Source organism: Pinus tabuliformis, chromosome 8 (assembly GCF_031772625.1).
Source record: "Pinus tabuliformis cultivar Carrire ecotype Pingquan chromosome 8, CPIR1, whole genome shotgun sequence".
Classification (NCBI taxonomy): Eukaryota; Viridiplantae; Streptophyta; class Pinopsida; order Pinales; family Pinaceae; genus Pinus; species Pinus tabuliformis.
Window position 1 is genome coordinate 680,770,855 of NC_142294.1, and position 576,716 is coordinate 681,347,570.

Below are 576,716 nucleotides of genomic sequence, written 5' to 3' on the forward strand. Positions count from 1 at the left end.
AAACCTTATGGAAATCCAAATCTTAACCAATAATGAAACCCATCACACCATGGCTATCTAGGAAATGGCAAGGAAAGGCTGAAACCATTGTAAAACTAGGAAAAACTGATGCCAATGATAGCAAATGAACCAAATAAACAAATGCATCTACGATGCATTCACACCTAATCTAGGAAATCACACATGCAACCTGTTACTTGCAAAATCTTCCTACTGAAGTTGTTTATCCAACCTTCCTTTGCTTTCCTTCTCTTTCATTTGCTTGTCCTTTTCCCTTCCTTTGCTTGCTTTTCCAAGTGCTTTTTCTCTTTCCTTTTCTACACCTACTCCAAAGATGGGCCAAAATTTGTGAATTGTTTCTCAGGTGCCTCTTTATCATTGTTGTCTAGTCTCTTCCTTTCCTTTTTCCTTTTTCTTCATTTTCCTTCATTTTTACTCTAATATCCCTTGCATGAAAATTTGTGTCTCTTCACCTTCATTTTCTCACATTTTCCTTCAATTCTCATAATTAAATGTCAATTATTGCCACTTTTCATTTTCCAATGCCTTTTCCAATTTCCATAGCCATAAATAAACCATAAGTGATGCCCACTATAGTGTTTTTCCCAACATTCAGCTTGGAATACGTGTCCCATGACCTTGGTCTTATTTTATTTACATGGAAATTCAACCAGGGTTGTTACAGACCCCTCCCCCTTAGGTGAACATCATCCTTGATGTTTAATGATGCTTATAACCAGAAAAAACATGCTTCCTGTGGAGCTTTATAACACAAATCGATGCATCATTTACATCATACCAAATTGTTGAAATCATGACAAACATACCTCTTATGGAGCTTTATAAACCTAGCTCAATGCGGTATTTACAATGATATACACATATACTTATGAACATTTGCTTCATTTAGCAAATAATCATATTGTCTATGGAGCTTTATAACAAATCTTGATACAATATTTACACATATATACATATACACATTTGCTTTAACCAACAAATAAAAGGATACCATACCTACATCGACATCAAGGGAGTCAAAAGGCTCACACCTTCACCCTCAAATTAGTACCAAGATTCACCTTCTTCCCAAGAAGTCCAAAATCCACTACCAAAATCAAAGTCCACATCTAATGTCCACTTCTACAATCTTTGTGCTACTTGTTCTCTCAATTAATAGTTACCAACTCATTGTTCCAGGGCACACTCCCAATGTGCTTCTGATTCCATCTGGAAATGCTAATGACCAAAACAAATTCATTCTCTAAACTTCCCTTCTATGCTACATAGTCCCTCGGGAAATCTGGTCACCATGTTCTATGCATTCGCTAACCTTCCAATTTCCTTGGCATCCCCTTCTCTGCTATATAGTCCATCAAGAGATCCATCCCTTGGTAAGGTTTCCTCACATTAGAAAGTCCAAAAACCAAGGCATATCCCTACCTCAAAACCATCATACTGGTCATAACATTCTCATGGAAATCAATGGACATTATTGGGTACCAGTGTTCTACAATAGCCCTGCTCTTGTATGATATACGAGCATACTGCTGCTTGTTCCAATTCCTTTTGCTACTATTGCTAATTATTATAGTCAGTTCCAACCACCCAAACTAGGAATTTCCATACTTTCTTGTACCAAGCACATAATTTTCCATTAGACTCAAAAGGAATTGAAATAAATTCAAATCATGCCTCATTGGTAGCTCATCAACAAGGTAAATTTGCAATTTTATTTATTTCCTATCATGACAAGTCAAATTAGCTCCTCGATCATATATAAGCATATCACATCCAGTTAGCTCAAAACTCAACTATCATAAATCAAAATCATAGACTATGTGCATAATTTAAAATTGAAATAAAATATAGATACTTATCTTTCAAATGGTTCTTTGCTTCTGCCTTTGTTCTTTTTCCTTTCCATACACACAACATATCAATTTCCAAACCCAGTAAGCACCTAGTGCCTTCTCTTTTTTTCTTTTCCAAAGCAACAAGGGAATTCAGAGACTATACTACCTCCTCCCTCAATGTTAACAATAAGGGCATCCAAATACTATACCTCCTCTACCCTCAATAACAAGGGAATCCAAATACTATACCGCCTCTACCCTCAGCAACAAGGGAATCCAAAGACTATACTGCCTCTACCCTCAGCAACAAGATCATCCAGAGACTATATTGCCTTTATCCTCTATATCAGTAACTCAATATTGGTCTCATCCCAAACTATCTAGGGCTCCAAGAACTAGTCACTCAACCCACAGCCTTCCAGGGCTCTAGAGAATTTGTTCCAACCCGCAACTCTAGGGAATAATAACTCAACTCAAAAGGCTCCAGAGAATTTGTCCGAACCTACAGTCTCCATGAACTAGTAACTCAACCCATGTTGTTTGAGGGCTCTAGAGTGTTTGTTCCAAACCACAGCCATAGGGAACTCGAAAACCAATCCCCTTCACAACACATACACATACACTATGTACAACACAACACATACATCTACACCCGATGTACAAAACCACACATAAACCTACACCTAATGTACAACACGACACATATATGTACACATAGTACAATACAATGAATACACATGTCACGATACAACGACTACACAATATTTATGACACATTACCACATGTACACAACAGAACATGTACAACATATACACAATAGCAGTACTACACATGTAAATACCACAGGGTATCTACCAGGAAACCTTTCTTTTAACATATTTCCCAAAACTTACTATGTGCATCCACAACCAAAGTCTCGGGTTTGTGGCTCTTTGCACTATCCATGCTTGCCCCAACATGTCACGGATCAATTGTTTTCACCACTAATGTATCCCTTAACATTACCTACCATAGCAATAACGTTGGCATAGTTATAAGTACATAATATCAAATCATATCCACATGATAATAACCTCATAAATTTGTCAGGGCTACTCTTCCCACTTGATTCCTCAAACCAGAAACCACTTCATGTCATTCACCTGCATAGAGCAATCATTCTTCCACAAGAATGATCCCTGACAAGCCCATCAGACAATGGTACTCATATATCTATATATATATATATATATATATATATATATATCTGTGTTGTTAATTTTTGGCAGCTCAGTCACAAATTCCAACCATTGGACTAGATTCCTCTTTTTGAGAGTGTTATGTGGAAAATTCACTTCTACGAACAAAAATGAACTCCCTAGATCTAGTGGACCGATATAGAAACAACAGGGGCAAAAATATCTATGCTTTCCTTAGAGATATTAGAATACAGAAAAGAGACCTACCTGGAATCTGTAATAATTCCTCTTATCTTTGCTTATAAGCTCCAACTCTAGCTCCAAGCGCTATAAATGGAACCTGCAAAATGACTAAAACAAGCAATAGAATTACAATATCTACATAGCATAAACTAATGTCTCTAATCAATGAGTCAAATGGAATTTAAATACATAAGCATCAACACGACACAAGTATAGGAAAAGGTAGTGTTTTTTGTATTAATAAATGAAATAGAGATTTACGACCATTTATAGATGCTTGAATTCGTAGATGTCTCCCCAATTGTCTTGTCCTTCCTTACCACAAAGCAAACCTTAAAACTCAACCCTAATGCATTAAAGGAGGATAATTCCTTAATCTAAAAGTAGCAGCATGAGGGCACTAGTAATCTCCAAAATCCAACCCAGACTCTATGGGAGGTAGTAGATTTATAGGGTAAAAGTGGTAGTTTAGGATTTACCAATGTATGCTTGAGATCCACATATGAAGGAGGATAAGAGATAAGGCCTCTAGAGTAGGAATTTGAGATCTCCTTCCATGGTAAATGGTTAAAATCACTTTAGAAGCTTCTAGAAAGAGAATATTCAAAAATATTTATTAATTTTCCCACAATTCTAGAACCATCACACTCGCAAAGTAGAGCAACCTGCACTGGTCAGTGCGGGTGCTCAGTTATACAACTTGCAACCATTACATGTGGACTAGGGTGCACTAAGGCTAAAAATGTGTTTTTTGAGTTGATTAACTAATAAACTCAGACTTTTTGGAGAGGTAATTCTTAGGGATTTTCAAAGGGATAATGAAAAAGTGTTAAGGCTGTTGATTGATCTAGATTTTCAGGCCTTTTGAGTTAATGCAACAAATTGACTTGTAACAAAGAGGACCAATTTTGACTTTTGAAACACTCAATTTGGAGAAGGGAAAGTGTATTTTTGAAGAAAAATCCCACATATGTATGTTTGATCAGTTTGGACCTAAAGAAAATTGGACACCCTTGAAACCCTATAAATACAAGTGACCTCAAGCTCATTTGGACATCATCATCACATATCATATCTTCTTCTTTTTGGAGGTTTGTTCTATCGAATCAAAGGTTGAATAGGAAGTGTGAAGTTTGAACAAGAACTATGAAGGTTGAATAGGAATTGTGAAGGGTGAACAAGAACTACAAAGGTTGAACAAGAAGTGTAAATGTTGAATAGGAAGTGCGAAGGTTGAACAAGAATTTTAAAGGTTGAATAGAAAGTGTAGGGGTATCTTTGATTGCATTAACTTGACTATTGGCACATATTTTGGATATTGCTTGGTAGATTTGTTGAACAAGTCAATACTTTGACTTTGGTTATTATTTATAGATTTTGGCTCATTGTACTCTTTGTTGAACATTTTATGATAATCTAATAGAAGAATAATTTCAAAAGGTTTTCCCCCTTGTGGGGTTTTTCTCTGGTCTTTGACCAAATCGATGTCTCTTTTTGATGTGTTGATTGTCTCCTATTTTCATTTCATTTACTGTTCTATCTTCAATTACTATTGATAATTGGAAGTATTAATTGTTATTCAAAGATTGCTAATTGAAGAATTGAATTTGGCTAAAGTAATTGAAACAGCATAGATCGGTGTGAAAATTTAACCTGGTATCAGGGCTAAGGTGAAGGACAAGCCCAAAGGAGACAAGAGTTGAAGCAATCATATTTGGAAATTTGAAGGAGAATATCTAATCAAGTCAAGATGTCTTCCTCTTTCTTCAAGGAAAATGAGAAGTTGGTTGATTCTGTTGAGATTGCAACAAGATGATGGAGCTTAGTGAAAAGAGTTGCCTTCACTAAGTGGGCCCGCAGGAAAATTATGGCGCAAGTTCTATTTTTGATCCCAGCAAGGATGATCACAGTGTGGGTGACCACAGTATGAGTGATCACAGTGTGGGTGACCACAGTGTGAGTGATCACAGTATGAGTGATCAAAGTCTATTTTTAGACTGGCTGTCAAAAATAGAAAAGTCAAATATTATTGTCTCATAATAATATTTGGACTATAAACTTGATCTTATTCTCTTGGAGCACTTCAGGATGAGCTACGGATGTGGTACATGCAGATCCCAGAGGGAAATACGTGGTTACCTATGGGATGACTAATATTTGCATGCAGGACTTCAGTTAGAACTCAAGTGAGTTGAGTTTAGTGGACTGGAGGTGCAGTTGATGGAGTTGTGTTCAGTTTAGCTATGTTAAACTGGTTGTATTTAGTCTAACTGGAAAATAGACTAGATATGAGTTGGGTGAATTAGTTATTAATTAATTCACAAGTTATTAACTCATAATGCAACTATAGAATACATCAGTTAACTCAGTTGCATGTCAGTGCATGTTCAGTTCAGCAGGGACAGGTGTTAGAGGATCAGATTGCTATCAGTTGTGACTATAGTTGTGCATGATGATTTGCACAATCAGAGGGATTGAGTATGCCAATGAATTGGCCAATATCAAGTATTGTAGCATGTGCTCACGTCCAACATAGTGTGAGTGATTCTTTGGAGGTGAAATACGAGTTTGGTAAACCATTCTCATCAGTTCTTGAGCAGGTATTGAGATGGAGAGGCAGGCAAGCAGTGGAATAGATTTGGAGATCAGATATGATCTGTATTGTGTGTAACAGGTGGAGCTAGTACTGGATTGTTTGTGATAAACATTGTACTTTGTAATGTTACATGTTCTCAATCATTAATATACAGATAGTGTGGGGTTTTTAGCGAGATGCTTTCCCCGGGTTACATACTGTGTTAATGTGTGAATGCTCTTGATGTTTTATTGTTATTGATGCTGCTATATTGATGATCAACGTAGAGGAGCTTATGTATTGTGTATGTATTCCGCAATAGTACATGATCAGGATAATCTCTGTTGAATATGTGTTAAATTATTCAAAATTTCTACATGGTATCGGAGCTATTGATCATCAGATCTACTCAGGAAGTGTTTACATTCTATTTCTTCAGGCAGAGTCTGTAATCGGGCCAGGTAGCCTCTGGATTCATCCTTCCTTTGGAAGGTGAGATATCCATTGAATTCCCATACATTCAATCTCTGTACGAGAAATATTGTGTTCTCACGAATCTTAGGTCCGAGGCGGTTGAGTTGGTTGCCGGTGGAATTCGAATTTTCAACAGTGTTTTCTTGGTGACAACGCAGCAATGTCTTTCAACGGATTGCGATTGGATTATGCTCTTGAGGGCAGCTCAAACTATATTGCATGGAAGGACAGGATGGAGGCAGTATTGGATGATAACGGGCTGAAGGAGTTCATAGATATGGATATCCCAAAGCCTACTGATGCTGCTGAGGCGGAAGTTTGGCAAAAGAAGACCGCAAAATGTCGAAGGATTCTGTTGGAGGGCGTGAAGGATCACATTGTGTCCAGCCTCCATGGAAAGGCTACTCCATATTTGATGTGGAAATCATTAACAGAATTATTCCAAAGCAAGAGCGATCAGAGGAAGCTGGCGCTCAAAGATAAACTCAGAAACATCAAATGCGAGAAGGGTGACAATATTCAGAAGTATCTCACGAAGTTCACTCAGTGTCGAGATGAGCTGGGAAGTGTGGGGGTTATTGTCGATGATGAGGACTTGGTGAGCTTGGCTCTCCTTGGTCTTCCGAAGAGTTGGCATTCTTATCAGGACTTTGTCAATGGTCGGGAGAAATTTCCAAGATGGGAAAGACTATGGTCAGATCTTGTGCAGGAGGAGATCAGGCGGATACCAGGGACGGATCTTCGTCAAAGGGAGCTGATGAAGAGAATTTTGCTTTGGATGCCAAAGCAAAGAAAGGGAAGAGCAAGAAAGCTTCTCAGTCTAGTGCGAAAGGCAAGAAGCAGGATATGTCCAAGGTGAAGTGTTTTCACTGTCACCAACACGGACATTATGCCACTAATTGTCCATAGAAGAAGAAGAAGAACAAGCAGGCTGCTGGATCTTCAGCAGGAGAGGCTCTAGCCTCACAGTTTGAGCTTGATTTTTCATTGATCGCATGCTCGGTTTCAAGTGTGATGGGATCAGTGTGGTTCTTGGACAGTGGTGCGTCTTTTCACATGACGGGAGATAGAGATTTGTTCTCTGATCTGGAGGACAAAGATCTTGGAGTGCACATCAAGATGGGTGATGATGGTACATACAGTGCGACCGGTATCGGTACCATTTCCTTTGAGAGGGAGTCTGGTAAACCCTTCATATTGAAGGAAGTCATGAATGTTCCAGGATTGAAGAAGAATCTTATCTCAGTGGCGATGTTAGAAGACAAGGGGAATGATGTTGTTTTCAGCGAGGGAAAGGCTTTCCTGCGCAGCAAGACAACTGGTGAGACCCGGAAGATAGGGGTTTGAGTGAGGAACCTTTATCAGTTGCATGTAGATGGATGCGCAGCAATGGTGGGAAAGGCAGAAGGATTGGTGAGCCGGGATGATGGCGAGTTGTGGCACAGGAGATTGGGTCACCTTCACCATGGAGCCTTGAAGATACTGCAGCAGATCACTACAGGGCTTCCTAAAGGCACACTTGCGCAGTCAGATCAGTGCAAGGGGTGTACTTTGGGGAAGTTTGTGAAAGCCACCTGGTGGGCCCCAGTATTGCAACAATAATGCTGCAACTCCTGGAACTCCCTTCTTTAATTTTGTCAACCCGGTAGCTCGTAACAAACTTGGAAGCGACGGTGCTGTATGCACAAGTACTAGCTCTTGCCGCAGCTGTCACTTGGTCAGCTGGCACAAGTCCACTAGGAGCTTAAGCCAACTTCTATGAGCTCTTAGAAGAATCTTTTTAACTGATGGATGGAAGCTAACTCAAAGGAAGCTAATCTACTTGCAGAAAGAAACTGAAAGCCAAAAAGAAATGCAAACCCTAGCAAACCCTAATTCTACCAGCTAGTCCTACTGGCGCAAAGGAGAGCATGAAAACTAATGACAAAGATGCCATTACTTCTGTGAAGGTAAAATACATGTGCCTAGACTACCTCTATCTGAAGAAACCATCTTTTTGTATTTTTGAATAAGTTGTTAGAGTTATCATGCATGCGCTTTTAACTATTTTTTTACTGTGCAGAGGTGGATCAAGGAGGAGAAATGCTTGGAAAAGGTTGAGAAGGTTCAGAGAGGATCTAAGGAGTCCCTAACACCCTTCCGGAGAGTTTCCAAAAGTTTGGATATCAAGAAACCTCATTTGTGAGCTTCTACAGAAAGTCTGCAGGGGTTCTACAGGATGTTCAGAGATTTCTATAGGATGTTCTGTAATTTTCTACATGATGTTCTGAAAAGAGGATTTTGGAGAATGGATGGAGGGAAAAAGGTGGAGGAACGAGTATGGAGGTGAAATAGGGGTGTAGGGGAGTTCAAGACTTGGAGGATGGAGTCTAGGAGTGGTGCAGATGGTGAGATTTGTTCAAGGAGGGATGAAATGATGTTGCACATGAAGATGAGAATCATGGCAAAGTAAGTGAATGAGGCAAATGTAAGGTAAGGGTTCTAAGTGAAGGATGAAACAGGTAGGTTGGATGGAGTATGTGCAGGTAAGGACGGGTAATAGGTACTCTGCAAGTGGTTTTTCAAACTGAACAAACAAACACTTATAAAACCTATGACCTAGTTACTTTACTCTATTCTGACCTAAGTAACAACAAAAGGAAATGAACAGCAGTTTATTCGAAATGAAATGCGTGAACTAACTTATGCCACTAAGAAATCATCAACTGAAGCATTTAAACACTACTAATATCAGCATCTACAAAAGAGGATTCCAACACTAAGAATTGCATGGCAAAGCAAAACAGCGTTTTTGTTGGCAGTAAAGTCACATTGGTCCCAGCTCATGATTCCACTGAGGGGGAGGTGAGATCCAAGGTGTTTGGTAGCATTTTTCTAAAGATCTTCCCTATGATTAACCTATCAAGTAAATCTAAACATGAAAAACATTTTTAATTATCAAAAGCAACCTAAACAACAACACAATATTTAAATCTAAATAGCAGATTTTATTCTAAGAATGCAGCAAAGACACATAAACGTAAACAAAGGAGGTACTGAGCGCTTGAGATGGGCCCAACCCCAAGAGCTACAGCCTCCTAAGAGAGATTTAGAGCTGGTTCAAAGCTGGATTCATCTTTAATGATCAAAATAAATGTTACATTCCAAAAACTGTCCACAAGGAGAACTTGAAAATGTGCTGAAAGCAAAGCTAATCTACTGCCTAAAAATCGAACTACAAAATGAATACAAAATGACTAACTACTGGCTACAAAATGACTAACCACTAGCTAACTACCAGCTAACCCAAATGAGGCCCTAAGCCTTCTTATTTATACAAATTGAGGACCCCAACAGTGCTCCTAAACTTTAGGGGCTCGGCTGCCCAAAACTTGTAGTTAACAGCAGTCCTACTTGACTTGCTTGGCTGCCCTTGTGCTAATTGATTTGGTGGCCCTTGAACTCTGAGCTAATGGTGGAGAATTCGAGGTAAGGGCCCATAAATGAATGGAACACCTTCCTAAAAATACTCTCCACGAATTTGGCTGCCAAGTGCTCATTTCAACCATTGACTTTGTCTCCAAATTCACCTACACAAAGCACACATTAGACTTGTTGGCATAATGACTAACCCAATTCACTCTATTAGCATAAATATAATCAAAAACATGTAATAAACTAATGAGAATGGTGGATTAAGTCGAATTACGAGGTTGAATGAGCCCAAATAATTATCCATTTTTGGGGCTCATCACCACCTTTCACGAGAAGGATAGTCGTGCCACGACGATCCTTGAGAGAATTCACACAGACGTGTGTGGACCTTTCTCAGTTGCTTCGAGCAAAACACAGGTATTATGTGATTTTTGTTGATGATTTCTCTCGTAAGTGCTGGATCTTCTTCATGCAGAAGAAGAGCGAGACATATTCAAAGTTCTGTGAATTCAAAGCACTGGTCGAGAAGGAGTCGGGGAAGAAGGTGAAGGCTCTTAGGAGCGATAATGGTGGTGAATACATCTCGGACGAGTTCAAGGATTTCTGCAAGGCAGAAGGGATTCGAAGAGAGCTCATAGCCCCCCATAACCCACAGCAGAACGGGGTAGCTGAGCGGAAGAACAGAACGATTGTGGGTGCTGCATGGGCAACGTTGCATGATCAGGGCCTACCCCTTCAATTGTGGGCGGAAGCATGCAATACAGCAGTTTATGTGCAGAACCGTTGTCCTCATAGGATACTTGGCATGAGTACACCCGAGGAGGCTTATTCTGGTAAGAAGCCTGATCTTTCTCATTTGAGGATTTTTGGTGCTAACGTTTACATGCATGTGACGAAGGATGCCAAGAAGAAGTTGGAGCCGACCGCAGAGGTTGGGATATTTGTGGGGTACACTGATACGCCCCACAACTATCGTGTGTATTTGCCAGACAGTGGTAAAACTGTCGTGCGACGGGATATAATTTCAGGAGGAGAAAGCCATGAAGTGTTCGCTTGAGAGGGAGCTACACTTGCATGCAGATGAGGAGCTATTAGTTCCTAAGGATGAGCTTCAGGACGTGGATCAGCCACAGGACGAGGTTCATGGAGTGGAAGAGACCACTCATGCAGCGCCAACCATCAGAGGGTGAAAGCGCTTGACAGAAGCTGAGCGACTGGCTCAAGATGCAGAGAAAGTTGTAGGACCACCTACAACCCAACGCAGGCAGAGACAGTCACCTAATCGGTACACTGGATACATGGCTCTTATGAGCAAGTGTGTTGTGACTGAGCCATCCTCTTTCGAGGAAGCTGTGGAGGATCCCGCATGGGTAGACACCATGGTGGAAGAGTATGATTCTATTGTCAGAAACAGTGCATGGGAGATTGTTCCTAGACCGGAAGGGAAATCAGTGGTGGGTTTGAGATGGATCTACAAAGTTAAGCAGGCAGCTGACGGGAGTGTGGAGAAGTACAAGGCAAGATTTGTTGCCCGAGGCTTTTCACAGATAGAGGGGATCGATTATGAGGAGACCTTTGCACCTGTCGCAAGGTATTCTTCCATACGGACGATTCTTGCTCTCTCAGTGCAGATGGGATGGCACATTCATCAGATGGATGTGAAGACTGCGTTCCTCAATGGAGTCATTGAGGAGGAGGTGTACATTGAGCAACCCGAAGGCTTTGAGGTCTTCAGCAGCGAGTCACATGTGTGCAGGCTCAAGAGAGCGTTGTATGGGTTGAAGCAAGCACCACGTGCTTGGTACACACGGATAGACAGCTATTTCACACGACTTGGATTCTCCAAGAGAGAGGCAGATCCTAACCTATACCAGATTGTGGTGGAGGGTAAGTTTCTTATCATTGTACTGTATGTTGATGATTTGATTCTAACGGGTGATGAGCTGTTGATACTGTCATGCAAGAAGGATCTTGCTACAGAGTTTGAGATGAAGGATTTGGGCCTCCTTCACTATTTCCTAGGATTGGAAATATGGCAGCACAGTGGTGGACTGTTTGTTTCTCAAGGCAAGTATGCTTGGGAGATACTGGATAAGTTCAACATGCATGGCTGCAAGCCTGTTGATACTCCTCTTCCTAGAGGTTGGAGGAAGGAGGATGCCACTTCGGGAGAAGAAGTGGATGCCACTGTTTATCGATAGTTGGTCGGGTCGCTGATGTATTTGGTCAATACACGACCTGATATATGCTATGCAGTTAACCAGCTTTCACAAGCTATGGTTAAGCCTACCAAGCTCTTCTAGAAGGCGGGAAAGCATGTATTGCGCTACTTGAGAGGCACATCGGGATATGGTTTATGGTACAGACAGGAGGATGAGGTGAAGCTATGTGGCTTCACGGATGCAGATTGGGCAGGGAGCCCAACGGACAGAAAGAGCACATCAGGAGGGGTCTTCAGTATTGGATCGACAGAAGTTTCTTGGTACAGTAGGAAGCAGAGATCCGTGGCACTCAGTTCAGCGGAGGCCGAGTATATGGCAGCAATTTTGGTTGCATGCGAGGCTATATGGATGAGGAAGATCCTGGTTGGTTTGTTCGGTTCTCATTTGGATCCTACTGTGATTTACTGTGATAACCAAAGTTGCATTAAACTCTCGGCTAATCCTGTATTTCATGATCGATATAAGCATATTGACATCAGGTACCATCATATCAGCGATTGTGTGCAGCGGAGGATCATGTTGCTTTCATACATTCCAGCGGAGGATCAGCATGCTGATATTCTGACGAAGGCTCTCACCAGGAGCAAATTGGAGTATCACCGAGGCAGGATAGGGGTTGCTGATAATCCATATCTTGTCGAGAGGGAGTGTTGAGATTGCAACAAGATGATGGAGCTTAGTGAAAAGAGTCGCCTTCACTAAGTGGGCCCACAGGCAAATTATGGCGCAAGTTCTATTTTTGATCCCAGCAGGGATGATCACAGTGTGGGTGACCACAGTATGAATGATCACAGTGTGGGTGACCACAGTGTGATTGATCACAGTATGAGTGATCAAAGTCTATTTTTAGACCGGCTGTCAAAAATAGAAAAGTCAAATATTATTGTCTCATAATAATATTTGGACTATAAACTTGATCTTATTCTCTTGGAGCACTTCAGGATGAGCTACGGATGTGGTACATGCAGATCCCAGAGGGAAATACATGGTTACCTATGGGATGACTAATATTTGCATGCAGGACTTCAGTTAGAACTCAAGTGAGTTGAGTTTAGTGGACTGGAGGTGCAGTTGATGGAGTTGTGTTCAGTTTAGCTTTGTTAAACTGGTTGTATTTAGTCTAACTGGAAAATAGACTAGAGATGAGTTGGGTGAATTAGTTATTAATTAATTCACAAGTTATTAACTCATAATGCAACTATAGAATACATCAGTTAACTCAGTTGCATGTCAGTGCATGTTCAGTTCAGTAGGGACAGGTGTTAGAGGATCAGATTGCTATCAGTTGTGACTATAGTTGTGCATGATGATTTGCACAATCAGAGAGATTGAGTATGCCAATGAATTGGCCAATATCAAGTATTGTAGCCTGTGCTCACGTCCAACATAGTGTGAGTGATTCTTTGCAGGTGAAATACGAGTTTGGTAAACCATTCTCATAAGTTCTTGAGCAGGTATTGAGCTGGAGAGGCAGGCAAGCAGTGGAATAGATTTGGAGATCAGATCTGAGCTGTATTGTGTGTAACAGGTGGAGATGGTACAGTGGATTGCTTGTGATAAGCATTGTGCTTTGTAATGTTACATGTTCTCAATCATTAATATACAGATAGTGTGGGGTTTTTAGCGAGATGCTTTCCCCGGGTTACATACTGTGTTAATGTGTGAATGCTCTTGATGTTTTATTGTTATTGATGCTGCTATATTGATGATCAACATAGAGGAGCTTATGTATTGTGTATGTATTCCGCAATAGTACATGATCAGGATAATATCTGTTGAATATGTGTTAAATTATTCAAAATTTCTACAGATTCATCTAACTTTATTGCATGGAAAATCAGGTTGGAAATCATAGTTGATAACAATGATGTTTTGGAATACATTCAAGGAAAGGTACCTTAGTCTCTAGAGAATTATTCCGCTGCTACCAAGAACAAGTATAAGAAAGGTGAGTTAAAAGAAAAACAAATTATAGATGATGGTTTACAAGATAATTTAGTTGCATATGTTGGAAATTTGAATAAGTCTAAAGATATGGATGATAAGCTAGTTGGCATGTATGAAATCAACAATTTGAATGAAATCATCTTCTTGAAATATCAACTCTAAGATATGAAGTAAAGGAGAGTTTGTGCAAATCCTACATTATGAGGATATCTCATCTTAAATATCAATTGCAAAAAGTTGGGGAAATTGTACCTGATAGGGAATTGGTGATTGTAACCCTGAGAGATGTCCCTCCTATTTGGGAAACCTTCATTATTACTATAAGCAATAATAATAGTTTTTCGTCATTTGATGAGAGCGATGGAAAGCTCACTGAAGAAGAATCTAGGATGATTTCAAGAGGCATGATTCAAAAGCATGAAGAAGGAGATTCTATTGCATTCTTCACTCATAACAAAAATAATAAGGGGAAAGGAGGTCCATCAAATTCAAGGAAGCCTCCTCCTAGAAACTCAAAGAAAATCGATGAGAGAGAATCATCTCACATTGAATGTTACAATTGTCACAAGAAAGGTCACTATGCTCTAAATTTTCCTGAGAAGAACAATGCTCCACGCTACAACACTAGAAGCAACAATAACAGGTTTAATGATCGAAGAAGAAGAGATTATCGAAGGAATGATCATAATGGCAGAGATGAAAGAAGAAGAGGATATGCTCCAAGTGATCATGAATAAGATCATAGTCATCAAAATAATTCAAGATATTCCAGGTATGAAAGAAATGGTGCCAATCAATATGAATATATTCTTATTTGTGCCCTCACTAGTTCTTCTCCTCTGAATTTGTGGGATAGTAAGTTGGTTGATAGTGGGGTCACTCATCATTTCTCTGGATATAAGGAAGTTCTCTCTAATCTGGTAGAGAGGGAGTCAAATTTGAAGATTATTCTTGGATACAAATCCTCTCATCCCATTAAAGGCTTTGGGTCTATCAAATTTCATTTGGATTCTAGGGAATCTATTTTTCTCCACTATGTGATGTATGTGTCCAGTTGGAAATTAATTTGGTATCAATATCTGCTTTGGAAGACAAAGGGATGAGGGATTCCTTCATCAAGGGAAAGGTTATTATTTGGAAACTTGGATATTTTATGAGAGATGCATTCACATTGGGATCAAGATTTGAAGGACTCTATAGAGTCACTGGAAGACCTCTTCTAGCATTGGTCCATCCTAGTAATCATCTAAGTGATCTATGGCACCGAAGATTGGCTCATCTACATTATGATGCTCTTCTAAAATTGAAGAAATTGGTCTCTATAATTACTGATGTTCAATTCCATCATGATGGAGTATGTATGGGTCGTGCTAGTGGAAAGAATACAAGGGGACCATTCCCTTCTAGCAAGAATAATACAAATGACATCCTACAACTCATTCATTCTAACATATGTGGACCAATGCCCATACATTCCATTGGTATCCATCTCTACTACATCACCTTCATTTATGATTTCTCAAGGAGGACATGAATATATTACTTGAAGCACAAGGATGAAGCCTTCAAAATGTTCAAGGTGTTTAAAGCTTTGGTTGAAAATCTAATTGGGAAGAAAATTAAAATCTTTAGGTTCGATAATGGTGGAGAATACATTTTGAATGAGTTCATCAATTTTTGCAAGAAGGAAAGGACCAAGAAAGAAACGATTGTTCCATATAACCCCAAACAAAATGGAGTAGCTAAAATAAAGAATAGGTCTATTGTAGAAGTCATCTATGCCATGTTCCATGATCAAAAGTTGTCGAAGTTACTTTGGGGAGAAGCAACGAATGTTTCCATATATGTTCAAAATAGGGTGCCTCATCAAGCATTTGACAACAAGAATCCCAAAGAAGTATTTACAAGTACCAAACTCGATGTTGGGCACCATCATATCTTTGGCTGCCCCATATATTTCCATGTGCCGATGGACAAAAGAAATAAGCTAGAAGCCATGTGAAGAAAGGGTACGTTCGTTTGATATTGTGAAAATTTTAAAGCATTTATAATACATATTTATGGTCAAAGGAAGGTCAAAATTAGCAAGGATGGAACATTCGATGAAGATGTTTCCCTTGGGAAAGCAAGGGACATTCCTACGCCTCATCCTCTTGAAAAGAATACTGATGATATAGATATCTTAGATGGTCCTTCTATGCCTGAATCTGAAAGAGACAGCGTTGATGATCCCATGGAGCCCATTTGATCTAGGTGGATATTGGTGGCCACCCTCCTATTCCACTTGAACCCTCACCATTGTTTCTTTCATTTTTTCAATTTCCTTAATTGTAGCACAATTAACTATTTTTGGCAGTTTTTTGGGTCCCAGACTTTCGGAGCCGTTTTGAGGCCCTAAACGACGTTCTTTTGGAAAAATACCTCCAATGATTACAAAGACAATCGCATCAACAGTTGTAGTCCTAAAAAATATATTTCCAACGAGGTATCATATGCATCAAACAGACATAATATGACCAAGTTACGACCCCGAGAAGTTGGCTACCCAACTAACCCCAACAATGCCCATAAACTCTTGGTGTTACATCTCCTCGGGTTAGGGTTTTAGTTGTTTAGGCTTTTCTTTTATTGTTCAATAATAAAAAGGCCCTTGAGCCTCATTGTAACTTAGTTCAGAGGCATGTACCCGCCACATCTCTTCTAAGAGATAAGCTACCATCACCCGAGCTATCTTATTTCCATTCTATTTGTAAGCATAGTTCAATATTTTTCTATTAATGAAATGAAGTGTTTTTCTGTTGCATATCTATGTTTATGATTATATCTGTAAGTTGTAGGATTCTTGTTTAAGTTCAAATCAGTGGTATCATAGAGGTCTGCTCTTTCTCTGTTTTCTTTGCATCGCCCCAACAATGTAAGGGCATAAGGAGTTAGAGCTCGATTTGGTTGAACCATTGCAGGATCAGTCTCACAAAACCCGACGACCTCCCATGCTAGAAGAAAAGAAATATGAGGGGGCAGGAGATCCTTTCAAAATTTTTCTCGAGGAATCCCTCAAGTGACAGAGGTACACGATGATGGATAACTTTTCCCACATCCTTCGACGGCTACCCATAGGCGATGCATCTTCATCCAGCAGCCACTCTGGAGCTGCTACTCCTTTTAAGGTACAATTTAACTTCGACATTTCTATATTTGAAGGCCTGATAGATGCAGACGTCATAGATAAATGGTTAAATCTATTGGAAGGATATTTTTCAGTTCACGACTTTTCCAATCAGGAAAAGATTACTTTTGCACTTCTCACAGCCTCCCCACACGTCAAGGACTGGTGGGAAACCTACTGTGAACAAAAGAACCAGAGTGAACCCTCACTGTTTTCAGCCGCACCCACTTGGAATTCTTTCCGAGACGCCATCAACGAACAGTATTACCCTGTCAGGAGTTATGAAGATAAATACATAAAGTGTACCATGCTACAGGAGGGAAGGGACCAAGATCTGCCAGAGTTCACAAATACTTTTTATATCCTTCGCATGAAGTTGGGTATCAAGGATACTAAGCGGCATTTGGTGCTCAAGTACCGTGACTATCTACATAAGTACATCTAGGACAAGATGGAGTTCCTGGACATCTCCTCGCTCGGCACGACTTATAAGTACACTTTAAGGATTGAGCAAAAGTTTAAACAGAAGAAGCAAGACTTTGGATCTGCGAATCCAAAACAAGGGAAAGGCGCCCCCAAACCACAGAACAAAGGACCAAGCCAAGGCAGGGCTACCCAGGACAACCCACTGAAGCCGTAAGAAAAGAAAAACACCACAAAGATGAAGAAGGACATGGGAAAATGGTGTGAGTTCCATAAGATCTCCACTCACAATACAAGTGAGTGTCGGGCCAAGCAGTCACTGGTGGCCGAGATGAAGGCTTTTGAATCAGACGCAGGTTCTGACTCTGAATCAAAACCCAATAAGGGAACTGACAAAGGGAAGTAGATCATTGATGCAGAGCCTAGTGCCACCGTGGCCACCACAAAGATCCAGAAAATTGAGCCTGAAAATCCAGAGGAGGGGGAACACCTCTTCCACTCACAGATGTGGGTGAAGGGTTCTCCATTGTAGTTCATTATCGAAATCGAGAGCTAAAAGAATCTTACTTCAGCAGAGATTGTGAAGCGGCTAGGCCTAAATACTAGAGCACATCCACATTTGTACACCATCAGGTGGATTCACCAAGGACGAGATCTTCGTATCACCCAATAGTGCCACCTCCCCTACAACATCAAGCCCTTCACGGATGAGGTACTATGTGATGTTGCTCCTCTTGAAGTTTTTGATGTATTGATAGGAAAACCATACTTATGGAAGTGACATGATGTATATGAGTCTAGACCTTGTTCTGTGATTATTACCTTGGCTAATAAGTTTTACAAGATACCGAGGTAGCCCCATCTACCGCCATCTCTTTGATAACTGGAAAGCAATGCAAGAAGATCATTTCCTAGATGAATAAATTTGTTTTTCTTATGATTCACCCCCAAGGCAAGAAGAAGGTTGTGGCCATGGCTTCTAGGCAGGGCTCTTGTGCATAGCAGCAGTAGATGGACAAGTTCATGGAGGAGTACATGGATATTTTTGCCTCACCCATAGGGGTACCTCTGCACTGTCAGGTCAAGCACTCCATCGATCTAACCCTAGGAGTGCCACTGCCTAATGGATCGATCTATCGATGCTCTATTCTAGAGAACGATGAGATCAAGAGGCAGATTCAGGAACTACTACAAAAAGGGCACATCAGGCCAAGCTCATCACACTGTGGGAGCTTGATTGTATTGGTATAGAAGAAGGATGGGATTTGGAGGATCTGTATTGACTATTGAGCGTTGAACAAGATCACTATCCAGAATAGGTACCTAATCCCACGAATTAATGACCTTCTAGACCAGCTCAAGGGGGGAAATATTTCAGCAAGATTGACTTTAAGTCAAGTGCCTATCGAACCCTCCGATGTGTGGAAGACTTCCTTAAAATCCAAGTTGGGCCTTTTCGAATGGTTGGTCATGTCATTCAGATTGACGAACACCCCTGCAACCTTCATGATACTGATGGACGACATCTTGCGACCCTTTACCGATGCATTCGTGGTGGTGTATTTATATGACATCTTGATCTTCAGCCAGAGTTGGGAAGAGAAACTCCACCATATTCGACAGGTCCTTAAAACCCTTCGACAACACAATTTGTGTGCTAACTTGGAGAAATGCACCTTTGGCCTGACCCAGGTACAATATCTGGGGTACATCATTGATGAGCAGGGTGCACATGTGGATCCATCCAAGATACATGTCATTTAGGATTGGCCAGCCCCAACCACTCTAACAGATCTCTGCAACTTTTTGGGTCTTTCCAATTTATACCGTAGGTTGTGTTGGGGTTCTCTCATATCACTTGGCCTTTAAGTCAAGTCACCAAGGATGAAGTGAAATAAAATTTCTTTAGTTTGGAAACCCAACATCAAGCATTCTTTGAGTTGAAGAATCGCCTATGTTCTGCACTAGTGCTCACATTACTATACCTATAGAAACGATTTGAGATTGAGAGAGATGCCTCTAACTATGCTATTGGTGTGGTTCTTACTCAGCATGGGCATCCAGTGGCTTACCACAGTGAGAAGACTTTCAGACACAGTCTGAAAGTACCCCACTTACGACAAAGAAATGTATTCCATTATGCAAGCATACCGTTAATGGAAGCATTACATTCTAGGGAAGGAAACAGTCATCCACAGAGACCACCGGCCTCTACAGTTCATACAGACACAAGGGAAGTTGTTGAATGATCGTCATCAGAAATGGTCCACCTATATACAACAATTCCATTTGAACATTAAGTATAAGAAGGGCAGCACCAATAATGTCTTTGATTGCCTCAGCCGACCACCGATCATGGCGCTCATCACTGTGCTCGAATCCTGTGGGCATGAGACATCGAGGTGGCCCATTCTTTATGAGAGCGATCCAGAATTCGGCAACATATACCAGAAACTCTTGGAAGGGAAGCAAGTTCCAAATTTTCACCTTCAGGATGCACTGTTATGCCACTTGGGACACATCTATGTTCCTTCCTATGAGCGTGCCAAGATGATTTGGGAGGCACATTACAGTCATGTCATTGGGCATTTCGGAGTAGATAAAATAGTGGTGGTATTGCAAAAGTATTTTTATTGGTTGAAACTTCGTCGGGATGTTGGGAAGTACATTAGATCCTGCACCGCCTACGCCATTTCCTAACCAACCATCAAGAAGAAAGGTTTGTATACTCATCTACCTACTCCTAATCAACCTTGGGAATCTGTATCCATGGATTATATATCGAGCCTTCCTTCTACTAAGCATGGCAACGATTGTGTTTTCGTGGTCGTAGACAGATTCTCTAAGATGGCCATCATGGTGGCCTACAAGAAGAGCATCACAGCAAAGGCCACTACTAAGCTCTTCTTTGAGTGAGTGTGGGTACACTTTGGGATCCCATAGTCCATTATCTCAGATCAAGACAGGAGATTCCTTAGTGCATTTTGGTTAAGTCTATGGTCGATGTTGGATACAAAACTTACTAAGTCCACGACTTTCCATTCCCAAACTAATCTCCAAATAGAGGTTGTCAACATGATGATCGTACACATTATGTGCATGTACAAATCAAAGCAACCACGCACATGGGATGAAATTCTCCCCTATGTCCAACACAGCTACAACAGAGCTCTCCACAGCTCAACAGGCCACAACCCCTTTCAGGTAGGGTTGGAATTTCAGCCATTATTCCCATCGATGTGGCCATACCATTTGTAGCCACTCAAGTATATTTGGCTCACATGCAGTCCGACGCTAAAAGGGCTAACAACTTCATTGAGTGCATTCAACACATTCGCCAATAGGTCCATGATATATTGGATAGAGCTAATGCTAAGTACAAGCAACACCGTGATCAGCATTGAGTGCTGCACAAGTTCCTGGTAGGCGACAAATTTTGGCTACATTTGCAGAAGAAGCACCTTGCTGGACCCCCCACCGCACACTACACCTACTCCGATATGGGTCATACACCATCACCATGGTCATTGGTGCCAATGCCTTCAAGCTCAACATCCCATCATTCATTGGTTTGCACCCAATGTTCAATGTAGATTGCTTTCGGCCATACTTTCCACCATTGTTCGACACATCTGACATTGCAGAACAGCTCACACCAATAGAGCTCAACCCGAACTGCATGGAATGGGCCACAACTGATCAGATCATGGACACATAGATCAAGAACACTCGGCAATAGAGAATATAGCTATATCGAGTTGTCGAAGCAAGCTAACTCCTTCACCAAGGCAAATAGCTCACTAGGGACCAAGTTCAGTAGAAGTTTCCTCATCTCATGGAGGAACTCAATGTAATGGGGACCATTGCTTCCTAAGGGGGGAGTACTGATCTAGGTGGATATTGGTGTCTACCTGCTTATTCCACTTGTACCCTCTCCATTTTTTCTTTCAATTTTTCAATTTCCTTAATTCTAGCACAATTTACTATTTTTGACAGTTTTTCGAGTCGTGAACTTCTGGAACCATTTTGAGGCAGTTTTATTCCTCGAAAAGATCTTTCCAACGAGATATCATATGCATCAAAAGGAGATAATATGACCAAGTTATGACCCCGGGAAGTTGGTTGCCCAACTAACCCCAACGGGGCCCATAAACTCTTGGTGTTACATCTCCTCAGGTTAGGGTTTTGGTTGTTTATGGTTTTCTATTATTGTTCAATAATAAAAAGGCCCTTGAGCCTCATTATAACTCATTTCAAAGGCACTTAGCTTCCACATCTCTTCTCAAAGATAAGCTACCATTGCTCGAGCTATCTTATTTCCTTTCTACTTGTAAGCATACTTCAGTATTTTTCTATTAATTAAATGAGGTGTTTTTCTATTGCATCTCTGCATTTATGATTATATCTGTAAGTTGTAGCATTCATGTTTAATTTCGGATCACCATTGAACCCTTATTTCCTCCTCCATGTGATCCTCCTACTAGGAAGAGGCCACTTTGGCTTCATGACAAATATAGGATGATGAGACACATGTTCCCCTTAGAAGGTCAGTTAGAGAAAGCAAGAAGCCATGCAGGTACCAGGGATATGTTGCAACTATGTGTACTATGATTCAAGCCGAACCTCCCACCTTTGAAGAATCCATGAAAGAATAAGTTTCGAAGGATTTTATGGCCAAAGAATATGATTCAATTATGAGTAATGGCGTATGGGATGTTGTATCGAGACCAAAATGGAAATTTGTGGTGAATTCAAAATGGTTATTCAAGATCAAACATGGAGTCGATGGGAGTATTGATAAATATAAGGCAAGGTTCATGGCTCAAGGGTTATCCTAGAAAGAGGGAGAAGAATATGATGATATATTTACACCTATGGCTTGATACACCATCGTTCATTCGATAGTTACCCTTGTCACAAGTCAAGGATGGACCCTTCATCAGATGGATGTGAAGACATCATTTATTTATGGTATCTTACAAGAATAAGTCTACATTGAGAAACCACAAATATTTGAAGTAGATGAATAAAAGATACATGTTTGTAGGTTGACGAAAGCATTGTACATTTTGAAGCAAGCCCCCAAAGCTTGGTACTCCTGTATAGATACTTATTTGGTGAAATTTAGATTCACAAGAAGCAATGCCAATCCCAACCTCTACTTCAAGGTAGTCCAAGTTCTGTCATTGATGTTGTTTTTATATTTTGACGATTTATTCTTGATAGGTAGTGAGCCACTAGTGATCGAGTGTAAGAGGGGGCTAGCCTCTGAATTTGAGATGAAGGAATTTAGATTCATGCACTACTTCCTAGGCCTTGAGGAATTGCAAAGACCTGGTGCGATTTCCCTTTCACAAGGAAAATATGTCGTGAAGTTTTTGGGAAGATTTGGAATAATGGAATGCATGTCCCTACCCACACCGATGGAAATAAATTTCAAGAAGCTATGTGGAGAAGCTACAAGACTCAATTTGGAAAATCCATTTGATTATAGATAATTGATTGGGGCTTTAATGTTCTTAGTGAACACTCATTCAAACATATGTTATGCAGTGAAAAATTTGAGTCAATTCATGACTAAGCCTCTACGTGCATATTGCATTGCTTCCAAACATATTTTAAGATATTTGCATGGGATAATCACCCTTGGTTTGAGATATTCTGCCAAAGATTTTCGACTACATGGATATACAGATATTGACTAAGTAGGAAACATTATTGATAAGAAGAGTACATTTCGATGTTTTCTTAGCCTTGGATCTTCCATGATATCTTGGATGAGTAGGAAACATAAGTCTGTAGCATTACGTACTATTGAGGTCGAATACATTATCGCTAGAATGGATAGCTACAAAGAGGTTTGGTTGAGGAAGCTCTTTGTAGATCTATTTGAGCAAGTCCTAGAAACTATAGTGATATACCGTGACAACAAAAGTGGAATCTGATTGGAAGAAAATTTTGTATTTCATAACAAGTCCAAGCACATAGAGATACAATATCATTACATTTGATACATGGTGTAGATACGAGTCGTTAGACTCCATCATGTATCGACATATGAGAAAATTACAAATATTATTATCAAGGCTTTGTCGAAAGGGAATTTCTTGTTCTTCATAGAGCAGCTTGGACTGATGGATGTGACCCCTCCTGATAAGGGGCATCATTGATCGAGGACACTGAGATGGCTCTTCCCCCTTGTCTGAGCTCCGAGGGTGATGAATTAAGATGGAGGGCTCCTAGGGTTGAGGGATCTCTAGACAATAGGTTATCACCCCTATTTGTCACCCATAGTCGTAGATGTAGTTCCCCTATCTTGGTATAGTAAAGTATACCTAGTTGGCTTCATACCCACAAGTTGAGCTTGTTGGGATTACCACTCCCCGTCCTACTAACAGGTTGAGAGAGAGCTTGGGGAATGTGTGATCCTTACTCAGGTATATCACCCAAGCTGATTATGATGCAGGTGTTCTACCACATGACTCTTGAGGGTCATTGTAGCGAAGATCAGGGAGCAATAGGATGGATGACATTTTGTATTGATCAACATAGGATGGAAGACATCAGCTCCCCTATGTTATGACTCCTATTGCTCGACATAGGGTGCAAGATGTTTTCTTCCCTATGAGATGACATGATGTGAAAGTGTCCCTTAGGACCTTTCTCATTGTCCTAAGAGGGTGGTAGGTAATACTCCTCAACGTTTCTTCTTCTTTAGATTTGAGAATGTTTCACCATATAAAGTTGAGCTGAGATAGGAAGTGCACAGGTACCTTTGATTGCATTAACTTGACTTTTGGCACATATTTTGGGTATTGGTTGGTAGATTTGTTAAACAAGTCAATAATTTGACTTTGTTTATTATTTATGGATTTGAGCTTGTACTCTCTGTTGAACATTTTATGACAATATAATAGGAGAAGAATTTCAAATGGTTTTCCCCCTTGAAGGTATTTTCCCTGGTCTTTCACCAAATCGGTGTCTCTTGTTGATGTGTTGATTGTCTCCTATTGTCATTGCATTTAATGTTCTATCTTCAATTACTATTGATAATTGGAAGTATTAATTGTTATTGAAATATTTCTATTTGAATAACTGAATTGGAATAAATTAATTGAAACAACATAGAGCAATGTGAAAATTTAACACGTGCAACGCATGCACAACATTGAGAACAACAGTTCTGAACATACCCAAGGCATATGACGCCTCAAATTCATTCACCTTACCTTTCTTGGTTACCTTTCTTATGACTATCCTACCATTGTCCATCTACCCCAATGGACCCAACCAGTCCAACTTGTTGTCATATTCTTGCCTTTAGCTGCCCTCATACATGCACCGAGTTTAATCTGGGTCTTACATTACCTGTTAGGTTTCATTCAGCTCTCCTTGAGATCCATTATCTTTCCTCTTCCCCCAACCAATTCCCAAGACCCTCAAAACATAAAAGGAAAGAACAAGAAGAAAATGAAACAAAAATACAATACCACAAATGAAGTGGCATGGCCATGCAACAAACACAATCAAAACTGCAAATCACAAATTAACACCGAAAGCACAAAATTTTTAAGAGACACCATGTATCAACCCCATGGTTCCTAGTGAGTTCCCAATGCTTCCAATGGAAATCTCAACTCGATATTTCTTCATGGTTTCATGGAAGTCTCTTTTTCCATGAAATTTCCTACATCATACTGCCATAAACAAATAAATGTCAGTGCATAAATGAATATAACAATATACTAGTTACCTTGCCTTGTTGTACCTAACACGTTGCCCAGTAACTAGAATCATGAACATACCATCTCTCAAGGAACTCCAATTCCCTTGATGGATCCAGCCATAACTAAAAACCCGCTATCACACCTGCATCTGATCAACCATCTACCATGTAGCTTCCTCGGCCCAAAAGTGCTTTCACACACTTTAACTTACTCGATTGCTTAGTCCTTAAGCATGAGCTCCTTCCACTACAAGATGCATCAAGGATCTTCCTGAAACTCTCCCTCTAGTTCCACTTTTCTTGAGAATGGATGTCTGATGATCTATCTGCCTATTATCAGCTTCTATATTGATCCAAGGAATGCTATGACCTACATCCCTAACTTTCCATGCCTCCTACGCACTGTAGATTTGAGTCCTGCCACGCATCCAATGTGCACTCTGATACAAAGGGAAATCCTTCATGTGATAATCTCCATCATAGGTTCAACACTGCAATGGCTTTGCACCTTCTGACATCAAACTCATCCCAAATCAGCTCCTTATCTCTAATGCCTCTAACATGCATAACACCTTCCCACCATATGTATTCTTTTCCTTTGAGACTGAAGGTAATTATCTTGGCTTTCATGTACTCTACTGGAAAATATCCCTTCTCGCTCCTCCTAAAAGGATGTTGGTAGTAATGGTGATGGTATCTCTCGGAACTAGAGCTAGAATGAAATCCATAAGAACTACCCTTTGTATTAGGTGTATCCAAAGACATGCCACCTCTAATTGTATCATCTATGCCCAACTTGTATCTTCTAAGAGAAATTTTACCATAAGACCCATTAGTGTCATCTTCCTTCCATAACTGACCCTCATTTGTCTCTATCTCCGCAAATCTGAAAAGCTCTAAAGGATGACTACATTAATTTTTGCTTGCTTTCCCTGAGCTCTGGCCAGCCTTTCATTTTCTTTAATCAACTTTTCATTTATGCCTTGCCACTTTTGATCTTTTCCCTCAAACTCCTCAATGTACCGGCCAGATTAGGAGAATACTCTTCCCCTTGCTGCTCAACTGATGTAAGATCCCTATCCTAGGGTCTTCTAACAAATCTATTTCTAATGAATTTAAATGCAATAAGACACAATAGTTTACTTTCTTACAAGACTTTTAAACAAATAAAATTTTACCATTTACATTATAATCCTTATAACTTATGGAGAACATTTCATTTTAATAAATTTACCTGAGTAATCTATAGAAGAATGCCTGTACCGGTGGTTGGTGGAGATGCCTTTGGGCTACTACTCCTGCTGAACGCTCCTCTTGACTAACCCAACTGGATTTACTTCCCAACCAACTAAGAAATAATTCCTAGCCCAGGAAACCTCCACAGATTCCCTAGCCCTCCGAGCACAAGTCCAACTAGATGTAGTGTGTGTGTCCAAGATGAATGATCCAGACCAAGATGAATGATATTTCTCTCCTCTCAACAACCCAAGAAACCTCCACAGGTTCCTAAGGTCTCCAAAATCACAACAAATCCTAAAATCACAACCAAACCCACAATCATAAGCAAGACCCAACCTCCCCCTTTTCTCCCTTCCCCCTTCCTTTTTTATACCCTCCCTCTCCTCTCCATCTCACCCACCTCTCATTAATGTCATTAACTTCTCATCCATCCTTACAGTTGACTTATATTCTCCCAAGTAAAGTTGGGAGTACATTTGGAAATGTGACATGAATATAAAATTGGGAAGTTAATGGGAGAGGACCATATCTTCTCCCAAGTAAATCTGAAAGTACATTTGGGAATGTGAGATGGATATATATATATATATATATATATATATAGATATAATTAAATGGAGAGGACTATGTCTTCTCCCAAGTAAATGTGAGGGTACATTGGGGAATGTGAGATGAATATATATATTGATAATTAATGGGAGGGGACCATGTCTTCTCCCAAGTAAATCTGAAAGTACATTTGGGAATGTGAGATGAATATATATATATCGATAATTAAATAGAGAGGACTATGTCTTCTCCCAAGTAATGTGAGGGTACATTGGGAAATGTGATATGAGTATATATATTATTTGAAAAAATGGAAGGAGACCATATTCTACCTAAGATTCAATTTGAGAAGGTAAGTTGGGAATTTGAATAATAGAAATCATGAATTTTATATTAGACCAATATTTCTCAATATTTTTAGATAATGTAAACATTAGTAAAATTTGCAGGATAAGATTTAAGTGGGGCATTACATACACCCCTCCTTCAAAAACCTTCGTCCCAAAGTTAGAATGAAAAGATACAAGGAGTTCGAAAGCATAGCAAATCAGAGAGAGTTATAGCAATGAAATTTGATAAGTCAGACAATGAAATTACTTCCCATCAAGAGTCTCCAACTAATCTATATCCTCCTATCCATCTTGACCTACTTCCGTCCCCACCCTATCCGTCCTCTGCTGCTTTATCAGTGGCAACGGCCATAGTAACCATTAATAAAACCGACATGGTGGAAGCGTCGAATACATCGACCTAACTTCCCCAACAGGCAACTAGCAATCGTCATCACACGTCTAGGGGAGCGTGTCCACCACTGCCCTCCCACGATTCCAGGTTTTGGAGGATACACGGTGGGAAATGCCTCCACCCCTCCTTCAGAACTAGGATCAATGTCGTAACACGGACCTACACTAGAGAACTGGTTGGACTTGTCATCGAATAATCTAGTCAAGTAGTCTTTTCCACCTGTCATTTGCATTTTCTCATGTCATAAGAGTGCATATCAAGTAGATGCCAAATGTAATAGAACAATGTGCATTATACCTTCCCCATGAGATGTCTCGACCTTCCCTCAATGGAAGAGTAGCTCTCGGCTATCATATAGTTCTTTCCCCCTGCGGGTTAGCTCTCATTCATGCATTTATATAACAACAAGACGTATAATCATCACACTATTAAGTCTAGTATCCACGTGTCAATTTTGTAGTTCATATTGGAAACAATCATAATTTCACTACGTCATTCATTAGATAGATCATATCCACTTAAGCCATACATGAAACAACAATAGCTCTGATAAGTCATGTACTAGATAAATCATCACCAAGTAAGTCATACATCAAATATTTCCATCATCAAAATCCAACCTAAGTAGTTTCACATGTTCAACCAAATGCATCAATATTACACAATGTTCATAAATAAATAACATGGAACTGCAAAATAAAACCTTAACATAGGTAGTTGTCTACGTCAAAATGGGCATCATAAACGCTCATGTGACATCCTTGTGGAACTCCTTGAATCAATTAGAGTTGAAACAGACTCAACTGTTTGTCATGGAAAATAGCATTTGAACCTAGATATGCTATAAGGTGGTGCCAAAACCAAAATAATGGCAAGCAATAGACTAGTGCACTATCAATTCCACTAGAAGGTGCTAGTATAAGTTTCATGCATATAGTTTCTTTAAAACCTTAGTGAATATAAAAGTCCCACTCTTCTAATTTGATGGTTTTTTTTTTTTCATCTTCCAAACCAATTAGTTAATCTTGAAAATGAAAGACTCAAAACTTCAGAACTGTTTCCGGCATGATTTTCATATTTTGTTTTATTTTTAAATTGAGAGAAATGTCCTCTAAATGTCAAAGGTTCAAATTTATTATATATTTAATCATTGTTTACTAGTACTAAAACATTTTCATGATATATAATGTAGCTCACAATATGACCAGACAAATGAGAAATAATTAAACGAATGGAATAATTTCCTTTGCCCTGCTGCTATTAGTATTTCCCTTCTAAATGGCACCGCATTTTTTTAAAGATGCCTGCTCCTTTCACAAGTGGCCAGTGACCACAAAAGTTGGCTGAGGGTCCTTTTATCCAAAACTAGAGACACATTACTTTTCACGACATTTTATTCAACATTAGAATAAGGGTAAAAGTATATTCTTAATATTTTCATTGGTCTTTTATTGACTAAATAAGCTTCCATTTTAAAATCCAAAATTCTCTACGAATTGATCTTCTCATTTAATTTAAGATCATTAAAAACAACTATCACAGTAAGCCTTACACAAATCCATGGTATTCAGTCTATGTTTTTACTAGAAAATTCCACCACTCGTAGAATAATCACTAATGTGACATATATGATATTTCAACACATCCTAATCTGAATTCCCATGCTTCATAGTCATTTACTTCTCAAACTTGAGATTTGTTATTATGACTTCCTCCATGAAGAATGACAAATATAATATCTGAAAGATAATCCTATTGTTCGAATGGAAAATCTAGTATATCTTAAATAAGAATAATGATAATCTACTATCGTTAGAATAAAAAGCCACCCCCGTATGTCAATAGAACTGACTACATTCTTTAGATTGGGACACATTTTGGGTATAAATTACTGGCTCAAAAACTGCAAACTTTCAGTGCAAATATTGTTCACACCATCCATATATTTAATAGACACTAAGGTTGGCATCAAAACAAAGACCTCAGGTACAGATTAGTGGGAACAAAACTGCAAATTTCAAATGTAAAATATAGTTCACCTCATTCTTCAACCAGAATTCTGAGACCATTACAGAGTTTGTTCAAAAGGTTCAAGTGACACATCCTTCGGCCAAATTTAATCATTGTGATGTGGCAGACTTAACTATACAATTAATGAACTTGGGCTGCATGTCCAAGTAATGGAAGATTGTTGATCTCATTACCACATTATAAAGATGGGATATTCATACATTGTCATTTGTAATAGCATGGTTATTGTCTTATTCACTTGGATTGGCAAATGTTGGTCTCTCAACGTCTTCTTTGTACATCTTGAAGAGATCTGTATATTCATAAAAAGGGGGAAGGTTATCTTGTTGGAAGTACTAGAGTATATAATGGTGGCGCCTTCCTTTACTTTGGATTAAGTAATTGAAGTTGTTTCTTTCATTTTCACCATATTTGGGATCATTGAGACAACCCTACCAATCATGCATTTCAAAACAACACAATGTATTAGTATTGTTATTCAATGCAATAATTAAGAGGTTTTTATTGTTATTCATTGTGTGAGACAGAACTCAAAGTTGTGTAACCCCATTGAACAAGAGGTAGAATTAAGTGGCCTAGAGTACATTAACAAAGGTGTCATAGTAGCTCTTTATGTGCTATCCAATTGAAGGATACACTCAAACAAATAAGACCAAAAAAATCACAAATTCAAAAGCGAGCACAAGCTTGGCCAAATTATCTCTAACTCTACCAAGTTTGATGGCTTAACCAAAATGCCTAGAAACCTGAGATCAAAAGTACATGTCCTAAGACTATCAAAGTTCGAGGTTGAGTTCAAAATGCTTATAAATCAAGATGGAGGGGAAGTGCAATATTTGTCAAAGTTTTCTTGGACTAGATAATTACAGTCTTTTCAAACAGAACGGTATAACCAGTTTCAGGGCCTTGCCTCAAACTACTAATTTTTGCAAAGTTTGTACCAAAATCAATATAAATATTTTAGTTTTTAAATACCAAAAGAATTGAATTATGTGGATGTGTAAGATGCCAATTACAATTATAGATATAAATGTCGATAGATTAAGGAACGAGAAAATTTATACCAAAAAAAAAAAATTGTGTAGTAATCAAATAAACCTCTCCAAGAATGTGGGAAGTTGGAATCTATTGTTTGTGTGCAAGCAGTTGGCCTCATTGATAGAAAATAATTATTACTTCTACATGTTCTGAGAGATGCCACATTCCAAGTTACTATGCTTATCTAAAAAAAAAAATAGTTAAAAAGAAAAGAGAAAGGAAAACAAAACTTGATGATTGGTGTGCTAGCAATTTCATTTAAATTTAGAATAAATGATGAGGTCGTTGATATAAAAAGAACAAGCTACATCAATATTAGAAGGTGCCCCTCGCTTGGACACCTGAGCTTTTATTGCCTCATACAATAAACCAACAACTCTTAAGCATTCATGACTTGTATTCTAATTGGGCCTTGACAATACAATATCTTGCATATGTGACACACTGTCGGAAGATGGCATGAATTCTATGCCAGTAAAGTGTAACAGCATAACTTCCATGAAAAGTCTATACTGAAGAGGCTAAATATGTCTCTCATCAGAATGACATGATATCAACAGGATAAATGATCAAATAAATTCATAATTTGATATACAGTCCCCAAAATCCTCCAATATACTTGGTTCCGGTTATTAATTGCAACATCAAGTATATAAAAGGCTTTACACAGTGGAAGCCTTAGATACATCTCCCTAGGCCTGAACTCCACATCATTAGAGCATAAACATTTAGTCCAAACTACAAAAGACATATACTAGACTCTAGTCCACAAGCTTTCTGGAAGCCTCCTATGACCTATTATTCTTAAAACTACTCATCATATCAGAGGATTATGAAAGCTTCTCTAAGCAATACCCCTGCATCTGTCTAAGCAAAAGACGTGTTCAGTTAAATACAAAAGATTCTCATGACTTGACTTGTCTTATACATCATCAACCCGTGTTATACCAGCAGTTAATTGCAGTGTTGATCCTCTGCTACAATTTAATTTCTATGTTACCAATCTTGTGCATGTTAGACATCATGAGAACCAAGAATAAACAAGTAAATATAATGCAATAGGATTATTATAAAACAAACCAGTATGCACTACTAAGAATTTGAGACCCTTTGATTCTTTCTAGGCATATTGGTCACCACATACGCTCAACCCTCAGCATCATAGTCCATCTATTCACAAGCCAACTTAGTGTCGAAACTGCTAAGACAGATGGCAAATGCCTGAAAAGCTGATAGGGGATATCGGTAATCCATAGTGAAAAAAAAAAAAATCCTTTCCATCAAACGAGATGATATAATCAGTGCTTATAGCCTTTCTAAATTTTCGAGCAGCGAGAAGAAATTTCCCATTTTCACAAATCGTTGAAGCCAAACCCAAGTACAAATAATAAGCAGATGCAGTCCTATCTTGCTTGATAAAACATTGCACAGCAGAATCTTTCAGTTCAGGCTGTCTAGCACAAAACATATGGATATTTAGGGCATGCCCTTCCCTCATCTGAACTTCCACCCTTGCAGGCTGTGCATTGGGACTGGGAAGTGAAGTTGGGCACTCTTCTTTCACTCGGCAAGGCAAAGAAGGTGTTGTAGGTGTCAAAGGATGGAAATTAGATGCGCCAGGTAAAACAGGTCCCTGGGACGTAGATTCAAGCTCATTGTGAAGGTCGTTTATCTTCACACATTTCATTTCTTTTTAGGGGCAATAAAGATAAAGAGTTTTTCTGGTTCTAGTCTTGATAGGTCCATCTAGTATTGCTGTTTGATTTTTCGTTTTTGGGGTAGGCAGTTAAAGACCAGAATTTTCATTGATTCCTTTTCTGAGCAGGTTGAACTGGTCATATAGCTGTTTGTTGATTTCAGTCATAGCTTTTTTTTCTATAATGCTCTAAACTCGATTTATTTGTAATTCTTGATTCCTATGCTCGGTTTTGATTTTGTAATCTTAAAAATATCACTGGAGAAATTGAGTGAAACTATGCTTGCTACATATAAATATTTTCAAGATTAGTATAATGATGATTCAAGCTATTCATAAGAAGCACAAGGAACCAACAAGAGTCAAATATGCAGTACATGATGATATTACATTTTGATCCTCAAGGTGTGTATACTGGCCATCTTATTGTCATGGGTGCATTGCATTTGTCTTCCTTTTAATGGTTGCATATCTTTTAAGTTTTAAGACATATATGAAGAGTGAAGGAGTTGCAAGGGAAAATGATGTCTCCCATTGCCCTAGGATTCTTTGTCCTTGAGAGTTTCACATTTGATGTTTTTAAAAATTCAAAATTCACTAAATATCAATCGCACGCAAACTTTATCACCACGAATCTGCATCATACAGAAAATTCTAATATGTAAGGGAATATTAATTTGTTTTTTAAATATAATTATACATATTCAAAATATAGGAGTTGCAAGGGAAAATGACATGTCCCTCTTCTCCCTAGGTTGCTTTGTCCTGAAAAGTTTACTCACCATATTTGGTGATTCTTTTTTTTAATTTTAAAATTCATTGATTATCAATCACCGACAAATTTAATCACCACCAGTCAGCTGCATACATATAATTTTACTATAAGGGAATATTAATTTGATATTTAAATATAATTTTATATCTTATACCAAAATTTTGAGATAAAGGGGTAGTTAAAATCTCGATTACTATCATAGATTAGACTCTTATGTATCCAAGACTGTGCCAACAGAACTGATATTGCTCTGGCAGCATATGTAGTACAAGAGTAGCAGCAGATTTAGTTATATAAGAATAATTAATTTGATATTTAAATTTTATTATCATATATCTGAAATATGATAATCATATACTAGAATTTTGAGATTAAGGGTAATTAAAATTTGGATTACTGTTATAGACTAGACTGTTATGTACCCAAGACCACTAAAGATGTATGGATGCCGATCAATGCAAAATAGTGCATGGCATATCTCCATGTTCTTTGACTGTCTGATAGACAAATTTTAAATCTTTAGCCCTAAAGCACTTATTATTAGTGTTATATATGGGATCTCCATCAAAATACTGTCAATTCCAATTCTATCTTCAGTAAGCAGGCCTGCATTGTGAATTTTCATTTGTTCCCTTAAGATGCATCAGAGCTAGACAGGGTTTGGACATACAAAACTTGGAAAACCGAATCTCTTGTGTAAAATCTCTGGTACCCTAAAGCAACTTAGAGTTGTGAAGTCATTCAAATGAAATAGATAATTTATAATTAGAGTTGTTATCTCAAAACTCAAAATTAATCACTTTGTTGTTTGGTTCAGAATATGCATGCACTCTCAATGTGAATGAGAAAAGTGACATCTACAATTTTGGAGTGGTGCTTCTGGAGCTAGTGACAAGCAAGTAGCCAGTAATTCAGAATTTTGAGGAGAGTAAAGACCTTGTAATGTGGGTGCGCACTAGAATTGAGAAGCAAAATGATGGGTTACAGGACATACTGGATTCTAGAGTAATGGTAGATTTCTTCAAGGAAAAAATGTTTGTAGTCCTCAAAGTGGCTCTTCTCTGTACCAGTGCTTTGCCCATCTATCGGCCATCTATGAGGAGAGCATTGTAGTTGCTACATGAGGCTGGCCAACTGCACAATGCTAAGGATGTTGTTTCCAAGGATCTAAATCTATTTCCATAAGCTTTTTTTTTAGGCATAACTATTAATGGACATCAAGTATTAAGATCCAACGACATGTTCTGGCTCTGAATGAGAAGTTGGGCATGAGTTGATCTCTAGTAGATCCCTGCAATTTTCTTTTCTTTTCATTGTGTGCATTTTAGAAGTTCCTATGAATATAAAACTCCTCTTTTCTCACACACTCTCTCTACTCATAGTGTGCATCTTGAAATAGTTTCTGCTTCTTTCAAAGTTCCTCTTCCCTCTTTTTTCTTGTTATGGTATGGATCTTGAATTGCTTTCTACCACTATGGGAGCACACCTCCCTTTTTTCATCATAGAAGTTCTATATATTCCGTCTTAAACGTGAGCTGTTTCTTAGTTCTCTACTTTTGCCAAGTGAGAAGTAACTTGGCTTCTGTAAAACAAATTAGAGAAAGATGCAGTCATTTGATTCTGTGCCTATTTGACTGTAGAAAAATGCAAGCTACTGTGCTTCAATGGAAAAAAGACAATTATGTTATACATCATCATATAGCTGTGTATTATGTTGAAGGTTTTATGCTCGAGAATCAAGTTATTTTCTGAACAACATTATAGTTCTTATGTCAAATGAAATAGTTATAATTCTTATAGCAAATGAAATGAGTTGTTATTTCAATATAAAATGAAAATGATGGTCACAAATGTCAAATTTCTTATAAATTTGAAGTTTATAACAAGTTTTACTCTTGATTTAAAAAGTATTTAAGCATATCCAAAAAAATAAATACACAAATTATTTATTTAAACTTAGCTTAATCTATAAGGAAGCATAACAGATAGAAAGTTCAACATGGTGATGGTTTACAAGGTTGTATTTTGCGAATCGAATAGTATTACAATTCTAGCGTTTTCTCTTAAACAAGATTCTTAAAGTGGTGTTAGAATATCAGTAATAATTAGTGCAGTATTTTTCAGAAGTTCCAAATGATGGTGAGGACCACACAGTTATATATCTTACACTCTAGAAAATAATGTTATGTTGCCATTTATATTAAACAGAAGGCTAGGACAGCGACATGCTCTAACAAACCTGGGCCCCGGAGCTGCGGCTCACCATGATCAATATCACAAGCAATTTCCTGAGTGTTACCCCAAATCTTGAAAAGTTTTTATACCATTTGTTTACTAGTCTTGGATTAGTTTCTGTGTACAATAATTCTGTTTTTAAGAATTCCCCAAGTTTGTTTTGGTTTGGTTTTGTGGATGTGGGTGGTGAATTGCCTTCGCTAACGCATCTACTGATTGAAATCCCAATCAGATGGAGCAGAAATAAACCGAAGGATCAAATTTATACGGTAATAGTTGCTTTATATGCGTCCATTGTTAATTGTTGTAAGGTAGCAGATTCTCTAAAAAAAATCTTGTCACTTTTCTGGGAATCTTGTAGCCTTCATTCCCATAGTGCAGAGATAACATAACGGAATCCGCCCACATGTTGATATTCATCCCTGTAATGAACACCAACATACCAAGAATAAACGTCGGGCTCCCGAGCCAGCCGGTCGTTTAGTTACCGTAGTAGGGAATACAACGGATTTGCAGGTAGGTGTTGTATGTGTTGAAAAGAAGGCCATGGCAGCGATGTTGATGGGTAAAGGTTGTTAACCATTATAGCTTAATACCTACAAGATCGGAGGTTCAAGTCCTTCTATCGGTATTTGGGGTTTAGTGGGCTTTGGGTCCAGATTTTGAACCAAAGCTCTGATACCATGTGTAAGAGCCCTATCCTAGGGTCTTCTAACAGATCTATTTCTGATTAATTTAAATTCAATAAGAGGCAATAGTTTACTTTCTTACAATACTTTTAAACAAATAAAATTTTACCATTTACATTATAATCCTTATAACTTATGGAGAACATTTCATTTTAATAAATTTACCTGAGTAATCTATATAAGAATACCTGTACACGTGGCTGGTAGAGATGCCTTTGAGCTGCTGCTCCTACTGAACGCTCCTCTTAACTGACCCAACTAGATTCACCTCCCAGCCGACTAAGAAATAATTCCTAGCCCAGAAAACCTCCACAGGTTCCCTAACCCTCCGAGCTCAAGTCCAACCAAATGTAGTGTGTGTGTCCAAGATGAATGATCCAGACCAAGATGAATAATATTTCCCTCTTCTCAACAACCCAAGAAACCTCCACAGGTTCCTAAGGTCTCCAAAATCACAACAAATCTTAAAATCACAACCAACCCCACAATCATAAGCAAGACCCAACCTCCCCCTTTTCTCCCTTCCCTTTTTATACCCTCCCTCTCATCTCCATCTCACCCACCTCTCATTAATGTCATTAACTTCTCATCCATCCTTACAGTTGACTTATCTTCTCCCAAGTAAAGCTGGGAGTACATTTGAAAATGTGACATGAATATAAAATTGGGTAGTTAATGGGAGAGGACCATATCTTCTCCCAAGTAAATCTGAAAGTACATTTGGGAATGTGATATATATATATATATATATTGATAATTAAGTGGAGAGGACTATGTCTTCTCTTAAGTAAATGTGAGGGTACATTGGGGATGTGAGATGAATATATATATATTGATAATTAATGGGAGGGGACCATGTCTTCTCCCAAGTAAATCTGAAAGTACATTTGGGAATGTGAGATGAATATATATATATATATATATATATATATATATATATATATTGATAATTAAATAGAGAGGATTATGTCTTCTCCCAAGTAATGTGAGGGTACATTGGGAAATGTGATATAAGTATATATATTATTTGAAAAAATGGAAGGAGACCATATCCTACCTAATATTCAATTTGAGAAGGTAAGTTGGAAATTTGAATAATAGAAATCATGAATTTTATATTACACCAATATTTCTCAATATTTTCAGATAATGTAAACATTAATAAAATTTGCAGGATAAGATTTAAGTGGGGCATTACAACTGACCTTTCCCATTCCATAGATTTCACGTCATGTTTGTAAGGGGATTCATGTGAACCATAGTTTGCTACTCTTCTCTTCATCCTTGATCTTCTATTTCCTGCAAACATACCATGTTAGATAAAACAAATAGATGACATAATAAAACTCATACCTCAATGCATCTCAAGGGAGGCTATCACATTTGCATTATTCAGTCCAAATTAGTACGACACAATATCAAAAGTATATCAACTCATACATGAATATCATAACCATAACCATATGCATGGGTCAATCTAGATTAGAACGATAAATATAATATCAGGATATTAACTAAAATGACCATAATCATCATGCATATCACTGTAATGCAAACAACAACCATTAACTATAATACCTTCATGCAAAACATAGAAACGTGTATGATGATCTGCTTTTTACCCCGAGGTCTAGTGCTACAATCTCGCTCTAATACCAATTTCCAATGCCTCCTCCCACATTTACCCGCTTTTACAAGCCCTCCAAGGTAAAAATGAGATGAGTGCTACTATGACATGACCCGACCTCCAAGTTCCAGTTAAGGAAGTGGGGCCTACAAACTGAAACATTTATGACCTTCCTTAGGGGCTACCAACCACCCCAAGTGACCAATCCCTGATCTAAAACTCTTTTTCACTAAACTAAACCCATAAATGCTCCCTTAACACTGCATCCATGCGGTTATGAGGCTATATCTGCAGTCACAGACTTGCCTCCAGGCGGTTATGGCACAAAAGCTCCAGTTTTGTGCCTGCGGTTCCAGGATCTTAGCCACTTTTTTAGGCTAGTCTCCAGATCACTGCCTATTACTACCCGTAACTTTCCAAGATCATAAATAAGATGGTAATAATTCTAATCATTTAGAACTTGAACAATAACTTGACCTAACCACGCCTAACCATGACAAGCATTTCGTCAAACATATGACAAACATAGAAGCTACAGATCATGAATGCATATTTGATCTTAAAAGTTTGAACTTCATCTAAGAATCACCAAGAAGGTCTAATTCCCTCTCATAATAGTTACAATAACAATTGTTATCCCATGCATTCATCAACCATTCATTAGCATATCAATTCATGAATAAGAGCCATAGCTAGAACATATCATAGAACCACACATATAACCAGAACAAGAACCATGACAAATCTACCATATAATCAACATTATAACAAGTACATGTGCTCATTAATCACATTATGAAAATAAATCTTAATTACATATGCAAAATATAGCCAAGTCAGGGACTTCCACGTACCACCCAACCATAGCTTGGGCTAAACCAAATCTTTCTTTCAGTCAATCACACTCGTGACATATTCCAAGCATGAATGTGGGATCTCATGGGATAAACCAAGACATAAACAACTAGGGTCTCTAGAGGTTAAAATCCCTCCACCATCATGCTACTGTGATCTCACCTAAACCAATCCCGAGATCAAAAAACCAAACCAAGCTTAGATGCCTCAGAATTCCTTCACCATCCCTTGAGGAATTTTCCTGTCTCCACCCACCTGTCTAGGGCTTCCTGGAGAAAACCATCTCCACCCTAAACCCTTGGGAATTTTTCTAAGACCACCTCACCCAGATCCCAAACCTTTTTGAAATCCAAAGCTTAACCAATAATGAATCCCATCACACCATGGTTATCCAAGAAATGGCAAGGCAAGGATGAAACCATTTTCAAACCAGGAAAAACACATGTTAATGATAGCAACTAAACCAAATAAACAAATGAATGCACCATCCATTCACACCTTAGCTAGGAAATCACACATGCAACCTGTTACCTACAAAATCTTCCTACTGAAATTGTTTATCAAACCTTCCTTTGCTTTCCTTCACCTTCCTTTGCTTGTCCTTTTTCCTTCCTTTGCTTGCTTTTCCAAGTGCTTGTTCTCTTTCCTTTGCTATAACTGCTCTAAAGATGGGCCAAAAGTTGTGAATTGTTTATGAGGTGCCTCTTTATCATTTTTGTCTAACCTATTCTTTTCCTTTTTCCTTTTTCTTCATTTTCCTTCTTTTTTCCTCTAATTTCCCTTGCATTCAAATTTGTGTCTCTTCACCTTCCTTTTATCCTATTTTCCTTTGCCAATTCCTTTGACAATTTCCATAGCCATAAATAAATCGCAAGTGATGCCCACTATAGTGTTTTTCCCAACATTTAGCTTGGAATACATGTCCCATGACCTTGGTATTATTTTATTTACATGGAAATTCAACCAGGGGTTCTTATAGTTAAAAACATACGTGCATCACATATAAGCTTAGGAAATATCATTTCAACCATTTATCATAATGGCCACAGTGGTATGGCTATCAAAGAATCACATTATTTAGTGGAATTCATGTAGGTGGCACAATCTCTATAGATCATTTCAAAGCTCAAATGGGTTTTTGACGGAATTTGAATTTGTTTCCTAGTTTGAGAGAGATCATTGATTGAAGTCATACATGTCTATAAATTTGCATGGTCAATGGTAACTTTAGTTTTGGGAATTATTTTCTCACTCCACAGATCATTGAAGAGAAAATATATTATATCACTGGAAAATTCTCTTCAATACCTCTAATGGGCCTTTGATAGAATTTGATTTCATCACTTGCAGCAAACATTATCAATAAAGTTTTAGTGAGAGGTTCATTGCTAGAAAATAAAATAAAAACACAATTATGGATTAACTGCACAAACCCTTCTTTTCATTGGCACTTGGCACATTGTAATCATGATCGTTACAGATCATCCACAAAGCCATGATTATGGGTTCACCACACAAAACCCCTCTCTCCACTATCTCATAGAATATTGCAATCATGATGCTACATTAAACACCATGAGGTCCCTCTATTTTTATTTTAGCATGGGTGAATGATGGGGACCATCATTTACTTACGGGGGATGATTGATTTGAATCTTAGGAGGGATTATAGTCTAATTTCATATATGTAATTCATAAAGTCATTTTTTTATGTAAAAGGGAACTTTATAGGTATGTAACTGAAGGAGAAAACCCTAATTAAAGTTTACTCTATCAACATGACATCTTATAAGAAGGCATTAGGAATAGATTGAAGGTCGAGAAGGAGAGGTCCCAAAATTGGCCTCATTGCATGTAATGGTTCTTCTTAATGGAATCCTTCTTCTTCAACTCTCTCTCTCTCTCTCTCTCTCTCTTCATATTTTTTTGATGTACTAAATTCTTTCATCTTTATCAATGTTCTTGTGATTAGTTTAATGGAATATCTATATGTTTCCTCTCCTCCTCTCTCGGCATTCAAACTTCCTATATCTTAAATCCCAAGATCTAGATCAATTCCCAAAAGCTTGAATAAACTTAGTGGATTTATAGGATTGGTAAGATATTATTGCAATTTTTTCAAGAACTATGATCAAATAGTAGCACCTCCATATTCATTATTGAAAAATGACACCTTTCCTTGGACTTAAGAAGCAACCCAAGATTTTGAAAAACTTAAGAAGGTCATGCGTAGAACTCTTGTCTTAGATATGTTTAACTTTAGAAGAACCTTTAGTGTGGAGTATGATACCTTTGGGTATGGAATTAGTATAGTTTTATCCAAGAAGTAATACCCATTTCCTTTGAAATTCATCAACTTTTTTTTCTAGAGAAAAATCAAACTTTCTATTAAGGCAATAAAAATTTACATTTGTAGATGCAGTTAAGCATTCAATGTACTGTATGTTCAAACAAATATACATAGAGTAGATATCTGAGATGAAAGTAAAAACATAATTTTGTCCAAAACCAATATAAGTAGAGCATGTGTTGATGAATGTTCCCGATCCTCCTCATTTATGAGGAAAACGCCCCAAGTAGGAAAAAACAGTTTATACAAAAATAAAAATAAACTAGATATTTTAATAATGTATTTGGTTCTAAAAACCCCTGCATATATGATCATATACAAAAAATGAGAATATGTTGAATCTCGATCAAGACACAGTGACTACTTTTCAAGAAAAAAAAGGAGGTTGATCCGACACATGGATCATGTCATTGTCTGTTTCTTTTATCTGCCAATCACCCATAGCTTGTTGTAAACCCTCCTTAGATAGGAGGTCTGCTTCAAATTTTCGTTCCTTGTAAATATGGGGAAAATGATATTTTAATAGAAATATTTCTTCTAATAATGGAATCAGCAAGTAGTTTTGACATCTGTGTTCTCCATTAAGCCATTTTACAATATTCTGAGAATCTCCAAAGATCTAAATCGATCCCAAACCCAAATGAATAAGCCAACGAAGTAATTTTTTTGTTTTTTTACAAATTCGGTTGCTATATTAATCTCTGAAAAAAGGAAGGGAGTCAGGACTCCTGAAATACAATAGATGCTGAAGTAAGTCAGGATCAGAGGAGTTACATAGCAGAAAGATCTCCTTAATCTTGCTTATTCTGGTTTTGAGAAATTCTCGACAGGAATAGATTCTTACAAATTGGAACAACAAAATTTGACATTGGAAAATCATTTCTGATCCATACTAATGTGGTTGTTATGCCGTGCTATGTATACCTCCGACATTTCTTCACCTTCCATATGATTGGCGCTTGAAGGATTTGGGATTTCGTTGTTGGAGATGTTCTTCATGTAATTCAGAAACGCAGTGAGCCCTTCTGCCTAGCTGCCTATTATAGACCGATGATTGAGCTGTTGAAAAAGAGGAAGGATACTATGCTAGAAAAGATCGATAGCAGTGGAAAACTACCTATGAGTTCTGACAGATAAGGAAACAAACAAGTCCTCTCGGCCACCAGAGTTCTGCGGGATAGCAAACAGAGGATCTATTGAAAGGAAGGACGTTGAGTAATAACGTGGAGAAAGGCGGGATGGACGAGGGTCGAACTCGGGGAAAGAAGGGGAATTCGGGGAAAGGCAAAGGGTGACTTGGAAACTACTCATAAAGTTCAAAGAGGCGAGAGTGTGAAGAGAGGGGGTAACGATATTACTTAAAAGGAGCAGAGCTTTGAGGGAATCTGATCTGCACCAAATCCTGTTACAATTAATGGTTTTGATGGATGTCTGGGAAGCCTGAGACCACTTCTTTCTGTCAGGGAAAATTGATTTGATGTGAGGTAAACAGAATCAGATCATGGTAAAGGTTGATGACTCTCCTCAGCGTTGCAACATAAACTGCCCATAATCCTTTCGCAAGCCTTGTTGGCGTGCCTGTCAGCATGCTTGTTAAGATTACGAAGGATGTGATGATACTGCAGGTTGCCCAATGTTTGGTTCAAGAGCTGGCATCTCTGAATGACCTGCTGAAGGAGGATGTTGGGGGACTCTTTTTGTTGAATCATAAGGCTGATAATAACCGAGGAATCTCCAAAACTCTTTGCTGTGCTTATCCCTAGCCTACTGAGCTGCGTTAACCCCTGATAAAGAGCCAACGCTTCTGCCCTATTATTGGATAAGTTCCCAAGACCCCATTCATAATAGAGAACGCATTCCCCATTAGCATTTAGGATCAAGCCTCCTGCTCCAGCTATTCCTGGATTTGATTTAGATGCTCCGTCAAAGAACAGGTAGTATATGTTGCAATTTTGTAACCAGTTGGCAAACTCCTCCTCTCTTAACCTGATTTTCCATGACTGGGTTTCCTGACTGCGTTGATCTTTCCCTGTATTGCCTTTCTAAATGCTATTGTTTTTATCCAAGATTTAACTAATGAAACTTCTTTCCTCAACACTATACTTTGTTACATCAATGTTACTATGGGTTTTGACTGAAATGGTTTCGAGGGCAAGATTCTTTGCCTTATTACTTACAATTCTTGATGCCAAATTTTTATCCTTAAAAATTTTCCGGTTTCTTGCTAGCCAGATACTCCATAGCATGGTGTAGGGGAGAGTATTCCATACTCTCTTCACTAGGTTGCTCCTCTTATTGCCCCAAGGACAGCTCTTTTTCCAGGCAAGAATCACTTCCCCTATAGATTGTTGGGCAGTCCATGGTAACTTATCAATGAGGGATAAATTTTTCCAACAGTCAACAGCATAGGAACAGTCGACAAAGAGATGGTGCATAGTTTCTTCAGCGCCACAGTAGTTAGGGCAGCGAGAAGGGCCGTTAATACCCCTCTTTTGCAGGTTCTCTGCTGTTAAGATTTTCCCTTTTAGAAGGGCCCAAATAAAGAATTTGATTTTAGGTAGCGCCTCTGATTTCCAAACGATTCTCCAGTGGTTCCATAATGGCATGGGGAAGGTGTTGTAGCTGATATGCTGGTGTCCTTCTTGGATAGAGTAGTCTGATCCTGAGGGGTCCCAACGAAAGTCGTCCTTCTCATTTCTTTTGATGGGAGATTTACTGTGGAGCAGAGACAGCAAAGCGGATAGACTGAAATTAAGATCACTGGGGATAGCAGGAAATGACCATTCAATCCAAATATGAGATAAAGGATCCCATCTAGGGATTTGATCAACATAAAAGATCCCCATGTTGTTGAGAAAAGTCAAAATAGGAATAGCTTCATCATGCCTGTTTATTGGCTGTTGTCCCAAGATTTTATCAGCCCCAATGTTTATGCTAGTTCCACCCCTAGGAACTTTGGAAATATTCTGAGTCATGAGAGAAATAGCTTTTCTGCATAGTCGCCAAATTTTTGAGGAGTCCCCATTGGGGATATCAGAGTCTAGAAGCTGTTGTCTGGGGGAATTCAAATATTTGGTTTCCAGAACCCGTTTCCACCACGTAGGAGGGCTAGTGATGAGCCTCCAAACAATCTTCCCGCCGAAGGCAAGATTAGTAAAAGTGGGGGACCTAATACCGAGACCTCCTCTGTCCTGTGCCTAAATGACTTGTTTCCAACTGACAAGGTTGAATTTCTTCTTGTCATTTTTTCCTCCTTGCTAGACAAAAAGGCGGACAACAACTTCCATTTTGTGGAGAAAGGAAGCTAGGGCTTGGAAAAGAGAAAAGCGATAGAGGGGTAGAGAAGAGATACCTGATTTAAGAAGGGTTAGACGGCCTGCTGGATTGAGCCACATTGAACCCCATTGCTAAACTTTCCTCTTCATCTTGTCAATGATACTGTCCCAAGTTCCTGCCTTCAAAGGTCCTAGGCTCACTGGCATGCCCAGGTAAGAGAAATAAGTCCAATCTAAATTGCAAGAGACTCCAAAAATATTTGCAATGTTGTGAATGACCTAATTTGAAGCATTCCATCCATATATACATCTTTTTTGCTGGTTGATCAAGCCTCCAGAATACCCCATAAATTGATCAAGAAGAGTCTTGAACCTCCGTGCTATGGTGGTGGAGGCTCCTCTAATGAGAAAGGTATCGTCAGCGAACTGTGAGTGGTTGATATTCTTGGCTCCATTCCCGAATTTTATACCGATGATGAGACCCACTCTTCTGTTGTGGTTCAAAGCTTGACTAAAGGATTCCGCCATGAGAATGAAAAGATAGGGAGAGAGGGGGCAGCCCTGTCTGAGACCCCAGGAGGATTGAAAGGCTTCACCTGGTCTTCCATTAACTAGAGGGGAGATCCATGGCCGAGAGATGCAAGCAGAGATAAGACTAATGAAGGGCGACTCAAACCCCATCTTCTTTAAAACAGGAAAGAGGAAGGAGTGCCTAACTCTATCAAAGGCGTTGGCCAAGTCGAGTTTGAGGATGAATCCTTTCTCCTTCCTGGAGAGACTCGAATGAATGGCTTCTTGCACAAGAAGAATAGAATCAGTAATTTGTCTGTTGGGAAAGAACCCTCCTTGATTTTCAGAAATCAGAGAGGGGAGGAGGGGTTTGAGTCAAGATGCTAAGATTTTGGACAAGATTTTGTAGGAGGAATTGCAGAGGGATATGGGCCTAAACCGAGAGAAAGAAGAGGGTCAATTTTCTTTAGGGATGAGGGAAAGGAAAGTGGCATTGGTGTAACCACCTATCTTACCCTTCCGCTGAATCCACCTGATCATCTTGATCAGATCCTTTTTTATTAAACCCCAGAACGCCCTGTAGAAACATATGGGGAATCCATCAGGCCCGAGAACCTTATCAGGATTCAGAGTCCAAATCGCTCTTCTTATTTCCTCTTCTTCGATTTCTTTACTCAGGTTGTCATTAATATGCTTGGTGAGGCCTTTGGGTAAGTATTGAAGAAGGTCAACATAATCCTCTTCTCCTTTAGTTCAGTTAGCAGATCTCTGTAGTATTCAGTAGTAGCGTTTCTAATGGCCTCTTGGGTGTTTTTCTGATTTCCTTCCTTGTCCAAGATTGAGCTTACATTATTCCTGAGTTTTCGAGCTGTGGCCTGCTTATGAAAAAATGTTGTATTTTTATCTCCACCTTGGAGCCAGAGTTGCCTAGATTTTAGCCACCATTTGGATTCTTCTTCCCTGTTTATGTGACTCAGCTGAGAATAGAGAATCCTTTCTTGCTCCATACTCTGCTGGGAGAGGCCATGTTCTTCTATCATTCTCTGGATATTCTCTAGATTGCTCTTAACTATCTTTTTGATCTCCTCGGGTTCCTTATAATTAACTCTTGCCCATTATTTGATAGCCTGTTTGACTTTTCTTTGTTTGGTTTCCCAAATGAAACCTAGTGATCCTTCTACATGCTGATTCCAAGTTCTCTGAACTATATCTCTGACTGCTGGAACCCCATTCCAAAGGGGGTTGTATCTAAATGGAATCGGCCCAAGGGGACAGTGAGTTTCCAGCGTGAGGGTAATGGGGTAATGATCAGAGGCTAATGAGGTGAGAACGTTGGCATATCCCACTGAGAAGGAGGAACAAAACGAAATGTTGATTAGAAACCTATTTGGCCGCCATTATATTGCCAAAGCCGAGTCTGTTGTTGCTCCAAGTGTACCTGTGGTTTTTTGGGGCAACGTCCACTAGATCGTGGTCTTGAATGATAGCCTCCAACCGGCCTCTGAAGGGATCTGGAGAAAAGCTCACCATCGATGCTAGACTTAAGATCGCCCCAACAGATTTCATTTTCTCTGTAGTGGTTGGGGGCATAAACATTATAATTAATAACAGTTTGATTATTTGTTATGTTGTCCAGCGCGGTTCTGATCCATTGCTGATGTAGATTTACTGAAGCACAGTTCCACTTGTTATGATCCCAGAGGGTGGCTATGCCTCCAGAAGCTCCTCTTGCATCGCTGGCGCACCCTTTGTATTGTTTCTGCTAGTCTATAATGCCTCTCATTACTTTCTGATCCTGTTTTATTTCCTGAATCAATAAGATTTCTAGCTTTTCACTGTGGATTAAATCTCTGAGGGCGAAAATTTTGGAGGGGTTCCCTAACCCCCTACTGTTCCAAGACAGTATTTTCAACATTGGATATTTGGCGTATGGAGAGGTGCTCGCCTCTCTTGATCTTTGTAATTTGTCTCTTTTTCTTGATGCCCCTGAATGAAAGACTCTATTGGGGTTTGATTTCCCATGGCTATATCTTTCTGAGCATTCTCGTCCCTATGTTGATTGGCTGATTTTCTACCAGGTCCAGGTTTCTTAAAGGTATCGCTGGCAGTTCCATGTTCTTTAGTGTTGCTTCTGGTATGCCTGGAAAGAGAGGGTTCTAGGGAAGTTTGCGATGAGATGTTCAGGGAGGGTGGGGGATCAGAGGGCTAAAAAAGGATCAGGGGGGGCTGAGGAGGATCCATGGAAGATGGATTGAGGGAAGATAAGACTAGGAAGAGATTAGAGGAAGAAGGGATCGGTGGATCTAGGGGGTGGACAGATGAAGGAGGGGAGGAAGAAGAGGGTCGAGAAGCAGAGGGAGATGGAGGATCTGATTCCAGGGGGGGTTTGGGTGGTGGGGCAGACTTATTCTTTTTAACCGTTTCCTAATGGCCTTCTTGTTCGCCCCTCTCTGCATCAACAAGTTTAGAACATCTATTGGCAAAGTGTCCATATTCATGACATACCTTACATTTAAAAGGAATCTGCTCGTAGTCCAGCTGTTGGATATGGCTCCATTCGTCCACTTTCAGTTTTATTGCTTCTGGGAGACCTTTGCCAAGATCCACTTCGACACAGATCCTTGCGCAGGCCTGCATGTTATCTTTTGGTTCACTACGATCGATGTATTTTCCCACTGCATTCCCGATGGCACGAATAGACTCATCTCCCCAGCAGTGGAGAGGGAGGTGAGGGAGACGGACCCAAACCAGAACAGCACTGGGGACATCTAGTTCAGGATCAAAGTCTGGAGTCCATTTGTTGAGGTAGAGGCCCCTGGAGTCCATGAAATAGGGCCCGTTTCTGAAGATTAAGTCCTTATCCTCTTTGGATTCAAAGTGGAATGTGAAGTACCCTTTCCCACAGAACCTGATGGAGATTTTCCCTTGAATCTTGTCAGACCAGTTTCTTTCAACCCATCTTTGAACAATTCTAGGAGAAGGCCAGAGGCCTGTAAATTGTCCTATGAGACCTTTTTCAGCGAGAGACAAAGCCGCCATGCGAGGCAGGGCCGGAGGCAACTGAACTTCCTGGAGTACATCCAACTTCTTGACGAATCTTGAAAGAGCAGGCCTGGGGCGCTGCGGAGGTAGGGATTTCACCAAATCAGAGAAGGCGCGCTGAGTATCGACCCCCTCCAGAGGCGGATCCGAGGGGGCCATGGCAGGAGGCCAAAGCCCAGGCAGGCGCAGTAGATCGCAGGGAGACGTAGAGGAGGGCGCGCGCGCGGGGCAGCCAGATACCTTCTATGTGATAGTTAAAGATTCCATTTACGAAGTAACATTTTTAAGGATTGTACTTTAGGATAATTATTTGTTCCAAATCCAATTCCCACCAAAGCTTTTAAGTTTTTTTTAGAATTGGTGTGAATGACTAAGCCTGCCCCACAAGTATTCTAAGGATATGATGCTCCATCAAAGTAAGCCCATGAGATGCCTCCCCTAATTTGTTCTACTCTTACTTCCCTAGTCTTCTTTACAGTATTTGGTAGAGGAATAAGCCCATAGATAGAAGCATATTCTACCGCAATGGGAGCATGAGAAGGAATCAGGTCCTTGAAGATGCTCCTATTGTGAGCCAACCAAATGCCCCAAGATATTATTAATAGAAGGTTTCTCATATTTTCTTTCTGGGATTCATCCCACCATATTTTCCATGCTTCCCTAATATTTTCTCCAAACCATCCCTAGTTCTTTTTCCTACTAACCTCAATGTTTCATCCTATATACTTTTACTGAAAGGGAAATGTAGAAACATGTGTTGAACTAATTCCTCCTTTTTTTTGCAAAGTGTGCACCATCCAGGACCCATCTTATTCATTTTCTGGAGATTTCTCCAAGTTGGGACTTTATTCCTTAAAATACACCAGAATAATAGTCTTGATTTTGTAGGGCTTTTTAATTTCCATAGAGGTTTGTACCACCATTCCAGTGCACCCCACCCCCTTCTTGTCATTAGGTGACTATATCCATACTTTGGGGGGTATTTTCCGAATGGTGCATGTACCCATCTCAATAGGTTTGGGTGATCCCTAAGATGAAAATTTTTTCTCTGCAATTCCCTAATGAAATTATGCCATTCCTCTATCCACTAGGGTCCATTTCCATATCCTCTGCAAATTTCCATGCTTGATGCCATATTGCCGACTAGCCCTCCTTCTTAATCTAGTTTAGGCAAAAGCATCCTCTCTAATTTATGCGAGTTATGACCTCTCTGGATAAATCATATCCCTCATTACATCCTACCTAGGGATCCAAACCAAGTGTGATTTTCTCTCCACTCCCAACATGCCAAGCTAACCCTTGTTCAATGATATTGATCGATTCCAATGTTGCCTTCCACATGACTGAGGCTTGTGGATACCTCTTATCCGAGCTCCTCAACCATTTATCCAATGGAATCGAGTCAATATATTTTCTTTTGATGACCGTCGTCCACATGTTTTCCATTGAAATAAGTTTGCATCTTAGTTTTGCTACTATCGAGGATGCAAATGATGTACGGTATTTTAAACCCCATCCCCCCAGCTCCTTTGGTCTAGCTACTTTCTCCCAAGCCACTCATGGTAGCACTGAATCCTCCTTTGATCCGGCCCACAGAAATCTGTTGCATAATTTCCTTATCCGAGAGAGTATTCCTTTGGGTACCCATGTTAATGCAGTCCAATAAGCAGAAATGGCCATAAGCAATGACTTAATCATGACCAGCCTTCCCTCTCTTGACAACCATTTATAAGTCCAATGTTTTACCCGATTTTTTATTTTTTCCACCAGGCAAAACCAATCTTGAATCCTATAGGTCTCTAGTTTAAGATGAAAACCTAGATATTTGAATATCTCCCTCATCCTCTTTATTTCGAAAGGGAACTCCTATGTTATCCTCCTAGTTTCAGACCTTGAGAACCCTTCTAGAATCAAAGAGGATTTTTTTGCATTAATACACATTCGAGTAGCTATTAGAAACAGATCTAGAATTGATTTAATATACCTAATATCACTCCTACTTCCATTACTGAAAAGGAGGATATCATCAACAAAAATTAAATGTGAGATATGTAGATTTATTGCCACTTCGTTGCCTTTTATGTCTCCTCTTCTCCTTTGATTGAGTCCCTTTGTAGCTAGGAGAAAAAGGAGGGGAGATAAAGGGAATCCCTGTGTAAGACCTCTTTGGCTGTGAAGAAAGGGAGTAGCTGCCCCATTGATTAGAATGGAAAAACTGATATTTGAAATACATCCAATTACCAAATTTGTAAAGCCAATGTTAAAGTGAAAATGAGTCATAAGCTTTCTAATGTAAAGCCAACAGATTCTATGATATGCTTTGGAAAGATTGATTTTAACAATCACTCCTTTTTTTCGACTCCTTTTAATACTATGCAGGGTCTCCTAAGCAACCCCTACAACTTCATGTATCTGTTTGCCATCCAAGAACCCAAATTGCTCCTTGGAAATTTTCCTTGATAGAATGGGCTTCAAACGGACTGCGATAACTTTTGTTATAATTTTATATATGCAATTACACAAAGAGATAGGCCTGAATTCCTCAAATGTCGAGGGTTCCTCCGTTTTAGGGATTAAAGCCAAGAAAGTAGAGTTAAAAGGTGCATATACCGATCCTTTGTCCCAATATTCCTCAACCACCTTTATAAGTTCATCCCCTATGGTCTCAAAGAAATGCTGGAAAAACTCCATTGTCCATCCATCCGGACCTAGCATCTTCTCCTTCTGCATTGACCTTAAAATCCCTTCTACTTCCCCTCTAGACATTGGTGCCATGAGCAAATCGTTCTCCTCCTCTTCAACATACCTAGGAAAGTTTTGGGCAAGTTGAATCACCTAAACTATTGTAACATCTGCTAGAGCTTTGAAAAGGTTTTTGAAATGATTCCTTCCCAAAGAGGATAAATCATCAAAATATTTTGTGATACCTCCTTCCTCCGTATTTAGACCCTAAATAGTGTTTGTGTTTTTCCTCCCTTTGGCATAGTTCTGAAAGAATTTTGAATTTTCATCCCCAGCTGCCAACCAAATAGCTCTGCTTTTTAGTCTCCACTGCTCTTCCCTATCATTAAGTATTTTCCTTCATTTTGACTCCAAAAGTTTGATCCTTTCCCTCTTATATATTTACTCATATCCATCCTCTTTCGATCTCTCTAGATGAGCTAATTCCTCCCCTATCCTACTGAAATCAAATTTTTCTATGATCTTCTTTGTTTTTACCCATTCAATGGTTGCATTTTCATGCGCTTAAGATTCTCCATAAAAAGGATAGCTTTATCCCTTCCCTGATCACCTATCATTGTCCTCCAAGTGGTTTTAAGAAAATTATTATATGATTCTTCCTTGAGCCATACCAAATTAAATTTGAAAGGAGAACCTAGTTTTTTGTTAGGGATTTTCATTTCCGACAAAATAGGGAAATGATATGAGTCTCCTCCTTCCCCCACCCAGTGTCTGAAAACAGGGAGTCTAGCTTCCAAGTCCTCTTTAAGCAGGAAGTGATCCGATCTCTTAGCTACCGGTGCCTCCCCTACTCTCTTGTTCCTCCAAGTTGGTTTGGATTTTATCAGGTTAATGTCAATAAGCCTGCCAGAACAATCTTGTTCAGGAAAAAATCTGCCAGGGGGTCGGATTGTGCTGGTGGACCCCAAGTTTCAGAAAGGCCCAAGGAGAAGTTAAAATCCCTCCTAACAAGGCCCATAAATATTCAAGAGTAATAAATTTGAGCATAACTCCAAGGAGTACACCTCTGCTCCCAGTACTTGCTCTGATCCCCATGAATTTAATAACTTTAGTATTCCCTCTTTGAATCCCAACTCCAAACCCCACGATCTTCCTTTAGCATCCATAGACAGGAATGTCCAACCTGCAAACATTTTTTCAAAGCCAAACTTATCTCCTCTCCTACTCCAAGAGTTTCTTAGATCATTATCACATAAGGACAATATTGTTTAATCAATGCATGCAGCACTAGTTTTTTTTAGGTACTAGCAAAACCTAGGTAGTTAAAAGACAGCACAATCATTTGGTCACTTGGGATAGGGCCTGTGTTGCTCTAAGCATCCCTAAAAGTGATAGTTGTTTCTCGTCTGCTATATCAATTTTTGCTCTTAACCGAGCCTTTGATAGATTGGACTTCCTTGCTCTTGTCTTTTGAGGACCCACTGAAATCGGGTGGATAGCAAAACCACCCACAGCTTCCCAAGGAATGACCTTCTTCTCTCGAGGCCGAAGGTTATAATTCGGTTTCTCTATAGGTTTACCTTTAGAGCGAGGGTTCACAAGGGTTGATGATAGGGGTTGATTCAGGTGAATCTCAAGGATAGATGTAATGATATTGTCTAGGACATCATTCACAGATTCAACATGTAGGTTTTCCATAAAAGCAGGACTTGAAGGACTAGGCCTCGAGATCTTATTGAGAAAAGACAAAAAGGAATTATGAATAGAATGGGTAGGTTCAAGAATAGTACCCTCCATCTAGGGTGTAGAAACAACTTCTCCACTCTCTGTTGTCTCTGCCTAAACCAGCTCTCCAGGTTGCTCCTGCTCCTATTCTTCCACATCCTCCATCTGCATATCATGCATACCATCGGATTCCATCTGCACCTGATCCCCATCCTTGCTATCCCCCAACTCCTTTTCTTGTACCTTTTCCTTCTCTTCTCTATGAGTCCGAACGACCATTCCTGGTTCTCCTTTGTGCCTTCTCCTTCTAAAGCCCAATGGACACTCTCTAGCGGCATCAATGACAACGGAAAGGGAGTTGTTCATAATCTACCATCTGGGTGTGTTGAGCTACCTTTTTGTCTATATTTTTACGATTCTTATCAAATAATTCTATGCTTATGACTAGTGTTTTTAATCATTATTATCTTATTAAGCTAATAGCTAGAGGCATTTAGAGACAATATCTATTAAATTAATAAATTCTTCTTGAAGAATGTTTTGTGCGTAAATTTCATTAATAATATGTCTTCTTGGTGGCAAATGAATAAGTCTGGCACCAGCAGTGCAGAAATGCTTCTTAAAATGCATTTGAGTATGGAATGAGACTACTGTAGGTGAAAATATGAATTTTGTGATCAAATGGTGAATAATCATGAAATTTCAACACACATGTTTTGTTCAAATCACCCTCATTCAGATAACCCAGAAACGGTTTGGAAAAAATCGACACTATGAGGAAGCTATGGTCATGGGAATATTACAACACAAGTTAAGTATAGAATTTGGGTATTTTGTTGTGCATTGAATGTTTCGGTGCTGCATAGATAACAGTCTTCATCTCATATTCCATTTCAATGTGCATGGTAGTTTGGCTTCACTCCTTCATGGTACGAAGACTAGGGTGTTGTAATGGTCAATTAGGTACGAGTTATCAAATTGAACAACATGGAGGTTATAAAGTTGTTGGTCATGCATTGAAGCATTGGACAAGATTTGTTTATGGTCGAAAAACAAGCAGACATCTTCCTCCTAAAACAAAGTTGAAGAATGAGTCTTTTTTTGTGCATCACTCTTAGTATGGATATTCGGGGATGTAAATGGAATTGTTTCAAATATACTTCCAGTTGACCAACCTGACTTAATGACACTCAGCCAAGTGAAGTTAGGCGTTAACAGATTTATGGAGGCCAAGGGCCTGTCTGATTTTCCAGCATACAAAGACCTACAAGAACATGATCAAAACCTATTTGTTTCTATCAAAAAGCTTAGAGGACAGCGTAAGGTTACAAAGGCCATGCATATTAAATTAAGACGAAGTAAGCATGGGCGTTGGTCTAGTATCTTTAATGCTGCAGCAACACTTCGATCATACATATGCAGCAAAATTGTTGCAAAGATGAACGAAGAATCTGGGTATGATGAGGAGTATCTTTGGACTATGGCAGCTACAGGCCAGAAGAATGATTTTTCAAAGGAGTTGTGACAAATATAGTAGACCACCGAAGCTCAGCCAATTGTGCATCGATGTGCCTCTTCCAGCAATGCGATGAAGTCAAATTACTTCCAGAAGCTGGGATTGTAGCAACTCAAACTCGAAATTGGAAGAAAATCTTCTTGTTCTGATTTTAATTAATTTATATTAACCAAAAATCCTAAATTTATATTCTATGTAACCATCGATCCATTTAATTAGAGCAGCACTATTGCTATATAAGAGAGATTGGTGTGCACGCATAAGAAGGACAAGATCACATAGAAGTAGGCTGAGGCTAGTATCACACAACAAATCATTGTATTATTTGTAGAGTATGGATTTCAATTGCGCCATGTGAGGAATATGAGCCTAGTGGAATGATCCCTGGACGAGACCACTGGAGCCCAACATTTAATTATTTAGCATTCATGTAATTTGGTTTCATATTTTGCAATTAATTTATATTTTCCAAGCTAATTCGAATTTCTGAGATGGGTTGTTGATTTGATTTTTACAGTGAGATCAAGCTGGTTGTTCAGGCCCATCAGCCAGTTCGTTAGCCAAATTTCTTAGGATTTATTTATTTCACTACATTTTATTTCTTATTAGTGTGATTTAATTACATGCTTGTGTAATTCATTTGACTGCGTTTTATTTCCTGAATTGTGTAGTGTGATTTAAACTCTGCTTTTCCATTTCATGATTTCTTAATTGCACGGGTTTGATAAATTTAATGCCAATGTCATTTTAGGATTTATTTATGTTTGAGTAATTAGATTAAAAATAGAGTAAACTTAACAAGTGCTTCTTTCTCATTTTCACTAATTGCCCTGTTCTCTTTATTATATAACAGAACATATTTTTAGTCTGCAGGGATTCAAGACAGGGACAAAAAAATAGTATAAGAGTAATAAGGATTTCATTTGATTCACCATTCATATTGTTTGGCACTTATAAGCAATCATTACATGGAATTTATCTTGGTGTTTTAAGAAAACAACATTTACTCAAATATCAAGATTACTTTGAGTACATTTTTAACATAATTAAAGTGTCCAACAACACTCTTGAAGATATCCTCATTCGATGATTTTAAATTCTGGATTGAATATTTCCATACACTTATGATTTCTTTCCAGCAACAGTACTTGCATCATTCAGAAGAAGCATTTTAAGTACAGATTTTAAAATAATTGAAATTGAATTTGTTTCATGCTTTCATATTTGCAGCATAGCTGTAGTTTTTTAAATAAGATTTGCATTTTTTATTCACTGCAGTGTGTTTACTTTGAAATGTTTTTTTTTTTTTTTTTCTTGAATGATTTCCTTTTCAAATTGTTTTTAGGATTTTAATCCCTGAGGTCATATTCTGGCATAAATTGTGCTACGTCTCTAAGTCTTACGACCCTAGATTGTCAATTTAAATGTAGGTGTAAATCTAGCATTTGTACCTCCCAAAATTTTGGCGCCATTGTCGGGGAGGCATTGTAGGATAAGGCCTCATGATTTGTTATTCTTTCGGCATTGTAGGATAAGGCCTCATGATTTGTTATTCTTTCTTTTCGCAATTGAATTTTTAGATTGATAAGATACCCCTTGCTTGCTAAAGCATACTGGACGGTATTGCTAGAAAGCTCACAAGCCATGTTTTCTTTACTACAAATGAGTGATTTTCTTTACTACAAGTGTGGTTGTTTTCTTTACTGCAATTGAGATTTGTTGATTTATTTTTTCCCTTTTACCATCGCAGGGAAACTAAAGGGCGGAGATGACAGTAAGACGTGAGTGAAGAGCCACGCATCCGCTTTTGTTTGGGTCACTCCAAAGTTTAGTTGCCCGAATAAATGAAGATTTCAAGTTTGGTGCTAATCAGATTTTCCAGCTAGCAAGAAATGTCAGGAAGTGTGATGCTATTCCAAGAATTATCTCAAATTCTAGCAAAAGCTGGGGTCTCTGCTTCACAAAAAGATCACATTTTGGCATCAATCAGAGAAAGGTATATTCCTCTGGAAGAGAAGATTCATGAGGATACGGAAGATCTTCCTGAGGAGACTGAGAAGATATGGATCATGCATGATGAGGAGAAGTCATTAGAAGAAGAACATTTATCTGATCCGGCTTGCACTTTAGAGGATAGACAAGGGAATGTGGAGGATTTGGACAATGTGATGGATGTTGCCCATGAATCAAGTAACTAAGAGTATATGGATCCCATAGAATCCTGGTTCCAAATGACTATCAGTATCCACTCCTCCTTTATCATTCGACAATTTGTAGCATCACATCAATTAGTGCAGTTGGTACCTCATGTTCTGGTATTTTCTCGTATATACTTTTCAAATTTGAACATGAGTATAATTGTCCTTCTATTGCGCATGTTATCACCAAAATGAGAGTTTACATTGTTCCTAATCATGGTTGTAGATAAGTGTCAAGTCATTTTATGTTTTAATGGGTAGTTGATAGGTTAAGAGTATCAAAAGTCTCATTTTTGTTTCCAAATAAAGTTTAACAACCTTATTCCATGTCTCAGAAGTCTCACATTTTGCTTAGAAACTCATATCTTAAACCATTTTGAAAATTTTTGGAATTAGCCCCAAAACCACGTTTTCATAGCATAGATAGTGTAAAATGTCTGTTTTGCGCTACGAAAACGCTGCTCTTTTCGTAGCACTTTTCCCTGCGCGCTACGAAAGCACGGATTCCTAGATGGTCTTGTCAAAACATCAATTTGTTAAGATTCCATTAAATTTTCATTATTAGGTGTCAGCTAGGAGTCAGTTCTTAAGCATGCCGCCATCCAAAACTCATCATTTCGAATTTAGGGGTCATCATGATAGGTAATTTCAAATTCAGAAGGGCTGACTAGTTTCTTACCGCAGTTTTCATGCAAACCCTCAAACAGATCGTTTTTCGAATGGTAAGCTTATGGTAATTTCTTACCAAGGTTTCTCTCATCCATAATTCAAGCAAGGCTGACCACCATAAGCAAGCGAGGTTGATAAATAGAATTTCAAGTGAGGCTGGTTTGTTACAAGAATTCAGAGGCAAAGATGACAGAAGAAAGGAAAAGTCACAGGTCTAGTCATTGTTTAAGAACAGAACCTGAAAGCACCGAGGTCTTAGTCAAAGATAAATCAGTTGTGGAAGCCTTCAAGAAAGCAAGATGTTGGAAGTTTTGTAAAAAATTGTAGGGAGGACATACTCAGGTGACAAAGGAGTTTGCACTACATTTCACTGGCACAAACACAAAGGTTGGAATCCTAAACTTGCAAATTTCTCCAGAGATCATAGCTTTGGTGACAGAGATTCCTAGGGGGCAAGATATATGGTTCAAAAACTTCAGATTCAACATGGAACCATGTAAAGTGTTTCTAAAGCCAGAGTTTGTAGAAACAGACTTAACCAAGGCAATTCCAAGGAACTACATCAAAGATATCTATGCCAACTTGCTCTTCAACATTCAACATTATTTTACCTGTGAGGGCAGATATCAAAAAGTTTATTCATATCATTTTAAACTCCTGTTGCATTTTACTGGTATTATTTCTTTAGATTTTCCTTACTTCTTGTATCGAAGTATAGCTAAGATGGCAGATAAAGTGCAAATGAAATCTCAAGGATATGAAACTTCTCTTTTTCATCATGGTCTAATTAAATTGATAGTTTTACATGAACTCAAAAGGATCAACACAGAATGGTCTTCATTTTTGTTTTTGTGTGATTTTGGAGTGGAAAATCAAGATACAGGCATTCGCCCTAAGATTAAAGAAACTCCATTAGCAGAAACCAGCAAGCCTGTAATGTCTAGGTCAAAAAGATTTGTTAAGCTGAAATCTAGAAAGAAGGTGAAAGAGAAACTGAGAAAAACATCAGTAGTTATTCTTGAGACTCCTAAATCCACAAAGGAAAATATAGTTGAAGTTAAAGAAATGGCACAAGAAGAGTCAGCTAACAAACCAATTCAAAGGAGATTGACTAGAAGTCAAATTGAAAAGGAGAAGGGTAAATCAGTGATCTTGGGAGAAACTTCAAGCTTGAAGGGTAATTTAAATGATATTTTAAAAGCCAATGATATTGCAAAATCCCCTTTGGTGCAGGCAGATGTCATAGAGTTTGATAAAGGAAAGTCGAAGAAGATGAAATCCTCTAAGAAACTTGAATTTGAGGATGATGTCACAACATTTGTGTTCAAGCCCAGAAAGCCCCTAACCAAGCAATCCAAAAAGATGCAAGAGTCCAATATTGAGATAGGGAAAACATAAGAAGTTTTTGCTATTTAGGAAGTGTTGATAGACCTTTCATCACCAATACCTAAAGGCGACAAAAAAAAAAGTTTTTCCACTCAAACAGAAAAAACCAGTTACAAAGAAATGGAAGGAAAGTTAAGAGCAGCTAATAATGAAATTGATAGACTAAGGATGAGAGCAAGAATGCATGCTGCTAAAAAGACAGATTTCAAAAGGATAAAGGCCCTTTGGGAAGTTGAAAAAGTTTCCAAACCAGAAATAGTCAGCAGTGAAACTCAGTACTTCACTTGGACTGTTCCTACAATCAAAGAAGCCAGATTTGTAAGGAGGATGAATGTTCAATTGAGAGCTACTAATAGGAGATTGAAGAGACAGATTGAAGACCTAGAAATACAGTTAACAAAATCTGAAAAAAGGCTACAGCAATAATGAAACATGGTGGTGAAAAAGGGCAGTAAAAGATATATCTTAAAACAATTTTGGTATTAAAAAGAAGGTCATCTGTGAAGAAGAACATCTTATAAGGTTAAGTTGTTTTGATTTTTGGTGATCATATCAGTCTTTATGAAATATTGAAAATTCCCAAACTGCAGATTTTTTAAGGTCGTGTTGAAAAAAGAGCATACACATCAGTTTCGTAGCGCGCTATGAAACTGCTGAAGGTGACCTTTCAGCACTTTATAGACGTATTTTGGAGGTAAGGTCTAATAAATTCCAAGTTTTGATGTTGTTGGTAGACATATGAGGATCATATATGAAGTTCAAATGGTAGTGATGCAGAAAGAATGGTTCAAAGAAGTACTTCATAAGTGATATAAAGGTTGTGCTACAAAAACAGACTATCTTCGTAGCACAGTCATGTTTCATCCTCTTTTCCATCTGTTCAAGGTTCCCTTTTTTTGCACGAGTGGAGAAATGGAGTCTTAATGGATTACTAATACATGCCACATATATGAAATAATCATCAACACCAGCAAAACTGCTCGAAGATAAGCATAAAGGATTAAGGGCTTAAAAGGAGGAACTCTGTCTCCTTGTTTTCAAGACAGTTAGGTCATGACTTAGTAGGGTTTGCAACAATACTGGAGACATCATAAAGCTCGAAGACATGGATTAGTAGCTTATTAAAGAATGTACTTAAGTCATAGATAAGGTTGTTGAAAGCATGTTTTAGGAGTTTCACTCCTATTTGTATTAGGACTCTTAAAGACAATTAGCTGTCAAGTTGTAATTAAGTAGTTTGTTTTATGAATAGATAGGTGTCAATGTTAGGAATTCGAATTCTCCTAAAGATGGATCATAGAATCCAAGGTTGTAAAAAATCTATATAAAGCATGAGAATCAAATTCCTCCAGTTTGGTAATTTCATTAGCAAAAGAAAGTTGTGTTATTGTAAGAAATGATGGTTTTTCAAACTTAATACAGAGATCAGTTTGACTACTCAAGATTCACAAGGGGTTTATGTGTTTGATGTTCTTATGGCCTTTTTCAATTACTTATTTGCAATGGTATGAGCTTGTGATACTTAGAATTCATTGGAAAATGCTCTAACTTCCTTCACATGCTTGTAAACTGTGTTGATTCACTGTGTTATTGTTTTACTTATAAACCTAAACTCCAAGTGCTTTGACTTCCATGTTTCACTGATCATGTTGTTTTGTTGAAGACTATCTTGACTCCATAGCCCAGTAGATGTTTGCTAATCTTTGATTCAACCAGTCAACTAGTTATACATTTGTCCATTTTTGTTCCTAGAGTTAGCCATCTAATCATTAATCAAAAATCTTAAACCTATTGAGAGATCCCTCTCAGATTGAGGAGGCTAAGCCTCAACCAAAAGATTGGTTTGAAAGAGTTACTCAGAGTCTACTTGATCAGCAGCCTATTAGGGTCAGATGTGATAACAACGCACATGGATGCATTGGAAGTACTCCTACACTTAAAACGGAGTCTTCTGCTTTTTAGGGTAGAGTAGGGTAGGAGAATAAATGAATAAAGTTGTTATAATAACGTTATTAGGGTTTTGATTTTCAAAGTATAGCTACTGAAACTTCTTTTGATCCACATTAGTTGTTGACACACATTTGTGACAAATCTTGTTGAGTACGATTCACTCTAATACCTCATGATTTTTCAAAAGTAGTCATGATTAATCACTCTAATGAGCTGTCATCTGAGATATATATTTTCAGTTTCCCTTAGAATGTACTATTGGAGAGCCCCCTATGGTGGACCACTCTTGTAAAAGATCATAATAAGTTGTTCATGAGAACACTAGCATTATTAACTCAAAGAATCTTTCAGTCATTATCTGGGATATTTTTAGTAAGTCTTTAGGGTAGAGGAACTGGCTAATAATGATTAGTCCTTAAAAACTTTTCATGCCATCCTGTACTCTTAAGGAGTAGATCTATCTCCTCGCTTATTTAGTAACCTTTAAAGGTTAATCATAATAAAAGTTTATAACCGATTTAGGGAAGGACAGGAGGGCTTGTGATGAGCCGACCTACCACAATCATAAGACCTAACATGCATGACATTAATGTTGTTGGTCACCACACCAGAGTAATGACTTTTAGCCAAAAAGTTGGAAGACAAGAGGTATCATCACAAGTCAGTCTGTTCATCCATGTTGCTTTTTATGAGTGACACTGCCATCAACTAGTTACCAAGCCAGGACAGTGGCCTTCATCTAAAAGTCAAATAATCTAACTCTGAATCTATATCTAGTAAGTGGGACACAGACATTTCACTAGGTTAAAAGACATCCCTGCCGAGGTTATGGACACCTACAGGTAGCAGGGCCATGTCTGTGGTATTAAATTTGATCATATACTATGATTTGCTTGGTTATCATTCTCTTTCCTTGAAACTCGTCATTTTAATTCTTGGATAATGGTTTTAAGACAATTTGAACATGATGCTTTGAGTTCTATTTTTAAAAAATTAGGAATCTTTAATGATGTGGTACCCTTAGTGAAGGTAACTCTTTGTGTTGGTTAAGGAGAAATTCAGTTTTTCATCTAGATGACAATGAAATTTAGAATGTTCAATAAAGAGGTTGTTGATTGGTCCATGAAAGTGTCATATTGCTTTCCCTTTTCTGGTATCATAACTTTAATTCTTATGGTATTTGAAGTGATGAAATACTCAATCATGTTTACTCACAAAGTGTTGATTGGCAGCAATGTGTATTGATTGTAGTTACCTCTAAATACATGATACATGACTTAGGTACAAGATTGTTATAATAGGTGCAAAAATCTTGTGGTAGTCTTCTTGAAATTTCACCTTTTAGTAAAAACTTGATTTTTATCATAAGACTCTGGGCAGAAGCAAAATAGAGAATTCATTGAGACAAGACAACAGGTATGTGCAATATTCTTTCTCCATAATGTCTACTTTTTGTACTTGATCTTGTTACATTCCTACAATTGATACTTTCATTAGAACTGTAACATGGTTTCAGCTGGTATTGTAATAGTTATGTTGCAGGCTAATGAATGCTTTAAAATACCAGGCATCTTCATCCTTGCTGAAATTTTTGCTGACATTTATCGAAAGCATAGTTTGATCTTCAAACATTTCCCCTGCATTCTTTCATAGTTTTATAGTTTAAAGGTTTGGCTTGCACGAGGACGTGCAAGAAGATCAGCGTGGGGGGATGTTGAGCTTCCTTTTTGTCCATATTTTTACGATTCTTATCAAATAATTCTATGCTTATGACTAGTGTTTTTAATCATTATTATCTTATTAAGCTAATAGTTAGAGGCATTTAGAGACAATATCTATTAAATTAATAAATTCTTCTTGAAGAATGTTTTGTGCATAAATTTCATTAATAATATGTCTTCTTGGTGGCAGATGAATAAGTCTAGCACCAATAGTGCAAAAATGCTTCTTAAAATGCATTTGAGTATGGAATGAGATTACTGTAGGTGAAAATATGAATTTTGTGATCAAATGGTGAAGAATCTTGAAATTTCGACACACAAGTTTTGTTCAGAGCACCCTCATTCAGATAACCCAAAAACGGTTTGGAAAAATTCGACATTATGAGGAAGCTATGGTCATGGGAATATTACAACACAAGTTAAGTACAAAATCTAGGTATTTTGCTATGCATTGAATGTTTCGGTGTAGCATATATAATGGTCTTCATCTCATATTCCATTTCAATGTGCATGGTAGTTTGGCTTCACTCCTTCATGGTACCAAGACTAGGGTGCTAGAATGGTCAATTAGGTACAAGTTAGCAATTGGAACAACATGGGGGTTATAAAGTTGTTGGTCATGCATTGAAGCGTTGGACAATATTTGTTTATGGTTGAAAAACAAGCAGACATCTTCCTCCTAAACAGAAGTTGAAGAATGAGTCTTTTTCTGTGCATCACCCTCAGTATGGATATTCGGGGATGTAAATGGAATTGTTTCAAAGATACTTCCAGTTGACCAATCTGACTTGATGACACTTAGCCAAGTGAAGTTAGGTGTTAACAGATTTATGGAGGCCAGGGCACTGTCTGATTTTGCAGCATACAAAGACCTACAAGAACATGATCAAAACCTTTTTTTTTGGTCAAAAAGCTTAGAGGATAGTATAAGGTTACAAATTCCATGCATATTAAATTAAGACGAAGTAAGCATGGGCGTTGGTCTAGTATCTTTAATGCTGCAAGAACACTTCGATCATACATATGCAACAAAATTGCTGCAAAGATGAACGAAGAATATGGGTATGATGAGGAGTATCTTTGGACTATAACATCTACAAGCCAGAAGAAAGATTTTTCAAAGGAATTGCGACAAATATAGCAGACCACCAAAGCTCAGCCAGTTGTGCATCGATGTGCCTCTTCTGGCAATGCGATGAAGTCAAATTACTTCCAAAAGCCGGGATTGCAGCAACTCAAACTCGAAATTGGAAGAAAATCTTCTTGTTCTAATTTTAATTCATTTCTATTAACCAAAAATCCTAAATTTATATTCTATGTAACCATCGATCCATTTAATTAGAGCAACATTGTTGCTATATAAGAGAGATTGTTGTGAACGCATAAGAAGGACGAGATCACATAGAAGTAGGCTGAGGCTAGGATCGCACAGGAAATCATTGTATTATTTGCAGAGTCTGGATTTCAATTGTGCCATGTGAGGAATCTGAGCCCAGTGGAATGATCCCTAGAGGAGACCACTAGAGCCCAACATTTAATTATTTAGCATTCATGTAATTTGGTTTCAGATTTTGCAATTAATTTATATTTTCCAGGCTAATTCGAATTTCTAAGATGGGTTGTTGATTTGATTTTTACAGTGAGATCGAGCTGGTTGTTCGGGCCCATCAACCAGTTCGTTAGCTAAATTTCTTAGGATTTATTTATTTCACTGCATTTTATTTCTTGTTAGTGTGATTTAATTACATGCTTGTGTAATTCATTTGACTGCGTTTTATTTCCTAAATTGTGTAGTGTGATTTAAACTCTGCTTTGCCATTTCATGATTTCTTAATTGCACAGGTTTGATAAATTTAATGCCAATGTCATTTTAGGATTTATTTATGTTCGAGTAATTAGATTAAAAATAGAGTAAACTTAACAAGTGCTTCTTTCTCATTTTCACTAATTGCCATGTTCTCTTTATTATATAACAGAACGTATCTTTAGTCTGCAAGAATTCATGACAGGGACAAAAAAATAGTATAAGAGTAATAAGTATTTCATTTGATTCACCATTCATATTGTTTGGCACTTATAAGCAATCATTACATAGAATTCATCTGGGTGTTTTAAGAAAACAACATTTACTCAAATATCAAGATTACTTTGAGTACATTTTTAACATAATTAAAGTGTCCAACAACACTCTTGAAGATATCCTCATTCGATGATTTTAAATTATGGATTGAATATTTCCATACACTTATGATTTCTTTCCAGCAACAGTACTTGCATCATTTGGAAGAAGCATTTTAAGTACATATTTTAAAATAATTGAAATTGAATTTGTTTCATGCTTTCATATTTGCAGCGTAGTTGTAGTTTTTTTAATAAGCTTTGCATTTTTTATTTTACTGCAGCGTGTTTACTTTGAAATGATTTTTTTTTCTTGAATGATTTCCTTTTCAAATTGTTTTTTGGATTTTGATCCCTGAGATCATATTCTGGCATAAATTGTGCTACGTCTCTAAGTCTTACGACCCCAGATTGACAATTTAAATGTGGGTGTAAATCTAGCATTTATACCTCCCAACAGGGTGAATACTAAATCTTTGTATTTAAGGTGAATTTCCTCTACCAGACCTTCCCTCAAGTTCAAAATTACTAGGATTCATGCTAAACCCTTATCCATTGTTTGCAGGAAGTACATATCTGCTTCCAAGAACTGTCTGAGTGTATTCCCAATATCTTTGAACACCGTCTCCATCTAGAAAGGATGAGGTAGTCCCGGAAGACGAACCCAAACCGGAGCCTCCACCACCTTCTCTCTCTGAGCATAAAACAAGGGATTCCATAAAAGAAAATATTGTATGATTATATGTAAATAACTCTGAAAATTTCTTTTGGACTCTATATTTCGATGGATCTAAATCCAATGATGGTGAAAGGGATCGTTGTATATTAGTAAGCCCAAATGGAGAAAAAATTATGCTTGCCTGCAGACTTGAGTTTGAATGTACCAATAATGTGGCTGAATATGAAGCACTTATTCAAGGATTACAAAAGGTTATTAGTCTTGATGTGAAATTTCTCAAAGTGTTTGGTGATTCTGAAATTGTTGTTAAACAGGTACGAAATAATATTCATTGTGTTTCAAATCACTTAAAACATTATCAGTCTTTGATCCAAGACTTAACTTCTCATTTTTTGGCATTTAATATATCTCATATCCCTAGAATCCAAAATGTCAGTGCAGATTTATTAGCCAACGTTGCTTCTAAGCTCATTCCTCCTGAGGACTTTAGTCCAGATAGATTTTCTATTGAATTGATTTTTCAACCCTCTATCCCTGATAATATTACTAATTGGAGAGTGTTTAATGATGATGTTGATATTATGAGTTTTCTTACTTCAGAAGGAACATACACAGATCAAATTATTGATGAGGATGAACATGATAAAAATCTTAATATGTCCTCAGATGAAAATTCATTGCCAAAACCTATGGTGAAATTAGAAGATTTGTATGATTTGAAAGATAGATTTAAAAAACCAACCAATTGCAAGCTCCAAAGAAGTACTTTAAGGTTTGAACTCATCAATTTAGGGTTTGAAGAAAAACCACAAAACATAAATCTAGGACTTGGACTCTCTCCTGATGAAAGACTAGCTTTTATTCATTTACTAAGAAAATACAAAGATGTATTTGCTTGGAGTTATGATGAGTTAAAAATGTATGATACTTTTATCATTCAGCATACAATACCAATGTTGCCAAATGTTAGACCAGGAAAATAGAAGGTCAGAAAAATTCACCCAAATCTTGAGTCATAGATTAAAACTGAATTGAATAAACTGCTCAAGGCTAAAATCATCTTTTTGGTTGGACATTCCAAATGGGTATCAAACCTAGTTCATGTTAGAAAAAATAATGGGGATATCAGAATTTGTATAGATTTCCAAAACCTGAATAGAGCCTCTCAAAAGGACAACTTTTCATTACCTCCTATGGAACAAATTCTACAATCAGTAGTAGGTTCTGTGTTAATGTCTTTCTTAGATGGGTTTTCTGGTTATAACCAAGTCTTGTTCATCATGCAGACATGATGAAGACAACATTCAAAACCAAATGGAGAATGTATGCATGCCAAAGAATTCCCTTTAGTCTGATAAATGTTAGAGCAACATTTCAAAGAGTCATGGACATAGCTTTCAGAGGTATAATTAATAAATCAATAGTTGTTTACTTGGATGATGTCACAATTTATTCTAAGAAGAGAAGTAATCATCTTCATGACTTAAAGCATATCTTTGAAAGGTGTAGAAAGTTTGGAATATCACTTAATCCTAAGTAATTGTTCTTTTCCTTAAGTGAAGGAAAAAATTTAGGATCTATTGTTTCAAAAATTGGAATTACTATAGATATTGAAAGGTTAAAAGCCATTTCTAAAATTCCTTTGCCCCATAACAAAAAGTCAATGCAATCATTCCTATGGAAATTAATTTTGTTAAACATTTTATTCCAGACTTCTCACAAATTGTTATGCCCCTTCAAAATATGATTAAAAATAAGGCAATTTATAAATGGGGGCAGACTGAGAAAACATCTTTCGAATCCATTAAACAAGCTATTATTGGTGCTCCTTCATTATCTTTCCCTCATTATTCTAGAGAATTTGCTTTATATATTTTTGCCTCACATCACTCATATGCAGTTGTGTTGACTCAAAAGAATCAAGAACAAGTTGAATCTCCTGTTACTTTCTATAGTTCAACATTACAAGGAGCATAATTAAATTACTCGGAAATTGAAAAGCAAGCTTTCGCAGTCTTCAAATCAATCAAACATTTTAGACCTTTTCTCTTAAAGTCACATACAAAACTAATTGTGTCATTCCCAGTTGTTAAACAATTACTAATTCAAAGAGAATTAGGGGAAAAATATCTAATTGGGTCACAACCTCACAAGAATATGACCTTCAAATCAAACCAGCTAAAATTGTTAGAGGACAAGGTTTTTATAAATTGGTAGCTCGTGCATCTGAAAATACATCTAAAGCTGATTCAAGTGAAAACATTGAAGTTTTAGAGGTATGTCTTGTTGACACTGAATCTCAATATGCAGATCTTATTTTCTATTTTAAAAATGGTATGCACCAGTTGAACTTGATTTTAAAAAGAAACGGGCATTAAGACTAAAAGCAAATCAATATAAACTTTTGAATCATATTTTATTCATAAAGAATTATGATTTTGATCTACTTAGATGTCTTGAAAAATTTGAAGCTGATTTTTTTTGTAGGAAATGCATGATGGACTAGTTGGTGGAAATTATAGCGGAGATACTACTACTCATAAAATCCTCCATGTTGGGTATTATTGGCCATCCTTATTCAAGGATGCAATGCATATGTCAAGGAATGAAAAATCTGTCAAACTGCTTTAGGAAAAGAAAAGAAAGAAACCCTACCATTGCAACCTGTAAATATTGAATAATCATTCGAGAAATGGGGTTTAGACGTTATAGGAGATATCGTTCCTCACTCTTCTATGCAACATAAATATATTGTCACTGTTACCGACTATTTTACTAAGTGGGTGGAGGAAGTATCTTTAAAAGTGGTAAACTCTGAGGTTGTAATTGAATTTATTGATCAACGTATTACTATTAGGTTTGGACTTCCAAGTGCTCTTATGTTTGACAATGCATCCTATTTCTTTGAAACTTGATAACTAAATTTGCATTAAAAGGGGGTTTCAAGATTAAATATTCTACAAATTATTATCCCTAAGGGAATGGATTAGAAAAATCTACAAATAAAATCCTCTTAAGAATTAGAAAATGAATCATATATGAAAATCAAAAGAATTACGGATAGAATAACTCATAAAGCTTCCTTAGGAACTTCACCTTACTATTTAGTTTATGGAAAAGAAGTTGTGTTGCCCCCTAATGTTTCTTTTCCTTCACTAGCCCTGGTTCAATCTATTGAAGAACAACCTTATTCTTCCCTTCAACTAAGATTGTCTCAATTATTGAAATTAGAAGAAGGGAGGGATAAAGAAAAGCACACTTATGCTAAACATCAAAATATTATTAAATCATGGTTTGATGCAAGTTCAGCTAGAAATAAAGCTTTTGAAATTGGTGACCTTGTACTAAAATGGGACAAAGCTCATGAGGAAAAAGGTAAACACACAAAATTTTAGAAATTGTGGCTAGGACCATTTCATATTATGGAGAAACTTGCCCCATCTACTTTTATTCTTCAAGACTTACAGGGTAGGAAAGAATCCCTTCCCGTAAATGGGCTTATCCTTAAGAAATATTTTTCTTGAAGCTCATGCTACTTTTTGTAAATATGTAAATAATCATATGTATAAATTGGCTTGTCTTTTAGCTAGTTTTGTTGAATGCTACTCTTTTGACTTTGTACTTGGGTATATATATTAATATTCTCTAATCATTTTTATGAAATTCATTTTTTTTAAAGGAAACTTATCAAGAAAATGATTATTATGTTATTTTTCAGAATTTCATAAATATTAGAATCTCTAATATTAATGATTCTATCTAATTATTTTGTAAACCACTCATAACCTAAATCTCTAAAAGTTATTCTGACTCATGACCAGCCATAGCTTTAAACAATTATTGAAATAGGTAAAGGCTATGAAAAGGTTTAGCATCTTATGACTCTAACTGTCATCCACAACTCTTAAGGAGAAGATTTACCTCCCCATCCATTAATTAAATATTTTTAGAGTGTAATTCAAAAATATTAAACTTGAAAGATAAGGGGTCTCATTAAGAGCCAACTTACCATGATCATGGGTACTAATGGTATTGACATTACCAAATATAGTCACCAAGCTAGGGTAATGGATTATAGCCAAAAGTTGTAAGACAAGAGGTCTCATCATGAGTCGACTTGTTCATTATCATTAATACTTGTGAATGACATTGTCAACATTTGGTCACCAAGCCAGGACAATGACTTTCAAGGAAAAACAAATATAAAAAATTTGAAATAAATGTCTCTAAAATCTTTACTAGTGGATGGGATATTGGTATTTCCTTGGTTAAAAGGTAACCCTGTCGAGGCTATGGACACCCACTGGTAGCAGTGGCACTACCTGTGACATCGAAGTCTATCTTAATGAAAAACTTAAAAATAGCCTTTATCTCATCATTATAACTGACATTAATAATTGGCTATTAGAGATAGATTAAGTCTTTCATAACGACAAGTTGTCAGGTTTGCAAATAATATCTTTTATTTTTCAGAGAATTTTTTATATGAAATCTGAACTTTAGCATTCTGATATTTTCATATTTATTCCTTTTCCTTTCCAATTTCATTAATTTATTCATAGATAATTGTTTCACCCAGTGCATCGCCAATTGTTGTAGCAAACAACAACCCCGCATTTTTCTTTATCTTTAAGACATAATAAATAATGAGGGCCTTTTATTTTTCTTATGTTTCTAAAAGCACTTTATGTTTATTTAATAATAAGACAAAAACAAAATAAGTTTGAAGCGAGTCTTGAAATGATTTTCAAAATAAACTTAAGTAAATTCTTCATTGGGACAAATGTTATCGGGGTTACTTCATCGGAACTTTTTCTAAACACTTTACAAAAACTTCTTCTTTGAAATGTGACTTCCCAATATTCCAAAAAGGGTTAAACTCCCAAGGTAACATTCCTGATGTTATGAATTGAGGCATTTGCTTGTTGGGACTTTTTGTATCATAACCTTTTTTATAAAACATTATGAGATGCTTCCTCTCCAAAATTCCACTTTTCGAGGCCCTTTTCCTTTGTATTTGAAACTTTCATATTGGGCCATTTCATATTGGAGCTTTGCATATCGTAAAAAATTATTTAATAAAACTCACGAGAAAAGGGTCTATTGAGAAAAATATCATAGAAAAACTTTTATATCTCGGATGCTTTGTTTATCGCAACCTTTGCTTCTCAGAACATCCTATCTTGGACCTTTCCATATCAAAGAAGTGTGATATCGTAAGTGTATTTCAAATTCCCCTTCGATATCTCCACTCCGAGATCTGATGTGGAAATCTTCATGTGGCCCATCATTTTTTCACTTAAATGATTTAATGTGATATTAATCGGTCTCAAACGTATAAATGTTTTATGTTTAATAAGCTTTGGTTTTCTCAATTCATTTCTAAAAAGAATTTTTGCTCTAAGTTTCTATATTGTGTCATTGTGAGTTGCAGCAAATAGTGTCTGTGCTAAGTCTTTGTATCTATATTCTACAGGTAAGCTCAAATCCTCGACACATTGATGAAATGAAGAAAGGAGGCAAGGGTAAGAAAAGGCTCCACAACAACACTCCGTGGGTCCATTTGTTGAGGACATGGATGAAAAAAAATCTAGAAGCGAGCCTATTTTCAGATACTATATGTACTAGAGACGTTAGGCTTTCCTCTTGGGAAGAAATTTATCAGTGTTTTGAGGATGAAGGGCCTGAGGTCATCACTAGGACAGTCACAGCCAATGACAAAACACATATCTCAGAAAATACTCCAAAGAACACAGCTAATTCCTTTCTTCACAGAATTGTGACGAGATCACGATTAATGCCTTACACAGACATGGTTCATTGGGCGATTGGAAAATTATATATTTACGAGAGACACATTCAGACACTAAAAGGCACAACGATTGGTTCTTTTTCCATCAAATATTAGCAAAGTATGTATTATTTTCCAAAGCCTCAATATATTTATAATAAGCAGTATGTTGAGGCCTTTATAAAGGAGCATGGGCACCCATCAGAACAAATTTAACAGTGGTGAAGAGACCCTAACAAACATAAACCAGAGGAATTCGGTAAGTACTGACTCGATTCCCTCGCTACTCCTTTTTCCCAAGTTACAACCATGATGCGTTGATTGCATGCTCAACCTAATGTGTCAAAATTCCCAAACACCTGGGTACCTCTAATCGATGGTGTGTCAGAATGTTATATATTTGATTGGGCCACTATTTTCTCAGATAATTTAGCCACACATATCTTAGATTTTCAGTGAGCTAGAAATATTTCTGAAAATAAGCTTCCCCTTTTCTACATGTCTGCCTATATCATGGATGCCCTGTGTTTTACAATGGATTTTCCTACCATGGGTTGGAAATGGACCATTCAAGATCCAAAGCATATTCATATCTATCATAATATCATATGGGAGTCCAAATACTATGAACATTTCTATCAAAATTATCGCGGAGTGATGATTCTGATATATGAAGTCAGTTTTCAGTCTCGACCACCTCGGATGTCTCAAGAATCCATGGATGACCTTCGGAAGGTCAGAAATTGGTTCGGGGAAGAGTTGTTCACTTATATCAAGGTCTTAGGCATCTTGGCCCATCCTCATGTTGTGCCCCTATTCATTCTGGACAAGTTAGTACGCAGGCAAGTATCTTATCAAATAGTGGTTTATGGTATTACTAGAGTATTGAAAGAATCAAATAAAATGATATGGCATGTTTTCCCTGCCAAATTCGACATATTTTCATTGGCTAATTATCGCCATGCTGAGAAAGAAATTCTATCCATACAAGCTCTTAAGTTGCCTACTATTCCTAACAAACAATATGATCCTAGTGCAGTGGTGAAGAATTTCACTACTTCCCAAGGACTCCGACAGTTTTTCCATGAAGTAGACAAGTTAGATGACTTGTTTGCACAGTCCTCCTCTTATGTATTGGTCCTATAGCAAGCAGAAGTAAAATTGACTGCAAGGAGAAAACTTAGTTTACGCAATATAAAACTTCCAGGATAGTCAATCTTCCTCTAGATCTACTACAATTAACCCTGTAAAAGTATTCAATTTCCAATGTTCAGCCTGACAGTTCTTCGCAATTAGTGGTTCCTCCTTGGGATCAACCAAAAGTTGTTATAATTTCCTCTAATCCTCAGGAAAATGAATTTATCTTTAATCCTAAATTAAATGAATCATGGAAAGAGTTTAATATGACTATTAATCCAAAGAATGAAGGTCAAAATAGAATTATGAAAAGAACACAAAGTGAGGGGAGTTTATTGATATGTCTTATATTCATGATCAAAAGGACATTGAGATTATTCCTGCTTTCCCTACTTCAGAGGTTATTCTAAATATTGAAGAAATTCCTCCCTTGGACATTTTCTACAATCATCAGCATAAGGATGTGGTCAAAAGGGGAAGAAAGAAGAGGAAATTGGATCAATATCAATCATTGGTACCTAGCAAGGCCTCTTCTTTTGAATTTCTGTGGAAAGGTTCCTCTGCAACACCAACAGAAGAGTTAGGAAAATTAACTCAATTCATAGGATCCTATGCTTAGGCAACAATTGACAAAGTTGTAGAGGTCCAAGAACTCCTTAAGGAGAAGGAAGAGAATATCATTTCGTTGGAACAAACTCTTAATACTGAAAAATTGAAAATTAATGAACAATGGCAGAATCATATGGCAGAGTTACACCAAAAATTTGATGCCTTGAAAGTAAAACATGACAAGGAGGTCAGATGAAAGATAATAAAATTGAAGAAATGCAAAAGAAAATAGAGCAATTGCATGTCAATCCTTAGTTGATAGAGTTTAAGAAAGAATCTAAAGAGTTAAATACTCTACTCAGCCATCAGTAGAAGGTCTTTTGTAATAAGCTCGTGTTGATCTAGGATCAATGTAAAACAATAATTGTTTTGGTTTATTAGTTGTCTGATATGATGAACTATTTCGATGAAGTAAATGAGGAATTGACTTATTTTCTAAATTGGCGGGAATGGGAGGAAGGTAGAACTGCAAATCTACCTAAGATTGATGAAACTCAAAAGATAATAATTTTCCGAGAGTGGGAAATCAAGATGAAACAGGCTGAATTTGTTGTGAATGAAGTCTGAGATCTTTCCAGTTCTATCATTGAAGCAGTCAATGATACATTATTACAATCCAATCTTATTTCTAATTGCTCTGAAGATTCACTGCTAGATGCCAAGACATTATTGAAATCTTGGCTGGAACATAGTACAAAAATGGTTGAAATGATTGAGTAGTTGTCTAAAATTGACCTTGAGCATCATTGGCAGTTTTTGGTTAAGCCTCACAATCAATGGTTAGTTCTCCGATGCCTATCCAATGTTACTACACAGATGTTGCCACCACTAAAGCCTATTATGTTTACCAACCAGATAAGGATCAAGCCCATGCATCCCCCAGAGCTCACTAGTCTCTTGGATATTTAAAGATTGCAACAACTTACTATTGGACAATATTCGTCCTAAATTTCAAGTTTGTTACAATTATTTCCTTATTAGTCTTATATCATTGTTTCAATTGATATATTGGTGGAAGATTTTATTTTTATCATTTTGTATAGAATATAAATTACCTCTTTGAGATGGAGAAGGGGTTCTGAATTTTGAAAAGAAAGGACTTGAAATTGCACTATTGTATTTTAAGTTTTTCTTATTATAAGTTGAACCACTTAGAGTTCCAGTATGAGAATTGGTGGCATTATGATGCATGTGTTGTACTTGATGGCAACCCACTTATAGCAGAACAACTCACTTGTATATGGTAACTAGATGAATCTACGTAACTAGATGAATCTACAGGAGAGATATCAGATGTGACAGAATGCATGGCAGTTGTGTTTATAAGTGTGACAAAATGCAGGGCAGTTCAAAGGAATCATTTCAGAAGTAATATGGAAAATTACAATGTAACAGGTCTATTAAGAGGTAAGAGGGCATTGATACAGAAGAACAAGAAGATGGAACTAAGGTCTACTAATCAGAATAAAGAAGGTAAAGGAAAAGGTTTATGTAAAGCAGTTTAATAAGTATACGCAGGTCCACTTAGTCAAAAAAGTGTATACACGCTGGTCCACAGAACAAAAAGAGCGTATACATATACACGCACTCCCACAGGAGGAAAAGCGCGTACATGTTGGAAAACCAAGGTTTTGGTCCGAGGTATTTGGTCCAAGGTATTTTGGTCCAAGGTATTTTGTCTGAGGTATTTGGTCTGAGGTTATTTGGTCCGAGGTATTGACCCTAGGTATTTAGTCCAAGGTATTGGTCCTAAGTGATTTTGGTCCAAGGTATTGAAAAAGGATCTAAGTATATAAGGATGAGAAGATCAAAGGGCTAAGTGCACAAGTAATGAATATCTTATGAAGTGTTAGATCAAAAGAAAATATGCATGTTATGGGTTTTTGATGCTTTGCTTGATCTGAACTAAGTATGCACCTGAGTGTTTGATGATGCATGAGATCTAAGGATGGATCAAGATCATAATGACCTATCATTATGAGATCTGATAATGGATAGGCTAGATCTGATTGCTAACGCATGTTTTATCCTTTACAAGTCATGATCTGGGTATGTCTGAAGTCTGGAATTGCAGTGAAGTTATAAGTAAGTATTTGCAGATCTATACGCTGGTTCTCTTTGATGAAGTTGCATATACACGCTGGTTCGGCTCTTTCGAGTAGCATATGCAAAAGAAAAGCTTGATGTTCAGGGATGAATGATATATCAGATCAGTGTTGTTTTTTTAATGTTGTTTGTCAATGAAGTCTTCTTAGATCTATACGTAAAACTGAATGCATAAAGAGTTTGTATCTCATTGAAGAATTGATTGAGAAAGAAGGGTGATCCTCATTGCTATCTGTTTAGAACTCTGTAATATGACAATAGATCTTCAGAATGTCATTGATTGGTACAGTTTGTGGTTCAAAGGTTTTATGATTCAGTATCTTTAGAAGTATACACAGTTTGGGTAAAAGGAAGTAGCGTATACACGCAGGTTTGCCTCATTAAAGGAGCATATACATTCTGACACATGCCTTTTGAGGTTACAGTTAGTTTTGGTTGTTGATGCAATGTTCTGGGTTCAAATCTCTGTACTGGTTATAGTGATCTGTCTGTTCCAGTTGATTGGTTGAATTTGATTAAGTTTGAATGAATGGTTGATTTAGTTGTGTCAGAGGTTCAGTGATTGTTTGATTCATTTGTGTCAGAGGTTCAGAGGTTTCAGCGATTGATTGTTTCAGTTATATCAGAGATTGATGATTGGGTTTTAGTTATATCAGAGATTGATTGGGTTTCAATGATTGGTTGATGCAGATGTATTTGATGGTTGTATTGATTGTGAGCTTCAATGTTACTAATGGGTCTAGTATGAAAATTTGATGAAACGAGGCCTTCATGTGTATTGTTGTGTACCAGGAGCATCCAGTCTGAAAATTTATGAAACGTGGTCCTTGGAGGATACTGAGGGTTGGAGCCTTCAGTGAGGAAGTCGAAGCTTCCTGCCAGTAGTGGATGGTGATTTAATCAGGGGGTTAGAGCTCCCTTCCAATAGCAGCTAGAGAATGAGTGAAGGTTGTAGCCTTCTGTAGGTTGGAGCCTACGTACTAGTAAATATATCGTCTAGTAACGAATTAGGGGGTTGTAGCTCCCTTCCAGAAGAACCTCGAGAACAAGAGAAGGTTGTAGCCTTCTGTAGGAGGGTGCCTGCGTACTGGTATGAGTCTGCACCAGTACAAGATTATAAACATATTTTCTTATTATTAAAAGAAGACGGAGATGACGGCAGCAGGTGGTTTTCACCCACATTGGGTTTCCGCCTTAAATATGTTCATGTGTGTTGCTTATGTGTGATGGTTTATTCTGTTATTACTGCACATGGTTATTGTTTAATGTTTAATAAAGTACTGATGCACTGATTAAAGATCAACATATGATGAATTAACTTAATCATAAGTTCATTGGATATACGCTAGTTGCCTTAAGAATAGTTGTGTGCACACGCAAGTTCCCTTCTCTGAAGTAGCGTATATAAATCTGATTGTGGAAATGAAAATGTTATTGATTTGTAAATACTTATTCACCCCCCCTCTCAGTATTATTTCCAATAAAAATATCTACAATTTCTTGGGTACTATTATCTTATTTTTATGTGCCTTTGCTTTGAAAGGAATTGTTTATTGAAACTGTTCACATATATGTATGGTAGTCAGTGTTTCATGATCACTATTGGCATGTTTGGTTGAAATTTAATGTTTATTGTGAACAACAAAATTGTTAGCATATGTGATGCTTTAATTAAATTAAATTAATTAACTATTTAATTAAATTAATTTACTTTAATTGAATTAATATCGTGATTTCATAATAATCTACATTATTATGTTAGTTATGACATCTTTCTAGCACATATGTCCTCAGCTTACGTGTGTGCTATAATAGGTTGTAGTAGCTTATAATTTAGTTGTTAGTACATATTAATATTCGTTAAGATATATTTTTACCATCATCCATCCCACTTCACATAGCTTTTATTTAAGGGAAACCGGTCCCATAATTCCAGTCATAGCCATTATTCCAAATGGAAAAGGGTCTAATTGGGACCCCGACCAGGTCATTTTCCCCCAATGTTGATAAGGAAAACTTGGACCATCAACATGTCCCTGTACGAGATCCCACATATTTGTATTTAATTTTTGTCTTGATAGGGTGGTAGGGTGGTTCTAGGACAAGTTGTGGCTCGCTAGGGTGTTGAGGCATTCTTTCAACTAACTGTTGATAAAACCAGGTCGTTGGGGTGTCCTTCTAGTGGGCGTTGGAGAACAATGTTTTCCTAGAGTTCTAGGAAATTGTAGCTTTCTTTTCAGTTGGGTCTAGAGATTAAATAACTTATTAGAAAAGCGTTCAGTGGTTTTTGACCCGAAAGGGATTTCCACCTAAAAATCTGGTGCCTACTATCTCTATCTTTTTTCATTGTTGTTTACTACTCTACTGAATAATTGTAATACTGTTGAAGATAACTAATGCTCTAAAAAAAGATTAATTAAGTGTTAATTGCTAAGAAATAATGATTCCCCCCCCCCTCAGTATTTCCATAAATAGTGATTTGAATGAGAGAGATAACCATAACCCTCATTTATTATCATTACATTAATTATACTTACATCTTCTTGTTATTATTTCTTTCTAACCCTTTTTGCCTCTTATATATACATTAAGGACACTCATTTGAAGAATCATCTTATCTTGGGAATTTGATATTTCTAAAAGGAGGTTGCTCCCTTGAAGAGGCTTCTTATTCATTCATTTATTCACTTGATTTTGGCTTGGAATTACTAAGTTGGGTATTTTTATGCTTATTTATGTATTTGTTGCATACAATCCTTAATAGATATATGTTTACCCATAGATCAATGCCTACAATATTTGAATTTGTTCACTCCAAATGCTCCTTGTTTGGAAAGAAACACCAAAGAATCTATTATAGTTTTGTTAATATGGTCAAATTTCCACTTGGGAGTATGAATTTAAAGCATGTAATCCATTGCTCCTAACCTATAACACTTAATAGGGTGCCCTATTGGGAGATTCCCCCCCATGATATATTAATTTTCACACTAATTGGAACTAGATTAGTATTGACATTTTATATCACTCTAGAAAAATCGAAATGAATGTGATTTCACTAGAAAAAGAACATAATACAAGACTTAGCAAGCATGAAAGCTATTTACTCTATGCCTGCCTACTTCAATAAATCTAGGTTCATATGCATAAAGTGGAGATTCAAGTGGCTCACTTCCATGCACATATGGAGTATGGGAATAGAACACCATGTACCATTAGTAGGGTGCTCCTTGAAGGACATCACCTGCATACTCTCATTGATTTTACAAGTTTCCTATTGTTCCTTTGGTCATCTCATAACTAGAGCATCCAGAAGAACTCAAAAAAGGAAAAAACAAAGGAGATCCTATAGTGGAAAATATTGAGACCATAGTTGAAGGATGGAAGCCTCCTCTTGATGACAAAGAGACCCTCCCGAGATAGTTTGGTTACCACTACAATGTAATACGTTAATTTGCTATGGCCAATGGGCCCTTCTTGTGTTCATTTCTTTTTTACTCAATAATGTGGCACCTTATAACTTAAATTATGATAAAACTATGTTTAGACTTGAACTATCTTGGTTTTTGTGCCTATATGTTCGAGCTTATGGTGACTACTTTGAGACCTTTTTTGTGAAAGTTATATATCTATATATATATATATATATATATAACTCAAAACATGAAGTCCATTAATTATATAAATTATATATTAAAATGTAAGATATTTTATGTTATGATCATTTTACCATTGGGATGTGACTATGTTTGTAATACATCCCTAGATATGTCCAACTTAATTAGGGATGTTTGTGGACATTATTTAAGATGTTTCTATAGGTGTTTACATGGACATTAATAAGGTCATTGCAAAGGATGCTTTTGTTACATTTATAGGGATGAAAGAACATATGAAGTTGGATGTTATTAATAATGATTTTTAAGTCATAGTAGTCATCACAAACTTGTCCATAATTGTGACCAATGGTTGCAATACAGACTATTTGGATAAAACCATTTAGGAGAAATGCTTCTTACCATGGTCCACAACATTTTTTTATGTATCATATATTTATTTTATAAAATTTTGAACATCAATATGTGTTATTTCTTATATTATATGCCATCTACATTTTTATATAACATAATCCAAGTGAAATAATGTTCATCTTGCCCTTGGTTTCAAGTGATTTCGGCCAATCCTTGATACTTTATACACACTACCATGCTTTTGTTTAATGGGTGCCATGCAAAATAATATTGACACACCATATGGAAATTGTTTACACCTTTATGTTCACATTATTCTATTACCAAGATATTTTCTCAAGCGTTATGGTGCTAAGATGCCAATGCTATTTGTTGAATTGTGCAATGCATAACTTTAGTGCTAGATAAACACTAATTATTGGCATCCTACAGTAACTACACTCAAATTAGGCATAACAAGCGTACGGGGGATCATCCTTGATCCCAAAGGATAGAAGGACAAGTATTTCACATGGTATCCAGGACAAGCCACATATTATGAGGTAGATGCCCTCGTAATGTGCCCATGATGCAAATGGTTATTTGACCACTCTATTTCTAAAGCTTATAGCATATGAGACTCCCCTTTTTTGTTAAGACCTTAATGCCAAGGAAACAACACTTGAAGCTACAAATTACTAGAATTTTAAATTGAGACACCATCTTACCACAAAGTTTTAGGAGGATATTGTTTCTCCAAAGTATACTTCGAATTCAAAAGGTGATTGCATAGGAAGGTGAATTGTCCCTTAGGAACAAGATTATTTTAAGAGAGTAACCAAATCTCTCCTATGACCTTGATTTTTATGAAAACAATAAAAAAATTGGGTATCTCTTCCCCTCCAATTGTCATATTTGAAGATTTGATTTGAGGGGGGCATTAAATGCTATCCACATCCCCCCCACATTCTCTTTCCATGAGGAATACATTACAAAGAATATTATTGCATTAAGATCTCTTACATGGGAACCTTTATGTATATCTTTTTAGTTAATCCTTGTCATTTCCTACATTGGAAACAATAGAGAAGCATTTGGTGCATTTTTGGATAGCACACTATCATTCCATCCTTTCTTTGGTTTTCTGGCTTTAGTAGTCGTTCTTTCATATCATCTCTTCTTTAGCTCTTGAATTTTTGCTAGAGGCTTTGGGATTTCTAGAACTCATCATATTCCTTGGGCTCTCTAAGACAAACCTTGGTCAATGGACATTTGATGTGTTGTTGAAACCACTTCATATGGGTCATTCTTATTGTGCATATAGGAAGATTCAAGCATTGAAGAAATGCCTCTAGGAATGTAAGAAATGCATTACAAAGACCCATGGCGATGTGACCTACTCAGACATTGCAAGGGAGAACTAAGAAAAAGCAACTTGAGGAGAATAATAAAGAGGTTAACAAGGTGAGAGACTAGTTTTCCTTAGAAGTTGGTAAGCACCTCTTTGCCTTGTGACACTAGGAGCTAGAATCACACACTACCTTGTCTATCCTAATGACTAAAATCCTGGATCTCAAAGCCTCTTTGGATGCCATGAGGAATTTTTGGTGCATATCTCTAGAAATGTTAACCTACCACTCAAGGCACTGCTTCTATTTTCCCATAACCTTCTTGGATACTCCACAACACTTTAGAGGATGGTAGGTTTGTGACCCAAGTGGATTCTAATGATGGTGCCCATTTGAGGCTTTACCTTTTATTCATATATTTATGTTTTGTTGCATTAATCTCTTATATAACACTATAAATCAATGGATAAATACATAGGTTGATTTGGCTTCACATATATAGTAATTTTCTAGAGTTTATGTTTGTTCTATTAAAAATAGACTTGAATTTGTTATAAATGTGATGAAATAGTACTTACCTTAACATAATGAATTTTGATAGTAAAAACAAACATTATTTTGAAAAAAAATACACTAGATAGAAAACCAAGATCTAAAATATCTACCAAATTTTCCTTAGGATTTCCCCTAAGTATGTTTCAAGTTTCAACCTCTAAAACCACCCAGAAGAAAAGTTATAGCGAAAATTCCAAACTGGCCTTATTTCAGGAGTACTCAAGAAGCTCAAATTTCTTATAGCATAAATTCAAAAGTATAGTGAATCAATATATAAACTTTGAATCAGATGATCAACGATATTTTCCCTCACTAAGGTCCAAGTTTCAGCCTCTGGGACTTCCTAGCCCGTTTGAAAAAGCATTTAGGAAGCTCAACTTCCTTAAATCATATATCTGAAAATATAGTGAAACAATATCTAAAAATTGAGCCAGATGATCAATGAGATTTCCCCTCACTATGGTATGAATTTCAGCCTCTAGAACCTCCCAAAAGAAAATTTATTGTGAAAATGTCAAGATGGCCTATTTACCCCATAAATCACATTTTGGCTTGCACCATTACACTCCACAAAATCAATTATAGCTTGTAGAGGAAATTAAATAAAATGCAACATGCAATTAACAGGGAAGGCATGCAATTATCCAAAATTATCATGCATTTCCCATGCATCCTAATTCATTTAAATTCCACAGGTAAGTGAATTCAAACCCACTACTCCAAACTTTACTATCATGACTAGCACAATGATCATAAATAAAATAATATAGCATCAACAATGATTCATGCATATCACTAAATCACTCATGTAAAAAATATCAATAAAATAGAAATATACATATATCTATTGTAACCAAAAAATATTGGAATTGAAAAAGGCTAAGCCACTCTCCACCCCACCTTAGGCTCAACTATGTTGCAATTTTTCTCACAGTTGGGCGCACTCATGCTAGGTCTTGATGCCTTGAGTGGAAACTAAACTCACATGTTTAGCATACAATTTTCATACCAGATTTAAACACAAGAAGTGAGGGCCACTCTCTTTCACACATAGGAAAATCTCAGTCTTTGTAACATAGGTTGTCACTCACAAATCTTAACTAGTCATAAGGTTTGAACATATTTGGGTTCTACCACCATTTCTCTTACCAAACCAAATTTTTGAGTAAGACAGTATGAGAGAAAAGTGAAGGATAAAATAAGAACCAAGAAGACGTTGGTATACCCAGCCCTCTATCCTACTTCATAATATAGTATCAAAGCTCTCATTTCATTTTTTTTTTAACCCCATCCAGGTTCAATGTTGAAACATGCTTTGATAACACTTTGTAACATACTCAATGCCTTAATGTTGGATTAAGGATAGGGGGTATCTATTTTTCTTCTTCTTCAAGAGCTTAACAATAAACTTTGATATCACTTTGTAACATACCCAACCCCCTAATACTTCATTACGGCTACGGGGCGTCACGTCTTCTCTAAATAATTTTTTCAAACGGTTCCTGCACATTGTCTAATCATCATTGAAAAAACCACATTTTGTTGGGGCATTCCATCAAATAGTTTGTGTGCACTATCATATTTCTCTCAAACCCCAATCTTCCAAAGAGTATATATAAAAAATTATAGAGGACTAGAATACAAAATTCCTACTAGAAGTACCTTGATATAATTTCACTATCTCCTCCACATTTCACGGTTTGGAACCTCTTAGAAAGAAAGTTATGGGAAAAATGCCAAGATGAATTGTTTTGAGGTCTGATTTCAAGAGAATTTAAGAGAATTGACTTCATTTGGGCATATATCCAAAAATATAGTGAACTAAGAGCTAAAATATCGACCAAAATTTCCTTAGGATTTCCCCTAACTATGGTCCAATTTTCAGCCTCTAAAACCACCCAAAATAAAATTTATAGCAAAAATTCCAAACTGACCTTATATCAAGACCATTCAAGAAGCTCAAATTTCTTAGAGCATAACTCCGAAAATATAGAAAATAAAGATTTGAAAATTGATCCAGATAATCAATGGGATTTCCCCTCACTATGGTCTAATTTTTAGGCTCTCAAACCTCTCAAAATAAAAATAGCAAAAATACCAAGATGATGCATTTGACGAAGCATTCAGGAAGCTCAACTTCCTTACATCATATTTATGAAAATATAGTGAACCAAGATTTGAAAATTGAACCAGATGATCATCCATAATTTCTCTCTTTATGGTCCAAGGTTCAATCTCTTGAACCTCCCAAAAGAAAATTTATAGATAAAATGCCAAGATGACATGTTTACCCCATAAATATCATTTTGGGCTTCCACCATCAAAATCCATGAAATCACTTGTAGCTTGTAGAGGAAATTAAAGAAAATGTAGCATGCAATTAATAGGGAAAAACTCATTAGCATATTGCTATGAACTAATTAGCATAGTCTTCGAAGGCGAGTTGTGCCATTCCTAGTTCATGGAATTCCCTGATTTTGTCATTATGATACCCCTTTATATCTCTAGGGGTTGGTCTATGTTGCAACAACCCTTGCATGTATAATGGGTTTTTTAGTAGTATCATGTTTAGATTTGTATTCTCTTCTTATTGTCTAATGAGTCTTTCATTATATTCTTTGCAAATGCTAAGGTCTTCCTTCAAACTCTTCATTGTCTCAATACGGTCAGGATATGTTCCCTCTTCTCTCCCCTTTTCCCTAGAGGAGATCATTTCAGTATTCAATTGTGCTTTTCTATTGGACATTCTTTAAGTAAGGCTAGGATTTCTTCGACCCACTATTGCATCTTTTCCTCCCTAGTGAATTTTTCCCCATCGCCAAGGAATCATGATTTGTTGGTTGCTCCTTTCCTTAAACTTTAGTAGAATTTTTATTAATAAAATATAACAATACATCACATAATAAAGTTTAGTACATAATATAAATGTTGGTAACCCAACATTACAAGTTTTTAATTACATCACAATTTTTGGGAAATGAAAAGGGTGTGTCACAACTCCCCTCTTTATGGTCCAAGTTTCAATCTTTGGAACCTCCCAGAAGAAAAGTTATAGGGAAAATGCCAAGATGACATGTTTACCCCATAAATATCCTTTTGGGCTTCCACCATTAAAATCCATGAAATCACTTGTAGCTTGTAGAGGAAATTAAATAAAATGTAACATGAAATTAATAGGGAAATATCATTAGCATAGTGTTATGAACTGATTAGCATAGTCATCCAAAGTGAGTTGTGCCATTCTTAGTTCATGGGATTCCCTGATCTTGTCATTATGATACCCCTCTATATCTCTAGAGGTTGGTCTATGTTGCAACAACCCTTGCATGTATAATAGGTTTTGTAGTAGTATCAAGTTTAGCTTTGTCTTCTCTTCTTATTATCTAACACGCCTTTCATTACCTTCTTTGCAACTTTGAAGGTCTTCCTTCAAACTCTTCACCGTATCAATAAGGTCAAGAGATATTCCCCCTTCTCTCCCTTTTTCCCTAGAGGAGATCATTTCACTATTCACTTGCGTTTTCTATTGGACATCCTTTAGTTAAGGCTAGGATTTCTTCAACCCCCCATTACATATTCTCCTCCCTAGTGAATTTTTCCCCAACGCCAAGGATTCATCATTTGTTGGTTTCTCCTTTCCTTAAACTTTAGCAGAAATTTTAATTATCAAAATATAATAATGCATGACATAATAAAGTTTAGTACATAATATAAATGTTGGTAACCCAACATTACAAATCTTTAATTACATCACAAATTTTGGAAATTAAAAGGGGGTGTCACAATCCCCTCCCCCTTAAAGGAACTTTGTCCTCGATGTTGTCAACAATCTTGGACCTTCTTTGGATGTAGCAACACCAACCTAGGTATTTTCTTTCATTGTAACAACAATCATCATCCTTTCCTCAGCTACATCAAAAATTTGGTTCTTTTTAATTGTTCTCTTTTTATTAATGTGTATGTTATGTTTGGTTTGGCTACCTTTGGAGTTTATATAGTTGCCTTGTGCAAGATCAAATTTTCATGCAACAAAATATATTACCAACGTTCAATATGCAGATTGAAATCATAAGTTTTATATGTGAAAACCATTGTGCCATTTCTTATAGCCTTAGGCAAACAATGCCCCTCTACTCTTGTGTATTAACTTTCTTACTTCCAACAATGTTTCATTTAGTACCTAAACCAAAAGATAAACATCACATATGTGTTACAATCCATTTTATTTTTCAAACAATTATTCTTCTATAGGAAAATTGGATTTTACCCCAAAATAAGTTGAATTTTTTAACAAGTAAGGTTTTAAACCAATACTTATATATATGGTTATTCCTTGCCTCCTTTGCCTCCACAAATCTCAGCTCATTGTTTGCATTAGAAAAACCCTCTTATACTCACATCCTAGTGAGTGTGTGAAAAAACTCTTCTCCTATCAGTTACTCACCCTTCCAGACCCAAGAAACCCCATCCTTGCATGATCTACTTGTCCCAAGGATTTCTTGTATGGGATTACTGAAAATATTGTTAGAGTCTTATAGAAAAGGGCCCTTTCGGCATGCTCTAACATAAATTACACTTCATTTTTCATGGTGTCTTATAGTCAAGAAGCCCTTTATGACTTGCTCATGTGAGGTAATCAAAGTGTGTCACAAGGCTACAATTTCACCAAAATGGCGTTGTTCTTAGAATTTGATATTATGTTACAAAGTGGTAGCTCTAATACTATGTTTAAAAGTGGGATATGTTACAAAGTGGTAACATAGTTGATTGTTAAGTTCGTGGAGAAGAAAAAAATTCGATACCCCATATCCTTAATCGAGCATTAAGGCACCATATATGTTACAAAGTGGCATCATATCATGGTTCAACACTGGAATTGGATGGGATCAAGAACATATGAAATGAGAGCTTTCCCTTTTAACTACATGCTACATCTTCTTTAATTTCCTCTACAGGCTATAAGTGATTTCATGGAGTTTAATGGTGGAAGCCCAAAATATGATTTATGGGGTAAACAGGTAGTCTTGTAGTTTTTTCTATAGCTTTTCTTTCACGAGGTTCCAAAGTTTGAAACTTGAACCATAGTGATGGGAAATCCAGTTGAACATTTGGTTCAATTTTTAGATCTTAGTTTGCTACATTTTTAGATATATAATCTGAGAAAGTTAGGCTTCCTGAATGCTTCTTCAAACATGTTATCTTGGCATTTTTGCTATAACTTTTCTTCTAGGATGTTCCAAAGGTTAAAATTTGGATCATATTGACAATAAATCATATTGATAATTTGGTTCAATTTTCATATCTTTATGTATTATATTTTTGAAGTTATTCTTTAAGAAAGTTGAGCTTCTTGAATTCTCTTGAAAGAAGGTTAGTTTGACATTTTTGATATAACTTTTCTTCTGTGTGGTTTCAAAGGAAGAAACTTGGACCATACTTATGATAAATCTTGAGGACAGTCTAATAGATATTTTAGATATTCTTTTCCTATATTTTTGGATATATGCGCTAATAAAGTTAGTTCTCCTAAATTCTCCTGAAATTAGATCTCAAAACAGGTCAAGTTGTCATTCTCGCCATAAATTTCTTTCTAAGAGGTTCCAGACTATAAAACTTAGAGGAGACTAAGAATATCTAAAGGTACATGTGGTAAAGATTTTAGATTTTGTTCCTCTATAATTTTCAAGATATACTTTGTGGAAGATTGGGGTTTAAGAGAAATAAACAATGCATGCGAACTATTTGATGAAATGCCCCAATAAAATGTAGTTTTATGGATTGTGATTAGACAATGTGTAGGAACTATTTAACAAAATTCTTTAGAGAAAATGTGATGCCCTATATCCCTAATGGGTTATTAAGGGGTTGGGTATGTTAGAAGTGGTATTAGAGCATGGTTAACCATTGGACCTAGATGGGCTCAAGAAAAGATGAAATGGGAGTCCTAATAATATGTTATAATTGGTATTATAGCTAAGGTTCAACTTTGAAATTGAATGGGCTTGAGTCAACTAATATATCATGATGCCTTTGGTAGAAGGAAAAATTTGACTAGGGAGGAAAAGATGCAAGGGGGGTGGGAGAAATCGTAGCCTTGCTTGAAGGATGTCTAGCTAAAAGGAACAAATAAATACTAGAATGATCTCCTTTGAGGAAAATGGGAGAGAATAGGGAACATATTCCATTCTTATTAAGACAATGAAGAGTTTGAAGGAAGACCATCAGAGTTGCAAAGAAGATAATGAAAGAATCATTAGAGAACAAGAAGAGTAGACAAAGCTAAACATGATACCGCTGCAAAACCTATAATACATGCAGGGGTTGTTGCAACATGGACCAATCATTGGATATATAGATGGGTATCATAATGATAAGATCATGGAATTCCATGAACTAAGAATGGGACAACTCACCTTGGACAACTATGCTAATTAGTTCATAGCACTATTGGAATATGTGCCAATTCTCAAAGATGAAGAGATCAAAATATAATATTTTCTCAATGGATTACCAAGACTATTTCAAGATAAGATAAAGCTTAAGGAGCCCAAGACACATGATGACATCATTCAAAAGGAAAAACATTATTATAAGTAGTTGGAAATTGAGGTAAAACCCCATAATGTTTAGAATATGGAAATGCCATTGAAATGTTGGGGTCATGGAGGAGAACACTCGCTTCATGAATTCCCTCAACCAAAACAAAAGAAGGACAACCCATTTAAAATCCATATACATGGGCCAACAACCAACAATACAGAAAGAAGTAAAACAAAGAGGATGATTTGAAATGTTGGGGCTGAAAAAAGGAAAACTCACTTCATTACTTCCCTTATAAGTATCACGAGGACATGGAAATCTATGATGTTCAAGAGACTACCTAAATAAATAAATCATATGTATGTGTCTTAGAGGTTGATACAATAGTTGGAAATCAATAGGAAGAATCCCTAGTAGTGGTAGTAGGGCTTGACAGGAGTTGGCTGGTGCTCGAAGAAATTAAGAAGGCTGAGTCACCCACCTTTGGTGGTGAGGTGAAGATAAATGAGGGAGCATCCCCAAAATCTCTCTAATATAATTAAGAACTCAATGAAAGGTCCATGATAGGATTATAAGATTTAATAACTAATGATGCATATCTAAGGTAATCTACTTGCATAGGAATGCAAGTGGGAGGGTTCCTCCTGAACTATTTAAAAATATTTTGGAATTTTAAGGTTGTTATAGACCTTAGGAAAGACTTTAATTAAATTTTGTGCATATGATAATATGTTAAGTTCCCTTGCTACAATAAATGTAGAGGGAAGATTGTAAATATCTAAATATATAATTGACATACTCACATCAAAATTTAATAATATTTAATTGGTTGTTTAATTGCTTGGCCTGGTATATATGCAATTATGGAACATGCATGGAAATATCTACATGTTTGGGTGCATAATTGAAGGCATTGTTTCAATGCATCAATTTGATACATAATGTAAGTGCCCCTTTTGAATATTCATTGAAATTTGTATGTAAGTGGACGAAATGATAGAGTTGTGACTAGCATGTGAGATTGGGATAATTTTAGGAGTTTTTGAGTGTTGCAACATCATGTATGCTAAGATAGTCACATGAGAATTGAACTCATAGAAAGTCTATTGAGGGGGCACAATTATGAATGATGAATACAATGATAGCAAATGTAGGTCAATAAAATCATAGTTGGAGCTAGTTGGAATCCTTGAAAATATTTCAATTGAGATATAATGTATGTTGATGGTAGCCAAGTAAGTAGGGTATACAAGAAGTGAAGCTAAAAATATAAATGAATTGGGTAAGAATTATTTTTAATTGAATTTGATATCTTTTGTTTATTCAATTTAAAGCATGTATTGCGTGGATGCCCAAAAACGGGTATGGTTAAGGTAGAAAATTGGGAGGACATAAAGATTTCGTAAAATATTAGTAATATGTGCATGCATTGAGTTGCCATGTTGAACATAAATTTAAATGGATGAATAATACACTCATGAGAAAAAATGTTTAGTAATGCGTTGAGAGATTGCATGCAAATGTGGGAGGTATGAAATAAATGTAGGGACTGTGTTATGTTCATGAGTCCATGAGTATTGTCCTAATAGTTTCTAAGCTTAAGACAATTGATTCTACCACATAATGCTGAGTTTATTGATAAGGAACATGTAGTTGATGGATTGTTTTTTCCTAGTCAATGCGAGAGTTGTTGATATATGAAAGCAAGTTCGTCATTAATACCTAATGGGTTATGACAAATGTAAGAAACCTTTAGTGTGTACAGATTACTAGACTTATTGTGATGCATCCACAAATTACTATGATATCATTTGGTCATGACACTCATATATGAATCATGATGGTACATATGATTAGTACATTGAGTGCATGCATGCTTGTATGGAACAATCAATTTCATGATTCAATGTTGTGAAAGGAAATAATTTTTAATACTCTTAAGGAATTGTTGAGTAGTGACATAAGTGGAATGAATCCCTCATATTGCAAAACAAAGTGGAAACTAATTACTCATGAATTTAGAGATATGTATATTAGTGGAGAAAGTGGTTATGTAACTCTTAGTTTTGACCCTGTGGGTTTCTAGAATAAATGTTTGATTGCATTATGAAATGCTTAGAATAATTGTGATGCAAATATATAATGCAATGATAGTTTCATTTCATTCTATTTGAAATCAGTTGAAGGTGATAAAATTATTATGTGTGTAATAATTCTGAGACCACTTTAGGGATGTTGTAAATTTTGCAATGAAAATAATTTATGTATGAACACTTACCATTGTTTGGATGATTGAAATTTTAGATTGCATGTAGAGTGCTACAATGGAGTGTGAAATAGAAACCACTATGACAGATAAAAATACCACCACCTAAAAAGGATCCCAACATCATAACTAAAAGTCCCATGTTTTTTAGACATCGCTATTGAATGAAGCAAATTTGGGCAATTAAAATTTCTAATTTGATTTTTTTGGGTATATCTCATCGGAACTAAATTTTGCTACACAGGATAAAAGATGAAGCAAAGAGCCCAGGAACAAGGCCATTGTGGTGATATTGTAGCCTTGTGACAAACTTTGATTACCTCATGGTAGCAAGTCATAAAGGGAACCTTGACTATAAGACTCCATGAGCAATGTAGTGTATGTTAGAGAATGCCAAAAGGGCACTTGGGCTATAAGACTCTAACAATCTCTTCAATAATCACATACACAAAAGCCCTGGGATAGGTAGATCACTCTAGAATGAGGGTGATGAAAATTGAACCGGGGATCTATCAATTTTGATCCCCTAGTGGCTTCAACTTCGGAAGCATTTGGGTTATGAGCCCACAAAACTGGCTCTAACACCCATTTTGTAGCAATTGGAACTCATGAAACCCCAAATCACCCAAAATACAATGTATAGGGCTTCCACAATAATTGACCCTCATCCCTTCACCCAAAATCTGAGATCACTCAACGCTAACCTAAAGGGGCTCAAATATTCACCCACAACTATCTGATGATCAAGGACTTGTGTTGCAATGGCTTATCAAAACCATCGGTGGAAATTAAAATTGTAGACCCATAGGGATGATGAGTTCGAGCTGCCAACAATTCAAGTTGTTCAGTCCTGAATGGGGTTCGAACCATCTTCCCACTCAAAAATCTTGTTTAAATCCAAAGGTATGACTACGTGGGTCCTGCCTCAAGGTTGGGTTCAGGATTGGTTTCCCTTTCCTTTTATCAGCGATTGGCCTGACCAAGTTGACTGGTTCTTACCCGAATCGAGAGGTCGGGCAAGTTGGGGCTCCTTTCTTAGCTTCATCTCATGTTGTGCTTGAAGGTCCGATTCCTTTGGCCTGACTTTGCAACCAAAATACTGATCTGTCAACTCTTACTCGTGACTTTGATCATGAACAATTGGATAATACACACTCTAATTGAGCATGCAACTAACACCAAGCATGACTTTGAGCCCTAATAAATCCTCATATTGCTCAAAATAATGGTAACCATGTCATGGAAACACAACAATTGAATAGGGTCGCAAACAAGAAATACATACATAGAGAGATTGAAAGAAACAAACAAGAACACATATTCAAAATTATATCTTTTCACTACATCGTGCGACCTCTCAGAGCTTGACCACCTTTCTTGGCCTAATTATACATTGTATTGGCCCTTTGTCCTGACATCTCGTGGATGGCTTATACATAAAAAACAACAACCCTAAAGAACGAGGATTCTCTTCATCTACTGATGCATGTGTTCTAGAGGCTTCTAATTAATTAAAAATTATATGAAAATAAGAGGAAATTGTGTCCTTTGTCTCGAGTTGCCACATATCCTTTCTAGAAGCCTCAGAAAATCAAATTTGATTTAGGATGGGGTGTATGCCCCTGCATCATACTCCCACATTTGAAAATATTCATTATCTCCTTATCACGTGCTTCATTGTTGCATCTTGTTCTTCTCACTCTAGTCTTCCTTTGCCACATGTCTCTAAGCTTCATCTCACGCTCAACAGTAAGTTGCAACTAAGCCTCCACTGACACCCACTAGATCTCCTCCTTTGGCTCGAACTTTTGGCATCTTGGTTCGCCTCCTCTAGAACCTCTCGAGCTTCCTCTGCTCGCTTGGCTATTTCACAATACTCACTTCTCTCGACAATTATACCCATAATAACATGAGTTGTAGAATTGTCGCAACAAATTATACCAAACCACAACTGGAACTTATTTTCTGTAGGAAATGTTTCCATGTTCTAATACCACTTGATGAAAATCGAACTAGGAGTCTATCAATTTCGATCCTCTAGTAGCTTAAACCTGAAATCCTGTGGGTTATGAGCCCCGAAAACTCACTCTCTTGCCCATTTTGTAGCAATTGGAACTCATGAAACCCAAAATCCCCCAAAAGACAATGTACAAGGCTTCCATAGTGATTGACCATCATCCCTTCGCCCAAAATTTGAGATCCCTCAATGTTAGCCCAAAGGGGCTTGGATCTTCACCCACAATTATCCAATGATCAAGGGCTTGTGTCATGATGGCTTATAAAAACCATTGATGGCGATTAAAACTGCAAATTCACAGGGATGATGAGTTTGGGTTGCAAATGATTCGTGTTGTTTGGTACTTATTGGGGTTCAAACCCTCTTCCCACTTAACGACCTTATTTAAAGTTCAAAGGTTTGACTACGTGGGCCTTGCCTCGAGGTCGAGGTTCAATATTAACTTCCTTTTCCTCTTTTCAACAATAACCCAACCAAGCCGACTAGGTCTCGCCCTGAGTCATAGGTTGGGTGGGTCAAGGCTCCTTTCTCAGCTTCATCTCATAGTGTGTTTGAAGGCACGATTCCTTTGGCCTGACTTTGCAACTAAACTACCCATCCCTCAACTCTTATTCGTGACTCTAATCACAGACAACTGGTGAATACACACTCTAACTTGAGAATGCAACTAGCACCAAACGTGACATCGGGCCCTCATAAATTCTCATCTTGCTCAAAACAATGGTAACCAGGTCATGGAAACACAACAATTAAACAGAGTCACATAAAATAAATACACACACACACAGATTGAAAGAAACACACTGGAATGCAGATTCAAAATTATATTTTTTTCATTACATGGTGCAACCTCTCAAAGCCCAACCGCCTTTCTTGGCCTAATTCTACATTGTACTAGCCCTTTGTCTTGACACCTCACAGACAACTTATACATAAACAAAAATAACCCTAAAGAATGAGGAATCTCTTCCACTGCCAACACATGCCTTCTAGAGGTTTCTAATTAATTAAAAATTACATGAAAATAAGAGGAAATTTTGTCCTTTGTCTCTAGCTACCACGTCTCCTTTATGGAATGCTCATAAACTCGATTTTGATTTGGGATGGGGTCTATGCCCCTGCATCAAGGGGTTCATGTGCCTAGAAGGGTGAGTAATTAATGGGAGAAGACATTTGTCACATGATCAGTGGGATGTGAGTATAAGAGGGACTGTCTATTGCAGATAGTGAGTTGAACTTGTTATTTGTGGAGGCAAAGGAGGAAACGAATAACTATATAGATAAGTATTATTTTAAAACCTTACTTATTAAATTTTGGGGAAAAATCCAAGTTTCTTATAGAAGGATTACTGGCTAAGCAAGAAAATAAATTATAACACACATATGATGCAGATCTTTTGGTGTAGGTACTAAATGGAACATTGTTGGAAGTAAGTAGGTTGATACACAAGAATAAAGAGGCATTGTGTGCCTAAGGCTACAAGTAATGGCACAAAGGTTTTTTCATCTAAAACTTATGATTTTAGTCTGCAATATCGATCACTGGTAATATATCTTATAGTAGGAAAAGTTGTTCTTGTACAAGGAAACTATATATGGTCCATAGGTAGCCAAGCCAAACATAACATACATAATGAGAAAAGGAGAACAATTAAAGAGGACTAGATTTTTATGTAGCTAAAGAAATGAAGATTGTTGTTGTAGTGAAAGGCAACACCTAGGTTGGCTCTCCTACAACTAAAGAAGGTCAAGATTGGTGAGAACAATGAGGATGATGTTCCTTTAAGGGGGAGGGATTGTGACACCCCTTTTCATTTCCCCAAAATTTATGATGTAATTAAAACTTGTAATTTTGGGCTAACAACATTTATATTATGTATGAAAATTTATTATGCGGTGCATTATTCTATCTTATTACTAAAAAATATAGAGCTAAAGGAAGGGAATAACCAACAAATAATGACGCCTTAGTGAGCGGGGAAACTTGACTAGTGGGAAAATACAAAGGGGGTGAAAGAAGTCCCTGACTTACTTGAATAATTATTGTTTTCCCTTGATGTGATGGTTGATATTCCCAAGGAACTTTTAGCAAAATATTGGGAAGATAAAGGGTCAATGTGTGATTATAAAAATAAGAAGGAGAAACCATCAAGGGGTTCTTGGTTCTTATTTTCTCCTTAGATTTTCTCTCATTCTCTCTCATTCAAAAATTCGATTTGGAAAGTGAAATGGTGGCAGAACCTAAAGAGGTTTAGACCTTGTGACTGGTTAAGAGCTGTGAGTGACAACCCATGTGACAGGGATTGTGTTTTTCCTATGTGTGAAGGAAAATGACCTTCACTTTTTATGTTAAATCTAGTCTGAATTCGACGAAATAACCCTGAGTTATGTTCTCGTCAAGCCATCAAGATCTGGCATAGGGGTGGCTAGTTGTGAGAAAAATTACATCAAAATTGTGTCTATGCTGGGGTAGAACATGGCTCACCTTACTTCATTTCCAATATTTTTAGGTTATAATAGATATTTGTTTATTTCTTTGTTATTAATATTTCTTGCATGAATGCTTTAGATATGCAGGGATTATTGTTGCTATTATTTTATTTTATTTATGATAATTGTGTTGGCCATGATAGAAAGTCTAGAGTAGTGGGTTTGAATTCACTTGGTTGTGGAATTTAAATGAATTGAGATGCATGGGAAATGCATGATAAGTTTGGGTAATTACATGTCTTCCTTTTTAATTGCATGTTGCATTTTATTTAATTTCCTCTACACGCTATAAGTAATTTCACGAAGTTTAATGGTGGAAGCCCAAAATGTGGTTTATGGGGTAAACATGTCATCTTGGAAATTTCGCTATAACTTTTCTTCTGAGAGATTCTAGAGGCTAAAACTTGGACCATAGTGAGAGGAAATTTCGCTAATCATTTGGGTCATTTTCAAATCTTAGTCCATTAGTTTTTTGGATATATGGTCTGATGAATTCATGCTTCTTGAATACTTCTCTAAATGGGTCATCTTGAAATTTCTGCTATAACCTTCATTCTGGGAGTTTCTAGAGGCTAAAACTAGATCATAGTGAGAGGAAACCTTGTTGATCATCTGTTTCGATTTTCAGATCTTGATTCGTTGTATTTTCAAAGTTATGCAATAAAAAACTCAAGCATCCTGAATTATCTTAATATAAGGTCAGTTTGACAGTTTCGCTATAACTTTTCTTTTGGGTAGTTTCAAAAGCTAAAGCTTGGGCCATACTTAGGGGAAATTCCAAAAGAAAGTTTGATAGGATTTTAGATCTTATTTCACTATTTTTTCGGAAATATGCCCTAAGGAAGTATAGTCTCCTAAGTGCTCCTGAAATCAAACCTCAAAATAATTAAGCTTGACATTCTTGTCATAAATTTCTTTTCGAGAGGTTTCAAATTGTGAATTGGAGGAGATAGAGGAAATATCTCAAGGTACCTGTAATAGAAATTTCAGATTTTGGTCCTCTATAATTTTTGAGATATACCCTGTGGAAGTTTGGGGTTTGAGAGAAATAAACAGCGCACACAAATTGTTTGATGAAATACCCCAACAAAATGTGGTTTTGTAGATGGTGATTAGACAATGTTGAGAATTATTTGATTAAATTTTTACAGAAAATGTGATGCCCGTAGCCACAATGAAGGATTAGGGGGTTGAATATATTACAAAGTGGTATCAAAGTTGATAGTTAAATTCATGAAGAAGAAGAAAAAATTGATACTTTATATCCTTAATTAAGTATTAAGGTACTAGATATGTTAGAAATTAAACATAAAAATATATTATTTAAATTGTGATAAATATTATAATATTTAAAATAAAATTATATATATTGAAAATAAGTGTATAATATTAACTTAAATAACAATTAAAACATAAAATACATAAAAAAAATTCCTATCCCAGAGGAACCCAATAGCCTACCTAACACATAACTACCAGTAAAGCTCTAGGGGGCTGCAATATGTCCTCCTCCCCATAGTCTGAGTCACAACAGGGGGGATTTGAACCCGGGTCTTTCGAGTTTCAATGATTTCACATTTCTCGGATTAACCAATTGAGCTGATCATGGGACATAAAATGCATAAACTTATTAAAACTAAATTTTAGATTATTATTACATAGTGGGGACAACCCATTAGACAACTATTACCATGAGACAACACATTGTAAGTCAATTGTCAATCCAGTAGTGGGGACAACTATCATTGACTACTATCCTTTAATGTAAGTTTGTTTTTGTTTTGTTTTTTTTTAAACCATGGGAAAACCCATTGTAAGTCAATTGTCAAGCCAATAGTGGGGACAACTATTACTGACTATCCTTTAATGTAAGTTGACTCATCCCTGTTATGCCACAAGAGTTAACTACTAGTGGTTTGTAAGGGAGCAGACTTTCACCCCTATCAATGTCTTTGGGTCTTGGGCCATCAACTTGTTTACTTACATCCTAGAAAAATGAAAGCTTAGCCAATCAAAAACAATTTTAAGACATTCTCCAAACCCCAAATTTTATTTTAAGTATCTAACTTCAATTTTATTTACTTATTTTAATATTTCATCTTAGATTTTCTTTCATTTTACCCCTACTATCTACAAAGAAAAAAAGAAAGAAAATTATTTTAACGTCCATGAGGCTAAAGATAGCCTATGGGACAAATTGCTTCTTCACCTGGTTGATGTATTCAGCGCTTTTCCTGTGAAGTCCCACAATAAACACTCTCAGCTTCTCGACAAACTCTTCACTAAACATATTATCCCAAGAGCTAGCTACCAGAATATTTGAATAACTTTCCATGTTGTCTTCGAAGGTCTCACATTCTAAAATGAAGTGCTTTTCTATTTCCACTTTTCAGGAAGAACAAAAAATACATACTCTTTCCTTCCACACTTCTTTTGGCCTTTTCCAGTGCCTTGTTTCACAACAGAGTTGATGAGAATTAGTCCTTAACTGAGCAATAAGAATTTTGGCTCTCCAAGAATATTGGCATGTATGCTTTTTGTTGATGATTATGAGTGGGATTAAACACTTCAATATAGTACTTTTTCTTTCTCCCTAGTTCCTTATCGCAAGTGCGCTTGTAGAACTTATCCATAACAAAAGCTTTTATCTCTTCACTGTTTAGGAGACACGTGTTCAAGCAAATAACCCATTCACTAAACCATTTGTTATTTTGATGTATCAAAGTCTTCTTTCTTTTGCACAATATGTCATTAAAGACAACCTTAGGCCATCTGCCCCCTTCCATTTGCTCAATTGTTTTTTAAATACCTTATGACTCGCACCATAGCAATTTCTTTAATAGGAACAACCCCTGTTTCACTTAACAAGATATTATAATGAACTACACTTGTAATCTTGAATTTGTTTGTAATCAAACGCTTCTGAATTTTCTCAATTTGTTTTCACTACATGTCGGATGTACTGTTGGCCCACAGTTCACAACCATAGAAAATCACCGAAATCACTAGAAGCCCAAAAAGAGTTTGAGTGGTTTTCCAGCCCCATAACTCTGCCTCTCTACAACTATTTTGAAAAGCATAAAATGTTTTCCAACCCCCCAAAGTTCTTTTCTTTCTACAACCATCCCAACTTAGATTTTTGTTGAAGTCAATTTTCAGGTATTTGTAATCCGTAACTTCTTCTGAAAAGTTGCCTTCAAAGTAGAACTTATGATGGTTATGTTTTTTTTTTATAGAGAAAACCAATACTTTCATTTTGCTAATATTAACTTGCATCCCCACCCTTCTACAAAAATGCTCAAGGGATAGTAAGTGCTCTTGCAAACCAAGAGCAGATTGAGCAATAAGAATAAGGTCATCTACATACAAAAGAAGCCTTATAACAAACTTGCCCAAATGGATACCATCACCCCCCTTGCGAATTTAACCACTCCTCAAGCTTGTCGATATATAACCCAAAAAGGGTAGGAGACAATGGGCAACCTTGCTTGACCCCGATATCGCTTCTAAGACTTTCAAAAATACCTGTTGAAGTTCTAATTTTAACTTTCACCTTTTCATACAGTCTATGCACAACTGCTCTCAAATGTTTAGGGACCCCAAGTTCCTCCATTTTGTGCCAAATCTTATCCCTAGGAACCGTGTCAAATGCTTTTCTGAAATCAACAAAGCAACAAAAAACTTCGTCCTTTTTCTCCCAAACTTTTTCAATGATGTGCCTTAAAATTATACAATGATCAACTGTGGAATGTTTTGGTCTCAAACCTGCTTGCCCTTTAGCAAACTTATCTCTTTCTTTTGCCCACTTGCTGATTTTATTTTCTAACATGCTTCTAAATAACTTTGAAAACAAGGGTTTATCATTATGGTCCTATAATTGGAGGGATTATTGACCTCACCACTCTTGAAAAAAGGTATTGCTAGACTAGTTGTCCAATCTGTGGGGAACCCCTATTGTATGATGTTGTTGATTTTTTTTGTAATGTGAGGTGCAAGAATCTTTGAGCCCCACTTTAAATACTCTGCGTGGAGTTCATCCAAGTCTTTTGCTTTTCCAACACCCAACTTCTTAATACCCATCTCTACCTCTTGCACCGTGAAGAGTTTAGTATTAGTGTTGACCAAGGAGGGAGGGTCAACCTTGGGATCGTGCTCATAGAGTTGTCTTGCATAGTCAAACCATTTAGAAGCTGTAATATTATTTTCAGTTTGCATGTTTCTCAGTTGGAGCTCCTTCCAAAATAATTTGGGATTATTTTTCCCAAGGAAGATTAGTTCTTCCCTCCTTGAAACCATGAAAACAACCTTTTTCTTTCTTGATATCTTCTTGTAAGCTTTGAGCTTTATGTTATCATTGTTTGACTCTTTCCACATTCTCCTTGCCTTTTTGAATTCCTTGTTAAACCAAGCATTAACCGGAAAGCAACTTGTTTTAGACTGCTTAATTTTTGCTCTTTTGCACTCTGCAAGTGTGCTTTGAATTAAATGTGTTAATTCGTGACTATGAAGGCCGTGAATTGAGATTTTCTCCCTCTCAAAGATCCTCTTTAACATCATTTTGAAGGTATTACAATTCCCTGGAGTCAAAAGAATTCTGCCCTTTGGGAGATTTTGTTGAATACATTTTGTTTTTGACTCTAATTGCTTATTTCAAGTGCAAGAGAAACTTAAATAAATTGGTTTGTGATCTGATTTTAAATCCCAAAGCTGATCTCCAATCAAAACTTCCTCCATTTTCTCACACAAACCATGCGAGCACATTACATAATCTATTACACTTGCTCCATTGTAAGTATTGCAAGTGAAATTACCAGAATTTGCCCATCTAGTCAAGCCATTACAAATGACTAAATTGAAAGCCCCACATAAATTAAGCAATTGTTCAAGAAAGAAACCGCAAAACTTATCCTCTGAAATTCTTTCCCACTGATGATTACTTTCTTTTGTAAGTGAAATAAGATCACAATGTTCTTTAGAACAAAGAATGCATGAAATTCTATAGTGTACTCGGTCATATTTAAAAATCACATATTTTAAAACAATAAAAATTGTGATGTGAAATAAGGAGGGCACTTTGATAGATAAATTGTATTAATAGCTAACATGATTCGTGATGTGAAATAAGCAGGGCACTTTGATAGATTGTAAATAGCTGTCATTAATACAGCTAACATGATTCTGAATTGTACCATATTATTGTCTGCGATGATAATATTGTTTGGACTGGTCTCCCAAAAAGGAATTTTCTAGTGGAATTTTAGGCGCGTTGGATAGCACTGCAACGAAGGAAAGTTGAAATGGCATTTTTTTTAATACTGCTGTCAGTTAGTTAAATATGTAATTTGATTTGCAGCAAAGATTCTTTGCTGTTTCTCAATTGCCAATGAGCAGCTCTGTCGTTTCAAAAGAAGATGGCAGTAGCTAAGCACGCTTGGGAGTTTGTCCGAGGCGTTTGAATTATACTATTGATACACAACCCAGTATCAACACAAGGAGAGTGCCGTTAGCGCAGGTAGAAAGAAAGTGACTCAATGAAAAAAAAAAACGAAAAAGAAAAATGTGCTTGTACTTTTACGTCACAGAAGTCAATCCGGAGAAAATTGTGGCCTGACCCGTGAATAGTTAAAGTGAATCCGTGGACGACAGCGATAGAGAAACATTGTTATTATGAAAGAGAAATTGACTCTGACGGTGTCAGTTCAACACATGTCATCAAATTATATATAAGCTAGTCACAGTCCTAAAGCTTCAGTGTTGAGACAAGTCGTAGAGCTGTAGTGTACCTAATTGGATTATAAGTTGGGAAGTGTTCAGAGTCAGTTAGAATGTCGTACAATTGATGGATGAAGCATGATTTGTTCATTTACACACGTTGTATTCATGATTGTGTAGACCTGGACACTTAGTCCATGGTTTTTATTCCCTAAATGGATTCCACTCTCGAATATTCCTCATAAGATTTGAATCAGTAATGCAATGATGACTAAACCCCATTCATAGGGTTTTAAAGTAAATTATCTACTTCATATCACCATCTCTTTCTGCTGTTGCTCAGTATGGCTTTAGGAAAATCGTTGAAGAGCTTAGGTTCTCTTAGGATAACGTCTATGCAATAGCTTGGGGAATCGATCCCACAGCCTTGCTGAAGAGCTTTTTTTGTTAATTGAGAAGCCCTTAGCGACCCTTGAAGAAAGAATATGACAGCAAGTAGCGGAGCTCGGTCTTTAGATCAAACTTCTACTTGGGCAGTGGCAATTGTCGGCTTCGTCTTTGTTGTTATTTCTATAATTATTGAAGAAAGCATCAATGGCATTGGAAAGGTATGCTTTTACTTCCATTCTGCAACCATAATTTTAGTAATATCTTCATTTCTGCACCTTAATTTGGTGCTTGGGTGATCAATCAATGACCTTGACCCAGTTTGGCCATACATTTAGAAGCATCTTCAGTTCAAGACCTTAATTTGGCACCTATTAGACATATCAATACCCTGGTTCAACCCAGTCAGTAACCAAAAGAAAATCAATGCCCTGGTTCTCTTTTCGATTCCTTTAAGAGGCACATACCTGCTTACCATACTAACCCAAGACAATGGACAAACGACATGAAAGGGAAAAAGGCCTCTTAGAGCTTCCTAATCAGATTTGCAACAGGCATATCCTCCATGCAGTCCAGGTTAAAGGCCACAAAGCATGTAGAATAATTGATTTTACTCTTCGGCCCTATCTGTCACCCTTTTCAAGTGACTCTATTTGATTTTTTGGAACGGATTTGTAAAGTGACCTAGATCACTAGGATTGTTACGAACATAATCTTAAATGATGCAACAAACAATTGGAAACTTCTCAGGATTAAATCTTTTGAGTGCCTGTCCAAAGACAACTCGCTAGAGTAACCTACAACGTGCAAGGAAATCTGAGGAGGACTGGAAACTTTCACCATACTTTTCATAAGAGCCCAACAGAACTACTTTTCGAAAATGATAACCGGGATAACCGGATTCAATGTTCTTGTACACGATATTTTTAATGAGAACTGTTTTAATCTACTACCTCCTACTTTTCTCCATGAAAGTGTTTCCTAAGAGGACCAAGAAAAATGAAAATATAACAACAAAAAATTTACAAAGAGCACTTTACACCTCATTGTAACGTTCCTTTTTCTAATCTCCAAGTTTTGTAATGTAATTAAAGAATGATAATGTTGGAGAGCCAGCATGGATATATAGCCAAGACTGTCAGATGTAAATATTTTGATTTAATTATAAACTACTAAAGCTGAAGAAGGACAAGCCTCTATAGATCCTAATGTCTGAAAGGATAGCTTGCTTAGGAAGCCTGTAAGGGAGATTGGGAAGTTTCCTATCTTTCCTAAATTTAATGCTTTGACCCCTGATGTTCTTGTTGAACTACCAACTGCTTAAGTAGTTACAAGAGCATGGTCTACGTATCTCACAGCAGAGTCCTTGTTGACTTCGCAGCCCAAGAAAGGGACACTGGACCTCTCTCGTGTAAAGCAACACTCGTGGGGAGAAAATATGTCAATTTCTGAGTTAGTCATTCTGAATAGAGTTTGGAGTATGGTAGCGATTGGAGACAGAAATAGAAAAGAGACCCACACTGTGTGTGAACCCAAAGCCCTTGTGAACCTGAGACTTGTGACCCTGTAAACTTGTGATTAGAAAATGGACTGCAGAATCCAAGCTTGAAGCGTGTTAGCTGAGGAAACCAGAGAGAGAGCCCTTCGTTTGAGTCGGGTAGACCGAGAAGAACTCTGCTATTTTAGTTGTGTTTGTGCATGTGAAGCTCTAGAAAGAGGGAGGATTGCAGAGGGAACTGTACGAAGCAGCGAAGGAGTCTCCCTTTGTGCTGTGTCAGCCCTCAGTGGCCATATTTTGCTATGTATTCAACCCAGACTCAGTGCTTGAGAAGTGGCATCCTTGTTTCTAGCTGAAGGAGATTGACCTTCATCCTCTATCCCCTAAATTGACCCCTTGGGTGTAATACCCTAAGTGAACCATCCTTTAGACATCAGATTTGAGTGGGGAGTGGCTAGCTGCAAGAAATTTGCAGTGTAGCAGTGCCTACGGTTGGGTGGAGAGTGGCAATCTCTTTTTTAGTTTCCAACATTTTTAAGAGGAACATATAAGTGAACCATCCTTTAGACATCGGATTTGAGTGGGGAGTGGCTAGCTGCAAGAAATTTGCAGTGTAGCAGTGCCTACGGTTGGGTGGAGAGTGGTAATCCCTTCTTTAGTTTCCAACATTTTTAAGAGGAACATATAAGTATATTTCTTCCTTGTATATGAACTCTAAATGTTGTTCAATATTTCATGTTTAATTATTATGTTGGATTCACTATGTATGCGTGCATTGGTAGGTTGTAATGAATATGCATGAACAATGTGCTAAGCAATTAACATGGTTTGCTTGATTGTTGAAATGCATTCTTGTATGAATATAAAATGTTGTGTGGAATGGGAGCCCTTAATCTATGTTAAATAAGAATGATCTGAGTTGTATATTCGGGATTTAAGAGTTTAGCCTTAGCAGTGTTGATTGTGCAATGTTTATTGCCTGTTGTATTCATTTATGAATCTTTGTGATGTATGGTGTGTTTTCAAAAGGGACAACACTACTAGATTCGTGTTCTTGGTTATTGTTGAGCTTTTGGTTAAGTCGTTCATTGTGAGTTTGAATCAACAAGCTTAGGCTGCCCTGGACAGGCTAGAGGAGCCCTATGTTTGATGTGAGCATTTGAAGGTCCTGTTAAGGATGGGATCCAAAAGCAAGAGAAAAAGCCTTGATAAGAAGGAGAGATTCAAGAAGACAATGTCTTCTGGAAGAGTTCTCCAAAGAACTCTTGAACTAGTGGAAAGCCTAAGGATGAAGAGATTAAGTGGCCAAGGAATTTGAGGCTTGAGCCTTGTTTTTGCCAAGAACGAATTTTGGGGTTTGACCCCTATGCTTTAAGTTATCAAGAGAATTTGGGGGTTGAGTCCCTTAGCGTAGAACCATTTGGAAAATTTGGGGATAAATTTCCCCATTGTTTGGCGGAGTATCGAAAAAGTTGGATTTTGGCTAGCCTAGCCTTAGTCCTAGTCACATGGCCCAATGTTTAGATGCCCATTGTATTCATTTATGAATCTTTGTGATGTATGGTGTGTTTTCAAAAGGGACAACACTACTAGATTCGTGTTCTTGGTTATTGTTGAGCTTTTGGTTAAGTCGTTCATTGTGAGTTTGAATCAACAAGCTTAGGCTGCCCTGGACAGACTAGAGGAGCCCTATGTTTGATGTGAGCATTTGAAGGTCTTGTTCAGGATGGGATCCAAAAGCAAGAGAAAAAGCCCTAATGAGAAGAAGAGATTCAAGAAGACAATGCCTTCCTAGAACATCTGATGTTCAGTGTGGAGGGGTTCTCCAAAGAATTCTTGAACTAGTGGAAAGCCTAAGGATGAAGAGATTAAGTGGCCAAGGAATTTGAGGCTCGAGCCTTATTTTTGCCAAGAACGAATTTCGGGGTTTGATCCCTATGCTTCAAGTTATCAAGAGAATTTGGGGGTTGAGTCCCTTAGTGTAGAACCATTTGGAAAATTTGGGGATAAATTTCCCCTTTGTTTGGCGGAGTATCGAAAAGTTGGAGTTTGGCCAGCCTAGCCTTAGCCCTAGTCACATGGCTCGATAGGAGTTAGGACCAAGAGCTAATCGAAACAAGGCCATTGGGCTATCGACATATCGGGCCTAAGAAGGTTGAGCATTGCACATTATAGGGAAAATCCCAGTATAGTGCAACGTTGGTAGATGGATTGTCAGTGAATGGCATTAGTTTTGTTAACTGGGTGCGTAATGTAACAACACTGGTGTTGATTTGTGGTAGCATTAGATGTGCTCTAGGCTTCAAAATTTGCAGGAAGGCTTAGACACATGCATTTTCCAATACCCAGAAATTGTTTTGGGAAATTTCACCCGGAAACAGTTTTATTAAAATAATTAATTATTTTTAATGGGACCCTAAGTCTAAACTTAAGAAATTAAAATAATTAATGGATATTAATCTAAACTATGGGTGGAACTTCTAGACGAAGGCAGAGATCGAGTCAAATGATCCTAACCATTGATTAGAATCTAATCTAGGCCGTTGATTGATCAAAGAGAGGATTATAAGAGAAGACCTGATGGGCACTTGGAGAACACACTAGAGGCAGATTCTCAGTTGCCCGAGTAAGATTGATTTTCCCATTGGTTGAAGTTCGGAAAGAGAAAATCGAATCAGAGGGAGAGTTGCAGGTGGAAGAGAGAGTGAGGATGATTTGCATCAGTCAGGAGTGCAAAGGAAGAAGACGCAGAGCAGAGGGAGGACAACGCAGATGCTATGATGTAGGCAGAGACAGTGCAGGGGCAGCTTGACGCTAGAACTGCGTGAGTTAGTCTGACGCTAGAATTGCGTGGGAAAGTTTGATGCTGGGACACAGTGAGACGCAGAGGGAAGAAGAGGACTTCTCCTGGATCAGAAACTTGTCAGGAAACATCTGTAAATTTTTTCACAGAGAATCCTATTCTATTCTGTTGATTGTAAATTGTACATGAGATTTTTGCTGAAGAATAATAAAGAAACCCTCATCCGCTGCACCGGTTTTCCCGCATTGGGTTTTTTCGGGGATGATTGTCCAAAAATAACTATGTCATTATGATTGTATTTGTGTCGGTATTTTTCTTTACATTTACTTTCCGCAGTATTTTATTTGTGTGGACCGCAGTGTATGTATTTCAGTATTTGCTGTAGAAAATTGCAAATAACTTGTTCATGTAACTTAAAAAGTAGGAGAATATTATCAGTTTGCTGCAGTAAGAATCGTGTAATCGATTTTTCACATGGTATCGGAGCTAAAGGGAAGCAAAAGAAAGAAGCCAGAGGACCCAATGTTGAAAGGAGAAGGGAATTCGAAATTGATACCCTTATCCTTAATTCAATTTTACTTCAATTTCTTTATTAGCCCAATATCAATAGTTTAGCAATCACATCAACATGACAGTAAAATGTAGATAGAACATAAGCATAAATAGTAGAAGACAAGCCAAGTCACGAGGACGCAAGATGTGGCACCAGCCAAGGACAAACCCCAATGTGGGGAAACCATTGATCAATTCTTCTTATAGTCTTCAATAGTTCAGCAGAGAAAGATAGTACAATTCACAAATCTGATAATTTATAACAACAGCAAAAGAGCCCTAACCAGAAAAGTCAATGCTGGTCAACAAGGCAGATTTGACCCTCAACAATTCGGTCAACTTCGACCTCCAAACAGCAAGATGAATCAGCCCTCAAAACAGTCCGAAATTAGCTCAGTCAAAATCTGGTCAAACAGTCAATAGATTGCCCTCGCTGTAGTCAATGCTGGTCAAAGTCAACGGGTTGCCTCGATTTCTATGCCCAGAAATGTGGCCTGTTGGGACAGAATTTCTCCACCAAAATTGCAGTCAAAGAGGTCAACGCTGCTGGTCAACGCTTGGTCAAACTGTCCCTGAAATTCGGTCAACGCAGTCAATGCCCAAAACAAAAAATTCGTCCTTTTTTCCTTTGCACGCGTGGAGAGAGATGCTACCTAGAATGCATACCCAATCAATGAGGAGAGAGAGAGATGTGTGAAGATGAGTGTGTCCAAATGAGGCTAAGTCATCTTCTATTTCTATGCAACGTTGAGGATGAATAGACATGACTGCTGGGCTTCTGAGCCTACATAAATTTGCTAGTCGACCTTGACAATTTGTCCATAATCAAAATAAATTCATAACTTCATTTGTACATGTCAGAATCGGATGATCTCTAGATTAATCCTACACCTCTTAGAGAGAGGAATCCAAGAAAAATATCATCTATCATAAATAAGATGACCCATGTGGAGTTTGGCCCTAGTTGCCAATTTTCACATGCATCAACCTCCGGGGCATTGTTCCAGGCTTGACCCAAGGTGTGAACAAGGGGAGGGGGAGGCTAACTCCTTGTGGACCAAATGGACAAATGTGGACATGGATGGGAAATATTGTTAATGGGGTCATAATGAGCGAAGGGGGGCGATGTATATGGTGCTGGGATGCGGGGCCACGCAACCAAAATCGAAGTTTCCCATGTAGTGCCACCCCTAAAGCAAGAGAACTTAGCTTTTATTAAACATAGGCAAGAGACGACCAAGTTCGGGACTTCCACCTACCACCCGACCATAGACATGGTTGAACCAAATCTTTCTTTCAGCTAGTCAGCCTTGTGTTGAGTCCCAAACCTGCATCTTCCCTATATACCTTTTCAGCGTTCTTTTCCATTTACTTGATCCACCAAGCTGTCAAATCATTGCATATTAGTCTAAAAAGAGCTTATGAAATGGTTTCCTAACTATGTTTATGGTTGTTGTTTGATTTAGATTTTTGTTCAATCAGCTGCGGAAACTTGTCACTTTCCGCAGCCAGCTCAAGTTTCCGCAACCATTTTGTTAAAGACTATGTTACAGGTGTCCAATGGAGAATCCGGCCACATGGGCAAGCTGCAAATGACATGTACATGGAGCGTGTCCCCTCAGTTCAGTCGAATCACTCAAAAACAGCCATGGTCAAAGACAGTCAAAGGAGGGGTCAAACCAAGAGTTTTGCGGTGGCACGGCTCTGTTTTGCCCACGTGAAGTTTTGCGTGGCAAGATCCTCAATTTCCGGAGGTGTGCCAACACTTGTGGATCAATCTGTGAACTGAATCGAGCAGCCACCACTCCATGGATTTATCTGTCATAATTACCATACCGCTAGATCTCAGGCCGTGGAGATTTACGTGTCTATTTGGCAGCGTAGAATCTAGGAATTAGTTATAGCATTTTCACTTATAAATAACGCGTTATCAAACACTTGACAGTTAGATTTTTATGTAATCTTGACTGTGTTTTCCGAGCCCACTGTACTGTGCTCTATTTCTATGTTTTTACTGCACTAATATATGAGAAGACAGCATTCTTGAATTCGATTTGTGACTGAGTATTGAGTGGTCGAGGTTGCAGAGGGCCCCTGTACACCAAGGCTCTGTATCTACTGTATAATTTCTCGCCTTCTTTCATTATGTTACTGCTTTTATAATTAGTTGCTTGTACATACTTCCTGATATTTATAATAACTGCTGTTTATCTTTTCTTTTATGCTTTCTCATGGTTGCTAGCTGATCAGTCTTTGTCTTTCAGGTTCTTGTAGGCAGCCCGGGCAAATTACATAGTTTTAATGACTACTGACATGAGATCATCTTGTCCTTTCTGCTGATTCATTTACTGAGTTTTAATTCCAGCATTGTCATTTCTTTCAGTTTTGCTTTGCTTATTTACTTTTCTGCCACTTAGATATCATATTACTCATCTGTTTATGATTTCCTTCCTATAGCCAAGCGACTCAATTAGTGAGGAATCAGAATATTATTTGATGTAGTATGATTTAATTTGCTTTCCTGCAAGTTAGTGATTAAATTACTTATGTCATTTTCAAGAATTGAAATATGAATGAGTAGTTAAATCTTAGTTTCCTTTTATGCAATTTGATTTCCTGCAATTTAGATATCATATTACTCAGCTTGTTTATGATTACTTCCTATAACCGGAGCGAGTCGAAAGGTGAAGGGTCAGAATGTGGGTTGAAGTAGTGTGATTTAGTTTGCTTTCTTTCAGTCTTTGAGTTGCTTTAAGTTCAGTTTTTATTTTCTTTTCATACAGCAGTAAGGATACTGGGCCATTGTCACTAGTTCACTGTTTTGGTACATTTATTTCCTTTTGAGAATTGATTTCATCACAGTCAATTTGAAACCTTCTTTTTGAGAACTTTAAAGTTTGGAAAATCATTGTAGAAATCACCATTACCATCTATACTTGAATCATTGTAGAAATCACCATTACCATCCATATTTGACTTTCAATTTCGCCATCTCACACTAGGGAATCCACAAAAGATAAACCCAAAAACAAACCAAAAAATCAAAAATGACAAAGAACTAAGAAATCGGTTATCAGCAGTTTACGACTCCCGGATTGACATTTTAAATAGCAATTTAGGACACACTAAATTGACCAAACATTTTGGCGCCGTTGCCGGGGAAGTGAAACTAGGTAGCCAATTTCTTAGAAAAAAAAAACAAGAAAATTTCAAGGAAGGAAAAATTGATAACTTCTCAAAGTATGCTCTCCTCTTGCACCTAGTGTGATCTGGAGGATCAGAAAAGATAAAGTTATTGGTTTAATAATTTCTTGAGTATGCTCTCTTCTTGCACCTAGAGTGACCTGGAAGATCAGAAAGAGAATTATTAGCCCGACTTGAAGAAAAATAAAAAAAATGACATGCATAGAGCAAGAGATTCTAGGGGAAGGTTTTTAGCTAGGGCCAAGAGAAAGGAATAGAGAGCCTGGAAGCCCAGACTTGAAGAAAAATAAAAAAAATGACATGCATAGAGCAAGAGATTCTAGGGGAAGGTTTTTAGCTAGGGCCAAGAGTTCAATTTTTACAACTCCATCTACTTCAAGGAATAGACAAGAGACACCTCCATCATCTCCAACTCACACTCCTAGCCTTAGGATTCCTGGAATTCAAGAGGCAGTAGTTGAATTAGGAGACTCTCCCACACCATCCATCGAATCTGAATTAGGAAAAGATCCTTTCTTTCCTTCTACAGGGAGACACATTGTAGTTGAAGAAGTAGAATCACTTGAAGAATAAGAGGGAGAAATTCCTCCTCGTTCGCCATTAGTAGAGGAACCAGAGGACTCTGAAGTCTCTGAGGAAACTATCATGACAGAGGAAGTAGTAAACGGATTTGGTAGAGGTAGAGGTAGAGGAGGAGGAGGAGGAAACAATGGAGGAGGTAGAGGTAACAATGGGGGAAATAGGGATGGAGATAACTCATTCGGATTTCCTATAGTCGATGAGGATTCTCGAGCAACAATGAAAAACATCTCACCATCTGTCCTCCCAAACTTTCATGGGTTAAGAAATGAGGATCCTGAAACATTTCTATTTGAGTTTGAAGTCGTGTGTCGAACTTATGATTATCTGGAAGACTCTCAAAAACTCAAATTGTTTCCTTCAACATTGAAAGGAGCTGCTTTGAAATGGTTCATGGGATTAGTCACTCAATCCATTAGGACTTGGAATGATATGAAACAAACATTTTTGGATAGATACCTGGACTATTGTATGCCCACCAATCATAAGGATGAGGTATTCAAAATGGTGCAAAGAGAAGATGAAAACTTAGAGGATTTACTTGAAAAATTTCAATACAACTTGAAAAGAGCAAAGATGAATAACTTAGATGAGGAAACCTTGAAAGCCCTTCTATTAAAAGCCATTAGAGATGAATGGATAGATATTTTGAACATGATGGGAAAAGGAGATATATCTCAACTTCCACTTCATGATATAGCAGAGTTGTGTCCATCTCTCAAGGGGAAATCTAAAACCGGAAAAGGGCCTAGAGATCCTTCTCTCATTAAGCAAACAAATCTGCAACTGGATCAGTAAGTAGGGCTGAGATTGGCAACATGCTTGATGAATTCAAAACTGATATCTTAGGGAGTCTTAGTGAGCAACTAGACACCCTTAAAATACAAAACAAGCAGAAAGCAGAAGCTGAAGCTCTGGCCATCTTTTGCCCAAAATGTAGAAAGAAACATGCTCTAAGGGAATGTCCCTTGGATGCAAAAGTTGTAGAAACATGTGTGATTTGTTCAGAAAACCATGAGACCAAGGATTGTCCTTCAATTCCTGGGCTCAAAGCTGTCTTTCAAGAAGATCCAAATTCAATTGAGTCTCTCTGTTTTGTTGCAAGGAGACCTTGGCAGGGGCAACAAAATCAAGGGTTTAACAACTCTATGAACTTTCAACCCCCACCAAATTGGAATCCTTGGCAACAACCTTGGTCCCAACCTCAAAATCCTTTTCAATCATGGGTACAAAGTATGCAAAATCCTTATGGGAGATTTGCTCAATTTTATCAATATCTTCCATCTTTTCAAAATCAACAAGCTCCACAACTTCCAAATCAAAATCCACAACTATCATTGCCATTTCCACAACAACAACAACCTTCTCAACAGAATCCAAATTCTCAACTCTTGCTTCCATTCCAACAGAAGACAAATCAATTACCTTCCCAGCCATTGCCGAACCCCAACAATAAAAACCTTCAAAATGCTTACATGGTAGAAGGACAACAATTTCCTACCTATATGATTGTTCCTCTCAATGATGTACAACTCAGATCTGGTAGAGTTTTAGATAAGCCTTCTATAGATGCTCAAAAGCAAAGCATTTCTGAGGAAGATTCTCTTGAAGCCAATAAAGGTTCTGAAGCATCTTTTCAAAACCCAAGCACTCAAAAAGAAAAAGAAAAAGAGTCAACCCCCACAACTCCTATAGTTGAGCAACCTGCATCTTCATCCACACCTCCTTTTCCTGAAAGATTACAAATTGACAAAGGGGTGGAAAAACAAATCTTGTTGCCTGACTATGATTTTCTAGATGAATTAAAGAATGTCTGTATCAAGATTCCCTTGTTACAAGCCATTAGAGAGATTCCTATTCTAGCAAAAACAATAAAGGAGTTGAGTCTTAAAAGACCAGGAAGGAAACCGAGAGATACAAGAAGAATCCACCTGGTAGGAAAAATTGCAGATATCATGATGGGAAAAATTACTATGCAGAAGTATGTAGATCTCGGTAGTCCAATTGTCAAAACACATATCAATGGGGTAGAAATACCAAATACTTTGATTGATTTAGGGGCTGCTATCAACATTATGAGTAGACAGACTATGGAACAGCTAAAACTTCCTAATCTTCTTTTTACACCTACTTTACTGCAACTTGCAGATCGATTAATTATCAAACCAGATGGTGTATTAGAAGACATTTCGGTCTCCTTAGACTCTTGGGAATATCCAATAGATTTTATGATTTTAACTCCCAAGAGTAATTTAGGAGGACACCCTCTCATCTTAGGAAGACCTTGGCTAGCCACAGCTGATGCTTTTATCAGTTGTAGGTCTGGGGATATGTATATTTCTGATGGTAATTCGACAAAGAAATTCAATCTGTATCCTCCAGCAAAAGCAATTACAGAAATAGGAGATAATGAGTGGGTTGATGATGAGGATACTATACAACCTGTCTTTACCATTTCTGAAATCAGTGAAGATAGTCAAATTCTGAACACATTAGAAAACTTTGAAACATTTTCAGAATATGACCACACACAATTTCAGTTAGATTCTGACATTGAGTATCTATCATCTAGACAAATGTCTCTTTTCTCTATGGAAGAGTTTGGTAGTTCCGCCATTGAGATCTTTCCAGGTAAAACATTGAATATCAACAAAAACTTGGAAAAATCACAACAGGGAGAGCTAACCAAAATCTTGCAAAAACATTCTACTGCATTTGCATGGGAGTATACCGATATGAAAGGTATTGACCCTAAGACTTGCATTCATCACATCTATATCGAGGAAAATAGTAGACCAATCAGACAACCTCAGAGAAGGATGAATCCAAACCTTAGGGAGATAGTGAAAGAAGAGCTCCAAAAACTACTCAATGTAAGCTTCATTTATCCAATTTCAGATAGCCGATGGGTTTCTCCTTTGGTTATAGTACCTAAAAAGAATGGTAAATGGAGGGTATGCATTGATTACAAGGAATTGAACAAAGCAACTTTGAATGATCACTTTACTTTACCCTTTATCGATCAGGGATTAGATACTTTAGCAGGCAAAAAGTATTTTTCATTTTTGGATGGTTTTAGTGGCTATAATCAAATTCAGGTAGCACCTGAAGATCAAGATAAGACCACATTTACCTGTCCATGGGGAACTTTTGCTTACCGAGTACTTCCTTTTAGATTATGTAATGCACCCGCAACATTTCAAAGGGCAGTACTAGGAATATTTTCTGATCTAATCGATGATTGTGTAGAGGTTTATATGGATGATTTTACAGTTTATGGTAATTCATTTGAAGAGGCATTAGAGAATTTGGAAAAAGTCCTTATAAGGTGTAAAGAAACAAACCTTTCATTGAGTCATGAAAAATGCTTTATGATGTTTACTGAAGGTATTGTTTTGGGACATCATATTTCGGGGGATGGGATTAAAGTTGATAGATCAAAAGTTGAAGTCATCTCCAAGTTGCCTATTCCAAATTGTCAGAAAGATGTTAGAAGTTTTCTTGGATTTACTGGATACTATAGAAGATTTATCGAAAACTTCACCAAAATAGCATCTCCACTCTTCAAATTACTTACAAAAGACTGTGAATTCAAATGGGATCCTGATTGTCAATCTGCATTTGAAACTTTGAAAACAAGAATATCTGAAGCACCCATTTTGAGAGGGCCAAATTGGAAACTTCCTTTCCATATTTCTATAGATGCTTCAGATACAGCTCTAGGAGCTGTGTTGGGTCAAAAGGATTTAGTTCCTTATGCCATTTACTACACCAGTAAAAATTTGACTCCCACCGAGTTAAACTATACTGTGACTGAAAAAGAGTTCTTAGCTGTTGTTCATGCAATCAATAAGTTTAGACATTATATAATAGGCTATGAAACTTTTGTCCATACTGATCATTCTGCAATTAGATATCTAATGAATAAACCTGTTACTAATGGCAGAGTTACAAGATGGCTCTTACTTTTACAAGAATTCAATATTACTGTGTTGGATAGACCAGGGAAACAAAATACAGTAGCTGATTTTTTGTTTAGAATCCAAAATACTAACAAGATTCTCCTGTAGAGGATAAGTTTCCAGATGAATATTTATTTGCAGTAACTACTAAGACTCCTTGGTATGCAGATATTGCTAACTATTTGGTTACAGGGAAGCTACCTCCACATTTATTTCCTAGTGAGAAAAAAAGAATTATTCAGGAGAGTTCGAATTATTCATGGATTTCTAATGAATTGTTTAAAACAGGGCTAGATTGTGTGATCAGAAGATGTGTTCGGGAAGATGAAATGCCTGACATCCTCAAGGCATGTCATGATGAACCATGCGGTGGACACTTTGCTGACAAAAGGATGGCTTATAAAATCCTTTCTTTAGGATATTATTGGCCTTCCCTCTTCAAAGATACAAAACAATATGTCAGAAGGTGTGACAGCTGCCAAAGAGTTGGGAGACTGACTCTTTCAAATGAAATGCCATTACAACCACAGGTACTCATCGAACCCTTTGAAAAATGGGCTTTAGATTTCATTGGACCCATTAATCCACCATCTAAACAGAAGAAGTATATATTGGTATGCATTGATTATGTCACTAAATGGGTAGAAGCCAAAGCATTGCTTCTGCCACTGAAAATTTAGTTGTTCATTTTCTTTATGAGGATATTTTTACTCGTTTTGGTGTCCCAAGAGAAATTGTGACAGATCAGGGAAGTCAATTTACATCTAACTTGATGGAGAAGCTGATGGAAGAATACAAAATCAAGCACAGAAAATCTACTCCTTACCATCCGCAAGCAAATGGCCAAGTGGAGTCTACAAACAAAGTTCTTGAGAGCATCATCACCAAAACTGTCCATCTACACAGAAGAGATTGGGCAGAGAGGCTTCCTGAAGCCTTGTGGGCCTACAGAACTACATGGAGGAACACAACAGGGCATTCTCCCTATGAACTTGTTTATGGGAAAGAAGTCCTGCTCCCCATTGAATTTCAAGTCAAGACTTTCAAGATGGCAGTTCAGTTGGGGATGAATCTATCAGAAGCCCAAAAGCACAGAATGGAGCAGCTGAATGAGCTAGATGAGATCAGACAAGAAGCAATTCTAAGAACTGATCTAGTTCAACATCAAAGAGCTAAGTGGCATGACAGATACATCAAAGAGAAAAAGTTTCAAGAGGGAGATTGGGCACTACTGTTTGATTCCAAGTTTAAAGACTTCAAAGGTAAATTTCAGACTCATTGGCTTGGGCCATATGAGATTGACAAAGTCTTTAGCAATGGAGCGGTAAGAATCAAGACCATTGATGAATTTCAAACTCCTCTCATTGTGAATGGCCACCGATTAAAAATTTATAATAAGCCACTCTCAAAAGAGGAATTTGTCAAAATGTTTCAAGAGAATTCTGCAATAAGGTCGGTGAAGAAGAATCCTTCTTCCCCACCAGCCTAGCCTTTGTTTCTTTTAGTTAAAAAAAAAAAAAAAACTGTATAAGACCGAAAACCAATCACAGATTGGCGGTCCTATACAGAAAATGTAGAGTGAAAATCAGGGACACCTGACACTCTATATTTTCCAAAAAAAAATCTCCTCTCCTTTTTCCATCTTCACTCCACCTCATTTGCCATTCCAGTCCATCTCCATCTCATTTTCATTTCACTTCACTCCGCTTCATTTCACTCCATTTCACTCATTTCATTTCATTTCATCAATAAAAGTCCCTTTCAGGACTATTTTCACTCAGTTAGTTATTATCCAACTATCTTTGTTCAGCTAAGAGGGTGCTGTGTCAGTTTCTGCAGCTGGTAGCAGTTTCCGCAGCCAGAAGCAGTTTCCGCAGCCACCACTCTGTTTTTCAAATTCACAGTCAAAATGTTAGTGCAATAATCATGAAAATGCAGGTGTAATTGAGCATATGCTATGAAGACATGGAGCATCTCCAAGACATCAAGGAAGAGCAGTTGGTTAAAAGCTATGAGCAAGAAATGACAAGGTTTCCAAAGGTATGAGCAAATTTTTTTAATCAAATAGCAATTAAAGTCATGATTATGCATAGTTATCAAACCATAAAAGCTCTACTATGTGCAATGATCGTTAGGATAGCTCCATTACCCACTACCATTCCACGATATTATTCCGCACACCATGCATTCATTTCTTAACGGTCTCATGATTGATTTTCGGGTTTAAACTCATAGTCGACTGCACTTTCATTCACCACCTGTAATCATGAGATGTGACCTATCCCATTACGGCTCCTCTCCACCGCATTTTCCGCAGCCATCCATTAAAACGTGTAACATTTCGTACGCAGTCGTTAATTCAAAATCTCGACTTCACTCCATTCACTTACCATTCTATTAAAACCATCTTCTTCACATACATTCGCATTTCATCTTGTGAACTTATTGCGGCTGCTCATCCTCTGTTCCGCCTGTAATCCCGAAGCACTCTCGTTACCTGCTATCCATCTACCGATTGCAGCCATTGTATTTTGCTATAAACCCTGCAACAGAGCCACCTTCCCTCTGCTAAACCCTCACACGCAATTGAGTTTTCAGTTGAAATTCAAAACAGAGATTACTAAGAGCAGAACCAGAAGGACCGAAATATTTAGAAGGTTACCCTCAAGCAAAAGATTTGCTGAAGAAAGCCAAATGGTTACGCTTCATCCAAAAGTTTAAGGGCTATAATAAAGAGGTAACCAAAGCTTTTGCACGGTCTTTCGATGGCCAAATGGTGGAGATTGGAGACTTGAAGCTCACGGTGACTGAAACAACAGTAGCAGCTGCCACAGGCTTACCCCAGGAAGGTGAGCGATGGTTTAAGAACAAAAGCGTGGACGAACAGGCATGGAGAATTATGCTAAGAAACCCAGGTATGGACACCACTGTGTTTACAAAAGGAATTCCTGTTCATGCATTGAAAGAAGAATGGGCAAGTCTGCTGTTAGTTATCCAAAAATTTATCACTTGCGAAGGACGCTTTGGTTCAATGTACATGTACCATGCTAGACTGTTGATGAATTTCTTAGAGAGTCAAACTCTTAATTTGCCTTATTTCTTACTGTTGAGTTTGAAAAAGATGAGTATCACAGTCCAAAAACACATAGGAAATATAGAACCTCATCTATATCATCATGGACTTGTAAAGATTCTCATTGAGGACCAACTGAAGAAAAACAAAGATACCTGGGAACAATTCTTGATAAGAAACTACTTTCAAGAGCCATCTGAGGCATCTGAAAGTAGTACACCAAAGACACCAAGAAAGAGTAGGAGAAAAGAAAAGAATACCATAGTCCAAGACTCTCCTACTACAGAAACTCAAGAAGTTGGTCAAAAAGAAAAAGAGAACAGAACTAAGGACAAGAAACAGAGAAAAGTGAAAGGCAAAAGAAACATACAAGAAGTCTACCAATCACCTGAGCCATCTATAGAGGAAGATTATCAAACACTGTCGGAGAGATTAGTGCATCTTCAAGAACAGGCTGCTATAGCAAAGAAAAAGGAAAAAGGGAAACAGAGCATACAAGAAGGGAGTACTAGTCCACCATACTTAAGGAGAAGCACCAGGCTTAGAGGAAAGGGGAGTAAAACACAAGTAAAATGGCCCCACTTCATTGACTTGGGTGGGGAAACACCTGAGAAACCTCCAGCTGGCCGTAGTCCACCTCGTCCTCAGCCAAGTATTGAAACTAGTCCTCCACATGTTGATGAAAGCCCTTCTCGGCCAGAGCTAGAAAGCAGTCCTCCTCCTCCACAAGATTTTGAACTCAGTCCAAGAAAGACACCTGAAATAGATCCCAGTCAACAGGAGGTATATGACTACCTTGAATCTTTAGAAAAAACAGCTGCAGGTTCGAGTACCACTCTGCCCCACATGACACCAGATGCCCAAGTTCAATCCTTAAAGCAAGAGGTATTTGAATTAGAGGTTCTAAACAGGCATATCAAGCAAGAAAATGAAGCACTTAAAAAGCAGAGCAAAGTAGATAAAATTATTCATGATAACACTATGCTTCATTTGGGACTATGGCAAAAGAAAAACAAGAAACTAAAGAAAAAGTGCAGAAAATTGAGCAGAGAATTGATCAATCTCAAATTCAGATGTCTAATAAGGAAACCCAGGATGGTGGTAGCACCAACGAAGAAGAAAAGAGGACTAGATGTCCTAGCAGAGGTTTCAGAACATATGGATTAAAAGGGAATGACTACAATTTTGGTTGCATGAGGACATGCAACACCTTCACAGTGGGGGTATGTTGAGTCCCAAACCTGCATCTTCCCTATATACCTTTTCAGCGTTCTTTTCCATTTACTTGATCCACCAAGCTGTCAAATCATTGCATATTAGTCTAAAAAGAGCTTATGAAATGGTTTCCTAATTATGTTTATGACTGCTGTTTGATTTAGATTTTTGTTCAATCAGCTGCGGAAACTTGTCACTTTCCGCAGCCAGCTCAAGTTTCCGCAACCATTTTGTTAAAGACTATGTTACAGGTGTCCAATGGAGAATCCGGCCACATGGGCAAGCTGCAAATGATATGTACATGGAGCGTGTCCCCTCAGTTCAGTCGAATCACTAAAAAACAGCCATGGTCAAAGACGGTCAAAGGGGTCAAACTAAGAGTTTTGTGGTGGCACGGCTCTGTTTTGCCCACGTGAAGTTTTGCGTGGCAAGATCCTCAATTTCCGGAGGTGTGCCAACACCTGTGGATCAATCCGTGAACTGAATCGAGCAGCCACCACTCCATGGATTTATCTGTCATAATTACCATACCGCTAGATCTCAGGCTGTGGAGATTTACGTGTCTGTTTGGCAGCGTAGAATCTAGGAATTAGTTATAGCATTTTCACTTATAAATAACGCGTTATCAAACGCTTGACAGTTAGCTTTTTATGTAATCTTGACTGTGTTTTCCGAGCCCACTGTACTGTGCTCTATTTCTATGTTTTACTGCACTTTAATACGTGAGAAGACAGCATTCTTGAATTCGATTTGTGACTGAGTATTGATTAGCCGAGGTTGCAGAGGGCCCCTGTACACCAAGGCTCTATGTCTACTGTATAATTTCTCGCCTTCTTTCATTATGTTACTGCTTTTATAATTAGTTGCTTGTACATACTTCATGATATTTATACTAACTGTTGTTTATCTTTTCTTTTATGCTTTCTCATGGTTGCTAGCTGATCAGTCTTTGTCTTTCAGGTTCTTGTAGGCAGCCCGGGCAAATTACATAGTTTTAATGACTACTGACATGAGATCATCTTGTCCTTTCTGCTGATTCATTTACTGAGTTTTAATTCCAGCATTGTCATTTCTTTCAGTTTTGCTTTGCTTATTTACTTTTCTGCCACTTAGATATCATATTACTCATCTGTTTATGATTTCCTTCCTATAGCCAAGCGACTCAATTAGTGAGGAATCATAATATTATTTGATGTAGTATGATTTAGTTTGCTTTCCTGCAAGTTAGTGATTAAATTACTTATGTCATTTTCAAGAATTGAAATATGAATGAGTAGTTAAATCTTAGTTTCCTTTTATGCAATTTGATTTCTTGCAATTTAGATATCATATTACTCAGCTTGTTTATGATTACTTATTATAGCCGGAGCGAGTTGAAAGGTGAAGGGTCAGAATGTGGGTTGAAGTAGTGTGATTTAGTTTGCTTTGCTTTCAGTCTTTGAGTTGCTTTGAGTTCAGTTTTTATTTTCTTTTCATACAGCAGTAAGGATACTGGGCCATTGTCACTAGTTCACTATTTTGGTACATTTATTTCCTTTTGAGAATTGATTTCATCACAGTCAGTTTGAAACCTTCTTTTTGAGAACTTTAAAGTTTGGAAAATCATTGTAGAAATCACCATTACCATCCATACTTGAATCATTGTAGAAATCACCATTACCATCCATATTTGACTTTCAATTTCGCCATCTCACACTAGGGAATCCACAGAAAGATAAACCCAAAAACAAACCAAAAACTCAAAAACGACAAAGAACTAAGAAATCGGTTATCTTGCATATACAGTGCACTTCACTTCAGCAGTTTACGACTCCCGGATTGACATTTGAAATAGCAATTTAGGACACACTATATTGACCAAACACCTTGTGCCATATTCCAAGCATGAATGCGGGATCTCATGGATAAACCAATCCAAAAACAGCCAAGGGAATCTAGAGGTTAAACCACCTCCATCCTCACCAAATCGTGATTTCACCAAAACTAGCACCGAGATCACAAACCAAACCGAGCTTGGAATGCCTCTGGACTCCATCACTATCCTTAAGGAATTTTTCGCCTCCTTGTCTCTCAGGCTTTACCGCAATCCACATCGGATCATTAGGCCCTAAACCGAGACACCAGTTTTTGGGCTTTATAACAATCCACACCAGATCACTAGGCCCTAACCCGAGACTCCACCCTCAGGCTTTACTGTGTATCCTGCCAAAACCGGTCAAGGGATTCCTAGGCCTTTGGGAATTTTCCTGAGACCACCCCTGCCCCGGATTCTGAACCATCTGGCAATTCCAAAGCTCAAAACCGAGAAAACAATCCCATCACACCATGGCTATCCAGAAAAAGGCAAGGCAAGGCTGAAAAACCACTGTCATAACCCAACAAAACCATGCCACCGACAACAAGAGAACCATATACCAAGATGCAAAGCCATGCATGTCAAAACCAGCGAGGAAATCACACATGCAATATGTTACCTGCAAGTATTCCTGCTGATGCTGCTTGATCCTGCTCTTCCTTGCTTGCTCTTTGCTTTCCTTACTTTTCCTTGTCCTTCCTTTGCTTGCTTTTCCCTTGCTCCAAAGCTAAGCAAAAGCTTGCCAACTGATCCTCAGAAGCCTTTTTATCAATGAGGCCTCTATGTTCTTCATTTTCCATTATTTTCCTTCATTTTCCTCCTCACATGCAACATGTGACCTTTCTCCTTCTTTCTCTCTTAATTTCCATTATTTTCACAAATAATTGTGCCAAAAAATGCCATTTGCCTTTCCAAAGCCTTTGCCAATTTCTTTAGCCATAATAACCAAAATGAACACCCACACTAGGATGTCTTGCCCACCATTCATCTTGGAATAATTGTCCCTTAATATTGGTCTTATTTTGCCTTTATTAACTTTTATTACATGAACTTTTAACCAGGGGCTGTTATAGACCCCTCCCCCTTGGGGGAACATCATCCTCGGTGTTCAATGACACCTATAACAAGCAAGACCTTTGCAACCGAACATACTATCCATGGAGCTTTATAACTTAGCTCATTGCAGTATTTACAATGACCACTGTTGAAACATGATAAACATATCGTTTATTGGAGCTTTATAACATAGCTCATTACGGTATTTGCAATAAACACATATACACATATGCACATTTGCTAAACCAACAAATAAAAGGATACGATGCCTGCATCAGCAACAAGGGAATCCAGAGGCTTACACCTCCACCCTCAAAAGTAATGCTAGGATTCACTTCCTTCTCAAGAAGTTCAAAATCCACTACCAAAGTCACAATAGCATCCAATGTCCATCGCTACAATCTTGCGCCATTTGTCCTCTCAGCGAACAGTTACTGGCTCATTGTTCCAGGGCTCATTCCCAATTAGCATCTGATTCTATCTAGCTATTCTAATGACCAAAACAAATCCATCCCCAACCTTCCCTTCTTTGCTACACAGTCCCTCGGGCAATCCAGTCACCCCTTTCGTGCAGTCACTCACCTTTCCGGGCGATCCATCCCTTGGCAAGGATTTCTTGCATCAGAAGGTCAAACAACCAAGGCACATACATGCCTCAAAACCATCATACTGTGAAAATTTCTAATCTGAAATTCTATTGCAGCAACTGATTTATTTCACCTACTTATTCTTCACAATAAGTTATTTACGAAATCCCTTCAACAAATATTAAAATAAATTGTACTGCAGTTATCACATAATTACATAGATAAAATACATACACAAGAACCAATCACATCAACATAGTTGTTTTTGGACAATTGTCCCCGGAAAAACCTAATGCAGGAAAACAAGTGTAGCAGATGAGGGTTTTATTAATCTTCAGCAACAATCGCTTTTACAAGGAATGGTTTTACAGAGAAACTGAAAGAAAACACCTGAGACTTTCCCTTGGAAACTTTCTGACACTTTGGAGACCCTTCTCCCACTCCTGCGTCACCTCTGTGTCACTCTGCATGGCTCAGTGTGGCTCTGAGTGGCTCTGCGTCCCTGTGCATCAGCTTGTGTGAGGGCAACATCTCTCCTATGGACTGCGTCTCTCTCTGCGCTCTCTCAATGTCCATGCGTCACCTCCTCCTCAGTCACTGACTGCTGCTGATGCCCTCCTCTTCCTCCACCCTGCAACTCTCCCTCTGAAATCGATCTCCTACTCTGAGAATCGATTTTCCTTGAGATATTGAGTATCTGCCAGTATGTCTCCAAATGATCGTCAAGTCTTCTCTTATACTTTTCCTATTGATGAATCAACAGCGGAGATTAAGTCTCTAATCAACGGCTAAGTTTAAAACAGACTTGATCCTTATCTCTTAGAAGCTTCTCAACCTTATCTTTATTAATACCCATTAATATTTTTATTTTCCTAAGTTTAGACTTTGGAACCTATTAAAAATATTAATTATTTTAATAACTCCTCATCCGGGTTGAATTTCTCAAAATGATTTCTGGGTCTTGGAGATCTCATGTGCCTTAGCTTCTCCTCCAAGTTTCAAGGCTAGAGCACATCCAATGCTACCCAAAATCAACAATCCCTCTTAGCGAGGAATGTGCTCTAGCAATGCTTCACCATAGAAACATCACACTGATCATCCGCATCGGTATTCTGTGTTGATGCTTGGCTTGCTGCCCCACATCCACTGTACTGCTGCTCATGACACTGCCACTGCCACTGCTAAATCTGTATTGCAGCTCCCTCTCAACATGCTGCATCATGCTGCCCATAGCGCTGCCACTGCTAACCGCTGTGCTGCAACTCCCAACACTTACCCATTTCTGCTAATGAAATGGATTCTTCACCATCCTGATCTTCTCCCTGAAATAAACAAACTTTGTTCTTCCTAGAGCCATGGTGAGGATGTCTGCCACCTGTTCTCTGTAGGAGTGTACCTCAACTGTACTGCTCCTCGTTGGACACAGTCTCTAACAAAGTGACACCTGATATCAATGTGCTTCGATCGATCATGAAATATTGGATTCTTAGAGAGCTTGATGCAATTCTGATTATCACACAAAATCCTGGTCGCTTCCATCCTTCTCCTGAATAGATTCACAAGCAATTTCCTAAGCCATATGGCTTTGCGCGAAGCTGTGCTAGCTGCCATATATTCTGCTTCAGCTGAGCTTAGAGCCACAGATTTTTGTTTCCTACTACACCAGGAGGTCATTCCTGATCCAATGTTGAAATAGTACCTAGTTGTACTTTTCCGATCTATTGAACTTCCAACCCAATCGGCGTCAGTGAACTTGCTCAGCCTAATGTCATTGCCTTTGGTGTACAATAGTCCATGCTCGACTATTACTTGTATATAACTGAGAACATGTTTGGCTGTTGCCTAGTGCGCCCTCTTGGGTTCCACCATGAACTAACTAAGGGTGTTGACAACGTAACAAATGTCTGGCCTGGTATTGACCAGATACATCAGGGACCCTATAAGCTGCCTGTACAAGGTGGGATCAACGTCTTTATCTTCTGATGCATCAATCTTCTTCCAGTTGGTCATCATTGGAGTAGCCATAGGTCTATAGTCTTGCATCCTGAATCTCTTCAAGATCTCTGTTGCATATCTCCCTTGTCCAAGGAAGATCTCACCCTTTTGCTGCCAAACTTCTAACCCCAGGAAATAATGCATCTATCCCAAATCCTTCATGTCGAATTATGTGGCTAGGTTCTTCTTGCAGTCTTTGATGAGCCTGGATGATCCTGCTAGGAAAAGATCATCCACATATAACACTAGGATTAGAGGCTCATTCTCTATGACAAGATAGTAGAGATTAGGGTATGCGTCACTCTTGACGAACCCTATCTTCCGCAAGTAGCCATCAATTCGACTGTACCATGCTCTAGGTGCCTGTTGAAGCCCATACAAGGCTTTCTTTAGTATGCATACATGAGATTTCTTCTCATGTGTCTCAAAACCCTATGGCTGTTCAATATATACTTCCTCTTCTATTACCCCATTCAAGAATGTCGTGTTGACATCCATCTGGTGAATCTCCCACCCCATCTGTGCTGCAAGAGATATCATGGCTCTAATAGAAATATACCTGGCTATTGGGTCGAAGGTTTCTTCGTAGTCTATCCCTTCCTTTTGAGCATACTCCTTAGCCACAAACCTGGCTTTGTATTTCTCCACTCTGTCGTCTGCAACATATTTGACTTTGTAGATTCATCTCGAACCTACCACTGACCTGTCTTGAGGCATAGGTACCACTTCCCAGACATCATTGACCATTATAGAATTGTATTCCTCCACCATAGCATCTACCCATACTTGATGCTGAACGGCCTCCTGAAAACTAGAAGGTTCCCCAACCTGAGCTACTAGGGCTTGGTATCTGTTTGGCTGTCTTCACTCCCTTTTATCATTCCTGGGTGCACCAATGAAGTCCTCTGTATCCCGTAGAATCTGTCAGAGTTCCCGACTCGTTCTTCCACTGATAGTGAGACATCTATCAGCGCTTCCTCTTCCTGATATTCCTCCTGTTCTGAAGATTTGTCGTTAAGAGAATTTCTTGTACTAGTTTATGCTGGTCGAAGTGGTTGGACCAACGGATCGTCTTTTGACTGCTCCTTGGAAGGCATTTCTCAGGATTTTTGAAAGCTTTGTCCTCCATGAACTTTACATCCCGCTGAACTACTACCTTCCTACTCCTTGGAAGATAGACTCTATATGCCTTAGCATTCTCGCTATATCCCACAAGATATTCTTTCTCAGCAGTTTGATCTAATTTCTTTCTCTTTTCTTCAGGTACACAACAATACGCTAAACTCCCAAATATCCTGAAATGACTGACTTAAGGCGTCTTCTCGGTGAAGACCCTTTCCGGAGTGATTTTTCCCAATGCCCTGTGTGGAGTCCTGTTCTGGACATAAACTATCGTGCTGCATGCTTCTGCCCACAGGAATTTGGGCATATCCTGATCATACAACATTGCCCTAGCTGCTTCCACGATAGTCCTGTTTTTCCTTTTTGCTACTCCATTTTGCTCTGGATTGAAGGGAGCTGTCCACTCTCTTCTGATGCCTTTCTTAGTGCAAAAATCGGTGAAGTCCTTGTCAACATACTCTCCATCATTGTCTGAGCGCAACACTTTTATCTTCCTTCCTGTCATATTCTCCACTAGAGCCTTGAACTCTTTGAATCAACCAAAAACCTCATCCTTGGTTTTCAGAAGTAGATCCAAGTCTTCCTGGAATGGTCATCGATGTAAGTGACGAAGTATTTGGCACCACTAAGAGCTTTTGTGGACATCGGCCCGTAGATGTCTGAGTTTATCAATCCTAGAACACTCTTAGCTCTATTGTTACTTCTAGAAAACGTTACTTTGGCATACTTGCCCAGAGCACACCCTCTGTATACATCATCTCGTTCGGTACTTAGTTTTGGAACTCCTGATACTGTTTTCCTGAGAATTCTCAGAGCCCCATGGTCGAAGTGTCCCATCCTCGTATGCCATAGTTCATTCAAATCTTTGTCTCCATTGCTTCCTATCAGTGCCATTGGTGATTCTCGCTGTAATCTATACAACCTGTTACTCTTGATTCCAATTTGGGCCTTCCTTTTTGAACTTGGGTATTTGACATATACTTTCTCCTTAATGAAGAAAACGTTATAGCCCTTGCTTTGAAGTTGAGATACGAAGAGTAAGTTCATCCCCAATCCTGGCACATGCAGCACATTGGTTGCTCGAAGTCGCTCTTCCTGCTTCAGTTTGAAAGACTACAGTACCTCTTCCTATTGGAGTACACTTTGCCTTATTTTCCATGGTGATATGAAAATTCATTCTTTCTTCCTAATAATCTAAAAAACATTCTCGAATTCCTATCATATGCCAGGAAGCTCCACTATCTATATACCAAACCTCAGAGGAGGTAGGGCTTTCTAGGAAAGCGACTTCTTCTTCCAATCTGGAAGCTAACATAGAATAATCATGATCCATGTCCCTTATGCATTCTTTTGGAAATCTGCGTGGGTCCCTTTGAGTTGATGCCTTTGCATCATGCTCTTGACCCATAGTCGATTCTTCTCTCCTATTGCCGGATCTCTGCTTTGGTACTATGTGAAAATTTCTAATTTGAAATTCTACTGCAACAACTGATTTATTTTACCTACTTATTCTTCACAATAAGTTATTTACAGAATCCCTTCAACAAATATTAAAATAAATTCTACTGCAGTTATCATATAATTACACAGATAAAATACATTCACAAGAACCAATCACATCAAAACAGTGTTTTTGGAAAATTGTCCCCAGAAAAACCCAATGCGGGAAAACCGGTGCAACAGATGAGGGTTTATTAATCTTCAGCAACAATCGCTTTTACAAGGAATGATTTTACAGAGAAGCTGAAAGAGAATGCCTGAGACTTTCCCATGGAAACTTTCTAACACTTTGGAGACCCTTCTCCCACTCTTGCGTCACCTCTGCGTCACTCTGCATGGCTTAGCGTGGCTTTGAGTGGCTCTGCGTCCCTTTGCGTCAGCCTGCGTGAGGGCTACGTCTCTCCTCTAGACTTCATCTCTCTCTATGCTATCTATCAACTTACCTGCATCACCTCTTCCTCAGTCGTTGACTGTTGTTGATGCCCTCCTCTTCCTCCACCCTGCAACTCTCCCTTTGAAATCGATCTCCTACTATGAGAATCGATTTTCTTTGAGATACTGAATATCTAACGGTATGTCTCCAAATGATCCTCAAGTCTTCTCTTATACTTTTCCTGTTGATCAATCAACGACTGAGATTAAGTCTTTAATCAATGGCTAATATTAAAACAGACTTGATTCTCGTCTCTTAGAAGCTTCTCACCCATAAATATTTTTATTTTCCTTTAGACTTAGGAACCCATTAAAAATATTACTTATTTTAATAACTCCTCATCCTGGTGGAATTTCTCAAAATGATTTCTGGGTCTTGGAGATCTCATGTGTCTTAGCCTCTCCTCCAAATTTCAAGGCTAGAGCACATCCGATGCTATCCAAAACTAACACACCACTTGTCCTCTCAGCGAACAGTTACCGACTCATTATTCCAGGGCTCAGTCCCAATCTGCATCTGATTCCATTTGGTTATGCTAATGACCAAAACAAATCCATCCCCGACCTTCCCTTCTTTGCTACACAGTCCCTCGGGAAATCCAGTCACCACTTCTGTGCAGTCACTCACCTTCCAAGTTCCCCGACATCCACTATCCGGGCGATCCATCCTTTGGCAAGACTTCCTCGCATTGGAAGGTCAAACAACATAGGCATATACTTGCCTCAAAACCATCATACTGGTCATAGCATGCTAATGGAAATCAATGGACACTATTGGTACCAGTGTCCCACATGGCCCTGCTCTTGAATGCTTTACCAACATACTGTTGCCTATTCTAATTTCTTTTGTTGTTGCTGCTAATCCTTGCAGTTAGTTTCAACCACCCAACCAGGCATTTCCGTACTTCTTGTAGCAAGGACATAACTTCCATTAGATTCAAAATAAATTGAAATAAATTCACATCATACCTCATTGGTAGCTCGTTAATGAGGTACACTTGCAATTATGTTTACTTATTGTCACAACAAGTCAAGCTAGCTCTTGACCAAATCATCATGTATAAACATATCACATTTGGTTAACTCAAAATACAACTATCATAGATCAAAATCATGAATCGCATGCAATCATCATAAACCAGAATCATAGATCACATGTAACCATCATAAATCAGAATCATAGATCACATGTTACCATCATAAATCAGAATTATAGATCATATGCATAATAAAACTAAAATAAAATACCGATACTTATCCTTTAATCAATCCTTAGCTTCTATCTTTGTCCTTATTCCGTAGGCACACTAGATCGGTTGCCACACCCGACAAACACCCAAAGCCTTCTCCCCAACCATGTGCACATACACAGTGTGCATCACACACATACAACACACACGACATATAACACCATGCAATACATGCACCTACACCTAGTGTACACCACAACACATACATACATCTACACCCGGTGTACAACAAAACACAATACATACATACATCTATACCCGGTGTACGACACAACACATATACGTACACAGAGTACAACACAATGAATACACATGTCACGATACCATGACTACACAATGCACATACATAGTACTGCATGCCCGCAACACAGCATGTATGACATGCACACAATACCACATGTACATCAGTACCATATGTACAACATGTACACAGTAACACAGTAACATTTGTACACAACACCACTTGCACAAAGTGTGCACAACATCATATGTACACGACACCACTTACACAACGTGTACACAATGCCACATGTACACTGCACCACCTGTACAATGTGTACACAATACCACATGTACACAGTACCACATGCACGGCATGTACACAACACCACATGTACACAACGTCACATGCACGACATGTACACAATACCCCGTTGTACACAACACCACATGCACACGACACCACATGTACAATCATGCACACAACACCATATGTACGTAGTACCACTTGTACACCATACACACAACACCATATGTACATAACGTTGCATATATAACATGTACATAGCACCATATGTACACAACACCGCATATCCAACATGTGCACAACACCATATGCACACAACACCACATATCCATCATGCGCACTGTACAATATGTACACAACACCGCATATCCAATGCAAGACTTGTTTTTCCATTTCAATCAAATGTAAAGACTGTAAAGACTGATATTCCATTTCAATTGAATGTAAAGACTGTAAAGACTAATATTAAGTTTTATATTTTAATCAGATTGACAAATTTCCTTTTTCAAAATTCTATCAAATAAATTCTATCAAATTAAATGCATCTGCGTACTTGATTCTCTGCGTACCTGGTTCTCCCGTCTGGTGTTGATCACATTGCTCCAAGTTTTCTGAGTCCATTACCAAACCAACTTATTCCTCCCTGCCTATCTGGGATCAACCTCTGCGGTTCCTAGATCCAGAGGACTTCGAAATGGAAGTCCACTGGCCCCCGTGCCCAAAACTCCAAGTACAGCGCAAAATTTCCCAATTTACAGTTCCAAAATCGAGCCCCCGGCTCATCCCTCAAACAGACTGATTTTTCCCTCCTCCCCGTCCCCCTCCCCCCAATTCTCCTTTCGATTATGTTTATATAGGGAAGGTTTCTCCCCTCCCAAGAAACCCCACCTCCCTTTCCTCTAATTAATCTTAAGATTTAACCTTATCCATTAAGATATTTTCACTTGAGTTTGTCATTATTCATTAAATGAGTTTTTAACCTTATCATCTCAACCGACTTCGAAAATAGTATTTTCTTTTAAGTACCTTATCTTGAATTGTCCAAAGATTTATGAAGTAAATCTTGTCCATTGTAATAATAATTATTTATTATTTAAATAAAATTTTATTTAATAAAATAAATAAATAAATTTTATTGTTCTACTTAATAAATTGTTGAAAATGCAACAAGATGATGAAGCTTAGTGAAAAGAAGTCGCCTTCACTAAGTGGGCCCGCAGGATATTTTTGGCGCAAAGTCTATTTTTAGACTATGTCTATTTTTATACATATGGATCATGGTCTATGAATTGCAGGATGCTATTTATGGATGATTGGTCATGTTGGTAAAAATAGATGGACCTCTATTTTTAGACATATGAGCGAAGTCTATTTTTAGACTGCCTGTCAAAAAATAGAACAGTCGAATATTATTAGCTCTTAATAATATTTGGACTATAAACATTATCTTATCCTCTTGCAGCACTTCAGTTCGAGCTACGGATGTGGCACATGCAACTGCCAAAAGGAAATGCACTTTTCCTATGGGTTAGTTGAGCTATTGCATGATGGACTTCAGTTAGAACTCAAGTGATTGAGTTTGGTGGAGTTGATTGAGGAGTTGATGGAGTTGTGTTCAGTTTGACTTAGTTGAACTAGTTGTATTTAGTCTAACTGCCAAATACACTAGTGATGAGTGATGTGAATTAATTATTAATTAATTCACTAATTATTAACTCATAAATCAACTAAAGAATACATTAGTTAACTCAGTGCATGGACAGTTCAGTGGAGACAAGTGTTAGAGGTGGGTGAAAGGGTGAGCCTACTATCAGTTGTGACTATAGCTGTGCATGAGATTCGCACAATCATTGATTGAGATTGCCAATGAGGATTGCGTAGTATAAGCCAAGGGTGTTCGAACTTGGATCTGATCTATTCTCAACGTGGATTGCGCAGTAGACGCAGGCAAACAGTGGAGGAGATTTGAACCCGTGACTTGTTCAGATCTGAGCTAGTTTGTATGTAGCATGTGGAGATAGTACTGAGTACTTGTGAGGAGTATTGTACTATGTATTGTTACATGTTATCTATCATTATAATATACAAATAGTTGGGGGTTTTCAGCTGTATGCTTTCCCCATTACATACTGTGTTGATATGTGTGATTGATGTTTTAATGTGTGAATGCGATTGTTTTTTTAATTCTGCAAATTGATGATCAATGGTAGAGGAGGTTATGTATTATGCATGCATTCCGCAAATAGTGTATAATCAGGCTAATCTCTGTGAGTAAGTGTTATATTATTCAAATTTCTACATAAATAAGGTATTAATTAATACTTTTAAAAACTAATTCATTTTCTTACATAGACGTTTATATGATTAAATTAGGATGTATACTAGTGCAATGCCTGCGATGCATGTGTAGGTAGCTATAATCAGTGACTCAAGTTGGGTCATTACATCCAACATGTACCTAGCACCATCTATACCCAACACTGCATATGCAATATTCACACAACACTATCTGTACCACCCTGCATAACATTGCATAAACAACATGTACACACACTATATATACACGACATCGCATGTGCACAACATCACAGATGCAACATGTACAACATATGCAACATATGCACAACAGTAGTACCACACATCCAAAACCACACTGTCTCTACCAAGCAACCTTGCTTCCAGTGTCTTTTTGCCATCCATGCTTATCCTAGCATGCCACAAGGCACATTGTTTTCATTCTGCTGATGTATCCTTCAACGTTACCTGTCATAACATAAACATAGGCATAATACAAGCATATAATATCAATTCATATCCACATGATACTGACCTCATATATTTGTCATGACTACTCTTCCCACTTGATTCCTCATGAACCAGGAACCTCTTCATGCCATTCACCTGCATAAGCAATCATTCCTCCACAAGAATGATCCCTGGTGACCCTGTCAGACAACGACATACATACATACATGTATACATATAAACATCAACATAAAACAATCATGATCCCTGATGACCCTGTCAGATAACAACATACATATATACATATATGCATATTAGCATAAAGCAATCATGGTCACAACATAATTACTAGATCTCAAGGTCAAGGTTAAGAGAACTTCCTTTATTCATGCACAACATGTAGAACATGTAGAACAACAGTTACCAAGATAGCCAAGGCAACTGTTACATTAAGCCCATTTACTTTACCTTTCTTGTTACCTTTCTCATGACTGTCCTACCATCCATTATCCCAATGGACCAAACCAATCCAACTAGTTGTCATATTCTTTCCTTTAACTTCCCTTTACTCATGCATTGAGCTTCATTTGAGTCTCATATTACCTGATGGGTTTCATTGAGCTTCTCCCAAGCTCCATTAACTTTCCTCTTTCCCAACCAATTCCCAAGACTCAAAACATAAAAGGAAAGAAAAGAAACAAACAAGAAGAAAACCATGAAAATCAATAACAATACGACACCGCAAACAAAGTGGCAAGGCCTTGCACCAGACATAACAAAGATGCAATCAAGCGCAACCAAATCACAAATACCGAAAGCACAAAACTAGCAACAGACACCATGACTCCATCCCCATGGTTCCCAGTGCCTCCAAGTGAAAGCTCAACCCGAGCCTTCTTTAAGATTTCATGGCAATCTCTTTTGCCATACAATCCCCTACATCATACTACCATAAACACGTAACTGTCTGTGCATGAGTAAACATAACAACATACTAGTTACCTTACCTTGTCATACTTGTTAAACACACATGGGCAGCAATAAAATATGAAAGATAAAACATGAGAGTACATTTTTTATTAACAAAACATATACATTTATAGTACATGGTGTGACCGTTGGTTTCCACATCCCAAGGTCTCTTGGACTTCCTTTGTCTATTCAGCTTCCACACTAACCCTTAGAGGATTAGGTGTCCAACCCCCTTAATCCGAAGGGTTATGTATGAGTCCAAGAAGAGAGCTGTAATACAAAATGTGCAAAAATGCATAGCGGCACTAGGCTGAATGTGCTCTCTGAAATGTGGGTATAAAGGGCGGTGGTTTAAGGATGGCCACCAACACTGGAATGCTTAGTGCAATTCCTAGAACTCTTCCAAAACTGGCAAGAAGCTGAAGTCTTCTGCTAGAGGAAGTGTTCCTATTTTTTTGAAGAGGGAAACCTTCAACCATGAAAGGGAGGTCTCACCTCGCATAAAAGGAGAACCTCAACCTGAAAAGGGAGGTCTCAACTTGTGATGGTTTAAGGATGACCAACAACTCTGGAATGCTTAATGCAATTCCTGGAACTCTTCCAAAACTGGCAAGAAAATGAAGTCTTCTGCTAGAGGAAGTGTCCCCAATTCTATTCCTGGAACTCTTCCGAAACTAGCAAGAAGCTGAAGTTTTCTGCTAGAGGAAGCATCCCAAATTACCAACTGAAGGCATGCTTAGGGGCATCTTTGTTTCTAGCTACAACTCTGAAACTGGTGTCACAGGTTGTGGCTCAGGCTCGCTTGATTTGACTTTGAAGCTTGTAGATGACCATCATTTCCCCCCTGTCAGATACAAGGTGAGATGATGGAGAAAACTCAACTGCAAGACTATTCAATACTTTGGAATAAGTTCTGACATGTGATTGGAATATCTTCTTGGCTGTTGATGCCCATTGCCAAGAAGTGATCCATCCAAGATGAATCTTTGTTCTTGCAGGACGTTTGTTTCTGAAGCATCTGTGTGAAGAATGGTTGGTTTTATGACAGTGCTTACATTGATGAAGATCAAAACAATGATCTTTCAAATGGCCAACTCAGTCACAGTGTTGGCATTTCATAATTTGCTGTTGTTGTTGTTGCTGTGAAAGAGGAGTAGAATCTGGAACAACTGGATGTGAACTGTCATGAATGAATCCAGCACTCTGAAACTGAATGGGCTTTGAGTAGTCTGGAATATGAAAGGACAAGTCCTTCTCATATCCAAGACCAGTTCTGTGCTTGTTGTGGACAAGCTCTTCCCAAGGTCTGATGATGGGCTTGGGAAGTGCAAGCTGAACTTCTGCATCTGCATGTAACCTTGTTGCTTTATTGGGTACTAAATCTGAATGAACTGTAACATTATTGTCTTGCTGTTTATGGGAGTCTGTTTCAATCTTCTGAACAAAAATCAGGTTCAGAATGATGACTCCACTGCTGTAATTCTTCCTGCTGTAGTTGAGATTCAAGCTGCAAAAAATCAATTTTCTCTTGTGCATTTTGTAGACAGGTTTGGATGTCAAAGAGAGTGTCTTTGTTGACCTTCACCATGTCTTCAACAGTAGACAACATTAATGTGCTCAATAGCTCTAAAAAATTATTGATTCTGGCCATTATCTCAGCAAAAATGAAGACCTCAAAAGATTTCAACTAGAAATAAATCCCTAGAGATAGAAGTGGAGCTGGGCCCAAAATAGTAAAAAAAATAGGATATATTTATGCAATTATCTCCAAAATAACATTGTAATTTGACTTTATATGTTTTAATGATTTAAATAGCAGCCACTCACCAACCATGCATCATATATGTGAGCCAACATACCCATACCAAATTAAAATCTTCCACAATCTTCCACAATCTGTTTGGTATCAATAATGTTTCACAGTTCCACCACAGAAATTGGAAATGGGTCGAATGAAATTGAACCTCTGCTCCCACCAATGGTTGCGCTTGTCCGCTGATACTCCCGGCAAAAGCAAAGTTGAAGTCTCAGAGGTCCACGAAAAAGCAAATGAAGATCCGGCAACAGCCGATAAGTTCTGCCTTTCGCCTTTGAATGACAAAAGCTTCGATATTGTTTACCCATCAAAGAATCAACAATAGGGCAAATCGCGTGCCACCGGAGAGGCCGAGGTTGTGTTCGGAGCGTTGTTGTCGTTAAAAGACAATCTTTAACTAAGCGGCGAGAGGAGACTCGAACTTGAGATGCTTCAGAGTCTTGTGCCAGGTGGACGGGGTCTGGACACGCCCACGTTGTTGCAAGAGGTGGCTGACTATATTCAGGCGCCCATGAACTCTCGCCAACTATTTGACAATGAACAACTAGTCTCTCCAGGCGTGCCCTATTTGGCAATTCCTACTCGGCATCGAAGGTTAGCAGGCACATTTATTTTTAGTATATATGAGGACCAACAATTTTCCACTGCAATCAACTATGATATTATGCACATAAATAGAGACGAGTGTCCCCACATAATTTCCCTAGCTGGTCATTGACAATTTGATTTGCAGATCTATGAAATACTGCTCGATTGTATAGCAATCCTACACCTAACTGAACAGACACAATTATTTTCCGCATAGTAATACTAAACGAAATAAATTAACAATAGCGATGGTGCAAAGGCTAGCAATAGTTTCGGACGCCAATTTCCCGATCCTTCACGTCAGCCCTTACTCCTCTTGCGGATCTCAGCATTTCCGCCTAGTCAGATGTGATCTCAACGGTGAATCCATCCACAATAACCCAAGAAAAATGCTTCTTTTTCTCTACATACAGTCGTGAATGTTGATTATGGGAGCAGCGCTTGGGAAGAGTCGGAAACCACGAAGAAATTTGATGATCAGAGTGCAAAGGTAGTGATAGAAACTAACTGTTAATATTTTCGTAATACCATGACACCTTCCACGTGAGAAAAAATACTTCATCAGTTAGATCTTTTATAACTTTTATATATGGCAAATTTGGAGAAACCAGCTCATAAGTTGCTGGAATTTGATCGGAGAGATAAGCTGACCAACCCACAGCGTATCAATTGGAGCAGCAACGCAGTGTGGAGGGTCGAGGGTTGAGCAGTGAGAGACTTGGGCTCGTATCCCAGCAGCCACACCTTTTCTTACAGCGGGCTATGCACACACTTACACTGAGCGATGTAGATCCTTGCCGGTACTCTGATACAGGCCTTGCATACAGACCGATCTAAACTGTTTCCACCTAACTCCTTCAACAATTTCTATAGCGTTAAATTACAGGTCAACTAACATAGAGCATCATTCATCATTCGAACAAGGTATCACAACGAAAATATACACAACGCCGTCCTTTTTCCTTTATTGAGATCCAAATGTGAAATATATCAAAAACAGCCGAAACAAAAACTCTCCAGGTCTTTTAGCAGTGAGCTCACTAAATCAGAAATATGGAAGACACAAATATGAATATGAATATAGATATTGGAAGACCAGAGTCTGAAAAGCCAGAGACAACTAGTACGGAAGCTCAGTTTCAAGAAGTGGAGGCCGGAGTGGACCGAGCAGCAAAGAGGCACTCTGATATCAAGATAGTAAAAATACCACTAAATTTCCAGCAATTTCAGTGAGACCACCAAGAAGAACCGTTGGAGGGCGTACTGGTCTCTGAATTTACGTAGCAAGAAAAACTCACATTCAATTCTAGAAGCCACGATGATTATGCACAGAAGATGGCAGACGATGATTATGGTAGAAGCCACGTAGATAATGCAGTGTTTAGATGGTGGCAGCGACTGCGGAGGAGGCAGGTCGGAATATGTGGAATATGGCAGACAGTGGTTATGCAGAGAGGGCAGAGAGCGCAGAAAGGAAAATTATGCATAGCCCAGGGAGAGCAGAGGGCACAGAGAGAAAATATGGCAGAAAAATTGATACAAGGAGTTACAAAGGTAGGAATACTAAAATTAGGACCTGCTCATAAAGACCATAAAACAAATGTCTCAAAGAAATTATGCAGGGCAGGAATACGCCTGCTCTGATACCATGTTAAACACACATGGGCAGCAATAGAATATGAAAGATAAAACATGAGAGTACATTTTTTATTAACAAAACATATACATTTATAGCATAGTTTTAAAAACCGCTCAGAAAAACCGGTAGTACATGGTGTGACCGTTGGGTTCCACATCCCAAGGTCTCTTGGACTTCCTTTGTCTATTCGCCTTCCACACTGACCCTTAGAGGATTAGGTGTCCAACAATACTAATGCCAAGTATGTTACTCTGCAATTGTTCACACATGTCAACCACATGTTCCAAATATCAAGACAATCATATCTATCAATTTGAAATCAACCTTTACCAAGACTAACAATCATGTCATAATCCATAGTCAACTCATAGTCATTAGACATAATGCTACAACTGTCACCTATTACACTCAAGTACATGTCAGCTATCTCAACACATATGTGTGAGTAAAACCATCTTAAAACAAGATCATTTCTTGATGCAATCTTATAGACACATACTCATATCATGTGATTAATCAAACATTCAACAACAGATAGACGACATAATAGACACCAACACTCAAACACCAAATAGACGACATAATCAAACATTCAAGCACAAAGTAGATGACATAAGCAAGCTCATACCTTAATGTATCTCAGGGGAGGCTATCTTGTTTGCACAATCAATCTAGTTAGCATGATATAACTTCACAACAAATCAACTCAAACACAAATAATATCATGATATCCATAACAATAACTAACTAACATGTTCACATCATAAGCTCATAAACATTTGTCGTTTATGCATAACAATCACATATGTATGATCAGTCTAGATTAGTACAATACAATGTCACAAATAAGTCGATTCATACCTGAATGTCATAACCCTAACCATCTGCATAGGCCAATCCAATTTAGCATGATACATATAACATCAAGTTATTAATGCAATAACCCTAATCATTAACTAACATATAGCAAGAAGAAGTTAACATATAACATGCTCACCAACAACATATAACATAATCATCAAGTTAACTGTTATAAAACAACAATAGCAATGCATACAACCATAGGTTACTATCATTCATGACTATCCGACAAATGTGCATATGACTACACTAATCAATTAGCATCCATCATGTATATAACCATAACATCAATAGAATGAAAGGCATACACATAACCATAATGCATATAACAACCCTTAACCTACATACCTGCATGCACAACATACAAACCTTTATGACGTCATGCTCTTGCCTCGAGGTCCAATGCTGCAACTTCACTTTGATGGTTTGCATCTCTTGCTTTATCTCAACCAACTCATTAGCATCATAACATACCAATAACATCATGATGGCCTGAAATGCCTACAACGATCTCATGCACGACAACCATGCCCATAATAATGCATGCATAACAACATATAGACACTGACATGCATAGCAAATGCATATAAAACCATACACTCATGACAACACATCCCACAACAACACCATCAACCTTCACATGGCGACATTACTACAATCATGATCAACACCATGCAAATGCGACAAGCACATGGACTACAAGCACAAGGAACACATATGCAACCGACATGAATGCATGACCAACACACCGTCCATCCAGTCCGAGGGGTGAACCATGCTCTGATACCACTTTGTAACAACCCTCCTCCCACATCTGCCTAAGTAACCGACAAACCGGGGTAAACATGTGACGAGAAGTTACTATTATATGATTCGACTCCCTAGGTGACCTTAAGGAATTGGAATCGACGGAAACCCACAACACAGACCTTTTGCACCTTCTACATGACTCCCAGAATGCATCCCAATCTTTCCCCATGACCAATCTCTGGGTCCCACTGAATTTTAGACAATTAAACTCCTGGAAACTCCCTTGATATTGACAAGGGTGCGTCTGGGAGGCTCCAGACGCTCGCACAGAAAGGCATGTGTGCGTTTGGGGACTTTTCTTCTCAAACCTGTGCCTGCGACTTCGAGATTTGTGCCACTTTTCAAGCCTAGAATCCAGGTCACTGCCCAGAAACCCCTGTAGCTTTCAGAATCCATAATTTACATGATGACAAGACTTACAAATCAAAAATTGTCTCCAGGACTAGGCTAACCATCCCCAACTGGGACTGATATTCTGTCAAACACTTGGCATCAATGCAATCTACAGGACATGAATACAAGACATAGCATAAATGATTGATAACTCATATGAGACTTGACAAGAAGGATCACCACCCTCTTCCCTTAACTATTTTGACATCAATTAGGTCTTGCATCGATTATCCTTTTAGTTACCAGTAAATACATGAAATAAACATGACTATAACCAGTCATATAACCATGAGATAACAACTACTAAGGCCATATAATAACAAGTACAAAAACAAGAGAATTTAGCTTTTATTAAACATAGGCAAGAGCCGACCAGGTTCGGGACTTCCACGTACCACCCGACCATGGACATCGCTGAACCAAATCTTTCTTTTAACCAGTCACACCCGTGCCATATTCCAAGCATGAATGTGGGATTTCATAGATAAACCAATCCAAAAACAACCAAGGGAATCCAAAGGTTAAACCACCTCCACCCTCACCAAACCGTGATCTCACCAAAATCGGCACCAAGATCACAAACCAAATCGAGCTTGGAATGCCTCCGGACTCCATCACTATCCTTAGGAATTTTCCACACCCTTGTCTCTCAGGCTTTACCGCAATCCACACTGGATCACTAGGCCCTAAATCGAGACACCAGTCTCTAAGCTTTACCGCAATCCACATCGGATCACTAGGCCCTAACCGAGACTCCACCCTCAGGCTTTATCTTGTATCCCGCCAAAACCGGTCAAGGGATTCCTAGGCCTTTGGGACTTTCCCTGAGACCACCTCCACCCCGCATTCCGAAATCATCTCGCAATTCCAAAGCTCAAAACCAAGAAAACAATCTCATCATACCATGACTATCCAGAAAAAGCCAAGGCAAGGCTGAAAAACCATTGTCATAAGCCGACAAAACCATGCCACTGACAACAAGACAACCATATACTAACATGCAAATCCATGCATTTCAAAACCAACTGGGAAATCACACATGCAATATGTTACCTGCAAGTATTCTTGCTGAGATTGCTTGATCCTGCTCTTCCTTGCTTGCTCTTTGCTTTGCTTTCTTTTCCTTGTCCTTCCTTTGCTTGATTTTCCTTTCCTTCCTCCAAAGTTGAGCAAAAGCTTGTCCATTGATCCTCAGAAGCCTTTTTATCAATGATGACTCTATTTTCTTCATTTTCCAGTATTTTCCTTCATTTTCCTCCTCACATTCAGCCTGTGACCTTTCACCTTCATTTTCTCCTAATTTCCATTATTTTCATAAATAAATGTGCCAAAAAATGCCATTTGCCTTTCCAAAGTCTTTGCCATTCCCTTTGCCAATTTCCTTTAGCCATAATAATAACCGAAATGAGCACCCACACTAGAATGTCTTGCCCACCATCAACTTGGAATAAGTGTCCCTTAACCGTGGTTTTATTTTTCCTTTATTAGCTTTTATTACATGAACTTTTAACCTGAGGTTGTTACACATGAAATTTTTTAAAAATATCAAAATCCTGAGATTTATCTTTTGATGAGTACACCAAACATATTCTAGTGTAATCATCATTAAAAGTCATCATATATCTATTGCCATTTGCAAATAGAACATGCATGGGGCCACACAAATCATAATGTATCAATGCAAGTTTTCTACATGCTCTAGAAGTGGAATGATGAAAGGGTTGTTATGCCATGTTTTCAAGGATACAAATATCAAATTGCTTAAGTTTCGTATGAATAGTGGAAAAACTAGGAAATGTATTATTTTTTAGTTAACGAAGGCTGCCATAGTTAATATTTCCAAATATAGCATGCCATAGAAGACTAGATCAAAATGTAACTTCATTGTGCTGAGAGAGGTATGAATAACTCTCTGCATGAGCAAATGTCTCTTCTAGCTGCAATAGTTTTTCATCCTCAACTCCAATCATGACAACCATATTGTTAGAATCCTTTCTTATTTCTACTTTTCCATCAAAGATATGGATGGAGTGGCCTTGTTTTCGAATGTGCATAAGAGACAACAAAGTAGTTCACAGTGCTGGAAGATAGGGAACATCATGTAGAAGAAAAATACGGAATCCAGACAATTTAAACTTGATGGTGAGAAGTATTGAAATTTTGAGACTTTATATATTTGCAAATACATTATGCCAACTACATTGTCACTAAAATCTTCAAATAAGTCTCTTCGAAAGATCATGTGGCATGTTGCACCTGTGTGCTAGGTCTCTATAATACTAGTGATTCCCCCATTACTATTTTCATTGTAGCCCTTATTGTTATTGTTGTGCCCCTATTGTCCCCATATTGTTATTATTGTGCCCCATAGAAGCTCATTATTGTTATTGTTGTGCTCTTATATTATTATTGTTATGTCGGCTATTGTGACCCCTTAGACTCCTATATATAAAAATGAGGTTTTTTCATTTGTATCATCCAAGAATTGTTCATTTGTGTGATGTAAAGGAAGTTTCCCCCTCGAAGAGGCTGATTTTGAAGTTGTTGATCTATCTTTTCTATCTTTTTATGAGCTAGTTTCTTAACATTTGGTATCAGAGGTTTTGGATTCTAGGGTTTCGCTGCTCCAAACAGGTCATTTTGGCATTTTCATTGTAACTTTTTCTCTACGAAGTTTCAGAAGGTAAAAAAACCCATTTGAGCCGAACTCGTTCTAAACCTCGGGTTTGAATTTCAGATCTTGTCTCGCTATATTTTCGGAGATATGATCTCAGGAAGTTAGGGTTTTTGCACTCCTGAATTACATTGCAAACATGTGACCTTGGGAAAATCGTCATAACTTTCTCTCTGATTATCAGATTGAAATTTCGTAAGAAGTTACAGAAAGAGGATGAACTGTAGTTTTCTGTGTATTTTTTCAGATCCGAAGGTCGAAACAATGACACGTGCCACATCGTACAAGTTCACTCTACGAAAAAAATTATATAATCAGGTCATCTTGGGAGATTGGGCATAACTCTTTCTTGGAGAATCCAATTTTGATCAGACTGGTGGCATTGGAAAGAGGACTCAGAGGGCTACCGCAGGAAGAAATTTCAGACCTTGGAGATCTGCAATTACATAGATACAATAGATTCAATATTGAGCTTCTACAAAGCGAAAAAATGTGTGTAGTCTTTTTAAAATTTTGCATAAGTTTGGGTTGAAAAATTAGTTTGAAGTTCAAAGGGAATAGTGAAGCATAATTATCATTAATTGATGCCCCGAAGAAAGAAAATGGAAACACCTAGTAAGCAACCAGAAAGCTCTAGCATGACTCATGAAGAAGAGGAAGGAATGCAACATGATATATCAAAATTACGAGACCAAGTGCAACAAATTTCACTCTCGCAAAAGGTAATAGAAGCTAAGATTGATGATTTAAAGAAAGACGTGGAAGCTAAGATGAATGGCATGGAAGTTAAGATGGATGCGTGGAAGCTAAGATGGATGGTATAGAAGAAAAACTGAAAGGCGACATGGAAGATTTGAAGATAGATTTGACTAAGTTGCTATAAGAAATGCTTACTAATGGTGAAAAGGTAGTAAAAGAAACTCATAATGAGAACAAAATAAATGTTAATCATAATTTCATAGACTCTAACGTTGGATTGAAGAACCACCATGTTCCAAAGATCGATATGAGGAAGTTTGATGGCAAGGATCCTGTAACATGGATACTACAGATGGAGCAATATTTCGATCTCCATAATGTGCAAAACACACAAAAGGTACGCATTGCGACTTTATATTTGGAACCAAATCAGTTTGTATGGTATCAATGGTTTTGTTATCGTAAACAAATTGTCACTTGGGCAATTTTTATGGAAGAAATGATAGCACATTATGAGGATACAAAAAGCAACACTTGTCTTAGCCAATTGATAAACCTCAAACAAAAGGGTTTAATGATGGAGCACATTGAGAACTTCCAAAAATTGAATATAAAGGTAAAAGATATTCCAGAGGAGCATAGGATTGATGTGTCCATAGGGACTTTAAAGGATAACATCCAACATGAGGTTCTCCTTTGGGAACCTGACTCATTGGAGAAGGCATTTAGGTTGGCAAGAAAAATGGAAAGCAAAATTATGGCAACAAGGAAGCCTACCACTCACAACTATAAGGATGGAAGTGTTGTTTCCCCTAGCCTTCCACAACCTACAAGGTTGATACCCCAACAATTGGAAGAAAAAATAGCAAAATGACTTTGTTACAGTTGTGATAGCAAATACACTAAAGGTTATAAGTGTGCTGAGAAGAAATTATTTTACATAGATTGTGAAGAGGAGGAAGAAAAGGAACAAGAAACGTCAAAAGAAGAGAATATGCACTAGGAACAAACCCTAGATAAAGAAGAAATGAATCCGACCATATCTTGTAATGTATTGGCCAGAATTACCACTCAAACTATCAAGATAGAAGGACATATAAAGAAAAAAAAGGTAATAGTGTTGATTGATTCAGGCAATACCCATAATTTTATTCATTGTAAGATATCCAAGGAATTGAATTGCTTCCTATATCTAGCACCAGAGTGTCAAGTGATGGTTGCAAGTGGAGGAACCATAAATTGCTCTGGAAAGTGCCATAATATCAAGCTATCCATGGGAGAATATGTATTGAATAGCCTAATGCTTTCCATTCCAATGGATGGTGTTGATGTTGTATTAGGAGTCCAATGGCTACAATCTTTGGGTACAATTGCTTTTAATTTTGAAGAACGTTTCATGAAATTTTTTTCGGAAGGAAAGGAAGTTGAATTAAGAGGCATCGCAAGAAAACCAGGTAGGATAATCAACTCTAATGGAATGACAAAGCTTCTAAAGAAAGAACAACGAGGTGTAATTGCACAATTATGTTCGCTAGAGGTTCCCACATCGAAATCATATATTTCTCCAGATCTCCAAAAAGCCTTAGACAATCATTCCAAGGTATTTGAGACTCCCAAAGGTCTCGCACCTATTCGTGATCATGATCATGCTATTCATTTGATTCCAAGAAGTGTTCCTCCAAACATTAGGCCTTATAGATATCCCTATGCCCAAAAGAGTGAAATTGAACGTATGGTTGCAAAAATGCTAGACGCTGGTATAACTCAATCTAGTCAAAGTTCTTTCTCTGCTCCAGTAGTGTTAGTGCACAAGAAGGATGGATCATGGCGCATGTGTCCGGATTATAGGGAGCTCAACAAGCTCATTATTAAAAATAAATTTTCCATTCCTGTCATTGATGAACTATTGGATGAATTGCATGGATCAATTTACTTCACCAAGTTGGATCTTCGTTCAGGATATCATCAAATTAGAATGAAGACTGAAGACATTCCGAAAAAAACAGTTAGAACTCATGAGGGTCATTATGAATTTTTGGTCATGCCTTTTGGCCTTATCAATGCACCTTCTACATTTCAAGGTTTGATGAATTCCATTTTCAAACCCTTCCTTAGAAAATTTGTGCTACTATTTTTTGATGATATACTAATCTATATCAAGTCTTGGAAGGATCATGTTCAACATGTTGACAGGGTGCTCAAACTATTGGAGGAGAAACAATTATATGCAAAAATCTCCAAATGTTTCTTTGGAGTACAAGAGGTGGAATATCTGGTTCATATTGTATCTTATGAAGGTGTTAAGGTAGACCCTAGCAAAATTAAAGCCATTAAGGAATGGAAAATCCCCACATCCATAAAGCATCTGCGAGGATTTCTCGGGTTGACAGGGTATTATCGCAAGTTTGTTAAGAATTATGGGAGAATAGCAGCACCTCTAACAACATTATTGAAGAAAGATGCATTCTTATGGATTCCAGAAGCAACGAAGGCCTTTGAACATCTTAAAGAGGCAATGTGACAAGCACCGGTCTTAGCTACGTTGGACTTCACAAAAACCTTTATTGTGGAATGTGATGCCTCAGGAAGTGGAACTGGTGTTGTTTTAATGCAAGAAGAAAGACCCATTGCTTTTGAAAGTCGTCCAATCAAAGGAAAGTATTTAGACAAAGCTATTTATGAGAAGGAAATGTTGGCAATATTACATGCACTTAAGAAATGACAACCCTACCTAATGGGAAGACACCAAAAGGTAAAAACGGATCATGATAGTCTTAAATACTTTTTAGAACAAATATTATCTTCAGAAGAGCAGCAAAAATGGGTCACAAAGATGTTGGGTTATGACTTTGAAATCGTCTACAGTAAAGGGAAGCAAAATGTTGTGGCAGATGCACTCTCAAGAAAGGATGAGGATGTGGAAGGATTGCTTTGTGCCATTTTTGTTATCCAACCAGATTGGATAAACGAAGCAAAGGATGAATGGAAGAATGACGAAGAAGTGTGGGCACTCATTCAAAAGATACAACAAGATCCCAGTACATCTGATACATTTAGCTGGAAAAATGATTCGTTATGGTACAAAGATTGCTTATAGCTATGTCAGAATTCCCAACTCAAACAAAAGATTCTTATGGAATTGCACGCCTCTCCCTTAGGAGGGCACTCAGGATTTTTAAAAACTTACCATAGGGTTAAGAAGGAATTTTTTTGGGATGGCCTTAAATCTGATATTCAAAAGTTTGTGGCGGAATGTTTGGTTTGCCAACAAAATAAATTTGAAACAATTAAGACCCTGGGTCTATTACAACCTTTATCCATTCCAAGTCAACGTTGGGAGGAGGTTTCAATGGATTTTATCACAAGTTTACCCAAGTCTGAAGGAAAAAGTGTCATCATGGTGGTAGTTGACAGAATTACCAAGTATGCACACTTTTGTGTATTATCTCATCCATTTAAAGCCAGTACAGTTTCTACTGCATTTGTGGAAACAATTCAAAAACTACATGGAAACCCAAAGATTATTGTAAGCCACAGAGATCACATTTTAACTGGAAATTTTTGGACAAAATTATTTTCTTGTCTTGGTACTCAGTTAACTCATAACTCATCTTATCATCCTCAATCTAATGGGCAAAACTGAGATAGTAAACGAATGTTTGGAAGGATACCTTCGTTGCTTTGTATATGATAAACATACACAATGGGTCAAATGGTTTCCCTTGGCTGAATGGTGGTATAACACTTCCTTCCATACTGCAACAAAAATGACCCATTTATGGCACTTTATGGATATCACCCACCGTCCATCACATTATATTTAAGAGAAAATTCCAAGCTTCAAGCAGTGGAAGATCACATCGAGCATCAACAACAAGTTCTCCAACTCTTAAAGGATAACCTAACTTTGGCACAAAATAGAATGAAACAACAAGCAGATCAACATCGCAGCGAAAGAAGTTTTGATGTAGGTGATTGGGTATTTCTACGGCTACAACCATATAAAAAATGTCCCTCAAGCAAGCTAAGAAGGATAATAAATTATCACCGAAGTATTATGGTCCGTACAAGGTGTTGCAAAAGATTGATACTATGGCATACAAATTGGAGCTTCTTGCAGCTTCCCGAGTGCACCCAACTTTCGAAGGTTCAAGAAGGTTATTGGTGACAAGCTCCCAGTTCAAACAATATTGCCAAAACTTGACGAGGAAGGAAAAATCATATTGGAACCTAAAGCAGTCACAGAAACATGAACTCGACAACTACGAAATCGAACAATTTCAGAGTATCTCATCAAGTGGAAGAACTTACCTGCTGAAGATTCCACATGGGAGGATGAGAATTTTATACAGAAGCATCTAGAACTATTCAAGTGTTGAGGAAAACACTTTTTTGAAGGAGAGGGGCATGTTAGGTCCCTATAATACTAGTGATTCCCCCATTACTGTTGTCATTGTAGCCCTTATTGTTATTGTTGTGCCCCTATTGTCTCCATATTGTTATTATTGTGCCCCATAGAAGCCCACTATTGTTATTTTTGTGCCCTTATATTATTATTGTTATGTCGGCTTTGATTATATTGTGACCCCTTAGACTCCTATATATAGAAAGGAGGTTTTGTCATTTGTATCATCTAAGAATTGTTTATTTGTGTAATGTAAAGGAGGTTGCCCCCTCGAAGAGGCTGATTCTGGAGTCGTTGATCTATCTTTTCTATCTTTTTGTGAGCTGGTTTCTTAACACTGTGTCAATCAACCATTCATCTCTCTAAGAAGCAAATGAAGTATAAAACAAATTTTTAGTCACTCCAATATTGCAATTGGAAACAATGTAATGAGTTGATTTAGATACTTTATCTTTCATTGGATCTGGAACTTTACCTCTATCTTAGCTAAATCTTGTTTTTGTTTGATCATCTCCTAGGGATTTTTCTAGTCGATACATCATGTACATTTATGCAACCACAAATCCAATGAAGATCGGGTCTTCCAACTTTATTGTGTCCACCCCCTGCCTTTCCAATTCTTTTATGCATATCCTCTTTTATTTCCACTTCTTCTAGAAGAATCATGTGATTGGTTATTTCTTTTTTGAGTAAGGTACATTGTATCTCTAGTAGGATGAGCTACTATCTTCCTCTTTCCAAAATCCTTTTCACGTTCTACAATTTTCTCCACCAAAGAGTCAAATGTAATAAAACTCAAGTTTGTCACTATCTTGCATGGATTCAATACACTAAGAGTATGTAGGGTAGAGGATGTTAATGTAGGCTATGAGAGGAAGATCTAAATTTGCTCTAGTGGCATCTATGACATGCATGATGGCTTTGATCTCAAAATCTAAGGTCATAGAGTCATCCTTCAACTCTTGGTTGAAGAGTTTCACCGTTAGTTACACATGTTCCAATTCTAAGTGTGATGCATACAAGTCTTTTAACTTTTTTAGAGCACCATAAGAATCTAAAATGGAAACAATATGATGAATCACCTCTTCACTTACAATTGTGACAATAAGGGCTTAATCATTATTTTCGTTGTTCTGCCATATGGCTAGCTCCTTATATGATGTTGGTTTCTTAGGTCCACTATCCTCCTCTCCTTTGTTGGTACCAACTTATTCTCCTTCACAAATGCCATTCCAAAAATCATAAAAAATGAGTGTGTGGTTGATCTTTTTAGACCATTCTCGGTAGTTCTCCTTGCAAGTCAGCAACACATCAACAATGGAGATGAGGGAATGCATTTTCACCAAAAAAACATTTTAAGGGAAAGAGTTGGCAGGTTTGAAAGAGTAGTAGGAAGGTTTGGAAGAGTAGTAGTGCCCATGGCAATGATTTGTTCTCCCTCCTTTCCACATATACTTTATCCTTGTGTAAGGGGGACTAATTTACCTTCTCACACTGGGCGTTCGATAAATGCTTATGTTGGAATAAATACTTAGTTCCCTCAAGATCTCTTTTGCGGTGGAAGATTTGATTTGTCAATTGCATTTCATGAGAAAGTTTAGCAGTCCCATATCTAGGCTTTTGGCACAAGGGAACTTGTCAAGCTCATGTGAAGATGATGCCAATAGGGACTGCAAGAGTGCCTTATAAAACTCCTAGAGAAGGATCACGGTAGTGGATTGACATTTGCAATACACTTTACGTTGAGTGCATTATTTATATTGCATTGTACATAGATGAGGAATTGAACAACTAGACATTGGTAACAATGTTTTACCTTGATAGCATTGATTCATCACAGGATATTACTTTGCATATTAATGGGCCAGGTGGTGATGTCACACCATGCATGCCAATGTATCATACCATGTACAACTTGAAAATCCCTATTAGAACCCTTTTCCTAGGCTTATGCATTCAATATTTTGAGATTTCTCCTCACAACTGAAGCAAAGGTTCACCGTGGAGCATCACTTTCTTTAGGAGTTGTATTGCATCTTTGTAATCGAGTTGTACAAGGCCAAACCCTAAATCCTAAAGCACGAAAAAGCATTAGAATGGACTAAATAACATAGCCTATGACGATCTGAGGGCCTTCCTAAATATGATACAAGTTCTTGGAGGGATACACACTAGTGAAAGATGACACATTCATGGCTTTCTGGCTTCTTCATTTGCATGGAGATGGTGTTCAAGGGAACCTCGATTGAGAATGGGAGTGGGAGTGTGATTATGAAGTGGAAGCAAAGCGGTAGGATTGGAGGAAACACACCCAATGGGAAAACGTCAGATATAGAGAATGAGTAATGTTGGATGTAGAGCAACAATCCTACATTGCCACGAGAGTTGAGGCTTTTAGGAATTGGGATTTGGTTTAACATTGAGAAAGAAAAAGTATGTGGACTTGGGCGTCTCTACTAGATATGCAAAGAGCAGGGGCATTTCTATGTGCGAAGCAGAGAACGAAAAATAGAGAGAGAGAGAGAGAGACAAGTCTAAACGGTAATAATGGAGTTATTAGAACCACCAAAGCTCTAATACCACTATTAGGATAAGGGAATATCTCCACAGATGGACAATTATTTCATTGACTCAAACTTTCATATATACAAGATGGTGTTTCTTCGATTTGCCTACTAAAACGGACTGTTGGTCTTCCTCATGATTCCTCATTTCCTTTACCTACCTATTATGCACAAATTATTTACAATGACAAAAATCTTGAAGGATTATGTGTCCAACACCCACCACAAGAAGTTGCATGAGCTACGTTCCCTGCTAGGATCAACGTGACACATTCATTTGTCCAAATATCTCATTACCATAATGATTTCTAGTATGCAGGCATGATCTATTTGATTGAAGGCATGGTTTTAGCAACTCTTATACTAACTCATAAGTTACAATCCTTTTCTACTCCACATGAGGGACAAATAGCCTTGAATTTTCACCCTTCAACAATTACAGAATGACCAATATGATATATACCAAAGTTATGTGAGGATATAACAAATTGACTATACACACACACATACAAATATAAGGGGCAGACCTTTAAGTTAGGTCTCAGGTCGACATATGTATTTGAATGATAGGTTAAAATACTAAATTTTGATTAGAGCTAACTCGTGACACTTATTTTAGTTGACCTTTGTTTTGAGGCGTTAAATCTTATATTAACATTTGGTCCTGTAAATGTTGTTGAAAAAAGTTGTCATTGAAGTCAAAGGTTGTCTAAATCAATGTTGCAATAATTGCGATTGAGATTAAATCCGCGAGGGTCTGAAAAAAGAAAAAATTGTAAAAATCGGGATAAAATCGAAAAAAATCAGTAAAATTAAAAAAATACAAAAAAATTTAAAAAACAAAAATGAAGATACAAAAATACAAAAATGAAGATTTTTTCAAAAAATCACGGTTAAATCGCGATTTTCGCAACACTGGTTCAAATGAAAAATAAATGATCATTGGATTTTTGATGCCCCATTTGGATACCCTATCTTTGATTGCATTTTTACTCCATTTACCTAGTTCAAATGGAAGCATAACATATATGGTTAGAAAGCTTATTTTGAGACCTTTCCAATTATATATGGAACTCCCTCTAACTCCTCATGGTTGAGGATAAATGATTTTTTGAATATTCACTATACATCCTGCCAGTTGCACAAGCCAATCCAACCAATGCTTAGGTTGGCCTAATCTAGACCAAGGTTACTTGGGAGTGGGAGTGGGGAGCAACATTTCAAAAGCTCCCGGTTCGGGAGCGAATTTTTATATAATATATATTTTTATATATTTTGATGCATATGTCAACAAAAGCATGTAGAATGATGAATTAGATATAAAAAACATAAAAACATGGATTGGACCATATAGCATCAATCATCTAGAAATTATATTCTTCATCAACCACGTACACAAGTTAGTAACATACAAGATATCGAGTCTCATGATTCATCAATCTTAAAGTTTCAAGCTCTCAAAATTCGATATATAACATTTATCAGCATTGATCACAAAAGTTGTAACTTGTACTTGTAACCATTACCATTACCAAGTAACCAAATGATAACAACGAATATCTAACATGAAATGAAATGTTTCAACTTTCAACTTTCACAAAGCATCATATACATAATTCATTACCAATGAGTTATAAATGCCAACTTCAAACTTCAAACTTAAATTGTCATATATTGTTTACAAAAAACACCATAATAAATATGAAATAGTCAATAGCTATAAAAAGTACTAGAAACTAGAAAAGACAAGTAAAACTATTATCTACTGCTTGACCTTCTTGCCATGAGAAATTTCTAATTTCTTGTTTCGTGTTTTATTGGGAGTCTCCTCTTGCATAATCGAATGACCTTGGTGCTCTTGATTAAATACAAGTTCCATACCCTAGTACCCTAGGTGCTCTTGATTATTGAGAGTCTCCCCTACATGGAGGGCTTGGTGCTGTTGATTAAATACAAGCTCCATACCCTAGTACATGACAAAATCCAATGGAAACATTGCAATCCCCCCAATCCTAAAATGCTGAAAAAATGATGTCTGTTGGATTTGAGTGAGATCTAAATTCTACTTTCTCCATATGAAATCCAATGAGGTCGTAACCACTCTCAAACATCCTGAGTCATTTCATGGTAATGTTAAAAATTCAACACTACCTTGAACCGCATATCAACAATAGGGCCAAATTCTTGTTTCCAATCTTCAATAGCTCCATCTATCACCCCTGAATTGGCAGGGAGCGATTTTTTTTTTACTGGGTGTGCTTTGAGAGTGGGTTCGAGGAGGGGGGGTGCTGCCCCACAACCCTCATATAGACCTTGAATGCATTATAAATATGCACGGGAAGGAGCATTTCAAGTTATCCATTCAAGCAAATTAGTTCAAACCAATGAACAAAAGAAGGAATTCTAAGGTTCATACCTCTTGAACCAGAAGTGAAGAGGAGCTGATTTGGAGAGACTTTGTGGAGAAGGATTTTTGGAACATTTTTGAAGGGTTTTGGGTTATTTTGGAAGGATTTTTGGCACACTTTTTGAAGGTTTTAGTCCTGTTTTGGGGCCTGTTGAGGCTGAGTTCTTCTAACCAAAAAGACCAAGTTCACAAATCATTTGTTGAGGGAAGTTATTTTGTTAAAAAGGTTGTGTTTGGGGAACTGAGTGTTTGTGTGAAGGACAAAGGAGCAGTTGCTAGAAAGGTAGACCTTCTTTGACTAATATTGACTTTTGTACAAGCTTTGGTGTTGATAAATTACGGAGTTGGTGCTTCCTTTCAGTCGGTGCTGATAAACTAGGGAGTTGGTGTTGATAAATTAGGGAGTTGGTGCCGATAAATTTGAAAATACTCTTTATATATATTATGAAAAACATTTCGTGGTTTTCACATTAAAATATCTGTGTTTTGTATATTTATGTGCTTTGCTTTATACCTATAGATGCATTTACAAGTTCTTGAAGTTAAAAAATGTTAATATTGATTCACCCACCTCTTAGTATTATTGAATATTCCAAAAATTGTACCCTAAAGCCAACTTGTGGTATAAATCATAATTGATGAGTTGAACTTAGAAAATACATTGTTTGAAGTGATTTGGAAAGCCATTTTGTTCACTTTGGATTTGAAGGGTGTCCCCTTGAAAGAAATTGTTGGAAATGACGTGAAGACTTATTGAAGAATCCATGCACTTTGAAGGGCCTTTAGAGGTTGGATGCTATGAACATAAGTCCACTTTTGATGAAGTTGTCCCCCTTTTGGAGGAATTTTGAAGTAAAATTGTACATGTGGCATGAATATCCCATATTGATTAAATTTACACAAACTGATTGTAGAAGATGAGCGTATGCCCTATCCATAGGCTACATTAGGGGCTTTTAGACTAGAATATTAATATTTTAATTTAATGGAAATTGAGCACCTCCTCTATAAATAGAGGTGCATTTCCATTCATTTTTTCATGGTTGGATGGGGAGACCAATCCCTTATCAAATCTGAAATTTATGCAATTTTTGTACTCTTATAAATTGGCTATGGATGGATGAGTTGAGCAACCTCTTGGAAAGGTCTTCTTATTGTGGATAGTTCTTTCTTCTTGATGAATATTGGTAGAACTTGAATGGGTGCATGGTGATTTGAGTAAGTAGTCTTTCTTCAGCTTGATTATGTTTATGGATAATGGTTATTAAATATTCACCGAAGTGTTGTTTGTATTTTTTTTCTCATTCTCCCTCTTGAACAAATCCTCCATCAAACCTGGGTGGAACTCACTCCCTTATCCCATCTTTGAAAATTATAGGATTCCTCAGTCAAACCTCTAAGTGACACAAGTGGGTCTCCCTTAGTCTTTGAACTTAAATCTACTCCATTTCTTTCCAAGTATATTGCTTCTTGACCCCATATGCCCCCCAAAAACAGTATTGGCAAGCTAAGACGCCGATCTTCTATCCTCCATCACCTTTTTTCTTTCAAAATCCTTACCCTAAAACCCTGGCAATCTAATTTTCAAGATCCACCTTAAACCAATCCTTTAATGGGTGCTAATAAAAGTAGAAGCCTTAGGGGGCTCTTGACTTGGTTTGACTAGGCCATCAAAATTAAAATCCCTAAAATATACTAGGGAGAACCCTCCTTGAGCTGGAGGAGAGATGGCCAGAAGTGAGAACAGGATTGGTGAGATAATAGTCGACCCTCTCTTATTCACATAGGGTCTCTCACTTGAGCTTTAGAACTTTATCTCAAGAAGTGCAAGATTTTTTTGTAACAAGGCCAAGGGTGGAAATTAGTGAAGTAGAACCTCCAAATACTACCCCACCAACACTTAAACCACCAAAACCAAAACCAAAACCGCATAAGCCTATACCGTCAAACCACCAAGAGCTGGACCACCGAAACCTAAATCACCAAACAGATGTGGGTGTTTTTGTATTAAGGGGGATGCAAGTCCAATTTTCATGTTAGGGGAGTGTGTATGAGTAGTGATATTAAATTAAAATTAATGTAACTTGGGTCACAATTAATTGTTATCAATAACTCACTAGGTATCTGAGTGTGTTTATAAAAGGTCATAGCTTTACAGATTATGTCTAGGCATGTGAATAGTAATATTAAATTAAAATTAATGTAACAAGGTCACAATTAATAACAATCAATAACCAGGTGACCCAACCTAGTGTTGGTATGCGAGTGTGTTTAATAAAGGTCAAAATGGCCCAAATTTAGTCATAAAGGGCATACATGTGAGCATCTTCTGTATTTAAGAGGCATAATCTACAAAACTCAAAGGTTACAATTTTAGTGTACTTGATTAAATTGGTTTTTTGATCAAGCAGTTGAAAATTCACATATATAATTTGCCCTTTCATGCTAGAGGAAGACCCTGCCCTCCAATGTTGATGCCTGCAAACACGACTGTTATATGGGATGTCAGGTAGTGATTAGCAGTAGTCTAGAATCTAGATTACCAGGTTTAGTTTCGCTGTGATTCCTTGATGTATGGCTGAAACATTTGTATTTGGTAGTGTATATCTAGTAACAGGAAGCATCTGCATTTACCAAAGGTCCAAAACTGTGATTTCTTTATTTATATGCATAGAAGTTAAAAAGATTATAGAAAGGAAATTTCTTATCTCGTTATGATTTTCTTCTTGCTTTGCAGTGGCTCAGAAAACACAATAAGAAAGCGTTGTATGAAGCACTTGAAAAAATTAAATCAGGTATGCATTTTTAACTCTCTTTCTAGATGCAGCTATTTTGGAGACGTTTCGTTGGTGTAGGTTACGAAGAATTCCTGAATAAGTCTTTATCTGAACTTTGTGACTATTTTTTCTCATAATTGATAATTTTGACATGTTGATACTCTGTAGAGGTTTTATTCACTCGGCTATCAAGAACATAGACTAAGAATTCATCTGAAATCTGTCAAAATTATCTAATAAATGTACCTCTTTTAATTGCAGAATTGATGCTCCTTGGTTTCATATCACTGTTGCTTACAGTAGGGCAGACACGTGTTGTCAAGATTTGCATATCAGAAAGCCTGGCTAACACTATGCTTCCGTGTAAGAATCATCAAAATGAAACTGAAGACTCGTCAGAAAACCATCAGAAGCTTGAGTCAAGAGCCTTGTTTTCCGATCAGGAGGGACTACATAGGCGAATTTTGTCTTCTGCTAGTACTAGTTCTTGTTCTAAGGTAATGAAACAACTTTTGATGTTTCTAACTGTTTTTCCATCTTCCAAGTTTATTGATTGTTTTGTTGAAATGCGTTTTAGCTGTTTCCCCAGGTTATACGATTTTATAAATCCACATAGCAATTGGATGGGATGGAAACTTGGTTGAAAAACAGTGTATTATGAGTGTCCCAAAAAGAATGAATCCATAAATCAGATAAAACATGACAGAATGAAGGAAGTTACTAGATATGTTGCTTCTTTATAGTAGTACATGGTATTCTCTGTTTAGCAAGAAGTGCTTCATTGGTCCAGAATTATAGATCTAACACGATTTTTTTTTTTTTTTAATTACTTTCTTTGCCTTCTCCACCAGCCAACTCCGCATAAAAAATGAGTAAAATATGGTTAATTAAATTACTTTTTCTACACTTCAACTGACAAGTAATAATAAGCAAATTTATTGACCTGGAAATTTCCATTTGAACATCATGATTCTCTGTTCTACCTCAAGGTATAACTTAAGGGAACATCAGGGAAACTTCATGGCAGTTGGCAAACAATTAAGTTTTCCCTAATATTATCAGTCTATGACTACTCTGTTCGAATGTTAGTTGACACCACTAGGCATGCTATCTCATCTCTATCATATCCATTGGTTTTCCTGACAAACAGTACCATATAATGGCGATAATGCATGTTGCTAACAAGAAATCTAGTTATGTTTTAACTGGATTTTGTCAATACCCTTCATGCTTGCATATTCAGGCACATACAAACAAAATGAACCATCTAGAAGGATAAAAAGGATAAGGACAGTCATTGTGGGCCTTTAAGTTAAGAGTATGACACTGTGTTTTCTCTTTGAATATCACAGGTTTGAATTTAGGGATGGGTTGGGTATTGTTGGAATTTGGTTGTCACTGATGTCAACCCTAGCAGCAGCCAGAAGAAGCTCCACTTTTGTTGAGAAAATTGATTGGGAATATCAGAGTGTCTGGGCTGAAGACCATCTTCATTTGATTGTCCTTCTTGTATCGATTCCAATGGTAATTGGAACGCCCTATAACTCCTCACGGTTAAGGAGATATGCCTCGACAAAGTTGAAGCCCCATTTTGTGGTCAAGAAGCCCCAAATTGAAATACTAATGGCAGCTTGATAATTGGTCAATTTCGGGATTAAATATGGTAGTAATATTAAAAAATATTTTTGATATTTGTTATGGGCCTTGAGTTTCCCAAATTGGTCCTCCTTCAAGTAAGTAAATCCACTTCGAGTCGGCCTCCAAGGAAAATTAAATTTGGCTCCATAATATTTATTTTGAAAATTCAAAATTAAAAATTTAGTTAAGGTCGGCTCCCTCCTTTTGATCGAGTCGGCCTCTTCCCTTTAGAAGTCTCTTTGACTAGTATAAATAAGGGTTCGTCTACACTCCAAAAGCACAAGTTTACACACATATTTTTCTTGCGGCCTTGTGTAGTCATGCTTAGCTGAAGGAGAAGGTCGAGTTTTGAAGAGGGTTAGGGCTTAATCTTTTATCTTTGGTTAATGGTTGATTGCTGGTAAAGGTGGGCATCTCTTCGGACCCTCTGTGGCAGGGCATTTCTGAGGCATCTTTCTGTGAACAAAACTCGATGGATCTGAGATGTTACAAAATACCCTCCTGAGATATCTTCCAATTTTCTCCTTAAATTTCTGAATTTGTATGGTTCGGTTCACTGAGTAATTTCACAAACAATTTGCAGACAGTGTACTGTAGGTATCTCTTTTGCAATTTATAATAAAAATAACATGAATAGTAATAAACATACCAAAGAGGAATATTTAAGAATAGCTGAAACCCACTTCATATTAAGTTCAAAGGCATACTCAAGTCTGTTATATAAATTTCAGTGACAAAAAAGAGGACTCTGATTCAAAATACCAGTGGATAATAGAAGATATAATAGCTGTAAATGAGTGTACAGAACCAGAAAACCACCAGCTAGACTATATAAAAACTTCAGCAGAGACCATAACATGTATTCTGTCCATAAGGTACCTTCATACCAGCAAGGAAATGTCTTCAACAATACACAGTCCACTCTTACATCAATGAGGAGATAATACGTGGCCTTTCCAAGCAAGAGACTCATCCTGGTATGAGATATATGCGCTGCCCTCAAGAACTCGTCCACTTTACAGCCTCATATTAACTCACAAACAAGGAAAACTCCAGCATCTAATCTCAGCATCATGTATAGGAAAAATATGCCTGGTATCTTTGCATCTCCAGTAGTTTTTGGCCCATGAAAAGTTTAGCAGACAATGACCCACCAAAATGCTGGCTTGTACCACAGAAAAGAAAGAACTCGGCCCAGTTTCAAAACTCAACCTTCAGCACACTTGGACATTGAATAGATGGTTCCTTCAGCAAATCAGATTCGACCCCGAGAATGGGTTTCTCACACAGTAAACTCGGCCAGGTATAAGTGAAGCTCAGCCAGGAAGAAAGATACCAACTCGGCCTGAGAATAGTTATTAAGCTCGGTCCCTTTTGTCAAAGAAACTCGATCCCAACAATAGGATGACTTGTCCAACAAACAAATGGAGGAACTTGAACCATCAAGCAAGAAACTCATCCCCCAAAACTCAGCGTGTAAAGCTTGTAAGATAAATGAAGAACTTGAAGTTAGAGTACAAAATTAACAGATAAAACCCCTTTACCTCCAATTTCTTCAGCAAATCCTTTACTCCATTAAAGCACAACAGTGAAATCTGAGTGATTTCACTCCCTCGAACTAACTAGGGTGTCTAGTTTCAACATCGAAGCTAGCTATGGTGGTTAGAGTTTTTCAAACCCTAAACTCCTCCAAAACTCTCCAAGAGCTCATTTTCCCAAAATGCAAGTGAAAGAATGATGAGAGTCTCATTTTTTCTCTTTTATAAACTTGTGGCCACTTTTGTTGCCATTTTACCCTTTTAACTTTTATAAAGTCACTTTATAATATTTTCACTTTATAAAATTAAAGTGACTTTTCACTTGCCTAAAAAGCGACCCTCTTTTCACCCCTTAGACTTTTATAATGTTTTCCTATGCAAATCAAGTCCCCTTATTAAATTTTCCCTACCTTAGCCTACGGGACCCATGTTAGGCTAGCGGACACCGTCATATGCTTCCTAAGTGGTTGGGGACATTACAGTCCTTCCCACCCAAGATTGTTTGTCCTAAAGCAATTTTAACTTAGGATGTTTGAGCACTTGCTCACCTTCCCAGGGGACATCCTCCATAGGTAAGTCCTTCCACTTTACCAGGTACTCCTTCAAGTCCTATTTCGTAGCTTCCTCTCCTTTGTCTCTAGGATTTCTTCTGGAATCAAGATCAACTCTCCCTCCTCGTCCAACGGTGGAATTTCTATGGAAGTGACAACATGTTGTCCCAAGGCCTTTTTAAGGCACAATACATGAAAGACATTGTGAATCTTACATCCTTTAGGAAGCTCAAGCTCATAGGCCACTTCTCCTACTCGTCTCACGATTCTGTATGGTTTGTAGAACATGGTTTCAACTTTTTTTCCCCCTTCATTTTGAGTGACAATTGCCTGCGGAGTTGAAGACAGAGGTATACCATATTTCCCACTTCAAAGTTGTGATCTATTGATTCTGAGCCATTTGCAAATTGTCCTTGAGGATCTTTAAAATATCTTGGCTTTCTTAAATGCAATCCTTGGCTATAGGTGCCTGACTATCCCCAAATATTCTATTTGCAAATGTTGGGGTGTCATACCCATATAATGCTTTGAAGGGTGTCATGCCCGATGGACATATGGAAAGTGGTGTTGTAGCAATGCTCCCCTAGATGCAACCACTTTACTCACGTCTTTTGTTGATCAGTTACATAGTTCCGAAGATACTCCTCTAGCCATTTGTTGACTATCTTTGTCTGTCCATCAATCTATGGGTGGTAGCTAGTGCTTGGTGTCAGCTCAGTCCCCACAAGTCAGAATAGCTCCTGCTAGAAGTCACCCACGAACCTACTATCCGTATCATTGACGATGGTCTTCGACAACCCATGTAATTTGAAGACCTCCTTGAAGAATAGTTCGGCCACCTACGCTGTTGAGTATTTTGATGGTATGGCAAAGAAATGAGTGAATTTTGTGAGCCAATCCACTACTACATATATACAATCTTTTCTCTGTGTTGATGGTAGCCTAGTGATAAAGTCCATGGAAATGCTCTCACATTTATGCTTCGGGATAGGGAGTGGTTGCAGTAAACCTATTGGATGAGTGTGTTTGTTTTATTCTGTTTACGAGTGTTGCATTCCTTCACAAACCTCAACACATCCATTTTGAGGCCCTTCCAAGTGAACCTCTCCCTAATTTGTCTATAGGTCTTCACATACCCCGGGTGCCCTGTTACGGGTGAGCTGTGAGTTGCCTGCATAATTTTCTCAAGTTGTGATTCTAGCACTAGGTAGATCCAGTTCTTGTAGTAAATGATATTATCCACAACCTGATACCAATCATCATGAATCAACCCCTCCAAAATTTCACAGGAAATTTATTTTTCGAATAGTCCACAAGCAATAACGATTTTTAGTCATCTGTTATCTCCATGAGTGAGAGAGTGGATGGCATCCTCGAGATAGCATCTTCTATTGCATTGTGTTTTCCCTTGACATACTTGATCTCAAAGTCATAGGCCTGTAATTTATTGATCCACATTTGTTGTCTCTCACTCAGCTCCTTCTCCTCCATGAGGAATCTCAGGCTGTTATTGTCTGTTTTTACCTTGAATTTGTTCCCCACTAGATATTGTTGGAATTTGGCCAAGGCATGCATGATGGCCAATATCTCCTTGTCATAAATTGAGTAATGCCACTCATAATCTTTGAGTTTGCAACTCTCAAACGCTATCGGGTGATGATCCTACATCAAAACTGCTCTTATCCCAGTCCCTGAAGCATCACACTCCAGCACAAAAGGTTGGGTGAAGTTTGGTAATACAAGCACAAGACACGAACTCATCACTTGCTTCATCTTCTCAAATGTTTCCTGTGCCTTCTTGGTCCAACTGAAAGGGCCCTTTTTGGTAAGGTCTGTAAGAGGTGCTATTAACTGTGAGGACCCTTTGACAAATTTTTTATAATTAGTACAGAGGCCAAGGAATCTTTTCAGTTCTATCATATTTTTCAGGGAAGGCCATTCGATGATCGCCCATATTTTCTCCTGATGGACCTAAACCCCATTGTTTCCAATCACATGCCCCAATAGAGCATCTTTGTCATGCCAAACTCACACTTGGACTCCTTTGCATATAGTTCCCGCTCCTCCAGAATCCCCAACACCTCGTCCAAGTGCATCAAATGGTCTTCCCAAGTCTTGCTATAGGCCAATATATCGTCAAAGAAAATCAACAAGTACTTCCGCAATTATTTATTAAACACATGGTTCATGCATGACTGGAAATTTGTGGGGGCGTTGGCTAGCCCAAATGCCATAACCAAGAACTCGTAGTGCCCATAGTGGCACCTAAAGGATGTCTTCAGGATGTCCTGCTCCAGAACTCGAATTTGATGGTAGCCTTAGCGAAGGTGAATCTTCGAAAAATATTTGGTTCCCCTCAATTCATCCATCAAGTCATCTATCCTGGGGATAGGATACCGTTTTTTATTGTTCTCTTGTTAAGAGCCCTGTAATGAGTACACATCCACAAGGTATCGTCCTTCTTCTTAGCCATGATCACTAAAGAAGCGAAAAGACTAGAGCTAGGCTGAATGTGACCCAAGCTCAACAACTCCTTGATGGCCTTCTCAATTTTGTTTTTGTAAACCTTGGGATGTAGTTAGGGGTTGGTAATGACCGCATATATACCCTCCTCCAATTCTATAACATGCTCAAAACCCCTGTTTGGTGGTCTACTTGGAGGAATGCTAGAAAAGACTTTCTGGTGTTTACAAAGCAATGCCTGAATGTCATCGAGATGTTGTGGTAGCTGGTCCGGCTGTCTACCGTCTGTAATAAGGCACTCAACTGCCCACTCAATATCACTCCACCTTAATACTGCTTCCATGTTGTTGGATGGTACTAGCCTTGGTGGGTACTGATGCATGGCCCTCAAAACTACCCTCCTTCCATCTACTGGATCTTTGAATTCCATCTCCATGTTCTGCTGATCTGTAGTATACTTCCTGATATAGTAGAGCCACTGACATCCTAACACCACATTGGTGTTCAACACATCCACAATGAAGAAGTCCTCAATCACTATGTAGTTCCCAATAGTTACCCACTGCTCGGGGACATTATCTATTATAGTCCATTTGATTGTTACAAGGTATGTCAACCACAAAACCATCAAACTCCTCAGTAGGAATCCCTCTTCATTCTACCGTGGCCACATCTAAGAAATTGTGGGAAGCTCCACTATTGATCAATATCGTCACCTTGTGTCTTTCCAGAACCCCTCTAACTCTGAAAGTATGATACCTGGGTAATCCTGACACGGATGCAATGATGGGGGGTTTTCCCTCTGCATGTGAAGTCTCACCCCTAACTATTTGATGTATCTATCCCTACACTGGCTACTCATCTCCATCATCATTGTCACTCTCAAAGTACACCTCAATATAGTGAGACTTGCCCACCTTGTCCTTACCTGCATACTTGTGCCCTGGTTACCATGGCTTCTAACAGTTGAAAGAAAGCATCTTCTTTCTTAACTCCTTTCAAGTCTCCTCATCCATCTTTCATTTCTCGGTCCACTCCTTCTGAAAGGGATTAACCTCTTTAATCTTATGAGGGAAAGAGGGTTTAGGAGTGAATTTGTTTCTAGAAGCGACATCCTACATATCCCTAGTCTTGTTAATTTCCGCACGATGTGTAGTGGGTTAAGAGCCTTTGACCTATCCATGTAGGGGCTTTGACAACCCCTCTATATTGATTTGGGGTAGCATCGAATGTGCTTTAGCCTCGAAATTTGGTGGAGAGGTTGGGGGACATGTGATTTCCAATACCCAGAAAGGGTTTGGGCAGATTCTAAACAGATCAGGAGATATTAAAATAATTAATACTTTTAATGGAGTCCCTAAGTCTAAACTTAGGAAAAATAAAATATTAATGTGTATTAAAATGAATCTTATGTTAGAGTGGTCCAAAAGACATGAATCAAGCCAGATCTAATCTTAGCCGTTGATTAGGGACTTAATCTTGGCCGTTGATATGTCAATAGGAAAAGTATAAGAGGAGGCTTGAGGGTCACTTGGAGAATACACCAGAGTGATCAGTGATTCTATTCTCTAGAGAGGGGTTTGCTAAGAGAGATAGAATCAGTGATCGAGAGAGCAATTGAGGGGCATTGAGTATGGAGAAATAGAAAAGGCAGAGATTGTGCCGGGAGAGTAGCGCAACAGCCAAGGAGAGTGACGCAGAGCCAGCAAGGGCTCACGTAGGGCCACGCAGAGGCACCCAAGTGCTGCGCAGAGCACCAGAGAGGCTAGCGTGTTTGACGCAGAGGCCTAGAAAGCTGATAGAGGGCCTCCTGGGGCTGACGCAGGCCAAGAAACGTTGACGTAGGGCCAGCGTGAGACAGAGAGGGGCTGACGCAGTCCAGATTGGGCAGACGCTGGGGTTGCAGAGCAGTTTTGTGCTGAGGAGCTGTTGGAAGGATTTTCCAGGGTTTCAGCCAGGAGATTTCTCTCAAACTATGAGGTATAGCTGCTAAGGAAATTCTCTGTTGGGTAAGCCAATTTTGGCACCTAGATTGTACTATGATATTGCTGTTGGCATTATGATACATATGTTGTACTTGATGGCAACCCACTCATCTTAGATAATAAATTATAGTGTAGAGAAAAGTTCACGCACTTTTATGCAGAGAAAAGTTTATTTCATGTAGAGAAAAGTTCACGCACTTTTATGCAGAGAAAAGTTTATTTCATGTAGAGAAAAAGTTCACGCACTTTCATGCAAGGAAAAGCACGTATATGTTGGAGAACTTACCTTTGGTCCATGGTAGTTAGTCCTTGGTATTTGAACCTATGAGGAAAAGCGCGTATATGTTGGAGAACTTACCTTTGGTCCATGGTAGTTAGTCCTTGGTATTTGAATCTATGAGGAAAAGCGCGTATATGTTGGAGAACTTACCTTTGGTCCATGGTAGTTAGTCCTTGGTATTTGAACCTATGGTTTTGGACCTTGGTACGCACTTTCATGCAAGGAAAAGCGCGTATATGTTGGAGAACTTACCTTTGGTCCATGGTAGTTAGTCCTTGGTATTTGAACCTATGGTTTTGGACCATGGTACCTCGTCAAAAGTGTTGATCTCACGCAATTTCATGGTTGGTTCATGGTATTAGTCCGACAGTTTTTGATCCTATGGTTTTGGCCCGTGGTATTGCATCCAAAAGTGTTGATCTCACGTACTTTCATGGTTGGTTCATGGTATTAGTCCAACAGTTTTTTGATCCTATGGTTTTGGCCCGTGGTATTGTGAAAGGCCTAAGACTATAAAAGAGGAAGGAGATCATTTGGCAAAGCATCTTCTGAATTATCGAATATCTGATAAAGTGCTAGATCTGGAATATTGTGATTGGGTTTTGGTGCAGATCTGGATCTGAATGAAGAAGGAACCTGAGCGTAAGGAGAAGGATAAGTTCTATTGATGGGTCAAAATCTTAAGGCTGGAATAGTGGTATCTCTATATGATTTTGATCTGTGATATGTGGCATACGCTTGATCTATAAATCTAATAATCTGGGTCTGAATTATTGATGCATGTTTTATTTTACACATGTTATGATCTGGGTATGTCTGATGTAACAACTGCAAAGTTATAAGGAAATATTTGCAGATCTGTATGCGGGTTGGCTTTGGTGAAATCAGAGATTGATGATGCAAGTGTAGTTGATGGGTTTTTGATGTTCTTGGATCCAGTTTGAAAATTTATGAAAAGTGGTCCTTGAAAGAAAAGAAGTAGGGGGTTGTAGCTCCCTTCCAGGAGAGACTGGAAAACGAGAGAGAGTTGTAGCTCTCTGCAGGTTGCAGCCTGCGTACTGGTAAAGGACTGCACCAGTACAAAACCATTGTAAAAGGAGTTTCTAATTTGAAAGAAGATAGAGACATATTGCAGCAGGTGGTTTTCACCCACATTGGGTTTCCACCTTACATCTTGTGTTCTTTGGTGTGACTATCTGTTTTCTTTGTTCATGCTCATTATTTTATGGTACTGACATGCAAAAATAATTCAAAGAATAAATAAGGAAGATTTATTAAAAGAACTTGATAATACTGATTCACCCCCCCTCTCAGTATTATTTCCAACAATTGCTTAATAAGAAAACCCTCAGATAGCTACACCGGTTTTCCCAAATTGATTTTTTTCGGGGACATCGGTCCAAAAATAATGGTGTCATGTGGTGTGTTTGTTCTTGTTTCTTTTGGTTGCTGCTCTGTAATATGTTGAGCATGCACTGGTGTTTATTTTCATTATTTACTTTGTAAATAACTTGTTAAAGAAAAATAACAAGTAGGTAGGAATAAATCAGAAAAAGTGCATGAAGGGTTTCTAAATTAAGTAAACTTAGAAACTTCAACATGGTATCATAGCGTGATCACATATCACAGGAGGACTAAAAGACATCAGCCGAGCAGAGCAATAGCAGCAAAAAACAACTGTCCCGAGGTGACAAACGCTATTTCTAGCAGCGCAGAAGCCAAGAAGTGTGACGCAGAGCCAGCCAGAGCCACGCAGAAGAAGCCGAGATCTCCGCAGAGCCTTAGAGAGGCTAGCGTTGCTGACGCAGAGGGCTAGAGGGCTTACGTAGGGCATCTCAGGGTTGACGCAGATGCATCTAGGGTGACGCAGAGCCAGTGAGAGGCAGAGAGGGGCTGACACAGTTCATAGAGAGGCAGTTGCTGGAGTCTAGAAGGCTGCAGAAATATTGCAGAGTGGAGCTGGTGAGGTACTGTAGTCAGAACAATACCTGACAGAGCAGGGCCAAAGGAGTTGTTACCGAGGGTTTCTAGCCGAGGACCCTGGATCAGCAGTGCAGTTGCACAAGACGATCATAGTGGGGCATCTCGACAATCGACAGAAGGATTTCCAGGAGGGAAATTAGGATTCAGAAGGAGTCCAGAAGAGAACTTCTAGAAGGGAAGTAGAGACTCAGAGGAGTCGAACAAAGAACTTTCAGGAGGGAAGTAGAGGAGCGTCATGGCACTACACGGGGTAAGAGACCCAGATAGACTGGACAGAGCATCAAACTTCGTAGTCTGGAAGGCCAGAATCTTATCAATGCTTGATAGGAATCGTGTCAATAACTTAGCCTTGAAGGTTATAGCTATCCTAGTTGACCCGATAACGACAAGTACAAAGAGGCAATGGCGAGGGCCAAGTGCATTATCCTTGACGGGGTCAAGGATCATGTGGTACCACATATAGCTAAGGAAACCACAATTGAGATGTGGGAGGCTCTCAAGAACCTGTACCAGCATACTTCTGTGCAGAGAAGAATGCTGCTCGAGGACCAGATGAGGTCGTATCAGATGAAGAAGGGTCAATCGATTGACACCTTCCTCGGAGGACTAAATGAGATCCGAGGCCAGTTGACTGCTATAGGAGCGACACCGGATCAGGAGCTTATGGTGAGGACAACCCTGAATGCTATCTCAGAAGATTGGGAACTGTTTGTCTAGAGTATCCTGGGCAGAGGGACTCTCCCACCTTGGGACGAGATGTGTGCAGCTCTTTGCCAGGAAGAGATCAGACGACAGTCGAAGATAGGTAGCAGCAGCAAAGGGATGAAGGTCAAGCAGGAGGAGGAGGATGTGGCCCTAGCATCTGAGGGAAAACAGGAGAAGCGGAAGAAGAAAGATCTCTCCAAGATCAAGTGCTTCCATTGTGGGGAGATAGTTCATTATGCGACCCAGTGCCCAAGCAAGAAGAGTAAGGGAGAGTCTTCCGAGACTAAGGCAGTGCTAGCATGGATAGAGAAGGAAGTTTTGATAGACGATGACTGTGCCATGAGTGCACACGCACCACTTAAGCGGAAGTGGGAGACATCAAGCTGTAGTCAGGTGGACTATAGGCGATGAGGGGCAGGATCCTTGAGGTATCCAGCCCCTTGGATTAGACCTTGCTACGGGAGCCTTGACAAGGAGTAGCATGACTGGCTGAGTGGGTAGAGATGGATGTGGATGGAGCGCAGAGAGAGCTACAGTGTAGGAGTCCCGAGACATCGCAGAGCTAGCAGGGTACAACAGTGCGAGAGGCACAGGAGTGTTGCACCAGTGCTGGAAGACACAACGAGGTGTGCAACGGTGCAAGATGCAGGGAGTTGTTGCAGTAGCGCAGAGGTCAGAGAAAGGGAGCACTTGTCAGCGGTAGAGGGAGCTTCAACATCAGTGGGTGTTTCTAGCCCAACAAGGAGGTCAGTTGGGAGATCAGTTACTTACTTCTCAGTAACTGAGTTGTAGTGTAGTAGTGGGTAGCACGATGCGACATGATGAGAGGAGGTGCAGTGCAGATGTAGTGCTAGGAGGAAGGACCAGCAGCAGCACAGATGTAGAGGGAGCTGTCATATAGATGCAGCATGGCAGTGGCAATGGCAGAACCATGGGCAACAGTACAAGTTGCAGCAGTGCAGAGGATGTTGGGTAGGAAGGCCTAGCATCAGCACAGGTACTGATGCCGAATGATCAGAGTAATACTCAGTGAGGAGAATTGCTAGAGCACAGTCCTCGCTATGGAGTGTTGATTTGGGGTAGCATCAGATGTGCTCTAGCCACGAAATTTGGTGGAGAGGTTGGGGCACATGAGATATCCAATACCCAGAAAGGGTTTGGGCAGATTCTAAACAGATCAGGGGATATTAAAATAATTAATATTTTTAATGGAGTCCCTACGTCTAAATTTAGGGAAAATAAAATATTAATGTGTATTAATATGAATCTGTGTTAAGAGTGGTCCAAAAGACATGGATCAAGTCAGATCTAATTTTAGCTATTGATTAGGGACTTAATCTCGGCCGTTGATATGTCAACAGGAAAAGTATAAGAGGAGGCTTGAGGGTCACTTGGAGAATACACCAGAGTGATTAGTCATTCTATTTTCTAGAGCGGGGTTTGCTAAGAGAGATAGAATCAATGACCAGGAGAGCAGCTGAGGGGCATTGAGTACAGAGAAACAGAGAAGACAGAGATTGTGCCGGGAGAGTAGCGCAGTAGCCAAGGAGAGTGACGCAGAGCTAGCAAGGGCTCACGCAAGGCCATGCAGAGGCAGCCAAGTGTTGCGCAGAGCACCAGAGAGGCCAGTGTGTCTGACGCAGAGGCCTAGAAAGTTGATACAGGGCCTCCTGGGGCTGACACAGGCCAAGAAAGGCTAACGTAGGGCTAGCGTGAGACAGAGAGGGGCTGAGGCAGTCCAGATTGGGCAGACGCTGGGGTTGCAGAGCAGTTTTGTGCTGAGGAGCTGTTGGAAGGATTTTCCGGGGTTTCAGCCAGGAGATTTCTCTCAAATTATGAGGTATAGCTGCTAAGGAAATTCTCTGTTGGGTAGGCCAGTTTTGGCACCTAGATTGTACTATGATATTGCTCAGTGTTGCGGGGGAGCGCCCCCCCCCCTCGAACCCGCTCCCGAAGCGCGCTCCGGGCCGGAGCGGCTCGGGAGCGGGTCGGGAGCGCGCTCCCCAAATCGCTCCCGGACGGGAGCAATTTTCGGGAGCGCGCTCCTGTAAAAAAATATGCGCTCCCTGCTCTGTGAGGGAGCGCTTCAGGGAGCGATCGCTCCCGTGCTCCCGGAGCGCTTTTTAATGCCCGGGAGCGATCGGGGAGCGATCGCTCCCGGGCATTAAAAAATGCTCCGGGAGCGAATTTTAAAGAACCGGGAGCGGTTCGGCGGAAAAAAATTCCGCCGGACCCGGAAAAACAAAAAAATTTAACTAATTTTTTTTGGTTTATAAGCCCAATGGGCCAAAAAAAAATCATTTCAATGAGATTGAGCTTGAGCTTGAGAGCTGAGGAAGAGCAAAGGAGCAAGGAGCAAGGAGCCAGAGCTGAGGAGCGAGGAGCAAGTGCCAAGGAGCGAGGAGGAAACTTGCAGAGGTAAGTAACTTAATCATTTAGTTAGTTTAGCTGGTTAGGTAGTTAATTTGGTTAGTTTCATTTACCTGTTTGAGTTTAAAGATCATTAATTTAAATTAAATTAATAAATTAAATGAATTAATCCCAATAAACTAAATTAATTTGCAGATTCAAGACTCAAACCCTACAAACATCAAACACGATGGACCTGAGGATTTTTATTGGCATTTTCCTCTTCCTGGTCCCCTTTCTGGTTATTATGGTGGTGGAGAGTAGGAAACGGAGGGGGCCTGAAACTGAAGAGGTGGATGAAGAAGCCGGAGGAAGTCAAATGGGTGAAAACCCCAGTGAGGAGGATGTGGAGGAGGGTGAACATGAGGGTCAAAAAACTAAATAAGACCAAACTCCATTGTGGAAATATGTTCACAGGGCTGAAACAGGGAGAGGGGGTGGAACCACTAAATTTCATTGCCCCCATTGCAACACTGACTACACAGGCTCATACACCCGTGCTAGAAGACACCTCTGCGGGAAAAGGCCATGGGATGGAGAGAAACAAATAGGAATCAAAACTTGTGACAAGGTGTCAACAGCAGATAGAGCCAAATACATAAAGGAAGAGGAGGACGCCCAATACAGAGCAAAAAGATCAAGGGGTTTCTTTGAACCAAGCTCACAAAGAACTCCTTCAGCATCCTCCCAAGGCAGTGGATATGGACATGGAGGCACAGGGTCATCATCTTTACGCCGTAGAACCATATCAGATTTCCTTGATGAGGGGTGTAGGAATGATGTGGATTCAAAAGTTTACAGGTTCCTCTATGCATGTGGGATACCATTCAATGTTCTACGCTCACCTTATTGGCACGAAATGGTTTCTGCCATAAATGATGCCCCTAAAGGATACAAGAGCCCTGGGTATGACAAGGCAAGAACTGTTGGCCTTGATCATGAAAAAGCAAAAATATCACATTCTTTGAATAAAATGACAAGTTCTTGGACTGACAATGGGGTGTCCATTGTATCTGATGGATGGACAAATGTAAAAGGCAAGCCATTGATAAGTGTTCTTGCCGTGTCTGTTAGTGGTCCCATCTTTCTAGCTGCACATGATTACTCAGACAAGTTCAAGACCGCTATCAATATTGCAGAAGCATTGCTTGAAACAATTGAGCGTATTGGCCCATACAATGTCATCCAAGTCATCACTGATAATGCTCCTAATTGTAAGGCAGCGGGAGCAATTATTGAGGATAAATACCCGAACATATTTTGGTCTGGATGTTTGGTTCACACATTGAACCTTCTGTTGCATGATATTGTCAAAAACAAAAATGAACAATACCAATGGATTGGTGATTTGTACAAGAAAGGAAAAAAAATGATAAAATTTATTACAAATCATAGCAATACCCATGGCCTTTTCCGCAATCACTCGAGATTGGAGTTGCTGAAGATTGTGAGGACTAGATTTGGTAGCTATTACCTCACCTTCAGGTGCCTTTTGAAGGTAAGAGAGGCATTAGCTAGCATGGTATCAAGTCCACATTGACAGGTGTTAAAGGAAAGGGCTACAAATGTAGCTGACATTGCAGGTTTTGAAACGGTGGAGGAGGCCGCTCTTGATGGGCAGTTTTGGACAACTGTGAGACAGGTATTGGATTTCACCAAGCCAATTTATAACATGATTCGGTTTGCAGATACAGACAAACCAGTGATTGGCGAGGTGTATGAGCAAATGGATACCATGTTGGGGGAAATAAAAGACATTGTTCATAACAAAGATCCCGACCTGTACAAACTGATTCACGATTGTGTGTGTGAACGGTGGAATAGGCTTAACCTTCCACTACATTGCTTGGCGTATATCCTTACGCCAAAATACTACTCAGATTCTTGGTTGGGCAAACCTGCAGCAGGGGGTGGTGTTAGGACCAAACCCCATTTAGATCGAGAGGTAACTAGAGGATATCTGGAAGCATTAGAAAAGTTGGTGCCTGACAGGGAGGAATGTGCAGCTGTGCGCCTTGAAATAGGCAGATACTTCACTGGCAGTGGTTTGTATGGTAACTTCCATGCAATGGATGACAAAGATAAATTTGATTCTCTCACATGGTGGGAAACATATGGCGGCCACGGACTTTTGCGAAAATTGGCAATAAAAGTTCTTTCACAAGTTGTAAATTCTTCTTCTGCAGAGAGGTGTTGGAGCACCTACAGTTATATACATAATGTGAAAAGAAACAGGCTCAACGAAAACCGAGCAGAAAGCTTGGTTTATGTGCACTACAACTTGAGGTTGTTGAGCCATTACTGTGATCGGGCTAATGAAGATCCCACATATAAAATTTGGGACAATCACCCTGAGGACGACAATTTGGAGGATGGCATTGTACATATGGAAGAACTAGAAGAGGAGCTTGTACGGGATGAAGCTGAAGTAGCTGCAGCAGCCATGCCACCTCCACCTCCACCATCCAGTAGCAGTTCTCGGGGCCCGAGTCTTGTTCCATTGCTGTCGCCACCTCCATCGACACCCTCGCGTGGAGGCTCTAGTTCTGGTCGTCGGTCTGGGCGGGAGACTCCTAGAAGACCACCACGACCTACTTATACTCCTGGAGACTCTCGTGGCAAGGGCCACTTGTAGATTTACAGTTTACTTGTCTTTTTTAGTTTCTATTAGACTTGTCACTTTAGTTTTCATAACTGTTCAGTGTTGAGTTTTGAGTCCTTGACTCTTGACTCTTGACTCTTTCATATCATTATGACATTATGATATTTTTTGTAAACATTATATCACTGTGACAATGAAAATTTGAAGTTTGAAGTTGGGCCTTGGCAATTATAACTCATTGGTAATGATTGTGAATTATGAATATGATGCTTTGTGAAAGACTAAAGTTGTTTCATTTCATCTCATTATTCATGTTTCATTTTATAAATTTTTAACATTTCATATCATGTTAACAGTTAGAAGTTAGGACTTAGAAATATCTTCGATATTACTTCTTGTAATGGTTAAACTTGGCTTACAAGTACAACTTGTTACTTTGGTGATCAATGATGATAAATGTTATTGAATTTTCAATTCTGAAAGCTTGAAGTTGAAACTTTAATATTGAATTTGATGAATCATGATTTATAAGACTCAATATGTTGCAGTTGTAATATGTATTTTAATTTTACTAAGGTTGATGACGATTATAATTTCTAGATGATTGATGTGATATGGTTCAATGATCAATTTATGTTTTTTTATGTTTTTTATGTCTATTTCATCATTCTACATGTTTTTGTTGACATATATGTATCAAAAATTTAAAAATATAAAAAATATATATATTTTTAAAAAATCGCTCCGGGATTCGCTCCCAAACCGGGAGCTTCTGAAAATGGTCGCTCCCGCTCCCGCTTCCGCTCCCGCTCCCCACTTCCGCTCCCGCTCCCAAGTAACATTGATATTGCTTAATAAGAATACCCTCAGATAGCTGCACCGGTTTTCCCTCATTGGGTTTTTCCGGGGACATTGGTCCAAAAATAATGGTGTCATGTGGTGTGTTTGTTCTTGTTTCTTTGCACTGGTGTTGATTTTCAGTATTTCCTTTGTAAATAACTTGTTAAAGAAAAATAACAAGTAGGTACGAATAAAATAAAAAAAGTGCATGAAGGGTTTCTAAACTAAGTAAACTTAGAAACTTCAACATGGTATCAGAGCATGATTGCAGATCACAGGAGGACTAAAAGACATCAGCCGAGCAGAGCAATAGTAGCAGAAAACAATTGTCCCGAGGTGACAGAAGCTGTTTCTAGCAGCGCAGAAGCCAAGAAGTGTGACACAGAGCCAACCAGAGCCACGCAGAAGAAGCCGGGAGCTGCACAGAGCCTCAAAGAGGCTAGCGTTGCTGACGCAGAGGGCCAGAGGGCTGACGCAGGGCATCCCAGGGCTGACGCAGAGCCAACGTGAGGTAGAGAGGGGCTGGCACAGTTCACAGAGAGGTAGTTGCTGGAGTCTAGAAGGCTGCAGAAATATTGCAGAGTGGAGCTGGTGAGGTACTGTAGTCAGAACAGTACCTGAAAGAGCAGGGCCAGAGGAGTTGTTACCGAGGGTTTCTAGCCGAGGAAGCTGGATTAGCAATGCAGTTGCACAAGACGATCAGAGTAGGGGGCATCTCAATAAGCGTAGAAGGATTTCCAGGAGGGAAATCAGGTCTCAGAGGGCGTCTAGAAGAGGACTTCCAGACGGGAAGTAGAGACTTAGAGGAGTCGAACAGAGAACTTCTAGGAGGGAAGTAGAGGAGCGTCATGGCACTACTCGGGGTAAGAGACCAAGATAGACTGGATGGAGCATCGAACTTCGCAGTCTGGAAGGCCAGAATCTTATCAGTGCTTGACAAGAATCGTGTCAAGAACTTCACCTTGAAGGTTATAGCTATCCCAGTCGACTCCAATGATAATGACAAGTATGAAGAGGCGATGGCAAGGGCCAAGTGCATTATCCTTGAAGGGGTCAAGGATCATGTGGTACCACATATAGCCAAGGGAATGATAGTTGAGATGTGGGAGGCTCTCAAGAACCTGTACCAGCATACTTCTGTGCAGAGAAGAATGTTGCTCGAGAACCAGATGAGGTCGTATCAGATGAAGAAGGGTCAATTGATTGACACCTTCCTCGGAGGACTAAATGAGATCTGAGACTAGTTGACTGCTATAGGAGCGACATCGGATCAGGAGCTTATGGTGAGGACAACCCTGAATGTTGTCTCAGAAGATTGGGAAGTGTTTGTCCAGAGTATCCTGGGCAGAGGGACTCTCCCACCTTGGGACAAGATGTGGGCAGCTCTTTGCCAGGAAGAGATCAGACGGCGGTCGAAGACAGGTAGCAACAACAAAGGGATCAAGGTCAAGCAGGAGGAGGAGGATGTGGCCCTAACACATGAGGGAAAGCAAGAGAAGTGGAAGAAGAAAGATCTCTCCAAGATCAAGTGCTTCCACTGTGGGGAGATGGGTCATTATGCGACCCAGTGCCCAAAGAAGAAGAGTAAGGGAGAGTCTTCCGAGACTAAGGCAGCGCCAGCATGGGCAGATAAGGAAGTTTTGATAGACGATGATTGTGCCATGAGTGCACACACGCTCCACTTAAGCGGAAGTGGGGAGACATTGAGCTGTAGTCAGGCGGACTACAGGCGATGAGGGGCAGGATCCTTGAGGTACCCAGCCTCTCGGATTAGACCTTGCTATGGGAGCCTCGACGAGGAGTAGCAGGAATGGCCGAGTGGGTAGAGACGGATGCGGATGGAGCGGCAGAGAGAGCTACAGTGCAGGAGTCTCGAGACATCGCAGAGCTAGTAGGCTGCAGCAGTGCGAGAGACACGGGAGTGTTGCACCAGTGCAAGAAGGTATAGCGAGGTGTGCAACGATGTGAGATGCAGGGAGTTGTTGTAGCAGCGCATATGTCAGAGAAAGGGAGCACTTGTCAGTGGTAGAGGGAGCTTCAGCATCAATGGGTGTTTCTAGCCCAACAGGGAGGTCAGTTGGGAGATCAATTACTTACTTCTCAGTAACTGAGTTGCAGTGCAGCAGTGGGCAGCACGATGCAACATGATGAGAGGAGGTGCAGTGCAGATGTAGTGCTAGGAGGAAGGACCAGCAGCAGCACGGATGCAGAGGGAGTTGTCGTACAAATGCAGCAATGGCAGTGGCAGAACCTTGGGCAGTAGTACAGGATGCAACAGTGCAGATGATGTTGGGCAGGAAGGCCTAACATCAACACAGGTACCGATGTCGGATGATTAGAGTAATACTCATTGAGGAGTATTGCTAGAGCATAGCCCTTGCTATGAGGGAGTGTTGATTTGGGGTAGCATCGGATGTGCTCTAGCCACGAAATTTGGTGGAGTGGTTGGGGCACATGAGATCTCCAATACCTAGAAAGGGTTTGGGCAAATTCTAAACAGATCAGGAGATATTAAAATAATTAATATTATTAATGGAGTCCCTAAGTCTAAACTTAGGGAAAATAAAATATTAATGTGTATTAATATGAATCTGTGTTAGAGTGGTTGAAAAGACATGGATCAAGCCAGATCTAATCTTAGCAGTTGATTAGGGACTTAATCTCGGCCGTTGATATTTCAACAAGAAAAGTATAAGAGGAGGCTTGAGGGTCACTTAGAGAATACACAAGAGTGATCAGTCATTCTATTCTCTAGAGCGGGGTTTGCTAAGAGAGATAGAATCAGTGATCGGGAGAGCAGCTGAGGGGCATTGAGTACAGAGAAACATAGAAGGTAGAGATTGTGCCGGGAGAGTAGCGCAAAAGCCAAGGAGAGTGATGCAGAGCCAGCAAGGGCTCACGCAGGGCCACGTAGAGGTAGCCAAGTGTTGCGCAGAGCACCAAAGGCGCCAACGTGTCTGACGCAGAGGCCTAGAAAGTTGATACAGGGCCTCTTGGAGCTGACACAGGCCAAGAAAGGCTGACGCAGGGCCAGCGTGAGACAGAGAGCGGCTGACGCAGTCTAGATTAGGCAGACGCTGGGGTTGTAGAGCAGTTTTGTGCTGAGGAGCTGCCAGAAGGATTTTCTGGGGTTTCAGCTAGGAGATTTCTCTTAAATTGTGAGGTATAGCTGCTAAGGAAATTCTCTGTTGGGTAGGCCAGTTTTGGCACCCAGATTGTACTTTGATATTGCTTAATAAGAAAACCATCAGATAGCCGCACCGATTTTCCCGCATTTGGTTTTTCTGGGGACATTGGTCCAAAAATAATGGTGTCATGTGGTGTGTTTGTTCTTGTTTCTTTTGGTTGTTGATCTGTAATATGTTGAGCATGCATTGGTGTTTATTTTCAGTATTTACTTTGTAAATAACTTGTTAAAGAAAAATAACAAGTATGTAGGAATAAATCAGAAAAAGTGCATGAAGGGTTTCTAAACTAAGTAAACTTAGAAACTTCAACACTCTACAAATAACATCACCAATCTGGCCTTTGAGATAGCTATGTGTGAAAATTTGGTAGCCCAAATTTCTACTGCAGTAACTGATTACGTTTCTTCTATTTGTTAATTACTGAAGAAAATTATGTACTGTTTCCTACAGTAAACACCGAAACTAATACACTGCAGCCTTCACCAACTCAATTAAATGCGGAAACAAGAAACTAAATAAGAAAGAAATACACATCACATGACACCGTTATTTTTGGACAAATGTCCCCAGAAAAACCCAATGTGGGAAAATCTGTGCAACAGCTGAGGGTTTTATTCTTATGTAGTAGTAATTTCTGAATACAATCTCTAGATGCCTTCTTGGCTATAAAGTATAGAGAATATTACTGATAGAGAGATGAGTGAGACTACCTCACACTATCACTGGAGATCCTAGCTGATTCAGCCACTGAATGGCTAGCCCCTGGCTGCCTCTGTGCAGTCTCTATGCAATCACTGCATAAGCCCTACATCACAACTACTGGGGTTTGCGTCACTCCTCCCGGCTGATCAATTTGCTTCTGAGACTTTGACTTCGGCCCTCCCGGTCTCACACCCTGACTTCTAGCTTTGGAAATTGATTCTCCAACAAATTGACGGATCCCTCTGGGCTTTTGTGCTGCCTCTACGTGGCCTTGCATCAACCTCTTTGGCTCTACGCTGCTTCTGCGTGGCCCTGCGTCAACCTCTCTGGCCCTGCGTTGCCTCTGCTAGATCTCTCTCTGCCTTCTTTGTTGAGTATTCCTGGATCAGGAGAAATCTCCAACCGGAACTATCCCTGCCCCTCACTGTAAGAAATCACTTCAAATTTCTCTCCTGGCAACTGCTGTGCTTCAGAAATTCGATCTTTTGATCTCCCACTCGATGTGTTCTCCATGTGCCCATCGATGTCCTTCTTATAATCCTCCAGTTGAGAACCAACAACCTAGATTAGATTCTAATCAACGGCTCAGATAATTTAGACTCAATCTCCGTCTTCTTCTAGAAGTTTCACACACAGTTAGATTTTCCCTTTAATTATTTTAATTTCCTAAGTTTAGACTTAGGGTCCTATTAAAAATAATTAATTAGTTTAATAAAATTGTCTCCGGGTGCAATTTCCCAAAACGATTTTTGGGTATTGGAGAATGCATGTGTCTAAGCCTCCCTGCAAATTTTGAGACTTAGAGAAAATCCGATGCTACCAGAAATCAACACTCCCTCTTAGCGAGGAATGTGCTCTAGTAATGCAACCTGCTAAAGCATCGCTCTGACTCTGAAACATCTCCCTCTGCATTGTTGATGTCTGACATCGCTGCCCACCAACTACTGCGCAAATGCTGCATCTGTACTGTTGTTGTCCCTGCCACTGCCAATGCTACATCTGTACTACAACTCCCTCTCAAATTCTGCATCCGTGCTATTGCTGGCACTGCCACTACCAACACTGCAACCTTCTCGAACTGCTGCTGCTACTGCATCAGTAACGGAAAAGCATCCCAAATTACTGAACAAGTGTTCAGTTTGATGCATCTTGTTGCTGGAGTCTTACTGCTGCTAGTCTCTACGCTGACCCTCTGAAACCTCTACATTACTGTTGACTTTTGCTCTGTGCCAACTGCACTGCTGCCAAATTTGCTCTGTGCTGCTCAGTCTCTGGCGCTCCTAGCCACTTCAATTGTCACTTCGACACTCCTCTGCACCAACTGACACTAGTCCATCCTGCTACTTCTGATCTGGGCTCCTGTAGCAAGGAATTGATCTGAGAGGTGGGCTCCTCAAGGATCCTACCCATCTGCAGTCCTTTCGAACTACAACTCTAGATCACCCCACCATCTCCTAGAGGTGTCTGGGATGTCATGGAAAATTCCTCCTCCTCGATCTTCGCAGGTTTTGCCTTTAGATCATGCTTCTCATCTTTGTCCTTCTTCCTCAGAGGACACTGTGTTGCGTAGTGACTGGATTCACCACACTTGAAGCATTTAATCTTCGAGATGTCCTTCTTCCACCTCCGCTTCTCTTGCTGCCCCTTGGATGAGAGGGTTGCATTCTCTTCCTGCTCCTTGGGCTTCGAACCACTCCTCCTGCTTCTGTCAAGTTTACACTTGACCAAGCTCCTCAGCTCCTCTTGCTTAAGAGCTGCCCACATTCCTTCCCAGTTCGGCAAGTTCTCCCTACCCAGGATGCTCTGGACAAATACTTTCCACTCCTCTGAAACTAAGTTGAGGGTTAGTCTTACCATCTTGGAAGACTGAGGTGTAGACTCCACAACTGCTAGCTCATCATGGGTTTCCTGAAGATTTGTAAGGAAGGGATCAATGTGTTCCCCCTTCTGCATCTGCGTGGATCTCATCTTCTGCTCTAAGTACATCTTCCGCTGCTCGGAAGATCCTTGATATAGCATTGAAAAAGCATCCCACATCTCCTTGGCAGTCCCTCTGCCAGCAATGTGACAGACCACATGATCCTTCACCTCGTCGAGGATCATTCTCTTTGTCTTTTCCATCTCTCCCTTGTACTTTTTGAGCAGATTTGGATCCGCAGGCACAACTGCCACACTGTTGACGTAGGTCTTGAGAAAATGTTCATCCAAAAGGCATGACATCCTTGCCTTCCAAATCACATAGTTGGATGCAACATCCAACTGATCCTGATCTCTCAATCCACTGGCTGCCATTTCTGCCACTCAAAAAAGTCTAATGACCTCCTCTCTCTTGTTGCTGCTCAACAAATGAGAATTCGAATTCCCTGGCTAGGAATTCTCTGAGGAAGAAATTCCCTCAAGTGTCTTTTCTTTCTTCTAATGTCTTTCTGCTCAGCAACTGCCTTTAGAAAACTGTGTCACACCAGGAACCCCTCTTCGCTGAAGCTTTTGCTACGCTGCTCTCTCTGTCGCTGAAAAACCTCGATCTAGAAATCCTACCTCTCTATCGACTCACTCGGAGATAGATTTGCCACAAAAATCTTGCCCTCTTGGCCTGAACTGTGCACTCCCTCTAGGAATTCGATTTCCTGCCTATGTAGCATTTCGACTTCCCTTCTTCCTTCAATGCTGGGCTCTTCCGACACTACTCTTTTGTTTTACCTGCAACGCTGACACCATGTGAAAATTTGGAAGCCCAAATTTCTACTGCATCAACTGATTACGTTTCTTCTATTTGTTAATTGATGAACAAAATTACTTACTGTTTCCTACATTGAACACCGAAACTAATACAATGCAGCCTTCACTAATTAAATTAAATGCGGAAACAAGAAATTGAGCAAGAAAGAAATACACATCACATGACACCGTTATTTTTGGACAAATGTCCTTGGAAAAACCCAATGCGAGAAAACCGATGCAGCAGCTGAGGGTTTTATTATTATGCAGTAGTAATTTCTGAATACAATCTGTGGATGCCTTCTTGGATATCCAGTATAGAGAATATTACTGATAGAGAGATGAGTGAGACTACCTCACACTATCACTGGAGATCTTGGCTGATTCAGCCACTGAATGGCCAGCCCCTAGCTGCCTCTACGCAGGCTCTAAGCAATCACTGCATAGGCCCTATGTCACAGCTATTGGGTCTGTGTCACTCCTCCCGACTGATCGATTTTCTTTTGAGACTTCGGCTTCTGCCCTCCTAGTCTCACACCTGGCTTCTGGCTCTAGAAATCGATTCTCCAAGAAATTTATGGATCCCTTTGAGCTTCTGCGCTGCTTTTATGTGGCCCTGCGTCAGCCTCTGTGGCTCTACGTTGCCTCTATTGGATCTCTCTCTGCCTTCTCTGCTGAGTATTCCCGGATTAGGAGAAATCTCTAACCTGAACTATCCTTGCCCCTCACTGCAAGAAATCACTTCGAATTTCTCTCTCGGCAAATACTATGCTTTAGAAATTCGATCTTTTGATCTCCCACTCGATATGTTCTCCATGTGCCCATCCATGTCCTTCTTATAATCCTCCAGTGGAGAACCAACGGCCCATATTATATTCAAATCAATGGCTCAGATCATTTGGACTCTATCTCTGTCTTCTTCTAGAAGCTTCACCCACAATTAGATTAATACCCTCTAATTATTTTAATTTCCTAAGTTTAGACTTAGGGTCCCATTAAAAATAATTAATTGTTTTAATAAAACCACCTTCGGGTGGAATTTTCCAAAACGATTTTTGGGTATTGGAGAATGCATGTGTCTAAGCCTCCCTGCAAATTTTGAGACTTAGAGCACATCCGATGTTACCAGAAATAAACACTATGACCATAACCGCTAGTCTCTGAAACTCTGAAATGTAATTCTTTGGACTGCCTGTCTGCTTGAGCTATGCCAGTTCTCTAAAATGAAGCTCCCGATCCTTTCTATCAAACCACTCAATGAGTCTCTAAGTGAAATCAATACATGAGGTGATGCTGCTGTGACTCATAGTCACCAATCCATGGTATCGCTCACTTATGGGCCTCTCCATCCAAGTGTAAGGTGGCTAGCTTGATAGCTTCCTCCTTTGTCATCTGATGCAATTGGAAATATGTATCCAGTTTCTGTACCCATGACTAAGTTGAGCATTTGGATGACCCATCAAAGAAAGGGATGGTCACCTTCCCGAATGTCTTTTGTAGCTCATGATTCTGCCTCATAACTTTTTGAAATGGTTTGGGCTTGCTCTTCAACTAAAGGTGGTAGAACTCGATGAAACTAATGACATCCTAGAACTCCCATTCCAAATAATTTACATAAGGAATTCCTTGACTTATTTGCTCTAATTGGTCCTCTTTTGTCTCATGTAAGAACTGAGGCATGTTGGGTGTGGGTGATTTGCTAAATGAATGTGAATGGATTCGTGTAGTGATACGGGCACGATTGCCCTTTGCACTATTAGACCCTTATCCATTTATTGTTTCTTTTCCGGTGGAAGTGCCTTTGTTTGTCATCCCTCTCATCAGGTCCACCATCTCCTTTTGGCCTCTAGCCAAATCATTTATTGCATTGAGCAAATTGTTAAAGGCTTGAGCCTCCTTGTCACCCATGTCTAGCTCTTCTGTTTCAGGAGTTTCTTTCTACCCCTCTTCCTTTCTCTGGTGTTTTTTCTCTCTCACTATCTAGAATATATTCCTCTAATAGGAGTGGGCTCTCTATGTGTGTGCTTTCTCCTATAAGTTATCTCGCGTAAAGGACTCTCCTCTGTCATGACATCACTAACAAGATTTCCTTAGACCCCACAACTGTCCAAGAACATGCTCTAATACCATTGTGAAATACCCTCCTGAGATATCTTCCAATTTTCTCCTTAAATTTATGAATTTGTATGGTTTGGTTGACTGAGTAATTTTCACAAACAATTTGCAGACAATGAATTGTGTGAAAATTCTATCACTACAACAACTCATTTATTTTACGTACTTATTTCCCAATAAGCTATTTACGAAAACCCTTCAATAAACATTAAAGTAAATTCTGCCGCAAATATCACACCATAATACAGAAACAAACACATGCATAAGAATCAAACACATCAACACAAATATTTTGGATAATTGTCCCTGGAAAAGCCCAATGCGGGAAAATCGGTGCAACAAAGGAGGATTTTATTATTTAACAATTCTTCAGTACAACTGGGTGTCAAACTAGCTTACCCAACAGAGAAAAAAATTCTCCAGCACTTCTCCTAGTCTCAGCGTCAAGCTTGCTGGCCTCTACTCAACTCCTAGACCGTCTGCGTCATCATTGGGCCTCTATGCGTCATCCACGTAGGCCCTCCAGTGACTGCGCAGTTCTGCTGCCTCTGCGTCTGCCTCTCTAACCTCTGCATTGGTCTTCTGATGTTGTCCCTGACTCTCTGTTCCGTACCTGCTACCTCTTGTTGCTCTCCAGACTACTAGTTCGAATTTCTCAACTAACCCCGCTCCAGAAATTGAACTAACTGGTCTCCATCAGTGTGTCCTCCAGTTGACCCTCAAGCCTCTTCTTATACTTTTCCTGTTGGTGCTTCAACTGCTAAGATTAAATCTCTAATCAACGGCTAAGATTAGATTTGGCTTGATCCATGACTTTTGGAACCTTCTAAGCCAGTTTTATATTAATACCCATTAATATTTTATTATTCCTATGTTTAGACTTAGGAACTCTATTAAAAATATTAATTCTTTTAATATCTCCCAAACCGTTAGAATCTGCCCAAAGCATTTCTGGGTCTTGGATATCTCATGTGCTTTAGCCTCTCTACCAATTTTCATGGCTAGAGCACATCCAATGCTACCCCAAATCAACACTCCCTCTTAGCGAGGAATGTGCTCTAGTAATACTCCACACTGAGCATCACTTTGATTATACGACATCCGTACGTGTGCTGATGCTAGGCCTCCCTGCCCAACATCCTCTGCATTGTTGCATCCTGTATTGACCCATGGCTCTGCCTCTACCACTGTTGCATCCGTACGACAGCTCCCTCTGCATCCGTACTGTTGTTGGTCCTTTCTCCCAACACTACATCTGCACTGCAACTCCCTCTGCATCCGTGTTGTTGTTGGTCCTTCTCCCCAACACTGCATCCACATTGCAACCTCTTCTCATCATGCTGCATCGTGCTACTGCTAACTACTACGGCATTGGAACATCACCCCCATTTCTGCTACTGAAATGGATTCTTGATCATCCCCATCCTTTCCCTGAAATAATCAAACTTTGTTCTTCCATGGGCCTTAGTGAGGATGTCTGCCACCTATTCTCCTGTAGGAATGTAGCTCAATTGTACAGCTCCCTGTTGGACACAGTCTCTGACAAAGTGACATCGGATATCAATATGCTTTGACCGATCGTGAAACATTGGATTCTCAGAGAGCTTGATGCAACTCTGATTATCACACATGATCCTGGTCGCCTCCATCTTTCTTCTGAATAGGTTCACAAGCAGTTTTCTAAGCCATATGGCCTCGAACGAAGCTGTGCTTGCAGCCATATATTTTGCCTCAGCTGAGCTCAGAGCTACTGCTTTTTGTTTCCTACTACACCAGGAGGTCATTCCTGATCCAATGTTGAAACAATACCCAGAGGTACTTTTCTGATCCACTGAACTTCCAACCCAATCTGCATCAATAAATCTACTCAATCTGATATCCTTACTCCTGGTGTACAAGAGTCCATAATTGACTATTCCCTGTATATATCTGAGAACATGTTTGGCTGTTGCCTAGTGCGCCCTCTTTGGTTCCACCATGAATTGACTGAGGGTGTTGACAATGTAACAAATGTCTGGCCTGGTATTGACCAGATACATCAGGGACCCTATGAGCTGCCTGTATAAGGTGGGATCAACATCCTTGTCTTTTGATGCATCAATTTTCTTCCAGTTGGTGATCATTGGAGTAGCCATGGGTCTACAATCCTCCATCTTGAATCTCTTCAGAATATATGTAGCATATCTCCCTTGCCCAAGGAAGATCTCCCCCTTTTGCTGCCAAACTTCCAACCCTAGGAAATAATGCATTCGTCCCAAATCTTTCATGTCAAATTCTGTGTCTAGATTCTTCTTGCAGTCCTTGATGAGCCTAGATGATCCTGTCATGAAGAGATCATCTACATATAATACAAGGATTAGAGGCTCATTCTCTACAACTAGATAGTAGAGATTTGGATTTGCATCACTCTTGACAAATCCCATTTTCTGCAAGTAGCCATCAATTCGACCATACCATGCTCTAGGTGCGTGTTTCAGCCCATACAAGGCTTTCTTCAATCTGCATACATGAGACTTCTTCTCATGTGTCTCAAAGCCTTCTGGCTGTTCAATGTATACCTCTTCTCTATCACCCCGTTCAGAAATGCTGTTTTAACATCCATCTGATGAATTTGTTGAAATTTCTGAGTCTGACATGTTAGAAATCCCTATTGCATTATCTGGTTTAATTTATCCTACTTGTTTATTCCATTAACAAGCTATTTATAAATATAATACAAAAATAAACAAAAATGCAGCCTTAACTCATATACAGATCAGCAGCTGAAATAACTGAGACAAACACACAAGGGACACCGTTATTTTTTGACAATCATCCCCGGAAAAACCCAATGCGCGAAAACTAGTGCAGTAGATATGAGGGTTTTATTATTATGTAGTTTCTGAATACAACTAGGGTGCCAGAAATGGCTCACCCAACAAGCATGCCCTTGGCAGAAGTACCTCTCCTCGGAGATAGATATTCTGGCTGATTAGTCACTGGACGATCGATCCCACAACAACTATAGCAACTCCTTAGCTGGACAGCAAAAGCTACTCCAAACTTCTCCACTGCTCTGCGTCACTTTGCTAGGGACTGCGTCACCCTCTCAGCTCACCAGCACTCAGTCTGCCCCACGAAAAATCACCCAACGCTGCCTCTTGGCCCTGCGTCAACTCTGCTAGTCTTTGCGCAGCTACTGATGCCTCTGCGTTAACCCCTTGGCTCTTTGCGTTAGCCCTCTGGCCCTCTGCGTCACCCACGTTGGCCTCCTCATCCTCTGCGTAATTCCCAATTGCCTCTGCATCAGCCTCTCCAGGTTTTGCGCTGTCTCTCTGGCACTATCTCTGCCTCTCTGCTATGTATTCTCGGCTTCATGTCGAGCTGCCCCTCGCTGCAACAGATCACTAACTCGATTCTCTCAGCAAAACCCCGCTCCAGAAAATCGAACTGACTGATCAATTTTGATGTATCTCCAAATGACCCTCAAGCCTCCTCTTATACTTTTCCTGTTGACGATTCAATGGTCGAGATTAAGTCTCTAATCAACAGCTAAGATTAGATTTGGCTCGATCTATGTCATTTAGAACATTCTCACCCAGTTTTATATTAATACTCATTAATATTGTAACTTTTTCTAAGTTTATACTTAGGAACCCCATTAAAAATATTAATTATTTTAATATCTCTCGAACTAGGTGGAATTTCCCCAAATGATTTTTGGGTCTTGGAGATCTTATGTGCCTTAGCCTCTCCACCAATTTTCATGGCTAGAGCACATCCGATGCTACCACAAATCAACAGAATCTCCCACCCCATCTGCGCTGCAAGAGATATCACGGTTCTAATAGATGTATACTTGGCTACCAGGGCGAAGGTCTCTCCGTAGTCAATTCCTTCCTTCTGAGCATACCTCTTAGCCACAAACCTGGCTTTTTGTTTTTCCACGCTACTATTTGTAGTGTATTTAATCTTGTAGATCCATCTCGAACCTACCACCGATCTTTCTTGAGGCCTTGGCACTACCTCCCAGACATCGTTCACCATTATGGAGTTGTATTCCTCTACCATCGCATCCACCCAAACCTGATGTTGAGCAGCCTCCTGAAAATTGGCAGGCTCCCCATCTTGAGCTACTAATGCCTGATATCTATCTGGTTGTTTTCGCTCCCCCTTATTGTTCCTTGGTGCACCGATGAAATCCTCTGCATCTCGCAGAATCTGATGAAGTTCCCTGCTCGTTCTTCCTCTGCCAGCAGGTGCTTCTGTTAGCTCCTCCTCCTCCTGTGATTCTTTTTGATCTGAGGAAGAATTCTTTACTTCCGTTAGTTGAAGAGGTTTGCCCAACGACTTCTTTTTTGACTGCTCCTTGGAAGGCATTTCTTGAGATTTTCTGAAATCCCTGTCCTCCATGAACTTCACATCTCGTCGAACTATTACCTTCCTACTTCCTAGAAGATAGAGTTTGTATGCCTTAGCGTTCTCGTTATATCCCACTAGATATCCTTTCTTTGCAGTTTGATCCAGCTTCTTCCTCTTTTCCTCGGGTATGTGGCAATATGCTAAGATCCCAAATATCCTAAAATGACTGACTTCAGGCATCTTCCCTGTGAAGACTTTCTCTGGAGTAATCTTGGCCAATGCCCGATGAGGAGCTCTATTATGAACTTAGAATGTCGTGTTGCATGCTTCTGCCCACAGGAATTTTGGCATATCCTGATCATACATCATGGCCTTAGTTGCTTCTATGATAGTCTTGTTCTTCCTTTCTGCTACTCCATTTTGCTCCAGATTGTAAGGAGCTTTCCACTCTCTTTTGATGCCCTCCTTAGCGCAAAAATCAGTGAAGTCCTTATCGACATACTCTCCACCATTATCTGAGTGCAAAACTTTTATTTTCTTCCCAGTCAGATTCTCCACCAGAGCCTTGAACTCTTTGAATCGATAGAAAACCTTGTCCTTGGTTTTCAGAAAATAAATCCAAGTTTTCCTTGAGTGGTCGTCAATGAAAGTGACGAAGTACTCGGCACCACTAAGAGCTTTAGTGGACATAGGTCCGCAGATATCTTAGTGTATCAATCCTAGTACATGCTTGGCCCTGTTTTTACTTCTAGGAAATGCTGCTTTGACATACTTTCCCAGAACACATCCTCTGCATACATCATCTCGTTCTGTACTAAGACTCGAAACTCCTGTTACAGTGTTCCTCAGAATTCTCAGAGCCCCATGGTGCAAATGTCCCATTCTTCTGTGCCATAGTTCATTCAAATCCTTGTCTCCATGACTGCCTATTACTGCCATTGGTGATTCTAGTTGTAGTCTGTACAACCTGTTACTTTTGATCCTAATCTGCACTTTCTTTTTCCGGCTTAGGTGTTTGATGTATACTTTCTCTTTGATGAAGAAAACGTCATAGCCTTTGCCTTGAAGTTGCGACATGGAAAGTAAGTTCATCCCCAATCCCGGTACATGCAGCACATTGGTAGCATGGAACCGCTCTCCCATTTTTGTTTGAAAAGCTATAGTACCCTTCCCTACTGGAGTACACTTTGCCTTATTCCCCCTTGGTGATCTGAAAATTCATTCTTTCCTCTTGATAATCTAAGAAATATTCCCGGATTCCTGTCATATGCCAAGAGGCTCCACTGTCTATATACCATACCTCTGATGATGCATAGCTAGTCACACAAGCCACTTCTTCTTCAAACCTGGGAGCCAACATAGAAAAATCGAAATTACTATCTCTTGTGCAATTTTCTGAAAATCTGTGCGAGTCTCCTGACGTAGATGCCTCTGCATCATGGTCTCGACCCATAATTGATTTTCCCTTCCTGTCTCTAATTACTTGCTCTAATACCATGTGAAAATTCTATCACTTCAACAACTGGTTTATTTTACCTACTTATTTCCCAATAAGTTATTTATGAAAACCCTTCAGTAAACATTAAAATAAATTCTGTTGCAGATATCACACCATAATATAGAAACAAACACATGCACAAGAATCAAACACATCAACACAGATATTTTGGACAATTGTCCCCGGAAAAACCCAATGTGGGAAAATCGGTGCAGCAGAGGAGGATTTTATTATTCAACAATTCTTCAGTACAACTGGGTGCCAAACTGGCTTACCCAACAGAGAAAAAAAATTCTCCAGCACTTCTCCCAATCTCAGCGTCAGGCTTGCTGGCCTCTACGCAGCTCCCAGACCCTTTGCGTCAGCTCCTGCCTCTTTGCGTCACCCACGCAGGCCCTCTAGTGATTGCGTAGTTCTACTACCTTTGTGTTTGCCTGAGAGGCTCTGTGTCTGCCTCTCTAACCTCTGCGCTGGTCTTCTGGTGCTGTCCCTGACTCTCTGTTCTGTACCCGCTACCGCTAGGTGCTCTCCAGACCACTAGTTTGAATTTCTCAGCTAACCTCGCTCGAGAAATTGAACTGACTGGTCTCCCTCTGTGTGTCTTCCAACTGATCCTCAAGCCTCTTCTTATACTTTTCCTGTTGGTCCTTTAACGTCCGAGATTAAATCTCTAATCAATAGCTAAGATTAAATTTGTCTTGATCCATGACTTTTGGAACCTTCTAAACCAGTGTTATATTAATACCCATTAATATTTTATTTTTCCAAAGTTTAGACTTAGGAACTCCATTAAAAATATTAATTATTTTAATATTTCTCAAACCGGTTAGAATCTGCCCAAACCATTTATGGGTCTTGGAGATCTCATGTGCTTTAGTCTCTCCACCAATTTTCATGGCTAGAGCACATCCAATGCTACCCCAAATCAACATACTGTAGGTATCTCTTTTGCAATTTAGAATAACAACAACATGAATAGTAATAAATTTAGCAAAGAGGAATATTTAATAATAGCTGACACCCACTTCATATCAAGTTTAAAGGCATACCCAAGTCTGATGTATACATTTTAGGACAGACAATAGGACTGAGATTCAAAATACTAGTGGATAATAGGAGATGTAAGAGCTGTAAATGAGTGTACAGGACCAAAACAACACCAGCTAGACCATATAAACTTTAGCAGATACCATAACATGTATTTTGTCCATAAGGTACCTTCATACTAGCAAGGAATTGTCTTCAATAATACACAATTCACTCTTACGTCAATCAGGAGATAATATACGCTGCCTCGTCCTAGTGTGAGATATATATGCTGCCCTCAAGAACTCGTCCACTTTACAGCCTCATATTAACTCACAAATGAGGAAAACTCCAACATCTAATCTCAGCATCACACACAGGAAAAATGTGACCAGTATCTTTGCATCTCCATTAGTTTTTGGCCATGAAAAGTTTAATAGAGAATGAACCACCAAAATGCTACCTCGTACCACAGAAAGAACGAAATGAACATAGTTTGCAGACTCAAACTTCAACACACTTGGACATTGAATGGATGTCCTTCAGCAAATCAGATTCAACCCCGAGAATGGGTTTCTTAGCACAGTAAACTTGGCCATGTATAAGGGAAACTCGGCTAGGAAGAAAGATACCAACTTAGCCTGAGAATAGTTATTAAGCTTGGTCCCTTTCCTCAAAGAAACTCGATCCCAACAATAGGACGACTTGTCTAACAAACAAATGGAGGAACTCGACCTGTCAAGCAAGAAACTCATCCCCCAAAACTCAGTGTGTAAGCTTAGCCTGTAAGATAAATGAAGAACTTGAAGTTAGAGTATAAAATTAATTGATAAAGCTCCTTTACCTCCAATTTCTTCAACAAATCCTTTACTCCGTTAAGGCTCAATAGTGAAATCTGAGTGATTTCATGCCCTCAAACCAACTAGAGTGTCTAATTTCAACCTCGAAGCTAGCTATGGCGGCTAGGGTTTCTCAAACCCTAAATTCCTTCTTCATAACTCTCCAAGAGCTCATTTTCTCAAAATGCAAGTGAAAGAATGAGGAGAGTCTCCTCACTTTTTCTCTTTTATAAACTTGTGGCCACTTTTGCCACCATTTTACTCTTTTAACTTTTATAAAGTCACTTTATAATATTTTCACTTAATAAAATTAAAGTGACTTTTCACATTCCTAGAAAGTGTCCCCCTTTTCATTCCTTCCTTTTCATCCCTTAAACTTTTATAATGTTTCCCTAGGCGAATCAAGTCCCCTTATTAAATTTTCTGTCTTAACCTATGGGACCCATGTTAGGCTCGCAGGCTCCGTCATATGCTTCCTAAGTGGTAGGGGACATTATAGATGTTTTGGGTGTTGCCAAGCTTAAAGTTCTTTGGCTAATCCGAGACCATTATTGAGGCTTGTTGCAGACTGTTTTAGGATGATTTGTTGGTTGTATAAACTGTATTCTGAGGCCTATTTGACCCTTTCTTCTTGGCAGACTTCTGTGGCATTTTCGTATTGATTGAAAGCCTACTGTGGAGTAATTCAGACCAGATCTGGGATGCTTCGCAGACATATTCAAGGGCATTTTGAGTATCAAAGTTTGATCTTCATTGAGTTTCCTCTTCACTGGACTGAAGGTCTGTTCTGATCCCTGAGGCAAAATTTTCGTTCTTCTGAGGTTGTTGTCTGAGGAAAACTTCACATGATTGAGGTCCATTTTTGGCCCTCTAAGCAGGGTTCTTGAGACCCATCTCGACCCTCCTATGGCAGACTTATGATGCCTTCATATCTCTGTGGAAATCAAGTAAAGTTGTTTTTCGCTGATAAAAAACAAGGTTAGTCTGAGGCACATTTGGCCTTGATCCAAAGGTTTCCTGTAGCATCTTCTTGAGACCTATATCAACCCTCTTAAGGCCTGCTCTATGACAAATTCTGCCATTCTTTTGAGCCTACTTTGTGAAGAATTTCTTCCTATTTTTAGGTTCCTTCTGTCGCCAGGCCAGAGCTTAATATAAGAAAATAATTATGGGCATGTTGAAAGGAAAATTCAAACCAAAGTAGGCTTGTATTATCAATCATTCAAGTCTGCCCTGGTAGCAAGGGAGTCTGATTAATTGATGATTGTTGAAGGCTGAATTCTAGGACAGTTAGAGGCTCCATATTGCAATATCCTAAGTTTGATTAGAAGTTGCATATTCCAGAGATCTAAAGGAAATTATAATTCTAAGGTCTGCTATCTTGAGACAAAATTGTATTCCTCTTTAGACCTTGGAGTTGTTGAAGTGAAGTTTGTAGCAGAGGTAAAGTTTGAACCTATTAAAGGCATCAATGACTTGATGAATCAGAGCTATGTTTTGTCTATACAGTATTATGATTTGGAAGCTATAAGGATCTTTTCAAGAACCATTGAATTACAATAGAGGCAGTTCTGAAGTTTTGAAGATTTGATTGGCAAATCTAAAGCACGCATCAACAGCAAGGGGCCTAATTGAATATCATTGTAAGTGGCCCATTATCCCTTGTACGAGAGCTCACATTTATTTCTCTATCTTTATATTTTCAGGGTGGCAGGGTGGTGCTAGGGCAAGTTGAAGCTTGCAAGGTGTTCTAGCATCCTTTCATTTGGAGTTGATAAACCAGGGCATTGGAGCATACTTTCAGTTGGAGTTGATAAAACTAGGGTGTAGGAGTATCCTTTCAGGGGTTGGAGCTTCCTAATAAATTGAATGCTTTTCTAGAGTACTAGGAAGTTGGAGTTTTCCTTTCAGTTGGAGCCGAGATATTTTATACTTATAAATCATATTAGAAAAGCATGCGTTGGTTTTTCTCTCGAAAGGGTTTCCACCTAAAATCTCATGTACTCCTCTTGTGATGTGTTGATGATTTATGTTTTAATTTGTTGTTAATGCTCTGAAATTTAATAATTAACTAATTGAAGTGAAATACTGATTCACCTCCTTCTCAGTGTTTCCAACAATTGGTATCAAAGCAGGTTCCTTCACAAGCAATCTAACCACTGGAAGGGAGATCATGGATTGCACCAAGAATGAAATACCACTATTTGATGGACAAAATTGTGCACTTTGGAGTGGAAGGATGAAAGCATATTTGCAAGCATAGGGATTTGATGTTTGACACTCTGTAATGAGTGAATACAAAGAACCCTCAACTCGTCCAACAGAGGATGATGGTAAGAAGCTTTATGAAAGTAATGCTAACACTAGGAATTCTATTTTGAGTGGTCTAACAGGTGCAACGTATGTTAAAGTAATGCATTGCACATTTGCAAAAGAAGTTTGGCATAGGCTCCATGTTAAAATTGACAACTAGGGCCAAACTCCATATGGGTCACCTTATTTATGGCAGCGGATATTTTTCTTGGATTCCTCTCTTCGAGAGGTGTAGGATTGATCTAAAGAACATCCGATTCCGACATGTATTTATGGAGATATGAATTTATTTGTGTTATTAACAATTTGTCAAGGTCGGCCAACAACCAAATTACCCCCAGCTCAAGCTCAACGTGGCATTATAAATAGAGGATACATCAAGTCATTTGAGACACACACATCTCTTATGATCTCTTTTCACTTGTTTGGGTTTGGTGGCAAGAGAGGTCAAGAGGGAGATCTAGTCGAAGTTCTAGTGAGAAGGGAGAAGCCCTAGCCGCAGTCATGAAGAGAGCCCTAGCAGTATTTAAGTAAGAGATCTATCCACAGTGGAAGGGAGATCTGGCCGCAATCAAAGGAGGCCTAAATCCGCAACAAAGAAAGGTCTGATCCGTAGCTAAGAGGAGCTCCAATCCGCTGTCAAAAGAGAACTCCAAAACACAGAAAAAGGAGCCCTTAATCTGCAGTCAAGTGATGCCCTAATTCACAGCTAAAAGGAGACCCTAAGATGCAGCAAAAGGAGACCCTAAGCCGCAGCAAAAGGAACCCTAACCGCAGCAAGAGCAGGAGCCTTAAGGCAAGAAAAAGGATCTCTGTTTTAGGGCTGCAAGTTAGGGCTACTTCAGCAAGGAAGGGAAGGACGTTAGGGTCATTCTCATGACTGTCTTGAAGGACAAATGAACCAGCATTAAGGCCGCATTAAGGAGACTACTTCTGGGTTGTTTGTAAGGGCATTTGTGGCAAGGTTCACCTCTGTCTTGGACAGCGGATTGCACAGGAAGGATTGCAAGGAGACAGAGCCCTAAACAGTGGGTTGTTGGGTGAGTATAGGGGCTGGTGTTAGCCCTATACTCCTGCGTAGGACAACAGCAAAGAGGAGGGACCAAGCCGCAGTGTTAGAAGGTTGTTTGGGTGTATGCTTTAGGGCTGGTGCAGGCTGCAGCTTACCATGATGCCCTAACCAGTGATGCAGTAAGTGAAGGATGGTCTTGTGGAAGGCAGAGCTATTGTTAAGGGCTAATAGGCTGCTCTGCATTACAGCAAAGGGGACATCTTTCTCTTGGAGGACAACCGCATCAATTGAAGGCAATCTGGGCAGATTTTGAGGGCTGATAAATATGCCCTAACCAGTATTCAGAAGTGCAGTATTGCATCCTCATTGTGTCATCTTCATGGTGTAGATCTTTGATGTCAGATCTCCTATTTGGCAAGTCAGTATTGACTTTAAATCTTTGTACTATCTCTATCTCTCTGCTGTACTATTGAAGAATATAAGAAGAATTGATCAATGGTTTCCCCACATTGGGTTTTATCCCTGGCTGGTGCCACATCTTGTGTCCTCTTGTTTTGGCTTGTCTTCTACTGTTTATGTTTATGTTCTATCTACATTTTATTATCATGCTAATATGATTGCTAAACTGAACATTGATATTGGGCTAACAAGAAAGTTGAAGTAATTTGCTCTTAAGCATAGAACATACCAAAAATTAACACTCCAAAACATATATGAAGGGGGAAAAAGGTCAAGGAGGCCAAGCTTCAGGGTTTCAGAGGACAATTTGAGCAGTTAAAAATGAATGAAGACAAAAATAATGCAGTTTATTTTCTCCGGGTTGATGAAGTAGTAAACGCCATGCAAGGATTGGGAGAACCAATAGAAAACAAGGTAATTCTCCGAAAGGTACTGAGATCACTCCCAATGAGATTTGATGCTAAAGTCTCAGTGTTAGAAGAAATCAGAATTATAAAATGTCAACATGGATGAGCTGCATGGAATACTTACAGCCTATGAAATGAGAGCAGAACAAGAGAACCCATCCAAAACAGAAGCAAAACCGACGTCAACATTGCAAAACCATTAATTCAAACAATTGATAGTATTGGGCCATACAATGTCATCCAAGTCATTACTAATAATTCTTCTAATTGTAAGGCATCGACAATAATTATTGAAGATAGATACCCCAACATATTTTGGTCTAGATGTTTGGTTCACACAATGAAACTTTTGATGCATGACATTATTAAGATAAAGGAACCTTAATACAAATGGATTGGTCCATTGTGCAGGAAAGACAAGAAAATGATAAGATTCATTACCCATAGAAAGTTCAAACCACTTCGTATGGTCCTTACACAATCATAAAGGCTATGGGTGAAAATATTTTCGAATTGAGCGTTCCACCCTTTCCTTGGCTTGCACCCAATATTTAGTGTGGAGATGCTTCAACCATATTTTCCACCTGTGTTGGACACCTTGAAGGAAACTGAGCAATTGGCCCCTAGAGAACTCAATCCTAATTGCATTGAACAAGCTATAGTGGATCAAACCATGGAGACCAAGAGAAAATATGCTTTCCAATAACACATACAACTCTCCTGGGTTGTCAAAGCAGGGCAACTTCTTCATCAAGGTAAGTGGCTTGCTAGGAGCCAAATTCAACAGAAGTTTCTCTATCTGATGAGCGAACTTGACGCAATGGAGACCATTGCTTCCTATGGGGGGAGGAATAATCCAAGTGGATATCGGTGGCCACCGATCTCTTCCACTATCTTAATTGTTCTCTATCTTGGTAGTTTTTCTATGATTTTTGGGTTTCAAACATTTGGAGCTATTTGAGGCCCTAAATGGTGATTTTTGGCAATTTGGGACCCAAAGTTTAGTCCTCGGATGGTTCTTTCCAATGAACTATCATGAACCCCAAACGAATATTGTTTGCAAAATTTGTGCGCTTGGGAAGTTTATGTACCAACTAACCAGTTGGGGGCCCACAAACCTTTTGGTGTTTGTACTTAGCATTCCTTCAAGCCTATCCCACTTCCCTTCAAGGCTCAAGAACTCTGAATTTAGGCTTTTGTGATCCATATTTGAATAATTGAGAAAAACTTTCGGCAATAATCACATAAGAGAAGTTTTGTCAACGTGTTTCGAACCATCTGGTGTGGTTCATCGTCAGGACAAGATGGAGAATCAGATCATGGCATACGATTAAATAGAGAGAGCAATGGTTCTGAAAGTGCTGTAAGATGTTTTATTTTTCTGCATAATTTTATTTTCAGCCATTGATAATAGCTTGATGAAGATTGATTTAGGCACAGGTATTTTGTCTGATCTTTGGGGTTTGAATGATAGTTTAGATTCTGAAATATAATGGCAGGTATCTCCATTTGATCTGGATTTCACTATTGTTTTCTCCCTCTATGTTAATGGTTGATTTTAAGTTGTGCAGGAAATCTTAGTTTTGAGTTTACTGGGCGTTAGGGGAAGTTCTCGGCTGAACCAGCCAACTCCCGGATTGCATTTTCTGAAAGAGCCCAACTAGTTTTAATCCCGGGCTTATCATCTGAAATTTTTTATGAATGCATGCAGGGTTTTCTGAAGTATCTCACATTAAATTTAGAATTCTGAAAATATTACTGTGGATTATTGACAAATCTGGCTGCTTAAGAGTCGAAAATTTGTAAATATTGTAATTTTTTTTTAACTGGTTTAGGGTTTTCAGTTTTCTTCCTTGCACATATTGTTTCTGGGTATTTTGTTTTGCCATTGCAGGTTACAGGTCTGGAGAATTTTTTGTGGGGTTTTCAGCAGGCAAATCTGCAGCAACAGGATCTAAAAAAAAAAAAATTATCAGTTTTTCTGGAGAATTTTGTCATCTGTCTGCTGCTGCCTGGCGTTTCATTTTCATTGAAAAGTTTCGAAATTTTCTAGGGCATGCAGTTTTTTGCTGCTGCCACACACGTGGCTTCCTTCTCCACGCTGCTCGCAGCCATCCCTCGCATTCCTGCACCTACGGATCCCTCCTCTCATCGTTGCCAGAACAACATTCTCCTCGCCGCTGCATCTTTCTGCCATAGCTCCTTCAAAACTCCGTCAGCTCTCTCATCCGCTGTCCTTTTTCTCTTTGCTACAGCCCCATCCGACTTGCATCCCTTCTCTTATGTGTATTCATTCCAGCACCTGCAAAACAAATTAACTTGTGTGAGACCCTTCCCATCTACAGTGGAATTTTCCATGCGAGCTGCGAATCTCCTCCAGCCTGCGGCAAGCTTGTTTTTTTCTGTGTATTCTTCCACTGTCATACTGCCTGCAGCCAACTCCCACGCAACTCATCTACGTCTCATCCAAACCTGCAAAAAACGTTGCCAGAACTGTGTGTTTTATTTTCTCTCCAAGTTGCCAGATTCGCGTGCCTTCCATTACTCCACGCACCAGCAAAACAATTAACTGCTGCCGTATTCCATCTCCAACCTGCATGTAGCCCGTAGCAATCTCATTGACCTACCCTTCTCCTGTCCATTACCTGCAACAGTAAACAGTAGTAAATTTTCGATTTTTTTATGTGTTCAACAGCTTGTTTTATTTCTGAATGCTGATATTGGAGATTTCAATTCTTAATCAGCTTGGATCTGATTAGGGATTCATATTTCTGTCGGGTTTCTGCAGTTCCCAAACTACATGCAGCTCAATTTCAGCCATACGTTGTTTTCTTTCCTCATTCGTAGCTCCTCACATGCCTATCACCATCGAACCAGCATGCTGCTCTCCTTTCGCCGTCCAACGTTCAAACCTGCACAATAAAAACTCAACGCGTTTTGATTTTCTTCATTGTCATACGACTATGTTTTTAGCTTAGAATTAGATTCATTTTATTGAGTTTATTATATTTAGATTTTAGTTTAGAATAATTTTTTCCTTAGCTTTATTTCATTTTAGTTTGTTTTGTTTTAATTTGAATGTAGGACTTATAAAAAATAACATATATAAAAAAAATAAAAATAAAACAAAAAATAAAAATTTCAATAAACGTTTAAAAAAAAAATCCCTTTAAATTTTTTCCTTTTTAGAAGAGTAGATTTTAACTTAATAACAATATATAAAAAAAAGAAAAATAAAATAAAAAATAAAAATTTCAATAAACATTTAAAAAAAAAATTCCTTTAAATCTTTTCCTTTTTAGAAGAGTTGATTTTAACTTTCTTAGGATTTAAATTTTTGTTTTGTTTTAAACTTTTGAATTCTTATTAAAAAAAAATACAAAAGAGGCATATAAAGGTTATTTTATGACTTTAGATTAGATATTAGATTTAATCTTATTTAGTTTTGGATTTATTTAGATTTTAGTTGTATTTCATTTTAAGCTAGAAAATCATAAAAAATATAAAAAATATAAAAAAATTCATAAAAGATTTTAGTTTTAATATTTTAGTTCATTATTTTAGAGTTTTAAGTTTTGATAATATATATATATATATATATATATTAATAAAAAACACATAAAAAAGCAATCCTTAGGCTTTTTATTTTGTTCTATAGTTCAGATTTTTATTTAGATTTAAGTTTTATTTTAGTTTTTGCTTTGTTTAGTTTAGTTTAGTGTTGTTTTATTTATAAAAATATAAAAATATAATATATATATATATATATATATATATATATATTTAAAAAATTAATTTTTCTTTTTGAAAAAAGACTAATTGAAAATTGAAGATTCTTTTTAAAGTCTTTTCTCTGTTGTGATGAAGTTAAATGTGCTTAAAATGTTTATATCTGGAGATTAACAATTTGAAATTTGGTCAACATTTAAATTTCGTGGTTGTTTAAAGTATTCCTTCTTTAGAAATTTAATTGCTAGATCATCATTAAGGCGTTGTGTGTTTGTTGAATATCTTGCTTTCAGCTTGGGTTATTTGATGATAAATTGGTTGTTAATCATGGAATTATAAAGTTCATATTTCTGCAGCATTTAATAAATAATCATTTAATCATTAACTCGATAAGGCACTGGTACATTAATTTCCGAAATCAATCAAGTGCTAAATCGCCTTATTCTGTCTCCCAACCCAACTGGTCCATAGTTGGTCGTCATTCATCCCATAGGGTCTACTCCCCTTAGCCGCGGGAGACAGCTTAAACGGAGAGATCGGGGATCAGGGTGACAGCCCGCAGTCTGAGTGTTGTCGTGACAATTTGTGCGACAACATTTTTTGGCGCCGTTGCCGGGGACATTTTATTCTCGGTGTTTCAACGACAATCATCCTTCTCATTTCTTATCTTTTCATCTGGCTCGGCAACGCCAACATTTTTTGGCCCTGTTGCCAGGGATAGAGTTTTTCTATCCCTGGCGTTTCAACGACATTCATCTTCTCATTTCTCATCATTCTTTCATCTTTCTTGTCTCTCATTTGAAGCTGGTAGATTCAACATTTTTTGGCATCATTTGGATCTTTTCATCACCTTATCTTTCGTCATATTAGCAACTACTCTTCAGTTCGTTTCTTGTTTGGGTGGCGACTCCATTTCTTTTATTTTTTCCCAGGCAAGAAGCCTCCCTCATCTCTGCTTGTTTGTTGCTTTTCGGATCCTAGAATTAGATTCATTGTTCAAGTGGCGACTCCACTTTTTTCATCTCTTGATTTTCTTGAGCAGAGATCTCTTTCTATCATCCATTTGGTCCCTCGTTTTTCATCATGGATTATTCGTTTAAACCATGTCATTTTACTGATGATCTCCATGATATTCCGGAAGTGGCCATTTCTAAATTACCTTTGTTCTCAAGTGGTGATTCAATCGCTGTCAAAAGACATCTAGGCTTGTTTACTCATATAATGATCATATATTGTAGACCCCCTTAGTATAATCATGAAGATGTCAAAATGCGTCTTTTTGTCCTTTCTTTAGAGGGTGATGTTTTGAATTGGTTTAACAATTGTCCTAAGGATTCTTTCACTTCTTTACAAGACATTGTCAATGCTTTTAAAGATAGATATGGTAATCTAGATAGCTCGCCTTGTGCCCCTAAAATGGTGCAACAGAATGAAAGTAATCTTATGAGAGGTTCAGCTGTTGGTGAAAGATTCCAAGACAATTCTTTATATCAGAATGTGCCATCCACCTGTACCATTGCAGATCAAATCCATGATAGTGGAAAAGCACAAATGACAACGAAAAGGAAGATCAAAAGCAAATTATACAAGAACTAATGTTGTTGGTAAAAAATATGGAGATTAATCAAACTAATTACGCCAATGATGTGAGAACTTTATGCACCCACCTGGAAAAACGTAATAGGGAGATGGAGATCATGCAAAATCAGCATGCTAAGGAAATTGAGGCCATGAAGACTAATCATGACACAAAAATTAGTTTTATGCAAAGCAAGTTATCAGGCTTAGAGGAAAATATGACGACCATGAAAGCTAATCACGATAGGGAAATTAATTCTATGCAAGACAAGTTGTTAACTATGGATGAAGAAATGACTATCATGACATTCGATCATAATAATCAGTTAGCTACCATGCAAGCAAATCATAAGGAAGAGATAAACTCTATGCAGCATTGCTTGATGACCATAAAGGAAAAAGACGATAAAGTAATAAAAGATATGGAAGCTAATCAGATATGTCTTCAGAAAAAGTTATTGACCATGGAAGAAGACCATGCCAGGGAAATCAGTGCTATAAAGGTTGAACACTCTAGTCAGATAGATGCCATTAAAATACAGGTTCAGAAATTTCAACAATGGTCAAAGGATGAAGGAAACCAGGGAACGTCACTAGATCAGGAGCCTCCTTATCTGTTGCAACAAGCTCCATCTTATTATGAGGTCCTTTGTTCCATTGAAAAGTGGATAATTGAAGGTGACCTGGATAAAAAGGAAATTAATAATAAGGTTAATGCTCACACGGTTAATCCACCAGTGATAAAAGATCAAGTTATAACTCATGGCACCTGTGAGATTGGTCCATCATCCTTGATAGGGCAGATGCAGAATGAAGAAAGACATGTCACGCACATCTTACATACTTCATCTGAGAGCTTTGAAGCAGAAAGTTCCACGTCATCAGTGATACAGCCTGCCACAAAGAAAAAACGCAAAAGAAAGAGAACGAGAAGAAGATTTGATGCATCAGACGGCTGCGAGCAGTTTGATTTTCGGATAGGGAAAAGTCCTACCGTATGTAGAATTGGATATGGCACATCCAACAAGCAGTGGACAGATTTGCCTGAAAGCAGACAAATGCTCAGTATACACTATATTGAACACATCTGATGCCATGGGGCATCCTCTATATTTCTAACCCTACTTGTTTTTTCAACATTTTCATTTCTGTTTTAGGATTAGATTTACTTTTCTAAATAGTTAAGAGCTTATATCTTTCCTGTGCTTAAATTTATATGATGATTTTTGGATGGACGCTACTTATGTTTTGTTGTGTGTTGCATGGACGCAGACTCTGGATTCTCACATTCCTACAGTGCAGCAACGTGTCCCCAAGTAGAGCCAGATGTTGACCACTACGTGTCAACTACCCATAGCAGTACACCCCCTTTTTTCACAAAAGGGGTAGCGCTTAATCGACATGTCCGTGCCATTCGACAGTCATCGTCGACCTGATCATGTAATGTTGTAAACCCAGTGTGCATGTGTAAATTGTAAATAATCTTGGCAGATCTGAGTCATGTATGTAAATTGCTTAGGTGGACCTAATTTTCTAGTGATAATCTACGTTCCGAAAGGTTTTTTGTCTCACCGATCCATGATCGGCAGAGTTTTCCTTCAGCCTAACCCCAAAGCCGGAATGAATTTTGTCATTAGAATCTTAGGGGAATCCTAGTGTGTTGATCTGCTATATTATAGTTGTGTTGCAGAACTGGGTGGTCTATGAGGGTTTATGTCAAATGGGTTTTCCCCTTGAGATGTAAAATTGTAAAAGTCATGATGTAAAGTGTCTTGAAGGTTAGAAAATGTTTTAATCCCCTCATAAGTCCTAAGTCCTAGGTCCTAGGTAATTTTTTCAAAGGATAAGTTCGAGGATCCAAAAAATAAAAATTAAAGAAATTAAAAAATAAATAAAAATAATAATAAAATTAAAAAAATAATAATAATAAAATTAAAAAAATTAAAAAAAATAAATAAATAATAAAATAATAATAAGTCAAATTTTTGAGTAAATAAATGCAGAATTTTAATTTTTTAATATATTAAAATGAATTTAAAAATTCGACGGATGAGATTAAAAGAAATCTTGATCCTCATCGACGGTCGAGATTAGTTTGACATGGATCACTCGAACTAGCCGTTGGGAATTTTTCCTTTAAATAGGGTGCTAGGGGTCATTTGAGATCAGATTGGATCTGAGAGTCTGGTGCTAAAGAAAGCTCTCTTGTAGTCATTTTTTGTGCAATAAAGAAAGACTTTGGGGTTGAAAATCTTGCTAGTGTTACTCTTCTGAAAGTGCTGTAAGATGTTTTATTTTTCTGCATAATTTTATTTTCAGCCATTGATAATAGCTTGATGAAGATTGATTTAGGCACAAGTATCTTGTCTGATCTTTGGGGTTTGAATGATAGTTTAGATTCTGAAATATAATGGCAGGTATCTCCATTTGATCTGGATTTCACTATTGTTTTCTCCCTCTATGTTTATGGTTGATTTTAAGCTGTACAGGAAATCTTAGTTCTAAGTTTACTGGGCATTAGGGGAAGTTCTCGGCTGAACCAGCCAACCCTCGGATTGCGTTTTCTGAAAGAGCCCAGCTAGTTTTAATCCCGGGCTTATCATCTAAAATTTTTTATGAATGCATGCAGGGTTTTCGGCAGTATCTCACATTAAATTTAGAATTCTGAAAATATTACTGTGGATTATTGACAAATCTGGTTGCTTAAGAGTCGAAAATTTGTAAATATTGTAATTTTTTTTTAAATGGTTTAGGGTTTTTCAGTTTTCTTCCTTGCACATATTGTTTTTGGGTATTTTGTTTTGCCATTGCAGGTTACAGGTCTGGAGAATTTTTTGTGGGGTTTTCAGTAGGCAAATCTGCAGCAACAAGATCTTAAAAAAAAAATTATCAGTTTTTCTGGAGAATTTTGTCATCTATCTGCTGCTGCCACACACGTGGCTTCCTTCTCCACGCTGCTCGCAACTATCCTTCGTGTTCCTGCACCTACGGATCCCTCCTCTCATCGTTGCCAGAACAACATTCTCCTCGCCGCTGCATCTTTCTGCCATAGCTCCTTCAAAACTCCGTCAGCTCTCTCATCCGTTGTCCTTTTTCTCTTTGTTGCAACCCCATCCAACCTGCGTCTCTTCTCTTATGCGTATTCATTCCAGCACCTGCAAAACAAATTAACTTGCGTGAGACCCTTACCATCTGAAGTCGAATTTTCCACGCGAGCTGCGAATCTCCTCCAGCGTGCGGCAAGCTTGTTTTTTCCTGCGTATTCTTCCACCGTCATACTGCGTGCAGCCAACTCCCACGCAACTCATCTACGTCTCATCCAAACCTGCAAAAAACGCTGCCAGAACGTGTGTTGTATTTTCTCTACAAGCTGCCAGATTTGCGTGCCTCCATTACTCCACGCACCAGCAAAACAATTAACTGCTGCCATATTCCATCTCCAACCTGCACGTAGCCCGCAGCAATCTCATCGAGCTACCCTTCTCCCGTCCATTACCTGCAACTGTAAACAGCAGTAAATTTTCAATTTTTTTTGTGTTCAACAGCCTGTTTTATTTCTGAATGCTGATATTGGAGATTTCAATTCTTAATAAGCTTGGATCTGATTAGGGATACATATTTCTGTTGGGTTTCTGCAGTTCCCAAACTACACGCAGCTCAATTTCCGCCATACGTTGTCTGCTTTCCTCATTCGCAGCTCCTCACGTGCCTATCACCATCGAACCAGCGTGTTGCTCTCCTTCCGCCGTCCAACGTCCAAACCTGCACAATAAAAACTCAACGTGTTTTGATTTTCTTCATTGTCATATGACTAGGTTTTTAGCTTAGAGTTAGATTCATTTTATTGAGTTTATTATATTTAGATTTTAGTTTAGAATAATTTTTTCCTTAGCTTTATTTCATTTTAGTTTGTTTTGTTTTAATTTGAATGTAGGACTTTCTAAAAATAACAATATAAAACAAAACAAATAAACAAAAATAAAAAATTCAATAAACGTTTAAAAAAAATAAATTCCTTTAAATCTTTTCCTTTTTAGAAGAGTAGATTTTAACTTTCTTAGGATTTAAATTTTTGTTTTGTTTTAAACTTTTGAATTCTTATAAAAAAAATACAAAAGAGGCATCTAAAGGTTCTTTTATGACTTTAGATTAGATATTAGATTTAATTTAGATTTTAATTTTATTTAGTTTTGGATTTATTTAGATTTTAGTTGTATTTCATTTTAAGCTAGAAAATCATAAAAAAATATAAAATATAAAATATAAAAAAAATTCATAAAAGGTTTTAGTTTTAATATTTTAGTTCATTATTTTAGAGTTTAAGTTTTGATTAAAAAAATAAATAAATAAAATTCCCAAAAAACATAAAAAAGTAATCCTTAGGCTTTTTATTTTGTTCTATAGTTTAGATTTTTATTTAGATTTAAGTTTTATTTTAGTTTTTGCTTAGTTTAGTTTAGTTTAGTGTTGTTTTATTTATAAAAATATAATATATATATATATATATATATATAAAAGATATTTAAAAAATTAATTTTTTTTTTTTTTGAAAAAAGACTAGTTGAAAATTGAAGATTCTTTTTAAAGTCTTTTCTCTGTTGTGATGAAGTTAAATGTGCTTAAAATGTTTATATCTGGAAATTAACTATTTGAAATTTGGTCAACGTTTAAATTTCGTGGTTGTTTAAAGTATTCATTCTTTAGAAATTTAATTGTTGGATCATCATTAAGGTGTTGTGCGTTTGTTGAATATCTTGCTTTCTGCTTGGGTTATTTGATGATAAATGGTTGTTAATCATGGAATTATAAAGTTCATATTTCTGCAGCATTTAATAAATAATCATTTAATCATTAACTCCATAAGGCACTGGTACATTAATTTCCGAAACCAATCAAGTGCTAAATCGCCTTGTTTTGTCTCCCATCCCAATTGGTCTTCATTCATCCCATAGGGTCTACCCCCCTTAGCCGCGGGAGACAGCTTAAACGGAGAGATCGGGGATCAGGGTGACAGTCCCCGGTCTGAGCATTGTCGTGACAATCTGTGCGACAACAAGGTTCTAACACTTCGAAGGGAGAAGAAGGTGAAGGTGAGTTCCAGATTGAAAGGGATCAGTCCCAACTCGGCTAGGAACACACAACACAAAAGGACATGCACAGCTTCCGGCGGAGCAGTCCACTCGGATGCGGCAATCACATCATACAAGGTAAGATAACACGTACAACACTCACGAATCAGTCTGAGATGAGTGCGACAGTTGTTACAGCAAGGTTCATGTGAAAGGTCTGTCTGATGTCCGACAGAGCAGTGGACACGGACGGTGACAACATTAACAACATATACAACACATTAACAACAAGATTCATATAATTGCATGTGAATCATTTCATACAAAATTACGTAAGTTAAATAACATATATCATTCAGGCAACCAGAACAATCCAACTACAATAACAACATATGCATCAAAATGTGTTGGCTCTTATTATATAAAGAAGTGTAAGTCTCAATCATACAATACATCCATGTAAACCTGCTAGCCCCAACAGTGGAATGTTACAGTCACATCCGCCTGCTCCAAAGAGATGTACTAGCTCCGTGCAGTGGAGAAGCCAAGGCGCGTTACAATACTGTCCAAGCCTTCTTCAAGATAGTCTTAGTAGAAGCTTGGCTGACCAAAAGCCTATACAATGAGTTATGAGGGACTATTTATAACAAAGGGTGGGGTGACCCTTGACATTCCCCTTTGTGACCATTCAACTACCCTCATGACTCTTCACCTACTCTATGACTGTTACATCCACTATTGAGACTCGACTTACACTTGACATGACTCAACATTACAATGCACATGTACCCATGTGAACAATGGCTTGAACAAGCCAAACTAGACATCATTCGGACTTAGACAACCATAGAAGTCCAACTGCTCAACATCCTCATGCTGATCAACAATGACATATTGATGCCAAGATTGGTAGTCCTTGATAGTGTCCATGTGTTCTGCTGTGACATCCGTCTGAAACCTGAACCTTGCCTCCATAGCATCTGGGTACACTGCTCGGGCTCCTCTATCCAACTCATCTGAGAGCATGTGCATCATTTTCTTCAATGTGGTCGGACCAACAACGTACTTGCGCATGATGTCTGCACTGATAGGCAAGTCTGGGTTGGTGGCAGTGCGCATCAACTCATTGAAGTACGAGTCAAGCTCTTGTCGGACTTGCTTCTTTGTCTTCGCCTGGGTGAGAGTCCCAAGTGATGGGATTGCATGAGTGTGCACTATAACATCCATGCTTTTGAATACTCATGCATGGGAAGCCTATATGCTAGTGATGAGTTGAGGTAGGTGTTCATAGTTCCAGATCAGACTCCAGAGCGGGGCTCCCTTGTACTTTATCGTCCGTGCTTGCATGTTATCAACATCAGCATGTATGTTCTTCAAGATGCGTGCTCTTCTCGCACATCGTTGCTGCCACCCATGGAGATGGACGACTGCTTGGTGCATGGTACCAAACTTGGAGTACAATGCTCGCATAACTGTATCAAGGGACAATACTTCATCTAGTATTTCCTTCTTTAGTTCAGCTCGAGCGGACATTGTCACCAAGTCTCCTCCTTGCTTGGCCACCTGTAGTTCCTTCGCCATTCGCTCATTCTCAGCTATGAGGAAACAAACACTTGAGCTAGTGGCTTCGACATACACTCTAGTTGCATCGGCCAAAGCAACTGGATGCTTGTGCACATTAGTCACGATCACTTGTTCTTCAACTTGTGCAGGGGATGTTTGGTCCTCCGGAGTCGGTACTCTTTGAGACTGCATAACTCTATGATGAGATTCACCAAAGGAGATGTTGTGCATCTTTGCTTCCGGATGACCACCAAGGATCTCAGTGCCCCCTTGGTCATTTGAGACTTGATCATCATCAAGATGCAATGAAGCGGGTGAGTCGACCTCTTTGTGGTGAGGCATAAGGTCGGTATCCTGTTCCGACTCCTGCTGCTACATGTTTGCATCCAATTGTTCAAGCGCTTGTTCTATCTCATGAGCAAAGTCTTGCCCCTGCGATGGTTCACCCTGTTTGCTTGATGCCAGCGGTTCAGATGAATCAACTACTTGTACGGGCGTAGTTTTATCCGTGAGTGCATGTTGTGCCCACTCCTGTTCCTGTTCCTGTTGCAACTCATTCGTCTGTTTGTGCAACTTCATGTTCTTCCTGAGTTGTTGGTTCAACACATGAAACTCCTTCTTTGTTCCATCTTTTGCCTTCGCGCGATCTTCATGTCGCGCTGCCACTTTATAGCGGGAGTCTCCAAAGTTGCTTTCATCATCAATGGGCCTTCTTGAGCTTTCAACCTTGTTCCGTCTCCGTGTTGTCAACAACCCTCCTCTTGCCTTCATTGCATTTGGTATGCTGTCGTCAGCGGCTATTCATGATGCTGCTTGCTGTGATGCTGCTGATGTCATATATTGATGTCCTTGTCTACGAACAAATTGATGTCTTCGTGGGTAGGCAAGTCCATGGACACTTGATCGACTGCATCCCCAAGTGTACTCTGAACGGTGTTTTCATCTCTGCTCTCTTGGAAACCATTGTACCTATACTACTGAGAGGCAGATGAACACCTGGGATACCTGGAGACATGGCAAGACTCATGGCAAGCAATCTGTCAGTCGAAAACCAAAATGAACATGACCACTCACTTGCAACATACCTAGGTGCATGATCACGAAGGTTGTGCAATTTCGGCTGTGAGGTCGGGAGACTGACTGCCAAGACTGCACAAGGCACATTCTGGGCTATTGGGAGATTAGCTGACAGCTAGAACTGTGTAATGCACAGTCCAGTCTGGCTGCTAACTGCTAGGATTGCGCAATGCACAATTCCAGCTGGGAAGGAATGCTGGCCTAGGGACATATTTGCACAATTTCTTGGGCCAAGCAACCACTGTCCTCCAGAAATGCGCGAAACAGTCCTGGAGGCCAGTGCTGGGAAAGAATGCGCAAATCTAGAGTAGAAGGTGAGCCTTCCTTCCCCAGATTGCACAATGCAGCCTTGGTGAAGGCAGAGTCCAGGCCAAGGTTGGCCCGACTCGCCGACGGGCAACTGAAAGCAACTAAGACAGTAAATGCATGGTGACACTAAGTGATAGCAGAAGTGATTGACAGTGCATGCAAAACATGAATGAAAGATTCAACAAACAGATCAACATGCATGTGGGTGAGGCAGTTTGCCGGTTGGGCAAACGTCCGTGCAAAACAGTTTCATGCATGCGACAACAGTGAGATAGCAACGAAAACTGAAACAGAGCTAGGACAAGCTAGTATATATGTAAACAACAACAAGCGTTCAAAGAAATCAAGCAAACAATACTCCCACAAGTGAAAACACAAAAAGCGACAGAAATGTAGCACAAGGCATGGGAAGCGGGCTTACCCCAAAACAGTTGAGTTGAAACGTGCTGACTGCTCCTAGATGTGATGTGGGATGTCAGAGCTGCAAGGTTGATGTGAGGAATGAGCTTTGCAGTGTCCGGTTGATGAGTTTTGATAACATCGAAGTTGTGACGCGCATGCCACGAATTTAGGGGAAGCGACTCTTGGTGGTAGGTTTTGGAATTGCTCCTTGCATGTAACCTTCAATTGCTAAACATAGATCCCTGAAACAAAGGATTCCTTTGCTTGCTACCTTGGGAGAAGCAACTCATGCATGCAATTTTGTTTTGCTCAGTCCCAGAGGGAATCGGTCAACTCAACTGCACATGCAAGAGACTGCTTGATTAGGAGAAAAATGCGCATTTTTGGATGGGAGCTGGGCTGGTTTCCCAAGAGATTTGCGCAATTTCTGGGTAGAGCAACTGATTGCTGCCTAGATTTGCGCAAATTCTGCGCTGAGCAGCCTTGCTGGGGAAATTTGGGCAAATCCTGCTGGGAGTGTTGGTAGGTAGGATTGCGTAATCCTGGAGCCAGCGGGCTGCCAGAGAGGATTGTGCAATTTCTGGAGGGAATGTTGATTGCCCTCTAGAAATGCGTAATTTTCAAGGGGAAGCTGCTCAGCGTGCAACTGGACCAAGTCCAAGTGAACAGCCTGTGAGGGGAATGGATCACGCTGTGACCGATAGGTTGCCTTTGTGCAAGAAAGACACTGAAGCTTGTGAACTTGACGAAGCAAGGCAAGCTGCTGTGAAGGTTGGAAGGGAGGCTCCAAAACAAGGCTAAGGCAAAATTTTGGAGGGTGGTTGTAGCTGCTACAACACTTGGCGACACACTGGTAGAACTCCAGCTCTCTGAATGGACCTTGTTCGTGAAAAGCAAGTCTAACACCTCCGGAAGTATTGTTCAGTTTTCATCTCATCTTGGTTTCACACTAACTTGATTGTAAGATGTAGCATCTGCCAAACCCTTAGTCGATTGACACACATTCCAAGCCAAGGCAACATAGTTGTTTCGATTGGGGTTGAGGGGTATATAGGTGCACAAATAGTATAGTTGTCAGAGTCTTAGTTTCATCTCTGGTGTTGCTCCACTTCTAGTAGGCCTGGACAGTACCCCGGTGGAGTCACATAGGAACACAAGCATGGCTCTGCTGCCAGCGAGCCTGGTCAGTACCCCGGCGAAGTTACTTGCATCACCTCCCTGCGCAGGAAGCCTTTCTCTTCTTTCGCCTTATTCATTTTTCATTTTGAGTTTTTGACTTTTCATTTTTTCATTTTTCACTGTGCATAGCACTTATTCATTTCAGAGGCGGAAGAGGGATCCCGACTTATTGAGAGCAGAAGAGGTTGTTCCAGCAGAGAAGTAGTTTATTGTATCTCTGACGTGCCTGTTAAGGTTTTCCCCCTTACCTTACTCTACTTGACTGAGTTGACAAGGGTTAACCCAAAAACAATCGACTAGAGAAGGTGACACTAGTTAGCGCGCAAGTGTTGTGTTTACACCAAGGTTCACTTCGAACAGTACGTATTTTCCTTCAACGTATCATGGACTAAAAGTAACAAGCTCATCATATAGAGGCAAGATGATAGATAACCAAGTAGTGATAGCTGTACAAGCCCTCTTGTACTTTACCTAGTTTGCTTCAAGAGTCATACATGGTTTCATGCAAAACTAACCTATGAAAAAAACAAGCAAACGAACTAACAATCAACAAAGCAAAGCAAGAGTAGAAGCAAAAATGAAAGCGAAGCAAGTAAACAAACAAGCAAGCAAACAAACAAGCAAACAAAGCATGTAAGCAAACAAGCATGCAAGCAAACAACTGAAAGCAAACACTACTCCTACTCCTACACTAATAGTACATGGGCCTAATCACGTGAAGTGATACTTCCAATGTAGAAATCAACGCATTGGCAGACCCATGTTGGTGAAGGCTTGGTCCACGAGCAACCCAGTTGTGCGAACCAGCAAGCAAGAAAGATATAACAATGAAGACAACCACATTTCGTGATTCAAAGTGCCCACAGGACATAAGTGAGTGCATCAATGACGGGCAGTCCGCGGACTTATCATGGTGCTGTGTGACACTACGTGCAACTTTGAAGCATAAACACACTCTTGAATGTGACATGCAAGCAAACGAAAGAAACAAAGATAACTTGCGTCGCGCACGAGTGCTTGCAATGTAAGACTCCTCCAATGCATGAGAAATGGGATCATGTAGTTTGAGTGGAGGAAGTAAAATCTGAGTGTTAGATTGATCTTGAGTGCATACAGATGAGTGATGAGGAGCCTTGAGTGTTTGAACAATTTCCTGATCAGAAGCAAAACCAACCTCAGGATAGCGAGGGCTTGACATAACCATCAGCTCGAGCTGAAGTGCCTTGATGGTTTGTGGGGTTTCGACTTCGTTGATAGATGGATCTTCGTAGACCAGTGGCTTAGACGGATTAACAACGAGTGAATCAACATCGTGATCGGATGATGAGGTGAAGAGATCACGACAACCAAGATCAGAAAATTTAGGATGTTGGTCGGCATCCTCATGGTTTGATGAATCACACAAAGGGGTAGATGAGGAGGAAGGATGTTCACCCTCTGTGTTTCTGGAAAAAGCAGATGAAAGATCAAGTGGATTTCCAATGAATGATTGGTCCTCTTCGTTGTTGGATGATGGGCTAACATATGGTGTGTCCTGTGAAAGATCAACAATGGGTGCATCCGTGGATGAAGACACACATTCGAAATCATGGATGGTGGGTTCACCAACAATGTTAGGAAAGAACAGAGGGGGCTCGGACGGAAGGGAGTCATCCTTCGCCGAGTGTTGATGCTCAAACTCCCATTCATACTCTTCATGAATGACAGTGCATGTTGGTTGTGTAACACCAACTGCGTCAGTGGGTTCTTCCTTGTTCACAACAAGTGAAGAGTCCAGAATGGAAGAACACAAGACAACATCATCCGGAGGAACACCCGGGTGCGAAGACGAAGGTCGTAGAAAAGAATGCATATGAGGTCTCGAAGGACTCGCAACCAAACCTGCGCGAAAATTGAGTTAAGTGATGTTGGGAGGGTGTGAAGGATGAACAAGTGTGTGAGCATGATCCTCAACATCACTGGGCAGTGGTGGAGCTGTTGAATAAGAGGAAGGCGGATAGTCAGTTGAGACAGTGCCCGCTTCCACATGAGATTGCGCAACTCCATCAAAGAAGAATGTTGACCGAGGCTTGATCTCAAACTTTCTCTTGGGACGGGTAGATTTCTTAAGGAAGTACTCGAACCGGTTACAAAGATAAGAAAATTTCATCTAGCTCCTCGGAGCTTGAAATTGCAAGTCACGGAAGGGCTGCCAAAAATCAATAACGGATTCATGCATAACCCTCCGTTGCTATAACAGTTTCCGGTCAAGATGGTCTGGATCAAAATGATAGAATGTGTCTTCAATAAGATCACAGAAGTGCTCAAATGAGTGCACAGTGTCAGCCGGTAGGCTGAGCACCCAACGAAATGGAGATTCGTGAAGTGTGTATGCAAGCAGCAAACCGACCTGTTCGTAAAAAAACTCATCTTCCTCATGAATCATGGAAAGAAAGTTATGTAAGTGCTCAGGCTAGGCCACTTCGCCTTCACCATCATACGTGTGAGTGGACAAGAGATCGAAAAGCTTCCCTAAGATGGAGACATCTTCACGATTCAAAAAACACCTCAGGGGAAGAAGAGTGCAAGACTCCATGAAAGATATGCAAAGATTCAAAACTGGATGAGAGGACACTACTTGTCATCAGGCCCTCCTTCTAGCGCCATAAATGTTGACGGTGCTGGACCCACCAACATGTCAAGGGGATCTCCCCGTTAAGAAGTCCTAATTGGACTTCAGACCGTTTGGTGTAGGAGTCCCAACAGTGGGTTGTAAGGTAATGCCTTGACCGCAATGTCGCACAGAGGCAAGTAAGATAACTCTGTCAGTAGCAAGGGTGTGACTGATGCAGTGAGTCAAGGAAGGTGTATGAGAGGTTCTAACACTTCGAAGGGAGAAGAAGGTGAAGGTGAGTTCCAGGTTGAAAGGGATCAGTCCCAACTCGGCTAGGAACACACAACACAAAAGGACATGCACAGCTTCCGGCGGAGCAGTCCACTCGGATGCGGCAGTCACATCATACAAGGTAAGATAACACGTACAACACTCATGGATCAGTCCGAGACGAGTGCGATGGTTGTTACAGCAAGGTTCATGTGAAAGGTTTGTCTGATGTCCGACAGAGCAGTCAACACGGACGGTGACAACATTAACAACATATACAACACATTAACAACAAGATTCATATAATTGCATGTGAATCAGTTCATACACAAGTACGTAAGTTAAATAACATATATCATTAAGGCAACCAAAGCAGTCCAACTACAATAACAACATATGCATGAAAAGGTGATGGCTCTTATTATATAAAGAAGTGTAAGTCTCAATCATAAAGTACATCCATGTAAACCTGCTAGCCCCAATAGTGGAATGTTATAGCCACATCCGCCTGCTTCTCCAAAGAGATGTACTAGCTCCGTGTAGTGGAGAAGCCAAGGCGCGTTTCAATACTGTCCAAACCTTCTTCAATATAGTCTTAGTAGAAGCTTGGCTGACCAAAAGCCTATACAATGAGTTATGAGGGACTATTTATAGCAAAGGGTGGGGTGACCCTTGACATTCCCCTTTGTGACCATTCAACTACTCTCATGACTCTTCACCTACTCTATGACTGTTACATCCACTATTGAGACTCAATTTACACTTGACATGACTCAACATTACAATGCACATGTACCCATGTGAACAATGGCTTGAACAAGCCAAACTATACATCATTTGGACTTAGACAACCATAGAAGTCCAAATGCTCGACATCCTCATGCTGATCAACAATGACATATTGATGCCAAGATTGGTAGTCCTTGATAGTCTCCGTGTGCTCTGCTGTGACATCTGTCTTAAACCTGAAACTTGTCTCCATACTATTTGGGTACACTGCTCAGGGTCCTCTGTCCAACTCGTCTGAGAGCATGCGCATCATTGTCTTCAGTGTGGCCGGACCAGCAACGTACTTGCACATGATGTCTGCACTGATAGGCAAGTCTGGGCTGGTGGCGGTGCACATCAACTCGTCGAAGTACGAGTCAAGCTCTTGTCGGACCTGCTTCTTTTTCTTCACCTGGGTGAGAGTCCCAAGTGATGTGATCGCATGAGTGTGCACTATAACATCCATGTTTTTGAATACTTGTGCATGGGAAGCCTGTATGCTAGTGATGAGTTGAGGTAGGTCTTCATAGTTCCGGATCTGACTCGGAGACGTGCTTGCAGTTCGATCGCATTAGCCTTCATCATCTTTGGCAAGTGAAGCAGGGTTTCCTTGTACTTCATCGTCCATGCTTGCATGTTATCAACAATAGCATGTATGTTCTTCAAGATGCATGCTCTTCTCGCACATCGCTGCTACCACCCATGGAGATGGACAACTGCTTGGTGCACGGTACCAAATTTGGAGTACAATGCTCGCATAAATGTATCAAGGGACAATACTTCATCTAGTATTGCCTTCTTCAGTTCAACTCGAGTGGACATTGTCACCAAGTCTCCTCCTTGCTTGGCCACCGGTAGTTCCTTCATCATTCGCTCATTCTCAGTTATGAGGAAACGAACACTTGAGCTAGTTTCTTCTGCATACACTCTAGTTGCATAGGCCAAAGCAGCTGGATGCTTGTGCACATCAGTCACCATCACTTGTTCTTCAACTTGTGGAGGGGATGTTTGGTCCTTCGGAGTCGGTACTCTCTGAGACTGCACAATTCTGTGATGAGATTCGTCAAAGGAGATGTTGTGCATCTCTTCTTCTGGCTGACCACCAAGGATCTCAGTGTGCCCTTATTCATTTGAGACTTGCTCATCATCAGGATGCAATGAAGTGGGTGAGTCGACCTCTTTGTGGTGAGGCATGAGGTCGGTATCCTATTCCGACTCCTGCTGCTCCATGTTTGCATCCAACTATTCAAGTGCCTGTTCTATCTCATGAGCAAAGTCTTGCGCTTGTGATGGTTCACCCTATTTGCCTAATGCCAGCTGTTCAGGTGAATCAACTACCCATACGGGCGCAATTTCATTCGTGAGTGCATGTTGTGCCCACTGTTGTTCTTGTTCCTGTTGCAACTCATTCGTCTGTTTGTGCAACTTCATGTTCTTCCTGAGTTGTTGGTTCAACACATGCAACTCCTTCTTTGTTCCATCTTCTGCCTTCGCGCGATCTTCATGTCGCGCTGCCACTTTATAGCGAGAGTCTCCAAAGTTGCTTTCATCATCAATGGACCTTCTTGAGCTTGCAACCTTGTTTCGCCTCCGTGTTGTCAACAACCCTCCTCTTGCCTTCGTTCCATTTGGTATGCTGTTGTCAGCTGCTATTCATGATGTTGCTTGCTGTGATGCTGCTGTTGTCATATATTGATGTCCTTGTCTACGAACAACTTGATGTCTTCGTGGGTAGGCAAGTCCATGGACACTTGATCGACTGCATCCCCAAGTGTGCTCTGAACGGTGTCTTCATCTCTGCTCTCCTGGAAACCATTGTACCTGTATTGCTGAGAGGCAGATGAACACCTGGGATACCTGGAGACATGGCAACACTCATGGCAAGCAATCTGTCAGTTGAAAACCAAAATGAACATGAGAACTGACTTGCAACATACCTAGGTGCATGATCATGAAGGTTGTGCAATTTCGGCTGGGAGGTCGGGAGACCGACTACCAAGACTGCACAAGGCACAGTCTAGGCTATTGGGAGATTAGCTGACTACTGGAACTGCGCAATGCACAGTCCAGTCTGGCTGCTAACTGCTAGGATTGCGCAATGCACAATTCCAGCTGGGAAGGACTGTTGGCCTAGGGACAGATTTGCGCAATTTCTTGGGCCAAGCAACCACTGTCCTCCAAAAATGCGCAAAACAGTCTTGGAGGGCAGTGCTGGGCAAGAATGCACAAATTTGGAGAGGAAGATGAGCCTTCCTTCCCCAAAGTGTGCAATGCAGCCTTGGTGAAGGCAGAGTCCGGGCCAAGGTTGGCCTGACTTGTCAACGGGCAACTGAAAGCAACTAAGACAGTAGATGCATGGCGACACTAAGTGATAGCAGAAGTGATTGATAGTGCATGCAAAACATGAATGAAGGATTCAACAAACAAATCAACATGCATGTGGGTGAAGCAGTTCTCCGGTTGGGCGAACGTTCATGCAAAACAATTTCATGCATGCGATAGCAGTGAGATAGCAACGAAAACTGAAACAAAGCTAGGACAAGCTAGTATATATGTAAACGACAACAAGCGTTCAAAGAAATCAGGCAAACAGTACTCCCACATGCGAAAACACAAAAAGCAACATAAATGCAGCACAAGGCATGGGAAGCGGGCTTACCCCAAAACAGCTGAGCTGAAACATGCCGACTGCTCCTAGATGTGATGTGGGATGTCAAAGCTGCAAGGTTGGTGTGAGGAATGAGCTCTGCAGCGTCCGATTGATGAGTTTTGATAACATTGAGGTTGTGATGCATTCCACGAATCTAGGGGAAGCGACACTTGGTGGGAGGTTTCGGAATTGCTCCTTGCATGTAACCTCGAACTGCTAAACATAGATCCATGAAATAAGGGATGCCTTTGCATGCTGCCTTGGGAGAAGCAACCCATGCATACAAGTCTGTTTTGCTCAGTCCTAGAGGGAACCGGTCAACTCAGCTGCACATGCAAGAGACTACTTGACAGCTGAAGAAAAATACACATTTCTGCCTGGGAGCTGGGTTGGCTGCCGAGGAGATTTGCACAATTTCTGGGCAGAGCAACTAACTGTTGCCCAGATTTGCGTAAATTCTGGGCTGAGTAGCCTTGCTGGGGAAATTTGCGCAAATCCTGCTGGGAGTGTTGGTAGGCAGGATTGTGCAATCCTGGAGCCCAGTAGGCTGCTAGAGAGGATTGCACAATTTCTGGAGGGAAGGCTGGTTGCCCTCCAGAAATGTGCAATTTTCAAGGGGAAGCTGCTCAGCCTACAGCTGGACCAAGTCCGGGTGAACAACCTATGAGGGGAATGGATCAAGCTGACCGACAGGCTGCCTTTGTGCAAGAAAGACACTGAAGCTTGTGAACTTGACGAAGCAAGGCAAGTTGTTGTGAAGGTTGGAAGGGAGGCTCCAAAACGAGGCTAAGGCAAAATTTTGGAGGGTGGTTGTAGTCGCTACAAACACAGGAACTGAGAAAATTATGCACACACACAAATAATGGACACCAATATTTTTGGACAAATATCCTTGGAAAAACCCCGAAGAGAAAACCAGTGCAACAGATGAGGGTTTTAGTTATTAATTCTTTAGCAAAATACTACAATTGGTTTCTGTAAGATGACAAACCTCCGGAAAAGTTTTCTGATCACTTCTTCAAGTCTCATCGACCTCCTGGAAGCAATTCATCCCAGCAAAACCAATTTGGCCTCCCTTTAGCTTTAGCTCACATGTGCGGCCTAGATGAGAAACTCGACCCTCCTAGCAACTCACATTGGTTGGGAAAATTCAAAATAATCTTTGGCCTCCACTTGAAAATTTTGACCTCAACTGGAAACTCGATCCTCCCATGCAAATCAATTTTTTGTGCAAATTTCCTTGGTCCAAAAATTCTCCTCTCTGAGCAATCTTCATTGCTTATTTGGGTAACCTTGTTGGAGCAACTCGCACCACTGGAAAATCGTCCTATAGTTGCAGAAAAATTGATCTCCAACTCTCCTTGGAAAATTTGTGAAGAATCTCTCCGACAATCTCTCTTGAAACCCCTATTACTGATGTGCCTGTTAGAAATTGTAGCAACAAAGACTCAATTTGACTTGTACCTTAGCCAAATTGAGTAATTTGATTTTCTACATCAGTAGGATGACTTGGATTGCAGTTAGCTAGAGTGACATGGCCTTGTCTACTAGTTAACTTAGTAAATTCGAGTTATAGGCTAGAAGTAGAGTTGTGCATGTAGTGATTGCTAAAATTTAGCAATCTAGTTCAGTTATTTTCAGTTGAACTCAGTTAACTGAGCTCAAGTCATTAATTGAGTCAGTTGAAGGTCAATTGAGTAGTAGAACTGTTGTTAACTCAGTGATCTCTCAGTTAAACTAGTCAATCAACTAAAAATAGCCCATACATGCATGGAATTCGAATTGCCTAGTTGGAGTGGAGGAAAAGGCACATTGTAATTATCAATTGTATACTAGTTGAGTGTATAGGCTTGGCATTGATGCAGGTGATCAATTCCTTGGGAATTGTGCAAGGAAATAGGGAATTCCCCTATTATTTAGGAGCCTAATTTCTCTTGAATTGCGCAAGGAAATAAGAGGAAGTTGGGGCCTTGAATTGGCTAAGTGTTGGCCAGAGCAGGATAGTCAGTAGGAGAACAGGTTTATAGTGCAGGGTGTGCTTCAGGATTGAAGCAAGACATTGTAATAGTTTCTCATTCTCATCTGATTAATGAAAAGCAACGGAGGGGTTTTTCCCAGTTGGGTTCCCCTGTAAATCATTGTGTTCTTGTGGTTTTGATGGTTGCATGTCATTGCATGTGTTTTTAAATTGTGATTTTCTTTCCGTAGTATTGTAGAAGAAATTTGTAATCTCTTGTTTTCAGTTCGAATTCATCAGTAGTAGCAAATTTCTATTGATTTCTATAGTTCCTGCGCTGTCGTTGTGCTCTTGCTATCATTGCAACTCCGTGTTTTCTTCATTTTTTTCCAAATGACCCATCAATCTCATCTTGTAATCTCTCATTGACAAATCAATGACCATGATCTAATCACAATCGATGGCTAAGATCATCTTGACCCCATCAAGTGACTTTTCTAGAAGTCTCTAGAAGAAAATCAATTTACCCCAAATAATATTGATTAATTAAGCTATCTTCCTAAGTTAGACTTAGGAAAATTAATCAACTGCTTAATTAAATCTAATTAGGGCATTTTCTCATGAAACCAATTATGGGTGTTGGAGAAAATGTATTCCCTAGCCTCATAGACACATTCTGAGGCTAGAATACCTGTCTAAGCTACACCAACTAACAGTCAAGAAGAAGATGTATAGTATCACGAGGGATGGAAAGTGCATATAGTTGTTTCCATTTAAGGATGATGATAGTGTGAAGAGTTGTTGGTGACTGTCAAAGACTTCATTAATTCAATCAAGAAGACAAAGGTATCTATGCAATTAGCTAGGTTGATAATGCAACAATGTGAATTAAATGAAGTAGAAAGTTCCAAGAAGATAGTATTGGCCTATGGATATGATAATTTCCCAATAGTATTGACCTTTTTTACTGGTGCAACACAAAGGGTTCCACTAGGGTGCCTTTTAATCTAAACATATCCTGTCTTGGCTCTGAAGATTTCAGAATCTCAGTGCATAAAGTAAGGAATTTTGTGGTAATGTTACTATTTCATCACTTTGATCTTCCACATTTGTAAATAATGGATTATAGCCAGGACCCCATTTCGTTGTTGGCCTTCCTCAATATGCACTAGATGATAATTTCCTAACTCATAATAGGGTAGATTCTTCAGGGGCAGTAAACAAGTCAATGAAGGCTAGTAATCACAATAGTGTTGAGAGCTTGAATGGTTGGGAGGTAGGTATTGCACTCTCCCCACCTAGGTTTAATCCCTGATGAGATATTTGGTCTGTTGTGATAGGGCTAGAAGGGTAGATGCCCCCCTGGAGTGGGACATCCTCTAGTCATGTGTCTGGACGTCTTGTCTCTTTTTAAGCCATAGATTATTGGTATATCTGACTTGTGGGTTGTTGGATATTCTCTTGGGCTATAATGGCAACCAGTTGGTTTGATCTCGGGCCTACCCAGGTCACACTAATGAATTACTGATATTCCCTGGTTAACAAAAAAATGCTGATAACCATGACATTCAAGTTTTGTGCCACATTTTTACCTGCAGCTTTCTATTATATTTCACTGGCAAATTACAAACCCACAATAATGATAGTATATTCTTGATTATAGCTAAAGGATGAATTGATGCTGCTAGTTACCGTATGAGTTGGCCAGGGTGATGGATTCCCAGTGATAGCTTGTCTTTTCATTTATTTACAGAAAAGAACCTTTTACAACTGACCCTATGTGGTGATATCCACTTATGAGTTTCCAATGAAAATGTCCTGTCAGTGAAGCTAATCGATGTTTGTCCTCTGACATTTCTTTTGCAAATTCTTATTGTGCAGGGGAAGGTTCCGATCATCTCTGAAAATGCCCTGCATCAGCTCCACATATTCATCTTTGTGTTGGCCCTTTTTCAAGTTTTGTACAGCGTTCTGACCATGGGCCTAGGAAGAGCTAAAGTAGGATAAACTGTTCCTTTTATTAGCAACTGAAATATGGGAACCAGATACACTGATAGAAGATTGTCTTTGATTATATGGAAACAAGCATTCTTAGAAGAGTCACTTGGAATATATGAGAACAATATTCAGTTGTATGCTTATTCGAATATTCATTCTTGAGAACTTTAATTATTTTATATCCCCAGATGTACAGCTGGAGAGCATGGGAACAAGAGGTTGAAACTTTGGATTACGAACTTTCCAATGGTAACAATCTTTTTCCGTTGTTTTACTTCTTTGTAAGGGTTGGACTAGTGAATATTTTGATACCACAAATTGTGAAGTTCTCTAAAATTCAAAAAATTAGAGAAGAAGATATCTCTGATCAATAGTGCATAGAGTAATTATTTTTACAGTCACAAATATGTCTTTATATATCTTCATTTTGCTAGATCCTTCAAGATTCAGGCTTGCACACGAAACCTCGTTTGTGAGGCGCCATCTGCATTTTTGGAATAGGATACCAATCTTCATCTGGATTGTAAGAAATTATTTCATATTAGCAGCTTTTAAACTGTAGAGACAATCTATATCACTTTAAAGACAAAGAAGGGTCTTAGGACATCCTTCTGATGGCTGTGCTGGACAATGAGAATTCTCATTTCTCTTTTATTTCCATGAAGACACTGGCCATATGCTTTAATGGTAATTGTGTTTTGCAGGAGTGCTTTTTTCAACAGTTTTTATGTTCAGTGACTAAAGTCGATTATTTCACATTGCGCCATGGCTTCATCTCTGTAATTCTCACGGCCCAGATCACTGCCTTTTAGTTAATATGGAGAACAGGGATAATATTTAGTACTCATTTCGTTTATGAATTGCAGGCACACTTAGGTCCAGGAAGCAGATTTAATTTTCATAAATATATTGAGAGATCCCTGGATGATGACTTCAAGACAGTTGTTGGGATTAGGTAGGTAAAACTCGCTCTACATGAAAACTATTTTCCTATTACATTCATTGCATAATTATAGTGCTACATTACCTAATCCTTTAGCTTCCTCTGATAAACACATACGAATACTTTATGAAATATGGAAAAATCAATGAGATTTAGAAAGGTGCTTCATCCCCACGTATGGCCTTAGAGATCTCCTTTAGACTTTGGCAAGTTCCTCTAAAATATTAGGACTCAGAAGCATATGGAATATGTTGATCTTGATCTATGATTTGTCTGTTTTTTAGAAGTGTGTGCATGGGGCTTTTCCCATCTTCTTTTCACTTTTAACATCATATTGCTCAGACATTCTGATTGTTATTGCACTTGTACCATATTACAGATAGATACATATCTTCTAATCAGTCATAGTGTCTCCTGTAGATTCTAACCATGTGGCCACCACCCAAACGCTTACCATGTGCATATGGGCTTTTAACGCATTATAGAAAGAAGAGAAAAAGATTATACTAATGTGAAGTAATGACCTCAAGTGAACAACAAGACTAGTAGGTACATGATGAAGATAACAATTGAGTAATCCGTCAAACAACTCTGACCCAAATCTCGAGGCAATACTAGCATTAACAGAAACGGTCGTCTTATAAAGTACAAAAATGGAACTGGTCCAATGCTATGTTACCAGAGATGAGAAACACAACAAAACAAGACATGGGTTCAGAACATGAAACAGAAATTAAAGATTTTAATTATCAACAAACCCCATTCAATTTTCTTCCAAAATATTCAAGTTTCTAAAATCACTAAGAGATATCGTATTCATAGTCATAACAGTTGGGTCATTTTCAATAGCACAATTCATGTTTATAATAGAATGTTTGCAACAATGCAAATAGTAAAATGCTCATTGTTTAGTTCATAAATGATAAATCATTTCCCAAATGTTGTAATATTCAGATCCCAGTTGATCTATTGATTCTTTTGGAGTGAAGGCCAGAGGCACTGTCTTCCCTACGAAGAGTAATATTATGATATAGTAAAATGCTCATTGTTTAGTTCATAAATGATAAATCATTTCACAAATATTGTAATATTCAGATCCCAGTTGATCTGTTGATTCTTTTGGAGTGAAGACCAGAGGCGCTGTCTTCCCTAGGAAAAGTAATATTATGATCGCAACCTTCTAACAATCTTTCTGCATTTACGTGCAACATCTCCAAAGATATCTCAACTGTCATTGTAAGAATCATAATCCCACAGCCTAGTAGGTCCAACAACGTAGTTTCCCTGTTGTCTTGTTAGAAGGCAAAATTTGAGTGATCACCCACCAAATCTTGAAACTATTGCAAGGTTAAGCAATTCTTCTCCACAGAAGGGATAGACGAATACTCACTCCAATTTGGCTCACATGTCAGTGAGCTAGTCACATGCATAACTAAATTGATAGGGTGTGATTAAGATTTAGTAATAGAAATCAAATATAGAATTTTAAATAAAAGATTCAAGCTTGATTTAGAATTACTTAAGAAAGTAGACAAAATAACCATGAGGTGAAACAAAGGAACAAAATGCAAACTACTCTCAAAAGTCTATGAGCGCAAGCGTATTCTTGTTATCTGCACTAATCTCACCAGCAAAATGGCCCTCAAATCTGAAATATTTGCCTACATTAGCTTGAATGGCAGTATAGTCCTCATTATTGTAACACTGGTTGATGAAAATAATACCATTTTTTTATAACATTTTGATATTCCTTTGGTCTCTTATGAAACCATTTGAGGGTGAGCAAAAATGAAACTAAATGGAGAGGGCCTCGAAGCATCTTCCATATTGTGTGACTTGAATGATCTGTACACTCGTCAGGTATTTGCTTCTATTATGCTCTCACTTTAGATTAGGTAGGCAACCTATTGGTCAACTCTATAGATTCTAGTAGTCGAGAAAACTCTGGATCACAAAGTTCCTTTCTTAAGCAAGCTAAAAAGGGAAGTTATTAAGCTATGATCATAAATGTATATTTAAAATCGTTATACATGAACCAGAAACACAACATTTGTTGATTTTGGGTAGCATCGGATGTGCTTTGGCTCCGAAATTTTGTGGAGGGCTAGAACACATGAGATCTCCAAGACCCAGAAATCGTTTGGTGAAATTCCGCCCGAATTGTGTTTTATTAAAATAATTAATATCTTTAAATAAAAATATTAATGGGTATTAATGAAAATATGGGTGAGAAGCTTCGAAAATCAAGTCTAATTTAATCTTAGCCGTTGAATAGGGACTTAATCTCGTCTGTTGATTCATCAACAGGAAAAGTATAAGAGGAGGCTTGAGGGTTAGTTGGAGATACACCAAGTTGATCAGTCAGTTTGATTTTTCTGGGGCGTGGTTTGCTGAGAAAATCAAACAAGTGATCTGAGTTGTAGTGAGAGGGGTAGAAGCAGAGATTTGGATCGGAGAGGAAGTTTCGAGCCAAAGAATACGTGGCAGAGAGGCAGCTTGAGCATCAGGGGGGCAGTGCAGAGGCCTACGCAGCCCAAGAGGGGCTCACGCAGAGCTGATGCAGTCCAGAGGGGCTCTTGCAGTGGTAGTGCAGAGTATTCATCAGTAATCCGAGATTCTGTTGGAGAAGCGAGGTTCTAAGCTAGGAGGGATGAACAACAGTCTTCATCCAGCAAATCGATCCAACAAAAAGGGTGACACAGTCTTCTAGAGGCAAGATGCTGGCCCACGCAGTGACTGCGCAGGGACTTTGTAGTGTTTTCCGGGAGGGTCAGATCACTCATTGGATCATTTGTGACTTGGAGAGCGAGGTAAACCCTCGAATGTATTTATTGTTGCCGTGATTTCTCTGTAAGGTTAGCCGGTGTGAGAGGAAACCTATTGTACTCAGATTCTACTTGCTTAATGATACAAACCCTCTATCTGCTGCACCGGTTTTTTCGCATTGCATTTTTCTGGGGACGTGTTGTCCAAAAATAACAGTGTCCCTTCTGTGTTTGTCTCATCTGTTGTTTCAGTTTATGATCTGTATGTCAATGTAGTATGCAGTAATGCTTTTCATCACTGTTTATAAATTAAATAACTTGTTGAATGAAATAACAAGTAGGAGATGCTAAACCAGTGACTGCAATAGGATTTCTATTTGTAAAGATTCAGAAAATTTCACAACATTCACATGGAAAATGTAGAGATGTGTTTTATAGTTGGGAAGCCTCAAGGGATCAAAAACCCCAAATTCTCATTAAATAAAAGAGTTACAACAAAGATTAACATTGCAATGGTATTGACCTAGACAATTACTTCCCTCTTTTTAGTGTGGGACAAACCCAAAATGAGGGAGGATTCCCTAGTAGCACATAGGGTTCCTAAGGCAAGACAAGTCTAAGGTCACTTATGTTACTATTATAACCAGCTTAGAATGATAATAGAGTTGAAGATCAAATTGATTAATTAAGGTAAATCCTGTTGAGAAATCTAGGGCATTTCTCTTCTTGATAATTGCTTGGGATGCTCTTTTTCTTCTTAATCTTATATTCAATTCTTCGTTAGCTTATTAATGTGTTCTTTCATCAAGACAATTACCAATATGCAATAATAAAAGAGACAAGTGACACAGAATATAGGCTTCTCCAGCCAGGGCCAAAACCTCTCACCTCTTGAGAGGAAAACCGATCAAAATTCTTCTTCTTAGATCTTCAATTGATAAGTACCAAGACCATGACACAGACCCTTGACTCTTGTATCCTTCCAAGAACCTTGTCACCAACCTAGATACTCTGCCTCTTCCTTTGCTCTGCCTTTCTCACACTGCTTCCCTTGGCTCCTTCTAGAGAACTCAGTCTCTATCCTTCTTACTGCTTCTCTTCGGCTTTCCCTAGAGAATCTCGGTCTCTAGGTCTTTCCTGGCTTCCTCTAGAGAGACTCGGTCTCTAGGTCTCTACTTCGACCTCCCAGAAGGTTCCTTCTTTTGCTGCCCTAACTTCACACTGCCACAGAAGAAAGTCTTTTCACTAGTCCATATGAAACCCTAATTTTGTATTACCCAGAATAATCCTCTTTCTTTCTTCGCACTTCTCCTTCTCTTCCTTCTTTGTAGTGCTGCTTCTCTTCCTTCTTTTTCACTTCTTCTTGTCTCAACTAAGTCGAGTTTCTTGTCTTCAAATGGAGGCCGAGTTAGGCTATATATACACCTCCTTTGCTGCCCTTTAGGCCGACTTGATAGCTAGAGTTAGGCTGACTTGTTCTAGCAACTTCCTCATCGTTTGTAAGCCGACTTGAAGAGGTTTGGTGACAAGTTATTGGAGGATACTTTACATAGATAATATTGACCTTTTACAAAGTGTAACATGACTTCATTTACACGACAATGACTCTTACATTTTATGACTAGATGACAAATAAATCCTAAAGACTCTTAATTGGAGTCTTGACTCAAAAACAAAAACCCTTGCTCATGAAACCCATGAAGCAAGTCAATAAAATAATTTCATTTTTCTTTATTTACATCTTATTTCATAAAATCATATTTACATGTCATTATGAAGACCGAACCTAGTTACACTTTTCAAAACTCCATCTTAACTAGGGAGGTATTCATAATGGTACCTTGGACTTTCTCAATCTATGGAATCTCTTAAGAAGGATTTGGATTTGTAACTCATTTGTATAACATCATATCAACCAACATTGTTACATAGCAAGGCCTTGACTAACAACTCCATCTCTCCACAAGATCTGAGCTCAATGCTGGTGAGACCAATGATTTATAGACATACTCATCATTGTCTCTCTCGGAACATACCCCACCTGGGTTCTCTTAGGGTATGCTCCATGAGGACTATTCTTATCTTGGACTCCCCAATCCTCAAAGAATATCGGTCCTCCATGACTACTCTTTCATGGGATGACCTATCTCATCCCCAAAGAGTATAAGATGCCAAATGATTACACAATCCTCCATTCTGTCTTCCCAGGTGAAGACAAGAACGACATGTCTATCTCTCCCTTTCAAACCAGGAGGACATATTACATTAAAGGAATGTACTCATTCCTATCACATAGGAATGTACCTAAGCTCCTTGCTTAGGATTTTTTCAAGTTTCTTCCAAGTAAGAAACTTCTTTTCAGGCTCCCTCTTAGCTAGGGACCTACCGTAGCTCCTCATGTGGAGATCCTGGAACAATCAACTGCTTGAAGAGCTCCTTCCTTCGATGTCATGAATTTCTTCTTTGTCACGGAATCTTCATCTTTTGGGAACTTCTACATAGGGCATAGATCATCCATCACTTTTATCCATGAGTTAGTCATGTCCTCAACTCGTTAGAAAGTGATCCATTAAATTTTCCATCTAGCTTTGCTTCATGTCATTTTGCTTTCATGCCATATTTCTTAGAAGGACATTACACCCTTCTATATGGTCTTCTTGGAAGTCATCCACATATTTCCCTTTGGAAGTCCTACATAAGCCCATCTAGATATTAGTTCAAAAATTAATGAACACTTTTAAATCAAAATTACCTTTGTGATGATCTTTCACCATGACATCTTCCTGTAGGTATCAACATCTTGCATGAAGATTGACACATCTCCCACTGATATCCATTGTCAAGGGTCTCTATCTTTTTCCGTCTTCCATCAGAGTCTTCACATCCTTCTGGGAGATCTTCTAGTCAAATTTTCTTGGACTTCAGATGTTGAGTGCCTTTTACCTTCGTTGCATATTATCACAATCTCTTCCTATCTTTTCTCACACACTTCATTCCCATGAGCTTCCAATCAGAGTTCCTTAATTGTAGTCAACTTCCTTATGATTCATATGAGAACATATTGTTGATTTCGTCTAGTGCGACTTATGCTTTGCTACAAACTTTCGGAGGAGGAGATTTTTTCTTCTTTTGATCATATTTCCCAAGATGGAAATAGTGATCCATATTATCTGCAACCATATGACATGAATTTCATAATAATCTATTTAAGCATACATAGCTCATCTTCCTTTCGGTCATCCAAACTTCTTGTAGCAGCGTCATTCGAAAGGACTTTATCCTTCAGATCTGCGTTCATGTTCTGTCATCATACCATCATTCATTGAATCCCACGAGTTGGAATTCCTGATGAAAACCTTTGCTTCCTTTCTCGATTGGTGAATCCTTTGATGAGGATTCCATCAGATAGACTTGAGGATCTTTCATATCCTCACCCGACAGATGTTTCCTTATTGACCATGATGATCCTAGTCAATGATGACCTCTGCTTCCCTAATGAGGTTTCCTAAGAGCTTCCTATTCTTTATAATTAGTAGAATTTGTACCAGACATACTTTCTGCTTCCCATGTCGTGAGCTCTTACTTCTAATGCTTCTATTATGATGCTACCTTCTAATCAGATGCATCCTATCTTATATACATTGTTTTCTATCTATAAATTTACAAGTGAAAAGTACCTTTCAATGAAGAAGATCATCTCAGTCATAGTAGACATCTTTTACTTCTTCATTCTTACATTTCTTTGACTCAGGCTCTTTCACTTCTTCATTAATGTGGGCTTCTTCCCTATTTCTCTTGCCCTTACTTCGTTCAGGACAATCTCTTCTATAGTGCCCAAGTTCTTGACATCTATAGCATCTTACTTTATCTATGTTCCTCTTTTTCTTTTGAGGACCGAACTTTCCAAATTTCCCTTTTCTTCTTGTCATAGCAACATATGCTTGATTCTGTTGATTTGGTCCAACATCAACCTTTGTATTCAGTATGGTTTCTTTGATTTTATAGAGTGACCATAGATCTTGAAAAGAAGTAATATCTTTCTTCCCATATGTGCTTGAAGTGAAGTTAGCCCATTCTTTTGATAGTGCATTTAGTACCACTGTGGTCATCTCTCTATCAGACATGGCTTCTCCTAGTTCTTGTAGTTGATCTCGAATTTTGATATCCTCATGAATTATGAGGCTATTCCATCTTCCTCGGATATCTTTAGTTTGTAGAGTTCTTGTCTTAATGAGATTACTTATCCTGCAGTACTCATGGAAAACAACTCTACTAATTTGTCATATATATCTTTTGCAGTTTCCAACTTTGATACATATGGAATTAGAGAGTCTTTTATAGATTCTATAAGAATCCTTTGGGCTCTCACTTCTCCCTTCATGTATCTAGCATGTGCTTGAGTATCTTCCTTTGTAGGTTGGGTTATCGATCCCTTGATGTGATCCATGACCTCATTTTCAATAAGATTTAGATCTGTCCTTTTCTTCCATGCAAGGTAATTTACAGATCCAACCAATTTATTGCTTTCCTTGCAAAAAGACATTTTGATATTGTCAGATATAGTCATAGACTTGAGTGATTGTTGCTTGCTTCCTCTTTAATCTCGATGTTGATAGCGGATTTGCTTCTTGAGTGATTGATGAGGGAGAGCTTGATTCAAGATCTTTCTTAAATGTTCTAGATTTCCTTCGTTCTTTAAGAGCTTCTACTTCTTTGATGATGTATAAGTGATGATCTCTAGCTTCTAGGGTTTTTGATCTTCCTTCTTGAAGATGACTTCAATATAGTAGATGTAGATCTAGGGTTTCAAATTGATGAAGATCTAGATTTCTTGTTTGGAGTACTTTGACTTGCTTTGATCCTTCTTTAAAGTTTGTCTCTTGTGTGCTCACTTGCCTTGAATGCCCTTTCTTGTCTTCAGCACCTAAGCTCTGATACCATGTTGAGAAATCTAGGACATTCAATAAATGAAAATTTCTCTTTGTAACAGTCCAAAAATAAATATCTAATTAACTGTCCTAATTAGCATTAAATTTAAATCAGAGTGGCACTTACCTGTGGTAGAAGTAGGCTTACCGCAACAAGGTTTTGGGGACGACTCTCCACCCAACCGTAGGCTCAATTGTGCAACGTCTTGCTACAACTGGCCACCCCCGAGCCCTCAATCAACATACTACTGCCAGTGACTCCTAGGTCTTAGTATACCATTCTCCCAAGAGAATGAAAGACAGAATCTCGGAAAGATGGAATGCAAGAATGCCTCTCATCTTCCTTACCATCTATTAAATAGAACAACATTGGAAGGGGAACCACATGCACACACTCCATGTGTCTACATGCAACTTTCTTTTGATTTTTAGCTTTCTTGTTTTATTTCTTTACTTTTCTTTTGATTTTTAGCTTTCTTGTTTTATTTCCTTCTTTTTGATAGTTTTCTTGTTTTATTTCTATTTATTCTTATTTAGAGTTATAATATGGTTATTACTATTTTTATTTTTATTATTTTTATTTATTTTCTTGTATATATTTTTAATATCATTTATTATTTAACATTTATGATTTATTCTCTTTATTATTAAGTGATTTATTTATTATTATTAATTATTATTTTATTATTTATTATTTATTATTATATTATTATTTATTATTTATTATTAAGGGGAGGGATATTACATACTCTCCCACTTTAAGGAACTTCGTCCCGAAGTTAAGTTGAATTATTTATTATTTCTTAACTTCATGTTGCCAACACCCTCTGCTGAACTAGTATAACCAGCAGGCATCGAAAGTTCCCAACACCCCGGGAAATCTCAAGGAATCTCTGTCCTTTTTCCCACTTTCGGCACCAGGCACAAGCCTGACCCGGTCTGTATCCTAGTCCAAGGCTGGCCCCAAGGCTCGCGCCTGACTCAGACCTCATCTGCCCCAAGGCAGGCATCCGATCCAGTACTCAATGACCCCGTGCATCTGGCAAGGCTGGCCCACTCCCTCCACAACTACTAAGGCACACAGCCCCAGGCATCGAAGTCCTTTACATCCCTTCCAGACTTCGGCATCCCAATCCAATAACAGGCACCAAGCCTAGAACATCAGGCACTTGGCCTCCTCAAGATGGTCCCATAGCTCTTCTAGAGCTATCCATCAAGAGCTATACACAAGAAAAAGGAACCACTGGCATATGTAGTGTTGATTGAGTTTGTCCCCAGCCCATATGGTGTTACTTATTCTCCCTCGTGCGTATGGGCTCGCACAAGATCATCAAATTAACTGGCCCTCTCGGCCCATTTGTGGAGTCCTGTGAATCATCACACCTCAACATGCAACCAATGCATTAGCTATACCATCATAGTATCATAGAAAATAATCCACCTGCCAAGTCTTGCATGTCATCATATAACATTCATCATTGTTAATCGTAACATTATGAATAATAACGAACTACATGCTCATGCATGTCATAAATTTTTACGAAACTATCACATGCTTCACCTCATGAAATACCATCAACATATTTGCAATAAAAATATATCATGACTTTCACATAATAAATGAACCACATGTCAATAAACCTCATATTATAGCATCATAATTCCTATGCCACGTTATGCATATCATATCCATCATGAGTTTTCAACATTAAATACCTATCATCACGTAGTAAATGAATATGTCAATATACCTTGACATAACATCATAATGCCTCATCATAAGTATACATCATCACTATTGTAACCAGTGTATAAATATGAACCACGTGGGCATCATCACCCTCATACCATGAATCATCATCAATATGAGAAACATCTCAATACTTATCAAATATAGAATAATACTCTATAAGCATTCTTATCATGATTCATTAGAAAAATGAATTTCATTTACTTTACAAACATTCAACTAGGAACTAAGATTATTCAACATCCATCTAGGATTTATGTTATCTCATCAATGTTATTAGTGTGATGTTTTCATCAAGACACCAATTAGTTTCTCAATAATCATTTCCACTTCTTTCAACTAAGAAGTTGACCATTTACACCATAGGTATAATTATCTAAATACATTGTTAAATTTCACATGAGCCTCATCACCTTGAGTCTTAATCTCTCGTCATATTTTCTTCCTTCCCCAAGGAAATTCTGGTGAAATTGATTGTTAAGATATTACTAGTTATACAATCATTATTTAAATCATCTATCTCAAAATTAAAATCCCTTGGTTTCACATCCATTTACCCTGTTTTACCGATTCCAATATCGCTATATGCAATTGCATATAAACACTAGGTCATCATGATTTAATTTTATATCATGTTTAATTTACTTGCATGAGGGTTTGTTGATCCATGTTGACTTATTTAACAATTAGCACTTCATCCACCAAAAATATTTTCTTATCTCGTCGAGTTCGTAAAGTTCGTATCTCAATACCACTTGATTTCTTTATCATAAATTCAGTTTCCTCAAGTTGGGCAAAAGACTCTTTCTTATTAAATAGTATCATTATTTTAGATTTTGAAACCGTTGGAAACACTACTACCATCTTTATCCATGGGAAACTTAAATGAGGTGTTATGTGGAAACCACCTCTTTTAACGTTATGGGAAGTCTTACTCGTGAAATAATGAGTCAAGTACAATCTCTATTAATTGACTTTTACTTCTTTTGTCACTATGTACAAAATCCTTCTCAAGGTATCCGTATAAAATTTCTAGCAACGTTCCTTCCTATATCTTCCTCGTTTATTATCATTTAGTCATTATGCAACTTCACCTTCACATTTTTTTTTTTTAAATATGTAGATCATCATTATGACCATTACCAATCATGTTTCTAGCTCTACTCATCAATACCTTTAAAAGAAATTTCTTCTTGATAGAAGATCCCTTCATTTCCTCCTACCTGATATTCTATGATATATTTTTATTTTTCTCTTAGTCTTAATTTCCTAATATTCCATGTCTACTAGCTTCAAAAATGGAAACTTCTTCACTTCATTCTTAGTGTACGATTTATAGGTATCATAAAGTTTAAATAATAAAACATTCTTTTAGATGCTCCATAAAAGTATCTGTCTTAACTAAGTAAGCACTCCTAATCATTCCTTAAATTATTGTTTCATTGCCAATACATTGACTTATTTAATCCAAATACATGACTCATCAACGGCATACCAACTTCTTACTCTTTACTTTAATTATTTTTCCATTAGCCTTTAATCCTTAACTTATCACGAAATGTATCTCCTTTACCCATGGTAAACAATTAACCTTTCACTATTGGCTTGTCAACACTACTATTGATTTGAAAAGTGAAGCATTGAACCACTATTACACTTATTCATCCATCAAAACATTTTATATGCTTGGTGTACTTGGTAACTTCTTCCATTAGCCATGGTATAAACTAGATAAATTTCTTCTACAAAAGTCTCATTATATCATTAATCTAGTCATGAAACCATGAATAAAATTTAGTCAAATATTCCTAACATAAGCTCTTAATTAATTCATGAGAGACCAAATTATTTATAAAAAAATTCTTAGGCTAAAAAACAGTGCATACCCTTTGGTGAATTTCTTCTAAATTAAACAAAACAACCATTGAAAAACAAAGTAGAACTTTTATAATTCTTCTCAATTACTAGTGTGCGAAATTTTCATCATATATTATTCACCAATGGGAAAAGCATCCAAAGCACTTAACACTATGTTTACCATAAAACCTTTAATCACTTGTTAAAACTACCAATGAGAATCCAACAACTATGCTATTTTGACGACGTTGATAGGCCGTCGATCTAAGTTTCTCCATTGACTTGGTAATTTTTGTTTTAATTATCATTAATGGTGAGCCGTATATTTCTCCAACACCCATAACAAATTTGTTTATTATTTTAATGACTTTTTAACCCTTTTCCAACTAAATTTAAATACATAAAATATTTTTAAACAAATGTAAATTATTACAATTTCAAAGGCATATAAATACGTACTATAAAACGTTCTAAATTGTTCCTATAAAATTCATATTTATTATTGAACATAACAATATATTCTTAAGCACTTCGTTTGAAATGCATCATATGCAATTATTAACCGTTTCACATAGTACCAAAAATTATAATAGCACACCTTATTTGGTTAATAAATGTATCCCTATATATCAGGGAACGAGTGGTACACATTACGCGTGAAAGGACCTGTAAAGTTTTGGGTGACTGCTCTTTCCGGTTATCAAATTATTCCTATTAAGCTTGTTTTAAAAATTACAACCGAGGAATGGTGGTAAAGATTACCCTACAGGGATAAACAAAAAGATTGTAAAATCTATGACATCAGATTCAGAACAAGGCTGGCAAGATAGGGTAACGAATAATTTCTTGATTTAGGAATCTGTTAACTAAAATAAAAAGTGGCAAGCAATTTAAAAGAATAGAACTATTTACCAGCAGCATGCTTAAATAATCTATTGCAGAAATTAAATAAAAATTAGATCAATGTTATGGATTATTTGTACGAGAGAGGATCCAAGAGGTTGAGACAGGGTAATAGAAGTCGGGTCTGGTCCTCTTCGAAACTCGATTCTAGATACAAACAAACAAATGTGGAATGAAAACACCATTTGGTACAGCCAAGAAATTCTCAGAAATCAATTGAGAAATGTTACAGACGCACAAGTCAACTTTCCCACTAAATTCCATGAATATCAATGATGTTTTATGTAAATTCACGACAGTGGTTGATAACTAAGGAAACTTTTTACATTCAAACAGTCGAACATATGTGGATTGAACCCTCAACATTTCAAGAATCCGCTCTTATGTTCAGATGCATGAGAAAACTTTAATATATGCTATAACTAAAACCCGTAAGAACGAATTGGGGTTAAACCCGGGAAAATGAAACATACATTAATTCGTATTGTTTAATAGACATTGCAACAGGATTGCTCATTCTAGTAATGAGAGTAATATGGTAGCCGAATCACCTACTCGGTTCAGTTCACACAAACACTGTCTTGTAACCCTAAGCTAGAAGCAGAACAACATTATCAATTGAAATGTCCGCAAGACTGGCCATAGATTAACTCTAATTAGTCATCTTCGGAAGTAATATTCCTTTTAAGTGGATAGAATCATTAAGATGTCACTGCTGGATTGGCTCATGGAATATTGAGGGGGGTATGCCTGAAAGGCATGAAGCCTAAATTCCTAGGGAAAAAGTGCCTAAAACTCGTGATAAAGTTTGGTGTTTCCTTCAAATCTGGAGTTAATTCTTGAAATCAAAAAAACTAAATTGCAAATTGATGATTTAAATTGTCAAATCAGCTCGAAAAAAAACCTAAATCCTTGAAATTCTCCGCCTATTCTCAAACTAATTGCCAAACGGCAAGCTTGGTGCCCTACAAATGGCGGATTTTCACTTTAATATCATAACGGCAAGCTTGGTGCCCTACTATGGAATACATAATTTTACCAAGCTGGAAACTGACACGGTTATAGAGCTCAATCTAAGCAGACATGATCATGACCATCCTCAGATGCGGCACTGGAAATTTGAGACACAACTGAATTAAAAGAAAACACACCTAATTTGGCATGAAATCAAATTGCAACAATAATTTCATAAATTCATATGTATCACATGTAGGCAACACTAATTCTATAAATAATACAGCAATAATCTGAATCTTTTCAAATGTTGCTAGACTCCTAGATAAGAAAAGTTGGGAAAAAAAAAACCCATGACATCTACCAACTTGACTACACGCTAGGCACATGGACGCTCAGAGGCTTAAACCAGACGGAGTCATTATTCTAGCCCAATCCATGAAAGAGTTTAACATCTAATTCACAAGTTTGAAATATTACAGGTTGAATCCCCTTGACAGTCACTATTTTTGTATCTTCATTGTGCCTGGCAGGAGAAATCAAAGAGAAAATCATTCCAATTAGCATTGTAGATTGTCAGTTAACCAGTAACAGATACGATTTTTCATCTTTCCAGAAAATACATTTACGAGATTTCACTGACACTGAGTTGAGCTATCAGGGAATGGATAACACTAATCGACTAGTGCTCAGGCATTCAATCTTGCTGAGGTCACAAAGCCAAATGAGATCTAAAGGATAAGAAAATTCTCCTCACTTGAGGGCAGAAAATTTTGGTTTAACTCTCTTGCATATGAAGTTGATTCACTTGCTTGCAGACATGAACATCAAATCAAAGTTATTTCTACCCGACTTGCAGACACCAAATACCACAGCCATAGTTGCTTTGGTTCCGGCAAGTGTTAAGGCCTTAGTTAATGTGATATGTCTACAACCCATGTTATGAAATCCAGCAAACACATTGTAAAATGGTAGAAACATAAATATGGATGGATTGTGGATAAGCTTAATGCAATTTACACCATTTCTATTGGATTTGTGTGGAAATGACTAAAACCTATACAACAAAATTTGAAAATAGAATTTCACACAATTTTGATCATGTTTGCATTCAAATTTTGCTGCCCACTTCTGAAAAGGTGATTTTCCAAACTAGTCGAGTAAAAAAAATCCCAACAAAAACAATTTTTTTTTTTAAAAACACTTGGCGTGGCATATCTTTCTTCTGCATCAGTTTTGTCGTCTATTTATTACTAGAAAATGAAGGCTACTGTAATATAGTATAATTTTTTATTATGCTTGGACTGGTTTCAAAAGCTCTCTCATGGCCACTGTGATGCCTGGGAATCACTCTGCAATGTAATTCATCCAGGTCCTTGCCGCGACAGAGCGTGGATTGATTTAATCTAATCAGTACTCATTCTTGTTTTGAAAAAATGTCTTGTTTTAAAAAAAACAATTTTTTAAGAGCCTTAATTATATTCATCCATTTTGTAAGGGACAAGCAAATGATATCTATGTTTTGCAAAAGAGATTGAATGAAAAACCCCGGATTGGAAGACAGGTGACCAAAGCTGTGTAAAACATTAAGAAACGAGTCCAACAACTGCCTTCGTTGAAGCTGCCTATCAGCGAAGGAAAATTTATCATTGAAACAAATGATGCCTCGAGTACATGAGCTAGAGTTCTAATTTTAAGGGATTTAAAACATAGATTTGAAAAAGTCTGTACTTATGCTTCAAGATCGTTTAAATCCAGTAAACTTAATTAAGCATCTAGCCATAAAGAAACATTTGCAGTCAAAGAGTCTATTCACCATTTTAGATCATATCTAAAGCCTGTTAAATTTGTGATCTGCACTGATCTAAAAATTATGCCAGGAGTGCTGAAAAACAACAAGGAGCTAGTAGAAGGAAATACAGGAATATTAAAATGGGCTACTTGGTTAGAAGGCTTTGATTTCGATACTAGTTTTAAGCCTGGATATTTAAATTGTGTTGCAGCCAAATAACACAGAAACAGCCAAAAACGTCTGATAATTAAACTCGGTCCACCATCCATTCATCCCCAGATCTAGCTACGGTCCAATGAACAGTTCAACAAAAACAGATCGAAATTAAGACCGCTTACCATGCACGCCATTCGAACATCTGCTTGGGGCCATATGGTTGATTCATCCCCAGATCTACCTACCTTCTGATGGATAGGACTATAAAAAAAATCCCCCATACTTAAATTCAAAAAGAGTCAAGGGATCTCTACTTGAATGGTTCATGAGGCACAATACTTGCTAAGGTTTTGCAAATGGGGTAGCAAGCTAAGTGGGCTTGATTGTGGGGAAAAACTCCACAGTTAAGCGCGCTTGAGCCAGAGGAGTTCTGAGATGGGTGACCTCCTGGGAAGTCCTGGTTACCGGGTGCAAGCCCCGGAAGTGATGATTGATGCTATGTGATTCGTTCTCCACATTTCACTAGTTTCAATCCCACTTCTTCACCCCTGTGAGCATCACCCGATGCAATGAGTGCTAAGTGAACTATTCAAAAATCATGAGAAATTAGTCAGTTACGACTACCTCTCATGGAAATGGTCATACGTTTGAATGACTTACTTAACGCAGTTGAATCCCAAAAATGATATCTAATATAATGCACTGCGTAAATCCCCCATACTTAAATTCAAAAAGAGTCAAGGGATCTCTACTTGAATGGTTCATGAGGCACAATACTTGCTAAGGTTTTGCAAATGGGGTAGCAAGCTAAGTGGGCTTGATTGTGGGGAAAAACTCCACAGTTAAGCGCGCTTGAGCCAGAGGAGTTCTGGGATGGGTGACCTCCTGGGAAGTCCTGGTTACCGGGTGCAAGCCCCGGAAGTGATGATTGATGCTATGTGATTCGTTCTCCACATTTCACTAGTTTCAATCCCACTTCTTCACCCCTGTGAGCATCACCCGATGCAATGAGTGCTAAGTGAACTATTCAAAAATCATGAGAAATTAGTCAGTTACGACTACCTCTCATGGAAATGGTCATACGTTTGAATGACTTACTTAACGCAGTTGAATCCCAAAAATGATATCTAAAAAAATTGTAAGTAAACATTTAACTTAGATCCCTGATTTTTAAATTAGTGAAGTATTTGAACTTCATTATTTTGACCCTACTGATATCTGCTAAAATCAAGCTTTCCTTTCAAAGGTCGTTCTGTATCCAAGAAGGAAATAATTCAGGAGCATAAATTTCTCTGTTTCACCAAATGAGGATGAGCACAGTAGTGTTGGACGGCAGTACAGTTCGAAAATTTGTTGAAGACAATGAGGCTTTCAACAAAACAATGGATGAGAAGTTCGTGGAGTTGGACGCGAACCAGGATGGGATCCTGTCACGCTCTGAGCTCCGGAAGGCCTTGGAGAGCTTCCGCCTGCTGGAGTCCGAAATGGGCATGGAAGTCAGCACCACCCCGCAAGAGCTCAACGCCCTTTACGACTCTGTCTTCGATGGATTCGATACAGACCAATTAGCCATGGCTTCCTATGCCAAGGTGATGGTGAAGTTTCTGGTGAGCTCTGAAGTCCTGACTGATTACATGAAGGGTAGACACAGGTGTTTTCAGGGAAAAATCAAAGTCAAGGCCAATCATTAAACCCCATGGAAAAAACGGATTATTGAGTCAACCTAACAGAGTCTCTGCTGCAATACCGCTTCCACAAGGACATTCTAGATACTTTATTGTGAAGAGCAGCAATTTCATGAAGATAAGATATGGAAAAAAAACACTGATATAGGACACAAAATCGATGGCAGGTTATACTCGTATCAGCGCGTGAACCCAAAAAAAAAATTAATGAAAATAGCCAGCAAGTCGTTACTTCAAATCCTAGTGATACAGGTAAACAGGATATAAGCCACCCTCAAACAGGTAAATACGGTTACCTGCCGCAAACTCACGAGGAAGTGCACAGTTCTCTGCCTGTGTTTTACTAACTAAAATTTTACTAACTAAATTTTAAAGTCATAAGGTCCCGAAGGGTTTGAACTTGTTCTGATACCATATGTAACAGTCCAGAAATAAATATCTAATTAACTGTCCTAATTAGCATTAAATTTAAATCAGAGTGGCACTTACCTGTGGTAGAAGTAGGCTTACCGTAACAAGGTTTTGGAGACGACTCTCCACCCAACCGTAGGCTCAATTGTGCAACGTCTTGCTACAACTGGCCACCCCCGAGCCCTCAATCAACATACTATTGCCAGTGACTCCTAGGTCTTAGTATACCATTCTCCCAAGAGAATGAAAGACAGAATCTCGGAAAGATGGAATGCAAGAATGCCTCTCATCTTCCTCACCATCTATTAAATAGAACAACATTGGAAGGGGAACCACATGCACACACTCCATGTGTCTACATGCAACTTTCTTTTGATTTTTAGCTTTCTTGTTTTATTTCTTTACTTTTCTTTTGATTTTTAGCTTTCTTGTTTTATTTCCTTCTTTTTGATAGTTTTCTTGTTTTATTTCTATTTATTCTTATTTAGAGTTATAATATGGTTATTACTATTTTTATTTTTATTTATTTTCTTGTATATATTTTTAATATCATTTATTATTTAACATTTATGATTTATTCTCTTTATTATTAAGTGATTTATTTATTATTATTAATTATTATTTTATTATTTATTATTTATTATTATATTATTATTTATTATTTATTATTAAGGGGAGGGATATTACACTCTTCTTGATAATTGCTTGTGATGCTCTTTTTCTTCTTAATCTTATATTCAATCCTTCGTTAGCTTATTAATGTGTTCTTTCATCAAGACATTTACCAATATGTAATAATAAAAGAGACAAGTGACACAAAATATAGGCTTCTGGCCAAAACCTCTCACCACTTGAGAGGAAAACCCGATCAAAATTCTTCTTCTTAGATCTTCAATTGATAAGTACCAAGACCATGACACAAACCCTTGACTCTTGTATCCTTCCAAGAACCTTGTCACCAACCTAGATACTCTGCCTCTTCCTTTGCTCTGCCTTTCTCACACTGCTTCCCTTGGCTCCTTCTAGAGAACTTGGTCTCTATCCTTCTTACTGCTTCTCTTCAACTTTCCCTAGAGAATCTCGGTCTCTAGGTCTTTTCTGGATTCCTCTAGAAAGACTCAGTCTCTAGGTCTCTACTTCGACCTCCCAAAAGGTTCCTTCTTTTGCTGCCCTAACTTTGCACTGCCCTAGAAGAAAGTATTTTCGCTGGCCTTGAAGAAACCCTAATTTTGTATTTCCCAGAAGAATCCTCTCTCTTTCTTCGCACTTCTCCTTCTCTTCCTTCTTCGTACTGCTGCTTCTCTTCCTTCTTTCGCACTTCTTCTTGTCTCAAGTAAGTCGAGTTTCTTGTCTTCAAATGGAGGATGAGTTAGGCTATATATACACCTCCTTCGCTGCCCTTTAGGCCGACTTGATCTGGCCGCTTCCTCATCGTTTGTAGGCCAACTTGAAGAGGTTTGGTGACAAGCTCTTGGAGGATACTTGACATAGATAATATTGACCTTTTACAAAGTGTAACATGACTTCATTTACACGACAATGACTCTTACATTTTATGACTAGATGACAAATAAATCCTAAAGACTCTCAATTGGAGTCCCGACTCAAAAACAAAAACCATTGCTGATGAAACCCATGAAGAAAGTCAATAAAATAATTTCATTTTTCTTTATTTACATCTTATTTCATAAAATCATATTTACATGTCATTATGAAGAGCGAACCTAGTTACACTTATCAACAAATCCCAGATTTAAGTTAAGAGTTCTTTTCGGCAAGTATGTGGCTTTTATGAGATTATTATCAAGTGTATTTATTCCCAAAACTTCCACATCTAAAATCTAGTCTTTGTTGAGAAATCAATGCTTATAGGGATTAGGGTTTGATTCCTTTTTCTTGATAATTACTTGTGAATTATGTTGGCTTCTTTTACTTCTTTATTAGTTTATTTTTCATCAAGCAATTACCAAATTTTATATATGTGAAGACCACAAGAACAAGAGACACAAGATGTAGGTGCTCGTCTAGGGGAAAACCCCTTCAAGGGGAAAACCAAGTCCAACTCTTCCACTAGTAGATTCAAATCAATATGAGACAATCCAAGACCTCTTAGACCTAGAAAAATACCTCCTCCAAACACCAAGTCAACCCTTCCCTTCGATAGATGATCCCTGTCAAAGTCTCCAAGTGACAACTTTAATCCAGAATTTCGGCCCCCAACAATAGAATTTCAGACCTGCAGTAGACAAAATTTTTTGGCCCCAACAATTGCCCAGAAACTTTGCACGTGTGAGAGATAGATAGCCCAAAAACTCAAATTAGGTCTTCCCAACTTCTTTTGTCCTTCTCTAGCTACTTTGCTCTCTTCTTCTGCTTCTTTTCCTTGAAGATCGAACTTGTTGAGTGAGTGCTCCAAATATGTCGAACTACCTGTATATATATATATATATATATATATATATATATATATATAGGCTTTCTGCTGGGTCAAATTTCCCTAATTTAGGCTAACTTCATGGGGACATGGCCAACTTGGTGTGGAGGTGACAAATAACCTTTTTGACTTAAAAACAATTCTTTTTACATGATACAAAAACCAAAGAAGGCTCTAATAAAAATTACAATGACTCAAGACAAAACCTAGAAGCCTTCAATGGAGGCTTTGACCTAGAAAACATTGACCCAAGTATGAAACCCATGCTTTAATAAGTCATTTTCTTTAATAATAAAATTTCTTTTGACAAGTGCAATTATGAAGACCAATGCTAGTTACATTCTTCAGCACTCCCTCTTAACTAGGGAGGTATTCATAATTACATACATACAAGAGTACATGGAAGATCTCAAAATGAAATGAACTATGAAAAATTCTAGCACACGCAGTGCTACAGATTAGATATTTGACCAAGGTACTCTAATTGGGTGGGAATAAGGAGGATTCAAGCTTTATCCACTCTAGGCACCATCAGGCTTTTAAGCTCTACCACCAACCTATGGATCTATGTGCGTATCTGTTGTAGCGGCTACAACCACCCTCCAAAATTTTGCCTTAGCTTCGTTTTGGAGCCTCCTTACCAACATTTCATAGCAGCATGTCTTGCCTTGTCAAGTACACAGGCTTCAGTGATTTTCTTATAGAATGACAACCTATCCATCAAAACTTGTTGCATCCCCCTCACAAGTTGTTTCACCGGACTTGGCTCAGTTGCAGGTTGAGTAGCTACCTCAAGAAATTGCGCAATTCTGGAGGGGAATCGATCTTCCCCCCAGAAATTGTGCAATTTTGTCTAGCAGCCTGCTGGGCTCCAAAATTGCGCAAATCTACCTGTCAGTGTTCATTGGAAAAATTGCACAATTCCTCCCAGCAGGACTGCTCAACTCAAAAATTGCGCAATTTTGGGCAGAAGTCAACTGCTCTGCCCAGAAATTGCATAATCCCTTTGGGTAGCGACCCCAACTCCCTCCCAGAAATGCACATTTTTTCCTCCCAACTGAGTAGACTGTTGCATGTGCATTTGAGTTGATCGGTTCCCTCCAGGACCTAGCAAAACTGATTTGAATGCATGCGCTGCTTCTCCTAAGGTAGCATGCAAAGGTATCCCTTGATCCAGGGATATGCTTTTAGCAGCTAGAGGTTGCATGCAAGGATCATTTCAGAAACCTCCCCACCAAGTGTCGCTCTTCGTAGATTTGTGGCATGCGTGTCACATCTTCAATTTTATCAAAACTCATGAACCGGACGCTGCAGAGCTCATTCTTCACATCGACCTTGTAGCTTTGACATCCCACATTGCATCTAGGAGTCATCGACACATTCAACTCAGTGGTTTTGGGGTAAGCCTTCCTTTCATGTCTTGTGTTGCATTTTTGTCGCTTTTTGTGTTTTGCTTTGTGTGATTGTTGTCTGCTTGATTTCAGTGAGCACTTGCTATCATTTTGATGCATGTTAGCTTGTAGAAGCACCGTTTCAGTTTTCGTTCGCATCTCACTGTTGTTGCATGCATGACACTGTTTTGCATGGATGGTCGCCGTTGCGGTGACTCACTTCACACACATGCATGCTTTCCCTTTTTTTGAATCATGTGCTTGTTGTTTGCATGAATCACCATTCACTCTTGTTTGTACTCATCTCATCATGCATTCACACTTCTCATGTTTTCAATCGCCCGTCGGCCAGACTGGGCTGCCTTGGCCTGGACCGTGCCTTGTCCGGCTAACACTGCACATTTTCGGAAGCGAAGGTTCTGCCTTCCCTCCAGAAATCGTGCAAGGCTAGCCAGGCACTGACCTCTAGGCATGCATTGCACAATTATTGGAGGTAGTGTCCTGTTGGCCCCAGAAACTGCACAATGTAGTTTGTTGGTTGCATGTCACTACTGATTGAAATTGCGCATTGCGTAGTTTCAGTCCTCAGCAGGTGAGGCTGGACTCTGCATTGCGTAGTTCCAGCTGTCAATCAGCCTCCTGATAGCTCGGATTGTGCCTTGTGCAGTTTTGGCAGTCAGTCTCCTGACCTCCCGGAGGAAATTGCGCAACCTTTATGATCAGTCACACAAGTATGTTGCAAGTCAGTTCTCAAGTTCGTTTTGGTTTTCGATTGACATATTGCTGAGAGGCAGATGAACACCTGCGATACCTGGAGACATGGAAACACACCGTTCAGAGCAGAGCACACTTGGGGATGCAGTCGATCAAGTGTTTATGAACTTGCCTACCACGAAGACATCAAGTTGTTCGTAGACAAGGACATCAAGATATGACGGCAACAACATCACAACAAGCAACACTATCAACAGAAGCTAAAGGCAACATACCAGATGCAACGAACGAAAGAGGAAGGATGTTGACAACACAGAGGTAGAACAAAGTTGCATGCTCAAGCAGATCCACTTGTGATGAAAGCAACTTTGGAGACTGAGGCTATGAGGTGACGATGCGACATGAAGATCGTGCGAAGACGGAGAACGGAATAGAGAAGGAGTTGCATGTGCTGAGGCAGCAACTCAAGGAAGAATAGGAACTACATAGACGAAAGAATGAGTTGCAGCAGGAACAAGTAGAGCAAGGGGCGCACCATGCACTCACGGATGAAACTGCGCCTGTACAAGTTATAGATCTATCCCAGTAGCTAGAACGGTGTAGACAAGGTGAGAAGTGTTGTTGATTGCATGCAGGGGAATGAAGCATCATGCATGTCATTGTGTGAATGCATGCGATCCCACCCATTTGACACACTCACTAAGGCGAATACAAGAAGCAAGTTCGTCTGGAGCTGAACATGTACTTGGACAAGTTGATGTGCACAACACATGCTTGGAGAGCAGCGTAGACACTATGCATCAACATGTTGCTGATCTAGTCGCACCAAGACAACCATGTGCATGTTATCGGACGAGTTGGACAGAGGAGCCATATCAGTGCACCCGGATGCAACGAAGGCAAGAGTTTGCTTCAGCAAGATGTCACCATTGAGCGCACGGACACCATCACGAACAACCAAGTTTGGCATCAACTCACCACCTTTGACCATCACAAGCATGTCAAAGAGTTGGTCTCGCCACAACGGTCCGAGTGTCAGTGATGTCTTGCATGGCTTGCTCAAGCCATTTTGTCTCACATGGGCACATGTGCATTGTAATGTAACATATTTTCAAGTGGAAGTTCAAGTGTCGATAGTTGAATGTAACAATCATAGAGTAGTTGAAGAGTCATGAGGATAGATGAACGGTCTCAAAGGGGAATGTCAGCGGTCACCCCACCCTTTGCTATAAATAGTACCTCATAACTCATTGTATAGGCTTTTGGTTAGCCAAGCTTTGATAGGACTATCTTAGAGAAAGCTTGGACAATATTGTAACGCGCCTTGGCTTCTCCACTACGCAGAGCTAGTATATCTCTTTGGAGGAGCAGGCGGTTGTGGCTGTAACGTTCCACTATTGGAACTAGCGCGTGTACATGGACGTGTTATATGACTGGAAATTACACTTCTTAATATAATATCGCATCCGGTAGGGGCAATCGGCCATCAGTGATGGTATAGGCACGACTTATAAAAGACGTCCAGAAAGTTGCGATTGCGATTGAGATAGTGACATGGCATGTGGGACCTCCCTGTTGGTACAACCTCTCCTATGAAATCCTCCGTAAATAATGAAGTCTATTGTATGAATATTATTAAAGAAAAAAAAGAGCCTCTCTGATATTTTTTAATATGCAACACTATTTTAATTCGACCTCTCTTCTAAATTTACGTGTCCTGTGAGTATTGGAACACTCGAATAGACAGAGGAAGCCATGGATTGGGAAGCCGAAGAATCAAGCCAGTGTAGATGGATGAGCGAGCGCAGAGGAAGCTAAAGCGACCAGAGGAGGGAAGCCAAAAGGTCGAGCGAGCGTTGAGGAAGCCAAAGCTCAAGTGAGCAAGGGGGAAGCCAAAGGTCAGGTGTATCAGTATAAGAAAACAGAGAAATGCCTTTATGAGTGGTTGTTGGCGAACTGGAAGAAAGGAAGAAGCAGTAGGTCCAGTAGGACAGGAGGAAGCCGAAGGTCCAACAGGACAGGTGGAAGCCAAAGGTCCAGTAGGACAGGAGGAAGCTGAAGGACGAGCAACTCTGTTGAAGCTTAGAGCAGTGTTGGGTTAATCAGGTACATTACACAACCTGAAGAACAATTTTGTGAAGGGATAAATAAAGTTTCATCTAACATAGATTGAAGGGAACAGTAACCAGCACCAGCATTGAAGCGTATGTGAATTTGTTTTCTGGGAAGTAAGAGATAGCTAGAACAGTGAGAAGCAGTCACGCCTGAAACATTTACAGTGACAATGAGAACAAAGGCCTGAAACTGAGAGTTGATTCTTGTGCAGAGCTTAGTGCAGTTAATTGTAGACACGCTAAAGTTGTGTGGAGACATTATTGGAGATCATGATGGATATTTGATATCATCATGAGATAACTTTTTGCAGACTCTGTGTGGACAGTATGAAGAGTTGTAAAGACTCCTTCATATGAAGACTGGTTGTCATTGATGCTGTAGCATGGAGACTACAGTGAAGCTGTAAACTGGCAGAGGGTTGGAGCCCTTGGGGTTGGTGCCTCAGAAGTTGGAAGGATTGGTGTCCTTGGAGTTGGTGCTCCTATATCCAAGGTTGGTGCCTTGACAACAGAGGGTTAGAGCCCTTGAGGTTGGTGCCTCAGAACTGAAAGGATTGGTGTCCTAGGAGTTGGTGCTCCTAAGTCCAAGGTTGGTGCCTTGACAAAACAAAGTTGGTGCTCTAAAGGTTGGAGCCTCACAAAAGTCCAAGTTGGTGCTTGGCAACAGATTGGAACCATATATATATATATATTGTATCTATTTTATTGCAAAGATTATATTAATAAAAGAATTTATTCTTGTTGTTCATCTTGTGTTCTGAATATAAATGTTTTGACTGGAAAAAATAACAATTGGAAAAGAAACACCGATTCACCCCCCCCTCAGTATTTCCAACAATTGGTATGAGAGCCGGTACCTTCATTCAAAGCCTAACAGCTTGAAGGTTGATCTTTAGAACACAAATGGCGAAGTCAAGGAAGAAAGTCTCCAATCCTCCTAAGGATGTGTCTCCCTCTATCACTAAAATAGAAGGCAATCAATTTGAGGAGGCTCCATGGTTCAATGGGAACTTTAATATATGGGAAGCAAGAATGAGGAATTTCTTAAAGACTCAAGGAATTGAAATCTGGAAAGCAGTGATTGTTGATAGCATGATGGATGGAGAATCCAAGGAGTACAATGCAAAAGCAATAAAGGCAATCTTGAATGGGCTACTTGATTCTATAAAGAACAATTTAGGAAAATGTTTGTCAGCAATGGGTATATGGGACAAACTCCATGACCTTCACTCAAAAGGAGCACTGACCATGACCATCAGTCAAGAAGATGATGGAAATCAAGAAGGAAATCCAGAACCCATCACAGAAGCTGAAAATGAGAATGATGATATCAAGGCTAAAGAAGATCTAGAAATGAAAAGAATGAAAAAGATTTTGCAGAAGATCTCCTCACTCAACTTATGGTTGCCATGGAAGAGATTATAAATTTGAAAAAGGAAAGCGAGGAACTTAAGAAGAAAGCACTAGATGGTGACCAAGACCAAACAAGGAAGAAAGTTGACCTTGTCAAGCTTCAAGTACAAGAAAGGGATGAAGAGCTTGCCAAGCTTAAGAACGAATTTTATCAAAGCAAAAGAAAGCAGCATGAAGAAGTCATATCCATGACAAATCAATTGGATAAAGCAAAGAAATGGGAAGATACCTTGTCAAGTCAACTTGAATAAAGGCACAAGAGCTTGAACAAACTTGAAGAAAAGATTGGTCAGTACAAGGTAGAGGTCTCCTCTCTCAAATCTCAACTACAAGAAGCAAGAAAGTTAGCACAAGGAGCTGAGAAGACAATGGAAGCATTGGCAATCATAGAAGAATAGGTTGATGAAGCAGAAAAGGAGAGAAACACCATGATATGTCAACTAAAAGCAAAGGATGAAGAAATTTTCAAATTAAAATCTAACATCAAACTTCTCAAGGGCGAAACATGTAAAGCTACAAGGATCAAGGAAGAAATGGAGAGCAGTCTAGAAAAGGAAAATGAAGAAATCTTCAAAATGAAGTCAGATATCATCTCCCTTAAAATAGAAGCAAATGAAGTTGCTCATATCAAGGAAGAAACTGAGAAACAACTTGCTAAGAAGAATAATGATTGTGAAAGATTGGAAGAAGAGATTGTCTTCCTCAGGAAAAAGGTTGAAGGGATGGACAAAACCTTGAAGAGCTCTCAAGCCTTGGATGACATGCTCAGCCATCAAAGATGTCCATTTGATAAATCAGGTCTCGGGTATGCAGGTGAATCCTCAAACAAGAATGATAATGCTTCAAACAAAAGGGATGTGAAGAAGCCAGAAAGAAATGGTGATGTTGCCAGTTCCAACAAAGGCAAGGAGAAAAATCAAGGCAACAATGGAAGAAATCCTGCTGCAAGAAGAAATGTAGATAATGTCAAGGATGCTAGAAGCAATGGTTATCATCAAAGGATCTCAATACAGAAAGACTTCAGAAGTACATCAAGGAAATCTCCATCTCCTAGGTACCAAAGTTTATTTCTTGGTTATTGTTATTCTTGTACAAACTTTGGTCACATGGCAAAAGATTGTAAAGCATATCATAAAGATAGATGTTATGGTCCCCAACCATATCATAAAGATAGATATTATGGTCCCCAACAATCTCCAAGGAACAATTTTGCAGGAAGAAATCATGAATTCTTATTCATGAACAATGTAGAATGCTTCAAGTGTCATAACATTGGTCATATGGCACGTGATTGTAACTTAACTTGGGCTCTTACACAAGCTAGAACCATGCAAAAGAAGAAAGTTACACAAGTATGGAGAAGGAAGCAAATACAATCCGAAAACCCCTTGACCTCTCCAGCCAACAACACATGTTGTTGACCTAATCTTCAACAATCTGAGCATTTGATAGGAAGATTCTGCCAAAAGAGATGATGCATACAGTTAGGGGGAGCCTGTGATTCTTGATCATTATCGTAGAAGCTATTAGTGAAAGGGTCCTTATGAAATCCTTGTTGAGCTATATTAACAATCATTCATTGATAAAGATCATTTCTTAGGAGCACTCCATTGAAGAACTTGACCTCTCAACTATTCTTTAGACTGGTGTTGAAGATGTTTTCCACTTGATCACTAAGTAGAAATCGGAACAACAGAGAATGTCATCTAATACTAGAGAAATAGGGGAAATAACCATGTTGCTGTTATTACATAAGTTTATGCCTCAACTCAGGGATTGAATGTGAGAACAGGTAAATTATGGACACAAATAAAGGCAACCTTCAAACAAACAGATACATCTGGGAATGAAGTATGAAGCAAGAGCAGTTGGCAGCATCTAATAAAACTGAAGCATTGTTGAAGCCATGATAAAGTAGTTCTGAGACATGAAGAGGGGATAATGTGCTAGCTGCAACAATCCTTCTATCTTGAGTAAAAAGAAGATCAGTATGACAGTGGGAATAACAAACCCATGAAGATCTACTATTCATGAGGAAGAGTAGCAGTTCGATAGGGGGAGTCCTTGTGCACTCGTTTGCCATTGATGTCAAAGGGGGAGAGAAGAAGAATATTGCCATCAATAACAAAGGGGGAGATTGTTAATCTAGGTTATCATTGATGTCAATATGGCAATATTCTAGACAGTAAACAATGATGTGAAGCCAAGTAGAGTAGATCCATGAAGCAATAAGAGTATGTCAATATGGCAATATTCTAGGATACTAAATGATGATATGAAGCCAAGGAGAAGTAGAGCAGATCCATGAAGAAACAGGAGCAAGAAGCCATGAGGAGAAACCAGAGGAAAGCCAAGTTAGTGTAAGAGCGGGATATTGAGGAGGAGCCATATCGAGAGTATCGCATGTAATATATGCCAAAGAAGAACTGCAGAGTATCAGAGGAGTTAACAGAGGAGCCATATCAGACCAGAGAAGAGCAGAAAATCAAGGGAGCTGAGATGATTAGATTTTGAGCGAGAAGCAAGAGGTTGAGTGTTAGAGGGGGTTTGAGACAGAGGTCAATTTATTGCTATAATTGAGCCGAGAGGGCAAGACTCGTGCCTGGTGTGGACTCTCGTTACTCTGTGTATCCGCGTTCAACAGTTAACTGGGTATTTCTTTGTATTCCCACTGAATGGATTGATGGCGATCCAATATTAAGTGAATGAATCGATATGTGAATGTCGTGTGTTAAACGGAGTGTGGCAGAAACCGTGGTTTTAACATAGATTCCATCAAAAGCAAGTGAGATTAAGTGAAGGATGAAACAAACGGAGAGTGCACAGGATCCGTTGGATCTCATAGATCAACGGTCATCACATGGTGGAAGAGCGTGGAAGATAATTAGGGAAGAGGTGGTTTCTCAAAATGATAAGTGGTATTTCGGGTGGACAAAAAGCCGTAAGTTGTACTGAAGGGTAGTCACCTGATTCCATTAACCGTTTGACACGTAGCAGTTAAGGAGAGAGAAAAACCGCTTTGTCGGGCGGGGATTCTCCGTGCTTGTGTCTCACCTGTCTCACCCGAAATCGTTTTGGATTGTTAGATCAAGCGGATCCAGATCAATGGTCACAAAGTGTCGAGCAAGTTGATTGATCAAGAAAAGGCATCAACGATTGATCTGATGGAAGGAGATCAATGATGGAGATCGAGCGGACTGGTTGGTGATCAGGCTAAGCGACAACCGTTGGATCGAGCGCTAGATTGACAGTTGCGATTTAATTGCTAATCATAGTTATGAAGGGATGTCACCCCCGAAACCTCCGATTGTGATAATACATGTAGACCTACGGCTCCATTGTAAACCACCTATTGAAATATCACATCTGCGATATCAAAAGCCTCTTGTAAAGCCTTGCCACATTGAAATCGCCGATTGCGATAATAATGTGGACTCGAATGCACCATTTAACCTGACTAAATGTAATATCGCATCCGCGATGTATCGCTAGTCTCTAAGGGATGTCAAACTGCTGATTGCGATAAGGCTGTGGACTCGACGAACTTATTAAAAGCAGTTTAATATAATATCACATCCAGTAGGGGCAATCTGCCATCGGCGATGGTATAGGCACGACTTATAAAAGACCTCCAGAAAGTTGCGATTGCGATTGAGATAGTGACGTGGCATGTGGGACCTCCCTGTTGGTACAGCCTCTCCTACGAAATCCTCCATAAATAATGAAGTCTATTGTATGAATATTATTAAAGAAAATAAAGAGCCTCTCTGATATTTTTTAATATGCAACACTATTGTAATTCGACCTCTCTACTGAATTTACGTGTCCTGTGAGTATTGGAGCACTCGAATAGATAGAGGAAACCATGGACCGGGAAGCCGAAGAATCAAGCGTGCGTAGATGGACAAGCGGGCGCAGAGGAAGCTAAAGCGACCAGAGGAGGGAAGCCAAAAGGTCGAGCGGGCGTTGAGGAAGCTGAAGCTCAAGCGAGCAAGGGGGAAGCCAAAGGTCAGGCATATCAGTATAAGAAAACAAAGAATTGTCTTTATGAGTGGTTGTTGGCGAACTGGAAGAAAGGAAGAAGCGGTAGGTCTAGCAGGACAGGAGGAAGTCGAAGGTCCAATAAGACAGGAGGAAGCCGAAGGTCCAGCAAGATAGGAGGAAGCCGAAGGACGAGCAACTCTGTTGATTGGATTCACCTTTGAAAAGCTCAAACCAGTGCTGGGTTAATCAGGTACATAATGCAACTGAAGAACAATTCTGTGAAGGGATAAATAAAGTTTCATCTAACATAGGTTGAAGGGAACAATAACCAGCACCAGCATTGAAGCGTATGTGAATTTGTTTTCTGGGATGTAAGAGATAGCTAGAACAGTGAGAAGCAATCACGCTTGAAACATTTACAGTGATAGTGAGAACAAAGGCCTGAAACTAAGAGTTGATTCTTGTGCAGAGCTTAGTGCAGTTAATTGTAGACACACTAAAGTTGTGTGGAGACATTATTGGAGATCATGATGGCTATTTGATATCATCATTAGATAACTTTTTGCAGACTCTGTGTGGACAGTATGAAGAGTTGTAAAGACTCCTTCATATGAAGACTGGTGGTTATTGATGTTGTAGCATGGAGACTATAGTGAAGCTGTAAACTGGCAGAGGGTTGGAGCCATTGGGGTTGGTGCCTCAAAAGTTGGAAGGATTGATGTCCTTGGAGTTGGTGCTCCTATATCCAAGGTTGGTGCCTTGACAGCAGAGGGTTAGAGCCCTTGAGGTTGGTGCCTCAGAACTGAAAGGATTGGTGTCCTGGGAGTTGGTGCTCCTAAGTCCAAGATTGGTGCCTTGACAAAATAGAGTTGGTGCTCTGAAGGTTGGATCCTCACAAAAGTCCAAGTTGGTGCTTGGCAATAGATTGGAACCATATATATATTATATCTATTTTATTGCAAAGATTATATTAATAAAATCATTTATTCTTGTTGTTCATCTTGTGTTCTGAATATAAATGTTTTGACTGGAAAAAATAACAATTGGAAAAGAAACACTGATTTACCCCCCCTCTCAGTATTTCCAACAACAACATCACTGACATATTCATGAGAGCAAGATTGATGCACCATATCTCTATCTTTATTTAGTTCATTGTTGCTTACCGAGATCATCATTATGTAGATCGGGTTTCTATGATGAGACATGTATATAGATATATACATGTGACCACTGCATCCAAGTCCTCATGTTAATCCTTCATGCTTATGATTTCACCTTGATGTACATTAAGATCCTTCCTTTATATTGAGACTGTGACCATCCTTGTTACCATGACTATGAAAAAATAGAGAGCTTCATCCAGTATGTGCCTATGTACAGATATTATCCTTGGCTTTGTCATGTTGTGCAGACACTACTATGATATTTATGTCGAGAGTGTGTACTCTTGTAATTTGCATCCGATAACTATAGACCCTTTCTTCAACCGAGATTCTATAATAAAGACTTCTTCCGAGATTCTTGTAACCTTTAACTTGATCGAGATTTTTGAGATGAATGCGAGGGTATTCACTATAGTTATCATCGTGACTGCACCTTATTGCCTTCTCTGATGCCACAGAGTAATACAAGATTTTGCACCTCTGAAGTTGCAGAGATGTCTGAAAATGTCTAACTGTAATTTTGAACTTTACACACCTATTTATAGTGGTTTGAACCTATATTTGAGCCGACATGACCAAGTGAACCGTTGTGTCATTTATATGAGTTGACGTGTCATCTTTTAGTTGTTTAATTCATTGTTGCAAGCTGACATGACGTTCTCTTCATTGTTTTGTTTGTAGTTTTCTTTGTTGAAGAATGGTGCTTGTCTTGGAGGGCTTCTTGACACTAGGTTGACCCATGTATATGACATAAATGCTCATAAAGATCTCTTTAACATAATATTGACTCTTTAACTTTCCTAGACCTATGGAATGAGCAAGAAATCATTCATATAATTATATAAAAATAATATTTCTTTTTTCTTGACAAGTACAAAGATCAAAATTGACAAATACCGAACCTAGTTACACTTTTCTTCAACACTCCCTCTTAACTAGGGAGGTATTTACAATGGTACTTGGTTACTCTCAATTTGAAGAATTTCTCATAAGAAGAATCGGATTGGTAATCCCATTTGTATAGCATCATATCAATCAACATTGTCATAGTGCAAGGCGTTGACTAACAACTCCATCTCTCCATGAGACCATGAGCTACAATGCTGGTGAGACCAATGATTTATAGACACCTTCATCATTGTCTCTCAAGGTACATACCCACCTGATTGTTCATTGAGTATGACCTTCTAAGAATATTCTTATCTTGGGTTCTCAACCCTCAAAGAATATTGATCCTCTTGCCTACTCTTATCTTGGATGTCCTACACATCCTCAAAGAGTATCGGATGCCAGATGATTACCCAATCCTCCCATTCTTTCTTCCCAAGTGAAGACAAGAATGTTGTGTCTATCATGTGTCTACATTTCCATTCATGGCCTTCATCTAGACTTATAGATGTTAGTCTCGGTCTAGTGCATGACACATGACATGGAAAAAACACAATTGTCACTCCTTTGTAATCAAGGGTGATCTTAATTCAAACTCCCTCTTGGTCAAGGACCTGTCAGAGCTCCCTCTTAGCTAGGGACTCTTCTATATATCATCAACTTTTTCTTCGTGGGTCCTTCAGCTGCTTGATCAACTTCTCTCCTTGATGTCATGAAATTTAGTTGAGCTTCTTCCTTGTAGGGCAACAACCATTGATCTCTTTCCTTCTTATTCCGTCATGTTATTCCTTTCTTCATGGAAAGTGGCCTTCTTGGTACATATTTGGAACATTCTTCATATGGCTACTTCTTTTCTCTCCATGTTTCTTTCATGAGTTTCCATTCATCGCATGAATGTTGCTTGCAGTTGTACTTACAAGTCTTGTTCTAGTAGACCTGCATGAACTCATCCATATATTATTCAAGAAATTAAAACTTTATATTAAATTAAATCATACCTTACGAGATGGCTCTTCATCATGACATCTTATTGTCGGTATCAACATCCTGCATACATGTTGTCACATCTCCCAAAAATATCCATTATCAAGGGTCTTCATTATTTTCAGACTTTTATCAGAGTCTTCATATCTTTCTGGGAGATTTCCTAGTCAAATTTTCTTGGTCTTTTGGATGTTGATTGCCTTCATCATGGTTGCATATCTCACGACCTCTTGCTTCCTCACACATTCCATAACTTTCAATCAGAGTTTCTTTATTGTAGTCAATCACCTCATACTTCATATGAGGACATTATCTTGATTTCATCTAGTGTGACTTATGCCTTCCTGCATCTTTTCAGAGGAAGAAATCGTTTTTCTCTTGTTCGTGCTTCTCAACATAGAAGCAATGATCCATATTACTTGCAACCATATGACATTATAATATTAAACACAAGCATACATACCTTGTTTTACCTTGAGGTCATCGAGGCTTCTTACAACAACTTCCTTGATTGAATAGATTTTCAATCCTTTGATCTGCTTCATGTCATCACATCATTATCTCAAGGATTCCATAAGTTGGAGTTCCTATTGAAACACTTGCTTCCTCTCTAGACTTTTGAACCCTACGATGAGGATTCCATCAAAGAATTTTGAGGACCTTGTATGTCCCCAACTAGCAGATGTTTCCTTTTTGACTTGATGTATGATGAGCCTTGTCCTAGATGACTTATTCCTTTCCTTCAATGCCCACTGAGGTTCCCAAGAGCTATATCCTTCATGTTTGTCTATCATGAATTTTGTCCTTCATGATTCACATGGTGATGCCACGAGCTCTTGTTTCTAATGCTTTCATGATGCCACGATGCATCTTATTATCGTTGTCATATCTTATAATAGAAGCTTATGATAGGACCCTTTTGTGAGGGATACCATCTTACTCATGAGAGATTTGTTACTCCCTCTTTCCATGGCCCTTTTCTTCAGCTTCCTCCATATGTCTAGTGATATGAGCTTCCATAATTTTAGCTATACCTATTCTTCCTTGTTTGAGGACCAAACTTCCCTTTCCTTTCTGCACATGATTGAGTTCTTTTTAACCTTCAATATTTTTGCTATCAACTTGTCTTCCTCTATCTGGCATAGAGACCAAAAATTGTTGAATAAGGTAACCTTCTTGTTCATGGACATTTGTTACCTTGATTGTTAGTGCATTATGGTTATCTTCCTTTCTATGTCTTTTAGATGGAAGATATCCTACATCCTTTGATACCCTTTACTTTCATGTAGATCGGGTTTCATGTGAACTTCTTCATTGCACCTTAATAGAATGAGTTTATCATCTACATCACTTTGATGTCTCCAATTTTGCTATGTGAGGGAATCTTTCATAAATATCCCTTTCTATAAATTCAGAGGATACCTTTTGATGACTTCAGCTACTTAGAGGACTATGTTTATTCTCCTTCTTCATGCAAGGAATCTTGATAAGCCATCCAATTCATAGATGTCCTTGCAATCATGAAGTTATTTAACCAAACTTGAATATAGAATAAAAAGATACTTACTTTTCATGTGAAGATGAAATCTTCACCTTGATGCTTTCTTGAATGATCTCCTTCAATGATATTCTTGCTTGAGTTGCCTGGTACAATAGAGTTCTAGAACCTTCCTTGAGACTTCCTTGCATTGTTCAGCACCAACACTACCACCTTTTATGATATGTCGAGATTATTTGATTCCTTGACTGTGAGGGTATGGAATCGAAATCAAGAATTTTGAGAGCACTGTCATGATGCCCACCCGAGATGTGGCATTGTGTTCTCCTTCTAAAGTGATATTGCTATAATGTATGTTGTCACTGTATATCTTTGTAACCTTGTTGCAATGCTCCTTGCTGGAGTAGAACCTAGCATGAGCAAAGATCTTTGTGGCCTTCGAGCATTGTTCAATACCAATCATCAAAACTACTTACGTCATTAAGATTGCTGTGGTGACATGGGCTATAATGACACCCAAATTTTGAGGCTAGCACCGAGACTGTGAAAGGTACTATGTTTTCCTTTCGTTGTAGTGTAGATTAGAATTGCTTCTCGGATTTTCGACCTTCTCCAAGATGATAATCTTTGACTTGGAGTTATCTTTCTTTGTAGTCATATTGATAAGGTTCTTGGTGACCTTTTTGATGATGACTGTGGAGAAAAAGTTCTTTGCTGATGTAGACTACTTGTTGTAGACTTGATCCTTTATTCTTGACAAAACCCTTAACCTTACTTTGATGCCCTTCTTGAGGACTGATCCTTGTATATCTCTTTTGCTACCCTTCCTTTGACTTTTGCACCTTAGCTCTGATACCATGTTGAAGAATCTAGAGCACAGGGTTAATGAGATTCTTCTTTTCATGATAACTATTAATGCTTAGCTTGTTAACATTAGTGTGTCTTCTTTTATTCATTAAATAGCTACCATAACAAAGAGACAAGAACACAATAAGTTGGCATTCTGCCAGGGCCAAAACCTCTCCCTCTTGGAGAGGAAAACCCACATAAAACTCTTCTTATAGAGATTCCAATTGACGAACACCAAGAACATGACCCTTGACTAACTGAGCCACTCCAAGACCAAGCCACCAATCCTCTTCTTCATACTACTGAGATCATCGTCGTCTCTGCACCACCGAGACATCCATTATTGTTACAACATCACTAAGATATTCACAAGAGCAAGACTGTTGCACCATATCTCTATCTTTACTTAGTTCTTTGCTTCTTACCGAGATCACCATTAGTTCTTTGTTTCTTACTGAGATCATCATTATGTAGATGAGGTTTCTATGATGAGACATGTATATAGATATATAAATGTGACTATTGCATCGAATTCCTCATGTTAATCCTTCATGCTTATGATGACACCTTTGATGTACATTGAGATCCTTCCTTTATATTGAGACTATGATCATCCTTGTTACCATGACTATGACAACATAGAGAGATTCATCAAGTATGTGCCTGTGTACAAAGATTGTCCTCGTCTTTGTCATGCTGTGCATACACTATTGTGATATTTATGCCAAGAGTGTGTACTCTTGTAATCTGCATCCGAGAACTATAGACCCTTTCCTCAATTGAGATTCTATAATAAAAACTTCCTCCGAGATTCTTGTAACCTTTAACTTGATCGATATTTCTGAGATGAATGCGAGGGTATTCACTGTAGTTATCATCATGACTGCACCTTACTGCCTTCTCCAAAGCCACAAAGTAATGCGAGATTTTGCACCTCCGAAGTTGCAGAGATGTTCGAAAATGTCTAACTATAATTCTGAACTTTACACGCCTATTTATAGTGGTTTGACCCTGTATTTGAGCCGACATGAACAAGTGAACTATTGTGTCATTTATATGAGCCGACATGTCATCTTTTAGTTGTTTAATTCATTGTTGCAAGCTAACATGATGTTCTCTTCATTGTTTTGCTTGTAGTCTTCTTTGTTGAAGAATGGTGCTTGTCTTGGAGGGCTTCTTGACACTAGGTTGACCCATGTATATTACATAAATGCTCATAAAGATCTTTTTAACATAATCTTAACTCTTTGACTTTCCTAGACCTATGGAATGAGCAAGAAACTCATTCATATAATTATATAAAAATAATATTTCTTTTTCTTGACAAGTACAAAGATCAAAATTGACAAATACCGAACCTAGTTACACTTTTCTTCAACATGAAGCCCCTGTGCATTCTAGTATTCTGCGTTCCAAACTTGTAATAAACAAATCATCCACATATAGTAGTATAATGACTGGTTCATTCTTCACCACCTTAATGTAGAGGTTGGCATCGACAAAACTTTTGATGAACCAATTTGGCCTCTTCTTTGTTTCGAGAATGATTACAGGTTGAATAGGCTCACTTGGTCCTTCTTCTTCTTCTTCTACTTGGTTTATAGTTTACTTGTCATGATGCTCTTCTTCTTCAAATAACAATACATCTTCTTCATTGGATTCAATTGGTATATCCTTGGATATTTTGTAGACATGATTTTCATCAAATATAACATCCCTGCTAACTTCAATTTGTCTTCCTTCCTTGGTGTAGATTCTATAAGACTTTGATGAAAGGCTATAACCAGCGAAGATCCCTTTTATGCTTGTAGAATCCAATTTCTTTCGCTTGTCTTTTGGAACATGCATGTATGTGGGACACCCAAATATTCGAAGATGGTTTACACATGGCTTCTTCCCTGTGAATGCTTCTTCTGATGTCATATTATCAAGTATTCTATGAGGGCTTCTATTTTGTATATATACTGTGTCATTGCTTCTTCTGCTCATAGAAATTTTGGCAGATCTTGATCAAATATCATAGTTCTATGCATTCTTCAATAGTTCTATTTTTCCTTTCTGCAACTCCATTCTGCTCGGGATTGTAGGGAACAATGAGCTACCTCTTAATACCTGCTTCTTTACAATATGCAATTAATTCTTTTGAAGTGTATTCCCCTCCATTGTCGGATCTCAAAGTCTTTATCTTTCTTCCGGTTAAGGTCTCCACTTCGAATCTAAATTTCTTGAACTTTTCAAATACTTCGTCCTTTGTTTTGAAGAGATAGAGCCATGTATTTCTAGAGTTATCACCAATGAAGGTCACATAATAAAGATGGCCTCTGGGATATTTATTCGAAATTTGCCCACACACATCAAAATGGATGACGTGTAATATATCCTTAGACCTTATATCACTGCTTCTAGAAGGTTTCCTTGTATTCTATCCCAAAGCACGTCCCTTACGTACTCCTTCATGATCTTCTTTGATGTTGGGGATGCCCTTAACCATTTGAATAAGAGAGGGTATTATCTTGTAATGAATATGGCCATATCTTCTATGCCAAAGTTTGATAGGATTGATCTCATGTGAACTAGGGCTTGAGGAGATGGTTTTATAACTCTATATAGTCTTCCTTCATGAACTCCAGTAACCTTTGCTTTTTCAATACTTGTATCCTTTCCCCAAACCAAAACTTTACCATGTACAAAGGCAACCCTATCTCCTTTATCTTCTAAACAAGAAATGGAAAGTAAATTCTTTTCTAACTCGGTACATAGAGTATGTTGTTGAGGTGTAGCTTTGCTCCACTTTCCAGCTTCAATGATGTAGATCCAAAGCCCTTGATTGCATAATTGTTGTTGTCTCCTAGCTCCGCTGCATGAGATGATGGTTCCTTTGATAGAGTATGAAGTTGTCCACTTTATCCCATCATATGTCTTGATGCTCCACTATCAACTATCCATGCATTGTCATCATCAAGAGTACCTGTAAGTGCAACCAAGAATCCCTCACTCTTGACTCTCCAAGATAGATTGTAGATTATCCTTCCAATCCAACTTCTTGCAATTCTCACGATATTGAATCTCATCTTCAAGTAACTTGCCATAGAGGGAGTAACATTTTCTTCCAAGATTGCTTTACTTTCTTCAAGTGATAGCCAACAAAGTGATCTTCAACTTTCATCGACCTTAGCTCTGATACCATGTTGAGAACTAAATGCTTATAGGGATTAGGGTTTGATTTCTCTTTCGTGATAATTACTTGTAAATTATGTTGGCTTTTTTTTACTTCTTTATTAATTTATCTTTAATCAAGCAATTACCAAATTATATATGTGAAGACCACAAGAACAAGAGACACAAGATGTAGGCACTTAGCCAGGGAAAAATCCCTTCAAGGGGAAAACCCAGTCCAAATCTTCCACTAGTAGATTCAAATCAAGATGAGAAAATCCAAGACCTCTTAGACCTATACAAAGACATCCTCCAACCACAAAGTCAACCCTTCCCTTCAATAGATGATCCCTGTCAAAGTATCCAAGTGACAACTTACCAATAGCAACTTTAATCCATAATTTCTTACCTACAGTAGGCACAGAATTTCGGCCCCAGTGATTGCCCAGAAACTTCACACATGTGAGAGATATATAGCCCAAAAAATTGAATTAGGTCTTCCCAACTTCTTTCATCCTTCTCCAACTACTTTGCTCTCCTTTTCTGCTTCTTTCCCTTGAAGATCGAACTTGTTGAGTGAGTGCTCCAAATAGCTCGAATTGCCTCTCTATATATCTCCTTTCTGCTAGGTCGAATTTCCCTAATGTAGGCCGACTTCACAGGAACAGGGCCGACTTGGTGTGGAGGTGACAAATAACCTTTTTAACTCAAAAATATTTCCTTTTACATGATACAAAATCCCAAGAAGGGTCTAATAAAAATGACAATGACTCTAAAACCTAGAAGCCTTCAATGGAGGCTTTGACCTAGAAAACATTGACCCAAGCATGAAACCCATGCTTTAATAAGTCATTTTCTTTAATAGTAAAATTTCTTTTGACAAGTACAATTATGAAGACCAACACTAGTTACATTCTTCAATAGTATTTACTGTTATAAAACTTGCTTAAAGACGAACAAAAACTGGCCCATCGGTTTCATTGCTTAAAATAGAGTTGAATTTATTGTTTCCTTAGGCTAAAACAAGAAGTATACATAAAATTCACTGCAACTGACAGATTTGGAAATGAAAGGCGCATAACAACCACTAACCATGAATCAATTTTCTCTTTTCAATGCAAAAATATAGGACATGAAGAAAAGCCTTGCATGATAAATGATTTCCCATTCACACACATGCAAAATTTCACCTAGACATCTAGGGTAGAGGGCTGAAAATTCAAGGATAAGATGCAAAACTTCAAATTTACTTTAAATGGAACAAGAAAAATTTGGATTTTAATTTTAGATTTGAGTAGTAAAATAATTAAACTGGTGCCTAGGTTATTGAATGGGCATATGGGGTTAACTAGGGATCCTCTTGAGAAATTGTAAGTAAAGCTAGAATGATAGTTAGGGTTAACAATTTCAAACCCGTCAAATAATCTTAATAGTCTTCCAAGCTCCTAGATGATCAAGGGAATGATTGTCCACTAGAAATCCTCCAATATTCTTGAGAAGGGACCTATTAAAAAATGAGAAGAGGGTGTATCACCAACACTAGAGAAGCAATACCCCACTTCACACATTTCAAAATAAATAACTGGAAAGATATAAAGAGAATCACTTACTCATCGAATTGACACACAAGACCATTATACTGTTGAACATCCATCCATTTTCAAAGCATCCACATAGGCTAAAGACAACCGCTTATCGAATTGACACACAAGACCATTGTACCATTGAACATCCATCCATTTTCAAAGCATCTACATAAACAGGGTCCAAAAGTATGCTCGTATACTCTAATTAACCATCCATAACATGAGCCAAAAAGTAGATAGAGTTTTCTCCATGAGCTTCTAGCAATGTCCACAATGAGAGGTGTTTCTCTTACATAGATAAGGGAATTAACAACTTTCACAATGGAAAATAATATCTTCCTATATCTAGCCTAGAAAAACATAAAGAACCATTATCTCCTCAAGTAACTATAGAGATATGGTTATCAATGAATAGATATGAGCTAGTTAAAACCTTTACAATGATGTCCACAATGAGGGAGGAAGGAGTCAAAAGGTCCTCAACCTCCTCAAATCAAGTTAACCACATCAACAACAAAATTAACCGACTCCTTAACCAAGTCATCCTCTTCAAAATGAGAAGAAAGTCATGTGTGGCACATGCGGGATGTGGGAAGTTCCATAAATAAGTCTCAAAATGTGTCTAGCACCTCCTCCAAGGTGAAATCTCCCCATAAAAGTTCAATTCCTTCCATGATATGTGCAATGTCTCCTCTAAAAGTGCAACATTTTCCAAAATAAATGCAAGTGGGTCATCTCAAGTATCCAATATTCTTGTCACAACTCCAAGTATTGTCACAATGCTCAAGGAATTATGTCAGAACAATCCATATGGTACACAATGTTATCTCACAAGTTCTCCTTGGAGCAAAGTCCAATCTCACCAAGGGGAGAACCTGGGGATAAGATAAGCAAAGCCTCCCACTATCACCTTGATAGCTTTGCCCCTCACTTTTAGGTTTCAGGTGTACAAGTTTCCTAACCTATGGGGGGTTTCCCTGCGTTTTGATTCCAATTTTATCGTTAAGTATAAATGAGAGTCTAAATCAAATTAGTTTCTTGATCCTTCATTTAAATGATAATTGATCATACACACATCTTGAGATCAAATATTGATACTAACCCACATGCAATCATGGATTGAATCCAAGTAAACAAATTTGTCATCAAAATTTCGATTGCATCATGAAATTAGAGAAAAATAAATCATCCATTAAGTTCGCATGTGAGATCTTGAAACCAACTTATGTATTAATGAGCGAATGCTAACAAGTCATCAATAAATTTTCTCCATTAAAAAAATCACCATAGATTTAACATCCCAATGCATCACAGATCAAACTTTATTATACTCATTGGCAATCTTAACACCATCCTAGATTCATCTTAACTCATTACCAAATATAGAAGTAAAAAATATATATAATCTGCCTATGTTTAAGTTTCGTGTTGCAAGCCTTTTCCGGTTTACCTTTGTAAATGTTCCAATTTCCCTATCTCAATTAGTCTATTAGGTTCCTCTTATTCAAAAGGAAGATATAGAATGGTCACCTCGGATTGATTCAATTTGGGATAAATATTTTAGTCAGGCCAGGACTGAATACTTCATGTCTCACATGCATCCTAGATCCCAGACATAATGACTCCCAAGATGCATTATTAGGAGGTTTCCAAAGTCCACTGAAAAATGGTAAAGTCTGGTCATCCATTATCCCGAGATACCAAATTTAATTAACAGACCCTTATATTAATGAGTTCTTGCAAGCATTCCTTTAGTTTAATGGTTTTAATGCTTCTTCACAGTCTCACATCGCTCAACTTCATACCATTGTTTGCCTAAGATTTGTAACTAGAACTTTACCTTTATGAATAGTCCTTTACTTTAAGGACAAGAATATGTCAGTTTCGTGGGTTTCCCATTAAAACATCCACTGTGCAAAATATTCCTAATACAAAATTTAGATATCGGATCTAGCTTCTAAGATCTGCTAATGATAGAAGGAATCTAAAGTTCTTGTAACTTCTCTATATAAGGAGAGAAGAGTCTCTTCACAAAGCACTTGTAAATTTTCCAAGAGTTTCTATAATATAACAATAGCCTCTGTGTCTAAAGGCTTCCAGTTCTGTGTTTTGCTGGTGATATATCTGGTGCAATATTGCTTGTTGTGTATTTTGTTTGTTGTTTTCGTACTCTGATAAGTTGGTATGAGAGCCAAGTTCTGTTGTCTCGAAAATAGAAGGGGAAGAGCATCTATTGTAGGTGAACGCTGAAGGTTGAAGCCATGATAAGTCCCATTTGTTGCCATGGAGAGGCGTGTTTGGGCATTGGGCGTGACCAAGGATTGCATCTCTGCCTTTTTTCAGGTGCATATAATGCCTTTATCTTGACATAATGGAATCTAAGCGAAGTTATGAATTTCCTTAGAATCACAAAATAACTCATGAGAAACGCTAGTCTTTTCTTACTAAGTTCCTTAATAAAGACCACAAGGATCCTATTTACAATACTCTTGTTATTTCACAAGAATGTGAACCTCAACCAAATTGGTCATTACCAGATATAGAAGCAAAAAAAATATAATCTGCCTATGTTTAAGTTTCGTGTTGAAAGTCTTTTCCAGTTTACCTTTGTAAATGTTCCAATTTCTCTGTCTCAATCAGTCTATCAAGTTCCTCTTATTCAAAAGGAAGATATAGAATGGGGTATTGAAAATGGCTACAAATACATTCACCTTGGATTGATTCAATTTGGGATAAATCCTTTAGTCAAGCTAGGACTGATTCGTGTCTCACATGTGTCCTAGATACCATACATAATGACTTCCAAGATGCATTATTAGAAGGTTTCCAAAGTCCACTAAACAATGGTCCAGTTTGGTCATCCATTATCCTGAGATACCAAGTTTCATTAACAGTCCCTTATAATAATGAGTTCTTGCAAGCATTCCTTTAGTTTAATGGGTCTAATGCTGCTCTATAGTCTCACATCACTCAACTTCATACCACTGTTTGCATAATATTTGTAACTATTAACTAGAATTTGTATTAAAGATCTCTTAAAGAAGGCGTGATAGTGGGTTTCGATAACACTCCACTACAATTGGGTTTCAGTCGTGTTACATTACCAGATGAGTGGAATAGTGACTATCATCCATTATCTCAAAAGTATCCCTAGTTAGCCAATACATCTCATTAGTTACAAGTTATTACTAAACTTGATGGGACCTCAAGATTGAAGTTTAAAGGTGTAAATATATTAGATAGAAGTCAGTCACTTCGTGTCCCTTCATTTGTATATATTCCTCCAAGAATGTCAGTTAGCAGTATTCCTTCCACAAAATATCATAATTACTGTCACAAACAAAGCCATCATGGTCGCCCCTCTAATTCTTGTATATACTGTCAAAATCCAAAGAAAAAACTACCATTCTATTGAGTCGAGACAATCGTCCACTTCCACATATGTCTCTACATCTCATCAAGGACAACACCCAAACTTCCCTAAGTGTGTTATGATTCCTGTTTCAGAAATAAAAATGTACAACTTGCCCAGAGAGAAATTTTGAAACAAAGTCATACTTCTTGAAAGAAGTTTAGATCCAGAAAACTGTACTCCCAAATTCAGGAATGGATCAATGCAAAGTGATCTACAATTCTTACATTATAGATCAAATGGAGGGCCAGAACCAGATGAGCATGTAAAATTGCTCAATTATAACAATTACCACTCTGTCTGCCTAGCGCAAAATCTAGATGATTTGGAAAAAGATATCCTAGAAGTCAAGGAGCATGTAAAGACTATACATCAGACATATGGCACTATGTATTCCCAGCAAAATGCCCAGGAAGATCAGCTGAAAGAGATTGTTGCACAAATAGGAGTTATAAGTGAAGTTGTGACTATCTTTAAAGATTCTTTGCCTAGACCAAGGTCTCCTCCAAATTATGACAAGGTTGAGAATGAAGGACCAAAATTTACATATCTCAAAGCTTCTCAGTCTTCATATACTTTATCTCTAAAAGCGATTTATGAAGAAATTGTTGATCCTCAGGAATTTACAAAGATAGTTAATGGAGCCAATCTAGCCAAAGAAAAGCTAGAATTGATAAAAGCCAAACTAGAAAGATTCAAAGTTCATGAAATAAAAACGGCAGGAAAAGAAGATACTTGAGAATATTCTACCAAATATAAAAGAAATGAATCTTTTATTTTTACACATAAACCTCCAAGAACTGCAAGTTTCGATATATGATCACAATTCCATAAAAGTCCATTTTCTCAATGAACTAGAAAAATGTCAACGACAAAAACTAGAGATGTGTCTCTTCCTGATATGACTAGCCATGGTAATGCCACCTTCATCAATTTTGATTCTTTAGACAAAGACCAAACATTAATTTTACTACTGAAGGTAAATGCATGGGCTACACAGAAGAAAGTTGAGTTAAAAACTACATGGAAAGATGTTGTCATCCAAATAACTTGGGCACTTACGGGAAATGCCAGACTATGGTGGGAGAAAATAAATAGGACTGAACAAGTTGAGATTTTAGAAAATGAAGATCCCCTCCAAGCAATGCTAATGGAACTATCTCATGAATTTCTTGGCATTATACCATCTGACTCTGATCATTATGCTCAAATGTTTATGAGTAAAAAATTATGTAGCCAAGATTTGTTGAATGACTATAAGTTTTCCAGGTTGACTATGAAGTCTTACCTGGATAAGGGTACCATGCAGAGTTTGTATTATAAAATCCCAGATCATCACAATGTCTCCTTTCCTGTTGTTCCTAGAAAAAAGATATGTATTCAAGAAAAGGTCAAGACCTGCGAAAGAATCTAAATGCTTCATATGTGGAAAAAAAGACCACTGGGCAAACAAATGTTCAGAAAAGAATAATAAAGGAATTTAGAAAAAGATTATGGAATTATTTAAATCTTCATATGATCTAGAAAAATGAGATCTTATTTCTGAGCCGGATTCAAAATGTGAATAATTTTCTGTAAATACCGAGTCTGATACAGAATTTGAAAATGATTTCCAGAAATTTACTATTTCAGATAGCAATGATATGAAGATGATTTTACATATATATAAGATTGCTTAATGTTTTCTTTTCAAAAAATGAAACATCAAATAGCAAAACTCTAGAAGAAGAAAAATTCTCTTGATTCAAGTTTGATTATTCCTATAAGAATATTTCAATAAAATATCGACAAACTTAAAGAAGCAATAACTGAAGAATCTCATTTTGATGAGAAGAATGATTTAGATGAATGGTCCGAGCCTGATACAACATTCATCTTCAAAAGGCCAAAACAAAAAATTTCTGGCAAAGAAACCACAATAGAAGAAATCAGAGGAATAGAAGAAATCTTAAGAGAAGATAAACAACAAATGGCTAGACTAGCAGAACAAATCCAACAAAAACTTCAGATGCTAGATAAATTGATTTCCTAGTTTGTCTCATCTATGTTTGACAAGACACAAACCCCACTTGATTATGTACAAAAAATTTAGAAAAACCAGTAAAAGAAATCAATGGAATTGGAGACAGAATGGTAGTTCCAATTGCCATTAAAGTTCTAGGCTATAAAAAAGTATCATCTGGATGCCCAAATAGATACAAGAGCCATGAGCAATGGTTGTAAGTATAAATCCATTCTGAATTATTATTGGCAACTGACAAAGATACATTTTAAATATGTTAATAAGCAACTTATACAAATTTCATATGTTTCTCTTGATTTCCCATTATTGCTAGATTCAACTTTGGTTTATGTTACTTTGTATAACTATGATACTGGATCTGACATACTTCTTGGACAAGATTTTGTTAAGAAGCATATGCCTATGGTCGTTGGTAAGGATCTGATAACATTCAGTGTTCAAAATGAAAAGATTGTAGTTCTTGCTAAAAATACATATACTATCAGGGTTCAACCTGATCAAGTGGACATTGTTGATGAATCAATTGAAGACCTATCTAAGATCAAGAAGATCATCAGGCACACAAAACTTCATGGACAAGAAGTTTTGAAAGATATTGTAACTAAACTCAAGACAGATTGTACAATCGAGCACCCTAATGCCTTTTAGTTCAGAGAAAAATATTTTGTCTCACTTCCTTTTAAGGAAGGGTATAACCACAGAGCTCAAAAGTTTCTACCAATCATAGGAGCCCAACAGAGTAGAAGTTCTGTAAAGAAGAGATTAAGTAGCTCCTCGACAAAAAAATGATAGAACCTTGTAAAAGTTCGTGGGCTTGCCCAACCTTTTATGTCAACAAACATTCAGAGCAGACACAAGGGAAAAAGAGGTTGGTGATTAATTACAAAGCACTGAATGAGGCTCTAGAACCTATCAGGTATCCACTGCCCAATAAAGACATACTTTTAACAACAAAAAAATCTGGGGCTAATGTGTTTAGCAAATTTGATTGAAAAAGTGGGTTATGGTAGATAGGTATAAGTCCAGAAGACAGATGCAAAGAAGCGTTTGTTGTTTCAGGTGGCCAGTATCAATGGACTATAATGCCCTTTGGATTGGAGAATGCACCCTCTGAGTTCCAGAAGCGCATGGAGGATATTTTTCACGGTCTTGATTTTGTTATTCTATATATTGATGATTTGTTGGTTTTCAGTAGAGATGTACAGGAACACAAAAAACATTTAGAATTATTTTATCAAGGTGGTTTCAAGCATTGTCTCGTATTATCTTCTTCACAAGACAAATTCATTATTACCCAAACCAAGATCGAGTATCTTGGATTGATCATATCTCCAGGGAAGATAGAATTGCAACCTCATGTTTTGTAGTCACTATTGAGATTTCCTGATCAGCTTCTTGATATAAAATATGTCAAAAGATTTTTGGGTTGTCTAAACTATGTTAGACAATTCTATTCAGAACAAGCTAAAGACACAAGGATTATTCAGCAAAGTTTGAGGAAAAGTTAAGAATGGACATCACAAATGACAGAAGCTATACAACGGATCAAGAAGAAAATACAAGGTTTGCCATCCTTATATCTCCCATCTCAGAACCTGCCTTTCATCTTGGAAACCAATGCTTCTGATTCTTATTGGGCTGCTATTCTATTACAAAAGCATCATAAGAAGGAAGAAATATGTGCTTATGCTTCAAGATTTTTTATAGATACAAAGATCAAATATCCTTCATCTCATAAGGAGATTTTAGCTGTAAAAAGTGGGATCAAAAGATTTCGTCTGTATCTAAAAAGTGTGCACTTTATAGTCAAAATAGATCTCAAGCATATGAAAGGCATGTTGCAGAACAAAAGATTGTTAGAACAAGGGAACTCCCGAGTTCTTAGATGGGCACTCTGGTTAGAAGGGTTTGAATTTGATATCATCTATAAACTAGACAAAGAAAATTACCTTGTTGATATGTTAACTAGAGAAGGGGCTAAAGAAACAAAACTCATTTCAATTAAGAAGCTTGATAAGGGAGAAAGTTCTAAAAATAAATCCCAAGTAGAAATATGTTCATCATGCCACTTGGGATTGTTTTTAGAAAGAAAAAAAATTAAGTGTCTACCAGTTGAAATTCAGAGACTCATATTGGAAAAGTGGTTTATTTCATTAGAAGGAAAACACAGTTATAATATTAACTGGAATCTTATACATAATGATTGTTGGAAATAATACTGAGAGGGGGGGTGAATCAGTGTTATTACATTAATAAAACTTTTTCATTTCCATATTCAGATTCATATATGCTACTTCCACAACTTCTTATGATTCAGTTAGTTGATCCTTAATGAGTGCATTAGAACATTATCAACCATATTAACAGTAAATTGGTGCAGTAAAATAGAACAGATCATCACACATAAGTCACACACATGAACACCATGATATAAGGTGGAAACCCAATGTGGGAGAAAACCACCTGCTGCAAGTCATCTCAATCTTCTTCTTAATAAGAAAATCCTTTTACAATATTAGTACTGGTGCAGTCTTATACCAGTACGGGAGCTACAACCCCCTTTGCTCTTGTACTAGCTTAGATACTAGTACGTAGGCGCCAGCCTACAATCTTCTCTCCTCCAGGTACCACGTTTCATGCATTTTCAGACTGGATATTCCTGAAGCACAACACATAATCTGAAAGGCCACGTTTCATCCAATTTTCATACTGGACCCATTAATATCATTGAAGCACATAATCAATCAATCTTCTGAATCACCCAAACACCAGATCAATACATATACAAGGATAATATATGTGTTAGCACCCAGATCTAGTCCATCAAATCACACAAATATGAGTCATTATGATCCTGATCCAATATTAGTTCTCATCCATCAATACTGAAGCTAAACCTTTAAGCTGTCATCAGAACCCATCAACAACCAGAACCACCTGTGACTTCAAATATCATAGCTCAAATTGTATATGCTACTACAATGAACCAAACCTGCATATATACACGCTTACACCAAAGCCAACCCATGTACAGATCTATAAATATTCAAACATGACTTGCAGCGATTTCAAACTTAAGTTATACCTAGTTCAGATCATTCAATATACAGATCTAGAATAAGCATAATCAAATATATAGAGATAGTTCATTTCAAACCATTTGATCCCGATCTATCCTTAGATCTTGTTCTCCATCAACCGGTGAGATCCCTCTTTAGCTCAGATCCAAATCTGCACCATAACCCAATCATCGTATTCCAGATTTAACACTTTATCAGATATTCAGATAATTCAGATAATACTTTGCCAAATGATCTCCTTCCTCTTTTATAGCCTTAGTCATTTCTCAATACCACGGTCCAAAACCATAGGATCAAAAAACTGTTGGACTAATACCATGAACCAACCATGAAAGTGTGTGAGATCAACCCTTTTGGATGCAATACCACGGGCCAAAACCGTAGGATCAAAAACTGTCGAACTAATACCATGAACCAACCATGAAAGTGCGTGAGATCAACACTTTTGACGAGGTACCATGGTCCAAAACCATAGGTTCAAATACCAAGGACTAACTACCATGGACTAAAGGTAAGTTCTCCAACATATACGCGCTTTTCCTTGCATGAAAGTGTGTGAACTTTTTCTCTACATGCAATACCACGGACCAAAATCATAATAAACCAATACCACGAACCCAATACTTGGGATCAACACTTCTGACGAGATACCATGGTCCAAAACCATAGGTTCAATCACCAAGAACTAACTACCATGGACCAAAGGTAAGTTCTCCAACATATACGCGCTTTTCCTTGCATGAAAGTGCGTGAACTTTTTCTCTACATGAAATAAACTTTTCTCTACATAAAAGTGCGTGAACTTTTCTCTCCATGAAATAAACTTTTCTCTGCATAAAAGTGCGTGAACTTTTCTCTACAAATAAACTTTTCTCTGCATAAAAGTGTGTGAACTTTTCTCTACATGAAATAAACTTTTCTCTGCATAAAAGTGCGTGAACTTTTTTGCACTATAATTTATCATCTGAGATGAGTGGGTTGCCATCAAGTACAACATATGTATCATAATGCCAACAATCTCCCCCTTTGACATCAAGGGCAAAGGGCGAACCAAGATATTCTCTTCCTTTGCTGTCCATACTCCCCCTGAGTACCTACTGAAATCTCTGAATGAGCTCCCCCTTTGTATATGCCATGGTGCACCAATCTGTCCATGCTGAAATCTCTGCTTTGCTGAAATATGTTGTTCATGCTCCCCCTGACTGTAAGCAAGGTCTGCAAAAAGGTGTTCTACAAGAAGAACATGACTCTATACATCATAAATGACCTTCCTATCACCAAAGACTCATACATACATCTATCTCCCATCACAATGGTGATATACCAAAAGTTTACATATGATAACATAAGAGAATAACATCATTCATCCCAGACAATGGGGAAACCAACATAGGCCGTTACATGACATGAAGAGATCTCATCAAATGACTACAATAAATAGAGACACACTATTACGTCATGAGTCTTGATATGACCTTTACATCGAATGATATACATGAAATTTATAATAAAGACCAAACACCTAAATAAGATCATGATAAACATCAGCAACAACACTGTATGATCTGCTCCATAGCATCTGTCAACAGCAACTAGACCAGCAACTTGTATTAGTGCATGAATCATCAAGGTATGTCCGTATCAACTCATCCTTTTGAATAGAATTCTGTATATACAGAATCATTCAGATTCTATCATATGTGAAAAACACCATAGCCATCCAGATCTGCATGAACCAAGTATCATCAATTGGGAATATCTGCATCAATCAACATATGAAACAACCTATCATCATATAGGTAAGAACTCATCATCATCATGTCTTCAACAATGTAACTTTGAATAATCATCCATGTATCCAGCCAACAATCCTCATCCATATATGTGCTAAGAACAATAGGAATCCTGCATCATAACTGTAGTATATGATCTTTATGCATATGACGACAACAGCATATGAGTGATTCATCATCAAGTAAAGAAGATGTGAATTCAAGCTATGTACTTCTCCTTATCCTTATGAAGATCACCATGTAAGCACCATTAGAGAATCAACCACAAATCTGATCTAAATATCAACTATGTAACCCCAAGAATCATCTAACAACTCATAACCATATCATAGCAAGATGAATCATTTATCCATATAAGCATCATCACCAAGGACTATTAACCATAATGCCAACAATGCATTAAGAGCATATGCTCCCCCTAAACCTGTGCCATCTGTCAGATCTAATTATGCATATTAATAAGAAGTATCAAGACATCAGCAATATCAAGTTAGAACCAAATTACTTCTAACCATCATATCCACACATCATTAGTAAAATGCAACCATTATCAATTAGAGCAAAACTGATCCTTTTCTTGAATCTGTCCCTACTGCCTTTCTTCAAACAATCATATACGCGACTGTGCAGTAACAAATTCGTGTATATATGCAACTTCCCTTTATCAAGCTTGCGTAGGAGATTGAAGTTTTACACTTCCGGCTCCCTCTGTTATGTCTGTATAATGTGTTGTGCCGCCACTTTCTGACTGAACTTCCTTTTTCTTCCATATCTTCAAGTGTGATGATGTTTTCTCCTTTTGGTGTGATGTCCGTGCTTTGTTCCTGCATTCCTTTGCTATATGTCCAAGCTTGTTACATGCATAACATCTTACATGTTTCATATTCCTTTTGTAGCAATCAGCAGCTTTGTGACCAAACATATTGCAAGCAAAGCAATATCCATTAAAGTACCTTGACTGAGATGATCTGTTTGTTTGATGATCTTGAACCCTTCTTCTTCTACATCTGGTTGCAACATGTCCAAGGTTATGACATACATAACATTCAACATTATTCATAGGAGGAGTAAAATATTTTCTTTCCTTGGTTGATGATGAGATTGACCTTTCATCTCTCTTATCTCCTTGTTGATCATTTTAGATTTCTCTTTAGAGTTCCTTGCCTCACCTTGTGAACTAGATTCACCTTTAACAGATTCATGAAAGCCAAGACTAGTTTTGATAGCAGGAGATCTTTGACTATTAAGAATATCATCCAAGACTTTAGTACTATTTTGAAAACGTAAGAGCTTATCCTTTTCTTCTAATTTACTTTTCAAGATATTTACCTCAACCTGAAGTTGTTCTTCTTTTTCTAGATATTGCTTCTTCATGTCTTCTTCAGCTTTCCTTTCTTCTTCCAACTGATGCTTTAGCTTGAGAATCTCCTTTTCTTGTTCTTCATTCAGATCCTGTTGCATTTGACGAATTCTGAAGGCACATTCTAGCTGAGATTTTAAGCTGATAACTTCGTTTCCCTGTTTTTCAATATCTTGGACTAGATCTTTATTCTGCTTCTTTGATTCTTCAAGATCTTCCTTTAGAGAGCGGATTGTGGCTTCAAGACTTTCATAGTAACTGGATCTATCTCTGAGTTTCTTGATGGTTGTGTTCTTTTCATTGACTTCATTTCTTAGAGATGTTGCTTCAACCTGCAACTTTTGATATTTCTCCTTGAATAACTCTCGTTGAGCCTTTTTTCTAGTAACAGCTTCTTTGAGGGCACCACTCTTTATGTTTAGAAGTCTTTCTTGTTCACTAATTTTGTTTGTCAGCCTGTTAAATTCTGCTTCTATTTGATATCCTTCTTCCTCACCCATAAGAGCACATTCAGTTGTTTCGTTATCACTTCCATGTTTTCCAAATGGATAGATAGCTGGAACATCAGAGGATAGCAAATTCATACCTGATAGTTCATCTTCATTCTGAAATGATTCCGAATCTGAATCTGAATCTGAAGAGCTTCTTATACCTAATCCCCAATCGATTCTCCCACTGTCATAGTTCTTCTGAGATGTCTTCTTCTTCTTATGAGCTTTCTTCTTAAGCTTCTTTCCCATTGTTCCACGGATCTCCTTCAAGCGATCAAGCTTCTACCAAAGGACCTGCTCTGATACCAATTGTTGGAAATAATACTGAGAGGGGGGGTGAATCAGTATTATTACATTAATAAAACTTTTTCATTTCCATATTCAGATTCATATATGCTACTTCCACAACTTCTTATGATTCAGTTAGTTGATCCTTAATGAGTGCATTAGAACATTATCAACCATATTAATAGTAAATTGGTGCAGTAAAATAGAACAGATCATCACACATAAGTCACACACATGAACACCATGATATAAGGTGGAAACCCAATGTGGGAGAAAACCACCTGCTGCAAGTCATCTCAATCTTCTTCTTAATAAGAAAATCCTTTTACAATATTAGTACTGGTGCAGTCTTATACTAGTACGGGAGCTACAACCCCCTTTGCTCTTGTACTAGCTTAGATACTAGTATGTAGACGTCGGCCTACAATCTTCTTTCCTCCAGGTACCACGTTTCATGCATTTTCAGACTGGATATTCCTGAAGCACAACACATAATCTGAAAGGCCACGTTTCATCCAATTTTCATACTGGACCCATTAATATCATTGAAGCACATAATCAATCAATCTTCTGAATCACCCAAACACCAGATCAATACATATACAAGGATAATATATGTGTTAGCACCCAGATCTAGTCCATCAGATCACACAAATATGAGTCATTATGATCCTGATCCAATATTAGTTCTCATCCATCAATACTGAAGCTAAACCTTTAAGCTGTCATCAGAACCCATCAACAACCAGAACCACCTGTGACTTCAAATATCATAGCTCAAATTGTATACGCTACTACAATGAACCAAACCTGCATATATACGCGCTTACACCAAAGCCAACCCACGTACAGATCTATAAATATTCAAACATGACTTGCAGCGATTTCAAACTTAAGTTATACCCAGTTCAGATCATTCAATATACAGATCTAGAATAAGCATAATCAAATATATAGAGATAGTTCATTTCAAACCATTTGATCCCGATCTATCCTTAGATCTTGTTCTCCATCAACCGGTGAGATCCCTCTTTAGCTCAGATCCAGATCTGCACCATAACCCAATCACAGTATTCCAGATCTAGCACTTTATCAGATATTCAGATAATTCAGATAATACTTTGCCAAATGATCTCCTTCCTCTTTTATAGCCTTAGTCCTTTCTCAATACCACGGTCCAAAACCATAGGATCAAAAAACTGTTGGACTAATACCATGAACCAACCATGAAAGTGCGTGAGATCAACCCTTTTGGATGCAATACCACGGGCCAAAACCATAGGATCAAAAACTGTCGAACTAATACCATGAACCAACCATGAAAGTGCGTGAGATCAACACTTTTGACGAGGTACCATGGTCCAAAACCATAGGTTCAAATACCAAGGACTAACTACCATGGACCAAAGGTAAGTTCTCCAACATATACGCGCTTTTCCTTGCATGAAAGTGTGTGAACTTTTTCTCTACATGCAATACCACGGACCAAAACCATAATAAACCAATACCACAAACCCAATACTTGGGATCAACACTTCTGACGAGGTACCATGGTCCAAAACCATAGGTTCAAATACCAAGGACTAACTACCATGGACCAAAGGTAAGTTCTCCAACATATACGCGCTTTTCCTTGCATGAAAGTGCGTGAACTTTTTCTCTACATGAAATAAACTTTTCTCTACATAAAAGTGCGTGAACTTTTCTCTCCATGAAATAAACTTTTCTCTGCATAAAAGTGTGTGAACTTTTCTCTACAAATAAACTTTTCTCTGCATAAAAGTGCGTGAACTTTTCTCTACATGAAATAAACTTTTCTCTGCATAAAAGTGCGTGAACTTTTCTGCACTATAATTTATCATCTGAGATGAGTGGGTTGCCATCAAGTACAACATATGTATCATAATGCCAACAATGATCATGTTTACTTTGGCTAGGCAAGAGCTCCATATTCCAAGATAGTTTATATATTTGATCCAAATCTTAGTTGGATTGAATATTATGGTATTCACCAGTGTGCCATAGCATTTGACAAAATCTTTGTCATTATGTTTTGTGAGGATATTATGTCTTCATTCCGACGCTAAATCAAATTGATGGATGTGTCAATGGTTTCATATGTCCCAAGAAAAGAAGATTTTGATAGCAGAAATCCATACAGAACATTATCAGTCTTACAGAAAGAAATGGAGGAAGGAGCTCTCAGATATGATATTTTTGAATTCGATCTTCTGTATAGAGGCACAACAGTAGAAATCAATCATGATAACAGTTCTCCATTTGGCCATAACTTTACAATTAGTATTGAGTATTTTGGAGAAGTTGGAATTCCTCCAGATAAATTGGACCCTCACATGTCATTTTCACCTTTCTTTGCTTGTTTTGGTCATGAACCTCCATGGTTAAATCAAATCATACCTGGCATCAATTTGGACTGGCATGCCTCAGATCATGATGAAATTTTTAATGATTCAGATTATGATTCTGACAGGAGTCCTAAAGGATCTTATTGATTAAATCCTCAGGACAATAATTCAGAACCTTTTCCGGCTTTCGAGGGTTCTCTGTGAATGAACATCCTCTTTGTACAAAACTTTAAGTACAATCATGCATGCTTTCGTGGGTTCCTCTGGGTGGAATCTCCACTATGTATTTACTTTTACTTTACTTTTATGAATAGTCTTTTACTTTAAGGACAAGAATATGCTGATTTCAGAGGTTTCTGGTGAAAACATCCTCTGTGCAAAATATTCTTGGTACAAAATTTAGATATCAAATCTTGCTTTTAAGATCTGCTAATGATAGAAGGAATCAAAAGTTCTTATAACTTCTCTATATAAGGAGAGAAGAGTCTCTTCACAAAGAACTTGTAAATTTTCCTGAGTTTATATAATAGAACGATAGCCTCTATGTCTGAAGACTTCCAATTTTGTGTTTTTCTGGTGATCTATCTGGTGCAATATTGCTTGCTTGTGTATTTTGTTTGTGTACTATGATAGGTTGGTATCAGAGCAAAGGTATAAGAGCAAATTCATAACTTCACTTAGATTCCATTATGACAAGATAAAGGTATTATATGCACTTGAAAAATGGCAGAGATGCAATCCTTGGTCACGCCCAATGCCCAAACACACCTCTCCTTGGCAACAAACGGGACTTATCATGGCTTCAACCTTCAGTTTTCGCCTACAACAAATTCTCTTCCCCTTCTATCTCCGAGAAAACAAAACTTGGATCTCATACCAACTTATAAGATTACGTAAACAACAAACAAAATACATAAGCAAGCAATATTGCACCAGATAGATCACCAGAAAAACACATAACTGAAAATCTTCAGAGACAAAGGCTATTGTTCTATTATGGAAACTCTTGGAAAATTTACAAGTGATTTGTGAAGAGACTCTTCTCTCCTTATATAGAGAAGTTACAAGAACTTCAGATTCCTTCTATCATTAGCAGATCTTAAAAGTTAGATCCAATATCTAAATTTTGTACCAGGAATATTTTGCACTGTGGATGTTTTCACGTGAAACCCACGAAACTGACATATTCTTGTCCTTAAAGTAAAGGAATATTCATAAAAGTAAAGTAAAAGCAAATACACAATGGAGATTCCACCTAGAGGAACCTATGAAATCATGCATGATTGTATTTAAAGTTTTGTACAAAGAGGATGTTCATGGACGAAGAACCCTCGAAAGACTGAAGATATTTTGAATTATTGCCCTGAAGATTTAATCAATAAGATCCTTTAGGACTCCTGTCAGAATTATATTCTGAATCATTAATATTTTCATCATGATATGAGGTGTGCTAGTCCAAATTGATGCCAGGGATGATTTGATTTAACCATGGAGGATCATGCCCAAAACAAGCAAAGAAAGGTGAAAATGACATGTGAGGGACCAACTTATCTGGAAGAATTCCAACTTCTCCAAAATACTCAATACTAGCTGTAAAGTTATGGCCAAATGGAGAACTGTTATCATGATTGTTTTCTACTGTCGTGCCTCTATAGAGAAGATCAAATTGGAAAATATCATATCTGAGGGCTCCTCCTCCATTTTTTTCTGTAAGACCGATAATGTTCTGTATGGATTTCTGTTATCAATATCTTCTTTTCTTGGGACATATGAAACCATTAATACATCCATCCATTTGCTCTAATATCGGAATGAGGACATAATATCCTCACAATACATAATGAAAGAGATTTTGTCAAATGCTTTGGCATACTGGTGAATACCATAATATTCAATCCAACTGAGATTTGGATCAAATATATAAACTATCCTGGAATATGGAGCTCTTGCATATCCAAAGTAAACACGATCATTATGTTTAATATTATAACTCTGTCTGCTTTCTAACGAATTAAACCACTTTTCCAATATGAGTCTCTGAATTTAAACTGGTAGAGATTTAATTGTTTGTGAAAAACAATCCCAACAGGAAGTGTAATGGAATGATGAACATAATTCTACTTGGGATTTCTTTTTATAACTTTCTCCCTTATCAAATTTCTTAATTGAAATGATTTTTGCTTCTTTAGCCCCTTCTCTGGTTAACATATCAACAAGGTAATTTTCTTTGCTTGCTTTATAGATGATATCAAATTCAAACCTTTCTAATTAGAGTGCCCATCTAAGAACTCAGGAGTTTCCTTTTCCTAACAACCTTTTGTTCTGCAACATGCCTTTGATATGCTTGAGATCTATTTTGACTGTAAACTACACACTTTTTAGATATAGATGAAATCGTTTGATCCCATTTTTTATAGCTAAAATCTCCTTATGAGATGAAGGATATTTGAGCTCTATATTTGTAAAAGATCCTGAAGCATAAGCAAATATTCTTTCTTCTTATGATTCTTTTGTAATAGAATAGCAGCCCAATAGGAATTAGAAGTATCAATTTCTAAGATGAAAGACATGTTCTGATTTGGGAGAGATAAGGATGACAAATCTTGTATTTGATGCTTGATTCGCTATACAACTTCTGTCATTTTTGGTGTCCATTCTGAACCTTTCTTCAATCTTTGCTGAATAATCCTTGTGTCTTTAGCTTGTTATGAATAGAATTGTCTAACATAGTTTAGACAACCCAAAAATATTTGGACATATTTTATATCAAGAAGTTGATAAGGAAATCTCACCAGTGATTGCAAAACATGAGATTGCAATTTTATCTTCCCTGGAGATACAATCCAAGATACTTGATCTTGGTTTGGGCAATAAATTATTTGTCTAGTGAAGAAGATAATACCAGACCATGCTTGAAAACAACTTGATAAAGTAATTCTAAATGTTTTTTGTGTTCCTGTACATTTATACTAATAACCAACAAATTATCAATATATACAATAACAAAATCAAGACTGTGAAAAATATCCTCCATGCGCTTCTGGAACTTAGAGGGTGTATTCTTCAATCCAAATGGCATTACAGTGCATTGATACTGTCCACATGGAACAACAAAGGATGTTTTGTATCTATCTTCTAGACTTATACCTATTTGCGAAAACCCACTTTTTAAATCAAATTTGCTAAACACATTAGCTCCATAATTTTTTGTTAAAAGCATTTATTTTTTTGGGCAGTGGATACCTGATAGGTTCTAGAGCCTCATTCAACACTTTGTAATTAATCACCAACCTCTTTTTCCCTTGTGTCTACTCTGAATGTTTGTTGACATAGAAGGTTGGGCAAGCCCATGAAATTTTACAGGGTTCTATCAATTTTTTGTCTAGGAGTTGCTTAATCTCTTCTTTACATAACTTCTACTCTGCTGGGCTCATATGATTGGCAAAAGATTTTTGAGCTCTGTGGTTATACCCTTCCTTAAAAGGAAGTGAGAGAAAATATTTTTCTTTGAACCAAAAGGCTTTAGGGTGCTCGACTGTACAATTTGTCTTGATTTTATTTACAATATCTTTCAAAACTTCTTGTCCATGAAGTTTTGCGTGCCTGATGATCTTCTTGATCTTAGATAGGTTTTCAATTGATTCATCAATAGTGACCACTTTATCAGGTTGAATCCTGATAGTATATGTGTTTTTAGCAGGAACTGCAACCTTTTCATTTTGAACACTGAATGTTATCAGATCCTTATCAACGACCATAGGCATATGCTTCTTAACAAAATCTTGTCCAAGAAGTATGTCAAATCCAGTATCATAGTTATACAAAGTAACATAAACCAAAGTTGAATCTAGCAATAATGGGAAATGAGGAGCAACATAAGAAATTTGTATAAGTTGCTTATTAACAGCTTTAAAATGTATCTTCGTCGGTTGCCAGTAACAAGCCGGAATGGCTTTATGCTTACAACAACTAGTCATGGCTCCTGTATCTATTTGGGCATCCAGATGATACTTTTTATAGTTGGGAACTTTAAGGGCAATTGGAATTACCATTCTGTGTCCATTTCAATTGATTTCTTTTACTGGTTCTTCTGACTGTTCTATGCATAAATCAAGTGGGGTTTGTGTCTTGTCGAATATAGATGAGACAAACTGGGAATTCAATTCATCTAGCTTCTGAAGTTTTTGTTGGATTTGTTTTGCTAGTGTAGCCATTTGTTGTCTATCTTCTCTCAGGCTTTCTTCTATTCTTCTAATTTCTTCTAGTGTAGTTTCTTTGCTAGAAATTTTTTGTTCTGGCCTTTTGAAGATGGATGATGTATCAGGCTTGAACCATTCATCTAAATCAATCTCCTCATCTGAATGGGATTCTTCAGTTATTGCTTCTTTAAGTTTGTCGATCTTTCATTAATTCTTCTTCTAGGAATAATCAAACTTGAATCAAGAGAATTTTTTTGCTTTTGGAGATTTGCTATTTGATGTTTCACATTTTTAAAAGAAAAAATTAAGCAATCTTATATATATTTACAATCATCTTCATTATCACTGCTATATGAAATAGTAAATTTCTGGAAATCATTTTCAAATTCTATATCAGACTCGGTATTTACAGAGAAGTATTCACATTCTGAATCTGGCTCAGAAACAAGATCCCATTCAGTTGGATCATATGAAGATTTAAATAATTCCATAATCTTGTTCTGAATTCATTTCTTATTTTTCTCTAGACATTTGTTTGCCCAGTGGTCTTTTTTGCCACATATGAAGCATTTAGATTCTTTGGCAAGTCTTGACCTTTTCTTGAATACATATCTATTTTTAGGAGATTTGTTTGTCTGGTAATCTAGCTTTCTAGATTTCTTATTGAATCGATACTTTCTCCTAGAACACTCACACTTCTGACTTTGGGATTTATGAGAACCCTTCTTGGAGGAGTTCTGAAAGCAACCAAAGTGGTAAGTTTCTGAAAAGGAATTACAGAGATTAGGACTGAAACTCAACTGCTTTTTAACATTCTTACGAGTTTTGTAGGCTGCACATTCATTTCTCAAAATTGTAAGAATATGTTGCTGTAAAGCAGCGAAAGAAAGAGTTTCAACATATATTCCTTGGTTGGACAGTGACTGGTGTACTAACTCTGGAATTTTGCCTGGCATTGATGCTATATAATTCCTAAAATAGGCAACATTGTGATGATCTGGGATTTTATCATACAAACCTGCATGGTACTATAGTAATCATTCAACAAATCTAGGCTACATAATTTTTGACTCATAAACATTTGAGCATAATGATTAGAGTCGGATGGTATAATGCCTAGAAATTCATGAGATAGTTTCATTAGCATTGCTTGGAGGGGATCTTCATTTTCTAAAACCTCAACTTGTTTAGCCCTATTTATTTTCTCCCACCATAGTCTGGCATTTCCTGTAAGTTCCCAAGTTATTTGGATGCCAACATCTTTCCATGTATTTTTTAACTCAACTTTCTTCTATGTAGGCCATGCATTTATCTTCTGTAGTAAAATTAATGTTTGGTCTTTGTCTAAACAATCAAAATCGACGAAGAAGGCATTACCATGGCTGGTCATATTAGGAAGAGACACATCTCTAGCTTATGTTCTTGACATTTGTCTAGTCCATTAAGAAAATGGATAAGGAAATGGACTTTTATGGGATTGTGATCCTATATCAAAACCTGTAGTTCTTGGAGCCTTATGTGTAAAATTAAAAGATTCATTTCTTTTATGTTTGGTAGAAGATTCTCTACTATCTTCTTGTCCTACCATTTTTATTCCATGAGCTTTGAATCTTTCTAGTTTGGCTTTTATCAATTCTATCTTTTCTTTGGCCAGATTGGCTCCATTAACTACCTTTGTAAATTTTTGAGGATCAATAATTTCTTCAAAAATAGATTTTAGAGATAAACTTGATGAAGACTATAAAACTAGAGATAAAGAACTAGATGTATGCAAACAACAAACAAAATACACACGCAAAGAACACTTTGTAATTAATCACCAACCTCTTTTTCCGTCGTTTATGATCTGAATGTTTTTTGACATAGAAGGTGGGGCAAGCACATGAACTTTTATAGGGTTCTATCAATTTTTTGTCTAGGAGCTGATTAATCTCTTCTTTACATAACTTCTACTTTGCCGAGCTCATATGATTGGCAGAAAATTTTTGAGCTCTGTTGTTATACCCTTCCTTAAAAGGAAGTGAGACAAAATATTTTTCTCTGAACCAAAAGGCATCAGGGTGCTCGACTATACACTTTGTCTTGAGTTTATTTACAATATTTTTCAAAAATTCTTGGCCATTAAGTTCTGCATGCATGATGATCTTCTTGATCTTAGATAGGTCTTCAATTGATTCATCAACAATGTCCACTTTATCGGGTTGAATCCTAATAGTATATGTATTTTTAGCAGGAACTGCAACCTTTTCATTTTGAACACTGAATGTTATCAGGTCCTTATCAAATACCATAGGCATATGATTCTTAACAAAATTTTGTCCAAGAAGTATGTCAGATCCAGTATCTTTTTCGGTTGCCAGTAATAATCCAGAATGGCTTTATACTTACAACAACTGGTTGTGCCTCCTGTATCTATTTGGGCATCCAAATGATACTCTTTATAGCCTGGAACTTTAATGGCAATTAGAATTACCATTCTGTGTCCAATTCCATTGATTTCTTTTAATGGTTCTTTTGACTTTTTTGTACATTAATCAAGTGGGGTTTGTGTCTTGTCAAACATAGATGAGACAAACTAGGAATTCAACTCATCTAGATTTTGAAGTTTCTGCTGGATTTGTTTTGCTAGTCTATCCATTTGTTGTCGATCTTCTCTTAGGATTTCTTCTATTATTCTGATTTCATCTAGTGTAGTTTCTTTGCTAGAAATTTTTTGTACTGGCCTTTTGAAGATGGATGTTGTATCAGGCTTGAACCATTCATCTAAATCAATCTCCTCATCAGAATGAGATTCTTCAGTGATTGCTTCTTTAAGTTTGTCGATCTTTTCTTGAATTCTTCTTCTAGGAATAATCAAACTTGAATCAAGAGAATTTTTCTACTTCTGGAGATTTTCTATTTGATGTTTCACATTTTGAAAAGAAAACATTAAGCAATCTGATATATATGGACAACCATGTTCATTATCACTGCTATTTGAAATAATAAATTTATGGAAATCATTTTCAAATTTTGTATCAGACTCAGTATTTACAAAGAAGTATTCACATTTTAAATCTGGATATAAGAAACAACATCCCATTCTTCTAGATCATATGAAGATTTAAACAATTCCTTAATTTTGTTTTGAATTCCTTTCTTATTCCTTTCTGGACATTTGTTTGCCCAATGGTCTTTTTTGCCACATATGAAGCATTTTGATTGTTTGGCAGGTCTTGAACTTTTCTTGAATACATATCTTTTTTCTAGGAGATTTGTTTGTTTAGTAATCTGGTTTTCTAGATTTCTTATTGAATCGATACTTTTTGCTAAAACACTCACACTTCTGAATTTGGGATTTATGAGAACCCTTCTTGGAGGAGTTCTGAAAGCAACCAAAGTGGTAAGTTTCTGAGAACGAATTACAATGATTAGGACTGAAACTCAATTGTTTTTTGACATTGTTATGATTTTGTAGGCTGCACATTTATTTCTCAAAATTGTAAGAATATGTTGCTGTAACTCAGCTAAATAAACAGTTTCAACATATATTCCTTGGTTAGAAAATGACTGGTGTACTAACTCTGGAATTTTGCTTGGAATTGATGCTATATAATGCCTTAGAAAGGCGACATTGTGATGATCTGGGATTTTATAATACAAACTCTGCATGGTACAATAGTAATCATTCAACAAATCTTGGCTACATAATTTTTGACTCATAAACATTTGAGCATAATGATCAGAGTCAGATGGTATAATGCCTAGAAATTCATGAGATAGTGCCATTAGCATTGCCTGGAGGGGATCTTCAATTTCTAAAATCTCAACTTGTTTAGTCCTATTTATTTTCTCCCACCATAGTCTGGTATTTCTCGTAAGTGCCCAAGTTATTTGGATGACGACATCTTGCCATGTAGTTTTTAACTCGACTTTCTTCTGTGTAGCCCAAGCATTTATCTTCTATAGTAAAATTAATGTTTGGTCTCTATCTAAACAATCAAAATTAATGAAGAAGGCATTACCATGGTTGTTCATATCAGGAAGAGATTCATCTCTAGCTTCTGTCGTTGACATTTGTCTAGTCCATTGAGAAAATGGACTTTTATGGGATTGTGATCCTATATTGGAACCTGTAGTTCTTGGAGCTTTATGTGAAAAACTAAAAGATTCATTTCTTTTATGTTTGGTAGAAGATTCTCTAGTATCTTCTTGTCCTGCCATTTTTATTTCATGAACTTTGAATCTTTCTAGTTTGGCTTTTATCAATTCTAGCTTTTCTTTGGCTAGATTGGCTCCATTAACTATCTTTGTAAATTTCTGAGGATCAACAATTTCTTCAGAAATAGCTTTTAGTGATAAACTAGATGAAGACTGAGAAGCTTTGAGATATGTAAATTTTGGTCCTTCATTCTCAACCTCTTCATAATTTGGAGGAGACCTTGGTCTAGGCAGAGAATCTTTAAAGATAGTCACAACTTTACTTATAACTCGTAATTGTGCAACAATCTCTTTCAGCCGATCTACCTGGGCATTTTGTTGGGTACACATAGTGTCATATCTCTAATGTATTGTCTTTACATGCTCAACTTCTGGGATATCTTTTGCCAAATCGTCTAGGCAGATAGAGTGGTAATTGTTATAATTGAGCAGTTTTACATGCTCATCTGATTCTAGCTATGCATTTGATCTATAATGTAAGTATTGTAGATCACTCTGCACTGATCCATTCCTGAATTTGGGAGTACAATTTTCTGGATCTAAACTTCTTTCCAGTTGTATGACTTTGTTGCTAGATTTCTCTCTGGGCAAGCTATACATTTTTATTTCTGAAAAGGGAATCATAAGACACTCAGGGTAGTTTGGGTGTTGTCCTTGATGAGATGTAGAGAAAAATGTGGAAGTGGACGATTGTCCTGACTCAATAAAATGGTATTTTTTCTTTGGATTTTGACAGTATATACAAGAACTAGAGGGACGACCATGATGGATTTGTTTGTGACAATAATTCTTGTATTTTTTGGAAGGAATACTGCTGATTGGCATTCTTGGAGGAATATATACAGATGAAGGGACACGAAGTGTCTAACTTCTATCTAATATATTTACACCTTTAAACTTCAACCTTGAGGTCCCATCATGTTTAGTAACAACTTGTCACTGATGAGATGTGTTGGCTAACTGGGGATACTTTTGAGATAATGGCTCATAGTCACTATTCCACTCATCTGGTAATGTAACATGACTGAAACCCGATTGTAGTGGAGGAGTGTTACCGGGACCCACTATCACGCCTTCTTTATGAGCTCTTTTATACAAATTCAAGTTAATGGGTGGCATAGTGCTAGTTACAAATCTTATGCAAACAGTGGTATGAAACTGAGCGATGTGAGACTATGGAGGAACATTAAACCCATTAAACAAAAGGAATGCTTGCAAGAACTCATTAATATAAGGGTTTGTTAATGAAACTTGGTATCTCAGGATAATGGATGACCAAACTGGACCATTGTTCAGTGGACTTTGGAAACCTCCTAATAATGCATCTTGGAAGTCATTATGTCTGGTATCTAGGACACATGTGAGACACGAAGTATTCAGTCCTAACCTGACTAAAGGATTTATCCCAAATTGAATCAATCTGAGGTGAATGTATTTGTATCCGTTTTTAATACACCATTATATATCTTCCTTTTGAAAATTGAGGAACCAGATACACTGGTTGAGACAGAGAAATTGGAACATTTACAGAGGTAAACCAAAAAAGATTTTCAACACAAAACTTAAACATAGGTAGATTATATATTTTTTCTACTTCTATATCTGGTAATGGCCAATTTAGCTTAGGTTCATATTCTTGTGAAATAACATGAGTATTGTCAATACGATCCTTGTGGTCTTTATTAAGGAACTTGTTAAAATTGGCAACTAGGGCTAAACTCCACCTTGTACAACTCATATGATGGAGATGATATTTTTATTGGATTCCTCTTTCCGAGAGGTGCGGGATTGATCTAAAGATCATCTCATTCTTACAAGTAGAAATGTAATTATGAATTTATTTCTTCTATGGAAAAATTGTCAAGGTCGACCAGAAGTCTAATGTAGGCTCATGAAGCCTAACAAACATGTCTCTTCATCCTCAACATTGTGTATATATAGATGAGTCATTTTCCTCATTTGGTCAGTCATCACTCACACATCTTTCTTTGTCTTCATCTGATTGGGTCATACAAATTCCAGGGCAATTTGTTCCTCTCCACACGTGCAAAGGTTTGACTGGGTTTTTTGATTTCTGCATTGACCAAGTTGCATCCAGCTTTGACCAACATTGACCATGCAATATTTAACTTCGTTTGACTACGATTATTGTGGGAATATCTCTGTTTGGGCAGGCCGCATATTTGGGCACAGAAGCTGAGATTTTCTGGGATGTTTGACCACCATTGACTGTAACAAGTTTGACTGCAGTGTTAACCTGTGTTGACCATCTTTGACCGAGAATTTCCATATTGCTTTTCGCTGATTTGGACTATCCCTAAAGTCTGAGTTGACTGGGTTTGACCGAGCTGATTTGGAGAACGATTTCTACTGGTTTGACTAGCGTTGATTTTTTGGTTAGGGCATCTTGTTGACTGCTATTTGGCTGGACTGTTTTCACAGTGTTTGGGGTAGTGAATTTTGTATGATGTACTCTATCTCTCTGCTGAACTTTTGAAGAATAATAATAAGATTTGATCAAATGGTTTTCCCCACATTGGGGTTTTTCCCTAGCGTTCACCAAATATTGTGTCCTATTGTCTTGGCTTGTCTTCTGCTTATTATTTATGTTCTATCTGCATTTACTTTCATGTTAATGTGATTGCTAATATGGAAATTGATATTGGGCTAATAAGAAAAATTGAAGTAAATTGCTCTAAAGCATGAACATACCATGTTATTATTAAATCTTCGATTTGGGCACATCTAAGGAGATGTATGACAAGTTGGTTAGTATGTTCAAAGCTAGCAATGCAAACAAAGTTCTCTTCATGAAGAACAAGTTGAAGGACCTAAAGAAGGGAAGAGGATAAGATATCCAATCCTACTTCATGCGGATCACTGAAATAAAAAATGATCTTCTATCTCAGAGAATCTCTTGTTTCATGACCACTCCAAGCATATTGATATCAAGTACCACTTTATCCAGGATATGGTACAATGGGGAGAAATAAGGCTCTGTCACATTGGGACTAATGATCAGGTCACAGATATTCTTATGAACCCCATGGGGAAGGTCAAATTCTTAACCTTCCAGGACGACTTTGAGTCATGGAGAGACCCTCTTATGAGGGTCCCGTTTGAGTTGGATATTGAGCTTTGGGAGCTTCGGGGGGCTTAGGGTACTTCTTGGAGCTATGAGCGACGATAAGGTGAGTGGTTCACCTTCCCCTAGTGGGGCACTGTGTACAGGGTGAGTGGTTCACCTTCCCCTAGTGGTGCGTTGTGTATAGGGTGAGTGGTTCACCTTCCCCCGTGATACCCCATGATGGTTGAGATAATGCATAAGATGAGTGGTTCACCTTCTCCTATGGCATTTGAGCAGGATGAGTGGTTCACCTTCTCCCGCCGATACATCCTACCCATGCAGTCTAGGACTCATGGGAAATACCTCTCATCTAGCCAATGAGTAGGGAATTGAGGATAAGGACCATAGTACTGTCGATGGACACAACGTGTACTACCGTACTCCCTATTCTAGGATGTTTGATATTGATCTGGGATCAATGGAGATTGACTTTGGGTTAGTGGAGAGTGGTATGATATACTCTTGTTCATTTCTTGTTCATTATTTCTTCTTGGTTCAGCAGAGCAGATCAGAGCAGGGATGTCAGGGATGGTACAGATTGTCAGTTGGTTTGGCAGGTGGATTTCTCCCTAGTTGAGAGTGAGCGTTAAAATTGGAAACTAGGGCCAAACTCCACCTTGGACAACTCATATGATGGAGATGATATTTTTATTGGATTCCTTTTCTCGAGAGGTGCATGATTGATCTAAATATCATCTCATTTTAACAAGTAGAAATGGAATTATGAATTTATTTCTTCTATGGACAAATTGTCAAGGTCGGCCATAAGTCTAATGTAGGCTCATGAAGCCCAACAAATTTGTCTCTTCATCCTCAATGTTGTGTATATATAGAGGAGTCATTTTCCTCATTTGATCACTCATCACTCACACATCTTTCTCTCTCTTCATCTGATTGGGTCGTACAAATTTCAGGGCAGCTTATTCCACTCCACACGTGCGAAGGTTTAATTGGGTTTTCTGATTTCTGCATTGACAGAGTTGCAGCTAGCTTTGACCAGCATTGAACAGGTAGTGTTTGACTTCATTTGACTGCAATTTTTGTGGGAATATCTTTGTTTGGGCAGGCCACATATTTGGGCATAGAAACTGAGATTTTATGGGATTTTGACCAACGTTGACTGTAGAAAGTTTGACCGCAGCGTTAACTTGCGTTGACCATCTTTGATCGAAAATTTCCAGACTATTTTGGGCTGATTTGGATTGTCCCTGAAGGCTGAGTTGCCTGGGTTTGACCGAGCTGATTTGGAAAAGGATTTCTACTGGTTTGACCAACGTTTATTTCTGGTTAGGGCATCCTGTTGACTGTGGTTTGGCTAGACTGTTTTGACAGTGTTTAGGCTAGTGAATTTTGTATGATGTACTCTCTCTCTCTGCTGAATTTTTGAAGAATAACAAGAAGATTTGATCAAAGGGTTTTCCCCACATTGGTGTTTTTCCCTGACATCCGCCAAATATTGTGTCCTCTTGCCTTAGCTTGTCTTTTTCTTATTATTTATGTTCTATCTGCATTTACTATCATGTTGATGTGATTGCTAATGTGGAAATTAATATTGGGCTAATAAGAAAAATTGAAGTAAATTGCTCTAAAGCATAGAATATACAATTGTTATCTAAAATTAACAGAACTTAGTAAGAAAAGACCATCGTTTCTCATGAGCTATTTTGCGATTCTCAGGAAATTCATGACTTCACTTAAATTCCATTATGACAAGATAAAGGTATTATATGCACTTGAAAAATGGCTGAGATGCAATCCTTGGTCACGCCCAACACCCAAACATGTCTCTCCTTGGAAACAAACGAGATTTGTCACGACTTCGATCTTCAGCGTTCGCCTACAACAAATGCTCTTCCCCTTCTATCTCCGAGAGAACAGAACTTGGCTCTCATGCCAACCAAAGTATGCAAACAACAAACAAAATACACAAGCAAGCAATATTGCACCAAATAGATCACCAAAAAAACACAAAACTGGAAGTCTTCAGACAAAATCTATTGTTCTATTATAGAAACTATTGGATAATTTACAAGTGCTTTGTGAAGAGACTCTTTTATCCTTATATAGAGAAGTTACAAGAACTTCATATTCCTTCTATCATTAGCAGATATTAAAAGCTAGATCTGATATCTAAATTTTGTACCAGGGATATTTTGCACAATGGATGTTTTCATGGGAAACCCATGAAACCAACATATTCTTGTCCTTAAAGTAAAGGACTATTCATAAAAGTAAAGTAAAAGTAAATACACAGTGGAGATTCCACTTAGAGGAATCGACGAAAGCATGCATGATTGTCGTTAAAGTTTTGTAGAAAGAGTATGTTCATTCATGGAGAACCCTTGAAAACCAGAAAAGGTTCTCAATTATTGTCTTGAAGATTTAATCAATAAGATCCTTTAGGACTCTTGTAAGAATCATAATATGAATCATTAATACTTTCATCATGCTCTGAGGTGTTCCAGTCCAAATTGATGCCAGGTATGATGTGATTTAACCATGGAGGTTCATGACCAAAACAAGCAAAGAAAGGTGAAAATGACATGTGAGGGTCCAGCTTATCTGGAGGAATTCCAACTTCTCCAAAATATTCAATACTAACTGTAAAGTTATGGCCAAATGGAGAACTGTTATCATGATTGATTTCTATTGTTCTACCTCTATATAAAATATCAAATTCAAAAATATCATATCCGAGGCTCCTTCCTCCATTTCTTTTTGTAACATTGATAATGTTCTGTATGGATTTCTGCGATCAAAATATTCTTTTCTTGGGACATATGAAACCATTGATACATCCATAAATTTTCTTTGGCGTCAGAATGAAGACATAATATCCTCACAATACATAATGACAAAGATTTTGTCAAATGTTATGGCATACTGGTGAATACCATAATATTCAATCCAACTGAGATTTGGATCAAATATATAAACTATTCTAAAATATGGAACTCTTTCCTAACCAAAGTAAACATCATCATTATGTATAAGATTCCAGTTAATATTATAACTGTGTCTGCCTTCTAATGAATTAAACCATTTTTCCAATATGAGTCTCTGAATTTCAATTGGTAGAGACTTAATTTTTTCTGAAAAACAATCCCAACAGAAAGTGTAATGGCATGATGAACATAATTCTACTTGGGATTTCTTTTTAGAGCTTTCTCCCTTTTCAAATTTCTTAATTGAAATGATTTTTGTTTCTTTATCCCTTTCTCTGGTTAACATATCAGCAAGGTAATTTTCTTTGCCTGCTTTATAGATGATATCAAATTCAAACCCTTCTAACCAGAGTGCCCATCTAAGAACTTAGGAGTTTCCTTGTGCCAACAATCTTTTGTTCTGAAACATGCCTTTTTGTTGGCATTATGATACAAGTATTGTCCTTGATGGCAACTCTACGGGTCAACTTAGTTTTGATAAGAGGCTAAGAGGAATATTCAGAGTCCATAGGGCAGTGGTACAGAGGATCAGGAATATGGAACTAAAGTCTATTGATCAGACTAAAGAAGTTGAAGGAAGAAGATGATGTAAGAGCAGTTTAAGAGATACACGCAGGTTCACTTAGTCCAATCAGCGTATACACGTAGGTACTCAGAACAGAAATAGTGTATAACATACACACGCACTCCCACAGAAGTTAAAGCGCGTACATGTTGTAAATCATGGTTTTGGTCTGAGGTATTTGGTCCAAGGTATCTTTGGACCATGATATTGACCCTAGGTATTTAGTCCGAGGTATTTGATCCAAGGTATTGGTCCTAAGTGGATTCGGTCCATGGTATTGAGAAAGGCCAAAAACTATATAAAGAAGAGAGGATCATAAGGCCAAATGGGCAAGTGAATAAGATTCTAAATAATACTTCTATTTGAAGTATATTTTATGTTGTAGGGTTATGTTTGGGACTACATCTGAAATATTTATGTGCACCTTGAGTTCAATATTGGATCAGGATCATGAGACCTGAAATGACTTATTCTTGAATGATCTGATATTGGTTGAGGCTAGATCTGATGTTTTGCGTATGTTTTATTCGTTATCTATCATGATCTGGGTTTGTCTGAAGTCTGGAATTACAACAAAGTTCTGAGTCAATATTTGCAGATTTGTATGCAGGTTCGTCTTGGCAAAAGAGCATATACATGCAGGTTCTATTCTTTCAAGTAGCGTATACAAAAGAAAGGCTTGATGTTCAGAGATGACTGATCTATCAGATCAGTATTGCTGATTTATTGTTGCTGCTATTTTACTGTTGTCTGTCAATGAAGTCTTCTTAGATCTGAATGTAAATCTGAATGCATAAGGAGGTTGATATTTGATTGATTGTATAAGTGAGAAGAAGTGTTTTCTATTTCCTGCCTGTGTAAAGTTCTGTAAGTTGACAATAGATGTTCAGTACACTACTGGTTGGTACAGTTTGTGATTCAGAGACTTTATGATTCAGAATCTTTAGAGGTATATGCAAGTTGGGCTGAAGGAAGTAGCGTATACACGCAGGTTTTATTCATTGAAGTAGCGTATACAGTCTAACATGAATGTTTCAGGTTTCAGTTAGTTCTGAATGTTGATACAGGTTTTTGGGTTCAGCACAATGTTCTGATGACAGTGATCTGGTTGTTTCAGATTAACTGCATGTTGGTTGATGAAGTTTGAGTTTCTAAATTTATGATGGGTTATTGATGAGTCAAGGTATTCATATGTCTTGATATGTGCCAAGAGCATCTAATCTGAAAATTCATGAAACATGGTCCCTAGTGGGAGAGTGGAGTTTTTTCTATAGGCTGGCACCTACGTACTAGTAAACATATTGGCTAGTACAAGAGTTAGGGGGTTGTAGCTCCCTTCCAGTAGAAGCTGGAGAACAAGAGATGATTGTAACCTTTTGCAGGTAGAAGCCTGCGTAGTGGTATGAGTCTGTAGCAATACAAGATTATAAACAGATTTTCTTATTATTAAAAGAAGACAGAGACAACAACAGCAGGTGGTTTTCACCCACATTGGGTTTCCACCTTTAATCTTGGTGTTCATGTGTGTTTCTTATGTGTAATGGTTTATTATGTTTATACTACACATGGTTACTATTTAATGATTGATGAATTACTGATGCACTGATTAAAGATCAACATATGATGAATTAACTAAATCATAAGTTTACTGCATCAACGCTGGTTGCCTTAAAGACAGTTGCGTGTACACGCTAGTTCCCCTCTCGGAAGTAGTGTATATAAATCTGATTATGAAAAAGAAAAATTCTTGATCTGATAATACTGATTCACCCCCCCCCCCTGTACTATTTCCAACAATTGGTATCAGAGCCAAGTTCTTCATAAGAAGCTTGATCGCTTGAAGGAAGATCCATCAATATGAATAATCACGAAAGCATGGGATCCATTAGACCGCCAATCTTTGATGGGAGCAACTTTGTTTATTGGAAAATAAGAACCACAACCTATCTACTATCTCTTGGAACAGATGTCTAGGAAATTGTGGAAGGAGGATATAAATTTCCAACAGCAATTCCTACAGATACGACAGGTAAGAAGCAATATGAAACCAATGCCAAAGCTGTCAATACTTTATTGCGAAGTTTTTCACAATCAGAGTTTGTCAAAGTCATGCAGCTCAAATCAACCAAAGAGATATGGGACAAAATCGTTCAGAGCTATGAAGGAGACTCTCAAGTAAAACGTGTTAAGCTTCAAACTCTCAGAATTCAGTATGAAACTCTTAAGATGCATAGTGATGAGAGTATAGATAGTTACTTCTTACGTATAGATGAGGTTTTTAATTTTATGAAGAATTGGGTGAAGAAATAAAGGAAGTTACTTTAGTTGAGAAAATTTTGAGATCCTTGTCTGCTAAATTTGAATAAAAAGTGTCTGCCATAGAAGAAAAACACGATCTGCAGAATATCACTATGACACAACTTCACAGAATCCTAACTGCTTTTGAGATGAGAAAAGGAGGTCCATCAGATATGAGAGAAGCCGCATTTAAAGCTTCAACAAAAGGAAAAGAAAAGGAAGACCACAATGAATCAGGACACATTTCAAAAGAAGACGAGGTAAATTTTGTCAAGAAGCTTCAATGGGGTTCTGAAAGGTTCAGAGGTAAGCTACCTTTCAAATGCTTTGCTTGTGGTAGAGTCGGTCATTATGCTGCCAGATGTCCTGATAAAGATAAATATTAAAAAGGAAAAGAATATGCAAAAGGGAATAGGAAACAAGTTGTGAATAGGAGGAGTTACTATACTCATGAAGATAACGATGATTTATCTAATAGTGATGAAGATGAAACTGGTCAAGATTACATACTTCTCATGGCTTATGATAGCGATGATTTTTGGGATAGTTTAGAAGAGGATAGTGATGGGTTATCTAATAGTGATGATTATAGACTTCTCATGGCTTTTGACAATGATGATTTTTGGGATGCTTTAGAAGAGGAAAAATTTCATGAAAACATCTCTAAACTCAAAATCTGTTTAGAAGAAAAGAATATGATCATGGATATCTTGAAATACCAACTTGCTAAAACAAAAAAACACAATGAAAAACTAGAATGTGAAATTGTGGGTCTAAGAAAAGATCTTGAGAAAACAAAATCTCTCAATCTTAGATTTGCTAAAAGATTAGAAACTTTAAATGAAATTATCAAAGTTCAGCGTTCTCCTCTGATAAAGACAAGTCTTGGATATACTGAAGAAGCATCTCAATCACAGAAGCCATCAACCTCCACCAGAAACTATCTTGATGTAGCAAAGACCAGTGAACAGTATGACAATCGTCAGCAAAGGCATAAAGCTGATCACCAGGTAAATCATACTCAATTTGCTCCAAGGATGAATATCAATAGAAGCCACAACAAACCTCAGGAAAATCATACTCAATTTGCTCCAAAGATGAATATCAATAGAAACTACAATCAATAGGTAAATAGATTCGATAGTCGCAGAAACTTCTTTAATGGGCAATGCTTTTCATGTCATAATTTTGGGCACAAATCTGCTCAATGTGTTGCTTACAAAACCATCATGACTAGAGAAGCACAAAATCAATGGAATGTCATAGGGATCAAGAGAAGTTCCTATAATAACTTTTCTCCTCTTGAAAATGAGATAGAATGCTCAATTTGTAACAAATTTGGTCATGAAGAATATGAATGCAGGAGAAAATTTCGGCAAACACCTCAAAAGGAGCAAACGCCATTAAATCCCAAGATATGGGGAAGGAAAGAATCTCAAACAGAAAGATGTGGTATAGCCTTGTATGCAGAAGGATAAGAAAATCAGTGGTACATCGACAGTGGATGCTCCAAACATATGACAATTGACAAAGAAAAACATCACTCATACAATGCCTTAGAAAAGGAAAAGAATGTCTCATTTGGAAATGACACTCCAGCTGTCATAAAAGGTAAAGGTTCTGTTTTCTTGGAAGAAAAGGTTAAAGATGGAAATTTTACGTATGTAGATGGTTTAAAGCATAACCTGTTGAGTGTCAGTCAAATGTGTGATCAAGGAAATGAAGTGGTATTTCGATCAAACAGATGTGTTGTTCATGAGTTTGATACAGGAGAGACCGTGATCAAAGGTACAAGAACTCCAAACAACTTATAGATACTCAAAGGAGGACAACAACAGTGCTATTTAAGCAAAAGTGATGAAAACTGGCTGTGGCATAGAAGATTGGGACATCTAAGCTTTTCTCAAATAAGAAAAGCATGCAGACTCAAGGTTGTTCGTGATCTTCCAGATATCAGCATCCTAGAAAATACAATATGCAAACCATGTCAAATCGGTAAGCAAACCAGAGTTCACTTCATGGAAAAAGAAGGGTTAGCTAGTAAGCCTCTTGAACTTATCCATACTGATTTATGTGGACCAACAAGGAAAAAGTCACTTCGTGGAGAAGAATACTTTATTTTGTTCATTGATGATTTTTCCAAAATGTATTGGATAGGTCTTCTAAAGCATAAAGATGAAGCATTTGAAAAGTTCCAAGCCTTCAAAGCTTTGGTTGAAAACAGATCGAAAAATGAAATGCCTCAGATCTTATCGAGGAGGGGAATTTATATTGGATGAATTCTTTGACTTTTGTGAACATGAAATAAAAAGGGAATTCTCCACTGCAAGAACACCTCAGCAAAATGGTGTAGTAGAAAGGATAAACATAACAATTCAACAAATGGCTTGAGCCATGCTAGATGAATCTGGAACTCCTGCAACCTTCTGAGGTGAAGCTGCATTCGCTGTCGTGACTATTCTCAACAAAACAAATGTTTGGGTAAATAGCACTCAAACTGCACATGAACTTTGGTATGGTAAGACTCCTACTGTAAAATACTTTAAAGTTTTTGGAAGCAAATGTTTTATCAAAAGGACTGATGAAAAACTTGGTAAGTTTGAACCTAGAGTAGATGAAGGGATTCTTCTTGGTTATTCTTCCAGAAGTAAAGGATATAAATGTTATAATAAAAGACTTGGGAAAATTGTTGAAAGCATTGATGTTGTAGTTAATGAAGCATGCAAAAGTCCAAAACAGATAAAATCAACAAAAGATTATGACAATGAGGAACATGGGGATTACTTTCCCACATCAAATCAAAATTATATTGAAGAAGAAACCAATGAAGCACTAGAAGAAGATATAATGGTAGAATAAAAGACTCCATCCAGGTATGTTAAGAAAAATCATCCAGAAACTCAAATTTTAGGAGAAAGAGAGGTTGGTGTACAGACAAAAAAAACTATTACAGGGACCTCAAGCTATCTAGCATTATTATCCTCCACTGAACCTCAAAATGTAAATGAAGCATGCAAAGATGAATGTTGGGTCAAGGCCATGGATGAAGAAATTGAGCAAATTGAAAAGAATGACACTTGGGAATTAGTTCCTAGACCTCATGATAAAAATATTATAGTAACTAAATGGATATTCAAGAACAAGCTAAATGAAAATGGAGAAGTCATTAGAAATAAAGTCAGACTTGTTTGTAAAGGGTGTGCTCAACAAGAAGGTATAGATTTTGAAGAAAATTTTGCACCTGTTGCCAGACTTGAAGCCATAAGAATGTTTCTTGCTCTTTCCAGTTTTCGAAAATTCAAAGTATACCAAATGGATGTAAAATCAGCTTTCCTTAATGGAGATTTAGAAGAAGAAGTTTATATTGAATAGCCAGAAGGATTCATTCTTGGAAATGATGCAAAACTTGTATGCAGAGTCAAAAAGGCTCTCTATGGTCTGAAACAAGCTCCAAGGGCTTGGTATTACCGCCTTGACAAATATCTACACCAACAAGGTTTTACAAAAGGTTCTACAAATAGCAATTTATATACAAAGATTGAAAATGATAAATTGCTAATTATTATTGTTTATGTTGATGATATCATTTTTGGTAGCAATGAAGAATCCATGAGTCAAAATTTTGCTTCAGTAACGCAGCAAGAATTTGAAAAGTCCTTACTTGGTGAACTTACCTATTTTCTTGGTCTACAAATTCAGCAAACTAAAGATGGTATTTTTCTTTCACAAACCAAATATCTCAAGAAGATCTTGAAAAAGTACGGAATGGAAGATTCTAAACCTGTATGTACTCCAATGGTAACAGGATGCAGTCTCAGTGCAAATGATGAATCAGTAGCAGTATATCAACCAACTTACAGATCCATGATTGGCAGTGTGCTTTATCTAACAGGTACCCGCCCTAACATCATGCATGCAGTAGGAATAGTTGGAAGATTCCAAGCAAATCCAAAGGAATCACACCTTCAGGCAGTCAAAATAATTTTCAAATATCTTCAAAGAACTCAGGACTTTGGACTATGGTATCCTAGAGATGCAAATCTTACTCTTCATGCATATACCGATGCAGATTGGGCAGGAAGTGTAAATGATAGAAAAAGCACTAGTGGTGGTGCATTCTATATGGGTTCCAGGTTAGTGTCTTGGTTCAACAAGAAACAAAGTTCAATTGTTTTATTTACAGCTAAAACAGAATATGTGGCTACTGCATCTTGCTGCACATAACTACTTTGGATGATGCAAACTTTGCAAGACATTCAGATCACATGTACTCCACCCATCTCCATTCTATGTGATAATACAAGTGCCATCAGTATTTCAAAGAATCCAGTAATGCACTCCAAGACCAAGCACATAGCCATCAAGTACAATTTTCTACGAGAACAAGTGCTTGAACAAAAGGTCAAATTGGAGTATGTCCCCTCCAAAGAACATGTTGCTGATATATTCACTAACCACTGCTCAGAGAAACATTTGAATATCTCAAACAAAATCTGGGAGTTGTTGCTGCATCATCCTACTGTTAAATCCAGTTTTTTAGAGGAAGTTTACTACATGCTGGTTTCATGTAGTATATGCGTGAGTACACATCGGTTGCCTTGGCTGAAAGCACGTATATGTTTTTCTAACAAAAAAAAAAGTGGTAGCACAGGTTCTAAGGGAGCGTTCACATTCTACATTGTTGGCATTATGGTTGCTGAACTCAGTTATTTCTTAGTTGTATCAGTCATTAGTGTGATATAACTTCTTCTGTCATGGTCTATATTTCAATGAGTTCTATTGGTGATAAGATGTAATTTATTTCCCCAATATCCTTGGGATGGATGATGTAATAATTGTTGTATTTCTATCATGTATAAACTTTGGTATATCCCCACTTGGTTGGGCAAATGAGTCAAATATAGTGTATCCCCACTTGGTTGGATGATTGATGTATGTATGAGTTCGTGGTCATAGGGAGGTCATACTAACTTTTTTGAGTTATAGTGTCATGTTATTATATTGAATCATCTCTCTGCAGACTCGACATGTACTCAGGGGGAGTATGGATAGCATCATGCAAAGGAGGAGAGTAGAGTGGTCCGCCCTTTGCCCTTGATGTCAAAGGGGGAGAGTATTTTGGTATTTTGGTGTTGTATGGTATCTCTAACAATATTTACAGCTTGCAGTAGTCAACACCATCATGGTTGCCATCAAGTCCAAAGGGGGAGATTGTTGGCATTATGATACAAGTATTGTCCTTGATGGAAACTCTACAGGTCAACTTAGTTTTGATAAGAGGCTAACAGGAATATTCAGAGGCAATAGGGAAGTCGTACAGAGGATTAAGAAGATGGAACTAAGGTCTATTGATCAGAATAAAGAAGTTGAAGGAAGAAGATGATGTAAGAGCAGTTTAAGAGATACACGCAGGTTCACTTAGTCCAAGTAGCGTATACACACAGGTACTCAGAACAGAAATAGCATATAACATACACACACACTCCCACAGAAGGCAAAGCGCGTACATGTTGAAAACCATGGTTTTGGTCCAAGGTATTTGGTCCAAGGTATCTTTGGACCATGATATTGACCCTAGGTATTTAGTCTGAGGTATTCGGTCTGTGGTATTTGATCCAAGGTATTGGTCATAAGTGGATTCAATCCATGGTATTGAGAAAGGCCAAAAACTATATAAAGAAGAGAGGATCATAAGGCCAGATGGGCAAGTGAATAAGATTCTAAGGAATACTTCTATTTGAAGTATATTTTATGTTGCAAAGTTATGTTTGGGACTAGATCTAAAATATTTATGTGCACCTTGAGTTCAATATTGGATTAGGATCATGAGACCTAAAATGACTTATTCTTGAATGATCTGATATAGGTTGAGGCCAGATTTGATGTTTTGTGTTTGTTTTAATAATTATCTATCATGATCTGGGTTTGTCTGAAGTCTGGAATTGCAGCAAAGTTCTGAGTCAATATTTGCAGATCTGTACGCAGGTTCGTCTCGGCAAAAGAACGTATACATGCAGGTTTTGTTCTTTCAAGTAGCGTATACAAAAGAAAGGCTTCATGTTCAGAGATTACTGATCTATCAGATCAGTATTGCTGATTTATTGCTACTACTATTTTACTGTTTTCTGTCAATGAAGTCTTCTTAGATCTGAATGTAAATATGAATGCATAAGGGGGTTGATATTTGATTGATTGTATAAGTGAGAAGAAGTGTTTTTTGTTGCCTGCTTGTGTAAAGTTCTGTAAGTTGACAATAGAGGTTCAGTACAATGCTGGTTGGTACAGTTTGTGATTCATAGACTTTATGATTCAGAATCTTTAGAGGTATATGCAGGTTGGGCTGAAGGAAGTAGCGTATACACGCAAGTTTTCTTCATTGAAGTAGCATATACAGTTTGACACATGAATTTTTGAGGTTTCAGTTGGTTCTGAATGTTGATACAGGTTTCTGGGTTCAACACAGTGTTCTGATGACAGTGATTTGGTTGTTTCAGATTAACTGCATGTTGATTGATGAAGTTTGAGTTTCTAAATTTCTGATGGGTTATTGATGAGTCAAGGTCTTCATATGTCTTGATATGTGCCAAGAGCATCCAGTTTGAAAATTCATGAAACGTGGTACCTGGTGGAAGAGTGGAGCTTTTTTTGTAGGCTGGCACCTACGTACTAGTAAACATATTGGCTAGTATAAGAGTTAGGGGGTTGTAGCTCCCTTCCAGTAGAAGCTGGAGAATGAGAGAAGGTTGTAACCTTCTGCAAGTAGAAGTATGCACCAGTACAATATTGTAAACATATTTTCTTATTATTAAAACAAGACAGAGACAACAACAGTAGGTGGTTTTCACCCACATAAGGTTTCCACCTTAAATCTTGTTGTTCATCTGTGTTGCTTATGTGTAATGGTTTATTATGTTTATACTGCACATGGTTACTGTTTAATGATTGATGAAGTACTGATGCACTGATTAAAGGTCAACATATGATGAATTAACTGAATCATAAGTTTATTGCATAAACGTTGGTTGCCTTAATGACAGTTGCTTGTACACTCTAGTCCCCCACTCTGAAGTAGCGTATATAAATCTAATTATGAAATTGAAAAATTCTTGATCTGATAATACTGTTTCACCCCCCCTCTTAGTATTATTTCCAACACTTTCATATGCTTGGGATCTATTTTGATTGTAAAATGAACACTTTTTAGACACAAACAAAATACTTTGGTCCCATTTTTTCCAGCTAAAATCTCCTTATGAGATGAAGGATATTTGAGCTCTGTATCTGTAAAGGATCCTTAAGCATAAGCACATATTTCTTCCTTCTTATGATTCTTTTGTAATAGAATAGCAACCCAATAGGAATCAAAAGCATCAGTTTCTAAGATGAAAGGCAGGTTCTGATCTGGGAGAGATAAGGATGGAAAACCTTGTATTTTCTGCTTGATTCATTGTACAACTTCTGTCATTTGTGATGTCCATTCTGAACCTTTCTTCAATCTTTGCTGAATAATCCTTGTGTCTTTAGCTTGTTCTGAATAGAATTGTCTAACATAGTTTAGACATCCCAAAAATCTTTGGACAGATTTTATATCAGGAAGCTGATAAGGAAATCTCAATAGTGACTGTAAAACATGAGGTTGCAATTCTATCTTCCCTTGAGATATGATCAATCCAAGATACTCAATCTTGGTTTGGGTAATAATGAATTTGTCTGGTGAAGACGATAATATGAGACCATGCTTGAAAACAACTTGATAAAATATCTCTAAGTGTTTTTTGTGTTCTTGTACATCTCTACTAAAAACCAACAAATCATCAATATATACAATAACAAAAACAAGACCATAAAAAATATCCTCCATGTGCTTCTGGAACTCAGAGGGTGCATTCTTCAATCCAAAGGGCATTATAGTCCATTGATACTGGCCACCTGGAACAATAAAGGCTGCTTTGTATCTTTCTTCTGGACTTATACCTATCTACCAGAACCCACTTTTTAAATCAAATTTGCTAAACACATTAGTACCAAATTTTTTTGTTGAAAGTATGTCTATATTGGGCACTGGATGCCTGATAGGTTCTAGATTCAACACTTTGTAATTAATTACCGACCTCTTTTTCCCTCGTTTCTGCTCTAAATGTTTGTTGACATAGAAGGCTAGGCAAGCCCACGAAATTTTATAGCGTTCTATCAAATTTCTATCGAGGAGCTGCTTAATCTCTTCTTTACAGAACTTCTGCACTGTTGGGCTCATATGATTGGCATAAACTTTTGAGCTTTGTGGTTATACCCTTACTTAAGAGGAAGTGAGACAAAATATTTTTCTCCGAACTAAAAGGCATTAGGGTGCTCGACTGGACAATTTGTGTCTTGAGTTTAGTTACAATATTTTTCAAAACTTCTTGTCCATGAAGTTCTGTGTGCCTAATGATCTTCTTGATCTTAGATTGGTCTTTAATTGATTCATCAACAACATCCACTTTATCAGGTTGAATCCTGATAGTATATGTATTTTTAGTAGGAACTACGACCTTTTCATTTTGAACACTAAATTTTATCATATCTTTATCAACGAGCATAGGCATATGCTTCTTAACAAAATCTTGTCCAAGAAGTATGTCAGATCTAGTATCATAGTTATACAAGGTAACATAAACCAAATTTGAATCTAACAATAATGGGAAATCAAGAGCAACATAAGAAATTTGTATAAGTTGCTTATTAACATCTTTAAAATGTAACTTTGTTGGTTGCCAGTAATAAGCCGAAATGACTTTATACTTAAAACAAATTCTCATGGCTCCTGTATCTATTTGGGCATCTAGATGATACTTTTTATAGCCTAGAACATTAATGGAAATTGGAATTACCATTTTGTCTCCAATTCCATTGATCTCTTTTATTGGTTCTTGTGACTTTTCTGTACATAAATCAAGTGGGGTTTGTGTTTTTTCAAACATTTATGAGACGAGTTGGGAATTCAATTCATCTAGTTTCTGAAGTTTCTGTCATTAGAGAACTTTTGAGGTCTAAAATGGGTCTCCTAAGAAAAATGTACAGCCAAAATAAACTTTATAAGAACCAATAGGATTCAATATGATGATGTCAAACATGGGGGATGATTCACCATTTTTTGGGTAAAAAAGTGAAAAGATTAAAAAAAATAAAACAATAAAACTGTTTTTCAACTTGTATTTTGAACTTATCTCCCTAAGGTTTTACTCAAATTTCGAGCAGGAGTACTAGTTGGATGCAAAATTTAACTACTAGAAAAATAGAATTGGTCATGTTCATTTGACTAACTAATTCTTTTAGATCAAATTTTTCTTTCATTTTCTTTTTTTGTTTGTACATGGGTAATTAAAGTGTCCCATGTATGTGCTAGCAAAACTTTATATATTGAAAATAATGCTCCAAATAATGCCAATGCAGACCACGAAACATCATGTAATTTCTCACACTGGTTGATAAGATGGACAATGCCTAGTTCCACACCTTCAATCACATGTTTAACTTCAACTAGTGGTTAGACACCAACATAGATAAAATAAATTAATGACAATAAAATTAGCCAATGTTGCCAATTTACTCAAGAACCCAACCAAGGGGAAAACCTTATCTCTGTTACATATCTCTTTAGGCTAAAACAAAAATTATTTCTCAGGTTCTCAAAGTTCAAGTAGGTGGATAACATTATTATTTTTTTATGAAGAGGGACATAAGGATATCATATGGATCAACTCCCAAAGTCATAAAAAAGTGTTGATGGTATAATTTGGGTCCGACTAGTTGATTGAACTGTGGCTAGGAATCTTCTTTATTTGCAAAGCCTTGTGAGAGAGAACCTTTGCTACATCGACCTACACATACTCCCCCTTCCTTTATTTTCTTATTTTCATTTGATTTTAATAATTCTTTTTTCTTTGGATAAACATTCTGCCCTTAGGACTTTTGAAGAAGGGGGTCATAATGAAATGATTTATTTCTGAGTTAATTTTTCTCTTTACTACTTTAGCCCTTTATTTGGCTTGACTTGACTTTTTGAGGCTTGCACTTTTTTTGTTTTTGTTTTTTTTTTTATGATGACCCTCCTTGGATGATCTTTGCTGAGTTAAGCATAAGTTAGGAGAATTATGGATGGAATGGAAAATGAAAGATGTTTAATGGAAAGTTTTAGATATGAAAATGCTATGTTCACACTACCAAACTTGATTTCCTAGTAGTGCGTAGTGATTTAGATTAATGGCACACTTATCCAAAAGTAATTATGTCCTAATGGTTAGAAATAGTAACATGGTAGCATTCTTACTAAGTTAAAAGTGATAAATAATTCCTTTAATGTTGACATCTATACAACAAGATGAAATATTGACGTCATTTTCAGATGAGGACATTAAGCAATGAAACCATACCAACCACTAATCAAAGCAACATGATATACCATCTAACACATCTGAGATCAAGGGCATGGGGAAATGATACACCACTGTAAATGACAGATGAGCACTAAGAATGTAACTAATGAGCGAGGAATAGCAGGTCCAAGTTGATAAGAAAATCTTGTCCAAATAGCAACAAGTCACACAAACTGAGTGTGTCTCCATGGGTGTTTCCTGAAGGGAAACATCTGGCTCCAAATGGGGACATGCACTCTCACATAATAATGTATGAGAACTCCAGATTCTCCTAGTTTTGTAGACTAGAAGTTCTTATCCATTGGGCCATGGAGTCACTAGACTTGTAATCTACACAACATCTAACTTGGGAGACATGAGATCCAACATGAAAATCTACCACTTTGGCTACTTTTGGAAAAAATCATGATGAAATGAAATGATAGGAAGTAAATGTAGGAAAATAAATCAGCCAAAACAAGGATATTTTAAAGATTAGGTGGATTTGAAGGGGAATTGTTATCATTTGAATTTTAGCATCAAGGCAAAATAATGTTCATGAATCATAAGGCCTAAAACATACAAAGATTGATTTGTTCTTCCACAAACTTCTCCCATCAAAATGTCAATATGGTTAATATAATCACATGAATGACTCAACCCATTGATTTCATGTATCAAGGAACAAATGTTGTGAAGGTAGCTCCAATTGGGATATGGATGAAAAATGTTTCAATTTCATGTTACTCTGAACCAATGGCGATGAAAGAGAACAAATCAAATATGATGGAAATTTATGGTCATTTTCATGAGTCAAAGATGGTGTACCATGATAAGGACATTCCAAAGTCAAGCTTAAACTGTTAGAAGGCAAGGAATGATCAAGGTTCATCTCATAATTTTCATACTTAACCATTTCATCAAAAGGGGATTGACTTACTTCACATTTCTCAAAACTTGGATCACTAGGTATCTAAGTCCATTTCCTTAACACGTCCAAGTGTATTACTCACATCTTCACCCTCAAAATCAATATCATATAAGGGATCACCTTAAAAGTAGACACAACTTGCATCCCATTTAATTCTTCCTACGTGAAAAGGGCCAATATCAAAGCTATCAAAGTCAGTTGCTGGTCTATGGGATGAGGGGGATTCTACCACTTCTTCTTTAAATTTTACCCTTTCAAAATTCTTGGAGGATAAATCAAGTGAACCAAGGTTTTGGTAAGGGGAATAGTCTTCATGAACATATGAAAAATTGTGGTCCTTTTTAGACTTTAAATTCTTAGTGAAATATTTGATCATAAATTTGTTCCTTAACGGATATTTGATATTTTACTTCATCCATGTGGCCATCATCAAGGTTGTATGATTTCTTTTGTATGTTCACACTAGATGGTTGGTGTTCTTCTTCATATTCTTGGTCCATAAAATTATCGAATGAGTGATCTTCTTTAATTTCTTCATCAATGGAATGAAATTATCGAATGAGTGTTCCATAGGCTCATCACTAAATGGTTTATTTTCTACTTCACTCTCATTAAGGTTGTGAGCCAACTCTTGTTCTTTGGTATTATCATGGGAAGATCCTTCATTTATTTTTCTTCCTTGGTTTTCAAGGTAAAGCTCAATCAAACTATCTAAGTTTCCAACCATATCTTCTTCCTTATGATCTTCTTCATTAAGTTGGCCTTCACTATGTTGATCATGCAATGCTTATTCTTGAGGGGCCCACAAAGAATCTCTTCATATACACTTCTTTCATATGGTTGACCTTCTGTAGAGATGTCAGATTTTATTTCTAGAAAAGTCATCCAAATATTGATAAAACTTTCTTTAGAATTTTGAGATGGACAAATCCAACATTTAAGGAATAATTCAAAGAACAACTCTATGGAGGTGATGCTTTTTGGACTTAAACACAATCTAATCCAACTATACTTTTCATCTCATAAAGAGGATGAAAAGTTTCATCAACACATCCTCATGTGTTAAATTGATATTTGAAATATGTATGAGAAATTTTGGAACATGAGGAATTGCTGATGAAGGATTACCATTATATCTCGAGAGCTCATCTAACCATTTTGGGGTGTAATAATTTGGAAACTCAAGAACACCTTTAAAATCAATGGATCTATATATTTCATGAAGTTCCCAAGGGGCCATGGATTCTTGCCTACAATGGAGTTGCTAAGTGAGTTCACTTATTAAACTTTTAAAATCTTACTCATTGAATCTTGTTAAAGTCAACGTCGAATACCCAGGAAGTGGACTTTATCCCCGACAACAATGCCAAAAATGTTATCTCATAAGTTATCCATAGAGCAAATTCCAATATCACCACGGTGAGAACCTAAGGATACATATAAGGAAAGCTTCCTATTGTCACATTGATAGCTTTGCCCCTCACTTCTAGGTTTAAGGTGTATAAGTTTCCTAACCTAAGGGGGCTTTCCTATGTTTGATTCCAATTTTATCGTGGAGTATAAATGAGAGTTTGACTTAGATTATATTTTTTATCCTCTCTTTAAATGATAATTGATCATACACAGATCTTGAGATAAAGTATTGATAACAACCCACATGCAACCATGAATGGAATCCAAGTAATTAAATTTGTGATTAAAATTTTGATTGCATCATGAAATTAGAGCAAGATAAATCATCCTTTAAGTTCGCACATGTGAGATCATGAAACCAACTTATGTATTAATGAGAAAATGCTAACAAGTCATCAATAAATTTTCTTAATTTAAAATATAATGATAGATTTAACATACCAATGCATCAAATATCAAACTTTATTGTGCTGATTCATTGGCAATCTTAAGATGATGACAATGTTTAAGAAACAATTTTCCAAGCATGAAATATGATCATTGTATTATTAATTTCATTATTCAAATGAGTTGCATACGATTTGCATAGTGTTTAAATTCCTTATTAAACAACCGAATAAATAACTATTAGTGCAAGTTGACCAAGTTCTTATTATGCAATGTTAGAATTTGTCTCAATGTCGAACGAATGTATTACCCCATAATAAAACAAGAAATGAGTATTCAATTGAAACATTGAAACTACTTCCCATATTTCAAACTCTTATCAAATCATTACTAAAAAAATATGCTTTCAAAAGATTATGGGAAAGAATCACATGGCATTTAATAATGTATATTATTTTCATAAATCATCATGTTAGCACTCATATGCCATGTAAAACCATATGACAAAATGGATGTATGAGCAAATAAAATTATGTTCAAAATTTTTATTAGTTAATCAAAGGCCTCATGCATTATACTTGTGAGTAAAAACTTAAAATTTTGAATATGGACCTGATCGAATTTGAACCTCAAATTTAGAGTTATGATTTTGTAGATGTTTTCTTGGCAAATGTTTCTAAGATATAACCCAATTTTAAATTATGCAGTGAGGAAGAAAATATTTTTGGGCTCAAGTAGCCCCGTTGGTTAGCCTAATTGGTTGAGTACTCGTCGCATAAGCACCTCACTATGAGAGGTCACGAGGTCAATTCTCCTCGACACCCTCGGGGTTAGGCTCCAATATGAGCCAACGATATTGATCGCTTTGGTTGGATCTACCTGGGACCGTTTTCGTGGATGTAGTGGTCACTGATCTCCAAAGTTCGTGAACGACATCCAAAAGGAAAAAAACATTTTCGAGCTCAATGAAAGGGTTTTGTTTGTTGACACCCAATCATCAAACAAGTGAAAGCCTAAAAAATTAAACTCAATCCTAGGTGGAACTTGCATCCTCCCCTTTCATTTTGATCACAAATTATTTTTTAGGAATGGGAAAATTAAGATTGAAATAGTTTCACCCAAGTTTGTGAGTGAGGAGATATCTGCGAGTAAAAATTTAAGATACCTTTGTTAGAAGGCCGAGTGGAGGGCCATACCTATCAACAAGTTCACATCGAGCTAGGATATGACCCCTGTAAAGAAAAAAGAAATGTACTGGACCTACAAAGAGTATCCTGTGGGTGCGGTTAAGACAATGTAGCATCAACGAATATCAATTTTTGGCGCAGAGAAAATATACATAAAAAAATTTGATTGCTCTAAAATGGCTGATGATTCCCTTCAATTATCTTAATAGTGGAGAGCCCCTTATTTATCCTCATAACTTATTCAATGTGTTTTGCAATGTTGTTTTTGTGTTTTTGTCATAAAAAAAAACTTAAAAAAAAATCATTAAAAAAAGAAAAGCCTAATTAAAAAATCATTTTTTTTAATCACTAACCTAAATATAAAATAATAAAAAATAAAATAAAATCTAATTAAATATGATTTGAATCTAATGAATTAAAGCTAAAGCTTAGATCTTATTTAAAAATATATATATTTAAATTAAGACTCAACCTCCATATAAAATTAAATACTAACTAATTTTTATTCTAATCTAAATAAAAATTAAATACTAACTAATTTTTATTCTAATCTAAATAAATCAAATGATATGAGAAAATTTTGTGTACTCGATTTATAAGAGAGATAAAAATGTTTTCTGCAATAATAGTCTTTCCATTTACTTTGTTTGCCCAAGATGATGGTGTTGTGAATTTCTCCCACTCGAAGTATAAGAGAAAAATCACGATGCCTGCAAAACACAACAGAATGACTAACTTTCAAGGGGTTAAATGTTAAATCAAAATAAGCATTTATGTGAAACAAATAACAAGGGGGAATTTAAACAATGAATCCCCTTAAATATTTGAATTGATGTAGCAAGAAATATATCATCTATAAATGTTGAAACTAATCTATATGCTTGAAAACATGTTGTTTTACTGTATCTTGACAAATAAACTAAAATAAAAAATAAAAGAACAACGAAAAAAATTACTTTAAAAATCTAGAAAAATTTTGAGTGAGAGAGAGTGTGTCTTCTTTTTATAGATTAAGGATATATCTAATCCATCAGTTACAATTTCATGGGCAAAACAAAATACAATGGAAAAATAGAAGTGGTGATTAAAGTTTTTCTACTTTTGATGTGGTAAAAAATGAAATAATAATAAAACATTTCCTATTTTTTAGAAGATCAATTTAAACAATAAACTGGTTAAAGAACTTTTGAAACTTGTAGAAAAAATAGAGCTAGTTGTGGCCATTTAACCAACTAATTCTTTTACATCAAATTTTTCTTCCCATTTTTTTTTTCATTTGCACATGGGTAGTTAAAATTCCCCATGTATGTGCTAGCAAAACTTTATACATAAAAAATAATGCTCCAAATAATACCGATGTAGACCATGGAACATCATGTAATTGCTCACGTTGGTTGATAACATGGACAATACCTAGTTCCATCCCTTTAATCACACGTTCAACTTCAACTAATGGTTAGAAACCAACATAGATAAGATATAAATTATTCACAATAAACTTAACCAATGTTACCAATTTACTTAAGAACCTAACCAAAAGTTACATATGTCTCCGTTACATGTATTTGGGCTAAAACAAAAAGTATTTCCCAGGTCATCAAAGTTCAAGTAGGTGGATGATTTTTTTATTTGTTTTATGAAGGGGGACATAAGGATAACATATGGATCAATTTCCAAAGTCCTAAAAATTGTTGAAGGTATAATTATGGTTTGACTAGCCGGTTGAACTGTGGCTAAGAAACTTCGTCAACTCCCACTAGCACAACCGGTTGAGGATGGACATTGTTAGTAAGGTGACCCAGGATCAAACCTCACGGGGGGTGGTTGTGCCCTATGCTAGGGGGAGAAGACATGCTAAAAAATTCAGTCAGCTAAGGGTTGGTGTGGCCCAGGGCGAGTGCGATCCCCAGGTGTCTTTGACGACTTAGATTCCCCTAGGTCCTGACTCCTCAAGCCACAGGTCAAGGCTGGAAGATCATAAACAACTTGACAAAAAAAATGTGGCTAGGAAACTTCTTTATTTGCAATGCCTTGTGATAGGGAGCCTTTGCTACTTCGACTTACACATACTTCCCCTTTCATTATTTTTTTATTTTCATTTGATGTTTCTAAGTCCTTTAACTTTAGTTAAGTTTTCTTCTCTTAGGAATTTTAAAGGGGGGGCATGATGAAGCAATTTCTTTCATTGAGTTAATTTTGATCTTTAACTTTTTGACTTTTTGAGGCTTGCACTCGTTTTTTCCCCTTTTGGTGATGACCATGTTTGGATGATCTTTAGCGAGTTAACCATAAGGTAACAAAATTATGGATTGAATGGAAAACAAAATATATTTAATGGAAAGTTTTAAACGTGGAAAGGATATGTTCATGCTACCAAACTTGATTTCCTGGTAGTACCTAGTGATATAGTTTAATGAGACACTTATCCAAAAGTAATTATGTCCCAGTGGCTAGAAGTAGTAACATGGTAACATTCTTACTAAGTTAAAAGTGATAAAGAATCCCTCTAATGTTGACATCTATACAACAAGATGAAACATTGGTGTCATTTTCAGTTGAGGAGATTAAGCAATGAAACCATACCAACAACTAATCAAAGCATCATGAAATATCATCTAGCACATTTGAGGTCAGGGGCATGGGGAAATGATACACCATTGTGAATGACTAGTGAGAAATAAGAGTGTAACTAATGAGTGGAGAATAACAGATCCGGGCTAATAAGAAAATCTCATCGAAGCAACGACAAGTCACATTAGAGAAATTTTGAGGTAAAAAATGGGTCACAAAACAAAATTGTACAACAAAAGTCAACTTTGTAAGAACTAATAGGATTCAAGATAATGATGTTAACCATGGGGGATGATTCACCATTTTTGGAGTAAAAGGGTAAAAAGATAAAATAAAAATAAAAAATAAAAATCACTTTTTTCAACTCGTATTTTCAACTTATCTCGCCACATTTTTACTCAAATTTCGAGCAGTAGCACTCATTGGATGTGAAATTAAATTTCTCGTCCAAAGAGTACCCATGTTGCATTATTGCAATCACGCTTTTTCCTGTATTTCTCATTTTTTGTGTAGCAGGGTCTATCGAAAGTATGCAACATGGGTACTCCTTGGATGAGGAGTTAAATGTTGTATCCAATGATTGCTCTCGCTTGAAATTTTAGTAAATTTGTTGGGAGATAAGTTGAAAATACAAGTTGAAAAAATAGTTTTTCTTTTTTCCCTCCAAAATTTGATGTGGTAATCCAATCTTATTTTATTATTTCGACTATTATTTTATAATATTCCTTAGGAGGCCCATTTTAGACCTCAAAATTTATGTAATGCATCAAGTGTGTTTCTATGGGTGTTGCCTAAAAGACAACATATGGGTCCAATTAGGGACATGTGCTTTCGCACAAGAGTGTATGAGAACTCCAAATTCTCCTAGTTTCGTAGACCAAAAATTCTTATCCATTGGGCCATGGAGTCACACGAACTATAATTTGCACAACATCTAACTTGGGAGACATGAGAGCCAACAAGTGAATTTACCACCATGGTAACTACTGAAAAAAACCCATGTTGAAAGAAAATGATAGGAATTAAATGCATGAAAGTAAACACACCTAAACTAGGAAATGAAAGTGATATTAATAAACACGAAAGACTATGCTACCTACCTAGAGAGCTTATTCTTTCATACTCCTAGAAACTAATTAAAAGACATGGATATTAGATGAAATAAAAAACTAATGTAGCTACCTGGGAAATCCATCCACGATGCAAATTCTCTCCTTGTGTTTGGTTATCAACCAAAATAGGGATATGTTAAATATTAGATGGATTTGAAGGGGAATTGTGGTCATTTTGAATTTCGATGTCAAGGCAAAATTATGTTCATGAACATAAGGCCTAAAGCATACAAAGACTGATTTATTCTTCCACAAAATTCTTCCACCCAAATGTCAATGGGGGTAATATAATCATAGGAATGACTCAACCTATTAATTTCATGTGTTGAATTATTAGGGAACAAATGTTGTGAAGGTGGCTCCAACTGGCATTTGGATGAAAAATGATGCAATTTCATGTCACTCTGAACCAATGGCAAAGAAAGAGAATGACTCAAATATGATGGGAATTGATGGTCATTTTCATGGTTTAAAGATGGGGTAACATGATACAAACATTCCAAAATCAAGCTTAAACTATCAGAAGGCAAGGAATGCTCAAGGTCCATGTTAGAATTTTCATACTTAAACATTTCATAGGAAGGGGATTGACTTACTTAACATTCCTCAAAACTTGGACAAAGGTATCTAAGTCTACTTCCTCAACATGTCCAAGTGTATTACTCACATCTTCACCCTCAAAATCAATATCATATATCGGATCACCTTCAAAGTAGACACAAATTGCATACCATTTAGTTCTTCCTATGTGAGAAGGATCAAAATCAAATTGATCAAAGTCAACAACTAATCTATGGGATGAGGGAGATTCCACCACTTCTTTAAATTTCACCATTTCAAAATTCTCAAAGGATAAATCAAGTGATCCAAGGTTTTGATACGAGGAGTAGTATTCATGAAGATAAGAAAACTTTTGGTCATTTTCACACTTTAAATTCTAAGCCAAATCTTAATCATAAAGTTTTTCCTCAATGGATACTTGACATTTTACTCCATCCACATGGCCATCATCAAGGTTGTATGATTTCTTTTGTTAGTTCACACTAGATGGTTGTTGTTCTTCTTCATATTCTTGTCGATTGATTAAATTATCAAATGAGTGATATTCTTCAATTTCTTCATCACTGGGGTCACAAAAGGATTTCTCATTTACATCCATATGAGGTGGTTGTTTCTCATGTTCATGACTTTCAATCAATTCCTCATTCTTATTTTCGAGTTCTTTACTTATTGATTCTTCTTCCATAGGCTCATCACTAAATGGTTGATTTTCTACTTCACTCTCATTAAGATCGTGAACCAACTCTTGTTCCTTGGCATTATCATGGGAGGACCCTTCATTTATTGTTCTTCCTTGGTTTTCATGGTAAAGCTCAATCAAACTATCTAAGTGTCCACCCTTATATTCTTCCTTATTATCTTCTTCATTAAGTTGATCATGCAGTGCTTATTCTTGAGGGGCGCCACAAGGAATCTCCTCATCTACACTTCTTTCATATGGTTGACCTTTTGTAGATATGTCATATTTTTCTTCTAGAAAAGCCATCCAGTACTTCATAAAACTTTCTTTAGAATTTTGAGATGGAGGAGTCCAATGTTTAAATAATAATTCAAAGAACAACTCTATGGAGGTGATGCTCTTTTGACTTAAACACGATCTAACTCACCTATACTGCTCATTTCACAAAGAGGAGATGAAATGTTTCATCAACGCATCCTCGTGTGTTACATTGATACTTGAAATATATATGAGAAATTTTGCAACATGAGGAGTAGCTAATGAAGGATTATCATTTTATATCGAGAGCTCATCTAATCATTTTGGGGTGTAATTTAGATACCCAAGAAAACCTTTGAAATCAATGAATTTATATATTTCATGAAGTTCAGAAGGGGCCATGACTTCTTGCCTAGAATGAAGTTGCCAAGTGAGTTCACTTATTAAAATTTTTAAATCTTACTCACCGGATGTTGTTGAAGCTAATGTAGAATACCCAAGGAATGGATGTTATCCTTGTAAACAACAACAAAAATGTTATCTCACAAGTTATCTCTGGAGTGAAGTCCAATCTCACATGGGGGAGAACTTGAGGATACAAATAATCAAATCATATTAGTGTCACCTTGATAACTTTTCCCCTCACTCCTAGGTTTAAGGTGTACAAGTTTCCTAACCTAAGGGGGGTTTCCTTACGCTTGATTCCAATTTTATCGTTGATTATAAACGAGAGTCTGACTCAAATTAAATTTTTGATCCTTTCTTTAAATGATAACTGATCATAAAAACATCATCATATCAAGTATTGATACCAACCCACATGCAATCATGAATTGAATCCAAGTAAACAAATTTGTCATCAAAATTTCAATTGCATCATGAAATTAAAGCAAAATAAATCATCCATTAAGTGTTCACATGTGAGCTCATAAAACCAAATTATGTATTAATGAGCTATTGCTAACAAGTCATCAATAAATTTGCTCCATTTAAAATATCACCATAGATTTAACATACCAATGCATCAAAGATCAAACTTTATTGTACTCTTTCATTGTCAATCTTAAGCTGATGATGATGTTTAAGAAACAATTTTCTAAGCATAAAATATGTTTCAAACAATCTCATAACGAAAGAAATATGATCATTGTATTATCAATTTCATTGTTCAAATGAGTTGCATATGATTCACATACCATTTAAATTCCTCATTAAACAACGCAATAAAGAACTATTAGTGCGATTTGACTGAGTTGTTATTATGCAATGTTATAATTTGTCTTAATGTCAATCGAATGTATTACCCATAATTAAAATAACAGATAAGCAGTCAATTGACACATTGAAATCACTTACCATCTTTCAAACTCTTATCAAATCATTTACCAAAAAAGCAAATGCTTTCGAAATATTACATGAAAGAATAGCATGGAATTTAATAATGCAGATTATTTTCAGCAATCATCATGTTTAGCACTCATATGCCATGTAAATCTATATGACAAAATGGTTGTATGACTATGAACAAATAAAATTATGCTCAGAATTTTGATCAATTAATCAAACGCCTCATGCATTATACCTGTGAGTAAAAACTTAAAATTTTGAATATGGTCTTGATCGATTTTGAAAACCAAATTTAAAGTTTTGTTGTTGTTTTACTGGAAAATGTTTCTAATATATAACACAAATTTAAATTCTGTTGAGAGTGAAAAAATCAAGGGTTTTTTGCATCAACACCTGAAAAATTAAACCCAGTCCTGGTTGATTTAAGAGACATATGGCAGAAGGTCGAGCTAAGGTTCATGCCTATCACCGAGTTCACCGAGATACGAACCCTGTAAAAGAGAAGAAACGCACCGAGGAGCTGTAAGAGTAAGTTGTTGGTAAGGTTGAGGCATCGAAGCATATCAACATATATCAATTTTAGCGGCAGACAAAATATACATAAAAAAATTTGATGGCTGCAAAATGGCTTATGATTTCCCTTCAATTATTTTAATAGTGGATAGGAAGGGACTTCTTTTTCTTCTTTCTTTTTCTCTTTTTTTAATATTAAAAACATAAAAATAAAAATAAATAATCTAGTATTTTTTTAAATCACTAGCTTAAATTTAAAATAATAATAATAAAAATAAAAATTCTAACTAACTTAAATTTAAAATAATAATAATAATAAAATTTTTATCTAACATGATTTGAATCTAATGAACTAAAGTTAAAGTCGAACACAATTAAATCTATACAAAATAATACCAACTAATTTTTAGTCTAATCTAAATAAAGTAAATAACATGAGAAAATTTCGCATACATGATCTAAAAGAGATGAAAACATTTGTCACAATACATGATCTAAAAGAGATGAAAACATTTGTCATAATAATGATCTTTCCCTTTATACTTTATTTGCCGAAGATGACAATTTTGTGAATTTGTCCCACTTGAAGTATAGGAGAAAAATCATAATACCTACAAAACACAACAAAACGACTATCTTTCAAGAGGCTAAATCTTTAAAAGGAATTTAACAAAATCAAAATAATCTTTCATATGTGAAACAAATAATAAGGGGAAATTTGAACAATGAATCCCCTTAAATATTTGAATTGATGCAACAAAAAAGATATCACCTGTAAATGCTGAAAATGATCAACCCGCTTGAAAACTTGTTGCCCTATCGTATCTTGATAAATAAAATAAAAAATAAGCATACAAGGGAAAAAATTGCTTTAAAAATTTGGCGAAGTTTTATTTCTTCTCTAAAATTTGATGCTAAGTGAGATAGAGTGCCTTCCTTTTATAGAGTAAGGAGACATGTAATCCATCAGTTACAATTCCATGGGAAAATCAAAATACCATAGGAAAATACAAGTGGTGATTGAAGTTTGTCCACTTTTGATGTGGTAAAAAATGAAATAATAATAAAATATATTCCATTTTTCTAGAAGATCAATTTAAATAATAAAGCAGCTAAAGCACTTTTGAAACTTCTAGAAAATAAATAACTAGTTGTGTTTATTTAGCCAACTAATTCTCATACATAAAAAAATTCTTCCCTTTTCTATTCTTTTTTGTTTGCACATGGGTAATTAAAATTTCCCATGTATGACCTAGAAAAACTTTATACATTAAAAATAATGCTCCAAATAATGTCGATGTAGACCATGGAATATCATGTAATTGCTCAAGTTATTTGTTAAGATGGATAATGCCTAGTTCCACACCTTCAATCACATGTCGAACTTGAACTAGTGGTTAGAACCAAAATAGATAAAATGAATTAATCACAATAAACTTAGCCAGTGTTACCAATTTATTCAATAACCTAGCCAAGGGGACAACCTTATCTTCGTTACATATGTATTTGGGTTAAAACACAAAGTATTTCTTAGGTCCTCAAAGTTTAAGTAGGTGGATGACATTATTATTCTTTTATGAAGAGGGGCATAAATATAACAACTAGATCAACTTCCAAATCATAAAAAATGTTGAGGGAATAATTATGGTTCGATGAGCATATTGAATTCTGGCTAGGAATCTTCTTTAGTTGCAAAGCCTTGTGAGAGGGAATGTTTTATACATCGGCCTACACATACTTCCCCTTCCTTTATTTTTTCATTTTCATTTGATTTTTTAAGTCCTTTTTCTTTGGATAAACATTCTTCTCTTAGGATTTTTGAAGGGTGGGGGCTTGGGGAAGGGCCATGATGAAGTAGTTTCTTTCTTTGAGTTATTTTTTCTCTTTACCTCTTAGCCCTTTATTTGGCTTCACTTGACTTTTTGAGGCTTTCGCCCTTTGTTTTTTTCTTTTGATGATGACCCTTTTTGGATGATCTTTGGTGAGTTAACCATATGTTAGGGGAATTAAGGATGGAACGAAAAATTAAATATGTTCAATGGAAAGTGTTAACTATGGAAAGGATATGTTCACACTTTCAAACTTGATTTCTTGGTAGTACCTAGTGATCTCGATTAATGGTACACTTATCCAAAAGCAATTATGTCTCAATGGTTAGAAGTAGTAACATGTTAACATTCTTACCAAGTTAAAAGTGATAAAGTGCCTCTCTCATGTTAACATCTATACAACAAGATGAAACCTTAACAACATTTTCAAATGAGGAGATTAAGTAATGAAACCATACCAATAACTAATCAAAGAAACATGAAATATCATCTAACACATCTGAGATCAGGGGCATGGGGAGTGATACACAACTGTGAATGATTGATGAGCACCATGAATGTAACTAATGAGTGGAGAATAACAGGTCTAGGCTGATAAGAAAATATCGTCCAAGCAATGACAAGTCACACCAGTTAAGTGTGTCTCTATGGGTGTTTCTTGAAGGGAAACATATGGCTCCAATTGGGGACATGTGCTTTTGCACAAGAGTGTATGAGGAGTCCAGATTCTCTTGGTTCTCTTGGTTAATTAGACCAATTTTCTTATCCATTGGGCCATGGAGTCACTACACCTGTAATATACATAACATATAACTTAGGAGACATGAGAGCCATCAAGTGAATCTACCACCTTGGCAACTACTGGAAAAAAATGTTGAAAGGAAATGACAGGTAGTAAATGCAAGAAAGTAAATACAACTAAACTAAGAAATGAACATGATATTAATTGACATGCAAGACTATGCTACATTCCTAAAGAACTTATTTGTTCCTACTAGAAACTAACTATAATAATGGCTATTAGGTGAAATAAAAAATTCAATGCAACAACATAAGAAATTCATCCATCATGCAAGATATAACCTTGTGTTTTGTTATCATACAACACAAGAATATATTAAATATTAGGTGGATTTGAAGGGGAATTGTGGTCGTTTTGAATTTTGGCATCAAGGCAAAAGTATGTTCATGAAGCATAAGGCCTAAAGCATACAAATATTGATTTGTTCTTCCACAAACTTCTTCCATCCAAATGTCAATAGGGATAATATAATGCCAGGAATGAGTCAACCTATTGATTTCATGTGTAACATTATCAAGGAAAAAATGTTGTGAAGGTGGCTCCAACTATCATTTGGATGAAAAATGTTGCAATTTCATGTCACTCTGAACCAATGGTGAAGAAATAGAACATGTCAAATATGATGGAAATTTATGTTCATTTTGATGAGTCAAAGATGGGGCAACATGGTAAGGACATTCCAAAGTCAAGCTTAAACTATCAAAAGGTAAGGAATGGTCAAGGTTCATGTCAGAATTTTCATACTTACTTGTTTCATGAAAAGAGGATTGAATTACTTCACATTCCTCAAAACCTAGACCAAAGGTATTCAAGTCCACCTCCTTAACACGTCCAAGTGTATTACTCACATCTTCTCCCTCAAGATCAATATCATATATGGGATCACCTTCCAATTAGACACAACTTGCATCCCATTTAGTTCTTCTTATGTGAAAAGGGTCAAAATCAAACTTATCAAAGTCAACAGCTGATATATGGGATGAGGGGGATTCCACTTCTTTAAATTTCACCCTTTCAAAATTCTCAGAGGATAAATCAAGTGAACCAAGGTTTTGATAAAGGGAATATTCTTCATGAAGATATGAAAACTTTTGGTCCTTTTAACACTTTAAGTTCTCAGCCAAATCTTTATCATAAAGTTGTTCCTCGAGGGATATTTGACATTTAAATTCGTCCACATGGCCATCATCCATTTTGTATGATTGCTTTTGTAAGTTAACACTAGGTGGTCCATGTTCTTCTTCATATTCTTGGTCCTTCATAACATTATCAAATGAGTGATCTTCTTCAAATTCTTCATCAATGGGTTCACAAAAGGATTTCTCATTTACATCCATATGAGGTGATTGTTTCTCATGTTCATGACCTTCAAGAAATTACTCATTATTAATTTCAAGTTCTTTACTGATTGATTCTTCTTACATAGGCTCATCACTAAATCTACTTCATTCTCATCAAGCTTGTAAGACAACTCTTGTTCCTTGGTATTATCATGGGAGGATCCTTTATTTAGTTTTCTTCCTCAGTTTTCATGGTAAATCTCAATCAAACTATCTAAGTGTCCAACCTTACCTTCTTCCTTATGATCTTCTTCATTAAGTTGTCCTTGACTATGTTGATCATGCAATGCTTGTTCTTGATGGGGCCCACAAGGAATCTCTTTATCTACACTTCTTTCATATGGTTGACCTTTTGTAGAGATGTTAGATTTTTCTTCTAGAAAAGTCATCCAATACTTGATAAAAGCTTCTTTAGAATTTTGAGATGGAGGAGTCCAACATTTAAGGAATAATTCGAAGAATAGATCTTATGGTGGTAACGCCTTTTGGACTTAAATATGATCTAGCCCACCTATACTTCTCATCTAGTAAAGAGGAGATGAATAGCCTAATCAACACATCTTAATTTGTTACATTGATATTTGAAATACTTATGATAAATTTTGCAATTTGAGGAATGGCTAGTGAAGGATCACCATTATATCTTGGGAGCTCATCTAACCATTTTGGGGTGTAATAATTCAAATACCTAGGAACACCTTTGAAATCAATGGGTTTATATATTTCATGAAGTTCCCAAGGGGCCATGGATTCTTGCCTACAATGGAGTCCTCATGTGAGTTCACTTATAAAAAAATTTAAATCTTACTCATCGAATCTTGTTGAAGCCAATGTCAATTCCCAAGGAATGGACTTTATCCCCAACAAGGACTCCAAAAATGTTATCTCACAAGTTATCCCTAGAAAAAATTCCAATCTCATTGGGGGGAAAACATAAGGATACAAATAAGCAAAGCCTCTTATGATCACCTTGATAGCTTTTCCCCTCGCTTCTACGTTTCGGGTGTACAAGTTTCCTAACCTAATGGGGGTTTCCCTACATTTGATTCCAATTTTATCGTTGAGTATAAATGAGAGTCTAACTGAAATTATATTTTTTTATCCTTTCTTTAAATGTTAATTGACCATGCACACATCATGATATCAAATATTGATACCAACCCACATGCAATCATGAATCGAATCCAAGTAAACAAATTTGCCATCAAACTTGTCATCAAATAAGTGAAAACTTGAAAAATTAAACTTATTTCTAGCTGGAATTTGCATCCTGCCCTTTCATTTTGATCACAAAATTTTTTCTAGGAATGAGAAAATGAGGGATTGAAACAATTTTACCCAAGCTTGCAAGTGAGGAGATATTTATGAGCAAAAATTTAAGATACTTATGGTAGAAGGCTGAGTGGAGGTCCATCCCTATCACTGAGTTCACATCGAGCTAGGATATGACCCCTGTAAAAAAAATGAAACACATCAAAGAGTTGTGGAAAGTATGTCGTGGATGGACCTAAGGTAATGTAGCATCAATGGATATCAATTTTTGGGGAAGACAAAATATACATAAAAACTTCAATGACTATTTACCTTCAATTATCTTAATAATGGATATGGGGGGCCTTATTTATTCTCTTAACTTATTCAATGTGTTTTTCAATGTTTTTATTTGTTTATTTTAATATTTTTATTTTTTTCCTTTTTTAATTTTAAATTTGAAAAAAAAAAATTAAACAAAAAAAATCCTAAAAAAAATAATCAAGCTTAAAAATTCATTTAAAAACAAATCATTAACCTAAATTTAAAATAATAATAAAAAATTAAAATAGAATCTAATATGATTTGAATTTAATGAACTAAAGCTAAAGTCTAGATCGTTTTATTATTATTGTTTAAATTAATACTGAAACTCTAAGCAAATTTAAATCTATACAAAATTTAATAATAACTAATCTTTAGTCTAATATAAATAAAGCAAATGATATGAGAAAATTTCATGTACCTGATCTAAGAGAGATGAATACATTTGCCACAATAATAGTATCTCCCTTTGCACTTTGTTCAACCAAGATGACAATGTTATGAATTTGTCACACTTGAACTATAGGAGAAAATTCATGATACCTACAAAACACAACAAAACAACTAGCTTTCAATGGGTGAAATCTTATAAGCATTTATGTGTGAAACAAATAATAAGGAGAAATTTGAATAATGAATCCTCTTAAATATTTGAATTGATGCAACAAGAAAGATATCACCTGTAAATGCTAAAACTGATCAATCCTCTTGAAAATCCATTGCCCTAATGTATCTTGACAAATAAATTTAATAAAATAAAAATACAAGGGAAAAAATTGTTTCAAAAAGCTGGCAAAGTTTTATTTCTTCTCCAAAATATGATTATGAGCAAGATAGAGTCGCTTCTTTTTATAGAATAAGGAGGCCTCTAATCCATTAGCTACAATTCCATGGGCAAATCAAAATACCATAGGAGAATACAAGTGGTTGTTGGAAAATCAAAAAGGCAGTGAATATTTTCTTGATCTTGATAATTACTTGTGATGTTTCTTATTATTACGATTCTTTATATCTTCTTTCTTTAGTTCATCAAGAAATTACCAAACAAACACAGTGCATAAAACAATGAACACAAGATGTAGGCACATGCCAGGGAAAAATCCCCCTCGAAGGAAAAACTCAGTCAAAATAATTCTTCTTTTCAATAATTTTCTTTGAGACTCTTTACCCTATACCAAGACCAAACCTTCCCTCTGCACCAAGTCAGCCTCCAGAAGATTGACCTCTTCCCAGCAACTTGCAGCAATTAATAGCTTCCAGCAACAGTCCATCTTGTAAGACTTTGATCCCCCAATCTAGAGCATGAAACAGAGAGAGACCACCACCAAAATTTCGATTTTCCTTAACTCCTTAGATTCACCAAAACTCGCATTCACTTTGGCTTCTCGGCAACAGACTTTCCCAGTTACCCAATTCGCACTTTTGCCCAGCAACAATATTTTCGCACTTCTACCCAGTAGAGAGAATCCGAACTTGATGATAAGTGATGATCCAAATGAATTCAATGGCCTTCCTTTAATAGGCTTCTTGTGGGGTCGAATAGGGTCTTAGGTCGACTTGATCTTCCCTTAGTCTAACATGGTGTGGATGTGACATAATTCATATTTGACTCAATACTTAACCTTTTTACATGATTCAAAAGCCCAAGAAGAGTCTCTTTAAATGTATAATAATTCTATAGACTCAGAATAAAACCTAGGAGTCCTCAATGGGAACTTTGACCTAAAACATGGTGACCCAAGCATGAAAGCCATGCTTTAATAAGTCACAATAATAATAATAATAATAATTTTCTTTATTCTTTTGACAAGTGCATTACATAATGACTTAAGTACATTATTGAAGACTGAACGTAGTTACTTTTTCCAACACTCCATCTTAACTAGGGAGATATTCATAATGTACAAATAAAATGAAAGATCTCAAACTATATGAACCATGAAGAAATTTAGGCACTGCAATGCCATAGACTAGATTCCTAATAAGGGCAATCTATCCAAATAGTCACTCAATAGTTTAGGCACTACAATGCCATGGACTAGATTCCTGACCAAGGCAATCTATCCAGGTGGGACTAAGATGGACTCAAGCTTTCAACCCCTCTAGGTACCATTAGGCTTACTTGTTAACCATCAACCCAAAAATCTAGGTGTGTATCCAAAACAGAGCTCAATAATCAACATCACCTTCCCAACTTTTTAGATATCAACATAATGTGACAGCCATATGTCCTTCGAGGCAATGCTTCACTCAAAAAGCCTCAACACCCCTTGATCCAACAGATCAAGAATAACCAATCTCTCCCAATCAAATTGATTAGTAACCAACATGCTATCAAATCCTTCGAGAGATTCACATGTACAAACACAACCCCAATCAATAATATACTTTCACATGTACATAATCAAATACAAACCTCTGGGGTATTACAGACAACTTGATGTTGCTTATCAACTTTCCATAGTAGGACTATCGAACAAATGTTTGACAGAAGATTCCTTAATCATAGGTTTTCCTTCCTACTTCTCATGTAGCAACATATCCTCCGAAATTCATTCTTCAATTAATACTAAGCTATGCTCTCCCTCTTAACCAGGAAGCACCTCTTTATCCAGACTCCCTCTTAATCTTAGGTAGATCTCTTCTATTCATGCTTCCTTTGGGAGATCAACTTTTTCTTTTCGACATCAGAGAATCTTTCATGGATTCCAATCATTTCATCAGAGTTATCATCATGCTTATCACATCAATGAGCATCTTCACCAAGTTGAAGATTGTGTACCTGCATAACTTCAATAGCAAGTACAACCAAATCTATATAAGTATGATGTTAGCCATATAAAAAAAACGGAAGCATTTCAACTTTATTCATATCAAATACCCAGAATTACAAGCAAGAGACAAACACAACCCCAATCAATAATATACTTTCACATGTACATAATCAAATACAAACCTTCGAGGTCTTACAAACAACTTGATCTTTCTTATCAACTTTCCGTAGTAGGACTATCAACCAAATCTTTGACAAAAGATTCCTCAATCATAGGTTTTCCTTCCTACTTCTCATGTAGCAACATATCCTCTGAAATTCGTTCTTCAAATAATACCAAGCTATGCTCTCCCTCTTAACCAGGAAGCACCTCTTTATCCAGACTCCCTCTTAATCTTAGTTAGATCTCTTCTATTCATGCTTCCTCTCGGAGATCAAAGTTTTCTTTTCAACATCGGAGAATCTTTCGTGGATTCCAATCATTTCATAAGATTTATCATCATGCTTATCACATTAATGAGCATCTTCACCAAGTTGAAGATTGTGTACCTGCATAACTTCAATAGCAAGTACAACCAAATCTATAGAAGTATGATGTTAGCCATATAAAAAACATGGAAGCATTTCAACTTTATTGATATCAGATACCCAGAATTACAACAAGAGACGTATACTCTTCAACATCTTGCTAGGTACTTTATATACCCTAGACTACTTCATAACAACATTGATTCCATCTAGGGTTTAAACGTGTCTTCCAAAGGTATACCTTACTTACAACATATAGCAAACCCTAGAAACAATTCAAAATACATATAGATCTACAAAGCATCTAACAACCTTTCAAAATACACATGTTAGACTTCTCACTTGGGATTCATACAAATCCTAGATTTCATACAAAAGAATCAATCAAAGTCAATCACAGCTTAGTCATTAACCTGAACAAATTCCATTAGGGTTAGTTCTAAACCCCTAGATTCTCAATCAACCATCAATCAGTCACTATCATGACCAACTACCACTAGGGTTAGTTTGCAAGCCCTAGATTTTCGAGTAATCATCAATCTCAACCAAAAATTCAAATTTCAACAAATCTCTCACACATCTCAAGTTATCATATAGTTAACATTCATCAGAGATTTCTAATTCAACTAAGGTTCAACTCCAAAATCCTAGAATTCAGAAATTCACCAAACTTTATACAAATCTCAGATCATCATGTTCCAAAGGTTTTACTTTGACAAAGGTTTAATTCCAAAGCCTTAGAATTCCATTTTCACAATCTCAACAATCATTACATACATAGATCTCAGATTGTTACATTTCACACTAGACAATGTCACCAGTAGGATTTAACTGCTAAACCGTAGATTTTCAGATATCATCATCCTAGAATCTCAGACAAGGACTTCCATTAAGACTTATGACCATCAATGACTAGGTCAACGCACAAAACTAGGAATTCATAATCATTCATAAGCATATCATATGTCCAACAACATTAATACATCTCACCTAGACCAAGCTAGGGTTTCAATCAAAAGAACATATCTATACATGCTTAGATTTCATCATCATGCAAATACATTTCATATCATGTGATATTCAAACCCAACTTCACAACAATATCAAATAAGAGTTGGACACAAAATCATTTTGATTACACTAGGGTTTGATCAGACAAACACACACACACACACTAAAAGAATTTTTTTAAGACAATGTAAGGGTCTTTCTCACACATTCCACCAAACCCCAATGAGCTAGGGTTCCAATGTAGAATCACACATTCCACCAAACCCTAATGAGCTAGGGTTCCGATGTAAAAACATAGCAAACACAACATTACCAAAACTTCAAAGGTTCAGGATTTTAGACCTCATCATTCACCCCTAACAAGTTAGGATTTCCAGATCACACCAAAATCCCAAACAAGACTTCAACTAGCATATCATAGTCACCCTAAGCAGCTTTAGGATTTCATACATTCACGTTAGCATACCCTTCGGTTAGGGTTTTCCAGAACCTGTCTTGGGTTCTACATAGTCAATCAAGAATATGAGTGGGGTGAGTAGATTTATCAAGAGATGAATCACCCAAACAAGAATCACTAAGATTCAATACAACTAATCATAACAAATTTAATAATAGATCATCAAATGAATAATCCTTTCAATCAATGTCTTCAGACATACCTTTGTTTTTTTAACTAACCTTGTCTTGAGAGATCCTCCTTCTTGTAGATGTTTTCCCTAACCAAGACAACAAAGTGAGAATGGTGATTAGTATTTAATATAATCAAAACTAAATGAGTACATGAACCCAAAACTGAAAATACATGAGATACTTATCTTTGAGAGTTGTTGGGAGCTCCCTCCAAAGCTTGAGGGAAACCTACAAACTTAAAGAAATACAAAAATGTCTTTTCCAAAGATATGTTAAAAACATATAAAACAAGTTATGTAAAACAAATGACTTAATAGTGTAAGTCCCTAATGTCGGATTCTTCAGGCTTGACTTTCTTTGAGTCTCCTTCTTCAACAAAGTTGGCTTGATCTCTTCCTCTCTTCTTATTCCTTGGATTCTCGGGACAGTCACTCTTGTAGTGACCTTTCTTATGACATTTATAGCACTATATTTTAGACATGTCAACTTTATTCCTTGGTCCCTCCGATATCTTTCCTTTATTATGAGCAACATAAGCATTTGACACTCCTTTAGGATTGGTAACCATTGAGATCCTTAATTCTTCTTGACTACGTGTGGTCCATAATTCTTCAAAGGTGGGAGCTACCTTCAAATTGTTGAGATCTAAAGCAGATGCACCCCAAGAGGGTGGAAATCCTAATATAACAGTGATCACCAATTCTTTGTATGGAACAATCTCATCCTTGAGTCTAGCTATCTTCACAAAGAAGGTTGCCACAATATCTTCTTTAGTCATCTTCGTATTCCTTAACTCATTCTTCAAACTTGCTACTTGACCAATGTTCTTAATAGTGAACAACTTCGACAAGGCTTCATACATCTCCTAAGCATGATCGATGTTAGCTATGAATGGGACAAGATTTTCTTTTATCTCTTCTACCATTAGAGTCATATCCACCAATTCTAACTCCCTGAATTTCGCTTTATCGACATCACTGACTGCTTCTGTAGGATTCTTTACATTTCCTTTTACCAAATCCAACACCTTGTTCTTCTCGAAGCTTAGGTCGATCCTCTTCTTCCAAGATCTAAACTTGGATGCTCCTTCAAGTTTGTTCTCACCCTCGATTGAGTTAGACATCTTCCTTGAATATAATTGACTCTTGCCTTGAGATAGTGACTATGAATGGATTTTCCTTTTTCTTCTTTCTTCACCAAAGCTTTGATACCATGTTGGAACTCAGAAAGGCAGTAAATATTTTCTTGAGCTTGATAATTACTTGTGATGCTTCTTATTATTATGATTCTTTATATCTTCTTTCTTTAGTTCATCAAGCAATTACCAAAAACAACAACACATAAAACAATGAATACAAGATGTAGGTACATGCCAGGGAAAAACCCCCCTTGAGGGAAAAACCCAGTCAAAGTAATTCTTCCTTTCAATAGTATTCTTTGAGACTCTTCACCCTAGACCAAAACCAAACCTTCCCTCCACACTAAGTCATCCTCCAGAAGATTGACCTCTTCCCAGCAACTTCAACTATGCAGCAACTTGCAGCAGTTAATAGCTTCCGACAACAGTCCAACTTGGAAGAATTCAATCTCCTAATCCAAAACACGAAACAAAGAGAGACCACCACCAAAATTTCAATTTTCCTTGACTCCTTAGATTCAACCAAACTCGAATTCTCTTTGGCTTCCCTAAAACAGAGTTTCCCAGCTACCCACTTCGCACTTTTGCCCAGCAACAAGATTTTTGCACTTCTACCCAGTTGGGACAATTCGAAATTGATGAAAAGTGATGCTCCAAATGAATTCGATGACTTTCCTTTTATAGGCTTATTATGGGGTCGAATAGTGTCTTAAGCCGATATGGTGCGGAGGTTACATAATTCATATTTGACTCAATACTTGACCTTTTTACATGATTCAAAAGCCCAAGAAGGGTCTCTGTAAATGTACAATAATTCTATAGACTTTGAATAAATCCTAGAAGTCCTCAATGGGGACTTTGACCTAAAATATGGTGACCCAAGCATGAAACCCATGCTTTAATAAGTCACAATAATAATAATAAAAATTCTTTTCTTTATTCTTTTGACAAGTGCATTACATAATGACTCAAGTACATTATTGAAGACCGAACATAGTTACTTTTTCCAACAGTCGTGACTAAAGTTTGACCACTTTTGATGTGGTAGAAAATGAAATAATAATAAAATATTTCCACTTTTTCTAGAAGATCAATTTAAATAAAAAACAATTAAAGTGATTTTGAAACTCTTAGAAAAAATAGAACTCGCTGTGTTCGTTTGACCAACTAATTTTTTTACATCAAAATTTTCTCCCCCTTTTTCCTTTTTTTTTTGCACATGGGTAATTAAAACTTCCTATGTATGTGTTAGAAAAAAATTATACATTAAAAACAATGCTCCAAATAATGCCGATGTGGAACATGGAACACCATGTAATTGCTCACGATTGTTGATAAGATGGACAATGCCGAATTCCACACCTTCAATCACACATCCAACTTCAACTAGTGGTTAGACACCGACATACATAAGATAAATTAATCACAATAAACTTAGCCAATGTTACCAATTTACTCAAGAACATAACCACGGGGACAAATTTATCTCCGTTGCATATGTCTGTTGAAAATTTGATAGCTTAGGGATGAATTTCTAAAACTAGAAAATCTAAAAATAGAAAGTCTCAAGTATGACTTTCGAAAAATAGTAAATCACCTTGCATCATTTGATAATCAAGTATTGTTGATGGAAAATCCCTTCTGAAAGTAAATCAATCCTAAATGTTCAATTTCGACTCAATCGTCAATATTATTATTATTATTCTTATGATACTATTATATTATTATTAAAAGAAATTCAAGTCACTCAATCATGGGTCTCAATAATGTTTTCTTACACTCTCATTATTGGCATGGAATATTCATCTCACACTCTCATTAATGCTCATACAGTTTCTTACACTCATTAAAGCATGTCATAAAAGATTCTCTTACACTCTCTTACACTCAATAAAAGCATGCCATAAAAGATTCCTCTTATGCACTTTTTAATGAATATGTTACACTCTCTCTTAAAACCATAAGTTACAAATGTATGCATACCTCCTTAATGGCATGAGTTTCATTTCCTAAATGGGCATGAGTTACACATCTCTTGGAATGCAAGTTACTCCTCCTTTATGGCATGGATTCGTTGCTCCTCCTATATATATGTGCCTCATTCTTTCTCCCCTCTCTACTTGTGCATTATGAAAGAAGAATTTGAATTTGAGAAAGAGTTAGGAGAGAGTTGAAGAATATTGTGAAAGAGAGACTTGGAGAGTAAGAGAAAAACTTGGTGAGCCAAAGTTGATTCAGTGATTACATGTTTCAGTGTTAATTCAGTTGAAGGGAAGGTTGATTCAGTGTGTGCATTTGTTGTTGCTACCAATGATCTTCATGCTACAACTTGTTCAGATTTGGGTCAAATTACTCATTCTCTTGATCTCTCATTGTACTTTGTATCTCTGCTCAGCAATTGATTTCTAATAGAAGAAGAATATGGTTGGGTTTTCTCCTTGTTAGCTTTTCCATGGTCATTGGACTTAAATTCTTTGTGTCTCATTGTATTCTTGGTTGTCTTCTATTGTGCATTTGATTTATATTTTATCTACAATTGCTTATCTAATATTGCAACATAAATAAGTTTTGTAATAAGTGATTGTTACAACATAGAATATAAGAATTTCAACATGGTATCAGAGCTTTGGTGAAGACAAACTCCATTTGCATCTCTCTATTTTCTGAAGTATCTCTTGTTGTCTGTGCCATTTGTAGCTCTTTTTCTATTGGAATATCTCTTTTGTCCACTCCATTTCCATCTCTCTTTCTGCTAAAATATCTATTTTTGTTCACTCTATTTGTAGCCCATTTTTTGCTAAAATATCTCATGTTGTCCACTCTATTTGCAGCCCATTTTCTGCTGAAATATCACTTGTTCCTTCTACTCGTTGCTTATTTTCTACTGAAATTTCACTGTTGAAATTTTAATGCTAAAATTTTACTACTACTATTCTTTCAAGATTTCAAGGAACCCAAGATATGATACTAATTTTGCAAGTAATAATTAAAGTGTTGCATGTGTTTAATAGTTGTGGTTTTGGTATTTGGTGATGAATGCAAAAGTAAAGAGTAATTTTACTTATGTTTATGTATGTGCAAAAAAAAAAATGTTAACTTGAAAAGAAGTATAATGCATAAAAGGTTATGAAAGAATAATTGATAGAAATTGAATGTTGAAGATAAAGAGATTTTGACTCTCTCACATTAATGAGAAAGTTCACAATCTTATGGGTTTTGATAATTTTGGTATTAGAGTTTAGTGACAATATTGGTTGTAATTAAGAATCATGACTTTTGCAAAATATGGAATGATTGTTTTCTAAACTATCTGTTTTTGCAGTTATTACAAATGGATTATAACTAATATCATTGCAGACAATGAAGTCAATATGCATAATTATTATTACATGCCTTCACTCTGAGATCAAGATTTGAAGATCTTTATAAAATCAATGGAAGACCTATCCATGCATTGATTCATGATAAGTAATCATCAATATAAACTGTGGCACAAAAGTTCACTCATCTTCACTGTAAAGCATTACCTCATGTGAGAAAGATGGTTTCTGAAATGCCTGAGATTAGAGTGGATTATGATGGAGTTTTCCGAGTGGAGTTCAAGAAGATGCATTTCTTCTACCAATGACATATGGTTGATGGATAGTGGTAACTTATAGAGGTCGAATCAAGACGAAGCTAACAAATTCCTTCAATCCCCATTAAAAAATAAGTATTTTCAAGTCTTATGTTGTTTCATCGTGTCATTGCTCTTCTTTATATTTATCTTTATAGATCATTGGTTATTCTTCATGCATGAGTATTTGAATGATTCTTTCACTAACTTCTTGATGAGGATGCAATCAAGAAAAGAAGATTGTGAAGATCATCACGTTGCAAATAGTGTAGGAAGAGGAAACTCCAAGAGAAAGTTGGTGTAGGATAATGAAGAAACCACTCTCACATCTTGCTCTTGCTCTTGTTCTGGGACCAATGGGTACATTTGATGAATGTGAGAACAAAGTCCTCTGTATCGAGATAGAGGAAGATGTCGATCCATCTCATGATTTAAGTGGCATGAAATGGGCAAGAGCTCAAGAATTCTGCAAGGAAGATGGAATCAAGAAAGAGACCACCATACCATATAACCTAGAACAAAGCAGAAACTTGAGGATCTTTGGCTGCCTTGTTTACTTTCACATGCCAAAAGAAAAGAGGAACAACTTGGAAGCTTTAGGTAAGAAATGTATGATTGTTGGTTATTGTGAAAATTCTAAATCTTACAAAATATATGTGTCTGGTAAAATAACTATAGAGTTTAGCAGAGATATAAGATTTGATAAAGATGCAACTCTTTGAAAATCCATAGGCACTCCTCCTACTAATGATGAAAGATAGGATGATGCCTTGAATGCACAAGAACATCTTGAGCTTGAGCCTGATCTTGCTAATGAACCCATGGATCCCATGGATTCCTTGGATCCTTTTCCATGTGTTAGAAAGACATGATTATGGGTTTATGACACTTTACAAGATGATGATAGACATGTTGCTCCTAGAGGAAACTTCAAAGAAAGCAAGAAACCATGCTAGTTCCAAGGATATGTTGTAGCCATGAGCAACATTATTGAAGTTGAACCATGCCCTTTTGAAGAAGTTGTGAAGACTCAAGTGTGGAAAGATGCAATTGTTGAAGAATATGAGTCCATCATTCATAATGTTGTATGGGAAGTCGTTCCAAGACCCCAAGGTAAATCTGTTGTTTCTTTTAAATGGTTGTATAAAATTAAACATGGTGCTGATGGTAATATTGAAAAATATAAAGCTAGATTTTTGGCTAGATGGTTCTCTTAGAAAGAGGGAATAGACTATGATGAAATCTTTGCACCTGTTGCCTGTTATACAACCATATGATCTTTTGTGGCTCTAGCCACTAGCCAAGGATGGTACCTTCACCAATTGGATGTGAAAACTACTTTTCTATATGGCTTCCTCAAGGAAGAAGTATTTGTGGAGAAACCACAAGGCTTTGAAGTACATGATCGAAAAACTCATGTGTGTAGGCCGAAGAAAGCCCTTTATGGTTTGAAGCAAGCTCCAAGAGCTTGATATGCTCACACTGATAACTTCTTGATGACGCTTGGTTTTACTAGAAGTAATGTTGACCCAAATATTTACTTCAAAACGGTCCAAGGTATGCCTTTGAATTTAGTATTGTATATTGATAACTTATTCTTGATAGGTGGAGAACCCCTTACCCTCCAGTGTAAGAGGGAGTTAGCTTCTAAATTTGAAATGAAATGTGTTCATTTGATGCAATACTTTTTGGGTCTTGAAGCATGGCAGAAACCTAGTCCCGATTTGATAAATCCTTCTAAGTATCGACAACCAATTGGGGCACTGACGTTCTTAGTGAACACTAGACTAGACCTATGTTTTGCGGTCAATACTTTGAGTCAATATATGATTAAGCCATCTCATGCACACTAGATTGCTACAAATCATGTGATGAGATACCTACATGGGATCATCAATCTAGGATGGAAATATATTGTCGGTGATATAATACTACATGGATACTCAGATGTTGATTGGGATGGTAACTCTATCGATGGAAAAATCACATATGGGCGTTTCTTCATCTTAGGATCTACCATGATATCTTGGATGAGTAGGAAACAAAATTCTGTAGCCCTCAGCACCACTGAAGCTGAGTACATTTCCACTAGCATGGCTAGCTATGAGGAAGTATGGATGAGGAAGCTCTTTGGAGCGCTATTTGAGCATGTTTTAGACACAACAGTTTTTTACTGCGATATTAAGAGTGGGATTCAACTTGTAGAAATTCTCGTGTTCCATGACAAGTTCAAGCATATTGAGATCAAATATCACTATATCCGCGATACGGTGTAGAGAGGAGTCGTAAGAATTCATCATATAGTGACTGATGACCAAATTGCCGAAATTCTTACCAAGCCTTTATCGAAAGGAAAGCTCTTGGTTTTTAGAGAGAAACTTTCATTGACAGATGTGAACCTTCCTAGAGAGGGTGGTGATGGATGATAAGCCTTGGATGTGCGAGATCCTTGTCATGTGTTTACAAGTGGATTCACCCAAGCAATGATAACCCTTGGATGTGCGAGATCCTTGTCAAGTGTTTACAAGTGGATCCACCCAAGTAGTGATAAGACTTGGATGTGTGAGATCCTTGTCATGTGTTGACAAGTGGATCCCCCCAAGCAGTGATGAGCCTTGGATGTGCGAGATCCTTGTCATGTGTTGACAAGTGGATCCCCCCAAGTAGAGATGAGACTTGGTTGTGCGAGATCCTTGCCATGTGTTGACAAGTGGATCCCCCCAAGCAGTGATTAACCTTGGATGTGTGAGATCCTTGTCATGTGTTGACAAGAGGATCCCCCCAAGTAGCGATGAGCCTTGGATGTGTGAGATCGTTGTCATGTGTTAACATGTGGACCCCCCCAAGCATAGATGAGTCTTGGTTGTGCAATATCCTTTTCATATGTTGGCAAGTGGAAATCCCCACAAGTGAATATAGGGTGGTAGCCAAAGCTCCCCTATGATGATTATTTTTCATTAGAGTGAGATATCATTGTTCTAGATGATACAGAGCAGAGATGAATAGAGATGAGCATAGAAAGCGAAGATCTTTTGTTGCAGAAAGAAATTCCTCCCTAGCTGAGAGGGAGAGTTGAAATTTGGCAGCTCAGGGATGAATTTCTAAAAAAAAAAAATCTAAAAATAGATAGTCTAAAAATAGAAAGTCTCAAGTATGACTTTACAAAAATAACAAATCACTTTGCATAAAATGGTAATCAAGCATTGTTGATGCAAAATCCCTTCTGATCATTAATCAATCCTAAAAGTTCAATTTCGACTTAATCATCAATATTATTATTATTATTATTATTATTATTATTTTGATGCTATTATATTATTATTAAAAATAAGTTCAAGTCAACTCAATCACGGGTCTCAGTAATGTTCTCTTAGACTCTTATTATTGGCATGGTATATGTGCCTCTTACACTCTCATTAATGCTCTTACACTCAATAAAAGCATGTCATAAAAGATTTGTCTTACACACTCTTTAATGCATATGTTATCCTCTTTCTTAAAACCATAAGTTACAAAGGTATGCATACCTCCTTAATAGCATGAATCACATTTCCTAAACGGGCATGAGTTACACTCCTCTTGGCATGTAAGTTACTCCTCCTTTATGGCATGGATTCGTAGCTCCTATATATATGTGCCTTATTCTTTCTCCCCTCACTACTTGTGCATTGTTAAAGAAGAATTCAAATTTGAGAAAGAGTTAGGAGAGGGTAGCAGAAGATTGTGAAAGAGAGACTTGGAGAGTAAGAGAAAAAATTTGTGAGCCAAGGTTGATACAATGCTTCAATGTTGATTCAGTTGAAGGGAAGGTTGATTCAATGTGTGCATCTACTGTCGTTGCTTGTGATATTTATGCTACAACTTGTTCAAATTTGGGTGAACTTACTCATTCTCTTGATATCTCATTGTACTCTATATCTCTGATGAACAATTGAGTTCTAAATAGAAGAAGAATCTGGTTGGGTTTTCCCTTTTTGGGTTTTTCCCTTGTCATTAGACTTAAATTCTTTCTCATTGTATTCTTGGTTGTCTTTTATTGTGCATTTGATTTATGTTCTATCTTCAATTTCTTATCTAATATTGCAGCATAAATAAGTTTTGTAATATGTGTTTGTTACATTATAAAACATCAAAATTTCAACAGTGTTTGGGCTAAAATAAAAATTATTTCCCAGGTCCTCAAAGTTCAAGTAGGTGGATAACATTATTATTTTTTATGTAGAGGGGACATAAGGATAACATATGGATCAACTTCCAAAATCATAAAAAGTATTGAGGGTATAATTTAGGTCTGACTAGCTGATCGAACTGTGGCTAGGAACCTTCTTTATTTCTAAACTTTTGTGAGAGGGAGCCTTTGCTACTTCGGCCTACACATACTTGTGATTCCTTTATTTTTTTATTTTCATTTGATTTTCTAAGTCATTTTTATTTGGATAAGTGTTCCACTCCTAGGACTTTTGAAGGGAAGCGGGGGCATGGTGAAGTAGTTTCTTTCTTTTAATTATTTTTTCTCTTTACCTCTTTAGCCCTTTATTTGGCTTAACTTGACTTTTTGAGACTTGTGCTCTTTTCTTCTTTTGATGATGACCCTCCTTGAATGATCTTTGGTTAGTTAAGCATAAGTTAGGGGAATTGTGGATGTAATGGAAAATGAAAGAAGCTTAATGGAAAGTGTTAAGTATGGAAAGGATATGTTCACGCTATCAAACTTGATTTCCTCGTAGTACCTAGTGATATAGCTTAATGGCACACTTATATATCCAAAAGTAATTATGTCCCAGTGTTTAGAAGTAGTAACATGGTAACATTCTTACTAAGTTAAAAATGATAAAGAATCCCTCTAATCCTGACATCTATATAACAAGACGAAACCTTGGCATCATTTTGAGATGAGGAGATTAAGCAATATAACCATACCAACCAAAAATCAAAGTAACATGAAATATGATCTAGCACATCTGAGATCAGGGGCATGGGGAAATGATACACCATTGTGAATGATTGATGAGAACTAGGAATATAATTTATGAGTGGAGAATAGTAGGTCCAGGGTAATAAGAAAACCTCATCCAAGCAACGACAAACCACACCAACTGAGTTTGTCTCTATGTGTGTTTCCTGAAGGGCAACATCTAGCTCTAACTGGGGACATGTTCTCTCGCACAAGAGTGTGTGAGAACTCCATATTCTATTGGTTTCATAGACCAGAAGTTCTTATCCATTGAGCCATGGAGTCACTAGACCTTTAATTTGCAAATCATCTAACTTAGGAGACATGAGAGCCAACATGTGAATCTACCACCTTGGAAACTAAAAAAAACCATACGAAAAGGAAATGATAGTAAGTAAATGCAATAAATTAAATACAATTAAATTGGGACATGAAAGTGATGTTAATAAACATGCGAGACTATGCTACCCACCTAGAGAGGTTATTATTTCCTACTCCTATAAACTAACTGAAAGAAATGGATATTAGGTAAAATAAAAAAGCCAATGCAACCACCTGAGAAATTCATCCATGATGAAGGATCTCCATTTGTGTTTGATTATCAGCGAAAACAAGGAAACATTAAAGAATAGGTCGATTTGAAGGGGAATTGTGGTCATTTTGAATTTCGACATCAAGGAAAATGTATGTTCATGAATCATAAGACCTAAAGCATGCAAAAATTGATTTGTTCTTCCACAACTTCTTCCATCCAAATGTCAATGAGGCTAATATAATCACAAGAATGATTCTATTGATTTCCCATGTAAATTTTTCAGGTAACAAATGTTGTGAAGGTGGCTCCAATTGGGTTTTTGATGAAAAATGTTGCAATTTCATGTCACTCTAAATCAATGGTGAAGAAAGAGAATAGGTCAAATATGATGGAAATTGATGGTCATTTTCATGAGTCAAAGATATGGTAACATGATAAGGACATTCCAAACTCAAGCTTAAACTATCAAAAGACAAGGAATGCTCAAGGTCCATCTCAAAATTTTCATACTTAATAATTTCATGAAAAAGGGATTGACTTACTTCACATTCCTCAAAACTTGGACCAAAGGTATCTATGTCCACTTCATCAAAATTTCCAAGTGTATTACTCACATCTTCACCCTCAAAATCAGTATCATATATGAGATCACCTTCAAAGTGGACACAAATTGCATCCCATTTAATTCTTCCTATGTGAAAAGGGTCAACATCAAACTTATCAAATTTAACAACTGATTTATGGGACGAGGGGGATTCCACCACTTATTTAAATTTCATCATTTCAAAATTCTTGGAGGATAAATCAAGTGAACCAAGGTTTTGATAAGGGGAATAGTCTTCATGAAGATATGAAAAATTTTGGTCTTTTTTCAAACTTTAAGTTCTCAACCAAATCTTGATCATAAATTTGTTCCTCGATGGATATTTGACATTTTACTTCATCCACATGGCCATCATCAAGGTTGTATGATTTCATTTGTAATTTCACACTAGACGGTTGGTGTTATTCCTTCATAAAATTATCAAATGTGTGATCTTCTTCAAGTTCTTCATCAATGGGGTCACAAAAGGATTTATCATTTACATTCATATGAGGTGGTTGTTTCTCATGTTCATGAATTTCAAGCAATTCCTTATTCTTAAGTTCAAGCTCTTTACCGGTTGATTCTTCTTCCATAGTCTCATCACTAAATGGTTGATTTTCTACTTCACTCTGATCAAGGTTGTGAGCCAACTCTTGTTCCTTGGTATTATCGTAGGAGGATATTTCTTTTATTTTTCTTCCTTGGTTTTCATGGTAAAGCTCAGTCAAACTTTATAAGTGGCCAACATTATCTTCTTCCTTATGATCTTCGTCATTAATTTAAACTTCACTATCTTGATCATGCGATGCTTGTTCTTCAGGTGGCCCACAAGGAATATCTTCATCTACAATTCTTTTATATGGTTGACCTTCTATAAAGATGTCAAATTTCTCTTTTGGAAAATTCATCCAATAATTGATAAAAGCTTCCTTAGAATTTTTAGATGGAGGAGTCCAACGTTTAAGGAATAATTCAAAGATCATCTCTATGGAGATGATATTTTTTGGACTTAAACACGATCTAACCCACCTATAATGCTTATCTCATAAATAGGAGACGAAAAGTCTCATCAACACACCCTCATGTGTTATGTTGATATTTGAAATATATATGAGAGATTTTGGAACATGAGGAATAACTATTGAAGGATTGCCATTATATCTCCGGAGCTCATCTAACCACTTTGGGGTGTAATAATTTAGATACCTAGGAAGACATTTGAAATCAATGGATCTATATATTTCATGAAGTTCCCAAGGAGCCATGGATTCTTGCCTACAATGGAGTCACCAGGTGGGTTCACTTTTTAAAACTTTTAAATCTTACTCATTGAATCTTGTTGAAGCCAATGTCGAATACCCAGGGAATGGACGTTATCCCCGAAAACGACGCCAAAAATGATATCTCACAAGTTCTCCTTGGAGAAAAATTCAATCTCACTAGGGGGAGAACCTGAGGATACACATAAGCAAAGCCTCCTATTGTTACCTTGACAGCTTTGCCCCTCACTTCTAGGTTTTGGGTGTACAAGTTCCCTAACCTAAGGGGGGGTTCCCTATGTTTGATTCCAATTTTATCATTGAGTATAAATGAGAGGTTGACTTAGATTAGATTTTTGATCCTTTCCTTAAATGATAATTGATAATACACACATTATGATATCAAGTATTGATACGAACACACATGCAATCATGAATCAAATACAAATAAACAAATTTGTCATCACAATTTTGATTGCATCATCAAATTAGAGAAATATAAGTCATCCATTAAGTTGGCATGTGAGATCATGAAACCAACTTGTGTATTAATGAGTGAATACTAACAAGTCATCAATAAATTTGCTCCATTTAAAATATCACCATATATTTAACATACTAATGCAACAAGATTAAACTTTATTGTACTCATACAATTGGCAATCTTAAGATGATGACATTGCTTAAGAAACAAATTTTCCAAGCATCAAATATGTTTCAAACAATCTCATAACCAAAGTAATATGATCATTTTGTTATCAATTTCATTGTTCGAATGAGTTGCAATTTACATATCATTTAAATTTCTCATTAAACAACCCAATAAAGAACTATTGGTGCAAGTTGACCAAGTTGTTATAATGCAATGTTAGTATTTGTCTCAATGTTAAATGAATGTATTACGTAGAAATAAAATAACGAATGAGTATTCAAACATTGAAATAACTTGCAATATTTCAAACTCTTGTCAAATCATTTACCAAAAAAGTAAATTCTTTCAAAATACTACGAGAAAGAATCACATGACATTTAATAATGCAGATTATTTTCGATAATCATCATGTTAGCACTCATATGCCATGTAAAACCATATGACAAAATGGTTGTATGAGCACATAACATTATGCTCAAATTTTTTATCAATTAATCAAAGGCCTCATGCATTATACCTATGAGTAAAATAATTTTGAGTATGGCCCTGCTCGAGTTGAACCTCAAATTTAGAGTTATGATTTTGTTGACGTTTTCTTGGAAAATGTTTCTAAGATATAACCCAAATTTAAATTTTGCGGTGCAGAGGGAAACATTTTTTGGGCTCAGTGAAACGGTTTTGTGCAACAACACCCAAACATCAAATAAGTGAAAACCTAAAAACTTAAACTAAGTCTTGGATGAAATCTGCACCCTACCCTTTCATTTTGATCACAAATTGTTTTTTAAGAATGGGAAAATGAGGGATTGAAATAATTTCACCTAAACTTGCAAGTGAGGAGATATCTGTGAGAAAAACATTAATAAACTTATGGCAGAAGATCGAGCGTAGATCCAAGTTCACATCGAGCTAGGATATGACCCCTATAACAAACAACGAATCCACCGAGGAACTACAAAGAGTATGTTGTGGGTGGGGTTGAGGCAATGTAGCATCAACGAATATCAATTTTGGAGATAGACAAAACATACATAAAATGTTTTGATGGCTCTAAAATTACTTATGATTTCCCTTCAATTATCATAATAGTGGATAAGGGCTCCCTTATTTATCCTCTTAACTTATTCAATGTGTTTTGCATATTTTTTTGTTTTCATTTTTGTGGCCTTTTTATTTGTTAAATTAAAAAAAAAAAAAAAAATCCTAAAATAAAATAATCAACCTAGCTTAATTTTTTTTTTAAATCACTGACCTAAATTTAAAAGAAGAAAAAAAAAATCTAATGTCATATTATTTGAATCTAATGAACTAAAGCTGAAATCTAGGCTATTTAAGAAAAAAATAAGACCCAACCTCTAAACAAAATTAAATCTATACAAAATTTAATACTAACTAATTTTTAGTCTAACCTAAATAAAGCAAATAATATGAGAAAATTTTACGTACCTGATCTAAAAGAGATGAAAATGTTTTCCGCAATAATAGTCTTTCCCTTTGCACTTTGTTCTCACAAGATGACGGTGTTGTGAATTTGTCCCACTCAAAGTATAGGAGAAAAATCACGATACCTACAAAACAACTACCTTTCAAGGGGTTAAAATTTTAAAAGGAATTTAACAAAATCAAAATAAGCATTTATGTGTGAAACAAATAATAAGGGGAAATTTGAACAATGAATCCCCTTAAATAAAGATATCACTTGCAAATGTTGAAAATGATCAATCCACTTGAAAACTCGTTGCCTTGTCGTATCCTGAGAAATAAAATTTAAAACATAAAAGGACAAGGGAAAAAATTGTTTTAAAAAAATTGGAAAGTTTTATTTCTTTTCCAAAATATGACGCTAAGTGAGATAGTGTCTTCCTTTTATAGAGTAAGGAGGCCTCTAATCCATCAATTACAATTCTATGGGAAAATAAAAATACCATGGGAGAATACAAGTGGTGGCTAAAGCTTGTCTACTTTTGATGTGTTCAAAATTCAAATAATAATAAAATATTTTCCCTTTTTCTAGAAGATCAATTTAAATAATAAAACAATTAAAGCGCTTTTGAAACTTATAGAACAAATAGAACTATTTGTGTTTATTTGACCAACTAATTCTTTTACATCAAATTTTTCCTACAATTTTTTTTTGGTTTACACGTGTAATTAAAATTTCCCATGTATGTGCTAACAAACTTTATATATTAAAAATAATGTTGCAAATAATGTTGATGTAGACCATAGAACATCATGTAATTTCTCACATTGGTTGATAAGATGGACAATGCCTAGTTCCACACCTTCAATCACATGTCCAACTTCAACTAGTGGTCAGACACCAACATACATAAGATAAATTCATCACAATAAACTTAGCCAATGTTACCAATTCACTCAGGAACCTAACAAAGGGGACAACCTTATCTCCATTACACGTCTTTGGGCTAAAACACAAAGTATTTCATGCGTCCTCAATGTTGATTGTTTGTAGGTCTTCTATCTGATAATTACTTCTAATGATATTCACTTTAGATTCTTTCATATTCACATTAATCAGTAAGCAATTATGTAGAATATTTTAAATAATAGACATTGGGATCATAAAGAGACAATGACATCAAGAACACAAGAATTTACCTTGGGAAAACCCACATGGGGGAAAACTCAACAACCTTTTCATCAAAGAAATTCTTTAGTTCAACAAGATACACACCTAGATCATATAGTCAACAACATGGTCAAATTGACCAACAAAGTAGACTTGGTCAAACTGCCTCCTAATCAAGTCATAAGTCTGCCCACTAAACTTGGTATGGTAAGGTCCTCTAGGGCTGAATTTCAGCTTGCTTTTGCACCCAATAATCTTAGTCCTGCAACTCTAGTTCACCTAAGAAATCTAGTCCTTTGTCGTCACACGTGTGAGGTCATAGAAGGAGATTAGATCACATGTGTGAGGGTTGATAGAAAGAGAGAGATAGATCAATCTTCTTCTGGTCTACTTCAACCTTCCCTTTCCTTCGATTTCCTTTGCATGGTGAACAAAAGATGCTTGTGTGATCCGATCTTTTTTTTGTCAAATGATGGAGGATGAGTGTCTTTATATAGTCTTTTGGATAGCCGAATGGGTGCTTCTTTGTTTAGGATGACTTGAATAGGAGGAGGGCTGACTTGATTTGTTTGGAGTAAAAAATTCAATTTTCAAAAATAAAATTTTATTTTTTTCTAAAAAGGACATGAAGGACATGCCTTAAATTTTTATTTTATTTTATTTTATTTTTTACTTTTGTACAGTAGCATGAATAACATGCCTTTATATTTATCATTACAAATACATTGAGGGTTAAAATATCAATTATGAAGACTGACTATATCTATAAAATTCAACACTCCCTCTTAGCTAGGGAGGTATACATAATGACTATCTAGATGTTCTTTTGTTGACAAATTTCTCTAAGAAAAGGTCATAACAATTCATCAGCGTCTGTATCATCCGATTACCATAATTTGGTCAACAACTTTGACACATGGTAAATCAACAACATCAACATCATCCAATTACCATAATATGGTCAACCACTGTGACACATAGTAAATCAACAACATCAACATCATCCAATTACCATAATTTGGTCAACAACTATGACACATGGTAAATCATCATTAGCATCAACTAGTCACCATGATTCTGGTTGATGCCTCTGACCTATGGTATACTGACTAGTCTTGGTTCACCATCATCCTAGTCAATCTATTTGACTCATGGTGAAACCCTATTTGACTCAATCCATTTAAGAAATATAGTCCCAAATCCAAAGGCCTCACTCTAGGCCATGATACTAAATGGGCTCACTCTATCTATCTGGAGAGTAATATGAGCCAGATGTTGAAATAAACCCACTCAACTGAGTGATCATGGGCCTCTAGAACCATTCTTCCTAATCTAGTCAATAAACATGACCCAGGAAGAATGATTATCCTATGTTGGACCATTCTTCTTAATTTGATCAACATAGTTGACACATGGAGAATATTTGTCCCTGATGCTATCACTTTGGATCATTTTCCATGATCTTGGTCAACTTGACCAAGGGAGAATGATTGTCTTGGATGCTAAAATTGCATCATTCCCTCTTGCTAAGAGAGATGCTCAATCACTCCAAGATTGTCCTCAAAGTATACAGACTTCATCATGGGTTAACGGCTTTGTTAACAATATGCTTGACTATAGAATAGTACTGAAGGCACACTACTTAATTCTATGCCATGTCTTGGTACTAGATCTCACTGTGCTTGACCTGTCAACATGGTCATCACCTGAAACTAATCAAGAAAATCCTGAAAGTAACCTTTAAAGCCATACTAATTCTCAACTTGCAATATACTCAACCTCAACAATATTGAGTGTGATAGATGCCTACTTCTTGCTCATCCAAGAAAAATCACGATGGAGCCCAAACTGAAGCAACATCTTGATGAACTCTTTTTGCACTTACTACCCAATCAAAATCCGTGAATATCTAAAATTGTACTCCATTGTTTGAGACATATCTCAAACCATATCTAACTATGCCATTACAAATTGTTTTTTGTACTCAAACACATGTTGAACAACATACCTTAGCTCAACCATAATCTGATTTGCTTCCTTCATTGGATCCATCACCATAGTTGCTTTTCTATCACCCCGGACTTGGTGCTCCCTCTCACACTGAAACATATCATTTTGTGGTAATCCTAGCCACTCCCTTATCTTGATAGATCATCATCTTGAACTTAGAGGTCAACTCCTTTTGAAGCTACAAAAAATCTCTCTAATTTCTCCATCTGTTACAAAAGTGTAAAGCCTTAATTTTGAAATTTAACTAGAGAACCTAGATTTAACAATTCATTTGCAAGTACTTACATGAAAATCTCTTTTGAAGGCACTTCTGGTCTATTGTTGCTCCGGCTCCTACTACCAAACTGACCCCTTTTTCCTCCCAGCCTATCTGGGATCAACCTATCTGTTTCCCAGATCCATAAGACTTCAAAATGGAGGTCTTCTAGCCCCCATGCCCAAAGCTCCAAGAACAATCAAGTCTCAATCTTCCTCTTTATCTGTGGCTCCGTAAAAAATTCCTTCTCTATTTGTGAAATACTCCCAAAAACTTCCTCTCTTCACTTCACTTGACCGGCAAAATAAAATCCCCCTTCTATCTCGTATCCCTTCTCCTTGTATTCCTTGAAGCCACCATCTCTCAGCATTTGATCTGTATTCCCTTCTCTCTGGAACGTGGAAATCCAGAATGATTGTTTTTCCTTTTAGAGGCGACCAATTGAATTGATTGAGTCGGCTATGTCCTTGTAAAAAGTTTATTAATTTTTTTGTCATATGCACTTTGGTCATTGTTATTTGGTTCCTTTATATGATATAACATATGCATATAATTAAATTCCTTTTAGTTAAGATTTTATTTCCTTTAATTCCTTTGTATTTTATTTAATATAAATAAATAATTTCATTAATATAATTAATAAATAATAAATATAATGTAATATTATAGTTCCCATTTATTAAATATAATTAATGATGTTATAGTTACCTTTTTATTTTGTATAATCCTTTGTATTTACTTTTATTTTGAATAATATTTTAACTATATATTATCTTGGTGGTATACGTAGCAAGTAATCCACCTCAATATGTTCATTATATTTTGGCAAGTTTAGGTATTTACTCAATATGTCAATAATTCATTCATTGGACTTTTCATAATTAATTAGCACATATACTAGTGCAGTACATGTGATGCATGCTTATGTAGTTATGATATGCATGTATCGTATGCATGCTAATAATCATATTCTATATGTAATTCGAAATGGGTTATTACATACACCCCTCCTTCAAAAAACTTCATCCCGAAGTTAGGGTTTATCTAGTATATTAGTAATTATTTAGTGCTTAGTAAAATCATGTAAAGGTTACGTCCCATGATTAACTTTTCATTTAATGTGAGGACACTTTAAAAATTTGAGTTTTGAACATTTATAGGTTTACAACTTTAATAGTCATGTCTTCCCCAGCTATTCTAAAATCATCCTATCCTTCCTAATCTCTTCAGCTCCTATCCTATTCATCCTCTACTGGGATATGCCCTGATGTTAACTATGCTAATCTAACCATTTATAAACCTCAAGGGTGACAACATCCACTGTATCGACTTAATTTCCCAGTAGGCATTTAACAATCATCATCACGCATCTAGGACAGAGTGGCTCGCACAATCCTCCCATGACACCAGGTTTTAGAGACTAAATGGTGGGTAATACCTCCACCCCTCCTAGTAGGACCAGGGTCAACACCCTATTATGGAATCTCATTGAGTCTCAATTGTTCTTGGAGTTCTGTCATTACGTGGTCAGTTTGGTAACAATACTATCTGCAATGTAAACACTTGTCCAAACATTATAACATATGCATCAATATATTCAAATCACAGTTTCTGCGCATTCCAAATAGGTTGTTATCTACGATATTGATCTTTGAGTTCATATAACATATTTGGCTATGTTTAGCCAATGCATCTGTAAGTTCACTTTCATATTAAGTAGTCAAGTGTAGTCATTCTTTTATTTCCATTTCATCAAAATAAAAATTAGAGACATCACATCTATAACATAATTCATAATTCATATCAGTATCCATGTACCAACAATGTCCAGCAAATAATTTGAAATCATTCTTACGTCTAACCTTTCATAGTTATTGAACACTTTAAAAGGATAGTCTTAGCATCTAGCCAAAATAAAGTAAAGATATATATAAAATAAGGTTTTTAAGTGCTTAAATAAAAAAAGTTGGAGTATTTCTGGCATATGGTCTCTGTGTCTTCCCAGGTAGCCGATCTAGGACTATACTTGTCCCACTGGACCTTAATTTGGTCTACCAGGTGATGCCTGAGTTTTTGAACCTTACATTCTAGTATACGTAATGGTTTGAATGAAATAGTTCCCTCATCTGATACCCCCTACAATTCCTTCTATTGAAGGTTATGCGATTTTTCAACCATATAATGTCTTAGTACAGATATATAAAAAACATTATGAATTTTATGCAAGTGGGGTGGAAGTGCAAGACGATAGGCGACAGGTCCAACTTGTTCTAAAACTTTGAATGACCCAATGAACCGAAGCGACAACTCCATTCCTTTTCGAAACCAGATGGTGCTTTTGTTTGGTCTGATGCAGATGAAAACTTGATCTCCTACTTCATAATTCCAATCTATCCTGTGAGCGTGAACATAACTCTTTTGTCTATCTTATGTCTCCTTTAACTATTATCTAAATTGATTTACTTTTTTTTCCATCTCTTGAATTAATTTTGGTCTCACTATTACCCAATCCTCTAATCTATCCCAACTTGTGGTGTCCTGCAAGGTCTTTCATATAATGATTCAAATGGAGGCATTCCAATTAAGATGTGGTAGTTGTAATTGTATGCAAATTCAACCAAGTGCAAGTACTTTTCCCAATGTGTTTGTTGATCCAATTCGTACATCCTCAACATATCTTCTAATACTTGGTTCGCCCTTTCTATTTTTCCATCAATCTTAGATTGATAAGCTCTACTTAAATTTAGTTGAGTTCCTAAGGCTGACTGCATATAAGTCCAAAATCTTAAAGTGAATCATGGATCCGTATCTGATATGATCTTCTTAGGAACTCCATGAAATATAATGATTTCATTTATAAATACTTAAGGTATGTTAGCAACTTCATAAGTATCTCTTACAGGAATAAAATGAGCATTTTTCGTTAGTTTATCCACCACAACCAAAATGGAATTGTGCCTTTGTGGAGTAAGGGGTATCCCAGTGATAAAATCCATAGAAATCGCCTCCCATTTGGTCATAGGAATGCCATGAGGTTGCAAGAGACCCGCTGGGTGACAATCGTCAACCTTTGCTTGCTGACATTCAAGACATTTTGCAATGAATTCGATAATATCATGCTTCATTCTTGCCCAAAAGAAAAGTTTATTTGTGTCAACATACATTTTATTTACACCTGGATGCACACAATATAGTGCTCTGTAAGCTTCCTTAGGGATGGTGTTTCAGAGATCCCCATGATCAGGGATGTACATCCTTCCATGGAATCGCAAAATTCCATCATCTTCTAGTTCATACCCCTCAAACTTAGGTTATTTTTTATCTTTACTATCAAGTCTAGATCTCGCTTTTAAATACCAACTGTCTTCCAAGAGATGTTCTATCCCTTACTTCCTTAAGTCTACCTTCATAGGTATGAGGGAAAAGATCTTTGGTCTTCTACTTAAAGTATCTGCCACTACATTCTCTTTCCCTTTAATATATGAAATTGCAAAGTCATACTCACTTAAGAATTCACTCCATCATCTTTTCCTAGCATTCAAGCCCCTTTGGGTAAACAAATATTGCAAATTTTGGTGGTCTCTTTTGAGCATAAAGCTTCTCCCTACCATGTAGTGTCTCCATATCTTCAATGCTAGTACTACAACAAACAACTCTAAATCATGTGTAGTGTAGAGTTCTTCATGGGGTTTTAACTTCCTTAAGTCATATGTTATTACCCCTATATCTTGCATTAAAACTGAACCTAATCCTTACTTGGATGCATCAGTACATACAATAAAATCTTTTTCCATATCCGGTACTTGCAATATTGGTGCACTGGTCAACAATATTTTAAGCTCAAAGAATCCATGTGACATTCCTCGGTCCACTCATACCTAACTCCTTTATGTTAGAGGGTTGTGATAGGCTTTGAAATTTTTGAGAATCCTTCTACAAACCTTCAATAACATTCGGCTAAACCCCTAAAAGTTTGCACTTCATGCGCATTCTTCGGTATCGACTAATCCATGATTACTTTTACCTTCTCAGGATCTACTAAGATCCCTTCACCAGATATAATATGACCTAGGTAATGAATCTTCTTTTGAAAGAAGGAACACTTGGATAACTTTCCATATAACTGGTTTTGCCTGAGGTAAGATAACACTATCCTCAAATTTTCTTCATACTCCTCATTTTTGGAGTAGATGAGAATACCATCTAAGAAGACTTGTACAAAGTGATTGAGGTACTTGCGGAAAACATTATTCATAAGATTCATGAATATTGTCGGTGCATTGGTCAACCCAAATGGTACCACCGTGAACTTGTAATGCCCGAATCATGTTTAGAATGAAATCTTAGAAATATCACAGTCCTTAATTCTTAATTGATGAAAACCCGATCGTAGATCGATTTCTGAAAATATTGAAGCCCCTTTCATTTGGTCGAAGAGGTCATCAATTTAGAGCATTGGATACCTATTCTTTACAGTAGCTCGATTCAAGTCTCGATAATCTATGCATAGTTGTAAGGAATCATCCTTCTTCTTGACAAAATTTACAAGTGTACCCCAAGGTGAAATACTAGGTCGAATGTGTCCTATATCCAATAGTTCCTTCAACTAAATTTGTAACTCTTGAAGTTCTAGATCTGTCGTTCTGTAGGGTGTTTTAGGGATTGGTTCATTACGAAGTTTTAATTCTATTGTGATATCAAGCTCCCTTTCAAAAGGTAATCCTATTAGTTCATTAAGAAAAACATCTAAAACTTTGGATAACACCAGATATTGCTCTAGGGATGGCCCTTTTTGCTTGCTCACTTCCTTTATTGCATATACTTGGCAACCTTTTCTTAGGAAACACTTCATTTGCATTGTTGAAGTGAAGCGTAAAGATACCTTCCTCTTAATACGCTAGATTTGGATCGTCGATCCTTCATCATTTATGCAAAGAATTCTTTTTCCATAACAATCTACCCAATATTGATGAGCTTCTAACCTATCCATCTCTATGACAAGATCATAAGTTCTTAGGGCCATGACTTATACTTTCAACTTAGTCGAACAAACCCCTAGATCAACTTTGCATTCTTCAACACTTAAATCTATGGAGTGAAGTTCTCTTGAACCCATTTCTACTTGTCTAAAATCGCTTTGCTTGCGGGCTGCCAACCCACATTTATTTATTGCATATGATGAGATGAAACTATTAGTAGCACCAATATCAAATAATATTTTGAGTTTCATGCTGTTAATAGTACTTGAGGACTCCACTACAGTAGGTTGATGTTCTGCTTAGTTGTTGTTGACTACTGCATGGATTCTATTATTTCCCTTGGTATTTGATGATGGCTATTTTCCCACTCTATGCATTACACTTGACGAGGCCTTTGGACAATCACGCTGAAAGTGAGCTCCTCCACACCCCTAAAAATTAACCTGGGGTGATCCCCTTGTGTCACACTATGTTTCTTGAAAAGGAGTTTCGTCCTCTTGTGCTACTTCCTCTATTAGTAGTTTCTCAAGAGTTCCACTGATTTATGTTAGATCTTAATGACTCTGCAGATATAGCATTAGCTGCCATGGGAGTCCTTTCTCCTAATCCTCTTGGAGTAAATCTATTGCCATAAGGAGGTGGTCTCGAACTACTCCCCCTGAAGAATTTTTGGGGAGTCTTTCCTCGAAATCCTGGCTGTGGGGGTCCTATCAACTTGACATCACTTTGATCCCTAAATGATCCTCTGCATAGTGGGCACATTCATCTTCCTCTGCTACTGAAGATGGCTTCCACATTCAAACCATAGCTCTGATTCAAGGATTTAATTGATACACGAAACACTCAACTTGACGTTCATCAATATCTAGATAAGGAATGTATTTCATGAGTTCCATAAACCTTATCTCATATTATTCCATTGCTTTGTTACCTTAGACTAACATGTGGAAAGCTCCCTCTTGCTTCTCTTGAAAGTAGGGTGGAAAGTACTTTGCATGGAACCTTTTCTCGAAGAACTCCCAAGGAACATTGTGCGAGGTGAGAAGTAATTGCTTTTCTAGAATTTTCCACCAAATTAAAGCACTTTCCATTAGCTAAAATATATCAATATTTGTCTTAAAGGTAGAAGAATATTCTCTTAGTGTGAAACACCTTGTCATTCCTTCCAGCCATGCTTCAACACATTCCCCAACTCGTCCTCTTGAAAATTCTGGAAGCTTAATATTTTTAGCTCCCTAGAATTGTCCTCCCATGGTTGTCTACAATCTAAACCTTTGGACTCCTCTGGGTTTCTTTCCTCAAGGTGAGGACACCCTTCCTCGGTACTGGCTATCAGTGACCCTTTTAATGTTCCCAATATGGCTTCCAATGAGTGCATTATAATGGTTATCTCAGGCATTGAAGCGGTTGGTGCCGATGACAACATCGATGGTAGTGATGGTGATGGTGACACCGCTAGATGATGTCGTTGTTGATATGTGTTTACCATTGCATTTTTTTCCTGGTTATCAAAATATGGTTATGAGTATATGAGGTGCAATTTTAAATTAGCACACAACTTCATAAGTTCAAACTCACGTGCGGGTATAGATTTTTTGCTATTATTCCCTGTAGGCAGGGGTTATTGATATTGAAGTCAAGGAGGGTGGTACTGCTACCTCCTTGGCCTAAATGTAGAATAATCCATACTTGGAATCATATCTATGTCTCTGATCTATTTGGACGAGATACTTTATACGAGAATATGAACCCATGTTATAATCGATGCACTGAGCAATACTATGAGAAGGGGGTCAATCTATTAGTTAAAAGCTAGTAGATAAGGCATACTCATTTCAAGCTCATTCACCCGTTGATTCTACGTACAAGATGATATGGAGTGATTGTACTTCCTACTTTTGCTGTGGAGATTCAAGGCTTTATGATCTCATTCTTATCTTTTGCACTTTACATTTACTACTTATTATCTTCACACTACATATAACCTTTTCCTTTTATATATATACCTTCACTTATTTTAATTACTTTCCCTTAAATTTTATCATTGCGTATTCCACATCTATTCTCTTTTGTTTACTTTATTTTTTTCATTTTGCGTCTTTTTCTCTTATTGTCCTATATCATTATTACAACTTGTTACCTACTATTATTAGACTAATTTTCTATTCATTTTACTTTTTTTACTTTATATATACATTTATTTGTTATTGTTTTATCTTTATTTGTTATTGTTTTATCTTTTTTCTCCCTACTTGCTCGCATTTTCCTCTTAACGTTATATAACTGTATTTGATCTTATACTTCCTTTATTATCTCTATTTGTGCACACCCTTATACATTCTCACTTCTAACCTTTGTCTTTTTTTTACACGATTTAATTTCTTATTCTTTTACTCATTTTGCTAAAATTACGTTGCACATAACTCATTATTCATTACCGCACTACCAACACCATCACAATATTACACAATCAATTGTGCACTACCCAATTTATAACCAGAAAGAGAGAGCGAGCATGATTAAAGGTGGCAACACATATTTCATAAGGCGACAATGGACCAATTTTGATGGATCTTAAAACTATTTTGTCAAAAGAATATAACTTGGTTATTGAACAATTTATTTTACAACTATATGAATTCAAGTCTCCCCAAACATATATTTATGAAATAATTGTATTTAATATAATAATAACTAATTATCTTATATAAAATAATGAATAAAATATTTATATAAAATAATATATAATAAAATATCATCGTAATAACATCACTCTCGTATTAACATTGTGAATCACTCCCACCATTTCATATTGATTTTAATTAAAATAAAATTAAGTTCTACAACTTATCATGATGAAATATATTATCATACTTTGTGAATAATAAGTCTATTAGTCAGTTGATTAATTAATAAAGATTTATGATGTTAATTTATTTTTATTAAATTATATAAAAGATTCTTTAAAATCCATGAAATGTCACGCTGGTACAGAATTCACAAACTGCCTTATTCTAAATTGGCTAATAATTGATCCTCCTTGGCGGCCATCATAGTGGAAAGATTCGCCCAGACACCAAATTTACGAGATCACAATTATAATCCTTCACTCTCTGCGCTCTCAGTTTCATCAATGCTATCAGTAGATATGTGTTCACACAACCAAAATTTATAATTACCATGGGATGAGACAAAACACATCTCCGGACTTTATGAGGATTTCAACGCATTTAACTCAATATTGCTAAGCTTTTCTGTAGGTTACGTTCTATATTCACTCCACTTTCCAACGAATGGCTTAATAGGTTTAACCACCAACCAAACACATTTCAAGAAATGTTGTGGTGGATCCATTCTTGATTTATCCAGACACTTCAAAGTAGCTTTAGATTATTATACGTTGTCACTTCGGGCGTTCCAAATTATTACAGGTTGACCATTTCAGTAAATTCATTTACATTCCATAGAAATGTTCTATTTCAGTCCATTGTGACGGTGAAAAGGAGGCACACTCAACCTTTGCAAAACTGACATATTGGCAACAACGCTATCGGCAACTTATTGTACAATATCAAGATATGGGGAAAGTAGAAAATGTGACAATACTGCAATATAGCGATACTCCCATATGACAGATAGTATCTAATGGGAATATTTTTGTCTAAGATCTTCATTAACTAACACCAATGACTTGGAACATTGGAAATTTCAAGTTTTCTCATTTAACAAATTTGTAGAAATTTCATTTTCCATGTTGGAACCTTTCCATAGAACTACGATACTGGTAGATTTGAAGTCGAACCTAGATATTAGAAGATTGAAGCCGAACTCTAACTACTCAGGTGGTCTTGGAAATATCACAGGGGAACTTTGCAAAAGGTCGAAGGATTCAAATCAATAGAAGAAATTTTGGGGTTTCTACATAATCATGTCCCAAAGAATGTAGTGACCATCAGAGTAGAAATTAGCAAACTCCTTGATTGCTATAGTCAATAGAAGTTTCAACAGAGTTTGGAACCTCGCAGCAGCATGGACCGATTAATCGACGGATAATTATGCAAAGCTACAAGGATTAATTATTTCTAGGGCCTGTAAGATCCCAAGGGTTTGAAAGCCTACTATGATACCAAAATGTAAAGCCCTAATTTTGAAATTTAACTAGAGAACCTAAATGTAACAATTTATTTACAAGCACTTATCTGAAAATCTCGTTTGAAGGCGCTTCTGGTCTATTGTTGCTCCCGCTCTCGCTCCTGCTACCAAACCGATCCATTTTTCCTCCTAACCTATTAGGATCAACCTATCTGGTTCCGAGACCCAAAAAACTTCAAAATTGAGGTCTTCTCGCCCTGTGCCCAAAGTTCCAAAAACAATCAAGTCTTAATCTTCCTCTATGTTTGTGGCTCCATGAAATTCCTTCTCTATTTGTGAAATACTCCCCAAAAATTTATCCCTTCACTTTACTTCCTTGGCAAAATAAAGTCCCCCTTCTATCTCGTATCCCTTCTCCTTGTACTCCTCAAAGTCACTGTCTCCCGACATCTGATTTGTATTCCCCGCTTTTCTGACATGTGGAAATCCAAAATGGTTTTTTTTCCTTTTAGAGGTGGTCAATTGATACGATTGAGTCGGCTATGTCATTGTCAAAAGTTTATTAATTTTTTTTATGTCATACTTACTTTGGTCATTGTTATTTGGTTCCTTTAGATGATATAACATATGTATATAATTAAATTCTTTTTAGTTAATATTTTATTTCCTTTAATTCCTTTATATTTTATTTAATATAAAATATTTAATTTCATTAATATAATTAATAATTAATAAATATTATATTATATTATAGTTCCCGTTTAGTTAATATAATTAATGATATTATAGTTACCTTTTTATTTTGTATAATCATTTGTATTTACTTTTATTATGAATAATATGTTCATTATATATTATCATGGTGGTATACATAACAAGTAATTCACCTCAATATGTTCATTATATTCTACCGAGTTTAGGTATTTACTCAATAGGTCAATAATTCATTCATTAGATTTTTCATAATTAGTTAGCACATATACTAGTGCAGTACATGTGATGCATGCATATGTAGCTATTATATTCATGTCTCATATGCATGTTAACAATCATATTTTGTGTAATTCGAAATGAGTTATTACAAGAAGCAATTTTTTTCTGTCACAATTACTCCCTCTGAAACATAACTCCTTTTACTTCCATCAAAGACAAATCAAATAGGATCAACATTGATCCATCAATTCAACATTTCTTCTCATGTACCTTAAAGCCCTGAGGTAGCTCTATGTACACTTCTCCTTCGTCAATTACTTCACTAAGAAAATTGTTCTCTGCATCTACCTGGTGCAATTTTCAAAGAAATGATAATAGTTATAACAAAAGTGTACATGTCAACTAGAGCAAATGTTTTGTCATGATCCTCTCTCTCTTCCTGGGAGAACCTTCTATTCTCAACATTCGATTTGTATTTGTCTATGTTTCCATTTATTGCATGCTAGATCTTATAGCTCCATTTGGAAGTCACCATTGACTTCTCTTCTGAACAATCAACGTATACTTCAAGCTTGTTGATCTACTTGCTCCCTTTGAACTCAGATCTCATCTAGTACAATATCTATGAATGCACATCATTGATTCTGGGAAAGTCCTTTGGTCACACACTTTGCTTCGTTCTTCCACTACTTCCATTTGTTGCTAAATTCTAGACAACCTTTACTATGTATCTATAGTGCTCACTAAGAGGCCATGGAAGAACTATTACAACCAAGAAAAGGATACAAAGACAAAATACTAACTAATAGTAAAACAATAATAATCAAGGAAGAGAGATATAAAATGATTATCTTTTGATGATAGTAGGAAATGGCAACTCCCTCTTTATCTTAGCCTTCTTGCATCTATCTTGTAGCTTTATCAACCTCGACCTCATCATCAACATGATGTCATTCCTTCCTTGCAAGAGTTAGGGTTTCTTCATTCAGTAGAAACATTGTTCTAGGTCTATTTCTAGGGTTTTATCTCCAAACCCTAGTGTTTCATTATCCTTCAAGATTAATGTAGGGTTTACAAACCATAGTCTTACAATACTCATTTTACTCCCTTTGCAAGTCCAACAAAATTTGTCATGTACAAATTCTCCTTTCCATATCTAGATGTCCAAGAGTCATAGAGTCCCAATGACTTAGCAAACAATTAAGAATATTCTAGTTAAGATCACGGATCTTCTAATTAGATGTCTTCATCAATATGACATACCCATAACATACTTGGTTACTGCTTCAACATTACTGGAAATTTTAGTAACCATGTATTTATGTCTAAATATTTATTTTGACCCTTTTAATTTAAGTAGCATATCCTTTGTAATAAGACCACCTCTAGATCTGCACATGGCTTATTTTTCTTAAGAGATCTCTGGTCTTCAAACTTAAAGAGGAACTCAACATCTTTTTTATTGTAAGATTGTCATATCCAAGGTGTGCTTTCTTTGAATGACAATGATTCTCTTCTTGATGTGCAAAGAAGAGATCCCGGGACTAATAGGTGACATTCTTTAGTACTCAAATACCCTATCAGTAATCATGTAAACCAGGATTCATGACAACAAAAGTAATTAATATTTCAAGAGCCTTTTAAAACATCCTTCTTCTGAATGCAATATCTTCATATAAAAGCACAAATTTGTTATATCACACCTCGGACAGTCAGATCATATAGTTTCCTTATGTGGCTTTGTCTTCCTTAGAGCCACACTCTGAATTGTGATACTATCATTTCTTCTAGAGATATCAAGAAGATTTCTATTATAGATGCACGCACACGATCAACGATCATTTGTAAAACTCATTAATGAACTTGGTGAAGGGACTCTTCCAACATTCATATCCATTATAATTGTCCTTGATGGTTACTTCTGTTGAGAAATCTAGGGCATTAGGATTAGGCGATTTCTCTTTGATGATAATTGCTTGTGAATAATTTTTACTTCTTTAGATTAGGTTCTTCTTTTACTTATATTACATTAGTGTTCTTCTTCATCAAACAACTACCAAACCATGAACAATAAAGAGACAAGAGACACAAGATGTAGGCGATCAGCTAGGGCCAAAACCTCTCCAACTTGAGAGGAAAACTCAAAACAAATTCTTCTTCTTATAGAGACTTCAATTGACGAATACCAAGACCAAGACACTTGACACAATAACCTCTCCAAGACTAAGTCACAAGCATTATAAGTTTGACTCTTTCCTTGAGTCAACGATGGTCAAACTTCATCCTTCTCCCATTATTTTGGTTATCCTTCAGATTTCGGTCCCCTAGTTCAGATATGCAACTCTTGGCCCTTCTTTAAAAACCCTAGTTGTAGTACTTGACTTAGTTTGATATCTTGATCTCCTTCGCTTGGATAGAAGGACTTCCTCCTGCAACTCGGCTTAATGAGTATCTTATTTTCTTCCCTTGATTCGACTCCAAATGGATTGTATAAGCATCAACCCTTTTCTGCAGTAAATAACCCTTGACTTCCCCGCACGTGTGAAGAGTTTTTGCCCAAAATAGGTCTGAATTATCTCGACTTCCTTTCCTCCTTTGTTTGATGGGAGACTTTGGTTCCATGCTAGTCAGACCAAAATTATACCCTCAAAACTTTTTATGAATTTGGAAGTTGATTAATATGTTCTCCTTATGTCCCCATTCATAAAAAAAAAAAAAATTCATCCACCTACTTGAACTTTGAGTCAAAGAAAGAAACAACTTCATCATGCCACCCCCCTTCAAAATTCATAAGAGAAGAACACTTATCCAAAGAAAAAATGACTTAGAAATCCAAATGAAAATAAAAAATAAAGGAAGTGTAAGTATTTATAGGACTTGGGACATTGGCCTCATAGCAAGGTGGCATACCTCAAGCTTTATTTTGTCTTTTGATTTTTTATTTTGTTGCATTAACCCCTAACATGTAGGTATAACTAGAAGATTTTTGCACTTTTGATTTTCATCACAATAATCATTCAATATATGAGATCTATGATTTTCCATGGACATTTGGCCAAAGATACTCAACATTTTGCTCAACTCACTCTTATTGATGATTATGCATATAAACCTTGATTTGAAGTACATTTTCATATTTCATTTCACTACTCATATATGTTCACACTACCAATCTTGATTTCCTAGTAGTACCTAGTGATGTAGCTTATGGCACACTTATCCAAAATTAATTACGTTCCAGTGGTTAGAAGTAGTAACATGGTAACATTCTTACTAAGTTAGAAGTGATAAATAATCCCTCTAATGTTGGAATCTCAAGGAAGAAGGAGCCGAACTTAGAAAGATTGTGACTTAGTCTTGGAGAGGTTATTGTGTCAAGGGTCTTCATCTTGGTATTCGTCAATTGAAGTTTCTATAAGAAGAAGAATTCGTTTTGAGTTTTCCTCTCAAGTTGGAGAGGTTTTGGCCTTGACTGATCACTTACATGTTGTGTCTCTTGTCACTTTATTGTTCATGGTTTGGTAGTTGTTTGATGAAGAAGAACACTATAATAATATAAGTAAAAGAAGAACCTAATCTAAAGAAGTAAAAATTATTCACAAGCAGTTATCATCAAAGAGAAATCACCTAATCCTAATGCCCTATATTTCTCAACATGGTATTAGAGCTAAGGTGACAAAAACAAGGAAAGGGCATCTCATCAAGGGACACTCAAGCATTCAAGGACCAAATCTCGAGGAGGGCATCAAAACAAATCTAGAAGATCATCTTGAAGTCAAGATCTACAAAAGGTGTCAAAACCCTAGATCAAAGAAGAAGTCTACACCAGAAGAAGTCTTGGGATCCTCAAGTCATAATCTAAAGACCACAAAGACCCTGCTCAAGTTGAAGAAATCTACAAATCAAAGTAACTTGAAGACTACTCATCCAAGAGAAGCAAGATCAAGGATGTTGTCCTCGTCATGAAAATTTATAAGGAAATCTCCCACTCGTTGAAATAAGGATTTCATCTCAAAAGAAAATCCTTATCCTTGAATAATATCATCCAAGAAACATCAAGACATCATCAATCATCATCAACAAGGACATCACCATCAAAGGATCTAAAGTGATCTCCCTCTTTGTGGAGTCAAGGATCACTCTTGAAGAGAACTATCTTCATCAAGGAGAAGTTCTATATTATTTATATCATCATCAAATTCAAGGAAGAAACAAGTGGAAGAAGCATCTTCACAAGTAAGTATATTTATGTCTACATATAAATCTGTCAAAATGTCTTTTTGCACAGAAAGCAACAAATTGGTTGGGGCTTCAAACTTTCTTGCATGGAAGAAGAGGACAAATCTGAATCTCATTGAAAATGAGGTCATGGAACATGTTAAAGGCTCAATCACCAAACCTCCAAAATAATATGCTCAAGCACTTGCAAGGTTTATGAAAGGGGAAGTAAGGGCTCAAGGATTCTCATAGAATCCATCAAGGATCCCCTTATCCCATATATATCTAAACTCGAAACTTCAAAAGAAATATATGACAAACTAGTAGAGTTCTTTTCTGTAAGCACTACAGGAGAAGTTATCTCATTAAGGAAAGAACTCTACAAGCTAAGGATATCAAAAGAAAAAGGAATAGCCTCATACTTTATGAGGATATCTAAAATAAGGGATCAACTTCAAGATCTGGGAGAAATAATGTTTGACAAGGAGATGACCACCGTAGTACTAAATGCACTACCAGAGGAGTGGGGTAACTTTACTTCAAGCATTTATGGGAAGAAAGAAGCTACTCCATTCAAGGATCTATGGTCACTATATTGAATAAACCAAGATGAAGGAAAAAACTGGTGTAGGATCAAATGAACAAACTTTAGCATATGCTGCTATGGCAAAGAGAAAAGGGACGTTTGGGAAATTTGGTCCTCATGAAAGAAAGAAGAACATGGCAAAGGTTCAATGCTATGAATATCAAGAATGTGGGCAATGTTACAAGAGAGATTGTCATAAGCTCAAGAAGGACAATAAAAAAAGAGGTAGAGAAGAAGCTCATATTACCGAAGAAGTGGAGGAAGCTTAAAAGAAGAAATTCAAGGGGGAAGTAAAATATCTCTACTAGATTGAGATAGTTTTCCTCACCTAGTTCATTTTAAGTTTTTGTTTCAAGTTTTCTGTCGTAAGATATGACTATCAAGAGTCACTAAGAAAGAATGATAGGATGCATCATGGCATCATAGAAGCATTAAAAGCAAGGGCTCGTGACATCATCACAGAGAAGTATGAAAGATAGCTAAAATAGAAGTCTATGGCAGTCACCTATGGAAGGATATAGCTCTTGGTAACCTCATTAGAAGCGTAAGTGGTACTTATGGAAAAAAGAAAAAGTCATCTAGTATTCTCTATCTCCAGGCTTCTTTTTTTGGGTTGTCAGTAGGCTTGGTTGTTTTCTTTTGCATATCCCTAGTGATTGGGTTAGTGTAGTTTTTTCTCCTCATTGGTTCCTTCCCACCTACTCCCCTCTCTCACTTATGAGCACTTCTGATGTTCTAGTGCTTGTTTTGAGAAGCCCCTTTGGTTTGGCAACAAGTAGTAAAAATATAAGAGCACTTCAAAATTACGAATGTTGTCACGTTGGCTGAGTGCTCAGTGCATAGAAATCTTAATCATAAACAAGGTGAATTATACAATGTACTTAATGTTCTACATTTTACATAATGGAATTATCTGATGTACAAAATGCTCTACATTTTACATCATGTGGTGTTTTTTTGTCAAATGATGAAGGAAGAGTGTCTTTATATAGTCTTTTGGCGGACCGAATGGGTGCCTCTTTGACTGGGCCGACTTGACTTGTTTGGAGCCAAAAATTAAGTTTTTAAAATTTGAATTTTCTCTTTCTTAAAAAGGACATGAATAGTACGCCTTCAAAAACAAAATTGACGATAGCATGAAGAACATGCTTTATATTTATCTTTACAAATACATCGAGTTAAAATATTAATTATGAAGACCGACCATAGTTACAAAATTCAACGCTCAAAATTCAAGTAGGTAGATGAAATTATTTTCATTCCTTTATTTTAATTATTATTTACATACACATTATAACTCTATCACTATCTCAAATACATCATTCATAATTAACTTCTATATTTTAAAAGTTAAATATTTAGAACCTTTTAGTTAATCATATATACCATTTAATTTCATTATCGTTTTTAGGGGTTCTTGCATTCCCTTTGTATTTTTTCTTGTCGGCTTTCCCCGTCATTACTTCAATTATATATATAACCTATTTGATCAAACTTTTGCATCTTTCTCTAAATCCTCATGATGAACCACATATGATGGTTTGAAACGTCAATAAAACTATCAATACCTATGTGATGGATACTTAAACAAATTCTACACACCAAAATAATCGCAGAAGTTTGAATTCTGAAACTTATAACTTTGTTGTACCTGCCTTTGAATTGGTGAGACATGGAAATGTCATATTTCTATTAATGAGAATGTCAAGAAAGAGAGGGATTTTATCCACTTCTACTTCCATCGTGAATTTGATAAAATCATATTGATTGTTAGGTGTTCCAAGAAAATTTGAAATTTGTCTCGTCCATGTGGTCAAATGATGAAGGTGTCATCAACAAATCTTTTCCACAACTTATGCTTCAAGGGGGAAGAATCAAGTGCTTTGGTTTCAAATTGTTCCATGAATAGATTTGCAATAACGAGAGAAATGAATCATATTGAACAATACCTCCATGCCAACTCCCACCATCATCATGCTCAGAAACTTGGTGTTCTTAATACTTTAGTAACTAGAGCTTTGAGGATTTCTGACAAAGAACATTTGGACATTGAGAAGACCCATCTTATAGAAGTATTCATAAATAATGAATACAAGAAACACCAAGGCATCAAAGTTTTAAAAAATGTTGATAAAGGACCCAAAAATAAAGAACAAGATGACAATATTGTAGGCAAAGTACATCTCCCCTACATCATGGGAACTATGGACAAAATTTCTCACATTATAAGAAAGAACAATATTAAGTCAACCTTTAAAGCCATGAACACCATTCACCATTGCCTTAAATCTATTAAAGATCCCATTGGTCCCAAATATCAAAAAGGTGTCTATATTATTTTTTTTATGTGGGAGATCCTTGCACATGTGATTTGATGTCCTTCTGTGACCTCACACAAGTGACATAAAAGGACTAAATTTATGAGGTGAACCAGAGCTATAGGACCGAGATTATTGGGTGTTGAAGCAGGCCGAAATTCAGCCCTAACAGGGCTAACTAGACCAAGTTTAGTGAGTAGACTTATGACTTGACTAGGAGGCAGTTGAACTAGGTTTGACCAAGTCTACTTTGCTGGTCAGTTTGACCTCTTGGTTGACTAGATGATATAGGGGTGTCTCTTGATGAACTGAAGAATTTCTCTAAGGAAAAGGTTGTTGGGGTTTTCCCCATGTGGGTTTTCCCAAGGTTAATGCTTGTTTTTTTTATTTGGCTATCTCTTTCTGATCCTAATGTCTATTGTTGAAGATCTTTTGTGTAATTTATTATTGATTAATGTGAATATGAAAGAACCTAAAGTGAATATCATTATAAGTAATTACCGGTTAGAATACCTACGAAAAATCAACATGGTATCAGACCTAAGATCGAAGGAAAAACCATTAAAGAGTTGCTAAGTCCTTGGAAAGTTTGTCTTGTGGAAATATTTATCAACTTGACTAATATCTACAAATTGTTGATACAATAGGAGATACTTGATGTCTATAAGAAGAGCACCTAAGAAAATTCATTTTTTGTTATGGAAGCGAAGTTTCTAATGTCTACAGGAAAAGGGATGAAGCCCTAATTCTGAGCTTTAGTCCATCTCTTAGAGGATCGAAGGCCTCATGCCTCAGAGAGGTCGAAATGAAACTCAATTCAAGCCTCAGAGTGTATTATAAAGGGATGAGAAAACCTCAAGGCTTGTTGCAATAGGCTGAAGAATCTTAGAGGTAGAATAGACTATTGCAATGGAAAATGATATTATGGATCATCAAATGAGTTGTTTGTTTCATCAGACCATGGTTAGAAAGGACCATCAAACAAGGGCTTGTTTGTGTAAAGATAAGATCCATCTCACGCAATAAAGCCAAGAATTATTACAAGCACAAAGGCAACATATGGTGCAAGCATAAAGATAGTAAGTGTACATTCTCAAGGTCATCACGATGGATATCTATGAACAATAATTTATCTTCAAAGGAATACTTCCTTTGATATAAATCCAAAATCTAACATGTTGTGGTAGAAGTTTAAGCCTCAGTGACTAAGGCAGAAGAACCTCATGAAGGTTGAAAGGCCTTAGTATAACATACACTGTAATTGAGAAGCCTCAGATACGAAAAGGGTTACACTTCTGTTGTGTGAGCTCTTGAATAAGAGCAAATTGTTGGTACAACGATTATTGAAAGACTAAATTGAAGAAGTCGAGTCACTTATTTCTTGAGGAGCCAAACTAGTGTCACTTTGGAGGAAGCAACCAAAAAGAAGTTTAAAATATCTTTGTCTGAAGATAAGCCAACGAAATCATTTTTAATGCATGAGAAGGCACTATACATAAAAGAATTGGACTGGTACCTTACTTTGAAGTACCTCATGCCTAATTCTCCTTGAGGATTTTTTATGGCTACTACGACACACACACACACATATATATATATATATAGAGAGAGAGAGAGAGACTAATCTAAAGAACTTTTGTTCCATGCATTACACATTGTTTCCATGCAAACACATTACAATGATGAGATGTTCAAAGGCAAGTACAACGAAGTTATAAGTTTCAGAATTTAGACTTTTGCGATTATTTTTGTGTGTAGAATTTGTTTCTAGATCCCTCACATAGGTATTGATAGTTTTGTCAACGTTTTGAACCATCATATGTAGTTCATCATCAAGATTGAGAGAAAGGTGCGAAAGTTTGATCAAATATGTTATATATATAATTGAAGTAATAAGGGTGAAAGCCGACAAGAAAATAGACAAAGGGAATGCAAGAACCCCATATATAATTAACTAAAAGGTTCTAAATATTTAATGTTTAAAATATAGAAGTTAATTATTAATGATGTATTTGAGATAGTGATAGAGTTATAATGTGTATGTAACTAGTAATTAAAATAAAGGAATGAAAATAAATATTAATAAATAATGTGAATCAATATATTAAAAAGTAAAGTTAGTATATTTTTTTTTTGGTAAGATTGACAGGACTACATCTTCATCATGTCCAATATATCACCCTGATCGAGGGACTTCACATCAAGGAGTGCCTTAACAAAGCACCTGATCACCATCTATCCAAGACCTCTTGGACTAGTATAAAATAATATTATTAAGTGAACTGAAAATGTTATTAATTAAGAAGAATTATTAAAATAAAAGTTAATATAAAATAATATTATTAAGTGAAATTAGTATGTTATTAAAAATTATTATAAAATATTAATTATGAAGAATTATTAATGTAAAGTATTATGTTAAAAATAAAGTTTAATAATATTTTTTTTGTTAAGCTTGGCAGGTCCATTCCATTTTCTATTATATAATAAGCAAGTTTACACCACACAGATTAACCAGGTGGCCTCAACTTGCCCTGAGGGGAAACCAAGTCTGTTGGCCACCAGTCAACATTGTAAGTCATCCAAAAACGTTATTGTTTTAATCTTTCCAACCAAGCTAGATACGTCTCTATCTCATGTCCAAAAACTACATGACTGTAAAAACTGACATTTGCAACATAAAAATTAAAAGCTAACCGCATAAACCAAAATTATGTATGGGGTTGAGTCTAATCCTTCTGATCCTCTGAGGAAGATGCAACGGGAGCTGGATCCTCAGTTGAAGCCCCTAGCATGCCATACAACTCTAGAATGCAAGGGATGTGGCGGTCGATTTTGTCCATCCTGACATGTTGTTTGTGCAGTTGAAAGAGAATTTTCTCCATGTCCTTATAATTCGGCATTCCCTGAACTGTCACCGCCATCCCCACTGATATCTGCTCCATCACCTTGCCTAGTAAACTCTTCATTAACTAGTACAAGTACAACATTTTCTTGAACTGAGTGATTCTCCCACGGGTGTTACCTGGATCTGGAATGAGAGTCCTCCAATTATCCATCTCTTCCTCCGACTCATTTCCTTGCTTTACCTCCTCTTCCCATTCTTCCAGCAATTTTTGAATGCCAACATCCGTCCCCTCATGGTAAGCCTCTACTGCTTCGGTTATGAGGTGCTCTATTGATTTTCGACCCTTGCGTGTTTTCGACATGCTCGACCCCTTATCTGTCTGGGGAGTTGGGCCTCTCCTACCATGCCCACGACCTCTCGCAGCACGAGCCATGACCTGTTTTCCAAAACACTGTTGACACCCAGAAAAAGTTAGATTAAAACTCAGAATTTTTGTAATACACCACCTTGCCAGTTCATGCTTCTTCTCTCCACCATTTCTCACTGCATTCGAGCAGGGGTGGGCCGAAGCCCGTAGTTCCCAAAGGGGAGGTCTTTGTCCCTTACCCCTTGGCCCGCCATTGTTCCCTTCCCCCTTACTATGGTTTGTATGCAGGTCATCCCAGCTCGTCTCAAGCCGAGCCCACAGGCCCTCCTTGATTCTAGCAGTACGCCTGTGATGGTTCCAGTTCCTTGTTCCCTCGGCCCAAAGATAAATGGCTTTGCCTCTCAGGTCCCTCCGGCTGGTTTTCCACTCAGGATTCCTGGCCTTGCCATCAATCCCATGCGGTTTCCAGCTACCCCAGTGGTTTCTTTGTAGACTACATGCGTGGCTGCGACCCCAGCCCCTTGCCAGTGGCTGCCCCCTGCCCCTCTCTACAAACCCCGACCTCTCTTGAATTGTGGTGCCACTATCAAGCTTTCCCCCGACCTTAGTTACAGAGCACACAACTTCACAATCCCGCAGCAAGCTTTTGCCCCCCAAGCAGTCATGGGTTTTACCCATTTGGGAGAAAGTATAAACACAGAACCAGGCCATGGCAAGCAATTGCCTCCCCCATTGCCACCAACAACATTCTATTCCCTAGATTTTCGGACTCTTTCCCCTCCTTTCCCCCCAGCATACTCCCAACCAGAACATAGATTCAATGCTGAGGCAAGGCCGAATTACATACCTGGTTTCTGCAGGCGACCGTCCGCGGCCTAGGTTCCTCCCGTTCCGTCGACCTTCCACTGCTCTGTATCACCACCCTTCTCCACAGTCTTTCGTTCTTGCGTTGCACGTCGAATAACCTCGCCTGCCACTAAACCCAGTCTTATCTCCTATCCCGCCACCTTGCCCACTTCCCCAACATGCATTCATGCCAAGGGTCACCGCACCCCCTGCCTTGAGCATGTGGGGGATGACGGTAATAAGTGCTCGGGTACTAAGCATGACTACACCCAGGTTGTCCCAACTGGTGACCTACATCCCGATCGTGATATAAAGTTTAATAATATTATTAAGTTAAATAGTATTATATTAAATTATAATAAAACATTAAAAATGAAGAATCATATTGCTTAAAGTGTTATGAAATTGGATTATAAGGTTAGAAGAAAAGAAAATATAGGAAGCTAGTTAGAGATAGACTTGGAAGTTAAGGTGGGAATCCAATTCTCACTTATTTACCATCCTTCATCTCTATTAAGTTTATTAGGACGTTTACCTATTTCTATAGCCTCCCAAAATTTTACATGGTGATAGTGATCTATTTTAGAAAGGATGCAGGTTTTTCGATGCAAATTTGATGTTTGGTATTATTAGAATGTTTGGCCAAAACAGAGGTTTTAGAACGATTATGATTTATTTCTTCTGAGTGCTCTTGAATCCTTGTTATAAGAATGGAACAACCAATTTCTCCAACGTAGGATCTCCCACCTGAACAAGGAATAAGATAAACACCTTTTTGACATTTGTAATCAATGGGATCTTTAACAGATTTAAGGCAGTGGCGAATGGTGTTCATGGGTTTGAAGGTAGACTTAAAATTGTTCTTTCATAGAATGTGAGTAATTTTTTCTGTAGTTCCCATGATGTAGGGGAGATGTACTTTACCTACAATATTGTCATCTCGTTCTTTATTTTTAGGTCCTTAACCAACATTTTTGAAAGCTTTGATGCCTTGGTGTTTCTTGTATCCATTCTTTATGAATACTTTCATTAGGTGAGTTTTCTCAATGTCTAAATGTTCTTTGTCAGAAATCCTCAAAGCTCTAGTTGCTAAAGTATTGAGAACACCAAATTTTTGAGCAAGATGATGATGGGAGTTGGTATGGAGGTATTGTTCGATATGAGTCATATTACGATACATTTGGTGAGACATGGAATCGCCTTGATTTCTAGTAATGCGAATGTCAAGAAAGAGAGGGATTTTATCCGCTTCTACTTCCATTGTATTTTGATAAAATGATATTGATTGTTAGAAGTTCCAAGAAATTTTTTAATTTGTCTCGTCCATGTGGTCAAATGATGAAGGTGTCATCAACAAATATTTTCCACAATTTAGGCTTCAAGTGGGAAGAATCAAGTGCTTTGGTTTCAAAATTTTCCATGAATAGATTTGCAATAACAAGAGAAAGAGGAGAACCCATAGCTACCCGACATGTTTGTTCATGGATTTCTCCCATGAAACTGAAAAACGCTGATCTAAGACAAATTTCTACCAATTTTGTCATGCTAGGATCTGCGATCTTACGAACAACTTCCATAGCTCCGTTTATAGCAATGTTCATGTAAAGGGACTTCACATCAAAACTTACCAAAATGTCATTCTCATCCAGTTTTAAATATTTAATTTCATTGATAAAGTAGGCAGAGTCTTTGACGAAAGAACTTGTATTTATATAACCATTGGTTTAAGTTTAGCAGCAAGGTTTTTAGCAAGATGGTATGTAGGTCCACCAATAGTGTTGACAATGGGTCTAAGGGGAACTCCATCTTTATGGATTTTTGGTGCTTCATAGATCAGTGATGATAATATCGGCGAGATATTGCCAAATATCAGAAATATAGCGATATTTTCGGCGAGCCGAAATATCGCTGAGAAAATATTGTGGTATTTTGGCTCCCAAAAATATTGCGATATTTCTGAGATATCGCCGATATCTCGGCAAAATATCATGTGACGATATAAAATATCGCTAGGCAAGCTAGGCCGCGGCTAGAAAAAGGGAAATTTGTCTTTTGCTTTCTTCATTTTTGTTTCTGAGTGTTGGAGAAAGAAGGGGAAGAGTTTTGTGGTGGTTGTCAAGGAGGGGTTGAGGATCAAACAACGATTATCACCACCAACTAAGATTTTTTTGTGGATCAAAGATTGAAGAACAGTGAGACAAACTTCATTGCTTTTATTAACAGGTATGTTCTTTAAAACCCCTATGTTAATGATTTTTTCATAGATTTAGGTTTATGCTTGCTTACCTCTTTGCCTACCAACATTTTGTTTCTTTGTATTTTTTCCATTTGCTATTATTTTCATGCCCATGAGCCAATGCAAGGATTTCTCCATATTTGGACAACAAGCTTCATTTTTTTTTTTCAACTTTCTTATGCACCCTCTTATTGCCATTTTTCATTCACATTGCAAAATGCAAATAATTTAGTAATGTTTTTTAAATGAGGTGGTTATTACTTATTATTTTTTGTGTTGGTGGGTTTAATGCCAATTTTTTGTTTTTTTTTGTGCCCTAGGTTTGAATTAGTTCACTACAAATGTCAAATATTCCAAAAGCCTTGGACCCATTTTGGGAGTATGGGGAGCCTGTTGGTGGGGAAAATCGAGCATATATATCATGAAAATTGTGTGGGACCAAGATGTCAGGAGGGGTTACGTGATTGAAATACCATCTGGCTAGACTCCCTGCACATGCTGCAGATATAATGCCTTGTATGGTTTCTAGTGCAGAGGTTATACAAAAATCTCTTGAAGCAATTGTTGAACAAGGTAGAAAGGTAGTTGCAAGGGAGAGGGCACTCGTCTCAGATAGATAGTTGCAAGTTTTATTTGTTTTGCTACATATAAGTATATAACTCATGATGATGAGATACGTTTATATATGTGATGTTATTTTGTATTGGTTCTCCACATTTGAGTCCTTGATTGGACAATTATCATGGATCAACACGATTTTGTATCGCCTTTGAAGTTTGATGTATCATTTCTATTTGAAATCATATATATTAGTGATTTTTTCATATTTATGTGCCAATGTGTTTAGTTCATGTTTTTATTGCTTGATATGTTTAAAAATCTGAAAAAAATGAATATATTATGCATTTTTTATGCTTGCCGATATTTTGGCTGATATTGCCGATAAGATGTTTTCTGCACTCTCGCCGATATTTTGTCGATATCGATATTATCAACACTGCCATAGATCCTTGGTGTACATGGATTTCTTTCTATTAACCTTTTATTATCACATTCATTATTAGCTTTGATAAAGTTGCAAACATCTTTAGAAATTTTCATTAAGGGATTCTTATTTAGCTTTCTATAGCATCCACTATTATTAAGGTGGTTTAACATTTTATCATTATAATCATACCTATTCATAATTACATTTGCACCACCTTTATCATCTTTCAAAATAAAAATGTTATTGTTGTTATTTAATGCTTTTAGAGCAAGGTATTCTTGTTTGGAGATATTGCTTTTGGGAAGTTTAGCTTTCCTGAGGATAATGGAGAAATATTACCTAATTAATTCTTTAACATTATGAGGTAAATATTTAATGCCATATTCAAAGTTACACATGATGTCTTATGTAAGAATGTTGCAAGGTGCAATGGCGAAATTTAACTCTCTTTCCTGAAGATTGAGGGTGTAAGCATCTATTTGGGTGTCAACAAGATTGACAACAAGCTTACTAGAAAGGGTATTATTGTTACAAACTGGAGGAGTAGTGTGATAATTGAGGGATAGCGAAGCACAAATATGTGAAGGTTGACTAGTGGAGGAATTGGTGTTGGTTAATGAAGGTTGGGTTTGAGAATGGTTGGAACTGTGAGGAGGATGGATATTACTACATGATGACAAGGAAGAAGTATGGTTAAATTTGAATAGCGGTGTGAGGGATGCACAAGGGTCAAGGTGGTTGTTGTCAAAAGTTCCAGAGATAGATATAATATGGTTTAAATTTTTAACAAAAGAGCATATGTATTCATTATTAGCCAACGAATCTAAGGAAGACTCTACGCGCATTGGAATCTTTATTGAAACGATTGTATTCATTTTTGTTGGAGGGCTCTATACGTATTAGATTCTCTATAGAATTATCGTTGAATTCATTACTATCCTATGAATCTAAGGAAGGCTCTATACATATTGGACTCTCCATGAAATTGCGATTGTATTCATTCTTATTGGAAGGCTCTATACGTATTAGATTCTCCATAGAATTATGGTTGTATTCTTTATTAAACACCGATTCATTGGAAGATTCTATACATATGCGACTATAATAGAATTGAAGTTGTATTCATCATTGCAGAACATTTCTTTGGAAGGCTTTACGCATTTTAAACTCTCTTCAGAATTTTGTTTAACATATTGTTTCCCAATATTTGTTTGGTTTAGTCTATCGATATGTTTTTGTCATATAATTTGTTATAAGATGAAATTGTCGATGGATTATCAAAATCAAGTTGCATGTTGAGGTTAGTAGCTGATAAATTATCATGTACAGTGGCTGATAAATTGTTGTGAATGACTGAATTTATTACCAAGATCTGTGAGGAGTTGATCATAGAGTTAGATGCCTGATTTTTTATGGTACTGAGTTGAGCATTAGAGGAGTTGATAATCGAGTTAGAAACGTGATATTTTATGGCATCGAGCTCAGCTACATAAGAATCCCTTAAAGAAAATTTCTAAAGATGTTTGCAACTTTATCAAAGCTAGTAATGAACTTGATAATAAAAGGTTAATAGAAAGCAATCCATATACACCAAGGATCTATGGAGCACCAAAAATCCATAAAGATGGAGTTCCCCTTAGACCCAATGTCAACACTATTGGTGGACCTGCATACCATCTTGCTAAACACCTTGCTACTAAACTTAAACCAATGGTTGTAAGTACAAGTTCTTTCGTCAAAGACTCCACTTACTTTATCAATGAAATTAAATATTTAAAACTTGATGAGAATGACATTTTGGTAAGTTTTGATGTAAAGTCCCTTTACACCAGCATTCCTATAAATGGATCTATGGAAGTTGTTCATAAGATTACTGATCCTAGCATGACTAAATTGATATAAACTTGTTTTAGATCCACATTTTTCAGTTTCAAGGGAGAAATCCATCAACAAACATGTGGGGTAGCTATGGTTTTTCCTCTTTCTCTAGTTATTGCAAATCTATTCATGGAAAATTTTGAAACCAAAGCACTTGATTCTTCCCCCTTGAAGCCTAAATTGTGGAAAATATTTGTTGATGACACCTTCATCATTTGATCACATGGACAAGACAAATTAAAAAAATTCTTGAAACACCTAACAATCAATATGATTTTATCAAATTTATGATGGAAGTAGAAGTGGATAAAATCCCTCTATTTCTTGAAATTCTCATTATTAGAAATCAAGGCGGTTCCATGTCTCACCAAGTCTATCATAGAACGACTCATATCAAACAATACCTCCATGCCAACTCCCACCATCATCCTGGTTAGAAATTTGGTGTGCTTAATACTTCAACAACTAGAGCTTTGAGGATTTCTAACAAAGAACCTCTGGACATTGAGAAGACACACCTGATGAAAGTATTCATAAAGAATGGATACAAGAAACACCAAGGCATCAAAGCTTTCAAAAATGTTGATAAAGGACCTAAATATAAAGAACAAGATGACAATATTATAGGTAAAGTACATCTCCCCTACATCATGGGAACTATTGACAAAATTGTTCACATTCTATGAAAGAACAATATTAAGACTACCTTCAAACCCATGAACACTATTCGCCACTGCCTTAAATCTGTTAAAGATCTCATTGATCACAAATGCCAAAAAGGTGTTTATCTTATTCCTTGTTCATGTGGGAGAGCCTATGTTGGATAAATTGGTTGTTCCATTCTTATCACAAGGATTCAAGAGCACTCGGTAGACATAAAGCATAATCGTTCTAAAACTTTTGCTTTGGTTGAACATTCTAATAATACCAAACATCAAGCTTGCGTTAAAAACACCTGCATCCTTGCTAAAATAGATCACTATCACCATATAAAATTTTGGGAGGCTATAGAAATAGGTAAACGTCCTAACAACCTTAATAGTGATGAAGGATGAGAAATAAGTGAGAATTGGATTCCCACCTTAACTTCCAAGTCTACCTCTAACTAGCTTCCTATATTTTTTTTCTTCTAACCTTATAATCCAATTTCATAACACTTTAAAAGAATGATTCTTCATTTTTAATGTTTTATTATAATTTAATATCATACTCTTTAACTTAAAAATATTATTAAACTTTCATAATACTTTACATTAATAATTCGTCATAATTAATGTTTTATAATAATTATTAATAACATACTAATTTCATTTATTAATGTTATTGTATATTAACTTTTCTTTTAATAATTTTTTATAATTAATAACATTTTCAGTTCACTTAATAATATTATTTTATACTAGTCCACGAGGTTTTGAATAGACAATGATCGGGTACTTTGTTAAGGCACTCCTTGATGTGAAGTCACCAGTTCAATTCCTCGCCCGGGGTGGTTTATTGGACATGATGAAAATATAGCCCTGCCGAACTTACAAAAAAATGAATATTATTTTATACTAACTTTACTTTTTAATATATTTATTCACATTATTTATTAATATTGGTTTTCATTCCTTTATTATCCCTGCCACCCCAAAGCAGAGTATTACGCATTTGATTTTTGTGTTTACCTGGAATTAACTAGCCTTTGCATAAAAATTAAATAGCACTCTCTATGGATAACATTACAAATGGAAATTCTTTTTTTTTTTTGAATATTTTAATTTTATTTATCTAAAATTTTATTGGTTCAAATATTTTTTCTCTTATTCTGCCATGATTACTCATGTACGAACATGGTCAGTTCATAAAAAAAGTTTGAAGACAAGATGACCTAACGTGACGCCTTCTCTTGCATGCATTGTGTTAAGCTTTGACGTGCAAATCTTTGACGTGAATGCACTAAAGGACAAGGCAATGAATATATGGTTTCATGACACTTTAGGGGAAACTCCTATTTCCACCTCTATAGCAAAGTTAATGCGCCCTAACATGCGCTCTCGATAGCCAGATATAACACACGTGCGGTGATGACTAGAGAAAAAAAAACAGCTATCGAGAGCGCATGTCAGGGCGCATTAACTTTGCTATGAGATGGATATAAGATATGCCCACTTTAAGTACTCTCACACGCTTTACATTTAAGTTTTTCAATCAATATTATAAAATATAGAAATTTAAAAATTCAAAACCAAAACCCAACAATTAATACCCAACACTATAAGGTAATAAAAGTACAAGTAAGTGAGTAACTTTACTGTTTTCTTAATTAATTCAAAAATATTAGTCTCAATTGTAACCTAACCATAAGCATCAGTTAATTAAATGTTTATAAAATATTTTATGTTTTTAAATATAGGGGTTTACGCAGTTTATTTTATGTTTTTTATATCTTAATATTAAATTTTAAGTTAATTTTATAGTTTAATTAAGTGATTTCTTATATTTTTATTAAAATATGAGACACAATTTTGGTTAGAGAGACCTTCCTCTAGCAATTGCATTATAATTTTCAACTGCAAACGTCGGTCCTGCGGGGCCTGTTTCGGCTTTAACCCCCTAAAGCAATTGAAATTACGAGGAGATAGGTCCAGATTATATTTTTTTTGGTGACAGTACACTTGTGAAAAAAACCATCAATTTAGTGAGTAATGCAATTAATTTTGAGTTGAATTTCAATTAATTTCATCAGGGACCAAAAAATTAAATAAAATTTAACAAAATTAACATTATAATATTTTGTTTTATTGTTAATTTAATTTATTTATTTCCATTTCTATTGATTAAAAACAATCCGATCTTATTATGTAATCATTGTTCTTTTCCTAGGAGTCAGAAATTTCAATGGAGATTAGTTTATATTTTAATTCGTCGGTAGTTGCTAGGGGGAAACTCCTATTTCCATCTCTATAGCATTATTAATGCGCTTTGACATGCGCCCTCGATAGCCTGATATAACAAGCCGCTATTTTTTTATCTCTAGTCATCATCGCGCGCGTGTTATATCTGGCTATCGAAAGCACATGTCACCTGGTTCAAAACACGTGACAATGGAGTTTTTTTGATAAAAGTATATTTATTTATGATAAAAATGTGAAAGATGATGTGTAGGATTAACGTAAGTATTTTCTAATATTATAAATTTTTTTAATTAATAATTTAAAGTATAATATTTGTTGAAAATAAGAAAATTCAATGAAGATTAGTCAATATTTTAATTGGTCCGCAGTCTGGGGTTATGATTTACACTTTTCCCCTTGCTTCAAAACACGTGACAATGTACTTTTTTGATAAAAATATATTTATTTATGGTAAAAATGTGAAAGATGATGTGCAGGATTAACGTAAGTGTCTCTTAATATTACCAATTTTTTTAATTAATAATTTAAAATATGATATTCGTTGAAAATAATTTAAAATATGATATCGGTCGAAAATAATTTGAAGTGTGATATTAGTGTTTTTAATATTCGACATTTTGTTTATTTTGGTTTGGATGATGTGCAGGATTAAGTGTGTGTTTTCTAATATTACAAAAATTTATATTTATAATTTAAAGTATGATATTCGTTAAAAATAATTTAAAATATGATATTCGTCGAAAATAATTTGAAGTGTAATATTAGTTATCATTTTTACGACTACCTCTCATGGAAATGGTCATACTTTGAATGACTTACTTAACGCAGTTGAATCCCAAAAATGATATCTAATATAATGCACTGCGAAAATCCCCCATACTTAAATTCAAAAAGAGTCAAGGGATCTCTACCTGAATGGTTCATGAGGCACAATACTTGCTAAGGTTTTGCAAATGGGGTAGCAAGCTAAGTGGGCTTGATTGTGGGGAAAAACTCCACAGTTAAGCGCGCTTGAGCCAGAGGAGTTCTGGGATGGGTGACCTCCTGGGAAGTCCTGGTTACCGGGTGCAAGCCCCGGAAGTGATGATTGATGCTATGTGATTCGTTCTCCACATTTCACTAGTTTCAATCCCACTTCTTCACCCCTGTGAGCATCACCCGATGCAATGAGTGCTAAGTGAACTATTCAAAAATCATGAGAAATTAGTCACTTTACGACTACCTCTCATGGAAATGGTCATACTTTGAATGACTTACTTAACGCAGTTGAATCCCAAAAATGATATCTAATATAATGCACTGCGAAAATCCCCCATACTTAAATTCAAAAAGAGTCAAGGGATCTCTACCTGAATGGTTCATGAGGCACAATACTTGCTAAGGTTTTGCAAATGGGGTAGCAAGCTAAGTGGGCTTGATTGTGGGGAAAAACTCCACAATTAAGCGCACTTGAGCCAGAGGAGTTCTGGGATGGGTGACCTCCTGGGAAGTCCTGGTTACCGGGTGCAAGCCCCGTAAGTGATGATTGATGCTATGTGATTCGTTCTCCACATTTCACTAGTTTCAATCCCACTTCTTCACCCCTGTGAGCATCACCCGATGCAATGAGTGCTAAGTGAACTATTCAAAAATCATGAGAAATTAGTCACTTTACGACTACCTCTCATGGAAATGGTCATACTTTGAATGACTTACTTAACGCAGTTGAATCCCAAAAATGATATCTAATATAATGCACTGCGAAAATCCCCCATACTTAAATTCAAAAAGAGTCAAGGGATCTCTACCTGAATGGTTCATGAGGCACAATACTTGCTAAGGTTTTGCAAATGGGGTAGCAAGCTAAGTGGGCTTGATTGTGGGGAAAAACTCCACAGTTAAGCGCGCTTGAGCCAGAGGAGTTCTGGGATGGGTGACCTCCTGGGAAGTCCTGGTTACCGGGTGCAAGCCCCGGAAGTGATGATTGATGCTATGTGATTCGTTCTCCACATTTCACTAGTTTCAATCCCACTTCTTCATCCCTGTGAGCATCACCCGATGCAATGAGTGCTAAGTGAACTATTCAAAAATCATGAGAAATTAGTCACTTTACGACTACCTCTCATGGAAATGGTCATACTTTGAATGACTTACTTAACGCAGTTGAATCCCAAAAATGATATCTAATATAATGCACTGCGAAAATCCCCCATACTGTAATATTAGTGTTTTTAATATTCCATGTTTGGTTTATTTTGATTTTCCAATAATTTAAAGAAGTATGATATTAGTGAGAGATTAAAATTATTATTGAATTAAGACTTCTGTGATCCATATCAATTTGTAGAGGAAATTTCGGCGAAAATTACATAGAAAAACTTTTGTCGACGCGTTTCGAACCAGCCAGTGTGGTTCATCGTCAGGACGATGTGGTTGACGATGAACCACACTGGCTGGTTTGAAACGCGTCGACAAAAGTTTTCTATGTGATTTTCGCCGAAGTTTCCTCTACAAGATTAAAATTATTTTGGGTGTAAAATTAAATTGTAATAATGTTTTTATGTTTTGGATTATTTGAAATTTATTTTAATTTTCAATTTATTAATTGATTTTGTGTTGACATTATAATATTTTCAAAATTAATATTATAGTATTTTGTTTTATTTTTGTTTATTGTTAATTTAATTTATTTATTTCTATTTTTATTGGTGAAAAGTAATTATGATTTATTATGTAATTATTGTACTTTTCTGTAGCAGTCATAAAATGAAGATCATAAAATTTAATGAAGATAGCAGATTTGTTTTGAAATTCCACCCATGCCACTAAGGCATAACTCTATTTGTTGTGCCCACAACCCACTTAATAAAATTCTATGCACGCTGGTCCTTGAGGTGGCATGCAAAAAAGTATAATAACCTACATGTGTTGCATTACATATAGGATTTGATTTAAGATATGTAAAAGTTTCATACTTAAGTTTCAATAGTATGAATTTTTTTGATGGTAGACACCTGCGTTTAGTTTTAATTATGATTATAAGAATAAAATTTAATTATGATTATAAGGATAAAGGTGAAGACCCAAAAAAACAAAACCAAGTAAAAAAAACGACCCAATTGTTTCGGACCCTCCCAATGAACCCTCCCAATGAAGAACAACCTCAGATCTATGACCCACTCAAATCATTCAAATCAAATCAGTTAAACATGGGCGTACCTTGTTCCCCAATGTATTCCAAATTTCCTACTATCACTCAACCCAGAGTACTCTCCCAACAAAAAAAATGAATGAACACAATTTCTTGGTGGAAATAATTGGTTCAAGTTGGTCCCATTAACATACAAGATGTTCATGACAACTTTACCTCAAAAATGGAACATCAATCATCTTTGTTTTCCTATTTAGTTTTATATTTCACTTCATAAATTCAATATATGCAAAGCATATTAATAAAGGTATTAAACTTTGATTTTATTTATTTTTAAATAATGATAATTAAAATTTCATTATATAATTGTTATAATTTATGTTTTATAAATAATAATTAGAAATTAATAATAACTATTTTCAATATTTAACCTTTCTTGATGAAGCTCGCAACTTGGAATATTAGAGATATAGGGAGTAGAAGGAAACAAAGGAATCTAAGTAATAGAATGAAAGAAGAAAAACCAGACATGGTTTTCATCGAGGAGACAAAATGTTCGATGGATAAAATAAGAGAAATTCATAATAAGTGGTTAATCAAGTATGAGTATCTAGAGGTTAAGGCAAATAACTCGGCGGGGGGGGATTCTCACGCTGTGGGATCCACAAAAATTTGGAATCCTTGATGCTAAAGCATCCAAGAACTATCTGTCTTTGGTGTGTCAACCTGTAGGTGATAAGGAGATATATATGATTACAAATGTTTATGGACCTCAAAAGCAAGTAGATAAACTCAAGCTTCTCACCTCTCTGGAGGATCTAAGAGCAAGACATCCCAATATGCCTTGGATCGTTGCAGGAGATTTCAACATGATAAGATCTCTTTCAGAGAAAAAGGGAGGAACTAGACAGCTAGGTGGAGATTCCATAGCCTTCCAGGACTTCATTATGAACATGGGACTAGTGGACACTGAAATAATAAATGGAACCTTCACATGGAACAATAAAAGGGTAGGGGCTTCTCAAGTGGCTTCCAAACTTGATAGATTTATTGTTTCAGAGGATCTCCTCCTCACAGGACCCACCATGACAACTTCCATTTTGCCCTTTGGAGGTTCGGATCATTGGCTAGTACAGCTAGAAGCTACCTTTATGGGCACTCTGAGAAACAGACCTTTCAGGTTCGAAAATGCCTGGCTCTCACACCCTAAATTCACTAGTAACATTGATAAATGGTGGAGAGAGGAGTTGAACATTCAGGGCACTAAAATGTTCATGCTCCAGCAGAAACTTAAACACATCAAATCCAAACTTAAAGCTTGGAACAAAAAGTATTTGGCGATATCTTCAAGGCCAAAAGAGAAACTGAGCAGAAGCTCCAGGAAATCAATCAGATCAACATCACAGAGGGCTTCACCGAAGAGAGGCAAAAACTAACTGACTCTTTGCAGGAAGAATGGGAGGATCGATGCCTACAAGAGGAAATTTTCTGGAGGCAGAAATCTAGGATTCAATGGATTAAAGAGGGAGAAAGAAATACAAAGTTCTTTCATAAATCCACTATGGCCCACAGGGCACACAACAGAATTACAAAGATCAAAGATTCTCAAGGTATTGAGCTTGTCTCTCACAATGATATGGAATCGATCCTTGTTCAACACTTCTTCAATATTGCAAAGGAGCCAATGGAGGATAGATCTAGGTTTATTGATCATTTCACCCAGTATATCCCTAAGCTGGTTACCAAAGAGGACAACCACAATCTTGACATGCCAGTATCAGAAGAGGAGGTCAATGAGGTGATTAGTGAAATGAAAAGTGGAAAAGAACCAAGCCCAGATGGATTCAATGTAGACTTCTTCAAAGCCTACTGGGAAACAGTCAAACAGGATATCCTCAAGGTTGTGGAAGACTCGAGAAAATCCAAAAAGATTATGAAGGCTCTTAATGCTTCCTTCATAGCTTTAATCCCTTAGCAGGAAAATGCTATGACTCCGGATGGTTTTCGACCCATAGCCCTATGTAATGTGGTGTATAAAATCATCTCCAAAGTGATTTCCAATAGACTCAAGCCCCTTCTACCTTCTCTCATCTCAGAAGAGCAAACAGGCTATGTGGAAGGAAGACAAATTCTTAATAATATCATCCAAGCGCATGAGGTGGTACACTCTCTTAATAGCAACAAACAAGCGGGTATGATCATTCAGTTGGACCTGGCAAAAGCCTATGACAAACTAAGCTAGTCTTATATAAGAGTAATTCTAAAAGCCTATGGCTTTGACCATAACTGGATAAGATGAGTCATGGCACTCGTTACCACGACCAGTTTTTCCATACTACTTAATGGAGCTCCATCAAGAACATTCACACCATCCAGAGGACTCAGACAAGGTGATCCGCTCTCACCTTTCCTCTTCGTCCTCATGATGGAAGGGCTTGGTAGGGCAATCAAAATGGCAAATGCTGAAGGTCGAATCCAGGGTATCAAGCTCACCTCGGATGGAGCGGCAAACACTCATCAACAATTTGTGGATGATACAATGTTGCAGGGCATACCCACAGTCAGGGAAGTGAGAGCAATCAAAAATATCTTAAACGACTTTGCTATGGCAGCAGGTACTGAGGTAAGCCTCAACAAGTCCAAAGTCTTTTTCTTTAACACTAATATTGCTATTCAGAGAAATATTACCAAAATTCTTGGTTTTCAAAGGGAACAATTACCATCCAAATATCTTGGCATTCCTCTTACTGACAAACCTCTAAGCAAGAAAGTATGGGAACCAATATTAAATAAGCTTCAGGACAAGGTCAGAAAATGGACTTGCAGGTCTTTAAATTTAGCAGGGCGTCTTGTGCTCACGCAGGCGGTCTTGCAGGCCATTCCCACTTTCATGTTCTCAACTCTCCCTGCTCCTAAAGGTATTAAGTAGCAGATAAGGAACATTCAAAGGGAATTTTTGTGGGGCAGAGGGGAAGAGAAAAAGAAGTGGGCTTTAGCTGCCTAGGACAAGCTCTGCAAACCCAAGAGCCATGGCAACTTGGGGCTACATGATCCTGAGACTCTCAGCAAGGTTTCAGGAGCTAAGCTTTGGTGGAAATGGATTAAGGAGTCAAATGCCCCTGGGCTAAGCTTTAGAAACAAAAATATGCCAAGTATTGGCAGGAGAAGGACAATATTAGAATGTTAGGACAAATCAGGGGCTCCCACATCTAGAACCTTGCCTGGGAGAATAAAAGCATTGTTCAACAACACTGTTTCTGGGATATCCGAGTAGGGGACCTCGCTCGATTTTGGGAGGACAACTGGCAACAGGAACCCAACCTGTATAGGGATGACTTGGCAGCTCTCAAGAGTGACATAGATAGCAAAGGTTTGTTTTTGGTTAAAGATTTCTAGGACCAAGGAAGGAATAATGAAAAATGGAGGAAATGGAAGGATCTAAGTTACAGTGAGGAAAGTCCTCTGAAGGCCAAGGCAGATGCTCTCAACTAGGACTTAGAGCACAGAAGGATTCTGGTTTCCTCCTCACCTGACCAATTAAGATGGGGAAAGAACAATGAAGGTAACTTTAACCTCAAAGAGGCAAAACAGGAAGTCATAGGATTTAACTTTGTAAACACTGATCAAGTATGGAAGAAGCTTTGGCAAAGCCCCCACTGGATGAAAATAAAGTTATTTATCTGGCTAGTGCATCAAAGGAAGATCTTAACTTGGGAGAATCTCCTAAAGAAAGGCTTCATTGGCCCTTCCAAATGTCACCTCTGTGGCTCACATGAGGAAATGATTGAACACCTTCTCAACCTCTGCCCTTTCACATCTAGGGTGTGGGACTGGGTGGCCTCAATCTTCAGACAAACTGATAGGGATAGTCTCAGCATATCCAACACTTTGAAGAACTGGAGGAAGAACTTCTCAAGGAATGAGATTATTAACAAAGCCTGGATTCTGGTTCTAGGCTTTGTCATTTGGAATGTTTGGAAAGAGCGCAACAGACGAATCTTCAAAGACAAAACAAGCGAGCCCCAACACATAATTGATCAAATTCTAAGGCAACTTAAAGACACAGTAAGAAGCTTATTGAGGACACTTCCTAAGGATCCTCCTCTGCCTCAAGAGGAGAATATTATATTTCATTTGGGTCTCCAGTCCGTAAGTCCCCAATGAATAATAAAGGAAGTGAGATTACCAATTACAGGGGCCAGCGTTTGGAAGCCCCCTCCTTATGGTTTCTTCAAGGTTAACATTGATGGTGCCTCTAAGGGCAACCCAGGGTTAGCTGGCTTTGGGGGTGCCATAAGAGATTATCAGGGGAAAATAAAGAAAATATTCCATGGCCACTTGGGGAAGGTCACTAATAACATGGCTGAGCTCCTGGCATTAGAGCAATGCTTGGAAATCCTAGTGGAGTCAAATTCACATAATGTTATCATTGAAGCAGATTCGGAATTGATCATTAGAGTGGCCAAGAAAATCTGCAATGGAACTTCTCCAGATAAAGTGTCGAGGCATTGGAAGCTCCTGCAAGTCTTTCACCATATCCACTCCCACCTGCAAACTCTTAAAACTGTCAGATTTGTCCATGTAAAAAGGAAAGCAAACATGTTAGCGGATCGGCTGGCGAACGAAGGAGTAACCAATAGGGATAGGGATTCTCGGTATGCTTGGGATTCGTTACCCACAGGCAAACTGCGAGAGGATTGTCTCTCTCTGGCGACCAAAGATATGGAACCAGGGATGAACAGGACAGATCGAAGGGATTCAGGAGATAGGTGGGAGGATGGTGATCCCTAAACCGTCTGACCATTTTGGTTTGGGCTGCTTCCCAAAGCTCTGGTTACTTTCGGTTGGATGGTAAAGGTACTGACTCGGGTAGAATCACGGATTTGGTCGCCTGCTTTCATCCTGCTTAAAGGGTGCTTGATGGAGAATCTAGGCAGAAGGCTTAGTTATTGCTAGTGGGACTGATCTGTTGGTCATCGCTCGGCGACAGTGTAATCGCTTTTCCGCAGATCGACGGAGCCAAAACCACAAGTGGTATATCGAGTGGGGTCCGAATGGTTTCCGGTTTTTTAGAGTTGGCCCCCGATTCCACTCAGCTTGCGACACGTGGCGGTGAGAGGTGAGAGAAAACCACCCTCATCGGATGGTTAACCCTTGCGCGTCACGTCTGCCCGATATCCACGAAGGCCGTTGGATCTATATTAAGTAGTCAATGGTGGTGATTGTTCGTGCAAGTTGCTCGTATGTTTTGGACCCGAAAAAGTTTAGAGGACTAAGCTTATAGCTTTCGTTGAGTCCGTTAGTTAGTCTTTTGGGTGTTATCTTGTGGGTTCTCTTGTGGACCCTCAGTGGGACTCTAGTAGCTTTTTGTGGGCCTCAGTCAGGTGGACTCGTCTTCCAAGGAGTGCACGGTTTCTGTTGGCTTCTCTTGGGTTTGGGTGAGTGGTTAGGTTGTTGCTTGCCCTGCTGACTGTGGATTTTTCATAGAGCGGGTGCAGCGTTATGTAAATTATGTATTATTGGCTAGCTTAATAGAAGGTCCTACTCTTACTTGATAAATAAAAAAAAAAAAAAAAAAAAAACACTATTTTCAATATTAAATTGTAATAAATTATTAAATAAATTCGTTAAACATAATTTAATAGAACTTCTTATTATTGAAAATAAAATTATATATTCAACGCTTTTAAAATAATAACTAAAACCATTTGTAATTAATTACGACAATGTATATATATATTGTTTTTTAATATAATGAAAGTTGGTTAAACATAATTTTTAGATAAATTTTCAATAAATATTATATACGAAAGTCATGACTTTTCATTAATTTTAAATGAACATTACATAATCTTAGCATCGAGATTCTTCCCTATTTCTCTTGTTTTTCTTTTTTCTTTGCTTTAAAAAAATGAAATTATATTTATCTTTATGATTATTATATATTTGTGATATTTATGTTTATGTATTCATGCATATGTAATATTGTGAAAAAATAGAATTTGATGAGAAGTAATATGCGTGTGTCTATAAATATATGTTTGTTTGTTTGCAGTTCTAGTTGTTAGATTTCGAATGCAACATAACAATATTTTTTTGCCACTTTTTCAATATTCTCTTACTGTAATAAGGTAGAAACATTTTTTGGTTCTAGGATTTTCATTCCATGGTCTACATACTATAAGTTCGAGGTCATTAGTAATAATGTATGGTTGTTGAAAAACACTTTGTTTATCCATTCATGTATGTCTTTATTTTTTTTAGTTCATACCTTTCAAAGTTCAATAATTAAATTAAGCGGCAGGGAACGCTAGCTATGCGGCCTTGTTTTAATTATCAGTTACATACACATTATAACTTTATCAGTATCTCAAATACATCATTAATAATTAACTTCTATAATTTAAACATTAAATATTTAGAACCTTTTAGTTAATCATATATATCATTTAATTTCATTATCATTTTTAGGGGTTCTTGCATTCCCTTTGTCTGTTTTCTTGTCAACTTTCCCCATCTTTACTTCAATTATATATATAACTTATTTGATCAAATTTTTACATCTTTCTCTAAATCCTAACGATGAACCACATATGATGGTTCGAAATGTCGATAAATCTATCAATGCCTATGTGATGGATCCGAAAACAAATTCTATACACAAAAATAATCGCAGAAGTCTAAATTCTGAAACTTATAACTTCGTTGTACTTGCCTTTGAACATCTCATAATTGTAAAGTGTTTGCATGGAACCAAATTTTTTTAGATTAGACTATATATATATATATATATCAGTACTAGTAGCCATAACAAATCGTCAAGGAGAATTAAGCAAGAGGTACTTCAAACTAAGGTATCAATCCAATTCCTTTATGTACAATGCCTTCTCATGCATTAAAAATGACTTCATTGGCCTATCTTCAAATAAAGATATTTTAAACTTCTTTTTGGTTGCTTCCTCCAAAGTGACACTAGTTTGGCTCCTCAAGAAATAAGTGACTTGACTTCTTCAATTTAGTCTTTCAATAATCGTTGTACCAACAATTTGTTCATCTTCAAGAGCTCACACAACAAAAGTGTAACCCTTTTTGTATTTGAGGCTTCTCGGTTACTGTGTATGTATACTAAGGCCTTTTAGCCTTGCTAAGGTTCTTGTGCCTTAACCACTGAGGCTTAGACCTCTACCACAACATGTTAGCTTTTGAATTTATATCAAAGGAAGTATTCCTTTCCAAACAAATTATTGTTCATAGATATCCATCGTGATGACCTTGAGAATGTACACTTACTATATCTTTATGCTTGCACCATATGTTGTCTATGTGCTTGTAATAATTCTTGACTTTATTGCTTGAGATGGATCGTATCTTTACACAAACAAACCTTTGTCTGATGGTCCTTTCTAACCTTGGTTTGATGAAACAAAAAAATCATTTAATGATCCATAATATCATTGTCCATTACAATAGTCTATTCTACCTTTGAGATTCTTCGGTCTATTGCAACAAACCTTGAGGTTTTATTATCCATTTATAATAGACTCTGAGGCTCGAATTGAGTTTCATTTCGACCTCTCGATGGCATAGGCCTTCGATCCTCTAACAGATGGACTAAAACTCAGAATTAGGGCTTCGTCCCTTTTCCTGTAGACATTAAAAAAAATTCTTCCACAAAAAAAAATGACTTTGCTTAGGTCCTCTTCTTATAAACATCAGGTATCTCCTATTGTATCAACAATTCGTAGATATTAGTCAAGTTGATAAATACTTCCACAAGACAAACTTTCCATAGACTTGGCTCCTCTTTAATGGTTTTTCCTTCAATCTTAGCTTTGATACCATGTTGATTTTTTTGTAGGTATTCTATCTGGTAATTACTTCTAATGATATTCACTTTAGGTTCTTTCATATTCATATTAATCATTAATAAATTACACAAAATATCTTCAACAATAGACATCAGGATCATAAAGAGACAGCCAAATAAAAGACACAAGAATTAACCTTGGGAAAACCCACATGGGGGAAAAACCAAACAACCTTTTCCTTAGAGAAATTCTTCAGTTCATCAAGAGACACCCCTAGATCATCTAGTCAACCAAGAGGTCAAACTGACCAACAAAGTAGACTTGGTCAAACCTCGTCCAACTGCCTCCTAGTTAAGTCATAAGTCTACCCACTAAATTTGTTCTAGTTAGGTCTGCTAGGGATGAATTCCGGCCCGCTTTTGCACCCAATTATCTTGGTCCTACAGCTCTTGTTCACCTCATAAATTTAGTCCTTTTATGTCACATGTGTGAGGTCACAGAGGGACATCAAATATATCTTGGTCTTCTTTTCGTCTACTTCAACCTTCTTTTCCCTTTGCCTCTTTCGCTTGATGATTAGAAGATACTTGCTTGTGTGATCTGAATTTTTTTTGTCAAATGATGAAGGAAGAGTGTCTTTATATAGTCTTTTCGCGAACCGAATGGGTGCCTCTTTGACTGGGCCGACTTGACTTGTTTGGACAAAAATTCAATTTTGAAAATTTGAATTTTCTTTTTTTTTAAAAGGACGTGAATAGTATGCCTTCAAAATTTTCTTTTGACAATAGCAAGAAGAACATGCTTTATATTTATCTTTACAAATACATCAAGAGTTAAAATATTAATTGTGAAGACCGGCCATAGTTACAAAATTCAACACTCAAATTTCAATTAGGTGGATGAAATTATATTTTTTTTATGAATGGGGACATAAGGAGAACATATTAATCAAGTTCCAAATTCATAAAAAGTGTTGAGGGTATAATTTTGGTCTAAGTAGCTGATTGAATTGTGGATAGGAATCTTCTTTATTTGCAAGGCCTTGTTAAAGGGAGCCTTTGCTACTTCAGCCCATAAATACTTCCCCTTTATTTTTTATTTTCATTTGGATTTTCCAAGTCCTTTTTTCTTTGGATAAGTGTTCTGCTCTTAGGACTTTTGAAGGGGGCAGTGGCATGATGAATTTGTTTCTTTCTTTGAGTTAATCTTTCTCTTTACCTCTTTAGCCCTTTATTTGACTTGACTTGAATTTATGAGGCTTGCATTTTTTTTTCTTTTGACGATCACCCTCTTTGAATGATCCTTGATGAGTTAACCATAAGTCAGGGGATTTATGGATGGAATGGAAAATGACAAATGTTTAATGGAAAGTGTTAAGTATGGAAAGGATATGTTCACGCTACCAATCTTGATTTCCTGGTAGTACCTAGTGATGTAACTTAATGGCACACTTATCCAAAAGTAATTTTGTTCCAGTGGTTAGAAGTAGTAACATGGTAACATTCTTACTAAGTTACAAGTGATAAAGAATCCCTCTAATACTGACATCTATACAACAAGATGAAACCTTGGTGTCATTTTCAAATGAGGAGATTAAATAACGAAACTATATCAACCACTAATCAAATCAACATGAAATATCATCTAGCACATTTGAGATCAAGGGCATGGGGAAATGATACACCATTGTGAATGATTGATCAACATCAGGAATGTAACTAATGAGTAGAGAGAAATAGGTCCAAGATGATAAAAAAATTTCGTCCAAGCAGCGATAAGTCACACCCATTGAGTTTGTCTCTAAGAGTGTTGCCCGAATGGAAACACACTACACCCTAGGCAAGGATCAAAATGGCCAAGGCATGTGTCATACATCCCAATGCAAAAGAAAAGCCTAATGTAGGTGCATATATCCCAATGCAAGTGAATGGGTTTCAAGGCATGCAGACAAATCTCAATGCAACATAAGTAATTTCTCATGTCAAAATGCAAGTACCTTTAGGTAGAGAAACATTAAATTTCATATTCTAACTTCACAACAACTCATAAAATTCATATCATTTGTCAAGTTAAAACCTGGTGGGGACAACATGAACCCCTTTTACATATGCCAATGCTTAAGAAAAATAGTTCAAGTGTAGGATTTGGGACATTGGCCTCATAGCAAGGTGACATAGCTCAAGATTTATTTTGGCTTTTGATTTTTTATTTTGTTGCATTAACTTCAAGCTTGTCCTCTTAAGATGAGGCTTTTCTTATGGTATGATGAAGCATGAACCTTGTTATGACATATGACAACCAACCATGAGCTGGAAAATTAAAAACAAGATATAATTTTTTTAGTGTGGTTTTTTGATGGACACGCTACACCTTTCTAGGCCTCTAGTAGTACCACTCAACCCAAGAGTGACGACACTTATCTAAAGGATGACTATGATTCATCATAGTAAAACAAGGAGATAACATCAATTGAGAGTGTTATGAGCCATTATGAGGCTTAGCCTATGTTAAACGCGATAATGACAAATACATGTGACACCATTAGCATATATGAGTAGTGAAATGAAATATGAAATTGTACAACAAATCAAGGTTTATGTGCATAATCATCAATAAGAGTGAGTTGAGCATCTTTGGCCAAATGTCCATGGAAAACCATAGATCTCATATATGGAATGATTATTGTGATGAAAATCAAAAGTGCAAAAATATTTTAGTTATAACTACATGTTAGGGGTTAACAGCTAGCTCCAAGATGGGGACATGAGCTCGAGGTAGAGCACATTAGAACATTGAAATCACTGGAACTCTAAGATCTATACTTTGCATGAATCATCAAGTCCTGCTAATTCTTCACCATGACAACCTCAGTAACAACAAGGTTGTGCAATACAATGAATGGTTTAGAAAAATCATACAAAAGATGTGATCAAAGTGTTGATTCAAATTATAAGGTTGAGAAGTTGTTTGTTAAACAACAAGGCCAACCTCTCCTCTTTAAGGCTAGTAAGGTGGAAAGAATTAATTATAACCAATCTTTCAATTTTGTAAGGACCAAGCCAAAAACCATCAAACTTCTTATGCATACTAGAATTTTCCTTTATCCTATCCACATGAATATGAGATCCTCTTCTTTGAAAGTTCTCTTATGAGCTTTCTAATCAAATGTTCCTTTAATTTTACCTTGATTCTTTATCATTTGATCACAAGCATTTCACCTAGACTTATCCAATTCTATTAGTTGATCAATTCTCACTTGTAATGCATCTTGATCAATTGTGAAATGTTGCATAAGATGATATAGATGAATCTGAAGCATGATAGGCAATTTTGTTTCCATTCCATACACTAACTCAAAAGGGGTTTTCTTGATAGATGTCTTAGTCTTGATACAATCTATCCATAATGCATACTTAATCTTACTATCCACATTCTTTTTATTTTCACCCGCAGTCTTCCTAATGATATTCATGATATCTTTGTTACTAGATTTGGAAAATCCATTTCCTTGTGAGTAATATTAGAAGAATGAAATAAGAAAATTACATATTTAAAGCAAAAGTCTGCTAGAGCTAAAAAAAACTGAAAGCTTTTGGCATTATCGATGGTGATTTTGGTTGGGACAATAAATCTTGTGATTATTTGGTTTTCAAGAAAACTCATTACCACTTCTTCACTTGCCTAAGATCTCTACCCACTTAATAAAATAATATGTCTAGTCAAAATTCATTGGTTCAGTATTGAAAATATCGGTATCGACAAATATTGGCGAGGATCCTGAAAACATCTTATCGACAATATCGACGAAAATATTGGCAAAATATAGGAAAACATAAAAATTTAATTTTTTTCAGATTTTTAAACAGAGCCCATATTTTCAAAATATGGTGATATTTAGTTGATATTTTCAAAATATCTCGATATTTTACTAATATTTTGAAAATATCACGATATTTACTCCGCAATATATCATTTTGCCAAAAATATTGCTATATTTTCAAATATCGTGGATATATTAATGATATTATCAACACTAATATCCATTATTAAAATTATCTTTTAGACTTTTTTACTCAAACAATCTCTTTGACATCTTGATTCTTTTATTTAATGAAAAGTTTCAGTCCTTTGGCTTCTCAATGACCTTTTGGAGGAAGTACATAAATATTCCTTTCCCACCTGGATATAGTACCCTAAAATATGCGTGTCTATTCAACAGGATATTTTAATTTTCACACTAGAATTGTAGGGTGAAACCCTTACCACATCACCATCAATTGAGGTAACAAAAATTGGCCATCAGATTTGTAAACCATGTACAGTTTATCATAAATACACTGACCGCAGTTATATGATCAAAAGTTTAATTTTACACAAGTTAAACAATATCCATTTCAGTGTCGATGCATAATGGATTAGTGCTAGAACCCAGGATAAACATTGGAAAGCACAATGAAAATTGATGTTATAACTTGATCCTTATCGGATCTTCAACTTCCTCATAGAAATACCCATGAACGTAATGGATTTTGAATTTCGTACGGTAACGACCCTTAAATTTATTCTCCGCATTTTTTTTTTCTCGTAATCAACTGGAAGATTTTCCTTGCATAAAACTTGTTGGAGTCAAGTAACATGTATGTGCTTATTTTCAGACTTTTTTTAGAAGACAAAAACCTGGGCTTTTTATATTAATGAAAAAAACCCAGTATATGTATACTAAAAATCTAGAAAGACAAACAGAAACAGTCTTGCCAGAAAAAGTGATGTGGCATACAAAAACATGTGATGTGCATCCTGTGTTGGCCCGAAGCAGTTTATTAATTAAGAAAGAAACCAATAAAGAAAGGCAAAGATACTGAATGAAAATTGAATGTAAACAAGTGAACACAAGATTTTACGTGGTAAAACCCCGACAAGGTGTCAAGGAAACATTCACGGGGCAAGGGATTGGAATTTCTATTTAATCAATAGAATGATTCTCCTTACAATAGTTCGGGCATTTATCAGTTTTATATGAGCCTCCTCAGTTACATAACTGCTGATTCGGTATGAAACTAACTTGTCAATAACTAATACAATTTTACCCAAATCTACATTAATTAGTTGTCAATTACCAACAAACTCCACCTTGACAACAATTTTCCTAATCCCTTGCCCATGCCCATTCATCATCTCTTCTGCAAGCCAAAAGAAGCTAAACACCATCGCAACTTCTCTAATGTAACTGGCTTTGTGAATATGTCTGCACAATTCTCCCGTGTATGGACCTTTTGAAGAGCTATTTTTCTGCCATCGATCACATGTCTCAAAAAATGATACCTTACATCAATGTGCTTGGTTTTGCTGTGATAAGCAGGATTTGTAGCCAAGTGAATGTACTTTGTAACCCAAGTGAATAGCACTTTGATTGTCACAAAGTACATTCACTTTCTCCTGCGTCCTTCCAATCTCATCAAGTAGACCCTTTAACCAGATTGCTTCTTTACTGGCATCTGAAGCAACTATATATTCTGCTTCGGTAGTGGACAACGCAACTGTTTCTTGAAGCTTTGACATCCAACTAATTGCTCGACCTACAAGAATAAAGACATAAGCTGTAGTAGACCTTCTTTTGTCCAAATCACCTGCATAATCAGCATCTACATATCCATAGACTGATCCTTCACTACCATTAAAGATGATGCAATGGTCACTTGTGCCTCTTAGATATCGAAGCACCCATTTCACTGCTCGCTAATGTTCTTCACCTGGATTTTCCATGAACTTGCTGACAACTCCAACTGCATGTGAAATGTCAGGTCTTGTAGATACCATCGCATACATTAAGTTGCCTACAACATTTGCATATGGTACACGAGACATATACTGCTTTTCTTCATCAGTTCTAGGACTCAAAACCGAAAAAAGCTTAAAATGGGAAGTTAATGGAACATTAACAGGTTTCACATTATTCATATAGAACTTTTCAAGTACTTTCTCCACATACTTTTACTGTGATAACCAAAGCTTACCATTTTTCTTGTCTCTGTGTATCTCCATGCCCAAGATATGTTTTTCTACTCCAATATCCTTCATATCAAACATCCTAGAGAGCTGAGCCTTTAACCTGTTGATCTCTTCCATTCTTTTGCTTGCAATAAGCATATTGTCAACATACAAAGCTAAGATATTGAATATGCCATTGAAACTCTTGAAGTATACACAATGATCATACTCACTTCTAATAAAGTTCTGGCTCACCATGAAGGAGTCAAACTTCTTGTACCATTGTCTGGGAGACCGCCTCAAACCATACAATGATTTCCTGAGCTAGAAAACTAATCTTCCACTGCAACCTTGTACAAAACCTTCTGGTTGTTCCATATAAAACTCTTCATTCAAATCACCATGTAGAAAATCTATTTTAACATCTAATTGTTCTAACTCAAGGTTAAGTAATGCAGTTAGTGCCAACACAGTACAAATAGAAACAAGTTTTACAACTAGTGAAAAAATCTCATGAAAGTTGATACCTTCAACTTGAGAATACCCTTTTGCTACCACTCTCGCCTTATACCTTTCGATACTTCCATCAACTTTTCGTTTCAATTTGAAGACCCATTTGCATCCAACAACACTTCTCCCTTCCGGAAGTTCTACAAGATCCCACGTATTGTTCTTGGCTAAGGAATCCATTTCTTCTTCCATAGCCGTTTTCCATTTTTCGCTATCTGTATCATCTACTGCTTCCTGATAACAAGAAGGTTCCCCATCTTCAATAATCAAAGCAAAAGATGAAGTGGAATCTTCATACCTTTTGGGAGTTTTTCTTTCCTTGTAGACCTTCTTAGAGTGACTGGTTGCTGAACTGGTTTAGAAACTTCAACAGCTTCCTTTGTATCTTCAACACCTCTTTCTCCAGAAGTCTCTTCTTCCTTTTCCCTGTCACCGAAAGGTCTAGCCTCCAACTAAATTTGTTGATTTCGTGATACCTGTTCCTGTTCAATTCTTTCAACATTTGATTTTAAAATAGAAGATTCATCAAATATTACATCTCTACTAATGACTATCTTTTGCGATGTAGGATCCCATAACCTGTATCCTTTCACCGCATAGTCATACACAACAAAGACATAACATTTTGATTTTGGATCTAATTTTGAACGCTAATTTTTAGGAATAAGAGCATAAGCATCACATCCAAATATCCTTAAATGTGAATAATCACAACACTGACCTGACCAAACTTCTTCGAGAATTTTACATTTAATTGCTACTGAAGGTGATCTATTAACTAAATACAAGCAGTGGATATTGCTTCTGCCCACAACTCCTTTTTCAAGTTAACATTGCTGATCATGCTTCTAGCTCTTTCCATAAGAGTCTGATTCATACGTTCAACAACACCATTTTGCTGAGGAGTATAAATAGCAGTTTTGTGTCTAACAATTCCTTCATCCTTACAGTGTTGTTCAAATTCTATTCAAGTAAATTCACCACCATTGTCAATTCTTAAACATTTAATTGATTTGCCTGTTCTTTTCTCTACCATTGCTTTAAATTGTTTAAAGATATTGAATACATCAGCGTTTTTTCAGCATAAAGACCCAAACTTTATAGGAAAAATCATCAATATACGTTAAAAAATATAGAGCACCTCCATATGATAGAACAGGAGATGGTCCCCACAGATTAGAATGAATATAGTCTAAAATATCTTTATTATTATGATTTCCAGTTTTAAATCTCTGTTTACACTGTTTTCCACACACACAATGTTTACAGAAATCCAACTTCGAAGATTTCAAATCAGGAAGTGATTTATGTTTCATCAGTACCTGAAGACCTTTCTCGCTCATGTGACCCAATCGATGATGCCATAGGCGAGTACCTTCTTCTTCTTTTTCTGACACAATCGCTACTTCGTTGACCTGAGTACTTCCTTTGAGTCTGTAAAGATTTCCGACTTTTTTGCTTTCATAACAACTAGGGCGCCTTTAGAGGCTTTCAGCACTCCATTCTGAACTGTAAACTTATAACCATCCGAATCCAACACTCCCAAAGTAATCTAGGTACATGTCTAACACTAGTTAATGTTCTAACTATTTTATCATACATTTTAATCCTAATATTTCCCATCCCAATAGTCTGACATGATACATTATTACCCATAAACACAGAACTACCATTTACATCTTCATATGAAGTAAACCAATTTCTGTGTGGACACATGTGATGAGAAGCACCAGAGTCTAACAACCAACTTTCAAAACCCTGAGAGACATTACATACAGGTAAAGTTTCATCTATCATACATAATTCTTTAGCAGATACAACTTCGGCTGTCATACCTGAATCAATTTGATTTGTTTTCTTCTTCAGGTTATCAGACTCTTTTCGTTTCCAACAGTCTTTCTTAAGGTGTCCAATTTTGTTGCAGTGCCAACATTTTGCCTTACACTTCTTTCCCTTTGATTTAGATTTGGAAGACCCCCTTGTTTTTTCTCCTCTTTCCTTTGACTATCCTCTAGCTATTATGGCTTCTGGTGCCGCTATTTCAATACTGGATTTCCTTCATACTTCTTCATACAAGAGAGCTCCCACAACTAATTCAAATTTCAAAGAATCAGCGGTGCTCAAACTGATTAAAGTTACGGAGTGGTCCCATGACTCGGACAGAGAATACAACAAGGTTATAGCTTTGTCTTCTTCTTGAATTTTAACTTCCATATCTGATAATTGGCATATAAGTGTATTAAAAACATTTAAATGCTCTGCAACTTTTGAACCCTCCTTCATTCGAAGACTGTACAATTGTCTTTTCAAATAAATTCTATTGGTTAACGACTTTGTCATATATAGTTTTTCCAGTTTTTCCCATAAGCTTGAAGCTGTACTCTCTTCAACAATGTTGAAGAGAACTTCATCCGCCAGGCATAACCTGATGGTACTGAGAGCTCGGGCATCCAAGTCCTCCCAGTCTGAATCTTTCATGCTAGCAGGTTTCTTATTTGCCCCGTCTAATGCTTTGTGCAACCCTTGTTGCACCAGCAAATCCCTAACTTTTAGTTTCCATAGAGCAAAGTTGTTCTTGCCGGTGAATTTCTCCACCTCGAACTTTGCATTCATCATCTTGGCCATTTCTTTCCTCCTAGGGTTTCAGTCTTTCAACTAAAATATTCTGATTTTCCTTGTTCCAACTAGGATTTTCAAATTTCTTTCTGATTTTGATTTTCTACACAAATCAAAAAAATTTCTTTCTGATTTGATTTTCTACACAAAATATAATTATGTTGCCCCTTTTTTTTAAATTCTTAAGAAATTTCCAAAAATTGTCTTAATTAATTTCCAGAATTTCTTTTCAAAACATCCTCACAGATTCTCTTAAAATTTTTCTTGAAATTGCCCCAAAAACATTAAACCCTATTTTTTTTTTTTTTTCAAATTCACGAGCGCTCAACAACGCTCAACAGAAATCATATTTCTGGTTCAACAAAAAATTACCTGGATTTTTCTGTCGATGAAAGGCCTTTTTATGAAACAACGAATTCTTTTTTCATTAAACGCAGCGGGTTCCCTTCCTCTCACAGCGACGTCAGACCTCTCTTGGCCAAGCAATTCACAACGAAACTTGTCCTCTGTTACAAACTTCAAACAGAGCTTTGCTTTTCTCTATTCTTCACTTAAAGCGGCAACCTTTCAACTCACCTCCAACAATCAGAAAATGAAGCGGCAACCTTCACCTGGTTCAACTTAATTGCCTCTTCTTTTTTCACACGCTTGCTTAGTCGATTGTAGGTTGCTTCTGTAATGGGCAATCACATCAAAAAACTCCGCAGGTTGAAACACGAGCTTGCGAGGTCGGTAGCACGTTGCTTCTCTTAGAGGCAATCGAATACTGACGTTGGGTATGAACAAAGTGCATCAAAGGGCTCAGAGTTTCGAGAGGGTATGAACAATGTGCAGCAATGGGTTCCGCGGCTCCCATGGGTCCCTGTTACGTCAGCTAATGTTGTCGCTTCATTAATTTGAACCAGTGTCTCATTTTCCCCTTCACTACTGCGGACAGGGTAATATGATGATCTGATACCAATTGTTGGCCCGAAGCAGTTCATTAACCAAGAAAGAAACCAATAAAGAAAGGCAAAGAAACTGAATGAAAACTGAATGTAAACAAGTGAACACAAGATTTTACATGGTAAAACCCTGACAGGGTGTCAAGGAAACATCCATGGGGCAAGGGATTGGAATTTCTATTTAATCAATAAAATGATTCTCCTTACAATAGTTCGGGCATTCATTAGTTTTATATGAGCCTCCTCAGTTACATAACTATTGATTTGGTATGAAACTAACTTGTCAATAACTAATACAATTTTACCCAAATTTACATTAATTAGTTGTCAATTACCAACATCCTGTGCCATCTAAATATCACTTCAAAATAATAGATAAAGTAGCAAACTAGAGCAGTCCATGGACAGAAAGAGCAGAATATAGGAAAAGTTCAAAAAACAATTAGAAACAATATTCAAAATTATGGCATGCAAATCTCGTCAACTTTTCTGATATGCTGGTCCACATATAGAGTATAATGAATGATTCCGAACTGATCTAATAGTCCAGCCTTTGACAGTCTGTCCACATCCTTGTTGTTTTCTCTGAGTATATGTGAGATGGAGAATGATGTGAGAGATGCCAGCAAATGTCTTACCTTGTTGGTCCAACCTGCTAGTAGAGGAGGATCGAAAGTAGTGTGGCCAAGAATCCCGTCGATGATGACTTTGGAGTCTCCATATATGTTGGTGATGTCCATCAATTTCTCTGCAGCAAACCAGAGTAAACCCCAAAGTGCCATGATTTCAGCTCTGGTATTGGTCCCAGGGCCACCATTCCAGTGGAGGTAGTATACTGTGTTGTTGTCTGGTTTGAGAACCGCACCACAACCACACATTCCCCTTTGTGATGCACCATCAAGCCATCGGTAGATCAGGAACCTCAAATTTCGAACTTCTCCCTTCTTGTATACAGTTCTCTCCCTTCTTGTATACTATAATTTAGTAGACTATACAATTTTCAGATTTCTGGATTGACACGATTGCAACAGTTCCACTGAATTCTATCATGTATGAGGTTATGGAGATTTAAGCAAGAGCACCAAGCCCTTTGTGTACCTTGATGTTGATAGGTATTAATTTTTGAAGTCCTCTATGAGGACCCCAATAGAGCAATGATTTTGATTATATGTAGTTCTATCTTGGAGGGTGATATTGATGAAGACGTCAATAGAGGTAATGCTTTTGATTATATGTAGTTATTTTTGTAGCACAATTGCAATCAGTGGTATTTTGTTAATATGTGTCTTTCTTTGCAATATATATAAGAAACTTTGCATATTTATGTACAATGGTTTGGATTTATATGAATGCATTGTTTTTTTTCCAAAATTTGAATATTCTATATATTTTTCTTCTCAGTCCAAGGTTTTTTTTTTCCAATCCTGATTTGGTTTAGGTTTTTGGAATCAACAAGTTCGATAACCTGTCCAGTTAGTGATAAACATTTTGTGGCTTCTAATTCTAGAAATGGAGGATTTTGATAGAATATTTTCATTGTTCATCAAGAATCAAGTAGTGTTTCAAAAGAAACAACTATTCACTTTCTACCCCTCAATGCAGGAATTTGGTATTTTATCGTTCTGATAGTTGTTTTTTGGCACTTGTGAACAGCCTTCCATTATGGGTTTTTGCTGTGATATTTTTACTTCTCAACGTGCATGGTAATTATTTTTAACTCTACTTGCCATTCGATATATGCAGTTCCCGTTCTTATAAATTAAAATTTGGCCCATCGAAATCTACCATCATCTTATCAATATTATGGTTTTGGTTTTCAAAATTAAGCAGAAAATTCAGAAGTATAGACAATATTTCTTAGATCCGAAACGACGATTGGCCTAGTTATTTCAGTGTGTAATTCTCAGATTTCATGATAAAATTCGCCTGGCTCATGGATAATGTGTTCTTTGTGCAGGTTGGCAGGCATACTTCTGGTTAAGTTTTTCTCCTTTGATTGTAAGCACATAAAGTTCGTGGCAGATTGAATTGTATGCTTTCAGTGATGGACGTCAGTAAATTTGACATTAAAAACCTGATAATAGGACTGGTTCTCAATGTCATTCTCTGTTTCTGCAGATAATTCTATTGGTCGGAACAAAACTGCAATTAATCATAAAAAAGATGGCACTAGAAATCCAATCCAGACATGCTGTAGTTCAAGGAATTCCATTGGTGCAGCCCAGTGATGAACATTTTTGGTTTGGTCGCCCTCAATTGATTCTGTTTCTGATACATTTTACTCTGTTCCAGGTATTGAGGTCCTCGTGTCTCTCTCCTAACTCTGTTAACCGAATCTGTGATGGCAAGATGATAACTTGAGCATTTCCTTTTTGTTTGGCAGAATACTTTCGAAGTTGCCTTTTTCTGTTTCATATGGGTAAGCATTTAATATTCTTTCTCAGTCAGGAAATATGTTCTCTGCAGGATGCTGATCTGTAGTGACAAGAATTGTTACTTTAAGTCTTACATGCATTCTAGGGTTTTGAAACAGTTTGAATACTGTGGTTATCCATGTTGCATCGTCTGTTCAACTAATTCATAGTTTTGAAATTCGTTTGCAGTTTCAATTTGGCTTGAAATCTTGTTTCCATGAAAATTTTGGTTTCATCATAACCAGATTCGCCATGGGGTAAGGGTACCGATTATGAAAAGATGGATACCATTTTCTTACTAACGTTTTTGGTCAGTATAGAATATTTGTGCAGTTTCTTTCTGCATAATATCGTACAAGTCTTGAAATCGTTAAGAGTTTTAAAGAATTCACATTCGGAACCAACATTGGAATCATCTTAAAGCACTCATTTTCTCATTTGTTGCCTTCATCCCAATTTTCTAGTAACGACTTTGTACAAGAAGACCTGGTTATCATATATGTAGTGACAAAACATTGATGAAGCCTGTCTTGTTTGTGTGAATTGGGTTGTACTGAATCACTGATGTGAGTTATGCTTGAATTTAGGGTTGGAGTGCAGTTCTTATGTAGCTATATCACGCTTCCTCTTTATGCACTTGTGACACAGGTATGTTGCTGAGTTGTAATGTTTATTGAAGAGAAAAGAGGTCATGGTTTATGTTGAAAATGAGTCTACACTGAAGATTAGCTATTCTAAAAGCTTTATCTTACCAATATTAGGGTTGGGTTTTGCAGATGGGTTCAAATATGAAGAAGGCCATATTTGATGAGCAGACATCCAATGCAGTGAAGAGATGGCACCAGGTTGCCAAAAGTAACATGAAGCGGAACAAAAGATCGGGTACTTTCTCTGGATTTAAAAGAGGAGAATCTTCAAATCAAGGATCCTCCCCAGCGCATTTGCTGCACAGGGACAAAACAATGGGGTATCTGGATAGAAGACAACCTTATCACTCAGATATGAAATGTCAGACCTTGGAATGGATGATGCTCCTCCTCCCTCGATTCATTCTAGGTCGCCCTGGACTGCCGAGGAAAAGGACAATACAGAATCTATGGGACAACCCACAAGTATAATAGAGGAAGGCACTGACAACACAGATTTCTCATTTGCAAAGCTGTGAATGACTCTAGGAATATCAGATTCTAGGTTCTGGATATATAGTGTAATTAAGAATAAGGTATGTTACAGATCGCAAGAATTTCGTAAGCCTACTGGGAAAGACAGGAAAGACATAATATTAGCCTCAATCCTGTCAGTCACCTGTTGCAGCATAACCAGATTTTATGCCAAAATTGTTATTAATTTGAGTCATCGTGAGCTTGTAAAGCTAATACTGAAGGTCAGAGCTCAAATATAACTCCATTTTATTAGTTAGAGTGTCATTTGTACATTTTATCAGTGATCAGTATTATTTATACACATGCATAAGCTCAAATGTAACTCCATATTTATATAATAGACACCACATTCTAATTGGAATAATTATTTGCACACTAGTCCAAAAAGGTGTTTTCTTAGTTATCAGAGAACGTCATCCAATAATTCCAAGGGTACGAGTCCTCATCAGGTTAGCAGCACAAGAGTGCCGAATCCCCTTATCGAGGTTGGAAGAAGATAAATGCACAAAAGAGGAGTAAAGTCGTATGGTTGCTCCAAATTTTGTCAATTTTGTTATCAATCTTCTTATCAGTCCAGAGTTGGGATATTAGGCAGTGTTGCTTTCCTTGGCCATGGTTGGAAACGACATTTCTATGAACAGTTCTGAGACAATTATGTTGAACTATCTCAAACGAAACAAATTAGTCACCCAATTAAAAGCTAGAATCCACTTTCATGAAACAGTGGAATCTATGATGATTTCACAAGCTCTTGCTTTTAATGCTTCTATGATGCCATGATGCATCCTATCATGCTTCTAATGATTCCTTACATGATAGTTATACTTTATAACAGAAAACAGAAATTTGAGAAGAACTAGGCGAGGAAAAAATATCTCAATATTTGTAGAGATCTTTTACTTCCTCTTTGAATTTCTTCTTTTCAACTTTTACCTCTTCTTTAGTGATATGGGCTTCTTCCCTTCTTCGTTTTTTGTTGTCCTTCTTGATCTTAGGACAGTCTCTTGAAGTGCTCATATCCTTGACATCCATAGCATTGGATCTGAGACATATTGATCTTCTTCTTTTTTTGAGGACCAAACTTGCCAAATATCCCTTTGCTTCTTGACATGACAACAAATGTTTGACCCTACTCATTTGATCCTGTATCATTTTTTCCTTCAACTTATTTTCTTCACTCTTGCATAGTGACCACAAATTATTAAATGGGATAACTTTTTCCTCTTCATAGACCTTTGATACAAGGTTTCCTTGTTCATCAGTTAGAGCATTTAGAACAATGGTAATCATTTCTTTATAGGATATCATCTCTCCTAGATCTTGAAGTTGATTCCTTATTAGAGATGCTTTTTTGAGACACGTAGATATCCCTTCATTCTGTGATGCTTTCAATTTGCATAGATCAGATCTTAGTGATATGATTTTTCTTGTCGTCCTTTTAGAGAATAATTTTCTTAGCCTATCATATATCCCTTTTGATGTCTCCAACTCTGCTACATATGGGTGAGGGAATCCTTGATGGATTCTATAAGGATCCTTTGAGCCCTTAGATCCTTTTTCGTATATTTAGATAGTGCTTTCCCTTCAAATGGTTTGGAGGATTTTCCATTGACATGATCAATAACTTCATTTTCCTCGAGGACTAAGTCTATCCTCCTTCTCCATGCAAGGAAGTTTGATGACCCAACCAACTTGTTGATCTCCTTGCAAAATGAAGTCATTTTACTAAATTTAATTTATAGGAATAAAGATACTTGTCAAGTGAAGATGAACTCTTCAACTTGATCCCTTTGTTGATGATGATTGATGATGTCTTGATGCTTCTTGGATGATCTTCTTCGAGGATAAGGATTTTCTTTTGAGATGAAATCCTTTGCTTCAAAGAGAAGGAGATTTCCTTGATATCTTTGATGATGACAATGCCCTTGATCTAGCTACCCTTGGATGAGTAGTCTTGAAGATTCTTTAAATCCAAGTCCTTCCTTTCTTGAGTGGAAATAGGGTCTTTGAGGTCCTTTTCTTTAATGATGACTTGAGAGAGGATCCCAAAACTTCTTTTGGTGAAAACTTCTTCTTTGATCTAGGGATTTGAAACTTCTTTGTAAATCTTGACTTCAATATGATCTTCTAGATTTTGTTTTATGCCTTCCTCGAGATTCGGTCCTTGAATGCTTGAGTGTCCCTTGATGAGATGCCCCTTCCTTGATTTATCACCTTATCTCTGATACCATGTTGAGAAATCTAGAGCATTAGGATTAAGATATTTCTCTATAAATGATAACTTCTTGTGAATGTTTTTTACTTCTTTAGATTATGATCTTTTCTTTACTTATATTATTATAGTGTTATTCTTCATCAAACAACTACCATAGCATAAACAATAAAGAGACAAGTGACACAGAATGTAGGTGATCATCCAAGGCCAAAACCTCTCCCACTTGAGAGGAAAACCCAAAACGAATTCTTCTTCTTATAAAGACTTCAATTGACGAATACGAAGACCACGACCAAGACCCTTGACATAACAACCTCTCCAAGACCAAGTCACAAGCCTTCTTGATTTAACTTTTTCCTCCTTGAGTCAACAATAGTCAAACTTCTTCCTTCTCTCGCGAGCTCGGATATCCTTCAGATTTTGGTTTCTTGTTTCATATTTGCAACTTTTAGGCCTGCTTTAGAAACCCTAGCATGTGTGGTTGAGAAACTTTGAACCTTTATTTATTTTTTCTCTAGATGGAGACTTCTTCCTTGGGAACCCAGCTTGAGATCCACCTTAGCTTTTACCTTGATCTTACCTTCAAGTTTGATTGTCACACCTCGACTTCTTGTGTCCCAATTGATATGGGCACACACCAATAATAGCAGAAAGCTTATATACAAGTAAATAAACAAAGAGAAGTACACGGGTAGAAGAGAAATGTCGGAATGGTACATATATGGTACGATGTTTATCACATTGTTTATTTCTTGACTATAAAATTGTGGGAAGAGTGATCAATGTTTACCAAGTCTTTGACTAAAATACAATAAAGTAGGTGAATGATCAATTTGGCACAAGTCATCTATGTGTACAAAAGATGAGGTACATAGTACAAAAGTTTAATGTACAATTATAATACATAGTCTAATTATGACCACTAGGAACTTAGGGACTAAGTTTCATTAATTTCTCCTTAGTGAGAATAATTTTTCCCTGATCGATATTCATGGTATACACTATATGGAATTCCCAAATCTTGCCCATGAACATTATTTTCAACCAACAACATCTAGGCATCCTTAATAATATATGGGGTTAATCACGACGCCATAATTCGCATGACACTACATTTATCTTATCATGGCTTGTGGAGGTCTATTCATCATTCAACAACTATTCTTCAAGGCCCCTAAACAAAATATAGTTATGTCAGAAAGGGAAAATCCAAGACGCAACTTAGAGATCATTGCTCTAACAATTGATCTTATGTTAGATTTTAAGCTTCTGTGGTAGTTTTTTGGAGTAACATGATCTGGATTATCCACAATATTGTGTTCATTCTGTCTTATGTTACATCCCAATCCTCCCATGAAATTACATGGAAACAAGTCGAACTTCATTGGGAACTTTCCTTAAGCCCATGCTTGAGCATTGGGAAAGTGTTTGTAACCTTGAAAATAATGGAAATTTTAGATAGAGGAGGAATGACTCGTTATAGAGTTTTATGAACCCAACGTTTCGGACTACCAAGTGAGTCCATCATCAGGGGATGCGTTAATAGATATTCTAAAGATATTAATGATGTATCCATGAGCTATATTTTAGGGTATATATATATAGGATATGAAATAATTAATCTAAGAAATTAGGTCGGCCATTATCCAATTAGTTTGTTAATATTCAGATTTTTATTTTTATTATTTTATTATTTACTTATTTAATTATTTATTTATTTAATATTTAATTAATTTGTTTAATTAATTAATTTGTTTAATTAATTAATTAATTTGTTTAATTAATTAATTAATTAATTGTTTAATTAATTAATTAATTGTTTAATTAATTAATTAATTGTTTAATTAATTAATTAATTGTTTAATTAATTAATTAATTGTTTAATTAATTATTTAATTTGTTTAAGTAATTAATTAATTTGTTTGATTAATTCCCTAACTAATTCCCTAATTAATTAACTAATTAATTAATTAATTTGTTTATTTAATTAATAATGGAAATTGTGAGGTATGTCAAAATGGGTAATGTAAAGGCTCTTTGTTAATCTGAAACACATTATTATCTCAAATATAAATAAGTATAATATTACTTACACAGAATTTCATATAGAGAAGAAAGGTTATTAAAGCTTGTTACAACAAAATTTAGCACCTAGCGCAAAGCCTTACTAGGTGACCTACACAGTGTGCAACACATGGGAGTGTTACCACTATCACTTTAGAAACTACTCCATTTATTTAATGAAGGACGCAATCCAATACAAGGGAGTCTTCCCTCTTAGAGCTTAAGGATCAAGTAATCGATGGATCTTAAGCCAAATTCCCCCTAAGGATCTACAAAAAAATCCACTAGATAAGGGTTTGTGATGGATGGAGTAAGTTCAATACTTGTGTTTAAAGGACCTATGGTTCAATCTAAAGGATAGGGTTAGCCTAAGGAGTATCAAATTTGTTACCCAAACACACTAAATCAAGAAAAACTCAAGGTACTATAAACTATGGTTTTGGGTCAACAAGTTGTAGCAAACTAATAGTTTATTACATCAACAAATTTAGACATTAAAATAATTTAAAAAGTATATGGCATTGAAGTTGAATTTGAGAGTAAACGAAAGAAAAAATTGCAACGAATTTTGACGGTTAATAATGCATGTATTAATGAATAAAGTTTGACATAAACCCTAGAAAATGGTTGAAAAATGCATGAAATATTTTAAATTAGCTTCTCTAATGTGCTTGATGCACTCCAAAATTATAGCAATAATGTTGTCCTCCTACTATTATCAACTTTAAAATGTTAACCTAGGGTTCATACAAACTTAGAGGTGCCTTGCACTATATGTGTCAGCCACACTTTCTTGTCCTCTTAATACAACTATTGATCCTAAGTAATGAAGGCTAATGTCACTCTACTGGCTCAGGTGAAAGGAAACTAGAGCATGGTTGGTTACCTCAATTCATTCAAAGAAAAACCTATTAAATCGACTTTCAACTAATTCTATTTGCAGGTAAAGAAAGAAACTATCACTTAGTTGAAGGAATGAAAATTCCATCCCTAATCTTGCAAAAATAAAGATACTATTGCTAGACTATAGAAAACATAACTGTCCAAATTACAAATTTCAAAAATGTAAGAAACATTCACAACAAACTTAAAAAGGGGATTTTCTAATTATTGTTTCTCTTTCCAACAAACCATATTTTTGTTGATTTCTAGCAGCATCAGATGTTCTCTAAGCCTCAAGTTTTGCAAGGAGGCTAGGACACATGTATTCCAGAATACCTAGAAGTCGTTTTGGGGAATTCTACCTAGAGAAGGTTTTATTAAAATAATTAATTATTTTTAATGGAGGCCTAAGTCTAAACTTAGGAAATTAAAATAATTAAAGGGTATTAATTAAACTAGAGGTGTAACTTCTAGAAGAAGACGAGGATCAAGCCAAAATGATATGAGTCATTGATTAGAATCTAATTTGAGTCATTGGTTCTCAATGACAAGGTTATAAGAATATGCTTGATGGGCATTTGGAAAACACATATTGAGTGAAGATCAGAAGATCGATTTTCTAAAGCAAAGCAACTGCCGGAGAGAATTTCGATGTGATCTTTTGTAGTGAGGGGAAGGGATAGTAGCTGGTGAGGAGTTTTTCTTGAGTTGGAGAGTACAAGGCGGAGAGGATAGAACAACGTCCATAGAGAGGCTAACGTTGGCCCATGCAGTGCCGATGTAGTGGCAGCGCAGAGCCTAGAGGGAGATCAAATTCCTATAGAGGAAATCAAGTTTTAGAAGCCGGGAGCTAGGATGTGAGACCGAGAGGCTGGAAATCAAAGTTTCTGGTCATCAAAGGGTCCGAAGGAGGAGGAGCACAGTCCCTAGCAGAGGTGATACAGAGATTGCGTGGGGTTGATGTTGTTTTGCACAGAAGCTGACGCAAAAGGGACACAGAGCCTCTATTCCAGCAAGATGAGAGTTGGATTCTTCCTGTGACAGGGTGAGAGCATCTCACTACTTGTTTTTTCTAGTTTCTCTCTATATAGGATAACCTGTTGGGCATCCAACGAATTACACTCAGAATTAATACTGCATAATAATAAAACCCTCAACTGTTACACTGGTTTTCCCACACTGGGTTTTTCTAGGGACATTTGTCTAAAAACCACTATGTAGATGTGTTGTATTTCTTTCTTGTTTCCTCATTTTATTTAAATGGTGAAGGTTGCAGTGTATTAGATTCAGTGTTTACTGTGGGAAATAATAAATATTTTTTTTCAATAATTAACAAATAAAAGAAACGTAATTAGTTGCTGCAGTAGAAATTTGGGCTTCCAATTTTTCACATGGTATCATAGCATAGGTGAAACAAGAGAGAAGATCGCAAGAGCCTAGCACTGAAGAGCAGGGATATCAAGTGTTGTGTAGGCAACAAATCAAATCCTCAGAGGGATTACGCAGTCCAAGCTAGGAGGGCAAGATTCTCAAGGAAAATCTCTCTCTAAATGAGTTGACAGAGAGGTAAGATTTCCAGATCGAGATTTATCAGTGGCAGAGGGAGCAGTGCAATAGAAACTTTAGTGCAGAGCAGTCTTTAGGTGAGACGCAGTTTTCTGCAGCAGTTGCTAGGGCAGAAAAAATGTCAAAAGAAGGAAGGAGACGCTTTTTGAGGGAATTTATTCCTTAGAGAATTCCTAGCCAAGGAATTTGATTTCTCATTTGCTGAGCAACAAGAGAGAGGAGGCAGTTCAACATTTTGTTGGCAGAGATGGAAGCTAACGGGTTGAGAGATTAAGATCGGTTGGATGGAGCATCCAACTATGTGATTTGGAAGGCTAGGATCTCATGCCTTTTGGATGGGCGTGATCTCAAGATGTATGTCGATAGTGTGGTAGCTGTTGTTGGGAATAATATTGAGACGGGGGGGTGAATCAATATTTAGAAATCAATAAATTTTTCATTTACGTAATCATATTTATATACACTACTTCAGTGAAGGTAACTCGTGTGTGCACTCACTGTTCTTAAGGCAACCAGTGTATATCCAGTGAACTTATGATTCAGTTAATTCATCATATGTTGATCTTTACTCCATGCATCAATACTTTATTAAACATTAAACAGTAACCATGTGTAGTAATAACAAAATAAACCATCACACATAAGCAACAGACATGAACACCAAGATTTAAGGTGGAAACCCAATGCGGGAGAAAAACCACCTGATGTTGTCGTCTCTGTCTTCTTTTTAATATAAAGAAAATTTGTTTACAATCTTGTACTGGTGCAGACTCGTACCAGTAAGAAGTCACCCACCTGCAAAAGGCTACAACCTTCTTTTGCTCTCCAGCTTCCACTGGAAGGGAGCTACAACCCCCTAGCTCTTGTACTAGCTGATATGTTTACTAGTATGTAGGTGTCGGTGTACAGAAGGCTTCAACCTTTACTCGTTCTCCAGATGCCACTGGAAGGGAGCTCTAGCCCCCTGATCTAATCACCAGCCACTACTGGCAGGAAGCTTTGACTTCTTCACTGAAAGCTCCAACCCTCAGTATCCTCTAGGGACCACGTTTCATAAATTTTCATGTTGGATACTCCTAGTACACAACAACACAATATGTAAACCACATTTCATCAAATTTTCACACTGGACCCATCAATAACAATGAAGCTCAAAATCAATAACCACTGCAATACAATCAACAAATACATCTGCATCAACTAATCATTGAAACCCAGTCATTAATCTCTGATATAACTGAAACCCAATCATCAATCTCTGAATCAACCACAACTAAATCAATCAATCACTGAAACCTCTGACATACTGAATCAAACAATCATTGAAACCTCTGACATACGAATCAAACAACCATTCAAACTTAATCAAATTCAACCAATCAACTGAAACAGATAGATAATTGTAACTAGTACACAAATCTAAACCCAGAACACTGCATCAACAACCAGAACCAACTTTAACCTCAAAAGTCATGTGTCAGAATGTATATGCTACTTCCTTTAGCCCAACCTGCGTATACCTCCAAACTACTGAATCATACAAACTTCTGAATCAAAATTGTATTAACCAGTAACATTCTGAACATCTATTGTCAATTTAAGAGATCCAGACAGTCTGCAGCAAAGGTAACCCTTCTCACTTAATCAATCAGTCAATCAGTCTCAATCTCCTTATAAATTCAATTCTACATTCAGATCTAAAGAAGACATCATTGACAGACAATAGTAAAACAACAACACTGATCAGATAGACTAGTCATCTCTAAACAACAGGATTTTCTTTTGCATACACTACTTAGAAGAGTATAACCTGCGTGTATACGCGCCTTCACCAAGGTGAACCAGCGTATAGATCTGTAAATACAAACTTACAACTTCGCTACTACTCGAGACTTCAGAGATACCCATATCATAGCATTTAAAGGACAAAACATCTATTAGCACTTAGATCTAGCCTATCCATTATCAGATCACATAATGATAAGTCATTATGATCCTGATCCATCATTAGATCTTATCCATCATCAAAACACTCAGGTGCATACATAGTCCAGATCAAGCAAAGCATCAGAAACACATAACATGCATATTTTCTTTTGATCTAACACTTCATAAGATATTCATTACTTATTCACACATCCCTTTGATCTTCTCCTCCTTATGTAGTTTTAGCCTTTCTCAATACCTCGGACCAAAACAATACTTACAACCTTTGGTATTCTTATATGGGATCAAATAACCGTTACTCCACTCAATATTGTGGGCTAATACCATGGTATTCTTTAATCCTAAATTTCCTTGATTTTCCAACCCATATGCTCTTTTCCTCTTGTGAAAGTGTGTGCATACATATACATCCTTTTTGTTATGTGAATCAGCGTGTATATGCTGCTTGGATAAGGTGAACCTGCGTATACAAATTAAACTATCTGAAAACATCATTTTCCTTCAACTTCTTGATTCTGATCAGTAGAACTTTGTTCGAACTTCCTGTTCTTCTACACCAATGCCCTGTTACCTCTGAATTGACTTGTTACACTGTGAGTTTCCTTTTATCAAATCTATTGTGAGTGAGTTTCCATCAAGGACAACACTTGTATCATAATGCCAACAATCCCCCCCTTTGGACTTAATGGAAACCATATTGGTGTTGATTATTGCAAGTTGTAGAAACTGTTAGAGATATCAAACAACACTAAAATACTCTCCCCCTTTAACATTAAGGGCAAAGGGCGGACAAAGATATTCTCTCCTTTTGAGATAAAGGGCAAAGGGCTGACCAAAATGAAGACTTCCATATATGAACAGTTGAATATGAACATTGATCATGCTCCCCTTAGGCACATGCTGAATTATCTAATTGAACTCCCTCTTTGTACATGCTGAGATGCACTAAACTGTCCATGCTCCCCCTGAGCACATGCAAAGTCCGCAAAAATATTTTCCAAAAGAATAACATGACTCTATAACTCAGCTATGTGAGTATGACCTTCCTATAACTAATGACTTATACATACATAAATCTCCCAACCAAATGGGGATATACCGAATTTGACTCATCTACCCAACCAAGTGGGGATATACCAATTGTTTATACATGACTGAAATATAGCAATTATTACATCATCCTTCCCATGCATAGTGGGGTACAAATTACATCATATGAAAAAAAATGACTCATTAAAAGACTATGACAGACAGAGACATATTATTACATCATGGGCCTTTATATGACCTTTACATCAAATGATATACATGAAATTTATTACAAAGACGAAAGATCTAAACAAGACCATGATATTCATTAGCAACTATCATACACCATATATGATTTGCACCATAAGCATCTATCAGCAACATCCAGACCAACAACCTGTATATGTCCATCATCAGTTCCCAAGATATGACAATGTAAATATCATAAACCTGTGACAAAGTATGCCGCATATAGATATCAACTCATCCTCTTGATCTCATCAAGATCAACTTGCTCTGTTTCCTTAGTAGAAGGAGCCTTATCATAACCTTCCATGGATCAACTAAGCATATGTCATATCTCCAAGTAGTAACACAAAATCATTCACATCATATCATATGTATGTGAAAACACCATAGTCATGATCTATGATCATAACATCATCATCAACAACTACATGATCTTTCCACAAGAACCCTCAATATATCAGCCATGTATCATCACTGGGAAACATCTCACATTTGGTAAGCATCAACCATGATAATCAACATATGGGAGTACCAAACCTATCATCATAAAGTAAGGAGTCATCATCATTATGTGACTAAGTAAGCCATGTTTCTGAATATCCATGTCTTCAAATAGCTATGAGACCTGCAATAACACCATTCTCTTGGCCAACCAACAATATTTATCAATATGCAACTTTAAGTAATCATCCATGTATCCAACATAATGTGTATCCATCAAGGAGATAGCAATATGTATCTAGCGAACCATGAGCTCATAGTCATTTGTCAAGATTTCTTGATACCATCAACAGCAACAATCCTCAACCATGTGAGAGCCAGCAACTATAAGAATCCTCATCCATAATTGCACCATATGAACTTTATGCATCTTTGAAGGCATGATGACAACAACATAAAAGAAATGACACTTATCAAATAATGAAGTTGTGTACTCAAGCTTTGTTCTTCTTCTTGTCCTTATGAAGATCACCATGTAAGCAACATACCATATATGCATCATCAAAAAGAGTCATCCACAATCATCCATAAATCTGATTTGGCTCAAGCAATATAAGTATCATCTGAGATTTCATCATAGGCAACTTATGACTGCAACATAGCATGATGTATTTAAACACTTCAACAACATAAACATCCTCACCATTGATAAGAATCGTTATGTACCAAATACTTCTAAACATAATGCCAACAATGCATTATTAGAAGCATCACATATTCTCCCCCTGAACCTGTGCCAACTGTTCAATATCAGATCTGATCATTGCATATATCAGTAAGAGTCATCAAAGCATCATCATCAACTAGTTATACATCAAGTCATCAACACTTATGAGGGTCAAAATCACTTCTAAGTAACATTCACAGACTGTAGTCATCAATCATCTAGATAGAAAAGATAATTGATAATTGTTTGAACCCTATCAGATCGGTTTTTTGAGTCTGTCCCACTGCTTCTTCATCAAACCAACATATACGTGACTGAGCAGCTTCGAACTCGCGTATATACGCGACTTGTCTTCATGATAATTGCGTATGAGAGTTAGAACACTGAGATTTCATACTTTCAGTTCCTCCCAAGTCTGTTCTGTCTATATACTGAGCTTTTTTTTATTGTACTTCCTTCTTCTTTCATACCTTGGAGTGTGATGATGTTTGCTCCTTTTGGTATGTTGGCTGAAATTTGCTCCTGCATTCTTTTGCTATATGTCCAAACTTGTTACAAGCATAACGTCTGATATGTTTCATATTCCTTCTAAAGAAATCAATGGATTTGTGACCAAACATATTGCAAGAAAAAAATATCACATAAAGTACCTGGAAGCTAATGATCTTTCTGTGTGACAGTTATTAGCTTGAACCATTCTACTTCTACATCTTGCTGCAACATGTCCAAAATTCTAACATACAAAAACATTCAACATTATTCATCAGAGGAAAGAACTGATTATCACTTCCATAGTTAGGAGTAAATGATTTTCTTTGAAGTCCTTCTTTCCTTAGTTATTGATGGGGTTGACCTCTTATCTCCTGGTTGAGAATTTTAGATTTTTCATTAGACTTCCTTGCTTCAGTTTGTGAGCTAAATTCACCTTTAACAGTCTCATGAAAATGAAGATCAGATTTGATGGCAAGAGATCTTTGACTACTAAGAATATCATTCAAAATTTTAGCACTATCTTGAAATCATAAAAGTGTATCCATTTCTTCTAATTTACCTTTTAGGATATTTACCTCTACCTGATATTTCTCTTCCTTTTCAAGTAACCGCTTCTTCATGATTTCTTTAGCTTTTATTCCTTCTTCCACTTGTTGCTTTAATTTTAGAATCTCATTTTCTTGTTCTTTGTCTTCTTGAAGTAGTTCTTCATTCTGCTTATTTGAATTTTCAAGATCTTCTTTTAGAGAGACTATCTTAGCTTCAAGACTTTTATAGTAACTGGATCTTTTTATAAGTTTCTTGATTGTTGTATCCTTTTCATTTACTTCATTTCTCAATGATGTCACTTCATCCTGCAACCTTTGACATTGATCTTCTTTTTCCTTGCATTGCTTCCTTACTTTGTTTCCTTCCTCCAACTGAGCTTTTAATCTGGTAACTTCTTCTTTGTAGGCACATTCCCTTTTATCAATTAGATCTTTTTTATCTCTAATTGTGTTTGTGAGATTTTTAAATTCTGCCTCTATTTGATTTATTTCTCTTTCGCCCATAAGAGAAAATTCAATTGTTTATCTGTCACATTCATTATCTTCAAATTAATAGAGAAATGTATCACCAGAGGACAATAAATTCGTACTTGATAATTCTTTTGCTTGTTCATATTCATTATGAGGCGATTTTGAATCTAAAGAGTTGCTTCCACATAGTGGCCAGTCGTCTCTCCCACTGTCACAATTCGTTTGAGATGTATTCTTCTTTTACTTCTTTCCCATTGTTACTACGAATCTCCTTCAAGCGATCAAGCTTCTGCCAAAGGACCTGCTGCGATACCAATTTTTGGGAATAATATTGAGGGGGGAGGGGTGAATCAGTGTTTACAAATCAATAACTTTTTCATTTCCATAATAAGATTTATATACACTACTTCAGTGAAGGTAATCCGCATGTGCACACAATTGTTCTTAAGGCAATAAACGTATATCCAGTGAACTTATGATTCTGTTAATTCATCATATATTGATCTTTAATTAGTGCATCAGTACTTTATTAAACATTAAATAGTAACCATGTGTAGTAATAACAGAATAAACAATCACACATAAGCAACACACATGAACGCCAAGATTTAAGGTGGAAACCCAATGCAGGAGAAAAACTACTTGCTGTTGTCGTCTCTGTCTTGTTTTTCATATAAAGAAAATTTGTTTACAATCTTGTACTGGTGCAGGCTCATACCAGCACGTAGGCACCCACCCATAGAAGGCTACAACCTTCTCTCGTTCTCCAGCTTTTACTAGAAGGGAGCTACAACCCCTTGGCTCTTATACTAGCCGATATGTTTACTAGTACGTAGGTTCCTGCCTATAGAAGGCTTCAATATTCACTCGTTCTCCACCTACTACTGGAAGGGAGCTCCAACCCCCTGATCTAATCACCAACCACTATTGGCAGGAAGATTCGACTTTCTCACTAAAATCTCCAACCCTCAGTCTCCTCCTGGGACCACGTTTCATAGATTTTCATACTGGATACTCCTGGTACACAACAACACAATATGTAGGCCACGTTTCATCAAATTTTCACATTGGACCCATCAATAACAATGAAGCTCAAAATCAATCACCACTGCAATATAATCAACAAATACATCTGCATCAACTAATCTGTAACAACCCCGAAATAACAACACATAATTAATTAGATTAATCAAGCGATTTATAATCAACAAGCAATTTATCAACTAGTTAACATTAAATTACTAAAATATGAGTAAAGAGAGACAACTTACCTGTGGAACACTAGTTGAACGCTAGTGGAATTCTGCTACCTGCAACAAAGTCTTGGGGACGACTCTCCACCCAACTGTAGGCTCAATTGCACAAAATCTTGCTACAACTGGCCACCCCCGAGCCCTCAATCAACGTACTACTGCCAGGGTATCCTTGTCTTATAACACTATTCTCCCAAGAGAATGGATGATGAAATCATGGAATGATGGAATGCTCGAATGCCTCTCATCTTCCTCATCATCTATTAAATAGAGCAAACATTGGAAGGGGAACCACATGCACACACTCCATGTGTCCACATGCAACTTTATTGCTTTCTTGTTTTATTTCTTTTGTTTTTACTTTTTGATAGCTTTACTGATTTTTACTGCTTTCTTGTTTTATTTCTATTTATATTTATTTAGAGCTTTAGTATTGTTATGTTTTATTTTGTTATTATTTATTATTTATTTACTATTACTATTTTTTTATTTATTGTTTATTATTTATTTTCTTGTATTTTAATATTATATTATATTATTTATTATTTATTATTTTATTATTATTATTATTATTTATTATTTATTATTAAGGGACATTACATAATCACTGAAACCAAATCATTAATCTCTGATATAACCGAAACCCAATCATCAATCTCTGAATCAACCACAACTGAATCAATCAATCACTGAAACCTCTGACATATTGAATCAAACAATCACTGAAACCTCTGACATATTGAATCAAACAATCATTGAAACCTCTGGCATACAAATCAAACAATCATTCAAACTTAATCAAATTCAACCAATCAATTGAAACATACAGATCATTGTAACTAGTACACAAATTTGAACCCAGAACACTGCATCAACAACCAGAACCAACTTTAACCTCAAAAGTCATGTGTCAGAATGTATATGCTCCTTCAATGAGGCCGACCTGCGTGTATACACTACTTCATTTAGCCCAACTCGTGTATACCTACAAACTACTGAATCATACACACTTCTGAATCAAAACTATATCAACAAGTAACATTTTGAACATCTACTACCAATTTATAGAGATCCAGATAGTCAGCAGCAAAGATAACCCTTCTCACTTAATCAATCAGTCAATCGGACTCAATTTCCTTATACATTCAAATCTAAAGAAGACATAATTAACAGACAATAGTAAAACAACAACATTGATTAGATAGATCAGTCATCTTTGAAAAATAGGCTTTTCTTTTGCATATGCTACTTGGAAGAGTATAACCTGCGTGTATACATGCTTTCACCAAGGCGAACTAGTATATAGATCTATAAATACAAACAAACAACTTCGTTGCTACTCCAGACTTTAGATATGCCCATATCATAGCATTTAAAGTACAAAACATTTGTTAGCACTCAGATCTAGCCTATCCGTTATCAGATCACATAATGATAAGTCATTATGATCCTGATCCATCATTAGATATTATCCATCATCAAAACACTCAGGGGCATACTTAGTCCAGATCAAGAAAAGCATAAGAAACCCATAACATGCATATTTTATTTTGATCTAACACTTCATAAGATATTCATTACTTATTCGCATATCCCTTTGATCTTCTCCTCCTTATATAGTTTTAGCCTTTCTCAATACCTCAAACCAAAACAACACTTAGAACATGTGGTATTCTTAGACGGGATCAAATAACCGTTACTTCACTCAATATTGTGGGCTAATACCATGGTATTGACCCTTGGTATTCTTTAATCCTAAATTTCCTTGATTTTTCAACCCATATGCACTTTTCCTCTTGTGAAAGTGCGTGCATACGTATACGACCTTTTTCTTATGTGAACTAGCGTGTATACGATGCTTGGATAAGGTGAACCTATGTATACAACTTAAACTATATGAAAACATCATTTTCCTTCAACTTCTTGATTCTGATCAGTAGACCTTTGTTCCAACTTCCTGTTCTTTTGTACCAATGCCCTGTTACCTCTGAATTGACCTGTTACACTATGAGTTGCCTTTTATCAAATCTGAACTAACCTGTGAATGAGTTGCCATTAAGGACAACACTTGTATCACAATGCAAATAGCTCTACCTGATGATATAGATAGACTCAAAAAGTACAAGGCTAAGATGGCGAAGGCCAAGCAATTGATCCTTGATGCAGTGAGGGATCACGTTGTATGTCACATTGTTGGTAAAGGGATGGCGAAAGAGATGTGGGATGCCTTGGCTACACTATATCAAGGATCTTCCGAGCAATGAAAGTGTACCTGGAGGAGAAGATGAGATCAACAAGGATGGAGAAAGGGGAATGCATTGATCCGTTCCTATCAAAGCTTCAGGAAGTCCGAGATCAGTTGGCAGTTGTAGGATCAACACCTCAACCTACAGAGATGGTGAGGTTGGCCCTGATTCAGTCTCAGAAGAATGGCAAGTATTTATCCAGAGTATCCCAGAAAGAGATAAATTATCAGATTAGGAAGGAATGTGGGCCTCTCTTCAATAGGAAAAGATGAGGCGAGACTTAGTCAAGTGCAAACTTGATGGTAGAAGCAACAATGGGATGAAGCCCAAGGAGGAGGAAGAGAATACAACCCTTGCATCAAAGGGGAAATAAGAGCATCAGAGGAGGAAGAAGGATGTCTCAAAGATCAAATGTTTCCGATGGGGTGAATTTGGTCACTACGCTACGCAATGTCCTCTCAAGAAGAAGCACAAGGATGAGAAACATGATCCGTAGGCTACAACTGCAAATATCGAGGAGGATCTCACCATGATTGCCCAGACACCTCTATGGGAGAGGTGGGGTGATCTAGTACTATAGTTCGAATGAAATGCATATGGGCAGGGTCCTTGAGGAGTCCACCTCTTGGACCAATACCTTGATACAGGAGCCCATATCAGAAGTAGCAGGATGGACTAGGATCAGTTGGTGCAGAGGAGTGGCAGAGTGATAGTTGTAGTGGCTAGGAATGCCAGAGTCTGAGCAGCGCAGAGCTAGTGTTGGGAGTAGTGCAGTTGGCACAGAGAAGACTCAACAATAGTGCAATGGCTTCAGTGATAGTGCATAAACTAGCAACATTCAAAACTCTAGCAAGAGATGCATCACGTTGAACACCTTTGGTTTAGTATTTTGGATGATTTTTCGTTGTTGTTGTTGCAACAACAACACTGAGCAGTAGGAGAGGGTTACAGTGCAGATGCAGTGTTGGTAGTGGCAGGGCCAACACCAACACATATGCAACATTTGCGCAGTAGTTAGTAGGAATTGATGTTAAACATCAGCAGTGCAGAGGGAGATGTAACAGAGAAGGGTCATGTTTCAACAGGTTGCATTACTAGAGCACATTTCTCACTATGATTGAGTGCTTATTTCTAGTAGCATCGGATGTGCTCTAAGCCTCAAAATTTGTAGGTAGGATAGGACGCATGTATTCCAAAATACCAAGAAATTGTTTTGGGAAATTCCACTCGGAGAAGGTTTTATTAAAATAATTAATTATTTTTAGTTGAGGCCTAAGTTTAAACTTAGGAAAATATAATAATTAAAGGGTATTAATTAAACTAGGGGTATAAATTCTAGAAGAAGACGAGGATCAATCCAAAATGATCTGAGCCATTGATTAGAATCTAATCTTGGTCGTTGGTTCTCAATGAGAAGATTATAAGAAGAGGCTTGATGGGCATTTGGAAAACACTTATTGAGTGAAGATTAGAAGATCGATTTTCTAAACTAGATCAACTGCCAAAGAGAATTTCTAAGCGATATTTTGCAGTGAGGGGCAGTGATAGTAGCTGCGAGGAGTTTTTCTTGGGCCAGAGAGCACAAGGAATAGAGGACAGAATGACGTCCAAAGAGAGGTTGACGCTGGCTGATGTAGTGCTCATGCAATGGTAGCGCAAAACCTAGAGGGAGATCAAATTCCTACTGAGGAAATCGAGTTTCAGAAGCTGGGAGTTGGGGTGTGAGACCCGAAAGGTGGAAATCAAAGTTTATGGTCAACAAAGGGCCTGAGGGAGGAGCAATGAAGTCCCTAGTAGAGGTGACGCGGACACTGCGTGGGGTTGATGCAATTCTGTGCAGAAGTTAACGCAATTATGCACAGAAGTTGACACAGAATGGACGCAGAGCCTCTATTCTAGCGATATCATAGTCAGACTCTTCCAGTGACAGGGTGAGAGCATCTCACTACTTGTTTTGTCTAGTTTCTCTCTATGTAGGATAGCCAGTTGGGAACCCAACGAATTGTACTCAGAATTACTACTGTGTAATAATAAAACCCTCAGTTGTTGCACCATTTTTCCCAAGGGTTTTTCTGGGGACAATTGTCCAAAAACAACTATGTAGATGTGTTGTACTTATTTCTTGTTCATTTTCTTGTTTCTGCATTTTTTTTAAATGGTTAAGGCTGCAGCGTATTAGTTTTGGCGTTTACTGTAGGAAATAATAAATAATTTTGTTCAGTAATTTACAAATAGAAGAAACATAATCAGTTGTTGCAGTAGAAATTTGGGCTTCCAAATTTTCACAATTTCTTGGTGACATTGTGTAATGGCATACAAATTATGCACTAAAATGAAGAAAAATGCTCAAAAGTAAGAACTGGGGATTGTTCTATAGAAAAGTCAATGGAGCTACAAGAAACCTTGTAGTTCTATTGGAAACTCTAGTAGAAAAATCCAAATATTCATCATAGAGCCTAGATATTGCATGTAAAAAGCATGATAGCCACTTAGAAAAACAAAAACACTAATAATTCAACCTTCTAGGGAACATGAAAATTACACCTTTCACTACTCTACTGCAATAAAGAGAAATGCTATGAAAATTTTAACATAAAAACATGTAAATGATAAATAAAGATATACGCAAGGGTCTCTAGAGCTCATTTTGGTGGGCCCTCCCAAAGTTTCTCAAAGACTTGTAAAGATCTCACACTAATTGGTTGGAAAATAGGAATGTTTCTTCCTTAACTTGCTAAATGAAAATTCAAATTCTATAATTTCTTGATACGAAAACCCTGAATGTATGCAAATAAATAGGAAAATAATTAACTTGAGGCCTAGCAGTGAGTTCTATTTATACATTAGTGTGGGCGGAACAACCTCCTTGGTAAGAGGGTTGATTTCCCTCCAAGAATCCTGAAATCGAGGGTTGCCTTTGTGAAAATTCCTTGATTGCAATTATTGGAAATTTACATGCTAACTATTTAGTAGTTTATTTGGTATTGCAATAAATATCAATAAACTCACAATTGCAGTCTTCAAAAAAAAAAATATGATGCAAAAAACAAACTTGAATATGAGAAAATATGCACACACACAATAAAATAAAAACCAATATTTTTGGACTAATAGTCCCCGAAAAAGCCCTTAAGGGAAAACCGGTGCAGTAGATGAGGGTTTATTTTATTATTATGTAGCAGTAAAAATCTAAGAACAATAATCTGGATGCCTCACTAGTAATCCTCCGACAAATAATTTTGCAAAATTTTTGGGAGATAAATTTCTCCCTCTATAAATCAACTGGCCTCCTTATGGCCTACTCACACTACCTACTAGCTGCTCGGACTGCTGGCCTGCGCAAGTCTGTACGACCCCTAAAAATACCTCAACTAGTCCTTCTAGCCTCCCTTTGCCTCTAGAAAAGACTCACTTCACCTTTTGGGTGATCTCTTGACATTCAACAACTGAATCATTCTCTTCCTGGCATTCACATTAGGGTTTCTAGCTCACTAGCACTGCATGGACAAATTTTCTGTAGAATAATTTGGCCTCACTCTTTCCTGCCTCTCCAATACTAGAAAATTGTTGAGAAATTCCTCTAAAATTCTCTTTGTTTCTCCCTCAATCACTGATGCTCTCCTTCTTTGGCTCAAACTAACTTTCTTTTTGAATCTCTACAACTGGATAGATCAATTTGCCAAGGAACTCACTCTGCTCTTGTGTTAACTATCTCCATCTCCATCTCATCGATTTTATCTTATAATATTTCACCAAATAACATCTTGATCCCCCTACTACTGAATACGTGTGACGACCTTGGGTCAAAAGTTCATATAATAAAGGATAATAAAGGAAAAAAGAATAAGACCCATGTCATGGGTCACGTATTCTAAGATTAATGTTGGGCAAACCACTATAGTGGGCATCACTTTCAGTTTATTAATGGCTAAGGAAATTGGCAAGAAAAATAGACATTAATTGGCATTTTATTTATGAAATAAATGGAAATAGGAGAAAATGAAGGTAAAGAGACACATATCTGCATGTGAGGGAAATTAGAGGGAAAATGAATGAAAATGAAGAAAATACAGGTCTCAGTGATAAAAAAGGCTTCTGAGGATTATTTCACAACTTTTTTTCATATTTTTCTTGGAATTAGTGAAAACGAGAGAGAGCACCAAGAGGAGAAAGCAAGCAAAGGAAGGAAAAGGACAAGCAAGGAAAGCAAGGAAAATAGGGAGAAGGTTGGATTAACAACTCCAACAAGAGGATTTTATAGGTAACAGGTTGCATGTGTGATTTCCTAGATGAGGTGTGAATGCATGGTACATGAATTTGTTCATTTGGTTCTTTTGTTGCCACTGACATGGGTTTTTCCAGGTTTGACAATGGTTTCAGCCTTGTCTTTCCATTTCCTAGATAGACATGGTGTGATGGGATTCATTTGTTTGTTGAGATTTGGATTGTCGAAAGATAATGGCACTGGGTGAGGTGGTCTCATGAAAATTCCCAAGGGTTGGGGGTGGAGATGGTTTTCTTTGGGAAGCCCTCGATAGGTGGGTGAAGACAGGAAAATTCATCAAGTTATGGTGAAGGAACTCTGAGGCATCAAAGCTTGTTTTGGTTTTATGATCTCTTGACCAATTTTTGCAAGGTTGCAGTAGTTTGAGGGTGGAGATGGTTTAACCTCTAGATTCCCTTGGTTTTTTATGTCTTGGTTTAACCCATGAGATCTCACATTTATCTTAGAATATGGCACGAAGGTAATTGGCTAAAATAAAGATTTGGTTTAGCTTAATCTATGGTCGGGTGGTACCTGGAAGTCCTTAACTTGGTTGGATTTTGCATAAATTAATAAGAGTTATTTTTCTATTATATTGTATGAGAATTTATACTTGTTATTATGTGGCTTTGATGGTTATTCTGTCATGGTTAATATTATGATTATATGTTGGTTACAAGCATGGTTCTATAACATGTTCTAGTTAAGGCTCTTATTATTCTTTGATTAGTTGATGAATGGTTAATGAATTCATTGGCTAACAAGTGTTGTTGTAGATACTTGAGAAATAATTAGATCCTTCTTGGTGATTCACAACTAAATAATAAATATTTGCACTCAAATATACATTCCTAACATATAGCTTACATGTATACCATGTGTTTGATGAAATTCCTAGTATGTTCTAGTTAGTCTAGGTCAAGTTTTTGACTCAATTTTGTATGTTTAGCTTTGTCATTATGTCATTTATCATTTTGAGAAGTTACAGGAAGTTCTAGGCAGTGGTCTAGAGTATGACTTGGAAAGGTGGCTCAGATCTCAGGACCACACCCTCTAAATTGGGGATTTTTGGGTATAACTGCACTCAGGTAGTGTTGTGCATGTAGTTGGAGGTCTATAACCACACCCTAGCCTTGTCATGCATGCAATTTGGGCTCTAGGTGAGTGAAATAAGGTTATAGCTCAAGGATTGACCACTTGGGGTGTTTCTTCAGCTCTTGGGTGATTTGTAGTCCCTGTAGGATGTCAGTTTGTGGTCAGTAAGTCTCAGTTGTATGCCCCACTTCCTTAACTCGAACTAGGAGGTTAGGTCATGTCATAGTGGCACTTTGCTTCACATTTGCCTAGAGGGCTTGTAAAAGAAAGTAAATGTGGGAGGGGGTGTGTTACTTATTGCTATCAGAGCTTCTATGTTCAAACATTTGGACTTAATGGGTTAGATGCATATTATTATGCATGCATTGTCATGGTTATGGTTTTCGTGCATGAGGTCATTGTATGTGGTTAGTGTTATCATGCATGATGTTGATATGAATATGTATATATATGTATCATGCTAATATGCACTGGTTTGTGCATATGAGATAGCCACCCCTAAGCTTCACTAAGGTATGTTGGTTATGTTTATATTTGGTTTAATAGACATAGTATGTTTGCAGGAGATAGAGGATCAAAGATGACAAGAAGGATTGTGGATTAAAATTCACATGACTCTCCTTATAAATCAAATGAGAAATCAAGAGATGAGTAGTCTCCTGACATAGCAGATACCTTCGTAAATCTAAAGGCAGAAATCAGAAGTTGCAAAGTAGATAATGACAGGATAATTCAGTCACAAGAAAGCTTTGCCAAGGAACAAGAAAAGCAAGCAAAGGTCAATGAAGTGATCCTTCATATTTTTTCATATTTGTAGAGACAAGGATATCCATAGATCTTTTATGGAAATGAGGACAAGACCAATGGGGCATATGGTAACAAGTCTCATGGAGGACATAGGTCGGACAAGGATGACATGGTCAAAAGTGGAAGATGGATGGATACACCTGACATGAGAGGTAGTGGTTATGGGTTCTGTTCTAGTTCTAGATCAGATAGACAACATGGTCATCATTGTTATCATCTATATAGGAGGAGTGAAAGGGGATACTTTGCAGATGAGTTTAAGAAAGCCAAACCTCCTACCCTCGATAGAAAGTTGAAGAAACTGAAAGATGCAGAAACATGGTTGCTTGGGATGAAGAAGCTATTCAAGCTACATGAATACATAGAGATCATGAAGGCCATGACAGCTATTTTTAGTCTCTGAAAGGAAAAACAGACATCTAGTGGGAAGATGTGAAGCGTGTCAGAGGCATCAAGACAAAGGAGTTGAGTTGGCATGAATTCAAGAGACTTTTCAGAAAGAATTATTTGTCAGATAGATACCATGACAGTAAGGATAAGGATTTCTATGAGTTGAAGATGGGATCTAAGACAAATGAGGAGTACACTACAAAGTTTCTAGATTTGTTGAGGTATGTGCCTTACCTCAAGGATGAGAAGACAAAGGTTCAAAGATTTATCAGTGGACTGCCATTAACATTCAAAGATCGGAATGATGAATCTCGGTTGCTAGAGGAAGTCATTGGGAAGTTGAAGCATTGTTATGAGAAATCAAAGCGCAAGACTGAGCCTAAGTGTGACTGGAAAGGAAATGATAAGACTAAAGGAAAATGGCCTCCGAAGTGGAAAAGACCTCAAGATGTAGGTGAGAAAGAGAATGTGGCTCCTTACAAGAAGTTCAATACAACAAAGAAGGGACATGGATCTCAACTTGGAGAGTAGAATAATAAGGGTAGTGGTAGAGAACCATTTCATTGTTGGATTTATGGAAAATATCATCGCAAGAAGGGTTATCCATTGTATCAGGGTGTAAGACCTTAGATATACAATGCTCAGGAGGCACAAACAATTGGGGATGTTGGATAGATCATTCCTCGGATTTATGCAACGTTTAATAACAAGAAGGTAGATCACCAGGCATTGGACAAAGAATTCCTCATATTTATGAAACATTTTATAATAAGAAGGCAAATCACCATGAATCCATTATTGAGATGTAAGGTAGCCTCTATGATTGAGTTGTTTCTATCTTGATTGATCATGGATCTAATTATATTTATGTTAATTCTAGCCTGGTGGATAAGTGTGGCTTGAGTAAAGAAGTGCATGTAGATTCTTGGTTGGTGAAGTTGGCTACAGGTACTAAGAAAAGAGTTCATCATTGGGTGAGATCTTGTGCATTTGAGCTGAACAATATGCCTACATAAGCACATCTTAATGTGATTCCTTTGGGTTTAGACAATATGTTTTTGGGTATGGACTGGTCGTACCTTCACAGGACTAAGGTAGATTGCTATGATAAGTCTATTGAGTGTTGAGATGATGATGGAGAGAAGAGAATATTGCAAAGTAAAAAGCAACCTACATCGGTGAGAATGGTTACAACTATTCAAGCAAAGCATAGTTGCAGGAAAGGGTGTGTATTGTTTGCAGTTCATATTTCTAGTGACAAAGGGAAGGATGTTGAGGATGTTGAAGTATTGAAGAGGTATCATGTTTTGTAGCATTTTCAGGATGTGTTTCCAGCAAATATTTCAAAGTTATTGCCTCATAGCGAAGTGTTCTTCTCTATTGACTTCATACTAGGAGAAACACCGACATCTAAGGCACCTTATAGGATGAGCACTTTGGAGTTAATAGAACTAAATTCGTATCTTAAGGAAATGCTTGATAATGGATACAATAGGCCAAGTGTGTCACCTTGGGGTGCACCAATGTTGTTTGTGAAGAAGAAGGACAATACTCTCAGGTTATGTATTTATTGTAGACAATTGAACAAGGTGACAATCAAGAACATGTACCCTTTGCCACAAATTGATGACTTGTTTGATTAGCTGAAAATAACAACAATGTTTTCAAAGATTGACTTGAGATCAAGATATCATCAAGTACACATCAAAGAAGTGGACATATACAAGACAACATTTCGTACCAGGTATGGGAATTATGAGTTTGTAATGCTTCTGTTTGGTCTTACTAATGCTTTAGCCACTTTCATGTGTTTGATGAATAGTGTGTTGCATTCTTATCTTTACAAGTTTGTGATAGTATTCATTGATGCCATATTGATACATTCTAAGAATGAGGAAGAGCATGCTGAACACCTGGCAGTAGTGTTAAGACTACTAAGAGAGCATCAATTGTACACCAAGCTTAGTAAGTGCAATTTCTTTCAGACAAAATTTCATTACTTGGGACATGTTGTTTCCAAGGAAGGTATAGTAGTGGACTCGGAAAATATTAGAGCTATCATGGAGTAGGAAGCTCCTAGGAATGTGGATGAGGTCGGATCATTCATGGGATTAACAGGTTATTACAAGCGGTTCATCAAGAACTTCTCATGCTATCTTATTACACATTTGCAAAGGAAAGGAAATAAGTTTGAATGGACTGAGGAGTGTGCAACTATTTTCGAGAAGTTGAAAAATTTGCTTACAAATGATCTAGTTTTGATGATTGCAGATGCAAACAAAGAGTGCATGGTATGTATTATCCACTGCCTGTGGGTAATGTATATGGGAGATTTTTTTTCACCTAGATGGTCCTCAACCATAGCTAGCAACCCCTTGCAGCACCCATATATCTCAATGTGCCATTTTCTCTGCCACCTGAGTCATCCATGTGGTTCCTCTCCCATCTATTATGAATGTGTGTTTGAAGGTGGGCTTCCCAACCCCAAAGGTATGTATTTTGATTGGTATAGTTGATTAGTTTTCATTACTTTTCATGGGAATTTTTGGGCATGAATTGGTGGGGGGATTCAGCACAAAGAGTGGATTAGGTTTGTATTCTTGTCTCCATTTCCTGATTTTTTGGTTACCCTTGTATCCTAGTCTTGTGGGATCTCCTTTACTGGCCATTAGCTCTAAGGTTGGCACTACATGGGAAATATTGATTTTGGTTGCGTGGTCCCGCTTCCTGACACCACCTACATTACTCCCTTTCCACTCATTTGAACCCATTTCATATCTTTTCCCATCTGGGTCCGCACAAGGTTAGCCTCCCCCTCCCCTTGTCAATACCTTGGGTTGGACCTGGAATAATGCTCCTAAGGTTGATGCAGCTAGAAAGAAAATAAAAAGCATAATTTGGCCACTCTCAATAGGAAATGTACCATAAAATGCAAAAGATGGTCAGGACATACAAATTTAGCACGTGGGAAAAAGCTAAATGTGAGCTCTAACCCTTATCTATGGCCATCACCCTATTTACTATGGGTCCTAGATGAGCCCCCTCCATCATTAAGGAACCCATGATTATCCCAATGCCTAGTGGGTGATGAAATGCCTCACTTAAGGGGGTATCCACTACTATATATTACACATCATTATCTCTATCCTCTAGAGCCTTGAGCAGTTATAAAGAAAAACCAATCAAAGGTAAAAGGCATATGAAGAAGGGTGGAAAAACAAAGGCTAGGGTACCTCATGTACCACGATTTTCTCCCTCTTACACTCATATACCTAGGTGTGGGCTTCCCTTATTATAGCTACCCTTGCACTTGACATGTAGTCTGAATGATTCCCCTAATCTCCACTCAATTCCATTATTATATCATTTGTCACCTACCTCTTAAAGGATGTACCATGGGAAAGCCACCCCCTTCAGAGGTTGAAACCACCTAATCGGGTCCTTGGTTAACCCCCTATTGAGCTTGGAGACACTTGTACATGCCAAAGCCCACTATGGAAGGGCATGGCACCATGGAGTGCCCCATTGATCAGATGAAATGTAAGAATTATTACTTGATTATTCTAATGATCTTTTGTATTGGAGGGCAAGGGGATGCATTGGATCTTATGTAGGATTGCAAGTGGGTCTTCATTTGGGGTTTGGTCTCCCTATACGAGGTCCTATCCCTCCAGAGGGACAAATTGGCACTTGTAAGGTGAGAGTTGAGAGCCATATGCCTTCACCATAGCAAATATGACTTCATGGATCCCCAACAACATTCATTGATTGTGTGTTCCACCTTTTGGATGAGGATGATGCACCTAGTCCACCATGCCCAACCGGCCCCACAGTTGCACCATACACTTGACAGATGTTCTAGGATGCCTCCTGCTACATAGGGAGTGCTTATGTCATTACTCCAGCCCTTACAGATGGTATATAGGCATATTTGATCCATTTGAAGACCCATGAGGATGTCCTTGTGCCCCCACACCCACTTGGGAGCACCGCATGTTCTTGATTCGAAAACAAGGGGCCAACCCCTTGTACACTATGTTTGCAGTCCATTTCTACATCATGGCACCCCTTGGACCTCATCAGACCTCCTTAAAGGCCCAACGACTCACTTTTTTGATCATCCATCCCTCTTAAGAGGCTTATCTTTACATTATTGAGCTATTCGGTGGGCTTGTCACCAAAAGTTTTGTTATTATGTACATTGTTTTATTTTAGGGGCTAAATTAGGTCTAATTAGCTAAATACGATTCATTAGGAAATGCATAAATACAAGTGTGATGAATCATTTTGATCATCATCACTTGGATTGGATCTTTCTCACTTGTGATGTTTTCACTATTGGAGGACAAAATTGGATGAATGCATGAATTTTGATGTTTGGATTTCTTCATTTTTGTCTTCGAGCTTCAATATTGGCATATAATGATGATTGGATATACTTTTTCTTACATACAAGTATTATTTTAATGCTATTTTTTCATTTTCTTCTGTCACATACATGTTGGGGATTTTCACTATACTAGGCTGAAATTCACTGCTTTCCTTATGCAAAATTGTGGAAATTTGTCTTTTTATAATGTTGCATCATGTCATGGGCATGTATGAATAAGTGAATATTCCTAGAGATATTTTTTTGAAATTTTATCTTTATAAGTCATCATATATTTCATATCGAAGTGTAAAGACCTTGAAGCAATTGTCCCATGCCCTAATTGTCATGCGAAATTGTTCTAGAGGCCTCCTTGACTAAGTGAATTCATTCCAATCATTTAAATATCCTTGACTCCATTTCTCCCATAGTATTAGGCATTGATCCTCCATAGTTGATCACCTAAAAGCATATATTTCTCACCTTGTCCCTGTATTTCTAGGGCTATCCCAAATAGGTGACCTAGGGCATCAAATTTCTCACGATTCACCCACTCAAAAAATTTGATCTCTTGCCCTCTACTACATTGTTGTGTCTCCTACAAGCCCTCTAAATTTGAAGCAATTACGGCGGTAGTATCTTGATATATTCCAAGTTTTGTAGCTTTTTCTATCTCCTGTCATGCAAGTACTTCAGAAGATATAGAATCCTCCTAGAGACAACCTTTGGGTTGATAGGAGAGCAGTGCCTAGGACATCTTAATTAGTGTTGTCAAATTTGTCTTAAGGACTTGTAGCACCATAATTTTTCATAAGTAATTCAAGTGGTATTGATTCAAAACCATTCATAAAGATACAATGTATAAACCAGCATACATGGAGGAATACATAGGAAATAATCCTCGGTCAATGGTGGCCAAATCAGATTGAGAGCTTGAAACAAATCCATTGTTAAGGTAGATGCAATTGTAGAAGACAATAGAGGATAAATCCATCATACAAATATTAAACTTCAAGAATTATATATATATGGATTTAGAGATAAATGAGAGAAAGGGAATTATTAAAGACTTTATTTCCACATCAATATAGACATTTTCCATCAATAACTTGATCTAAATGAATCTGCATCTAATGAGAAATATGTCTGGAAGATATGTGACATGAAATCTGAGAATAATATTTAACATATATGAAAACACAAAGGGAGATGAACATACTGCAATCCAATAAGTTGGAATCACTAGAAATCTTGTATTAATATTATGAGAAATGTGCATACATCAAGATCCATAACATCGCCTTCATGAAGATAGGAAAGGCCCTTTCCAAGAGTTCTTTCCCAAAAATTCTGAACCTTCTTTAAGTGTTTCTTCCCTTTATTTATAAGGAGAGTGGAGCTTTCAACAACAGTTACAAAATATCTCAGCCGAGCTCCACCTAGCTGATCGACTAGCTGTCTTGACATGTGATGGCTCTGCTACCCAAAATGATTACAACAGATTTGATTGCTCCTTTAAAATGCAACAAAGTATAGAATAACAAAACATGGGAAAACTAAATGATGACCATAGAAAAGTATCTCCATGCCCATTCCTGTGATCACCTCTGTTTAAGCCATTCCTTTGCCATGATGCTCCTTCTCTGTTACTCAACCGGTTCACCTATCATTTTCACCTTAACTACTTTAATTCCCCACATTTTAGAGCTAGGAGCGATTGACTATTGGTTTCTTGTCACATTGTAGAAGCAGAGATCGACCTGACAGTGTTTCATTGTTTGATTTCATGGAGCTCCATGCTAAGAATTTAATTCTTTGTTGACATGCACATTGCTTCTTGAGTCCCATATCTCCATTTACTCATTGAAGACATGTGTCAGAGCACATAGATGGCTTGTATTACCTCAAGGCAGAACCAACACTCTTTCCTGCGGATTGTGTTCTTTGATGCCTTGACCTAACGACTTTTTACCGTCGTCATTACTTCTAAGACCAACTTCTTTATTACTGCATTCAATCTTGCAGCTTCCAATCCATCCACCTCATAACTCTCTATATTACACTATCGAAGCCCAACATGTCCTGTATTATTGCAATAGTGTTATACTAGAGATTTTACTCATTAGGAATTTTATTCTTAAAGAAATTATGAAAACAAAGTTTTGATGTCCTTGGCCCCTTTTGTTTATCCCCTTTCTATTTTCCTTCATGGGACTAGGTGCGGTGACCAAAGGCTTAGCCTTAAGGCACTAGGGCATTTTGTTCCTTCCTAGGGGCCATTTTTCCTTTGTTAAGAGCTCTTCACCCCTGGTTCTTTAAGTTCTTCTAGACCATGTGCTAGCCCAATATTTGAGCCCCTTTATTGGAACTTTTATAAGTATCAACTCTTGTAAAGTGTTGACATCCTCAACCTCCTATATGTAACCTTCGATATGGCATCATCATTCCATGTGGCACCTTATGAGTGTTGACACATACCACCCATATTTGTCCCCTTAGGCCCGCTTAAAATGCCAAAACTGACTGCCACGTGTCCTTTTGTATCACCACATCATGCTTATGTCAAATGCCACTATATCTTATCTAAACCAATCATATGTCGCTACGCATCCTGCTAGAGGAGAGAGAAAATGCTCGCCCACCTTTGGTTTTGCGATGGAATCCTTTGTTAATCTTTATCGATGCTCCCCAATTGTTTTTAACGCTATCGTAATTTTTAACAATATCGCAACTTTTTAAAGGTTTTCGATTTCAAAAGTTATGATCCTCCAATTGTCGATGTTTCGATCCCCTCTTAGCTCCGACGCTGCTGGCTTTGATGTATTGGACCTCTGACATGCGATCGTTGATACCTCTAGACCTTTGGTATGCGATCATCGATTTCTCTGGACCTCGGATGTTGTGATGCACTGATTTTCCTGATGCTCTGAACCTTTGATATAGATCTCCAATATTCTGGACCTCTGATATGCAATCTCTGATATTCTTTCCTTCCTGAGGCTTTAGTCCTTGAAACTTCAACAGACCATATATTTTGATCCAAGAGTCCATTTTTGGACTTCCACATGTCGTTGGAAAGCTTGTTCAGAGCACTATCCAATGGAAAAGGTCTGATGTAGGCATTAAGTCCTTCTATGGCTTGGAGGATGACTACAAGGTTCTCTACTCTTTTGCATTCTTTTGACATCACTTGGCATCATTCGAACATTAACAATGTAAACTTTGAAACGAGAACTGATACGATTACCCATTGAGGTAGAAAAAAAGTCAACCAATTTTGAAAAGCGGTGATACAAAATACATATATATTTTTTTAGCATAGTTTTTGACACTTTAAATTTTTGTATGTACATTAGTTTTTAGAATGTTAGTCATTTGCATACTAATTTTAAAAAGTGTTGATTTTGCATTAGACCCTTCTTTTAAAAGACTATTTTTTGACTTTAAAGTTTCTAATGTATTAAATGTGAATAACTATTTTCTAAATTTAACAGTTTTTGAAGTGGTTTTCTTCTTCATATTTTCTTGTTTTTTTTTTAGTGAGGTCTTTATTTTTTTGCATAGTTAAAGGATAAGGTTGATATTTTAAAGTTTCGATATTCTACATATTTATATATCGTTAATTAATTTTTCAATGCACATCAAATAATTGTCTCTAAAAAATAATAATTTTTAACAATTGACGTAAAAATAACCATTTTGAACATAAATATAACTAAAAATTACGCATTTTGATAATTTTTTGGTAGAAATGACATGTCAAAATCACAATTTTTATAGCAAACATTTAACAAAAAATGGTTAAATAATAGTTTTTTATGAATTTCATGTTAAAAAATAACAATAATCATTTTTTTTCAAAAAATAATGATTCACATAAAACTTAAAATGAAAATCACATATTACAAATATTGAACACATAACAACATTAATTGAATGCTTATTCTTCTCATAAAATGTCAAAGTCAAAACATTATAATTATAACTAATTAATAGTTACAAAAAATGATCTTGATTTCCAAGCATAACTTAAATTTAATCAACAATATCACGTAATCCAAACTCTTCATCCTCTAGTATTTCATCATTGTCTTCTTCCACAATATTTTCTACTTCATTTTGCTCATTTTCCTCTTCTAATGGATCTTTGATGTCTATGAATCCCCTAATGTATGCATTTCCAATCATTCCATGTAATGGTGGTTGAGGTTCCTTTACCTTTTTTTCCACACGTGCTTCACTAAAATCTCCTTTCTTCAACCAAATTTCTTGCATTGCATCTAGAAGAAATTGAAGAGCGTTAATTCTTTGCTGAATAAATTGCACTGTACTAGATCTTTTTCAATGGCAATGCAATTTCTTCCTTTTTGTAGGCAACATACTAGTGTTGTACCTAATTATCAAGCACAAAAGAAATAATGAAGTAAATTAGTATAATGACATATAAATTAAGAAAGAATATTTTTAAATTCAATTCTATATAATAAAACTTACCTGAGCCAAAAATAAATCCAGAACCCAATCTTCTTCATTTGAACATAAGTTTATAAGATAGTTAATTAATGACTGTGGTTTTTTATAGATTTTAACTATCTCTCATTTTTCTTCTTTATCTTCACATGTTAGTTTTTTCACAACAACATCATAAACCAATACTTGGCTATGACTCTTTCTATCTACCCGATTAAAAAGCATAGTCATATAACTATCATCTTTTGTCCAACTATCAATATAGATGAATTCACAATCATTTATAATTGGTTGATCTTCACAGTTAATAAAATTTTACTTTTTCCTATAACATGTAAAAGTTCAATTAACTTGTACATAAATAATTTTTTTAACATTAATCAAAAATACATTTTCAAGATCTTACCATGTAAGTTGCATCCTTGAGTTTGTTTTCCCCTTGAAGCTTGTCAATAACATTGCCAATTGTGTGTTTGAATGAAATGTCACAAATATCCATAATGGTGATGATGTGACTTCTACAAATCCCACATCCACTTTACTAAAATCTTGATAAGTATAAGGGTCACTATCATAGTCAATGTTTGGGATATTGAAACCATGGGGAATATCTGCAATAACTAGGGAATAATCCCTTTTAGGTATGAATTTAGAAATGTCTTCACATTCACCTTGTATTACTTAATATCAAATAGTTTCAAGCCCATTCTAAATGAAATGAGTAAGAGTTGGATCAAGTTCAACATTCCTAAGGCGTTGTTTTCTCAGCCTTTCGATATTAATTTTTTCAATAAAGGTTCTAAAACTATCTGGTGCTCCATTTGTATCATTCCCCATCTTTAATAAAATAAACAAATATATGTATAAGTTATAAAATAAAAATAGTATACAGATGAATAAAAATGAATGTATAAATCAACATAGATTTTCAAATGCAAGATAAAAATCTTTTAGTGTTGATGTAGAACTTGAATCTGGATAGTTGTGTACAACATCATCACAACTATCTTCATTCCACAATTTAACCGTTTGTTCTTGTATTTTCATGTAAACTTTGTGACTTAATAGATAAAGTAAAAAAAGTTAATATAATGATATGTATAACAAATACTATCAAGAACAATATGTTATATTTAAAAGAAAACTATAATCTAGAAATAAGTAAAAATAATTCAAAAAACTTACTTTTAAAATTCCTCAGACATTTCCTCCAATGATAATTCCCCTGACTTCACATGAGATAATATTGCTTTGACAATTTTTTCATCCTTCACTCCTTGCAATGCTCTCCAAGGTGTGATAGTCATATCTTCTAGAAGTTGCTTCATTTTAGGACCTGATTTACTGTTGCCACATATCAATGGTTTAGACCTTTTGACCCTCTGGTTTTTAATGCCAATGTTATCCCACATGCTAAAAATATCATTAATCAATTCCCATATATCTCCAGTTTTAAATGCCAACTGGAAAATGTTATCAATACTTCTAAATATATCATAATTTACTCTGTCGCCTTTTGAATTGATTTTTTCCTCAATTTGATAGCCTATTTCCATACAACATTCCTTTCGGAATTCTAGAGTAATTTTTATCTTATCCTCATCACATTTTTCTTCAAATTCATTATGAATAAATATAACTTTTTGGATGAAAGTCATAGACATCCTATATTCATTATCCGAATTATGATCCCATGCCAATAAATTTGCTTATGTATCTGATAAACCAACATAAATGATACATTTCATTGTTTCAAAACATGGGTTATTGGGATATTCCTCTATCAATTGCCTTTGAGCTTCTATAGAATGGTTTCCCCCAAGCACATAATAATTGTATTCAAAACATTTTAACTTATCAAATTCTTCTTTGTTGGGAACTTGAACTAGATCAACAAGAAGCACATAATTAACCACATGAGCATATGGATTGTACCTCATCAATGTCTTCAAGTTGTGAACATGCAAGTGGTGTGGTTTTCTAATTTGATATTTAAATTGTCCTTCACTTGGCTTATATATTTGTCTCACATTAAGCTGAAATGTATGACCACCCTAAATTAAATTTTTCTTTGTCAAGTTATGTCGAATGGCATTTTGTTTTGTTTTAATAATGTCATTCTCTAAATCAGCTCCTGGTGTAATGATTTCCTTTCTTTCTTTTGAATTTTCACTAGGATCTTCACTATTGGCAATGACTACTTGAGAATGTTCAGCTTTCATTTTCTTCCTCCTAACATTCTCATCATTAACTCGAACATAGAAATTCTTGGGCATTGTTATTTTTCGTCTTTTATGGCTCTTCTCATTTCTAACATTAGTTCTAATGTCATCCTCAGTAATGACAACATATTATTTAGTGTCAGTTTCAACTTCCTCATCTTCAAAGTAACCTATCTACCTTTGCTATATTTATCTGCTATAGATATTCTTTGCTGGTCCCTTGGATGCAGTTTTGTAACATCGCAAATTACTATTTTTTTCTTTTTTCCATATCTTCTTCTGACCCTAAGTAGAAACGGTTGACAACATTCATAATATCTTTCTCTATTAAATGAATGCCTCCCAACATAATTGAAATATTTTCAACAAAATTCTGTCAAATGAAATATCATATGTCAATAAAAATTAAGTTATAAAAATATAATGATACATATAAAATAACGCAAAACAAAAAAATAAATAACAATACTTACCATATCTTATGCAATGTCATTTATAATTTGTTTACACAACTTTGTAAATTCCTATGTCATGTCATACAATGACAATGATAACTTATATTTAATCTTGTCATGTGACTTGGGTAGTTTTGTAAGGACATAAAAAACTTCAGTGTCTGGTATCAAACAGATGCCTATGACTTTTCCCAACACCTCATAAATTCTATTATCGTTAAGGATATCAACATATAGATATATATGCACTTGTTGTTCGCCTTCTCTATCTTTCAAATATCATACATTTTCTGTAATCTTCACTTCTTTTGATTTCTTCCAGTATGAAATCGTCTCCTTATCATTTGAAGCACTTGATATATTTGTAGTTATTCGCTCCAGTTTGGTTCGTTCAATAGGTTTTTTTGAGGATCCACTTTTTACTTTAACAGTTTTTGGTCTAGAAAGGTCCACATAAATCTTCTTTGATGTCATTGTACTACAAACACTATACACATATATAAATAAGTAAATTACAAAAAAAATAATAACTTAAATAAACAAAAAAAAAACTAAAAACGAAAAATAATCATAAATCATAAATAATTTTGTAAAACATAACTTTTTAAAAACATTTTTTTTTTTAAACACAACTCCCTCCTGTCCCCACCCCGCAGCCTAATGGGCCCGTGGAGGTGGGGGAGAGGGGCTGGCACAGCCCCCTGCTGCGCCACCCCCACGGCTGTGGAGGGGTTGCACCCGTAGCCCCTCTGCCCCACCCCCGTGTCCCAACGGGCCCATCAGGGATGGAGGCCCAATTCTCAGAATCGAGCTACCACCTCCATGGGTCTACAATGGGCCTCCAACCCCATGGGCCCATTGAGACGCGGGGGAGGGACAGGATGGGGTTGCACGCAACCCCTCCCGCCGTGGGGTGAAAGGGGGCTGCAGGCAACTCTCCCGCGCACCCCCATGGTCCCATGGGCCCGTTGGGCCGCGGGGGTGGGGCGGTAGGGGCTGTGTGAATCCCTCTCTTGCCCCTCCCCTATGAGCCAACAGGCCCGTGCGGGTGGAGGCCCGTTTATAATAATCATCCCTCACCCTTAGCGGGCTAGGCCATGGGGGAGGGTGCCGCCAACGGGCACGACTGGGCCCACCACACCCATTACGGACATAGTGGCCTTCTTCCTACCATGGGGGTGTCGGGTAAGCCTGACTCATCTAAATTTTTAATTTGTAACTAAAATCTCAATTTCATTAATAAAAAAATAATTATTATTTTACTGGAATATGTTTTTGTTCAGGTATGTTACACAAAAATAACAACCCAACTAACACATAACTACTAGTAAACTTATTGAATTTTAAAACTTGCACACAACAAAAGGGAAACTAACCTTTCAAATGCGATAATATTTCGTTGAATGTGTTGTCGATAACAATGTAGCTGCTCCACAAAATCGCTCCAAGTCTTTTAACGAACCTCGAAAAGCCTTTATGTGATGTGAGGAATAGTGATAATGAAATTTATGATATAGCAGAAATTATGGAATTATTTTACTACATGGTTAATGCGGGATTGATTTGTTTTTATAAAGATTTTGACATATAAATTTTGTTATGGCGATATAGGGAACTATGATAAAACGAACATTACAGAATTGTTTTACCGCACGGTGAATGTGAGATTAATTTGTTTTTATAAAAAATTTAACATATAAATCTTGTTATGGTGATATAGTAAATTATGATAAAGTGAACATTACAGAATTGGTTATTGCATGGTGAATGTGGTATTAATATTTTTTTTAAATAAAAAAATTAACATATAAGTGTTATGGTGACATAGCAATTTATTTTAAATGTGTGATAGAAGATATAATAAAAATTTAAAAAAACATTCAATTGTCTAGTAAACGTTATATGGTTTAAGTAAAAAATTAATTTAGGTAAAAGATTTAGTTTACAATTTTAATATAATGATTTAATTTAAAAGATTAATTTCATAAGAAAATTTTAGTTAAAATTTTTCAATAAATTGTAGAAGAAAATTATGGAGGAAAATACATGAACGAAATTTTTGGAGGGAAAAATTTCGGCAAAATTTTTTAGAGGGAAACCTTGAAGGGAATTTTTCATTCTTTAAGCCATGTATTATCATTAGGAGAGAGTTCATTTGTATCGTTCAACCTCTTCTGTTTGAAAGGCATGTATTATTCTGATAGTGAAGTTTCTCTTTCTGACGCATCAACATCTTCGTTGCGTAACAACTCTATTCATATTGATGAATATAACAGAAATTCTTCCACTATGAATAGAGAGTCAAATATTCTAGTTAGTCCTAATCCTAAGGACTATGAGAAAAACACTGATGAAGGGCAGGATGAAGAATTTCAAATAAATAAAGATTCGTGGTTTTGACTTAGTCCTAATTCTATGGACTATGAGAGCAACAGTGATGAAGAGCATGATGAATATTTTCAAATAAATAAAGAGTCGTGGTTTCCACTTAGTCCTAATCTTATGGACTATAAGTGAAACAATGATGAAGAGAATGATGAATAATTTCAAATGAATAGGGGGTCACATTGTCCACTTAGTCCTAATCCTATGGACTATGAGAGCAGTAGTGATGAAGAGCATGATGAAGAATTTCAAATGAATAGAGAGTCACGGTGTCCACTTAGTCCTAATCCTGTGGACTATGTGAGCAGCAGTCATGAAGAGCATGATGAAGAATTTCAAATGAATAGAGAGTAATGGTTTCCACTTAGTCCTAATCCTATGGACTATGAGAATTCTTCCCAAGTGACTAACCAAGAGGGACCTCTTCTGTTTTAGATCCTTACAACAAGAGGACAAGAGGGAGTGAAATGCTTGTCCTAGCTTCTCGTGTGCGTACAAACATATGTCTCTAATGATATTTCCATTCAAGAGATACAAATTTGTTTCCTTGTTAATGAAATATATAAACTTAGTATTTGGACCAAAGACCTGATGGGTAGGATTGTATGTGGTGTGATGATAAGCATGTTTAGGTTTATAAGTGCCAAAAATTTTATCGTGTCCTTAACACAACCTTTACTTCCAAAAAAATCATTAAAAAAGGACGGATCCTTTCATATGAGGAATCTAAATTGATTTACCACCTTCAAATAGTTTGAGCATTCAAACCTCCTATAGGTTTATATTTTTGTCATGGTGGTTGATATATCAACAACTATGCCTAAAGGAGAGAATTTATAGGAATGATCTTATTATTGAATCACTTTTACATTGTACAAGGGTAGAAACCATTCGTAATATTTTCTAGAACTATAAGTGTAATTAACAATGACGGGAGCTTATATGGGATACTTGGTAACATTATTTACAACAATTGTTTTTGGAAATCTAGCTTACTAGGTTATCTTGATAACATAGCCCAAGCTTAGTTAAAAGGTGTATGGCATAGCATTAGAATCATTTCTTTGTGTGCTAGGTCCATAAGATTATATGAAAAGTTGTTTTAAATTGGTTCTTTATTTCCACATTTAATTAATTTCATTATAATGAAATTTACTTGTTTAACTCAGAGCTAGATGCACTCTCATTAGAAGAGATGTGAGTGGTTGTGATTTCATATCCAAATATAAACTAAATGTTTTCTTATTGTTGTTTATGTATATTTTAGCTCCACTTTTTTACACTTCCATGTTGCACCGTGAGTTATTTCTTCTCTTCATATAGGCAACGCTTTCTAAAAAAGAAAGAAAATTGTAGTCTCAATTGCATAATCTCGAATTCAAAGGGGAATCGGTCTCAATATTCATGTATCTTCCCAGAATTATGGTAGGTTATTTAGTGGGATTCTTTTCCATTTTCTTGCCACACTTTCCCAAAAACTAAAATGAAAAATGTACTTTTGACAAACAAACTTGCATTCAAAGAGGAATGGGTCCCAATCTTGATGCATTTTCCCATATAACCATGATAGGTAATTTGGTGAGATTTTTTCCATTTTATTTCCCAAAGAATCATCATTGAAATACAAGGAAATTGGAAATATAATGGAATTATTTATGTTTCTCTAGCTGGATGTGTTCACCTTGGTTTCAAAGAAGGTCAAGATGTCAAAATGTTGTCTCTTTATGAAAGTCACATTCATTTTGATGTGGTAAGTCAGGGTGTAATCCTCAACGGATGCATCACCAATTATGTGCTTCCCTTAAGGGAACTTCTCTAGTTTTCCAACAACATGTAGGTAAAGTTAGTTACATATTTTAGCCTTCAACCTATGTTCACTCAATGCAAACAATTCCTAGGATTTCAATAGTTTGGAAGGAAAAGGATATATCATCTACAACACTAAGTGTCTTGGAATGCACATCAATTCCTATAATGTACATACATAGCTCAAGTATTCCCTTATCATAGTTATCCCTAGTTCCTAATTTGTGTACACAGCTCAAGTCTATGTCAACCTTGAATGTATTAATTTCTCAAGATATACATAGCTCAAGTATTCTTGTATCATAGTTAAACTTAAATCCTAATCTATGTATATATAAGCTCAAGTTTGTGTTGACCTTGAATATATTAATATCTTAAGATTTACAAGATTTGCTAAATTTATGTTGAGACATAGGGAAGTGTAAATGTGATATTACAAGTTTTTCTCTTATCCATTCCCTATACAATAAATGATTTAGAATGTGTCTAATATCTATAAATCTATAGTTAATGTTTGAATTTCTTGTCTAACAACTTTTAAAATACTTCTAAATGACTACTAGAAAAATATAAATACATTATTTAAAGGCTTGAAAATATCCACTTAGAACCTGCTTATGCAAGTTCCCAAGGATAAGCTTAGATATAACAAAAAATAGTGGTAATCATTTAAAACTTCCCAAGCGAACTTGAAAATTTATGTAATTAAAATGCAAGTTACATATGATATATAATCATGGAAGTAGAAGTGCATATAACATGTAACAATACTTTCACAAAAAGAAACTAGTGAGGTAACTTGAATCAATAGGAAACATCATAAATTCAAGGATATCCTTAAGTATTGGCTCTAGTGGGTTGATATCCTTACTGAGGATCAATTCATTTCCATCATATTACACTCCAATTTGATGGGATTACTTTTACTCTACATTTTCTTAAAGAATAGTTTTCATGTTAGAAAATAGGGTGATCCAAAGGCAAATGCAATATCTCGTTTTGTCTCTTTACAAAAATATACATCTAACATATAAGAAATAAACGTGTTAATTCCCTAACCAAGATAAATTGAAAGTATTACCTCTTCTTATTAAAAATTTCTAAATTAAGACATACTAGGAAAAATACAGGTTATTCTTAGTAATAGTGTTATTAAATTATAAATGAGCAATAATATGAGCATGCATTGAATGAATAGTGCACACATTCTATACAATTTTTCAATCAATTTTTTTTCCCAATTTTAGGAGTATTTTTCGTTATATAAGGAATGGAGGAGGGTTAGTTACCCATTCTCCATTCCAAAAGTTAATTAATCCTTTTCGTTTTTCTCTTACTATGGAAGAGTTGGTCAATCCTTTCTACCATAAATTTTCATTTAAACATTTTCAAAACTATGGAAGAGTTTTTATTTTGAGAAATAATGTGGAAGGGTCTCCAAATATTTCCCAATATAATTGCATCATTTTAATCCTCTCTTTGTCCCATAGAAAGGTTCATCTTTAAGGGAAGAATGAGAAAATTCAATTCCCCCTTAAGGATTTAATTCTCATTTATTCATTTTCTCTTTCTCATAAATAGTTTTTGTATTAGGAAAAGGTTGAGTGACCCTTTCCCATATATATATTTTAATTAAGTTGTTTTTCGATGTAATTGAAGAGTTTAACTTTTTTTCCTTGCTATAAGGTTGGTCAACCCTTCTCATATAATATTTCATTTAATCCTTTTAAAAGTCGTTACTAAAATATTTTTCCACCATGGGCATAATGTGGTTCTAAAACCTTATCAATATAGTTGTTCCCTTTTATACCTTTTCAATTAATCCTTTTCAACTCATAGAATGGTTTTTTACCAAGGGAATAATGAGGAAGGGTTAGCAAGCCTTTATTGATGGAAAATTTTCATGTTAATCCTCTATCACTCTCATAGAAAGGGTAATATGTGTGGGAAAAATGGGGAAGGATCAATTTCTCATTTGTGGATTAAATTGTCATTTAATATTTTTCTCTAACCTGTTAAATTATTTTTAAATTAGATGAATAATATGGAGGATTCAATCAGCTTTTTATTGAGTAGCTTCCGGATGAATTTCCCCAAGAGAAATCCAATTACCCCAAGAAGAATCCCAGCTACCCCAAAGGGAAACCACTTTGCCCCAAAATAGAATTCAAATTGATAAAGGGAAATTATTATTTTGGCATTATTTTGGCACTCCTCTCATTATTATTTAATGTGACACAAATGTATTTGGGAAAACAATCATGTTGTCTTTAATATAAATAATTTTTTGTAAAGTTCTCCCTCAAGTCAACCTCACTAAATTGAAGTGACAAGTTTGCATAAGTTCAGGTCGGCTCCTTTCTTAGTGGCACCCCTTTTCCCAATCAAAGGCCTATATATTCGATCCTTTGTGGCTCATTTCAAACACACAACTCACACGCATTTTGATCTGAAATGTCAGGGGCAAGGAAGTTTTTTTCTAGCATTCAAAGGAAGTCTATCTCACATGCATCTCTATGTTATTTTTCGTGGTAAGGCTACCTGATCTATGTAGCCTTCTTCTATGGATCATATACGGCCTAATGCAACCTAGCTAAGTCCTAATTCGGCCTCCTTCTAGGTCATTTCTTTGGATATCTTTTGTAGCCTATATTTGAGGATCTACGCAACATATTCTCCTTTCACAGGTGGCCTAATATCAGTCTCAATGTGACCTTCTATGTGGCTTTTATCTATGGTATACATGCGGCCTAATCTCAATCTCAATGTGGCCTTCTATATGGCTTTTCTCTGTGGTATACATGCATCCTAATTTCAGTCTCAATAAAACCTTCTCAACAGTATATGTGCAACCTAATTTCAGTCACTATGTGGTCTTTCGCTATGGAAAGTTATGAAACTAGCTCAAGAAAAGATAGAAAAGATAGATCAACGCCTTAGAATTCAGCCTCTTCGAGGGGGCAACCTCCTTTACATTACATAAATGAACAATTCTTGGATGATTCAAATGAAAAAACCTCCTTTCTATATATAGGAGTCTAAGGAGTCACAATATAATCCAGCTGACCTAACAATAATAAGATAAAGCCACAAAAATAGCAATAGAGGGATTCTATGGGGCACAGTAATAATAATATAGGGGCAATAGGGGCACAACAATATTAATAAGGGGTATAACTACAATAGTAATGGGGTAATCACTAGTATTATGGGGACCCAACATGCCCCTCTCCTTCAAAAAAGTGTTGTCCTCAATGCTTGAGTAGTTCTGGATACTTCTGCATAAAATTCTCATCCTCCCATGTGGAATCTTCAACGGATAAGTTCTTCCACTTGATAAGATACTCTAAAATTGATCGATTTCATAGTTGTCGAGTTCTTGTTTCTGTGACTGCTTTCGGTTCCAATATAATTTTTCCTTCCTCATCAAGTTCTGGCAATATTGTTTGAACTGGGAGCTTGTCGCCTATAACCTTCTTTAAACATGAAACATGGAAAACCGGGTGCAATCAAGAAGCTGCAGGAAGCTCCAATTTGTATGCCATAGTACCAATCTTTTGCAACACCTTGTACGGACCATAATAATTTGGTGATAATTTATTATCCTTCTTAGCTTGCTTGAGGGACATTTGCTTATATGGTTGTAGCCGTAGGAATACCCAATCACCTACATCAAAACTTCTTTCACTGCGATGTTGATCTGCCTGTTGTTTCATTCTATTCTGTGCCAACACGAGGTTATCCTTTAAGAGTTGGAGGACTTGTTGTTGATGTTCAATGTGATGTTCCACTGCCTGAACCTTAGAATTTTCTCTTAAATATGATGTGATGGATGGTGGTTGATACCCATAAAGTGCCATAAATGGGGTCATTTTTGTTGCTATATGGAAGGAAGTGTTATACCACCATTCAGCAAAAGGCAACCATTTGACCCATTGTGCCTGTTTATCATATACAAAACAACGAAGATATCCTTCCAAACATTTGTTTACTATCTCAATTTTCCCATTAGATTGAGGATGATAATATGAGCTATGAGCTAACTGAGTACCAAAACAAGAAAATAATTCTGTCCAAAAATTTCCAGTGAAAATAGGATCTCTGTCACTTACAATAATCTTTGGGTTTCCATGTAGCTTTTGAATTGTTTCCATAAATGTAGTAGAAACTGTACTGGCTATAAATGGATGTGATAATGCACAAAAGTGTGCATACTTGGTAAGTCTGTCAACTACCACCATGATGACACTCTTTCCCTCGGACTTGGGTAAACCTGTGATAAAATCCATTGAAACCTCCTCCCAACGTTGGCTTGGAATGGATAAAGGTTGTAATAAACCCGCTGTCTTAATTGTTTCAACTTTATTTTGTTGGCAAACCAAACATTCCACCACAAACTTTTGAATATCTGATTTAAGGCCATCCCAAAAAAATTCCTTCTTAACCCTGTGGTAAGTTTTTAAAAATCCTGAGTGCCCTCCTAAGGGAGAAGTGTGCAATTTCATAAGAATCTTTTGTTTTAGCTGGGAATTCTTATAGAGGTATAAGCGATCTTTGTACCATAACGAATCATTTTGCCAGCTAAATGTATTAGACGTACTGGAATCTTGTTGTAACTTTCGAACAAGTGCCCACACTTCTTCGTCATTCTTCCACTCCTCCCTTGCTTCATTTATCCAATCTGATTGGATAATAGAAATGGCGCACAACAATGCTTCCACATCCTCATCATTTCTTGAGAGTGCATCTGCCACCACATTTTGCTTCCCTTTTTGTAGATGATTTCAAAGTCATAACCCAACATCTTTGTGACCCACTTTTATTGCTCTTCAGAGGATAATCTTTGTTCTAAAAAGTATTTAAGGCTATAATGATCCGTTTTTACCTTGAAGTGTCTTCCCATTAGGTAGGGTCGCCATTTCTTAAGTGCATGGAGTATTGCCAACATTTCCTTCTCATAAATAGCTTTTCTTAAAAACTTTCCCTTCATTGGACGACTTTCAAAAGCAATGGGTCTTTCATCTTGCATTAGCACAGCAACAATTCCATTTCCTGAAGCATCACATTCCACAATAAAGGTTTTTGTGAAGTCCGGTGTAGCTAAGACCGGTGCTTGGCACATTGCCTCTTTAAGATGTTCAAAGGCCTTTGTTGCTTCCGGAGTCCATGAAAATGCATCTTTCTTCAATAATGTTGTTAGAGGTGCTGCTATTCTCCCATAATTCTTAACAAACTTGCGATAATACCCTGTCAACCCGAGAAATCCTCGCAGATGCTTTATGGATGTGGGGATTTTCCATTCCTTAATGGCTTTAATTTTGCTAGGGTCTACCTTAACTCCTTCATGAGATACAATATGACCCAGATATTCCACCTCCTGGACTCCAAAGAAACATTTGGATCTTTTTGCATATAATTGTTTCTCCTTCAATAGTTGTAGCACCCTGTCAACATGTTCAACATGATCCTTCCAAGACTTGTTGTAGATTAGTATATCATAGAAAAATACTAACACAAATTTTCTAAGGAATGGTTTGAAAATTGAATTCATCAAACCTTGAAATGTTGAAGGTGCATTGGTAAGGCCAAAAGGCATGACCAAAAATTCATAATGACCCTCATGAGTTCTAAATGCTATTTTCGGAATGTCTTCAATCTTCATTCTGATTTGATGATATCTTGAATGAAGATCCAACTTGGTGAAGTAAATTAATCCATGCAATTCATCTAGTAATTCATCAATGACAGGAATGGGGAACTTATCTTTAATAGTGAGCTTGTTGAGCTCCCTATAATCCGGACACATGCGTGATGATCCATCCTTCTTGTGCACCAATACTACTGGAGCAGAGAAAGAACTTTTACTCGGTTGAATTATACCAGCCTCTAGCATTTCTACAACCATACATTCAATTTCACTCTTTTGGACATAGGGATATTTGTATGGCCTGATGTTTGGAGGAACACTTCCTGGAATCAGATGAACAGCATGATCATGATCACGCATAGTGTAGAGCCTTGAACCTGTACCTTCCCATACACCTCTCAGCCTCCTTTTCCCACTCATTTCATCCACCAAGTTGATTAAATCATTGTATTTTAGGACTTTTTACATGGTTTTCTAACTACGTTGATGACTATTGTTTGGTTTAGAATTTTGGTTCAGAGTGCTGCGTTTCCGCAGCCAACACAGGTTTCCGCAACTGATCCAAGTTTCTACAGCCAGCACAGGATTCCGCAGCTGTTTTATTAAATGATATGTTACAGGTGTCCTCCGAGAAGATGAGCCACATGGGCAAGTTCCAGGAGTCAAGGACATGGGACGTGTCCCTCCAGATCACCCAGAACAGCCATAAAAACCCGCGGTCAATGAGGAGGCAAATACCGGTCAACAGAAGTGTTCAGCGGTGGCACGGCTCTGCGTTGCTCTGTTTTTGGGCACGTGAAGCTAGGTGGCATCATCCTCAGCCACGGAGACAATCTAGAAGCACGAATCCAACAGCCATACTCTCCAGATTGAATGAACACGATGACAGTTACCTAGATCCGAGGACGCAGAGGATTCACGTGTTTTTAAACAGCTGGTTGAATAGCATAGATCTCGTTAAAGTAGTTTGCTTTCTCCTTATAAATAAAGCGTCCTTGAACGCTGTAGAGTTAATCGTTTTGTATGTAATTTTGAGCTCCCCACTGTACTTTACATTTGATGTTCAATACATGAGAAGACTGTTTTGCATTTAAGCGTATAACTGCTCCTTGAACCGGCTGAAGTAGGCAGAGGGCCCCTGTTTGCTGAAGCTCTGTACAGTAACCTTTAATTTCCTGCATTTCTTTTTCTTGTTTCATGTATATTAGCTGTACAGATGTCTTTTAAATTGCTGCGTTTTTATTTCTTTTCAACATGTATATTAGCTGTACATAAACTTTGATTTCTGTTGATTTACATTTCTGCACTTTTATGTTCATGACTGATTAGTGTGTTATGTAGGTTTCTTAGCCAAGCCCGGGACAATTTTCCTTCTTTTCTTTTCATAACTAGTGGCATGCGTGATCATCTTGTCTATGTTGCTGACCTTCATTGTTTTGCAGTTTTGATTTTCCTTACTGTCATTTCTTTAACTTGCATATTTACTTTCTGCTCTTAGATATCAAGTTGTTCATCTATTGATGGTTCCTTTTCCATAATCAAATAACTTTATTGGGAGCCAAAATATCACTTAGTATAGCTTGATTTAGTTTGCTTTAGAACTCACATTACTTGACTTATTCATAACTGTTTCTTACATGATAAATTCAGCTAAAAGGCAAAAGGTTAAGAGGAAGTTAAAGTATTGTGACTAGTCTCTTTTATGTAGTTTCACTTAGATTTCACATTGCTTAACATTTCATGATATCTTTTCATAGAGAAGATTAAGTTGAAGAGTTGACATAGTGTGAGATAGTTGTTCTTACTTTTAGTTGGATTTAATATAGATTTCATTTTCATTTTCATTCAGCAGCAGAGATACTGGGCCGATGTCATTAGTCCTTTATTTGATGTCTTTATTTTCCTTTAAGAGTTGATTTTATTGCAGTTGTTGTTCAAGCTTTCTTGTAGAATAATTTTTAAGTTTTGAGAAATCACTTAGAGATCACCACAATCATCCACATTTCACTTGCTTTATTACATTTCCATCACATCACAGTAGGAAAGATACATTCGAAAACAAACTTAAAAAAAGCTAAAAACGACAAAAGACTAAGAAAACGGTTACCTAAGTACATATAGTACACCTCACTTCATCAGCTTACGAGCCCCGGGTTGACATTTAAAAGTTGCAATTTAGACATCACTAAATTGACCAAACATTTTGGCGCCGTTGCCGGGAAGTGAAATTAGGTAGCCAATTTCTAAAAAAAAATTTAAGAAAATTTCAAGGAAGGAAAATTGATAACCTCTCAAAGTATGCTCTCCTCTTGCACCTAGAGTGATCTGGAGGATCAGAAAAGAGAAAGTTATTGGTTTAATAGTTTCTTGAGTATGCTCTCTTCTTGCACCTAGAGTGACCTGGAAGATTAGAAAGAGAATTATTAGCCCGACTTGAAGAAAAATAAAAAAAATGACATGCATAGAGCAAGAGATTCTAGGGGAAGGTTTTTAGCTAGAGCCAAGAGTTCGATTTTTACAAGTCCATCTACTTCAAGGAATAGACAAGAGACACCTCCATCATCTCCAACTTACACTCCTAGCCCTAGGATTCCTGGAATTCACGAGGCATGAGTCGACTCTCCCACACCTTCCATCGAATTTGAATTAGAAAGAGATCCTTTCCTTCCTTCTACAGAAAGACAAATTGTAATTGAAGAAGTAGAATCATCTGAAGAAGAAGAGGGAGAAATTCCTTCTCGTTCACCCTTTGTAGAAGAACCAGAAGACTCTGAAGTCTCTAGGGAAACTACTATGACAGAGGAAGGAGCAACTGGATTTGGGAGAGGTAGAGGTAGAGGAGGAGGAGGAGGAAACAATGGAGGAGGTAGAGGTAACATTAGGGGAAATAGGGATGGAGATAACTCATTTGGATTTCCTATAGTCGATGAGGACCCCCGAGCCACCATGAAAAACATCTCACCATCTGTCCTCCCAAACTTCCATGGGTTAAGGAATGAGGACCCTGAAACATTTCTATTTGAGTTTGAAGTCGTGTGTCGAACTTATGATTATCTGGAAGACTCTCAAAAACTCAAACTGTTTCCTTCAACATTGAAAGGAGTAGCCTTGAAATGGTTCATGGGATTACTCACTCAATCCATTAGGTCTTGGAATGATATGAAACAAACATTTTTGGATAGGTACCTGGACTATTGTATGCCCACCAATCACAAGGATGAGGTATTCAAAATGGTGCAAAGAGAAGATGAAAACTTGGAGGATTTACTTGAAAGATTTCAATACAACCTGAAAAGAGCAAAAATGAGTAACTTAGATGAGGAGACCTTGAAAGCCCTTCTATTAAAAGCCATTAGAGATGAATGGATAGATATTTTGAACATGATGGGAAAGGGAGATATATCTCAACTTTCACTCAATGATATAGCAGAGCTATGTGTCCATCTCTCAAGAGGGAAATCTAAAACTCAAAAAGGGCCTAGAGATCCTTCTCTCATCAGAGCAAACAAATCTACAACTGGATCAATAAGTAGGGCTGAGATTGGCAACATGCTTGATGAATTCAAAACTGACATCTTAGGGAGTCTTAGTGAACAACTAGACACCCTTAAGATTCACAATAAACAGAAAGCAGAAGTTGAGGCTTTGGCCATCTTTTGCCCAAAATGTAGGAAGAAACATGCTCTAAGGGAATGTCCCTTGGATGCAAAAGTTGTAGAAACATGTGTAATTTGTTCAGAGAATCATGAGACCAAGGATTGTCCTTCAATTCCTGGGCTCAAAGCTGTCTTTCAAGAAGATCCAAATACAATCGAATCTCTCTGTTTTGTTGCAAGGAGACCTTGGCAGGGGCAACAAAATCAAGGGTTTAGCAACTCTATGAATTTTCAACCCCCACCAAATTGGAATGCTTGGCAACAACCTTGGTCCCAACCTCAAAATCCTTTTCAATCATGGGTACAAGGTATGCAAAATCCTTATGGGAGATTTGCTCAATTTTACCAATATCCTCCATCTTTTCAAAACCAACAAGCTCCACAACTTCCAAATCAAAATCCACAACTATCATTGCCATTTCCACAACAACAACAACAACCACCTTCTCAACAGAATCCAAATTCTCAACTCTTGCTTCCATTCCAACAGAAGTCAAATCAACTTCCTTCTCAGCCATTGCCAAACCCCAATAATAAAAACCCTCAAAATGCTTACATGATGGAAGGTCAACAATTTCCTACCTATATGATTGTTCCTCTCAATGAAGTACAACTCAGATCAAGTAGAGTCCTAGATAAACCTTCTATAAATGCTCAAAAGCAAAGCATTTTTGAGGAAGAGTCTCTTGAAGCCAATAAGGGTTCTGAAGCATCTCTTCAAAACCCAAACACTCAAAAAGAAAAAGAAAAAGAATTAACCCCCACAACTCCCATAGTTGAGCAACCTGCATCTTTATCCACGCCTCCTTTTCCTGAAAGATTACAAATTGACAAAGGAGTGGAAAAATAAATTTGGTTGCCTCACTATAATTTTCTAGATGAATTGAAGAATGTCTGTATCAAGATTCCCTTGTTACAAGCCATTAAAGAGATTCCTATTCTAGCAAAAACAATAAAGGAGTTGAGTCTTAAAAGACTAGGAAGGAAACCAAGAGATACCAGAAGGATCCACCTGGTAGGGAAAATTGGAGATATCATGATGGGAAAAATTACTATGCAGAAATATGTAGATCCTGGTAGCCCAATTGTTAAAACACATATCAATGGGGTAGAAATACCAAATACTTTGATTGATTTAGGGGCTGCTATCAACATCATGAGTAGACAGACTATGGAACAACTAAAACTTCCTAATCTTCTTTTTACACCTACCTTATTGCAACTTGCAGATCGATCAATTATTAAACCAGATGGTGTATTAGAAGACATTCCAGTCTCCTTAGACTCTTGGGAATATCCAGTGGATTTCATGATTTTAACTCCCAAGAGTAATCTAGGAGGACATCCCCTTATTTTAGGAAGACCTTGGCTAGCCACAGTTGATGCTTTCACAAGTTGTAGGTCTGGGGATATGTATATTTCTGATGGTAATTCAACAAAGAAGTTCAATCTGTATCCTCCAGCAAAAGAAATTACAGAAATAGGAGATAATGAGTGGATTGATGATGAAGATACTATACAACCTGTCTTTACCATTTCTGAGATTAGTGAAGATAGCCAAATTCTAAACACATTAGAAAACTTTGAACCATCTTCAGAATATGACCACACACAATTTCAGTTGGATTCTGACATTGAGTGTCTATCATCTAGACAAATGTCTCTTTTCTCTATGGAAGAGTTTGGTAGTTCTGCCATTGAGATTTTTCCAGGAAAAACATTGAATATCAACAGAAACTTGGAAAAATCACAACAGGGGGAGCTAACCAAAATATTGCAAAAACATTCTATTGCATTTGCATGGGAGTATACTGATATGAAAGGTATTGACCCTAAGACTTGCATTCATCACATCTACATTGAGGAAAATAGTAGACCAATCAGACAACCTCAAAGAAGGATGAATCCAAACCTTAGGGAGATAGTGAAAGAAGAGCTCCAAAAGTTACTTAATGTAAACTTCATTTACCCCATTTTAGATAGCCGGTGGGTTTCTCCTTTGGTTATAGTACCTAAAAAGAATGGTAAATGGAGGGTTTGCATTGATTACAGGGAATTGAACAAAGCAACTTTGAAGGATCACTTTCCTTTTCCCTTTATTGATCAAGTATTAGATACTTTAGCAGGGAAAAAGTATTTCTCATTTTTGGATGGTTTTAGTGGTTACAATCAGATTCAGGTAGCACCTGAAGATCAGGACAAGACCACATTTACCTGTCCATGGGGAACTTTTGCTTACCGAGTACTTCCTTTTGGATTATGTAATGCACCCGCAACATTTCAAAGGGCAGTACTAGGAATCTTTTCTGATCTAATTCATGATTGTGTAGAGGTCTATATGGATGATTTTACAGTTTATGGTAATTCATTTGAAGAGACATTAGAAAATCTGGAAAAAGTCCTTATAAGATGTAAAGAAACAAATCTTTCATTAAGTCATGAAAAATGTTTTATGATGTTTACTGAAGGGATTGTTTTAGGACATCATATTTCAAGAGATGGAATTAAAGTTGATAGATCAAAAGTTAAAGTCATCTCCAAGTTACCTATTCCAAATTGTCAAAAAGATGTTAGAAGTTTTCTTGGATTTACTGGATATTATAGAAGATTTATTGAAAACTTCACCAAGATAGCATCTCCGCTCTTCAAATTACTTACAAAAGATTGTGAATTCAATTGGGATCCTGACTGTCAATCTGCATTTGAAACTTTGAAAACAAGAATATCTGAAGCACCCATTTTGAGAGGGCCAAATTGGAAACTTCCTTTCCATATTTCTACAGATGCTTCAGATACAGCTCTAGGAGATGTGTTGGGTCAAAAGGATTTAGTTCCTTATGCCATTTATTACACCAGTAAAAAATTGACTCTTACTGAGTTAAATTATACTGTGACTGAAAAAGAGTTCTTAGCCATTGTTCATGCAATCAACAAGTTTAGACACTATATAACTGGCTATGAAACTTTTGTCCATACTGATCATTCTGCAATTAGATATCTCATGAACAAACCTGTTACTAATGGCAGACTTACAAGATGGCTTTTACTTTTACAAGAATTCAATATTACTGTGTTAGATAGACCAGGGAAACAAAATACAGTAGCTGATTTCTTGTCTAGAATCCAAAATACTAACGAAGATTCTCCTGTAGAGGATAAGTTTCCAGATGAATATTTGTTTGCAGTAACTACTAAAACTCCTTGGTATGCAGATATTGCTAACTATTTGGTTACAGGGAAGCTACCTCCACACTTATTTCCTAATGAGAAAAGGAAAATTATTCAGGAGAGCTCAAATTATTCATGGATTTCTAATGAATTGTTCAAAACATGGCTAGATTGTGTGATCAGAAGATGTGTTCGGGAAGATGAAATGCCTGACATCCTTAAGGCATGTCATGATGAACCGTGCGATGGACACTTTGCTGACAAGAGGACGACCTATAAAATCCTTTCTTTAGGATATTATTGGCCTTATCTCTTCAAAGATGCAAAACAATATGTTAGAAGGTGTGACAGCTGTCAAAGAATTGGGAGACCAACTCTTTCAAATGAAATGCCATTACAGCCACAGGTACTCATCGAACCCTTTGAAAAATGGGCTTTAGATTTCATTGGACCTATTAATCCACCATCTAGACAAAAGAAGTATATATTGGTTTGCACTGATTATGTTACTAAATGGGTAGAAGCCAAGGCATTGCCTTCTGCCACTGAAAATTCGGTTGTTCAATTTCTTTTTGAGGATATTTTTACTCGTTTTGGTGTCCCAAGAGAAATTGTGACAGATCAGGGAAGTCAATTTACATCTAACTTGATGGAGAAGCTGATGGAAGAATACAAAATCAAGCACAGAAAATCTACTCCATACCATCCGCAAGCAAATGGTCAAGTGGAATCTACAAACAAAGTTCTTGAGAGCATCATCACCAAAACTGTTCATCTCCACAGAAGAGATTGGGCAGAAAGGCTTCCTGAAGCCTTATGGGCCTATAGAACTACATGGAGGAACACAACAGGACATTCTCCCTATGAACTTGTTTATGGGAAAGAAGTCCAGCTCCCCATTGAGTTTCAAGTCAAGACCTTCAAGATGGCAGTTCAGTTGGGGATGAATCTATCAGAAGCCCAAAAGCACAGAATGGAGCAGCTGAATGAGCTAGATGAAATAAGACAAGATGCAATTTTAAGGACAGTTCTAGTTTAGCACCAAAGAACTAAGTGGCATGACAGATATATCAAAGAGAAAAAGTTTCAAAAGGGAGATTGGGTGTTACTGTTTGATTCCAAATTTAAAGACTTCAAAGGGAAATTTCAGACTCAATGGCTTGGACCATATGAGATTGATGAAGTCTTTAGCAATGGAGCAGTTCGAGTCAAGACTATTGATGAGTTTCAAACTCCTCTCATTGTGAATGGCCACCGATTGAAAATTTATCATAAGCCACTCTCAAAAGAGGACTTTGTCAAAATGTTTCAAGAAAATTTTGCAATGAGGCTGGTGGGGAAGAGTCCTTCTCCTCCATCAGCCTAGTCTTTGTTTCTTTCAGTTAAAAAAAATATATATATTCTTTTGTATAAGCCTGAAAACCAATCATAGATTGGCAGTCTTATACAGAAAATGTAGAGTGAAAATCAGGGGTACCTGACACTCTATATTTTCCAAAAAAAATCTCTCTTTCTTTCCATCTTCACCTCACTTGTCATTCCACTTCACTCCATTCCACTTCACTCCATTTCATTTCCATCTCATTCCACTCATTTCATTTCAATCCATCAATAAAAGTCCCCTTCAAGACTATTTTCATTCAGTTAGTTCTTTTTCTAACTATCTTTGTGCAGTTAAAGGGGTGTTGTCTTAGTTTTCGCAGCTGGAAACCATTTCCGCAACTAGCACCAGTTTCCGCAGCCAGCATCACTCTGTCTCTACAGCCAGCAGCACTCTGTTTTCAAAAAAAAATCACAGTCAAAGGTTAGTGTCATCAATACCAAAGGCAGCAAAGATATGAGGCATCTGCAAGATCAAAGAGCAATAATGGGTCAGAAGCCTTAATCAACAAATGGAAAACTTCCAAAGGTATGATCAAAATCTCTACCAAATAACAATTTAATGTCATTGTATGCATAGTTATTAGATCATGGAAATTCCACTAAATACAATGATTTGATACGGCAAGATCCATATCACTCCTCTTCCACGATGATAATCCATCCACCTCATTCATTTCTAACGGTCCCATAATCACTATTAATTCAAACTCGAAATGGGGCTGCTCTTTCATTTATTGGCCGTACGTGGAAGAAGTGACCTACTGTACTACGGCTCTCCTCCACCATAATTTCTGCAGCCAACGTTGAAACGTGGCGTAAGTCATCCGATCCCAAAAGGACTCAGCCGTTATTCTGCCATTATCACTCCACTCCCGCATGCATTGAACTCGTTTCCGTTATTTATCCTTTACTCCCTCGTACTCATACTATTTCCTACTCTCCATTTCCGCTGCAACCTCCATAGCTTTGCTCTAAACCCTGATTACAGTCACTGCATACGCTTTGCATTTCGATTACGGCCACTCCACTTACCTTAAGAATCCCGTAATCAGCTCATTTTTCCCTTGAACGTCCACACACAGTAAAATTTTCAGCCGGGGTTGAAAGCCGAGAATGGGAAAGTTACTCAGAGCTGAACCTGAGGGCCCAAAATACCTGGAGGGGTATCCGCAGACGAAGGAGTCATTGAAGAAAGCAAAGTGGCTGAAATTTATTCAAAAGTTCAGAGGTTATAATAAGGAAGTCACTAAAACCTTTGCTCGGTCCTTTAATGGACACGTAGTGGAGGTAGGGGACTTGAAATTTACAATAACAGAGGCCACAATAGCAGCAGCAACCAGTTTACCACAAGAGGGAGACAGATGGTTTAAAAACAGAGGTCTGGATGATCAAGGATGGAAAGTCATGCTCAAAAACCCAGGTATGGATACTTCTATATTTACTAAAGGAATTCCTGTGCATGTAATCAAAGAAGAATGGTCTACGCTGTTATTACTTGTTCAGAAGTTTATTACATGCGAGGGTCATTTTGGCACCATGTACATGTATCATGCAAGGATTATGATGAATTTTATGGAAGGCCATGCCCTTAATTTACCTTACTTTCTGTTAGCAAGCCTGAAGAAAATGAGCTCTATTGTTCAGAAACATGTAGGCCATATTGAATCCCACCTTTACCATCACGGGCTCATCAGAATTCTCATTGAAGATCAATTGAAAAATAATAACGATACTTGGGAAAAGTTTTTGATCAGAAATCACTTCCAAGAAGTGACTGAAGCCTCTGCCATCAGCTCCCCAAAAATCCCAAAAAGAAGTAGGAGGAAAGAAAGAAATGTTACAGCCCAGGACCTTCCTACAGTAGACACTCAGGAAACTGTTCAGGAGGAAGAAGAGGAGGGAGCTAGAAACAAAAAGCAGAAAAAGGACAAAGGTAAAATAACTATTCAAGAGACATATCCATCCCTTGAACCATCTGTAGAAGAAGAGTCTCAAACTCTAGCCGATAGATTAGAACATCTTCATGCTGCTGCCATCAAAAAGAGAAAACAAAAAGAAAAACAGAGTGCCCAAAAAGAGAGCACTAGTCCATACCTGAGAAGGAGCACTAGGCTAAAAGGGAAGGGGAATAAAACCAAAGAAAAACAGTCTCATTTTATTGATTTGGATAAAGAGACACTTGAGAAATCTCCAACTCAGCCAATCATTGAGCCAAGTCCTCCACGTGAGGAAAGCCCTTTTCAGCAGGAAAGAGAAAACAGTCCTCCTTCACCAGAATTTGAGTTCAGGCTGAGAAAAACACCTGAGGTAGATTCCAACCAGCAAGAAGCATATAACTACCTAGAGTCCTTGGAACAATCAGCTGCAGGACCAAGCACCACCTTGCCACTTGATGCACAAGTACAGTCTTTAAAACAGGAAGTGTTTGAGTTGGAAGTCCTAAATAGGCATATTAAACAAGAAAATGAAGCATTAAAAGAGCAAAGTAAAGTGGACAAGATTGTCCATGACAATACCATGCTTCACTTAGGACTGTGGCAGAAGAAGAATAGAAAGTTGAAGAAAAAGTGTAAGAAGCTGAGCAGGGCATTGATTAATTTGAAGTTCAGGTGTCTAGTCAAGAAACCAAGGACCATTTTGGCATCAAGGAGAAAGAGAAGAAGGCTGGATGTTCTTGCAGAAGCATCAGAGCACATGGATTGAGGAAAAGAACTAAGTTTTGGTTGCATGAGGACATGCAACACCTTCACAGTGGGGGTATGTAGAGCCTTGAACCTGTACCTTCCCATACACCTCTCAGCCTCCTTTTCCCACTCATTTCATCCACCAAGTTGATTAAATCATTGTATTTTAGGACTTTTTACATGGTTTTCTAACTACGCTGATGACTGTTGTTTGGTTTAGAATTTTGGTTCAGAGTGCTGCGTTTCCGCAGCCAACACAGGTTTCCGCAGCTGATCCAAGTTTCTGCAGCCAGCACAGGATTCCACAGCTGTTTTATTAAATGATATGTTACAGGTGTCCTCCGAGAAGATGAGCCACATGGGCAAGTTCCAAGAGTCAAGGACATGGGACGTGTCCCTCCAGATCACCCAGAACAGCCATAAAAGCCGGCGGTCAATGAGGAGGCAAATACCGGTCAACAGAAGTGTTCAGCGGTGGCACGGCTCTGCATTGCTCTGTTTTTGGGCACGTGAAGCTAGGTGGCATCATCCTCAGCCACGGAGACAATCTAGAAGCACGAATCCAACAGCCATACTCTCCAGATTGAATGAACACGATGACAGTTACCTAGATCCGGGGACGCAGAGGATTCACGTGTTTTTAAACAGCTGGTTGAATAGCATAGATCTCGTTAAAGTAGTTTGCTTTCTCCTTATAAATAAAGCGTCCTTGAACGCTGTAGAGTTAATCGTTTTTTGTAATCGTTTTGTATGTAATTTTGAGCTCCCCACTGTACTTTACATTTGATGTTCAATACATGAGAAGACTGTTTTGCATTTAAGCGTATAACTGCTCCTTGAACCGACTGAAGTAGGCAGAGGGCCCCTGTTTGCTGAAGCTCTCTACAGTAACCTTTAATTTTCTGCATTTCTTTTTCTTGTTTCATGTATATTAGCTGTACAGATGTCTTTTAAATTGCTGCGTTTTTATTTCTTTTCAACATGTATATTAGCTGTACATAAACTTTGATTTCTGTTGATTTACATTTCTGCACTTTTATGTTCATGACTGATCAGTGTGTTATGTAGGTTTCTTAGCCAAGCCCGGGACAGTTTTCCTTCTTTTCTTTTCATAACTAGTGGCATGCGTGATCATCTTGTCTATGTTGCTGACCTTCATTGTTTTGCAGTTTTGATTTTCCTTACTGTCATTTCTTTAACTTGCATATTTACTTTCTGCTCTTAGATATCAAGTTGTTCATCTATTGATGGTTCCTTTTCCATAATCAAATAACTTTATTGGGAGCCAAAATATCACTTAGTATAGCTTGATTTAGTTTGCTTTAGAACTCACATTACTTGACTTATTCATAACTGTTTCTTACATGATAAATTCAGCTAAAAGGCAAAAGGTTAAGAGGAAGTTAAAGTATTGTGACTAGTCTCTTTTATGTAGTTTCACTTAGATTTCACATTGCTTAACATTTCATGATATCTTTTCATAGAGAAGATTAAGTTGAAGAGTTGACATAGTGTGAGATAGTTGTTCTTACTTTTAGTTGGATTTAATATAGATTTCATTTTCATTTTCATTCAGCAGCAGAGATACTGGGCCGATGTCATTAGTCCTTTATTTGATGTCTTTATTTTCCTTTAAGAGTTGATTTTATTGTAGTTGTTGTTCAAGCTTTCTTGTAGAATACTTTTTAAGTTTTGAGAAATCACTTAGAGATCACCACAATCATCCACATTTCACTTGCTTTATTACATTTCCATCACATCACAGTAGGAAAGATACATTCGAAAACAAACTTAAAAAAAGCTAAAAACGACAAAAGACTAAGAAAACGGTTACCTAAGTACATATAGTACACCTCACTTCATCAGCTTACGAGCCCCGGGTTGACATTTAAAAGTTGCAATTTAGACATCACTAAATTGACCAAACACATAGGTGGGAGACCTTTGGGAGTCTCAAATACCTTGGAATGATTGTCCAGGAATTTTTGGAGATCTGGATAAATAGATGATTCCATGTGGAAACATCTAGCGAACATAATTGTGCAATTACACCTCTTTGCTCCTTTTTTAGAAGCTTTGTCATACCATTAGAGTTGATTATCTTTCCTGGCTTCCCTGCAATACCACTTAATTCAACTTCCTTTACTTCCATATAAAATTTGATGAAAAGTTCTTGAAAATTAAAAGCTATTGTACCCAAGGATTGTAGCCATTGGATTCCTAGTACAACATCAGCACCTCCCATTGGAATGGAAAGCATTGGGCTAGTCAATACATATTCTCCCATGGATAGCTTGATATTATGGCACTTTCCAGAGCAATTTATTGTTCCTCCATTTGCAATCATCACTTGACACTCTGGTGTTGGATATAGGAAGCAATTCAATTCTTTTGCTACCTTACAATGAATAAAATTGTGGGTGCTTCCTGAATCAATCAACACTATTACCTTTTTCTTCTTGATTTGTCCTTCTATCTTGATGGTTTGAGGAGTGGTAATTCCCGCCAATGCATTACAAGATATGGTCGGATTTATTTGTTCTTCATCTAGGCTTTGTTCCTGGAGTATATCCTCTTCTTTTGACCTTTCTTTCTCCTTTTCTTCTTCCTCTTCACAATCCATGTAGAATAATTTCTTCTCAGCACACTTATGACCTTTAGTGTATTTGCTATCACAACTGTAACAAAGCCCTTTTGCTCTTTTTTCTTCCAATTGTTGTGGTGTCAACCTTATAGTTTGTGGAAGACTAGGGGCAACAACACTTCCGTCTTTATAGTTGTGGGTGGTATGCTTCTTGGTTGCCATAATTTTGCTTTCCATTTTTCTTGCTAGCCTGAATGCCTTCTCTAATGAATCAGGTTCCCAAAGGCGAACATCATATTGGATATTATCCTCTAAAGACCCTATGAACACATCAATCCTATGCTCCTCTGGAATATCTTTTACCCTTATGTTCAATTTTTGGAACTCCTCAATGTGCTCCATTATTGAACCCTTTTGTTTGAGACTTATCAACTGGCTAAAAAAAGTGTTTCTTTTTGTATCTTCATAATGTGCTATCAATTCTTCCGTAAAAATTGCCCAAGTGATAAATTGTTTACGAGAGCAAAGCCATTGATACCATACAAACTACTTTGGTTCCAAATATAAAGTTGCCATACGTACCTTTTGTGTGTTTTGAACATTATTGAGATCGAAGAATTGCTCCATCTGTAATATCCATGTTGCGGGATCCTTGCCATCAAACTTCCTCATATCAATTTTTGGAATATGGTGGATCTTCGATCCAACATTAGAGTCTATGGAATTATGATTAACATTTCTTTTGTTCTCATCATGAGTTTCCTTTACTACCCTTTCACCATTAGTGACCCTTTCTTGTAGCAACTTCTTCAATTCTTCCATGTTTGTCTTCAAATTGTCCATCTTAGCTTCTACGCCTTTCTTTAAACCATCCATCTTAGCTTCTACATCTTTCTTTAAACCATCCATCTTAGATTTTGTTCCTTTTTGTGCAAGTGACACTTGTTGCACTTGGTCTCGTAATTTTGCTATATCATGTTGCATTTCTTCCTCTTCTACATAAGTCATGCTAGAGCTTTCAGGTTTCTTACTAGGTGTTTGCATTTTCTTTCCTTGGGGCATCAATTACCGATAATAATGCTTTACTATGTCCTTTGAATTCCTTCAAACCAAGCTTACGCAAAAATTAAAAAAAAAAACTACACACCTTTTTTCACTTTGTAGAAGTCTGATATTGAATCTGATGTATCTCTGTAATTTTGAATCATCCAGTTCTGAAATTGTGACCTGTAGTAGCCTTCTGTGTCCTCTTTCCAATGCCACTAGTCTGATCCAAATTGGATTCTCCAAGAAAGAGTTATGCACAATCTCCCGCCGTGACCTGATTGTAGACTAGTTCAGTAGAGCAAACTTGTATGAAGTGCCACGTGTCACTCTTTCGACCTTTGACTCTGAAAAATATATACAAGAGAACTATAGTCCGTCCTCTTTTTGTACCTTCTTGCGAAACTTCAATCCGATGCTCAGAAAGAAATTTATGATGATTTTCCCCAGGTCACCTGTTTGCAATGTAATTCAGGAGTCTGCAAAAAGACCAAATTCCTCAGATCATATCTCCGCAAATATAGCGCGAAACGATCTGAAATTCGTACCCAAGGTTCAGCGCAATTTCTTCTGAAATGGGTTTTTTTTCAACTTCTGAAACGTCGCCAAAAAAAAGTTATAGCAAAAATTCCACGATGTCATGTTTGGAGCAGTGAAACCCTAGAATCCAAAGCTCTGATACCAAATGTTATGAAACCATCTCAAGAAAAGATAGAAAAGATAGATCAACGCCTTAGAATTCAGCCTCTTCGAGGGAAAACCTCCTTTACATTACATAAATGAACAATTCTTGGATGATTCAAATGACAAAACCTCCTTTCTATTATAGGAGTCTAAGGAGTCACAATATAATCCAGCCGACCTAACAATAATAATATAAAGCCACAAAAATAACAATAGAGGGATTCTATGGAGCACAATAATAACAATATGGGGGCAATAGGGGCACAACAATATTAATAAGGGGTATAACTACAATAATAATGGGGTAATCACTAGTATTATGGGGACCCAACACCTATATTTGAGATCTATGCAACATATTCTCCTTTCACAGGTGGCCTAATATCAGTCTCAATGTGGCCTTCTATGTGGCTTTTATCTATGGTATACATGCGGCCTAATCTCAATCTCAATGTGGCCTTTTATATGGCTTTTCTCTGTGATATACATGCATCCTAATCTCAGTCTCAATAAAACCTTCTCTACGGTATATGTGCAACTTAATTTCAGTCACTATGTGGTCTTTCGCTATGGAAAGTTATCTGGTTATGAAGGCTGAAAATATCAGTGTTTTGGAGCTAGGGTCGAGCCCCTATGGTACTTTGTTTGGAGGGCAGAATAATCAAACATATATCTCAAGTGAGGTTGAGTTTTCCTCAAAGGATAGCGTTGGGTTTTGTGTGGTTTTGTGGAAATGTTTTAGGGCTATAGGAAGCCCTGAGCATGGCAGAGAATCTTCAAGGAATTGTGCACAAGTTGAAGTGTAATTAAGGTAAGAATCATGACATCCTTCAAAGGTATGTGTTTGTATTTTGATAGTTTGGATAATTTGTATAGCATTTTATGTACAAGTGCAATGGGCTAGTAGAAGTTGTTTGAAAAAACCCTAAGTTCAGTCCTTTATGAAAGAAAATAAGGGATCTTAATGGGCAGAACTGAGATATTCCAAGGAACGACTCTTTGAGGTTGTAAAGAAGTTTCCTATAGGGCTAGTTGTCAAGCCCTAGTTTATTGAGTTGCAGAGATATTTTTATTTTTTTTGTTGCTTATGATAGTTATGTATGACATGTTTCTATACGAAATGACACTTGTTCTTATATGATAGTGATACTTGTTCCTATATGGTAGATCTTATGCTTATGATATGAATGTGACACCCAACTTGAGGCAGAGGTATATGCTACTTGTGACAAGTGATATGGAGGAACCCTTTATGGGTTCATATGTTGATCGTTAGGAGACCTATCATAGGTCTTGTGGAGGGCATGTGAATGTCTCCTTGATAAGCTTGATTGCTACCTTCTTATGAGGGTCATGTATGATCCATTGTTGGTCCTAGAAGGCCTAATGGGTTTGATATTGAAAGACTCATGTCTCACTATTATTGTACTTTATAGCTAATATGAACATTTGATGAATACATAAGAAGAATAGTAATTGATTTTGGGTTTTCCCCAGTCTCTAACAAAAAAATCCTAGTGTCCCTATTGTGTATGATTTTATTCTAATGTTTCTTACTATTCCGCTGCATTTTTTATGTTAATATTCTCCATATGTAATTGCTTATGATGACATGGGATGAATGTAATGTGACAATTGTTGAAAAACTTTAAAAATGCAATTATCTATAGCAGAGATCATTCTAGCTCTAAAATTAACACTTTTCCCATATTTTTAGATTTTTTTTTACTATCCTAATCTAAAATAGTTATTCAACCCTTCTCGTATAACTTTTCAATTAATCCTTCCCAAAATTAGGTATTTTTTTTAATCAAGGATATATTATGAAAAATTTGTCAAGCCCTTCTTAATATAATTTCCCTTCATATAAAATTTCTCTCTAAACCCCATAGAATGGTTAGTATCTAGAGGAAGAATGAGGAAGGGTTGGGAACCCCTTCAAGGATTAAATTGTCATTTAATCCCCTTTTTTATATCTCATTAAATTATTTTTAAATTAGGTGAAGAATATGGAAAGGTAATTCAATCCTTCCATATAGATTTGTATTTTGATTCACTTCCTATAAATTAGGGATGTTTTATTTTATTTGTATTAATCTAAAAAGCTCAATTGGCCCTTCCTCGAATAACATTTTGGTTAATAATATTCAAAATCATAATTTTTTTCCCAATTGGGACATAATGTGGAAGGGTGTTTCAACCCATATTTATAAATATTTTCATGTTAATCTTCTCCTCCTCTCATATATTGGTTTATATTTAGTGAGAGAATGGATGATGTTCCATTCAATTACCATTTAATTTTTTTTTGGCTTGTCAAATTGGAAAAAAAAATTGGAAAGGTTGATTAGTACTTTTCCATAGATTTATAGTTAAGTTTCTCTTCTTATTAATTATAGAGGTTCCTTCCCAACCCATATTTATAAAAGGTTTCATGCAAATCCTCTAATAGTTAAGTTTCTCTTCTTATTAATTATAGAGGTTCCTTCCCAACCCATATTTATAAAAGGTTTCATGCAAATCCTCTATTCATCTTAGAAAATGGCTATGTTCTATAGAATAACATTGAATTTCTAGTCACCCCTTTAACGAATACATTGCCATTTTTTCATTTATCTAACTCACCTAATAGTTTTAAAATTAAGAGAGGAGTGCAAATGGGTTGACCCAATCATTCTCATAGATTAGCCAATCTTGTAGAAAATGGCTATCTTCTATAGAATAACATTAAATTTCTAGTCACCCCTTTAACGAATACATTGTCATTTTTTCATTTATCTAACTCACCTAATAGTTTTAAAATTAAGAGAGGAGTGCAAATGGGTTGACCCAATCATTCTCATAGACTAGCCAATCTTGTATAAGTGTTTGTTGAATCTTTCTAAATTACTTATTGAATTGATTTTCATTAAGGGAAATAATGGAAAAAGGTTTTTCTACCTTTCTCTATAAAAATGTTTGTTTATTCATCATAGCCTAATTATAGAATATATTGTTCTTGAAGGGAAGGTTATCAACTAGGTGGAGGTTGGAGAAAGGTCACTAAATGCTACTCCATACAAATATTACATGACATTATTCATTATGGATTAGAGAATATCGATTCATTAGGCAAATAATGGAGAAAGATAATTAAAATTATATATATATATATATATAAAAGATAATTAAAATTATATATATATATATATATATATATATATATATATATATCTATTACTCATTTTATTTTAAATTTATGTATATAATCTAAATTTAAATTAAGATATTTTTATAGATCAAGATATGTTTTCAAAGATAGAGGTTGTTATGGAATAATGCTAATTAATTAATTATAATTTTGGATTTGTTATTTTAAACGAGAAATATAATAAATATTAATGTATGAAATCATTGTTGTCTTAAGGGCAACTCAATTGGTGATCAAAGTAATGTGAAATTTGTGAAAATTGAGAGATCCAAGATTCCAATCCCCTTGGTTGTGACCCAGTTTATGGAGAGGAGGATAGGCCATAGAGATCCGAGATTCCAATCCCCCTAGTTGTGACCTAGTTTATGGAGAGGAGGACAGGTCGTAGACCCCTAGAGGTTTACTAGTAGTTATGGAGAGGAGGACAAGTCGTAGACCCCCAGAGGTTTACTAGTAACTATGGAGAGGAGGATAGGTCATAGACCCCTAGAGGTTTACTAGTAGCTACATGTCACGTGAGCTGCAAGGTTTCGATTTACTAGTAGCTATGGGGAGGAGGACAAATCATAGACCCCTTTAGGTTTACTAGTAGCTACATGTTAGGTGGGTTGCAAGGCTCCTTTTGGATAAAAAAAAATTATGAAATTATTGTTAAATATAAATATTTTATAGATATATTTGTAATTTATTTTTGATAATTAAAAATTATAATGTATTTTAATCATAAATTTTTTTTGAATGTATAGTTAAAGGATAATAGCTTCAGCGGTAATGAGCATGTTTAATTCCCTCTCTATCCAAGTCTTATTCTTTGGAGACATGTTAATCTTTTTTTAATTTAGGCTTCTGTGATCCATAATATGTTTGACTAGGAGAAATCTCGTCGATGCGTTTCGAACCAACTAGTGTGGTTCATCTTCAGGACAAGATGAGGAACCCAATCTAGGCATCGAAATAAATAGATGTAGAGAAAAGCTAACTATCCATTAGATTATAACAACTAGTTTGACTCAAGAATTGCTATTAATATTAATAAAAATTATTTTATAAAATTAAATAATTTATTCAAAATAAATTAATTATAACTAATATTTATTTATAATTTATATAAATTTACTACAGATAATATTATTAAAAGTAATTAGTAATAAGATTTTTGTTATTATACAAATATTATTAATAAAATGAATTATAATAATAACATTACCAAATAATAATGTTAGACTTTATGGAAAAATTTTGATTTATATATTGAAAATCGTGAAAATTTGAATATCTTCATATTGAGGTGAATAGTGGTAATTGTTGTCTTTATATTGAGGTGACTAGTGGTAACACATTAATTTAATGTAATATTAAAATTTCAATTTTGTCAGAATAAAATAAAAATAACCCTATGTTAAAATAAAAAATTTACACTATTATTTTTTTTATTAATTTTTGTTGAGTAGTTAAGGTAAATTTGACTCAGTCCCTGGTGGTCTCCACATTTATGAGAACTCATGATATTCATGAGAAATAAGGTCGTCTCATTCAGTTAGAAAAAGAAGACTCAAAAAAGAAATTCATTTGGTTTAAAATATTATAAAATGGAAACCACATTAGAATTGTAGCGTGCTATTTTGTGCCGCAAGTTTAAAAAATCTACAAAGGTAAAGGGCTTGACCACATAGATCCATTTGCAGCCTTAAAAGAGGATATTGCAACTTATTCGTAACTAGGTGAATTCCTTATAGTGGGTGATTTCAATGCTAGGATTGCAAGTGAGTAAGCTAGCATTCTTTGTTGTAAAGATGATTGCGACCCTATTTGGCTTATAGAAGAGAGTAATCATCAGTGGGAAATAATTTCAGAGGACAAGGGTTAGAATATCTTTGGTGAACAATTGCTTAGTCTATGTGGGGCCTTTTATTTAGTCATTTGTAATGGCTTGACTAGATGGGCAAAGTCCGATAATTTCATTTGCAATACTTACAATGAAGTAAGTGTAGTAGATTATGTAATTTTCTTGCATGGTTTGTGTGAGAAAATGGAGGAAGTTTTGATTGGAGATCAACTGTGGGACTTAAAATCAGATCACAAGCCAATTTATTTGTGTTCTCTTGGACTAGAAAGAAATAATCAGAGTAAAAAATTCAATGTGTCCAACAAAACCTCCCACAGGGCAGAATTCTTTTGACCCCATAAAATTGTAATATCTTCAAAATGACGCTAGAGAGGCTCTTCATGAAGGACAAAATCACAATTCACAGCCTCCATAGTCATGAATTAACACATTTAATTCAATGCGCACTTGCAAAGTGCGAAAGAACAAAAATTAAGAAGTCTGAAACAAATTGCTTTCCGGTTAATGTTTGGTTTGACAAGGAATGCAAAAAGGCAAGGAGAATGTGGAAAGAGTCAAACAAGGATAAAATAAAGCTAAAATCTTACAGGCAATTATTAAGCAAGAAAAGGGTTGATTTCATGGTTTCAAGGTGGGAAGAACTAATCTTCATTAGGAAAAATAACCCCAAATTATTTTGGAAGGAGCTCCAACCAAAAAAGATACAAACTGGAAATATTATTACAACTTCTAAATGGTTTGACTATGCAAGACAACTCTATGAACAAGATCCCAAGGGTGACCGTCCCCCCTTGGTCAACACTGATACTGAACTCTTCATGGTGCAAGAGGTAGAGATGGGTATCAAGAATTTGGGTGTTGGAAAAGAAAAAGACTTAGTTAAACTCCACAAAGAATATCTAAAGTGGGGCTCAAAGATTTTTTCACCTCACATTACAAAAATTTTCAACATTATACAACATGGGCTCCCCGCAGATTGGACAACTAGTCCGACAATACCTCTTTTCAAGAGCGGTGACGTCAATAATCTTTCCAATTATAGGACCATCATGATAAACCCTTTGTTTGCAAAGCTATTTGGAAGTATGCTAGAAAACAAAATTAGAAAGTGGGCAAAAGAAAGAAATAAGCATGCTAAAGGGAATGCAGGTTTTAGACCTAAACATTCCACGGTCGATCATTGTATAAATTTAAGGCACGTCATTGAAAACGTTTGGGAGAAAAAAGAAGAAGTCTTTTGTTGCTTTGTTGATTTCAGAAAATCGTTTGAATCCATTCCTAGGGATAAGCTTTGGCACAGAATGGAGGAACATGGGGTTCCTAAACATTTGACAGAAGTTGTGCATAGGTTGTATGAAGAGGTGAAAGTCAAAATTAGAACTTCAGCAGGCATTTCTGAAAGTTTTAGAAGCGATATCGGGGTCAAGCAAGGTTGGCCACTATCTTCTAACCTTTTTGGTTTATATATCAACAAGCTTGAGGAGTGGTTAAATTCGCAAGGGGGTGATGGTATATATTTGGGCAAGTTTGTTATAAGGATTATTTTGTATGCAGATGACCTTATTCTGATTGTTAAATCAGCTCTTGGTTTGCAAAAGCACTTACTATCCCTTGAGAATTTTTGTAGAAGTGTGGGGATGCAAGTCAATATCAACAAAACGAAAGTAGTGGTTTTCTCTAAGAAAAGAAAACATAACCAACATAAATTCTACTTTGAAGGAAACATTCTCGAAGAAGTTGCGGATTACAAATATCTCGGAAGACTTCAACAAAAATCTAAGCTAGAATAGTTGTAGAAGGAAAAGAACTTTGGGGGTTTGGAAAGCATTTTATGCTTTTCAAAATAGGTGTAGAGAGGTAGAGTTATGGGACTGGAAAACCACTCAAACTCTTTTTGGGCTTCTAGTGATTCTGGTGATTCTCTATGGTTGTGAACTATGGGCCAGTAGTAAATCCGACATGCAATGGAGACACATTGAGATAATTCAGAAGCATTTGATTACAAACAAATTCAAGATTAAAGGTGCAGTTCCTTATGCTATCTTGTTAAATGAAACAGGGACTGCTCCTATTGAAGCAATTGCTATGGTGTGAGTCATAAGGTATTTAAAAAAAATTGAGCAAATGGAAGAGGGTAGATGGCCTAAGGTTGTCTTTAATGACAAATTGTGCAAGAGAAAAAATACTTGGATGCAACAAAATAACAAATGGTTTAGTAAATGGGGTATTTGCTTGAACACGTGTCCCATAAACAGTAAAGAGATAAAAGCTTTTGTTATGGAAAAGTTCCACAAGCGTACTTGGGATAAGGAGCTAGGAAGAAAGAAAAAGTACTATATTGAAGTGTTTAATCCCACTCATAGTCATCAACCAAAAGCATACATAGAGGCCAATATCTCTTGGAGAGCCAAAATTCTTATTGCTCAGTTAAGGACTAATTCTCATCAACTCTGTTATTAAACAGGATGCTAGAAAAGGCCAAAAGAAGTGTGGGAGGAAAGAGTATGAATTTTTTGTTCTTCCGGAAAAGTGGAAACATAAAAACACTTCATTTTAGAATGTGAGGTTTTCAAAGACAACATGGAAAATTATGCAAATATGCTACCAGCTATCTCTTAGGATAATCTATTTAGCGAGGGGTTTGTCGAGAAGTTGGGAGCATTTATTTCTAAGCTTCACAGAAAAAGGGTCGAATCTGTCCCATAGGCTATCTTTAGCCTCATGGATGTTAAAATAATTTCTTTCTTTCTTTCTTTATGTGGAATATAAGACATTTAAAGGGAGCAATGGATGTTGTAATGTCATATCCTATAAAAAAAATTGACTCGGTTAAAAATATAAAAATAAAAATAAATAAAAAAACTAATGTAATGTAAACATTTTAACTCTGTCAAAATAAAATATTCTTCATTAGAGTTTATATTCTTGATCCTTCGTGTTTTCTTAAGTATTTTATCATCCTATTTGTTCTTAACTCTTTTTAGTATTTTTGTTATTTTATTTATTTTCCATTAATTAGTTTTATTTTATTTATTTTCCATTAATTATTTTCATTTTATTTTATTTCCATTAATTATTTTTTTTTATTATATGATCTTGTGTCGATTAAGTTTTGACTTGTTTTATAATCTTTTACTTCCCTACTTGTTTGGAGTTTGACTCTGATTTTTTTTTATTATCGTTAGTTATATTTTTAGATTATTTGCCATTAATAAATTTTTTAATAATATTTGGTTTGTTACTTAATCATATTTGTTTTTAATAAATTAATATCATAATTTAAGTATTATTGACTTTGATTTTATTATTGTTTCCCATTAATTTTTTTAATAATATTGGATTTTAATAAATTAATTTAAGTATTATTTTTCAAAAACTAGTCATTTAATATAGTTGTAAAAACTTTGACGTGAAATCTTTATTTTTGTTATTTAAACTGTTTTTTTAGTGTATATATGGATTACCCATCAAGCTTGTTATTTCAATAAATTCCTTGATTGATTTCAATAAATTCCTCGATTTTAGAGAGGAAAAACCCATCACAAAACCTTCCAAAAAGTCGCACTAAAGACAACTCCTTTTGATTATTGTTAGTTATATTTTTTTATTATTTCCATTAATAAAATATTTTAATAATATTTGATTTTAATAAGTTAATTTAGATATTAGTTTTCAAAAACTAGTTGCTCCTTTTGATTATTGTTAGTTATATTTTTTTATTGTTTTCCATTAATAAAATATTTTAATAATATTTAATTTTAATAAATTAATTTAAATATTATTTTTCAGTTGTTTAATATAGTTGTTACTTAATAATATTTGTTTTTAAATATATATATATATATATATATATATATATATATATTTTAAAATAGTCCTTACTTGAAATTATGGTCTCTACATTGCTCTCTATGTAAGCCTTTGTCATGTTCGTCTAGTCTTGATGATGAATCACAGTTAGTTCGAAATTTTTGTTATGTGATTTCTACTAAAAGACTGTTCTTAATTTATTATGGATCACTAAATACAGAACAAGAAAAAAATAAAATAAATAATAAGAATAAGATAATAATAATAATAATAATAATCCTATATTAAAATAAAAAAATCTATGTATTTTTGTTGAGTAGTTAAGGTTAACTTGACCTTAATTTAGTAGTTGAGGTAAACTTGACTTCGTCAAGTTATCTTGTCCTCTAAACGTTTTGACTCGTCAAATAATAATAATAATAATAATAATGATATAGTGTAAACATTTTCACTCCCTCAAAATAAAATAAAAATAACCTTCCGTTAAAATAGAAATTTTGGGTTTTATTATTTTTATTATTTTTTATTGAGTAGTTAAGGTAAACTTGACTTGGTTAAGTTATTAGTGGTTTTTGAGCTTCAGTTTTATGAAAACCCATGGTATTCATATGGAATATAGCATATTTTGACGGGGCAAAGAGATGTTATTTTTTATTAATTTTTGTTGAGTAGTTAAGGTAAATTTGACTTGGTCAAATTATCTGTGGTTTTTGAGCTCTAGATTTATGAGAACCCATGGATTATGTATGATATTCATGTGGAATATAAACTATTTAAAAGGGGGAATTAAACGAGCGTGGATCCATCTTAACTCCCATCTAACAAACCTCAAGAGGGATCAAATCTACTGAATTGAAAATATCTTAAAATGTAAATATATTTAATATTTAATCTCTCGTAATTAAGATAGATCTAAATTCTTGAATTAGCATTTCACTAATTACCATAAAAAAAGAAGAGAAAAAATAATAAAATTAACATATACTAATCCATCGAAATATTATTGAATATAGATATTTCATAAGTAAAACTATAATCTATTTTTAAAAACTATGAATTACAATCCACTTTTAATGTTTTGAGTAGATGATAATTTTGAATGGAAAAGTACGTAATGTTAGAGTTATTATATTTTTAAATGATATAAGAAATTAAAAATTAAAAATATAAAAAAAATTAGGTTAATATTAATGTAAAAATTATTATTATGATTAGTATTATTTTATAATAAGTTAAAATGATTTAATTTCATTATTTGTATTTAAATAATAAACTTTTTTTAAATTGCAATTTTATTCATTTTAGAAAAAAGTATTACATCAATAAATCAGATAGGTCTACCAAAATTCTGGTTTTGAAAACTAAGGTATCTTTGTGTTTTTTTTACCTGGAATTTAGTCCATCCCATCTAGCAATCCTTCACAAGAAAGCATAATGTTGCTTCTTCATTTTGCTAAAAGAAAGTTCCATATCATCCAAATTAACTCATGGAATGATAAAACTCATGGTTCCGCTTTTACCCCAAATTACAGACAATTATGGTTGAATATCTCTCATTGGCCTTGGTCAAAAGAATTACCTCGGCTAAGGGTTGCGCCAATGCAGGGGGTAAATTACAGGCAACTATGGTTGAATATCTCTCATTGGCCTTCGTCAAAAGAATTACCTCGGCTAAGGGTTGTGTCAATGCAGAGTATCCTAAGAGGATGAATGGTTGGGAGATGTCTTTTATTTTGGGGATTGTTTTTTGTTGAGTTACTGAAATCTTCAACTTTAATGTGGTTTTCAGATTCTCCAGCCATGGTGGTTTCTCTTCGGTTTCTAGTTGTAAAAATCCTTTTTGGAAGGGGGACACACATTCTGAGGGTGTCCAAGCTATTGGAAAATTCTACATTTGAACGCAGTGTTTTCTTAATCCAATAGCAGGATATATTCCTTGCCTTCCCACTGAAAGATGATTTTGTCTGATAACCATTCACTGAGATCCACTTCCATACAAATATGGATGAAACTCACAAAACCCTAAAATAATCAACCTTGATGAAGCTACCTAAAGAGCCTCCATTATCCTCTAGGGTCCCTGGCTAGATCCAATGAAAAGACAAATTAGGGAGTCTAACCCAAACAGAAACCAACCAAGATTTCATGATAAGAGAAATAAACTATGGAAATTATGGTTGTATTGAAAATCCAATCTAGGGCAACCCCAAAACTAAGGCTCTAAGTCAAAAACCTTCTTTCAATCTTAGGGCTCTAAGTCAAAAACCTTCTTTCAATCTTCCAAATATTTAAAGAAAACCACAAAAAATCCCTTCGAACCAAATAACAAATCAATATTTTGGAACCAATTTTGGTGGACCTAAGCTCAAAATCAGTTGTTATCTTTTTATTAATAGCCTCATCCACCTTCAGCTTTGGGAATTCTGAGGACTGTTCCACCACAAAAGCCTGACCAACAAGCTCCTTGGGAATCTGGGGACTGGGATTCGACTTGAGAACTTCTTTGAAAGAAATGTGCCTAGCCGAATAAGATGCTCCACCTCTCCTGGAACCTCCTTGCAAACCAACAACTAAGGTGATAATGACATCCTCAGCAATGCCATACTTTTTAAGATCAATTTCCAACTGCAATGACCTCCCTTCATAGAGAAGCCTTATCTCTCTCACCGGAAAACATGTTATCTAATGTATATTGTTAGCTGCCGAAGGTACAATGTCCAACTGTCTTAACTTAAGACACATGGAATGTCCAGACAGGAGTCTAACCAAAATGAGAAGTTTTGAAGAGTTACATCCTCTAGACCTCGCTTATCCTGATCCAAACCATCTACCAAACACCACGTAGAAGACTCGGTAACTCTGGAAAGGCCTGCTGGTTGGAGGTTTTTGACAAACATATTGCAGACGTGATCAAAATCCAAATTAACCTCTCTGTCAAAAAAATTGGCACTAACTTTAGTAAAATCCTGCCAGCAACATGAGGCAGCCATGGCAGGCCTAAGAAAACTCACTGGCTGGAATATTGAGTCACGCATTTTGTAGGCTTCCAATTTGCAAAGGTTGAACAAGAACCTAAAGGCGACGACCAGTTGCGAGATCCCTCTCGCAACACTCACTATGAAAATGCTGATGACAGGCAGAAACGTTTTGAAAAATGGATTGATTGCTAGCCCATTGCCATACAGAGAGGCTCGTATTGGTATTACGACAAACACTTCCTGGGAAAACTCGTCACCATTGGCATCGTTACATACCAATGGCCAAAGGAGCGCACATTTCAATATCCAGGACCTGGAGACATTAGACTCTTCGCTAACCAAGTACCTGAAAGCGTAAACCCCCTGCGAGATCCTTCCCTTTGAAACCCTCACTCACTAGCAGCCACCGCACAAAAACACGGGTGTCTACATAAAATTAGGAGGGACCCCGTCCCCTGAAAATCGGTGCATTTCCAGGTGTTGTAAGAGTTAGAAACTTGCAGTTTCCATATGGACATTACTCAAATAAACAAATTATTTAACATTAAATATATGAGCAATTGTCTCAAAAGCGCAAAGAAAAATTAATAGATTTTTTAAATTGGAAAAATGATATGAAAATTGGAAAAACACTATGAGGAACCGATGTGTATATATAGAAAAATAGTATGAGGAATCGATTTGTAGATATATATGCTATATATATTGGCAAATTTAAATTTTATATAGATATTGTAAAAAATGATATTTTAATTTTATGGATTTTAATTTTATATATACATATATATATATAATTTTTAGAATTCAAATTAAATACACTAATTTGATATACTTCTAATAAAACGTTAAAAATAGAAAATAACTACGGTTGGAAACCACCATTTAAATTCAATTAAAATGATTGGATTATAAATTTAGAGTCTAAATTATATTATTAATTAATAATAAAAAAAATCTAAAAATTAATTAAAATTTATTACGCCGTAAGGCGTTTCCCTCTGGGAATAACTTTCTTATCTGCCACTGTGTACTATCCTGAATCGTTGATATGATGCGTTAGACGATTACAGAATTTTCATCCATTGGATCATTATAGGCTGCAATAACTGCTGCGTTGGAGGTTGGTTAGAGGAAACACTCAGCTGTAAGTTCGTTACAATAAAGACTCATGCCACTCTGAATTTGGAGAGATGCCACTCTGTATTTTGAGAGACGGTAAAAAGGCGAGAAGGGATTATAGGCTGGGGTAATTGTTGCGCTGGAGGTTGGTTACAGGAAACACTCAGCTGGAAGTTCGTACGACTCATGCCACTCTGTATCCTGATAAACCGTAAAAAGGCGAGAAGGGACGCTACCCCTGGCTTTCTTATGCGTTGTGGAGTTTTCCCATCATAAACGCTTTCGTAGCTATGGTTTTCCCAGGGATGGCTATCTTCTTGTTCCCCTGATTCGGAATTTTCTCAACCCTTTCATTTCCAATGGTGGCGGTGTAGGCGCTGCTACTGCACCTGTCTCTTGGTTCATTGCCCATTCTTCTGTGCTGTATAGATTCGAGGAGTGGGTAGCTCCAGCGGTTGTGGTCAAATCAGTCTGCGTGGCCTGTAAACAGAAAGAGGTAAACCATCTCTCATATGCAGTGAAAGTGAGAGAGCTCTGGTTTCACACCATTCTCTTCTGGAGTTTAATGTTTTCTCTGTACATGACGAAAATTACTCTGTATTTGCAGTTGTGCTTGTGGCTGGAATGAATCCGAAGCTTCTGGTTGACGATTTGTCCGAGGAATTATTGGGTGAGTATTAATCGGTCATGGGTTACACTACTGTGTCTTATACTACTGTGGTGAATTGCCACAACCACCAAATCTGCCCAGAGCGTATGAAAGCAAGCGGCCTGGATTTGGTCAAATAAGGGTGCCCGGGGCTTGAACAATTGGCCACTGTAGACAGGATGTGTGATGTTATTATTATTGTGATTTTCCCATGAGTAGTCGTGGATGTCAATTCACTGTCACGAGCACTAAAAGATTATCTCTTGTTTTTTCTGTAACTTTCACCAACAAGAACATTCCTCAAAGTGCCTCTTTTGGTCCAGTAGCGTTTGCATGTCTCACAGAAATAGCGAGGTTGTGATAGACTGTAGATGTAGTAACAAAACTTGGTATTTGTAGATTCACATTCTAGGTATTTCAATGCAGTGGCCATCGTTGCACTGAGCAGCCAGAATCCAGGAACTCAGCAAGTTGCGGCGGCCTTATTCGGAGCAGCCTCCTCCATATCTATATAAATAAATAAAAGGTCAGCATTTCAAAGTTGCGGCGGCCTTATTCGGAGCAGCCTCCTCCATATCTATATAAATAAATAAAAGGTCAGCATTTCAAATGTGACAGTGTTTGATATACATGAATGACAACATGTTAATTGGGAAGTGGTATGGGTGTTTGTTTAGATGGTTTGTATCATTTGAAAATAAAAGGTCAGCATTTCAAATCTGACACTGCGTTTGATATACATGAATGACAACATGTTTGGGAAGTGGTATGGGTGTTTGTTTAGACGGTTTGTATCATTTTTCAATAGTTCGGACAGAAAAAGATGAATAATCAACATCCACCATTGTCACCCAGAAAACATCATCCTTTATAAAAATTGAGTGTCAAAACTACAGCAAGGACTTTGATACATTACATAGATTATTAAATTAAGTAATTATATTGATAAAAATATTCACAATTTCTTATTACAAATATTAAAAGCCTACATAATCTCATTCTTTAATTATTTATTGAAAATACATTAATATATACTTATACTTATCCCATACATCAATATATACTTATGGTCATCTTACAGGGCAAATTGTTTAAAAATAGAATATTAAGAAATATAATAGAGATTTTAACGCAGCTCAACACAGGAGCTTTTAACGCATTTAAAAAGTCCATGCACATAAATATTGAACACATTTGGTCCAAGAAATCATTCATCCATTAGAAGAGACTTCGGTTTATAGCTGTATTTCCCTCTCACAGATTAATTACGATACAACTGCACAGCCAATACCGCACTGAATCCAATAAATTGCATTCTATACAGGTGGATCTATTATCAGAACTCATATATTTACAGCACTTAATGACTACTGAAATTATTAACTTTTATCTGATCTTTGATGTATTTTCGCTCTATGCATAGCTGCTACATCCAAAGCAGCTTTTTACAATAGGCTCTGCAGCCACAATCCATTGCTGTGCTACAATTTTTTTCTTTCAGACTAACAATAAAGCTTGCAATTAAAACACCTTGAATCAGACATTCTAGTTATCTAGGTTGGGTTGAAAGACAAGGCTCCTCAGATGTAGGTTTTTGCGATCCTGGTCATGTGGATCAGGACAGCTAGGTAACCAACTCCATGAGCCGTGGGTGACACTGTAGACAGCTACCTTTAGACTCCCATGAGCCCTGAAACATATCTTGTCTCCCACTCCCACGCACTCAAACCACGTGGAGCACGAATCCCTCCAAAATTGTCGACACACAGACTCAGACATCCTCCCCATCTCCTTCCAAGAAAATCCATCACCATCAAAACCATCCATTTGAAAAAGCTCCCACATCATCACTTCTTTTCTATGCCTCCAACCATCACTATTGATAATTCAAATGCCACCAATCGATGCCATATATTGGGTCCAGAATCAGGTAGATCAATGGCTAATGACATTCCTTTCTGGACGTGATACACCATGATGCCCACCGCCTGATTTGGCCCACAGACGGCCGATATGCTTGCATGACAAAGCATCGTTCCAACACTTTCAGACGCTACGGAAACGGAGAGAAGACAAGCGTGGAATATCCAAAAAAATATTTAAGTTACTCAAAGTTTATAAATTAAATTTATAATTTTAATAATTTATTTTTGTCAATTTCTATTTTAACAAAAATAAATAAAAAATAAAACTAAAACAGTTAAACAGTGGCCAGAGAGAAATTTGTATTTTCGTATAGTTCAAGTTTTGAGTTTTTTAATTTTTTTGGTCGTTTTCCAAATGTTAAATAACAGAGAGAGAAGACGAGCATGGAATATCCTTTTTTTTGGGTCATTTTCCAAATTTTGAATAACAGAGAGAAGACGAGCGTGGAATATCCAAACAGTGAGAGGATTATTAAAGAAAGGGAAGACCGGGGTCTCTTTCGTTTTCATAGGCTCGACTTTTGGGCCAAGGATAGTATTCACCACACACTATTACATTCTCAATGAGGATTATTAAAGAAAGGGAAGACCGGGGTCTCTTTCGTTTTCATAGGCTCGACTTTTGGGCCAAGGATAGTATTCACCACACACTATTACATTCTCAATTTCTTATTGCAAATATTAAAAACAATATTCTTAGTAATTTGCATTTTTATTAAAAAGAGGGTTTGGGATTTTAAAATATAATGAATAATTTAGGGAATAATTTAATGAGTCAACTTTGGTTGTAAATTAAATTTATTGGCCAATATATCGTAGAAACCTCTTTTAAAGTGAAAAGAAATCTTTGTGGTAAATTTGCTTGGATTCTTTCCTCAACTAAAATGACCAACTCATAACTTTTTCTTAGAAACATTATTTCATGGTTGGAGTAAGACTTTATCTGAGATCGACCTTTAAAATCCATCGTGACGAGGAGTAACCTATTATCATAACAATTGGTTTCAACTTTGATTTTTCCAACAAAAGTTTGTCGAAATGGATACAAGAGTGAGTCTTCTAGAGGCCATTCAACTCAATAGTAAGAGTCTTCTAGAGGCCATTCAACTCAATGCAGGTGATTTTATGTGCACCTCCATTATGAAGGAACACCAAAAGATAGCAAGCCAAAACAAGATTATCTGCAAAAATTCAATAGATTTAAAACCCTAACTTGCTTGGATTCTTTCCTCAACTGAAATGACCAACTCATAACTCTTATAGAAACATTATTTCATTGTTGGAGTAGGACTTTACTGAGATGATCAACATTCAAAATCCATCGTGACAAGGAGTAACCTATTATCATAACAATTGGTTTCAACTTTGATTTTTCCCACAAAAGTTTGTCAAAATGGAAATAAATAAGAGTCTTCTAGATGGCATTCAACTCAATGCAAGTGATTTTATGTGCACCTCCATTATGAAGGAACGCCAAAAGATAGCAAGCCAAAACAGGATTATCCACAAAAATTCATTAGATTTCAAACCCTAACAATTAAGAAGAGGAAACTCATCACAATGATAGAACAACGAGCCTTATGGAGTAAACAATATCTTTGCATTCAACCATAGTTACCAAGTTCAAGTTCAAGTTCAAATTCGAGTTTGATTCGATATGGGAAATGATGGGATTAGATGGATCCTGGGCAATAGATGGCTCATTGGAGGAGTGGGAGGAAGCTCACCTACCACCACCATCATCACATGTAATTTTGTGTACTGAGAATGCGGTCAATGAAGTCCTACTCAAGCATCCCAAGCTCTAACCTATTATCATAACAATCGGTTTCAACTTTGATTTTTCCCACATAAGTTTGTCAAAATGGATATAAATAAGAGTCTTCTAGAGGCCATTCAACTAAATGCAGGTGATTTTATGTGCACCTCCATTATGAAGGAATGCAAGCCAAAACATGATTATCCACAAAAATTCATTAGATTTCAAACCCTAACAATTAAGAAGAGGAAACTCCTCACAAAGATAGAACAACGAGCCTTATGGAGTAAACAATATCTTTGCATTCAACCATAGTTACCAACTTCAAGTTCAAGTTCAAATTCGAGTTCGATTCAATACGGGAAATTATGGCATTAGATGGATCCTGGGCAAAAGATGGCTCATTGGAGGAGGTGGGAGGAAGCTCACCTACCACCACCATCATCACATGTAATTTTGTGTTGTTATGAATATAATTCATAACAATTAGCTAAATAAAATGAATATAAATATTAAATAATTAAATAATTAATTAGGTTAATTAGTCATTACATTAAGTGAAAAGGCATGTCTAAAAGACATGCCCATTCACAAAAGGTCACCTGCTGAGGTATAAAATCAGGGTCCTCATTGTACATTCAAATCATCATATACATTTTTATATAATAATAAATTATTATTTTTAAATGCCTTCTGTGTATTTTAACATTCAAGTTTACCAGCTATCATTTTCGTGCATCAGCATAAGTTTTTATGATACAGTGTTATCAGAGCTATGGCACACGATATAATCATGCAGGCCTTTGAATGTAGTTGGCCGCACAATATATCATTACATTCATGTTTTCAATACTTTGCAAGCAAAAACCTCTACCTACCTACTTTTGAATCCATGGAGAATAGTAATGTCATATTTTGAAGCTCACACGGGTATTATAAGCCAACAAAGTGTAAAGGATAAACTTTTGGCTGTTGTGAATACACATATTTTGGACAACAAGCATAAAAATGGTTGATGACAGGAATGTGGAGTTACCATTTTGAGTGGGGTAATGATCTAGATGCCATGCTTATGAGGTATATTGACTCTATTTGGTGCAAGGGTGATTGGACAAAGATCACCCCTGCCCACAACGCCACGGACGGACAGTTCATTGGGAAGTTCAGACGCAAACTGAATCATGCACTCAAAAATCTAAAGAAACAGACACAACAGGTTTTCCCTTTTATTAGTTATCCTGGTAATGGAAATTGCATTACTTGCAACCTCCAAGGGTTGTTGCTGTTACAACAATTAAAACTCGAAACCACAAACAACAATGAAAACTACAACATGACCAAGTCATTTTTCTCACAGGTTGCCCATCGGTCTCGGTCTCCGTGACACTCACACTCGCATTCACTGTTCCAAATAGCTGTCAATGGCTCTTTTTAAAACTAGGAATTATGGTTACCCTGTTTCTGCATTTTCTCCACAAATACAGGATTGATGAAGTCATTTTGGGTGAAGGCAAATGACACTTTGAACATCATCCAAACTGGGTGGGAACATAGAGATGAAAATTTGGAACTTTGGTCTTTTCCCTTTCTTTCAAGATGAACAAAATCAATTTGATATTGGATTTTTGGTTTCCAATGCAGGTAATATCGCTAAGCCAAATATCTGTGACAATGTTGTTTACTCTTCCACCGTTAGCCTTGATGATAAGTGAAGTGTTTCTCCAGAAACGAAAACTTACATTTCACGCTGTAAATCCCAGAATTCCAGTGAAAGTATGTCCGGTTGCAAAAGTCTCCATTCTAAAATCCATTTTCATGGGTTCTTCGAGGGGTTGCCCTGGCAATGCAGGTTTTGGGTTTGTAATTAGAAAACACATGGAAGAACCATCCTTTGCTGCTATAGGAAATATAGGCTAACCCGCCAAGAAGGAACTAAAGTGTCCATAAATTTGCATCACCAAGAATAAACTTGGAAGGGACTCTAAACTCAACCGGGTTCTATTAAGGAATCAAGAATCTTTCATGAATCATTAGAGGTTGGAGTCCATCCATCATGGCGCTTGAGAGCATTTGAGAGGCATGGAAACCCCTTGATCAAATTAATCATCATTGGAGAAGGAAATACAAAGCGAGGCACAATGAGTGGTCTAATGCGTTAAGTTGATGACAAGGAGATATTTAAGATGTATGCCTTAGTATCCCCACGTGATCTACACAGGCTCTCGAGCTTATGGTTTCAGCATATGGAACTCTACTCGCATGTTGTGTTTCTCTTGACATGATATTTTCCATCTTTGTCTCTGTTTGAGCGAGTGTTTTGTGATTTTTATCATGGAGGATCCTATCTAGGTTTCCTTCTCTTTCCTCCACGCATCTGTTTAGCTCTTAGCTCTTGGAAGCATCCCTTCCTTATTGGTACTTGAGATAGAATTTTATCATTAGCTGCCAACAAACAAAATGATACCACTCCTAGCCAGAATTTTGGGAGCTATACCCTCTTCTTGAGCTCCTCATTTGACAAAACCCCATCTTGACATGATTGCTAGGTCTCCATCCTTTACTGGGCATCTGTCCTGTTTCTTCAGCTTACCAACAAATTTTGTGTCATCCATTCTTCTAAAATCACCTTTCTCTTTCCAAGTTCAACATTGATGATTTTGACTTGCTTTGATTTCAAAGACATTGAGCATTGCTCCAACACTTTTCATTTTAGTTTTATTTAACATGACCGTATTTCTGGAGGCCAACAAGATTTCTTTTCTCTTTTTGTTTTTAATTAGAACATTATGCACTCACTTTGCGGCTGGAAAATTCGAAGTCTCCTTGCATATAAATTGCATTACAATGAGACAAAGCAGGGGGGGTGGGAAGGTGGCATTTGCCAAGAAATGATCTTGCACCCAAACTCTGTGGAGATATTGCATGCATACACCAGCTCTGTGGAGTTATTACATGCATACACTAGAAAGATCAGATCAAAAAGGCAAACCATCGCATATCAATCTGGGAATTGATGGACACTTATATTTTCGTAGCTACTCCTGTCAAGTCTTCCTATCCTCATGAGAGGTGAGTACAGAGCTGTGATTGCATCCCAAATAATTGAGATCAATGCTTTAGCTACAATTGTAGATGTTGAAGTCAGGGTTCACCTGCTTGTAGTGCATTGTTTAGCTAAGTAGAACAGCATTAGGCATGCTTTGAGTTTATGGTACACTGCTACCTTTATTCGTGCGAATATTGATGCAAGGGCACAAAAAGATGAAAGACAATTAGCCAGCCCTACAGTGAATGGTAAGATGAAATCCTTGAGTGAACAGACCTTGACTTGAACCCAATCAAATTGACCTAACAGGGGTCCCTATTATTAGAGAGAGCATAAATTGGCTATTTTGCCTTCACTACATGTTTTCTCCTGACAAAGTATATACCTGGAAACTAGCAGAACGTGAGTGAACAGACCTTGACTTGAACCGAATCAAATTGACCTAACAAGGGTCCCTGTTATTAGAGAGAGAATAAATTGGCTATTTTGCCTTCACTACATGTTTTCTCCCAACAAAGTATATACCTTGAAACTAGCAGAAGGTTACATAACATAACCACAATCACAATCACAAAGCTTATTCTCCGTGCTATATATATATATATATATATATATATATATATATATATATATATATATATGCACATGCAATACAGACCCAAATGCTGAACACCGACCACCCATGATGGCGCGATCAGTCCGTTGCATGTGGGTTGATCACATTCAAACCACAGTGCAAGCTCCAAGTACAGTAATAGGATTTGGCCATTCCCAGGCAAATATAGGCTCCACGTACAGTAATAGGATTTGGCCATTCCCAGTCAAATATAGGTGAGAAAATCAACCACAACATATGCCAGTAATCATAGTTTCCAATCTCTCTTTGTTGGCTACATGCTCCACAACATAGTTGTGCACTGTGTGTTTTTTATCGAATTAAAATACACGAAAACACACTCAGAGTGTGAGCTAAGTGACCGAAATGGAGATGGGAACGATGATTATCTTTCTTTTCCTTTATATAAATCTCTGCATTACTGAGCACTTTGTATGGCAGCCAAGTCAAGAGGTTGACACTGGCGGGCTGACTAGAGCCAGTTTTCCCAAGGGTTTTGTGTTCGGAACGACGACTTCGACTTACCAGGTGGAAGAAGCTGCCAAGTCTGATGGAGGACGACCGAACATTTGGGTTAATTTTATCCGTCAACCAGGTATGCATTTTTTCACAACTAATTTGGCTTCGTTGGATCAATCATATCCCTGCACTGTAATGTTTTTCACACATTCAGGTTTTTCAGATTTTAGGGGTGTTTGGTCTTTTCTTTTCAGGGATTATAGCTAACAATGTCACTGCCGATATTATGGTGGATGAATACCATCTTTATAATGTATATGCTTCTTCTGCCATTTGTCCATTTTGGCCTTTTTTTTCATGAGAATTCAAATGATAAAGTTTATGGTTTTTTCAATGGAAGAAGATTTTGTAGGAAAAATGTTGTTTCTACATGAGTTATTTAAATGTGGAAATTTAACCGCAAATATTTGTTTCACAAAGTGATGTAGAGTTGATGGTAAATATGAAAATGGATGCCTACAGTTTCTCGATATCTTGGTCTAGGACTTTTCCAAGTAGGAAGATACTTGGGTTTTGATCGCTGTCCAAATTTAATATATGAATGAAAGATTTTGACTGTATTAAATTTATAAGTTAAATATTTAAGTTACTTACATTAAATTCCAGCTTTTTCTTCAGCGTACAAATAACTTTCAAAAATATAGAATGGTCCCTTGAAGTATAGTTTATGGATCTGGGACTTACCAGGTGGAAGGAGTTGCCAAGTCCGATGGACGAGGGCCGAACATTTGGGATAATTTTATCCGTCAACTAGGTATGCATTTTTTCACAACTAAGTTGGTATCATTGGATCAATCATATCCCTGCACCGTAATGTTTTTCACACATTCAGGTTTTTCAAATTTTAGGGGTGTTTGGGCTTTTCTTTTCAGGGATTGTAGCTAACAATGTCATTGCCGATGTTATGGTGGATGAATACCATCTTTATAAGGTATATGCATCTTCTGCCATTTGTCCATTTTGTACTTTTTTCATGAGAATTCAAATGATAAAATTTATGGTTTTTTCAATGGAAGAAGATTTTGTAGGAAAAATTTTGTTTCTGTCTTGAGTTATTTAAATGTGGAAATTTAACCACAAATATTTGTTTCACAGAGCGACGCAGAGTTGATGGTAAATATGAACATGGATGCCTATAGTTTCTCGATAACCTTGTCTAGGAGTTTTCCAAGTAGGCAGATACTCAGGTTTTGATCATTGTCCAAACATAATATATGAATGAAAGATTTTGACTGTATTAAATTGATAAGTTAAATATCTAATTTACTTACATTAAAGCCTATAAATTTTAAAAATATAGAGCGGATCCCTAAAGTATAGTTTATGGATCTATGATTTATAACTGTGTTTCTGAAGTTGTGTGTATTTGATGATGCAAAAGGAGTAGGTTGGATCAATTACAAGGGCGTCCAATATTAAAATAATCTCATTAACTACCTGCTTAAAAGAGGTAATTTTGCTAGCATCTCATACAAATTCCTTCATCTATTGCATTTTTTGAATTTTCAAAATGTAAAACGGGGGATTCCAGTAGTCTCCTAATCGTTGTGATAGGAAGAATTGTAGTTCTGGTGGCTTACTCTTATTTTGTATCATCCGTTGCTTTGTTTTATTCATGCTTCTTGCAATCTATGTTCTAATGCAGCTGTCCCATTAGGTTTAGTTATACCAACTTTAAAAAGTTCTATCATGTTGGTTTTCAGTGTGTCTTACTACATCCCTTGTCCATGTTCTACAATATTTCTTATGTCTTTGCTCAATGCTTGTATATCATTTAAAATGGCAGTCTGTGGTTCAAATAATTTGTGGTCTATGATTCTTGAGATTCTGGCCTATTTGTATTGATGGCTTGCCTTTATTGGCATGAACTCAAATTTCTGTAGTTTGTGATCTATGATTCTTGAGATTCTGGCATATTTGTATTCATGGATTTTTGGGAAGGAAACATTTAATCTCTACAGTTTGTGATTTATGTTGTACAATACTTCCTATGGGTATGGCCAGTTGGATGACTACTGATTAGTATAGCCTGTTTGTGTTCATGGCTAAACCTTGGTTTTTGTGTTGTAGACTGATGCATTCCTGTGATTATGGTATATTTCCATTGAAGTTGTGTATAATAGAAACCATTGCATGTGTTTCTCATTGTTGCAATTTATGCAATTCAAAGTGTTATCTGTAACTAAGGCCCTCTTGTTCTTATGACATTTACATTTTTAGCCTTTGGCCTTCACTAGCTGTTATCGCTAAAATTTGACTTCATTTTTGGATATCATGCCCTCTGCAATTTTTATCATTATGACTTACAAGACTTCTTGTGGATATGGGGTGTTGGATGAATACTAATTGGTATCACCTGTTCGCATTCATTACTAAAATCCCAGATTCTGTCATGTAGAGTGGTGCATTCTTGTGTGTTTCTTGTGGCTTATATCCACTTAAGTCCTGTAATAAAAACATTGCATATGTTTCTTATTGTTGTAATTTCTTCAATTCAATCTGTTTTCTGTGGCTATGGCCTTATCATTGTTATGAATTTTATATAAAAGTTCTCTCAGTGTTACCGTTTGGCCTTCACTAGCCGCTGTTGTAAAATTTCATTTCATTTTTGGGTATCACGCCCTATGCAAATCTTTATCACTAAGATTTATCGGAAGTGCTTGAAACAACCTATGGAGGGTCGATAGATTGTGGAGTTGTGTCAGTTATCTATATTTCATTAGCACTAATACAGAGCATGTAATTCAAAACCCATCTCATAATTTCCAGCTTCCGATACTTTCCATTGTAGTAATAATGACATACATATAATTTTTTGTTGCATAGAGAGGGCTATGCAAAATTTGCAGAGTTCTGCTTCAAAACCTTTGGCGACAGGGTGAAATACTGGATGACATTCCATGAGCCACGGGTTTTTGTTGCTCTTCATTATGACAATGACATTTTTTCTCCTAGAAGGTGCTCTGCTCCATTTGGGAACTGCACAGCAGGAAATTCTGCGACAGAACCCGACATTGTTGCACACAATTTGCTGCTTTCACATGCTAATGTTGTAAAGATTTATAGAGAAAAGTATCAGGTCTGCTACAATCTAGAAAAAAATTTCTATTTAAATCTTAACAGAATGAAATGGCCACTGATGCTGAAAACTTTCTCCAACTGCAGCCCATGCAAAAGGGAAAAATTGGGATACTTTTGGACTTTGTATGGCAGCTGTATATCAGAAACAACTTCGGCTATCCAGTCTAGGAAGACGAAGACATGCCACTGGTGAGATTGTAAACTACATAGCTATAGATGCATATCGTTTTGGAGAGTTTCCGTGGTGGCTGCATTGGGGTTGGACCGTCCCTTTGCAAATATGTGTAGCAATTGGCATCCTTTTTGCCACAGTTGGATGGGCAGCTATTCCAGGTTTGCTCATCATCATTCTTACTCTCATTCTAAACAAACCTCTGGCCAAAACCCTCCAGAAGTGCCAAGCTGAGTTCATGACTGCACAGGATGAAAGACTCAAAATAGCATATGAAATTCTTAATAGTATGAAAATAATCAAACTACAAGCATGGGAAGAAAAATTTAAAGAGTTGATAGAAAATCTCCGAGTTGTGGAGTTCAAATGGTTGTCTTCAGCACAGTTTAATAGAACATATGGTACCATACTCTACTGGATGTCACCCATCATTACTGCATCTATAGCTTTTTCCGGGTGTGCTATCATAGGGGATCCACCGTTAACTGCCACAACCATATTTACAGTGCTTGCAACATTCCGTGTGATACAAGATCCAGTGAGAATGCTACCTGAATTTTTGGCTATATTAATTCCGGTTAAAGTCTCGTTAGATCATCTGGACAAGTTCTTACAAGATGATGAGCTGAGACCATATTCTGTTGTGAGGAAAGCACTTGCCGGATTCTAGTATACCATCAAAATTCATCAAGCCATACTCAGCTGGGATCCAGAATCTTCATTGACAAAGCCAACATTGAAGGGAATAAATCTGTAGATTAAAACTAGAGAAAAGGTAGCAATTTGTGGCTCAGTGGGATCAGGGAAATCTGCTCTGCTATATACAATTCTTGGAGAAATCCCAAAAATTTTAGGAGATGTAAGTTGAACATTAACTACTCTTCTTGAGCAAAAGTAACCATTTCGTAGTTCAACATGATTGTAGATGCAACTTTTTTGCTTTCTATATACAAAAATTCTTCCATAAACTTTTTGATTGGACTACGTGTAGGTTGAAGTATATGGCAATGTTGCCTACGTGGCACAAACAACTTGGATTCAGAGTGGTACTGTCAAAGATAACATACGCTATGGGAAACCAATGGACAAAACTCAATACAAGAAGGCAATAAAAGCTTGGAGGATTGAATATGAGTGGAGGACAAAAAAAGAGGATTCAATTGGCTAGAGCAGTATATAACGATGTTGACATTTATCTATTGGATGATCCCTTCAGTGTAGTTAATGCTCATACAAATTCAACTCCATCAAATAAGGAGGAGACATTACATAATAGAGACTCCAAGACTTGCTAATATTGCTTGTCATAGTATGAAAAATCTGGTTTACCTCTGTATCAGATCTATAAAGATCTTAGAATGAGATCTAGACATATTAATGTGAAAATTTCTATGCATATTAGATATAAAAGATTTGAGTTTTGGGTTATCAAAGCTATAGATTGAAAACTACATGGATTTCTTGATAGGATGGCTGGTTCAATTTGTATATCAGGATTGCTAGCTTCTTTTTGGTGGTAGTGTGAGATCAATTGCAAATTGCTACTCGTTTCATACTTCAAGAGGGAAATGAATTTGCCAATGATGGTAGTGATGAAGGAACCTAGCAAAAGCACAAAGAATAGCATAGTTGATTGAACAAAAAAATCAATTGTGTAAATACAAATAACACACCCTACAAAGTGATGTCTTCTTGAATATTGATCAATATGAATTATTTTCCTTTCACAATTCTTGTGTTTTGATTCTTTATGAATAGGAATTGATTCATTCAACTAAAATTGGTATTGTTGATTTTGATGGCACTTCTGTTCTCCAACTTGATGATTGGGTGCTGTGCCGAATTTACAAGAAAAATGGTCATTCTCAGAGAGTACAAGGGGTAGAACGAGATGAATCACCAAGTGCAGATGAAGTGATGGCTTCTTTGCCTGATATTGATCAGCAAAACAAACTGCAACTGCCCAAAATTGCCTCTTTCAGTGGGTTGTTGGAGAGTGACGATCCTTTCATAGATGGTTTTTTAAATGATGAAGCCATGGATGGCAATGGAAATAGCAGCAGACTACCTCAAGTCCAGTCCTCCAACCTCTCTCACAACAATTTCAGCAATAACAATGACAACAATAGCGATTGCCGATATGAAGTTGTCCCAAAACAAGAAGAATTAGCAGTGGAGCATGAAAACAAATTCAATTCTCTCAAGAGGACCCTCTCCTTAGCATATGCGGATGATGAAACCAACCCTACAAAGAGATTCAACAACATGCAGAACAACTACAGCTACAACGTCAACAATAATGTTTTAGCCTTGCTTAATTCAATGCAACCCAATCAAACTTTCCAACAGCAGAACTTCCTAAGCACATTGAATGATAGTCAACAGAATTTCAGACTTCTGTACTTTCAGAACATGCATTGGACCACCTAAGCAAACAGAAAAAAAATACTTCAATTCTAGACGCACAGGTATGCGAATGCATTCCGCCTTGATGGCAGCTGTATATCAGAAACAACTTCAGCTGTCCAGTCTAGGAAGATGAGGACATGCCACTAGTGAGATTGTAAACTACATAGCTGTAGATGCATATCGTTTTGGAGAGTTTCTGTGGTGGCTGCATTGGGGTTGGACCATCCATTTGCAAATATGTGTAGCAATTGGCATCCTTTTTGCCACAGTTGGATGGGCAGCTATTCCAGGTTTGCTCATCATCATTCTTACTTTCATTCTAAACAAACCTCTGGCCAAAACCCTCCAGAAGTGCCAAGCTAAGTTCATGACTGCACAGGATGAAAGACTCAGAATAACATCTGAAATTCTTAATAGTATGAAAATAATCAAACTACAAGCATGGGAAGAAAAATTTAAAGAGCTGATAGAAAAATTCTGAGTTGTGGAGTTCAAATGGTTGTCTTTAGCACAATTTTATAGAACATATGGTACCATACTCTACTGGATGTCACCCATCATTACTTCATCTATAGTTTTTGCTGGGTGTGCTATCATAGGGGATCCACCATTAACTGCCACAACCATATTTACAATGCTTGCAACAATCTATGTGATACAAGATCCAGTGAGAATGCTACCTAAATTTTTAGCTATATTAATTTAGGTTAAAGTCTCCTTAGATTGTCTGGACAAGTTCTTACAAGATGACGAGCTGAGACCAGATTCTGTTGTGAGGAAAGCACTTGTCGGATCCCAGTATACCATCGCAATTCATCAAGCCATACTCAGCTGGGATCCAGAATCTTCATTGACAAAGCCAACATTGAAGGGAATAAATCTGCGCATTAAAACTGGAGAAAAGGTAGCAATTTGTGGCTCAGTGGGATCAGGGAAATATGCTTTGCTATATACAATTCTTGGAGAAATCCCAAAAATTTCAGGAGATGTAAGTTGAACATTAACTACTCTTCTTGAGCAAAAGTAACCATTTCATAGTTCAACAAGATTGTAGATGCAGCTTTTTTGCTTTCTATATACAAATATTCTTCCATAAACTTTTTGATTGGACTACGTGCAGATTGAAGTATATGGCAATGTTGCCTACGTGGCACAAATAGCTTGGATTCAGAGTGGTACTGTCAGAGATAACATACTCTATGGGAAACCAATGGACAAAATTCAATACAAGAAGGCAATAAAAGCTTGTGCATTAGAGAAGGATATAGAGAGTTTTTCTCATGGAGATATGACAGAGATTGGGGAGAGAGGATTGAATATGAGTGGAGGACAAAAACAGAGGATTCAGTTGGCTAGAGCAGTATATAACGATGCTGATATTTATCTATTGGATGATCCCTTCAGTGCAGTCGATGCTCATACAGCTTCAACTCTATCAAATAAGGAGGAGACATTACATAACAGAGACTCCAAGACTTGCTAATATTGCTTGTCATAGTATGAAAAATCTAGTTTACCTCTGTATCAAATCTGTAAAGATCTTAGAATGAGACCTAGACATATTAATGTGATAATTTATGTGCATATTAGATATAAAAGATTTGATTTTTGGGTTATCAAAGCTATAGATTGAGAACTACATGGATTTCTTGACAGGATGGTTGGTTCGATTTGTATATCAGGATTGCTAGCTTCTTTGTGGGGGTAGTGTGAGATCAATTGGGAATTGCTACTCGTTTCATACTTCAAGAGGGAAATGAATTTTCCAATGATGGTGGTGATGAAGGAACCAAGCACAGAGAATAGCATAGTTGATTGAATAAAAAAATCATTTGTGTAAATACAAATAACACACCCTACAAAGTGATGTATTCTTGAATATTGATCAATATGAATTATTTTCCTTCCACAGTTCTTGTGTTTGGATTATTTATGAATAGGAATTGATTCATTCAACTAAAATTGGTATTGTTGATTTTTATGGCACTTCTGTTCTCCAACTTGATGATTGGGTGTTGTGCCGAATTTACAAGAAAAATGGTAATTCTCAGAGAGTACAAGGGGTAGAACGAGATGAATCACCAAGTGCATATGAAGTGATGGCTTCTTTGCCTGATATTGATTAGCAAAACAAACTGCAACTGCCCAAAATTGCCTCTTTTAGTGGGTTGTTGGAGAGTGGCGATCCTTTCATAGATGGTTTTTTAAACGATGAAGCCATGGATGGCAATGGATACAGCAACAGACTACCTCAAGTCCAGTCCTCCAATCTCTCTCACAACAATTTCAGCAATAACAATGACAACAATAGCGATTGCTGACACAAAGTTGTCCCAAAACAAGAAGAATTAGCAGTGGAGAATGACAACAAATTCAATTCTCTCAAGAGGACCCTCTCCTTAGCATATGGGGACGATGAAACCAACCTTGCAAAGAGATTCAACAACATGCAGAACAACTACAACTACAACGTCAACAATAATGTTTCAGCCTTGCTTAATTCAATGCAGCCTAATCAAACTTTCCAACAGCAGAACTTCCTAAGCGCATTGAATGACAGTCAACAAAATTTCAGACTTCCCTACACTCAAAACATGCATTGGACCACCTAAGCAAACAGAAAAAAAAATTCAACAGCTGCAAAGCCACTGACGTTTGACACACAGACAATATATCTAGGACAGTGATTTGATCTTTATCGAATTTAAATGTCATAAAAGCAATGTATGAAACAACTAAATTCCCCCACTTCACAATTAGTATAACAGCACATGCATGAACACCATAACATTAGAAAAACTAGCATGCCATGAATTGGGCAATGGAATGAAAACATACAGGACAGTCTTCATCCCTCTTGATTAGATTGACATGTACTGGAACCCTCCTGTCTGTTGGCTCCAATTCTTTAGGGCATTCAGACTTCTGGATACTCTGCAGAAAAACAATTCAATGCCTATAAAAAAAATTGCAGTGTAGCATGAAAATCATATTATGCTTGTTTATACTGACATAATATGCAGCTTTCATCATAAAAATAAAAATGCTAGCACATACTACTTGACACAGCATTACCATTTAGAATAACCATAATTGTTCAAAAGACATAACTGGCACAAATGCCGCTTGAATGAAAATAATGCTAGAGCACAATTCCCATTCTAAAATCTAATTTCTGCATCCTTGTAATAAAAGTGGCATCATATAGAATGCTTCAAGATAGATCTGCAATTAGCTAAGTAATTGGACCATTGAGAGGCCATGATGGATGAAATTTGTATATATTATTATTCTCCAAGGACCACGGAGCTAACTAAAATCCCTTTTTATATGATTTGTGACACAGGCAAAGTTATTCAATATTACCATACTAGGAGTAATGAGCAAGAGATGTCTCTATGTATGATGTTTCCATGGAATATAATAGGCATAGGAACAATGTTGATTGGAGGACAATACAAAGCTTCTTCATGACCCCAAGCATTTGTTTTCACCTCCTTATCAACCACTAGTAGCTTCTTTGCATCATAAGGAATATATCCTGGAAGGGATTTAGTTCATCACAATGTGATGTGGTTTAAGGTCTTCATATTTCTAGGCAAATACATTAGAATGTTGTTTGAAAAGATTAACATACCTCTCCTTAATATTTTGTATATTGATATGGATACCCAGTTGTTGTTCCCGTGAATTCATTTGTTTAACTTCACCTTCAACTAGGCAATCCTTAAGGTATCTAAACAAGTTCAATGGTTATTTATGACTACTTTTATTCCATTTCATAGCCACTTTAACCCCCGAATAGGGTTCTCGGCATGGCTTCCTCAATTCAAACTCATTATCATTGACCCTTGCTTTCAAAAAAACCCATTCACATTTGAATATTCTTCCACACACTATGCCTTACGGCGTTTCCTTTGCAACATTAGGTGCAAATGCTAGTTTACAATGTATTTTAATTTACACATGAATAATAAGTAGTGTTATTTTAAATTTATATAAAATCTAAATTAAAATACAAAATAATGAAATTTTGTAATGAAGATTATGTTTTGGATGAACAAAGATCATAAAAAGGTTATTCAAAAGGCCATTTTGTGTACATTTCCTCCAATGAAAACATAGAGATTATCTTAAATTGTGGCATACAAGAAAATGAAAATGCAAATGGCAACAATAGAGTTTGTCAAACACTGATAATTACCTAGAAAAGTTAAAAACGAAGCCCTTGAATAGTCTGCAAAAGGAATATCCAACCAATCCACAAAACTGAACAATATCGGTAAAATCGTAACAAAACTTTTCCACTAGTGCGTAGTCTAAAGAGCCCACAATTCTAGCAAGATTATGACAATTCGGTGGAATTTTTTGAAAGTATGGGTTACATTTGTCAAACTTTAGAGTTTTGGGTGCCCACGGGTTCTTGATGGTGCTGAATTCATTTCCACCATTCAAACACTCCAATATTTTGATCTTATTTTTTTTTAACCAGAAATTTTTCATTTCTGAAAATTTTGATTCTTAATTTTTTTTTTTTACAAAAAAATTGTCATTCAAGAAAATTTTTAGTGTCGAAGATCTTTCATTTCATTGAGATAAAGGTTAAAAGCAACGTTTTGATGATGAGAAGAGCCAATTAATTTGTGCCCAATTCTAGTATTTATAGATTGGAGGGAAGAATTTCACATTCAGGTTGGTGTTTCCAAGTATGCAAAGCCTACAACGAAATTACAGCGAAACAAAATATGAGGAATTGAGAATAGTTTATGCAATCCAGGCATTTTGACATTATTTCTCAACCAACTTCTAGGTATTTATGTAAGCCATTAAGCTTTTTTATAATTAACTGATAAATCAGAACTACATCGAAGGATCTACTGCTCGCTAGATAGCAAGGGTCTACCGCTCGCTAGAGAGGTGCTTGATTAGCAGCCCTGTCTGATACACTCAGAGAGAGACAGCACATGTCTCAGTATGACAGGGAACCATCTAATCGTTCCTTCGGCGTTGATGTTCTAACTTCTTATCTCGATTCCTTACTTTTTAGCAACGTAACAGGACCTGCACAGTTTATTTAGACATTTTCTAGCTGCTTTCTGAGGGCAATCTGATATGTAGCACTTCACAAGAAAAGGCCACCGACGATTTCTTGTGTTTGCAGTAAGGATCCTGCCATACTGTCGCCGAGGAAGTGCAGGGTGCTTCATTCTTTTTCTTATCAGCCACAAATACTGTCTCATCTGTCTTTTTGAAGACTTCCTTTGAGGCGGAGCAGCAGCTGAAACCCTATTATCGACCACTTCGGCGCTAAAATCAGGGATAACTGTTGATTTTTCACCAGGGCAGTGGTTCCCTAGCTTTATGTTAAACCCTGGAGTGATAGAACACCACTGCTCATATTTTTCTAGAGCCGTCTTTGGGCTTAATCCACCTGGCGGGTCTACAGAAATATCGCTTGGCATAACAATGGAAGAATTATTAAGCAGCTGGGTTTGAATTGGCTGGAGGTTCTTGTCCAACCATTGAGCAGCATGGTGAGCACTGTGGTCAGCAGTATGAGCAAAGCAGAGTAGTGTGGGCAGCAGTGAGAGCAGCGAGCAGCGAGCAGTGAACAGTGAGCAGGGAGTTTTATGCAGCAAAAGTATCGAGCAGCGAGCAAGCAGCAGCTAATGCATTCAAACATGACAAAAGGAACCAGAAATTTCAGAACATGTGGAAACAAATGATTTAGGACAAGTGAAAATTTCTTCATCCGCCAAAGCTGGGAAGCGGGTTTGGGTTAATTCCAAACAATATCGAGGCATTTTAAAACGAATAATAGTCCGTCTAAAATGGGAGCAAGCAAGGAAGAAATGGGCTCAAAAGAAAAGTAATCGAGCCCTTCGCAAAAAGCACTCAAACAAGTCTCCTTCACAAGCACGTGGCAACAAGAAGTCCAAAGGAAAAGTCATTGATGGATTTGTCTTATATAGTCCCACATCCCCACATCCACACCTCTCACCTTGTCATCTGATCTTTATGTGAAAGAATTGTTAAATGCAAAACAAAGGTTGGAGGTTTTAGAAGCTAAAGGGTAGGAAAGAGATCATAAAATTCATATAATAACGGTTGAGAACAATGTGTTAGCAGAAAGCAATAAAATTTTAAAAGAACAAGTGACATTGCTACAAGAAGCTCTCTTGATAGGGAAGACAGAATGGCAACGCATGAAGGCGGATGTGCAAAACATAAAGAAATCTGTAGTGGAAAGTATAGAGGTGGTGAATGTGAAATCATCCCAGGATAAAGGGAAAATGATTGCCCAAATAAACAACCATGAAGAGAACACAAGAAAAGAAACGAAAGGAGATTCCACCAAAGTTTCCAAAACTTGGGCTCAAGTTATTAACAATTTTGCTAATAAAGAAGGAGAAACAACTATTCAGGTTGACAACATGCAAAATAGTGAAGGCAAGGAAAGACAAAACAGAGCAACAAACATAATTATTAAAGGGGTGAAAGACTATGGGAAAAATGAATGTACTCTTAACCTCGCAAGAGACTTCTTGAAAGACAAGTTGCTATGGCAAGGACAAATATGTCAAGCATGGAGGGTTGGTAAGTTTAACGGGGAGAGAGCCAGGCCCATAAAAGTCATTATGCCTAGCTTGTGTGATAAATATAATATTATAAACAAGAAACATCTCTTGAGGGGTTCTCGTTTTTTCTTAGAAGAAGATTTAACTGTAAAACAACAGGAGGAAAGAAGGGAGGAAATTTTAAAGGTTAGGGCAGCAAGAGATGAAGGAAAGAGAGCATGGATTTATAAAGACAAAGTTGTGATAGCGCAATTTGGACCTCCTTCCAGAACAAAGCAGCAAGATGGTAATAAAGAAGAGGCAATAAACTCTTCAACAGGAAATCAGAAAGCAAGGTCGGTATGGGAAAATAGAGACAAAGACTCAAATGTGAGTCTTGCATGTCAAAATAAATAGCAATCAAGTCACACCCAGGTTTCCTTAAGATTAGTTTGTTGGAAATGCAGAGGTTACCCATGGAGACGAGGACCTGGATTAGGGCCTATTGCGGAAAATAGAGACATAATTTGCCTCATAGAAACACATGAGCATGAAGGGTGCAAGACACCTTTGTCTGAAGGATATTGGAAGATAGCAGTGTGGAACAAGGCAGCAGGGAATGGCAAACGGCATGGGGGTATCATGGTTTTAGTAAGGGAGAAAGAAGGTCGTCCTATTCAGTTAGAACAAGAAGACTCAAATAAGCAATTCATTTGGTTTAAAATATCAGAAAATGTTAACCACGTCAGAATTGCAACATGCTATTTTGCGCCACAGGTTTCAAAAATCCACAAAGTAGAGGGCTTGACCACAAAGACCCATTTGCAGCTTTAAAAGCGGATATTGCAACATATTCGCAACTAGGTGAAGTCCTTATAGTGGATGATTTCAATGCTAGGACTGCAAGTGAGCAAGCTAGGATTCTTTGTTGTAAAGATGATTGTGACCCTATTTGGCTTACAGAAGAAAGTAATCATCGGTGGGAAAGAATTTCAGAGGACAAGGGTTGCAATCTCTTTGGTGAACAATTGCTTACTCTATGTGGGGCCTTTGATTTAGTCATTTGTAATGGCTTGACTAGATGGGCAAAGTCCGGTAATTTCACTTGCAATACTTACAATGGAGCAAGTGTGGTAGATTATGTAATTTGCTCGCACGGTTTGTGTGAGAAAATGGAAAAAGTTTTGGTTTGAGATCAGCTGTGGGATTTGAAATCAGATCACAAGCCAATTTATTTATGTTTCTCTTGGATTTGGAAAAAACAATTAGAGTAAAAAATTTAGCATGTCCAACAAAATCTCCCACAGGGCAGAATTCTTTTGATGCCAGAAAATTGTAATACCTTCAAAACGACGCTAGAGAGGCTCTTTGAGAATGAGAAAATTACAATTCACAGCCTTCATAGTCATGAATTAACACATTTAATTCAATGCGCACTTGCAAAGTGCAAAAGAACAAAAATTAAGAAGTCTGAAACAAATTGCTTTCCGGTTAATGCTTGGTTTGACGAGAAATGCAAAAAGTCAAGGAGAATGTGGAAAGAGTCAAACAAGGATAACATAAAGCTCAAATCGTACAAGCAGTTATTAAGCAACAAAAAGGTTGATTTCATGGTTTCAAGGAGGGAAGAACTAATCTTCCTTGGGAAAAATAATCCCAAATTATTTTGGAAGGGGCTCCAACCGAAAAAGATACAAATTGGAAATAATATTACAGCTTCTAAATGGTTTGATTATGCAAGACAACTCTATGAGCGAGTTCCCAAGGTTGACCCTCCCCCCTTGGTCAACACTGATACTGAACTCTTCACGGTATAAGAGGTAGAGATGGGTATCAAGAATTTGGGTGTTGGAAAAGCAAAATACTTAGCTGAACTCCAAACAGAATATCTAAAGTGGGGCTCAAAGATTCTTGCACCTCACGTTACAAAAATCTTCAACAACATCATACAACAAGGGCTCCCCACAGATTGGTCAACTAGTCTGGCAATACCTCTTTTCAAGAGCGGAGACGTCAATAATCCCTCCAATTATAGGACCATCATGATAAACCCTTTGTTTGCAAAGCTATTTGGAAGCATGCTAGAAAATAAAATTAGCAAGTGGGCAGAAGAAAGAGATAAGCGTGCTAAAGGGCACATAGGTTTTAGACCTAAAAATTCCATAGTTGATCATTGCATAACTTTAAGGCACATCATTGAAAAAGTTTGGGAGAAAAAGGAAGAAGATTTTTGTTGCTTTGTTAATTTTAGAAAAGCGTTTGACTCGGTTCCTAGGGATAAACTTTGGCATAGAATGGAGGAACTTGGGGTTCCTAAACATTTGATAGTCGCTGTGCATAGGTTGTATGAAGATGTGAAAGTCAAAATTAGAACTTCCGCAGGCATTTCTGAAAGTTTTAGAAGTGATATCGGGGTCAAGCAAGGTTGCCCACTGTCTCCTACCTTTTTTGGTTTATATATCGACAAGCTTGAGGAGTGGTTAAATTTGCAAGGGGGTGATGGTATCTATTTGTGCAAGTTTGTTATAAGGCTTCTTTTGTATGCAGATGACCTTATTCTGATTGCTAAATCGTCTCTTGGTTTGCAATAGCGCTTACTATCCCTTGAGCATTTTTGTAGAAGTGTGGGGATGCAAGTCAATATCAGAAAAACAAAAGTAGTGGTCTTCTCTAAGAAAAGAAAACATAACCAGCATCAGTTCTACTTTGAAGGAAACATTCTCAAAGAAGTTGTAGATTACAAATACCTCAGGATTGACTTCAACAAAAATCTAAGCTAGAATGGTTGTAGAAAGAAAAGAACTTTGGGGGGTTGGAAAGCATTTTATGCTTTTCAAAATAGGTGTAGAGAGGCAGAGTTATGGGATTGGAAGACCACTCAAACTCATTTTGGGCTTCTAGTGATTCTGGTGATTCTCTATGGTTGTGAACTATGGGCTGACAGTACCTCCGACATGCAGTGGAGACAAATTGAGAAAATTCAGAAGCGTTTGATTACAAACAAATTTAAAATGAAAAGTGCAGTTCCTTATGATATCTTGTTAAGTGAAATGGGGGCTGCTCCTATTGAAGCAATTGCTATGGTGCGAGTCATAAGGTATTTAAAAAAAATTGAGCAAATGGAAGATGATAGATGGCCTAAGGTTGTCTTTAATGATAGATTGTGCAAGAGCAAAAAAATTTGGATGCAACAAAATAATAAATGGTTTAGTAAATGGGGTGTTTGCTTGAACTTGTGTCTCATAAACAACAAAGAAATAAAAGCTTTTGTTATGGAAAAGTTCCACAAACGTACTTGGGATAAGGAGCTAGGAAGAAAGAAAAATTACTATATTGAAGTGTTTAATCCCACTCATAATCATCAACCAAAAGCATACATAGAGGCCAATATCTCTTGGAGAGCCAAAATTCTTATTGCTCAATTAAGGACTAATTCTCATTAACTCTGTTGTGAAACAGGGTATTGGAAAAGGCCAAAGGAAGTGTGGGAGGAAAGGGTATGCATTTTTTGTTCTTCCAGAAAAGTGGAAACAGAAAAACATTTCATTTTAGAATGTGAGCCCTTCAAAGACAACAAGGAAAGTTATACAAATATGCTGGCAGCGAGCTCTTGGGATAATCTATTTAGCGAGGGGTTTGTCGAGAAGTTGAGAGCATTTATTGTGAAGCTTCACAGAAAAAGGGCCGAATACATCAAGCATATGAAGAAGCAATCTGTCCTATAGGCTATCTTTAGGCTCGTGGACGTTAAAATATTTTTTTTCTTCTTTCTTTCTTCTATAGATAGCTACTACTACGAGAGAATTTATTGTACAGTTAAACTTTATTTAACTAAAAAATATTATTTATTAGTAGCTTTAATATATCTATTGTTTTAGAAACCATTACAAAGAAACAAGCATATCAATGTTTAGGAAAATGAAGAAACTGAAAGGAGCTAAACTAATATGTAGGCATTATTCTATATGAAATAAACAACTATCAAGCCAAGCCCCGGATAGTGCTCACAACTTCACTATCCCTGATAACTATAGATGTCGATGTCATAAGTTCTTGAATCTTGAATTTCAATATGTGATGAAGGCACCACCCTAAACATGCATATAGATCAATCAGCTAGTTCACAAAAAGAGTTGTCTTCTAAGAAATGCTTAGTGCCCATCTTCCAATTCACATTAGTAGAGTTGTCTTCTAAGAAATGCTTAGTGCCCATCTTCCAATTCACATTAGTTCAATCCAAGATGGGCTGATAAGGTTTGCATGATTAGTCCAAATTACATTCTTAATGATACAAGTCTTGTCTTGAGATTTGACAGAATATTTCAAGGTTCCCTTCCTACCAAAGAGCCAATGTGTTTTCATTGACAATTTAAAATTTTGGCTGCAACCAACTAAAGTGAGCACATAGATGCTTGTTTATAGTACAAATTAAGATTGATAAATTCTAAAGAAAAGCGGAGACATCCAAACAATTGGCTTCTCTGCCATTATAGAACAAAAAAGGTAAATCCAATGCTTGGTGCTTGGACATTCCCATGGGATTACATGATATCTTAGATTGATTTGGAGTAAATTTATAATGACAAGACAAAATTGGACTTGCCTTGAATCTATAATCTTGTATGCATGATTTGAATCCACATTTAGTACGTAATCTATCTAGTGCATCATCCTAAATTTAAATTTCTTCATTATTTTGGGAAAAAACTACAATATTTAGTAATTAAAGTTATAATCTTCTAGTCCTAGCTTAAAAATTATCCTTTTTAGAAATAAAAGTTATCCCGAAATCAAAGTTCTTGGCTTGAAATTTCTCCATTATTCAGAAATAAAAGTTACAATCATATTTGAAGTTGAAATTTCTTATTTGTTTGGAAATAAAAGTTACACCTTTCAAGTTTTATCTATTATTCAAAAATAAAAATTACTATGTGCGCCTTCAAGCCTAAAATTACTTCATTATTCATAAATAAAAGTTACCATATCCTCACCCTGGCTTAAAAATTTCTCCGATTTATTTATACAATTTAAGCTTTTTAAATTGAAATTTCTCCATCTTTGGGAAGTGAAAATCATTAGATTTGAGTTGAAGATTTTTCCCAAGTAGTTATATTAGATTAAATCGGTTAAATTGGTCACAAGATAAATTATTTCCCAGGGCAACAAACTTGTCTTGAATATAGTTTATGAGCTTATGCATTTTCATGGAAGGAAGTGTTATTGTTCACAATATTTACAATATCAATCATTTGTATTTACTGTCATCTAATGAAACTAGGCAGTTACAATTTACATGTCAATCTAAAGTTTTTAAAATTGATGTTATGTAGTAATTTATAATTACTTTACCTTTTAGTGACTAGGAAGTTCTTCCATGACATTAGGTTCATATACTCTTTATGGGTCTCCGTACCGATTATGTTTGGGTGAACTAGAGATCATCTATATTGTGCATGTACTATGCATCTTATAAAAAATTGTTTTTATCGAAGAGTGTCCCTAGAGATGTGATAAGACTAATTATCAAACAATGTATTGAGTGATTCCCCTTCTGGTCTAAGAGCCCATAGTATATTATTGTCACTTAACACTTGATGTGGCTCACAATACAGAAACCAAAAATATTTAGCTTGTAGTGGGCGACCAATTGGGTTAGTCCCTTAGTTTTTGAAACTTGCTTTTAAGACATCACTCTGTAATGTGTTAGAATAAGCTTTCCAATGGTGAAAACAGAAAAAGGAAACAATGTAAAAGATAAACAACCACACTCCGTGAAAAAACATTAAATAGAAAATAGAGAACGGAAACAATGTAGAAGATATACAACCACTCTTAGTAAAACAAGCATTAAATAGAAAATAGGGGAATAAAAACTCGTTAAAGATGCATAATAAAAAATACCATATGAAGCATATACATATCTCTAATATATTTACTTTTTATGCAGATATGCATCATCTTGGGGGTTCTACTCATGATTGTGGCAACTATTGGGGGTCTATACAATATCATTAATAATAGAAAGACATAAAAATTTTTCTCTTAAGTAGAAAGATGAAAGGAGAAAATATGTCATACATAATATTTTGGGATTATTAGTCCAAGCTTCTCTTGTAAGAGTATTTGAATTCACCCAACCCTGGCTTCTTTTTCTCATACTTTGCATTATTTTAGAATCACTTGAGTTCTTTGATATGAGCTTCTGTTTGTTAAAGAAAGTTTTTTCTAATATATGATAATTTTTTATACTTAACTTAGAAATAGATATATAATACTTGAAATAATTATAATATAATATACTTAATTATTTAAAATGAATAAAAACACTTAAAAAATAATAATATTATGTAATGTATAATTTTATATAAAAATAGTTAAATACTTAACGAAATATGTAATACTTAATATAAAATACTAATACTAAAACAAAATATATAATTAAAATAAAATGTAATAATTCAAAAACAGAAATGAAAAAATATTAGATTATCCTTGGCTTCAAGGATCCAAGAGTAAGATGAATTAGTAACATCACCCGACCAACATGGATCTGAACATTTTATTCATTCAAACCGTAGAATGCACTTAAACTATAAAGGTGAAATTATACTTATCAGTTAATAATACAACATTTCTATTATGTAGGTGAAGTTGCAAAAGTGTATTGGGTTAGAATGCACTTAAACTATAAAGGTGAAATTATACTTATCAGTTAATAATACAACATTTCTATTATGTAGGTGAAGTTGCAAAAGTGTATTGGGTTGCAACTATTATGTAGGTGAAGTTGCAAAAGTGTATTGGGTTGCAATTTGATTAATGGGCTTGGCTGCCATCCAAAAGAAAATAAAGAAACCACATAAAAACAAAAATAAAAAAAGTATTATATGCAAAGGTTTGGGTGCACCTTTCTCTATTCTTTTTTGAATATACATTGTCAATGTTGGCATGTGATATACTAAATTTAATCAATATGGTCAATTCTCATATATGATGATAAATGTACTAATATATTTCTTTTAATATAAAATATAAAGTTAAATTTATAATTTTACCCGTGATATACTAAATTTAACCAACATTATCAATTCTCAGATGTGATATATTGAATTCGTGCTCAGATATAAAATATAAAGTTAAATTTATAATTTTACCTGTGATATACTAAATTTAACCAACATTATCAATTCTCAGATGTGATATATTGAATTCGTGCTCAGATGTGATGTATTGAATTTAAGCATCCTAGGCCTGATGATGCTCCAGTTGCACCACTGCATCCAAAGAAAGGTGCCACAGTTAAATTGAACGAATAAAACCTGACCTGGAAATTTGAAAAAAAAAAAAAAACACAAAATATCAATCTGTTGTGGAAATAAGTTTCCTTTTAATGGAAAATGTATGTTTTCATGTGGCTAAAAATTTGATTTATCCATATTATGGACAAGATATAGCTTTACAAGAACATGGAATTGTGGCATGTTCGGATACAGAGAGCTCCTTAGGTTTTCCTTTTATTAAGAATTCCATTGTTATGGGGTATTGGGTGTGGGATTTTAGACTCTTAGGTCATTGGCTACTGTGTGACTTGTATCTTTTTCTTTGTTACTTTTCTGGGTGTGACTGCGATTCTTCTTACTGTGAAGTTTTTTACACATTTTTCCCTTTTGTTTTATCTTCCTCTTCGTGGTAAAAGTTGTAACTTTTGCTTGCTTAGCCTTAGATGCATACTAAAGACCTTATCTTCCTCCTCGTGGTAAAAGTTGTAAATTTTGCTTGCCTTAACCTTAGATGCATACTAAAGACCTATGATGTGTAACAAGCAACCAATTTTCCTTTCTATGACTTGTAGGGGGCGTGGGCACCATCCCTGAACATTGCAACTGTCTTGGCAAGAATTGCTTTGCTTCTTTCTGAGCCAAATCCTGATGATGGCCCTATGGGTGATATTGTAATCCTGATGATGGCCCTATGGGTGATATTGTAAGATGCCTCTCATTTTCCATTTCATTTCACACTTAAAACATGAACTTATGTTAATTTTACTTGTGAAATTCTAATCGATTTCATACAGAATGTAAAATACAACCACAATAGATCTAATTTTGATCAAAAAGCAAGATCATGCACCCAGAAGTATGCAATGCAAATGGATCACCAGTTGAACAAAAAGCAAGATCATGCACCCAGAAGTATGGAATGCAAATAGACCATCAGCTGAACAATTTTCCAATGGAGACATTATGGGCAGGCAGTGCACTACTGGTATGAGATTCATAAACATTCCAACTTCTAGCACACATGGACGGCACTAAATGAAAGTCACATGTGGAAATCCTTATCATTGTGGATAAGCTTCACTGAGAGCTTTTTAATTCCTGTTCCTTTTTTATATGTTAAGAAGATGTTTTTTCCGTTTTCTTTTCACATGCTCTTTGTTGACTTATTATGAAAATGAGTATATTAAATGTTAGTCTTGAAGCTAATTGTTCAATAATTTTTCAATGTCAAACCTCTCTAGTTTCCTTATTTTTATCTGTTTATAAAGACTGGGCAGACATCAAATAAAATGATTGACCCTATTAAACAAATCAACGAAATTGCTGAAATATCTCCAAGTGGAGCTCTAGATGCATCAAATCATAAAGAAGTAGAAAATGACCATCTTGTGAATCATGTAAAATCAACATAGTTGCTCAGCAAGAAACTCTCATTGGCAAGAGAACTTGTATTGCAGCCAAAATAAAGATCATTCTTGTGAGATTGTGACCGATGGCCAAAGAAAGATGTACAAAGAGAATGTAAATTTGCAACTTGCGCAACATATGGATATGAATTCTCAGAGGAAATTCCATGCCACTTTAGTACTTCAAACAAATGATGCTGAAAATAGGCTGCTTGAGAAAGGTGGAACCACTGATTCATCTAGTTTTGTGCAAAACACATCCAAGGGACAGGACAGAAGTGCGAAGGAAAAAAATTTACTATAAAAAGAGAATTTGCAGCACGAAGTTGGAATGCAAAAAAACTTTCATCAAAGTTGTCAACCTTGAAACCTATGGATGGTAACTCTACAATGAATATGAAAGAGAACATGAAAACAGTGCAGTTACAAAGTAATATATCCATACAGACTAACCAAAGTATTCCTCCTCTTCATAACCATAATAAGAGAAGGCACAGTGAGTTGCAAAACAATATTGAAGAGAGATTTCGGGTGGGAGCCTTAAAAGAGGTGCCAAACATTAATGTCAAATAGTTAGAGTGATGAAGAGCTTGTTCAAGTGAGATCCAAGCTTTCATTGTCACAGAGGACACTGACTGGAAAGAGGAAGTTGAGATCTAATGTAGGGTAAAGAATTCCTTTTTCCAAAACATTTCAGTCTATAGATGTATTGGTTCATTATGAAATGCAAGTTTTGGCAAATGCCAGCGTTTTTTTGAACCTCATACTTGATTTGTGTATTCATTATGTAAAATTTTGTTTCTTGTTTGGATATCTTACTGGGCTCAAGAGAACTGCGCTATGTTAGTTAAATATCTTGCATGTCAAGAAGCTAACTTCAGGTATAAGATCTGATTTTCCTCTGATGGAGTGGATTAAGTAAATTATTTAATTGTTTGTTAAAACCCTAGTTGTTTTCCTAACAACACTGTGACAACTCGGGAAGGCGTCAATTGGGCACCATTTTTTTAGCAGATTCCTAGCAGATTCCACTGATGGAACTTTATTTAAAGGATATTGAAAGGAGATCTTATTTTCTGATGGTTTTGCAGGCGACCTGTTGCCCACTTCCCTTGTTCGAGCACTTCCTCTTGCAATTGGTAATTTTGAAGGAGGGCATTCGTCATTGCTCGTTGCATCTAATCTCTCAAGTTGGTCTGGAATCAAATGAGACGTGGCTGCAGTTGTATGAAAGGAGTGGGGATGCACAAATTGGGTAACATGGGTTTGTTTGAAACAGTAACAGAGCGAACTGATTTTAACGAGCGCGATAGACCTTCGTTCGCCATGATATTCGCAAACATGTGGAGACCCCAAGTATCAGTGTGGTGGGAAGTAGCCATTAAGAATGGGTACTGCTCGTAGCGCAGTGAACAGTTAGTGGAGTCACCCTCAGCACCGATGGCAAGGCCGCAATAGATCCAGATATCGGTTTCGGCAAGGCAGTCGGTGCACTCAGATAGAGAGAATGCCAGATTGCAGTGTGCTTCCCCGTAGGCATTGAGTGAGCCCCGCTGCCTGCAAACTCCAACTCGTATTTTTTTATTTTTTTCCCTGTTAAAAATTTTCATTCCAACCATAGTGAGGCTTTACTGAACATTGTTAACACCACAACAAACATTTTGTAAAAGCTTCATAAGACGTCCTCTCTATTGGAGGGATAGAGAACTGGGGAATACTCGTCATATAGTTGAGTAGGGAGTGGGAAATTATTGCAAGTATAGACAATTCACTATGGCTTCAGGAATCCTCCTCTGGATAGATTCATACAATCTATTGAATCAAAGAATATCCATTCCTATACTAAAACAAAACATTTCAAAGTATAACACAAAAAATTTGCAGTTCTGCTGAAAACATATTGTATTCAGTGAAAAAAACAAAGCAGACATCCCTCTTCCTTGGTGTTTCTTAGCTGCAAACACCCACAAATTAATTACCAGTTTAAAAGAGTACAAAATTTCTATCCAAGAGATGAGAAATTCCATTTTCTAACTTCGTTATCCAGATCTTCATTAGCAAGAAAATGTGCGCACAGATGATACAAAGAATCTGAACTAGTAGACAAATATATAATGCTAGCATGATTATCCCCTTGATGAAATGAGTATTTGACCAGCTGAGGGCGGGGAGAGCGCCTGATTTAGAATTCAGCTAGACCTTCTCGACAACATAGTGCTAACATGTACTTGCTTCTCCCCTGCAGAAGCCTCTCTTTCATCTGCCATAAAATTCCTAGATGGAGAAGAACCAATAGAAATCTCTCGGGAAAATGCGTTTTGTATCACAGTGGACACCATGCTTCTTCTTCGAGATCTTCTCTCAGGCCTCTGCACAGTCTCATCTCCTGTTAAAAAACATTGCCCATGGTTCACGTTTTTCTCTAAAGTACTCATCCCAGCTGGAGAATACTCAAAAATGAGGCTAACGACAGGCTTGGAAATGGGATTCCAAGGGATGGGGCTATCCTCTGATGGCCTCAAAGGAGGGTCTTGTTTTTCAGAACGAGTTTTCTCTACTGAAACATGTTCATTGCTTCCCGACTCACTCGGGGTTTGGGCTTTGAAATCCTGATATGGCTGGGGGTTACAGCTAGCTTACCAGCGATGATAGAAAATCCAATGCCTAGTACTTGAAACTGGAAGTCACACTTGGCCCTTCTCTGCATTTCGACACGTCAACCTCATAGGCGTGGCCACCGCTGCACTTATCTATACGGTCCTCTTACGCACTCCACCGCCACTTACCGATATCGAAGCATGCTCAATGAAATCGACATTCTACCATTTGGAGAGCTTTGCTGTGTACGACTGCTAAAATACGTTCCAAAAAAAAATTTCAGACTTAACCATACAAACACAAGCCTAACAAAGTAGAAGCGTTGGAATAAGTTATAACCAGAAACCATTGAAAGAATTAAATAATTTTGGACAGGAATTCCTTGGAAAATGTTCAGGCCAAAATGCAAAGCAAATATTCTATAGAATATATTATAGAATGATACAAAAACATCAAAGGCGAAGAGATAAATCCAGGTTGCAAACATCCTCGGATTGGACCTGAACTGGAACCTGAACCTGAACCTGGGGCCTGTCATCGCCACAAATATGAAATAGAGAATCATTACAAATCCTCTCCTGGTTTCGCTCTGTTCCGCTTTGAATTGAAAATTCAGCCATGTCACCACCGTAATTCATGGCTCTGAAACTTCCAGACCAGCATAAATTCACTTCCTCCGATAAAAATGTCATGGCCCTGTCCCCATTGCCAAAGCTGGTGAAATCACTGTTAAATCTGGCCACTTGTACGCATTTAGCCAGTTTCGATTGTTGTTCAATCAGAGCCCCAGACCATCCATGGTGCACCCGATCCGCATTGTTATTGGATTCGCGGACTGGTTTGTGAATCAAGGAATGTTCCTTTACACCTAGTGTGTTGCTAAAATGTGTTGGCACTATGAATGACGTTGTTTGTGGAAGACCATGGAGAGGAAGGCATGCCATGCTATGCTGGTAGAATACATCTGAGCAAAAGCGTCGATTCTTTGCGCTCTTTTCGCCATTGTTATTTCCCTTTTGTGTTTGGTTTGATGACCCCCTAGCGCCTCAGAGCTATCCCGTTTTGTGTGCGTTTTGGAGTTTATGTTCAGTGCCATAACCTCCACAAAGCATTGAAACGGATTGTCCCGGAACTCCGGCGTAAAGACTCCGGCCTACAACTGGTGCACATAGATGTAAGTGCAGAGCAGAAAGGCGGGGTAAAATCTGTGCACAGATGTCAGACAGACCAGACGAAATCCAGAGTTGGATTGATTGAAAAGAAGGCCTATCAGCCTAAAAATTCATTTTTTTAAACCAAGGAAAAAATCATTATCAAATTATAAACATTTTGCCCATTTTAAATTCTTACTCAATATATAGAAATTCGATATTTAAAATACATGGCTAAATAATGAAAAATTGTTCGGGAAATATTTTGTTATTTCAATTTGAAGTCTCTTAAAAATGTGATGCATCGAGATGGTTCAACAAAATAATATGTTAATGAAATTTAAAAAATTGATAAAACGGAAATTTCGCCAAAATAATTCACAATAAACTAAATGATAATCTATATCAACTATTATTAAAATGCCGGGAAAGTTTTCCAAAATAATTCAGATAAAATTAAATGAGAATAATGTTTCTATTGGCTTAAGATTTTGTTTTTTAAGGAGATAAAGAAATAGGTAACGACTCAAGACCCAAAGGCATCTGGTAAGAGTGAAAGTCTGCCTCTTTAGGGACCATTAGTGAGTCGTTCCAAGTGGCGTGGTTTTCTTTGAATGATGGTGATGAATCAGTGTTCCCAGATAGCAGCCAAAAGTAGTTATCCTCACTACCGGTTTAAAAACTAAGTTATGAAAGAAAGAAAGAAAGAAAATTATTTTAACGTCCACGAGGCTAAAGATAGCCTATGGGACATATTGCTTTTCATCTGCTTGATGTATTCGACCCTTTTTCTGTGAAGCCTCACAATAAATGCTCCCAGCTTCTCGAGAAACCCCTTGTTAAATAGATTATCCCAAGAGCTAATTGCCATCATATCTGCATAACTTTTTTCCTGTTGTCTTTGAAGGCCTCACATTCTAAAATGAAATGATTTTTTGTTTCCACTTTTCCGGAAGAACAAAAAATGGATACTCTTTCCTCCCACGATAAATAAATAAATAAAAAGAGAAAATCTATAATGACTATTATTAAAATGGGCATATTTCATTTTGAGATATAACCAATATAAGATAGATCTATATTGGTTATATCTCTGAATGAAATATATCTTTTTTATTCAATAAAACTTTGTAATAACCACAGGTTCTAATTCAAATTTTCATTTATATATGAAAATATAATTAAAAAATTAATATATATTTGAAATCATAAATTAATTTTTATTTTAAATTTTTCAAAAATAATATTGGTTACTTTTATTAAATATAAATCTTTTTTTTTTAGGTAAATGATTTATTTCGTTCTAAACCGAAATGTACATAAAGGACTAGATTAGCCTAGGTCTTCCTTTCACTAGGAAAACCATACCATAACCAAAATTGCACTATACACAAAGAGGTATTAGATATCAAAATAGTCATAGCAACTAAAACACTGAGATGTATACTATGACTTAGGCCAAGTAGACCAACACAACAGACTATAATGATTAGAATACAAAATAAAAACATGCATGACATGTATTAAGCAAGGGGATCATAATTAGTGGCAGAAACCTAATTTGGGTCTCCATTGTTGTTAGGATCACTACCATCCGGAGGGGGAATGCCCAAATTATGCTTGATGTGATCCAAATGTTGGTCCAAGTCCCTTAGATATCGATGGAGGTGTTCCAAAGAGTGAAGGATGTTAGCTTTGTGCTTAAATCAATCCATCGAAATGCGGCTTAGGAGAAACTTCATGTGTCAGTATAAGTCAATGATAAACATGTACTGGTTGAAGTGGCCTCAAGTGTGGCCCACATCCAGTACCCAGTCTGCCAGTTCAGCGAGAATATTGGTATATGATAGTTGTTGTTTCATTGAGGATCCTTAGCATTCCAAACAGGTGAGTTCTTCTTGAATGGGGTCAGGAGTGAACTCCCAAATCTGGCAGTTGTTTCTTCCCGGTGTTCATGAGTACAAGAGTGGCCTTGAGAGGCTCGCTCATGATAATATGTTGCCCCTTGGCAAACACAAGCCCATTGTTGGGGCATGGGGAGAGTAGCCACAAAAGGATAGAAATCAAAGGTAAAAGGAAAAGGGGTGAAGGTATGTAGCTAAGAAAACGAGGCCACGTAAGGAGAGTGGGGCGGGGGGCGCGAAGAGACCATGTACAACCACATAGTCAAGAAAACAGGAGCGGTTAGAAGACAACAATGAGAGTGAGTTAAAGAGAAGGAGGAAAATATTGTGGTGACCAGAGTGGTGGACATACGAGAGTACTAGGGGCGAGCCGGAGAAGGAATACACGATGGCAACAAAAAGGAAAATACAAAGGGAGAATTTAGTTGCAGGAGTACCCAAAGGAGAGAAAGAAATTAAAACGGATTTAGAAAAGGAAACAAAACCATGGAGAGGTTTTGAACAAGAGATGAAGGCAATGCCCGCCATAGATTTCTTATACCTAGAATAATTCATCATAGCCTTGCTTAGAGGATCTGCTCCAGAAACTACTACATGCACGAAAATTTGAAATGGAAATGGAAATAGAAACTCCACCTTTGAGTGTCATGCAGCCAAATGCACCATGAAATTGAATCGTTGTCCAAGGAAAGAGGAATTACCAATTGAGAGATGGTAGTGGAGGATGTGAAGCAAGGGGACTAGGCCTGGTCGAAGCTCACAGAAGTGGGCAGGCTAGTGCCCATAGACAAAAATCTAGAGGCACTTAGAGGAGGCGATGGACATAATGATCTAGAACACAGACCATCCAAGAATTAATAAAAGATTAAATAATAATACTAGGAGGGAGGCGGTGGTGGACAGAGGAGGAAAATTAAAATCCATGTGAGTCGAGCCATAGTAGACCGAGCATATCAAACCATAATCAATGTTGGTGGCACAGATCATTGCACTTAGAGGCGCATTCTACAACCCAATATGACCTCGATGTGTAAGTATGTCACATCCACAAAAAATAATAAAACATTATCTTGAATCTTAAATTATATATAACTTTTTAATCTTATTAATGGACTAAGACTAATTATTAAAATATAACTATATAATTTGAATGGATAATAAAAAACTATCTCATGTGTTTAATACTTTCTTTATCATATAAGTGAATTTGAATGGATCATAAATTTACCTTTAACAAAAAAAGTTACCACATTAAAATTTCAAATTAGGTAAAATATTAAACATCTTTACTCATATTTACTAAAGTCAATACCATCTCTTAAATCAAATGAAAAAGGTTAATTCAACACAAAAAATCTAAAATCCTGCTCCAATCTCTTTAAAGACATAAATATTTCCATATCAAAGTTTTAATATTTGAAAATATTAATTTGATGTAGATTTATTATAAATTTTGGTATCATGCTATAAAAAACATTATTAAATATTAATATTAATATTATTAAATTTAATAACTTTGGATTAATACAATATTAAATTTAATATGATATTCAATCTGTTATATTATAATGTATATTAATATATCATGATATATATTAACTCTAGATATATATATAGAGGGGAAAACACTGACATAAAGTGATAGAGGTGGAGAGACAGAGGAAATGACAAGGGAGAGATGGAAATAAAAATGAAGGAGAGGGGATAGGAGGAATGAAGAGAGAGAGATATATAGAGAGAGAAAGGAGTGAGAGAGGGAGATAATGGTAAGAGAGAGAGGGAGACACAAAGATGGAGGGGGGAGATAGGGGGAGAGAGGGACAAGGTTGGAGAGAAGAGAGAGAGAGTGAGAGAGAGAGAGAGAGAGATGGGGGGAGAGAGAGGGAGGTAGGAGAGAAAATGAGAGAGGGGAAGGACTAGAGAGAGTACTTAAGAGAGAAGGGGAGAGAGGTAAGGATGGAGAGGAATGGAGAAAGAGATGGAGTTAGAGGGGGAGAGAGGGAGTGAAGAAGAAAGACATGGAGAGAGAAAAGTGGCTAGAGAGAGAGGGGGGGGGAGTGACAAGGGACAGATGGAGATAGAGTGTGTATATTTTGGGGTGAGTTAGAGAGACAAATAAGGAGATATTGAAGGAAGGGGGAAGAGAAGGAGAGAGTTAGGGAGATAGTGACAAAGTTGGAGGGTGAAGGGAGAGAGGGGGGGGGGAGAGAGAGAGGTGAGAGAGAAAGGGAGAGAGAGAGAACACGAGAGAGAGAGAACACGAGAGAGAGAGAAGGAGAGAGGGAGGGTGAGAGAGATGGAGTTGGAGGGAAAAAGAGAGGGAGGTAAGAATAAATACATAGAGAGAGGAGTGATAAGGGAGATAGAGAGAGAGGGAGAGAGGAGAGAAGGAGGGAAGAGAGATAGAAGGGAAAGAGAGTGTGAAGTGGAAGAGAGAGGGATATATATATATATATATATATATATATATATATATGGAGAAAGAGTGTGTATGTTTTGGGGGGGGGATATAAATATAGATAGGAGGTGAAGAGAGGGAAGAAGAGAGAGATAGAGAGAGGGAGGGAGAGATAGATAGATTTGGAGAAAGAGTGTGTGTGTGTTTGGGGGGGAGATAGAGAGACAAAGAAGGAGAGCTGGAGGGAGATATAGATATAGATGTAGGGGGGAGAGGGAAGAATATTGATTTCAGTTTAGATGTTGATTTCTAATCCTATTTGATTGCTTGCTCTAGATGCATTGATTTTAGCGTAGATGGTGATTTCTAATCTTATTTCAATGCTTGCACTAGATGCGTTGATTTTAGTGTAGATGTTGATTTCTAATTATATTTGATCACTTGCACTAAATGCATTGGTTTCAATGTAGATTTTGTTTTCTAATATTTTTTTATTGCTTGCATTATATGCAATGGTTTCAATGTAGATGTTGTTTTCTAATCCTATTTGATTTCTTGCATTAGATGTTGTTAATATTGCAACTAAATTATTGAAAATATTTTTCAAGATTAGATGGATGGGGGAGAGAGCATGGTAAAGGTTGATTTCAAATTGGTAGATATGTTACCATGATCCTTGGAACATGTGGTCGACATGAGTGAGCAGTCGCAGGGAAGCATGCTTGGCGCAACATGGTAAGGTAGTTGGTGTAATGTTATGTTCATTTATGCATTGACAGTTATGTGTTATGGCAAAATGATATAGAGAATTTCTTGGCTCAGGTTGAGCTTTCCCTTGGAAGCACTGGGAACCCATGGGGATTGAGTCATGGTGTCTTTTGAGAGTCTTGTGCTTTCGGTACCTTGTCTTTTGCTTGCACTTGATTTTCATTTTTGTTATGTCTAGTGCATGATCGTGCCACTTTGCTTGTGTGTTGTATTGTTATTGGTTTTCATGATTTTATTCATGTTTGTTTCTTGTTCTTTCCTTTTATGTTTTGAGGGTCTCGGAAATTGGTTGGGAAAGAAGAAAGTTGATGGAACTCTAGGAGAGCTGTGTGGAACACAACAGGTAATGAAAGGCCCAAATGAAGATGGTGCATGTGTAAGGGCGGCTAAAGGTAAGAATATTACCATCGGCTGAGTTGGTTGGATCCATTAGTCTAAATGGATGGTGGCAGGACAATCATGAGAAAGCTAACAGGAAAGGTAAAGTGAATGGGTGTAAGGCATCCGATTCAATGGCTATGTTGGGAAAATTTGTTCTCAATGTTGTGTATGTTGTGCACGGATAAAGGGAGTTCTCTTAACCTTGATCTTATGACATTCGGTAATTATGTTGTGATCATGTTTATGCTAAAATATATATGTATGTATGTATGCCATTGTTTGACTATATCATTATTGTTTTATGTTGATGTTTATATATATGTGTGTGTGTGTGTGTGTGTGTATTCATTCGTTGTCTAACAGGATAATGATTGTTTATGCTAATGTTTATATATATGTATGTATCTATGTATCTATGTCACTGTCCGACAGGGTCATCAGAGATCATTCTTGTGGAAGAATGATTGCTTATGCAAGTGAATGGCATGAAGAGGTTCCTAGTCTTACGAGGAATCAATTGGGAAGAGTATCCCTGAGAAATATATGAGGTCAGTATCATGTGGATATGAATTGATAATATGTTATTATAGTGTGTTTATCTTATGGACGGGCTAGGCCTGGGGATACATCAGCAAAATGAAATAAGTGTGGTGTGCACCATGTCGGGACAAGCATGGATAAGACACTGGAAGCAAGGTTGCTTGGTAGAGACAGTGTGGTTTTGGATGTGTGATGCTACTGTTGTGCATATGTTGTATATGTTGTATATGTTTTACATGTTTCATCTGTGATGTTGTCCGCATGCGGTGTTGTGTATATATAGTGTGTGTTCTTGTTGTTTATGCAATGTTATGCACAAGGTGGTACAAATAGTGTTATGTGAATATTTCATATGCAGTGTTGGGTATAGATGGTGCTATGTACATGTTGGATATGCAGTTTTGTCTACATATTGTACTGCACACATGATGGATATGTGGTGTTGTGTGCATATGTTGGATATGCAGTGTTGTGTACATATGGTGCTATGTGCATGTTGTATATGCAGTGCTATGTACATATGGTGTTGTGTGCATGTGGTTCTATGTACATATGGTATCATGTACGTGATTTTACATGCGGTGTTGTGTACATGTTGTACATATGGTGCTATGTGCAGGTGGTGTCGAGTTGTTATGAACATAAATGACGTAAAAATATCTAATAAATAATAATCATAATAATATAAATATAATAATAAATAATAAATAAATTAACTAATGGTTATTTAGTTAATAATGAAAAGGCATGTCTAAGAGACATGCCTGCTCATGAAAGGGTACTTGCCTGGCTATATATATATAGGACCCTCATTCTCACTTGTAATCATCCTACATCAGTTCTTTATAAAATATACAATTTACAATTATTTTCCTATAATGGATATCTTTGCCTACGAAGTATTTCACATATTTCTGCTGCGAATATGACTTTTGGTCATTACATTGGTATCAGAGCCACGTTGGCTAACCACCAGGCCTTTGGCCATCAACCTTCTGACAGCCTTGTTGTCGCCACAATTGAAGCATTTTGCTACACCAGAGTTTGGAGCTTCTCAAATTCGCCAGTTGGCCCTTGGCTATAAAATAATAATAATAATAATAATTGAAAAAAATATACGAATTCATATAAAAAAAATTGGGAAAAAAATTATTGAGAAAAAAAAGAAGTAAAAATTAAAAAAAATTATCCAATAAAAAAAAACCATCACTATCGATTGATAGCTATTGGTCGTTACCTTACGCCTCCATCACCCTCCAGTGATCCACATTACTAGAGCCCGACCCTGTGCAAGACCACCATTGCTCCACCATTGTCCTGCTCCTTCATCTACTGTTGTTCGTTGATCACTGTGCTACTTCCACTAAAACACCATCTCCCATTACCTCCTTGATCACTCCATGTCTGTCGTTGTGCCTCCCCGTTGCGTCAACTCCCTATGTCCACTCCACGCTTGTTATGTGGAATTTTGCATCTACAGATAAATACAATTTCCCTAGGTGGGTAGCTCCACCTAGAACAATATATTTAAAGAGTTTAAGCTTTTTCTATAGAAGATAAATAAGACAAGGGACCTACTTGTTATCTTTCACTTTCCCTTTGTCTCCTTTGTATGGCTCCCATCGCTCCTTCTCAAACTTAATCCGCTTGACAAATACCTGCAATCATAAACAAATGACAAAAACCAATCAAATCAAGAGATCTATCTACTATAAGAAAATGAAATCGAAATCATTTACACATATAATCATCATACATAAAGACAAGAATATGGGAAAAGGTGTAAACAACTTTATTAAGTAGAAGGAAGAGTTACAGCCATGAAGTCCAATCCAATGTCACTCCTCCAGCTTGAGTTCCATCCAACATCACATCAAAAACACAACACTCCAGCAGCATAACAATACTTGCTTACAATCTCAAACCTCACACCAACAGTATCTCCTTACAAATTCTCAAAGTCCAGCCCCTGATCACTTAGATGAGTGCTCAATTTATAGGAAAATGGTGGTGGTTTGGTCATAAATGAGGGTATCGAATGGCCTTCCAAACTTAGAGTTAGTTTCCATTGAGGAAGGGATGAGAGGATAAGAGGTTACTTAACTCATTCCCTATCCAATTTCAAGCTCATAGGAGATGATAAGTGTGGGAATCTTCTAAAATGCTCTAGAATATAAGAATATTCCCAGAACCCTATGAAGAATTCGCTCAATCTCACCTAGCGCAGGTCAAAGTGGGCCTAAGTGCACTGAAATGCACCCTTACATGGGCCTACCTGCACTGAAGCACATTTACCCCTGACCAAGGCTGCGCTGGTCCCTCAAGGAGGCATTTCTGGAGGGCTTCAGGCTAGGAAACTTTTAGGGAAGGAGGAATTCAAAGTGATGACTTGTCTAGGGCATGTAGCAACTAGATTAGGGTTTGATGAGCCCTAATAGTACTAATCTGAATGTTGGGAGTGATGTGCCCAAATGGATCTGTAACAGCTACCCCCTAAAGCATGAAGTCGAAAATGATAATGTCAAGTGATATGCTTTACGATGTGATGAGGAGGTTTCGAAGCAGATGGTGACCTGCATCAATTACAATACATAATATCATGATATTTTGGATTTTTCATGAATTTCTGAGGGAAGGCATACCCATGCTCAGCATATAAACTTTTCATTACATGTACATAGATAGTCATCTACAGATATAGACCCATGATAGGATGACCATCTGTGTAAAGCCATTGTACAGATGATTTAGTACTCTCCTGAAATCGCAACCCGGATGGATGAAACTAGATCTGGGGTCTTCTATCTCGTTCAATCATTCGCTCAAGTATGATTCTAACCATGTGAATAAATGCTCTGAAGTTGAACATGGGAAGACACCGTCTGATTACCAGCCAATGATGTAAGCCGTTAACAGACACGAGAGAAATCACCGATAATGATAATGATCTTCAAGGTACTGTAGTACATTCTACATGGTGTGAATAAATGTTTTGATGTCGAACACCATACAAAGTCTTTTGATCGAAGGCCAGTGATGTCAACCTATCACCGGAAGTGAGAAACTTGCCATTGATTTATGCAAGCCCCAAGGTACTAAAAGGGTGTTTCTAAGTCAACCTCTTGGATGAGGTGTTGATGTCGACAAGAAGCGACTCGTTGCAGGAGGGCCTTGATGTATCCCACATCAACGACATGAAACGAGTGCAATGATTTTTGGAGATGGAATGTGACTAATGTCACAAGGTTCAGGAATGGCAGTCATGAAAATGAAGGTTTATGAGTATTGCAAAGGATGAATTTAACTGAGTGACTTCTCTTGAACATGTTGGCGACACTGAATGAATTGGTAGCATTGACCCAAAACCAAAGTAATGGATGGTATGATATACCAAAGTATGATGACCATCAAGCAGATAACCCAACCCAGGTAGTCACAGTGATGAATTGAAAGTGTCATGTTCAAGAGAGACCTGCTGCCATAAAGTGGTTTACCCCTTTTCCCATTTTCCCCAGTCATTGCTGACCAGTACCTCTTTATTTTTTATCAAGCTTGAGGAGGATAACATATGCTTGTTGTATAATTCCACCCTTTGGGTGAATCCATCGCTATGTGATGTTTTAATGAGTCTAGCGAAGGTGAAACTCAGTCTTGTCATGATGTACAAGTTTGTCGCTATTTGATGTTTTTAACGAGTTTAACGAAAATGATAACTTGGCCCTTTTCATGTTTAGAGAGTTTGAAAAGGGACAAAAAGAAAACTCCACAAGTTCTTTTTCGTAGATTTGTCTCTCAAGTCTGAAAAAGCATAAAATAATATGAGAGAGAACCTATTGACCATGTTTGATCAACGTATTCCTTTTTCGTAAATAATCTATCTCAGTTTGGAAAAGGGTTAAACTTATACTGAGTAGATGTCGTTTCCAATCCGTTAACGAGTTGAAAAGGACAAGTGCTCGACAATCTTTTCATATTTCGAGAGTCTGAAAAGAGCTTAAATAGGACTCCGCTTTGAGGAATGAGTGGTGTCTAGGATAGCAACTGGTTCCAGTGATGTTGGAACTTCTCAAAACATGTTGATTTATGTGAAAAGGTTGGCTAATAAGACCACTCATTACAATTGTTCCTCAAAAAGGGTAAAACAACCAAGTGAAAGCGTATGATTGGCCAAGTAGACAGTGACGATGGAAGGAGAAAAACAAGGCTCATCTGACGAAAGAGGCTAATAGAATGGAAATTATGAGGGTTAAAATGGAGATGGGTTCATTTTTACACAAGCTTGAACCATATGGAACTATGCTTGGATTCAGTTTCATGTTTACACAAGATTGAAACGAAAAACTATGCTTGGATTCAGTTTCATGTTTACACAAGCTTGAAATGAAAAACTATGCTTGAATTCAGTTTCATGTTTACACAAGCTTGAAATGAAAAACTATGCTTGGATTGGTTTACATGCCCCCAACATGATGACTCAATTCTAGGTGCATGCCCCCCAAGCTTCATTGCATTCACCTAAGTAGACTACTTGTGGCTATCAGGTGGATGGAATGAAGGTTTATTTACGAGATCAAGTGAAAGACTCAACTGGGATTTTACGAGATCTAATCAAAGACTCGAATTGGAACTTTTCTCCAGGGGACCTTGTTTCATTTTTTAATGAGCTTGACACAAGACAAGAAACTCTGCTCAGATTCCTTATTTTATTTTTTAATGAGCTTGACACAAGACAAGGAACTTTTCTCTGATTCCTTGTTTCATTTTTTTAAATGAGGTTGACATAGTAAAAGAACTATCCTCATATTCCTTGTTTCATTTTTTTAACGAGCTTGACACAAGACAAAGAACTATGCTCATGGAACCTGTTTCATTTTTCAATGAGGTCGACACAGTAAAAGAACTATCCTCATACTGCTTGTTTCATTTTTTAATGATCTTGACACAAGACAAGGAATTATGCTCATGGGACCTGTTTCATTTTTTAATGAGGTTGACACAGTAAAAGAACTATCCTCATATTCCTTGTTTCCTTTTTTAACAAGGTTGACACAAGACTAGGAACTATCCCCATATTCTTTGTTCACGACCCGTAAGAGCTCATGACTTCCAAGAGGTTCTCATCAAATGGGAGAACAATGCTCTGGAAGGGATACATAGCAAGGAATCCATTAGAGAGATCTGGTTCCAGTGCCCCCAGCACATAATGTACAACATCACTAAATTGGTCGTCAGTTGATGTAGGCATGGAATGGGTTGCCACATAATTGACCCGTGGCAGGGAAGATACCATTGGGACAAAAGAACCATTTAGGGAAGATGGTTGAATGGAAGCCATATTTTGACCGAGAAATGAAAACTGGTCAACGACGACGATTTTGCATTCATGTGGGAAACACATCACTCGAAAGAGTGTTGAAACAACAGCTCCCATGTCATAAACATAGTCACAACCAAGAAGTAAATTGTAATCTAAAGGGCCTGGGACTACCATCACATTGAGATAAACAATTTTTCCTCCCAAAGTAATAGGCAACTGAGGAAGGATCCCTAATGGTTGACTGGTTCCTTTGTTAAAATCCAATAGATTCTGGGTAACAGGCATAAGTGGCGGCGAACTGAGCGATTTCCAAGCACTGGAGGAAAGCATACTCACAAATGCACCTTCATCTATAATAGTGTCAGGTACAATCATATTACAAACCTGTACTATGATCTGGAAAGGCACATAAGAAGGAAGACGACATCCTGCTAGTTGATTCCAATCAAAGGAAGTGACTAGAATACTTGGAGGGGGTATCGTAAGAACGAGAGAATTACCCCCTTGAGTTAAGAGAACTGGAAGATTTTCCTCCTGTCTTGATGGAACCGGAGGGTTGCCCCCCAGTTCATTGGAATCTGAAGAAACGAAAAGAACCTGAGTGGTATCATATTCACTCTCTTCGGGAAAGGTATGATTAACTGAAGGTGAAATCAGGTCAACTGTTTCCTCGACCTGTGATTGGTCAGGTATAGACTCATGGGATTCACATTCAGAGAGAGTGGGTTTGACCGACGGTTGATTTGGGTCAGTCACTTTATCAACTAGTGAAGGATTAAGGGAGAGTCTCCTGTAACTAGATGGAAGTCGCTGCGGAGAAGCAGGACGATTATCAAACACTTTTTTGGTTTCATCCAGATGGTGACAAAGGTGAATGGGGTGATTTCCTTCACATAACCTATAGGGAAACTTAACTTTACCCTTCTTTCCATGAACTTTACTACTACTAGTTGATGGTGTGTCACCAGCATGATCTCCAAAAGTTGATGGCACAGGACGATGTGAACGAGAAGGCCATTCTTCTAAGATCTAAGGAATATCAGGGCAATTTCGAAGAAGATGGTATCTCGTACAAAGTTTGCATGGATATCAAACTTTGTGAGGCATATCGGATGATTTCTCATCAGAATTAGCATTCAAAGCAATAGTTGCTTGGTTGCCCCCCTTCTGAATTTTCTTCTTCTTCTTAGCCACCTAGTTGCTAGTGTTAATACTTTCACCAGGAGAAGAGGAAGAAGGGGAGGAAGAAAAAACCGAGGAAGAAGGCAAAGGGTCAACTTTAGGAACAACTGGAGGCTGATTTTGTCATGTTGGAGGAATACTCGATTACGGAGAAATCATGAAATTTTGAACTAAGGAGGTTGAAAACAACCATACTGGTAAGCCAATGGTAAATCCCGGAAGGGACAATGTAGCCATATAAGGAGCACCAATATTTCCGAAAGGAGGAAAAGGACTAGGATTCTCATCAAAAGGAATTCCTTGATTGCTGAACTCCGGAGTTGTTGCCATATGTCTCAACCTAAGATCAACTAAGGAGTGAGCGTGGAGGATGTTATCCGCGGTTAATTAATTAATTTTAATCAAAATAACATAACAAAACAAAAGAGGGATAATCTAGGCAAAAGGATTACCAAGTAGCTGTGAACTGCAATATACTGCCTCAGTAAACCAAGGACTTAACATACGTGCATGCAATTTCCCCGAATGCTGTGTTCAGTGTATCACAGTGTACAAGGTGGCCGACTTGGTTACTTATGGATGGATAGCAACCTAATGTAGTCCTCCAATATATACCCGAAAGTATGTAGAGGCCCAATCTGTGTTAGCATTGTCTAATGCGGAACCGTACAGTGAGAGCATTCCTTTATACTTTACGTACTGTAACACCACCCTATATACCCAAAAGTACGTGGATGAGCTACGATATACTTACGTACGTGGAATGAGGTATCACACTCAGAATATATCGTAGACAAGTTAGCGACAGCTGCTATGTTTTATGACGCCGGAACACGTCTCTAGCCTAGACCTCTAAATGTTATGCGTTAAGTTACAATGCTCCATTAGGTTAATTGAGATAACTTTTAAGTTGATATTCTTAAGAATTTTCCTTTCAAGGTTCACCACGTGATGTATGTTTGCAATTCCTAGAATGCAACTAACATGAGAAACATTCTTTCATTCAATTAACAATGAAAACCTTAGCTAATAGGGATCAAGAAATAAGATTCTTTTAATCAAAGAGCATATATCACATCTAATGCAATTTCCCTAAACTATTCCTACAAGCACACATAAAATTTTCAATGCACGATGCAAGTTTTTCTTTTCAGTCCCTTTAGTGTTTAGATGAACAAAAAGGAACTAGATGCACAAACAAACAATCAATACTTTTCACAAGAAACGAAAACTTTACGACAGTTTCCTTTTCAAAGAAATGAAGACTTTATGACACTTCCTTTTTAGAAAAGACTAATCGATATAAACTAACTTTGACAATGAATTAATAATGATAAAGAAAACTCTTAAGAAACACTAAACAATCAAGGTCAAAGTAAGGCTAGCAGAGGAAACACAAATTGATTTCAAAAGTATAATAATCATTGATCTTTTTGCAAGCACAAACAGAAGGAAATTTGGAAAAAATCAAGTCAAAGGTGGGATTTTTGACCTAAGGAGGATCAACGTAGCCATGAATGGGAGACAGTGCGCTTTAGAGCATTGTCCTCAAGCCAAGGGTGCTTTGTAGCACTTTGTGTCCTGACCAAGCCTACACTGGTGCCAGAGAGGCCATTCTAGGGGCTTTCAAGCACAATTTTTACCAAAAAACACTTCAAAAAGGCTAAAACAAGATCAATGGAAGCAAGTAAAGTCTACTAGGGTGTACTAGGATGAAGGTAAACTACCCAGAACAATGATTGTTCCCTAGTGGAGTCACCAATTTGTTATGTGGAATTTTGCATCTATGGATAAATACAATTTCCCTAGGTGGGTAGCTACACCTAGAACAATAGATTTAAAGCGTTTAACCTTTTTCTATAGAAGATAAATAAGATAAGGGACCTACTTGTTATCTTTTAGTTTCCCTTTGTCTCCTTTGTATGGCTCTCGTCACTACTTATCGAACTTAACCTGCTTGACAAGTACCTGCAATCATAAATAGAGGACAAAAACCAATCAAAGCAAGAGATCTATCTACTATAAGAAAATGGAATCGAAAGCATTTACACATATAATCATCATACATAAAGACAAGAATATGAGAAAAGGCATAAACAACTTTATTAAGTAGAAGGAAGAGTTACAACCATGAAGTCGGATCTAATGTCACTCCTCCAGCTTGAGTCCCATCCAACATCACATCAAAAGCACAACACTCCAGCAGCATAGCAATACTTGCTTACAATCTCAAACCTCACACCAACAGTATCTCCTTACAAATTCTCAAAGTCCAGCCCCTAATCACTTAGACGAGTGCTCAATTTATAGGAAAATGGTGGTGGTTTGGTCATAAATGAAGGTATTGAATGGCCTTCCAAACTTAGAGTTAGTTTCCATGGAGTAACAAATGAGAAGATAGGAGGTTACTTAACTCATTCCCTATCCAATTTCGAGCTCATAGGAGATGATAAGTGTGGGAATCTTCAAGAATGCTCCAGAAGATAAGAATATTCCCAGAATTGATCTGATAATGAGATCTTAGACAATTATTAAGGTATTACAGACTCATGTGCATGAATTTTCCTATGTTACTTTGTGCAATGGACCGATAAGATTGCAAAATACATAGACAATGAAGCAGTTAAAGAACATAATAGACAAACACACATAAACACAACAAGTTTAATAAGGAGTTCACCCAACACTCCTGGGCTACGTCTCCTGGTCTAGCCTTTAGTGATGACCTCTCTATTATGTCTTCAGAAGCAGAGTTTTTACAAAAGTGAGCTCAATTTGAGTCTCACACAACAGATACAAAACAACAAGGCTTTACTTGGATCCCCCAAGTATTTCTGAGTACACAGACTCCCTTCACTGACTCTTTGTCTCTGTTTTCTCTCTGTCTCAGCACTGCTTGTCTCTGTTTCTGTCAGTCTATGGCTTTAAAGCCAATCGACGTTGTCTGTTCGTTTCTCCTTCTCGGGCTCTCTGGCTTCCTGGCCTCTGTCCGCTTAGATCCCCCTCTGAGTGTTAGCAATCATTGCTAAACGCCTTCAGGGATGGTGGCCACCTGTTCTGTAATGGAATGGGTCATCGGGCCTTTGAAATCCCCAGAAACAACGTTCTTTGTTTTCACAGAGAAATACACTAAAAACATAGGAAATTCGCCAAACTGTCGTTTATCGGATTTGAAATACTATAGATTCCGCCTTATAACTCCTATCGGGTCCACCTTTATGTCGCTTATCGCATCTCCACCGTTGATCTGGGAGATCTGGATCCAACAGCTGAGGTTCATTTCGGGCAACTTATTCGTACGGGGGTTAATTGCCTGAAAAGGGTGGTTTTCTCTCTCCTTTTCCTGGACACATGGCAGCCAATGTATGGGCTCGGGCGGAGCCCGGCCAAAACCACTTACCACCCACGGCCTGCCCAAAATCCCGCTTGTTTCGTGTTTTCCCTTTGTATTTAAAAATACATTAAATCATGAAAATCCCGCTCATATCGGACTTGAAATAATATACAACAGCATTAATAAACCGTTTTGGGTCTAGTTTCATCGCATCGACACATTTTCTTTTGTTTTTCGTTTATTTAACTTTACATTGAAAAAGCCCTTTTTCCGGACTTGAAAATATATCAAATATCGCTTATAATTTTATCGGGTCTAGTTTATTGCAGTCATAGTTATTATCGGCCCCGCTCCTTCGCATAGATCCGACGCAATATTGCGATATCGCAATCGCATGTCACCGATCCTCCGAGCCGTAGTTAAGTCCATATATATATCAGCGATGTGATAGCGCAATTGAATCTTGACCGTTGATCTGCGCGCATAGATCAACGGCTCTCATTTAGTCGCGCTTCCCATGTACCCGCCTCTGATAAGCTCTGCCTGCCTTCTCTGATTGTGATTTGCTGATCGGATCTGGACTGTTGATCGGCTAGATCTGACGGCTCTCATGCAAAGTAAGTTTAAATCACCGATACTCTATTTTTCCACTATTTCCACATGTTTTTTCCTCCCGATATGTGATCCACCTTTTAAAAAAGTTCTTCTCATGTGATAGTTTTGATCTTTAGAAGACTTAGAGGGTTTTCTAGGATCCATTTGGATCACGCCTTCACACTGAAAAGGATTTTGACCACAAAAAATTGGTTTTTAAGCATTAATCAAGTGAGGACAGCTTCCTCACTTGTCCAATCTCTATCCATCTTGCACTGCTTGGTTTTGAACCTTTGAGTCCGATTATGAGGTACTCAACATCCCCTCTATGCGTAGTTCTCACCTTCTTTTCCAGAACTGTATCTTCCTGCAACTCATTGAGATATTCAAGCAACAGATCATCAATAGAAGGCAACTGAATTTGCTCTTTGGGATCTTCAATCAATGAAGGTTCAAATAGTCTCAAGTTCTCTGCATTAACTACTGAATAGATGTGCATGTAAGCTGGAAAATCAAGGTGAAAAGCGTTCTCACCAATTTTCTCAAGTATCTTGAAAGGCCTATACCTTATTGGCTTCAGCTTCTTACCTTCACCTTGCATTCTGTCTTTGCTGATGTACAACCAGACTTGATCACCAACTTGGAAGCTATGCTCAATTCGATGCTTATCATGCCTTGCCTTGTACTTGGCTTGGCTCTTTTCCAGCTGTTCCTGCACTACCTGGTGAATTTCTTGGATCTATTCAATGAACTTGGTTGCTTTGTCCACATCACTGTGTCCATCAACTGCTATGTCTTTACTAAAGACAGAATCCAAGGGAAACCTTGGTGTAAAACCAAAACAAGTCTCAAAAGGAGATCTCTATGTAGGAGAATGTTTAGCACAGTTGTAAGTTGTTAGGCCCCTATACTACTAGTGTAACCCCTTACTGTTATTATTACAACCCCGTTATTATATTTTTGTACCCATGTAGTCCCCATATTGTTACTATTGTTCCCCATAGAAGCCCACTATTGTTATTATTGTGCCATTACATTATTACTATTATGTCGACTCTGATTATATTATGACCCCTTAGACTCCTATATATAGAAAGGAGGTCTTGTCATTTGTATCATCCAAGAATTGTTCATTTTTATAATGTAAAGGAGGTTTCCCCCTTGAAGAGGCTTATTTCTAAGGCGTTCATCTATCTTTTCTATCTTTTTGTGAGCCGGTTTCATAACATTTGGTATCAGAGCTTTGGATTCTAGGGTTTCGCTGCTCCAGATAGGCCATTGTGGCATTTTCGCTATAAATTCTTTTTTGCGACATTTCAAAAGTGAAAAAAAAACCATTTGAGATGAAATCACACTGAACCTCGGGTCCAAATTTCAGAGCTTGTCACGCTACATTTGTGGAGATATGATCTGAGGAAGTTAGGGTTTTTGAAAGATCCAGAATTTAAGCTAAAACAGGTCATCATGGTATTTTATCTATAACTCTTGCTACAAAGTTTCAAAAGCTTAAAAAAAAACCCATTTGAGAAGAAATCAGTATGAACCTTGACTCCGAATATTAGATCTTGTCTCACTACATTTTCGGATATATGATCTGAGGAATTTAGGGTTTTTGCAGACTCCCGAATTACATCTTAAATAGGTGACCTTGGGAAAATTGTCATAACTTTCTCTCTGAGGATCAGATTGAAATTTCGTAAGAAGTTATAGAGAGAGGACAAACTTTAGTTTTTTGTGTATATTGTTTAGATCCAAAAGTCAAAAACGTGACATGTGGCACGTCATACAAGTTCGCTATTCTGAAAATGTGTATAATCAGGTCATCTTGGGAGATTGTGCATAAATCTTTCTTGGAGAATCAAATTTTGATCAGACTGGTGGCATTGGAAAGAAGACGTAGAGGAATACTACAGGGCGCGATTTCAGAACTGGAAGATCTGAAATTACAGAGTTACAATCATTTCAAGATCGAGCTCCTAAAATCAAGAAAAAGTGAGATGAGGAAGTTTGATGGCAATGATCTGGTAAATTGGATACTACAGATGGAGAAATATTTTGATCTACATGGTGTACCACTGTTAAAAAAGGTATGTATTGCATCTAATTATTTAGAACCGAACCAATTTTTATGCTATAAAGGGCTTTGTTCTCGTAAACCACTTGTCACGTGGTCAATTTTCACGGAGGAAATGATAGGACATTATGAGGATACAAAGAGAAACACCTTCTTTAGCCAATTGATAAATCTCAAACAAAAGTGTTAATTGGCAGAGCACATTGAGGACTTTCAAAAATTGAATATAAGGGAAAATGATATTCTAGAGAAGCAGAGGATTGATGTCTCCACAGGGACTTTAAAGGATAAAATTCAACATGAGTTTTGTCTTTTTGAACCTGATTCATTGGAGAAGGCATTCAAGTTGGCAAGAAAAGTGGAAAGCAAAATTATGGAAACAAGTAATTCTACCCCTCACAACTATAAACATGGAAGTGTTGTTTCTCCTAGTCGTCCACAACTTACAAGGGTGACACCGCAACAATTGGAAGAAAAAAGAGAAAAAGGGCTTTGTTACAATTGTGATAGCAAATGCACTAAAGGTCATAAGTGTGCTGAGAAGAAATTATTTTACATAGATTATGAAGAGGAGGAAGAAAAGGATCAAGAAACATCAAAAGAAGAGGATATACACCAAGAACCAACCCTAGAGAAAGAAGAAATGAATCTGACCATATCTGCTAAAGCATTGGCAAGAAGAAATGAATCTGACCATATCTTGTAAAGCATTGGCAAGAATTACCACTCATTAAACTCTCAAAATAGAAGGACATATCAAGAAGAAAAAGGTTCAAGAAGTGAAAGATCACATCGAGTAAGAAGAAATGAATCCAACCATATCTTGTAATGCATTGGCCGGAATTACCACTCCTCAAACTATCAAGATAGAAGGACATATCAAGAAAAAAAATGTTCAAGAAGTGAAAGATCACATCGAGCATCAAGAAATGAATCCGACCATATCTTGTAAAGGATTGGAAGAAATTACCACTCCTCAAACTCTAAAGATAGAAGGACATATCAAGAAGAAAAAGGTTCAAGCAGTGAAAGATCATATCGAGCATCAACAAAAAGTTCTCCAACTTTTAAAGGATAACGCCACTTTGGTGCAGAATCGAAGGAAACAATAGGTAGATCAACATCGCAGTGAAAAATGTTTTGATGTAGGTGATTGGGTATTTTTATGGCTACATCTCAAGCAAGCTATTTATGAGAAAGAAATGTTGGCAATACTACATGCACTTAAGAAATGGCGACCTTACCCAATGGGAAGACACTTCAAGGTAAAAATGGATCATGATAGCCTTAAATACTTTTTAGAACAAATATTATCTTTAGAAGAACAGAAAAAATGGGTCACAAATATGTTGGGTTATGACTTTGACATCATCTATAGAAAAGGGAAGCAAAATTTTGTTGCAGATGCACTCTTAAGAAAGGATGAGGATGTGGAAGCATTGTTTTGTGCTATTTTTATTATCCAACTAGATTGGATAAACGAAGCAAGGGATGAATGGAAGAAGGACAAAGAAGTGTGGCCACTCATTTAAAAGTTGCAGAAGGTCCCAATTCAAACAATATTGCCAGAACTTGAAGAGGGAGGAAAAATCATATTGGAACCTGGGGCAGTCACAGAAACAAGAACCCGACAGCTACGAAATCGATCAATTTCAGAGTATCACATCAAGTGGAAGAACTTACCCGCTGAAGATTCCACATGGGAGGACAAGAATTTTATACAGAAGCATCAAGAACTACTCAAGCATTGAGGACAACACTTTTTGAAGGAGAGGGGCATGTTAGGCCCCTATACTACTAGTGTAACCCTTATTGTTATTAGTACAACCCCCTTATTATATTTTTGTACCCATGTAGTCCCCATATTGTTACTATTGTGCCCCATAGAAGCCCACTATTGTTATTATTTTGCCCTTACATTATTATTGTTATGTCGACTCTAATTATATTATGACTGCTTAGACTCCTATATATAGAAAGGAGGTCTTGTCATTTGTATCATCCAAGAATTGTTCATTTGTGTAATGTAAAGGAGGTTTCCCCCTCAAAGAGGCTTATTTCTAAGGCGTTCATCTATCTTTTTTATCTTTTTGTGAGCTGGTTTCATAACATAAGCATATTGCACATAACACAAATGTTCATCCCAAAGCTTGGGATGCTTGCTACAATAGCCTCTGAGCAATTGGATCACTGTCCTATTGACCACCTCTGTTTGGCCATTTGTTTGTGGATGGAATGTTGTGCTCTTCTTCAATCTGGTGTCCATCAACTCCCATAGACTAGACCAAAACTTCCCAATAAATTAGGAATCTCGATCAGATACAATACAAGTGGGTAACCCAAAATGAACCCATACATGCTGAAAGAACAACTTTGTTGTTTGTTCAGCTGTAATCTGCTTGTTACAAGGTATTCAAATACACATTTTGTTGAACCTGTCCACAATAACATATAAATAGTCATGACCTTTTCTAGATTTTGGCAATCCCCCAACAAAGTCCATGGAAACACTTTCCCAAGGATGAGAAGGAACTGGAAGTGGGGTGTACAAGCCTAGTTTTCTATTGTTGGGCTTGCTTTTAGCACACATGGTACACCCTTTAATATATCTATAAACTGTTTCATGCATTCTTGGCCAATGACAGAATCTTTGCTGCTGTGCAACTGTTTTACTTACACCAAAATGACCTGATATTAGAGAAGTATGTGCTTCTCGGATTATGTTAACTATTTCAGTTTGTGGAATGCATAGCTTTCCCAAATGATACAAGAGTTGGTCCTTAACATGATAATCCAATTCTTCTACTTGTTTTCCATGACTTAAAGTTGCATATACATCTTTAAAATATACATCTTGAGCATATTGTTCAATGTAGCTTTCATGCAATACTGAGTTATGCTTAATTATAGTAGATGCATTTATGATTGGTCTAGATAACATATCTGCAACCTTATTGTGTATGCCTTTCTTATATCTGATGACAAGATGAAACTATTGTAGAAAACCCATCCACCTATAGTGTCTTGATTGCTGCAATTTAGTTTGTGAGTGCAAATACTGAAGTGGTTGATGATCAGTATGTATAATTGTTTCTTTACCCATTAGGTAATGTTTCCACTTTTTCACACTTTGTACTAATGCATACAATTCTTTATCATATGTGGGATAATTAACTACTGCAGAATTAAATGTATCAGAATGATAACATATGGGTTTACCATGTTGCATCAACACTGCTCCCATGGCATAGTCACTGGCATCTGTTTCAATCTCAAATGGTCTTTGAAGATCTGGCAATGCTAGTACTGGTGTTGTACTAATATTTTCTTTCAAGGTGTCGAACGCTTTCTGCTATTTGCCTCCCCACTGAAACACCTTGTTCAATCCTATCAAAGCATGTAAGGGAGCTGCAATCAAGGAAAAGTTAGCAATAAACTTTATCCAATATTGTGCTACTCCTAGGAAGCTCCTAACTTTTGTAGCAGATTTGGGTTTAGGCCAATTCACAATGACTTCAACCTTAGAGGGATCTATCTTCAATTCACCACCCCCTACAATATGACCCAACTAATTCAAAGATGTTTTGCCAAATTCACATTTTGATAACTTAACATAGAGATTTTCTCTTTTCAAAACATCTAAAGTCTGCTTTACATGCTTTAAATGTTCTTCCCATGTTTTACTGAAAACAAGAACATCATCTAAATATACAATTACAAAATCATCAATAAAAGGCTTGAGTACATCATTCATAACTCTCATGAAAGTGGTAGGAGCATTAGTTAAGCCAAAAGGCATAACTAGTCATTCATACAACCCTTTCTTTGTTTTGAAAATAGTCTTCCATGCATCTTGTTCTGCTACTCTGACCTGATGGTAGCCACTATGCAAGTCCAACTTGGAAAAGTAAACAACTTATTTCAACTGATCTAATAGATCATATATGCAAGGATGAGGATAACGATTCTTGATCATTATTTTATTCAGTGCTTTGTAATCAATGCACATCCTCCACGAACCATCTTTCTTTCTCACCAACACAATTGGAGATCCACATGGTGATGTGCTTGGCCTTATGAACCATTTATCGAGCAGCTCCTATACCTGCTTCTTGATCTCTGCATTCTCTAAAGCGAGTAACCTGTACATTCCGATGTTAGGCAATGGAGCATCTTGCTGCAAATAAATATCATGCACTATTTCCCTTTTGGGTGGTAGACCTTTAGGTTCTTGAAATAGGATATCACATTCTGAAACAACTTTTTCTAATTCGGCTTTTTATTTAGCATCACAGCCTTCAAATGCATTGGTTTTATCAGGGGTATTTTCCTTTACAACCATTAGTAAAAATTGCTTGCATGAATTTACAATTCTTTTCACCTTCCCTAAGTTTATGAGAGTGTAGTTATTTTTGAGCTGATGAGCTCTTACAATATATTCTATTCCATCTTTTGTGAGTTGATACTTATTTTTAGTTCTATAGAAAATGGCCTTTCTATGATACAAGTAAGGACTTCCCAAAACAATACCACATATATCCAAGGGAACTATATCTAACTCAACCTCATCTACAAAATTTGACCCAATAGCAAACCTAAGTTTACATTGTCTAGTCACTTGTAGCTTTGCTTTATCACATACCCAACCTAATGGATATGGCTTCTTGTGAGGTGTTGTTAGTAAGCCCAACTTCTTTACAATTGTTTCAGAAATCAAGTTTACTTGTGAACCACTATAAAACAAAGTATCAATCTTTTGATGCTTGGAAATAACTCTAATATGAAAAAGCTCACGTCTTTTCTTCTCATTATCTTCATTATCAATAGATTGAGTAGAATTACTTGTAGATGCTTCAAAATTTTTACCTTTTATACCTGTGGCTGCGGCTGTTGTTTCACCACTTGAGTTTGACCCCAAATATTTCTGAATAGTAGCAACAGTCTTCTTCTTCTTACCACCGAACTTCTTTGGTTTCAGCTCCAGATGCAAAGACCAACAGTGTTCATCATCATGCCCATCCTTCTTGTAGTGAGTGCATGAAGGTTTGTCTTTCTGTACAATGTTTGTCTTCCTCTCCTTCCATTTTTGCTTCTTCTTTTCCTTGTTCTTGCTTGCAGTGGGTTTTGATGATCCCCCAATCTCTGGGTTCACATTCTTGCCTCTAGCCTCTAGATGTGTAGCCTGAATTGATACCTCATCTATGCTAGTAGGGTTAAACATGAGAATGGTGTGCCTCAAATAGCTATGCAAACCACCTATATACTTCAACAAAGTTTCAGGTGAGTCTAGAGAAATGCCTAGAATTAAAGCTCTTTTTCTAAATTCCTGGGTATAGCTTTGTACACTTTGCCCCTTTAATTAGCGAAGAGTTTGCCAACTAATCATTCCTTGCGGCGTATAAGCTAGTGGATAGAATTGTTTTTTAATGGAAAAAACAAATTCATTCCAGGTAGAAATAATTTTACCATGCTTCTTCAAATCAGCGTGTGTCTTGCCTTCCCACCACACTAGGGTAGTGCCTACAAGGCGAAGGCTAGCCAGCTCAATCTTTCTCTATTCTGAATTGATGTTCTGCACACTTAAATATACATCAATCTGTCTAATCCAGTTATCTAGATTTTCTGCATTTAATTCACCATCATAAATTGGTAAATCAAATTTCACATCTAATTTAATCGCAACAGTTTTCTTCTTTTTCTTTTTAGGGCTAGTTTTATGTGAAGAAGATGATGAGGATGGTGATGATGGAGTAGATGGTGGAGAGGGCCTCTCTTTTTTTCCTTTGCCTTTTGGATGGCCATGTAGAAGAGGTTCCTCTGCTCCTTTTTCTGTTTGAGATGCTGAAGTGCTTTCACCTCTGCCTTTCTTAAATTCTCTATACATCTCCTCCACCGTGGCTCTCATGGTCATGAAACTGTCCATGAGTTGAGAGTCTGATTCTGATGAGGTTTGTTCTGCCATCCTCCTCCTAGGATAAACTCTTCCAATTTCAGGATTAGTCTCAACAAGTTCTCCTTCTCCTAGTTTGAGCTTTGATCTAGTCAACATTCAACAATCCAGCACAACCTTGTCTAACCATAGCAAACCTAAAGCTCTGATACCACTTGATCCGATAATGAGATCTTAGACAATTATTAAGGTATTATAGACTTATGTGCATGAATTTTCCTATGTTACTTTGTGCAATGGATCAATAAGATTGCGAAATACATAGACAATGAAGCAGTTAAAGAACATAATAGCCAAACACACATAAACACAACAAGTTTAATAAGGAGTTCACCCAACGCTCCTGGGCTACATCTCCTGGTCCAGCCTTCAGTGGTGACCTCTCTATTATGTCTTCAGAAGAAGAGTTTTTACAAAAGTGAGCTCAATTTGAGTCTCACACAACAGATACAAAACAACAAGGCTTTACTTGGATCCCCCAAGTCTTTCTCAGTACACAGACTCCCCTCACTGACTCTCTGTCTCTATTTGCTCTTTGTCTCAATGCTACTTGTCTCTGTTTCTATCAGTCTATGGCTTTAAAGCTAATCGACGTTGTCTGTTTGTTTCTCCTTCTCGGGTTCTTTGGCTTCCAAGTCTCTATCCACTCAAATCCCCCTCCTAGCATTATCAATCATTGCTAAATGCCTTCAGGGATGGTGGCCACCTGTTCTGCAACGGGATGGGTCATCGCGCCTTTGAGATCCCTAGAAACTGTGTTCTCTGTTTTCACAGAGAAATACACTAAAAACACAGGAAATTTTCCAAACTGACGTTTATCGGATTTGAAATACTACAGATTCTGCCTTATAACTCCTATCGAGTCCGCCTTTATGTCGCTTATCGCATCTCCATCGTTGATTTGGGAGATCTGGATCTAACGGCTGAGGTTCATTTAATGCGGCTTATTTGTATGGGGGTTAACTGCCCGAAAATGGTGGTTTTATCTCTCCTTTGCTTGGACATGTGGCAACCAATGTATGGGCTTAGGCGGAGCCTGGCCGAAACCACTTACTGCCCATGGCCCTCCCGAAATCCTGCTTGTTTTGTGTTTTCCCTTTGTATTTAAAGGTACATTAAATCATGAAAATCCCACTCATATAGGACTTGAAATAATATACAACAACATTAATAAACCCTTTCAGGTCTGGTTTCATCACATTGAGCATTTTCTTTTGTTTATTTAAGGAAAATGCGATTTACATTGACAAAGCCCTTTTTCTAGACTTGAAAATATATCAAATATCGCTTATAATTTTATCAGGTCCAGTTTATCGCAGTCATAGTTATTATCGGCCCCGCTCCTTCACATAGCTCCGATGCGATATTGCGATATCGCAATCACATGTCGTCGATCCTCTGGGTGCGGTTAAGTTCATATATATATCAGTGATGTGATAGCACGATTGAATATGGACCGTTGATCTGCGCGCATAGATCAACGACTCTTGTTTAGTCGCGCTGATCGCTGTCACGCTTCCCATGTAGCCACCTCCGATAAGCTCTGCTTTCCTTCGTCGATTGTGATTTGCCGATCGGATCTGGACCGTTGATCGGCTAGATCCGACGACTCTCATGGATACATCATTAAAATCTGGAGAATATCTATTGATGCATCCCCTGATGATGGATTCACTTGGTAGTCCGAAACGTTGGGTTCACAAAACGCTATAACAGGTCATTCCTCCTCTATCTAAAACTATCCTCAATTGTATGGATTCATTATTTAATAACATCAAATCCTACCATGGAAGGGATATGATGGACAACGCATCAGAATTCGAGAAATTAAGATTATCCAGAGCTAAACCCTAATTATAGCTCTTGGATACATCATTAAGATCTGGAGAATATCTATTGACGCATCCCATGATGATGGACTCACTTGGTAGTCCAAAACGTTGGGTTCACAAAACTCTATAACAGGTCATTCCCCCTCTATCTAAAACTATCCTCACCTGTATGGATTCATTATTTAATAACATCAAATCCTACCATGGAAGGGATATGATGGACAGTGCATCAGAATTCAAGAAACTAAGATTATCCAAAGCTAAACCCTAATTATAGCTCTTGGATACATCATTAAGATCTGGAGAATATCTATTGACGCATCCCTTGATGATGGACTCACTTGGTAGTCCAAAACGTTGGGTTCACAAAACTCTATAACAGATCATTCCTCCTCTATCTAAAACTATCCTCACCTGTATGGATTCATTATTTAATAATTTTAAACCACCGATACTCTGTTTTTCCACTATTTCTTCATGTTTTTGCCTCCTGATGGTGTAATCCGCCTTTTTAAAAGGTTCTTCTCATGAAATAGTTTTGATCTTTAGAAGACTTAGAGGGTTTTCTAGGATCCATTTGGATCAAGAACCCTATGAAGAATTTGCTCAATCTTGCCCAACGCAGGTCAAAGTGGGCTTAAGTGCACTAAAATGCACCTTTACATGGGCCTACCTGCACTAAAGTGCATTTACCCCTGACCAAGGCTGCGCTGGTCCCTCAAGGAGGCATTTTTACACAACATTTTGTCACTATCCTTGTACTCCTATTCCTTGATCCTGGAGGACCTCTACATTGAACCCCGCATGCTTTGCCTTCATGGAGAAACTCCCATTATGTCCCTCTTCATGAGTAGATCATTTCCCTTTTGCACCATTTCCTTTGAAACTTCTGTTTTGCCCAATTTACAAGACCGGCACTAATGATCTTTGTCTCCCCCGCACCAATGTGCAAAGATTAGAACTATTCCCCACGTCGATCGGTGTGACTGAGCTATGTTCCAATCACGCTGGTCGTGTTATGGAAAGTTTTTTAAATTAGAGATGAAGCTTCCATCTCTAGAAGCTCCGTAACAGAAGTCTGGTAAATGGTTTGGCTGGATGGGGTCGAGGATGACAGTTTGGGCTCCTTTCCCCTATAATGATGGAACTACCTCAAGGGATAAGTCCTTCTCCCATGAGAAGAGGATCCATCTCCCATCCATTTTTCCTATATAAACGTCCCTTCTTCCCAAGCACAAACTAGTGACTAGTGTGAAAATCAGAGTTAGAGTCTTGGATAAGTGTAAATATACTAGACAACCAAGCTATTACTAGTTGTAGCCATCTAGTTGTGTGAGGGAGAAGTGTGTTGGTTTGGAGTGAAGCCTAAAGGGAAGAGTCTTTAAACTATTGTTATTTGAAGCCATCATGAGGTGCTAGCAGAAGTGTGTGGGAACATGGTCTTGTCAGAGGAAGACTGCGACGTCAAGACGAATGGTTGTAATCTCTCTTTGATATTAATATATGCAACTATCGATTGATTTCATAGAAGCAAGAGATTTCTGGAGCGAGCAAGCGAGGATATCATCGAGCAGGATAAGCGACCAAGAGGTAGGCCCTCTTGATTGATTCTAATCTAAGGAAATCTTCCATAGAATGTAACTGTTGTGGCTAGACCCATTATCGGGCTAGAGGAATTCGTTCGTGCCCGCACTTATAATTTTACTTCACCACAAATTGGCAACTCCACTAGGGAGATGATCCCATCCTCTTGTTTGTTTTGGATTTCATGAGAACTTTTCTAGTTTCGCGTTTTCCCTTTTGTTTTGTTGCTTTTCTCCTGCTTACTGGGTTAAGTCTAAAATCCACAGTAGCAGATTTGGTCCCTGTTTTGAATTTTTTTGAATTTTTTCTTAGTTTCCTTGAATAATGCATTTAATCGGCTGACAGTCCCGCCGATCAATGCGAATTGTAGAGGAATAGTCGCGTCGACCAGCCTCTGGTGCTTGTTGTCAGTTAGGCAGTCGCGCTGATCCCTGTAAGTGAAGATTAGGGCTAGACCCCAATCTTGGCCAGTGTGTTCTGCTCTTGTGTTTTTGACCCTGTGAGCCTTTTTTCCTATTTTCTCCCTGATTAGAAAACTACTTTTCGTTTGGTTTTGCTTTCTTGTAGGCTTGTCATCTTGTTGTTTGATTGATCGAGTCATTGAGTGGCCAGCGACACTAGGAAATCTAGCTAGTCATCCATTCAGCAGCTTGTAGACTCATCGAGTCCGGTTGTGGGTGTGTTTGCTCCTTGCATTTTTTTTTGGTCCCTCTTACAACTTTGACCTCTTTTTGCACAAGTTTGAAAAAGCTTTGTTTAATAGTTTGAAAGTCTTTTTCCGGCATAGATTACATTGTCGGTCTTGTGTTTGGCAAAGTCAGTGTTTCATCAATCTGAATGAACTTCTCTTTTCATGTTTTCATCTGCTTGAAGAGCTCATAGTCTCGAAACTTTTTCATTGAAGGCTTGTATGTGAAAAGTTTGTTTCGTTGTTTCATGAGAAAGTGTGAAATTATAGCTTGTTGCATCATTATGATTCGCATCTCTTAAAAACTAGAATTGCATCAGCATTTGAAAAGGAAGAGAAATTTTTTCATTTCGAAAGGACTAATAGATAAGTGCTTGTGAGGAAATTAGGAATTTGAATGCATTTTTCATTAGTTTACTTTTCAAAAAAGTGAAGTAGTGAAAAATCATTTCGTTTTTAGTTTCTTGATTGTTTGCATTTTATTGAGTAGTTCCTACCCTCTCTAGTAAGGCATTTCATCGAATTGAAAGGGTCTTGTCCCATTTAGTTGCATTTTGGGTTTTTCAAGTAGCATCGCTAAGACCTGAAAACTGAAACTTAACTCAAGATTAACTCTAAAATGAATTCAATTTACCTAAGGTGCATTTGACATTAACGATCACATCTAGAAGGTCTAGGCTAGAGATGTGTTCCAGCGTCTGTAAACTTAGCAACTGTTGTTAGCTTCGGCATTAGACAATGCTAGCACAGATTTGTTCTCCCTGTACCGTCGAGTATATAATGGGAGACCCCACTAGGCTACAATCCTTTTATCTTTAGGAAGCCGAGTCGGCCACCTTGCGAACGTGATACACCGAACACAATATTCAGGGAGATTGCCTGCTCGTACTTCTTGGTTCGCCAGGAGGTATTCTGCAGTTCATGGTTGCCTGGTAATCTTGTTTACCTAGATCATCCAGAGTAGTTATTTGATATTTTTGACTCATTAAACTTAAAATATCATCCGAGCACTTGTCCTTTCGAGCTCACTTCCAATCGAAAGCAATAGATTCATCTTTGTTTCTTTCTCGACTCTTAAAAAATGAAAGAGCATCAGTCTTTTATGCATCTTAAATAATTGATTGTCCACGATCCAAAACATCATGTTAGATTTTTGATGAAATCATGAGTTCCCTTAAGAGGACATTCTAAAGCCTTGAAGTTATTTGTTCTATCGGCTAAGACAAGGTCATCGTGGCTGAACCATCTGGTTCATCCATTTCCTCTTCCTCTCCTCCATGTGAAATATTGTCTGAGGAGCCACTTCCTGAGTTATCGGAGCCATTTGATGATCCAGGTGGATATTGGTGGCCACCTGCCAAGTCCACCTGGACCGCCACCATTGTCTTTCTCAGCATTTTCAGTTTCCTTAATTATAGCACAACTTACTATTTTTAGCAGTTTTTCGGGTCTTGAACTTCCGAAGCCGTTTTGAGGGCCTAAACGACGTTTTTTGGGGAATCCGGGGGCAACATGGTTGTTGCCCGTTCCAACAATGGTAGTGCTCGGATAGATCTTTCTAACGAGCTATTGTATGCGTCAAACGGAGATCGTATGCCAAAGTTACGACCCCGGGAAGTTGATGTACCAATTTACCCCAAACGGGGCCCACAGTTTGGCGTTTCATCTCCTAGGGTTAGGTTTTGGAATGTTAAGGGTTTTCCATTGTTTCTCAACAATAAATAGGCCTTCGAGCCTCATTGTAACACAGTTCAGAGGCATGTAGCCACCACATCTCTTCTCAGAGATAAGCTACCATCGCCCCAGCTGGTTTATTTCCATTTCTGGTTGTAAGCATATTTCAGTATTTTCCATTAATGAAATGAAGTATTATTTCCGCTGCATCTTTGTGTATATGGTTATCTTTGTAATTTGTTGCGTTCCTGTTTAAATCCGGATCAGTGGTATCAGAGCGGTCTGCTTTTTCTCTGTTTTTCTTTGCATGTCCCCAACAAGGTCGGGATATAAGGAGTTAGGGCTTGAACTGGTTGAACCTTTGCAAGACCAGCCTCGCAAATCCCGACGGCCTCCCATGGCGGATGAGAAGAAAGACGAGGGGGCAGGAGATCCCATCAAAATCTTGCTCGAAGAAGCCCTCGAGCGACAACGGAACGCGATGATGGACAGCTTTGCCCAGATCCTTCAGCGGCTACCCAGAAGCGACGCATCGGCTTCCAGCAGCTACTCTGGAAACGCCACACCCTTTAAGGTACAAGTTAATTTTGAAATCCCCATATTCGAGGGTCAGATAGACGCAGAAGCCGTAGATAAATGGTTAAATCTACTAGAGGGTTATTTTTCTGTTCATGAATTTTCGAGTCGGGAAAAGATTGTTTTTGCTCTTCTCAAAGCAGCCCCCCACGTCAAGGACTGGTGGGAAACCTACTGCGAGCAGAAGGATGAAAGTACTGGCTCACTATTTTCAGCCGCACCCACCTGGAATTCATTCCGGGATGCCATCAAGGAGCAGTACCACCCTGTTGGAAGCTATGAGGATGAATACATAAAGTGGACCACGCTGCGGCAGGGAAGGGACCAAGACGTGCCGGAGTTCACCAATCTTTTCCATACCCTTCGCACAAAGTTGGGTATCAAGGATTCAAAGCAACATTTGATACTCAAATACCGTGGCTGCCTGCACAAGTACATCCAGGAAGAAATACAATTCCTGAACATCTCCTCGCTCGGCGCAGCATACCGATATGCCGTCAAGGTCGAGCAGAAGTTTAAACAAAAGAAGCGAGATTTTGGATCTGCGAATCCAAAGCAAGGGAAAGGTGCCCCTAAACCACAGAACAAAGGACAAAGCCAAGGCGGGACAGCCCAAGACAACCAGCTGAAGCTGCAAGCAAAGAACAGCGCCGTGAAGTCGAGAAAGGACACTGGAAAATGGTGTGAGTTCCATAAGAGCTCCACTCACAACACAAGTGAGTGTCGGGCCAAGCAGTCACTGGTGGCTGAGCTAAAGGTTTCAGAATCAGATGCATGTTCCGACTCTGAGTCAGAACCCGATAAGGGGAATGAAAAAGGGAAGCAGATCATTGATGCGGATCCCAACGCCATTGTTGCTACCGCCAAGATCCAGAAAAATGAACCCGAAGATCCAGAGGAGGAGGAGCGTCTCTTCCACTCCCAGATGTGGGTAAAGGGCTCCCTGATACAGTTCATTGTTGATAGCGGGAGTCAAAAGAACCTCATTTCAGCAGAGGTCGTGAAGCGGTTGGGCTTACCGACCACAGCACATCCACAACCATACACCATTGGGTGGCTTCACCAAGGACGAGATCTTCGTGTGAGCCAGCAGTGTCGCCTTCCATACAACATCAAGCCCTTCACGGATGAGGTATTGTGTGACATTGCTCCCCTTGAAGTTTGTGATGTATTACTAGGACAACCATACTTGTGGAAGCGACATGCTGTGTATGAATCAAGGCCCCGTGCTGTTATTATTACATTGGGAAATAAGTTGTACAGGATACCAGAGGTAGCACCACCTACCGCCATCTCTTTGATTACTGCAAAACAATGCAGTAAGATCATTTCCAAAACCAGGAAATTTGTTTTCCTGATGATACGCCCTCAAGGAAAGAAGAAGACAGTGGCCGCGGCATCCAGACAGGGTCCCTCTGCACGACAACTACAGATGGACAAGGTTGTGGAGGAGTACGAGGACATCTTCACCTCCCCTGCAGGGGTTCCTCTGCACTGTCAAGTCAAGCACTCCATCGATCTGACCCCAGGTGCACCGCTACCCAATGGACCAATTTATCGGCGCTCCGTTCTGGAGAACAATGAAATCAAGAGGCAGATTCAGGAGCTCCTGCAGAAAGGTCACATCCGTCCGAGTTCATCGCCTTGTGGGAGCCCGATCGTGTTGGTACAGAAGAAGGATGGGACGTGGAGACTCTGTATTGACTATCGGGCGCTGAACAAGATCACTCTCCGTAATAGATACCCGATCCCGCGGATTGATGACCTCCTAGACCAACTAAAGGGGGCAAAATATTTCAGCAAAATTGATCTGAAGTCAGGATATCACCAGGTACCAATCGAACCCTCTGATGTGTGGAAGATTGCCCTCAAATCCAAGGAGGGCCTTTTCGAATGGTTGGTTATGCCTTTCGGATTAACGAATGCTCCTGCAACCTTCATGAGGCTAATGGATGACATCTTGTGGCCATTCACCAACTCCTCTGTAGTAGTATACTTGGATGACATTCTGATCTTCAGCCAGAGTTGGGAAGAGCACCTCCACCACATCCGACAGGTTCTCCAAACACTGCGGCAACACAAGCTATGTGCCAATTTGGAGAAATGCACTTTTGGCATGACCCAGGTTCAGTATCTGGGATACATCATTGATGAACAGGGGGTGCATGTCGATCCAGCCAAGATCCAAGTCATTCGGGATTGGCCCTCTCCAACCACTCTAACAGAGCTCCGCAGCTTTCTAGGTCTTGCCAACTTCTATCGCAGGTTTGTGTTGGGGTTTTCTCATATTTCTTGGCCCTTGAGTCAAGTCACCAAGGGAGGGGCGAAAGCAAAATTCTTTTGGTCTGAATCTCAACAGAAGGCATTCATGGAGTTGAAGGATCACCTCTGCACGGCACCAGTGCTCGCGTTACCATATTTACAACAACCATTTGAGGTCGAGACAGATGCCTCTGACTATGCTATTGGGGCAGTCCTTACTCAACATGGACATCCAGTGGCATATCACAGTGAAACACTTTCAGACACAGTCCGAAAGTACCCCACTTATGATAAAGAGATGTATTCCATTGTACAGGCTTGCCGACAATGGAAGCATTACATTTTGGGGAAGGAAATGGTCATCCACACAGACCACCGACCCCTGCAGTTCATACAGACCTAAGGGAAATTGCAGAATGATCGCCATCAGAAGTGGTCTACATACCTGCAACAGTTCCACTTGAATATCAAGTATAAGAAGGGCAGCACCAATAATGTTGCAGATTGCCTCAGTCGACCACCGATCATGGCGTTAACCACTGTGCTCAACTCTTGTGGGCACGAGACTTCTGATTGGCCACTTCTCTACAAAAGCGACCCAGAATTCGGCCACACATACCAGACACTCTTGGAGGGTCGGCATGTTCCAGATTTTCACCTCCAGGATGCCCTATTATGCCACCTCGGTCACCTTTGTGTTCCTTCAAGCGAGTGTGCCAAGATGATTTGGGAAGCACACTACAGTCGGGCTGCTGGGCATTTCGGGGTTGAGAAAATAGTGGCAGTACTGCAAAATTATTTCTATTGGCCGAATCTTCGACAGGATGTTGGGAAGTACATCAGATCATGTACTGCCTGTGCCATTGCCAAACCGACCATTAAGAAGCACGACCTCTATACCCCGTTGCCTACCCCTAGTCGACCTTGGGAATCCATCTCCATGGATTACATGTCAGGCCTTCCTTCCACTAAGCATGGAAATGACTGTGTTTTTGTGGTCGTCGACAGGTTCTCGAAGATGGCCATTATGGTGGCCTGCAAGAATAATATCACAGCAGAAGCCACTGCTAAACTCTTCTTTGAACGAGTGTGGGTGCACTTTGGGATCCCATAGTCTATCATCTCAGATCGGGACAGTCGGTTTCTCAGCACATTTTGGTCCAGTCTCTGGTCAATGCTGGACACCAAACTCACGAAGTCCACAGCCTTCCATCCTCAAACTGATGGCCAGACAGAGGTTGTCAATAGGATGATTGTGCACATTCTGCGCATGTATAACTCAAAGCATCCACGCACATGGGACGAGAGCCCCCCCTATGTTCAGCACAGCTACAACCGAGCTCTTCACAGCTCCACTAGCCATAGTCCTTTTCAGGTGGGTTTGGGATTCCAGCCACTATGCTCCATTGATGTGGCCATGCCACTTGCAGCTACTCACATAAATTCAGCTCATGTCCAGTCCGAAACAGATAAGGCCACCAGCTTCATTGAGCGCATCCAACATATTCGCCAGCAGGTCCATGACATTCTTGAGAAATCAAATGCCAAGTACAAGCAGCGACATGATCAACATCGGGTGCCACACAAGTTTCAGGTGGGCGACAAAGTCTGGTTGCATTTGCAAAAGGAACGCCTTACTGGAGCCTATCGGAAATTGAGACCACTCCAATATGGTCCTTACACCATTACTAAGGCTATGGGAGACAATGCGTTTGAGCTCAGCATTCCTCCATTCCTTGGCCTGCACCCAGTGTTCAATGTGGACCGCCTTCGGCCATACTTTCCTCCATTACTAGACACATCTGACATTGCAGAACAGCTCAAACCCACAGAATTAAATCCAGATTGCATGGAACAAGCTGCAACTGATCGGATCATGGACACACAGATCAAGAACACTCGCCAACAGAATATCCAACTGTATCGAGTTGTCAAAGCAGGCCAACTCCTTCAGCAGGGCAAGTGGCTCACCAAGGAACAAGTTCAGCAAAAGTTTCCTCATCTCATGGAGGAGCTCAACGCAATGGGGACCATTGCTTCCTAAGGGGGGAGGAATGATCCAGGTGGATATTGGTGGCCACCTGCCAAGTCCACCTGGACCCCCACCATTGTCTTTCTCAGCATTTTCAGTTTCCTTAATTATAGCACAACTTACTATTTTTAGCAGTTTTTCGGGTCCTGAACTTCCGGAGCCGTTTTGAGGCCCTAAACGACGTTTTCTGGGGAATCCTGGGGCAACATGGGTCCATGGAATGGACCAATGTTTCCTGTTCCAACAATGGTAGTGCTCGGATAGATCTTTCTAATGAGCTATTGTACGCGTCAAACGGAGATCGTATGCCAAAGTTACGACCCCGGGAAGTTGATGTACCAATTTACCCCAAACGGGGCCCACAGTTTGGCGTTTCATCTCCTAGGGTTAGGTTTTGGAATGTTTAGGGTTTTCCATTGTTTCTCAACAATAAATAGGTCTTCGAGCCTCATTGTAACACAGTTCAGAGGCATGTAGCCACCACATCTCTTCTCAGAGATAAGCTACCATCGCCCCAACTGGTTTTTTTCCATTTCTGGTTGTAAGCATATTTCAGTATTTTCCATTAATGAAATGAAGTATTATTTCCGCTGCATCTTTGTGTATATGGTTATCTCTGTAATTTGTTGCGTTCCTATTTAAATCCGAATCATTTGAGGACCAAAATGTTGAACTTGCAATTGTTTTGAGTGTTCAACCATTATCATCCCATCCTCTGCCTACTTTGAATTCAGGGTCATTTGTTGGTCTTGACCCGGAATCTCTGGATAATCCCGTTCGAACTCCAGAGAACTCGTCGACCACTAACGGTCAGCTTGGACTGGTTATCTATCCTCTAAACCCTCTGTTTGACATTGTTGAGATATCACCACAGCGCCCTTACAGTCCATACGAGCAAACGAGTGTTCATTTAGAACTATCCCCTAGTACATGTTCGGCTGTCCGTCGTCATTTGCTTCTAGACATGGAACCTGAAGGTGATGCTCTAGTCACTTCTCCGGATGAGTCCAAAGTTTCAACACCACACACTGTTGAGGGAGAAGAATTGCAGTTGCAGTTCCCTCCCGAGGGTTTCCCTTATTCAAAGGGTATTCCCGACTATGTGTCTTTAGGGCACTTAGTTTTAGGCATGCCTAGTGCCTCAACACTCTACGATAACTCTGTTTGGGTGTCAGGCGTCAGGCCTACGTCAGGCTCGTTCATCATAAACACGACCTCCCAACCAAATGTTACTTCAGTCCCGGTGCAGCCCACTATCCCGAACACTCTTGTACCATCGATCCCAGTTACGCGTCAGTCGCAACCGGTGGTTTCAAAGATTGTCTCTGCCAGTTCTTCTATCCTATTAGTCAGTGGCTAGATTGTGCCACCGCCTGGGGGGCAGAACCTGAATGTCTTTATGGTGTCAGGTGCCACTAATGTGATCGGCTCATAAGATCACATGCTTGGTATAAACCAGCCCTCTTCTGGTATTATTTACAACCTTGCTGACCCTACTATATCAAGCAATGTCCAGTACCAATAGGATCAAAATCCTAGTGGTTCGTCTGGATCAAAGAATGTTCAGTATCAGCAATCCTATGGGGCTCTGCTCCAATACCAAAATCCTTATGTTCCATACGGTTCTCAAGGATTGGTTAATCAACCTTACACCATCCCATCTAGGCAATACATCTAGCCTAGCTACGGCCAGATTCAGTTTGGTAATTTCCTGGGCACTGTTCAAGTACCCTTGTAACAACAAGGACAACTTTTGAAATAACCAGGGCAACTTTTGTTACCACAAGGGGAACCTTTGTTGCAGCAAGGGTTTTCCGCACAACAGCAAGGGCAAATTATCCTGCAGTAAGGTCACCTGCAACAACCGCAATGTCAGTCCTTCCAATAGTTGCAGCAGGTCGTGCAACGGCAGATGGAATATGCTCTGCATACCTCTCAACCCATACCCTCGGAGGGCCAACTTCTGCAAACCCAAGGACAAATTTTGCAACCGCAAGGTTAGCAAAACCAAACTGGGTAGCAGCAACCCTTGTATACCTATCGACAAGGGAAACCCTTGTAGAGGCAGGTTCAAGGTCAAGTCCTGCTGCAGTAGGTGCAGAATCCTCTTGTCCAAGGCCAACAGGTTAAGAATCCTGCCAGCCAAGGGAACCAAGTACAGAACCCCTACGTCCAAGGGCAACAAACGTATCAACCTTATGCCCAGGGACTACAAGTCCAGAACCCTCTTGTTCAGGGACAATAGGCCCAACAACCCTATGTTCCAGGACAACAAGTCCCATACCCATATGTCCTAGGTCAACAGGCTCAGTAGCTTTTTAACCCATACGTTGCCTATCATCAACCTGTGCATGGACAGTTTCAAGGTATTCAAGGTCTGAATTCTCCCTTTGGTCAAGGTAATCCACAATGGGGGCAGCCTCAGATGCCATATGGCCAAAATCCCCCACTGTGGGGTCAAAATCCTTACCATCAGGGAATGGCTCCTTGTTATGGGATCACCTATCGACCTCCCATGCCTTTTAACACTCAATTACCTTTCTTGGCTACACTTGAGTTGCTGGATGTATCACGTCTTACGAATGATTCGATTCTTCATTCACCGTACTAGCCTCCGGTGCCATCCAAGATACCAAGTGATTGCCCAAAGTTCGATGGAAAAGATAAAGAAGATCCTCCAGCCCATGTGATGACATATCACCTCTGGTGATCGTCGACCTCATACGTGGACGATTCCATTCGTCTTCGACTTTTCCAACGAAACCTCACAGGTGTCACAGCAAAATGGTACATCAAGTTACCTAGAAGTACTTTTTATGACTTCAATTTGTTAGCCATGGCCTTTCTCATGCATTTTCAACTGTCGATTCATTACGAAATAGGCACCTATCTACTCACATCACTTAAGCAAGACACTGCGACACACATCTCTGATCATATCCATGAATGGATATGTAGACGTCAACTGATCAAGTTCAAGATAGCTGACCAGTTGCTCACTGAATAGTTTACCATATCGTTCATAGCCCTAATTGCTCGCGATATAACCATGGGTGGATACGTCACTGAAGAGAAAGCCATCGCTCGTGCCCACTACTTGGACCTGGTCTATTCTCAGTCTGGTACCTTATACGAATTATTACCCAATGCTCTGCGACCATCATCCGATCCCGTGACATCGAAATCACCCATTGTTCCTCCTGTTGATGGAGTCATTGGTTCAATATCGCATGCCCCTGCCAAAACTTCTTCCCAACAGAAGTCGGTCTCGAATACTGCTCCCAATAGTTCATCTCAAAACCCTCCAGGCCCTAGTAAAATCTCAGAGGTCCACGCTATCCAGTCTACCGCAGCAGACAAATCCTCAAAAGGAAAAAAGAAAGGCAAAGGCAAAGCTAAAGCCGATGCCCTGAAACAGGGTCCTCCCAAATTGTCTGCCGGTGAATCATCACAATGAAAACCTAAGTATCCTTGCCTCATTTGCGAGGAGGATCACTATACTAAGGATTGTCCATGACGATCCAAAGTTAGTTGATTGCTCAAGGGGACCCCTGCTGTCCTCAAAGAGCCTTTTCCATCTCAACAGACTCAGATGGTAGACCAACCCTGATCTTCTTCCTCTAGATCTCAAGTGTTCATGATGAGCACGCCCATTAATGTGGCTACCCGATCGAAGGATTATCAAACTCCAGCTCCCACAGCAGGGAAAGAAAAATAAGTTCCACCTTCTTCTTCTACCCCGAGTTCTGGCCCTCTGCAAATTGAGCACCCTAACCCTGATTCCGCTCCACAGCCACCCTCTCGTGGTGTGATATGGAAATCCTCGTACAATCCCAATGCCCGAGTTGCTCAACATTACAATATTATTGAAGATTTGGCTCAGGCACTGTCAGCTATGTCGGCTCTCGAGGTACTCCAAAGCTTCCCATCGCAGTGGAAATATTTGTTGTCAGCTATCAGGGGCATCGATCCCACCGATTCTAATTTGGTCTATTTTGATCTAGAGAACCATGTTCTGAGACTCCCCCATCAGATTACCTTTCTTATTCAGGTAATCATTAATGGAAAGAGCATCCACCACACTGTCATCGATGAAGGTGTTTCTACCTGCATCATGTCAATTGTGTGTTGGAAGGCTATTGGTTCCCTTACACAGAACCAACCTCCAAACACATTGGAAGCTTTCGATGGGCGCGATTCACGACCCTTTGCTATCTTACCCAACCTTGCCATCACCTTGGAAGGCAAGACAGTGCAAGTCGAAGTAGAGATTGCTGACACCAATCTTAATTATAACCCTCTATTCGGCCGAAGTTGGACCCATGCCATGCATGTGTGGCCTCCTCTTTGTTTCGTGTGATCCGTTTTCCCCATCAAGGGAAGATTTTCACCATTGATCAACTGTCTTTCTTTGTCTCTTCCTCGTCTGATGGCAACATTCTGTATGTCAAGCACTCTGGTGCTCCTTTTGAGAGTGTGGGGGCAGGTCTCTTCAAAGATTCTGCCTTAATGGGGATTTTTCCACTCCCACCTCCTCATGTTGCCTTCGTCAACATGATCTCGGTCAAATTTGATCCTTGGGTCATACCTGTGCCATATCTAGTTGATGCTTGGGGTGACGTCATGCCACTTAGTCCCGCCAAAATGAATTATGTGGAAATTGTTTCGACTGCGAACTCTGCATCCTTTGATTCTCATATCTCGAAGACCTCTCTCGATATGTATTCTCAATCCCCCTAGCTTGGCACTTTGGAATCATCCAATCCCTTAGCCTAGACCTTCCTCACCAATGAAGGTATCATGGAAATCATGTCTCTCGTGGAACTGCCTTGGATCACTACTCATCATTGCTCCTCGTTCCTACCTCGACTGGTGGTCATGTCGACCTTTTTCTAAGAATGCTCTTCCCCATTGCTTATTGATGTGTCAGTTTACCCTGACATGATCAAGATCTTTCAACTGAGGGCACCTTTATCCCTTCATGGATTCAGGATTTTTCACCCTCCCCGAGTTTTCACTGATTGTCCTCTGACTCGTAATCCTCCCTCGCCCAGGGGGCATGGGGACAAAGCCTTATATGAGTTCTACTCTATTATTTGGCTGAGTTGATGCTTACTCGTCATGACAATGGAAAAACTTCGATGTTCATCTGATTTGATTGATTACCTGAGTCCCAGCATGGACTCCTACCTCAAAAAGTACTATGCTTAGGTCATATTGCATGGTTACTTATGTACATTAGTGTGTGATTCATTTTTGTATAGCACGGTTTTGTGTGAAAGTTTTCAAGCAGCCCTCCTATTTACTATGCTTTTCTTTCTTTGTAGATGTTTGCAGTTCCTCAAGTTGGTTTCCCCGATGGTGCTTGTCGAAGTACCTGGAACCTATCATTCGCGGCATGGGCTATCTACAACCCTAACGGTGAGTTGATTGACCTTCAAGGTATCTGCCTAGGTTGTACAACCAACAACATTGCTGAATACAGTGTGGTCATTGAACTGTTATCAGAAGCCATCGCTCTAGGCATCAGAGAATTGGTTGTCAACCTGGATTCACAGCTTGTCGTCCTTCAACTCAACGGGCAATATTCTATCAGGAACCCTCAAATATTACGAATGTATCTCTGTATCCGTCTGTTGGAAAGACATTTTGATTATATTACATATCATCATATTCCTAGACGCATGAATACATTAACAAATGCATTAGCTAATTACGTGTAGGATAGACACTTGTGAAAAATGTAAAAGATAAAGCAAACCATTTGTACCATAATAGACAGGAAAATACAACATATATACATATGTGAGAATGTTTTATACATAAAAACCCCAAAAAATAATATGTATGTCCATAATAACATCGGCGACTCGCAGGCCTCGTACATCTGTGGCACGCAGGCCTAAAAAATATGTAAGTGCTGGACCTAGGAACTACTTAGCATGGTGGTCATGATAGCATGAGACAACTCGTACAACATGACTTAGCAATCGACGGATCCGATCTGAGACTCCCACTGTGTGCCTCTGGTACTGCCGAGGCATGTCTCCTATCCGAGCATACTTAAGGATACCATGAGTCAACCCCTCGAGGTTCCTCGCAATCTCCTCCTCGTTATCGCTCCCTTCCTGATAAGGGGTGACAAAATCAATAAGACAGGGATAACGCCTGGCTATCGGGGACATCTTGGCTGGCTGCTCTAGTCCAACATCTGCATACACAAGAGAAATGTTATAAGCATTCATATACTAAAAATAAATTAAAAACATCAAAATCAAAACTTTGGTTTGGTTTTTACCTTCATCATCAAAGTCCTCCCCATCTGGAAAGGGCATATCTGGGTCTCCATGGAAATTAGTGCTGTTGTATGGCCAGTCCTACATGACGATTTTCTGTTGTCATAGCCATGAAAAGAATGCTGGTTAGTAGGACATCTGCTGACCCTCAGTGATCCTAGGCATCAAACGACTCCAGCGTGGCCATCTGCGGATCACGTGGAATAGGAGGATCAACGTCAGTCAACTGATATTGGAACAATGGCATTCATTCCAGGAAAAAGGTCACAAGTACTGATCTGAAGCCAAATTTCTTCAGATTTCCCGCCTTGGCCTTGGACAACTGGCGCTTGATGTTCATCTTCATGGTCTCTACCCAGTTGAAGATCGTAGGAGTTGTGCAGTCAATAACGTAAAGGAACTTCGACTTATTAGTCTCATGTTCCACTTGGGACCCCACCACTCTGTTGATGGTCAACAAGAGCATCCTTAGTTTCAAATCCTGCACACTAGAAATCTTGATCTTCCCACTTTTGGATTTCAAGGCCTCAAGACAATGCGTGACAAGTAGGGAAGATATGCTTGCCTCGACCAGACGTGACCCATACTAATTCACTGGTCCACCTCTGCAAGATAGCCCAGTGATGAAGTAGATGTCTGAAGTTGTCAACTCTAGCTCCTGGTCCCCAATGACAAAAATTTCATGATTGATGTCCCAAAGTCTTATCAAATACTGAAGTAGTTCGGGCTGGGCCCGCATCCCTGGTGTAAGGAAAAATTTGAGGAGCCCGCAAGCACTCAAAGTCTCCAGGAAATTTGGATCATTCATTTCCTAGGTTTCCACATCTTCGTGTTCTCTTTCCTTCCAATCCACAATTTTCAACAATTTCTCTCCTGTAAAAGCCATTTATTTGAGTCAATCATCAATTTTGACACATAAAAATCAAATTTTAACGTTCAGTTCTTGAGAAAATTTGTTTTTTCCCTATCCACAGCGCCAGTGCGCCTATTTTAGAAACAGTTGCACCGGTCGACATAGATGGTCGTGCAAATAACCCTCGACCGACGCAATCCCATGCCCAGAAATTGTGTTGACTGAGGGAAATTTTTTTTCTCAAAAACATCCCTAAAAATTCAAAAAAATGGTTAAAAGCATAAATAAATAGCATGAAAATGGAGCTCAGGGCTTCGGCTGTTACCTAGAACTGACGACTCATCGATTGACCTCCTGGATCTCCCACAATCCGCTCTGGAAAAACTTGGGCAAAAGTGGGTAAAAAGTCTTCACTACAAAGGTAAAATGGTAAATGGTAAAAATATGTTTAATTTTCCCCTTTTTATTCATTTTTTTCATGAAAATATCAGGTTTTGTAAATATTTTTGACCTATTTTGCCTCAAGGACTCGATAATACACTTTGCCTTACTTGTGCAGCAACAGGTGATGGATGTTCGACGATGACGATGAGTCATGTTTCAGCTCTTTTCTCGACTTGTTAAAACCATATGAAACGATCACTGAGTATTTTTCCCTTTTTGACTCGTTAAAGAGAATAAAAATGTGGGGTCTGCTTTCAGCTCTTTTCCGACCCTTAAAAAACGAAAAGATGGCCGAGCCCTTGTCGTTTCGAACTCGTTAACAGATGCGAAACGTCATGCACCTAGTATAAGTTTGCCCCTTTTTTGGGCTGGGAGGCACTATTTACGAAAAATGTACTCCTTGACTATAATGGTAAAGCGGTTCTCTCAAGTATTGTTTTCTACCTTTTCGAGCTCGAGAGACATAAATGTATGAAAAGGGACCATGTGGTGTTTTCTTTAACGTGTCTTTTTCAAACTCGCTAAACATGAAAAGGATATCGAGTTACACCTTTGTCGGACTCGTTAAACTATTAAACGACATCAGATTCATCACCATGACGAACACGAGCTTCTCCTTCCTAGGGCTCGTTAAACTTACTAGGTTATATTCGTCCGAAGGATGAATTTACAGTGCAAGCATATGCTACCCCCTTCAACCTTGTGATTAAAAAATAATTGGGGTACTCACCAGAAATGGTGGGACAAAAAAATTGGAAATCTATCGAGTCGTGTCGACAGCTTACTCTTAAACATGACACTCATTGCTTCATGTCGGTTTGGGACATCCTCCTTTATATCATTGACCTTCCTGGGTTTGGGCCTTTCACTTTTGCCTTCCATTTGATCTCTTCCACATCATCATGACCATTGATCCTATGGATCCAAAAGCTGCCAAACTTCCAGTTGTGTCGCTGATATGTTCAAGAGTTGTCCTTCTGCAGTTACACTTATCTCTATTTATATGTATCATCCAAAATCATTTTGCATGCTCTTGTCTCGCATCGATGATGTGGGATTCATTATGGCCCTCCTTCGACACGGTCACTTTCCATTGACATCAACTCATTATTTGGGAAGTTGATCGAGAGATTCCCTTCCAGTATCCTAGAGCTTGCATGCCTTAATGGCAAGTTCTTCGCACTTGACGACAAGTTCACATCATTGGCTTTCGACTAAGTGATTTCATGGGTGTTTGACTTCAGTTCTTGTATTCACATTTCATGAATTGTGCTAATAGTACCTTGAGAGCCATTGTCATTATTGGTGGTTTCTCTCGTGCTTGTTAACATTTTACATCATTGACTGGTAATCAAGCGACTTTCTAGCATGTTCGACGTCAACACATCTATTCACATGCTAGAATCTGTACTTTGATCGGGTCGTGTTGGAGCGCAAGACCCTAGACTCAAATCACGAAAGTCCAGGTTGCGAAGTGGTGTGACATGGTTTATGAGGATATGCATGTCTCTTTCAGGTGGCTGGCTGCAACCAGACCATGAGTTATCATATGTGATCCTTCTCATTATTGGATGGCTGCGACCATACCTTGGTTTCATTATGATCCTCTTTGACGAATAGTTGTGCCCATACCTGGATCCATTTACATGATCATTCTTTGGATGGTTGCACTGATGCCATGATTCATGTATCATTTGACAAAGATCTCAGTTTATGTATATGTGTCTGTACTTGCTTGTAGGCTTTCCAACGACAGACCGGTTCCCCACACTGATTTATAAAGCATTTCATCCCTCAACTCTAGTTCAGCCTTCATGCTTTAGGGGGCATCTGTTACACATCATTTTGTCACTGTCCCTGTACTCCCCATTCCTTGATCCTAGAGGACCTCTAAAGTGAACCCTGCATGCTTTGCCTTCATGGAGAAACTCCCATTATGTCCCTCTTCATGAGCAGATCATTTCCCTTTTGCACCATTTCCCCTGAAACTTCAATTTTTCCCAATTTACAAGACCGGAGCTAATGACCTTTGTCTCCCCCACTCTGATGTGCAAAGATTGGAAATATTCCACGTGCCGATTGGTGCGACTGAGCTATGTTCCAATCCCGCCGGTCTTGTTATGGAAATTTTTTTATATTAGAGCTGAAGCTTCCGTCTCTAGAAGCTCCGTAAGGGAAGTCTGGTAAATGGTTTGGCTAGATGGGGTTGAGGATGACAGTTTGGGCTCCTTTCCCCTATAATGGTGGAACTACCTCAAGGGATAAGTCCTTCTCCCATGAGAAGAGGATCCATCTCCCATCCATTTTTCCTATATAAACCTCCCTCCTTCCCAAGCACAAACTAGTGACTAGTGTGAAAATTAGAGTTAGAGTTTTGGCTAAGTGCAAATATACTAGACAAGCAAGCTATTACTAGTTGTGTGAGGGAGAAGTGTGTTGGTTTGTAGTTAAGCCGAAAGGGAATTTTCTTTAAACTATTGTTGTTTGAAGCCATCATGAGGTGCTAGAAGAAGTGTGTGGGAAGCTGGTCTTGTCAGAGGAAGATTGCAACGTCAAGACGAATGGTTGTAATCTCTCTTTGATATTAATATATGAAACTATCGATTGATTTCCTACATGTTTTGTAATATTACATATCCGTGTCTTAATGCTTCTTGACTCATTAAGTAGGTTGAATTGCAATTTGTCTATTATTATGTTTGTGTGTTGTTGTTGTTTACTTGTTTTAGGAACTTGAAGAAGGAAGCGAGATATTGCTGGAGCGAGCAAGTGAGGACATCATCGAGCAGGATAAGTGACCAAGAGGTAGGCCCTCTTGATTGATTCTAATCTAAGGAAATCTTCCATAGAATGTAACTGCTATGGCTAGACCCATTATTGGGTTAGAGGAATTTGTTCATGTCTGCACCTATATTTTTACTTCACCACAGGCATTTCTGGAGGGCCTCATGCTAGGAAACTTTCAGGGAAGGAGGAATTCAAAGTGATGACTTGTCTAGGGCATGTAGCAACTGGATTAGGGTTTGATGAGACTTAATATTATTGATCTGAATGTTGGGAGTGATGTGCCCAAAAGGATATGTAACAACGTTGTTGAAACAAACCCTGTCCACCACCACACCAGCACCGCAACACGTCCGTTGTGCTTCTGCCATCTGAGTCATGGTCGATCCATGGTATTCTGCACTTGCTTCGTCCACCAAAGGTTAGGACACTCAGTAAATGGGAGTGGGCCAACCAATGAATAATCATTACCTGACCAATCAGCAGGTAAGGTCATATGGCGCAAGTAGTTTTATGTAATTTGGATCTGGTGAATTATAACGTATAAAAGTTACAATATAGTCATAATAAATTATATTATTAATTTAATTATTTAATTAAAAAAGTATTATAATTAATTGAAAAAATTTATTATTATTTAATTAATAAAAAAAGTGATTAAAACAAAAAAAATAAACAAAGGGTTATCTTTAAAAACCCTAAGCTCATATTAAAAAAAAAGTAAAATGGGCAATGGAAGATTTTTAGAAACTTCACATAATTATGCTTTAGTGCTATGTAGAATTATAGGGTCTATTGTGGGAAAATATGTCACTGTTGCTATCTCCCATGCCGAAGATAAAAATTATATAACTCATAAAATCTCAAACTAATTAGGGATTCTAGAGTCAAATATAATCGAAAAATTACACTGTTTTGGCAACAAAAAATATGACATAACTAATTTACAGTTAAACATTGAGGATTATACATTTATATTTCAATTCTCAGTTCAAACCCTATGGAGCGATCAAGGTGACATTATTTTAGGTTCACCCTGGATGGAAACCCTAGGTCCCTTCATCCCGAATATGGAAAATAAGTTTTTGACATTTTCTTACAAAAAGAAAAAAAATAACACTACAAAATGTTACTGTGAAGCCAAATTTAGTAACATCAGAAGACATCCAAGATATTTCAAAAGTAATATTTCAGGAAGATAAAAAAGTATTACAAAATATTAAAAAAGAAATTGACAAAATTGTTACAGGGAAAAGTGTCTATATAGAACTGCTCTATCCCACTAAGGTGTGACAGCTACCTTAGAAACAAACAGAGAAAAGCTACTTTCGTTTTTCCTTTATGAATTATAGATAGAGAGGAACAGAAAGACCAACCTCTGTCTTGCGCTAATCTCCTGATTTGATTCCCCTCTTCTTTGATAGTCTTCAGCTACCTGCTCCCTTGCATGCCCAGCTTCACAAAGTACCTGTAAGATCACAGAAGCATAGCACTATACAAAGACATGGATCTATAATCATAAACAATCTAGGATCAGATGTAAATTGACCTAACAAATGTAGCAAGCATCAATGACACAAAAGCATGGAGGAAAACTTGAATAGCTTTTATTGATAAAACAAGAAAGAGCCAAGAGGAGTTACAACGAGTTGTTCTGACCCAACATCAACCTCCCAGCAAAGAAGCCCCTCTTCACCTCAAACAAAGCTTAGATCACCCAACAATCTGATGTTTGTCTCAAGAAACCAATAGCAATTCCTTACAATATGCAAAATTCCAGCCCTTGGATCTCTGGGATGAGGGATCCATATATAGATGTTTGTAATGGAGATGAGTCAGCTCATGATTTGATTAGTGTCTTCCCTCTGATAGTTCTTGCTTCCACTTGGAGATTGATGGTCTCTTACTCATCCTTGGTCGAATTCAGTGAGGCAAGTGTCACAGGAGAAGATTCTGGAAGCTTCCATTGCCTCTCCACCTCGCGGAATGACACTACCATTTGTCATTTCTCGCCCATCGCACCCCATAGAAGGGATTTTTGAAATGCAACACACCCACACAGTGTATTTAGGTGAGATGCAACGCACTTAGCCAGTGGAGCAGCTGAAATGATCCTGTTTTGACCAATTCTGAGCAGTTTTTCATGGAGAACTTCTGGGAGAAGCTGTAATCTGTTGACCTTGTTCCTTTAGGGGTTAGAACAACACTTTTAGGGACTTAGGAGCCCTTGGTTTATGGACATTTCATGCTTGGGGTTGTAGGGCTCAAAAATGTCTATAACAGTTGCCCCCTAAAGCATGAGGTCGTTAATCTTTTGATGTCGGGTGAAATGCTTTATTATGAGGATCCGAAGTTCTTTCAATGCTAGGAGGAGACCTGTAATAAGATACAATACAATACATTATCTTCATAATATTTTCATGATTTAGCTGAGGCAGGCATTCCCATGCTCAGCTTTATAAATTCATTTTCATGTACATAGGACAGACAATCGTCTGAGTGTAGACTGATGATTCTGATAGAGCCATCATCCTTTTGATTGGATGATTATCTGTGCAGCAATGATGTACATTTAATGTCTTTATTTCCCTGAATATATATCGCAGCCCGGATGGATGAAACTAGATCCGGGGTCTTCAATGTCGTTCGATCTTCACTCGAAGTACAAGTCGATCCATGTGAAAGCTGTTCTAGAGTCGAACATGGAAAGACATCGCCTGATTACCAGCCAATGATGTAAGCCGTTAACAGGCGCGAGAGGAGTCATCGATAATGATAATGACCCTCAAGGTACTGCAGTACAATTCACGTGGTGTGAATAAAGGACTTGGCGTCGAACACCACACAAAATCTTTCGGTCGAAGGCCATTGATGTAAACCTGTCGTCGGAAGTGAGAAACTTTCCATTGAGGCATGCAAGCTTCAAAGTACTGAATGGGGTGTTCCTAGATCAACTTCTTGGATAATGAGCTGATGTCGACAAGAAGTGATCCGTCACAGGAGGGCCTTAATGAATCCCACATCAATGACACGGAACGGAGCAAATGATTTTAATGGAGGTGAAAACGATCTGGTGATATAAGGTTCAGGGTGGCGGTCATGAAAGAATGGAGCATAAATGTATGGTAGTGGGTGAGACACAGGTGAATTCTCTGAATGACTTCTCTTGAACATATCGGCGACACTGATGTGATGGATTGGTAGCATTAACCCAAAATGTGGATGGTATGATGGGACCATGGTGATGTGACCAGTGAATGAAACAACCCAACCCGACTCGGACACGGAGTGGAAGTGTCATGTTCAAGAGTGACTTGCTACCAACAAAGTTTCTTCAAGTTTTCTTCCTAATTTTCCCCAGTCATTGCTGACCAGTACCTCTTTATTTTTGTCAATCTTGAGGAGGATAACATATGCTTGTTCTATAATTTTCCCTTCGGGCAAACCCATCGCTATGTTTTAACGAGCCTAGCGATAGTGAAACTCGTTCTCGTCTATAGACAAGCTTGTCGCTATTACACTTTTAACGAGTTTAACAACAAAGATAACTCGGTCCTTTTCAATTTTAGAGAGTCTGAAAAGGAACGTAAAGGTAACTCCAAAATTCCTTTTTCGTCATCTAATCCCTTAAGTCCGAAAAAGTATAAAACAATATAGAAGGGATGAATTTTCGATACTTTTAACGAGCCGAACAAAACAAGTGCTCGATCTTTTTGTGTAATAATCCCTCAGGTCCAAAAAGATTAAAATCTAGAGGAGGGATAGCACTTCCTGTCCCTTTAACGAGTTGGAGAGGCCAATGGCTCGGCAATCTTTTCATATTTTACGAGTCAGTTGAAAAGAGCTTAAAGGAAACTCGTCTTTTGAGGAACGAGTGATAAAATGGGTAGCGGCTGATTCCAGGTAAGGTTTGGAATTTTCCAATCATGGCAGTGTTACAAGGATGGCTAGTGAAATCACTCTTCGCAGCTGTTCGTCAAAATGGGTAAACAATCAAATGGGGGTGAATGATCGGCCAATGCAAAAGTGGAGGTGACGGTGCAAACAAGACCAAGGCTTTAATGGCTGAAGTACTACATTCACGATGGTTATTTACCGCGGAATAGTTCATTTTTTAACGAGCTTAAATGCGGGAGGAAACATTTGCTCATGGCTTATGTTTATTTTTTAACGAGCTTGAATTATGTGCTAAAACTGCTCGATTAATCCAGTCGTGTGATAAGAATGTCTCATATAAAACGACAATTTTTAGAGTTTTGACCTACATCCTTTCTTTATGCAAGTTAGGAAACGACCAATCCTACGAGTTTAAAGGGTTAGAGGACCTACAAATTTAAAAAATAAATAGTCGCTCTTCGCTTGCAAGCCAAAATTTTTGCATGCCCCCAGGCATAAAACAGAGTTTCAAGGTTACCCCTTCTTTAGTCCGTTAAAACATTTGTTTTACCGAGAGAGGCCTACCTCTTACAGGTTACCCAAAGATCGTTCTATTCACAGCGCAAACAAAACACTTCTTCGGTGATGTCTACCGAAATAGACAAAGGTGAGTGAAGGAGGCTACTCCACTCACATAACTTTGACAAGAGAATCTTGTTCTAGAATAACCCCCTCTTCCAATCATGGACGGGAGTACAGACTAGTCATATTCTCTCGCGGAAACCTACCCTATACCCGAAGTTTTCTTGCCGAAGCAGACCAGGGTGCATGCCCCCTGGGTTTCAGTCATGTTCCCCCGAATCACTCGCGCTCATCGGGTGGATGGACTGGAGATTGAGACATTTCTTGTGTGAAAAGACCATTCAGGGATGGTATATGACTATTTGCTCTGTATGATCCGAGAAATGAAAGCTGGTCTACGAGCTTGACCACTCTTCCTTCATGCGGAAAACACATTACACTAAAGAGTGAGGAGACAATTGCTCCCATGCAATAAATATAGTCTCGTCCAAGGAGTAGATTGTAATCCAGGGGTCCTTAGACTACCATTACGTTCATGTGAACGGTTTTCCCTCTCAATGTTGTGGGCACATCGGGAAGGATCCCTAATGGTCGACTGGTTCCTTTATCAAAACCTGTTAGATTTCTCATCTCAGGCAAAAGCGATGGCAAACCAAGCGCTTTCCAAGAAGTTGAGGAAAGGATACTCACAGAAGCCCCCTCATCTATGATGGTACCAGCCATAACCATTCTATATATTTGAACAATGATTCGGAATGGTACACTAGCTGGTAAACGGGGTCTGCCTAGTTGATTCCAGTCGAAGGAGACAACTAGGTTTCTTGGAGGTGGGACCGAATAGACGGCCGGGTACGACTCTGACGAACTTCCTTCCTGCGGTAAAGGAACGGGTAAATTGCCCCCATGTTCGTTGGAGTCTGTGCTTATGAAAAGAATTTGGACGGTGTCATCCTTGTTCTCTTCAGTGACTGTATCATCTGAAGATGGAACCTCTGAAGGAAAGACCGGGTCAACTGCCGCCTCGACCTTTTGACTTTCGTCTGGTATGGGTTTAGATGGTTTGTCTTCAATGATAGATGCTTCAGCCGACCACCTGAGCGGGCCAGCCGGATTTTCAACTAGTGACGGACTTGGCAAGGGTTTTTTATATCCAGGAGGAAGTTGTAACGGCGAAACCAGACGATCGTCCAAAACTCTTTTAGCCTCGTCCAAGAAGGGACAACGGTGGACGACATGATCGCCTTCGCACAGTTTACAAGGAAATCTATATTTTCCTTTTTATTCAGGGGCTTCACTTTCACTAGTTGACGGTGCATTTTCAACATGATCACCAGAGGTTGACGACACTGGGTTGTGCAAACGAGGAGACTAGTCCCTTAAGATCCGAGGGATGCAAGGACAATCTCTGTGATAGTGGTCTCCTTTGCAAATGACACATGGCGATTTAGGCCTTGTCAGTGCAGTGTGTGGATTTTCGCTAGACGACGCTCGTTTGCCCCCATTCACTTTTGGCTCCTTCTTCTTCTTCTCTTTCTTCTTCTTTTCCTTCTTCTCTTTAGGTACTTGACTTTTGGCTTTACCAGCCCCATCAAGTGGAGAGGAAGGAGGAGAGGAAGAATTAGAGGAAGTAGAAGGTTGGTGGGTAACTCTGGATTCGTCTAGTTTCTGGTTCGACTGTTCAAGAATTGTGGTGTTCTGAATGACAGAGGTTGAGAAAAGCCATACAGGCAAACCAATTGTCAGTCCCGGAAGCGACAATATGGCCATATGGGGTGCACCAACATCTCCCCAAGAGGAGAAGGGACTAGGATTTCCTCCAAGGGGAATTCCTTGGTTGGTGGATTCCATTTTCTCAACCCAAGATCAATGTAGGAAAGGGGGTAATGAATTTTCCGTTTAAAATAAATTTTAGACGCTTTGACACAACTTGTTTTTTCAGTTTTTAAGAGTCGAGAAAAAACAAAAGATGACTCTAGTCTCCTTCGATTTTTAATGAGCCTGAAGTGACAAGTGCTCAGATGGACCTTTTCTGTTAAGGAGTCTGAAAAGGAACAAAAGGGTCTGCTCTGGAAATCTAGGTAGAGGGATTACCAAACCAATCGCAAAACTGCAGAATACTTTTTACGGTACGGCAGTCAATCTTCCCGAATGCTGTGTTTAGTGCATTGCGATCGATAGGGCGGCAGACACGGCTTCCTATGGATAAAGGATTAAGCCTATTGGGGTCTCCCAAAATATACTCGACGGTACGTGGGAGCACAAGTCTGTACTGGCACTTATCGTCTCAAAGTGGAGGAATCACCCAACCATCAGTGAGAGCAACAGTTACCAGGCTTTACGACGCCGGAATACGTCTCTAGCCTAGACTTCTAAATGTTGTGCGTTAAGTTCCAAAGTGTTGTTAGATTCATTGAATTTATTTTAAGTTGATCTTGTTTATGAAGTTTGCCTTTCAGGTTCACCACGAGATGTAGATGTAATCCCTAAAATGAAATCTAAGATGATAAACAAACTTTTTATCTTCTTTGTGCAATGAAAATCCTAGCTACTAAGGAAAAGAAAGACAGAATATTTTCACAAAGAGCAAAGAGCACACTCTAAATGCACTTTCCTAAATCAAGCCAATCAGACTGTCTATATGCAAATGCACATGCATGTATTTGTTTTAGACTTTCTTAGTATATGAATGCTAAAAAGAAAGTTGATGCACAAATCTGAATTTCTTTTCAAGCGACAAATATCAACAAGTTTCTTTTCGAAATCAAAAAATGGAGACGATCACAACGCTTTACGATTTTGAACTGAACACTTGTTCTCGACACTAGAAAATTACAAATTCAGACCAAAAAAAATAGTAACAGGATAATCGACCATCAACAGCAATCAAACTCTTTCCTACGATTGAAATTGACACTTGCGACAGTTTCAAATCAAAGGACGATAGTACGATTATGCTACTTTTGCAAAGGAGAACTGTAAACAACTCAACAAACACACAAAAACATCTACAGTTCTTTTGTACAAAGGAGGCGGAATAACAGCAAGGAAAAGGGGTTTCAAACAGACATATACTGATCACAGGCAGCAAAATTCAGGAATAGAACTGGAAAGAATGAATCACAAAAACCAAAACTGCACAGACCCTAGTCTGATTAGCGCACCTGTAGCACAGAGAATTTGAAATGCAGCGCACCTTGTCCACTCGGGAAGTGCGCTGAAATTCAGATTCTCTGAACAGTAGCTGCGCTGGGTCAGAAACGAGACTCTGTTCGGGTTCCGGGTCACAGTTTGCAGTTCAGTTCTCGGGTTTTGGCCGAGAAAAAAGCAATCAGTAATGCAACAATTAGGGGTAGATCTAAGGAGGATCTAAGAGCTATCACAAGGGCAATCAGATAGTTTGTGAATCAGTTGTTTAAATCATAAACAGATCCAGTAGATGGATTGAAGTAGCAGTTATCTACTTTGCATTTGCTATGGCAAATGCAGTTCGAATGCTACCTGTAAGTTTATGAAATAGACAACAAAGAATGATAAACAAACAAACTAATTAATCCCCAGCGGAGTCGCCATTTTGTTACAGGGAAAAGTGTCTATATAGAACTGCTCTATCCCACTAAGGTGTGATAGCTACCTTAGAAACAAACAGAGAAAAGCTACTTTCGTTTTTCCTTTATGAATTATAGATAGAGAGGAACAGAAAGACCAACCTCTGTCTTGTGCTAATCTCCCGATTTGATTCCCCTCTTCTTTGATAGTCTTCAGCTACCTGCTCCCTTGCATGCCCAGCTTCACAAAGTACCTGTAAGATCACAGAAGCATAGCACTATACAAAGACATGGATCTATAATCATAAAAAATCTAGGATCAAATGTAAATTGACCATACAAATGTAGCAAGCATCAATGACACAAAAGCATGGAGGAAAACTTGAATAGCTTTTATTGATAAAACAAGAAAGAGCCAAGAGGAGTTACAACGAGTTGTTCTGACCCAGCATCAACCTCCCAGCAAAGAAGCCCCTCTTCACCTCAAACAAAGCTTAGATCACCCAACAATTTGATGTTTGTCTCAAGAAACCAACAGCAATTCCTTACAATATGCAAAATTCCAGCCCCTGGATCTCTGGGATGAGGGATCCATATATAGATGTTTGTAATGGAGATGAGTTAGCTCATGATTTGATTAGTGTCTTCCCTCTGATAGTTCTTGCTTCCACTTGGAGATTGATGGTCTCTTACTCATCCTTGGTCGAATTCAGTGAGGCAAGTGTCACAGGAGAAGATTCTGGAAGCTTCCATTGCCTCTCCACCTCGCGGAATGACACTGCCATTTGTCATTTCTCGCCCATCGCACCCCACAGAAGGGATTTTTGAAATGAAATGCACCCACACAGTGTATTTAGGTGAGATGCAACGCACTTATCCAGTTGAGCAGCTGAAATGATCCTGTTTTGACCAATTCTGAGCAGTTTTTCATGGAGAACTTCTGGGAGAAGCTGTAATCTGTTGACCTTGTTCCTTTAGGGGTTAGAACAACACTTTTAGGGACTTAGGAGCCCTTGGTTTATGGACATTTCATGCTTGGGGTTGTAGGGCCCAAAAATGTCTATAACAAAAATCACTGCTGATAGTAATGAAGAAGTCTTGCGACTTAAGGATAATAGAGAAAAATTACTAACACAAATTAAAAATCTTAAGAATGACAAGAAGTCATTAAAAGACAAGTTAGAGAAACTTACTCAAGAAGTATCAAAGTCTCTAGACGTAATAGTCCAGGTTCAAGATAAGGGAACTAATACTGATCCAATGAATATCACAACTCAAGACAAGAAGCTTGAAGGTCAAAATAATGCTGACTCAGAAAATTAGGAATGCTTACGTCTCAAAAATCATAACCAAAATCTTCTCAAATAGATTAAAAAACTTAAGGATGATAAGAAATCATTGACAAATAGGTTCGAAAAAATTGTCTCAAAAGAAGAATCAAAATCGCTAGATATGGTAGTGCAATTTGGGGAAGAAGAAATAAACATCAACCCCACTAATCTCACAGTTCAGGAAAATATAAATCCTACTAAAGTAAGAACATACTCAGAGGTTTCCATTCAAACGACGGACACCACAAATGAGGATTCAATAGTTAATTCAACAACAATAATTCCTTATGGAAATCAGGAAACTACCATAAAAACATTTAAGGAAGTTCAAACAAGAAAAATTCCTTATGTACATCTGAATCACAATAGTAGACACCTTAATCAATCTACAAATCTATATCATGCAGAACATAAACAAACTTATGTTTCAAATAATATTGAAGTGAGCTCAATCCGGTCATATGATAACTATTCACCACACACATCCATGCATCATAATAGTCCCTAGAATATTAATCTAGGATGGTCTGATCCGTTTGCGGTACGAAAATTCTATCTATTACTCAGAACATCATATCGTCTTATATCAACAAAGATGAAAGTTCAAAAACAAGAAGATATTCCGAACAACAAAATAGACGCGATCCTTCATCAGTAAGCTTTGAGGACAATTTTTTTGAAGTAGAAGGCAATGTTATGAATATAAATGATGTAAAAATAGATAATAGATAATAATCATAGTAATATAAATATAATAATAAATAATAAGTAAATTAACTAATGGTTAGTTAGTTAATAATGAAAAGGCATGTCTTAGAGACATGCTTGTTCGTGAAAGGGTACTTACCTGGCTATATATACAAGACCCTCATTCTCACTTGTAATCATCCTACATCAATTCTTTATACAATATACAATTTACAATTACTGTCCTACAATGGATGTCTTTGTCTACGAAGTATTTTAAATATTTCTTTTGCGTATACAACTTTTGGTCGTTACACGTGTACATTCGATGATGTTCACACTCTGTGTAGGTGGTGTTGTGTACAAGTGGTCTTGTGTACCTGTTGTACATGTGGTATTGTACGTATGTCATAAATGCTATGTTGTGAGCATGAGGTACTATGTATGTGCATTGTGTAGTTGTGGTATCGTGACATGTGCATTTGTTTTGTTGTAGTTTATGTATGTATATGTGTTGTGTTGTGCATCAGGTGTAGGTGTATGTATTTTTTTGTGGTGCACACGGGATGTAGGAGTATGTATTGTGTTGTGTTGTACACTGGGTATAGGTGTATGTGTGGTATGTCAGGTGTAGGTGCATGTATTGCATGGTGTTGTATGTCGTGTGTGGTTGTATGTGTTGGATGCACACTATGTGTATGTGCACATGGTTGAGGAGAAGGCTATGGGTTTCTTTTCAGGTTTGGAAACTGATCTGGTGTGTGTATAGAATAAGGACAAAGGTAGAAGCTAAGGATTGATTAAAGGATAAGTATCCGTATTTTATTTCAGTTTTATTATGCATGTGATTTATGATTATGGTCTATGATGATTACATGTGATCTATGATTTTGGTTTATGATGGTTACATGTGATTTATGATCTTGATCTATGATGGTTATGTTTTAAGCTAACCTGATGTGATATGTTTATACATGATGATTTGGTCAAAGATGCTAGTTTGACTTGTTGTGACAGGAAGCGAACAGAATTGCAAGTGTACCTTGTTGACGGGTCACCAATGAGGTATGATTTGAATTTATTTTAAATCTAATGTAAATTATGTTCTTGGTATAGGAAATCATGAAATGCTTGGTTGGGTGGTTGAAACTGATAGAAAGCATTAGAAGAAACAACAAAAGGAATTGGAACAAGCAAAAATATGCTGGTAAATCATTCAGGAGCAGGGTCATTGTTGGACACTTGTACCCAATAGTGTCTATTTATTGCCATGAGCATGCTATGGCCGGTATGATGGTTTGAGGCAGGGATATGCCTTTGTTTCTAAACCTTCCAATGTGAGGAAAGCTTTCCGATTGATGGACTACCCGGGATGGGGGTGCTAACAAAACTTGGAAGGTGTGTGACTGCATGGAAGGGGGTGACCAGATTTCCTGAGGGACTGTGTAGCAGAGAAGGGAAGGTCAGTGATGGATTTGTTTTGGTCATTAGACTTACCAGATGGATTTAAATGCACATTGGGAGTGTGCCCTAGAAAAATGAGCAAGTAACTGTTCACTGAGAGGATAAGCGGCACTGGATTGTAGCGCTAGACATTACATGCATCTTTGACATTGCAATGGATTTTGGACTTCCTGGGAAGAAAGTGAATCTTGGTATTACCTTGAGGGTGGAGGTGTGAGCCTTTGGATTCCCTTGTTGTGGATGCAGGCATCGTATCCTTTTATTTGTTGGTCGAGAAAATTTTCATATGTGTATATGTGTATATTCTTGTAAATATTGTATCGAGTTAGATTTATAAAGCTCCATAGACAGTATGATTATTTGTTGGGTGAAGAAAATGTGCATATGTGTATATTATTGAAAATAATGTATCGAGCTAGATTTATAAACCTCCATAGACAGTATGATTATTTTTCTGGTGAAGCAAATGTGTATGTGTGTATATGTGGTTATTATTGTAAATTCTGTAATGAGCTTTGTTATAAAGCTCCAGTAAACGATATGAATGTTATATCTTCATCAATGATCATTGTAAATACTGCAATGAGTTATGTTATAAAGCTCCATGGGAAGTATGTTTTGTTTTTAGCAGTTTGTTGGTTTATAAGTGTCATTGAACACCGAGGATGGTGTTCCCCCAAGGGGGAGGGTTCTGTAACAACCCTGGTCAAAATTCCATGTAAGAGTTAATAAAGGAAAAAATAAGACCAAGGTCATGGGACATGTATTCCAAGATGGATGTTGGGAAAAACATCCTAATCGGTGTCCATTTTGATTATTATGGCAAAAGGAATTTGACAAAGGCAATGAAAAAGGCTTTGGAAAGGAAAAATGACATTTTTGGCACATTTATTTATGAAAATAATGGAACTTAGGAGAAAAGGAAGGTGAAAGGTCACAGATTGCATGTGAGGAGGAAAATGAAGGAAAATAATGGAAAATGGAGAAAATAGAGGCCTCATTAATAAAAATGATTCTAAGGATCAATGGGCAGGCTTGGTTAGTGTAGTTTTTTTTCAATTCAGTTTTGGAGCTCTCATTCTATTCTCTCTCTCCTACTCTTGGAAACTTAGAGTTTTCTTGGAGCACTCTTGGAGAGTGTGGCATACTTTGATGCTTGGAGCAAGGAGTGTTACACAACATTTTATCACTATCCCTGTACTCCCCATCCCTTCATCCTGGAGGACCTCTACAGTGAACCCTACATGCTTCCCCTTCATGAAGAAACCCTCATTGTGTCCCTCTTCATGAGAAAATCAATTCCCTTTACCATTTCCCCTGAAACTTCTGTTATGCCCAGTTTACAATACCGGTGCTAATGACCCTTGTGTTCCCCGTGCCGCTGTGCAGAGATTAGCATTGCTCCTAACACCGACCAGAGCGACTAAGTTGTGTTCCATTCACGTCGGTCCTATTATGGAAATTTTTTTAAATTAAGAGCCGAAGCTTCTAGCTCTAGAAGCTTCGTAACAGAAGTCTGGTAAATGGTTTGGCCAGATGGGGTCAAGGATGTCAGTTTGGGCTCCTTTCCCCTATAATGATGGAAGTACCTCAAGGGATAATACCTTCTCCCATGAGAAGAAGATCCATCTCCCATCCATTCATCCTATATAAACCTCCCTTCTTCCCAAGCACAAGCTAGTGCTAATGTTGGTGTGCTAGTGCTATTTTGGTTTGGAGTAAAACAAAAAGCTATTCATAGTTGTAGCTATCTAGTTGTGTGAGGGAGAAGTGTGATTTGGTTTGGAGTGAAGCCTAAAGGGAAGATCCTTAAAACTATCATTGATTGAGGCTATCATGGAATGCTAGTAGAAGTGTGTGGGAACCTGTTCTTGTCAAAGGAGAACGACAACATCAAGACAATGGTTGTAATCTCTCTTTGATTCAATATTTATGCAACTATTGATTGATTTCCTACATGTTTTGTCATCTTACATATTCATGGCTTAATGTTTCTTGACTTTTTAAGTAGGTTGAATTACAATTTGTCTATTATCACGATTTTTGTTTGTTGTTGTTTACTTGTTTTAGGTGCTTGAAGAAGGAAGCAAGAGATAGCTAGAGCGAGCAAGAAAGGACATCATCAAACGGGATAAGTGTACTAAGAGGTAGGCCATCTTAATTGGTTCTAACCTAAGGAAATATTCCATAGAATTTATTTGTTGTGACTAAACCCATCATCGGGCTAGAGGAATTTGTTTGTGTCCGCATTGATAATTTTACTTCACCACAATTGGCAACCATACTCGGGAACCAATCCTTTTGTTTGTCTTGGATTTCATGATTTCGTGTGAACTTTCCTAGTTCCACTTTTTCCCTTTGGTTCTGTGTCTTTTCTCCTGCTTATTGGATTGAGTCTGAAATTCATAGTAGTAGATTTGGTCCCTATTTCAATTTTATTTTTTTTTATTTTTTTCTTGTCTCCCTCGATCAGTGCGCTTAATCCGCTGACAGTTGCGCTGATCAGCACGAGTTGCTGAGAAATAGTCGCGTCGACCAGTCTCTGGTGTTTTTTTTCAGTTAGGCAATTGTGCCGATATGTGTAAGTGAAGATTAGGGTTTGTCCCCAATCTTGGCCCGTGTGTTTTTCTCTTATGATTTTTATCCCGTAAGCCTTTTAGACCGTTTTCTGCCTGACTAGAAAGTTGCTCTTCATTTGGTTTTGTTTGCTTGTTGGCTTATCATCTTTCTTCTTGATTTCTTGAGTCACTGGGTGGTTAGTGACACTTGGGCATCTAAATTGTCGTCCATTCAGCTGTTTGTGAACTCAGAAAGTCAAGTTGTAGGTGTGTTTACTCCTTGCATTTTGTTTGCGATCATTTTACAACTTTGACCTCTATTGCACAAGTTTGAAAAGTTTTTTTTTTCTTGTCTAAACATTGTTTTTCCGGCATGGATTACATTGCTTGTCTTGTTGTTGGTAAAGTTGGTACTTCATTAGTATGAATGAGCCTCTCTTTTCATGTTTTCATTTGCTTGAAGAGTTGATTGTCTCAAAAAACTTTTTCAGTGAAGTGTTGTATGCGAAAATTTTAGTTCGTTGTTTCATAAAAAAAATTATGAAATTCTAGTTTGTTGCATTATTGTGCTACAATAGATTGCATCATTAAAAGACTAGAATTGCATTGGAATTTGAAAAAGGAAAAGAACTCTTTTACTTTCGAAAGGACTATTAGATATGTGCTTGTTAGGAAATTAGGAATTGGAATGCATTTTTCATTAGTTTATTTTTCCAAAAAATAAGGTAGTGAAAGATCATTTCACTTTCAGTTGCTTGGTTGTTTGCATTTGATTGTGTAGTTTCTACCCTCTCTAGTGTAGGCATTTCATCGAATTGAAAGGGTCTTGTCCCATTTAGTTGCATTTTAGGTTTTTTGAGTCGCATCGCTAAGACTTGAAAACTGAAACATAACTCAAGGTCAAATTTAAAATGAATTCAATTAAACTAAGCCACATTTGACACTTAACGATCATATCTAGAAGGTATAGGCTAGAGACGTGTTCCGATGTCTTTAAACCTAGCAGCTGTCATTAGCTTCAACATTAGACAGCCTAGTATGGATTTGTGCTCCCCATACTGTCGAGTATATAACGGGAGACCCCTATAGGCTGCAATCCTTTATCCTTAGGAAGACGAGTCGGCTACCTTGTGAACGTGATACACCAAAAACAGCATTCGAGGAGATTACCTGCTCGTACTTCTCGGTTCGCCGGGAGATATTATGCAATTCACGGTTGCCTGATAATCCTGTTTACCTAGATCATCCGTAGAAGTCATTTGATATTTTTGACTCATTAAACCTAAAAGATCATTCGAGCTCGTTTCAAATCGAAAGCGATAGACTCATCTTTGTTTCTTTTTCGACTCTTAAAAAATAAAAGAGCACTAGTCTTTCATGCAACTTAATAATTGATTGCCCACGATCCGATAACACCCTGTTAGTCATTTATGAGACCAAATCATGAGTTTCCCTTAAAGAACATTTTAAAGCCTTGAAGTTAATTTTTCTGTCGACTAAGACAAGGTCATCGTGGCTGAACCACTGGTTCACCAAGTTCCTCTTCCTCTCCTCCGCCTAAAAGATTGTCTGAGGAGTGGTTTCCTGAGTTACCAGAGTCACTTGAGGACTAAGGTGTTGAACTCGAAATTGTTTTGAGCATTCAACCTTTGTCATCTCGTCCTCCGCCTACTTTCCATACTGGACCATATGCTGATATTGGCTTGGAATCTCCGTACAATCCCGTTCAAACTCCTGAGGACTCGCCGAACAATGACGGTCAGCTTGGACTGGTTATCTACCCTCTGAATCCTCTGTTTGACCCTGTTGTGATATCACCGCAGTGTCCTTACAGTCTATACGACCAGCTGGGTGTTCCTTTGGAAATATCTCCTCGTACTTCTCCGACCATTCCTCGTCGTTTATTCCCAGATATGGAACTTGAAGGTGATGCTCCAGTCACCTCTCCGGAAGAGTCCGAAGTGTCCACTCCACACACTGTCGAGGAGGAAGAGCTGCCTTTTACTCCTAAGGGTTTCCCCTATATGGGGCTATTCCCACTAGTTTTCCACCCAACTATGTGTCTTTGGCAAAGTTGGTTTCAGGTACCCCTAGTGCCTCATCACTTTACCATAACCCTGTTATGGGCATCAGATGCTATGCCTACTTCAGGTCCGTTCGTTGCAAACACAAATTCCCAACAGGCTGTTACCTCAGTCCCAGTGCAACCCACTGTTCCAAATACCATTGTATCATCAATCCCAGTTACACGTCAGGCACAACCAGCAGTTTCAAAGAATGTCTCTATCAGTTCCTCCATCCCTCTAGTCAGTGGCCAAGTTGTGTCACCACCTGGGGGGAAAAAACTGAATGTTTCTATGGTGTCAGGTGACACCAATGTGAGTGGCTCACAAACTCACATGGTTGGTATGATCTAGCCTTCTTCCGGTGTCATTCATAACCCTGCTCATCTGACTGGATCGAGCAATGTCCAGTACCAATAGGTTCAGAATCCCTTTGGTTCGTCTGGATCAAGCAATGTTCAATATCAGCAACCCTATGGGGCTTAGGTCCAATACCAAACTCCTTACGTTCCATATGGTTCTCAAGGAATGGTTAATCAACCTTACACCCTTCAGTCTGGGTAGTACATTCAGCCTGGCTCATCCACCTTCTAGGGTGGTTATGGCCAGATTCAGTTCGGTAATTTCTTGGGCACTGTTCAAGTACCCTTGCAACAGCAAGGACAACCTCTATAACAACAAGGGAAACCTTTGTTGTAGCATGGTCTATCCTGCAACCACAAGGGAAAATGATCCCACAGCAAGGTCAACTGCAACAACTGCAAGGTCAACCCTTGCAACAGTTGCAACAAACGGTGCAGCAGCAGATGCAATATGCTCCGCACACCTCCCAGCCCATGTCCTCGCAAGGCCAACCTCTGCAACCCCAGGGAAAAATTTTGAAACCGCAAGGTCAACCCCTGCAATAGCAAAACCAACCAGGGTAGCAATAACCCTTGTATACATATCAGCAGGGGCATCCTTTGCAAGGGCAGGGCCAAGGTCAAGTCTTACAACAATAGGCCCAAAATCCTAATGTCCTAGGTCAACAGGTCCAGAATCCTTTTGGCCAGGGGCATCAAGTATAAAACCCTAACGCCCTAGGTCAATAGGTTCAAAATCCTTTTGGTCAAGGGAAGCAGGTACAAAATCCCTATGTCTAAGGGCAACAAGTGTATTAACCTTATGCCCAAGGACATCAGGTCCAAAATCCTCTTGTTCAGGGACAACAGGTTCATCACCCGTATGTTCAAGGACAATAGGTCCAATATCCATATTTCCAAGCTCAATGGGCTCAATAGCCTTTTAACTGGTACGTTGCTTATCAACAACCTATGATCGGACAGTTCCAAGGTATTCAAGATCAAAATCCTCCCTATAGTCAAGGTAATCCACATTGGGGGTAGCCTCAGATTCCATATGGCCAAAATGCCCCATTGTGGGGCCAAAATCCTTACCAGCAGGGATGGGCTCCTCTGTTTGGACCTACTTATCGACCTCTTATGCATGTTAACACCCAATTGCCATTCTTGGCCACAATTGAGTTTCTAGATGTATCTCGCATTACGAATGATCCAATCCTTCATTTGAAATACTAGCCTCCAGTGCCGTCCAACATACCAAGCGATTGTCCCAAGTTCGATGAGAAAGCTAAAGAAGATCCTTAGGCCCATGTGATGACATATCACCTGTCGAGTCAATTTAATGTCTTAAATTTCTCTACATAAATTATCAATCCGGGTATCGTAAACTGATGAAGTGTAGTGCACTATATATGCTTAGTTAACCTTTTTCTTACTTCATTGTTTTATAGTTTATGTTGTTTTTGGGGGTTTTTTTTCTTATGCTTAAGGAAATTAATCTAAGAAAGAAAAGTTATGCTTCTAGATGAAATCTCTAAATGTTAATGGACAACTAAATCTAATGACTTTTAATGTTAAAATCTAATTTCTAAAGAAGGGAGAAAAGGAAACGAACATTACATAAAAACAAATCAAAACTTTGAATAGTTAGATTAATCTAGGCCGGAAAAATTTCTATGAAATGAAAGCAAAAATGACAATGCTATTTTAAAACAATACAAAAACAACTATAATCTACTGTAGGCTCAAATACCATTAGGAACATTCAATATAGGAAGATGTCGAAATCATCTTCTTGAAATGACTTAAGCAATTGAGTATACAATAGATGTGATCTTAAGAAAGTATGGGAAATGAATCTATCACTACTGCGTGAACAAACACCCAAATTCAATCCAATTTGGAAAATGGTAGAGCCACCTTCTTGAGACGATTTAGTGAGCATAGGAAACACAGTCAGTTATGCTAATTTGAAATGGAAAGCAAATACAAAACATGTAAAGGAAAACTAATCTACTGTGTGCTCTAATGCTCCAAGCACCAATTGGAAAATAGGAGGACTCCTTTCTTGGACTATTTTGTTAAGCATAGATTACATAGTTAGATAAATCTACAATCAACCGGTTGAACACACTTGCATGAATTAAACTTGCATGAATGGAAAATCTAAACTATTAAACTTGAAAACAATCATAAAAATAAAATGACATACTTGAATGAAATCAAAGCAAAATTACAAAATAAAATCTACTCTACCTTACATTCTAATATGCTCCATGACATCTCCTACTTCACATCTCCTTCCATGTTGGGAACCTCAAAGCTTTATTCAAATTCTTCAAAATTACAAAGTACAAAGTAATGACAAGTTGAGCTAACAAAGTTAAAAAAGCTTCCAAATAAAGGAGAGAGATCTCCTATTTATACAAAAATATGAGAAGTTATCTCATTAATGAGAGTCCATGAATCTCTCCCTATATCTCTAGAGTTATAATCAAAATAGGAAATGATAAGACACATGTCTTCTTAGAGTTTCAATACAAATAGGAAATGTGACACATATCCTCATGATCCCATGATCTTCTCCACTCAAATTCGAATTTGGCCTTAGGATGCCACATAAAGGTCTTTTAGAAGCTTCCTTTTGACCTACACATGTCAACAATCTCATCCCACTTGTTAGGTATAAGCATATGCACATTATTTTCTAATTTTTAACCACAAATTCACTTAAAAATGCTAAGAATTAATAAAGTTTGGAAAAACATAAATGTGACCCAATAATAATGAAAGTGAGATGAATGTAGTGACATGGTAGTGAAATGAAGGTGAAATGGAGGTGATATAATGGACATGATAGTGAAAGTGTAATGGAAGTGAATGACAATTTCAAGACCCAACATCACCTCTGGTGCTCGTCGAACTCATACATTGACGATTCCATTCATCTATGTCTTTTCCAACGAACTCTCACAAGCGCTGCATCCAAGTGGTACATTGAGTTGCCTCGAAGTACTTACCATGACTTTAACTCTTTAGCCATGGCTTTCTTCACCTATTTTCAGCTGCCAGTTCGCTATGAAATTGGCACCTATTTGCTCACATCACTTAAGCAAGATACTGCAACACACATCTCCGATCATATCCATGAATGGAGACGTAGACGTCACCTGATCAAGTTTGAGATTGTTGATCAGTTGCTCACTGAATGGTTCACCAAATCATTTTTGGCCCAAATTGCTCGCGATATAGTTATGGGTGGATGCATCACTGAAGAGCAAGACATCGCTCGTGCCTAGTACTTGGATTTAGTTTACTCTCAATCTAGCACTTTGTATGAGTTATTACCCAATGCGCCATGGCCATCATCCGATCCCGCAATGTCAAAGTCACAAGTTGTACCTCATGTAGATGGAGTTATTGGTTCAATTTCCCAGACCCCTGCTAAATATTCTTCCAAATAGAAGTTGGTCTCAAGTGTTGTTCCTAATAGTTCTTCCCAGAATCCACCTGGCTTTGGTAAAACCTCAGAGGTCCACATTGTCCAGTCTACCGTAGTGGACAAATCCTCGAAAGATAATAAGAAAGGCAAAGGCAAGGGTAAAGTCGACGCCCCAAAACGGGGTCCTCCCAAATCGTCTGCTAGCGAATATTCACAAAGGAAACCTAAGTATCCTTGCCTCATTTGCGAGGAAGATCACTATACTAAGGATTATCCCCGACGGTCTGAAGTCAGTCACTTGCTCAAAGGGACCCCCACTGTCCTCAAAGAGCCATTTCCATCTCAGCATACCCAAATGGTAGATCAACCCCAATCATCTGCTTCCTCAGGATCTCAAGTGTTTATGATGAGTATGCCTATTAATGTGGCTACTAGATCGAACTATTATCAAACTCCTGCTGTGGCAACTAGGAAAGAGAAAGAAGTTCCACCTTCTTCTTATACCCCAAAATATGGCCCTCTTCATATTGAACACCCTAACCTTGATTCCGCTATACGACCACCCTCTCGAGGTGTGCTGCGGAAATCCTTGTACAATCCTAACACCCGAGCCACTCAGCACTATAATATTATTGAGGATTTGGCTCAGGCACCATCAACTATGTCAGCTCTCGAGGTGCTCCAAAGCTACCCATCGCAACGGAAATCTTTGTTGTCAGCTATTGGGGGCATCGATCCCACCAATTCCAATTTGATATGTTTTGATCTAGAGAACCATGTTCCGCGCCTCCCTCATCAGATTGCCTTTCTCATTTAGGTAATCATCAATGAGAAGACCATCCACCGGACTGTCATAGATGAAGGTGCTTCCACCTACATCATGTCAACTACATGTTGGAAGGCTATTGGTTCTCCTGCTTTGAAACAATCTCCGAACACTTTGGAAGCTTTCGATGGGCATGATTCGTGACCCTTCGATGTCTTACCTAACCTTGCCATCACTCTGGAAGGCAAGACAGTGCAAGTCGAAGTAGAGATTGTTGACGCCAATCTCAATTATAATCTTCTACTCAGCCGAAGTTGGACCCATGCTATGCATGTCGTAGCCTCCTCTTTATTTTGCGTGATACGTTTTCCCCATCAAGGGAAGATTGTCACTATCGACCAACTGCCTTTCTTTACCTCTTCCTCCTTGGATGGAAATTTTCTGTACGTTAAGCACACTAGTTCTCCCTATGAGAGTGTGGGGGCAGGTCTTTTTAAATTTTCTACCTCAATGTGAATTTTTCCGCTCCCACCTCCTCATGTTTCCTCCTTCAACATGGTCTCGGTTAAATCTGATCCTTGGGTCATACCTTCACCAGATCTTGTTGATACCTGGGGCGAGGTTATGCCGCTTAGTCCTGCCGAAGTTATTTCCACATCCTCTGATTCTTCTATTTTGAAGACCTCTCTTGATACATAGTCTCAATCCTCGTGGCTTGGCGCTTTGGAATCGCCTGATCCCTTAGCCGAGACTTTCCTTGCTGATGAAGGTTTCATGGAAGTCATGTCTCTCGAGGAACCACCTTGGATTGATACTCATCATCACTAGCAGCTCGCAAGCCTCTCGCAAGCCTTAATATGTGTGTCCGAAATAACATTAGCAGCTCGCAAGCCTCATATATCCGTGGCACGCAGGCCTAAAAAAATATATGTGCTAGACCTAGGAACTAATCAGCATGGTGATCATGGTAACATGATACGGCTCGTGCAACATGAGTCAATAATCGACGGATCCGATTTGAGACTCCCACAGTGTGTGTCTGGTACTGATGTGTAATGTCTCCTACCCGAGCATACTCCAAGATACCACGAGTCAACCCCTCAACATTCCTCGCGATCTCCTCCTCGTTGCCACTCCCCTCTTGATAAGGAGTGACAACATCAATCCGGCGGGGGATGCGCCTGGCTATTGGGGACATCCCAGTAGGCCACTCTGGTCCAATGTCTACATAAACAAGAGAAATGTTATAAGCAAATATATACCAAAAACAATTAAAAAATCTCAAAATTAAAAAGTTGATTTTTTTACCTTCATCGTCAAAATCCTCCCCATCTGGTAAGGGCATATCCGGATCTCCACGAAAGTCGGTGCCACTGTATGGCCAATCCTCCACGACAATCTTCTGTCATCATAGCCATGAAAATAATGCAAGTCGGTATGACATGTGCTGACCCCCAGTGATCTTGGGCACCAAATGACTCTAGTGGGCCATCCGTGGATCACATGGCATAAGAGGATCCACCTTAGTTAGCTCATACTAGAACAATGGCACTTGTTCCAAGTAAAAGGTCATGAGCACAGATCTAAAGCAAAATTGCTTCAAATTCCCCGCCTTAGCTTTGGACAACTGGCGCTTTATGTTGGTCTTCATGGCCTCGGCCTAGTTGAAGATTGTAGGAGCTGTACAGTCGATAGCATACAGGAACTTCGACTTGTTGGTCTCATGTTCTGCCTGGGACCCCACCACTCTATTGATGGTCAACAGAAGCACTCTCAGTGTCAAATCCCGAACACTAGAAATCTCTATCTTCCCACTCTTGGATTTCAGGGCCTTAGGGCAGTGTTCAGCAAGCAATGAAGATATGCTTGCCCCAATCGGTCGTGACCCATACAGGTTCACTAGTTCCCCTCTTCGGGACAGTCCAGTGATGAAGTATATATCTGAAGTTTCCAACTCCAGCTCCTAGTCACCAATGACAAATATTTCCCGATTAATGTCCCAAATACTAATCAGGTATCAAAGCAACTCGGGCTGGGCCCGCATCCCTGGCGTAAGAAAGAATTTGAAGAGCCCACAAGCCCTCAAAGATTCTAGGAAATTTGGATCATTCATTGCCTGGGTGTCAACATCCTCATGTTCCCGTTCTTTCCAGTCCACCATTTTCGGTGATTCTTTCCTGGAAAAGCCATTAATTTGAGTCAACAATCATGCTTGGCCCATAAATTTTGAGTTTTAACAGTCATTTTTTGAGGAAATAGGGTTTTTCCCCATTCACGGTGTCGACACTCCTGTTTTAAAAACAGTTTCACCGACGGCACGACTAGCTTTGTTAATCATCCTCGGTTGGTGTGATTTCGTGCTTGGAAGTCGTGCTGAGCGAGGGCGAAATTCTTTTTCCAAAACCCCCTCAAAAATCCAAAAAAATGGTTAAAAACAGGGAAAAAGGACATGAAAATGGAGCTCAGGGCTTTGGCTCTTACCTGTAACTGACGACTTGGTGAATGACCTCCCGGATCTCCCGCAATCTACTCTAGAACAATTAGGGAAAAAGTGAGTAAAAAGTTTTAATAGCAAGGTAAAATGGTAAAAATATATTTACTTTTCTCCTTTTTATTCTTTTTTTCATGAAAATATCAGGTTTTTGTAAATATTTTAACCTATTTTTCCTCAAAAACTAGATAATACACTTTACCTTTTTGTGCAGTGACAGGTGATGGATGTTTTCCAATGATGATGAGTCACGTTTCAACTCTTTTCTCAACTCGTTAAGCTCATATGAAAATATTGCCGAGTATTTTTCCCTTTTGACTCGTAAAAGGGAATAAAATGGGGGGTTCGCTTTCAAGCTCTTTTTTGACCCTTTAAAAGTGAAAATATGGTTGAGTCCTTGTTGTTTCGAGCTTGTTAACGGATGCAAAATGTTGTGCGCCTAGTATAAGTTTACCCCTTTTTCGGGTTGGGAGGCACTATTTACGAAAAAAGGTACTCCTTGACTGAAATGGTCAAGAGTTTCTCTCAAGTATTTTTTCTACCTTTTCTGGCTCAAGAGACACAAATGTACGAAAAGGGACCATGTGGAGTTTTCTTTTCCGTGTCTTTTTCAAACTCTCTAAACATGAAAAAGATACCGAGTTACACCTTTGTCGAACTCGTTAAACTATTAAACGACATCGGATTCGTCATCATGATGAACATGAGCTTCTCCTTCCTAGGGCTCGTTAAACTTACTAGGTCAGATTCGTCCGAAGGATGAACTTACAGTGCAAGCATATGTTATCCCCTTCAAGCTTGCGATTAAAAAATAATTAGGGTACCTGCCAGAAATGGTGGGGGAAAATTTGGAAATCTATCAGTTGTGTCGGCAGCTCACTCTTGAACATGACACTTTCTGCTTCGTGTCGGGTTGGGATATCCTCCTCTGTATCATTGACCTTCCTGGGTTGGGTCGTTCATTTTTTCCTTCCATCTAATCTTTGCCACGCCATCATGACCACTGATCATATGGATCCAAAAGCTACCAAACTTCCAATCGTCTCGTCGATATGTTCAACAGTTGTCCTTCTGTAGTTACACTTAACTCTGATTCTTTGTATCACCCAAAATCATTTTGCATCCTTTCATCTCGTGTCAATGATGTGGGAAACATTATGGACCTCCTTCGAGATGGTCATTTTTCGTTGAATTCAGCTCATTAGCTGGGAAGTTGACCGAGTGAATCCCTTCCAGTACCTTAGAGCTTGCATGCCCTAATGGCAAGTTCTTCGTACTCGACGACAAGTTCACATCATTGGCTTTCGATTGAGTGATTTCACGGGTGTTCGACTTCAGTTCCTCCATTCACATTCCATGGATTGTGCTTATAGTACCTTGAGTACCATTGTCATTATTGGTGCTTTCTCTTGCGCTTGTTAATAGTTTACATCTTTGACTGGTAATAAAGCAACTTTCTAGCATGTTCGATGTCAACACATCTATTTGCATATTAGAATTTTTACTTTTATCGGGTCATGTTGGAGCGCAAGACCCTGGACTCAGATCACAAAAGTCTAGGTTGCGAAGTGATGTGACATGGTTATGTTGATATGCATGTCTCTTTCAAATGGATGGCTGCGATCACCATGATTTATCATATGTGATTCTTCTCATTATTGGATGGTTGCAACCATACCTTGGATTCATTATGATCCTCTTTAATGGATGGCTGCACCCATACCTAGATCCATTTATCATTCTATGGATGGTTGTGTCCATGCCATGGTTCATGTATCATTTGATAGAGTTCTCAGTTATGTATGTGTATCTGTACTTGCTTGCAAGTTTTCCGATAGCAGACTATGGTTCCCCGCACTCATTCATAAAGCATTTCATCCCTCACTCTAGTTCAGCCTTCATGCTTTAGGGGGCATCTGTTAAACAAAATTTTGTCACTGTCCTTGTACTCCCCATTCCTTGATCCTCGAGGACCTCTACAGTGATCCCTACATACTTCCCCTTCATGAAGAAACCCTCATTGTGTCCCTCTTCATGAGCAAATCAATTCCCTTTTGCACCATTTCCATTGAAACTTCTATTTTTCTTAGTTTACAAGACCAGCGCTAATGACCCTTGTCTTCCCCACACCACTGTGCAGAGATTAGCACTATCCCTAGCGCCAATTAGAGTGACTGAGCTTTGTTTTAGTTGCGTCGGTCCTGTTATGGAAAGTTTTTTAAATTAAGAGCCAAAGCTTCCAGATCTAGAAGCTTTGTAACATAAGTCTGGTAAATGGTTTGGCCGGATGGGGTCAAGTATGTCAGTTTGGGCTCCTTTCCCCTATAATGATGGAACTACCTCAAGGGATAAGATCTTCTCCCATGAGAAGAGGATCCATCTCCCATCCATTCATCCTATATAAGTTATTCATAGTTGTAGCTATCTAGTTGTGTGAGGGAGAAGTGTGATTTGGTTTGGAGTGAAGCCTAAAGGGAAGATCCTTAAAACTATCATTGATTGAGGCCATCATGGAATGCTAGCAGAAGTGTCTGGGAACCTGGTCTTGTCAAAGGAGAATGGAAACGCCAAGAAAATAGTTGTAATCTCTCTTTGATTCAATATATATGCAACTATCGATTGATTTCCTACATGTTTTGTCATCTTACATATTCATGGTTTAATGTTTCTTGATTTGTTAAGTAGGTTGAATTACAATTTGTCTATTATCACGGTTGTTGTTTGCTGTTGTTTACTTGTTTCAGGTGCTTGAAGAAGGAAGCGAGAGATAGCTGGAGCGAGCAAGCAAGGACATCATCAAATGAAATAAGCGTACTAAGAGGTAGGCCCTCCTAATTGGTTCTAACCTAAGTAAAACTTCCATAGAATGTATCTGTTGTGGCTAGACCCATCATCGGGCTAGAGAAATTTGTTTGTGTCTACACTTATAATTTTACTTCATCATAGGACGACAAAATAAGAGAAGGAAAGCGCAAGAGAACATCAGGATCAACAACTACAATGGGATTTTCTTGCAAGGAATGAGTTTCATATATGTTTTCCTCACTAGTTTTGGCATGCATGTCATATGCATGTGGTTTATTGGTCATGATATGTCATTGGAATGGAGGATTTCCTAGATTGACAGTGAATTTTCCTAGCCTTGCCATTTCTGGGACAACCATGGTGTTGTGGGGTTATTTTCTTTGTTTTCTGTTTGGTTCCCATGTTTCCTTTAGCTTGGGTTGAGTTACTAGTTCCCGGAAGCCTTGTAGCAACTTGGGTTGAGTTACTAGTCCTGGAAGCCTTGATTCAGTTTTGATGGATTGTTCCATGAGATCCCACATTCATGCTTGGAATATGGCACAACGGTGACTGGATGAAGAGAGACTTGGCTCAGCCATGTCTATGGTTGGGTTGTCCGTGGAAGTCCCGAACCTGGTTGGCCTTTGCATCATTAATATGAGGTTATTTCTACTTGTTAATTCATGAGTAATATACTGGTTTATATGTGGATTATATGGTTGTTGTTTCCTTGGTATTTATGTTGTTATGATGTTGGTTATGAACATGTATTATGACAGTGGCTATGTATGGCTCTCATCATTTTTTTATTTGTAAATGAATGAACAATGTATCTATGGCCTAATAGATGAAATTGCAGCTAATGTGTTGATGCATTAATGCTTCTTAGCGATTTTCAGATAAGTATGAGACCCATATGATTAGTTATGTTGTTAAGACCTGTAGCTTTCATTTTTGTGACATGCTTGATGAAATGCCTGTCATGGCTAGTAGGGATACAATCTAGTCCTTGTTGATGTTTTTGCAAATGTATCTCTTTTCCACTGTGAAATTTCATTTCTGAAGGTGTCATTGAGTTCTGGGCATTGACACGGGCTCTGGGCCTTAAAAAGGGGCACAAATCCTAGAGTCGTAGGAACAACATTGGGGAAAAGAGTCCCCAAAAGCTCTCTTGCCCTTGCTGTGGGATATTTTGGAGCGTCCTAGATGCACCTTGGTCCATATCAAGGGATCGTCTAGGGGTTTGATGCACTAAAACTTCAATTGGTCTCAGGGGCTGGTTACCTAAATGGTTGGGACGGCTCCTGAGAGTTATGTTGTTGATGTGGAAGGTTTGTACGATGTGTTCCATTGGTTCCATTTCCTTAACTGACACATAGGGAGTCAAATCATATCATAGTAACTTCTCGTCACATGTTTACCCCGGTTGGTCAGTAACCTGTGTAGATGTGGGAGGAGGGTGTTATAATTGTTGGAACTATACATAGATAAAGATTTTGAATATCAAACTAGGGACATGGTTATAATGGGCCATTTCTTTTAATAAGTGGACAAACCTAAGCATCATGCTATTTATAGGGATTGCATGCCAATTACTCTATCTTGTCAACTTAGTCATTTGATCATAGTACCTCAAATGCAATTGTTGCAAGTGAAGAGAAAATGGGAAAAGATATGGAAAATATCAATCACTAACCATCAAAATACTATCGAGACATGCAATCCAATCACCTATTTGTTAGTGAGTTGACTATGATCTTCCAATTCTTAGTTAGTATTCTTTAGATCCATTAAATTTTACCATTTCATAAATGTTTCTTAAATAATATATTATAGTTACTTGAGGAATGAGTATTATCATTTTCATTCTCCTCTTGATTTTTCTTCAATCTTTGAATTCTTTCATCTTTTAGGAAATACATGCACAGATTCCATGAATTTGATGTATTTCAATTATCCACTTGAGATGTCTAGTTAGTCTCAATGACTATCAACTTGACATGTCAAATCTTATGTAGCATGATTTTTTTTTTCAAATTCATGTCTTGTGTAAACAAATTTAGCAACACTTATTTTTCATCCAAGTTAAAGGATGTCTTTTTTTTAATGAAGTTTGTTCTTAGTTTTTAAATATTTTTTTCAATTCAAATATTATACAAAGGAAAAACATTTTTTTCTACTTCTCAAAGTGATATTTTTTATATTATCATTTTTTTGTGACCCAAAGGAACTTAATAGCCCGCCTAACACGTAACTACTAGTAAACCTTTGGGGGTCTACGGTTTGTCCTACTCTTCGTAAACCGGGTCGCAAACAAGGATGTTTGAACCTGGGTCTCTCAAGTTTCAACGATTTCACATATCTCAGATTACCAATTGAGCTGCCTCCTGGGGACTTTATATTATCAATTTTATTGGCGTGCTTTTGTGTATTTAAACAATCGTTAATTTTTAGTTTGGTACAATGATATATAATCCATTCTTGTATATGGAACATTTTATAATATTTGTGCGTATTACCATTTTGTTTAAAATAGTGATCAAGATTTAAGAAAATATATCTTAGCTAAAGTGGAACAATGTAATCACTCTTATGGCTCTAGTATATTGTGCTTCATAATTGATAAGTATGTCCTATACATATTGGGCTTGGATTGCTTAATTTTTTTAAGGTTAATAAGATTCTATGTGTTTTTTATGCTTTTCCTTAAATAAAATTTGCTTTGCTGAGGTGATGTCTTTATGTGATGTGGTTTTTTTAATCAAAACATTAATTGTAGCATTGGTGAGTTCAAAATTAATTTTCTTTATTTTAGTGTTTATGAAATAAGATACAACTTTTGAATTATTTTTCTTCCTGTGGCATTGTTCAATTCAGAAGTAATGCAATTTGTTTCATTGATACCATTCATTGTGCCATTCGTGAGTTAAGCAATGAATTTGAATTCTTTTTTATCTTATATCACTAGTGAGCTAAGAAACAACCCTTGAATTGTTTTTCTTCTTTCATGTACAATCAAACTTTATAATAGAGAGGTGATTATTGAATTTCTTTTCATCTTACATTCAGGGAAAATTTTAAGGATGGAAATTTATCTTGAAGTTTCAAAACATTGGCAAATCTTAGTAGTCCCTAATATGTAAACTACAAAATGTTTATTGATATATTTGTAAAATTATTCAAATTTATAATGATTTTATATATAGTCTCTATATAATGTTGGAGAATTTTAAGGTAAAATAATTTTATAGTGTAAAATTTAGGTGAATCATGTTTAGAAAAAATGGAAATTGACAAATAGTTTTTTTGGAAAAATCATGGAAAATTAGCCCACCTGTGAATATTAACCCCTAAAATTTTCCATGCTTACATTTACAATCAAATATTCCTAGTAGGTAAATGAGTCTTCAAAAAAAAAGGATGAGCTATATCTCATATCATGTTCTACATTATAACTGAGTTGGATGTTAAGATAAGCAATCATGATGAAATGAGTTATTATAAAAGTTTGATTTAGGAAACAAATAGGTATAACTAAATATGTAAGTTATACTATATATATAAGTTAAGTTATAGGTATAATTAAAAAATAACACTAAATATGTTATACTATATATGTAAGTTAAGTGGAACAAATAGGTATAACCTAATTGAAAAAAGAAACACTTAAATAACACAGTCAAAAAATGATAATATAGACAAACACCACATATTGGTTTAAATGCACCTTTATTAGTCCCTACCATAGTAGGGAATTTTATCACTTCATAGTTTTCCTAAGCTGAGGAAGAAAACTACAAAGGTAACCAAAAAAAACTTTTAAAGCTGGGATCTAGCCCTTCCAGCTTCAGAGAGGGCTCTCTCTGACATATGATTTAATTTATGCTTTAGATTTTAGGCTAGGGACGAAAAGACAATGTAGATTTTTAAACTTTTGGTTGTAAAATGGAAGAGAAGTACATTGGGCATGGATTCATAAGGTCTTCAGTAATAAATTAAAATAAACAGAGGAGCAGAAAACAGGCGAGGTAAGGAAACTCTTGGATCTCGTAGAGATGTTGTGGTGTGAATGAGATGAATGAGAATTAAGTTCAATTAAATATAGAGCATACACAGATGAATTCTATACTTAATATGAGAAATAAAACATTAATATCGTTTAACAAGCTAGAACAGAGTACTGAAAGTAAATTCGACCTTAATCTTCTTGTAAACAATTTAGGAAGGAAAACATCCATGTGAAACTTGAAAGAATATAGATTTACAAAGAGGGAAACATCACCATTTGCTTGACACAAAAATCCTGAAACCAAACTACCTCTGTATTACTAGATTGATTACTTTAAATGTATTTCACTGCTTACGATTACAAAAAAGTCTTTTCTTCTTGCATAACCCAATCCTTACTAAGTCTTTTTACAAAATATTTATAGACTTTCTATTGAACTAACTTCGGTTTCCAAAAAGGAATTGATTACAAAATAATATCTAACAAAGATATAGATATTTCTAAAACAAAACTAACAAACAGGAATTCTAGACAAATTCGGCTATTCTATTGAACTTTAGAGGAAAGTTGTTACTAACTATAGCTATATTTCCGGAAAAAATCTAAACAATAAACTAAAGATAAAAACAATCACTGGAAAACTGCAGGAAATTTGGAACTACTGGAAAATATTCAGCGTTCAAATTTGGAAATTGGTTTATTAATGTTGATCCTTTGCCTTGGAATATGGAGTGGTTGAAGTTATTTTCATAAAACCTATTAGTTTCCCATTCAAACTTGCTTAACTCTGCCACCTATATCAACTAGATATCCCTTTGAATGTTATTTCTAAGTCAAAAATCTGAAAATAATTGCATGCCTGTTTATGTTTTCCACCTAGTTGATCAATGAATTATTTGTATTTTGGAGTTAAACCAAATTTATGTGTTGACCTTTTTTCCCATAGTCTTTGCCTTCATCATATTTTAAATACTTCATCATTGTCGCAAAATATTTGGGAAGAAAATATTTTGATAAATATTTCCAAATATTTTGCTTACACCTGTAAATGAATTTCATAAATGAAATCTCAAAATATTTCTTTAAGTGATTTTAAAAACCATCCTCTTGTTTTGAAATCCATGTCTTCTTTTTAAATCCATGTCTTATTTCCCTGAATTTACATATTGATGAATAAATGGGAATCATAAACTTATTTTATAAAAACCGTCGACTGATTGCTTTCCCATGGTTTTTTAAAAACCATATCTTATTTTGCCATGGTTGGTAAAGTATCTTTTAATTTACCCTTTTACTCTTGTAAAATCTTTGGATAATTATTTACCCATTTCCCCTCTTTATACCATAGAAAAAACAATATTTCTCTTCTCTGTAAAATTTCATTTACCTCATTCTTTCACCTGTAAACTCATCTCATAAACGTATGACTATAAAAGTCTCCTTTCCTTTTATAAACATATGAATATAATGGTTTTCGAGGGAGTTCGAAATGAACGAGATGATGACAACTGTAAAAAGCGGTAAAGTAAAATAACTTTTTTTTCGGAGGGGTAGGTAAGTCGAATAGGAAACCCCTCCCCCGAAATCCATTGATTTAATTATTCACACATCTCGAGGCATTTAGATTAGGGAAGTTTAATTATGAAGTGCGGGGTGGGGTCATAAATTTAATTTTACTTTTTGCGTTTGACTTGTGAATTTATTATTGGCTAACGTATTTAGCATGATAATAAATGTGGTTCCTATAGTTTAGAGATTGGGTTGATTTGTTATTTTTGAATTAAGATTAATATTTTAAATCAATAACTTTATAAAAAAAATATAATTATATATATTTTATAAAATTAAATCTCATTTAAAATAAAAGCAATTAAAAATAACTTAGAGACATTTCATTCTTTAGCAATGGAAAGGGTTATTGACCACTGACTCATGACACGTCACTCATGACAAGACACTCATGACACCTCAATGATGACCCCTTATGGACGTTACAATTCAAATCAAGACTAATGGACCTCTTTTGACACACATATTATCAATGACTTGACCAATTGGAGACCTTTGTACAAACACAATTTAGACTATAATACCTGGTGAATTTATAGGCTAAAATTTACCAACAGATTCCTAAAATAAAGAACTGAGACAAAAAAACTTTGATTACCTATATTATAGGATCGTAACAATGGCTCCAATGGGGATGGAAGTTTCCCTGTGAGGTGCCAAGAACACCGTAGACTAGTAGCTTGATCCATTGGGTGAATCCCAAACCCACAACATGCTCTACCTTGAAACCACTACAACTGAAACCCAACTGATAATCTTTTCCAATCTTCAAATTGAACCAAATCCATTCTTCAAAATGGAATTTGAAATGTACATTGAAAGCTGAAAACACTGCTGCAAATTGAAGTTTGAAAAATACAACTGAAAAATATGCTCAAAATGTTGATCTTATTCACACTCCTACCTATTTTAGGCTGCTTATACCCCTAAAAACTCAAGTAATATAAAATGCTAAAACAACCAATCCAGTAGTTGCATACTTGATGTGATTCTCGGACTACGTTTCAACAAAATGGAAACTGGAAAATGTAAGTGCAATGGCAGCTGATTGTAGACTTTTCTTTCATAGCAGAAACATAATCGGAACTCTGTAGTGAGAAAATCCCCCATATAGATAGCTATAGGATCAAAGAAAACATATTTCATTTGTTGATGATCAAGAAGTTCTGTAATTTGTTTGTCAAAATGAGACTGCTCATATGTGTTGTTTAAATCAGACCCTGGTTTCAACTATAAAAGGTCCTCAAAATTTTGATTTTGATCTTGAAAATTGTAAGACTGAACTCGAATATTTAAGATCCGAATGTCCTTGTCAATTTTGTCAGCAAACATTTCTAAAAAGTTGGCTTTAGCTTCAGAGCTACATTTGCATGCCCTCAAATAAATAAGCAGTAAATTGGAGAAATATTCCTCCATTTGATCATCATCACAATCATCCCAGTATTCTTTGAAACCTTCAATAGAAATAGGGTCTACCACAAACCCTATCATTTTGTTTGAAAAGCAACCGGATGAGCAGTTTAAGCTCTCAATGTTTCAGCTAGTGGAGTCGCCATGAGCCTTCTACAATTTGGATTCTTTGATAATGGAGTCGTCAGGTGAATGATTCAGCCTTCATATCTATCTGACTGTTATGCACCATCAATGGTCAAGTCTGAGACTTAATAATCTTTCTTGGGGAAGATGAAACCTTTCAATTCCCTAGCATCGTCACCAAAATGTTAACACTTCGTACTTTTCCTAGGCTAAGGAAGAAAACTACAAATGTAACCACAAACCACTTTTAAAGCTGGGATCTAGCCCTTCCAGCTTCAGAGTGGGCTCTCTCTATATGATTTAGTTTATTTTTTAGATTTAGGCTATGTATGAAAGGAAAATGTATATTTTTAAATTTTTGGTTGTAAAAATGGAAGAGAAGTCCATTGGGCATGGAGTCATAAGGTCCTTAGTAATCAATTAAAAAAAACAGAGGAGTAGAAAACAAGGTGAGGTAGGCAAACTCCAGGATCTCGTAGAGTTGTTGTGGTGTAAATGAGATGAATGAGAATTAATTTTAATTAAATATAGAGCATACACAGATGAATTCTATACTTCATATCGGAAAGAAAAAATTAATATTGTTTAACAAACCAAAGCAGAGTAAATTCGGTCCTCAATCTTCTTGTAAACAATTTAGGAAGGAAAACATCCGTGTTAAACTTGAAAGAAAACATATTTACAAAGAGGGAAACATCACCATTTTGTTGACACAAGAATCGTGAAACCAAACTGCCTATGTATTACTGAATTGATTACTTCAAATGTATTTCATTGCTTACAATTACAGAAAATTCTTTTCTTCTTGCATAATCCAACCCTTAATGAGTCTTTTTACAAAATAATTATAGGATTTCTATTGAACTAACTTCGGATTCCAAAAAGGAATTGATTATGAAATAAGATCTAACAAAGATATAGATATTTCTGAAAACATAACTAAAAAACAGGAATTGTGGACAAATTCAATTGTTCTATTGAATATTTAGAGCAAAGTTGTTGCTAACTGTGGCTATATTTTTGGAAAAAATCTGAACAATAAACTACAGATAAAAACAATCACTAGAAACTGTAGGAAATTTGGAACTGTTGGAAAATGTTCATCGTTCAAATCTGGAAATTGTTTCATTAATGCTAATCCCTGCCTTCGAATCTAGAGTGGTTGAAGTTGTTTTCATAAAACCTGTTAGCTTTCCTTTCAAACTTGATTAACTCTGCCACTTGTATCAACTAGTTGTCCCTTTGACTGCTATTTCTGAGTCAAAAATATGAAAATAATTGCATGTCTGTTTATGTTTTCCACCTAGTTGATCAATGAATTATTTGTATTTTGGAGTTAAACCAAACTTATGTGTTGACCTTTTTTCCCATAGTCTTTGCCTTCATTAGCTTTTAGATACGTCATCATTTTCACAAAATATTTAGGAAGAAAATATTTTGATAAATATTTCCAAATATTTTGCTTAAACATGTAAATGAATTTCATAAATAAAATCTCAAAATATTTCTTTAAATGATTCTCTAAACCATCCTCTATTTTGAAAGCCATATCTTGTTTTTAAATCCATGTCTTGTTTCCCTAAATTTATATATTGATGAATAAATGAGATTCATAAACATATTTTATAAAAACCATCGATTGATTTCCTTCCCATGGTTTTTTAAAAACCATGTCTTGTTTTGCCATGGTTGGTAAAGTATCTTTTACTTTCCCCTTTTACTCCCGTAAAATATTTGGATAAGTATTTACCCAAATTTTATGTCTCGTGCATTTCTCCTCTTTATACCATAGCGAAAGCAATATTTCTCTTCTCTGTAAAATTTCATTTTACCTTAGTCTTTCACCCATAAACTCATTTGATAAACATATGATTGTAAAAATTGTAGAAATTTTGAATAATATGACACTTATTCACAGAGATTATCCCGATTATACACTATTGCGGAATACATGCACAATACATAACCTCCTCTACGTTGATCATCAATTTAGCAGCATCAAAAAACAATGAAACATCAATCGCATGCACACATTAACACACAATATGTAACCCGGGGAAAGCTTACAGCTGAAAACCCCACACTATCTGTATATTAATGATTGAGAACATATAACAATACATAGTACAATACTCCTCACGAGTACTCAGTACTATCTCCACCTGTTACACACAAAACTAGCTCAGATCCGAACAAGTCACAAGTTCAAATCTCCTCCGCTGCTTTGCCTGCCTCTATTGCACAATACCAAGTGAAAATCACATGAGCACAGGCTATTTCACTGGGCATTACTGCGCAATCCTCATGGGCATACTCAATCCATTGATTGTGCAACATCTCATGCACAACTATAGTCACAACTGATAGCAATCTCAACCTCTAACACCTGTCTCCACTGAACTGTACATGCACTAAGTTAACTGATGTATTCTTCAG

General features: G+C 37.4%; 2 protein-coding genes and 1 pseudogene across 2 annotated transcripts; all 3 read left to right on the forward strand.

Moving 5' to 3' along the window:
- The first annotated feature begins 99,079 nt into the window (after positions 1–99,079).
- On the forward strand, positions 99,080–390,370 carry LOC149237419 (MLO-like protein 9). Its single transcript, XM_089369266.1, has 16 exons — positions 99,080–99,653; positions 151,664–151,723; positions 151,952–152,009; positions 152,253–152,488; positions 214,629–214,745; positions 214,934–214,994; positions 215,180–215,268; positions 215,450–215,524; positions 215,612–215,700; positions 388,492–388,541; positions 388,796–388,836; positions 388,957–389,130; positions 389,222–389,257; positions 389,442–389,509; positions 389,840–389,900; positions 390,029–390,370. Exons 1-16 carry the CDS (start codon positions 99,531–99,533, stop codon positions 390,368–390,370), a joined length of 1,680 nt encoding a protein of 559 aa, XP_089225392.1. The 5' UTR covers positions 99,080–99,530.
- Positions 145,662–146,348, forward strand: LOC149237420 (ATP-dependent Clp protease proteolytic subunit-related protein 2, chloroplastic-like; annotated as a pseudogene).
- LOC149237421 (uncharacterized) lies at positions 231,955–232,544 on the forward strand. The gene has a single exon (XM_089372650.1). It carries the CDS (start codon positions 232,098–232,100, stop codon positions 232,482–232,484), a length of 387 nt encoding a protein of 128 aa, XP_089228776.1. The 5' UTR covers positions 231,955–232,097; the 3' UTR covers positions 232,485–232,544.
- Positions 390,371–576,716: the final 186,346 nt, after the last annotated feature.

Coding starts and splice junctions, on each gene's coding strand:
- LOC149237419 (XM_089369266.1), top strand. CDS start 99,531: ATGACAGCAAGTAGCGGAGCTCGGTCTTTAGATCAAACTTCTACTTGG. Junction 215,525..215,611: donor TGCGCCATGGCTTCATCTCT/GTAATTCTCACG, acceptor TATGAATTGCAG/GCACACTTAGGTCCAGGAAG. Junction 389,510..389,839: donor ATAACCAGATTCGCCATGGG/GTAAGGGTACCG, acceptor GCTTGAATTTAG/GGTTGGAGTGCAGTTCTTAT.
- LOC149237421 (XM_089372650.1), top strand. CDS start 232,098: ATGAGGATGAGCACAGTAGTGTTGGACGGCAGTACAGTTCGAAAATTT.